The 471979-nt window shown below is 38.0% G+C and overlaps 4 protein-coding genes and 1 pseudogene across 8 annotated transcripts; 3 read left to right on the top strand and 2 right to left on the bottom strand.

Moving 5' to 3' along the window:
- Nucleotides 1–77215: 77215 nt before the first annotated feature.
- SERPINI1 (serpin family I member 1) lies at nucleotides 77216–149781 on the bottom strand. 3 transcript variants are annotated; one of them, XM_061168266.1, is made up of 10 exons: nucleotides 149561–149781; nucleotides 115540–115631; nucleotides 104045–104312; nucleotides 102802–103032; nucleotides 100785–100979; nucleotides 98758–98962; nucleotides 92165–92262; nucleotides 79309–79395; nucleotides 77774–77863; nucleotides 77216–77544 (listed from the first exon to the last, which is right to left on the bottom strand). In XM_061168266.1, exons 3-10 carry the CDS (start codon nucleotides 104292–104294, stop codon nucleotides 77468–77470), a joined length of 1233 nt encoding a protein of 410 aa, XP_061024249.1. In that variant the 5' UTR covers nucleotides 104295–104312; nucleotides 115540–115631; nucleotides 149561–149781; the 3' UTR covers nucleotides 77216–77467. The 3 variants fall into 3 exon arrangements, with proteins under 3 accessions (XP_061024249.1, XP_061024248.1, XP_061024247.1); XM_061168265.1 differs by lacking the exon at nucleotides 115540–115631 and having other exon boundaries at nucleotides 149572–149780; XM_061168264.1 differs by lacking the exon at nucleotides 115540–115631 and having other exon boundaries at nucleotides 149561–149771.
- A 625-nt stretch (nucleotides 149782–150406) lies between these two features.
- On the top strand, nucleotides 150407–193858 carry PDCD10 (programmed cell death 10). 3 transcript variants are annotated; one of them, XM_061168268.1, is made up of 8 exons: nucleotides 150407–150558; nucleotides 166382–166589; nucleotides 175377–175430; nucleotides 182274–182391; nucleotides 183980–184106; nucleotides 189421–189499; nucleotides 189800–189882; nucleotides 193372–193858. In XM_061168268.1, exons 2-8 carry the CDS (start codon nucleotides 166494–166496, stop codon nucleotides 193451–193453), a joined length of 639 nt encoding a protein of 212 aa, XP_061024251.1. In that variant the 5' UTR covers nucleotides 150407–150558; nucleotides 166382–166493; the 3' UTR covers nucleotides 193454–193858. The 3 variants fall into 3 exon arrangements, with proteins under 3 accessions (XP_061024251.1, XP_061024252.1, XP_061024253.1); XM_061168269.1 differs by lacking the exon at nucleotides 150407–150558 and adding an exon at nucleotides 150946–151102; XM_061168270.1 differs by lacking the exon at nucleotides 150407–150558 and adding an exon at nucleotides 150948–151121.
- A 137-nt stretch (nucleotides 193859–193995) lies between these two features.
- On the top strand, nucleotides 193996–388818 carry WDR49 (WD repeat domain 49). The gene is made up of 19 exons (XM_061168263.1): nucleotides 193996–195449; nucleotides 220816–221073; nucleotides 253997–254437; nucleotides 260216–260392; nucleotides 261254–261428; nucleotides 272886–273053; nucleotides 275590–275738; nucleotides 297556–297789; nucleotides 325224–325388; nucleotides 328667–328782; nucleotides 338796–338926; nucleotides 340983–341081; nucleotides 342727–342891; nucleotides 345908–346095; nucleotides 346860–347057; nucleotides 350812–350978; nucleotides 363696–363805; nucleotides 366294–366440; nucleotides 388383–388818. The coding sequence occupies exons 2-19, from the start codon at nucleotides 220906–220908 to the stop codon at nucleotides 388511–388513; spliced, it is 3129 nt and encodes a 1042-aa protein (XP_061024246.1). The 5' UTR covers nucleotides 193996–195449; nucleotides 220816–220905; the 3' UTR covers nucleotides 388514–388818.
- Nucleotides 371433–372253, bottom strand: LOC133073812 (tetraspanin-5-like; annotated as a pseudogene).
- Nucleotides 388819–396159: 7341 nt separating the features above from the next.
- On the top strand, nucleotides 396160–428926 carry SERPINI2 (serpin family I member 2). Its single transcript, XM_061167869.1, has 8 exons — nucleotides 396160–396406; nucleotides 402082–402312; nucleotides 403684–403878; nucleotides 403969–404161; nucleotides 417862–417959; nucleotides 422585–422671; nucleotides 424577–424666; nucleotides 428832–428926. Exons 1-8 carry the CDS (start codon nucleotides 396160–396162, stop codon nucleotides 428906–428908), a joined length of 1218 nt encoding a protein of 405 aa, XP_061023852.1. The 3' UTR covers nucleotides 428909–428926.
- Nucleotides 428927–471979: the final 43053 nt, after the last annotated feature.

Raw genomic sequence — 471979 nt, 5'->3', positions numbered from 1 at the left:
AGTAGTAGAGACGCCAAATGGCAAACATTTCTTTACCCTTGTCATTTCTAAGCATCCTCAAAATTTCCCCAACTCCAAAAACTGTAAACCAGTATTATCCCAAGATGAATTAATTAAATTATAAACTGGTCTTAATTAATCTTTTTAGCTTTATAGCCCCCCAAAACACACCATAGCTCCACTATCTCAGGCAAAAGCTATTCATGCTCAAATGTTTTCATTCTGACTTTGCCAGTATCCTCTGATCCAATGTCTCCCCCAGTCTCCCAGTTGATCCTCACACCTTCTTCTCTATCTTCTAACTTCCAAGATCTCTGCTCCCATCCTTACTTCCACAAAGCAAACAGAAAGGAATTTCCTCAGGGTCCCATCATCCATTCATCCACCTACTCTCATCTTCCTGCCTATATTCCATGCTTTCTCCTCATTTACAGGTATGACGTCAGCACTTCTTTCTTCATTTGTGGACTAGAGCCTATCCCTTCATCTCTCCTCAAGACCATTGGTCCAGAAATTCCTCCGCATCATCAGTTTCTCCTCTTCACTGCATCATTCCCACAAACATTTATAAACAAGCTGTTATTTTCCACATTTAAAGCAGAAACCAAACAAAAATGCCCTGGATCCATTTCTCGATCCAGCTTCATCGCATTCCTTTACATCCATTACAGTGTGGGGAAAGCTTTGCAAGTGTTGTCTATGCTTGCTGCATCCAGTTCTCTTCCCATCCCTCTTGAACTCATTCAGCTGTTGTTTTCACTCTACTGCTTCACTGGAACTACATTTGGCAAGGCCACTAATGACCAAGTCACTAAATTCAATGGTTGGTTCCAAGTTCTCATTTCCTCGATCTAGCCACTGTATTTGAAATATCGAGTGACTCTCTTCCCTGAAGCACTTTCTTCATTTGGCTTCTAGGACCCCACACTCAACTGGTTTTCTTTCTACTTTATAATCTCTTTTGCTATTCCCTACTCAACCGACTAATGTCTTAATACTGATGTGCCCAAATCTCAGTCTTTAGACTTCTTTCTCTCTTAACTCACTCCATTAATGATCCTATCCAGTCTCATGGCTTTAAAAACACTTTATACGCTAATGATTCAAATATTTATAACTCCATCCTAGACCCCACTTCTCTCTCTTGAATTCCAGGGCTATATATTTACCTGCCTACTTGACATTCCTCTGGATGTTTCATAGTCACCTCCATCTTAATATTCCCAAAATAAACTTCTAAATCTCCTATCCAGATCAATCCCTTTTATATCCTTCATTTATACAAACCAAAAATCATGGAATTATCCTAACTACTCTTTAATTTCAAATATTGTTTCCAATCCCTGGTGAAATCCTTTCAGCTCTAACTCAAAATATATTTAAAGTCTGGCCACTTCTCATCCACTCCATGGCTACCATAAGACCCCATATTTTTTTTTTTTTAACTTTGTATTTTGTATTGTAATATAGCCAATTCACAGTGTTGTGATAGTTTCTGGTGGACAGCAAAAGGACTCAGCCATACACATACATGTATCCATTCCCCAAATTCCCCTCCCATCCAGGCTGCCATATAATATTGAGCAAAGTTCCCTGTGCTTCTTATGGTACCATAAGACTCCATATTTCTCATTTATTTATTGAACTATAGAAACTATAGTAATGAACACTAACAATATTGTGTTAGTTTTGGGTGTGCAGCAAAGATATTCAGAATATATATTCGGATTCTTTTCCATTATAGGTTATTATAAGATATTGAATATAGTCCCTTGTGCTATACAATGGGTCCTTGTTGTTTATCAACTTTATATATAGTGGTGTGTATTTGTTAATCCCAAACCATTTATTCCTACCCCACTTTCTCCTTTGGTAACCATAAACTTGTTTTCTAAGTCTGAGTATAGTTCTCGTTTGTAAATAAACTCATTTGTATCATATTTTTAGTTTCCATATATAAGTGACATCATATCATATCTGTCTTTCTCTGCTTGACTTACTTCACTTAGTATAATAATCTCTAGGTCCATCCATATTGCCTCAAATAGCAATGTTTCATTATTTTTATGGCCGAGTAATATTCCAATGTACATATATAGCACATCTTCTTAAATTAGTCATCTGTTTACGGGCACTTAGATTGCTTCCATGTCTTGGCTATTGTAAGTAGTGCTTCTGTGAACACTGATGTGAGGCCCCCATATTTCTTAACAGTATTATTGCAACAGACACATCACTCGTCTCCTGCTTCAAACAATGCCCTTCACATTCTGTCCTCAAACATAGCATGCAGAGTGATTCTGTTAGTCATTCTTCATATCAAACACTCAAACGGTTATCTATCTCACAAAGAAAGGACCAGCATCCTTACAAGGAAGTACAAGGCACTGATATATCTGGCATTAAAGAAAGTAATGTCTCAAAATTAAAACTACTTTTGACACGTCCTCAAAACAATCAAGATTCAAGTTAACTAAGGTTCTTTGACAACTACCTGGAAGCCCAGGCTAATACATGATGTTAGACAATTAACTCTTTGAAAAAAATCCTTCTACTTTTCTCTCTTACGGGCATCCCATGTGGTGCTAAGTGGTAACGAATCTGCCTGCCAATGCAGGAAACACAAGAGACTTGTGTTCGGTCCTTAGGTGGGGAAGATCCCCTGGAGCAGGAAGTGACAACCCGCTCCAACATTCTTGCCTGAAAAATCCTATGGACAGAGGAACCTGGCGGACTACAATCCAAAGAGTTGCAAAGAGCCGTACACGATTGGGCAACTAAGAATGCACATTACTTTTCTCTTAAGTTTCAGGACCAGTTAAAATAAGAAATGTCCCAAATTTGGAATGTGAGCTATTTATGAAAAGGCTACCATTTACAAGTGCTTCTCTGTCTAATGGAGTGTTTTCTCAATATTGTGAAATAAAAACAAAAGGTAGAGTTTGTGGGTAGCTTCAGACAATGGTAGCATACTAGTTACCAGATCCCTAAGAGGTCCTCTTAGCATGTAGCACGCACGCAATAGGTCCTCTGAGAAGTATACAAAACAAAAAGAAGGGAAAAGTGTGTCTACACAAAAACTCAGCAGAAAAAAAAACAAAAACAAAAACTCAGCAGACCTTGAGAACTGAGAGTGCTAAAACTTCAAAATAACTATGAATTAAAAAAAAAAAAATGGTGAATCTTTTTTTCATCTCATGTGTCTCTCACTTGTCAGTCCTAGCCTCTCTCCACAGCAGTACGTCAAGGAAAGCAAAAGCTGACCAAGAAACATTGTGGAAAGGACAGAAAAAGATGGAGTCCAAAGTCGATCTAAAACTATCACAACAAAAGATTAAGTCCCACCTAACAAGAATGTGTTATAAAAATGTCCACACAAATCAGAGGAAGGATTATTAGGGAAGAGATTTCAGAGTATGCCAGATGAAAAAGCCCAGGCATGATATAAAGGGGACATCTTTGAAATATGTAACTTCTGGGAGAGAAAAAAATGTGAGAAAAGAAGTGAGAACTTCCCTTTGGCAATTAGGATGTGGAGACAAAGATAAAAGGGAAAACATAAGGTCTTATAACACGAAGTACCATCTCTAGATGGAAGGACTCACAATTCATCCTTTGTCAGGTAATATCTCCCCCAGAGATGTCCATATCTGAATACCCAGAGCCTGGGAATGTGTTACCTTACATAGAAAAAGGGAAGTAAGACAACAGGTGGAATTAAGGTTGCTAATTAGCTGACCTCAAGACAGGGAAGATTTTCTGGGATTTCCAGGTGGACCCAATATAATCACAAATGCCCTTAAACATAAGAGGAAGTAAAGAGAATCAGTGTCAGAGAAAGACAGCTAGCCATTCCTGGCTTTGCAGATGGAAAGAGGCCATGTGCCAAATAAAGAGGCCATGTAACACAAAAGCATTATCCATAAAACAGAAAAAATTGATAAACTAGCCTTCATCAAAATTAAGACCTTATGCTCTTCAAAAGACACTTGTAAGAGAAAGAAATGGCAAGCAACTTGGAAAAATTATTTGCAAATATATATAATATATCCAGAAACTCAATAGCAAGGAGAAAGGGAAAGGAACTAAAAAAGTGGGCAAAATAGTTGAAAGGAAGTTTGAGTAGAGTACATATGTGGATGATGAATTAGCACATGAGAAGATGCTCAGCTTAATCAGTCATTAAGGGAATGCAAACTGAAACCACAAGATACCATCACACATCTATTAGAATGGTTAAAATTAAAAATAAAAAACTGCAAACAAACCAAATTTCTAGTCAAAAGAAGTGAATGGACTAAAAATTACGATATATTCATACCAGGGAATTACACCGCAATAAAAACAAATTAACTAATGAAATGTAATCTATAGTGACAGAAAGAGATCTGTTTGTTTGGAAATTGGGCAGGGAATATGCCCACCATTCACCAGGGCAAGAACAGGATTACGGCCTTGCAGATGGTCCTACCCCAAGCCTCCTGCGCTGCCCAGCCATGGTCAACCTCATCCTTCTCTTCGATATCACCGTCAACAACAAGCCCTTGGGCCACATCTCCTTTTAGCTATTTGCAGACAAAGTTCCAAAGACAACAGAAAACTTTCATGCTCTAAGAACTGGGGAGAAAAGATTTGGTTAAACAGATTCCTGCTTTCACAGAATAACTCCAGGATTTATGTGCCAAGGTGGTGACTTCAGACGCCATCATAGCACTGGTGACAATACCATCTCTGGGGAGAAATTCATGATGAGAATTTCATCATGAAGCACACAGGTCCTGTCATCTTTTTTTTTTTTTTTTTGGTCCTGTCATCTTATCCATGGCAAATGTTGGCCCTAACAAAAATGATTCCTAGTTTTTCATCTGCCTGCTGAGACTGATGGCAAGCATGTAGTCTTTGGCAAGGTGAAAGACGGCAAGAATACTGTGGAAGCCATGGAAAGCCTGGAAACGGAAAAACCATCAATATCACCATTGCTGACTTTTCTGGACAAACCCAGCAAACTTGACTTGTGTTTCGTCTTTGAGAAAAAGAAAGAATGGGATTATGAAGGTGTACTTAAAAACATTTTTGGATAATGGACATGTATGTTATATTGATTGTGATGGTTTCACAGGTATATACATATGTCAAAGCTTATCAAATTGTTTGCTTCAAATCTATGCAGTTTATTATATGTCAATCACACACATACACAGAGAGAGACAGGGAAAGAGGATGTGTTTGTGTGTGTGTGTGTGTGTGTGTGTGTGTGTGAGAGAGAGAGAGAGAGAGAGGAGAGAGAGAAATACAGAGCCACAGAGAGGAAGAAGGATGAAAGGAGGAGAGGTGAGAGAAGGAAAAAGGAAACAGAATGAAAAGTAAAATGATGTGGAGATATAATAAAGCTATAACAGGCACTCACAAACTCAATCTCAAATTTCTGTGCTCATGGAAATAGCCCTGTTTTACTCACTGATTATCTTTATCAGTAATGTATAGTTGAACTTCAAAATGAGCTTAAATGAACAGCCTACTGCTCTAATCTCTTTTATACACGTGAGTTCCACTAAGTGGTTATTTCTTTACAGGGATGCATTGTTACAGATATTGAAAAAATACTGTTTTGCTTTGTTTTTGACACTCAGAGAGCCCTTCTAAAATGAACCTGAGTATCTACTAGGAGTACTGCTGATACATTTTGAATTATTGTATTTTATCATGAAATGGTGATTTGCTAGGCAGGCAAAGTGATCCATCTAAGCCCCCTCCTCCCCTTCAACACTTCAGGCAGAGTTGTGCTTGTATCTATTTTATAAATGGATTTCTGCATAAGATTTAGATTGATAAAAAGCTGGTTAATAATTGGCAATTCCCATGGAAATGGAAACCAGGGAATAGCGGAAAAATGAACCTGGTACTGGGAAGGGCAGGCCAGTTTGCAAAACTGCAGCAGGGGAAAGCAGAGGGGCACTCAGAAAGTGAAGGGTAAGATTGAGAGGGTAGGTTTGGAGACGGGGCCCTATAGCGAGTACTATCAAACAAGATTTCTTGGGGACAGCCTTCTACAGCTCTACCAAAATCTTCCAGACATATACAAATGTGTAACTAACTAGCCTTCCTCTGCTGTTTTTCCATAATGATCTTTTTGCCTTATACTAAGTAACTAATACCCATAGTAGTTTCCCTGTGTATATCATCCACTACTTGATATCTCTCTTGCCAAAGACAGTGACTAGAATGTCATAAGCATGGAATAAGTCCTGGCTAAATGAATGAGCAGCAGTGCAGGGTCTGGAGCCATCCTCCTGAATCAGAAGATGGAGGGAGTCCACAGCTGAGAAGTGGTTACTAAGCGGCAGGATACTTCTCTGGTTTACTATTGAGAAAAGTCTGTGTGTTTACAAAGGCATTGCTTAAGGAAAACATTTCAAGAGCCTTCTTTCAGTAGAAATGCACTTTAGTCCCTAACAGATTGATCTGGAATCTTCAGAAAAAGAAGTGCATATTTTCCTATGAGAGTGTGAAGAATAACTGATAGGGAAATAAGGGGAAAACTGAGAAAAATTCCATGGCATTTCTAATGCAGATGTATGGATTCTGCCTCACATTCCATTCTTTGGGGAGAAAGTAACAATGAGAAAAAGCATTCATTTCCTTCCTGTAAGGTTAAATTGGAGACAAATCAAGGTTTTGCCCTTTCTTTTTCTTGTAGTGTGAACAGTTCTGTGCTCCATGTAACAGAATTTTGAGGACCTGGCTAGGGTCTTGTACCTAACAGGTACTCAATCAGGAGGTGACACAGAGAATTGGGAGTGCTTTGAGAGATGACTTTATTAATTAGGAGAGAAAAAGATCTTACCTTCAGAGAAGCAGAACAAGGACTTCAGCAGCACCCATTCAAAGGCAGACTAAGTGAGTTCTAAACTTAAGCTGGAAGAAATTATTATTAGGCAAAAATGATTAATAGAATGTATGAGATGGGTCTGGTTTATGTCTTTTATGACAAAACCCACCGCAATGTTGTGAAGTAATTAGCCTCCAACTAATAAAAATAAATGAAAAAAAAAAATCTTTTTAAATATCCTTGCTACATGAGAAATCTTCTATATGTACATTTGCCTGTGCTGTGCTATTATGTTCAGTAGCTCAGTCGTGCCCAACTCTGTGTTACCCTGTAGACTAGACCCCGCCAGGCTCCTCTGTCCATGGGATTTCCCAGGCAAGAATACTGGAGTGGGTTGCCATTTCCTCCTCCAGGGGATCTTCCTAACCCAAGGATCAAACCAGCATTTCCTGCATCTCCTTAACTGCCGGTGGATTCCTTACCTCTGAGCCACTGGGAAAGCCCCTTTGCATGTGTATATTTATATATAACACAAAATTTTAATCTAACGTTTAATGCACTTAAAAGTAGCTCATGCTGCAAAGTCATAAAATAAAGTCGTACTTTCCATTTTGAGTCTTTTATAAATATGCAAAAAAATTAGTTAATTGGCAATGAATTAACAGTTTTTTATACAAAATAACCAAAAACAGCAAAAATACTGTATTTCATCATCATTTCTAAAATTAAAAGCCTGCATAATCCATGTAAGAAAAACACTATCTTAAAGTAAAAAATATTTCATTAAATTAACAAACTGTTAAAAAAAAAAAAACTCTGTTATGTTTTTTTTATTTTCCCTGTTTGCCCTTGGCTTTGCTGGTACTAACTTGTGGTCCTTCTTTGGGTGTCTAGCAGTCACTACTCTGGAGTCAGTTCTAAGAAGGAAGCAGTCTGCTGGACTGTGCATAATGAAGTAGGACCATTTTATTGATATTTATTTAGCAGATTTATCATCCTGAAACTCACAGAGGGCCACAGGGCATGTCATGCTAATATAACTCATGTGTTACGGTATGATAACATCATGTGTACACAAGGGGTTTATGTGAAATGTGAAGAAAGTCTTGCTTGCTTTCAGATAAATAGTAGGATGAGTTAACAGCTCAACTCTGGAGACCTAAATTTTGAGTACAGGATGGTTCTGATAAAAGAAGTAAGAAAATAAACTAAATAGTATTCTATTTGGAGTTGCCTCACATCTGATGTTATATTACTGCTGATTCTTAGAATATTAAAATTTTTCTTATACATATATCATCTTTTTTACTTAATATATGCTAACTAATAGGTTATGAAGATTATGCTCTCTATAGTAGACGTGGCAACCAGCCAAATCCCAATGAAATTCATTTAAAAAATTTTTCGTTTGCAAAAATAGATATGCCAAGAATTTTACTTTGTTTTGCCAGTCTCCAATAAAATGAGTCATGTTTCCCAGTCATAAGGAGTTGCTCTTTTAGGGGTGTGCATGCTAAGTCACTTACAACTCTTTGTAACCCTATAGACTGTAGCCTGCCAGCCTCCTCTGTCCATGGAATTCTCCAGGCAAGAACACTGGAGTGGGTTGCCATGCCCTCCTCCAGCTTTTTTAGGAGAAGAAGATTAATAGAATTGGGAAAGACTAGACATTTCTTCAAGAAAATTGGAGATATCAAAGGAACATTTCATTCAAGGATGGACATGATAAAGGATAGGAATGGTAAGGCCCTAACAGAGGCAGGAGAAATTAAGGAGAGGTGGCAAGAATACACAGGAGAACTATTTTAAAAAGGTCTCAGTGACCCAAGTAACCATGATGGTGTGGTCACACATCTAGAGCCAGACATCCTGGAGTGTGAAGTCAAGTGGGCCTTAGGAAGCATTACTATGAACAAAACTAGTGGAGGTGACGGAACTCTAGCTGAGCTATTTAAAATCCCAAAAGCTGATGCTGTTAAAGTGATGCACACATATGTCAGCAAATTTGGAAAACTTAGCAGTGGCCACAGGACTGGTAAAGGTCAGTTTTTATTCCAATCTCAATGAATGGCAATGCCAAAAATGTTCAAATTACTGTACAATTGCACTCATTTACCATGCTAGAAAGTTTAATTTTGAATTTATGCTGGATCTGCTTCTGTGACTTTAACCTTCATCTTGCCACTCTTGTAAGATAAATAATGGCCTGCCTCAGGGTGATAACCTCAAATGCCCACTTGTGAAGGACTGTAAGGAAATGAAACTAACACATTCCCCTTCCTGAGGCTTGCCATACTAGGGGACAATTGCAAGGATTGAATATCTTTTTTTTTACTTTGTTTCTGCACCTCCACTGCCCATCTCTGATCCATAAAAGAATCTGGTAATCAGGTCCTGATAAGATGGTTATTTTGAGGCACTAGCCTGCCATTTTCCAGTCAGCTTGCTCTGAATGGAGTCCCTTCCTGATCCCAACACCTCGTCTTGGATTCATTGACTTATCCTGTGGCAATCAGAGCAAGCTTAGACTCAGTAAAACTAACATGTGAAATGAGTGCAATTGTATGATTGTTTGAACATTCTTTGGCATTGCGTTTCTTTGAGATTGGAATGAAAACTGACCTTTTCCAGTCCCATGACCAGTGCTGAGTTTCCCAAATTTGCTGACATATTGAGTGCAGCACTTAGGGGTCAGCATCTTTTAGGCTTTGCAATAGATCACCTGGAATTCCATCACCTCCACTAGCTTTGTTTGTAGTAATGCTTCCTAAGGCCCACTTGACTCCATAGTCCAAGGTATCTGACTCTAAGTGAGTGACCACACCATCGTGGTTATCCAGGTCATTAAGACCTTTTTTGTATAGTTCTTCTGTGTATTCTTGCCACTTCTTAATCTCTTCTACTTCTGTTAGGTCCATACTGTTTCTGTCCTTTATTGTGCCCATGTCTGCATATGATCCCTTGGTATCTCCAATTTTCTTGAAGAGATCTGTGGTCTTACACATTCTATTGTTTTCCTATATGTCTTTGCATTGTTCATTTAAGAAGGTTCTTTTTTCAGCTGTTTGTAAGACCTCCTCACACAACCTCTTTGCCTTCTTGCATTTCTTTTTCTTCAGGATGCTTTTGGTCACCGCCTTCTGTACAACATGACAAACCTCTGTCCATAGTTCTTCAAGCACTCTGTCTACCAGATCTAATCCCTTGAATCTATGCATCTTCTCCACTGTATAATCTTAAGGGGTTTGCTTTAGGTCATACCTGAATGGCATAAATCTGGAATATTAAAATTATATGCGAAGAGAAGTGAAACTAGCTTCTTCCATAATAAGTGAGGGGAGACAGTTGGACCTCTGTGGAACAGAATTTGGGTATCATTGACTATAGACAAAAATTATTCTGCATTGTATCCATTATTTACAAAGCATGGAGTTAATAGCTCCCATCAAATTGAAATTAGAAAAGACAGGAAGGTGTGTTCTAGATAAAGGCCAGGCAACCTCCTGACCTTTGGTCACATTTGCCCCATAGTTAATTTTGATAGGGCCTGTAGGTAAGAATGCTTTTTACATTTTTAAAGGGTTGTAAAAACAAACCAAAAACCGAGCAACAGCAACGAAGAAGAACATGCTACAGACGTGGCCCTTATAGAAGTAGGCTGTTGATCCAACTTGTTGACATTTGTTCTGTTGCGGAGGCCAGCAAAAGATGCCAGCCGTCCAGATGGCTGCATGAGTTTTTAGGTTTAGGTTTTATTGAAACATAGACATGCACACACATGCATGTTTAAAAATGTACTCTCTGTGGCTGTCTTAGTACTACAGTGGCAGAATTGAAGTTATAACAGAGCAAAGTCAGCGCATTGACTGTGTGATCCTTGTTAAGAAAAGTTTGGCTGTACCTCCTTAGACAATACATGGTTCTCCAATAAAACACAGAGTTATTCCTCCTGGGAAGATCTTTTGCTTTTCCTGTTTCTATTTTTTCCTCTCTTTCTTTTACTTGCTTTACCCCATTTTTTCTTCCTGCCATCCATAATTCTTTTTCATATGTTTCCTCCTCTTTAGCTATTTCTTTCTCCATTAAATAGCTATAATGTGGATCTGAAATATAAAATTTTAAAAGTAATTTATGAAATGAATTTTTAGATTCCTTATTAAATCTGAAGCAAGAAGAGATCTTTTTCTCACCACGTCTAATGCCCTAAGAGTCTAAAGTTAAGTGGAAGTTAACTTTTCATTGTGATGTATACTTATGTCTCTGGGTCAGTGATCCTTAAAGAAAAGGACCTCTTACTTGAGAAACAAGAATCGGGGGGTCCAGTTAGTTGCCTTCCTTTTTCCAGGCAAAACAAGGAACACTTATTGATGTTTCAGTGAGAAAGTGAGTTAATAACCTCTTTTTTGAATCGCTCTTTACTCCCACTGGTATGCACACAAAGCAGTGTGAAGTGGAGATTGATTAATGATGGTATAATGTCTGCATTCTTAAATATAAATATATAAATATAATATATTATATCATAAATATACAGTGTAATGGCAGCATTTTTAAAACCACTATTCCCAAGCAGTGAAGAGATTTACAAGGAAAAGTTTTCTGTCCCTGTATCCTTTGCTGATTCTTTTTTGTTTCCCTAATCCCTTCTAGATCTCCTTTATTTTATCACTTCACTTCTGTTAATGTCTTAAGTGTCATTTTTTCAAACTATCACCCTTGATCTTCTTCTATTTGTGCATTCTATGTCTGAAAACTCACATTTACTCTTATTTTAACCACCAGCTAATGATTCCCAGTCTGTATCTTTAACTGAGAAGCATAACTAAGGGAAACAGTGAGAGATATTATTTTCTTGGAGTCCAAAAATCATTGCAGACAGTGACTGCAGCCATGAAATTAAAAAACACTTGCTTCTTGGAAGAAAAGCTGTGACAAATCTAGACAGCATATTAAAGAGCAAAGACATCACTTTGCAGACAAAGGTCCATCCATGTACAGATGTGAGAGTTGAACCATAAAGAAGACTGAGCACCAAAGAGTTGATGCTTTCAAACTGTGGTGTTGGAGAAGACTCTTGAGTCCCTTGGACTTCAGGGAGATCAAACGAGTCAGTCCTAGAGGAAATCAGTTCTGAACATTCATTGAAAGTACTCGTGCTGCTGCTGAAGCTCCAATACCTTGGCCACTTGATGTGAAGTGCTGATTCATTAGAAAACATCCTTATGCTGGGAAAGATAGAAGGCAAGAGGAGAAGGGGATAACAGAGGATGAGGTGATTGGATGGAATCACCAACTCAATGGACATGAATTTGAGCAGACTCTGAGAGATGGTGAAGGACAGGGATTCCAGGCATGCTGCAGTCCATGGGATCACAAAGATCTGGAGACAACTGAGGGACTGAACAACAGGAACAACAATAGATGTTACATGTATATATGCATAATACATATATTAAATGGTCATCTCTAGCTCAGTGTTATTGGGTTGAGCTCAATACATCCCATAAAATTTTGTTTATGCATTCTTCCTCATCAACATTAACTTAAGAAACAACCCAAACTCATTTACCCACATTTTCAATTAATCTTAATTTTTTTTTTTTATTGCAAGGAGACATCTGCAACTTACATTGGAATACATTGAAAAAGGAACAACAGGTGAATGTATTGAGAGATGGATAGATGAATAGGTATGTGATAAAGAAGGTATAATGAAATGTTAATTGTAGAATTAGGTGATGGGTATATGAGAAGTGAAAGGCAAGGCAGAAAGGGAAAGATATACCCAACCAAATTCAGAGTTCCAGAGAATAACAAGGAGAGATAAGAAGGCTTTCTTAAATGAACAAAGCAAAGAAATAGAGGGAAAAGAACAGGATGGAAAGACTAGAGATCTCTTCAAGAAAATTGGAGAGATCAAGGGGACATTTCATGCAAGGGTAGGCACAATAAAGGACAGAAATGGTAAGGACATAAGAGAAGCAGAAAAGATTAAGAAGAGGCAGCAAGAATATACAGAAGAACTATACAAGAAAAGTCATAATAGGTCAACAACTTTGGAAAACTCAGCAGTGACCACAGGACTGGAAAACGTCAGCTTTCATTCCAATCTCAAAGAAAGGCAATGCCAAAGAATGTTCAAATTACGGTACAATTGCACGCATTTCACATGTCTGCAAGCTAATGCTCAAAATCCTTCCAACTAGGCTTTACCAGTGTGTAAACTGAGAACTTTCAGATGTACAATCTGATTTTACAAAAGGTGGAGGAACCAGAAATCAAATTGCCAACATTCATTGGGTCATGGAGAAAACAAGAGAGTTCCAGAAAAATATCTACTTCTGCTTCATTGACTATGCTAAAGCCTTTGACTGTGTGGATCACAACAAACTGTAGAAAATTCATGAAGAGATGGGAGTACCTGACCACCTTACCTATCTCCTGAGAAATCTGTATGCGATTCAAGAAACAACAGTTAGAACTTAACATGGAACAATAGACTGGCTTCAGATTCAGAAAGGAGTATGACAAGGCTCTATATTGTCACTTGCTTATTTAACATTTGCAGAGCACATCATGTGAAATATCAGGCTGTATGAATCACAAGCTGAATATCAACAGCCTCAGACATGCAAATGATACTGCTCTGATGGCAGAAAGTGAAGAGGAACCGAAGAGCCTCTTAATGAAGGTGAAACAAGATAGGGTGAAAAAACTGGCTTGAAACTCAACATTAAAAACAACTAAGGTTTCCGCATCCAGTTCCATCACTTCATGGCATGGCAGCTAGGAGGGGAAAAAGTGGAAGCAGTGACAGATATTTTACCTCCTTGGGCTCCAAAATCACTGTAGATGGTGACTGCAGCCATGAAATTAAAAAATGTTTGCTCCTTGGAAGAAAAGCTGTGACAAACCTAGACAGCCTATTCAAAAGCAGAGACATCACTTTGCAGACAAAGGTGTGTATAGTCAAAGCTATGGTTTTCCAGTAGTCACGTAGAGATGTGAGTTAGACCATAAAGACCCAGCTGAGCATCCAAGGAAGAATCGATGCTTTCAGACTGTGGTGCTGGAGAAGACTCTTGAGAGTCCCTTGGACTGCAAGGAATTCAAATCAGTCAATCCTAAAAGAAATCAACCCTGAATATTCATTTTAAAGATTGATGCTGAAGCTGAAGCTCTAATACTTTGGCCACCTGTTGGGAAGAGCTGCCTTATTGGAAAATACCCTGATGCTGGGAAAGATTGAAGGCAGAAGAAGAGGGCAGCAGAGGATAAGATGGCTGAATAGCATTGTTAACAAAATGGACATGAATCTGCGCAAACTCCAGGAGATAATGGAGAATAGAAGAGCCTGGCATGCTAAGTCCGTGGGGTCACAAAGAGTCAAATAGGACTTAGCTACTGAACAACAACAAATACGGGTACTCACTATAAGATACTAAACATTTTGTAAGGTTTATTATTATTATTATTATTGAATCTGTTAGAAAAAAAGTATTTCAATTTGCCCCCAAGATGTCTTTAGTTTCCACCACTGCTTTACCTTAGACCCTCATCTCTTACTTAAACTATCATGTTTCCTAAGAAAAGTCCCCTAAAATGCTGCTTCTCAAAGAGTGGTTCACAGAGCAGTAATCAGCCAGCACATCACCTGGGAGCTTGTAGTAAATGCAGGTCTCTCCAGGCACATTAAATCAGAATTCACAGTTAGGAAGATCCCCAAGTAATTTGTATAAACTTTGAAGGGTTGAGAAGCTCAGCTGTATATGATAACTTTAGCCTCCATCACTCCGTTGCCTGAAACTCTTCAGTGGGTTTCATTGTATACAGTGTGATATCTGAGAACTTCAGAGTGGTTGCCTATTTAGAACATTTCAAATATTAATATTTCCAAGGCACATGTGTCATGTCTCATTCTAATTGCCATTTCTCTAACCCTCTCCACATACCTTAACACAACCTAATACTGTTCTCTTTGTCCTTCAAGATAATTTAGCCCACATTGTTTTCTTATTACTTTGGCAATATCTTTATAGTACCCCTATATTTTAACTTTTTTCAGATAGGAAGATATCTGTTACTTTTCCCAATAAGCTATGAACCTCAAAAAAATAGAAAATGTATCTTATTCATGATTACATTCCCAAGTATTAGCACACTTCGTGTTGTGGATGTGAGTTATTTAAAAATGCTTATTGAACTTAACCCAGAAGGAGGTGACTATTCCTGAAGGTGTGGAGAGCTGGTTCAGAAAGAGAGTGCTGAAAGGTGAGTAAGCAAACCAAATTTTACTACAGCTCCATTCATTTAACTATATTTACCTATCTATATCTACTTTCCAGATCCTGAATTTATTGATAATAAAATAGCTATTTCATTAAATGTGTATATACTGAATTCAAATGAAAAAGCCATATAAATTTGGTCACCATATATTTACTGAATCTATTAGTACAAGGTTAGTCTTATTAAGATGTAATATTGCTTTTGTTGTACTTAAAGAGATCTCCTAAATGCTTGTTTTCCAAAAGTTATAGCAATCATATCTATCAGTTTTCATGCATAATAGATGAAAATACAATGTCATATTTATCAACAAAGGCAATGAAATGTTACTTAGATATTCATTAGGCAATCAGTCACCCATCAACAAAACATAATTCAAATCTCATTTTGACTTTTGCCTGTGAGACTATTACAACCAAATAGAAAATTAAGTATTTTGTGTATATACCTTTGTAGTAGGGTAAATCAGAGCTTTAAGAGAAAAAAAAAAGAGAGACTAATAATTCTTATCATGGACCATAAAAAAAGTTCTTGCAATTTAAACCCTAATTCCATTCACCCTCCAATAAAAAGAAATTTTAATCTTATTAGAATAATAAAATATATTTTTTTAAAAAGTGAAGTATGTTGGCAGAATTCATCTAATTTTGAAATAATATTTTAGATGCCAATCACAAGAACTAAGTAAGCTATTTATTATTTTATACAGAACTAATAAACTGAGAAATGGAAATTCTTTTCCAACCTCCTTCCTTTCACAATGTTTATTGAATGGTTGCATTGAGCAAAACATTGTGCTATTCTAGGTTCCATGGATACAAAGATAAAGCATTCCTTTATTCATTCCAGAAATATTCAGCACCTTCTACATGCCAGACACTGTCCTAAGCCTTGAAGATACAGCAGTGAATGGACAGAGACCTGTGCTTTTGGAGTTTATATTCTAGTGGGTGAGACAGACAAGTAAACAAATGGGTAAGGAGTACAATTACAGATAGGTGATCTGAAAAGTATAAGACAGGGTAATGGCATCATAAGGTCGGGGAGCAGGAGAGGTTGCTATTTTAGGTACAATAGCCAGGAAAGACCATTCTGAGAAGACAATATCTGAACAGAGAACTGAAAGAACTGGAAAAGTGAGCAATTTGAAGAATGGGACAGGAGAGGTATTCCAGGCAGAGGGAACAGCAGGTATAGAGACTCTAAGATGAGATTGAACTTGGGATGTTTTCAGCAAAGAGAAAGGTGAAGCTACTGGAACTCAGGGACCCAGGTAGAGGGTGGTAGAACATAAGGTCAGGAAGGGAGATGTGATCTGAGGATCATTTGATGAGTCTGGATTTTATTTAAAATATGCTGGGAAGCCACTCAAGCGATTTAAGCAGGGAAAGTTTGTGAAATGATTCTCTTTTTAGAAAGATCACTCAAGCTACCATGTGGAGAAATAATCATAGAGAAACAAATGGAAGCAAAGCTTGGGTTAAGAGGCCATTACAGCAGCTCAGGAAATAAATAGAAGTGTCTTAGGTGTCTTAAATCTCTCTCCAAAGGTATATGTGCATGCATGTGTTCTCAGTCACTTCAGATGTGTCCAACTTTTCGCAACCCTATGGGCTGTAGCCCACCAGGCTCCTCTGTCCATGGGATTCTCCAGGGTGAGTTGTCGCACCCTCCTCCAGGGGATCTTCCCAACCCGGGGATCAAACTGGCGTCTCCTACCTTGCAGGAAGATTTTTTACCACTGAGCCACCAGGGAAGTCCCCATAGGTAGATAGAAGTGATTAAATTGGAGATATACTATAAAGGTAAAGCTGATAGGCATTGTGCTTGATTTAGATTTAAGGGCATTGGAGGAGAATAATAATAATAATAATAATAAAGACTCCTGTGTTTAAATGATAAAGCAAATAATGAATAGTGAGCTAAGATGGTAAGAGGAGGCAGAAGTCTGTGGAGAAATTGAGACGATATAAGAGGCTTCCTTCCCTTGTGGCTCAGTTGGTAAAGAATTTGCCTGTAGCGCGGGAGACCTGGGTTCGATCCCTGGGTTGGGGAGATCCCCTGGAGGAAAGAAAGGCTACCCAGTCCAGTATTCTGGCCTGGAGAATTCCACGGACTATATAGTCCGTGGGGTTGCAAAGAGTCGGACACAACTGAGCAACTTTCACCCTCACCCTAGACATCAAAGTGGAAAGGCGAAGTTTAGGCAGTTTGATATGTACAATCGGAGCTCAGAGGACAGGTCAGGGTTGGTAGAACAAATTAGGGAGTAATCCCCACATAGATGACATCTGAAGCCTAGGGGCTGGATGACATCACCTAAGGAAGAAATCAATGAAAGAAGAGGCTTAGCTCTGACTCAAGTCATAATATCTAGAGCCAATGAGGAAGATTGTGAAGGTGCAGCCAATGATAGAGGAGGAGACCCAGGAAGCAGATCAGGCTTCTTGGGTGTGTGACCCATGCAGCACACAGCGCTTTGCACTCAGAAGGGCCCCATACTTGGTTGCTCAGCTGCCACCAATTCTTACTTATCTTTGAACTCATGTTTCCTAGGTGAAGTTTGATGGAACAATAGAGTGTGCAAGTGAGGAGAGAAGATACACACATTATGTGTATTGGCCATTCCTTGACACCCCCATCCACATTTCTGATGCTTCATGAGCACAGAGTTCGAGGGGACCCATGCTGCTTGGGTGTTCAGTTACACTCAAATCAAGGACAGGTAAGCAGACTACACCTCCAACAGAGCAAGCGGTGGTGTGGTGCTGACAGCATCTAGAGGCGGTACCTTCTGTTCAAACCAAAAGTTGCTTTTGGAGCAGAAGAAGGCAATGGTGACCTAAAAAGCATGAACCGCCAAAGAACCCTATCCTGTCCTTTCTTGCTTATGTTACTGTTAACATTTGATCGGGTCCTGCAGCTCATCGCTTACAATATCAATTATTTTCTCACAAATGGTAGAAAGGAAAGGCTGAGGTAGACTCGGTGTTCCCTGAAAACCATCTCTGCAGATTCTGCTGGGCCATGAAAGTTTTAAAGGAAAGGAAGGAAGTAATCAGTTAATCATTGAGATGGGGATCAGGGTCATCACCATTCCCCACTTTTGCAGACTTGTGCGGGCTTATCACTCCTCGAGACATTCCTCTAGAAGTTATCTTGTTCACAGGGTTCAGTCACACAATTTGTTAGGAAGATTACTGAAAGGGAAGCTAGGGAAGAGATCTAGTCATTTCTTCATTACTTATTCTTCATTTCTACTTCTTTTATCTACAAAAAGAACCAACAGTTTAGGCAAGGCATTGTGTGATTAAGAAATTTGAAAGGTGTGTTAGAGCCAGAGATGAGTAGAGGATGGCGGTGCTTGGTTTAAAAGTTAGTTACAGTATAGCTTTGTTAAAGGGACAAGAAAAGGGGCCTCCTGCTGAGGACTGTCTACTGCAAAGAGCTGCTTACATTACTTCTCTGCGTTAGCCAACCATTTACACTGGAAAGGGTAATGTAGAAGGAGCGGGAAAGACAGAAGAACCCATGCAGCCTTTTCCTTTCAGTCCTCCTTTTCTCATCTGTTAGCCAAAGTAGAGAGTATTGATAGAATGAATGTATCACAAGAAGTGAAATAAAAATAATTGAATTAGTCTTATGCAGCACTTCCACTGTTCTGGGAAAAATAAAAAATATATATGCATGCATGGGCTGCAAACTATCAACTGTGTAATTCATATTACTTAGACACTCTTATATTTTCATTAACTCTGGCATTGCATATTGTAAAATTGAATGGTAAAATTCATGTTGATAATTTAAATTCCAAATTTTTCTTTATTTATGAACAACATTGAAAGGCAAAAAAAAAAAAATGATAAGTTGAACGAGAGACTGTGGAAGAAAGGAAAAAGCTTTTTTATGACTTATGACCTTTAGATATTTTTTTTCCCTTGCTTTTTGAACAAGAAAGCCCACATTTTCATCTTGCTCTGGGCCCACAAATTATGTAGCTGGCGCCACAGGAAGAATATAGTGTCCTGGAATCCAAGTGAAGAAAGTGCTTCCAGGAGGGAGGAGTCTGTCAACTACATCAAGTGCTGCTGAGAATTGAATAAGGTAAGGACAGAAAATCGATCATTACTTTCATCACGGAGACTATCCAATTAAAGTCAGTTCTGTCAGAGATGGTAAAGTATTGCATATGATAGTTTGTGTGAGTAGCTAAGTCGTGTCTGACTCTTTGTGATCCCACGAACTGCAGCCTGCAAGGCTCCTCTATGGAATTCTCCAGGCAAGAATACTGATGTGGGTAGCTATTCCCTTCTCCGGGGATCTTCCTGACCCAGGGATCAAACCCGGGTCTTCTGCGTTGCAGGTAGATTCTCTACCATCTGTATAATAGGTTAACAATAGTAAAAATAAAAGACAAGATTTATATACTCATTTTTATCTGTGATGTTTTAATTTAAATAGTCTAATTATGTTTCAAGAATAAATTAGCATTTGTTCAATGATAAATGGGATCTTCCTAAAAGTGAAACAATTTAAGAAATATAGTTAAATTATTACTGTTTATATCTTCTGTTGCTGCAGGTTAAAAAATGTTTATCTTTCTTTCTCTTCTTATTATTTACTTTCTGCTTGTTTCCCCCTTTACTTTGAACATGCATACACAAAGAAAGTAAATTGTTATTAGATCAAATTTGGCACACAAAAAAATAGTATGTTAAAAATCTGTATGATACCAACAACAGAAAATGTAGGTGAAATACAATGACCAAAACCTTTTCCCTCCTCTATATGCATGCTCAGTCGCTCAGTTGTGTCACTCTTTGTGAACCCATGGACTGTAACCTGCCAGGCTCTTCTGTCCATGGAATTTTCCAGCCAAGAATACTTGAGCGGGGTTGCCATTTCCTACTCCAGAGGATTTTTCCTGACCCAGGGATCAAACCCGCATTTCCTGTGTTTCCTGCATTGGCGGCAGATTCTTTGATTCTTTACTGCTGGGCCACCTGGGAAGCCACCCCATCCCCATATTATTTACATAAAAATAAAATTTTCTAGTTCATTATGAAATTAAAAGACGCTTGCTCCTTGGAAGAAATGTTATGACCAACCTAGACAGCATATTAAAAAGTAGAGACATTGTTTTGCCAACAAAGGTCTGTGTAGTCAAAGCTATGGTTTTTCCAGCAGTCATGTATGGATGTGAGAGTTGGACTATAAAGAAAGCTGAGCACCGAAGAACTGATGCTTTTGAACTGTGGTGTTGGAGAAGACTCTTGAGAGTCCCTTGGGCTTCAAGGAGATCCAACCAGTCCATCCTAAAGGAAATCAGTCCTGAATATTCACTGGAAGGACTGATGTTGAAGCTGAAACTCCAATACTTGGGCCACCTGATGCGAAGAACCGACTCATTTGAAAAGACCCTGATGCTGGGAATGATTGAAGGTAGGAGGAGAAGGTGACGACAGAGGATGAGATATTCGGATGGCATTGCCGACTCGATGGACATGAGTTGAATAAGTTCCAGAAGTTGGTGATGGACAGGGCAGCCTGGCATACTGCCCTCCATGGGGTTGCAGAGTTGGACAGGACTGAGCGACTAAACTGGAGTTCATTATGTAGTACTTTAATTTAGCCACTAGATGGCAGATGTTACCATATTCAACAAATCGTTCTCAAAAGGAAACTGGTGAGAAGATTACTCAAAATTATGAGTTGCGGAAAAATAAAACCCTATTGATTCATTCTCTCCATCCTCCCCGCTCTTGATGAACTCCTTCTGGGGGCTCGATTTCTGTGACAGTTTTCCTTGCATAGAGATGGAAGGATTAAAGCTTTCCCCCACATGCGTATAAGACGGATGATTCAGAAAGCAATTCTGGAATCCTATCAACTCCATAAAATATAAAATTAAATCACAAAACTGAGTAACAGATTGCATTTAAATGACTATGAAGATGAGTGGCAATGTTGTACTGGAATGTTTTCAACCAAGGCCAAATGGATAACCACATTGATCTTGCATTTTATATCTTACAAAGAAGGACATGACATAAACATCACAAAACAAGCCAATATATTTACTGCTATGCTAAGCTAGTTATAGAACATTTTTTAAAAAAGCTTTGATAAGTCATTTGTTCTTTTGATCACTGTGTTGGTTCTTATTCCTTATATGGCAGTTCCAATTGAAGAGTAGGTGACGAGGAAGAAACCAGAGCTGTTAAAATAATGTTGTACTGAAGCATTTAATGTTGTTCCCCATACGTAAAGGTTGACTTTCAGAATCTGCTGAAACTGAAGTCGCTCAGTTGTATCTGACTCTTTGAGACCCCGCCTGTAGCCCGCCAGGCTCCTCTGTCCATGGCATTTCCCAGACAAGAGTACTGGAGTGGGTTGCCATTTCCTTCTCCACGGGATCTTCCCGACCCAGGGATCGAACCAGGGTCTCCCACATTGCAGGCAGACGCTTTACCATCTGAGCCACTGTTTAAAATCTGCTAGAGATTATAATTATAATTAACCAAATTCCTTTTGTGGGATTGCATATTACTTATGTTTTGACTGATAACTTGAAACATATTTAAGCAAAATGTGAACCTTTGCTAGTTTGTAATTTTCCTAAGGTAACATTATGATACCCTTATGATAAGGGATTTTTTTTTTCAGTTTTACAATTTTGTGAACATTTCATTAAGCTGGCTGTAACTGTCCTGCGATATTTCATACCAGCCAAGTATTCTTGCCTGGAAATAATGGGGAAAACAAACAAACAAATAAGAATTGATTAACTTGATGGAAAATTTTGGAAGCTGAAAATAAAGAATCAGGGTCAGAAAATAAACCATATTCCCTACTAGAATTCTCCGTCACTCCTGACTCTTTTCTCTCTCATTCCATGGTATGCACTCTCTTCTTTGTTTTTCTCTGTACCTGCCCCCTCTCACTGGCTCCCCTGGATTCCTCTTCTGCCTGCTTCTTTCATGCTTTGGCTCTCAGCACTTTTCTTGTCACTCTTCACTCTTCCTCTATACAATCTTAAGGATATAATTCATTCCCAGTGTTTCAGCTGCAATGAATAACTAGTTTCTCTCCAAATCCTATGAGTCAGCATCACATACATAGGAGTTATGTTTAAGCTCTGACATTAGGCTGCCTGGATTGTAATACTAGTTTGACCACTTAATGGTTAGATGATACTGATAAATTACTTAACCTCATTGTCTCAGTTTCCTATCCTGGAATTTGAGAATGATAATAACTCTAATATCTTGTGATTAGATTAGAATGAAGCAATTTGTGTAGTGCACTTAGTGCATCTGGCAAAAAATAAGGACCTAGTAAATATCCCATCTAGAGCTTTTTCTCAGAAAATAGAGCCATCCATATCCACTGGCGGTCCTCACTCTGATGTCTTACAGAAGCCTTAAGATGATAGATCTAAATCTTACAGATCAATTTACAATCCCTGAATCACAATCCCTGAATCAGTTTCCCCAAAGCTGAGGAAACTGATTTTAATATTTAATGTTGTAGTGCTTTTCCTCTAAAGTCAAGAACAAAGATACCTACCATATCCATAACATGTAGCATCATATTGCAGATACTAACCAAAGCAGTTAGACGTGAGCAAGCAACTACTGGATTATGACAAGGGAACAAGTAGGTAAAATTCTATCAAGAGAAGATGTGATTATGTATCTGGAAAATTCAAGAGGATCCATGGAAAAAATACAATAATCAGTGAGAGACTTTGGATAAAATAATAGGTTATAAATGTGTGTGTGTGTGTGTGTGTGTGTGTGTGTGTGTGTGTGTGTGTGTGTGTTAGTCGCTGAGTCGTGTCTGACTCTTTGCAGTCCCGTGGACTGTAACCCTCCAGGCTCCTCTGTCTATGGAGTTCAGGCAAGAATACAGAAGTGGGTTACCGTTCCCTTCTCCAGGGGATTTTCCCAACTCATTGATCGAACCTGAGTCTCCTGCACTGAAGGTATACTCTTTACTGTCTGAGCTACCAGGGAAGCCCCAGTTTATAAAGTAAGGATACAAAAATTAATAGGATATATATGTATGTATGTTTATAAACACATATAAACATATATATGTATAAACAAAAATAGAGTGTAAAGGCTCCATTTATGATAGAAAATAAAGAAAAGACAAAAAAAATAACATAAATTTAACAAGAAATGTCCAAAACTTAAATAAGCAAAACTGGGGATTGTTTTTGCAAAAAGCTGGATCTTAATGAATGGAAAAACATATCAATTCTGGGAGAGAAGGAGACAGGCAACATCATAAAGATGTCAATTTTCCCTGACTTAAGGGCTGGGAGAAAAAGCCGTATCAGATTTTTTTCTTTTTTCTTGTCTGCACCACTTGGCATGTGGGACCCTAGTTCCCGATCAGGGATCGAACCAGCACCCCCTGCATTGGTAGCATGGAATCTTAGCCACTGGACTGCAGGGAAGTCCCATATCAGACTTTTTACAGTACTATAAAGCCTCTGTAAGTTAAACAATTTATATTAGCACATGAATAGGCATATAAACCAAAGGGAAAAGTAGAAAATCCAGAAATAGATCCAATTGCATATGGAAATTAATATACATTATAGGTGCCATCACACATCATTGGGGAAAAGATGGACCTTTAAATAAATGTTGTTTTGATTACTGGGTAGCCATATGGAGAAAAATTAAATTGGATCCATTTCTTATATCATAAGCCAGGATTAAATTCCCAACAGATCAGATATTTAAATCAAAGATATAAAAAAGCACCATGCAGAAAAAGCTTCTATGAATTCCTTTATAGTCAGGAGATGAGAAAACATTCCTAAATATGACTCAAAATCTAGAAGCCATGAGGAAAAAGATTGACAGATTTTTATCTTGTAAAAGTTAAACTTTTTTCATTATAAAAATATAGCATACCATTCACAAAATAAAAAATACAGGTAGCAGCCTGGGAAAAATATTTGCAAAATATACAGTGAAAGGTATACTGATATATAAATTGAGATGAAAAAGGCCAAGAAGTGGTCTACAGAAAATTCATAGAAAAAGATATATAAACTGCTCTTAACAGTATGAAAAGTCATCCAACCTCACACATGAGTTGATATAACTGTTTACTGCGTGATGAGTTTGTGCATGTTCATTACATCCATGTATGTCCAAATTTGATTGTGTCATTCATTTGGTTGAGAACTTCAGATGGCTTCTCATAGCCTGTAGGATGAAGTCCACTTCATAGCATGGCATATAAGACTTTTTAGACAGAGTTCTGCCTAATTGTTTGGCCAAATCCCTTACCATTGTTGTTGTTAAGTCGCTTAGGTTGTATCTGATTCTTGGTGACCCCATGGATTGCAGCCCGCCAGGCTCCTTTGTCCCTGGGATTCTCCAGGCAAGAATACTGGAGCGGGTTGCCATTTCCTTCTCCCTTACCATTATCCAACTCTGAAACATTATGCTGTAGTTGCGTCAAAGGTTTTGTTATTCCCCAAACATGGCATGTATCCTTTTCATATGTCCGTGACCTAGCAACTTATTTCTTCTGTCCATAGTGCCCTTTTCTCTGTTCTATGCTTGGTTAAATTCTACTGTTCTTCAAAATACACTCAAGAGTTCAAGTGCTTGAACTTGCTTGCTCCTTTGAGTTCCTATGACACTTTCCACAGATGTTTATTAAAGCCGTTCTGGATTCCGTGGGTGGTCCATTGGTTGGAACTCCACACGTCCAACATTGGGCACTCTAGTTCAATCCTTAGTCAGGGAACTAAGATCCATACACTGTCCAACTCGGCCAAAAAGTTAAAAAGAAAAAAAACCTTCCTTACACAGTTCTGTAGAAACTGGCTTTTATGTATGCTTCTGCCTTGGACATAGGGTACTTTCTTGCCTCAGTTTCTTGAATATTTTAAGTGACTAGCACAATGCCTGGCCCTAAAGAGGCATGGAATAAGTTTGTTGAATAATATGATTTTTATGCTGTTGCCAAAAAGACTTCAACATTTCCTATGTAAATCTTTCAAGACAGATGTCAAGGGGAATAGAAGCTAGAAAATAGATGTCTTGCAGATTTTGTTTACTTAGCACCCTGAGTTTTGGCTATTAGTCAGGACTTTTAGTTAAATGACAGAAACTTAGCTTGAACTTGCTCTGCAATCTATTTGCTCTGAAAGGCAAAAAGGCAAACCTTGGAAAGTAGATTTAGCCTCAGAGACACTGGATTTCTATCTCTCTCTCCCTCTCTCTCTCTCTCTCTCACACACACACACACACTTCTTTCCATTTCCGATTGATGTCTTCATCATCTTAGGCCTGTGACCCCCATGAGGCAAGAACTGGTAGCAGAAAGCTCTGGGCTTGTGTTCTGAAGGCTTGTAACTAACAAGAAACAAAGCTATTTCCTGCCAGTTTCCGTTAGAAAAATTCCATGCAGGTACTCAGATTGGCCCGAGTCCTATTGATACATCTGTCTGTCCCTTAGCTAATTTTCATGACTAGAAAGATGACATATGTGATTGATCCCAGTCTGGCACCCGTGCCCCATCCTGGGGTGGAGATGGGGGAAGAATAATGTGATTAGCAGCCCCCATGAGGACCATATTTTGGAAAGTGAGAGGGGCAGCTCCCCAAGACAACAAAGATCTTGTCTGGACATATTAACACAAAGGAATGACTCTCCAACATGCATGTGAAGAAAACAGTAAGATCAAATGTTGAAAGGATGTTATATAATTTTATAATTAAAATTTTCTTCTTCCTGATAAATAAATATTGTAGCTCAAATGCATGATAAAATATATCAATCAAAAGAAACAGCTGACCAGGAATTTTATTTGAATGCTTTCATCTTTGGGTTCCTGTTTCTAATTATTTTTTAAATAAGGACTCACCTAAAGAGTAAAATTCCCTAACCTAAACTTTCTAAGATTGATACATACATTTTATTATCTTATTCTTTGGCAACCATATTCTCTTCTTCTTTCTTTCACTGAGCACATTTCCTGCAAAATCAAGTACAGTATTCAAAAATAAGAGAAAATTGAAGATAAAACAATGTTCTTGTCTGTGAATGTTACCACTCAAAGATGTTTTGAGAGTAGAAAATTATGAAGCAAACACTTCCATGATATTCACTCTTAACCAAGTTTTCTGATAGCACTTGTGAAGGTATTATAGCATCACAGTGCTCTGTATCCAAGAAATTGGGTTGTCTGGGCTAGTATCATCACCCAACTCTGGAAACTACAGTTAAAAAATGTGACCTCATGCTGGTGTGACAGCCCCAACAAGCAACTTTCTCTTGGACTTATTTGGTCCACATACGTTTGATTGCCCACAATGGGTAAAAGAACTATCCCAGGAATAGTAGGTGGACAAAAGAAAACCCTCAAAAAGTTAACTCTCCTTAGGAAGAGAAGTGTGCAAAACTGCTGAGTAAGATTTTGAAATAACTTAAGCAAATTAAACCCTTTAATGTAAAAATATATTTATTTTGCCTATCTGTATTTTGTTTATTACAATGAACATATATTTCAAAGATAAAACAAAATGAAAAGTTATTGCAAAATATAAAAGTCTATGTTCACCGTCAAGTGCGGCATCAAATAATTACAAATCCCATTTCTACCAGTCACCAGCTGTGTGAATATGAACAAGTTAATTAATCTCTCTAAGCTTTGGTTTCTTGGGCTATATAATGGAGCTAATAATTCCACCTGCTCAATATTAAATAAGATAAAATGCAATAAAGTGGTTAACATCGTGTCTGGAATAGAGAAGCTGCACAAAACATTATGTTCATTATTCTTGATATGAATATGAAAAAAAAAACTCATTTGCAGGTGGCAAAGACATAAAGTCTAGGAACAAGCAGTGTCTAACCTAGTTTATTCTTTCCCAATAATTGCTCAAATATGAATTCTCTAGACTCTTCCAACTTTACACCGAACCCTCTCAGAAGCCACCCTAAGGATCTCCATGTCTTGGGCCACTGTTGCCACATATTTTATTTCTAGTAGCAGAAACTGCCTTCAACTTCAGAGAGCCATAGAACCAAGCAAATCTTGCCACCAAGAGAACACAACCTGAGATTATTGGTATCTGCATCTTGTTTTTTCTAATTGAATCACAATAAGGGGATAAAGTGGTGACTTTTCTCTTTCTCCTCATTTCTACTATTTTATTTTTCAAAATTATTCAGGTGGAAGTGGTGAATGATGACAGCCTCTTATTACCACATCTTTCTTCTTCCCTCCATCCTCTCTCCTGCCTCTCAATTCTGAATGGACTTTTAGTGTTTCTTCCCCACAATGAGAAAGCTAGTTACTGACTCTCATTCTACTCAACTGTCCCCAAAGTTTTCTCACTGCCAAACTGGGCTTTCTTTTGAGAGGGGCCCTTCATTTCTTTCTCTTGTTCAAAATCTATTTAAACAACAACATCCCAAAACAGGCATGCAGTTTTAACTTCCTTAGAGGTTTATTTAGCCAACTGAGACAGACTTTTGACAAATAGATTTTCTCCTGACTCGCTATTCGAATAATCTTAAAGATGGACGTTAGCATTCTTGTATATAGCAATGCAACTGAAACAAAACAAAATGTAATTCTCACTAGCAGAATTCTTGGAAAACAGAATTGATGGCTCTCAAAGTATGGTAGCTACTACTCTTGGTTCTTCTACTAATGAACATTCAACGTATAACTTTACTTGTCAGATAAGGAACAGGTATCATTTAATCCTTTTAGCAACACTAAAACAATCATTGTTATGATTTTTTACCCTTTATAGTTGAGGAAACTGTAGCTGAGAGTGGTTAACTAATTGGACCAAAGCCACCCATTTGGTGAGTGATGGAGTTTGAGACATCCCAATTAAATTGTTAACCTCAATAGATTCTATGATGTACTCAGAGAGAAATATAACCGTTGAATTAAATGTTTTAATTTGTGCAAAAGTCCATTCACAAAAGCATGAATTTAGCTCTAAAACTTGTTTGCATTACATGAACAACAATAGTCTTTTATCAATGAATTATAGCATATAACTCTTTAAGCTTAATCTGTATGACATACTGTTCCAAGTTTGAGGGCTTCTCAGACCATGATAGCACTTTAGCACTTTACCCATCTGTAAATGGGGCTAATAATAGACCCTACATCATATCATTGATGTAAGGATTAAAGAATTTAGAAGAGCACCTGGCATATATTGCAGTACAAATACTTGGTGCCTGCTCTGTGTCAGGCACTGTAATTTATTCTGGGGACACGAAGATGAACAAGACAGAGAAGGCCTCTGTTGCAGTCTGCAATTTACATTCTAGTGCAGAAGAGAAAAAAAAATCAGGAAGCATACACCATAAATAAATGAGATAATTGAAGACTCTATTTAGGAATTCCCCGGTAGTCCAGTGGTCCAGTGGTTAGGAATCTGCCTGCCAATGCAGGAGACACAAGAGCTGCAGGTTCGATCCCTGGTCTGGGAAGATTCTGCAGGCCGCAGGGCCACTAAGGCCATGTGCTACAACTACTGAGCCTGAGTGCTAGAGCTGGTGAGCCGCAACTACTGAAGCCCATGTACCCTAGAGCCCACAATAAGAGAAACCACTGTAATGAGAAACCCATGCACCGCAACTAGAGAGTAGCTATTACTCACTGCAACTAAAGAAAGCCTGTGTGCAGCAACAATAAATAAATAAATGTATTTTTAAAAGATTAAATTTAAATTCGAAGAAGACAACAAGAGCATTTTTTTTCGGTAGCTGAACTTACAGTGTACCTTGAAAATTATACTTTGGTTTTAATCATGCAATATAAGCCTGCACATGTCCAAGACACTTGGGTTTTGGTACCCCTTCGGTGAAGAACTGTTAAAACTACTTTGCTAGATTTATCCAATTAACGTATTGACCTCTGTTCAACCCAGGCTGGTCTCTTTGTCTTCCTCATGCCCTGCATGTTCAGCTGCACTTTCTTCTTCTATGAATACCCACTTATTTCCAGGGCTGTGACTTTCCCACCCCATTGCCCTCACGTGAATTGCCACAGACAAATTGCTGCGAGGGCAGCGGAGTGCTGCTAAGGAAGCTTTGCTTTTCCCCCCATCTGTTCTGTACAAAATTCCTACAGATAAGCGCTTTTAGGAATAAGACTTGTCTTTCCCTGGGTCGGCATGTTGCTGCAGCTCTTAGTTTCTCTCTGCTGGTAGTGCTGCCTTTCTCTTGCAGGCTTCCTCTGGTTTTTGCCCATTGTTTTTTGTGCCATCATGATGGGTTTTTTTTAGCCTAGTTGGTCCAGACCAACAAGAGTAACCTTCTTCTTGGGGTTTGAATTGAAAGCAGATTTCCATCGCCACTGAACAGAAATGCAAATGAGAACACCATGACACTTCAGAAAGTTCATGGTTAAACCCTTTCACGCCCAACCTGAAATAGCCAATGGAAGCCATGAGAAAAGCACAGCCTAAAAGTTGTGAATTAAGTTTTCTTCGGGGATCATACTGAGGAGTATAGCCCAGGAGACAGCCTCTCAGATAGCTCTGAAAAACTGCTCCAAAGAAGGAAAAGAGGAGCCAGGATATAAAGGAATTTTTAGCTGGAAAAAAACATGTAGCCAAATATCAAAAGATTATTGCTAATCACAAAGCATAGACATTTTAGCTAATGAATGTAATGCTTTTTTATGTGTGAAAAGATACAAGAATATGGGCTCATGGAAATTGTTCCTTAGCTATGTATCAAAATTATTGAGGGCCACTATCCAAAGCACAGATTCTTACTGTTTTTCTCTGTCCTGAACTCATCTCAGGGTACGACCTTGGGAGGTGCTTCCCAGCTGGCATGGTGGTAAGGAATCACCTGCCAATGCAGGAGACACAAGAGATGAGGGTTGGATCCCTGGGTCAGGAAGATTCCCTGGAGGAAGAAATGGCAACCCATTTCAATACCCTTGCCTAGAAAATCCCATGGACAGAGGAGCTTAGCAGGCTGCAGTCCATTGGGTCGCTAAAAGTTGCACACAATTGAGCACGCACACACAAACACACACACCCTAGGGATGGGTGGGGAGGGGGCTGTATGTGCAGTGGCTTCTGATAGGCAGGCAACATTGCTTGTTTACTGGATTGCCAGCCAACAGTCCCGGTCCACAGCGGCAATAAAATATAGTGCAGTTGCTAGTGCAGAGTGGGGGCAACAAATCAGATCACAATGTCTATTACTGGGAAAATAATTCTTTGTTAGATCATTTGTGCTGGTTTTGGGGTGAAAAATATTTGCTCATGGGATAGAAGTCTCTGATACTGAAATATTGTTATTCATGTAGGATGTATTTTAAGAACTGTTTGCTAAAATAACTCATAGCATTTTTGTAGACTCTATGGTAAACTGTAAAGACTGAGCCAATGAGAATGGAAGTAAGTGAACTGGCCCTATTTTAATGTCTGCAATATTGAAGCATCAGATGAACAGAGGGAACAGTCAGGAATTTGCTCTTTGTGGGCAACCCCTCTGAAGAGGGCACAACCCCTCATCACAGCTTCCTCATTTATGTAAGCGAGACCTTTAAAGAGGAGCATTTCTTAAAATTCGTTCTTCCTTTGTTTTTTTCAGCACTGACACATTTTTATAAATACAATCGTGAGACTGCAGTATGGGAACTGTATCTCAAAAGGCAGTACTAAGGACCTAGCTATTTATGCAGAGATCTTTTGAGTACTCTAGGCTACTTTCACAGCAAATAAAATATTTTTCAATTATTCATAATAAAGTAATACAAATAGTACCCTCAAATTATGACTGAAAAATCAGCTAGTATTTATTTTATCACTCTCCATTGTTAAAAAACCAAATTCAGCTGAGTCAATTTGAAGATATAATTGGCTTTATTCAGTGATTCATGAGTCGGGCAACATCCCATCTAACAAGTAGGAGAGATATCCAGGGAACTGTATGCAATCGAAGCCTTTATAGGCAGGAGGGTATGAAAAAGGAAGTTTCTGACAAAGAGTGGACCGTTTCAGGCAAGGTCGCCATCCTTTAGGGGAGAAGCAGGAGTCTATCAAGCTGATTGATCAATTCTGATCAGGTAATCTCAGATTAACTGATGAAAGGTCGCATTCTTGGGAGAGGCTGAAATGAAGTTAGTTTAGGTCTTAAGCTTTATTTCCTGTACTGGAGGAAGTGAATCCATCTGGGCCCTGTTGTTCCTTTTCTTTTTTAGGCACATGTTGGCTGAATTATTTTATTCTCACAATCCCTATGAACTGGGTGTTATCATCCTGTCAGTTCTTGTGCTGATCTAACTGAAGCCTGGAAAGACTTCACCAACAAAATTCTTAACCATCATGTTCATCATTGGCATCACATGGCCTTCTGAAGGGGTAGAGTTCAGGGAAAAAAATGAATTAATAAATGTGTATATGATGATTTATTCCAACTAGAATTGTCTTCAATGCAAAGCTTAAAATAGAGCTCCCTAACTTTGTAAAGACATGATTGAGTGGGAAAGGTATTTCTCATTTGGATAAGAGAATACTGTAGTTGTTCATGATGTGGTGAGTAAATAGTCACAATGAAAATGTCCTTATTGACAATCATCACAGTTTGCTGTAATATATTCTTTTTCATTTTGGATTAGTTGTGCTAGTAAAGGATATTTGTTCCACTTCAAGGACAGATGATGTATTAGCGTTCCTGGCTTACATTGACAGGGAAGGAGCTTTTCAGCTCTGACTGGCAAGTCAGAAACCACCAAGGAGACAGACAAAAAACATAGTTGGAACTTGAGAAAATATTTGTTTGAATCTCAGTAAAGTCTTTCTTTTACATTAGAAATTCAACTATTAAGTTTGAGTTGTTGCTCTTTTTCCCCAGAGCTTGTTGTATCCATCCTTCCTGAAATAACAGCAAAGGGATGCAAGAAAGCAAAGAAGCTCGAGGACAGTCATTGATTGCAGTTGTACAAAGAAAAAAGCAAAATGTGGGCTTAGGGAAGAAAGATACTTGAAAAGTTTACATCAATCTTTCTGACCCAGAGTAATTAGCAATTACTTCTAATTGCCTTTGTTAAAAGTTTTTTTTTTAATTACGTCAAAATTTCCTAAATTGCAAATGTTACAAACTTCAGTGCAGTTGAATATCATATGTTTCATACTGACTATATTCAACAATAATTTAGGAAAGTATTATCAGAAGACTTGTTAAATTTTCATATGGGTAAATATGAAATCTAATCTCTATGGGTACCAGAAATACTTCTACTCTCTAGTGACAAATCTACTTGTCTGGATTGCTAAAATAACATGTTTGAATAATTCTATGCTCTGTAGTCACCACGGAATACAACTCAAAACACAGTTTTGTCATTTACTAAGTATCTGCTTTCAGGAACAAAATGAAGGGTGAGTGTCTCACCAGCTGACGCTTGGCCACATCCAACCTCAATTCTTTCCAGCATCTTAATGAAAAACAATTGTCTTGTGACCTCGAAGAAGAGGTGAGTGATGTTAAAACTCAGACTGGCACTGTAATACTCTGGGTGGAGAGAGGATACTCTCTGCTATGAAGCAGGAAGTTGTTGAAGGACCTTATATTTATAAAACAGCACTCTTCAAAAATACTATTTGAAGTATATGTACTGAAAGAGTACATTTGGAAGAGGTTCCAGTTTTTTTTTTTTTCAGTCCAGTCGAATATCAAGGATCTATCATTTTATAGAAAACCCAATACTTTTTCTCTAACAAGCAGGGTAAAGGAAGCATTTTCCATCTAATATTTGGTGTCTTCTTAATCATTAACCTCTTCTAAAGCTTAAGAGATCATGTTTACACTGTAAAGCTGAAAAGAAAGTTTGTGTTTGTCACTAACATTTTAATTTATTAATAATCTAAAAAATAAAACGATTATATCCTAAATGTTAATTTAGTAGAAAGGAAGATATACGTAAAATGAATAATTTACATATGAATAAATAAGAATAAATGCAGAGACTTGGGAAAGTACCAGAAGTTTCACCATGATGTACCCTGTATATCTTATTAGTATGTGCCTGAATCAACCCTATGTGTAGCTATAAAAATGAAGAGAGATTACACTTAAAATGTCAAATAAATTGCAATAAGTTTAATGCTGTTTTCTGTTTCTGGAAATTTCTCTCGTGTTCCTCCCAACCTCCAGCCTACTGGAAAGAATTCATATCATACAGCACTAGTTCATAATTTCTCATTTATATAATTTTATTTTGGGAGATTTTAACAATGAAATATACTTAAAATTTTACCTCCATAAGGCAAAATCTAGTCTTGATTATAATGTGTTGGTTTAGAAAGCGTGTTGGATTTTAACTTTTTAAAGTTTATTTTTGATAGTTGCTTTACAATTTTGCATTTGTTTCTGCCATACAACAGCATGCCAGCCATTTTGTTTTGTTTTGTTTTGTTTTGTTTAGTCACTAAGTCGTGTCCGACTCTTCTGTGATCCCATGGACGGAGCCCCCAACCCAGCCCCAATTCCACCCTTCTAGGTTGCCGAAGAATTGATGCTTTTGAATTGTGGACTGCAAGGAGATCCAACCAGTTCATCCTAAAGGGGATCAGTCCTGGGTGTTCATTGGAGGGACTGATGCTGAACCTGAAACTCCAATACTTTGGCCACCTCATGCAAAGAGCTGACTCGTTGGAAAAGACCCTGATGCTGGGAGGGATTGGGGGCAGGAGGAGAAGGGGACGACAGAGGATAGGTGGCTGGATGGCATCACCGACTCAATGGACATGAGTTTGGGTAAACTCTGGGAGTTGGTGATGGACAGGGAGGCCTGGCGTGCTGCGGTTCATGGGGTCGCAAAGAGTCGGACACGACTGAGCGACTGAACTGAACTGAACTGAACTGAAGGTTTTCACAGAGCACCAAGCCGAGCTCCCCGCGCCGGTACAGCAGCTTCCCACTAGCTGTCTATGTTTACACATGTGGACTTTAATTTTAATTGTAAGAGTAATACATAACTTTACCAGAACGTGTTGCATAATAGTAGTGATAGCAAACATCCTTCTTGCTACTTCAAATGGGAATGAATTTAAAACGTCAGCATTGAAAAAAATCAATGACTCTTTTCTTTCTCCTTTTCGTTTTGCAAAAATTAAGGTGCCGGTATCCACATTTTTATGCTGTATAAGATTTTCTCATTTTTTATCATTTTTATGTATCATATCATTATCATTTTTATCATATATTTTTCTCATGTTTATCCTATTTTAATCTCTTCTCTGTTTCATTGGAATATGAATGTGTAATTCATTTCAAATGAGTCAGTATTCAGTGAAGGGAGGAAAATGAGAAGTAGGAAATAATAAAGAGGAAAAGACGCAAAAAATACTGGCAGCCATTCATAAAAAAATGCTCACAGTATAATCAGTATGGTCAAAGTAGTCCCCACTCCTGTGAAAAACAGCACCAATAAGGTTTTAGATCACAGCCTTCCAGACATTTCCCACGTACTATATTCATAAACGTATACATGACTTTCTCTAATTAGACATAGTTCTCTATATATTTATGCTTTTTCACTTAGTATATTGCGGATATTATTTAATGTTAATATATAGTGATCTACACCAGTCCAGGTTTGATGCATGAGACAGGGTGCTCAGGGCTGGTGCACTGGGATGACCCTGATGGTTGAGATGGGGAGGGAGGTGGCAGGGGGGTCCAGGATGGGGAACACATGTACACCCATGGCGGATTCATGTCAATGTATGGCAAAAACCACTACAACACTGTAAAATAATTAGCCTCCAATTAAAATAAAAAGAAAAAATATAGCGATTTAAATTGCTGAATATATACAATACATTATTTAACCAGGCCTTTCTTAAGAGATGTTTGTAAAATTTTTTCAATTACCTTTCTATTGAGAACAACGAATGAACCTACTTTTACATACATTTTGGCCCAACTGCCTAAAGAGTTCCTTAAGTTTTAAATTAAGTTTTTTTAAGTATGAAATTAAAGTTTTTGGAAGTGTATGCACCAGGAACTCAGCTCGGTGCTCTGAATACTTAGTTGGGTAGGATGGGGGAGCGGAGGGAGGTCTAAGAGGGAGTGGATGCATGTATCCATATAGCTGATTCACTTTGTTTTACAGTAAAATCTAATGAAAATTGTAAAGCGATTATATACCAAAAATAATACAGATGATCCACAAGTTATAGTAGTTTAAACTTATTTTTTTTTAATTTTTACGATGGTACAAACACTATATGCATTTTGTAGAAACTGTACTTTGAATTTTTGAATTTTGCTCTTTTTCTGGGTTAGCAGTATGCAGTGTGATAGTCTCTTGTGAGGCTTGGAAACAGCAGCAGCCACAGTTCCTAGTCAGCCATGGGATCATGAGGGTAAACAACAACTTACAACCACTCTGTTTTCCATTTTCAGTACAGTATTTGATAATTTACATGAGATACTCAACGCTTCATTATAAAATAGGCTTCATGTTAGACAATCTTACCCATTACCCAACTAATTCAAGTGTTTTAAGCACGTTTAAAGTAGGCTAGGCTATGACATTAGCCTAGTAGTTTAGATGTAAACAAATTTTCAACTTACAGTATTTTCAACTTATGATGGGTTTATGGTGATGTAACCCCATCGTTGTAAGTGGAGAAAGATCTGTATATACATTTCAGTCTTCCTGAAAGTCTGTGCTAATTTACACCTTTACCATTAGTGAAGAGAATTTATTTATACATATCTTTAGCATCACTAAAATTTATTTATCTTTTTATTACTCCTAGCAGATCTCTTTGTAGAAGTCTGGGAAAGTAGGAAAAGAAGAAAAGAAAAATGTCCACAAAACCATTGTGATCCTTCAGTCTATTTAAGACTGAATTCATGACATACATCACTTTTCAGTTTATACATTTACTATATCCTAGGGAAGTTCTTCAGCTACTTCTTCAAGGTTTAATATTAATTTCCATTTGTCTACATCCTTTCATATGTGATTTGGACAGGGGCAAGCTATTGAATATAATCAAAGAAATTTCTCTTCCCTTGATTGTTTCATAGTTTCTGTTTTAATAGCAGGAGATAGTTAAGAAATAATGATTAAACTATTTCCTACAGATTTCACAATTCTGTATTAAATAAAGAAAATGTGAATTCCTGGATGGTATGGTATTTGTGAAGTATTTAAGGTCGGTTCTCGTGGAGGGCCTAGACACATCCACACCCTGAAGCTCATAGAATACCATGTTTCAGAATCTGCTAGTTTGGTGATTTGCCAGATGAGAATTCAGCATCACTGTGTGAGTTGCAGGTTCATTTAGTGTTAGCGTATTTTATAGTAAAGATTAACTGTTGACTAAAATGGCAGCAATGTTTTTTCTGTTTGGCAGAGTAATGAAGGGGAGCCTTGATGGATAAAATCTTGTCTATCTCATGATCTGGATTATGAATGTGAAAGGATACTACTAAAACCAAAAGCATAAAAATGCAATATGATGTTCTACTTTTTAATTTGTTTACTTAATGAATCATAGTGATGAATTTTCTAATGCTGAACCATGAGATGGATTTTAAAATATAGAGATAAAAAATGGATAAGATAATATGCATGGAATGTATTTAAGTTATGAGTAGTTTACTCCTGAACCAAGGAAAATGCTGTCTGAGAATATTTAGCCAGGATATAAAACATTAAAAATATGAAACTGCTACTACAAAATCAAAGCATTGGCTGTTGGCAAGGGTGGGGATTGGCTCAGAATGGAGGGGTGGAGACAAGTAGAAATGTTTCCTCTGAAAGGGAGTGAGGGGGAAGAATGGGCAGGAGATGGTGGGCAAATAAAATATTAATTTTTTGTGTTAGTAAAGACATATACAAGGCTGTGATCCATGTGATCATTTTGGTTAGCTTTCCATGATTGTGGTTGAACAGTTCTAAGAAGATCTATAAGACCTCCTAGAACTAACACCAAAAAAAAATGTCCTTTTCATCATGGGGACTGGGATGCAAAAGTAGGAAGTCAAGAGATACCTGGCTTGATGAGCAAGTTTGGCCTTGGAGTACAAAATGGAGCAGGCAAAAGTTAACGGAGTTTTGCCAAGAGAATGCACTGGTCATAGCAAACACCCTCTTGCAACAACACAACAGAACTCTACACAGGGACATCACCAGATTATCAATACAGAAATGACACTGATTATATTCTTTGCAGGTGAAGATGCATGTATGAATGCTAAGTTGCTTCAGTCATGTCCGACTCTTTGCAACCTATGGACAGTAGCACACCAGGCTCCTCTGTCATGGGATTTTCTAGGCAAGAATACTAGAGTGGGTTACCATTTCCTTCTCCAGGGGATCTTCCCAACCCAGGGGTCAAACCCACATCTCTTACATCTCATGCTTTATACAGTCAGAGAAAAACAAGACCTGGAGCTGACTGTGGCTCAGAACATCACCTTCTTATTACAGAATTCAGGCTTAGATCTAAGAAAGTATGGAAAACAACCAGATATTCAGGTATGACCTAAATCAAGTCCCTTATGATTATATAGTAGAGGTGACAAATAGATTCAAAGGATTAGATATGGTAGACAGAGTGTCACCATGCTTATTTAACCTATATGCAGAGTACATCATGAGAAACACTGGGCTGGATGAAGCACAAGCTGGAATCTAGATTGGTGGGAAAAATATCAATAACCTCAGATATGCAGATGACACCACACTTATGGCAGAAAGTGAAGAAGAACTAAAGAGCCTCTTGATGAAAGTGAAAGAGGAGAGTGAAAAAGTTGACTTAAAGCTCAGCATTCAGAAAAATAAGATCATGGCATCCAGTCCCATCACTTCATGGCAAGCAGATGGGGAAACAGTGGAAACAGTGGCAGACTTTATTTTGGGGGGCTCCAAAATCGCTGCAGATGGTGACTGCAGCCATGAAATAAAAAGACGCTTACCCCTTGGAAGAAAAGTAATGACCAACCTAGACAGCATATTAAAAAGCAGAGACATTACTTTACCAACAAAGGGCCTTCTACTCAAGGCTATGGTTTTTCCAGTAGTCATGTATGGATGTGAGAGTTAGACCATAAAGAAAGCTGAGTGCTGAAGGAGTTAATGCTTTTGAACTGTGGTGTTGGAGAAGACTCTTGAGAGTCCCTTGGACTGCAAGGAGATCCAACCAGTCCATCCTAAAGGAGATCAGTCCTGGGTGTTCATTGGAAGAACTGATGTTGAAGCTGAAACTCCAATACTTTGGCCACCTCATGCGAAGAGCTGACTCATTTGAAAAGACCCTGATGCTGGGAAAGATTGAGGGCAGGAGGAGAAGGGGATGACAGAGGATGAGATGGTTGGACGACATCACTGACTCAATGGACATGAGTTTGAGTAAACTCCAGGAGTTGGTGATGGACAGGGAGGCCTGGCATGCTGCAGTCCATGTGGTCACAAAGAATCAGACACAACTGAGGACTGAGCGACTGAACTGAATTGAACTGAAGAACTACAGCGGGGCGGATGCTTGTAACATTGTGTAGAGGCAATGACCAACACCATCCCCAGGAAAAAGAAGTGCAAAAAAACAAAGTGGTTGTCTGAGGAGACCTTACAAATACCTAAAAAAAGAAGAGAAATAAAAAACAAAGGGAAAGGGAAAGATATATCTAACTGAATGCAGAGTTCCAGAGAAGAGCAAGCAGAGACAAAAAAATAATAAAAGTCCTCCTAAAGTGGACAATGCAAGGAAATAGAGGAAAACAATAGAATGGGAAAGACTAGAGTTTCCTTCAAGAAAATTAGAGACACCAAAGGAACATTTCATGCAAAAATGGGTACAATGAAGGACAGAAACAGCAAGGACCTAAAGGAGGCAGAAAATATTAAGAAGAGGTGGCAAGAATACACAGAAGAACTCTACAAAAAATGTTCTTAATAACTTAGATAACCACTAAGGTGTCATTGGTCACCTAAAGCCAGACATCCTGGAATGTGAGATCAAGTGGGCCTTAGGAAGCATCACTATGAAAAAAGTTAGTGAAGATAGTGGAATTCCAGCTGAGTTGTTTAAAATCCTAAAAGATGATGCTGTTAAAGTCCTGCACTCAATATGCCAGCAAATTTGGAAAACTCAGCAGTGACCTCAGGACTGGAAAATGTCAGTTTTCATTCCAATCTCAAAGAAGGGCAATGCCAAAGAATGTTCAGACTACTGTGAAATTGCACTCATTTTACATGGTAGCAAGGTAATGATCAAAATCCTTCCAGCTAGGCCTCAGCAGTATGTGAATCAAGAACTTCCAGATGCCCAAGCTGGATTTAGAAAAGGCAAGGGAACTGGAGATCAAATTGCCAACATTCACTGGATCATAGAAAAGTGAGGGAATGCCAGAAAAAAAAAAAAAAAACATATATTTCTGCTTCATTGACTACGCTAAAGCCTTTGTGTGGATCACAACAAACGATGGAAAATTCTTAAAGAGACAGGAATACCAGACCACCTTACCTGCCTCCTGAGAAACCTGTATGCAGGACAAGAAGCAACAATTAAAACCAGACATGGAACGATGGACTGGTTCAAAATTGGGAAAGGAGTATGTCAAGGCTGTATATTGTCACCCTGCTTATTTAACTTATATGCAGAGTACATCATGCAAAATCACAGTCTGGTATCAAGATTGCTGGGAGACATATTAATACCCTCACGTATGCAGATGACATCACTCTAATGGAAGAAAGAGAAGAGGAACTAAAGAGCCTCTTGATACGGGTGAAAGAACATAGTGAAAAAGCTAGCTTAAAACTCAACATTCAGAAAACAAAGATCACGGCATCTGATTCCATCATTCCATGGCAAATAGATGGGGAAAAGTTGGTAACAGCGACAGATCTGATTTTCTTGGGCTCTGAAATCACCATCAATGGTGACCGCAGCCACAAAATTAAAAGACACTTGTTCCTTGGAAGGAAATCTATGACAAACCTACACAGTGTATTAAAAAGCAGAGACATCACTGGATGGCAAGTGGCCATTTAGTGAAAGTTCTGTTTTTTCCAGTAGTCATGTATAGATGTTAGAGTTGGGCCATAAAGAAGGCTGAGCACTGAAGAACTGATGCTTTCGAATTGTGCTGCTGGAAAAGACTCTTGAGAGTCCCTTGGACAACAAGGAGATCCAACCAGACCATCCTAAAGGAAATCAACCCTATTCATTGGAAAGACTGATGCTGAAGCTGAAGCTCCAATACTTTGGCCACCTGATGCAAAGAATTGGCTCATCAGAAAAGACCCTGATGCTGGGAAAGATTGAGGACAGGAGGAGCAGGGGGCGACAGAGGACGGGGTGGTTGGATGGCATCACTGATTCAATGGACATGAGTTTGAGCAAACTCCGACAGATAGTGAAGGACAAGGAAGCGTGGTTTGCTGCAGTCCATGGGGTCGCAAAGAGTCATACACAACTTAGCAATCAAACAACAAAGACACATAAAGTATTATTCTTACATTCGTAAGGTAATATTTAGAGGTATGAAGAATCATCAAACACCATTAATTTAATGATTAACGTTTGCCATAAAAAAGCTTAATATGATTAGCGAAAATATAGGGAGAGATAAAAATAGAAAAATTAATAAATAGTAGAAGTAGAGAAAATTAATAAATATTAAATATGATGAGACTAAAAAAACTATTAATCTTCACAATAAATTCCCTATCATGAAACAGTGAATATCAAATTGAATTTTAAAATATATACTGATGTATACTGATATATACTATCTATTAGAAACACACCTGAAATAAAAATGAAGGTAAAAATTGAGAAAAGGATGTGCAGGTCACAGAGGCAAATACAAATAAAAATGTAAGAAGGGCTGGCAATATTGATATATCAAATGAAGTAAGATATACAAGACAAAGGGGTTCTTTTATCATGGTAAAAGCTAAAGTACAAAGCAAAGTTGATATCTTTATTTGCCAGGCACACAGCATCAAAAATACGTAAAATAAAATCTTTCACAAATACAATTTAATCAACTAAAGATACAGTGCATTAAAATTAAGTTCAGCAGACTCCTTTTCAAATATTTGCAATTACACATACATATATTTAAAACATTCATATTTTACTGAAAGGGAATACGCTTTCTTTTCCCATATTTTAGAGCATATTCAATTATGAGTCATATACTTCATCTCACAAAGAGCAATAGAAGCTATTTATTCTTCAGTCAATCCAATAAAACTAGGATTCAATGACAGAATCATGAATAAATAACCAAAAGTACTCTTCTAAACAGACATCAGATCAGAGTAGAAATCAGATGCTAATTAATGGCAAATTAATTAATTTTCTGAGCAGTTCACTTCAAAATCTATAGAATTATGGCCTTGAACATTTTACAGCAACAAAGAAAGCCTACAATTTAACAATTAAGAACTCAACTTAAAGAAGGAGAAGACTAAATTCTGTTACTCTAAGAGTTGAACTATTTTAGGCTTCTGGCTTATCTAGGCTTTTTAAGGTCATAGTACACAGAATTCATGGCGAGGCAGACCTGGCAAGGATTCAGGCCTATTTCTGATGAATTTTCTGGCACAAGCAGCAGAATGAGTCAGGCTGTTCTGGCCCTGAAGGGCCCAGGGCGGATTCCCCACTAGGACTGCAGAAGAGGCATCTCAGTCCCGTGAGGGAAGTGTTAAGGCATCTCCCCCAGATTGTTGGCTCCTGAACCACCAGCAGTCTTGGCCTCCTTCTGGGTTCTCCTCAAGGCCTCCTGCAGGCTCTGCAGGTTGGCAGGAAGGGTTCTGAGAGAAGTGACCTCACCCAAAAGTGGAGCCCAATGTGAGCCAAGAAAGGCAGGATGCTGCTGGGATTGGGGGATGAGGGCTCTTTGGAAGAGCTCCAAGCACTTTTTTCCCCCCAAATCATCATCTACTCGCTGGCAGCTAGACACACTCTCAAGGATCTGGGTGGTTCTCAGCAGGCTGATGGTTCTGGGTTAGGGAGCTGCCGGAGGAAAGGCACTGATGCAGTGGTGCCTTGCAAGTGCCCACCTGGGACCAGCCCTGCTCCACACACACGCGGTCCCTCAGTTTGCCCACATCTTTCTCCCCACATGAAGGGTCATTTTCTGATCTGCATAAATGTGTCTTGGGCTGAGAGGAGGCTGTTGTTGTTCAGTCACTAAGTCCTGTCCAACTCTTTGTGATCCCATTCTGTGCTTCACTATCTCACGGAGTTTGCTCAAACTCATGTCCATGAGTCAGTGATGCCATCCAACCATCTCATCCTCAGTCTCCTCCTCCTCCCTTGCCCTCAATCTTTCCCAGCCATCAGGGTCTTTTCCAGTGAGTCAGCTCTTTGCATCAGGTGGCCAAAGTATTGGATCTTCAGCTTCAGCATCAGTCCTTCCAATGAATATTCAGGGTTGTTTTCCTTTAGAAATTGGCTGGTTTGATCTCTTTGAAGTCTAAAGGACTCTCAAGACTCTACTCTAGCACCACAATTTGAAAGCATCAATTCTTAGGCACTCAGCCTTCTTTATGGTCCAACTCTCACCCATACATGACTACTGGGAAAACCATAGCTTTGATTATATGGACGTTTGTCAGCTAAGTGATGTCTCTGCTTTTTAATATGCTGTCTAGGTTTGTCATAGCGTTTCTTCCAAGGAGCAAACATCTTTTAAATTTATGGGTGCAGTGACTGTCCGTAGTGATTTTGGAGCTCAAGAAAGTAAAATCTGTCACTGCTTCAACTTTTTCCCCTTCTATTTGCCATGAAGTGATAGAACTGGGTGCCATGGTCTTTGTTTTTCCAATGTTGAGTTTTAAGCCAGCTTTTTCACTCTCCTCTTTCACCCTCACCAAGGGGCTCTTCAGTTCCTCTTCAATTTCTGCCACTCAGTGGTTAGAGTGGAACCATCTGCACATCTGAGGTTGTGGCTATTTCTCCAAGCAATCTTGATTCCAGCTTGTGATTCATACAGCCTGGCATCGTGCCTGATGTACAGGTCAGATGCTGCCACATTTCTGGTCCCAGAGAGAAATTTGGGGAGCCCTGCAGATGTTGCAGTGATGAACTGAGGCAAAGGTCTAGCTCAACACTCCACCAGGAGGTGGGGACAGAAGGAAGGGACTCAGTTTCTTCTGGAAAGTTGGATTCTGGGAAGCCACAAGGGCAGGGGTTTAGTGTTCTCTCCCGTGCTCCACCTTGCTTCCTTTACAAGAAGACACTGTCATTTATGTCATGATGCTTTGGCTGCAGATGTGATACTGGGGCAGCAGGTGACCTCCACTGTCTAAACTGTGATCCTGGGAGCTGTCGGTCTCCAGCCCCACCAGGAATGAAGCTGGCCTCTCCTTGAACATCACATGCATCTGATGTGGCCTGAGCAATGTGCCTACACCCCACCCAATGCCACCTTCCACTGATTTAGATGGTTGGCTTTGAAAAAAGGCAAAACTTTTCTAGTCCTTCATAACCAACAGATTCAGTGTACCTTGTGGGACTCTGTGGTACTCTGGGTGCTTGCTACCCAGTCCTGAGTTCAGGAGCATCAGCATTTGGGAGACAAGACCTCCAGGTGACCAGTGTGCACATTTGGATTTGAGAAACACTGCTTACCTAACCATCTCCTTTCTAAGTTAGAGTTAGGCTAAGAAAAAGTATGAAACTGTTTTAAAGTTAAGATCTTTGAGTGGTGTGTGGTTCCCCACTCACTACCTTTTTCTCTGGTTTAAGTTGCTGAAAAAGTCTTGAACTAAGGAAGACTGAGAATTGTAGCCATTTCTTTCTGCAGGGCATCTTCCCAACCCAGGGATCAAACCTGGGTTTCCCACATTACAGGTGGGTTCTTTACCATCTGAGCCACCGGGAAAGCCCTGAGGATTACTAAGAATTGCTGTCAGTATACATGGCCTGTCTCATTCATGCCTGGAGCCCTGAATCTGATTCTAATGTCTGGCTCTCCAGGTCCTCTGAGGCTCTGCAGTTTGAAGAATGTAATGTAAATGCCACTCAATTGGACAGCAAAAGACTATCTCCTGATGAATTCATCCTTTTCAGAACCCTGAACCAGTTAATTCTCATCTCACAAAATGTCAGGGCTTCATATTCTAAATTCATTAGGAAATACCACCTTACATTCACTACTTCTATTTCCTATATGACAATCACCCGCCAGGTATGTGAACTGTTCATCTCATTTTTTCCAAATGAATCAATCTTTTGTAAGCAAGCCAAGAATTGTAAAAAATGCAGAAATTAACTGCTCAGGAAGGGGCACTTTTATGTGTTTTCTTATGTTCCTAGATTTGTTTTAGACAGCCTATTATATTTCTAAGGTATGATCTCAACAATAACTGCATACACGTCATTTTATTTACAGTGAAGTATAGATTGGTAAATAATTCGTTCATTATGAGGAAGATTTCCAAATATCTATTTTAACATGTGTTTGGTGAGGCCATTTTTAAAAAGGAGCAGAAAAATATTTTTTTTAAATATCGCATTTTCAAATACCCCAGGGGACTCAACTTTCCCACCACAATACAGAAGAAGTGAATAGAGTATTCTATGTAAACCAGCTGATTTCTCATCTCTGTGGAGTTACAAAAAGGAAAAACAAAACCTCTCTCAAAGAGCTTCCAGTCTAGAATCACATCCATAAAACAGAGAAAATTGAATATTGTTTCATGGTTGTACTATGTACCTTGAAGGTCAAAGAAGAGAGAGTCTGTCACTTGCTGTAATAAAGTGTAACTTGAACATTCCACATAAATAGAGTCAGGGTTTACACTGAATGTGGGAATGGGAATAAAATATTTGATGTCAGCCAGCATTTGTGTGCAGATTAACTCCAAAATGCCTCTCCCAGGATTTTTAATTTCAAATGTCCTTTTTCTCTTCAAGCTAAAAAATTTTCATGAAGATGTCCTCAGTTCAGTTCAGTTCAGTCACTCGGTTGTGTCCAACTCTTTGCAACCCCATGGACTGCAGCACGCCAGGCCTCGCTGTCCATCACCAACTTCTGGAGTTTACTCAGACTCATGTCCATTGAGTCGGTGATGCCATCCAACCATCTCATCCTTTGTCATTCCCTTCTCCTCCCACCTTCAATCATTCCCAGCATCAGGGTCTTTTCAAACGAGTCAGTTCTTAGCATCAGGAGGCCAAAGTATTGGAATTTCAACTTTAGCATCAGTCCTTTCAATAAATGTTCAGGGCAAATTTCCTTTAGGATGGACTGGTTGGATCTCCTTGTTGTCCAAGGGACTCTCAAGAGTCTTCTCCAACACCACGGGATGTCCTACACATGATAAATATCCTGGTTAGAGACCAGGGTCCAAGTCATGGGACTTTGGGGACAGAGAAAATCGCAGGCCGAATCAGGACACTCATTACATACACAGAGAGAGAGAGAAGCTAGGATTCAAATTTTAATGGTATAGTAGATCCTCTGATTATCAATGTAATGTGTATCCACTGACAAAAGAAAATAGGAAAAAAAAGAAAAATAATAAAAGAAGCTATTTGATTCTAACATACCAATCAGAGATAATTGCTGTAAGCATTTAGGACTGTATTTACCAGGATTTTGCATGCATTTATACTCAAATATATACACATGTGTTGGTATCCTGCTGTGAATTTCTGGGACTGACCACAGAGGAGAGAGAAGAGGGATAAGAAGGCTACAGTTCAATCAGCCTCTTTCAGTTGATATTGCTTTGTCTTGCATTGCTTTTCAATGCTATCATTTTGACGTATGGTGTGACAGGTTACCTTCTTTAGCACCATCAGTGCTAAAATGATGGTTAATTCAGTATTCCCTTACCCTGTCTACACTGTTCTAGGTGAGGTTTGATAAATGCACACACTGCACAAGATGGAAATGATACTTTAGAGTTGTTTTCATGGCCTTTGATTTAGTAACCAAATGAAAACTGAGTTACTTAGTTATTTCTTAAAAGGTTTCAGATGTCTATATCTGCTTTAATATGAGAAAATGTCAAGTACTGCAAGATGTAGTTCTGATGTAATTAACATAAACCTTTTTGCTGAGCTTATAGATCTCTTAATCCCAAATCACCTGTGTACTGCAGAATGGGACTGTTTGAGAATTGATGCTTAAAGACATTATTCTAGGCCCAGTGAAAGAAAGATTTGTGCCAGATATGGGCCTTGACTCATAGAACTCACTGTCTAGAATGGGAGGTATGCCATATGGAATGTACTAATCATGAGCACACGATGAGAATACATTCCAGAAAAATGCAGGGGCGATTTGCCTTCGTGCCTCACTGAGGAATCCCAGTTGCTCTTTTGGATTCTCTTGGGCATCATTCCCCAGTTCCCTGAGGACACCTTCTCTCTGAGTCCTAGTTAGACTAGAGACCCTTTCATGATACTTCTGTTAGGATATGCCTGTCTCTATCACTATGCCAACTCCATTTTTTTTTTTTTTCTTATATCTCTTTTCTTTTCCAGGTTATGAGTAAATTGAAAGCAAGTAGAAAAACAGTTATTTTTGCATCTCTGGGAAATAGCATCTGGCATGTAAAACTATTGAATAAATGCTATTAGGATGTATGAAATCAAGAGAAGTTCAGGAAGGGAACTTGAAGGTATCATTTTGATGTCGAGGTACCAGCAAGTTCTTTAAGAAACCAAAATTTGGGAAAGCAGCTATAATATAGAGTGAAACTGAGGAGCTCATAATGCCATGGCACTGAGGGTATCCATTATCTCATTCACAAGTGTGGTGCCCTGGCTTGCCTCAGTACACAGTGAAACTTGATGGGTGGTGTAAGAGAAAACAGAGTTATTTAATTTTCTTAAAGTTTTGATTCAAATTTCAAAGACAAGTTAATTTTAGAAACTAGCCTTTATTTAAATAAGTCAGTGAGGCCAGAACAATAGCACATCTTTCAGAATTTTTAAAACAAATGTTTTTTTAAAAAATGACAAGTGATTTTTTAAAATAATTGAATGGTCTCTAATATTTAAGAGATTGTGTTTCCCAACTCCTTCTCAACATGACTTTTCCCCTCTACCACCTTTAAGTTAATTTTTTTGTTTGTTTCATTTATTTACTTATTTGGCTGCTTGGGTCTTAGTTGCAGCATGTGGGATTTTCATGCATCGTGTGGGATCTGGCATTGTGGCATGCAGACTTTCTAGTGGCTCAAGGATTCAGGAGTAGCTGCGCACAGGCTTAGCTACTCCAGGCACGTGGGGATCTTCGTTCCTGACTAGGGGCTGAACCTCTGTCCCCTGCATTGCAAGGCGAATTCTTAGCCACTGGACCACCAGGGAAGTCCCTCTGTGGTCTGATATTTTAAAGTGAAAGTGTTAGTTGCTCAGTTGTGTCCAGCTCTTTGCAACCCCATGGACCATAGCCTGCCAGGCTCCTATGTCTGTGGAATTCTCCAGGCAAAAATACTAGAGTGGGTATTCCCTTCTCCAGGAGATCTTCCCAACCCAGGAATTGAACCCAGGTCTCTCTCATTACAAACAGATTCTTTACTATCTGAGCCACCTTTTAAAACATAAATATATTTGTTACAGGCCTTCAAGTGTAATATAAAGCAGTTCAACTGTTAGAGGCTTTCAGGTGAAGGGAGAAGGTGATATTTGAGGAGGGCATTCATCATGAATTGCATACATATGATTTATAAGAAAACAATTGAATCTTAATTGGTCTGAGAAACACATTTTGGACAAATTCTGGAAGTGTGGGTGGTAATATATTTGAATATCAACTAGAATGGTTCCAGTTTACCATATGATTTGTGTCATATTAATCAAATTTATAAAGATATGCCTGTACTTTCCTTTTATGCTCAAGTTTTTCATAAATTTCCCTTGTAGAAACTCTTTAGGTGTGGGTCACTTTCTCAGTATTATCTTTAGCCTTATTATTTTCACTTTCAAATTGATATCCACATTTTTAAGATTTAATTTGCATTACAGTATTTTATTACAGAGCTAGAAAAAAAAGTCAGAGTTGGAAGAGATCTTATAGCTTTATTAATCTAATCCTGAACAAATGAATAGAAAGACAAGTACTTGTCACAGTACTGTGAAAAGAACATACATTTTAAAATCAAATAATCTGGATTGTTGTCTTGGTTCTACTACCTACCTTTTGGATTTTCTGTTTTGTAAGAATGAATTAAATCATTGCATACTGGAATTAAATGAAAAGAGTTGATTAAATTAAATGTTTTAACTATTTTAACTGAGTACCTATTGAATTAAGTATTCCAATAGATTGTAAACTTGCTTAAAGCAGGAATTTTTATCTATTGTCCAGATCTGGAAATAATGCCTGGAAGATAATAGATATTCTATAAAATCTTTTAAAATCAATGAATTTAATAAATTAACAGTTTTGGAGAAATAAAATCCTTTTAGCATTAAAACTACACTGAGTATAATTCAGTATTGAATAACTGGAAGTCAATATTATATTGACTTCCACATATCCTAACATCATTAAAGTATTTTGATTTTGAGGTGTCAGAAGTTCATTTAGGGGGTTCTAGTTTTATGGATTGATGGAAATGGAGTTTACTGGGCTTTAACTTCCTTTAAAATTTTCAGAGACAAGGATCTTACTCTGTATTTATACAGACTTAGGCTTTTTATTAATATAAGTGAAGGTATTCTCCTTGTGATTCATGGGAGAAGACCAAGAAATATGATTTAATTATAGGTAGCAAAATTTTGGCAGCAAACTATCAAATAAATTCTCTCATTAATCTATCCAACCACCCATCTATTCATAATGATTCTGCCCTGGAAGCTGGCATGATGGATGAACTAGGAAGTGTATGGTGTAGAGTGGTTCAATAAAGTCTCCCTGTTTAATATTTATTGGGCACCCTCCGTGTTCTAGGTAACCTACAGAATACAGATCAGACCACAGTTCTCACCTTCAAAAATCTAAGACAGAAGTATACCTCATAAAGTCTCTGTGGAATGAGGCAAGCTGCCAAACCAAAAAAACAGGGAAAAAAAAAAATCTGAAAAGTAATGACTTCAATTTTACCTCTGATTTTTGATTCTTTCTTGCTCTGTCTGAAGAAATAAATCTGAAACAGAACAGATGGGGCATATCCAGCCTGTGTTCGATTACCTGGCCATTGAAGTAGACCCATCCATCTGCAAAGAGCTATATTGAGCTGCCTTCATGGAAGAAAAGCTTGATTTGTGTTTTAAGAGATAATAAATTTCATCAGTTTCTTTCTAAAAGTTGTGATACAAAGTTCAAAGAAAACTTATTCTAGATATTTTTCTCTGTTTAATTGAGCAATAACCTGAGTTAGAAAAAAAATTTTTTAAATGATATTTTAAAACAGCTGAGTTTCTATATAACTGATTAATAGGTAAGGACATATTAAGAGGGTGAAATCTCCAAGCCTGTGGTAAGGAAAGATGCCTGCCCCTTCACCCTTCAGAAAAATTGTCTAAAGCACAAACATGTTTGTAACAGAAAGCTGGATTTATTCTACGAGCGATAAAAACCATTGTTAGGTTTCCTCACAAGATAATCTATAACAGAGTTGTCTAAAATGGCTCCTGGGCACTGAAATGAGTCTAACCCAAATTTAAAAGGTCCTGAAACTTTAAAATACACACTAGATTTTGAGAACAGTATGAAAAATAAAACCTATCTAAATTAATATTTTATATTGATCACATGTTAAATATATTTTGGATAAGCTGGGGTGAGGTATGTTATAAAATTAATTCCAAACTCTTTCTCTTCACCTTTTTAATATGGTTGCTAGAAAAATTTAGAATTGCCCAAGTGGCTTACTTTATATTTCTTTTGGGAAACAATGTTGAATGTTGAGTGAAACTTTTCCTATTGCCCTGAAATTGGCTTCTAGGACCTATAGATAAGGACAAGTGCTATTTCGCCCCACATTCCAAAAACAGCAGCCAGAAACTGGGCTAAACAACCCTCTAAATTAGGATGTGGGGGAACTATCTCTTCTACAATCCCAACTTCAACCAAACAGTACACTCCCAAGGGCAATGTCTGTAGAAAAGGGCTTTTAGCCTCTCCTTCCTGCATGCATATCTCATCCACTTTCAAGCCAAGTGATAAGGTTTGAAAATAGGAGGTGGAAATTAGAGCTTGAAGGTCACTGCAAGAGACGGAGCTACGCATTTTGCTTCTATCCCTGGCTGAATGTTTGATCAGTTGCAGGATCTTGGCACCACACTGGTAGGGCATCAGAATGCAGTGGAGAGTGTGGTGAAAGTATCATTGGGAAAGCTTGAAGGTGGCTTTTGGATTGAAACATGGAAACTGGTCTCTCCTTTTAGTCTAGAAATGCATGAAAGCAGGATGCTTGCTGTAATAGTTTGCCTAGAAAAAGAGACTGTTCTGTAATTTTCCTGTAAAGAAAAGTCAAAGGGAAGAAGCCATTCCCAAGTCCCATGGCCCTCGGAAATAATGTAAGACGACCGCTTTTATTCTCATGGCTTCCTATAAAGGGGCATGGAGGCTACAGGAGGGAGCAGAGGCTATAGGCTTGCCCAGGCATCCTGGCCAAGGGAGGGGACATTCCATCTCACCAGGAATGCTGCACTCCCTCTCTTCATTTTCCCAGTGCTGCTTGTACGCATGTGTGGGAAGGGAGGCGATGATCAAGGGAGGTCAAGGTAAAACCTGTTGCCTGAATCATTGACTGTTCTTTTTATAATGTGAAGTACTTAACATTTGTTCTCAGTTATGAGCTCTAGTCCCAAGCACACAGTGCTAGTCCCAACATTCTGCTACAGACTCACTCGTGTCATTGTCCTACTCAAAGGCTATTAATGGTTTCTCACTGTCTGGAAGACAAAATTGTAATTCCTTAGAAGACCATAGTTATAGAATTTGGTCCATACCCAACTTTTTAGCCTCTCACCTATTAACACCAATTTTTCTGCTTTAATCAAATAGAACCACCAGGAACTGCTCATTTTTGCTTAAAATAATGTTTTCATTCATTCAACAAATGTATATCATTTCTTATACATCCAAGCACTCTTCTAGGCTTTAAGGATGTAGCAGATAAGTTAGATATATTTCCTTTCAACACAGAGCTAACAGTCTAAGTAAGGTACTTTTGTCTTGGTAAAATTCTGTCCCTGCTTCTTGAATATGTGTCTCTTCCATCACAGCTTAAATATTACCTCCACTGTGAAGCTTTTTTTCAAATAGGATAAAAGCTGCTTGGCTCTGTAGTTTGTATTTATTATTTGATGGAATCTTCTGTTACTTGATTATCTCCCCACCTAGTCTGAGATCTCATTGACAGGAACTGTGTTCAGAATCTCTTTGAATCTGCAACATCTGGCACATTATGTGTGCTTTAAAAATGCATATGCTGAAATGCCTCAACATTATTGTCTTTTATTTAATTCTCTCTTTATTTCTTACTTTTGTATTGAATATTTTCTCAGAGGTTACATAACAGTCAGAGACTTGGCAAGCCAAGTTTAGTTCGGAACAGTTACACAATCAAAATATGCTTTAAAGAAGTCTATTCCAAGTAGCATTGGTTGAATATTTCTTTCTGCATCTAAACAGTGAAGTCATTCCTGTCTTTTGGGCAAAAGGTAGAATACATAGCTCCCCGAATTATTCTCAAAATTAAGGATAAACAGCTGCTATCATTTTGAAAACATAAAACTATTTTGACCATCAGAGGCTCATTTCAATGCATACAAAAATAAAGCTAAATATAGTTAACACTGACTTGCATGTTGCTAAGTTATAATCACTGAGTCACTGATTAAGGGTGGCTTACATCTGGGATTTGTCTTGAAAACAAGATTTTTCACCATCAAACGGGTTATCTTCTTTTCTTTAGTATTTGACAACAACTAAAAGTAATTCGGGATTTCAAATGTCAATCTGTGACCCTGAATATTAACAGTTGAACTTTATTAATCTACTTTATTAGCGGGACTCAAATAGGTAGTTATGTAGTTGATTAGAGCCCCAGATAACCTCAGAATTTATGAGACACAAAAACATCAGAATGTCCTGAGCATCTGAAACTAGCAGCAAAGAAATGAGGGTCCCGGTCTCCCAAAATTGTCTGGCATCTTGTATGGGGGTTGTAGAAAGCAGCAGGCAGGATGGGTCCACAAGGAGGAGATCTTGTGATAAGGGAGTAGACATCTGTGTATAAATCTACCAAGTACCTACAGAAAGATGGCCAAGTCAGAAGATGATAGCATGGCTGGATTATGACAAAAAGTCAAGTATCCACGCATACCCCAACCCCTGTTTTCTCTGCATGCCTCCTGGTTCTCAGATGCAATTCCAGAAAAATGTCAGGAAATGAATCCTGAAATGAATTAGATTTATTTTTACCACATGGTGCAATGGGCTTGAAGTATAAATCAAGTTGACTTAGAGGAAAAAAAATTACATTTCTTGAGTTTAGAAGCTGTTGTGCAAATATGTTGCACTATATTCCTGTGCATTTGTGTGTCTTTCTGAAGGATATATTTCTTTTCTCTTCTTTTCTTTTTAAGATATATTTCTTGAAGTGAAATTCTGGATCAAAAGATATGCATCTTTCACATTTTGGTAGATACTACCAAATCAACTTCTAAAATTACATGCATTTTTTTTCTACTAATGATGTTTAAGAATGTCCTTTGTCTGATGCCCTTGCCAATATTTATTAATAGCTGCTAAAGATTCATTTACTTAAAATATCTCCTTTGGTTTCTTTCCACAGAAATATCTCTTTTGGTTTGCTTCCAGAAAAGCCTAGCCCAAAGATAATTGCGTTTAGCTCAATTTCATTCAAATCCAATGTCATTAATTCATTTTTATCATCTATTTCCTTTGCTTCGAGGACATGTAGAGGTGGAGGACAGGAGGGTAACATTCACGAGGTGGTTACTTTGAATCAAGCACTTTATAAACAGTATTTTTCATCCTAATGACATTATTTCAGTGATTTTCAAAGTGTGAGATCTAGAAAAGTAGCATCAGCATCACTTGGACCTTCATAGAAATGCACATTCCCAGGCCTTGCCCTAGACCTGCTGAATCAGAATCTCTGTGGAGGGCCCAGCACTCCGATTTCTGTTTTTCAAGCCCTCCAGGTAATGCTAAGGTACCCTACATTTTGAGAACCACAGCATATGCCCATTTCATAGGGGAGGAACTAAAGGACTAAGTAGCTTGTTCAAAGTCACCAGCTATGACTTCAGGATCGGCACAGTGCTTCCTCCTTGAGTGGAGATAAATGTTAATAGGATCCAAGGTGTGAGATGTGCTGTTGGGGAGAAAATATGATAAAGTAAGACAGAGCAGGACTCAGAAAATCCAGCAATAGCAGAAGCCTGTGGATAATCATTATGGCCAGGTGATTACCAGCAGTGTAAGCAGGGTTCCAAAACTAGGAGAGGTAGACAGACTTTCCCAATATAGCCACTGGGCTTGAAATTGACCCTGAATCTATGATTCCTTTTATTCTCACAAAATACACTGGAAAGGTGGAGAATAGCTAGTACACAAAATGTAAGCCCATGATTTATGGGTTAGGATTCTTGTGGTCCTGAAAATAATGGCAAAAGAAAGGAAAAGTTGGAAGAAGACAAATTTATCTTGTACTCAAATTAGAGCGTCTTTGTCAGAGATGATTATTAGTTCCAGAAATATTTTTGTTTTTTTAAGAAGCAGGAAACATTGCAAGTTGTGGTAAAAAGTTTGGGTCACAGAAGAATATGAAAACTAGAAAGTAAAGGGCTTTCATTTCAGCAAAGGAGAGAGTTTTGTTTGTTTGTTTTCCCCAGATAATTACAGTACCTTTAATCAAGATAACAAGTTAATAGTACAAGTTCTTTTAAAGGAGGATCTTATGGATTTTTTTTATTTAAAATTTTTACTTTTGTATTGGGGTATAGTCAATTAACAATGTCATGATAGTTTCAGGTGAATGGCGAAGGGACTCAGCCGTACATCTACATGTATCCATTCTCCTCCAACCCCCCACCCTTCCTGCCATCCAGTCTGGCACATAGCATTGAACAGTTCCATGCGCTATACAATAGTTTTTGTTGGTTATCCATTTTAAATAAAGCAATGTGTACCTAACCTTCCCAAAGTCCTTAACTATCCCTTCCACAGCTGGCAATCATAAGCACATTCTCTGAGTTTGTGAGTCCCTTTGTTTTGTAAATAAATTCATTTGTATCATTTCTTTTTAGATTCCACATAGAAGGGATGTCATACAGTATTTCTCCTTCTCTGGCAGAGGAAAGAGTTTAATGTTGCTCATTGTTAAGTAAAAGAAAATAAATTCTCCTTGTCTGCTCACACAAAAATTTAACTTGGGGGAATAACTGGCCACTAGTTATTAATTCAGGAATGTAACGTTGGGAAAGGACTCTATTGGATAGATTCTTAATTTCAAGAACCCTTTGAATCTGAAAGTAGGGTAAATACAACTTTGGCTTTCTATGATGTACCCGAGTGTCCATATCAAGATCTCTTGGGTTCATCTCCAAGAATAGCAGTGTTTTTCTTCTGCCAAATCATAAAATAACTAGAAAAATTTTTGATCAACTTGGGAGCAGGAAATGTGGGCAGCAGGGTGTTGTAAGTGATTCTCAAACTTAAGCGTGGGTCAGAATCCTCTGGAAGGCTTGTTAAATACAGGTTACTGTGCTGGACTCCCAGAGTTTCTGATTCTTTAGTTGGGGGTGGGACCCAAGAATTTGATTTACTAAGTAAGTTGCTTGGTGAGGCTGATACTGAGAACCACTGGTGTAGGGAAGAGAGTCTAGATTTGGGAATAAGATCACCTGTGTCCCTCTTTAAGTCATAGCATCTAATTGCCAAATTCCCTTGGACAAATCACTGAATCCTCCTGATTTGTGACTTCTCTTTTATAAACTCCCTGGAGAAGGAAATGACAACCCACTCCAGTATTTTTACCTGGAGAATTCCATGGACAGAGGAGCCTGGTGGGCTACAGTCCATGGGTGGTTCACAAAGAGTAGGACATGACTGAGTGATTTTCACTTTCACTGTTTATAAATTAGGCATAATAGTAATAATGCCAAGTTAATGAAGTTGTCCAGAATTATTGGGAGGACCAAACGCAGTGATGCAAGAAAATGTTTGTGAATACTGGTTAATAATTCATGTGTGTTGGTTAACTTTATGTGTCCACGTGACTGGATTAAGGGTTGTCCTCAGTCCCTTTTTGACTGGACAAAAGGCAGAAGAAGGGCAAATTCTCTCTCCTTCTTCTTGAGCTAGGATGACCATCTTCTCCGGTGCTTGGACAACACAGCTCTTGTTTCTGAGGCCTTCAAACACAGATTGTATTATATCATCAGCTTTCCTGGTTCTCCAGTTGGCAGACAGCAGACTGTGGGACTTCTCAGGCTCCATGACCACATGAGTCAATTCTTATAATAGCTCTCTTTATGTATCTTTATATATCCTATTGGTTTTGTGTCTTTGGTGAACCCTGACAAAAATAGTATTTCTTTCTCTTTATTTTTACAGCTCAAAACAAAAAACTCCTCCATCCACAAATTTATCTCCAGATGGCTCTTCTTTGTTTTTCTCAGTGCTAATGTAAGCCAAAGCAGGTGAGCAGTCTATCACAATGGTAAATTGGAAATTCTATTAGATGATATTGGTGGCCTACCCAGTAGCCACCTCTTTCCTCTTTTTCATCTTAGCAGAACATTAATTTTCTTCAAGAATGGAGTAGGTTTGTGCTCAAGAAAGAAGAGTCCATCCCCTAGCCCAGGGATGTCAACTGATCTAATCCGATCATGGCAACCTTGACTTTTTCTCATTATTTCTCATTATTCTCTTGAATAATGCTAAGAGGGTCAAATTCACACATTCAATATTTATTTATTCATGGCTAAACATTATTATTGATGCCAGAAAATAAAGATGAAGAAGAATGAGAGGACTGGGACTTCCCTGGTCATCCAGTGGTTGAGACTCTGTGCTCCCAGTGCAGGGGTTGGGTTCCATGGGTGGGTTCCATCCCTGGTTGGGGAAGTAAGATCCCACATGCTCTGCAGTGCCTGCCAAAACAAACAAACACACAAAAAGAATGGGAGGCCTACTTTGAACAATTAGTAACATAAATGTACTGTATGTAGTAAGGCTATGTAATTGGAATTCTAAACTCTTCTGGGGGAAGCAAGAGGAAAGGGGTATCAAAGAAAATTTCTGTAAGTTATGCTTTAAGAATTAAGGCTGATAGGAGCAAAAATATTTCAAGCTTGTATGGAGGCTATGAAATGAAAAAAATCTTTGAAATACACAGATTGGAGATATCAAATGGGATGAGATTGTAGAAAGTGTGATGGGTTATGTTGGGAGTTTCAAATTTTAGCCAAAGGGAAAAATGGGAAGTCACTAAAGGATTTAAGCTTACTCATAAAAGCAGTTTTGCATGGAGAAAAAATTACTCTGGCTTCCCATGAAGAATGAACTGAAAGGGTACCAAGTGGGCATGGTTGAAGTTCACTAACAGAACCTACAAAAAGAGATGGTCAGAGGTTGGACTAGAGTTGCTCAGTCCAATATGGGAGGCATTAGCCACAGGTGGCTACTGAGCACTTGTGAAATGTGATTTGTCCAAATGACAGTGTGCTGTAAGTATAGAGTACATATCAGATTCCAGAGAACTAGTAAGGAAAAAAAAAAGAATGTAAATACTGCATTAACAATATTTTAGATTCATTATATCTTAAAAATGATAATACTTTGGATATATTGAGTTAATATACCTTATTAAATTTAATTTCATCTATTTCTTTTTACCTTTTTAACTACTAGAAAATATAAAATTACATGGGTGACTTGCATGTATGGATTACGTTATATTTCGTCAGACAGTGTTCATTTTGTTGACAATGGAGGTGGAAAGAAGTAGGCATATTTGAAAAGCATTTAGGAGACTGACTTGAGTAATTTGATAATTTATTGTGAAAGAGAGGATTATTAAGAATCATATCTCTGTTTCTGGAATAAATAATTAGACGGATATATCATTTCTTGAGGCATGAAATGAGGAACTGAACTGAGGAGAAGATGAAAGATGATGGGTTACACTCAGTCACATTGCGTTTAGTATTCTCTCTCACAGATATCTGAGCCAGACATATGAATTTAGGAGCTGGTAAATAAAGCTGTGGGAGTGGTTGCGTGTAAGGGGAAACACAATTTAAAGACTGAGAAGCAGCTCCCAGAGGAATAAAAAGGAAACTAGGAGAACGTGTTATCTGAAGAAAAGGAGGGAGGTGTTGAGACAGAAATCACAAAATGTTGATAGTTTCTGAAATTCAGTGATGGACACATGGTAGCTTATTATAATTATTCTCTCTCAAGTTTGGTGTAGAATAAATGGTACTGATGAACCGATTTGCAGGGCAGAGACACAGATGTGGGGAATGAACTTGTGGACATGGGAAGGAGAGGGTGGGACAAATTGAGAGAGCAGTATTAACATGCATACGCTACCATGTGTAAAACAGATAGCTGGGGAGAAGCTGCTTTATAGCACAAGGGGCTACGCTCTGTGCTCTGTGATGACCTCGTGGGGTGGGGTCAGGCAGGGGGGAGGGAAGCTCGGGAGGGAGGAGATACGTGTGTACAGTTAGCACGGCAGATGCCCACACAACGTTGTAAGGAATTATACCCCAATTTAAAAAATTTCTAATACAGCAAAATTAACTCTTCTAGAAAGCTAGAAAGATAAGGGCTGAAATTCAGCCCTAATCATCTTTGGAGCAGATTCAGGCTAATCATCCATACATTTTTTATCAGTTAAATTGTACACATTGCTTCCCTGGTGGTTCAGATGGTAAAGAATCTGCCTGCAATGCAAGAGACCCAGGTTCAATTCCTGGGTCAGGAAGATCTCCTGGAGAAGGGAATGGCTACCCACTCCAGTATTCTTGCCTGGAGAACTCCATGGAAAGAGGAGCCTGGCGGTCTGCAGTCCATGGCACCACAAAGAATCAGACATGACTGAACAACTAACACATACACACACAGTACAGTTGATGAAAAACCAGGTATAGATCTTAAGGCTCAGGGATGCTTGTCCAATGAAGAAATACCTTATGAACATTCTCTCTTCCATGGTCACAGCAGTGTATTCCATGTAATTTGAGAAGGGGTAACATATGAGTGCAGGTACTTCTTCTGTGTGGGCTGGGCAAGAAAAAGGATAAGAATAAGAATGTTCAGATCATGTCCTATGAATTTTCATTCTATCCACTGACCCAAAGGAGAAACAAATCATAGGGATGTAAAACTTGGATAATCTCTTAAATGATAATATACAGTAGCTTAAGTCAAGGCTAATATATTCCAGCTTTGCGATTTCCTGTTACTAACATTTAAGCCAGTATCGTCTATCTTTGTGCTTAGTATATTTTAATTATTTTCATTATGAGTTCAGATTCCTGGGATTTTTGGCATAATGGTTCTAGGTGTCAGTAACCAATAGATCGTGTTTCAGTACTTTTTTCTTCTCTAGGCATGAGTAAGACTAGAATTCTAAGATCAGTGAAAGTAAGAAAAACCAATAATTTAAGTTATATAGATTGCATTAAAAGTTTTACCACAATGCGTTTGTGTTAAAAATTTTAACACAAACCTATTCTTAAAGTTTTTTCAAAACTGTATTAAAAATATATCTTTTTGTGGACTGATATTTGGTCTGAATATTGGAAGAAAATACAGAATTCACAAACTGGAAATATAAAAATTAAGTATTGAAAAAAGTTTAAGTTTGCAGGTTAAGTCTGGATTACTCAATGAATGCTTTTGAAACAGTTGATCAATTATTTGTAATAATCTATAATAAAATAGATCCTAGCACCATATGGCCAAATATACTATTAAACTCTATATGGGTTGAATATCAAAATGAAATAGAAATGAATCAGAAATGGTAACAATTACATAAGTGATCTTATATATATATATATATATATGAAAAAACATAAAGAGAAATATTGATAGATATAACTTTACAAAATATGGGATATTAAAAACACTCTAAACCAAAATAAAAGGCAAAACATAACATGGAAAAATATCTACAACATATGAGAAAATATTAATATGTTTAATACCAAAATCTTACAGAACTATTAAAACAGATAAATGTCTAGTTAAGGTATAGACAAAAGGCATGAAATACGTTCTAAAAGAGTAAAATTCCACCTTATGTAATTATTGGAGATTTTTAAAAAATAATAGATGCTACACTCAATGCGTGGGCTGTCACATAGTCTGTTGATATAACTTAATATAATCTTTTTGGAAAGCAATTTCAAAACATGAATAATCCCATAAATTTTACTTACAATTCTATATACAAGGATATAATCACAGTTATGAATAAAAAATACATATCTGAGAATATTCATTAAAGCATTATTTAAAATTATGAAAATTAAAACAGCCTACATTTTCAGGAAGGGAGGATTGATTAAATAAAGCATGTTATAGACACATAATGAAATGCCATTCAGGAAAGATGTAAGAATAAGCATTTAATATTCTGAAAATAGATGTATAACATAACTTTTTAAATGGTAATGAAAAGCATGGTGTCATTTCCCATACATATGACTATAGAATACACAACCACAATGTAGCAGTGGTTATTTCTAGATGGTAGACTTAATGGTGGAAGAACAATGAAAATTTGTTTTTTCTTTGGCTTGTCAGAAAGTTTTTAAATGTTCTTATTTCTATCTTAACTAATTTATAAAATTATGACATAGTTCAAACCTACAGAAAACATAACATAACATAACATAACAACATAATAACATAACAACCATCCCAGAACTGGAAACTCAAAGTGCCAAGTCTTAACAACTTTTTTACTATGTCAACTTTATTCCTTCCCTTCCCTTTCCTCCTTTTTTCCTTCTTTTAGGTTATTTTTCAGAATTAATTAATACTTGCACTTCTAACCATAAGGAAATAAGAGGATTAAACAACTTAAAAATTTAAATGATAGGAAACAACCACTTCTTGACATTGGACTGCAGACAGCACTGGGACGCCTGAGGAAAGGCAGATGAGCCCTAAAATCACTTCTACTTGCTGGTAATTGTTGGACTGTTGGACACATACATTTGATATCTTCCTCCCTTGGATACCCTTGTTTGATCTCATTTCTTATCTTTCCAATCATCACAGAGTTTTATATTTTTACTGTGTACATCCATTTAGTACTACATGGTACTGTTCTGTGTGGCTTAAAATTTTATAGAAACTTTGTTCAATGCTATGTTTTTGAGATTTTTTTCATATTCCTCCATGATATATGGTGTTAAATTGTATGAACCTGAAAAATCTATTCATCCATTCCTGTTTTGATGGACCAGTTCATATTTTATACAAATAGATATTATCTTTTAAAAATCACAAAAATATTGAGATTACTGAGCACTACTAAAAAATATTACATGATGAAATTCAAATAATACATTGGCTGTGATATCTTGCAGGGATTATCTGATTTTGCCACTAAAATGCAAATATTCCTGTATAAATTCCCCTTATATAAATTCTATTTAAACTTATAATGACTTATAATTTTTTCACTTTAAATTTTAAAAAACCATTTCCTCTCTGAAATACTAAAAAGAGCATAGAAGAAAAAAACTATTTTAGCTTCTTTGTGATGGAAGCTTCCTAGGCAGTCACACATCCAGCAGAAAGAGACAGTTTTAGCCTTTTTTAAAGGTCAACTGAATTTTAATGTACAATTTACCATCAAGTTGACATAAAACTACCTATTTTTCTGAACTTAGAGGTAGGACTAATTCTCACTCCTCTATTCTTGAGGACTGGCATATAATAGATGGCCAGTAAGTATTAATTAAATAAGTTGATATTGAATCTATTGATTTTTGGCTTTGACAAAACGTCTGGGACAGGGCATGTTGTCATCAAAACTTGGAAATTTCAGAAACACTTGGGTGTTTTATACAAAGTAGTGTGGGCAGAATATCTCTTTTAAATTGGTATTTTCCTAGAAAATCTGAGACATAATTTTGGTAGATTACAACAGATTCTTGTATGCTTTGCTGTCCCTTTCATTCAATACCTGCTAGATGACATTGAAGCTTCAATAAAGAAGTATCAGATGGCACTATTTTAGAATAGAAATCAGCTCCCATTTAGGGAAATATGGATATGTTTTACATAAATATTATTATTATATTCTACATAGATTTTTATTAGAAATTTCAAACAATTGATGTTATATTAATTCTTTTAAAATGTTAGAGTTTCAGTTTTATCATTGATAATTTCTTTACATTTATTCTTATTTTCTTCAAGGTACACTCAGATATCTCAGCCATGTTCTCAAATCACAACTTCTTAACAGATAGCACACATTTTCCCTCTCTGAACTACTTTATATTTTATTTTCTGTCAACATAGTGATTGTAATGTACAGGTAATTGTTGAAAGATAATCTTGAAACTGATGTCTAACTAATTATATGGATGGAACCACTCCTTCAAACGTGTTGGTGAAAATTTGTCACAGATAAATTTATGATGACAAAGCACTATGTTTTATGCATTTAATTTTCATTCATTCATTTGCTTAGCAGCATCTCTGAATGCCTAAAATGTGGCAAGTTGTTTAATAACTATACCAACTATACTTGGAAGTCCTGAGGCTTGGATTCTGGGGTTCCACAACCAACAAGCAGTTGGTTCAATGATTCAGAATGCTGGCTCTGAAGAAAGAAGCCCCATGACTGACATTTTAGCTGAGTGATCCTGAGCACAGTATACAATGTTTCGGGCATCAGTTTCCTTATTGATAAATGGAAATGAAAACAGCACCCAGGAGTAAGAGGATGATATGGTGCAATATATAAAGCATAGTGGCCAGTGCAGAGAATGCAAGTGTCAGCACAATGGTGATGTTGCTAATAATGGTTAAGTCCAGCAAGAACTGCACTTGTTGGGGTCTCTTTTTCTTCAACTATAAAATGCAGAGTTGAACCAGGTTCTCTTTAAGTGCAAATAATTGATTATATGGGGGCCATGGGTGGGGAAGAACTACTAGCAGAAAACGTTTGTACTTCCATTCCCTTAGAATAAATTAGGCATCCTGGGAGGCCTTTAAGGGCTAGTTGCAAAACACACAAAAATAAAAATTCTGCTCCTGAGGTGTGCACAGGCTAAGTGTCCATAATGCTTACGTTGCCACATTTGAGTCTCATGCCAAAACCTAGCTGTGGTCATATTTTCTTTAAAACAGTGAAATAAAAAGTGTTCTTGGCCAGGATCAAAGCTGAATAGTCACCATTAGAGGAACTCTGATTATATTCTTTTCATACTTGCAAAACTTTTAAGGTCTACCTTGTAAACATGCACAGTCTTAATACCAGGTAAATTATTACTTGATAATTGTATCTACTAAATGTGTCATGATTTTAGAACTTTAAAAATAGAACTATTTATTTTTAAAAATCAATTTTAAAATATCTTTCAAAGGTCATATTCAGTGATCTATTATTTTCCTATACTTTTATTAAAAATTGCTCTATTTTTATCATTGCCACTTATAATATTTGGGGCAGATTGTTTGTTTTAGGCTATTGCTTTTATTTGTTTTTGCTTGACATTTGGGGTTTTGGGATTTCATCAATTCTGTTTTGATTTTGAAACTTAAGAATTCAGAGCTGAGTTCTTATATTGATAGCTTGAACTCTGTCTCTTGGTGGAGAAAGGCACACAAAACTACTATTGCCTGCAAGTCTCCTCATCTGCTCTGTTATCACTTGGAGCTTCCACTGCATGTTATATTTTCAAAGTATCTTAGCACTGTTTTAATTTGTGTTATGCCTGTGAAATGAGAATGCCATAAATACTCCCAAAGTAGGTTAGTTTATAAAAGATCAGTAAACATCTTGATTTTTAAGAGAAAATAAAGATCCAAACTAAAAATCAAAATAACAGGAAAATATATTTAAATAAATGCAGCATGAAAATGAATCTACAGGAAGTGTTTCTTACAGCAGAAGGCTAATAACAAATGCTATTTTAAAAAATGCTTTAATAGGCTCCTTTTTAGACAATGTTTTTTAAATGTCTTACATTGCATGCAATAAAATGCACAAATCGAAAGTTTGCATGACCTAACTTTAACAGATACCCACTCCTGAGCTTCCCTCTTATCACATATCTCTTAAGGCTTTTAACTGCCTTAGTGGACATTTGTCTCCACCTCCTTCTGTAAGAGTGTAAGCTCTCTGAGGGTAAGGTCTGAGCCAAGCTCTCTGGCTTCTCTGTGACCTCACAGAGCTTGAAGGTGATTGGTGAAAGATGAATAAATCGATAAGTGAATAAATATTCATGAATTGGATATCTTATTATCCTGCCGGACTGCTTTTCTTGGTGGCTCAGACCTGATAAGAGATGAGAGGGAATCAGTTAGTTTAGTTCAGTCACTCACTCGTGTCCGACTCTTTGCGACCCCATGAATAGCAGCACGCCAGGCCTCCCTCTCCATCACCAACTCCCGGAGTTTACTCAAACTCATGTCCATTAAGTCAGCGATGCCATCCAGCCATCTCATCCTCTGTTGTCCCCTTCTCCTCCTGCCCCTAATCCCTCCCAGCATCAGGGTCTTTTCCAATGAGTCAACTCTTCGCATGAAGTGGCCGAAGTATTGGAGTTTCAGCTTTAGCATCAGTCCTTCCAATGAACAGCTAGGACTGATTTCCTTTCGGATGGACTGGCTGGATCTCCTTGCAGTCCAAGGGACTCTCAAGAGTCTTCTCCAACACCACAGCTCAAAAGCATCAATTTTTCAGCGCTCAGCTTTCTTCACAGTCCAACTCTCACATCCATACATGACTACTGGGAAAACCATAGCCTTGACTAGACAGACCTTTGTTGGCAAAGTAATGTCTCTGCGTATTAATATGCTATCTAGGTTGGTCTTAACTTTCCTTCCAAGGAGGAAGCATCTATTAATTTCATGGCTGCAATCACCATCTGCAGTGATTTTGGAGCCCCCAAAAATAAAGTCAGCCACTGTTTCCACTGTTTCCCCATCTATTTCCCATGAAGTGATGGGACCAGAAGCCATGAGCTTAGTTTTCTGAATGTTGAGCATTAAGCCAACTTTTTCACTCTCCTTTTTCACTTTCATCAAGAGGCTTTTTAGTTCCTCTTCACTTTCTGCCATAAGGGTGGTGTCATCTGCATATCTGAGGTTACTGATATTTCTCCTGGCCATCGTGATTCCAGCATAAGGGTTGTCAATACCTGTGACAGCCTTGGCCTGAGGGTGCTGGAGGTGATCTACCAGTCAGGTATCTTCTTCAGTGCAGTTTGAAGTTCCTGAGAAAGATAATCAGGCAAAAGATGGAGTGTCCTGGGACTGACTGGTTCAGGAAATGAAGAGCTATTTCAAATACTTTTCTCTTAGAATCAAAAACAGAGAAGTGGTAAAAATCCTATCAATAGTTATTAGTTGACACAGTAGGCTTGTGCAAGGGGGTTGCACAAGGTGCCAGCCTTTGAAAATCCTTCCTGAAAATAGTGTCCTGCATTGTTCAACAGTTTCTTTTACCATCTGAGCCACCAGGGGACCTCTATTCAGTTTCTAATGAAAGCAACCTCATAATGATCAAACATTAATGTAAAATAAATATATTGATTGGAGACCACATTGGTATCTGGAGTAAGTATACTATGTGTGTATTATTTTGACAAAATGTCAAGGAAAAGAAAAATGGAAAAAAGTGTAAAGGTATACAGCATGCTTATAAGAATAAATCAGTCATATGTATGCTTAGAAAAGTCACAGTAGGCAAACTGCTATAATAAACAAACTCAAATTTAGTGACTCAACTATACATATTTTAGTTTTTCCTCCTGCACAGGTCAAATGCGTCTTCCTGGTCTCATGGCTTTTCTGGACATCTCCTCTACAAGCGGCAGCTCAGGAAATCAAGCTCCATCCCTCTTGGGGTTCTTCCAGCTCTGAAGGCCTGAGATATTCTGGAGATATTCTGCACCCAGTCAACAGATAAGGGGAGAGAAAGAGCTGGCCAAAATTTAGTTACCTGACTGCACATAACTGGGGCAAGCTGGGATTTGCTGGGTTCGGAGTGTTAGGCAGAAAGTTAGCTACAAGCAAAGACAGGTGACCCCATTGGCTAAACATTCAATGGCCACCTAATCCTACCAAGCTACTCACCAACCCCACCCCAGATATGCCCCCATCAGTACTCCAAAATAGGGGACTGGAAAAAATCCCCCACTGACTGACTGGCAGGATTTTCCTTATTCTGGTATATGCATACACCTCACACTATCATGTACTTAGGTAATCTTTGGCGGCCATTGTACTCATTTAAATGTTCATAAATATTCCATGAATACATGCATCTAAGTATAACAGACCGAATCATGGGAAGGACGTGCAGAGTGGAGCCTCTTGTTACATAACCTGCAGCTGTCAATCAAGACTGTCAGTCAATGACCTCCTGGATTATGCAAATAACCTTGCCTTAAAAACTCTGCACTTCAGCTCTCTGGGGCCATTGCCTCCCGTGGCCAAGCCCATCTCTTTCTTGAGGTGTTGTCTCTGTTCTCTCTTTCCTTGTCTTCAATAAATTCTCTTACAGTGGATAAGACCTCAGATTCTTCTTTGCCTCTTTAACAATGGAGGCCTATGGGAGGAGTAGTCTCCAGACCCTCCTCTGCTAACACCAGGAGAAAATAAAACAGTGGTGAAAAGTAGTCATTTTTTGTCATAGAGCTAGTCATATCTTTTCCTATGAACTGTTGGCTTTGAGGATATCTTTTGACCACCTTCAACCTCCACTCCCCCAAACCCTGGCCTCTGGCAGCAACCAATCTATTCTCTAAGAGTTCAATTGTTTTGGATTCCACATATAAGTGATATCATATAGTATCTCACTTAGCATAATGCCATCAAGGACCATCCATGTTGTAGCAAATGGCAGGATTTCCTGGATTTTTATGGCTGAATAATATATTACCTTTTCTTTATCCAGTCATCCATCCATGGGTACTTAAAGTTGTTTCCATGTTTTGGCTATGGTAAATAATGCTATAGTGAATATGCGGGCACAGTTATCTCTTTGAGATAGTGATTTCATTTCCTTTGGATATATGCCCAGAAGTGGAATTGCTGAATCACATAGTAGTTCTAATTTTAATTTTTTGAGAAGCCTCCCTATTGCTTTCCATTGTGGCTGCACAAGTTTACATTCCTATGAAGGCATAGTGTTCCCTTTTCTCTATATCCTTGCCAATACTTGTTATTGCTTGTCTTTTTGATGACAGCCATTCTAAAAGGTTTTGATTTGCACTTCCCCGAGGATTAGTAATGTTAAACATTTTTTCATGTACCTGTTGGCCATCTGAATATTTTCTCTGGAAAAATATCTACCCTGGTCCTCTGCTTATTTTATAATCAGATGATTTGGGATTTTTTTTTTCTTTTGCTATTGAGGCTTTTTGTTTTGCCAATTGTTTTTTAATTTTTAAAAATCTAATTCTCTGAAGAAAATATCTTCTGTTTGATAGTAGCTGACATTTTTACTCTAAGAGAAAGCCATAAACAGCCTGGATGGGGGGCAGCTGGGGGGAGAGTGGATCCATGTATTAATATATGTATGACTGAGTCTCTTTGTTCTTCACCTGAAACTGACAAAATTGTTAATCGGCTGTGTGTGCTGTGCTTAATCGCTCAGCCATGTCTGACTTTTTGCAACCCCATGGACTGTAGCCTGCCAGGCTCCTCTGTCCATGGGATTCTCCAGGCAAGAATACTGGTGTGGGTTGCCATGCCCTCCTCCAGGGAATCTTCCCAACCCAGGGAGTGAACTTCAATACCATGCTTTGCAGGTGGATTCTTTATTGTCTATACCCCAATACAAAATAAAAAGTTAAAACAAACAAACAAAACACACACTTAAAGACTGATAAAACATTTACATTCAACTTTGTAAATACAAATAATAAAAAGTTTTTTTTTTTAAGTCAAAAAAAGAAGTAATTGACAGCAGGTGCCAGGTCAGATCAAGGAAGATAGTTGGGGTTGCAGAATGGATATGGAAATAACTCAGACCTAGTTTAGGTTGCCTGTACTTAGGTTTATCCCCCATACAGCAAAGAAGCTGTTCAAAAGATGCAAATGCCAGATGTGAGTAGGTGGGTACTATACTCCATGGCTCCCTTATAGGGGTTGCCCAGGAATTGGTGGTTTTGGTGACATTTTTGGAAAGGGATTGACCCAAAGTTGGGAGACCATAAGAATGAACTTGTTCTTGTTTACTTCCAACCAGGTCATCGCCCAGAAACAGCTCATGTATCTGTTGTTGTTATTCAATTGCTAGGTTGTGTCTGACTCTTTGCAACCCCGTGGGCGACAGGACACCAAGCTTCCCTGTCCTTCAGTCAATGTCTCCCAGAGTTTGCTCAACTTCATGTCCATTAAGTCAGTGATAGCTGTCTAACCATTTCATCCTCTCCCACCCTCTTCTTTTGCCTTCAATCTTTCTGAGCATCAGGGTCTTTGCCAATGAGTCGGCTCTTTACATCAGGTAGCCAAAGTATTGGCGTTTCAGCTTCAGCACCAGTCCTGCCAATGAATATTCAGAGTTGATTTCCTTTAGGATTGACTAGTTTGATCTTTTTGTAGTCCAAGGGACTCTCAGGAGTCTTCTCCAGCATCACAGTTCGAAAGCATCAGTTCTTCGGTGCTCAGCCTTCTTTATGGACCAGGTCTCTCATCCGCACTGGATGACTACTGGGAAAACCACAGGTTGACTATACGGACCTTTGTTGACAAAATAATGTCTTTGCTTTTTAATATGCTGTCCATGGCTTTAAATCTACCACTTAGGAACTTTTGTCACCTTGTAATGATATACAAGCTCTGACCACAGAGATCTTTCTGTGCCAGCACTGGAATAATGACCCTGAATGTCAAGGCCAACGGGGCTGTTTATGCCTGTGCTGCGGCTTTCCAAAGGGAAGGTCTAGCTGTGGCTATTACAGAGGAGAACTCATTTTTCTAACTCCAGAGACTAGGTTTGGGGATCAAAACATGCTTTACTAATGAGGAGAGAACTTCTAGCTGACAAGACAAACTCCTAAGCTTTGCTGTATCTCTATTCTCCATTAATTTTTTTCACCTTTTCCTTTTTTACAGACCAGGAGATCAATAGACACGCACTTTTTTTTGCAGTAAGTTATGTGCAGAAGCAAGCAAGTGTGGAATTCAATATGGTTATGCAGCCACATGAGCATTGCTTCAGAGAACTTCTCTTTAGGGATGTTTTCTATCTCCAAGTAAATAATCTCTTACATTTCTTTCACATTAACAATGGTTTGATGAGTTAAGTAAATTTATCAAACCAGAAAGAAAGCTGAAATGATGCATTTTGGCAGGTTTTTTTTTCATCGTAGAGGAAAATAAATCAGCATATCTAGTGAACAAAAAGCAGTCATCTAAAGGTCGTTGCCTCCTGCTTGAGATTGATATAGACTGGACCTCTTTAATCTGCCTCTTGGGGAACTCACCTTTTTATCTCTGCCCTCAGCTGCACCCAGTATGAGCTCCTACCCCAACATCATCTGCTAATAGAGTTGCCTTCTTCAGCTGGATATCAAGAACCTTAAGAGTCTGGCGGCTCTGTGTCTCATTCATCTTTGTAGCTCTCTGTAGCATGATAAATTAGTAATTAAGTGAATACATATGGGAAAACTTTAGTAAAAGAAAAGTGATGACTAAAGTTACTGGTGGAAAGGCTTTCGCATAACTGGTTATGAGTTGCTTTTGTAACTTTTAAAATTAAAGTATAATTATTTACAGTATTTTACTAGTTTCAGGTGTACGGAAGAATTTGTGTTTCAAAATGTATCTGATGAAACACTCCTTTTATTTTATTTATTTTTTTTTTCTGTTTTTTATTTTCTTTTTTTTTTTTTCTTCTAGAATTTTTATTTATTTTTTTTTTGATCTTTTTTTTTTATTATTATTATTATTTTTTTTCCAGTGGGTTTTGTCATACATTGATATGAATCAGCCATGGATTTACATGTACTCCTTTTAAAACAGGGACAACTTTTTAAAAAATGTCCCCAAATCAACATATACAAAACAATCAGTTCCTTGTAACTACTGCATAAAACTTCTGAATGTAGTATCATTTTACGTGTTTAGAGCATTAAAAGGACTTTCTTTAATAAATGACAGATTGTTCTATCAGTAAAATAACCAACTAAACTCACTTTTCCCCATGAGTTTGTCACTATAGTTGAAACAGAGGTTCATAGATGCTGTTTTAATCTGTGTGCTTTGACTGTAGGATGTGAATCAGATTTTCTAGAGGGAAGTTAACAAGAATGAGTAGTTCATTTATGATTTTTGTCTCAAGTATATTACCCAGAGAGATTTTTTTTTTTCCTTTTTTTAATGGCCCACACTGTGTTTTTCTCACATTTTTATCTCCATTCTGGCTGGCAATGGAGTCTTCCATAGACATCAAAAGCATCATAGAACTGGTATAGAGAGCTTTCAGTGGATCTTAAACCTGGAGTTTTTATTTCCAATCAGTCCAAAGTATTATTCTACTTGAAATCTACATCAGAAATAGGCTAGATAGAATTTTGTCATAAAAATGAAGACGATTTTATTTCAAAAGAATGAAAGATTCATATTCTATTCTATGAAAGTTGTCATTGAATACCAGAGGCTCATTCCAAGGTGTACTTTTTATAGTTGTGTATAGATTTGAAAAGATAGATGGTAACATTACCGCCTGCTTTGTGCCTATTGTGAGTTTTCTCTCACCTAACTTCTTTTAATGTTGAAATAAAAGCAGTTACTACCCTTATTGGTTTATTAGGATTACAGTGACATCTTGTGGCATGTCATTTTCCCTTTTAAAACTTGCCCAGGTCAAAATCTAAGACTTTAGTTCTTGCTAAAGAGTTTTAGTTTTATTAATGTAATAGATATTAATGAAAAAACTCAGTAAGTACTATTTGAAGTACAAGTCAGATGAATAAAATGCAATCCAGTTTATCTGGTTCAAGTAAATACTTCTGGATAATTTCAATTAGAAAAATATTTTCTTTCAAAAATACCAAGATCTAGCATTCATTTAAAATTTTCTTCCATCGGCATCATCATGACATAGGAAATGCCCTAGAAATTGATCCATGCAGACAATGAAATTAAAAATTAAAATTCCATCGCTAACGAAGTATTGTGTGATTATAGCTTCTGTGAATGGTTAAGACCAGCTAATTAAAAACAGTCTTATTGGAAGAAAGGTTTTTATTGGAAGGAAAAAAATTTTCAGGACAAAATTAGACCTCTGCCATTTAATCTGATACTTATCAGCTTCCTCATGGACTGCCTCTAATTAGTATGTAGAGTATGTAAGGTGAGAATGTCATTAAACTACATTAAGAGGTGTAAATTTTAAAAAAAGAAAAAAAGAAAAACTAGATTCAATATTCCCACCCTCCCACTCTGCCCTCCTCACACATATTCCAGTCATTAACATTCACTTCCGTGTGATGAAGGCCAGAAAAATTCTTCTTTCAGATGTTTTTTAATGACCAAGTTCAGTCTACTTCAGATACAGTAGAGTCATTCTGCTGAAAATAATTACCATTTGCAGGTAGCTTGTGCATATTTGCTGTTCTACTCCCCTTTTCCTTCTCTTGCTCACACACTGCCTCCCTCCCCTCTTTTAAAAGTCTGGGAAGCAATCTCCTTTGAAAATTATATACAACAACATTTCCACTCACTATGTACTTTAACAAATATGATTCCTTCACAAATCTTGCTGTGAATAATATATTTCGTCCAATTCAAGACATCAGTTTTAGGACACCCCTTCGTTTTATGTAAGCTTAGAAGGAAAAAACTGCTTTCAGTTAAACTATGACACATTAAACAGAAGGTGTATTTCAAATTCATTTGAAACATTTAAGTATATCTTTTAGACTTATTTAAATATGTTTTATCATGGATCATACTTATGAATATTTTAAAGTGAAAATATGGGCAAAATACAATGTTTCTTCAACAGAGTCCAGCTCCAAGTCACTTCCTAGGCTGTGACTGAGGTCTGTGTTTGCCAGCACCATTGTCCTCCCTGCTATTAAGAGCCCGGGGCATGGCACAGATATTCCCAGAGTGCACCTTTTGTCTCTAGGACTTTCCCTTAAGCTATTGACACCTGTTTCACAAGTTTTGAAACTGGCACGTTATCTGACAGAAAAATCAATGAAAAGTTTTTAGACAATTCACAGTGCTTCCTCAGACAGTCATTATGATTCTTTCTCCGTGGTTTGTGGACTGAGAAGTCAAGAGTTAGACCGCCATCATGAACAAGATTGCTGCGTACACAAGCAATACCATCTAAGCCACGGCTGTTACGGTCACCAGCAATTGTAAGACACCATTGATCACTCCATTCTCTTAACGTTAAAATCTGAAAAACGATGTGCCTTAGAAGAGCTGCAATATGGTCATGTTAATGCTAACAGCTAGCCTTTCGTGACTGACTGCTATGTAACAAGTACTTATTGTATTCCTCATACACATTATATCATTTAATCCTCAGATAACCCTACGAAGTAGATGTTACTATTTGAATACACAGATGAAAATTAAACGACTGGTTCTAAGGACAGACATCTAGTAAGTGGCAGATCTGGTGTTTAAATTTGGTTTTCTCTCCTACCACATGGTCTGTGTTTTTCCATAGGAATCTGGTTATAAATACTTAAGCAGAAAATATTTGAAGCAGGGGTGACTCAATCATATGGAAAAGAATATGCTCTCCATTGGCAATTTTCCTTAAATAACAGACAGAGCAACTGTGTGAACAAATATCAGATTTGTATGTTTGTGAATTATCACGAAACTTTCAGAAGAGGGGAGAGATGAAATGTTGTCTTCTATTTGAGGAAGAGAAAAAACTGATATGTCAGCCAGTAGCTATGATGACTGCTAAAGAGACATTTTCTGGAACATGCCATATGTCACAAATAATAATGCAATCTTCCCCCAAATAGAGAAAGATCTCTGCAATCTTCAACAAGAAGAAAAGTTTATCTATATTTCACTCATAATAAGGCCCAGATTTGGACAAAGGACAGTATGTATCTTATTTGCAATTAGTTTTATTTTCATTAACTAAACATCTTTTTTCATAACTCTGTGCATCTTTGTCTCATCAAAATCAGAAGCCAATATATTTAGGATGCACCTTTAGTTTTTAGCTTATTAATGTTAAACTATATTTTATCTGTAAACTGATTATTTTGTGGAAATATCTCTCCCAGTTTTCATAAGATGGAGTTCTTTACATGAGGTATTTTTATGTTCATGTAGAGACTTCAGAATTCCCTCAGGAATAACTTAGTTGGCAGACATGAAACAAAGCAGCTAAGTTTCATATTCTCTATGTTTGTTCTCTTAGGACAAAACATAGGGGGAAAGATCCTGATTTTGATCTTGGCCATCATTTTTTCGATACGACACCAAAATCACAGGTAATAAAAGCAAAAACAACAAATGGGATTGCATCAAACTAAAAAGCCTCTGTAGAACAAAAGTAACCATCAACAAAATGAAAAGGGAATCTAAAAAATGGGAGAAAATATTATCTGCAAACCATATATGACAAGGACTTAATATATAAAGTATATATCCAAAGGAAAAGAAATTAGTATCTTGAAGACATATTTGTACTCCTGCATTTATTGAGGCATTATTCATAAAGGCATAAAATAACCTAAACATCCATTGATGTTTGAATGGATAAAGAAATGTAATATATGTATTCCTGTGTAACACACACACACACACATATATATACACAAATACATATATATACAAGTGTAATGTATGTATTCCTGTGTAATACATATATAAATATATATATATACACACACATGCACACAAAGGAATATTATTCAGTCATAAAAAGATGGAAATCCTGCCATTTTCAATAGCATGGATGAATCTGAAGGACACCATGCTAAGTGAAATAAGATAGACAGAGAAAGACAAATACTGTATGATCTCATAATGAAAAATCTAAAAATAAAAGATAAATAAAATAAAAAGTAAGAGTACATAGAAACTGAATAGAATGGTGGTTGCCAGGGCTGAGGGGCTTATTTATAATAAGAGGGATAAACCTGGAGGGCCTTGTGCTATGTGAAATAAGTCATAAAAAGGAAGACAAATGCTGTATGGGATCAATTATATGTGGAATCCCCCCCAAAACAGTCAAATTCATAGAAACAGAGAGTAGAATGGTGGTTTTACATGCTGGGGTGGGGGTAAGTAGGGAGATATTGAGCAAAAGATACAAACTTTGGGTTATAAGATGCATAAGTTCTGGAGGTCTAATGCACAGCATGGTGACCACAGCTAAGAATACTATATTGTATGCGTGAAATTTGCTAAAAGAATACACCTAAAGCATTCTCATCACACACACACAAACACACACACAAGGTAACCATACGAGGGGATATATTTGTTAATCAACTTGGTTGTGTTAATCACACGTATACGTATATCAAATCATTGTGTTGTAAAGTTTAAATATATACAATTTTATTTGTCAATTATACCTTAGTGAAGCTGGAAAAATGATTTAAAGTAAAAGCAGAAAATATGTGATTGTGGTTGATTTCCTCCTCCCAGATATGAGACAAATAGAGAAGTTTTTGTAAGCTGGCTGTGCACATCATATGTGTGTGTCTATGTGTTTGTGTGCTAACACACATTTTAAAGGAAATGAAACTGGCCTATACTTTTTAATTTTTCTCCTCAAAACACTAAAAATATAAGTACTAAATGATCCAGTAATTCTACTCCTGTGCATACAGCTTAAGAAAATGAAAACACTTATTTGAAAAGATACATGCACCCCAAGATTCATTGTAGCATTATTTACAACAGCCAAGATATGGAAGCAGTCTAAATGCCCAACAATAGATGAATGGATAACAAAGATGTGGCATATGTGTATGTATGGAATATTACTCAGCCATAAAAAGAAAGAAATTTTGCCATTTGCAAAACCAAGGATGGACCTAGAGGGTATTTTGCTAAGTAAAATAAGAGAAAGACAAATACTGTATGTTATCACATATATGTTGAATCTAAAAAATAAAATAAATGAATGTAATGAAAAAGAAACAGACTTACAGATGTAGAGAACAAACTAGTGGTTACCAATGGGGAGAGGAAAGAGCGGAGGGGTAAGATAAAGTCAGGAGGTTAAGAGGTAAAAACTACTATGTACAAATAAACAAGCAACAAAGATATATTGTATAGCACTGGAAATATAGGCAGTATTTCATAATAACTTTAAAAGGAGTATAAGCTATAAAAAATTGGAATTATTATGTATACCTGAAACTAATATAATATTGTAAATCACCTATGCCCCAATTTAAATAAAAAGAAACTAAAAAAAGATTTATTTGTCAATAGAAAGGAAATATTGAAGAAATTATAAACAAGACAAAACAATAGGAAAACCTTGGTACTATCAAATATTCTATTTTTAAGCACTCCATAAACATGCTAATAATAAGGTAGACTCCATTTTCATTTAAGGGACATCTAAATTGTTTTGAAATATTTTAAGGTAAACATTCTGAATGGTAAAGTTTAATCTTATATCAGCAAATGAAAATTGCATTTTGGACTTTATAAAATCCACATGCTTGTCTAATAATGTTTACTGTCCCTTATAGGTAACTCATTTAGTTGACTGATGGCTACAGAGGTATAACAATATAGGTAATGCTTAAGAAGTAGTGAAACGGTAATAAAGAACATCACAAACTCAGAATATCAATACTGAATCAACAGCCTGTGTACATTATAAATGAAAATGAGAACGCTGGTCTCCAATAACCTCAGCTTTATGAATAAACTATAAGTCTTCTGAATATACAAGTAGTAAAAGATTAAATGTTAAGTACTGTGTCCTTGGATACTCATACATTCTTTTGTGGGCATTGCCTATAAATGTCTTTATATTTTTAAAGACTATATTTCAAGTGTTCTAATATGCAAAGGAAGTCTGCATTTTTCTGTAATGTGTAATAGAAAAAAGAACTCTCGAGTAAACTCAATTTTTAATAAATTTACTGAACTCTTATTGTAAACTACAACCCTATCTCTTGAATCTCTCCAAGTTGCATGAAAATTATAAAACTTTTCTGTTTCAATATGTAAAAATATAAAACATATAAACCTATGTTAAGTGGAGCTTTGCTACCAACCTGAGTCAATGGGCCAACTGTAATGGCATCGCCTGGGAACTTGTTAGAAATGTAGAATTTCAGGTCCCATCCCAAAGCTACTAAATGAGAATCTGCATTTTTAATTAGATACCCAAGTGATTGTATTACACATGAAAAACCAATTTAGGGTACTTCATTGATTGATCTAATTTTCTATAAATTAACCACATTTAAACAACTAGTGAGGATTCCCAGGGGTTCACTGGTAAAGAATCTGCCTGCCAATGCAAAGGGACGCAGGAGATGTGGGTTCAATCCCTGGGTCAGGAAGATCCCGTGGAGGAGGAAATGGCAACCCACTCCAGTATTCTTGCCTGGAGAATCCCCGTGGACAGAGGAGCCTGGTGGGCTACAGACAACAGGGTCACAAAGAGTTGGACATGACTGAACTGAGCACTCATGCATGCAAACAAATAATATTTAAGTGTTCCACATGTATCCTTTATTTTAGCAATATTCAAGATTTAGTGTGTAACAAAATCACCAAAGGAACTTTTTAAAAATGCAGACTTTCAAGTTTTTCCTCTCAGTTTAGAATTCAGTATGTCAAAGTCAGGCCTGCGTGCTCCAAACCACAGCTCTCCTGAACAGAATTAAAGTTAATAATATCAATCCTCTTAACAGCTCCAAATCACAGCAAGATACCTAACATACATGAAAGTCACAAACTGTTTCTGTTAAATTTTGAAACATTTCAAACTTTTTCAGAAATTATTAATCAAAGAATCAAAAATTTGGCATTAAATGAGTCTGGTTCCATTCATGGAATCTGATGAGATTATTCCTTCCCCCATGCACCCACCCCCACCCCCCAACAAAGTTGTTTCAGCCACAGGATAACAAAATAATTTACTAGAGAACTTAAGAAATCAATACTGTCCCCACTGAATTGACAACATGTGTACTAGAACATAAAAGCAAAACATTATGCAAAGGACGTATCTCTCAAGAGGTCTCAAACACAAGTGTATTCCAGAACTATCAGCAACCAATGGGAAAAACAAGGAATGTGATACTCCAGTTACAGATCTTTAAGTTCAAAAAAGGAAAACCTCTTGCACAGAACAAGAACATCCCTGTGAGCAGCTTTTGGCCTGTGACCTGCTAGTTGCCAGTGTCTGTACCAGCAGAGTTTTTCTAGTTTATTCTCCAGTGACATACCAGAGGGCAAATTTTTATTCTTAATTTGCTCATCTGGCTTATTTGGGGACTTGGGGGAACTAAGCTGTAGGTCAGATTTTACTTGCAGCAGTAAAACATGGTGATATACCAGGCTTGTAATCTATATCACCCTTATGAAGCCAAGTAGATCTTTAAAGACACAATCAATAAGCTCTAGCTATAAGCTCTGGGTTGGCATAGCCCCAATTTTTTCCTAACAAGTTTTTTCATGGAGCCACATAAAAGATGCTCAGTTTGCAGGTTTTTATTTTAAACTATACACTGTCTTCAGAGAAATAGCAATCGGAGTTTTTGTGGAGTAGCTGTCCACAAAAATACCTCACTAGTTGTTGCTTGTTAGGTATAAGTGAGTAACACTAATTTACTTTGGTGCTTTGTTTCTGCACAATTATGAAAGGCTTAAGATGCCCAGAAGTACCACTGTTGCCAAATTCTACCTACAGGTATCTAAATAATACTTCTAAAATGAAAAACAGAACTGTTGACATGTTCACTGTGTACTTTTATTTTAAATACTAGCACAACAAACACAATGAAATGACAGGACCATTGCCTCGATAATACTGATAACATTCCTTGACAAGTTGGCTTATAATTTACATACATTATTTTTATCAGGAACTATTTTAAATATTATTTTCCGATATATTGTAAAACACAAGTCTCAAATATATACCAGTTGCAGACATAATGTGCTTAGTTACTGTTTTCTTTGTTACTCAAATAAAATGATTTAAAGTTCCTCAAAATCATGTCCACTGGTGTTCATGGTTTCAGGGTGCATGACTCGTCCCATGAATAGGATTGTACCTGCATTGGGTAGGGAGTGAACAAAAAAGGAGTTGAACAAAAGCTATTTATTTTCCTTCTTGCTTACGATTAGCAATGTTCTAAAGATAAGAATGTGAATAAATTATTGTCACTTAAAAAATCATCTGAACATTAGAAATTATCTGATAAAAATGCAGGAGTATGTTTTCAATTAACAAATGATTTCTTTTTGGCCATAAATAAAGTTCTGTTCTCATAACAGACTTACCTGTTCTCCTGTTCCTGATAAGAAAGAAAAATGGATGGTCGACAATAACTTGAGGATACAGCACAGCCATCCTGCTAATTGCAATCATTCCTGTAGCACAGTGAGAAAGTAATTACATGTCTGTGGATATGCAGGGACTAATGAGCAATTTCTCCAAACCATCTATGTTCAGCACAAAGGTAATGATTTACACGAAGCAAGGCTTCTCTCTTAAAGGCTTAAAGAGAGAAAAATTGTAAATGAGCTAACATCTCTATTTCACCTTAAAGAAAAACAAATATGTACACACACATGTACACACTTCCTCCCATCACCCACCGAAAATAGAGGATAATTTATTCTGCCTATTACAAATTTTTATTCTCGGCCTCAGACAGATACTTATGGCTTTAATAAAACGACTTAAGGAAAGTGGGAAAAACAAACAAACAAACAAATACCGTCCCCAGCTTTCCCCTCCCCCAGTTTCTTTATATTACCAAATCATCATTTGTTTTATCTGAAATGGGGATTTTACATAGCAAGTCACCAGGCTTCTAGCAAGCGGCCAGAACAGCAGTGATTAAAGAGAAAATACAGCAGGGAGAAATTCAATGATGCTTCCTACAGCTGGGAAACTGAATTCCCTTGAGATCTTTACTGTGGGATAATCATTTTATACTTGCTGCAGGGAGATGCGTTGTCAGGAAAAGGCCAAGATTAAATGATGTAAGATTTGAAGCTTTCTCAATGCCTGAGACTACTGTTTCTATTTCCTCCCCCAAACACCATTTTAACTGATGAGATCCTTTTAATGGGTAAATATATGCAGAGGTTAAACGTAATGTGTACAAACATGATGTGTTACATTTTACTAGAGAAGGGAAAAATCCTTCTAAAATTTGGTGATGGCTGTTGAACACGATATTGAAACAAAACCAAACAAATAAATGAGAAAAGAAAAATCCTTCTCACTTAACTAAGGAGATCAGAATGTTCAAAATAATTAATTAAGGACATTTACTGTTACTGTTGTTGGTTTTTTTTTTTTTTTTGGATGGATGATTTAGGTAAATTTTTTAAAATTTTCATTTAAAATTATTATTTTATTATTAACTTAAAATTTTGTATTGCATGCTATTATGTATGCTTGTTTGTGCATGGGCTTTTAAAAAATCAATGCTCTTCACTGACAAAATTAAGAACTAACTCCCACAAATAATTAAATAGAAAAAAAAAGTTTAACCGGGCAGCAGGGAAATATTTTAAATATTTAAATGGACAGCACAGCAGGAAAATCTATTCTGCAGAGCTGACAATCTCCTCCTGCCTCTCATTAGAGATGGGAGTTACTCTGTATGGGGCTCTGAAATGAATGCATGTTTCATATTCTATTTGGAAAATCCTAGCAGGTTCATCATTAGCTTGACTTCTAAGTGAGGGCAGCATCAGTTTTATGACTTGGTTCTAAAAATGACTCCCATTCCCCTACCCAAGACTGCTTTAAGAATACAGATCTAGAAAAGCTGAGATTTGGGAAAACCATAATTTGTCACCTGAGGCAGCAGCAGCTTCTGAGCCTTCTTCATTGACCTCTATGAAGCACTTGTGAATTGCTTTGGAAAGGAAAATCTCTTTGTTATCTGCAAAAAAAAGAGAGATAACAGGAGCATTTTTTGGTATCAGAGATAGGGAAGCACTTTACCCTTTAGTTAAACAGATCTGAAAAACATAAGTGATATAAGGTACAGATATAAAACATAAGAGATAATGTAAGATTACTTTTATGATTTGAGAGAACTGTTGGAGATGTATTTTCTATTTTGTCTTTTGTATTATATTCTCTTGCTGATTTTCTCCTCCATTTTATTGGTAATTTACTCATCGTTTATTTTGTATATTGCCAGGAAAAGCAAAACGTGGCTCTGCTTTTAATAACAATTTCAAATTAGTTCATAACTCAAGAAAAACTCCTTACCTGTTTCTCTCTAACTTGAAACTTAAAAACATAAAATGAAAATGGGTAGAAATCCACATATAATCAAAATAAGAAATTTTTAAAAAATCTAATCTCTAATTACTGTGATGATATAAATATCCTTGGCAAAGGAAAACAAACTTGACTTCTAGATTATAGAAATAATTTTCTGCAGATAAATGTTAACTTTGTGTGTGTGCTAAGTCGTTTCAGTCACATCTGACTTTGCAACTCTATGAACTGTAGCCTACCAGGCTCCTCCATCCATGGGATTCTTCAGGCAAGAATACTGTAGTGGGTTGCCATTCCTTTCTCCAAGCGATCTTCCTGACCCAGGGATTAAACTTGCATCTCTTACATCTCCTGCATTGGCAGGCGGGTTCTTTACCACTACACCACCTGGGAAGCTTAATCAACTTCGAGGGGTATAAATTATTTACTATGCACTGTATCTGTTTATAATACACAATTTGGTAAATTCTGATAGATGTGTATATCTATGACCCCACTTCCACAAATAAGATAAAGAATATTTCCACCTCCCCTCAAAATTTCTTGTGCTCCTTTATGTGGATAACTTTGAAATAAAAGATTTGCCATCAACTGGACAAATTTACAAACATACATAAATTAGAAAGTTGAATCAAGGAAAAATATAGAAAGTCTGAATAGTCCAGTAAGCATTAAAGTAGCTGAATCAGTAGACAGAATCTTCCCCAGCCCTCAAAATTAAAGACTCCAAGCTTAGATGGTTTTCTAGGGAACTTTAACCAAACCTTCTAGGAATAGATAGAATTTTCTGAGATAAAACTATTCCAGACTCTAGAAAGAGAATAAAAGCAATCTAAGCCATCTCTGGGTAGTCTTAACCTTGCTATTAAAATTAAACAAGTTCAGTTCAGTTCAGTCGCTCAGTTGTGTCTGAGTCTTTGCTACCCCATGAACTGCAGCACACCAGGCCTCCCTGTCTATCACCAGCTGCTGGAGTCCACCCAAACCCATGTCCATTGAGTTGGTGATGCCATCCAATCATCTCATCCTCTGTCACCCTTTCTCCTCCTGCCCTCAATCTTTCCCAGCATCAGGGTCTTTTCAAATGAGTCAGCTCTTCGCATCAGGTAGCCAAAGTATTGGAGTCTCAGCTTCATCATCAGTCCTTCCAATGAACACCCAGGACTGATCTCCTTTAGGATGGACTGGTTGGATCTCTTTGCAGTCCAAGGGACTCTCAAGAGTCTTCTCCAACACCACAGTTCAAAAGCATCAATTCTTTGGTGCTCTGCTTTCTTTATAGTCCAACTCTCACATCCATACATGACTACTGGAAAAACCATAGCCTTGACTAGGCGGACCTTTGTTGACAAAGTAATGTCTCTGCTTTTTAATATGCTGTCTAGGTTGGGACTGTCTAAAAACAGAAATTCGTAGACAAAACTCACTTATTAACATGGAGGCAAAGTTCTTTAAAATCAGAAAATTAAACCTAGAAGCATATACAAATCCTTTTTTAAATGAGTTTCTGAGGATGTCAGCAGTTAAAACTGCTCTGCCTCCAGTTCACATCACAAGCTTCCTCTGGGATGACCATCAACCACAAACCAATTTTTGCTACTCCCCTACTTCAACCCTTATCCTCTAACCTGCTAGCCCGCCCTCCCAGCTCCCCTCCAGTATACCACACACCTACATGCCTGCTCAGGATGCAGTATGAAGGCCGCCGTGAGGCTGACTCTGCCTCTTTCATTTAGCATTCTTCACTCTACACACTGTGTTCCAGATTTTTTGAACTACAGTGGCTTGAGCAGACCACACTTTATCACTTCTGTGTCTTTGTTTCCCTGGAAACTCCCTAAACCCTTGCACAGTCAGACACTAATCTTCAGCTTCCAACCCTTCAGCTCAGCTTCCACCCCTACCTGGGCTTCCCTGGTGCTCAGAAGTAAAGAATTTGCCTGCAGTGCAGAAGACCCAGGTTTGATCCTTGGGCCAGGAAGATCCCCTGGAGAAGGGAATGGCCACCCACTCCAGTATTCTTGCCTGGAAAATTCCATGGGCAGAGGAGCCTGACAGGTGGGTTACAGTCTATAGGGTCACAAAGAGTCAGACACAACTGAACAACTAACAGTTTCACTTTTTTCCCAACCCTACCAGGACTTTTCTGCTCTCCACTGATTCCTGCTGCTGCTGCTGCTAAGTCACTTCAGTCGTGTCCGACTCTGTGCGACCCCATAGACGGCAGCCCACCAGGCTCCCCCATCCCTGGGATTCTCCAGGCAAGAACAATAGAGTGGGTTGCCATTTCCTTCTACAATGCATGAAAGTGAAAAGTGAAAGTGAAGTTTCTCAGTTGTGTCCGACTCTTAGCCACCCCATGGACTGCAGCCCGCCAGGCTCCTCCGTCCATGGGATTTTCCAGGCAAGAGTACTGGAGTGGGTTGCCATTGCCTTCTCCTATCCCCCATTAAAGTAGAACTAACCACTCTTTCCCACTGAACCCAGGATCTAATTCTACTTAAGCCTTCATAATATATCATATTTGTACTGTTCTCTCTCTTCCAGTGGATTTCCACCTCCTTCAGGCAAGGACTGTGTCCTTCCTCTTAGTGGCCCTGGCTTCTAGCATCTAGTGAGCCTAAGGGGTGAACTAAGCTAAGTAGAGGGAGCTTCCTGGTAATGCGTAATTTACCAATATTTAATCCAACATTTTGTTATTGCTCTTTAGTCATTAAATCGTGTCTGATTCTTTTGCAACCCCATGGACTGTGTAGCCCGCCCAGCTCCTCTACCACTGGGAGAAGCCTAGAGAAGCCCACAGTCCAACATTTAGTAATTGTTGAATGAAAGAAAGAGAAAGTGTTAGCTGCTCAGTCGTGTCCAATTCTTTGTGACCCCAGGGACTGTGTCCCGCCAGGCTTCTCTGTCCATGGGGATTCTCCAGGCAAGAATCCTGGAGTGGACAACCATTCCCTTCTCCAGGGGATCTTCCCAATCCTGGGATCAAACCCGGGTGTCCTGCATTGCAGGCTGATTTTTTATTGTTTGAGCCACCACGAAAGCCCAAATGAAAGGGGTTAATTATTTCATATATTAATAGTCAGACTGTGGGTATTGTCACTCTACAGGCCCCATGACCACAATTCTGTTCACAATTATGGCTACAGAGTTTATTCTTATAATAAATAAAACATATGACAGTAACCCAGAGTAGATGGAAAACAGTCCCAGAGAGACAGAAAGAATACAAAGACCTCACACACACTAGAAAACTTAGAAAATCTGAGTGGAAGAGCAGAGGGAATGTGACTCAATAACCAATGTTACCATATATATTTCAAAGACAGCAAATAAAGATTGAAACCAATGTCCCAACCCCACCAGAGACAGCAGGTTTCTGCAGTTGTAAACAAGATCTCGGGACACTTAACCTTAAGAGAAATGCCACCTCTTTGGATGAACAAGTAGGAGAGAACATGTGAAAAGTGAGAAATCACATCATGAATACCAAAGGGACAAAAGAAAATGGAATATTTTTCTTTTGGGACAAACTTCAAGCAGTTACACTGAAATAAAATATCAGCTGTAAATGGTTTAAGAAAGAGTATGCTGCCACCACATCAGAGAAGGAGATAAGATCATGCAGGAATACAGGCAAGATCACAGCTTCTGTGTTTGCCCTCCTATATTGCTCATCCTCATGTAATTATGTGTCAGTCAAGACCATCTTTCCAGCTAGGCCAGACACTTACTCCCTCAAGGCCTGCACCTTCCTGTGCTATTCACCTCCTGTCTCAATCCCCAGTTTCAGGCACATTGCCAGCCACTAGGTACCTGCATTCAGGTATGGGAGGGGAGTTAAAGAGATTCACACTGATGAGTTTACCTTATTGCTTAGAGAAAAGATAACTATTCTCTAAAAATGGAAATAAAGAAACCACTGGGAAACAGAAATACAAAAAAAAAAGAAAAGAAATCCACACACTGTTCCCAAGCAGTCTTCTAGTCACTGCAGACATTGCTGCCAAATAACTGGCCCTACTTTCCTCCGGGCAGCATGGTGCAAGGCTTTTCACAATGGATGAGATGGGAACAGGGCCAGGAAACCCTAGATCCCCCAGAGAAGAGCTGGGAGATAATACAAACTCTTCCAAAAAAAGCAGAGCAAAAATACTAAGGTATTCATTCAGCTACTGAGCAAATATTTGTCGAGTACCTTGCTTGCCTGAGGTATTGTTCAGGGCACCAGAGGCTCTGAGTGTCTGCGATGGACATAACGCTGGCAGGCTGGCCTTCGTACGGGAGGATGCCACTGTTTTCTTCGTGGCACTGTTCTTAAACAGCCAATTTAAATAGATGGCTGCGTCACCAAGGACAGGCTTAAAATAACAAAATGAACGGAGTTCCATAACAGAACCCTGGGATACCAAAAACATCTCTGTCTCTGTACTTTAGCTGCTAAAATATTTTGAGCTTCGGCCCCACCCATGACCTTTAGAAAGGTTTTAAGAATCTGAGCTCCTTCAAGGTGGGAATAGTGTTTGCCTGTTTGTTTTTCCACATAGATTTTGTGATAGACCAGCAAATATTCATTTATGTATTCACTCATTCACTTAGCCATGTACCGAGCACCACGTCCTGTGTGCCTGATATTGTTGATGAACTGGGTATACTGTGGTGCACTAAATAAGTTTCTTCCTGGGAGGGAAGGCAGACCTTAAATAAATGCGTGCTCAGTCACTCAGTTGTGTCCAACTCTTTGCGACCCCATGAGACCCTGCCAGGCTCCTCTGTCCATGGGATTTCCCAGGAAAGAATACTCGAGTGGGTGGCCATTTCCTACTCCAGGGGATTTTCCTGTCCCAGGGACTGAACTCACATCTCCTGCCTCACCTGCATTAGCAGGCAGATTCTTTACACTTTCACCTCAATTTTTTTTTTTTAACCATTGAGTCATCTGGCAAGTTCAGACATTAAATAACCAGGATGATTTTTTAAAAAGCGAATCAATGAAAGACCACAGTTTCAGGGTATATTAAGTATAACAAATAAGATAAAGTGATGGGTTAGCTGTGACTAGGGCAGGTAAGAGGAACTACTTGATATCAGATGTTAAGAAAGGTTTGTCTGAGGAGATTAATTTGAGCTGAGACCTAGAGAATAGAGGAGTCGGTGCTGGGCAGACCTGAAGGCAGAGCTTCCAGTAAAATGGGAGAAAGGCTAATGTAGATGCAGATACAAGCCAGGTGTGTTCAAGGACCCATAAAAGGCTGTGAGACTGGAACAAGGGGAGTGAGGAGGGCCAGAGCCTCGAGAGAAGCCCCCAGCTTGGAGCAAGGCAGGGCTCAGGATCATCTCCTAAGGGCACGCTCCCACCCAGCATCTATCCCGCTTCCCACATTGTGTTGGGCTCTGAGGACAGAAAGACGTCTATGACACATTCCGGGCTTCTGAGGAGCTCCTAGCTTAGTGACAAACATTCTAAAGAAAAGTAGACCTTTGATAGCACTTTGCACTATCAGAGTTCAGATGACAGAGAGAAAAACCATCTAGGAAGGGAACGATGTCCAGAAAGCTGCTTAGGGATGGTGACATTTGAACTGGTTCTTGAAGAATAAGTAGAAGAGTGAAAGCTGGAGAAGGGGACATGGGCATTCCAAGTCAGGAATTATATCTGCAAGGTGAGAGAAGCCGTGGGGATGACCGGAAGGTCCAACTGAAGCCCCGGCTATAGGAGCAGGGGAGCGGCGGAGGATGTGCTCGATATTAAGAGCTTGGATCATGATGCTAGAGAGCCCGGGGTTTGTTCAGAAGGAACAGGACACGGCTGCTCTGATTTTAGCAGATATCTGTGGCAGCAGCTGTAAAGCCTGAATTGGATGAGCAATTAGCTGGGGGCAAGAAGATCAACTTTGTCAGCTGTTGCAACAGTCCAGGCAAAAAAGTAGGGGGAGAAATGGAATTATGGTTTCAGTTGGAACCATAGCTGGAAGAGAAAGACAGCTCTCTGACTTACAGGCAGAAGAAAGAACAAACAGGGCAAGATGTAAGAGTCAGTCCAGCACAAATCCCCGCACTTGAGTCTGACCTGAATATGGCTTTTGCTGTGTCTTCTTAATTCCTTTATTTTATTGGCTCCTTTATTAAAGCTCATACTTTGTGCTGAAGGATTTAGTATTCTCTTTCTCTTTCCCCTTACACCTTCCAAGAGGATTATCTATTAATCCAAATGCTGACATTCATTTCCATTACAAAAATAGCCCTACTCTATAACCGGATCCTCACTGCAACTAGATGAGCATTTTAAATAAAGCCTGAGAAGAAAATGATTCTTAGCACTCTCTAGCTTCCATGTTTATTATATGAGTCTTTACTATGTTTTATGTTAATGGAATTTAGCGTCAAAAGTAATGGACATCAAACTGAGGTGAAAAAATAAACACAACAGATACAGAACGTCTCATCTTATTTGTTCTTTCATCCAGAGAGTACAAAGCAGAAAGCAACAGTGCTGGGTGCTTCTTAAACACACATAAGGATCAATTTGGGGGAGCTTAAATTCTGGCAGGGGATACCTAATACATAAATGATTTTAGGAGATTAGACATGATATGTGACATAAGAAAAATAATAGAATATTGTAGTAGTTAAGGACTGGTAGCTTCTGGTTGGTATAATCATGGTGACTTAATAAAGTTAGGGATATCTGACCTGAGGCTCAGTTCAAAAGATAATTCGGGTGGGAGAGATTTCATAACGATGGGGTGCTGGGGGGATGTGGGGTGCTGAGCGAGTGTTCAGTTTGGCTGGAGCACAAGCTGTGTGTAAGGAATCAGATGGAGCTGAGGCTGGAGGGAGCTGAGGTCTGAACGTCCTGATGAGAGGTGGATATTGCACGGCAGACGGAAGGGAGGCTTTGAACAGGAACTGGAATGATCTGAGAGCGAGTTTTAAGGCGATTAATCTTGGCAGTGGTAGATAAGACAGATTAGATGGAAGAGAGATTGGAAACCGTTTAGGAGGCAATTGAAATAGTCTAGGGCAGCAGTAATGAGAGTCTGAAATGAAAGTAGATGCCATGGAACAGAAAATGAAGGAGTGGATTCAAGGGGTCTTAGCAAAGGACTCTCGAGTCACTCAGTTTTTCCAGAAGCAAGAGAATGTGAAGCAGGGTATTTTGTTGTTGCCGTTGTTCACTGCTAAATCACATTTACTATTTTTGAAGAAGATAAAATTTTCATTACACGATTTAAAAATGTAACAGCATCCCAACACTACTGAATTGTTTCTGGGTGCTTTCAAATTTATAAATTCTGCTAATAATGATACTTTAAAAAGATTTTTTTAGTTTTTATATGTGTGCGTGTGTACCCAGTCATGTCTGATTCTTTGGGCCCCAAAGACTGCAGCCTTCCAGGCTCCTTTGTCCATGGAATTTTCCGGGCAAGAATACTGGAGTGAGTTGCCATTTCCTTCTCTAAGGGATCTTCCTGATGCAGGAATTAAACCTGTGTCTCTTACCTCTCCTTCTTTAGCAGGTGGATTCTTTACCAAAGAGTATTAAAGAAATCATACACACACAAGGTAAATTTCCAAACCAAATACAGTGGCCTATGAAGTGAAAAGCCCTCTCTCACCTAATGGCCTCTGTTCTTGAGGCAACCTCTGCTATCATTTTCTAAGATATTCATAATGTTCTGCTCATTTAAAAGCTTAAATACATATTTATGAGGAGGTGGTCTAAGATGGTGATGGAGCAAAATCCTGAACTCTCCTTTCACAGACACCAAACCTACTGCTATGTATGGAACAATGACTGCTAGAAAAGAATTAATAAGCAGCTGACCAATGGGAGGGGCCACAATGAGTCAAAGGGCCTCATGAGACAGGTAGGAGGGGCAGAGGGTCAGTCTCACCAAAAATCACACACCCTGGTAGGGAGGGATTTCCGGTCCAGAGCTACTCACCCAACCCTAGGAACCTGCACTGCAGAGATGAGATTCCCAAATATCTGCCTTTGGAAACCTAAGGGACTTACGTCCAGAGGACCCAGGGGCTGGGGAGACTTGAGACACTCCTTTTAAATGACACGGTCTCGCTTGTTCCAGGATTTAGCACAAAGGCAGCAGTTGGAGAGTGGCATGGATGAGTGTTGCATTTGCTTTCTCCCTGTGCCTTGCTTGCACAGGCTCAGCCTTGCTGAAGTCTCGGGTGTGCCCCATCCCCAGTCTTTCTAAAGGCAGGGGTGTGCCCTTCCCCCAGTGATCTTCACCTGCATCACTAAAGCTGGGGAGTGAGCACAGTCCCTGCAGGGATGCCCCTTAATTGCCTGGCCCTTGTGGCCAGAGGGGTTTGCATTTCTGGGCCCCCGCCCCCAAATTGTAACAATCAGAGAGACAGTTCTGTGAGGCTCCTACCCCCAGGGTACTGCATAGACAGTAAATTAAAACCATCCCCTTCTGCCTGTGAAAAAGGCTCACTGCCTTGTCCTGGAGCGTCACCCTGAGGGACAGGCTGCAGGTGTGTTTCCATGTACAGGTTACAGAGGCGCTCGCAGGGAATGTAGGCAGGAAGACACCCTCCTTCAGCTCTCCCTGGGCCTCGCCACAACTTGCTGGTACCTCCCCAGAAAGAAATTATTCACTCCCCTGAAGCCCTGATTTTTGCAAACTCTCACCCAGGGACACATTGAGATCTGGTCTGCAGATCAGCAGTGTTTGTAATTGTGGGCCCGCAGGGCTGCATGGACTTGCATACCTTAAAAGCTACAGCCTGGGGCTTCCCTGGTGGCTCAGTGGTTAAGCATCCCCCTGCCAGTGCAGGAGACAGGAGTTCGATCCCTGATCCCGGAAGACCCCATGTGCCATGGAGTAACTAAGCCCATGAGCCACAGCTTTTGAGCCTGTGCTCCAGAGCCCGGGAACTACAACTACTGAAGCCTGCGCACCCTAGAGCCCATGGCCTGCAACAAGAGAAGACACTGTAGTGAGAAGCCCGTGCACCACCACCAGAGAGCAGCCCCTTCTCCCTGCAGCTAGAGAAAAGCCCGCAAGCAGCAATAAAGACCCAGCACAGACAAAATTAAATAAATAAATAAAATCATTTTTAAAAAAAGAACCACTCTACAACAAAACATTTTGGTCACTATTCCTTTTATGAAATCCAGCTGTTTATGTCTCTCTCCTCACAAGTCTGCGTGTTTCTTCAGAGCAGGTATACCATCGTAATCATTCCTTCATTTTTATGACCTAGTGCTTTGCTCACCCTCTCTGCCTTACTACGAGTTGTTAAGTGAAAGGAGTAGACATGGCACTGAATATAATTGATTTGTATAACTTAAACACCATGAAATTCTCATTAAAGCAGAAAGTAATAACCAAATACATGTTTATAAATTTTCCTGGGTACTTGTGAGGATTACTAAGTGTCATAAACATTTTAATCAGCAAGGTTTTCATGTTATTTGGGGAAGAGAAGGATATGTGTGAAAAGGACACCAACCACATAAGACAGAGCATATGGTGCCCCCAAAATGATGCAGGGAATAAATGCTATTGAATTTAGAGGAACGGAGAGGCAAGTTTTATAGTTGCATCACTAGAAGGTTTCTGAATGAATGATTTATAAGGTAATGTGTATATTTGTGAGAGAGAGAGGGAAAGAGAAAGAGAATGAAGAATGTATTCGTTGGGGTGGCTGGTATGTCAGGATTTCCAAGACTCTGGCAAAACTAGAAATTTAAGAATCAAGGAATTCTCACTGAAGGCTTGAGAAGTTAACCTTAGATCACTTATTCTGATAATCTGAATTGGGTAGTGTTTGAGGCCAATCCTGGGTTTCTTACTGATATTTTAAGGAGTTAAATGATCCAAGAAATGTAACAGACAAGGTGGCCCCAGATAAACCTATTCTCCCCTTCTCTCTCTTGTTTTATCCTCTAGCAGATGTTCGTGCATGCCCAATCGATTCAGTTGTGTCCAACTATTTGTGACCCTAATGCACTGCAGCCCACCAGGGTCCTCTGTCCATGGGATTCTTCAGGCAGGAATACTGGAGTGGGTTGCTATGCCCTTCTCCAGGGGATCGTCCCAATCCAGGGACTGAACTCGCATCTCCTACATTTCCTGCAATGCACCGGGGAAGCCCTAGCAGATGTCCACAGTGTACCAACTATGTGTCAGCCCTGGGTCAGGTACTGGGAATGCCTCTGTGAGCAGGATGCCGAGACAAATTCAGTGCTGATAGAGTTCTGTTCAAAGAGCAGAGACTTTCCACTATAGACTATATGAACTCTGAAAGAGACTAGTGTGATTTCAAATCTGCACTAATATGTACATTTATGCTCTACTGTCTCTGGCAGTAAGGCAATTAAATATTACCTTATAAACCTTCCGGATATGTGAAAAAATTTAAGCCACACTGATCACAATAATTGATTTGCTACTACAGTGATACTCCCTCAGGACTGAAAAGCAGCAAATATTCTGTGTGTGTGAAATAACTGCCTAGATGTTTGGGTGAGACAGTGAGGAATCTCTAATCAAACTGAAAATAGAGCCATGGTAAGAAAGCAAAATATAATTATCCGGTTGGAATTTGGCCAGTATAGCAGACAGATTCTCTGAATTCCTAAGGAAAGAAGCATAAGAACTTTAAATTATCCTATGTTCGAACCATGAATATATTTCTGACTCAAGTACAATGTACCCATTACCTTCTGAATCTCCACCAGTCCTATTTTCTTGACAACCTTACTCAAAAGTTCAGAGCCCTAGGAACCTGGATGTGAGACATGAGGACCTTTCCTCAGGGAACATTCACTTCTCTCATGAGGACAGGAACATTTATATAGTAGACATGTAGAAAAATTCCATAAGTGGTTTGGGATGTAAGTTGTCTAAATCACGGGTAGAAGTTGTGGTATCGAATACATCAGTATCATCTCATTGCTAGAAGCTGAATGCTGGTTAGAAAACAATCTTCCCAAACCAAAACTTGGGAAGATAAAGCCTTTTTTCATTGTAGACTCCTTGAGAAATTCTTGAAAGCTATGCACCTGCTATCTTTGCCCTGTCTCTCTCTCTTGCACACACACACATATACACACATGCACCCCAAATGCAATTTCAGGGGTGGAGGCATCCACTTCTCTAAATTCAGTCCATGAGCCTTCACACTCCAGGTTGAGAAGCTATTATTTAGTCAGCTTCATTTTTCTATAGGTTGCTGCTTCAGGAGAGAAAAATCTAAATTCTTTCCTATAAACACATGAAATGCTAAGGAATTTTTTTTTTTATCACCTCTACTCTCTCTATAGTTGGAGACTTTGATTCAATAAATTGCATGTAAAGAAGCCCTATACATTCAGTATATTTTTTCTTGATATATATCTGTCTTTATCTCATCAGAAAAAGGATTATTTCCCATGTTCTACAGAAATAATGGAAAATAATTATCTTGTCTAACTAAGACTTATACTCACAAGTGTCTTGGAGTTGGCTGCTTTAAAATATTTCCAAAAGAATTTTACATTTCTAAGTACCTTAACATTACTATTACTAATATGTTAATATTTTTATCCTGATCAAATTAGGAAATCAAATAATTTAACTGGTTGTGTTCCTGTGGGATATTTAAAATAAATTACTCAACAGCCAGTATGCCAAGTATATTTTGAAGCTATTTCTTCAAAACCACTGTTTTTTATTGACGACTTAGTACAATATTTCAGAGAAGGCAATGGCAACTACTCCAGTCCTCTTGCCTGGAAAATCCCATGGACGGAGGAGCCTGGTGGGCTGCAGTCCATGGGGTCACGAAGAGTCGGACACGACTGAGCGACTTCCCTTTCACTTTTCACTTTCATGCCTTGGAGAAGGAAATGGCAACCCTCTCCAGTGTTCTTGCCTGGAGAATCCCAGGGACGGGGGAGCCTGGTGGGCTGCCGTCTAAGGGGTCACAGAGTTGGACAGACTGAAGCGACTTAGCAGCAGCAGCAGGACAATATTTACATCATCTCTCAGGTGTTCTTAAAACATCTAGTTCTCACAGTGGGTACTCAGTTATCCTTTCTTCCTTCTTTCTTTCCTATATGATTTATTATAACCAGATATATTGAGATGTTCAATCAACACATCTATTGATTATCTATCTACAAGGCATTTTGTCAGATGTTATGGGAAATTCAAAGATGTATAAGACAGGTCTTCTGGAGAATATAATCTACTGTCAAAGATAAGACATGAATCAGAATAACATAAATTTAATGTTATGACTGTAAATATAATTTTCTTATAGAAGTTAAATATATTTGCTATATTTATCTGGCAATTGATAAATATATTTTACCTCAGAACTCTGTAATAAACAGAGGCTTCACCAACATCATTATAAAAAAGCTTTTTGGAATATTTTTTATTTAATTGATGTTTATTTCCTACCAGACAAGGCTGTCAGATTTGCATTTTTGATGAAAACTTCAGTTACTCCAAGAGCCTTCAAAACTTCTTTTAAATCAATTTCCTGTTCCACTGTGAACCTGGAGAACATAGAGGGGAAGAAGTACTTAATTACAGCATATTGTTACCTGGGGCAAGAATAAAATGTTAGATATGTTGATTTTTTAAAAGTTTATTTTATAGAGGATAAATTATGCTAAAACTGGATTTTGACTGCATGTAGCATTTGAATATTATTGTAAAAACAGGGAGTATTAAAAAGAATAACATAACAGAATAGTATTTCATTAATAAATAGGAAGCCATGTTGGTCTTAATATGGAATCTCTTCCAAATCAATGAATTGGATCACCCATATTTCCAGTGAAAAATATGGATGAAACATGACTGTATTAATAAACAACTACAGTTTTTAAAAGCAAAGGCTTTTTATTAATTTTTTATAAAAAGTGAAAACAGCTGGTTGGTACTAAATATCTCCTTTTTAAAATATGTTGCCTTATAATCAAAACAGATCATAAATATAAGTTTTTAGGCAATGGGCTGTGTCCTTAAAAAGCTAAGTCTGTAATAGTCACTAAACGTTATATTAGCATCATTTCTGATTTTCTGGTTTTAAGAAGAATGAAAGAGAATGATTGTTATAAACAAGAGGAATGATCAGGAGAAAACCAACAGATGACTAAATGTATAGCAAACATATTAAACTAAGTACTAAATGTTGTCTATATCCAACAGTTCAACTTGCACTTAAACATTGCTTACTTTGATACCACAAAAAGCAGATAGTAACTGTGAAAATAAAAAAGCGGGGTGAGTAGGAAAATATACTGGAGAATATATTCAATGACTTAAGTGAAATTTTCAAGTGTCTTCTGTGTGTGCTGTGTCATTTATTTATTTGTTGGTTTATTTATTGGTCACAGATGGAGCTTACTATACCATAGAAACTTTTCCAACAGTATAAAACAGATCAATAAAAACAGATTAATTCAAATATCACTACAGCCCTTTGAGGTAGGTATTATTATCTTCAGTTAATATTATAGGAAACTGAGGGGGCAGAGAAATGAAATAACTTGATTAAGTGGTGATGGTGGTGGTTTAGTCACTAAGTCGTATCTGACTCTGTGGGACCCCACGGACTGTAGACCACCCAGCTCCTCTGTCCACGGAATTTCCCAGGCGAGAATACTGGCGTGGGTTGCCATTTCCTTCTCCAGGGGATCTTCCTGATCCAGGGATCAAACCAAGGTCTCCTGCATTGCAGATTCTTTACCGCTGAGCCACCAGGGGCGCTCCACCTTGGATCATAGCTAATAAGTGGCAGAGCTGAGATATGATCCAGTTAGCATGTATATCCTGATCCGCCTAAAATAGGGACTTGAAGGAAGGTGTCAGTAAGGAATCCTTTTTACTTCTTAAAACCAGCTTCATTTGTTTCACACTTCTGAGGCTGTTCAGATGAAGATGGTATTTTATAGAGATTGATTTTGGGCAAGTTCCCTAAATTCTGAGCCTCAATTTTGGGATGCAGAAAATGGCAATAATAATGCTTACTTCACAGCATCATTGAGGAGATGAAATAAGGTTTCCAAATGTCTTAGGGCAGTGCTATCATGTAGGAGGCATGAAATAAAGGGCAGATAGTGTTAACAATACTTACTATATTGCAGTTATATGTAACATTTACACTGAATATTTACCAAGTCCCAGGGCAGTGCAGTGCTAAGTCGCTTTAGTCATTTCCGATTTTTTGTGACCCTATAGACTGTAGCTCACCAGGCTCTTCTCTCTATGGCGTTTTCCAGGCAAGGGTACTGGAGTGGGTTTTCACTTCCTTCTCCAGGGGATCTTCCCTACTTAGGGATCAAACCCACGTCTCTTACATCTCCTGCATTGGCAGGAGAGGTTTTTACCATTAGTGCCAGTGCCAACATATCCTAGGCACTATGTAAATTCTTTTATGCTTACTATCTCATTTAATCATCCCTGTGATAATCTCACACAGTCCTATGAGATAGGTATTATTATCTCTGTTCCACAGAAGAACAAACTGAAGTTCAACAAAACTAAGCAACTTGCCCTAATCACACAGCTAGTAGGTGGCAGAATAAAGATATGAGCTGAGATCTTCCCGACTGAAAAGTCCCCCCACCACTAATCACCATAATTCCGACAATGGCTTCTTTAAAAACAGACAAACAAGCTACAGGAAGATTTTACATTTCACCCACTGATTTTAAAAATAAAAAGCCACAACACTGCTTTTTTTGAAACCATAAGGCATGGCTGTTTTTGTAAAGGCATTTGATGTAATCTTGTATTTGCAACTTTCTATTATATCTGAATAAATTAAAGAGGTATGTGGAGGGCAGAAACATTAGAGATTATGTGAAGCAAGTGTTAGAAAAGAACAAATATATATTACATATAAGGACATTTGTAAAAAAAAAAAATACGTGTAAGAATCAATCAAACCCTTTGTAGAAAAATCTAATAAAAGCATTCATGTTAAAGAACAAAATCACATGGCTTATGTACCAGTTTTCTTTTAAGGCATGAAATTGAAGTGCTTTATTAGTAGACAAGCATTTCAAAGTTGCAGGATGGGTTCTCATTACAAAATAGAGAACCACTTATCCTTTGATTTCTAGCACTCTGATCACAAATGAAAAATCTGAGACTACAAAGGTCAGAGTGGAAAGATACTACAGCCAGTCCATCTGCATTCCAAGTAGAGATTTGATTCTGATGTTAGAAAAATCTTTTTAGACCTAAACTGTATCACTAAAATCAGAAAAGTAAAAACATACAATGAAGATGGCTATTTCATTAGAATCAGATTTTAAAAATCCTACTTAAAGTATGTATAAAGATAGATTAACAAAAGATAAATACTAGGACTTAGAAATAAACAATAGTAATAATAGATAATAATTACATGATCCTTACTTTAGGGCAGGCATTATTCCACAGTGCTTTTTAAATATTTTACATATATTATGCATATATAAATAATATATATTTTATATAGTAGCCAAACTATATTTTCTAACATGGATAAATTGGAAGAATATTTGGCAATCTCATTTAAATCTTAGAGATGTATGTATGACTATGTATAAACCTTGTGGTATTTCACTGGATTTGGTAATATCACGTAGAGATAGAAATCTTACCCTCTTCTGAACAGATTCTTGTATTTTGGATAAAAATGTACTTTCAGTTCAGCATCTGATTCCTGTAGGATTTATTGTTCAGGGGGAAAAAAAATAACAATACAGAAGTAATTGCCTCTTCTACACTCCCCCAACCCCCAAATACCCTATGCCTCTTAAGGAAAGCATTTTAAATCAATTTGTATAAAATCTGATATAATAGAAAGTAAATACCTGTCAGATAGGACCAGAATGTGGGCAAATTCAGAAATACTAAGTTCAATTCTTAATGTCTTCATGTGAAAAAACAAACAAATAAACTACATAAGCCCTTTAAGACAGACACTTGAGTAAAGCTGGAACACAACTATTAGAAAATTTTACCTTTGCTAAAATTAAGTCCCATAAATCATTACCCTCAATGAACATCTGCTGGGTCCTAAAGCTGTAAAATGGAGGGGTGGATGGTTCCCATTGATTATTACTGACACACTGGCATTTGAAAACAGTCAATCTCTTAAAAAAGGAAACCCAATTTATCTTATGTAGCTATTTAGCCTCCCACTCTGTGCATTAGCCATGCAGAAGGAGAATTCATAGAACTTCTGGCAAAATGGATACATGGTAATTAACTGTGCCTAGTTTAGTAGCAGGCATTAATATGAGCAAGCAAGCAAGCTAAACTATTTCATAATTGAAGAGTATCTCTTAGAAAATGAAAATTTAATTTTCTTCTGCTGCCACATTCAATTTCTCAGTGGACGGGACCTGGAGGCCACATTTTCTAGCGAATACGGTTGAATTACAATATATGATACTTATTAAGCATTCATTTAGAATTCTTTTAAACTACTAAATAACTTTGCATCCTCATAGAATTAAACATTTGAGGAAATGCTACAGTTAATTCATAGAATTTAGTAAAAGATGCATTAATTCTGTACTGAATTTCTGATATCATCAAAAAGAATTCCTTATAAAATACAAGGGAAAATACAAAATTAATGATAAAAGGTCAGTAGATAAGAGTTTAAATCAGATTTAGTTATTTAAAGATTAATATTTAAAAGTAAATGGTTCCTTTAGAGTTAAGATAACTTGTTCATATATTAAATTGTTGTTATTGTTCAGTTGTGTCCTACACTTTTGCAACCCCATGGACCATAGCCTGCCAAGTTCCTCTGTCTATGGGATTTCCCAGGCAACAATTCTGGAGTGGGTTACCATTTCCTTCTCCAGGGGATCTTCCCAACCCAGTTAATGAACCCACGTCTTCTGCATTGGCAGGCAGATTCTTTACCAATGAGCCATCAGGGAAGCCCTCATGTACCTAATAACAGACGTAAATGATCACCTATTATAAAAACCCTTGGTTTTGTTTGTTAGATATGCATTGGCTATCTCTCCTTGAGAATAGAAATCTTTCTTCATAAATATGTTATCATGGGAAGTTATACAAGTTAAGTACCTTAGCCAGAAAAAAAAAAATTGGGGTTATGATTACCTTAACTTTCATATGTATACTAAGAAATACATGGCTATATATTATGAATATACAACTTTAAAATAAAGTGCATATATGCTAAGCTAAGTCACTTCAGTCGTGTCTGACTGTGTGACCCCATAGATGGCAGCCCACTAGGATCCACCGTCCCTGGGATTCTCCAGGCAAGAATACTGGAGTGGGTTGCCATTGCCTTCTCTGAAAGTGCATATGTAGTTCTAGCTAAAAATTTATATAGTTTCAAACAATCTTTCATTAACATAAACAAACATCAGCTAAAGTTTTGGAAAAATAAGTATTTATAAAAAATGTAACTTTCAAATGATAATTCCTAATGTTATTAAAGGAATAAATATGAATGAGTTAATGAGTTTTAGTATTCTTGCCTGGAGAATCCCATGGACAGAGGAATCTGATGGGGGGTGGGGGGCGTTGCAAAGAGTTGGACATGACTGAAGCGACTTAGCATGCACGCATGCACAATTAACTTTAGTAATTCAATTTTAATACTAATATCTTATTTATCATCCTTCAGTATTCATATTAATCATATTTAAAAAATTTTCTTAATGTGGAATGAATATTCGAACTGTACTCCACATATACACATGTGTATGTTTATTGGCTATTTATCTGTATCTTGTTTTCTAGCCTAGAATTTACACATTATGTTTATAAATTTGTTGTTTGTGTTTACTGGTCTAGCTCCCCTATTAGGTTTTAAGGTATTCAGGGCAGAATAATATCTTCAGTTGGATTTGATTTTTGCAAACACTTATTGTGTTTCTAGGATGGGAGAGAGAACTGACTTTAAAAGAATTTACAAAAAAAAAAAAAGCAAGACCTACAAAAAATTTAATTTCTGCTATGGGGTGGTAATTTGAGACTTCCCAGGTGGCACTAGTGGTAAAGAACCCACCTGCCAATGTAAGAGACAGAGATGTGGGTTCAATCCTTGGGTCGGGAAGACCTCCTGGAGGAGGGCATGGCAACCCACTCGGGTATTCTGCTTGGACAATCCCATGGACAGAGGAGCCTGGTGGGCTACAGTCCATAGGGTCACAGAGAGTTGGACGTGACTGAAGTGACTTAGCAAACATGCACAGTAACATAAATGCATTGTCATAACTGGGAGGTGCATACATGAGGCAAAGTGAGGGTCATCGGCTCCATCACCTGGTTCTAGAAGAATTGGTGCCAGAGTTGTAACCTGAAGGCCAAGTGAACAATACCTGGCAGACTCCAAGAGGGCATTTTAGGCTAATGCAAAAATGTACATAGAGACCTAGAGGCATAAAGGGGCAGGATGACTGAGGTATAGCTACAAGCACACAGACAGTACCCACTACAAAGGATTTGATATGGTGAGGGGCCAGAGATAGGGCTGAGGAAGTGGATGGTAGTCAGAATATCTAGGCCCTGCATAGCTTTTATTCTTTCAGCCGCAGGGAGAATTTTAAGCTTTCTTCCTGCTTATTTATGATTGCATCTTAACCCCTAAAACATGACTTGCTTGCACTTCCAACAAAGTAGAAAGTTATTTTCCCCCAGCTATTATCCACTTCAAATATTAATGAACTACCAGAAGACTGTCAATGCAAATGATACTCAGAGACAATCTATTGAAAAATCTTCTAAAATTAAGCTAAGGATATTGACTCATATCTGAAACTTGGTCCTGATAAGTAGTACTGAATGAATCAATGAGTCAGCCTGTGTCTCTGGGCAGAACTGAATGAGTGTGAAAGAATACTTTTTAAAAAGATGAATAAGGAGGAGGAGAAGAAAAGGAGGAAGAGAAGAGCAACAGAAGACAAAATTCAAAAGCAGTGACAAGGGCTCCTCTGAGTCAGAACCCTCACTGGTACCCTCTGCCCATGCTATCAGAAGGAGTTATATAGGAGTCTCACCTGGGCAGGTACACCTCCACCTTTTGCTTCTTCACAGAGTTCGCCCACTCTTCAATCAGCTGTGCCTTAACCAATGGCTCCAGTGTGGCCAGTGGAACTTCCTGTCTGGACAATACCAGCATCATACTTATGGCATCTCCCTCGTATGGTATTTCCAGCACTTGGTAGATGCCACCAGCTTCATTGGACCCGTCACTAAATTCCCCTAAAAAGGACAGAAAGGAGGTCAAAGGCCCCCATCAAGGCTTGAATAAAATGTTTAAATTTTTTATAACTTTCTTCCAAAATAATGTATAGGATATAAAAAATTCAGGCATCTGAGAAGACTATTTTAAAGTAGGCCCTGAAATTCAAGTGATTCCTCAGTCCTACCAAATTAATTTTAGGATCTCCAGAATTGTTTCACATGTGTCATAGCATGTTCTCTAGACTTACATTTTGTTTTTAAGTGAGATACCTCAAGTGAATATATTTTAAGGATATCATTTAAAAAATGAAAAGTCATGAGTAGAAAAATAAAGCTCTGGATCCAAGTTGGATGTGAATCCATTTACCAGTATCCACCTGATTTCTAAGAAGGGAAAAACTGACCGTGTAATACTCGGTACTCTTGTTCAGTCGTGTCCAACTCTTTCTGACCCCATAGATTCTAGCCCGCCAGGCTCCTCTGTCCATAAAATTCTCCAGGCAAGAATGGGTTGCCATTCACTGGAGTGGGTTGCCATTCACTTCTCCAGAGGATCTTCCCAACCCGGGATCGTCCACCAGGGAAGCCTACTCTATTATTACCACAGCTAAAAGTTTTGAGGCCAAGGTAGCACAGCCAACATGAAATCTAGAGCATTTATGGTGATTAAAATCTCCAAATTAGATAATTAGTTAATTGGTTTAGTGTTCTACGAATTTAGCTAAATTGACCAGACTTTCACTAATAATAATAATATAGTCTTTAAAATAAATAGCCCTGCCACTAGTTTAAAATTTGCCCCATTTTCAAAACAAAGGTAATGTTTTTGTTCTGAATATTTTCATTTAACTGATATCCTTTAGCCATCACATTAAATATTTTGGTTCTCAAATAAATGGATATTTTCCTTTCGTATTCTGTTAATTTAATTAATTGTGATTGTAATCTGTTACTTTTATAATGTACCTTTGCATAGAATAAAATATTTGTTCTAACATATACTTAGCTTACTTACATTTCTGTTTAAGACAATAAATTATCACAGTTCAGCATGGTATGTAGAGAGGATTAGCACCCTAAACTTTTGAAAAGTCCAACAAAATATCCCTGAAAATAATGTCAAAGATGCTGACTTGTATCACAAATTATAGACTCTCAGTAAGTGAAACTATGAATAATTATGCCTGACCATGCATACTTATGGGCTTCCCAAGTGGCACAGCGGTAAAGAATCTGCCCGCCAGTGCAGCAGATGCAAGAGACATGGGTTCAATCCCTGGGTCAGGAAGATCCCCTGGAGTGGAAATGGAAACCCACTCTAGTATCCTGGCATGGGAAATCCTGTGAACAGAGGAGCGTTTTGGGCTAGAGTTCATGGGGTCTCAAAGAGTCAGACATGACTGAGCAACCGAGTGCACACACACACACATACATACACAAGTCTGAAAGCCAAATTTTAAAAGGATGCTTATAGTTCAAAAAGTGATGGGGTGTACAAATCAAGACCTGGGTAGAACATATGGTTCACTGAAAACTACCCCAAAGTGAAAGGCTTTCTGGAGGAACTCAGAACATTCTTATACAAGGTCAGATATTTTCACATGAATAAAGCCACTCTGTATGTGTAATCAACTTTATAAACTAAACATATTGGAAAACTGTCACAACATATAACATTCACTCAGGATCTAATCAAAAGTCTTTGAAAATGGGGCCAAGAAAATTGAATTGCAGCCCAAATCAGATTGACAAGAAATCTGAATAATGAATATTTCATGTTTTTTCTTAGAAATTTGTTGATATACTGTAAGAAGAGAGAAAAAAAGCCAAAATGTCTTACCATAATAAAATTCTCCTTGTTGGTACATCATTGGAATTTGGACTTCACTTTCATCATCTTTAGTGAAGGAAAAAGTTCTGGTATTTTCAGGTCTGAATTGTGACTTCCAGCTCCCCTTGAAATAGACAGCATTGATGAGGGCCAGATGAGTGACAGCATCAAAATCCCTTGGGGATACCAAATCTTTCAACAGACCTATTCAGGAAAAGACAAACGGATGAAAATTCATACTAAATCAAAAGATGAAAGAATATCAAAAGACTGTCAAACTATCATCTGACACAGGGATTAAGAACTTTATACCATTGTAATATTTACAATAAAAATTAAAAGTACCTAACTTTCAAAGGAAAAAATATTACACACACACACATACACACACACTTACACACGAAGGGCATCTAAAACACCCACACCACCTAAAATAACACTAGTAGTACTCTGACGTTTGCACAAACTACGGAACCATATACAACAGAATCTCAGGCTTCCCTACTTCCTAGTTGCAATGATAAATGTAAAACTCAACAAAGAGTGTGTATGTGCTCAGTAGCTCAGTCGTGTCTGACTCTGTGACACCGTGGACTATAGCCTGCCATGCTCCTCTGTCCATAGAATTTTTCAGGCAAAAATACTGGAGTGGGTTGCCATTCCCTTTTCTGGGGGATCTTCCCAACCCACGGATAGAACCCAGTCTCCTGCATTGGCAGGCAGATTCTTTACCACTGAGCTACCTGGAAAGCCCCCCAACACAGAGTAAGCATTCAACAAACATTTCTAAGTTTACTCTTGTACAATGTTTGTAATTTAAATGTCATCCAATTCAAACGTTTTCTTCATGTACCTTGGATATCTTTTTACCAAATATAACTACTGCTTCTGAGTAAGTGACAACAGACATGTAAAAGCCAGTTTAACTCATGATATCTTATTTCCCATCATTTAAATGTTCCTATCTAAATCTATTGTGAAAGACATTGGGACTTTGGTGATGGCTGAAATTGTTTAAGGGGAGTTTGGAATCAAACAGCTTTCAATAATTCAGTCTGATGCAGGTGAATTATTATTCTTAACTTACTCTTTGAATGTTAAAACACAATTGTGTTTCTTTTATGTTACATTTTAATCTCATAGTTAGAAAACACAGAACTAACATTCGCTTGGCACTCTCTCATTTTATTAGTCAGCACTTTTTTTTTTTTAAATCAGCATTTTGGGGATTAAGGGACAAAGAGTATATGATCAGGGTCTTTTGTTGTGGTTGTTCCAGCATTAAATGTATTAGGCTAATATTAATTTTGGAGTCTTGACAACATGAGTTAATTAATTTAATGAACAGCCAAAGAAATCTACTTTCAGTTTGGTCTTATTTTTTTTTAATTCCAATTTCAATTATTTTGTTGGTAAAATCAGAAAATAAAATGGTAACATGAAACATTTGGAGAGTTTGAATACATTTGGATAATAAGATTTAGAGATAAAAATTAAAACAAATGAATCTTTTTCTAATCCCTCTTCATTTATTTGACTTAAAATGGGCTTCTCTTTTTTAAAGGAATCCTGCATAATTTTTTGATTACCAATTAAGTTCTTTGGTTTAAAAGTCAACAAATATCTTTACCTCTCTTATTCTATTTTAATCACACTGTTAAGAGAGTCACCAACTGTCATTCTAAATAGCATATAACTTATGAAATAGTCAGCTCTAGTAAAATTCCATACAGTAATAAGACTACTATTGTTCAGATGAAACGCACCAACTGGAGACACACATCTCATATTAATTTATCAGTGCCAATATTCTATATATGTCAAAAGATTTAACATCTTTCTCCAATGTTTATTTATGAATAAGGTTTCTAAAATCGGTTGTAATCTATATAAAATAATTAGTAGATACTCAACTAAATGTAATCTAACATTCAAAATGTAAAAGGAACAAAGGGACAAATAATGTCAGAAGTAAAAGAAAGTTCAAACTAAGCTATTAGAGAAAGAAAGGAGCCAAATGACTTACTGTTTGTGTTATTCTCCACCCACTTATTGATATAGTTGGCCACAGCGACATTTTGACTGAAGTCCACATGACTGACTTCTGCATTAAAATACTTCTTTATCATTTGCAAAAACTCTTCACTGATATGAAATCCATTTTGCACAAAGAGGGAATTGGCAATTTTCATCACATACTGGCTCTCTTCAGCAGTTACCATGTGAGAAAGATCCTTTAAGAAGGAAAATTCTTCACCTGCAAAATGACAAAGGATAAGTTTATTAGTGGAATAAACACAGTGAAAGATCCTGGAGAGTGGAGGAGCATGAAAATACAGCAAGGAGGATTAAGAGAACAGGCCCAAAGAAAAAGCACTGGCTTCTTCCCCACAATGACATGGTGAGGAATTTACAAGATTTGTGCTGTTTCTAGATGTTCAAATTAACTTTTGCAGTTTTATTACTGATATTATTTTTATTTTTATTGATTATCTATAAAGTAGAGATATTTGGGTTGTTTTCTTTCAAAGTACTTAGGTTACTTTAAATTAGTCTTTTAATTATCAGAAATATGAATTAATTTTTATTATCTAGTTTAAAAATCAAAATATTCCTTTAAATTTTACTTTCAGTAAACTTTTTAACTTTATAAATAGAAAATCCAGTCAAAATTGTATTACTTCTCAAGTTTTTAATGAGTTAATCCTTATATATATTAGAAATATTAAATAGAAATGGTACATCATAGTAAAGTGATTACAAAATACATTTTGGCTAGAAATTTTCTCCAATACAAAAGATTTTCATGATAGTATTATACAGCATCCCCCAAAAATTCATGGTTTCTAGTTGAACAATGAAGATACAGTTGATTTTAAGTAAAAATTTCCGATATTTAGAGAATTTTTTCTATAAAGCACTCCTCACAGTTGTAAATTCTCATTTATTTATGTGATAATTGATTAATTATCTCTCTCTAAATTGGAAATGCCATCAGAGCAAGAACCATGTTTGCTTTTGTTAATCACAGTGAAGTTTATTTAAATAATAATAATAATAAAGATATCATTTCCTTAGATTAACTCAGCCAGGGATGCAGCTAAGAAAAAGAACTTTCCTGGGTTTCCTAATGCTTGTTTTACACATACCATCTTAGTGAGACCACTTTCTTACCCTGTGTAAATACTGCTGCCTCAGATATAGACAACACAATTGAGTTGAAAGCTAAAGTCAAACTATTTCGAGAAATCAGACCTAAGCACACTTACCATTTTTCAGGCTGTCATATCCCATTGAGTGACGGATTTCTTTCAGGGTAGACCCTTGGGCCCCAAGTTCCAACATTCCCATTGCAAGGGTGACGCTCATTGGAGAAAAGAGAATATTTTCATCCTCCCCAGTGGCTCGAAGATGGTTATACATATTCACTGACAACTCAGCAATGGTTTCATCAGTGAAAGTGGTCCCTAAAGCCAAACTTTGCAGAACCAGCAAAGAGAAGAGTCCAAGAAAAGCCATGCTGGAATAATCTCAAGCCTGGAGAACAATAATTTACATATCAATTATTATCTCAGAGAAATGGAACCATAAAATAATAAAAATAATTTCTTGGGAAAGCTGTAAAGCAAACCAAAAGTTTTTAAACACATGCAGTGTTACTGTCTCTATAACAAAAACTCACTAAGGGATTTGTTGGAAGATCCTATTAATCAATTAAAAGTCAAATGAGCAAATAATGCTGCTGAATACTGAGTATACTCCCAGGAACAAGATAGCCCTGGTCCCATCTTCATGAGGTTAAGTATATATAGATATATATTTAATAATGTGTGGTGAGGCTAATTTATCAGTTTTCACAGCCTCATCATATATGAGGCTTCTTTGGTTGCTCGGATGGTAAAGAATCTGCCTGCAATGCAAGAGACCCAGATTTGATCTCAGGGTTGTGAAGACCCCCTGGAGAAGGAAATGGCAACCTACTCCAGTATTGCTGCCTGGAGAATTCCATGGACAGAGGAGCCTGGCTGGCTACAATCTATGGGGTCGCGGAGTCAGGTATGACTGAGCGACTACCACTTTCATCATATATATTTTGGTCATGACTTTGAAACAGTTTATTCTAGCTAACACTAAATTATGTAGGCCCAGGACAACCCAAGTGAAAACCAAAAAATATTTACAGGGTTTAAGATCAGTTACTGAAGCAAGGCGTTTTCAAATGCCCCTTTACCCATTTACTACAGTTTGATGGCACCTGCCCGCAATGCAGCAGACCAGGGTTCAGTCCCTGGATTGGGAAGATCCCCTGGAGAAGGGAATCGCTACCCACTCCAGCATTCTTGCCTGGAGAATCCTCATGGACAGAGAACCCTGGAGGGCTACTGGGGCTACACTCCCCCTGGCAGTTCATGAGGTCACAGAGAATCAGACACGACTGAGCGACGAACAATTTCACATGAAGTTAATGCACCAACTGGGTTACCAACTAGAGGGGAGGTGTCAGACACACACCGGCCAGGAGCCCCAGTTTAGTCAGCCCAAGCTGCTGAACCCATAGGAAGTGGTAACCCTGAGAAAAAGCTAATTTGGCAGATTCTGTGTGGTTTTCCTTAGGCATCAGTTCCTAGGAGGCTGCTGTCCTCGATGCCCATCTCTGTGCAGGGAGGGGCCTCGCTCTAGCAACACTGTCCTTTCATACTCAGGCTTATAGGGCTATTTCAGCTTGCACCAGTAAACTAGTGATTCTATTTAAATAACTATTCAAAGTATCAAGCTCATCTGGTCCTTGAACCATTTTCTCTTGGGAAGAGAAAGCAGTGTCAGCGCCCAGATATCTTAGAATGATATTGCTGCCTCTTGGCAACTAGTATTCTACATGCCCTGTCTCCCCACAAAGAGCCTGACTGGCACACACTGGAAACAGGATTCCCTCTCTCCCTGTATTCTGACACTGTCTATCGCTGTAGGCACCTGGAAGTAAACTGCCTGTTCAAACAATTAAGTAGCTTCCTTGTTCTGGAAATTTAAAAAAAAAAACCAAATTATTATTAAAACAACAAGTAAAGTGGTAGTGAGCAAACACATTTGGAAAATTGTATTTTAATTAGTATGATGCAAAACAGCCCCCGTTTCTCAGTTACAGAGTGAACACACATTTAATCTAAGAGCAGCCTGCTTCCTACAGGTTTATGAGTCAGAGTGCCTTAGCCAGTCCTGTAATATTTCTGATCAAATTTCAGACAACTTTGCCTAGTCATTTTGCAAATCCTTCACATTTTAGGGTTAAGTTTCAGGTATGAGTTTTTTGTCTGAGAAGTTCCAAACCTCACCCCCGCACCCATCCCCACACCCCCGCACCCAACCCCACACACACTTTGTGTGTGTGTGTGTGTGTCGTGTCTGATTCTTTGCGACCCCACGGACTGTAGCCCGCCAGGCTCCTCTGTCCGTGGAATTCTCCAGGCAAGAATATTGGAGTGGGTTGCCATGCCCTCCTCCAGGGGACCTTCCCAACCCAGGGATCAGAACCCGGGTATCCCATATTGCAGGCGGATTCTTTACCATCTGAGCCACCAGGGAACCTCATGAATACTGGATTGGGTAGCTTATCCCTTCTCCAGGGGCTCTTCCCGACGCAGGAACTGAACTGGAATCTTCTGCATTGCTCACATATTCTTTACTAGCTGAGCTACCAGGGAAGCTCACACACTTTGTAGTAAGGTTTGAATAATTCTTGCTTGTTTAGGAAGATAACGTTTAGCCTGTATGTAAATATAAACTCTCACAACCCATGCAGTGAGGAGGCCGAGAATGGTTACTGGTGGGAGATGAAGCGCATGGTTGCAGAACAGAGTCTGCCGTGGAAACAGCATCCAGACAGAAGCCAGATGCCAGGGCACAGCTGCCCTGTTGGTCCACAGACTTCAGCCACCATAGAGGCTGCTGTGGCATTCTCTTTTCCTCCGTCCTCTCCAGGGAAAATCAAAGTAGAAGATATGAGTTTTCTCCCTAGATTCAGATGGAACAAATTTAGCACGTACTCTCTTAAGCTGAAAGAAAACTTAAAAAACATGGCTGGTATTTAATACTTAAGATGTAATGGTATTTAGGGGAAGTCTGAAATCCAAATGGGGTTCAAAAGCCCATGTTCTTCATCATGACACCATACTGCTATCTGATGTGCCATATTCACTCTACCCAGCAAAGACACATTGTTTTCATTTAATGTTATCTAGTACAAGACCAAGAAATTAAAATCACTATATGATAGTAGTCTGTCATTCAATAACACAACTATTGGGAAATGACTGCGTTTAACATGAGTGTTATATTTTAAGCTAATAAAAAGCCTTCATTCATATAAAAGCAAAACCTATTGCCAACCAATAAATATTTCAGGAAATATGGCCAAATCTATTGCATTTGTAGACATTTCTGTTTACTAATGTATATGAGTGTGTGTGTGTTGGTGGCTCAGTCGTGTCCCAATTCTTTGCGACCCCACAGACGGTAGCCCACCAGGCTCCTCTGTCCGTGGAATTCTCCAGGCAAGAAGACTGGAGTGGATAGACATTCCCTTCTCTAGGACTAACGTATGTACCATGAGATAATAATAATCATAGCTGACATATGACATATGGCTTATGACAAGTCACATGTATTCTGTGTCTCGGCTTCCTCATTCATTACATGAAGGTGCCAATCCCTACTCTGCACACTTATTAAATAAAGAAACGAGACAGTGTGTATGTTTGAAGCACTCATTTTATGCTAAAAGTTATACTAGTACAGGACACTAGAAAATTATTAGAAAATATGTTTCCTAGGCTTGTATAATTGCTAAGTCAAGCAAGAAATTGTAGAGACAAAATGAGAATTTTATCATTAGTGCTGGCCCACTGAATGCAGCACCATTACCCAGTCATTCAGCCAAGACTGACAGAGGTATCAGGAAGATACCAAAATTTATAAGGACCGGCTCTTGTCTTCAAGGAACTCACATCATTGTGCAACACTGCATGATCTATCACAGCGCTTCTTATCTTTTTAAGAAAAGAGATACTTTTAAGAATCAGGCGAAGGGTATATCATCTCAAGAAATGCATGCATGGGGAACAGAACATTATATTCGCTGGCCAGGGTATTTGCTGGCTTCACATTAGGAATCCCTGATCTACAGCAGATGGTCCATTGCAGAAAGAAGTGTTTGATGGACCCACCACTCTGCGACATTGCCTTACTGGGGGAAAGAAATGTCCAAACCTATCATGTCCCTTCAAGCTTCTAGAGGATTCCTGGAAAGACCAGCCATATGTTTGCGAGACAGGGCTCTTCCCAGGGGAGTAAGCAGCAGGACACTGATTTACATGTTCTGCTAGAGAATTGGAAACTCTAATAAATTAGAAATTCTCTAGCAGAAGCAAGTGATATCAGGAAACTCCTTAATAAAGATTTAACGAACACTCCTCTGGAAACAGACAATCTGATCTATAGTTAAGTGATTTTTCCTTCTTTGAAGGCAAGATCCTGTGCAAGCAAAATGAACTCTGCTAGCCTGATCCAGCTATTGTGATCCCACCTACGCTACCCTTTGGTCCCTGGCCCCCTTCACCTCTGCTGCTTCTGACTCCTTCTGAGTGTTTGTTTGTTTGTTTTTCCCAAAGGAGAGGGGAAGATTTCCTTTCCCCTTCTATCAAGTAGGTATACTCTCTGGATCTGTTCCTGAACTTCTCCCATGTAATGCAATTCCTGTTCCTGCTGGTGAATGTCTCTCAAAACAAAAAAGTACTTTAACTATTGTTCCTATTCATATTATTTCCAAATAAGTAAAATTCTAGCTCTGGCTTTATTTTTATCTTCATTTCCAATGTGCATTGCAAATCATTCTTGGGATATTTAGTCTTTGACTCTAGCCAGCATTTCAAACTCAAGGTGGCTCAAATAAGAATCTTTGTTTTATCAATCAAACCCACCCTTTTTTATTTCCTTAAAATGTCAATATCAAAGTATTTGACGCTTTCCCATCTCTTTCCCCCTTATGTTCAAGGAATGGTCAATACTTACTCCATACTGCATCCCTGACACTTCTAGCCATCATCCTATGATCATTCCCCTGACCACGGTGGCAGTTCTTCCTTTTAATGCCTTCCTAAGGACTCCACCAAGAACCCTCAGCCATTCTCTGAACTCCAGGCTACGGTCCTCCTCAATCCAACAACTGCATATCCTCCCGATGAACTGTCTTGATGTGCTGTTACGAACAGATATTCCTATATTTACAAAACCTTGGGAATCACCCTTATGCCCGGAGACTAAACCCCCAAATGTTTAGTCTTGAACATAACTCACTGCTATGCTATGCCAGCATTTCCTCCTATCCATTACTCTCCTTCCTGGATCCTGCATTTCTAGTGAGAATCCCTTTTGCAATACATATCCCAGAATTTCCCTCTCCTGTTTCTGGCTTGTGTAGTTTTCTTTCTGGAACAACTTCAACCCGGTTCCATATGTTCAAATCCTAACCACTTATCAGGGTTCCTAACCGCTTCCTTTTCTTTTATGAATACCCTCCTAGTTCTTCAGTTAAAACAGCTATTTCCCCTTTCTCTGAAATCTTGGCAGATTCTATCTCTACCTCTCCAACAGGGTGTACCATTGCTTCCTTCTATCACAGACAATTCCATAAATGTGTCTTCTCCGAGGCTTTTTGAAGGCACAATAGAAGTACATTCATCTTTTATATCTCAGGATAATCAGAATAAGCACCTAATGCATTCCACATATTAGGTGCCCAATAAATATCTGTGGTATGAACAGAGCCTGAGATCTAAAGGTCCACACCGCTGCACTAGAAGGAACAGCAAGAGTAGCTGCTGCTTCTACAATTCTTGAGGCTCATTTAATTTGAGCCCACAGGTAGTAGCTCATTTCCATTTTTTTACTCCCTGTGATAAAGTGTTTCCTTATTGAGTCTGAGACGGTCTTTCCAGCCTGACAAGGTGGCACTGTCACCAACGCTGGTGTAATGCAATGGCTGGACACGGGATGCATTAATAAACAAGTATACCACCTTGAAAAATCGCAAAAGGTGATACCCAAATGTTACTGTGTTAACATTTGTCTACGAAATGCCAGGGTCCTGCCATTAATCATAACAATCCATGCATTCTGAAATATATTACTCTCACATGGAACACCACTTTGTAGATTATTTTCAAGCTACTGAATAAAATCCTTTCTTCATAAAAACAAGGGGTTACAGTACCAGACTAATAGTGAACTGTGTTGTGGTGCTAAGAAAGGCAAAGGCAGCTGAGCTGTGGATGAACTATGTTAATTCTTGCATTTTTCCTTCTATTGCTATTGGTCAGGTAGGTTGTGGACACATGTATGAGTATTTTGCTTCAGAAAACACTTCACTGAAACAGGTTAGAGAACTAAATCATTTTATAATTGATGGTAAAGGTCTGCCTACAATGCGGGAGACCTGGGTTCAATCCCTGGGTTGGGAAGATCTCCTAGAGAAGGAAACGGTAACCCACTCCAATATTCTTGCCTGGAAAATCCCATGGATGGAGAAGCCTGGTAGGCTACAGGCCATGGGGTCGCAAAGAGTCGGACACGACTGAGCGACTTCACTTTCACTTATGAGGAATCGCAGAACCCAAAGCTAGAACAATAAAAAAAAAAAAGATAGTAGTCTTATTTATAGACAGGCATTTCTTTTTTGATAATCCAATTATTTGAAATTTTTAAAAAGTGGTTTCATATTTTGAGTTGAGAAAGCAAGGGAGGTGTTCTTTAGAAGGTGAGATAAATAGCTGAAGAAGGTCCTGTCTCCAGCAAGAAACAGCCATGGGACTTAACTAGGGAGAAATGTCTACTGCAAAGAATACCTGAAACTATCACAATATTTTTTTGTTAATCAGCTATATCCTAGTACAATAAAAAGTTTTTTTTTTTTTTTTTTTTTTTAAACAACACTGTCTTGAAGCCCTCTGGCCTATTAATTCTCAGATTTTTGCATGTAAATTTTTTAATTGAGGGAACTAAATTTAGGTTTGCTAAATTTTTACTTTACCAAGTACATATATTGGGGTGGGGGCAAAAAAATTCACAACAATAATGCCTCTTACAATCACATAAAAGAACAAGCATTTCCAAATGAAAATAAGACAGTCACTTATAGTGTATATACTTAAATTCATGAAGGTTCTTTTTCCCCCATGAGAAGGTATTGAGTAGTTGGAAACCACTACTCTAATTTTGGTTAGTTCTAGCTCACCTGGCGAAATTTGGAACAAGAAAGTTGACGTTTCTAGATCTGTGTTTCCTGATTAAGAGACAGGTTTAAGCTAGATCAGCAGAAATGAAGCTGGGAAGTTTTTCAAAGAATTTGTCACATACAAAAAAAAAGAGTCATTACCTTGTGAAATAATATGTATTTAAACAACCTATAATTTAGCAAGCTTCATCAACTATAACATGCATGGTGTTCCTTCTTATCCTCAATTTTAACTTTTCTGAAATTGGAATGATTCTTTTAATCAATGTTCAATGAAACCAGCTGGTCCTCAGACAGAGCGGCAAGTTGCCATTACCTGTATAAGCATCATAGCCTGGAAAATGTGAACTTTAGGCTATTTGTTTACCCTTGCTCTCTAAGCTGACTTATTTCCACCGATGTTGGCTACCATAATTAAATTCTTGCTTCAAGTTGGATCTAGAATTGCCCTCAAAAGTAATATAGTATGATGGCAGTACTAGAAAGAGAGAACCACATACACGGAAGAGAATAAAAAGGAGAATGCAAACTATTATAAGCGATGCAAACATTCATTACTAGAGAAATGAACTGATTTTCTTGTAAAACAACAACCAAGTTTTTATTTTTTTTTTTTTTACAGAGCACCCAACAATAGTAGACACATACAAAGAGTTAATTTGTGCTAGTAGATGAATCTTTTATCCCTGGGATATATACAAGGAACTGTCTGTTTGATGTCAAGCAGTACAATTAAAGGCAGAAGAATTCGCCAAATCTCTTAGGATAAATCATAGTGTTTTCAAAAAAACAAAGATGAATTACTTATGCATGCTTTGTGAAGGACTACTGAAGTGAAGTTGCCCAGTCGTGTTTGACTCTTTGCAACCCTATGAACTGTAGTCTGCCAGGCTCCTCTGTTCATGGGATTTTCCAGGCAAGAAACTGGAGTGGGTTGCCATTTCCTTCTCCAGGGGACCTTCCTGACCCAGGGATCATACTTGGGTCTCCCGCACTACAGAAAGACTCTTTACTGTCTGAACCACGAGAGAAGCCTAAGGACTACTGCTCTGGTGCTAAGCTGTCAAAATCATCCTGATAACTTTCAAAAATAGCTATATACTTCTGTGAAGTGTAGGGGTATGGTGACGGAGTAATCAAATCATCAAACAGAAATGTAAAGAACACATCACTATTCTCTGAAATATCTTTTTTTCCCCCCGCACCTCAGGATAATTGTTTTTCATTTATTTTTATTAGTTGGAGGCTAATTAATATCTTACGATTACATTTCAATCACAAAAGCACCAAAAGTTTTTGATCAAAAAAATGCATTATGTAAAGTATCATGTCATATGCATGATAAATAATGGCCCAGTGTTAATTCAGAAGGATGACAAGAAGCCTTAGAGTTAAACTCTGGTTATTAAGGGGATAATATGCTATGGAATGAATAAATATATTTCATTGTGTTATTTTTAAAAAGACGTGTACACCTTTTTCCTTTTTAAATATCCCTTCTAAAAAAACAGGTGTTATTAAATTGAGATGTGTGTTAAAACCAAGAGGTCAGAAGCAAGGAAATAAGAGAAACAAAGAGGTTTAATTTTGTAATTGCAACATCTATGAAATTATGATATCAATGATTTCATCTTATCATCTTTTTCTTTCTTTTGCTTTTCCCTTCAGCTATTCAGCCCACTGGGACTCTTTTCGATAGTCTCTTAACTTAGATTTTTCTGTAAGATACATATTTATGTTCTTTTTCCTGTTCTGTTGAATGAAGCAAAAAAAAACCAAAAACAAAAAAAGAAAGCCCATCAAATATCTCTCCAACAAGGGGAAAATGGCCAGGCAAATCAAAGGACAAGAGCTAGAGAGAGAGAAAACCTATAGAGATTTAATTTACCATAAAAAATTATAAAAGACTTGGAAGTGGACCAGGATGATTACTGGGTGTCTTCAGTGAAAAATTATGCATTATCTAAAACATACCCTTCCAAGTTATCTAACTGTGGGTTTGGGCCATTCATTGTCTTTGAACAATTTTACAACTCGCTAAATTACAGAGAATTGATAGTGATGCAAATGATTCTTGTCTATAAAAGGCACAGTGTACATGAACAGTTAGACTGCAATTGCTTATTGCCCTGTGGTAGTGACCAGTTTTGCATCTATTAAGCAAATACATTTCAATAGTCCTGAGAGACTTATGTATTCATTTGCTTCCTGGATTCTCTCATGAATTGTTTGTAACATGTTACTGGATCTCTTACTAGTTAATGAGCTAAATAAAATCTTTGACATTTGTTCATTTTATATTTGTATGAAAATCAAGATTATAATCTTTTTAAAAGGTAATTTTTCTTTATTTTTTTAAATCCTTGAAGTTAGAATTCTTTCTTCCAAAAAATGTTTATTTTCATGGGATACCCCAATAAGCAGAATAGGAAAGAACTGTGATATTAGCCTTTACTTAATCACTAACTATTCCTTAATTATTGGTTGAATTAGCATTGTACCAGGGGTATCCCGAAGTGATTTCATAGAACTCTGTGGTTTGGAATTACTGATTATATAGCAGCCAGCACTGAGTTGCTCTCCTATAGTTTTAAAGTTCTTGAGTATTTTGCATGCATCCCAGATGAAGGTTAGGTCTGGAAGAGACAATGGAGGTCTGGACATTTAGGGACTCACTAGTTCGGGTAATGCTGAGAAATAATTAAAGGTACCAAAACTTCCCAGAATTTATAAAGTGCTTTGATATATATTAATATAATTAACATATAGTCCTCAGGCTAATTGTAATGAAGATGAACAGTGACTGAGAAGATTGGCTTTCTCTGGCAGTATCTAAGGCTTCCAAGGAGCTTTTGGGTTTTCTCAGTAATCTCCCTGGGCCACAATATCATCTATCTAGTAAGAAGCAGGGGCCATAAACTTTCAAGAATATTTCACAACAAAGATAACCTCTTGGGAAATTGTTTTGACTCAGTAAATAAATTCTGAATAAATAAACCTCTGACCAAAACTTTTCCTACTTTAAGCCCTAAGAAATTTCTAAAATTAAAAGCCAAAATATTGTTTACTCTGTATCCTTCAAAAAGTTAGGAAAACGTGGTCCAAAAGAACTCTTGGCAATGATAAAAATATTACCTATGTGTTCTTGTCCAACAAGATAGCCATTTGACAATGTAATTACTGGGTTCTAGTAATGTGGTTAGCGCAACCGAGGAATAATACTTTTAATTTAATTTAATTTAAATTAATTTAAATAGTTACATGTAGCTAGTAGTTACTGAAGGACAGGGAAGCCTGGCGTGCTGCAGTCCATGGGGGTGTAAAAAGACAGACACGTATTTGAGTGACTGAACAACAAGTGGTTACCATATTTGAAAGTGTAGAGCTACAAGTAGGTGAAACACACTTACTCTTCATAACCTGACCATGATCCAAGTGTTTGAAACAAAAACAGAAAAATCAGCAGGGACCTCACAAAACATGTTTCTTTAAAAATATACTCCCTTTCTTCAGGAGACCTTAACTCATGAGGAGGCTCCATTTAGAATTCCAAAAACGTTTGGTTAATGCCGGTGATTACTGAGGAAAACAAAGTCAATGTCAACAAAAACCGGGGAATTGGCAGGTGCTTGGTCCTCCTAGAAATACCATGTGGGCTTTCCACAAAATGGGAATGAATAATTCTGTTTGGCACAATCGGGAGAGACTTTGTACTGGCCAACAAACAACTTCCTCTGGAATACTGTCAGGAAAGCTAAACAAGTGACATGCAAGCCCCACAGCAAAATTCAGTGAATAGTTTCAGAGAGATAGGTTAAAAAGTCATCATCAATCATGGTCATGCATGGCCCAAGGCCATGTTGGAACTAAGCCAGACATTAATGGTCTGAGCTTACCCATTAAGGCTTTAAGAAATCCCTGCGCTCCCTCCCACTCTCTTCCCTAGCCTGAAGGTTTAGCTGTTTATAAGACTGTAGAACATTTCTGCCAGAAACACTTTGCCCAGACCCTCGTGTTATAGATGAGGAAACAAAGTAATTTGTACTGAACATCTTGTACACAAACAATATTTAATGAGCTACTATAGACCCTTAAAGAAAAAGCCAAAACTTCCAATGTGAATACTGAATTTCATTCACTCATTCAATAAATACCTGTCCTTGACAGCTCCATGTCACACCCTACACTAGTTACTAGGGATGTAGATGAGAACAGAGAAACACAAGAGAGGCCTTTGTGGTTATTTTCCTTCTTGTGTTCTACATTGTTTAAAGAAATATTCAGGTTTTTTCAGATTTCAGGTTTTTTCTATTTTCAATAAAAAATACTGGATTTTCTATTTTTCAAATATTAAAATATTGCTTGTGTAATAAAGCTTTTTAAAGTCAAATATGTCTCTAGAAATCTAAAGAATACCCAGGTGTAAGGTTGCTTCTCAATTATTTGCCAGTGGAAGAAGTAGAAAGAAGTAGCAGTAACCTCATCGCGCGATCATTCACTAACACTTAAGTTCACCCCGAAAGGCTGAGAACTGAGGTAAAATACCCGGAGAAGTTTTGTGGTGTGCCAACCTAAAAAAAAAAAAAAAAAATTTACAGAAAGATTTTCAGAACATTGAAATCCAGTTTTAAACTTGTCTTGATAATGTACAGTCAGAAGTGTAAATGTAATTTTGTAACATGATGATCTTCTAACAGAGAACAGTAGTGGTTAGGGCTCTTGACCAGACACAGAAGAATCTCAGATATTCAGTATATTTGCATGTTTTTAAAATTATATTCGGGTTATAATTACAATGTTTTCAACTCCCCTTTCACCCTTCCTTCTTCCTTTCCTTCATTCCCTCCTTCCTCTCTCTTTCCTTTCCTTTCCTTTTTTTGATTCTCTGTCTCTCCGCATGATAATGCAACCCTACAGCTATTGTTCATTTGCTCCCCTAGCTTTACCCTCTCGCCTTATTTTAAGAGATCATGGGTGAGGTTTGGGGACAGCTAAACTATCCTGAGGCGAAATGCATAGGTTCCTTTGCCTCAGGGTCTGTTAAGGCCACACAAATCTACTTCTTTATCCTGGCCAATAATTATAATATTCCTAAGATCAGCTTGCCCTTTAAATAATATGGTTTAGGCTTATGGAATTCTTACACCAAGGTGAATAAGGCAAGATGTTAATATATTAGATCAAGTCTTGTGAAATTGCCATTTTTATAAGTGAAAGTGGTTGGGTATCAGCAACTTCATATGCTTCCAACTACACTTTACTGAGCATCTATTGTGTCCCAGGCCAAATATTAAAACATTAACAGATTGTTTTGTTACTTAGTATTTCATACAGTTGTTTTACTGTTTTGAGAGGTTACAATATCTCATATTTTTAATACGCATCCTAGTTAAGAAATCTGGGGAAACAGTTATGATTTCCTCTTAGAATTCTTCTCTCTTTATCTTTTGCTGGAGATGCTAGAAACTGACAGAAGGAACTCTCCAACCAATACAAAACACCAACCTAAATTAGGTGGCTCTTTCTTTAGAAGAAAAACCACAAAATCCTTGTAGCTCGCACCCTCTGTACCCTGAGGAAATTGTTATATGCCTTATTTTTTTTTTTAAAACATCAGTTGTAAAAAGTACTTTTTTATTTTTTAAATTTGTACTGGAGTATAGTTGATTTATCATGTTGTGTTACTTTCTGTTGTACAACAAAGCGAATCAGTTATACAGACCTATAAGGGAAAACATTCTAAATAAGGGCAGATACATACATTACTTTTTAAATGGTCTTTTGTTGGACTATAGACAGTGGGGAAAGTGAAAGTGAGAAAGAACATGTCAAAAAAATTTCACTGCTTTGTTGTTTAACTCTTAAAATTTAAAATACAAAATTTTCCGGATATTGACTAATGTTGTATTAATGCTATTTGAAAATATCCACCTGGTAACTCTATTTATAAACCTGCCACACACCATAACAGGGGATTTCTAAAAGTACTTTGGTTTCCTCTTCCTGTTCATCACTGTGAATGACTGAAAAAGCAACATGTAATTTTTCTTGCTGAGTGTGGGCAAATAAGTGAAACGTGTATGCAGATATATGGGCTATATGAAAGTACCCTGGTTTCACTTCCTGTAATTTGCAGAACAATATTTACAATATAGTAACAGCTTTAGGAAGTGCGTAGAAAGATGAATCAAGGAAATCAGCCAATGACATGTTGCATAGGCAAAAAAATAAAAATAAAAATAGAGACAGCTTGGGTACTTCTCCACAAGGCAGAGTTAAATCATTCCAAATGGTAACCAGTGTGTCTTATTTTCAGAGATCTGGAGAGATGTAACAATAGATTTTAATTCTTTTCTTTTGAATGTCTTCCAAGTTTAATAGTCTTCACTGACAGGAAATGGTCCCTAGCATGCTCCTTACATAGTCACTTAAGGCTTTCCCCATCATTGTGCAGTTAGATGGAGGGATTTATCTCATGGTTCTTATATCATGAGAACCGGCACTGATGGGCACCCTGTGATGATGCAGCTGTCTTCCTTTGACTTAACAACTGAAGGACCCAGAAGAGTCTGGGGAAATGGAGGCATGGATACTGGCTTTTCATTTTGTTATCTTGTGGGCTGCCTCTTACACATCTTAAGATTTATAAAATGTTAAAGCTAGTTGTGTCAGAGAAATTTCAGAGAATATTTTTATGACTCCAAGGTATCTGTCAGAGTCTATCTTGCAGATGAGACATCTATAAGTAAATTGGAATAAAATGAAATAGCTCTCTCAACTTAGCTTTTTAAAAATTCAGATAATTGGCAGAGAATCCTTGCAGAGAATGACTGAATGGTGGGCAACCTGAGCCTCATAGATTTTACCCTGTAACAGAGCTATAGAACTATAATTTTAAATATGCAGTTTTATAGGCCCAAGGAGAAAAACAATGAAAGGCAGAGCTCAAGTCAAGAGAAGTGGGTGAGAGGCCACCCAAATAGAATGGGAGACACTGTCTGCTTCCTCATTTCTAGGATTGCTTGAGAGTTTACATATGGCTGCTGGGGACCTGAAGAGGAGGGCATCGCTAATAAAATTCAAGAACATGATTAGGGATCTCTCAGTTTCAAATTTTCCCATAAAATATATCTTTTGACCTCAGTTTTCTCCCCAGGGACTAATTAATTCATGGAATTCTAGAGCTAAAAAATAACATAATGGACCAGGCATCTGAGCATAATGTAAATTATTGTTCATCCTCATAACAAGTTGGAAGTGAAGGTAATTCTGTTTTGTAGAATAAGAAACTGAAACCTAGTAAGTTTAAGATATTTTTACAACATTGATAAGTTTACAACGGAAGAGAAAAGGCGGCTGAACTTTTGCCTGAGGACTTCAAACCCCTTCCTAGTTTTACTGTGCCATGACAACCATGTTGGGCAGGAATTCCCTCAACAACACCGACTCTGTGAATTCTGTGCGCCAAATAATGCTACAATAGGCTTTAAACATAAAGCATCTTAATTTGGATCTTAACCTGTTACATAATACATTATAATACTTAAACTTTTAAAGTAAAAATCATTAAATAGGTAAAACATTCACAGAGTACAAATTCAAAGGTGTGAAAAGGCATATAATGAAGATTCTCTTTCCCACACTCTCCTGTCCCTCAGTCAGCCAATTTCTCTTGGTGAATCAATGTTATCTTCCAGAAATATCTTATATATATTCAGTATATATACATCCCCTTTTCTTATAGAAATAATAGCATAATAAACATACTCATTTGCAACCTCATTTTTTCATTCAGCAATATATCTTGGAAAATATTTCTTATCCGTACATAAGGAAGTCCTCACTTTAATTTTTTTTAACAGTGTCACAGTATTTCACTGCACGGGCAAGCCATAATTTATTTAATTAGTCTCCTACCAATGGGAATTTAGATTATTGCAATTTTTTGCTATTACAAATAATGAGGCAATGAGTAATTTCAGAAATACATCATTTCACAGGTGTGCAATTACCTCTGCAGGATAAATTCCTAGAAGTTAAATTGCTAGGTCAAAAGACACAAGTACTTGCAATTTTGATAAATGGTGCCAAGCTGCTCTCCTTAGAGGTTATATCATTATTAAAAAAATCTTAGGAATACACTCAGAAAATAAGGAAGATATACACAAGAAAAATGGAAATGTCGCTGAGAAACAGATTTTAAAAAACACAGAATATTTCATCTCCTGTGTAATATTCTTCCTAAAATAAGGACAGATGAACATGTTAAACAACACCAACAGGGTATAATCAACAAGATCCAGATGGCAGGAAACTACGCAGGACAAGTGATTGTTTCAACAAATAAAATGTAAAAATAAAGGGCAGTGAGATGCAGCGAGGCAGATGGATTTAAAAAGATTTCAGAGACATATCAACAAATTATAATTTTTGGACTTTATCTGAATGCTGGTTGAAGCAAACAAACTGTAAAAATCATTTACGGCATTATGAGACAATTGAGGGGAAAGACTAGGATAAATGAAAATTGATATCTTATTCTTAAATTCAGTATCCTAAAGCTATAAGTTCTCCCTATATTACTCTGTACCTTTAATGCAATTTCAATAAAAATAACAACTTTAAAAAATTAGACAAGCTAATTTAAAGTTTATATAGAAAAAAATTAGAAAGCAGCAATAGCAAGAAAAGCTCTGGGGATACAATAGTGATCAGATACTAAAATGCACTTAAAAGCTACGATAATACTCTGCGGGAGAAGGTGAGGGTGGGATGATTTGAGAGAATAGTATTGAAACATATACATTACCATACATAAAATAGGTGACCACTGCAAGTTTGATGCATGAAGCAGGTCACTCAAAGCTGGTGTTCTGGGACAACCCAGAGGGATGGAGTGGGGAGGGAGTGGGGGGGGTGGTTAGGATGGGGGACACATGTACACCCGTGACTGATTCATATTGATGTATGGCAAAAGCCACCACAATATTGGAATCAGTCTCCAATTAAAAAAATTTTTTTAAAAAGCTACAATAATTAGAATGGTGAGAAATATAATTTGGTATATGATAAAATTTAGCATGTCAAATCAGTGGGGTAACAGAGATTATTCAGTAAGTGATAACTGGTGTTAGAAAGAGGAGAATATCCAGGTATTAAAAATAAAGGAGGTAAGTAGTTTGTATTTTAAATCAAAATAAGTTCCAGATAGATCAAACTTTAAAAGTGAAAACTGAAACTTGAAATTTCCAGGGAGAAAGCATGGGAATTTTAAAACATACATTCATAAGTAAAGATATGTGTGTACATTCATAAGTAAAGATAAATATGTGTATATATAGTTCATATATATATGTAAATACATATATATTGATATTATATATATAGGTTACAGATATTTATGTTGTGCTATCTTTATTTATATACTTTATGTATATATACTATACACATGTATTATACACACAGTGTTGAATGGAGAAGGCCTAAGTGTGACAAAGACCCAGGAGCCATTAAAGATTAATAAATTTTACTATATATATATATATATATATATATACAGATTAAAATTTTGCACTGCTGCTGCTGCTAAGTCGCTTCAGTCATGTCCGACTCTGTGCGACCCCACAGACGGCAGCCCACCAGGCTCCCCCATCCCTGGGATTCTCCAGGCAAGAACACTGGAGTGGGTTGCCATTTCCTTCTCCAATGCATGAAAGTGAAAAGTGAAAGTAAAGTTGCTCAGTTGTGTCCGACTCTTAGCGACCCCGTGGACTGCAGCCTACCAGGCTTCTCTGTCCGTGGGATTTTCTAGGCAAGAGTACTGGAATGGGGTGCCATTGCCTTCTCCGAAATTCTGCACAGTAGAAACCACATGGGTAAAGTCAAAACAGAAGGGATAAACTGAAAAATCTTAAAGATAAGGGATAAGTTCTCTACTCTATATAAGACCTCTATCAATTAATAAATCCAACAGAAATCCTATAGAGAAATAGGCAAAAGATAGACATCAAAAGATTTTAATAGCTCTTAAACACATAAAGATGATCAAACTTTTCTACAATTATTAATTATAGTAAAATTACACTGAGGTACCACTAGTTACTTATCGGATTGATTAAAGTAATATTTAGGCCTAAACTATGCAGATATAACACAATGGCCTTAAAGTCTAGGACCACTTACTACAGGTACATTTCTTTTTTTTTTTTTACAGGTACATTTCTTATGAGGATCGGGGTATTAACGTAGTGCCCAGTTTTAGATATTCATGAGGATGCCCTTGAACCATCTCAAAAACATTAGCTTATTCTGCTCAGTATATTCTGGAGGAATATAAATAACAAATAGACAAACTACTGTAAGTCATCTGATACAAAATACTGGGATATTTACCAGGATATACTTCAATTGTCTTTTTCTAGACATATAGGAAAACAATTTTTTCCTTGGACACAGCTATCTATGATATTACCATAGGATAAAAGACAAATAATAGGGAGGTCTCTGATGGCCTAATGGTTAGGATGCTGGACTTCATTACCGTGGCTCTGGTTCAGTTCTTGGTCAAGGAACTTAGATCTCACAAGTCGCGCAGAGAGGCCAAAAAATAAGAGAAACAAATAATAAATTGTCATTGGTGTGCTTTTAACCCACAAGTCAGATTTTCTGCCTTTTGCTTTTAACTCACAAGTCAGATTTTCCACCTTCAATCATTCTGAATTGAGTAATATCTAACACCTTCTGATTATTTACAAAGGAATAATTTTGTGGGTTTATGACCTTATTGTAGAACATGGCCACATGTCATACATCAAAATTACTTGCCTTAGCATAATTATGTTAACGGAGTGAAATGATGCTCACATTTGAATTTGCATGGCTCAATCATGGCAGCAGTCAGCACCATCTGTTGATTGCTTTCCTTAGTGTCTGCGGCAGAAAGGCTCTCTGAGGTCAATTTTCCTTTTGGTTGTGGCTCTCTTTGCTCATCCGTACTTCTTAGCCACATAAATGGATGACATTTAAAAACCCTTTTGTATTTTTTGCAATAAAGCTACGAGGCAACCAAAGATGTTCTCAGGGGGGTGAGTTATTTTAAGATTGAGACCCTAGTAGGATTAGATAGCATGTGTGTAGCCTCTAAGGATCATTAATATCATTAATTTGAGGCAAAGTCCTAGAATAAATGGCTTCTAGGAGAGCATAATTTATTCAGAATGACATGACTTTAAAATGTTTTTATTACCTATTATTAAAAAGAAAGATGATAAAACTCTTTCTCTAAATCAGCACTTCGCAGTGTGTGGTCTGCATCAGAATTTCCTAGGAGATGGTGAAAATGCAGGTTGGAGGCCGTATCACAAACCTCTTGAATCATTCTAGACATACACTCCTTGCCCTCTCGCCTGTACTTTTTATGAGATAGTTCAGGATGCAATCAAGTGTTAAAATCAAGTTGGGAAGATTACAAACTAGCATATGCCTCTCAGTAAAACTGAGCTTTTAGGCAGTGGTGGTGAAGGAGTAACATTGTTACATTTGTTTCTAGGATTATTGAACATACCTAGTTACTTTTCACTTTCATGCATTGGAGAAGGAAATGGCAACCCACTCCAGTGTTCTTGCCTGGAGAATCCCAGGGACGGTGGAGCCTGGTGGGGCCTGGTGGGCTGCCGTCTATGGGGCTGCACAGAGTTGGACACGACGGACATGACTTAGAAGCAGCAGCAGCAGCAGCTTTAAACATACCTACCTCCTTCCTAGACTGCAAGCTCCATGAGGGCAGGAATCACCTCTGTCTTGCCCAGGATTGTCTGGGGACTTAACCCATTGCTTGACCTAGACTGCCCTCAACATTCACTTGGTGAATGATTTAAATATATTATGCCCACTTCAAGGTGAGAAAACAGGCTTGGAAAGGGTAGACAGCCCAAAGCCACTCAGAGGGTGAGGAGAAAGTCCTTCCGGGCTGGCTCCACACCCAGGCCCTTTCCTTCTCATGGGACGTTTAATTTGGTGGTAGAGGGGATCTATATCAGCTTGCCTATTAAACAATCAAATCCTCAAAAAGCCCAATTAATGAGTTTATTTAGAAGACAAAATAAGTTTTATAGTGCTTTAGAATGTGTGAAAAAAAAAATTAACACAGCACAAGGGGATAAGAAAGTGAGGGGATGTGAAGAACTCTTTCAATTTCAAATAAAATGATGGAAAGTTTTCACTAAACAGGTGATTTTTTGAACAACCTTAGAGGAAGAAGCAAGCCACTGACACTCGGGGTCAGAGGCCAGGGACCACCAAGAGCAAATGCCTGAGGAAGGAGTGGTCTGTTTAGTCCACAGATCTACAAAAAGCCAACACAGATGGAACAGAGAGGGTGGGGAGGATGGGGAGAAACCTGATCAGAATGAGTTACAGAAGAACTGGAAGAGATGATTCAGGAACAGCCCAGACAGCACTTTGGAAGAACAGAGAAATTGGGCAGCAGCTGGGTGGAGAAGTGGTTAGTCAAGAGACAGCTTCTTTTGTTTGCTTAAGGTAGGAGGAAACACAAGATGCCTGCTTTCTGGTATTAATGCTCCAGGGGAAGAGGGGGGGATTGTTGATTCAGGAAAAAAGGGCATTGCAGGAGCGGAATTGTGAGGTTGCGAAGGCTGAGAACCTGTGCACTGGTAGGGGGTGGCCTTAGAAGCACAGACAATTCATCTATAGAAACAGGAGAAAAGACAAAGTATGTGGAGGAACTTCCCTGACAGTCTTGTGATTAAGACTTCATGCTGCCAATGCAGGGAGCATGGGATTGATCCATGGTTGGAAAACTAAGATCCTATATGCTGTGTGGTGCAGCCAAAAAAAAAAAAAAGAAAAAGAAAAGAGCAAAGTACATGGGTAGAGAGCTATTAGGTAGGGCGCTGCGGTAGTGAGAGGCTGTGCCAATCTTTTGATAGGTTCTCTTTTTTCCATGAAATAGGATGCAGAGTCATTAGCTGAGAACAAGGCTGGGAGCATGTGCTAGAGAACCTGCCTTAAGAACATCTTTCACTGCATTCTACTCGTATATATAAGCATGGCACTTGGGACTTTCTGCTTAAGCATATGGAAATACCTCATGCACAAACTTTTGCCAATGCAGTGTTACTCATCTTTGGTTGGAATTAGCTTGGAAAGCAAACTGTGTAAGTAATGAATTTTGAAAAATAAATTAATACAGATTGAAAACCTTCTCATCTGCTCTCACTCATATTGCAAATTTATTGTCTCAAAATTATTTCATGTCCTGAATGTCACTGAGAAATTTAGTAGATAGCTGAGCTGCACCCCAGAAGTGGGTTTCCAACTATAATTTAATCAGAAGGGTCATAACTAAGTTTTACCATATGGGGTTGCCAGATGTAATCAATGCAGTGTTGAGTGTGAAGAAGACATTATCGAGTGTGTCGAAGCACATTTTATAAGCAGTGAAAGCTATCATTTATGCAACAGAAATCACTCTAATGTCTTATGAAATTAGGACATCAGTAGAATATACAAGTGTTGGAGAGTTAATGAAGAACAAGTAATTTTGGTTGAAAGCTAGCATACTATTTAAAGACATACATAAGTTAGATCAGGGCTTCCCTTATATTTCAGTTGGTAAAAAATCTGCCTGCAATGTAGGAGACCTGGGTTTGATTCCTGGGTTGGGAAGATTCTCTGGAGAAGGAAATGGCAACCCACTCTAGGATTCTTGCCTGGAGAATTCCATGGAGAGAGGAGCCTGGCAGGCTATAGTCCATGGAGTCACAACAGTCAGACACAACTTAGCAACTAAACCACCATCACATAAGTTAGATAATAAAAGTATTACTCACCATTCCTCCACCCTATCATATGAATCAAATCTGTAAGGCTGACATGGCTTGAAGTTCTTATGCCAACACAACAGATAATATAATTGGAAACTGATATAGTTGGGAATTTAGTTTTATTAACATAGAATCTGGGAAAATTCCTCAGCCATAAAGTAGAAGCCCATAAAGTTTTCAACCTGAGGCCAATGGATGGTTTAACAAACTGATATAGGCATTACTGAATTTTCAGTTGTTATTTGTATTCTTAAAGTCTCAAAGCTCTTGAAACTCGGTGGCCAGTCTTAAACAGATAAACCTAACAAAACCTATGATGATCCCAAAAGTCTATCATATTAATGTCTGAAGGCAGGCTCAGAAGAAAAGATCACAACTGAATAAACCATTCAAAAAGCACTGTCTTCTCCCCCTCTAGGTCAAATTGAACAGTCTTTGTACAAGCAAAGAGTTCATCTGCCGTAACTGTGCATCAGAAATAGTTGTTGCACTAGTATTAAATCTTGCTCAAATATAGATGTATAAATTACATATGCACCAAAACAATGGCACTCCAAGGCTAAACATCCAAGATTACCCATTATGCAGAGACTAATCATCTGGTTTTATTATCCCTGAACTTGGATACAATTATTTGCAGGACTGTGATAAATGACTCTTAAGAGTTTAATGCCTTAAATCCCCACAATGTGGATTTCATACTCCCTCACAGACTAACAAGAGCACATGTGAAACCAGTGAAGGAAAGGCAAACTCAGACAATTTGAACATATGAAACAATTTGAAATATGTAATGTGTGGCCAGGTTGGATAAATCCAAGAAAGGCATTCCATTGAGAGGGTTTAGCAGGTTAAAGCTTGTAAAACAGTCAAGACTATGCACACACACAACTTGGAGCCAGGCTACCAGAACGGAAGAATCTCCCATTGCCAGCTGGAGAATTTAAGCTGGGAGATATGATCAGCCCAGAGACACAGTGTGAGAGGACTGGAGTCACACTTGTTCTCTGGTCAGTTGCTTCCTGCTGCCCTATGTCAAACCAGTGTGTGATGCTGAGTTCTAAGGCCAGGCGGGTGCATCTTCTCTTGACATCAGTTATCCAGCCACCCTTCTCGGGTACTATTATAACTTTGGTAAGATGATCCCATTGGTGATACCATACAGAGGAACTGTTGTGGTTGGATCACAGAGATGTACAGGCAACAAGACTAATTGAAGCTTGTCAGTGAAGCAGAATGCAAGTAAATTCTACAACAATTTCCAAAGCAAAGTTAAGGTGAAGAAAAAGAACTTGACATTTAAACAGCAGTCTGTAAGAACCTTTCACTGGTGAATGGGTGCTAAATGCTTACAGAGTTGTAAATAAAAGTAACTGTGACTATGCTGGGCTTCAAGGCCAATTCTGTTGCACTCCTGCTTCATCTTTAGGGCCAAGTTACCCTCTTTCCTGCCCAGAATGATGTCCTTAGCTTTTTTTTTCCTAACCTGGCTAACCTCTATTCCTTTTCAAAAATTCACCTCATTGAAGGTGGCTTACAGAAAGTAATTTTCATTTTTGTATGTATAGTGTTCAGTGCAATGCCTTGACTGGAAACTCTAAACAGATGTTTGTTGAATAGTAGAGAAAGATAACTATATTCAGGGAATATGAATGAAAAGAAAATTGGACTGAGAATGAGAAGACCTGAACTTGAACTCTCACCCCCCACCCCCCCCAAATCCCCCACGGCCATTCTGTGGCGGTAAAGCTTTTCTTCTTGCTGGGACTCTGTTTCCAAGTCTACAAAATGGCAATCATGATGCCTTCTCCTTCCACTTTGTAAAGTAACTATGATAATGAAGTGGCTGTGATGAACACATGGCTTTATTATGGGGGAAAGTGAAAGTGTTAGTCGCTTAGTCATGTCTAACTCTTTGGGACCCCATGGACTGTAGCCCACCAGGCTCTTCTGTCCATGGAATTCTTCAGGCAAGAATACTGGAATGGGTAGAAATTCCCTTCTCCAGGGGATCTTTCCAACCCAGGGGTGGAACCCGGGTCTCCTGCATTGCAGGCAGATTATCGTCAGAGCCACCAGGGAAGCCGTCTATAATGGGTAGCCTTGAGCAAATCACAGAAATTATAGGCATCTATTTCCTCTGTCAAAGGAGGATCATAAAAACTTCTCTATTTCTTAACATTTAAAAAAATTTTTTCAAATGTCAGATGTTAGAGCTGTTTTATTGATTTATTTTTAGGTTTAAATTTTAGTCTTGAAATAATTTCACACTTAGAAAAAGGTTAAGAAAAGTACAAAGTATTCCTATATACTCTTCACTTAGTTTCTCCAAATATTAACATCTTACTTATAACTGATGCACAATGATCAAAACCAGGAAATTAACACTGATATGATACTACTAACTGATCTATAAATTCCATTCAAATGTTTCTAACTATTCCTTTAATGTCCTTTTCCTGGTCCTGGATTCTGTCCAGGTTCCCATGTTGCATTTTGTTGTTATGTCCCCTTAGTATCCTCCAACATTTAAAAAGTATCTCATGAGTGAATGCATTAAGACTGCAAATATCCTATGTCTCATCATACTTTTGGCCACTAATTTTAATATCCATTGATTATTCTTATCTGAAGCAATGAACACAGTGTTTGCCAAATGGTGATTTTTCAACTTCTATCATTCTTTCTTCATTCATCAAATGGACTTCTCCTGCAAGCAACAGCTGTCCCTTTTATCTACCTTATTAATGTATTTAAGTTATTTATTTGTATGAGTATGGACTCGTGGATATTCATTTTATATGCATTACAGTCCATTGCTATCATTATTTATTTTATTTTACAAATTGTCCTAGGTTTGCTATGGCTTTTTTAGATGATTCAACTCACAGATCAATGCCTTGCTAAAAATCAATCCACTTCAAGAAATGCCTGTTTGGAGATGTGGTATAGGAGGGAAAAATGAAAATGTATGGGTGGAGAAGGAAAAATGCCCGGGGTATGAAGGACAAAGGGTACTGAATCCAGATCCTGGCTGCTCCAAGAATGAAAGACAAAAGACTCATGGATACAGAAGCTCAGGGTACCAAATACCCCTGACATTTATACTCTGGCTGGAGATCTGACCATCTGGCAATAGGCAAGAAGGTTTAAGAAAATATTTATATGTCTGTATCATCTGAATATACAGAGGTCAGCCAGAAGTCATAATTACAAGTTCAATAACTTTATCTCACAGGTATATGCATGTTTGTGTGCATGTGTGTGCCTGTGCATTCTCTAGTGTGAACAGAGGGCAGAGTGCGTAGTACAGGGAGAGATTAAGATATCAGCAGATTAGGCTACTGTAATGAGAGAGAACTTCTTGAAAACAGATAGAATCAACCTTGAATATGATTTGTATAACACAAATCCCTGTGCAACAGACAGGTGATCATGTTTGTTCATAAAATCACTTATTAATTCATCACACCGACTCACACTCTGAATGTTTAATATGTTCCTAGCACTGTGCAAACACCACAGATAGAAGCAACAATTAAATGCTGTCTTTGCTGACCTTGCAGTTCAGTGGAACTGAGGTCATTTCAGAAAGCTGGAATGTTCCAGGTGGTCTTAGAGAAAGCTTTGGGCTTCATCAGTAAAATGGGAGAGTTGGTCTTTGATCTTTAAGATTCTTTCTAGCATTGAAGTCATTTGATATTGTAATTCGTTAAACTGATTATTTAAAAATTACTGCTTAATGTGCCTTTCTCTCAAAATATCCTAATCAGTAATAGATGCACTTTTGTCTTTAATAAATCCTTTGTAGCTGCTTACTGAGTCTCACAGAGCTGATTCCCTTGGGGTAGAAAAATCTCATTTACATACAGTCACCAACTCTATTTTTCACAGTAGCTTAGACTTCTGACATAATGAAAAGTCAGCTGAGACTCAGAATACACTGTTTTTAAAGTCAGAAGCATATTGTATATTGTATGCTTATTGTATATGTATATGCAATATACAATATACATATTGTATGTTGTATACATATTGCATATTGTAGCTACTTAGTTTTCTTGTCTTCTTTTGATGAATAGAAATCAAATAGCTAATCTAAATAATTTTAGTGGTGGAGAGAAATTGCTTTCATGGCTATGACTGCCATATTCTTTACAAGGGGCACATGCTTATCTATATCTTCCAAAATAAGAAAGATGCCTTATTTTTTTATGGTAAGATATACTTATTTGGAAGTTTATTAAGAAAACAATTTTAGAAAATCAGCAACACATTTAATAGTTAATAATACAGGTGTTAAGTTTACTAATCTAAATCTAAACTATGACAGCAGGACTAGTATCTTAGAGAAAACAGAGAAGAAAAGTAGAAAAACAGACAAAATCCAAGATATTTTAAAAACTACTGATACCACACTATCAAATTTGCATTTTACACTTACTGCAGTTCCAAATATGAACAGTGAGTGATACTGGTCTGCATTGTACAAAGTCCCAGTACTAATCACAGTCTTCTTATGGTTCCCTCTCTTCCAATCTTTTAGTCTAAAATAACAAATCTTTTCATAAAGCATAGCCATATCACAATGGGCTTGGATGAAGAAGTTTTAAAACTATTATTTCATTTTTTTAAAGCAAGAACAGATTTTTCACTTGTATATTGATTTAAAATATTGAATCTACCAGTATATCTTTGCTTACTTGCCTACTCTAAATCAGAGGTAAAGGGGTGCTGCAGATAAAAATTTGAACTTATTCTAAAGGGAGGTCAGTTTAGAGTAATCACTTTAATACCAATATCACTGGCTTTCTTTCAGTTTCTTAATGGAGAAACACTTCAAAACTATCATCCTGAAAAAATGCATAAAAATGGATAAAAATGTACCACTTCCCGCACCCCTACAGATAAGTTTATGAAATGTAGACCTGGGGTAATAAGTCTAATTCTTCTAGTGTAGATATGACCTAGTAATCTGTTGGGAGAGTTGAAAAATTAAAAGTGAAGGGGGATTTAGATTGGTTGAATGAATATGTTTTTGGGAATACCAGTTGAGACAACAGATTGGGTTCACTGAGCTGTTAGAGGCTGCAGAAAAGGGTTTTTGATGATGTTTGTGAACAGCAGGAAAGGAAGAAAAGTAACTCAGGGAGACCAACTAGGTGGTCAGTAAGAGGAAAAAAACTTTTGGTGGGAACCCAGGAAGCAGGCAGCTAATGGGGCTGAAGAAGACATGGCCAAGATCAACTTAGCCCTGAACTGAAATGGGACCCCAGACCATTAATGGAACATTGAGAAATCCCAGAGTGGAAGGAAATGAGACGATTTAGCTCATCCCTTGTGAGAGCACTATAGAGTCACAGTTTTTCCTGGTGGCTCAGACAGTAAAGAATATTCCTGTGATGCAGGAGACCTGGGTTTGATCCCTGGGTCAGGAAGATGCCCTGGAAAAGGGAATGGCAACCCACTCCAGTATTCTTGCCTGGAGAATCCCATGGACAGAAGAGCCTGGAGGGCTAAAGTCCATGGAGTCACAAAGAATCGGACACAACCCAGCGACTAACACACACATAGAATTGCAATTAAAATGAATTACGCTATCATTAAACAAATGATGAGGATGTGTTCCATGAACTTCTTGAATATAGCTCTACTGGAAGTAATTTTATTTCTAATGGACGAATCTGGTTAGTGACACTCCCAGTGTGTTCCAATGATATGTAAAATCAGATTTTGCACCATATATTTCCTTAAACCCAGATCCTAAACTTTAATACTATTCTATGTTGACATTTAAAGTATTCAAATTTGAAGAGCCTCCATATACCACAGAAAGCACAGCTTTATGCTCAAAACTGCAGCCTGTGAAAATATATGCCCCATAGAAGTAGGGCACTTAGAACTGCTTAATATTTCAATTGCATAAAATGCTTGTAAACATTTTACAATTATAGACTAGTAGAGGGCTTTAAGAGGCACTTTCATCTATCTTGATGGCTCAAGTTACCTCTCATAGCCCAAGGTTGGGCTGTAATATGTGATTCTGTTGGTTGATGAATTCTCACTTCCCTTATTTCTGGGATTTGTGGACATCCTCTGGTGATTCTAACCCTCATCCTTCTCTCCCTCCTGGATTTCATGCCTAATTAACTGATATAAAAATGAATGCAGAGCTCACAAACTCTTAAACTGAAATAACACAAAGGTAAATGTGGCATGACTGAGTCTCTTCCAGCCAGTCCTTGGGAATATAAATATTTCCCTTGCAAAAGGGGCCTGAAGTAAGGTTAAGACATGATTTGGGAGGGTTAAGAAACCTATTGTCCTCTCTCCCTTTTCTTTAAAGAAAAACAAACAAATTATGGGCTAGCAGCTGCTTTCAGGATTAAATCCAAAGTAATACACCCAGAGGAACACTCTATCAAGCACACATTCTGACATGTTTTACCTACAGAGAGACAGTAGCATTACTATACAACCATTGCCTAGTTTCTTTTATTTTTTAAAAATACTTTTGCCTAAAATTGACAGCCTTCTAATATGGAGCCTTTATCAGTTATTATTCCGGTGACATTGGTTCTAGGCAAGATTTAAAATGTGTTTCTCAACTTTTGCTTCAATATACCTGAGGAATATAATATATTTAAAAATACCTACTCTCTAGTAAGCAGTGGAGGTGAGGTGTAAGTGTAAGGAGTCTGAAAAATGTTACAGAAATTACAAAGGCACCTCCCACTGTTTTAATACTCATGGGGATCCAAGGCTTTTGAGAACCACTTGCGTGATTTGCAAAAAAAAAAAAAGAAAAAGGAAAAAAAAATTACTATCTGAAAAAGGTATTAGGGTTTCCAACATCTATTGAGTACTTGCCATGTACTAGGGACTTCCTATGGTTTCTTTTATTAACCCTCTCAGAGTGTCACTAGAAAGGAAATCTGCCAAAGAATAAACAGAAGTTTATTTACTCAACAAATATTTATTAAACATCTGCTATTCACCAGGGACTTTTCTAGGTGTTGGGGACACAGCAGTGAACAAAATAAATAAAGTATGCACTTTCAAAATCTTATATTAAGGGTTAATTTAGGGGCTCAGAAAAGTTAACTCACCCCAAATAAAGATGAGATTTGAGACCACTCCATGTTTCATGTAACATACAACACACTTTCAGAGGCCCCTCATCACTGCATGCTCTTCTGAACAATATGGTTTTCTTTGAGCACCAATGTCAAGATAGATTGTTTTTCACTTCAAGCTGATAGCAGCTACTACGTACTGGGCCCTGGACACAAATACACAAGGGGCTTGCCTTATGGAGTTTATATCAAACAAAATGAATCACACATAAAGATATCTAATTGCAAACTATGTGGATTGGGAAGGTCCCCTGGAGAATGAAACAGCAACCCACTCCAGTATTCTCGCCTGGAAAACCCCATGGACAGAGGAGCCTGGCGGGCTACAGTCCATGGGGTCACAAAGAGTCAGACATGACTTCACAACAATAACAAACTGTGTTAAGTGCAGTGAAGAAAAGTTGGCAATGTGCTATGTCATAGAATCATGGGGCCCTAGTTTAGATGAGAGGGGAGCAGGAAAGGCCTTTCTGAGCAAGTGTCACTTAAGCTGAGCATTGATGGATAAGCAAGAGTTAAGAAGAGAAGCAGTATTCCAGATGGAGGAAATAACACAAAGGCCTGAGTTCAGGAGAGAGTTTTGTGACTGTGAGGAACTGATAGACATCATTAAACAAAAGGGAGGGAAGAGGCTGGCTTAAATAGCTAGGGGTCAGAACTTATGAGGCCTGTAGGCAGCAAGTATGTTGCATTTTCTCACGCCTGTAGTCCCAGCTACTCAGGAGGCTGAGGCTGGAGGATCGCTTGAGCTCAGGAGTTCTGGGCTGCAGTGCGCTATGCCGATCGGGTGTCCGCACTAAGTTCGGCATCAATATGGTGACCTCCCGGGAGCGGGGGACCACCAGGTTGCCTAAGGAGGGGTGAACCGGCCCAGGTCGGAAACGGAGCAGGTCAAAACTCCCGTGCTGATCAGTAGTGGGATCGCGCCTGTGAATAGCCACTGTACTCCAGCCTGGGCAACATAGCGAGACCCCGTCTCTATTTTATATTCAGAGGAATCGGGTGGAGAGGGAGGTGGGAGCGGGGATCGGGATGGGGAATACATGTAGATCCATGGCTGATTCATGTCAATGTATGACAAAACCCACTGAAATGTTGTGAAGTGAAGTGATTGGCCTCCAACTAATAAAAAAAAAAGAAAAAAAAAGCAAAAAAAAAAAAAAGAAGCTGATGTTTACAGAATGGATTTCAAGGAAGTCTAGAAGTACAATCCTAAAAACAAATCGGGTGGTTACTGTAACAATCTGAGTGAAAGGCGATAGTAGCTAGATTAAGGTGGCTAAAAAAAAAAAAAAAGAGAGATAGAAGAGAAGTAGATTCTCAATGTTATTATATAAGAGATAGACTGAATAGAACACAGATAATGGAAAGGAGGGACGATTCCTTGGTTTCTCCTGTACCAAAAAGCAGGGTGGAGGTGCCCTTCTCCAGGATGCAGGAGGTTGAGCCAAGAACAGACAGAAGTGAAGAAGGAGATCAGAAATTTTGCTTTGAATAGGTAAATCTGAGATGTCCTTGAAACATTCACTTGAAGAGTCAAAGAAGTGTAGTTAGATAAATGAGGTTAGAGTTCAGAGTGGGGCTTCCCAGGTGGTGCAAAGAATCCACACGCCAAACCAGGAGACCTGGGTTCGATCCTTGGGTCAGGAAAATCTCCTGGAGGAGGAAATGCACCCACTCCAGTATTCTTGCCTGGGAAATCCCATGGACAGAGGAACCTGGTGGGCTACAGTCTGTGGGGTTGCAAAGAGTCGGACACAGCTGAATGATTAAACACAAATGCACACAGAGTTCAGAATACAGGTCTGGGAGAGAGGAATATTTGGGAGTTGTCAGCACATTTAGGCCTGTCAAGACAAATGAGATTTCCTGGCGGGGGGGGGGGGGGGGGGGGGGGGGGGGTGGGGTGGGGGGGGGGGTGTGGTGAACAGCCGGCCAATGGCCAAGCATTGGAAAATTCCAATACTTATAAGACCTAGGAGGATGAAGTAAGAAAATGACCATCCACATGAGCACAGGGCCTGGCAGAAAGCAAGGACACAATGCCTGTTTATTACTAGCCAAGAAACAAAGCCATATTTTAGTGTCTAGTGAAAAACACTTTCCCAATTTGAAACAATTGTATAATGTCTAGGCTGGAATAGTTACTGTACTACATTAAACTAAGTCAACTTTTTCTTTTTGTAGGTCAAAAATAGTCAAATTTTGGCATTTTATTTAAGTTTATTATTATACAAACATAAGTTGGAAGAAAATCCATTATATCACAGAATACAGTTCTAAAACATTGCCCTTTCACACATGGAGAGTAATCTTTTGCTAACTTTAGAAGCTTCATTATTAATTTAGGTATTGTAAAAGATATTAAAAAAAATCATACATGGTAATGCTGCATACCACTTAACCAATTAATTTCACCCTGGCAATCAAGCTGACAGCCTGAAAATGTCACTGACAACTTATTATCATACTCTGACTACTGACAATCCCCAAACCACTACTCCCTGGGAAATCTACATATCTATCAGGGTAAGCATTTTCAATTTCACACATTTTGAATTTTCCATCTGAGTTAAGAAAAATCTGACTTCCCAGTTCTTTCTACAGGGAAAAAAAAAAACATTAATAGGAAACTAATAGACATGGTTGACAGCTCTATAATTTAATCTTAGTTTGTAGGGACTGTGCTTTGAAAGTTTGAGTTACTCTGTATAATCATAGATCTCTTTCATTTTACCAGACATATTCACCCCCAAAATAATTCAATATACTTTCAATTTACCAAGGACTTGTGATTTCCCTTGTGGCTCAGCTGGTAAAGGATCTGCCTGCAAGACCAGAGACCTGGGTTCAATCCTTGGGTTGGGAAAATCCCCTGGAGAAGGGAAAGGCCACCCACTCCAGTGTTCTGTCCTGGAGAATTCCATGGACTGTAGAGTCCATGGGGTTGCAAAGAGTCAGACACGACTGAGCAACTTTCATTTTCACACTTCCATGATTTCACGCTGGGTTTACAAGATGTCAAATGAGTAAATGGGACCAGTGTAATAGACAGGAGTGGCATCTGCAGCAAATAAAGAATTTTTTTTTTTTCCCCTAAAACACAAACTCTGCAAAAACAATCCAGATGAGGTAAGGTGGCAGGATTTCAGTCTGGAAGTTTGACACATATGATTTAAAGTAACTTTGTAGTGGGTTTTTGGTATTATCACTGGACATCCTCTGGTTTTATCTGAAGTTAGAATTTTAAAATATTGATTTTATTTTTTAAAGACCTATAATTGTAAATGTTCTCATTCGTTTAAGAATGAAGAAGACTTCATAGTTGCAGGATGCAAGGTGCATGACACAAATGCTGTGTAGTAACTATGGAAAAGTCTACAGAAACACACAGAGGATTTTGGTCACTTCTGAAGTAATGACTGTAAGCCATGTTTAGGCTAAAAACAACAACACAAACTTGATTCTGTGTGGCGATACCTGAGATAACCTACATAACTTGCTGTGCCTTGGTTTCCTCATTTGTGAAATGGGGACTAAAGTAGTACTTGTCTCATAGGATTATTATAGAAATTAAGGGAATCATGTTATGTATATAAAGATACTAGCAGAGTGAGTAGACAGAGGTAAACACCCAGACTCAAAAAACAATAAAGTACCTGGATTTCCCTCTGCACAATATCCACTGCCTCCTCAAAACCTTTCACTTTACCTTCTCTCACAATAATAGTCTCTACATGATCTGCAAACAAGTGACAGGAACATAGGATTGTAAACCCATTGTTCAATGTGGCCTTTTCTATTTCAGTAATTTCTATGTGCAGTCATCCTGTTCTTATTTTTCCACCCTAAACTGTGCTGATAAGATTACACTTCTCAGAGAGCTTCCTAAAACTCAACCAGGACAAGAAAAAGCTGACATAAGGTACAATTAGTCATTTCACATGCACATATCTAAAGTAAATATACCAACATTAACACCATTATTTTATAGATACTCAAATAAATAGATATGTAAGTATACATAGAAAAAGCAAAATTTTGTTTTTTTCTTAACTTCTCTGAAAATGTCATCCTGGCTGGGTGTTTTACCAATAGCTGTTAATTTACTACTTATGCACCAAAATTTCTATTACCATTTGCATGAAACAAAGAAAACATATAGTCTGTTCTTTTTTTTCTCAGAAAACTGGAGATGTAACTATTTAACCTCTTTGGCACTCAACTTACTGTTCTTCACTCATCCAACTAAGCAACTCTCACCATCCTAGGGCACATCTGTCACAGGTCTTCACTGAGGTTTCAAGACATGTACCTTTCAGATGATTACGTTTCTTTAGTTTCACAGTTTTTCCCCCCTCTCATTTTTATTGGGAGGGTTTATATTATTGAATCATTGCCAATTTTTCTAAACACACAAATTAAACAGTAAATTAAACAGTTTATTAAAAGTAAACAGGCTCTGAATAAGGGCTTGAGGGGCTAATGAATGCATAAAGCAATTTTACCACAAGAAATCTGGCTGGATTAGAAAGCTGGGTTCTAAGGTATGTTTTGGTGAATGAATTCTGGATCGACTTGATAAATAAGATCTTTCTGTTAAAGGTTTTCTGAAAGTTATTCTAAGAGAGGGAAAGAGGAAAACATTTTTTGAAATATCAACTGGTACACTATTATATTTAAAGTGAAACTGGGCTTATGATTTTAACTTGTCAGCCATATCATCAAATGACTGTCTTTACCTGTATAAAGACAGCAATTACTGTAGTTAATGATTCTTAGTGATGGATTATTCATGCTAGTTAGCTAGCTGAACATTATGTTTCTATAATAGTAAAAGCATAATTAATATGTTTTGTGGCAGTTAAGAAGCAGGTGTCAAATCAAAAACTAAAATTTTCCAGTTAGGGTGACAGAAAAAGGAAGATGATATGAAAGTAAACTAAAGCAATGACAAAAATTTTAAGACTGAAAAGAAAGGAAATGAGACATATTTTAATTAAAGTTGACTTCCTTAATCTAAAAGCAAGGAGACCCTTTTTTTTCATAGGGATATATCGATGTCAAGTAAGCCAATATTATTTATGAAATGAAGCAAATTGAATGTAGATAAATGAACATAATCCTCTTAAGACATATTTGAATGCTTTAGCTGATTTATAATTATCACTAGATTTTTAGGTCTCTAAACTTATTTTTTATTGTAGTAAAAAAATAATTTAACATTTTTAAGTGTATATAATTGTTACTTTTTGAACCACTACATTGATTCCTTTTCCTCTTATTACTCAGATTCACAACTTTTTAGTCATTCTTGCTTAGCCATCTCCCTTACTGCATCCCTGGGGTCATACACTGAAATGCCCACAGAGGCTGCCGTGGGAAATGGGAGCCGGCAAGGTAAACGTGCCCCAAGGAGTTCAATATAAGACAAGAGAGAATGGTTGTGGAGAACTGACATTTAAACACACACACATGCACCCTTCCGTGTGGGCTGACCTCTGACTTGTTTTGAAATCCTTGGCCTGCAGCTAATAAAGGGACAAAGCCTGTTGATTCTATACTCCAGATCTTCCTTGAGTCTATATGGTCACTGCTACAACCTCTGGGCCACTGTGATCACTCCTGCTTCCTCCCAAATTCTACTTTTGTCCTTTCCTTATTCTCAGCTTTGCATGTTTATTTACTTGTTTCCCTAGAGTCCAGATCTGATAACAAAAGCCATGTTTTCTGTGTCAGATTGTTTTATGTATTTTAAGGTGACATGACCAGCATGAATAGATTCATGGCTATTAAAGCTTCAGTGTGTATTATATCTTTTCCAATATAAATTGTCTTTCTTGACCAGATTAAAGTTTTTGCTTTGAATTTTGTCACCTTACAAATATGTCACTCTGTATTATTAAATTTATTTTTGTCTATTATTGCAATGCCATTCTTTTACTTTAACTGATGCTATTGCTTAGCATTGTCTCTAAAAACAAGTTTTTGCTTTTCACCCACCATGGCAGATTCTACCTTTCAATAAGAGAGTAAATCTGTTGATAACTGTAATACATTTGCTTAGCATTTTGTCATGCTTCTTGTTTATCTTTTCCTTTTTGCATAGATCACAATTTCCTTTGTTCTTAAATAATGTTTTTTCTGTGAATAGGAAGAATAAAACAACATCTACTGACTCCGCAATCTGTAAAATAAGGGATTTAATATTCTTTCTTATACATCCTTCTCTGTGTTTTTGAAGTGATCTGGGGTATTTGACCCAGAACATTATTTTTTCTACCATAAGGCACACAATAAGAATCATTTTTAACATCTGAGTTGTTTAGAAACAGAATAGGAATAGCTTATTTAAATGTCATCCACTTCATCACTTTATAGTTCCAGTCCTGAATCCCTGATTCTGATTACTTGGCCAGCAAAGTAAGCATTTTTTGTTGCTGTTGTAGCAGTGGTGGTGTGTATGTGTGTGTGTCTGCCCTTGTATGGCTGAGAAGATCATTATTTTGTTCTTCACACTGAATCCTAGCTCACTCGATAAGCAATTTTGAATCATAAGCTTATTTCATTGTAACTCTATATACATTATTACACTACCTTCTGTCATTAGACGACACAGAAGAGAAGTCTGATGTTTTCACTCCCTTTATTTTTATCTGTTTGGAGTACTTTAGGTTCTTTTCTCCCCCTTCATTTCAAAATTAAAAAATAAAACAACCTTACTAAAGTGTGGCTAGATTTCACTCTCCATTAATTTTTCCTGGTGTTCTAAGGCCAAATCATATATAATGAGAATATTTCCTTTATTTTTACCTGCTGGTCTGGATTCCTTATAATTTGATCTTCTATAACTCATACTTTTAAAAACAATCACCTCATATTATATTCACTTATACTTTTTATATGTTCATTTTTAAAGCATACAAGTCAGTAGTTTTTAAAAGCTCTGCAATCATCACTGCTATCTAGTTCTAGAACATTTTACCCCAGAACCCTATAACCATTAGCAGTCACTCCCCATTTCCCCTGCCCAGTCTACTTTGTCTTTATGTATTTGCCTATGCTGGATATTTTATATGGAATAAAATGCTGCCTGTTGTGTCTGGCTTTGTTTAGAATAATATTTTCAAGAGTCATCTACATTGTAGCGTCTATCAGTACTTCATTCTTTTCTATGGTTAAGTAATGTTCCATTGCATTGTTGTACAACTTTTTGCTTATCCATTCATTTATTGAGGGACACTGGGCTGTCTTCATTTTTTGGCTATTATGAATAACACTACTATAAACATTTGTGTAAAAGTTCTTGCATGGAAATATTCTTATTTCAATTCTCCAGGCTTGTGTCCAGAGTGGAACTGCTGGGTCATATGCTAAATATATGGTTAATATTTTGAGGATTAATCAAACTATTTTCAGGCTTTCTAGGTGGTGGTGCTAGTGGTAAAGAACCCACTGGCCAATGCAGGAGACCTAAGAGACATGAGTTTGATCCCTGGATTTGGGAAGATCCCCTGGAGGAGGACATGGCAACCCACTCTGATGGTCTTGCCTGGAGAATCCCATGACCAGAGGAGACTGGCAGGCTACAGTCCACAGGGTTGCAATGAGTTGAACATGACTGAAGTGACTTCACACGTAAACCAGTTTCATTGTGGCCGCACCATTTTACAGCCCCACCAAGAATTTAGGAGGGTTCAATTTTCTCCACATCCTTACTAGTATTTGTTATTGTTTTTTTTTTTTTTTTTTTAAATTTTAGCCATCTAGTGGCTGTGAATATATGTCCTATGAACGTCTCTTCTCAAGAAGAGATTTGTTTCATTGGCAAATAATTTCTCCTGTGGCTTATGTTTTCACTTTCTTGATTTTGTGTCATTTGAAACGCAAAGTTTTAAATTTGATTACTTTTATTTTCTTTTGTCACTTGTGCTTTTAGCATCATACCTAAGGAACCACTGACTAATGCAAGATGATGACAATTTACTTCTTTTCTTTTAAGGGTTTTATAGTTTTAGCTCTTCTGTTTAGGCCCGCAGTCCATTTTGAGTTATATTTACATATGGTGTAGCGACCAGTTTCACTCTTTACATGTGGCTATCATGGGCTTCCCTGGTAGCTCAGCTGGTAAAGGAAACTGCAATTCAGGAGATCCCGGTTCGATTCCTGGGTTGGGGAGATCCCCTGAGGAAGGGACAGGCTACCCACTCTAGTATTTTTTGGCTTCGCTGGTGGCTCAGATGGTAAAGAATCTGCCTGCAGTGCCAGAGACCTGGGTTTGATCCCTGGGTTGGGAAGATCCCCTGGATGAGGGCAGGGCAAGCCACTCCAGTATTCTTGCCTGGAGAACGCCCACACACAGAGAAGCCTGGAGCCTGGTGGGCTACAGTCCTTGGGGTCAGAAAGGGTCGGACACGACTGAGCGACTAAGCACAACGCATCATTTTCTTAGTATCATTTCCTGAGGACTATCTGTTCTCTTGTTGCAAATCAACTGACCATAAATGTAAGGGTCTGTTTCTGAACTTTCAATTCTATTCCACTGGGTCCTTTGCATTTTTAAATGTTTTAAGATCAGCTTATGAATTTTTGCAAAAAAAGGCAGCTGATATTTTGATGCATTAAATCTGTAGATTAAACTTGGGGAACACTGCCATCTTAATATTAAGTCTTCTAATTCATGAACACAAATTATCTTCCAGCTTATGTTTCCTTTATTAAATGTATTCCTAAGTACTTAATTCTTTTAGATGCTATTGTAAATGAATTGCTTTTAATTTTGTTTTTGAATGTTCACCAGTGTATAAAAAAATAACAACTGAAATCTTTATTATGCTCTTAGGGCTTATAACCTTCCTGAACTTTAAGTTTGTGTATGTGTGTGTATTTCTTAGAATTTTCTATATAAAATATAAGTTAATCTATAAATAGAGATAGATTTACTTCTTCCTTTCCAATCTGGATGCTTTTAATTACTTCTGCTTGACAACTGCCCTGGCTAGCACCCCTAGCACAATGCTGAATAGAAGATAAGAGAAGACATCTCTTCAGACATCCCTCCTGATCTTAAGGAGAAATATTCAGTCTTTCACTATTAAGAAAGATGTTACCTATGGGTTTTTTGCAGATGTTCTTTGTAAGTTGAGGAGGTTCCCTTCTATTTCTAGTTTGTTGAGTGTTTTCACCAAGAAAATGTATTGGATTTTGTCAGATGATTTTCTGTATCTATTGAGAAATCATGTGACTTTTGTTCTACTGATATGGTATATTACACTACTGATTTTCACGTTTAACCAACTTTGCATTCCTGTAATAGATCCCACTTGATTATGGTATATAATTTTTATTTGTTGTCAGATTTGACATAAGGACTTTTGAGTTTACATTTAGAGTTCCTATTTCTTCTTGTTTTGGTAGTTTGTATTTTTGTACTTCTTTGTCTATTTCATCTAGGTCATCTACTTTGTTATATTATTGTTCATAGTATTCCATACTACTATCTTTTATTTTTCCAAGGCTAGTACTAATGTCTCTTCTTTATTAAATTCACTTAAAAATTTCATTTTCCTCTAAGTTTTAATAAAGTATCTTAATTTCTCTTTAATTGACTCATAGCTTCCTACAATATTCAATATGCTAGTCAGTCTTTATTAATTGTATTTTGAAGTCTTGGCTTTACTATTCTGTACATTTGTTTGTCTCTTACATCAAGATCCCTGTCTCTATATAATATTTTGTGCAACTCCTGAAAATTTCTTAAGATTAGATGATTTGCTTCCCAGTTTCCTGAACTTCTATTTTAGGGGTAGGGAGTACTTAACTTTAGAAATTCTAATCCCTACTTGAATTAAAAGTTATAATTGACTTAAAATAATAAGTCATAATAAAATAAAACCTAACATGTAATAAAATATTTAGTAAGTATGTAACACATGCCAAGTATTATACAATGTACTTTACGTGAAATTTCCCTCTACCAATATAAACATCCTTTAAGCTACAGATTACAAAACCAAATTTTAACCCAGTTTTGTACGACAACAGAACCCACATTCTTAACCAGTGTCTGACAAACTTTAAAAAGGACCAGATAGTAAATATTTTAAGTTTGTGGGCCATATGGTCTTTGCCACAATGACTCAACTCTTCTATTGTAGCAAGAAAGCAGTCTTAGCAATATGTAAATGAATGTGCATAGCTGTTCCAATAAATTTGACTTACAAAAAAAGATAGTATGCCACAGGCCAGAGGTTGTGGTCCCCGGCTCTTCACCAGCACACCACACTGGCCTGCTTCTTTTTCAAAGCCTTCCCTTATTACCACATAGATCAATTTCTTCTGCTTCTGGACATGTGTCACAGCAACTGTTGTAATGCCATCATCCTAAATCATGTGTCCTTGTTTATACAAATATGTCTTACAATGTCATCTTTTGTTAACCATATTGACAAAAGATTATGCCAATGATTTTATGTATTTTGTTGTATCTCTGTGTAACAGCCAACTCCATGCTTCAGATTGCAGTAGTTTAGAAATTTACATGACTATATCTAGAGTTTTGCCTCAATAAAACCACTGATCTAAGTTCACATAAAAGAAATATTAAGAACTGGACAATAAAGATGTTGATATGGAAATGCAGACAACTGCAATATAGCCAAGGTCCTATGGTCAACATCTTTGACTATGAGCTCTTTCAATGTAGAAGAAATACTTGTTTCCATTGTTTCAGTTGCAACTTTTTTCACACTTTATCAGGAATCATAATTTATCAAAACTCTAATAAGTCTTATGATGTATTTTTATAAGAATGAGTAATACTTCAGGTAATAATCAGTGTATAGACATTAGTAATATTTTTTACAGTTTAAAAATGGTAACACCACCATTTTCCAGGATTAAATTTATTGAGAGTGATTTCCTGTCTATGAAGCAATGGCTTTTTTGGCTTTTTTTTTTTTTTTGACAGATAGCATTTGTTTTTAAGCTTTGTTTACTATCCAATTGTTCTTTCGTTTACACCTATATTTTTCAATTTGATCTATATGAAGATTCTTTGATACTTTGAAGCTTAAAGCAGATTTTAAAATAGAATCATCCTTTCAATGTTACAGAAAATATCTGTAATGAACAGAACAGGACAAGTATTATATGTGATTTGGATAGATGGTCTTTTAACTAGAGATACCATCAGTCTTTGGGAAATGCCTTTGCCCAGAGACTTCAACTCTGGTAGTCATAGAAACGAAACTTTGGTGTAAGAAGATTAGTTTTCTAACCTGGGGAGGAAAACAAACAAAAACCCAAATGAACAAACAGGAAACAATGAGTCAGTTAGAAGAAGACGGAATACCTTTTAAAGTTAGTAAAGTTAGTATGATTTTAATTATCAGACTATGGCTAACACTATTGATTGGTTATGCCAAATTACATTCGAACCATTGTTCCCCTGCTTCATCCACTGCAAAGGTCCAAAGTCCTTGATATCTCGACATCCCTTAATGCTAGGGGTAGCTACATGCTGCGGACCACTGGGTCCACAGTGGACATTTGGTAGAGGTCATTGGAAAAGCTTTTATTTCCTTATTAAAAGAGAAAAACTCAATAGGTACAAGCTATTCCTCAGTCTTTCTGCCCTAAACTAGAATATGATGTCTCAATCTGCAGAAGCATCCATCTTGTATCAGGCACAAGAGAAAGCGTGAAGACAAAATCCTGACTACATTCAGCTCAAAACAAAAGGATACAACCACTTTCTTCAAGACTTTTTGCCCTGGAAAAAAAATAAATCCCTATTATTTTACGTCACTGTGCATGAAACTTGCAGCTGAAAGCATTTCTAATTGATACATACTTGCAAACTACTTTTTAAATTGTCAATTAATTTTGGCCACATAATGTAAGTGAAATTTGGTTTTTATGATAACCCTGGACAATAAGACTTCTTTCTCCTTCAAAATGTTTAATTATATATTAATAATTATTAACTAAATCTGCTGTTATACTAAAAATGAATAGCTATTATTAGGTCTTTATAATTTTGTTACTGACATTTTATTTTTAAAAGAGATTTAGGATAGTTAGTAGAGGTTACTTAACTGGGAAGCTGGATGTATCTAAAAGGCATTAATTGCTTCAGTGATTTTAAATTGCCTTGTGAAGTACACAACAATTAAATGCTCCAATAACTGATTTAATTCAAGTGAATGGCAAAAATTATACATCATAATACAGTATCTATAGCATACTACTAAAAGGTGAAAAAACAATAAAATTAACTCTTTAAGTTATGTAGGATTAAAAGACCTCAAATAAAACTTAGGTTTCAGAACAAAATTTAGGTTACCAAGAAAAAGACAGAAGCCCAGTTCAATGGGGGCAAAATATCAGAAGTATCCCAGTGAGCTCTTGGAGGTCCATTCAAAAATGCTAAGACACTAACAGAAAAACAAACTATGGGTTGGTAGGTACTCACTGAGTTGCCAGATTGTGTTACAGAAATACTTTCTGACACTTGAGTTACTGTTACTGGGAACTTTGGTATATCTGGGAAAAACAATACACTTAGGAAAATGATGTTATTAAATCAAAGTAAATTCCATCTGCCTTCCTTCCCATACTAAATTATGAGCTGTGGGATCAGAAGGCTTTCCTTTCTTAGCCTGAACCAGAAGAGGGCCTTGAAGCAGTGGCTTGAGCTTGAGGTACCACGCGCACTTGTCCCAGAACTCACCCTCTGCCCCTGCTGGCTCAAAGATGACAAATACTTGCATAATTTAAATTTAATAAGTCTGAGTACCGTCTCCCATTGTAACCATTTCACTGAAAATAGAATATTCAAGAGCAATTAAGTTTTAGTTAAGAGAAAGCCTCAGGTTACATTCACATACTTTAAGTCTACTTCCAGGTGTTAAGGGAGAAAAAAGTCATAAATGTGTGTATATATGTACAGTGGGGAATGCTACTTAAAAGTACACCTTGAAGTCAGCACAGTTCTAGAGACAACGAGAGACCACACAAATTCCAAACTGCTTCAAATTAATAAATTTAAAGTATAAACACATGCAAAGTTGCCACTAACAGCAATGTTTATTCACTTAGAAATCCAGGAAAAGGCAGTGATATTTATCTTTAGCTCGATATAAGTAACTGTTGTGGGCAGAGGGCTGAATTTAGTGTAAAAAGAGATGTCTAAAAAAAATTCGTTTTTCTAGTTGTACTTGTTCGTGAAAAACATAAAATGCTTCATTATAAGTTGTTAAAATATAATGACTGTTACTGTTAAACTATATATAAGGCTCTCAAAGTAAATACCAAGGGAAATGAAACTCAGTCTTAATTCTGAAGATAGTATGCATCTGGTGAGGAAGACAGGAACTCAGCTAATTCTATACAAGACACTTTTCTGAGCTAAAGAGTAATGCCATCAAAACATGAAGATTAATCAATTCTAAGTCAAACTCTATCTATCAGTATGCTAATAAAGGCATATTAAAAAGCAAACAAAAGACAAGTTAAATATCTGCTATTATTAAATTCACTGCTAAAGAACTATTTACAATTAAATTCTCCAGGTCTTATAATAATAAAAGGAAAATCACATTTGAATTCTTAATTCTCACACTAATCAGATTGTTTCTGGAAGGTCCAGTACAAAAACAATAAATGCCCAATTCCACATGTGCTTAAACACAATCAATCTGACTTTTTTCAAAAAGAATGATTAGGAAAAATGGAGGAGTAAATTCAATTTTCATAGAATGAAATATGATTTTAATAGATAAGCTTCAACAAAGCTATATCTTATTGAGGTGTGTGGTGGTAAGCCACAGGCTCCTCTGGTTGTAGAAGGCAGATCTTAAGTATGACTAGCAGAAGAGCCCTTTCCCTTACCTGTAATTCCTTGTCTCTGGGATGAATTTAGAAATGGGGGCACACGAAGTTGTAAGTAAATCTTTGCAGCCCAAACAGTCGGAATCAAATTGGGCTCAAGTAACACTTTTGTGAAGACTAAACAGCACAAAGACATTCTCAGAAGGCCTAATGGAGAGTAATTATTCTGTGAGGGCAACTGACTTCTTCATCAAAGTGCAAGATGTCTCAACACATACATTAAAGAAGTCCTGGTCCCAAGTTCTTGAAATAGTAAGTAGTTATAGGGCAACTTCTTTCTGCTGGGCGTGATGTTGGTGCTAAGAGCAAAAGATAGGAAAGGAGCATAGAGTCTCCAGGAGCTAATACTTGTTACTTAAAACACAGTTAACCAAACTTCAAGGACTAAATGCTGACATTAAACATAAGACTGAAAATAAAACATAAACAAATCTTTTTCCTCTGTACGACAATCTTGATCCTCAAAGCAGTGTTTAACTTTAGAAGATGGCTTTTTTAAAGGTGGCAGGGGCAGGAAGCGAGGGGTATCTTGCTTTAGTGTCCAGTTCACGTACTTCTGTTATTAAGGGGGAAAACATCAGTTTTTACTTTTTAATATTATATCCAAATAATACTAATTTTCATGTATAAGTATATACCTGCAGTAGTCTTTCCACTTTGCTTCAATAACCCATGATTATTCAAAATGTAATGAATTCATGTCTATTTGGCTTCAGTTAAAATGATAATGTAGGAAAGTACTGTGTCCCACAATGGGTATAGGCCTCTAGAAATTAATAACTGGGGGTAAAAAAAAAGGTCATGAAATCACTTACAGGCATTCAACCAAAAAAAGAGATCAAATCTCTTTTTTCTCTTGCTAAGGGTATGTGTCTCATACAGTTTTCCTCATATCTATCCCCCCTTGTCCTCTATGCCACCTATCTATCCCTGTCCCACATCAAAACCATTTGATCTTGAACCTTTAAATCTTATTCTTCTGTGCTGCATGCAACAGTGAATCCTCCTGTTAGAGAGAAATCCATGCTACTCAATTATTTTTACTCAATAGGCTTAGAGTTAGAATGTTACATAAAAAAAAAAGTCCAATATACAATGTAATTTGAAATTAACCAGGTCTTTCAACTAAAGGACACTAATCCCATGAGCATCTTCCACTTGAGAGACATTCTGCATTCTGCTGATTTTTTTCATTTCTCATCCTATACATACTCTGATAGCCATACGCAAATAGTAAAAATAAAGAGCAGAATAATGTGCTTTTAAACCAAGTAATGCTTCACAGAAAACTATAAACTGTCATACGAGGAACTTCTCACCAGTAACATTTAAGAATTCTGAGATTTAATGGGAATACCAATTTAAAATGTGTCAAGAGTTCAAGGTAACAAATACTCAAGTGCCACATACTGCCAATGATTTTCTTCCTTATAAAAACATGGTTTTCTTATTCTCAAATGATAGAGAAACCCAATCTCTTGCATTGACACAATAAAAAAGATCCATATCTTGGGAAAAGGTGAAAAATTCTGTTCTTTAATACCAAAGACTCATTCATTCATAATGAGAATTCCTTTTTGATGCTTCAAAGCATCAAGACATATAAATAGTTGGGATTCAAAGTACATCTGAATTTCAACTGTTTTGGTATGTATTTTCTATCTTATTTACTTGATTACTAACTGACTTCCAACCAAACCCTGTCAAAAACATCTTTTGATAAAGACCCTGAAAGAACTTCAGTGCCAGTATTATTCTTAATTATTATTATTACATGGTAGAAAACCCAGTAGACAGCAAGTATTCAGTTTCACAAAATGAATCAGTAGCAGAGCCTGAGACAGAAACTGAGACTCTGATTCAGGATGATCTACTTAATCAGAAATAATAAGGGCAAACACAATCTTTTCCAAGCCTAACTACACCCTAGTACCCATTTTTCCACCTAAAATCTTTTTCAGAGGTCATATCAGCTATATGTAGATTCACAGACTCTCTGGTGATGTAGCAAAGATAAAATACGTTCTTAAGCATGGTTGCGAAGTTTAGTGGCTACTGTTGCCTTTTCTTCCTTCTAAGCTCTTTGTTGCTTCTAATACTTACTTGTTCTACTTGAGTACAATCTAAAAAGACACTGTTTTTCTAAGATGTGTCCCCTATATATTTCTCTAATGTGTGAGAGTATGGGAGGGGCTTTCAGAGTATATACATTGATAAGTCACTGAGGCTCATCAGTGGTAGCACTCAGTAGGATTGAACTTTAAGCTATGAATTCTTTCCAGACATTTCTTTTCAGAAAAGAATTCTGTGTGTGTTACAGAAATAAAATCCAAAAATCATGAGTGAATCAGCAAACCATGGAAACAAAAAAATAGAACGCAATTACTCCATTTTACTGACCCTAGTTAAAAAAAAAAAAACACAAACAAACCCAAATTAAAGTATTCAGGCAGACTCTGAAATATACAACTGTCACAAAGAAAGCATTTCAGGGCAAAATGTGCTGCAATATGCTACTATGATTAAAAGCTATGTAATCTGGGGGAACCTCTTTAACAAAAAGAAAAAGAAAATGAACTGGGCAAATAGCTTTTTACCACCTTAAAAAAAAAAAAAAAAAAGGCTGTAATTCTGTCATAGTTACACAGAATGGTAACTGGTAGATGGGATTTTCATCTTTATTTAGAATTAAAAACACATTTCCATTTACAGGTATTTAATTATAATCAAACCACACATGGTTTATTCTCCTACTGAGAATAAACTATTATTTTATGATACCATTACGGTGTGTTAAGTCTGAACCCATCATAATGCATAGTAAGGGAAAACACTTAGCACATGATCTCTAAACAGGAAAGATCCTTGCACAGCTCTTCTGGTACTTTTGTTTTTTAAAATGTACAAATCCTACTAGACACAAATGAGAGAATAAGGTGCAGCCGTGAAGTACAACATACGTTCCCACTGTAGGCTGAGTCCTGGTCTTTGTTCCGATATTCTAGAGCCACTGGCAGGGAAAGCTAAGTATCCCTCTATTATAAAAAGCATTTTTACATGACTGCTGGCAGAAGTTATACTTCTGATAGGTTCAGTCATCTTGATTATTCCTGACTGCATTTGCTTATTTAACAGAGATCTCGCAATTCTAGAAACCTGCAGTATAACCACCGAAAACGGGTCCGTAGCAGGACAATCTGATAAAAACAACATAAAGGGTATACATAGTGAGGAAGACTGCAAAGTTATTTGACCGGCGAAACAGTTCCGAAGTAATTCTCTATCAATGACAAAATTTTCTGTATTTTACCAGCTACGCACCTACCCAAATATCATCCACCTTGTCCTCAATTAGCAGGGTTTCCTCAATTTAAAATCTCCCAGAACAGTTTAATGGTACAACTCCAATCAAAAACTAACCACGCCCTTAATGCCCTGAGTCAAGCCACCTTTTGCTGCCTTATCCCCCCTTAAACTCCAAAAACGTACATCTTTCACCTAAAAGGGTTTGCACCAGTTCGCTAACCTTAGTCAGAGACTCTTTTTAGCTGTGCCTTGATAAAATTCCTATTGGAAGACGCTTTCTCCTGGGCAGAGCAGATGCCCAGGAGAGGCACCCACGCTTACCTCCCACACACCTGCAACCCCTGGCGGGATGCTGGACCTGAGGCTTCCAAGGACTGCGCTCCGCTCCCGTTCCTGCTCTCTCCCGGGAAACTACAGTCCAGGCTGCGCCTTCGGCTGCTACAGGGACCCAAGCTCCGCCTCCCCCTCCTCTAGTTGGCGAATTCAGCAGCTGTTGCTCCTCCCCCTGCTGTTCCGGCTGCTGTCCTGGCTGGAGGCAGCGGGAAGCTGCTGCCCGGGTACCTACGCGTTCCCTCACACTCCTGCAGCTTCTCTGTCGCTTCCCCTCTCTGGTGACCCCCTCTTCCCTCACGCAGTAGCCTGACACTTGGAGCAGCTCCCCGCCCCATCAGGGCACATCCGCGAGTAGCCTAGCCTCAAGCTATCCCTGCCTGACCCGCAGGTCTGAACACTCGGTGCCCGGCCGCTTTCGGGGAAACTGATTCTTCGGCCAGAGCGCATCCCCACATCTCGCTCTCCCTCCACCCTGGCGATTCCCCAGCGACTTCCCCGCCGCCCGCGAGGGTCAGCCGCCCCACGTTAGCCACTTGAAGCTCTTCCCCCGCCCCCGTTCCCTCCTCGCCTCCGCTAGCCCGCCCCCACAATGGGTGAGCCGCCTGCCGGGCCGACCCTGCATCCTGATTGGCGCAGGTGAGAGCTGACCCCTCCCTTCCTCTTCTTTCCTTGCGCTCTCTCTCTTCTTCTCACCTCCTCCCGCAAAGGCAGGGACTCTCCCCCTATTGGCTAAAAGTGTCCCCACCCATCGTCTTCAGTTGCACCGCATAGCCTGACGGGAATTGTAGTCCTGGGTCTGCAGGAATTGCCGACGATGCTGGCGACCAGGACTACGAATCCCCATAGGCCCCTGCGCGACTCCGGCTGGGCAGGATTCCGGACAACGCCTGGTTCCTCTCGGGTCCTTCCGGCGTCGCCGGAGTGAATTGATCCGGAGTTGAAGAGGGCTTCAAAGGTGGGAAGTGAAGTCAGTACCTCAGTAACCGGTAAGGTGTGGCTGTTCTGTCCCAGTCCCCGTAGTCCCGCGTGGAGCTGAAGAGGTCTGGGGTCACATAGGGGCCGTGGCTAAGGCACTAGGGCTTGGTTCTGGCAGGCGGAGCGGACGGGGCTGGGAACGGGGCCCTATGGGCGTAAGTGAGGTTACCCTACGCGAGTGGCGTAAAGCGGGTTTGTAAATGCCGCCTGCCCTGCTCGGGCCTGAACGCCTTCAGGAAGTCTCCTGTAGGTGGGGGCGGGAGGGGAAGGGCGAGGTTGGCCTCTGCTGCCCCCGGAGTAGGAAGAGGGCGGATGTGCCTGGGGTGGGGTCCTCTGAAGGTGTGGCTTGGGGCGGGGAGATGAGACTGCTGTTTTCCCCCAGCTTTAGAAGTAGGATAGGGAAGGAGTGGAGGAAGGAAGGGGCACTTGGAGTCGACTCTTGAGGTGACTCGGGCTATGCCCTTTGAGAGAAGAGAACTGTAGAAGGAACAGTCAAAATGTTGACAGAGATCTACGGATTCAGTTCCAGTTTCATGATGTGGTCCCTCTAAGGAGGTAATTTTGCCCTGAATAGGCAAGTGTAACTTTATAAAGATGTAATTCCTAATATGTATTTACACCTTTGCTGTTTCAAGTTTTCCTAGTGGGATGCTAATGAGGAAACTGAGGGGGTAAATGATGTGCACAAGGTCACACACGTAGGGACAGATCTTCTGACTCTAATCCGTTTGTAATCCAGCTTCTAAATCTGAGAGCTGCCGCACCAGAAAGAAAGAGTGGGGAGGTTGGTTGTGTTTTTGGAAGAGGAAGTTGCAAAGTAATGCATTTTAGGTATTTCTAAGAAGCTATCTGTGAATTCCTCAATAAAAGAAGCACTCACTCTAATCTGTTATTGGAAAAATAAGAAGCAATTACAACTTAGCTATTTTTTCCTTATATTAGAGGTATATTAAGTGATGAATGGTGCTACCGTTTTAAGGGGTAGTTAATGGGACAGGAGATATGGCTCGTCTTTACTCGTGAAAGATACTCCTTTCCCTTTCTACTTTAGGACTGTATTATTATTATTCTCAACTGAGAACAATGGTATTGGGATTCTTCCACGAAACTTATTTTACACTTTTTCAAATAATACAGCAGCAAGAGACAGTTTAGGGTGTTCATTACTAGAAAAGAAGATACGCTGCATTTTTTGGAGGTAACATGACATTTTTGTTTTTGTTTTTACTTCCTCTCATTTTCTTTTCGTATGTGTGTCTGTAAATAATAACCTCAAGCTTTTGTACATTTTATTTTTCTTACCATCTATGAGTTTTAACTCATCCTTGTTTTATGTTAAAGAATGGAAAAATAGTACATTTATGTTTTGTATTGAGCAGAAAGTAGTGTGCTTGTTCCAGTCTTATCCATTGTTGTGACCAACTATAATTAGTGCATAAATATTAGACAGTTCTTTAGTAGACTTTTAGTAGTACATTCATTGACATTTGTTCCTGATAAGTTTATATATAAGAATCAGGTATCTGTTGATCGCAGGTAATCTGTCATGGCTTACTGTTGTATGCATTGACCATTGAAATATGGCACGTTTGAATGTACTCTGCAGTTATTAAAATTACCCACAATATGTCTAACTTTTGAATGCAAAAACACTTCCTAGGATCAGGAGTACTATTACATTCCTTTTAAAATAAAAATGACTTGTAAAATAAAAGAGAGGTGGAATACTATAGAATAAAGTAAAATCAAGAATAGTTAGCACCATGAGTAAGAAATGTACTGCACAAGGAAGGAAGACCTAACTAAGCAAGTGGAAATTATGTGGAGATAACTGACTCAGTGCTGTGTTAGACGGGTGCGGTAGTTTAAGTAAACCATAAACTGATCATGAGTCAGTGATAGTAAAGAAAGAATGTTAATATATTTTCTATATGGCCACATACAGGCATTTGGTTTGCTGGAGGAAGTGAGAAATGAGTTCTAATTTTTGGCATGCATTTGGGAGGTTGTGGAATGAACTTCTGAACCAAAAGTCAGCAAAATTTGGGAATTAGTAAAATTAATATAACACACTTGTCTAGTGCATGCTAATTTTTGTCCTTGGTTAGATTCTACCACTAACTTTTCTTCATCTCTGAGCGTCATCGTAGTTTTGGCATTTTGTCTGGTCAGTAACAGAATGGTAGGATAATTTTTTTTTGTATTTATCATCTTTCAGTCACATGCTGGAGTACTGTGGTGGTTTACAAAGAGAATAAAGAAAGAAGTTCAGATTGGTTTTAAGTGCAAGATTCTGTAACTAGTAACTGGTGGGATCAAGGCATAATCCAGGTCTTTTTAACTATAGATCTTTTTAATACTTTGAGATAAAGACTCAGTTTCCTTGTTTATTTTTACATGAGAGAAAGACTTAAAATGCCCTAAATATTCAGATACTTTTACCCTGTTACTCTGTTCAGTGCTAACAGTTTCTCTTTTGTTTCCTGTGTAGCTCTCCAGCCTTATCCCCAGCCTGTCTTGCTTACTGTGCCTTTCAGTTACCACCTGCATAAGCTCTTTCCTGACTTGGGGGCATTTATACCTGTTTCCTCCTCCTGCCTGGCCTGCTTCACCTCCCCTTCCCAAGTCTGGCTCTTTTCCACCCCATGGACTGTAGCCCACCAGGCTCCTCTGTCCATGGAGTTCTCCAGGCAAGAATACTGGAATGGGTAGCCATTCCCTTCTCCAGGGGATCTTCCCGTCCTAGGGATTGAACCCGGGTCTCCTGCTTGCCTTGCAGGCAGATTCTACTGTCTGAGCTACTAGGGAAGCCCCAGGTCTGGCCAACTCCTGGTTAACTTTTCAAGTCTCAGTTTAGGTGTCATTTCTCAGGGGAATGTTCCCTGACCTTTGACTCCTCCTTCCCCAAACTGTGTTCCTACTATATATTCACCAAACTCTGTACTTCTTTGTAGCATCATCACAATAGGAACTTAATTATTTCTGTGTTTATTTGATAAGTGTCTGTCTCCCTCACTAGACAGTAAGCTTCCTGAGCAGGGCTCTTATCTGTCATGTGCCTTACCTCATTACTTATACAGTGCCCGGCAGAAAGTTAAGTAGTAAGTGATTATTTGCTGAATGTATGAATAAATGTAAGTCCTTTCATGCACAGTGCGTCCAGCACTCTGCAAGGGGCAGAAATACAAAAATGAATAAAGGAGATTTGTTTCCTACCTTTGGATAAAAAGAGGTTATTGACAGAAGTTGGATACAAATTGTAGAAAGATGTTTGTTCTTTCTTGGAGGTCTGTAAAATCAGGGTAGTTTTCTGTGTGGAAATGGCAAAGGAATCATTTTCTATTACAGCAAAATTTCTGTATAACAGTGTTGTGGAGACCTTATCACTATCCTGCTCTTGCAAGCAACATTCATTATAATAAAATACAGATATGCAAGAAACTAACTTTCTGTGAATTGTATTCTTCCTTGTTAGCTTGTCTGTCCTCAACAAAATTCATGATTTTCCCTTTTCCTTGTTGTTTTGTTTTTTAACACAGTAATCTTCCTTTGAATTTTACCTTTAATATAACTTGCCTTAGACAAGGTGACTATAAAACTGAGTGGTGTTTATTTCAAAGGAGCTTATAGTTTGAGCTTCATGAAAATTGTCACATTTCAGTGGGTTTTAAGGTAATATCTTATTTGCTTTAAACCTTGGTACTTAACGAGAGTAAAACTGTTATTTTCAAAACATGAAGACTAAATTCAGAAATAAATTGTGTTAGGTTTTGGTTCTGAAAACAAATTCTTTGATCCTTCAGAGTACTATAATAATGGTATAGAATAAATTCAGCAGCTCAGAGTTGCTGTAGCCTTGCATGCCTTCATGAATTTACCAACTCACTCTCCCACAAAATATTGTCAAAAAGTGCTTGCTCATATTTGGTCCAGTTTTTTGTTATTAATACAAGTCTCTGATAAATCCTAAACTTAGATTTTTAAGTAAGTCCCTATGTTACTTGAATCAAGGATAATAAAATTCATATTGACCTAGCATACCAGTATGTGAAGGATAAAACTGAGGTACTGCTTCTTATATCTTGTTCAATGATTAAGGTTGTTATGATTGGTAACATCATAACATTTTAAGCTAATTCCATGATAAACAATTTTTTCTCCACAATATAAACTGCAGAAGTGATTTAGAAGTTAAATAGTGTGATAGACGGTGTTTATTGCTGCATTTGAAATGTTACAGAAAGTTGCAGTCTTATTAGAGATTTATATTTTAGCAGTACAAGCATGCGCGCACACACGATGTAAAAAGTGTAAGCACCTTTATTGTAGCAGTTAGAAATAATTTATTGGCAGAAAGGTAAACTCTGTAGTTTGGTGGTCCATTTTTGTTTGTATGTAGAATTTAGTTTTCTCATTTTAGCTACACAATTAATTGCATCTTGGATACAATGTAATATTATAATCATATTTTTCAAGGTCATGCTTATGTTTTTTGGTGTGCATAATCTTTTTTTTTTAACCACTTAAAAAGTCTTCAAACTCAGTGTCACTCTACAGTTGTCTAGAATCAGGTGTTGCTATTTAAAAAAAAAAGATTTTTCTTTTTCATCAGCTGGCTTATGAATTATTGGGTAACAGTAGTGGAACATATTAAGTAGTAGTCATTACTGTTTACTCAGGCCAGTTCTTTGGAAATAAGTTTACCAGAAAAAGGTAGATTGTATAATAATGATACTATGATTTATTCATTTATCATATATTTGTTAAATATATATTATGTGTAAAATTGCATTAAATCTTTGTACCAACCCTGTGATGTAGAGGCACTGTTATCCCCAATTTAAGAAAACTAAAGTATAGGGAGGTTAAGTAACTTTCGCAAGGTTACACAACCACTTATTGCTTGGAATTAGGATTTAAATCCATGCTGGTCAAGTTAAGGCACTACATTTTTAATCATGGCAGTAAAAATGATGTTAGTTTTTGAGCATCGATGGAGGGCTCAACTTAGACTAGAGTTCCAGTTACAAAAAGTTGTGTCTTAGATACTAAAGTCAAGGTGGCAGGCAAAAATTACCTATCTTAAAATTTACTCTAAAAGGAACACTTTGAAAGTTACCACATTGGAAACTGACATAGCATTAATAAACATCATTTTTCCTATTGCATTGGGATAGAATTACTTTTCCTTTGAGTGCTGGGTCAAGTATTTAACTTGCTATTCAGAGATCTTTCTGGAAAGGAAATATGTACATTATACTACAAGAATCACAGTGTGATGAGCCTCTCATTTGGGGGACAGCTGTGGCCCTCAGTCCAGTAGTGGGTAGCAGATCCATGACTTTATCGCTTTCATTCAGGGGCTTATATTTGTGGAATGGAATTACAATCACCCAGTATTTCAATAGTTATTTTTCTTTTTGTTTTCTTCAAAAATGAAAAATGTTAAACGTGCCTGTTGAATTTGCGTAGGACAAGTATATGTATAGTGTGACACAGGTGTGCTCCCTGGAATTATGTGAAGTGGCAGCTTGACATGTGTTTCTTTATCATCTCTCTTCCCTACAAGACTGCACACCCTCAAGGGCATCGACTGTATCTAGCTTTTCATCATCGCATCTCCAACACTGCTGCTGATTTAGACTGACTGTGCGGAGTACCAAGCTAGGTACTAGGAAATAGAGAAAGGAATAAAACTTCTCTACATGTTTATAATTTAGTGGATAGTAGGGGGGTGGAAAGACCATTATATGGACATTTGGTCTTTCTGATATATTAAGTCCTTGACCGTGTATCAATTCATTTGATAATTTCGCATCAGAGCCAATAGGAAAGGGGAAAAAATGATAGTTTCTCTGAGTTACCTTCTGGTCCCTGGCACTGAAATACGCCTTTCTGTCTTACTCAGCCATCCTGTCTTCAGGATGAACTGGAAATCTAATGGAGTTTGGAGTCCAGGCAGGACAAAACCCTCAGGTGTTAAACCCTTGCTGCCTTCTTAGACTTCATTATGTTGCTGGAACCAAAGGCCTTTGGGAATGGTAAATGAGTCATACCTAGCCTCCAGAGTGCAACTGCTCCCTATACCAGTTCACATTGTTACAAGGCTGTCTAATTTAATTCCAAAGGATTTCGAATAATGCTGTGGCCTTTTATTCAGGAGTAGACACTTGCAGATGCCTTTATCTGTAATAAAATTGGCATTCTGACAGTATTGTCAAAACTTGAGAGGTTTCTGAGGTCCTCCCTTAATTTTGGTGTTCTTCCATGAAAAATGAATTACAGTTTTATAAGTGAAGGTCATGGGAGGGATTGTATATATGATATAAACAGATACCATTCTGTCTCCTTCATTTCTTCTTGTGACTAAGAGCATTTTTATTTGAGATCACTTGGAGCTAAAGGTGAAGTTAAATGTCATTATCGTGATAGAATCTTGTCCTTATTCTCACTTACTGTTAAACAAATGAGTCAGAGTCCATTTATTAGGTTGGTGCAAAAGTAATTGCAGTTTCATCTGTGAATTGTAAATCATTATAACTCGGCTAAAATACATCTTTATTAATCAAAATAGGAGCCATTACAATCAACACATTTTTGCCAATGAGAAATAAGTTTGTTTATTCCTGTAGTGTAAAATCCATGCTTTGGGATTCGACAAACTCTTGGAAAGCATTTTCTGCATCCTGTTGGTTATGGGAGCATTTTCTCTGCAAAATGTTGGTGAGATGCTTGAAGAAGTGGTAGTCGGTTGATGAGAGGTCAGGTGAACTTGGCGAATGAGGTAAGGCCCAATTCATTCAACTTTTGAAGTGTTAGTTGTGCAGCATGTGGTCAGACGTTGTCCTGGATAAGAATTAGGCCCTGTAGACCAGTGCTGGCTGCAGGCATTGCGGTTTTCAGTGCATCTCATCAGTTTGCTGAGCATACTTACCAGACGTAATGGTTTCACTGGCATTCAGAATGTCATGGTGGATCGGACACCACCAAACAGTAACCAGGACTTCGGTGCAAGTTTGGCTTTGGGGTGTGTTTCGGAGCTTCTTCTCAGTCCAGCACTAAACTTGTCATCACCACCAGTCGTCATATAAAATCCACTTTTTGTCTCACGTAAAAATCCAGTTGAGAAACAGTTTGTTGTTGTTGCATAGAATAAGAGAAGGATATACTTCAAAGCAATCATTTTTTTTGGTTTGCGGTCAGCTCATGAGGCACCCACTTAACTGGCTTTTTCACCTTCCAGTTTGCTTCTAATACCAAACAACTGTAGAATGGTTGAATGTTGAGTTCTTCAGCAACTTCTCCTGCAGTTGTAAGAGGATCAGCGTCAGTGATTGCTCTCAGTTGGTTGTTGTCAGCTTCCGATGGCTGGCCACTGTGCTCCTCCTCTTCAAGGCTCTTAGCTCCTTTGCAGAACTTCGTGAACCACCACTGCACTGTGTGTTTGTTAGCAGTTCCTGGGCCAAATGCGTTGTTGAAGTTGTGAGTTGTCATCGCTGCCTTATGACCCATTTTGAACTCAGATAAGAAAATTGCTCGAATTTGCATTTTGTCTAACATCATTTCCTTAGTCCAGAATAAATATAAAATAAACAGCAAGTAATAAATCATTAGCAAAAAAAAAATAAAGTGAGAAATGCACATTAAAATTATGTATATAGCATAACCACATTTATTAAGAATATATTACAATATCAAACAGCAAATTTAAACAGTGCAAAACTGCAATTACATTTATACCAATCTAATATCTGGGGCTAATAATTTTATCAACATTTAAGGGCCTTGTGGCAGTGTTTTGGTGCAAAGAAATTTGATAAAGAAAATACACATTGCATACTGTAGCGAACCTTGGGCAATAAGGAGTTATTAAGGAAAATATAAGACTATAAGTGATACAGAGCAGGTGAGCCTGACCCGTGTGATGTGTGTGTGTGTTAGTTGCTCAGTCGTGTGTGATTCTTTGTGACTTAGCCCTCCAGGCTCCTCTGTCCATGGAATTCTCCATGCAAGAATACTGGAGTGGGTAGCCGTTCCCTTCTCCAGGGTATCTTCCCAACCCAGGGACAGAACCCAGTACTATCACATTGCAGGCAGATACTTTACCATCTGATCCACCAGGGAGCCCATGAGAGCTTAAGTTGAATTTCTAAGGGGTTTTAAAGGAGGGCTTTAGAGTTGTATTAGAGAAACTAAAACTCACAAATACCAATGATAAAGAGAATACAGAGATGTACCTCAAACACTAAATTAGGCAATTAGGCATTATTTAATTCATGAACCACTAGATTAAGAACTTTGTGGGCAAAAGATGAACACATTCAAGGGAACAAATTTGTTTCTTGCCTTCCAACAAATGTTTTCATTTAAATTTTGTTCAGACCAGAATTGAACGAAACTTTAGGCATTCGAATGGGGGGAAAACAGAGTATTGTCACTGCCAAAGAGATGTGTCTTTTCCCCTGAACTTGTGCATATGCAGAAATATCTTAGAAGCTCAAATAGCAGTTGTTGCTATTTTTGTTGTTCCCCTTTTCCATCAGAGGTAGCAAGCCTTTTGATTCTATTCTCTTTTGGTTTTCCTGTATAGATTGTCCCCTCTTACGGATTTTTTGGGAAGCTCTTTGACCACATCTTGATTTCATTCTTCTACAAAGCCTGCTTCTGGGCCACAACTTTCTTTATTAAATTGATCTACGTACATTAAGAGAATAAGTTTAACAAAGACTTAGCAAATAATTTTAAAATGCATTTGATGGTCACATGTTTTAAGAATTCCTAAACTGTGTAATTTGCTTTCGATGACACCTGTAACTTTTTTGGGGTGGCCCGGGTAATTTATATATGCCTTCATTTTGGCAAGTGGGGAAGAAAAGGTTTTAAAAGGCTATTTTATGTGTCCTTTTTGACATTGTGGTAATCAGTATTGGCCCATCCTTGTACTGTGCAGGGGCAGGACGAGAGTGAGGCAAGCAAAGAGTTTAGTGTACAAAATTCAGGAGGCACTCGCTCTCTGTCCTAGAAGCAAGAGCTTAATTTTGTGCTCTAGCCATCTGGTTTGCCTCACACTCATTCCAGTCCTGACGCTGTGTCAGATTCTTAGAATCTTGGATGAAATATCAGTAACTAATAATATGCATGTTTATTGTATGTCAGATACTGCAATAAGTACATGCATTTTGTACTCTTAATAACGCTGTGATGTGAGTACCTCAGTCAGTATTGCCAGTAAATTTCTCATTGAGTTTAAAAAGAGATTAAGTGATATCACCCATTCAAACTTAAACCTGTTTCAAATCTGAGCACTTACCTTCTACTCTGTGCTATCCATCCATATGTAGAAAATGTTAGTTACTTGTCCGTTTATGATTTCTGTATTTAGAAACTACTCCCCCCAAATATTCTTACACTGACATGATGAAGTTAGCTTTCTTTTTTTGATGCAGTTAACTTTTAAAGTACCTGAGTCAGAGGTCTTGGTATCAAAAAATGGAAGATCCACAGACTTGTGCTGCTGTATACCCTAGGGCGACCTTGAATCAGAGCCACGTTCCCATTGGCGTTCGCCTCTAAACATTCTGCGTGGAGTCTGGGGGTCTTGACTCTCAGCTGAGTGATCCGTGGAGGACGCAGAGAGCAGGGCAGGTGATCCTAGAAGTAGATCACTTGGGCAGATAGAAGACATGGCAGGCAGTTTGGACATGGCAGACGTGTCCCATACAATAGGTTATAGTAAGTCTATAGAATATATACTTACAATAAGTCACTGTTTAGTTTCTTAATGTGAATTTCTGGAGACTTTTATTTCTAAATTGTGAGGTTTGGAGATTGGACTTGATAGTATAGAGGAATATGTGCTAATGGCTGTTTTCGCTTTAAAATTTTATAGTCTTAATGTTTAGGTTTCTTAAATGCATGAGTATGTGACAACAGTACAGATAAATTTACTGGTGAGAGATTGAGATCTGAAACTGTCTGAATTGTGGAAAAAATCTCAGCCTGGATAATTTTTGCCAGCCCTTACCTTTACTATTCGGACCACTTACCTTTGTTCATAATGTTTGTGTAGTGATTATGCCTAGAGCAGTGGTTCTCAAATTATGGAGAGAGAGGACTCCTGTGAGTGAAAGGGCTGGTAAATGGTAGTTATTACCCAATACATTTATTGGATGAATGAAAAGTTTATTGAATCCGAGCAAGTCTGGTTCTAGAGTCACTGTGCTTGTTACTCACCACTCTAATGACAGTGCTAATAATGTTAATTAAGTACAGTAGCCCCCTCACACCTTCCCCCTCTGCTATGTCTGTAGGTTTGAAGACTCCTGATGGATGTTGGAAACCTCAGTACCAAGCTCTCTATATTAACTATTATTTTTTTCCTATACATCCATATCTATGATAGTTTAATTTATAAATAGCAAGAGATTGGCAGTCATAATAAAATAGAGCAATTACAATAATTCAGTGTAATAAAGTTATGCAAATGTGGTCAAAATACCTTAGTGTACTGTACTTACCTTCCCGTGAGTGATACTAGGTGATAAAACGTCTGAGTGATAAGACTAAGCAAGGTGAATGACATAGGCATTGTGATTTAGTGTTAGGATACTATTGACCTTCTTTTGTTTTTTTACTATTGACCTGATGATACCTCTGAAGGAGGATCATCAATCCATGATGATGTGTGTAGTGGCATGTTAGGAGCAGAGGATATCTATGATTGGGGGGGTCTCAGACTGGAGGGCGTGAGATTAAATTATGCTGCTCAGAATGGCAAACAGTTAAAAATTTATGAATTGTTTATTTCTGAAATATTCCATTTAATATTTTGGACCTTGGTCGACCTTAGGTAAGTGAAACTGGTTAAAGTAAGGGGTAAACCACTGTGTAATTCAAACAGCCCTATTCCTCTTCACCTTTAGGTGAAGTGTTAAGCCTTTCTTAGAACCTTGAAAAGTCGCCTCAGTCGTGTCTGACTCTTTGCAACCCCATGGACTGTAGCCTGTCAGGCTCCTCTGTCATGGGATTCTCCAGGCAAGAATACTAGAGTAGGTTGCCATTTCCTCCTCTAGAGGATCTTCCTGATCCAAGGATCGAACCCATGTCTCCTGCGTAGCAGGTGGATTCTTTACCAAATTCATTTTGGTCTAAGTAGGATCTCTTGCTTACCCTCTTCCTCTGCTTGCCTTTTTCCTAGCATCTTCTGCTAAACCTTTGTCTCTTGTTTGGAAGTGGCTACAACATTTTGACCTGAGAAGGTCCTGAAAGGTAGGTTGTGATATCAAATACTCACCTTTCCAGCTATGTGACTTGGCCAGACTGATCTATTCCCACCTTGAAATAAATTCAGTTTCTGGGTATGATTTATGATGCTGGGTGCTTGAGAGAAAGCAAAGTGGTGTTAGTTATTTGAAACCCTGAGTCAATCATTCAAGAAAATCTCCTTTATCAGAATTTGTAAATATTTTCTATGATCTCGTGAGTTTTTTTTTTTTTTTTTTTAATTTCTCATGAGATTCCTTTGGAACCCTTGGTAGACACCAGGAATAAAGTTTTACTGTCTTTGATTTTTAAAGTTCCATGGCCTTTAAGATGATACAGTTTTTACCTCCTTTATACTTTCTGATGAGGAAACAAGGCCGGTGATTAAGTGAAACTTCTGTCAAGTCAGGAGGACCAAAAACCCTTGTCTCAGGTGCTGAGTCAAACTTAATTTTACCTATGTCTTGGAGACTGTCCTTAGCAGTTTATTTTTTTTTCCTTTCTTCTGACTCTAGCCACTGTTCTTTCCATACCGGTGATATCCAACCTGTCCTGTTCACAAGAATCATCTGGGTTGGCTGTTGAGAATACAGCTTCCTTAGCCCTTTCTTGGAGATTATGAGTAATCTTGAGAACTTGTGTTTTTAATAAGCTCTGAAGTGATTGTGATGGCTTAGGTTGTCCAGCATTTGGAAACTGCAGCACTCTTCCACTCTTTCTCATAAAGTTTTGTTTTCTGCTGAAAGCTGGGTGACTTTTTGGATCTTGGTTATGTGTAAAGCAAGGTTAACCAATGTTGGAATGCTTTCCACTTTGAGAATTTTGTGAACTATTAAATTATATGCCAGCTGTAGCCTTAATTAAATTAAGACATTAGAATTAATAATCTCTGATTTAGTTTCCTTTGGTTTCCTTTGGCTTTCATGTAATTTCTTTTGGAATTCTGATTTTGTTTGCAGTAGTCTGATGCTTATATTCTGTCAGCTTACTACAGTAGGAAGAGCTTGGGATAGCCAAAGAGATGATAACTGGTAAATGTAACTGGGTCCAGACTTTGTTAGTAGAATTATTTAGATTTGTGTTTGTTTTTGTTTTGCTAGACTTAATATTTGAAAAGTGTTAGCAAGACTGATTCAATTTATAAATTGCCCATCTCTTGTCTCATTAATTTATGTTTTCAGCAAACGTTTATTAAGTTAGGTCTGCTGTGTTCCTGCTAATGCTGACTGGTAATGTCACTATTGGGAAAAAGAAATACACTTATAAATTATAGCATGAACTCATGGATTCTATTTACTGCTGGAATTAATAAACTTTTTTTAGCTAAATACTATGGACAGTTTGGAGAGCCAACGAAAATAAACAAAACTTTCCTCCTTTAGGGAGGGAAGTGAAAGGAATTATAAGAATTTGGGATCATGTAAGGGGGCTAGTATTAGATTTGACTATAGAGAAAAGCAAGACAACCTGCCTACAAATATTTTTCAGTCTAGAATTTCCTTTACTTAGGAAGCTTCTGTTTTTCCCAAGGACTGTATGCATCAATTCCTAGAACTCCCATTTGTTCACACATTTTATTTGAGAGTAAATAGCCTTGGCCCTGTTGTGCCCCAGAGGGGGAAAGTGAGGCTGTTTCAGGGAGTGCTGGTTCTGAGCCTTGAGATACACCCGTGTGGTTCTTTAAATGAACAGACTCCTTTGGTTGGTTGCGTTGTGTGTAGCAGAAACTCTTAAGACTAAATTTGGCATTAAAGTGGCATAGAGTTGCACATTGTTTATCGAACTATTCAAGTGAAGAAGCATGTAGAAGGATTGACAACAGAATTTTAACTTGATGTTAAAATTGGCAGAACAGTTTAATATTTAAAAAGCCTTATTGGAATTGTTGATTTTTATTCACGTATCAACACTAATGAAACTGTTTGGCCCAGCTTGTGATTGTCTGTTCTGAAAAGTTCAGATATAAATTGGTTCTTTGGAACATTTTCCCATGGGAACAATGTTTTGAAAGAGTGGTTAAGTGTTGAGTAACCAGCCACTTGTGTAGCCCATAATGTTGCTATAATACTGTCTTTTTGATGACAAATAGTAGCTGATAGTAAAGTTAGTTTAGAGGCAAGAAAAACTATGTATATATTTATATACGTATAAGTAAATTAGAGAAAGAGACAGTTATACAGAGAGACAGTTAATTTAAATAATATCATAAGAGAAAATTTCCAACATGGTCCAGTACCACTTATTAGACAAAATGTTTTTTAAAAAAATCAGTGCCAGTATTTGAAAAGGTAAAAGTTAAGTGTTTGAGCAAGTTTAGTGGGGTAGATAGGGAGATATCAGCAGGAATTCAGAAAGTGACTCTAGCCACCTTACTAATCCGTTCAACTGTGTCTGCCTTTGTATATGAAGGGATAGGCATGTTTTCCCAAGAGTAAAAGACAGAAATGACCCCACTGAGCGTGCTCAGTATCTTAGGCTTTTAGTTTGTCCCTCCTTCTGACTGAGCTCCTTTAAAACTCAGACTCTGAGTTGCCGGCTCAGCAGCCCAGCCTCTGCTCGTAGCGCCTTCTGTGTACAGGTGACACTACTCTTTGAGTGTTGTACTTGACCTCATCAAGAAATGAAATTAAAAATTTTTTTTAGGTTATTGTCCATATTCAGAAGCATCTAAAACTTTTGACCTCCTTCTCTTGGAAACCCCTGATGCTGGTCCTCTTATCTAGTTCTCCCATAAAAGCATAGCATCTTGTATGGTTTTCACAGCTGTTCATCTTTCCTTCCATAGTATAAGCTCTCTGAGGTCTTGTCTTGTTCACTGTTCTGTATTAGTACTAGACCCAATATTGTATACATAGTCAATAAATTTTTTTCTTTTTTTAAAAGAAATATTCATTAAATAAATGAAAGATTTGTTTCCCTGTCATGCTGTAAAATAGTTCTTCAAGTTCTGTTGTTGACCCTGTCCTGCTGTCTTTCACTTTCTTTTTTCATAGATACCGATGCCTTTCATTTACTATCGATACTGTACATCTGGTATCCATCATTTTCACTTTGATTAGTATCACAGCATTTCAGCCCTTCTTTTTTGTTCCAAGTTTATTATGAAAAGGTATTCACAGTTAATTTTACGTTGAAAGGCAGATTATCAAATGGTGTATTAAGTAGTCAGAGAGTAACAGCAGATATTTACTTGCTCTTTTTATTATTCAGGTTCTATTGATCTGGATGCATTAGGTTTCTTAAGATTTTTCCTGCCTTCAGCTTCATTCCTCCATTCTGTCCTTAAGCTGTATGACCAAAGAAGTCTATTTAAGTACCAGTTGACTCATCAGATAATGGTTTTCTCTTGTCTTATAGGATAAAATTTAGGGATTGGCCTTTTCTTCCCTTTATTTATTATTTATTTAATTATTTTATTCTGTGAATTCAGGAAGCAGATGTAAGCTCTGAAACAGGAAAAAATTTCCATGTTTAGAACTACCATAAACAAGACTAAACTTTCAGTTGTTGTCAGTCGGTGTTGAGTTCCCCTTCACTGGCAGGAATGTGGAGGAATAGCAAGCAGTTCTCAGATGGGACACAGGTCATTAGAGTTTGTTTGAAGCTATGAGCACTAGCCTTTGTAGCTTTCAAACTGCTTAGGTCTTCCACAGTCTGCATCAGGTAATTTTTTAACAATTAGAACCTAACCAAAGATTAGGGGGATCTTTTTCATCCCCCACTGCGCTTGTGTGCAGTAGGTGATTAACATTCAGTAAATGAATAAGGTCTGGGTACTTTCTTGGGTAGATGAGGTTCTTGGTTTTCCCTTGATACTCTGTTTCTTGATTTGGGAGTGTCAGATCTGAATTCATAGACCTCTCATGTGCAATCTTAGGCAAGTTATTTACCATCTGAGCCTGCTTTTTCATCTGTAAAATTAGAATGACAGTTACTATAAGGTAAGTTAGTGGGAGGACTGAATGCATATGAAAAATATTTTATGATTTGAAAATACTTTATAAAAGGTACAAATTATTCAAAATTGATAGCTTTTTTTGTTGAACTTACATGTATTATGTATCATTTAATATATAAATATGTTAACTACTATTACTCTTTCACCTTATAATTAGGCTCAGTTTTCAACCTAGCAAAGGAATTAAATATAGTTGCTTTCTTTTCAAAAGCAACACATTTCCTCAACTCCTCAAGGCAAAATTTCTCTCTTATATTGTTGAATTCTCAATATTTTATTTCCAAACTTCCAGTACCCATGAATTTTTCTTCCGAGTTTCTGTGTTAACTTTGGACAAAGGTTAAAAAAATGGCACTGGCGAAATTAAATAATATTAAATAAATTATTTAATTAAGAAATTAGATCAATTTTTTTCCCCCAAATCACATTTGGTGGAATTTTCCCAATTTAAAAATTTGCCTTAAATCTCTGATGGTTGCTATGTTTTTGTTATTTTTTAGGTGACAAAATCAGTTACGGATTAGCAAAAAATTTTAATGAAAATGTTAAACATTTGAAGTTTTTATTCTTAATTCAATATAGTAAATATCTGTTCTTTCTTGCCCTTTAACCAGGTCAGTATATGTTTTGTGCTTTATTTTATCACAAAGAAGAGAAGAAAGACTGCAGTGAATGAAGATTCCTCTGCATTTTAGCACTGCTTTTTCTGCTGTAGTTGGTTTTTGAATGAGGATGACAATGGAAGAGATGAAGAATGAAGCTGAGACCACTTCTATGGTTTCTATGCCCCTCTATGCAGTCATGTATCCTGTGTTTAATGAGGTAAGTGAATAAACATTTCTTCATATGACCTGTGGAATTTCTTTATTTCTGCTTCATTTATTCATTTGTTTGTTTGTTCCCTCATATAACAAGTACTTATATAAATGGACTCCATCTCTGTATTAAGCGTTGTTCCAGGGCTGGACATAAAACAGTGAGGGAAAAGCCCTGAGCTTTTGCTCTTCCTCTGGAGGTTTCACTACAGTAGAAGAGAGAGACATTGGACAGAAGAATACAAGTAATTTTATAAATGAAGAAGTGTGATGAGTGCTATGAAGTGTAAAAACAAAATGTGTTAAGTAAAGTAGCAGGTGAGACCTATTTTAGGGGCCAGGACAGGCCTCACTGGAATAAGAGACATATATGCTAATATCTGAAAGAGGTAAATAAGGGTTAGTGTGTTGAAGAGTTGGGGATTAGCACCTTTTAGGTAGCCAAAAGAGCAGGCCCGAAAATATCCTAATGAGTTACAGTGAAAGTGAAAGTCGCTCAGTCGTGTCTGACTCTTTGCGACCATGGAATTCCCCAGGCCAGAATACTGGAGTGGGTAACCTTTCCCTTCTCCAGGGGATCTTCCCAACCCAGGGGTTGAACCCAGGTCTCCAGCATTGCAGGCGGAGTCTTTACCAGCTGAGCCACAAGGGAAGCCCGAGAATACTGGAGTGGGTAGCCTATCCCTTCTCCAGCGGATCTTCCCGACCCAGGAATGGAACTGGGATCTCCTGCATCACAGGCGTATTCTTTACCAACTGAGCTATGCGGGAATCCCTGAGTTAAAAGAGTGAGTAGTGACAAAACATAATTTTACTGATATATGGAAGATGCCATTGCTTTGTATCTAGAGAAGATATAATTGCTTTTTTATTTGAGGAATTTTCTAGGATATAATAATGCTGATACATTTTGGGTTTTTTTTTTTTTTAAGTTGATATTTAATAGGCTAAGCCATGTAGAGTTTTTAGAACTGGAAGTTCTGAAAGAGATAATTTCTCCCCTCCTTTTAATGGTGAACTGAGGTCCTGATATGTGAGATTATTTTGCTTTAAAGTTTGTTTCTTTACATAAAAAATTCTGGAGGTAAGTGGTCCAGGACTAAATAGTATTATGAGTCAGTATCATAAAAAACTGAGGTTCCTGTCTTCTGTTTCATCATCCTAGTGCTTGCCTTCCATTGTCAAGGTCACGTCAGCATGTGGGATGGCTGCTGCTTTGTCCTAAGTTGTTTGAAAGGTGTGAAAAAACGAAGCAGGGGGTGGGGATTTATTTCCAGCTGATAAAGATTCCTTAAAGTAACCTTTCTGAAAGTCGTACTTGAGACTTCCATTTACATCTCATTGGCAAGAATATAGATTTATGACCACACCTAGCTGGGCAGTTAGGAAATTTAGAAGTTTACTGAAGAGGAAGCAAAGAGGAGGCATCTTTTGGAAAACCTGTCACGATTATCCTGCTACCGTGATAGCATTGGAAGTATTCTTCTAGGGCTGGCTATACCCATCTCTGGTAGCTGTAGCCAACACTCCAGTCATTAATTTTGCCATTTTGTTCTGACACTTTACCCAGGCATTGCAAGACTATAGTTATTGTTGGAAGCAGTGCTTCAGTGCTGTTCAGTAAATATTTACTAAATACCAGCTATTTGTTTGTTGAGTCCGCTGCAAGGGTCTGGAGATACGGGGAAGAAAGAGTCAGCATACTTCTTGTCAAGAGTTGCAGGGAACACGGATGTTTAAGCAAATCAGTTATTAACTGTTCACTTATGCTTGTACCAGGTATGAGGTAAAGAGAGTCACTGAAGGATAGATGAGTAACCTGTCTTGACATTTAGTGTTTAAACTTCTCAGGTTCTTTAAGAGCCATCATGACAGTTCCATCCAGAGATGCTCCCTCTTCTCGTGTTTATGTAAAGCTAACTTTGTAGGCTACTGGATCAAGTTGTCTGGGGGCACTTTTCTATATTTATCTGGTATCGTGAGTCTTTAAGGAAGGTCAATTTGCATTGCAGAACTTCAGTTTAATCCTCTAGTTAATGAAAGAGGAATGAGAAAAGCTTTTTTTCCTAAAAATTTGAGTGACCTTTTCCTCCATATGGTGAAATGATTTTATGTGTTGCTTGACTTTGGTATACGTGCTGCCTAAGCGAGCACTGTTGCTTGACTTTGGAAAACAGTTGTACAGGATGTAGGATTCACGTGAACTCTTGAGATTAATATTGGTAATACCTTTTCTACTTTGTTCATATGTAAGAAGAATTAACTTGAAAGAAAAAGAAATGGCTATAAATGAACCAGGAAATCTCTTCAGAAATCTGAAACTTGAACAACATGTGGGGTATAATGGACCCAAGATTAGAACATGTTGCCAGATGATTCATAGTTGTTGTTTGAAGTGAAATTTGAAAATGAAGTGGCTGGTTGTGTCAGACTGAGAGATACTACGTCAAGTTGTCAGGGTCTAATTTCTCAAATTGAATTTACTGATCTAACATCATGGTATCAAGTTTCTTTTTCTAATAAAATACAAGCATTGTTCTCTGGCATTCCAGTGTATTGTTGTAACATCTTAAATAAGATACCTTTATTTAACTATAGTTCAAACATGGATTTTTCTATAAATCTAGTAATGGGGAAATTAGAATCTAGTTTGGCTCTGCTTTTCTCTGCTTTGCATATTTAAAGATAAAATGGATGTCAAATTAATTTTACAAAAAGTAGCACCACAATGGGATAAAGTTTTACTCTGAAGGTAAATGATTCATTAAATTTTGTCCACTCTGTAGGGAAGAGTTAAAAAACTTATGCATGCTCACCTTAATATTACATTCATAATAGTAACAATGGTAGCTTAGAAGCCATTTTGCAGAACAGATTTTTAGATAGTAGGATATCCTTACACCTGGGGAAATTTTAGTACTGTTACTCCAGCTCACAGGAGAAAGTTATTTATGACATTCTGGGAGCAAGATGCTTGCTAAACTTAATGAAGCTATGCCGAAAGTAAGCTTCTTGTTTAGTCAGCTGCTGCACAGTTCAGAGTCCAAGTATATTGCATGTGTTGTAAATGTACTGTGAAATAGGTCTCCTGGTTGCATTATGGAATAATGAGTTTATAGAAACCTCATGCCAAGTCTTATATAGATCAGCTTCTCATGTACTGTGTTCTTTTTTGCTGATTCTTTGTATATGGAGAAGGAAGGATGTATGGTTCTGTTCTTCATTCCAGGAAAAGACATATCATGTATGTTCTTTTCCGGTGACTTGAAAGAAAACTTTTTAAGGCAAATACAAATATTTTTCCTATTAAAAAAATCAAACCTCAAATTTTAAGTAAATATTTACACTTCTCCACAGTGAAGGCGTGGGCTTCACTTATAATCCCACTATTCAGAAGTGATCATAGTTAATATTTTGGATTTGATTTACTTTTCTGTCATTTACTATGCTATATAATCTTGTCTTAGTTTTCTATTTTGCATAATGAGGATAAACAATATTTTATTTAATTCTCACAACTCTGGGAAGTAAGTGAATTGATGTAGTGCTTAGAAGGGGATACCAGACATGTGTAAGTATTAGATCTTATTATTAAGGAGTCTTCCACATAATTTTATGTAAAATTGTGATCATACCTGAGAGTGTGCACATTTTTAGGCAGTGTTTTAGTGGAATATTCTTACAGTAGTTAGATGGCTCTGCTCATTTTTTTGGTAGACAACTTAGCAACCCCAGAAACTGATTCTTTTAGAGCCACTTATTGGACTTACTATGTACAGAACAGATGATTGCACTTTGCCTTTGTAAACTCATAAAATTTAATGGGTGGCCTCTTGATTCTGTCTACTTCTGTTTTTGTTCTGGCTTTTTTTTTAAACCTAACTCATCCTTTATCATTTAAATCACAAGAGATGTATGTGGAGTTTATATTCTTGGCTCAGTTTAACTTTCTTTTAAATAATATGATCAATAATCTTGATGGCATTGGGAGGAGGGTGGGTAAAAGGAAGAAGGTATCAGCGTGGGGGAAATAGGCCTGGTTTTGAGGAAGCAGGTTTTATAGACAATTTGGAACCAACTAATTAATTATTTTGACCTAAAAAAAATACTTAAAAGATTTTTAAGACTGTTTAAAACTTGAGCAACTAAAGTGTTAAGTGGATATATATTTTTTTAATTTCGGGTTTAAGAAACTGGCTTGAGGGACTTCCCTGGCAGTCCAGTGATTAAGACTACAAGCCACTACTGCAGGGGATAGGGGTTCAGACTCTAGTCAGGGAACTAAAATCCTTCATGCTGCATAGCATGATCAAAAATTTTTTTTGAAGTATTTTTTTTTTTTAAAGAAATTGGCTTGATACTAGAAAATAAAGTATAGGAATGAACTGTTATTTCTAGAGGGAGTGATATAATAAAAGCTCTCTATGAATTCAAATTATATAAGCTTTTAAAATATGTTTATAAATGATCCAAAAAGTTAAATTTGAAAAGTTTGCAGTTAGTTAACAGTAAGTGGTCGCAAAAGCTGTGAAGAATAAGTTGCAGGAGGAGCTCACACAACTGAGAGGAGACAAAATGTGAGGTTGAGGTGAGACCTTAATGTTAAGCTCACCCAGCCTATAGTTTCCCTCCAGTTGCACTTCCGTCTCTGAGTGAGGAGAGGTGTTATGTGCTCTTTCCTGTTACTCTGATTCCCTCTCTCTTAACTTTTTTACTGGCGACATGGAAATCCAACATGGCAGAGATCTAGGAGTGCCTCTCCATGTCCCAGTATCCGTTAATACAAAAATGTCATCATATATCCCTTTTTTTCTTCTTTGGTTTTAAAATATGGTATATGCACTGTCAGGCACCGCTGAAAAATGATTGCACTGGCTCTTTAAACATACGCCAGTCAAAGACCCTTATCCCAAAAGCTGAAAAATACTGGACCCAGTAGTAAAAGTATTGGAAACAAAGTGGATATTATTATCTGTTCCAAACTGACATAACTTCATTATATCCGCAGGATGTTAGCAACCCTGAAGAAACACTAAGGAGGAGGATTCTAGGAGGTCACATTCTTCAAGGACCAGTTTAGATTTCATCTTCATACTTTTTACTTCAGCTAACAGTGGTCCCATCAGCTTCTGTGTACCTACTTACTTAATCTTCTGGGGTTCCAGGAATATCTCTCTCGGGTTCTTTGTATCTCTCACACTGACTTCTCTCACATGGTAGAAATTCAGTACATTGTTGGTTCTTAAGCAGTTGAAGAGATTCAGTGATGGGACAGAAGCTGGCCTGGAGAGGATGAGGACAGGGTGGGTGAGGACAGGGAGCTAAGTGGCTTGTGTGTTGGTTTTAGAGCCAGACAGATCTGGTATGAAGCCCATTTCTGTACTTTTTAGCTCTTTTATGTTGGGAAAATTTTTGCAAACTGAATTTATTCCTCTATAAAATGGAGATGATGATAGATTGGTACAGATTTATTATGAGGGTTAGTTAGACATACTCTATAAAAATACATAATAAAGTCCATAGTATGTGCTTAGTAAAGTGGTAGCTGTTACTGGTATATTACTGGAACCTGATACTGTAATGAAAGGTACAGATAAGGTAAACATGATTTTATTATGAAATCATCTATCATATGTGAGAGGCCTGAAATAGAAGCACATTATGATAGGGAAGGTGTAAACATACCTTGCTACCTGAGTATTAGAGGCTGAAATTATAAATAGATTCAAAACCAATTTAGGTAAATTTGTGGATGAAAGGTTAAGTTTCATTCAAAGTATTTTTTGAATGTATGTAGGTGCCTATATGCCTGGTATTGCCTGGGCATTGTGAATATCTTATGAGTAATAAATCCTGATGAGATTATTGTAAGATGTGTGGGTAAGTAATGTATCCCAGATGACTCCCAGCAGAGTTCTTGTCAGGTGCTTCACAGATCCCTGACTTGATGCAGTATGTTAAGTCTGACCTTTCTCTCCTTTCTCACATATACATATGTAAACTTAATCTAGAAATCTAGAGCTGTAGATGTCTGTCTTGGCTAATTATATAGTTCCTCACTGACTGGCGGCCCCTTTTACTTGCGTTGACCCTTTAATATACCTGTCAGGGCAGTACAGAGTGAGTTAATGCTGATACTTGAAAGGCACTCATCTGACTCAGGCCTCTGACTTGGCCAAAGAGGTCAGTGTGGTGTAAACTCGAACAAGGAAATGGGTTCCTATCAGGGAGGAAACATTTATTCTGTCTCCCTCCCTCTGCCTCCCTTGCACAATAAGAACTTGAGATCAGAAGAGCTATATTGCTAAATCTTCTTTGCGATTCATTATAATTAAATGAATTTGGTGGAAGAAGGAAATTTTAATTTTTTGGAGATATACCTTCATTAGGTAATTAAATATACTTATCTTATTTAGTTGCTTACTTGCTGTTTTTGCCTACCTGAATCCCCTTGTGTCTTTCCTTTTACTTACCAGGGCGGTGTTAGATTTTACAAGATTTCTAGAAGCCAAGTTAAATAAATACAAAATTGAATGGCCCATTGTTTATTTTGGAGATAAATTGTTAATCTTGGACAATTTTGATGCTTTTCTTTTTGTTAAGGCAAGTAACTCATAGGGAGATAAGGTTCTTGGCATTTCTGTCTTATTTAGAAAATAAATTGATTTAAACTGTTTGGAGAGTCACTAGATTGTATGTGTGTGTGTAAAACTGTTTTCATTGCCTTAAAGAATTGAAAATAATAGTTATTGCATAACTGATCTATAACCACAAGTTTTTTTAGAAATATTATACTTGCATAAAAATCTTTGTAAGATTACATTGATTTTGAAGGGTTAATATTGTCCCAAATAAAAAAATACATACATTGAGTTTTATTGAGTTAACTGGCCTAATTCTTAGGGACTAACAAAATCTGATTTTAACTGAAGCTAGTTATTTTAAGCCTGGCAATTAATTTTTCAAGAAATTAGTAACTTTTATGAAATTGTATACTTTCTTTAGCCCAATGAAAAGCAACTTATACAGTGTTTAATAAGGACGTTTATCTTTCAGAATTATAATCCTTATACATTTGATAATAAAAGTTAAAAGCATTTGGGTTGAACTGTCGATTCAGAACTTTTGGTAGCCATTTTTAAAATTCTGTTTCAAAAAAAGATATAAACCATCTATAAAATCCAGATGACCCACAGTCTTCAATTTAAGTAACAAACCTTTTTTACCAGTACTGTTTGCTAATTAATTTAAAAAAAAGACTAATCTTAGTTTAATGCTTAACTGAGGAGATGAAAAAGCAGTTTTAAAAGAGTTAGGTAGTAGGCACTAGAAATAAAAACAAAAATAAATGAGACCTAATCAAACTTACAAACTTTTGCACAGCAAAGGAAAACCATAAAAAAATGAAAAGACAACCTACAGAAAGGGAGAAAATATTTGCAAATGATGCTATAGACAGGGGCTTAATCTTCAAAATGTACAAACAGCTTATACAATTCAACAACAGAAAGACAACCCAATTGAAAAATTGGCAGAAGATCTTAATAGACAGTTCTCCAAAGAAGACAGCCAATAGGCAACATGAAAAGATGTTTAACATCACTATTAGAGAAATACAAATCAAAACTACAGTGAGGTGCCACTTAACACCAGTCAGAATGGCCATCATTAAAGTGTCTACAAATGACAAATGCTGGAGAGGGTGTGGAGAAAAGGGACCCCTCCTATACTGCTGGTGCGAATGTAAGTTCGTGCAGCCACCATGGAAAACAGTGTGGAGGTTCTTCAAAAATCTAAAAATAAAATTGCCATATGATCCAGCAGTCCCACTCGTGGGCCTACACCTGAACAAAACTACAATGCAAAAAGATACATGCACCCCTGTGTTTATAGCAGCACCATTCACAGCAACCAAGTCATGGAGAACAGCCTACGTGTCCGTCACCAGATGAATGGGTAAAGAGGATGTGGTGCATATATACAGTGGTGTATTGTAATCTACATATGCAGTGGATAAACTGCAGTGGACAAGAATATTAAAAACAGAATGTGTGTGCATAACTGAGTTACTCTGCTGTAAGCAGAGATTGGCACAGCACTGTCAGTCAACTGTGTTTCAATTAATAAAAGAGTAAAGTAGTAAACACAAAAAATCTTAAGTAATACATATTTTCTTTGTTTTGGTCATTTTATAGTCCATACACACATAATTTGCCATCTCTTTTTAACAGAACATTGAAAGTTAATCTTGAATCCTCCTCCCATTTTCAAAAATTTAAGTGAATATGTTTATTTCTACTAGGGATGTATAGTATTTTGTATTCTGTGCTTAACCTTAAATCGGTCTTAAGGTGGTGTGTGCTAAGTCGCCTCAGTTGTGCCCAGCTCTTTGCGACCTGTGGACTTTAGCCCACCAGGCTCCTCTGTCCATGGGATGCTCTAGACACGAATACTGAAGTGGGTTGCCATGGCTTGCCTCCAGGAGATCCTCCCAACTCAGGGATCAAACCCGCATCTCTTCAGTCTCCTGCATTGGCAGACAAGTTCTTTGCCACTAGCGCCACCTAGGAAGCCCCAAAGGAATAAACAAGGGACTAATACACATATCTTAATTTTTCATCCTTTCTAATGAAAATTTTATATCATCTGTTTGAAGAATTATGTTGGTTCAGAATCATTAGCAATTTGTGTTTGTTAATTGATGGGTGTATCAGTGTGATTACTGCAAAATGCAGTATCAGGAATGTATTTTTTCCAGAAAACTGATATTAATGATTTAAAATTTTTATTGCAGCTAGAACGAGTAAATCTGTCTGCAGCTCAGACACTGAGAGCAGCTTTCATTAAGGTGAGGCACAGATAATTTATTATTATGGTGGTTAAAATGTATCTTACAAAGAAATCTATATACCATGTCATAAATGTCAGTTTTCTTTTTAACCTTTCTGGATACCTTTCTCTTTTGTTTTTGTTTTGCTGTTTAGTGAAAACCTTTTCAGTCATCTTGTGCCTGTTTTAGCGTACACTTTTAAAGCTTAAAACACTCTGAAAAAGTGAGTTGGAACAAGTGCTGTTTCAGTAGCATTCAGCTTTTCATCACTTCGTGCTTCAGAATATTTTCTCTTTAGCTTTAGAGTATATTTTAAAATTCGGTTTTATTTGATATATTAAAAACTTTCATAAAGTTATACCCAAAGATTTCCTTCATGCTCTTTTTAACTATAGAACGTAAGTGTAAAACTGTGTTTTGAGTGGGAAAATAAGACCTCTGTGTTTATCACATCAAGGATATTTTGAGGATCAGCTGAGTCACTCAGGATGAACTTTTTCATTGTTTCATTGCCCTGAAGATGTTAAGTTGATAATTCCTAGCTTACATGTTGCTGTTGAGCATTTAACATATAGCAAGTTCAAATTGAGTTGTACTCCAGGTTTTGAAGATGAGTACCAATAAAAGAATATAAGCAACTCAGTAATATGTACTATGTTGATTGCATGTTGAAATGATAATATTTTGGGTGTACTCTTAAAATAACTTCATGTGTTTTTTTCTTTTTACTTTTTTAATGTGGCTACTAAAAATTTAAAATCAGATAGGCTCCTACTGAATATTTCTATTGGATAGCCCTACTCCACTTACTGAGCGCAGCCTTTCGTGTAAGACTTAATCCTTTTCATCCTAAATATATATCCATCTCAATCACTTCAGTTGTGTCTTGACTCTTGTGATACCATGAACTGTAGCCTGCCAGGCTCCTCTGTCCATGGGATTTTCCAGGCAAGAATACTGGAGTGGGTTGCCATTTCTTTCTCCAGGGTATCTTCCCGACCCAGGGATTCAACCCACATTTGACCCTCTTATATCTCCTTCACTGGCAGGCAGGTTCTGTACTACTAGCGCCACCTGGGAAGACCTAGATACATATCAGGATGCCCAAATTTTTAATTTTTATTTACTTTTTGTGTGTTTGCTCCCATCAATAGCTAAAACAACTTATATTTCAAGTATTTTAATGTTTAAATCTAGAATAAATTTATAGTTGAGTCTCATTGGAGTTGAAACTGTGAATATTCAGCTTGATTTCTTTATGGCAAAGGTTAGCTTATTGATACCTCTCTTACCTGGTAGCATAAATAATGTCATTAGACATCTGTCTGTTTCACTACTAGAAATTATTTTGTGTATTGATCAGTACTATTTTGATGTAATACTCTAACATGCAGTGCCTGTATACACATGCATACTAATTTTATTTAAATATATCCTGCCAAATCATTGGTTCAATGAAGAGAATGAATGAAGCAGCACCATCCTTAGTGGAGTTTTTTGTTGTTTATTTGTTTTTTGTTTTCTTCTTTGCATTAAGTATCAGTGTGATTTGGAATGGTATATTTGGTTGTCAGGGTGGCATTATGGGGAATATTTTAACCATCTTTGTGGCCAAAGAAGGGAAAGTGATCCCTTGCACACTGTAGTATTGATAAGGCAAAAGTCAGTTTTTTGGCTTTTCCGATACCAAAAAGAGAGAGAAACTTCTCCAATGTGTCCTCATAAGGAAGACTCACTCTGAAGTATTTATTATATACCCACTGACAGTCATAAAAGACATAAAGTAATGAACTTTATTAAGCTTTTCCTTGTAATATCCTTATATATAAGCTGACGTTTTACCTCTAAAGTACACTTAAAAAGCAAACTGTTTAAAGTATGTGGTTATGATAAATCTGGTTAAATATGATAGATCTGGGTAAATTTTATTCATGGCACTGATTCTTTTTTTTTAAATTAATTTATTTTAATTGAAGGCTATTTACTTTACAGTGTTGTGGTGGTTTTTGCCATACTCTGACATGAATCAGCCATGGGTGTGCCCGTGTACCCCTGCCCTGAACCCCCTCACACCTCCCTCCCCATCCTATCTCTGGGTTGTCCCAGTGCACCAGCTTTAAGTAACCTATTGCACACATCGAACTTGGACTGGCGATCTATTTCACATATGGTAATATACATGTTTCAGTGCTATTCTCTCAAATCATCCCACCCTTGCCTTCTCCCACAGAGTCCAAAAGTCTGTTTTTTACATCTGTGACTCTTTTGCTGTCTTGCATGTAGGGTCATCATTACCATTTTTCTAAATTCCTTATATATGTGTTAATATATTATATTGGTGTTTTTCTTTCTGACTTATTTCACTCTGTAGAATAGGCTCCAGTTTCATCCACCTCATTAGAACTGACTCAAATGCATTCTTTTTAATGCTGAGTAATATTCCATTCATGACAGTGTGATCACTCACCTAGAGCCAGACATCCTGAATGCAAAGTCAAGTGGGCCTTAGGAAGCATCACTTTGAACAAAGCTAGTAGAGGTTGTGGAATTCCAGTTGAGCTATTTCAAATCCTAAAAGGTGATGCTGTGAAAGTGCTGCACTCAATATGCCAGCAAATTTGGAAAAGTCAGCAGTGGCCACAGGACTGGAAAAGGTCAGTTTTCAATTCCAGTCCCAAGAAAGGCAATGCCAAAGAATGTTCAAACTGCCACACAATTGCACTCATCTCATGCTAACAAAGTAATGCTCAAAATTTTCCAAGCCAGGCTTCACAAATACATGAACTGTGAACTTCCAGATGTTCAAGCTGGATTTAGAAAAGGCAGAGGAACCAGAGATCAAATTGCCAACATACGTTGGATCATCGAAAAAGTGAGAGAATGCCAGAAAAACATCTACTTCTGTTTTATTGACTATGCCAAAGCCTTTGACTGTGTGGATCATAACAAACTGTGGAAAGGTCTTCAAGAGATGGGAATACCAGACCAGCCGACCTGCCTCGTGAGAAATCTATATGCAGATCAAGAAGCAACAGTTAGAACTGGACATGGAACAATAGACTGGTTCCAAATAGGGAAAGGAGTATGTCAAGGCTGTGTATTGTCACCCTGCTTATTTAACTTATATGCAGAGTACATCATGAGAAATTCTGTACTGGATGAAACACAAACTGGAATCCAGATTGCTGAGAGAAATAGCAATAAGCTCAGATATACAGATGACACCACCCTTATGGCAGAAAGTGAAGAAAGAACTAAAGAGCCTCTTGATGAAAGTGAAAGAGAGTGAAAAAGTTGGCTTAAAACTCAACACTCAGAAAACTAAGATCATGGCATCTGGTCACATCACTTCATGACAGATAAATGGGGAAAAAATGGAAACAGTGACAGACTTTATTTTTGGGGGCTCCAAAATCACTTCAGATAATGACTGCAGCCATGAAATTAAAAGATGCTTGCTCATTGGAAGAAAAGTTATGACCAACCTAGACAGTATATTAAAAACAGAGATATCACTTTGCTGACAAAGGTCCGTCTAGTCAAAGCTGTGGTTGTTCCAATAGTTGTGTATGGATGTGAAAGTTGGACTATAAAGAAAGCTGAGTGCCGAAGAATTAATGCTTTTGAACACTGATGTTGGAGAAGTCTCTTGAGAGTCCCTTGGACTGCAAGGAGATCCAACCAGTGCATCTTAAAGGAAATCAGTCCTGAATATTCATTGGAAGGACTGATGCTGAATCTGAAACTCCAATACTTTGGCCGTCTGATGTGAAGAACTGACTTATTTGAAAAGACCCTGATGCTGGGAAAGATTGAAGGCGAGAGGAGAAGGGGACGACAGAGGATGAGATGGTTGGATGGCATCACCGACTCGATGGACATGAGTTTGAGTCAACTCGAGGAGTTGGTGTTGGACAGGGAGGCCTGGCGTGCTCCAGTCCATGGGGTCACAAAGAGTCGGACACGACTGAGCGACTGAACTGAACTGAACTGAACTGAATATTCCATTATGTATATGTACCACAACTTTCTTATCCATTCGTCTGCAGTGGACATCTAGGTTGCTTCCATGTCTTAGCTGTTGTAAACAGCATGGCACTGATTCTTAATTAGGGATAGTGAGAGTTATTTGGAGGAAAGTATATTAGTTTTGCATTGATTTATCCTTAATTACTATATTCTGTTTGTTAAAATTTCAAATGATTTTAAAGGAGGGCATGCATTAAAAACATTAAGATTTTGTGATTTTTAAACTTTAACTTACTTGAAAAAAAACCTTGCCCAGCCATATATCTGTATTTATATCCAGTTATATTTTCATGTTTCCAGTTCTTGGTTCATAGCACCAGTGATATTTATCAAGCTTTAATACCTATTTTTGTTATTTGGAGAAAAATAATTTTTCCCAAGATACTAGTGATTATTATCTTTTATGATATCGATCCTGCTTTCCCCTCTGGGAGGTTTCTGATAGTGTTAAGGATCATTGATCCCAAGAGAGGGTATTTCTGCCCTTGGCTTTTCATAAAAGTTGGATAGCACAGAGTTTAAGATTGTATTCTGAAGAAAAACTTGAAGGTATAGATACAGTGTCTGATTTAAGGGTTTTTCAGTTAGAGTCACTGGTTAAGTTTGAAGCCTCTAAGATAAAAAATAATTTAACTAGGACGTCAGCCAGAAGATGCTAAACTACTGTTCCCAGAATATGTGCCAAGGTACCTCGGGACCCTGCAGCAAACTCAGAGGGGTGTCATGAGATATTTTAAACATTTGAAGGAATAGGGTGACTGCAACATTAACTTGACACTGTGTGAACAAGCTTGAGATAGTTTGCAGTTTCAACATCTTCACCTGGGCTGCATCCCTTTCAGTGACGTCATATCTTTGTGAAACTGGACTTTGGCCACTGCTGTTGATAGAAAGCAAGTTCACAAGAAAATCAGTGTACAATAGGAAATGAGGGTAGAAAGTTCTAATCTAATTCCAACATTTGAGAAATCGTGCAGTGCCTAACAGGTTCTCACATCTCATTAATAATAAATCATGATTATTTAAGAATAATAAAATATTTTTCTTTCAATTCATGTGATTTTTTAAAGGCTACTCAGTTGTTAGGACGTAAGTACTTACTAAAGCTGTTTGAACTTTACTTACTGCACAGCAGTGTTAGGTATCTTGGTATTTCTTTTGGCAGTAAGAACACTGAACTGAGTTAAAGTAGGGACATCTGTGAGGACTCTAATGCTGCAACTATGGCATTTGAGGGCTCCAGACGAGCTGGGTACTGAAAGCATTGTTCTCAGACTTGGAGAAGCATTTTACTTTTTCTATACTTCATTGTAACTTAACCAAAGAAGTTGTATTTTTCTGTTGGCATTCTCTGGAAGCACATAGAAAATCTCCCCCACTTTCTAAGATAATTCATTGTGTAGATAGATATAATGTTACTCAGAAAATAAACCACTCTTACCAAATACTGGCTTGTTTCACTCTTATCCAATAACTATGTTATTTTGTGGCAGTTTACCAAATTAATAATGTTGACACCATCTTAAGCCTTTTTTGTACAGCTTATCTTTCAACAACTCTTATTTATTAAAATAGATTTTTAAATACATTCATGAGAGGGAAAATCAAACAGATTTTAAAGAATAATTCAGTAGGCCATACTTTATTAACTGTCAAAATGACTTTCCTGTAAGCATTTGACAACAGTTAAAATGATCCCAGGATTGAACTAAATGTGTATGTTTTCTTTTCTGCTTTCATTCCACAACCTTTCAGTTTTTGGTACTTGAAATCTAATAAGAAGCAAGATGTTATAATGTAAAGAGCTGAAGAAAGCTGAAACTGCAGTGATACCAGAATTGAGGCGGCAGAAGCTAAGCATAACTTGGCCCATCAGGAAGCAAATAGATTGCCATTTGATAGATCATATTTACTATGTAGTACCAGGGCAAAAAAGAGAGGAAATCATCAGCATGATGATTAAAATTGGCAGGCATCCTAAAAGAAACAGAGTGTGATTACAAAATTTTTTTAAAATAATAAAATGGGGCGGAATTACAAGGGAAAATCCAAATCTTGAAAACTAACTTTGGTAAACTCAGGACTTTTTATGTTCATTCTTGAAATGACGAGAAGATTGTAGTGCCCTAGGGAACGTAAGTAACAGAATCAGTGCAAACTCATTAGTGAAACAAGCTCAGGAGGTAGTAAAAGGATTAATAGTTTTCTGAAAGCTAGTGAAGGAAATATTCTTGCTGCAAAAATAAAGTAGGAAATGAAAATCATTGTGTGAGAATGTAGTTAAGGGATCATATAGCTTCAATAAAACCTCCAAAATGAATCCTGTTTTTTTGTTTGTTTGTTTTTCCTGATAGTCTGCTAATTTAAATGCAGAGAATCTGCAGCAAAGAAATTGGTGAGATGAGTTACTCTTTGATCTTCAAGTTGAAATACTGCTTAATGAAAAAGAGCTAAAAATCTTCAGTGTCTTTAAACTATTGAAAAAAGTAATTGAAAACCTATCTATATATATATACATGTACATATATTTACTCTTTATTTCTATGTTTGTTATTAGTTTTATTGCAAGAGAGTATAAGTGAGAAGTAGGAAATGTTAAATACATTATGTTCAGATGGAAGTTTGGATCATGACTGTAGTAATTTATGGATGCACAAACTCTCCCCACATATAAGTGAATGGCATCACGACGCTTGCTTTGCAAAGATTTCTGCCCTTATATGTAAGTTGATCAGTTTAAGGAGGTCCCAAGAGATTCTGAATGGTTAGGTTTTGGCTTTAAAATAATGATTCAGTTTCTGTATTTCAAAACTAGCTTTCTCTTTCTTATAGGCTGAAAAAGAAAATCCGGGACTCACACAAGACATAATTATGAAAATTTTAGAGAAAAAAAGTGTAGAAGTCAACTTCACAGAATCCCTTCTTCGAATGGCAGCTGATGATGTAGAAGGTAATCAGAAAGTCTTGTTTAGTTTTCTTACAGATATTGAAAAGCTCTTCCTCCAAATCTTTCTTATTTGATAAAAGTGGCTCCTCCCCTCCCTTCCTCTCCCCTTCCCCTTCTCCTCCCTTCCCTCTTACTGTTAGTGTTATTGTTATTATTTTGAAATGAAAATGGGGGGAGGCAGGGAGGAACCCATATAAAATAGAAATGTAATTCTTTTTATTTTTTGTCAGATTGAGTTACTAGAAGTAAAGCATTTGTTTATGCTACATGGTTTATTTTTTCCCCCTATTAATTAATACGTTTGATGAGTTCTAGTTTAATGAAGAGAGAAGCTCTTTGGAATGGTGGTTTTATTATTGTGTTGACTTTATGCAGATACCAGTTTGAAAGTAATGAGTTTCTTCTTTTTAAACTTTAGTATAGCATGTTTGTGGGGTTTTTTTGTTTTTCTTTTCAAATACAGATTTGAGAGAACAATTTTACTAATCATCTTTTTGGCCTCTTTTCACGTTTTTGCTTTTTTAAATAATTAGAAATGTATGTGTGCTTGGTCGCTAAGTCATGTCCAACTCTGCAACCCCATGGACTGTAGCCCGCCAGGCTCCTCTGTCCGTGGGATTCTCCAGGCAAGAATACTGGAGTGGGTTGCCATCTCCTTCTCCAGGGGATCTTCCTGACCCAGTGTTCGAACCCATTGTCTACTGCATTTCCTGCATTATCAGGCAGATTCATTACCACTGAGCCACCTAGGAAGCCATGGGTTTCACTTAAATTTAGTAGTCATTTTCCCTCTAATTTAGAAAAACATAGAGGTATAATTTCTTATGTGTTTATTAAGGGAGAACAAAAATAGTTGTTTTAACTGATTCTGTAAATTATGAGAAAGTCCACATTATTATTCTGGATTGAGCACTTACAGCCTCTCAGGCCAGGTTGTATTGACGAGTTGGTAGAGTTGTAATGTTTCCAAGTCTACAGTGAATCTGGTTGTGAAGTTTTTGCCTTTGCTGCATCTGACTAAACTTCCTTACCAAAGTTGCTGTTTTGTGATGCCAAGCCTTATGTTGGACTTTCTATGGTGGTATTTTTGTTTTAAGTGAGATTTCAAGAATGTGCTGAAGAGTTTAGTAGGTTTGGAGTTTTGATGTAATGAGCCATTGTATGTTCAATGTAGAGGTTTCTTTCATTAAACTCATATTCACCATTGGCAGATATATATTGCCACTGTATTTATTATAGATGTCATTACTTACTAAATGTTTCTTTGTGAAATGTAACTTGAGAGGCCTGAAAATTTTGAGTAAGCCTTCCTTTTAAATTTTATTTATTTCTAAGATTTCATGAAATTTCCATTTATCCCATATTGAAAATGTTCGTTTTTTTATCTTCTGATATTTTACTTGGAGGGAGCCCTAATACAATTACTGAACTAAGTTAAACTGTAATGAATTCTGCTTTGTAACCTTGTTCTTCCTAGTTTTCTAGCCTTGTATCTTTCCACTCACCTCCTTGACCAACACATTGGAAATTCTTAGACTTGAATTTGGCAGTAAGCTGCATGGTGTTTTTTACTACGTATTTATTTCATCAGAGTATATGATTGAACGACCAGAGCCAGAATTCCAGGACCTAAATGAAAAGGCACGAGCACTTAAACAGATTCTCAGTAAGATCCCAGATGAGATCAACGACAGAGTGAGGTTTCTGCAGACAATCAAGTAAGCAGCTTTTTGTTTGGTTCTTCTTCTTTTTTAAGTACTTCAAAAGGGCCACTCATTTTAGATATTTTACTGTGGTATGACATTAATGTTAAGTTGAAATATTAATTTGAAATAAAAAATCTGAAAATTGCTATATTTTTTTATTAATTTCTAAACTGCCTCTGGCTTCTGAGTGCAGTAAAATATTTTAGAATGTTTCATTTAAAAGTAGAGAATGGAATGTACATAAACTAGAATGCAGTTTGAACTTCATAAGAAGTGGAAGAGTGTAAATGTCAGATTAAAGTGAAGAGGGTAGTTGAGATTGATAACAAAGGATACCAATACTGTTTTTTATTTCAGAAATAGTTCATGTTATTAGCATAATGAAGTACTCTTAGTTGTAAATAGCACTTTCTAGTACTGACCAAATTGCGAACCTCCCAAAATCCTTGCATTTGGGATGCAGAGTGGAAGAAATTGAGCTGACACAGTTCACTTCAGCAAGAAGCCTGCTGATGGGCAGCAGCAAGAAGGGTTCTTCTCAAACAGGGACACCAGCACCTCCCCCCGGGGGCATTCTCAGCGATGAGAGGGCGGAGGAATCAGAGGGGAACTCCAAATGTAATTTCTAGATGAGTGTTTTTAAACTAAAGAGTCTGATAATTTTCTTCCACCTCAATGGGTAGACCAAAGAACTGGGAATAACTAGTGGGACTATCAGTGCAACCTTTTGGTGAAACAAGTAGAAATTGCTAGAAAGGAGGAGTGGGAGGGAGGTTCAAGAAGGAGGGGACAAATGTCTACATGTGACTGATTCATGTTGTTGTATGGCAGAAACCAACACAGCACTGTAAAGCAATTATCTTCCAATTAAAATAAGTTTAAAAAAAGCAGGTAAGCACTATTGGAACCAGACTCTTGAAAAAAAATATTGCTAGAAAGGAAGGATTTAGCACAAATCTTTTTCTGGAAGAAGCTGCATCATAACATTACATCTTTCAAGAACTGAAGGAGGCTCCCCTGGAATAAATATTACCATACATCTTACAGGAAGAGTGTTCTTTGTAATTCACATAGCAAAATTATATTTTAGCTGACTGGCTACATTTTGTTGGGATAGAGGGAGGAGTGTGACCCATTTTAGAAAATAATGGTAATAGGTACCAACTCAACTATCAAGGAATGACCATGTTCTTTTTGGTCCTCTGATTGAGTATCGGAGAGTACAAAAGACTCCATTGACTAGTCAAGTCCATGTCACAGAGACTAAAACCTTAAGGTAAATATTTTACTTTTATTGGAAAGCCTCAGCTTTCCTTAGTTGTTTTTATTACAGATTTTTATTTTCAGTTTTGTATAAAGTGAACATGTTTGGCCTGTAAAAGCATAATTGTCAGTGATCTCAAACACAACTGTTTAAACACTTATTTCTAGAATTTTCAAATAATATAATTTATTTTGATAATCATATGCTGCATTTCTATAACCTGGTTTGAACCTAAGCAGACTGACTCCAAGGACTTCTCTGGTGCTTTCCAATCATAGAGATTCATAATGTCGATCTAATCAGGTGATTGAAAAAAAGAATGTTTCTGCTGTTTGGAAGAGGCCTGATAAAGGACATCCTGTATATTGGATGTCAGTAGGTAAGAGGGAGAATAGTGTTGTGGTTGAAGCTGGGAGTGAGATGGTACGCCCAGAATCCTCAGCCTGCTATTTTGATACCCTCTTTCCACTTCAAGGACTCCCGGACTCAATTCTGCTAAACCCATTGTTACTCTAAAGAGAGGGAGTTTGAAAACTTCTTTATTACCAGCCACATTTTAATCATAAGGAAGTTGAGGTCAAGGGTCTCTGAGTCTTGTCCTTAGTCATGGACAGAGGCTGATTTAGGGTCTTGTCTCATTTGTGGGGCAATAATAGTATTTCAGTTCCATTTTCTGGAGTGTGCTCTGCACAACTGAATTAAAATTTATTTTGTATCCATTTTAAGAGGGATCACTTGCCATGGAAATTTTGTTGATAATACGTATTGTTTCTAAGACTGAAATTTAACCCTGTGTGTATTAGCATGGATGGCTATGGCTATTTGTATCACTGACACATGTAGGTAAATTTTGATATATATTGTTACTGCTATTAATTGTTTGACAAATTAGTGGATAAAATTGAGCCGAAATAAAAACGGTTTATCCTTCAAGCACAGCATATTGTGCAGTTATTATTTTACTTTCTCATATTTAAGGTGAATATCCTCTTCTCTCATTATTTTAGCAATACTTTTCAATATACCTGTATCAAATACTTACTGTCTTAGCACTGTCCAAAATGCTGTATGAGAAAGTACTCTTGTCAGATGACAAATATCTAGATATTTTTGTATGTACCAGCAAACCTAGGTTTGACTTTGCAACATCTTGCTTTGTGACCTTGGCAAGTTGCTTAGCTTCTGTGACTAGTTTCTGCCTGTGAAGATGAGGGTAACAGTTGTGAGTTGAAAATGGTAGACATAGTGCCTGGCACAGAACCTCGCATCACAGCACATAAAGCATTGTGAAATAAGATTTGTCTTTTCCCTCTATGAAGTTGAATAGGAAAAATGACTTGATTAATGTTTCTGTTTGACTACATTTGAGCTTATGCAAATACTTTATGAAATTAGTTCTTAGGATACTTTCCAATTAATGGATAACTAGTGGAAACTGGATTTCATAGTTCAGAAATCTCTGCATTTATCTCTTTACCCTTATCTATATTTGACTATTCATAGGTGAGGGTTTGTAAGGGTTGGTTTTGACAATGGCCTCAAAATAGCTTTTCCAGGGTGTCCAGTCTAGACCAAATTGAACATACAGCATAGGAATTTCCTTCCTGCAGTATGTTTGTGTAAACATAATTACACAGATTTGGGTGGCAGAAGTTCTACTATCCCATGCAATTTTTTTGTAAGATGTATTACATTTCTTCTGATGCCTTGTGCCTTTTCAGCATATATGTTTCCCCAAAGTTGTCCCACTAAATACATGCAAGTTGCTAAAATTCCTTCCTACTCTGCCATCCTATACGTCTCTCATTGCAGAATTCATTAACTCCAAACTCTGCCTGTGCTTAGTCGCTCAGCTGTGTCCAACTCTTTGCAACCCCGTAGACTGTAGCCTGCCAGGCTCCTCTGTTCAGGGGGATTCTCCAGACAAGAATACTGGAGTGTGTTGCCATGCGCTTCTCCAGGGCATCTTCCCAACCCAGGGATGCACTACAATTGTTTTACCCCTCAGGTTTTCCTCAGTTTTTTATTTAATTGTCTGAAGTATTTGTGTGTGTGTGTGTGTGTGTGTGTGTGTGCGCGCGCACGCGCTGGTATTTTCTCTTTAGGACACAAACCCTCAAGTAGTTAACTACCTTCTCTGGCGCGAACCTTAGTGCTGTAAATGAAGATGCTGTTCTTGTACATACAGATCATCTAATATTTGACATAAATTGCTGCAGATTATTTTAGAGAAGGCCAGGCCTAGGGACAGACAATCTTGGTCTTTATAAAGCTCTATGGCAAATAGTGGATCAAACTTCAGCTCTAGATTCTGAGTTCCCGAACAACAGTTTGCAAACCTGGTTCATCAGCAGAATCATGTGGGAACTTTTTTCTCTTTTGAAGAACAGACAGATTCCCAATATTCCATAAGGTACACTACAGAATATGGTTGTCTATAAACAGCTGTCTGATTACTGTAATTTGCTTTATTGTATTCCTTTTGAATAAGCTTATTGTGGGTTTGAAGAATCTTCCATATCCAGAGATTGGACATTTTTTAATTTGTTGAAATTGTCATTTTTCTCACATAATAGGATGGTTGTATGACACCATCATTAAGCAGTAGGGGGCTTAATGCCTGTCACAGCAGTACAGGGATACAGCTTCCCTGAAAACATAAAGGAACAGTTAATGTAACTAAAAATTGTTATTACTAGAGGTCAAAAAAAGGGAGTGGACGTGTATAATTTCTATGTAAATTTATTGTCCTTTTTGAATATCTAATGTTTTAATGTTTCCACCTGTTACCGATGTATGACTTACAAGAGGTAATAAGGAAATATTTATTGAAATATTGAATTAGAAGGTCATTACTACTGCAGAATAAGCTAAAATGCTTTTTTATACCAAAAGCCTTTATATTTGTAATTTTTAGAATTTCCATATGCTTATTTACTAAAAATAAACTGTGAAACACAGAAAAATCTGGACACGGAGCTTTTTGGTTTTCTTTAAATAGTTTAGCTGAAATGTTTTAAGTATGAAATAACTAAAATCTGACATTTGTGATTAAAAGGTAGGTAATAAAAGGTTGTGTTTCGGGTAGTGTATATTGATGTTTTACTAATTCATATCTTTACACTTGTATTGCATTTGAACAGCAAAAGTTTGTAGCAGTTAACAGCTAAGAGAATGGATATGAAAAAGAGAAGGTTTGCCTTAGAGACTGAGAGGCTGTTTGAGAATGCAGAATTAAATAAGTTCAGTTTGCTAGAATATTGCTATGAAGTTAGAACATGGAAATTGAAAAGGGCATAGATAGAAAAGATGAGAATTTTTAAAAATGATAACCGGGATAGGAAGAAAAGTCAACTCAAATGAGAATGATTGATTTCTTCTCTTTAGGAAGGGGAGAGAAATTTTGATGCACATGCAGTCAAAGGATGATTGTTGGAAAGGTTAAGGTAGAAGAATATTCTGATTTTGTCTCTCCCAGAAATGTAAATATATTTTCTAAGGGAAATAGGGACAGCAAAGATTTGAAAGAGGAGAATACATGGTTGTTAGAGAGGAGGCTAGATAAATGTGTCTTAAGGGAGAATAGCTACATCTGAGGAGGAAATATTTTAAACATCGAAACTATCAGGTCTATAATTTGAAGTGTTTTAAATACACGAGTGAGTTACATGTAATAGCAAAATTTCATATAATTCTTCATGAGATAGCAAAAGTGAATAATACAGTTGCTCAAATTCACCTACATGAGAAAGGAAAAGTCATAACAGGAAAATATGAGAGTCAGAGGTCTCTTTTAAATGAGTAGGTAATGCTGAATAAAATGAAAATGATTTGGGGAAGTTGATGTTACTTGTGTAGTGTTTCCTCAGCAGTGTAAGAGTAGCTGGGATCACAGGAGGATACAGGCTGAAAATCCCCCACTTAACCAGCCAGTCAAATATTTGACTTGATACAGTGTTCACATGGTAATTAAGTATTGTGATTCTTAAACATAGCTGTGTATGGAGACTTCTTTCAAATGAAAGTGATTTTAAGAAGATGCTTTTTTTCCTCACCCAACAGGGATATAGCTAGTGCAATAAAAGAACTTCTTGATACAGTAAACAATGTCTTCAAGAAATATCAATACCAGAACCGCAGGGTAAGTTTAGTAGAAACCTTACAAGCTGCCACCCTAGATGTTGGTTTACATCTAGTTGTTTTATTGAATAATATGACTGTTGAATTATTGAAAATGGTTTTGTATCATTAATGACTGGATTTGTCCTTGAATTTGAATGTGCTGTTAAACGTGTATTTAAGTGAATATTCCTAAAACTGATTATCTATAATATAAGGTGTATTCTTAATTCTGTGTAATCTTCTGTCTCTGACTTTGGCGTTTGTGTTATTTCTCTTTTCTTACTTGTTTTTTTTTCCTTATTATTTTTGATGTTTGTAGGCACTTGAACACCAAAAGAAAGAATTCGTAAAGTACTCTAAAAGTTTCAGTGATACTCTGAAAACCTATTTTAAAGATGGCAAGTAAGTATTATTTATCATTTATCCCCCTTTTAAAATTGTAAAATTATGTGGCTTTCTATGATACTGAAACCATATATATTTAACTCTTCTACTATATTGTTAATACTTAAGCCAACTACTAAGATAGACTGTTAAAAATGGAAAGGGGGTGTTTGATAATCCAGCCATGACGGTAGTCTGGAGCTGCAGTTGCAGACTTTTTCTGAAAAGGGCCCGATGGCAGATGTTTTAACGTGGTGAGCTTGTTGCAGCTATAGCACTTCACCTCTGCTGCTGTAGTGCGGAAGCAGCTGTGGACAATATGGAGACAAGTGAGCATTTTTGTGGCTGTGTTCTAATAAAAACTTACTTTATAGACACTGTATTGAATAATATTCAACTGTCTCATTATTTTGATTTTTAAAAAATTTTTACTGTTTAAAAATGTAAAAGTATCCCTAGCTTCCAGGCCGTACAGTAGTGAGATTTGGCTTACTGGGCTACTTTACCAACCCCTGAAGCAGTGATTCTCAAACTTTAATAGCTTCAGAGTCGTCTGGAGGGCTTGTTATAGACAAAATGTTTTTGGGTCCAGAGTTTCTGATTCTGTCGGTCTAGGATGGGCCCAGAAATTAACGTTTCTAAGAAATTTCTAGATGATATGAATGCGACAGTTCTGTTAAGAACTGTTGTACTATAGTTAAAACAGTGGTTCTCAATCCTTTTTGCACATTAAAATCACTTGTATTCAGTGTTTAAAATCCCAGTGCCTCGACCCCACCTTCAGAGCTTCTGATTCCATTGGCTTGAGTGGGGCCAGGGTTAAGGTGTTTTTTGAAAGTGCTTCATGTGTTTTTAAAGAGCCACAAAAGGTTGTAATCCACTGTCGTAGAAGAGAGGCTTTCTGTAAGACAGAAAGTATACTAAAAAAGTAAATTAGATATTATTTTAAAATTTATATACACTTGGCTACAGAACATTCTAGAAAACCAAGAAATACTATGTGACTTATGTATCATACACATATACATACATACAATGTATAAACTGATCCAAAGGCTATGTCTTCTGCAGCCTCATACTTTATAGAGAATTCTTTGTACCTCAAATAGAATTTTGTGGACAAGACCATTTTCTATCAGTGCTTGAAGCAGAAGAATAAATCGTGATTATTTCAGCTACAGTTGGCAGGGAGCTTTAACATCCTGTCCCACCACTGACATTTTAAGATCCTAACATCCATGTCAAATTGTTACAGTATTATTGTAGTAATATTAAAAAGTAATAAAATACATTAGAGTGGTATAATGATTTTCAGCCATTTTTAATAGTTCAAACAGATTGAAATATTTCCATTTTATTATAAATTAAAGATGTTGTGCTAAATATTATTAATGATTTTGTGTTGTTTAATGCTGCCGTTCAGGTTGTGTGAAGGAAAACGTACCTTGTTGATTTAGTTTAAGAAGCTGGCAGGTGTGTTCTGAAAATAAACTTACACCTGTTTTTCCTTGGTCTCCTCTGCTAAGTCCAAATAACCAAAAAGCACATTAAAAGAATAATTTGCATTAAGGAGATTATTTATGATACTGATTAATTAAGAACAACATGGGATAAGCACATTAAAAGGTAGAAATTCATTTAGAGCATAACTTTGATTAATGTGAAATTATTTACTCTCATCCCTGTTTGTACAGTAGGATCACTTGGGTTCAGTTTTTAAAAATCTTTGTCCTTGGTCCCAAAGTTATTTCTAACAGCTTAAACAGGCATACGGATTATTCAGGCTCCCTGCTATACTACTTTTTCTCCATTCAGCAGCTTTTTAAAATTACCATTGTTTGCATATGAATAACATACCACAAGTTTTCTCCCTGTGTCCTCAGAGTTGAAAATTATTAATAGAGCCTGATCTTTGAGCCATTTTTCAATAGGAGGATGAATTTGCCTTGATTCATTTAATTTTTCCCAGGCCCCCTTTGTTGAGGAATGCCTAAGATAATGATACTGTCAGCTCTTCATATGCACAGGTTCCAAATCCCTTTGTTATTGTTTAGTCACTCAGTGTCCAACTCTTTTGCCCCCATAGACTGTAGCCCTCCAGGCTCCTCTGTCCACGGGATTTCCCAGGCCAGAATGCTGGGGTGGGTAGCCTTCTCCCCAGGAGAAGGGGATCTTCCCAACCCAGAGATCAAGCCAGCATCTCCTGCATTGCAGGCAGGTTCTTTACCACTGAGCCACCTGCTGCTGCTGCTGCTGCTGCTAAGTCGCGTCAGTCGTGTCCGACTCTGTGCGACCCCATAGATGGCAGCCTGCCAGGCTCCCCCGTTCCTGGGATTCTCCAGGCAAGAACACTGGAGTGGGTTGCCATTTCCTTCTCCAATGCATGAAAGTGAAGTCGCTCAGTCGTGTCTGACTCTTAGCGACCCCATGGACTGCAGCCTACCAGGCTGCTCCGTCCATGGGATTTCCCAGGCAAGAGTACTGGAGTGGGGTGCCATTGCCTTCTCCGACTGAGCCACCTGGGAAATTCCAAATCCTTGGATTCAACCAGTTGAAAATTTTTGGAGAAAGAAATTCCAGAAAGTTTCATGGCATTTGTATTGTACTTCATCTATTTACATTGCATTTACACTGTATTAGGAATAACAAGTAATCTAGAGATAATTTAAAGTATATCAGAGGATGTGCCTAGGTTATGTACAGATACTACACCATTTTATATAAGGGACTTGATCATCCACAGATTCTGGTTTCTGAGGGGACTCCTGGAACCAGTCCTTGTCTGATACTGAGGGGTTGATTGTACAAGCTTTAGCTATGCTCCTGAGAAACTGATAAGGCCACGCAGGGGGACTAAGCATCATCTCTGTGCTCCAGATCGCATGAGGATGGGCTGAGGGAATGTGGTTCAGAACGAAGTAATTTTTAAGAACATATTTTTACACATTGTCAACTCTTAAATATTGAAACCACATGATTATTTTATTTTGAAAGTTTATTAATTCTAAAAGTAATTCAATTATTTTGTTTTTGAAGGAAGGTAAGGATAGGGATGAATCAAAGTAATGAACCTTTTCCCAAGTATCATCTCATTGAGATACAGATTTTGAGACTGAATATGGTATTTTAGCAGGTCTTATTTTGATAACTTGTGTGAAACCACAGCTGGAGACTACATTCGAATCCTCCTCTTTGGCCAGTTACATGTTCGACCTGTAAAATGAACTCCTATAAAATGCACTCTGGTTGTTGAGGCACCCCCCCATCATTAGCACCCCACCAACACCTTATTGGAGCCAGGACCACTAGGGGGCAGTAACTCCTAGATAGTTTCCAATGATGCAGGACACTTAACTTCCAAGTTGGGATAAAAATTGCTACTCAGTAATAACTTGCCTTTTTTGTTGTTGTTGGTCCTAAATTGATTTTATTGGTATAAATATTTTTAAAGAAATAATTTTTTGATAAAATTAATGCTTATTCTTTTCTTTTTTTTTTTTGAAACAGGGCAATAAATGTGTTCATAAGTGCCAACCGACTAATTCATCAAACCAACTTGATACTTCAGACCTTCAAAACTGTGGCCTGAGAGTTGTATATGTTAAGAGATGTACTTCTCAGTGGCAGTATTGGACTGCCTTTATCTGTAAATTTTAAAGTTTGACTGTATAAATTATCAGTCCCTCCTGAAGGGATCTAATAATCCAGGATGTTGAATGGGATTATTGCCATCTTACACCATATTTTTGTAAAATGTAGCTTAATCATAATCTCACACTGAAGATTTTGCATCACTTTTGCTATTATCATTCTTTTAAGAATTATAAGCCAAAAGAATTTACGCCTTAATGTGTCATTATATAACATTCCTTAAAAGAATTGTAAATATTGGTGTTTGTTTCTGACATTTTAACTTGAAAGCGATATGCTGCAAGATAATGTATTTAACAATATTTGGTGGCAAATATTCAATAAATAGTTTACATCTGTTAAACATTTCTTTACTTGAAAAAATGCATATATATATGTGAATATATATATGATCAGAAGACCAAGAAGACTTGGTGTAATGTCTAAAGAACTTCTAAGGGGAGCTTATTAGCAGTTTATCAGATAATAAAGCAACAAGAATTCCTATTTTTTTGTCCTTAATCACTCTGGGCAAAAAGTAGTTGATGGAGATATTTTTGTTAGTTACTATATTTGAGGTACTGAGTATTTTTCCAACCTTTGTTTTAAGAGACTTATGAGAAGCAGATGGCGGTTGATAGTGTCTTCACATTCTACTGCCATTTTTGAGCTCTGTGACAGTGTAAGATTAAGTCTTTCTGGTATGCTGGGCCCTAATAAGCTTTGCGCCTTTTTTCCATAAATAGCCACAACTAATAGTAATTTGAAGCTATACCAATGCTAGTTGGTTTGAAATTGTCATGAGTGTTAATAATATTATATACACTCTTTAAATATGTACAGTTTTGTTTCACCGTAGAGAAATTCTAAGGAAATTATGTATCAAGTATTCATGTTAAGTGATTTCATTTTTCAATTATGATAAAATAAAGGAAAAAATCAGAATTTGTTTATCTTTTATAAAGATTTTAAATGTTTAATTTCTGTTGACAATATAAATCTTTTGCAATAATGCAATTTAATTATTCTTTAAAAATTTCCCCCCATTTTAGAAAGTAGATTTTTTAAAAATTACTGTCATTAGCAATACAAAAGGAAATCATCCACTTAGATGTAAACAGTAAATGTGGAGGAAAGCAAAAAAACTGATAGACAATTGAATGAAATATCATAACTTAGAGACATACTGATTTTTTTCTTCAGTGATACTTAGCTAGTAAAACACATATAATTGGTGATTTTAATACTGTGTATTTTAGGCATAAGCTGTTTTTCACTCTTGGAAGCAGATGAATGGTGATTTGCAAAACACTTGTGAATACATGAAGAAAAAAAATACTGCTTTTCTTTTCATTGAGCAGCAGACTTTTCTAACATGAACGAGTACTGTCTTTCTTCCTGTTGTCTTTCCCTCCTTAAGAGAACTCACCTGTTAACCAGTCATGCCTCAGCTCATCTTTTTTTTTTTTTTTAATTTTCTTTTATCTTTTTATTCTACTATGCAATATCTCCTGTTTTTTTGTTTTCATGAAATTTACCTCCAGAAAGGAGATTTAGTCTCAGGATAATTCAGTTTCTTACATGATCTTAGTGGTTTGTGGTTTGGAATCAGGGAGTCAGATACAACTCCAGAGAACAGAAAAGTGGCTCCCGAGGGAAGGAAGAAAGGAGACCTTTGTTGAGCACCTCTGTATCAAGCGTTTTTCTAGACTCATCCATTTCTTACAATTCTCTTTGTAGTCCTGTGACTTTGTCATATGCCTTGCAATTGAGGAAACTGGCTAAGAGAGCTTCAGTTACAAAACTGGTAATTGCCAGAGACAGGATTTGAATTCAACATTTGTCTCCAGATTCCACACTCTTTCCACTGAACTGTACTTCATACACTGCCAAAAATGCAGTGTTTAGAATAGTTTCCTTGACCAAGCTGACATAGCAGGAAATGAGACATTGTGGTAAGTCTTTTTCATAAATCTAAATTTATTTAAAGAGGTCTCCTTTTATTTGAGACCATAACTATGTTTTAGATGTTTAAATGTCTTCTCACACTGATTTTAAACAAAGTGATACAATTGTAGTTTGGGTTTTTTTCATGATTGCATTATTGTGATAACCTTGTATGGCAAAATGAGGTTGGTAACCCAATGTAAGGCCTTCCTAATTGGTTACTAGCTTTTCATATGGAAATAATTTCAAGTTGATGGCAAATTTACCAAAACTTAGCAAGAGGAAGAATAGTGCAAAGAACATCAACTTGTCTTTTATCCAGACTGACCTATTGTTAAGATTTTACCATTTTTATATTGTCATTTGTTTATTTGTTTTCCTTTCCTTAAACTCCTGGGTCAGTTTACCCTGGGTCATTTCTATGGCTCTTTTTCTTTCATGGTGTTTACTTATGTTTTTGAAAAATAAAGTCTTCTGTCTCCTGCCGCCTCCTCCCTTTATAATAGGATGTTCCTTATTTTGGGTTTCCTCGTGATTAGATTCTACTTATGCATTCTTGGTCAGAATACTACGCGGTGTCCCATCCGTTCCTCACTGGTGTTCATTTTGGTCACTCAGTCAACGTGGTGGTCAGTTTCACAAATGTATAGTTACTACTTTCATCTTGCACCTGATAAGCAACCTGAGGAAATGGTAAAGAATCTGTCAGTGTAGGAGACTCAGGTTGGATCCCTGAGTGGGGAAGATCCCCTGGAAAAGGGAATGGCAATCCACTCCAGTAATCTTGCCTCAGAAATCGCATGGACAAGGAGCCTGGCGGGCTACAATCCATGGGGTCGCAAAGAGCTGGACATGATTAGCAGCTAAATAGCAACATCAATGTTTTACCCCCAGCATTTAGTATCCATTGATGATTCTTGCTTATTCAGTCTTTACTTTGATAGTTTCAAAATGGTGATTTTCCCAATGCCAGCATATCTTATGTACCCACTCACAGTGTTCTACTGTCTAAATATGAACCTTCCTTCCTCTCCATCCTCTCATTCATCCATATCTATCCACATAAATTTTTACAGTAACTTATTTTGGTTTTCTGTTTTTTCAATGGCTTATAGTTCATTACTTATTTTGATACTTAAATGGTCTTAGATTTTGATCAGTATGAGGACCTTCTATTTCAATCTGATTTCTGTGTCCTTGTGGCTTCCACTTAATCTTTTTTTTTTTTTTTTTATCATAAGTACATTATCTTAAGTATGTCCCACAATTTGGAATACACGTTTTTTCCAGGGAGCCTTGGGGGATGATAAGAGATACACAGGTCTGGCTACTGAGTGGGCTCATTACTACTGGACGTCGTCTGCTTCTAGGCTTATTCAGACAACTAGGAAATGTGCATGTACAAACATGTACCCACAAATCTACGTGTACACATACATTTTACATGTCATATGCACATTATGTGTGATTTCAGAAGTCGTGAGTTCACAGTAATACCTCCAATTGCAATCCATCCTAGGATTCATTCTTACTTTCCCATTCCATATTTCTGTGTCCCTCCCCCAGAATGCTGACTCACTGAAACATCAATTTATTCACTTGTTCAGTCCTACAGTACATTCGAAATAGTTTTAGAATTTCTTTTGCCCTATCACTTTAGAAAGCACACTTAAAAGACTATAAGATCGTTTGCAGTTCTTTCACTGTTTGTACTCTGCCCAAGACTAAGGGTATGCAATTACATTCTGTGTTCATGAGTTACTTGGATCAATCCTTTTTTTCTCCTTCACTGTGATTATGTACTTTATTCTAAATAAATTGGGTTCATTTGTTTCAGTTTTCTTCCAGGTTTAAGGTTCCTTCCCCCAACTCACCCACACCACCCACTTCACATCCTTATACATTTATTTATTAAGAATATATAGAACATTAGCATGCTTCTAAACATAAGAACTATACCAAAAGGTATACTAGAGAAGTGTCACACTCTTACCCGTCTGTGCCATTTCCCACTCTGCCAAGTAGGTATCCAACTCCACTGTTTTTTGGTCTTTATCCCGTGTTTCTTTTTATGAAGAAAAATAATGTGTTTTCTTATCCCTCCTTTCTTATGCAAAAGGTAGAATTCATGCAGGGAAACTAACCCTCCAAGTTTGCTTAGGACCGCTGTTTCTTGGCACATGGAGTATTTAGTGCAAAAACTGGAAGAATCAGACAAATTGAGAGAATTAGTCATTTAATATACTTGCTTTTATAAAATGCAACTTTATTGGTGCATGGTTTACATATGTGCCTTCACAAAAATGAGGTATAATTCAGTGTCAAAAATTCACCCATTTTAAGAGTTGTGCAACCTGACTACAATTGTAGAATACTTTTATCATTCTGGCAAAAGTCCTCATGCCCAGATATTGGTTAATCCTTGTTCTCCCCAGTTCAGGCAACCCCCTTAAACACTTTCTGGATGTTTCATATACATAGAATCACACAATGTTACATTTCTAGTCTGGCTTCTTTTACTTAGCATAATGTTTTTGAGGTTCAGCCATGTTAGCATTTCTATCAGTACTCTTATTGCTAATGAATACTCCATTATATGAATCTCCTATATTTTATCTATCCTTTAAATAGTTGATAGACATTTGAGTTGCTTCCTTCTTCACTATGATGCACATTGCTGCTATGAACATTCACCTGCCAGTCTTTTTTATTGACATGGGTTTTTATTTCTTTTGGGTGGATACCTAAGAGTGGAGATGTTTGGTTGTTTGATAAATTTATATTTAAGTTTTTAAGAAAATGTCATACTGTTTTCCAGTGGTATACCATTTTACATTCCCAGCAGCAATTGAAGGGTGTTCCCATATCTCTACGTCTTCACCATCATTTGTTAATGACTATTTTTATTATAGGCATTCTTGTACATATAAAATGATATCTCACAGGGAAATTTCCCTAATGATGAATGAAGTGCAGTGTTTTTCATGTGTTTATTAGTATTCCACATGGTTCTTTTCACTTAATATCTTCAGGAATCACTCCATGCCTGTCTATTAGAGATCCTCTCTCTCTCTTTTTTTTTTTTTGGTAGCAGCCTAGTGTTGCAGGGTGTGTAGGTACCCTAATTTATTTATCTGATCAATCTCCTATGCTTGTGCATTCAGATAGTATTCAGTATTTTGCAAAACTACAAGTAATGCTACAGTGAATGTTCTTACATACCTATTTCTGGTTTGTTTGAGGTAAACGTTCAGAGGAGACTCCTGGAAGTGGGCTTGTACTAGTCAACAACATATGTATATGACGTTTTATTAGATATTGACAAATTCCATAAACGTTGAGGCAATTTTTATTCCGCCAAAAATGTATGAGGCCGTTTATTTACCCAAAACTTCACTCAAAACTGTCAAGCTTTTGAATTTTTTACATGATGAGTGAGAAATTGTAACTCATTATACCTTCATTTGCACTTCACTGCTATGAGTAAAGTTAGGCATCTTTCATGTTTAAGGGCCAATTCTGTATCTTTGTGATTTTGAATTTGCTTGTTTTTTTACCATGCAAAGTTTATGTAGACAAATTTATTAATTCCTCCATGAAACCATCTGGGCTTGGTGTTTTTTTTGTGGAGTAATTGTTTGATAATTTTATTTATTTTATGCAAAAAATTTTAAGCTTTCTATCTCTACAGGAGTCAGTTTTCTAGGAAAGTGTCCATTTCTTCTGGTTTTCATATGTGTATTTCTCTTGAAGTGAGCAAACTAATGTTTTAAAAACTTTTTCTCTGTATCATAGCTGTTTCTTTGTTGTTATTTCTTATTCTGTGTATTTTCACTCTCTTGTTCAGTTCATACATACATACATTTTTTGTTTGATTTTCTCGACCTGTCACATACTCCGTGTTAAAGCCTCTATTAGTAGTGTATTTCTCTGTTTCTCCCTGCATCTCTTGCAGTGTTTGTTTACATAGGTGGTTACTGTGTTATTGGTTGTATAGATATTCATACCTGTTACATCCTAAATGTGAATGTAGATTTTAACGTTATAAAGTGTCCTTTTCTTTTTTTCTTGTTTAGTAGTGTTTTTTAAAATTTGTCTTTTGACCTTGAGTTAAGCCCATTCACATTTATTGTCATGACTACTATGTTTGGGCTAATTCTGCTATGTTGTAATTTCTGCATGTATTATGTTATAGATGTTTTTTCGACTTACTTTTTAAAAAAAATTTCCTATTGGTATTTAGGAAGGTTTATATTTTTAACCTCCACCAGAGAAGCCCCATTAACTATGTTTGGGCTAATTATGTATTACGTTTATTTTTTCTACTTAAAAAATTCCTTTTGGTATTTACGAAGGTTTATAGTTTTATCTTAGTGGTGGCTTTGTATTAACATAGTATTTTTAATCTTTTTTTCTTTAATATTTTTAAAATTTTTATTATCTGGTGTGTCAGTTTTAAATCATATCCTTTAAATCTCACCTGTTATCTAAATGAGAGTCAGTGTTCTTTTTTTACATCTTGTCCCCCTTTTCTCTCCCTTTTCTTATTTTTAATTACATTTTTCTACTTTATCAAAATACAGAATATTACGTGTTTTTCTCCTACCTTTGTTTTCTTCTACAAAGGTAGAAGAAATAACCCACCATTATTTCAGTGTAAATGCTACAGTTAAACATATGAATACTCACATATTGTGAGCTCACATACATGTGAATGCTCACATATGTCATGGTCCCTTTGCCTGTTTTCTCAGTCATCTATTGGTTGGATGAAGATCATCTAGAAGCTTCTACAACTACACATTTATATAGTACTCTCTGAGCTCTTGCAGGTTCAACGTTATTTTCCTCTAGTCTTGTTTCTTAAAGACTATTTCAATTGTCTACAATATCCTTAGTTCACATTTTCTTTCCTTCAGTTTATTGAAAATTGTAGCTTCACTTTTGCTTTGCTTTGTATGTTGTTTCTGAGACGTCTGATGTAAATCTAATTTTCTTGCTTTTACATTATTTGTCTTTTTGCCTGGAAATGCAAGGATTTTTTGCCTTACTTTCAGAGTCTAATAGTTTTGTTAGGATATGTATCAGAGTTAGTCATTCCAGGTCAATTTTCCTGGTACGTAATGGGTCCTTTTTATGTGTGGATAGAGGTCTTACTTTATTTCTGTAAAGTGATCTTGGGTTACACTTTTAAATACGAATTCTATTCTGTTCTTTTGTCTTTCTGGGACATTGATTAACATGTTGAACTCTCTTTGCCTGTCTTCTACTTTCTTTGTGACCTTCTTTTACTTTTTGCTTTATTTATTTTCCTGCTTTTCATCAAGATTTTTTGTTAATTTTTTATCCAAGTCTACTCTCTCAGACACTTAGTAATTTAATCTTTATTTCTGGTGTAATTTTCCCCCCTACATTTAGTCAGCTCTCATCTCTCCCTATTTTTGTGCATTTCTGCCCTTAGTACTTGAATTTCTAATTTAGTCTACGTTTTCATATTGTTGTTCGGTCACCCAGTCATGTCTGACTCTTTGTGACCCTATGGACTGCAGCACGCCAGGCCTCTCTGTCCCTCACCATCTCCTGAAGTTTGCCCAAATTCATGTCCTTTGCTTCAGTGATGCCATCCAGCCATCTCATCCTCTGATGCCCTCTTCCTCTTCTTCTGCCCTCAATCTTTCCTAGTACCAGGGACTTTTCCAGTGAGTCAGCTGTTCGCATCAGAAGACCAAAATACCAGAGTTTCAGCTTCCGCATCAGTCCTTCCAATGAGTATTCAGGGTTGATTTCCCTTAAGATGGACTGGTTTGATCTCCTTGCTGTCCAAGGGACTCTCAGGAGTCTTCTCCAGCACCACGGTTCAAAGGCATCAATACTTCAGCGCTCAGCCTTCTTTACAGTCCAGCTCTCTCAACCGTATGTGACCACTGGAAAGACCATAGCCTTGACTATAGGCACCTTGTTGGCAGAGGAATGTCTCTGCTTTTTGACATACTGTCTAGGTTTGTCATAGTTTTCCTGCCAGTAAGCAAACGTCTTCTGATTTAATGGCTGCAGTCACCATCCACAGGGATTTTAGAGTCCAAGAAGAGGAAATAGAGGGGGGGGAGTGGAAGTAATTTTTCATATACCACATGCTTATTTGAGGACATTTTATTTAGTTGGGGTGGACTGGCCCAGTTTTCTTCAGTGGCTTATTTTGGGAGGATTTTTAGCAGCAAAAAATGGATTGTGTTGCTGTAGGGGAAAGAGCCCAGTCTACCCTGTCTCTTTTCTATGACTGCTAGATACTTAGTTTCCGCTTCTACTTTCCTTCTTTTCTTCCACTGCCTTGTTCTCTGGATGCAATGCTTCACCAGAGCTGCCGCATCCAGCCCCTGCAACTCATATTGTGAACTTTCTATCAAGTACCCACCTGTGCTCAGAGTCTTGGCCTTTAATGTTGCACTTTCTCTTTCTAGGGATGATTTTACTGTTGCTTTTTCTAAGTCCTTTTTTCCTTTCTGCTCCTTTTCAGAGACTCTTAAACTTCCCCTTACCTGCTCTCCTGGCTCACAGGCTTGCCAACAGCAGGAGAGAAGTGAGAACTGTTGGATTTTTCCTCTCTCCTCACAGGTGATTTGAAAGTTGTGGCATTTGCTGTCTCCTAGTTACACTGAAGGCATGAATCAGCTAACATTTCGTTTACTCTTATTGAATTTGTCCTTTCAATTAGGATATCAAATATCTTTTGGGATATTAAGAATCAGACGGCCACTGTTGTTCTCCAAACCTGGCATTTCCTTTCTGAGTTTTTCCAGTAATTTTGCTGGTTTGTGAAACCCCAAATTCCTGAAACCTATGGATTAAAAGACGGCTTTGGAGGTGAATGAAGACTCCGTGTTTAGGGAGGCAGGCTTCATTGAGAAGCTGTGGGTTCCCTCAGTCCTCCCAGTGTCCTTCCTCTACAGGCAGCACTGGTCGGAAGCCAGCTTCTGGTCTTGCTCTGGTCTTGGCGCACTTGCTGTTGTCTTGCAGGTTAGCGGTGGGAGACAGTTTACTATTCTGAGAAAGTTCTAAGTGGCATACTCGTGTTGGCGAAACTGGGATATTCCTGGGCTTCAAATTAAGCAATAATGTGTCTGGAAAGTCCAAAGGTCATTTCCAGCCCTCCAGTGAACTATGCAGACCAACTGTGATAAATGTAAAAGCATGCATTTTGAGTAAAACTTAGTGTTATTAATGAGGAGTAGGCCCAGCAGAATCAGCCTACCCTGGCTGTCATGAAATATCATAGACTGCATGGCTTAAACAACAAAATTTCATTTTCTCACAGATTTGGAGGCTGGAAGGCTGAGATCAGCAACAGAAAAGAGGATCAGCAAAGAGAATGCTAGGAAAACTGTTGAACTTCGGCTATGTTAAGGAAGACCTAAGATAGATGGTCTCATTTGCTAAAATTAATACTAAAGGAGGGAGGGAACCCATGAAAGAAACACTCAAGAATTTAAAAATGAATTTGCATACCATGCCTTTCAACTACAAGAAATAAGCAGAAGGAAAATGTTCTGAAGATGACTCTAAATAACATTACCTTGTAAATGTGCTCAAATGTTTCACTCAGCATGAAATAATCAAGATATTTGTTTTGTTTTGTAAAGATGCTAAATAAGAGAACAGAGTGCTTCAGAAATGATGTCTCATCACCTGGCACACTGCATGAAAAGCTACAAATTATCAACAGGATATTATTCTAAATGTAATTTGAAAAAGAAATTGTATAGATTGAATTCCAAATGAAATTAAGATTTAAGGTGGGGGCAATTATAGCATCTATTTCACCTATTTTCTTGATTGACATTTATATTTGACCTCTTTTATAATGTTTATGCATTTCTCTTTTCTATTACGCATTTTCCAGAAATTGTTTTAGAGCATTTTTATGATTTTGACAGTTTGACATTTATATTCCAAGCAGAAGTGCTAAGCTTTTTCAAGCATGTGTTACTAAGGTCTTTGAGAAAATAAACCCGGTCATTTGATACCACTGCAGGGAAATAGCAGTCATCTTTCTAAATCACATCAGCTATTCATAACAGCATATTTAATATCTCATTTCATCTACAACTACCCTACAGAGTCTGGCTTTGTGAATATAGTTAGAAAACCATTCTCTGAATACCATTATACTTACCAGCATATTTCTTATTTTCCTCTTATTTTGATGGTATACACAAGCCCCCTGTGAGTTACTTCCTCCAGACTCTATCTTTGAAGGAAACTGCTGCATTCATGGTCATTGCTGAAGAAAAGGGATCTTGGCTACTTCAATGTGACTCAATCTACACTCATCTACACTTCCCAGACACATTATTGCATCTACCCTGGTTGGAACAGGGGTGGAAACCTTATCCAAGGGCAAAAATTACTGGGATTGGCTTTTGAGATAGCTATTCTGTAGTACATCTCTGCTCAACCATGGCCACTACAGCCAGGCCCCTTCGATCTTGCTCTAAATTCTAAGCTAGGTAATTCTGAAAGTCACCTGACTATGAGAAAGGAAATTGAAATGATACAAGGAAGCTATAAAGCAGAAGCAGCACATACCAGCCCACAGTAGGAGGAAGCAGAAAGGAAGAGGTGGAGAAAATTGATCAGAGGATAAATTGTCAGTTTGTAGTGAAAAAGTAGGTGTAGAAACAAAAATAAACAACAGAAGCACTCAAGTTACATTTAGGTGAAAATTCAATTGACTGCTCTTGAAAGAAAATAATCCAATTCTCAGCCCTAGTTTGTTTCTAGAATGACCTTCCAGTACTGCGTCAGACTTGGCTCTGCTGTACAGACATATCTCAAGAGATCTTGCAGGTTCAATTCCAGATCACCAAAATAAAGCAAATCAAGTTTTTTCATTTCCCAATATATATAAATTTATATCTATATTGTACTGTAGTCTAGTAAGTACACCTTAGCTTCATGTCTAAAAAACAATGTACATGCTTTAATTAAAAAATACTTTATTGCTAAAAATGCTAACCATCATCTGAGCCTTTGAAAGATGAAACTGTTAGTCATTCAGTCATGTCTGACTCTTTTGTGACCACATGCACTATAGCCCGCCAGGCTCCTCTGGCCTTGGAATTCTCCAGGCAAAAATACTGGAGTGGGTAGTCATTTCCTTCTCCAGAGGATCTTCCTGACCCAGGGATCGAACTGCGATCTCCTGCATTGCAAGCAGATTCTTTACCATCTGAACTACCAGGGAAGCCCATCTGAGCCTTTGAGTTGTAATCTTTTTACAATAGTAATATCATAGATAACTAATTACAGATGACCATAACAAATACAATAACAATGAAAAAATTTAAAATATAAAAATTACTGAAATGTGACATGAAGATGCAAAATGAGAGATGCTACTGGAAAATTTGCTTGACACAGGGTTGCCACAAACCTTCATTTTGTAAAATGTGCAATATCTGTGAAGTATAGTAAAACAAGGTATACCAGTAATTCCTTACTTCTTCAGGGGTGCCCAATGTGTCTCTCTCCTTCCTTTTAGTCATATTATGTAACAAATCCCCATTACTTGGTTGTCGGAGTGAGCCTGGTTCTTACAACCGATACAGCCCGAGGTACGTTGCCTAATAGTACTGTTTCAGTAGCTCTATTTGTGAAGTATTGATATTTAGGTACTCATTAATTTTCTTAACCCATTATTCTCTTTTAATTTCTCCATCCCCTCCTTTCTTTTTTTTTTTTTTTTTTTTGCTGATAAATCATCACTGAAGTAAAGGCAGGAAAAGAAGGTGGGCTTCTCTGGAGAGTTGTCAGTTACAGAACTCTCCTGACTAGTCAGAATTTCTTTTTAATTTAGAAAAGAATGGTCCCTCAATTGTACTTACCACTCTCTAATAAAAGACAACTAGATTTCTAAACACTGTTTCTCATTTTTTCTTTCCTACTTAAAAGAAAAAACAAAAACCATACACAACAGGTACTTTCCAGGTCACAGAAATAGCACAAAGGAAAAACAATCCCTACCTCTTTCTGTGCCTCCTTTGTGTCCAAAAATACAGAAAGTGGAGAAATATGGGAAAATGACTTCGGGTGTCACTTATCTGTGGTGAGTGGTCAGAAGGCTGATGTCTATCATCCTCTCACCTTGATCTCTCTCCTTCCTCCCCTGAATCCATCATTCCCAAACTCAAAATGCCTAAGGAAACACTCCAACATTCATAGCTTCTTCTTGATTGGACACCCAGTTAGCTGGTCCTCAGAAACCTAGGCTCAAAGTCTAAAGGTTCACCTGTTACTTTTAACCTTGTGTATCCTCTAGTATTTTCTAACAAGGCGAATGGTGTTATCATCTTCCTAATTGTATCTATTAAGAACATAAGGCTTCCCGAGGTGGTGCTAGTGATAAAGAACATGCCTGCCGATGCAGGAGACATAAGAGACATGGGTTCAGTCCCTGGGTCGGGAAGATGCCCTGGGGGAGGGCATGGCAACCCACTCCAATATTCTTGCCTGGAGAATCCCATGGACAGAGGAACCCGGCGGGCTACAATCCATGGAGTCACACAGAATTGGACACAACTGAAGTGGCTTACTGTGCACACATGCATTAAGAACACACTAGCTTGCGAGTAGCAACAGGAGAGGGTTTTTTTGTTTGTTTTCAATATAACAAGAATTTTTTTTTTAAAAAGGCAGTTGCTGATGTTGGTTAAGTGACAACACTTATGAGATTTTTGAAATGTTTCCTTCAGCGGCTTCAGTGGTGGAGTCCAGATTCAGGGCAGGATGAAAAGAAGAAGGGGTGCCTTTCCCATTTTATCATGTAAAACAAGAACTTTCCAGGGCCCTGACAGTCTTCTACCTATAGTCTCATTGACCAGAATTATGTCACTGTGTCACGTGGTCATCTCTGCCTGCGAGGGAGTCTGGGAAAACAACCTGTCTTGCCTTGTGTTGGGTATGAATTACTTCTCTGTGAAAAGGGGATTCTCTCAGCAAGGAAGGGACAAGGAAGGAATGTTGAGGGGGAAACCCAAAGTCCTTGCAAGATGGTGAGAAAAAATTTACACCTGGTTCAGTGGCTTTTTCAAGCCTCGAAATGTCTTGCATTTGACCTTTTTTAGAATTGCTCTTGCCACATTAACTCTAGGATTTATAGGGAGTTTATATATCCTGGACCTAAGAAAAACGAGCTTCTAAGGACAGTCACAGTCCAAGCACCTGTACTTGTGTTGTGCTTAGTCACTCAGTCGTATCCAGCTCTTTGGGACCCCATGGACTGTAGACCCCCAGACTCCTCTGTCCATGGAATTCTCCAGGCAAGAATACTGGAGTGGGTAGCCATGCCCTCCTCCAGGGGATCTTCCCAACCCAGGGATCAAACCCAGGTCTCCTGCATTGCAGACAGATTCTTTTCAATTTGAGCCACAAATGAAGTTGCAAAGGACTTTGTAAATGACTTTGGAGAAGTTAATAATGAGTACTATGAGATGCAGGCTGTGCTGGAGAGTGGGCACCTGGGTTGAAGGAGGATGCTGGGTGACTGCTAACTGTAAAAACTGAAGTGACCTCAAAATCAGTGGCTTCCCTGAATGAAAATGACCCCCAGACACTCAGCTGGGCATCGGTGGGCACTTCCCCCACCTCAGGCTCAAATCCTGAAATTTGCTCTTCATCTTGAAAACTTTTATTATTTTATTTTTTGAAAACAATTTTAAAGCTACAGAATTGTAAGAAAAATTCAATAACATATGTCTATGTATCAATATTTAGAATTGTTATATAACATATGATCATTATTGTTGAGTCATTTGCAAACGTTACAAGTATCATGACCCTTATCCTCAATACATCAATCACCATGTATCTCTAGGAATAAATACATTCTCTTACATAACCACAGGTCAATTATCACATTCGGAAAATTTCACATTGACTCATAACTATTTCCTAACAGACTGTCCACATTTAAACGTTGCTTCTGCTCCCAGTGCTGCTCCCTCCCTTCAGCAACCCCCATCCAAGGAGCCGATCAGGGATTGTGAGTTGCATGTAGTTGCCTTGTGTCTTTTCATGACACTGATATTTTTTGAAGAAGATGGTTGGCTGTATGGAATTCTGTCGATTTGGATATGTCTGATTGTTCATGAACAGACGCAGGTCTGGATTTGGCCTGAGTGATGGTGGAAGTGATGCTGTGTCCTCGGCTCATTGCATCCAGGCGCACATGGCGTCAGCCTGTCCCGCTGTGGGCCATGTTAACTCCGATAAGGAACTCCACTGCAAGGTACCCCTTTGCCTTCTGCAATCCAAGTAATCTGTGGGGAATATACTTTGAAATTGTGTAAATATTTTATTTTTTATGAATCTTTAATCAACTGATCTTTTCCTGAATCAATTATTAATAAAGTTGGTTATAAAATAGTGATTTTCTAACTCTATCAAGCTTTACCTCTTTTTATTCCCTCCCTGTCCTGTTCCTTCCTTTTGTCCTTCCCTTCCTCCCTCCCTCCCTTGTTTCCTTCTTTCCACTTTCTTTATATATATACACAAATATACATGTGTTTGTGTCAGTATGGAATAATGAACCGTTCTTGAAAGTTCTCTGTTACCCATTCCTCTCATTATTCATTTTGTTGCTCAAATTGACCCCAATTTGGCCAGTGAGAATCCCTTTATGCCTTCTCCTATTTCTTTTTTAAGTCTCTCATTTTTAAAGCATTTTTTTAAACTTTCTCGCAAACAAGATACCCAAGGCTTATCTTGTACTGCTTCTTTCCTGGCTCAGAAATCATTTACTTCTCCAAAGAGAATAGTATTTAGAAATGAAGACCTAGGCTAGATGTGTTTATTGCATTTGAGATGTCTCAGCAGTCAGAACTAGGAATTAAGTTTGTGTGTGTTTGTGAGTGTGTGTGTGATTAGTTTATATTTTTATCTTCTAATTCCAATGCAATATTATAGAATTCTTCTTTGCTATGTTTGTATCTCCCTTCTGCTACAAAGAAAACCCTGATTCCTAACAAAATCAATGTTCGTTTATTGGTACCACCCTGCAGTACACACAAAATAGTTTTAAAGTAACTGAAATCCATGTCATTGCTATCAAGAAAACTATTGTTCAAGATACTTTGTAGTTCTGTTTGTCCTTAAATTGAGGTAATACAGTCAAAGTCCTGGGCTCAAACATTCCTTGGACTTGTTCTGTTTTTGTTTTCCCTGTAGTTATGTTTTATATTTGGTTAAGTTCACTTGTTTCTATTTGTTTTCAATTTTAGTTTTGCCCCCCTCTTATTTAATTAGTTATATTTTAAAATATTTAAACTACTAAAGTAGTTTCTGAAATCTAAACCATACAATAAGATTTCAGAATTGTGCCGATGCTTATCCTGGATCTTTCTCTCCTCCACACTTATCGAATACTCTCCCTTGTATTTCTGATACTTTTCTGGGAAAAATAAAAGCCATCATCAGCTCTCAGCTTTATTTCCTCAGTTGCCTCCTAGCTGATCTTGCCTCCTTTTGATACAGTAGTTCTGAGTCTTAGTTGTACAATCTTAGAATGGAATCATCTGAGGAACTCTAAAAATTACTGGTGACTAGATTCTATCTCCAGAGACTGTAAATAATTGTTCTGAAGAGGAACTTGGGCATTGGATTTTTAAAAGCTACCAGATAACTTAAAAACTACCGAGATGAGAGCCACTGGGCATCAGTGATCTTCCATAAATGCACATCTCATCATGCTACATCCTCTGCTTAAAATTTTCCATAACTCCACTGCCCTCAGCATGAACACCTGACTCCCCAGCAGGGCTCTTATGATCTGGACCAGCCAGACTTCCGTCCCTTCCCACAGCCCTCCTTCCCTATGCTGTGTGAGCCATCCAGACTAAATTGTTTTCATCCCCAGGAATCCACCATGAACTCAGTCATCTCCAGACCTTGGCTGTTTCTTCTGTTTAAACTCCCTTCATCTTACTCTTTATCTGGCTAATACTTACTCATCATTTGGGAGCCATCATGACTATGATTTTTTTCAATAACACTTTCCTTTTCCATTCTTTCCAACTCTGTTAGAAGCCCCTGTATGTTCTTCCTTGAATCCACCTCTTGCTCTATTGAGTTGTAAGCTTTATGAGAGTCGGAGCCAGTCTGACTTCATCACTTGATGGCACCAGTACCTTGCACTATGTTTAGGCCACTCTGTCAATCACTATATGGTGAAATGAATGACTGGGTGAATAAGCAAATCCATTTGAACTGTATTCTTTTGAGAGAATCCATTTGCGATAGTCAAATGCTGACTTCTCCGCTGCTAATCCAATGAGAGAAACAGGTAGTCTTGGGGTGAGAGTGTGGCAGGTGGGCAGATGCTTGACTGACAGGTCCCATTAGTTAATCCATATGCTAATTTAATATTTAAAAAGTATTTATGTCAAAAGACATGTCTTGGGTACTGTGGGTAAACATGAAATAATATTACCTGGGACATGGAATATTTTCTTTTCTGCAGAGCTCACAGGGTTCTTATGTCCATCCCCCCTTCTTAAAATTAGGTAATAGAGGAAATTTTTAAAGATCATATGATTTAATCTTTTAATTTTACAGATGAAGATTCTGAAACTGGAGAAGCTGAGTAACTTCCTCAAGGTCATGCAGCTGGTTATGATCATAGATTTGTATCATTTTTCTGCTTAGTTGAAAATCTGACTCACTTCTCTAAATTTAGCATCCCACTTGGTAAATTCGTGTTCCTGACCATTACCACAGCTATATTTTCCCAATAGGTGGATGAGATTTTTCCTGAGCTAACTGGCCCCCTACACACACACACATCTGTAGAAATATGAACACAGTAATCAAGCCCTCCTGCCATCTGCTCTGAACATGCCCAACTCCCTGTCTCATTCCAGAGTGCATTTTTAAAGCCTGCTTTGAAAGGGCCTCGTGTTTTCTTCAGACATTGTCAAGAATTCATCTTGAAAATTACAAAACCAAAATATGTTGAGTAAATTAAGATCCATTTTCTCTGACAGCATTTGGTCTAGGCAATGATTGCAAAAGTTCCATCTGCATTTTATAAGATGCTTCTGTGTGAGTATAGTTTCAACGACTTGATTTAGGAGTGTACTTCCGATGTGAATTTGACCATTGCTGTTTCTGCCGCAGACAAATAGAGGCCTGTAGTCTTCAGGGCTTTTCATCAGAGCACCATGTCCGAGAGCATTTCTTTCTCTGAGAAATATTTGTTGTGGCAATGTTCTCTCTACTGGGATCATAGCTTTCAATCTTTTAAAATGCAGTTTGTCTCAGACTTTCATTTTTACAAGTTTTGAATTCCTTTTTATTGCCTTTTTTTATTTCTTTACTTTCCTAGACAGAATTTCTTAGAGTAAACAAAGGGGAAATGGCAGCATTTTTCATAGGAGTGTGGATTTTTCTGATTTTTTTTTTTTGCATGTGTGATAAGTAAAGTGTTGACCTGGAGAGGAAAAGAAAGTATGAAACAGATAAAAAATACATATATTTGATGCCGATCTATTCCTCTTTCTGTGATCTCCCTTTTATTTATTAAAACATTCATTCAGTAAGTATTTATTTGGTGCCAAGGATGTGCCAAGCACTGTACTAGGTGCTTAATATTATATAATAGTATATTATATGATATACTATTATAAAATCTGTCCATGGGATTTCCCAGGCAAGAATACTGGAGTGGATTGCCATTTCCTCCTCTAGGAGATCTTCCCAAACAAAGGATCGAAGTTGGGTTTCCTGCATTGCAGGCAAATTCTTTATTGATTGAGCCACCAGGGAATTCCACATAAAATATAGTCTGTTCAGTTCAGTCACTCAGCTGTGTCCAACTCTTTGTGACCCCATGAACTGCAGAATGCCAGGCTTACCTGTCCGTCACCAGCGCCTGGAGCTTGCTCAAACTCCTGTCTATTGAGTCGGTGATGCCATCCAACCATCTTTTTCTCTGTTGTCCCCTTCTCCTCCTGCCTTCAATCTTTCCCAGCATCAGGGTCTTTTAGTACCATATTATAGTATTATAAAGATTGTATTTACATTTTATTAATTTAATAATAATAGTAAATATATTAATAACACACATTTCTATACATAAACTTTCTTGTATTACCATATAGACAACTGTATGAATTTCCAAGGGCTGCCATAACAAATTATTACAGACTGAGTGGCTTCATTAAACAGCAGAAATGTATTATCTGACAGTTCTGGAGGCTGGAAGTCCAAAATTGAAGTGACAGCAGGCATGCTTCCTCTACAAGCACTAAGAAAAGATCTGCTCCAGGCCTCACTTGCTTCTAGCTTCTTCTAGTCCCTTGGCTTGTAGCAGAGTAACTAAAATGCCATTTTGTGTGTGTGTGTTTAAGTACAAACTTCCTATTTTTATAAGGACACCAGTCATACTGGATTAGGGCCCACACATCCCCAGTATGTTCTGCTGTCCCTGCATGCACGTATGCTCAGTTGCTTCAGCCATGTCCAACTCTTTGCGATCCCATGGTCTGTAGCCCGCCAGGCTCCTCTATCCATGGGGATTCTCCAGGCAAGAATATTGGAGTGGGTTGTCATGCCCATCTCCAGGAGATCTTCCCAATCCAGAGACTGAACCCAGGTCTCCTGCATTGCAGGCAGATGCTCCACATAACACTGAGCCACGTGGGAAACCACCTTATCTTAATTTAACTTATTATCTCTGCAATGACCCTGTTCCGAATAAGGTTACATTCTGAGGCATCAGGGGTTAAGACTATATGAATTTTGGGGCCACATAATTCAAGCCATAACACCAATTTCAATGCCACCTCTTTCAAAGCTATCTTTGCTCCATCCACAATGCCCCCTCAAATATATGTAAGCAATCTCTTTCTTTACCACTTCCACATAGTGCTTCATCTATAACACTTATTTTACCTGAATGAATCATTTTGTAGACTTTATGTCCTTTATTGTTAGGACCCATGACTGATAACCATGGGTATCATGACAGTGATACCTTGCACATGTTGGCATAGAAATATTATAAAATAAGTGAATGAATCAACAAAAAATACATATTCACATATCTGGTTGGCAAATGTTTGCACATATGTGGTCCCTTTTGAACCTTAAAGTGAGTCTTTGAAGTGGGCATGTAGGAATTACTATCTCCATATATGACTGTGGAAAACTGAAGCCCAGAGGTAAATATCCAGTGTTACGTGGAATAGTGGGACTACATTAAAATCCTGGTCTCCTAACTCTGACTTAGAGCTCCTTGTCTCCTTATATTTTATCTCTTCTGGATATTTTGTCTCCTCTGGATATTTTTATCCCTGAATCATACCTGATTAGTGATCAGTGTTCACCCAAAGCCTATGGCTGCCCACGACTGTCCCTTGCTTTTGAGACAACTTATCTAGAAGCTCCCAAAGTTACATTCCTAAACATGTCTCCTCCTCTCTCTCTTTCTCTCTCTATATGCATACGTATGTGTTTACATTTATGTATACATATCCTTCCTTGAGGTTAAGCCATCCAGAGAGTTAAAAATCCACTTCCCTTTTAAAACAGAATTTTCAATGCTTTATAAACAAAACATCTGATTCTGGGGATTTGGACACTTGAGTAGTAAGAGGGTGGTGTAATGACAGACAGTGGTTACACTGTTTCAGTGATGGGAAAGAACTATTTCCATTATTATTATTAAAGACAGGTTCAGCACCAAGCAGATTTCTATAGCTACCATTAGCTCTAACTAACTCCAAACAGAAAATGTTTTTCAAGTGTTAAACATAACATATACACACATAATAGATATTGTATTTAATAACTAACCTTGAAAATTTTTATATGGCACTGATTGCTCTGGGATGGATTTAGATATAAGAACTAGGAGCAGTGAAAATGATGGTAGAATCTCAGCTTCCATAGTAAATGTCATGACATGGATAATTTTGCTTCATTCTGCTTTTCAGTTACAGTCTTGCAGCCTCTCTGTGAACTACTACCCAATATTCCTGAGTTTGAGGGGATTTCCCTTGCACCGTGTACTAATATTAATGCTAATTCATTTGCATAATGTTTTTACTGTTGACAGACTTTCATCACCTTATGTCATTTTAACCTTAAAGCTACTCTGAGATAAGCAATACTCTCTTCATTTTGAGAAACGATCCAGCTGCTCAAGAAACAAAGGATTGAAAGGGAGAGATTTAAGACCTGAACCTGGTGTACTGAGTCTAAATTCTAAGTTCCTCTGACTTTATTACCAAATATATGCTTTCTCATTTCCTCACTTTTCACACATCTCAGCTCCCAAACTAGACCAGAACTTAGTCTAGTGTCTAGCAGAATACTCTGCACAGGTTTTACACTATGGAGAACATAGAAGGCTATGAGTTTTGAATTATAGTTTTGCTGGGTCACCTTAGACAAGTTATTTAAGTCTTAATTTCTTCACCTATAGAATGGTGACCATATGATGCCCACATCATAGGATTTCAAGGAGAATTAAATGAAAAATTGTCAATCTTGTTGTTTAGACTCTAAGTTATGTCAAATTCTTTGAGACCCTGCCAGGCTCCTCTGTCCGTAGGATTCTCCAGGCAAGAATACTGGAGTAGGTTGCTCTTTCCTTCTCTAAGGGATCTTCTGGACACAGGGATCGAATACATGTCTCCTGTTTGGCAGGCAGATTCATTATCACTGAGCCACCTGGGAAGCCCATGTGTCAAGTCTTAGAAGAGACCATAGTATGATATTATTGTGTTGTACAATTTCCAAGTTGTGTGAAGTTGGGCAAGATACTTCATCTTGTTTAGTACCATTATCAGTAAAAATCAGTTTGGAAAATATTAAGTATCTTGCAGGGATATTATGAGGCCTAATAAAATTACACTTGCAAAAGTGCCTAACACAGTGGCATACACTAGGGACTCAATAATTGTTTATCTCCCACCTACCTGCTTTCTTTCTTTCTTTAAGGGTGAAATCAATAAATGTTTACTGGATTTTCAGTGAGTCCTTTCTTGCAATGATTTTATGACTACTTTTTAGTGTTTCTATACATGGATGCAAGTGTTCGATATCAAGGTGACTTTGACAAACTGTTCTCAAGCTCCAAGTGGAATAAAATGCAGCGTTCTCTCTGAGAGGCAGCATAAAGGAATTTGGCAACCTAGTTCAGAGTAATTGCCCAGAAAGTGGCTCCCTGGTGAAAATCCCACTGACAAACAACAAGACCATGTGTGACTTTGAACATGGACATTAGATTTCAAAGACAAGAATTTGTTAAACCAAAGAGGGCCTCAAAAACTGATTAACTGTTGGGAACGCTTATCAGGATTTACATAAAATTTGAACTTTAGGATATTTTTAAGCGCTGATTCTCCATATTTAGTTCAGTGGATCCAATGTATCTACTGGTAAAATAAAATCATAGTTGCTTTTTTCAAATGAGCAGGAATGCTTAAGCAAAAAATTAGGATTTTCGCACTTTTACCTTCCACTTCCATATATTGTAAAATCTGGCTAACACTGCTTGCTTAGACTAGAACTTGACATAGGGATGATACGCAATTTATTGCACAATGATAAATTTAGTTATTTTAGTATATCATGAATTACTATTTAATGAATTCTCAGTATTTAAATATTTGAACAGTCTGAGAAATGCTGTTGTATAAAGACAGTTTTCTTAATTTGGGCATTGTACAGCAGATCAAAAAATAAAAGGCAAATGTTATGTAGTTTAAGAGTTAACAGGGGACCTGCTTTCTCAAAATATAAAATTAATAACACCATAATTGACTTTTTAAAAATTTTGTTTTGGGTTTGGGTTTTTTTTAATCTGTTTCTTTCTTTTTGGCTGTGCCACATGATTTGCAGGATCTTAATTTCTGACCAGAGATTGAACCGGGGCCCGTGAAAGTGAAAGTGCCGATTTCTAACCACTGAAACCACTAGGGGATTCCTCAGAATTTACTATCATGTCTCTGAGCAGCAGTGAGCATAGAGCACTATCTCATTCATTTTTGCTTTTCTGGTGTCTGGAGCAGTGACCAGAACAGAGCAGGGCCTCAACAGGTGTGCATCTTATGTAGAAATTGCATGTATTAAATGGAACACTTTGTTTCAAATGTTCTCAAACAGTTTTCTCTAAGGAGCCTTGAAGATACAATCGCAAATTTGGTTTCCCTCATTAATTATTTTATTGTGGAATTCTACCTCTATTTCAGACTCAATACCACTCAGGAAACTGTCCTGAAAACTCAAAGCCACAGGAGAATTTCCTTTTCAGCCCATCTTATTTTACAAATAGGCACACACGACTATATCACTGTGTAGTTTATACAAAGCTCTGTTTGGGCCATGTTAGGCTGTAGGCTTTAGTGAGGTACTGTCCTTGTTCTTAGGGAGTTAATGTGGTGGGAGAGAGACAGATACACAGGCAACTAATTATACTGCAAGGCAGAAAGAAAAACTGCTGTGGTTAAAGTGTAAACAAAATGCTGTGGTTGCAGAGTGAAAGGAGTAATTAATTTGAGCCAGGAGGATTTGAAACAAGAAAGGAGAGAAACTAATATTTATTGAGGGCTTAAAAGGTGCCAAGGGCGGAGCTGGTCCTTTCTCTCAAGCTCCGAGAGGAGGTGATGTTTAAGTGAGCTGGGAGCTAAAAAGAGAGGGCTGTAGGGGTGTGTTTGGCCACAGGGACCATGTTGGGAAGGCGTGCCTTCAAGAAGCAAGGAGACTGTGGGAAGATACCCTGCCACTGGCCCCGAGGGAGGGGACTGGGGCAAGGAGCAGCCTCAACTTGAGATGGTTTGGTGAGAAAGGGGGTTTGTAAGGGGAAGCTGGTTTCTCTTATGTGAAGGAGATGGAGGGAGAAATTTAGTCAAAGATTATGGCTCAGTGGTAAAGAATCTGCCTGCAAATACAGGAGACTCAGGAGATGGGGGATTGATCCCTGGATTGGGAAGATCCCCGGGAGGAGGAAATGGCAACCCACTCCAGGTATTCTTGCCGGGAGTACCCCTTGGAGAGAGGAGCCTGGCGGGTTATAGTCCTTGGGATCACAAAGAGTTGGACCCGACTAAGCGACTGAGGTTGCACAAGAATGTTAGTAAGAACAGGCCTTGGTGTGAGGAGAGGAGAAACAAAGGGAAGGGAAGTTAAGAGGAAAGGCAGGGCCTGCTATTTTTGTTGGTGGGTGTGAATTATGGGGGGAGGAAGAGAGCAGGGATTTGGGGGTGAACTGGGAATTGTGACAAAGACACATACGGGAGTGTCTATTCGGTGGGGATAATGATGCAGGCCCAAGGTTCCAAAAAAAGCACAAGCTAGTGATGTATCTGCTTGCATGGTCCTCTTGGGTGCCTAGGCTCTGCTGTGCTGGTGACTGTTGGCTGGTCCCTGCAGGAGAGACAGGCAAGTGTCAGTCAGCTTTCTCTCCAAACTAGAGCTCCCACTTATTTATTTATTTATCTATTTTCATTTATTTTTACTACTTGGAGGCTAATTACTTTACAATATTGTAGTGGTTTTTGTCAGACATTGACATGAATCAGCCATAGAGTTACATGTATTCCCCATCCCGATCCCCCCTCCCACCTCCCTCTCCACCCGATCCCTCTGGGTCTTCCCAGTGCACCAGGCCTGAGCACTTGTCTCATGCATCCAGCCTGGGCTGGTGATCTGTTTCACCCTAGATAATATACATGTTTCGATGCTGTTCTCTCAAAACATCCCACCCTCGCCTTCTCCCACAGAGTCCAAAAGTCTGTTCTGTACATCTGTGTCTCTTTTTCTATCTTGCATATAGGGTTATTGTTACCATCTTTCTAAATTCCATATATATATGCATTAGTATGCTGTATTGGTCTTTATCTTTCTGGCTTACTTCACTCTGTATAATGGGCTCCAGTTTCATCCATCTCATTAGAACTGATTCAAATGAATTCTTTTTAACGGCTGAGTAATATTCCATGGTGTATATGTACCACAGCTTCCTTATCCATTCGTCTGCTGATGGGCATCTAGGTTGCTTCCATGTCCTGGCTAATATAAACAGTGCTGCAATGAACATTGGGGAGAGCTCCCACTTTTAAAAACAAAAAGTTTAGGCTGCACTGGGCCTTCGTTGCAGTGTGCAGTCTCCTCTTGTTGCAGCACATGGGCCCAGTGGCCACGTGGCATGTGGGATTTTGGTTCCCCAACCAGGCATTGAACCTGTGTCTCCTGCATTGGAGGGCAGATTCTTAACGAGCAGATCACCAGGGACCTTCCACTTTTTGAGAGCATAGACTGTCTTCATCACTTCCCTGTCCCACACAGAGCCTAGGATGGGACTGGGCACATGGCAGATTTTCACAAACTCATAACTGATGCTTGGAAAGCAAGGAGGGTAAATGTCAGCATAGGCAAGAGTTGCAAAGAGCTGGACATGACTGAATACACGTACACACAAAAGACTACGTATAGACTTTTTAGAGTGGTAGAAGTTTAACCTGAAAATTAACCACACCATTTCAAAGAAGGTGAAAGCCATGGAAGGCTTTATGATGGAGAATGAATTCTAATGCCTTGATTTTACAGGAAGGAAGCTGTGTGAATTGATTAACTTCTACAGTAATTTGTTGGCTGCTCATTATAGCCTCCTGTTTTGACTAATGAATACGTTTAGAGCTGCATCTCTGTGCAAGCTAAGGCATCCAGGCAGTTTGACTGTCTTAGAATAATTAGAGAATTTTGCTTTGTCAGCCAGTGGGATACTTACCTCTCCCGGCGCAGCTTCACAGAGTATTTTTTTCTATTTCCTCTTCCTCCCCTCATTAGTGTCTGTTGTGGAATTAATCCCAACTGTCCAACAGATCACTATAAAACATTTTATAGACATTTACAGGACTGATCTGACTGAACTAAACTATTATTAATTTGCTAATTAGGATGGTAAGAAGACAGATTTTATTCTTATGTGAGATAATTTAGGGGAATTTATCATATTAGGGCTTAAAGATGTTTTATCTAATTTACTGAAGGGCTAAACCAGGAAAGTTAAATGTGTAATAAACACGCTCCCCTCAGCCCTTCTGTGCCTGTGATACCCATTTATAATTTATAATGCCCCTCTTTTCCCCTGAGCCTGCATATGGCTTCACAATTCTCCACACAGCACTGGAAACAGCAAGAGGTTGGGACTTGACATGAAAGATGAACCAGATAGCTAATTGTTCCTACAAGACTATAAGTCCCTTACAGGTAGGCACCAGGTCCAAGTCAGGACTCGACATACAAGAGACTTTTAATAAATTGTTTTCGGAATGAATGATAGAGAGATGGATAAATTAATGGGTGGATGAATGATATTTCATTTTTTTCACTACTGGTTCAGGAAAGCCTGTGGGATGCGTCCATCTCTGTGTTGTAGGAAGCATGCTTTGTATCACCTTGTGCCTGTGAACACCAGCTCACTGAATGATGTTGCTGGATGAAAACTTAGAGGACATCTTTTCAGTTTTACAGAGATGAGAATAAGGTTCAGAGAAGGCATGCATCTAAAGCCAGGAGCCACTCTGCCATTTTCTGCACCTTGCTAACTGCGAGACTTTTGGGGTCAATGTTGCCTCTTCATCTGTAACCTGGAGTAGGAAATGACAGCCCACTCCAGTATTCTTGCCTGGAAAATTCCATGTATAGAGGAGCTTGGCAGGTTACACTTCATGGGGTCGCAAGAGTCAGGCACAACTGAGTGACTTTCACATCATCTGTAAAGTGGGAAGAGTGAGCTTGTCTTCTTTGCAGGATTATTGTGAAGCTTTAACAAGATAAGGAATTGAAAAGTGCTTGGTGTAGTGCCTGGCACATGGTAAATGTGAAACAAAATGTTAACTTTCTCCTTTTTCCTTTCTTTTCATTAATATTAGCTGAACAAGTGATGGTACTGTAGATAGTTTTATCATAAGATTTATCATATTGTGTTATACTGTGTTCTCCTTCCATATTTTCAATGAATTGAAAAATTATGCCACCCGTGGATACAGAGCACCTCCTGTAGACTGATGATAATTTTACTTCCAGATGGGACAGAAAATGAAACATTTGTTTGGAGAGTTTGATTAATCTCGTATATGAAGTTATCAGCATTCCCTCTGACATTTGCCATCTGCGACTGTGTGTTGTTCCCAGTGTTGTCAAAAGTACATAGTAGGGTACACACTGCTCTTTTCAAAAGGGATAACCAACAAGGACCTACTGTACAGCGCAGGGAACTCTGCTCAATGCTATGTGCCGGCCGGGATGGGAGTGGGGGCTGAGGAGAACAGATGAATGTTTATGCACGGCTGAGTCCCTTCCCTGTTCCCCTGAGACTATCACAGCACTGTTAATCGGCTATACCCCAATACAAAACGTTTCTGGTATTAAAAAATAAATAAAATTTAAAAATATATATAGTAGATGCTCAATAAATATGAAAGGAATGAAAAAAAAAAACAGGTTAAACCATTCCCATTTTATCCACATAGAAACTAAGACAAAGAGATGATAAGAAATGGATTCGTATTAAACACAAATGAAACATTTTTACATAGAAAATGTAAAATTCCTAAATTCATTGTTGTTTTCTTTGAATAATCATCTTGCTTCATAATACATATTTCATAGAAAATACGTTTATAAAAGTTGTCTTTAAATAGTGCAGTGATGAAGTTTAATTAAAAAAAAAAATGAGTGGGCTGAATGGTCCTTTAAAAAAACCTCAATGTTTACATTATGTATTCAGACCTTCAGGTCACTCATTAGTTGCTGGGCGGGATGGGGGTGTGAGGAGGAGGAGAAAAGGGAGAAGTCTTAGTTGGCTTCACACTGGTTGCCGGGAAGCACACAAAAACAGCAGGCCCACGTGAAAAAAACAAGGCCATGTTGCTGGGAAGGTAGTCTTCAGAGGCACACACTTCCCGGGGACAGAAAGCCTACAACTGTGTCATCTCACACCTCAAGACAAGAAAACGGAGTTTAAACCCATGACATAGGAATAAAAGCAAGGTTAGCCAAAGAGATTTTGAGAAATTGCTTTTCTAATTCATTTTAAACGAGTATTAGAAGTTGCATTTTGTGTCAGTTGCTATAAACCTGGGGGAAAGCGTTTACATTCTTGTAATCAAGCCAGGTTAAACAGAATATTGGTGGGGGGATGTTTTAAAAGGATTCAACAGTGGGCTTTGAAAATAAACTGGAATTAAGGAAGAGTGAGGGTCGAGAGCTTTGATTCCCTGCCTCTGGGCCTGAATTTTTTGCCTCCTAATTGAATGCCTTGAAATGTACTTTTATTTTGGAATTCGATTGCTAGGTTGTTTCTTTTCAAAGGCACCTGTTGAGGGAAAAGGAAAAGAAAGAAAAAAAAAGAAAAAAACTTACAGAGAGAGTTGAAGGCTGCTGAAAAGAGGTGAAGCCATTATGAGTTGCCAGAATGCTACCCCTGGGTTGAACAAAGGGTCTCAGCCCCGGCCAGAGAACCCGGAGAGGACTTCACATGGTGCAACTGCAAAGGAAGACGCCCGCACAGCGCTGCTTGACAACCAACTCACCCTGGGCGACTTTGTCCAAATACAGACAGCCTTCGAGGTAAGCACTCGTCTTATTTGCTGGAGAGTTTGAGTTGTTTGTGAAAGAGATGAAACAAAGACTTTTCTCTTAAAAGATTTTTTTTGTTGTTGTTTTAATATATTTAATAGTTAAAAGGGCTTCCCAGGTGGCTCAGTGGTAAAAAATCTGCCTGCAATGCAGGAGACATAGGTTTGATCCCTGGGTCAGAAAGATCCCCTGGAGAAGGAAACGGCAACCCAGTCCAGTATTCTTGCCTGGGAAATCCCACAGACAGAGGAACCTGGCGGGCTAACAGTCCATGGGGTCATGAAAGAGTCAGACACAACTGAGAGACACAACAACAACAGGGGACTGAAGAGAATTAATCACACTTGGATTTAACACGAGAGTAACTTTATCCATTGGTTCATTGGGTGAGATAAAATTATTTGGTATGAAATTGCTGCTACTGAATATCATTACCATCCAGGAAGGAAAATGAATTCTTAGACAACCTTTTTTTTTTTTAGATATCAATGTATTTTTGGAAATAGAAAGTTATAATGCTAAGAAGGGGAAGCCAGATCTCTAGGGTGACTCCCAGCAATAACCATTCTTGTAGGCAACATGGAAATATCCCTCTGGAAATGCAAATAGGCACCTCCAGGTATATGGGCTGCCCAGGTGATGCTAATGGTAAAGAATCCACGTGTCAGGGCAGGAGACACTAGAGATGCAGGTTTGATCCTTGGGTTGGGAAGATCCCCCGGAGCAGGAAATGCAACCCACTCCAGTGTTCTTGCCTGGAGAATCCCATGGGCAGAGGTGCCTGGTGGGCTCCAGTCCGTGGGGTCGCAGAGTCAGACACGACAGAGCATGTGCCCACGCATGCACCTCCTGTGTGCAGACATTCTCCCCTGCCTCACCCCAGGCAACACGGCTCCTTTTCAAAGCAGGCAGTGGCACTTCATTGTCCCAGATCTTCTGTGAGGAATCGGTCTGCCACTCTTTTTTTGTAAATATTGGAGCAATGCCCACGAAAACAAAAATTTTAAATTTTAATTCTACGTATAAACCTTAGGACTTTTAACTATAAATGAATAAGTTCCTTCTCTCTATCTCAATTAATTTGGAACTCGGCAGCTGTGCAGAATGAACAGTGTACATCAAAATGACTTTTAGCCTCTCTGCTGATAGGAAGAAGTGTTCTTCCATGCTGTGAAATTTCAGTAGACGTGAGCCTCCATCCTTTCTACTTCATTACACTTGCTAAAATATGCTCTCAGGGCTTCAGGATGTCCTCTGGGGGTGCTTGAGAATGTCATGTTAATTTGAAGCAGACATAAAATGTTTGGGAATACCACCTTGAAATTAATAAAGCATGGTGAAATCTAACCATTCTATTGCCCTGTAATTGGCACAAATTTTATCTTTATCTACCCCGCAAAATAGTTGCTTGCTACTGAAAAACTACTATACCCTATTTTGTATAGCCAGTTAAATTCTACCTATGTTGATAATGTCTCATTACTATCAATCATCTCTTTTTAATAGACTCTATCATATCTAGTAGGACAGACATGCTGTGCCCTACACTTTTCTCATTTTAATCTTCATGTTTTTGCAGTTCATCCAAACCCACTTGTCTGAAAAGACTTTTAGTGCTGCTCATGTCCAATGCCCCAAATGAATCTGGCATGTTTTTATAGACATTGCAAACACTTTGACAGCTTGAGGGCATTCAGAAAAACATAACCACAGACTTTGACAGCTTTGACTCTGGAATGAACAGAAATGTGAGCAGTTTTGTTCTGGTCCTCAGAACATGAAGTAGAGTGCTAGGGTCTGTTAGGAGAGTCTATGTTATAAAGTCCATGCATTAGAGGGTGAAACTGCTACAAAAGGTTGGGGGTGGATGTTCTTTCCAAATTACTGATTAGTCTGGAGTGAACCAAAGTGAAATGGGACAATTCAATTTCAAGATCTTTTTTTTTAATCTCTAAATGTTTCAAAGACTGGATCACTTGTTTTGAAATTAACCACTTTGAAGATCAGGTACCACTGATGGATGGAAAAGGAGAAAGAGATTACTATTCAGAGCTTGCATGAACCTAGAGAATCTAATGACAGTGTTTAAAAAAGAAATTGAGCTTTGCAGGCGCTTACTTCAAGGAAAAGTGAAAGTCCATCCAATTTTAACAGACTCAACGGAGGGAATGGAATGATCCAATGACAAATGTACAATCAGGAACAAAAATTAGGCCCTCGAGACAACACAGTTTCCACAAACAGCACAGACACCTAGGGAAGAATGATACACTAGATGATTTCCACAAATTCCCTCCCATCTGTTGTGAGGGATGGGCCCACAGGTCACAAGTGTAGATTCCTGTAAAAGGAAAAATTCCTTGTAAAAGGAAAAATGCAGGGGTTGTTCTGCATCATAGAACTCCGAAGGCAGTTATCTGTAGTCCATTCACTAAAGACACACTCTTAGAATGCCATAATTCTGAAACTGGATCCTTTTATCTCTTGTTTTGTTTTCTTGCACCCAGATTGCTTATTTGGAGCTGAAGATTTGTCAAGTAATAGGCAAAGTCCATGTTCTTAAATAGCAGTAGGAATGTTTAATTGAAAAATGGAAAGATGAGTCTTTGAACTGTGTAGTGAATGTTTCACATGTTTCCAAGTGAGTTATTACACACCATATAAATCTTAGTAGTACCATTTAGAAATAAAGTGCTTGGGGCTTCCCTGGTGGCCCAGTGGTTGAAACTTGGCCTTCCAAGGCACAGGGTATAGGTTTGATCCCTGGTTGGGGAACTAAGACCCCACATGCCTCGTGGCCAAAAACCCAAGACATAAAACAGAAGCAATATTGTAAAAAATTCAATAAAGACGTTCAAAATGGTCCACAACAAAAAATTCTTTAAGGAAAAAAAAGGGAAGAGAACGTGAGTAGTGCTTACGTTTATTGTATGATGGTATAAATGAGTCAGAATCAGTGTTTAAGAGTTGGGGTAAGACTTCTTGGATTTGAATCCTTCTTTTGTCACTGACAATGTGACTTTGTGCAAATCACTTAATCTCTCTGAGCCTGTTTCCTTTATTTCTAACCTGGGGATAATAGGGTTGTTGTGAGGATTAAATGAAATATTATCTGGAAAGCACTTGAAAGAGTGCTTGAGATAGAAAAAGTGCTTAGTCAACATAGTTATTATATCTTCAGTGAGTAGAAATTGAACCACATGGCCTTTAACAGTCTCTTAACTTTAACACATACATTTCCCTCCAAAATTTAAACTTTGAATAACACTCACAACTATGCTTTTATATTCCTTTTGGTTGGGGTAGGAAGTGGAAACAATGAGTTGCAAAGACATAAATTCACATAGAAGAGTACAAAAGCTCATCTTTTCATCTATTTCATATTTGATTACCATGTGAAAGATGTCAAGATATCTTGATCCTCTTCTTTAGAACAAAGAAGTTATCTGGATAGAAGTACTAGAAAAGTAACTATGAGGTTTTTTTTCTTTTAAATGATGGTGTCCAAAAAGTCATATATCAGTTTGCAGGGAATATAACTTGTATTAGTCATAGAACTGTAAAATGCTTGTTACCCAAACTTCCCTACTTAAAGAAATGATGTGCTCTCTGGATAGTCATATTATTTTAATGTCAAACATATTTTACATTTTCTTAGATACTTCAGTAGCCCCTTATTATATGAAGAAGGATGCCTATGATTTGCTGATTTTACAGGAATCTTGAGAAGTAGAAATTAATGGTCCAAGGGAAATGGGATTTTGGAAACGCTGCATTGAGACTTGATATATTTTGATTTTTTCCCCCAAGACTGTGGCTATGTAGGTTCTTAACTGTTTCTTTTTCTTGACTTCTTCATCGTTGACTTCTTTATATCAGCACCATCTGCTCTTTGATCTTGGAAGCCTTGTTGCCTGTTTGGCTTGGGTCTGTATTTGCTACGCTGCTGGACTCCCTGGATTGGGTCTTGACCTGCCTCTGTCAGCCGCGCTGTCTGTAGCATCCCCTGGTACATCCTTTCTGGCTCCACTCTGCCTGCTCTGTGCTGCCATTTGCCCAAGTCCTACTAAATCTTAAGCTTAAATAGCTTGAAATAAAGCTCCTAAACCATATGTAAACTGTGAAATATTTATGCTTAAAGTAGGAAGGGCCAAAACAGTTGAGTATGAGAAAGGCATAGTAAAAATCCTAACAGGAAGTGCCCAGAGATGTTCAGGGAAGGTTCTCAGAACACACTTATCTTGGGGGGTTAATGGAATCTAGTGAATGGAATCTAAACACAACACACTTGTGCTCACTTAACTTCGATAGACCAGAGAAGTTCAGGAGGTATTTGCAGTTCTGAAATTTGTGCCTAAGGTATAATAAATGATCAAATCCACAGAATTTATGATGTATTCATGCTTGATTGTCTTTATAAAAATTCCCAACATTCTTGTCTACAGCAGGGCCTATGAACAATGCTTCCGTTATACCAACAGGACAAAATCGAGAGTTCTGATGCCCTGCTTGGCAGGGTAGACTTTAAGGAATCCAGAAAGTCACTGTTATCAAAAATTTAATTACATACATTTACAGTTAGGTAAGTCATATTAACCCCCCCTCCAAACAAACAAATAAACAAACAAGAGTGATCTCGGTCTTCTAATCCTCCTGTTCCACCCCTTCCATCCTCACCTCTCCCAGACATGACAAGGAGAAATTACTTGAGTAACCTGATTGATGGTGACAGTGTTGGTCTGTATTTTTAAAGTAAGCGGTGTGTGTGTGGGGGGGGTAATCTATTAAAAGGATATGAGATTGAAAAAAAAAAAAAAGATTCCCACTTTTCCATTATTTAGCCTCTCTTTTTTATTTTTATATGTATAAATGAGTTTTATTTATTTTTTGTCCATGCCGTTTGGCCTGTGGGGTCATATTTCCCTGACCAGGTTCTAAGCCCTAGCCCCCGGCATTGGAGGTCAGAGTCCCAGCCCCTGGACTGCTAGCAAAGTCCCTACCCTTCTTTCTAAACTCGAACTCTCCCAGTTCATAAGGGACTTGCCTTCTCATTGCCCACTGTATCTTTGCTATTAATTTACCCAAATGGACAGGCCTTCCTAGATGTAACTCATGTTCTAGAACTCTTCTTACCCCTTGCTTCTCTTTTTTTCCTACCCTAGACATCACCATCCCAAACACATAAATAAAACCATCCATTTTTGCTTCACCTCTCCTCAGAACTATTAGATTTTGCTTGTCTCTGTCAAAATATGATACAGTCCATGAAGATCACTTAAAAATTATTTTTAAGGTAAGACTGATAGGTGATAACTGTATAGTATGGTATCCAATAAAGTTCTGAAATTAGAAAATTTTACAGGGTGTGCAAATTGTGTGAAGTATATAATAGCACATTCATGATAGAGGTTTATTTATCACTCATGTAGAGGACAGATATTTCTAATTGGCAGCAGCTCCAAGTAGGGATTCTAATAGGCAGGCTCCTTCCATCTTCTGCCTGCAGGCTGGCTGTGTGTCAAGCTAGTCATGGGAGTAAGAGCTTGAAGGAGCAAGTGGGGCAGGGTTTTGTGGGCCAAACTCCTGTCTCTACTGCCGGGGCAGCTGGAAAGGGTAGGCAGGCGGGTGCCCAGAAAACAGTCTCACTCACTAGCCTCAGAGTGTAATGGTAGGAAAATTTCCGTCTCTCCTAATAAACCTGTGCGCTATATTTCATAGATTAAGGAAAGCTACATACCTAAGGATGCTTTATGTTTTGCCTTTGTTGCCAGGAAGTTCAAAGTTAAATTTAGTCCTCAACTGATACAATGATTCTTAACATAAATTTTTCTGAAACAATTATCTTCTGTTTTCATTCTATGATTCTTTTATCTTGGTTTTAATGGTCTGACTGCCTATGTACTGTAACTGAACTCAAGTTCTTTCTGGAAATCAGTGGAGGTAAAAATGATGAATAAAAATTTAATGTCTTTGAAGTACGGTGGGATTTTACCAAATACCTCTGTAGGGATCATGTGATTTGATCCTCTCACCAGCCTGGAATGTAGTCAGGGCAGGTATTTTTATTTCCCATTTACACATGAGGAGACTAAAGCTCAAAGATATTTAATTGAGTCACCCTACAGGGCAGAGCCAGGGTCCTGGGGTAGATTGTCAACCTTCCAGCCCTTTGTATGGCAGGGCTCCCGCTGGCCACCAGGCACCCACCCTTTGGGATTGGTGCTCTAAGGGACAGAAATCCAATAGGATATGCACTTTAATAATGAAACGAACATGTCAAGTTAGTAGCACACAGACACTGTGCCTTGGTCCCTTGGAATTTGAAAATTTATTTGCAAATCAGCAGATAATAAGTCCAATAATAAATCAATGCAGAGAAGGGTAGAAGAATGAAAGGGAGGGATAGGAATAACTCACTGCTTTTTTACTTTTTCCTTTCTGAAGGCTTTCAGTGGAGGCCTGTGGGAAGGTAAACAGGTAAAGCTTAACCTACAACTGTCTTCCATAGTACAGAGTGCATCCAGCAATCTCAGTCAATCCATCACTTGCTGATCAAAGGCAGCAAGTCAGAGCATTTCTCACTCCAGCTCCCTTAGAGGAATCAAAAAACCTCATTTTTGATGGCAGCAGAAGATCGGTGAACCCTGCAGGTGCCCCTCCCCATCATTAAGGTAATAGCATGAAGACAAATTTGATAAACCTTGGTGTTGGCACAATCGGAAACAACAGAGAATGCTTTGGTGGTTTTGTCTGAGTTGTTAGAATTCATGGGGAGGTTAACAAAGGATGCCATCATTGGAACACAAGCAAGTGAAGTTCTCTGTCAACACACATGAAAAATCGGCCTTCCTGAACACTGCTGCCCTTGCGCTGAATTTTGTGACAAGTTCTAACAGCTTCATGCCTTTTCTAATTTCTCTGTTTGCTTTCAGAACTGGCATTTATAAAAATTAATCTAGATTAGAGAGGGTGATGAAGAGTACTTTTGAGGGACAAACATTTTAACCTTAAGCTTTGGACAGGATTGGGGTAAAGAAAGCAAACAAGAAACTTGTTATAAAGGAGAAAGAAAGCAAGAAAAGGTGCCTATTGCTATTCATTTGTAGTATACCAACTTAGCCAGACCTTTACACCATGGGCCTGCATGCTTCCTCAGTCACTTCAGTTGTGTCCAACTCTTTGTGACCCCATGGATCATAGCCTGCCAGGCTTCTCTGTCCATGAGATTTCCCAGGCAAGAATACCGGAGTGGGGTTCCATGCCCTCCTCCAAAGTATCTTTCCGACCCAGGGATCGAGCCACATCTCCTATGTCTCCTCCATAGAAGGCAGATTGTTTATTGCTGAGCCACCAGAGAAACCAAGATGAAGGGCACAGCCTAGCTTTTCAAATTTCCCCAAAATTAAGAAAGAAACGTGAGGAAAAGAGACAACTGGAGAAATATAGTTTGTGCTATTTTGATTTTGCATTTGTGCTGTGTTAGCAAGTATAGTTACACCCAATGATTAGACAAGAGCCCTCTGAATTGCCCTTCATGATTTCTGATCTTTCCTGAAGCTCTGGTCAGACACAAGTCCCTCGGGTCATTTTTTCCCCTCATCAGGTGTTACCAACATATTACAGGAAAGAGCCTTGTTAGATCTTGACTCGGGCACCAGCATTCTCTGCTGAGGACTTCCAGGGACACAGTTTTCCCATACTCTGTTGCTTCCTAAGTTCTCTCTTCTTAATTCTCACAACCTCTGAGGCCAGGTCTTTCTCCAGGTCTGTCCAATATGGCGACCTTGAGCCAAAGGTGGCTATTTAAATTAAAATGAAATAAAGCTAGAACTTACTTAATAAAATAATTCAATTCCTCACAAGCACCAGCCATGTTTAAAGTAATCAGTAAGTGCATGTGGCTAGTAGCCACCATAGTGGAGAGTACAGGTTATAGAACATTTTCTTCATCAGAGAATGTTCTATTGGACAATTAGACCTTTCTCTTGGTATCCTAGTAGCTCGCCCCGTATCCATACTTCTGGTCGTATATATATGGCTATCAGGCTACTCTCAGCCCCTCAGTCCCCCTGGAAGTATACCAGACTCCTCATTCCTTAGAGCTGGAGGCCAAACTGATTCTTGGCCCTGGTGATTATTGGCGTTGTTCAGTCACTCAGTCATGTCCGCCTCTTTGCGACCCCATGAACTGCAGCACGCCAGGCTTCCCTGTCCTTCACTATCTCCCGGAGTTTGCTCAAACTCACATCCATTGAGTTGGTGATGCCACCCAAACATCTCATCCTCTGTTGCTCCCTTCTCCTTCTGCCCTCAATTTTTCCAACATCAGGGTCTTTTCCAGTCAGTTGGCTCTTCGCATCAAGTGGCCAATGTAATGGAGCTTCAGCTTCAGCCTTAATCGTTCTAGTGAATATTCAGGATCAATTTCCTTTAGGATTGACTGGTTTGACCTCCTTGCTGTCCAAGGAACTCTCAAGAGTCTTCTCCAGAACCACAATTTGAAAGCATCAATTCTTCAGTGCTCAGCCTTCTTCACAGTCCAACTCTCACATCCATATATGACTACTGGAAAACCATAGTTTTGACTCTATGGACTTTTATTGACAAAGTGAACATCTCTGCTTGTTAATATGCTGTCTAGGTTTGTCATAGCTTTTCTTCCCAGGAATAAGCGTCTTTTGATTTCGTGGCTGCAGTCACTATCTGCAGTGATTTCAGAGCCCAAGAAGAGAAAATCTGTCACTGTTTCCACTTTTTCCTCATCTACTTGCCATGAAGGGATGGGACTGCCTGCCGTAATCTTAGTTTTTTGAAGTTTGAGTTTTAAACCAGGTTTTCCCACTCTCCTCTTTTACCCTCATCAAGAGGTTCTTTAGTTCCTCTTCACTTTCTGCCTTTAGAGTGGTATGATCTGCATATCTGAGGTTGTTGATATTTTTTCTGTCAATCTTGATTCCAGCTTGTGAGATATCCAGCTCTGCCCTCAGAGATACCAGAAAATATTTTCCTTTTTGCTTTAGTCTAAGACCCATTTCTCCACGTTCCTCTACCAGGGTTGTAGAGAATAGGGACATCCATTTCTCTCAGAGGAATCCTTACCTCCCCACTTCAAGCCCAGAGCTTACCCCTCCCCACCGGTATTCAGTTAGGCTTACAGTTCCAACAAGTCAATCACAAACTTATCTGACACTGGAACATTACCCATATTGTCCATGCTTGTGGCATTTTAGTTACTTGAATGCCTTAAGAGTATTCCTGCTTTAAAAACCTATCAAATGCCGGTGCCTCAGGTTGAAATATTCCTGCTTCTCTCCCCACAATCTCCAGCTAACTCCTGTTCATACTTCATGTTTAAGTATTGCTGTCCCCAGAAAGCCTTCTCTCTCCACCCTGGTTGGATAAATATCTTAATACCTATTCCTGTCCCCTTTCCTCATAGCTCCTATATGTTCTTCTCTTGTACTAATTGCAGATGCTCTGATTAAGTACAACTAGAGCCAAGTAGAAGGATCAGAAAGGCAGAGAGAAGTCCATGTGAGATCCCGGAAGGTGGAGACCCTGGGTGCATATGAGATCATCTTGAGGAAAGAGCAGAGTGTCTAAGACTGGATCTTAGGGAACTCCTTCAAGCGGGTAAAGAAACAACTGGACTCCATACAAACAATACAATACGGAAAGAGAAGCAGGGTTATTTCCTAGAAGATGAGGGAGGAGAAACAGGCAGACAGGGGAAGTTGGTGCAGCCAGTCATACACAATTTCCTTTAACATTAAAGACAAGTTAGAATGAATACAACATCTTCATGGTTATAAAATCAAATTTATCATGTGAAATCCCCTCTGGCCCACCCTCAGTGACTAGTCTGGGTAACTACTCTTTTTTTTTTTTTTTGGTAGTTGTGCTTTTTTTATTGTAATGGTTTTATTTATTTATTTTTTAATTGGAGGATGATTTCTTTATAATGTTGTATCACTTTCTGCCATACAACAATGCAACTGATAACTACTCAATATTGCATCCTTCCAGTGTGTTTTTTGTTCATATCTACCCATATATACACATATACATATCATATGTAGCGTCATTTTGCATATATATTACATACTTTGTCATATTTTGTGGATTCAAGGAAAAGTACCATATAACTAGCTGCTAAACATGTTAAAAGATACTCAAATTCATTAGGACTTGGATTTGAAGCTCTAAGCAAGAAAGAAGACGGCCTTTTCATTCATCACCTTGGAAAAGAGTAGAAAGATTGATGATATTTTCTGTTGGCAAAGAATCAGGAAAATGGACACTATTACTGAGACTGTAAATTGTCAAGGCTGTTTTTGGTAGGCAATTTTCTGAAATATATCAAATGTATACTTTTTGAACCAGCAATTCTAATTCTACAAGCTATCCTAAATAAATTTTAACAGGGGAAGAAATAAAATTTGTATAAAAATATTCATTGTAATATTGTCAATAAAATGGAGTATTTAAAATAGCCCAAATATTCATCAATAAATTAACAGATAAATAAATTGAGGTATACTTCAGTTCAGTTCAGTTGCTCAGTAGCATCTGACTCTTTGCGACCCCATGAACTGCAGCACGCCAGGCCTCCCTGTCCATCACCAACTCCCTGACTCTCCCCAAACCCATGTCCATTGAGTCAGTGATGCCATCCAACCATCTCATCCTCTGTCGTCCACTTCTCCTCCTGCCCTCAATCTTTCCCAGAATCAGGGTCTTTTCAAACAAGTCAGCTCTTCACATCAGGTGTGAATAAGAAAGACACAAAATTGCCAAAATTTACTATTCAGTGAAAAGAAGAAAATAACAGAACAGTACATAATATTATTCCAAAATGAAAAATGTGTGTTTTTGTGTATGTGTCAAGGTCTCAACTATGGAAAAATAGAACCATGCCTGTGGCAGGGTAAGGTATGCCAAATGGCTTTGTGGGCTCTCTATCTATACCATAATTCAATGCAAAGACAAACGTTATTAAAATGTCAGTGTATCTTAATAGCGTAAAGACTTGTTGCTACTATTTTCTAAACGTATGGTCTAATGATGCTGAATTTAAAAGCAGGACTGTTTTTGGACTTTCCTCTTGGTACAGTGGTTAGGACTCTGTGCTTCCATTGTAGGGGGTGTGAGTTCAATCCCTGGTCAGGAAACTAAAATCATATATGCTGCTCTGTGTGACAAAAAAAGATTAAAAAGTTAAAGTTAAAAAAATAAAAATAAAAGTAGCATCTCCTCTGGATATGTTGTCTTTCTATTAAGTAGTTTTCTTCATCACTTTCCTTTCATTGAGCTTTGGTATCAAGAGAGAGACTATAGAGACCTATTTTATTGCCTATATTTTACAGATGAGGAAACGAAAATCCAAATGAAAGGATTTGTCCAGGTCCATTTGAGTTGTTGGCAGAACCAGAATATCACCCCAAAGTAGTCTCATATCTATTTCTGTCTGTTTACTCTTAGTGAAGAACCCTAAACTTAACTCAAACTTATTTCTAATTTTCCAATGTTATTTTACACACTGTGATCTTATAATTTGGGCTTTCTTTACTACTCTGACCCCCGCAAAGTGAAAGTCGCTCAGCCGTGTCCAACTCTTTGCGACCCCATGGACTATACAGTCCATGGAATTCTCTAGGCCAGAATACTGGAGTGGGTTGCCATTTCCTTCTCCATGGGATCTTCCCAACCCAGGAATCGAACCCATGTCTCTTATGTCTCTAGCACTGGCAGGCAATCTTTATCACTGCGCCACCTGGAAAGTCCAATGTGGTGTATGTATACACACACACACACACACACACACACATACATACATATACATATAAACAATGTGTTAGTCCTTTCAGGAGACTTAATACAATATGACAGATGGGTACAAACAACAGAAGTTTATTACTCACAGTTCAGGAGACTGGGAGTCTGAGATCAGGGAACCAGGATGGATGGGTGAAGACCCTCTCCCAGGCTGCAGACTTCTTGTTGTGTCTTCACATGGTAGAGAGGGCTAGGGAGCTCTAGATGCCTCTTGTACAAGAACACTAATTCTGTTCATAAGAGCTCCATATTCTTAAACTATCACTTTCCAAAGGCCCCACTGCCTAATATCATCATGTTGGACATTAGAATTTCAATTGGTGAATTTTGAGGGGACATGAATATTCAGACCATAGTACATTATTTTACCTCAGTCATTTAAAAGTGAGTTCAGGCATGATAATAGTTTGCCCCAATTAGCTCAAAATATATCTCTTAGGAACAAGAGCCTTCTTCTAAATTTAACTTCATATATTACTTAATAAAATGTGTATATTAAAATATCCTCATTTGTCCTAGTAATGTCTTTCATTTTTTTTAAAATTACAGATCCTTTCCAGGATTACACATTTCCTTTAATTGAGAAGCATAATCCTACTTTTTGTGATCTATCATGATACAGACATTTTTGAGGAGTCATGCCATGTCTAGAATATCTCACAATCTGTATTTTCTCATTAATTTGATTTAGGTACACTGTTAGATTTAGGGTCACCATTTTTGGCAAGAATACTTCATAAGAAGTGTTATGTCTACATCTTGAGATATCAGAGGCACAGTACATTGTTTGTCCCATTATTGGTGATGCTATAAGTTGGATCCCTTGATTAAAGTGGGTTCACTAGGGGTTTTGGATTCCCATGGGGCGCAGTGGTAAAGAATCCTCTTGCCAATGCAGGATATACAAAAACAGAGGAGAGAAGAGTCCATGGAGTCACAAAGAGTCAGGCATGACCGAGTGACTGTTCTAAACATTGTATTACTCTGTAAAAAAGAGGCTTCTTCTTTCTCACCCCTTTTGTTCTCTTCCCCCATTATCACTCTGTCTCTGTGTCTTGAGTATTACTACAGACTCATGGATTCATTAATTCTATTCAATGCATTATTATCTATTACCATCATTATTCTTTCTGATACTGGAAATTGCCCCAAATTTGGTCAAAGTCAGTCCCTTCAAACCAGCTCCCACATCCTTTTTACAAGTTTCCATTAATCTTTTAGGGCTTCCCTGTTGGCTCAGATGATAAAGAATCTGCCTGCAATTCAGGAGACCTGGATTTAATCCCTGGGTCAGGAAGGTTTCCTGGAGAAGTGAATGGCTACCCACTCCAGTATTCTTGCCTGGAGAATCCCATGGACAGAGGAGCCTGGTGGGCTACTGTCCAAGGGATCACAATCAATCTTCTATCACTTCCTTGCTTTCTGGCAGAGCTTCTGCCCAACCGTCAACCTTGATCAACTGTGCACTTTGGTCAGTGAACAGACACTGGTAAATACTTACAGAAACAAGACTGGAGCTTTTCCCATCACTAATGTGGTGTGATCAGGCTACTGTGAAGTTCTGGGGAAGGGAAAGCTCCCAAAGCAATTTGTCATGAAGACCAAATTCTTCAGCAGAAAAGCGGAGGAGGGGATTGAGGATGTATGTATATGTGGGGGGCTTTATCCTAGTGGCTTGAAGTCACATGGAGGGAGGTTCATGAAAAGCTGAGTATTTATATATATAATTTTTTTCTGAGCTATGTTGCCTGTGGAAATTTCTCGGTGGCCATGTCACCACCCGCCATCTTGTTGTCTCCGATCTTGTCCACCTCCCCTGTCTGACGCTATTCTCTTCCCATCTGTTTAATCAAACAACAAAAACTACCAAATTCTTCTTCTCTCCTTTAGAGCAGCTTGAACCTTTTTCTTTCTTGATTGATGTCTTTCATGTGCCTCAAGTTTCACTTTCCAACTAAATAGGAGTATCAAGAATCTGAAACAAAGATATTTTGGCATCAAAATCAACTTGGTATATTTTACCTTATAAGAATTGGAAAGAATCCACTAAAAGATTTAGCTACAAGTTTTTAATCCTCTTTGTAAGAACAGCTTCAGTGGAGGGGAAGGGAAAGAAGCTGGATTGCAAAGACTGAGAAAGTTGGAGGAGAGAGAATTGAAACAGTGAAGGAACGTGATTCCTTCAAGGTGGCTGTTCGAGAAGGGTGGGGCAATGGCTAAAAGAGATGGGAATGTCGGATAAAATTTTTAACAAAAGTAATTTGATTACGTTGAAATGCTAATGAAAAGGAGTCAGTAGACAGCAAGAGAAGATATTCACTGAGGTGGTGGGGGAAGGACATATCTAGGGAACAGGAGAATTTCTGTTACCACAGGAAGGAGGAAAGAAATGGCTACAGATGCAAGTCAATCTCTGTGTGTATGCAGAAGACTGAGGAAGTTCCCATCTGATTGATGCTTCCCCAACCCCCCACTTCTTCTTCTCTATTCCTCTTCATTTCTGTGAGTGAGTAGTCAGATTTCTGTTAGAAATGAACGAGGAAATTACGAAGTAGGTGCTTGAAGAAAGCAAATGAGTTCAGACAGGAAACATGGAAGGGTTCATATTAGCAAAAGAGGGAGTTTTTGAGGTTGGAGATCATGTAGTTTATTATAGTGGCACCGTTCTGCCCATTTCGGTGATATTTGTTCAGCAACCTGGTTGTAGGCATGGAGAAGATGGTTTACCAGGGTTAGTGTTTTGCTGGACACCTGGAACGAAAAAGTGACATCAAAGGAGTAAGTATAAGGGCCAGAGATTGGTTGAAATATTGGATTTCTGGTTTGAGAATGCTACAACAGCAGGAAAGATAATTTGGTTTTTTTTTTTTTTTAAAAAAAAACGTCCTTTAGAGCCTGGAATGGAATTTTTCTCACTCATTTCCTGCTTACTTTGTTGATTCGGAGTTCATATGTATATTTTAAGTACCTCATCAGAAAGCTTCAGTGTGAAATTGAAAGTATTAGTTTCTCAGTCATGTCTGACTCTGCAACCCCATGGACTATAGCCCACCAGGCTCCTCTGTCCATGGGATTCTCCAGGCAAGAATACTAGAGTGGCTGGCCATTCTCTTCTCAAGGAGATCTTCTTGACCCAGGGATTGAACCCAGGTCTCCTGCATTGCAGGCAGATTCTTTACCGTCTGAGCCACCAGGGATGCTTCAGTTCAGTTCAGTTCAGTCGCTCAGTCGTGTCCGACTCTTTGCGACCCCATGAATGGCAGCACGCCAGGCCTCCCTGTCCATCACAAACTCCCGGAGCTTACTCAAACTCATGCCCATCGAGTTGGTGATGCCATCCAGCCATCTCATCCTCTGTCGTCCCCTTCTTATCCTACCCCCAATCCCTCCCAGCATCAGGGTCTTTTCCAATGAGTCAACTCTTCGCATGAGGTGGCCAAAGTATTGGAGTTTCAGCTTCAGCATCAGTCCTTCCAATGAACACCCAGGACTTATCTCTTTCAGGATGGACTGGTTGGATCTCCTTGCGGTCCAAGGGACTCTCAAGAGTCTTCTCCAACACCACAGTTCAAGAGCATCAATTTTTCGGTGCTCAGCTTTCCTCACAGTCCAACTCTCACATCCATACATGACCGCTGGAAAAACCATAGCCTTGACCAGATGGACCTTTGTTGGCAAAGTTATGTCTCTGCTTTTTAATATGCTATCTAGGTTGGTCATAACTTTCCTTCCAAGGAGTAAGCGTCTTTTAATTTCATGGCTGCAATCACCATTTGCAGTGATTTTGGAGCCCCCCAAAATAAAGTCTGACACTGTTTCCACTATCTCCCCATCTATTTCCCATGAGATGATGGGACCACATGCCATGATCTTAGTTTTCTGAATGTTGAGCTTTAAGCCAAGGTTTTCACTCTCCTCTTTCACTTTCATCAAGAGGCTTTTTAGTTCCTCTTCACTTTCTGCCATAAGGGTGGTGTCATCTGCATATCTGAGGTTACTGATATTTCTCCCAGCAATCTTAATTCCAGCTTGTGCTTCTTCCAGCCCAGCCTTTCTCATGATGTACTCTGCATAGAAGTTAAAAAAGCAGGGTGACAATATATAGCCTTGACGTACTCCTTTTCCTATTTGGAACCAGTCTGTTGTTCCATGTCCAGTTCTAACTGTTGCTTCCTGAGCTACATACAGGTTTCTCAGGAGGCAGGTCAGGTGGTCTGGTATTCCCATCTCTTTCAGAGTTTTCCACAGTTTATTGTGATCCACATAGTCGAAGGCTTTGGTGTAGTCAATAAAGCAGAAATAGATGTTTTTCTGGAACTCTCTTGCTTTTTCGATGATCCAGCAGATATTGGCAATTTGACCTCTGGTTCCTCTGCTTTTTCTAATACCAGCTTGAACATCTGGAAGTTCTCGGTTCACGTATTGCTGAAGCCTGGCTTGGAGAATTTTGAGCATTAGCTTTTATCAAAATTGCATGAGGCTATTTGGGTATTACACATTCCAACCTCATATTTTTCTGTTTTTGTTGTTGCTGATGAATGTGAATCAGGTTTTGCTGAAGTCAGTGTATTTGTGCTGTGATTAAGGTGGTTATGAATTAAAAATCCTAGATTCTAACCTTATTTCTGGCAGCAGTGAGCTATGTGACCTTAGAGAATTAATTTTAATTCTCTGGGCCTTGGTGTCTTCTTTTTAAATGAAGGTTTTGGTATAGATTCTCTAAAATTCCAGCTCTAATATGCTAAAAATTCATGGATGCGTGCAATTCTTTGACTCCACCTATGGGTTTCCAGTGAAGAGACAGCAATTGTTTTTAAAAAACAGTGTATATTTATCCTACTGTATTGATGTTTCCAAATGAAGATCTGTGAAACTCAAATGTCTCTTGGCAACACCATTCCATTGGTCAGGCTGCTCCTTCTAAGTTTTTAAGCTTAGTTAAAAGAGATGATAGTAATCAACATAGTTTAGGTCCATAGCAGAAAATTAATGACTTCCATGGGCTTAGAGAAAAAAGATATGAGCAGTTACACTTCTTAGGAATTGTAATCTTTATGTAAAAGAGAAAGATATATTAACTTTTTATCCTGAAGCTTCAATTCACTTCTAACTTATTTATTGGGTAGGAAATATGTTGAATTTTGGGGTATGAAGTACGAAGCATGAAGAAAGTCTCTCAGTTGTGTCTGACTGTTTGCAACCCCATGGACTATACAGTCCATAGAATTCTCCAGGCCAGAATACTGGAGTGGGTAGCTTTTCCCTTCTTCAGGGGATCTTCCCAACCCCGAGACTGAACCCAGGTCTCCTGCATTGCAGGCAGATTCTTTACCAGCTGAGCCACAAGGGAAGCCCATTTTTTTTTTTTGGTGGGGGTGGGGGGAGTTATGGGAGAGCTTAATTCTAAACCTTCAAATCAGTACAGGAGTTTCAAGGTTTGTATCTTTGTTAGTCGCAAAAATTTAACTCCATTTAGATTTCTGAGTTCTTGAATCATTGATATCATAATGTAAGTGAAAATTATAACCAATTAAAATCCATCGAAGCAAGCAAAAAGAGCAGTATGAACTTTGGCTGGCAGACTAGTCTGTTCTGTTCTGTTGTTCAATCTCTTGTGAATGTTCACTGGTAGATGAAAATTGCGAGGGATGATATAAAATGATGCATCTGTTTTGAAATAACATATCTAATCTTCTGCTCCAGAAGATGTTCACATTGGTTGACAGCAAACTCTAATACATATTCATAACCAACATACTTTGTAACCAAGGGAAATTGAGGCAAGTGCAATGGAATGAAGCATGAGGAAGCAGCATGCTAATTTTAAATTTAATTATAGAGATGGGGAGAAGGATGCATTGAGATAGTATATCCTCATTCAACTGTCATTGAACCTTACCCAAAACTCATGCCATAAATTTGACAGAAAAAAAAAATAATTTTGGTGAAGTGATTGATAAAACTAGCAGTTCTGGGGAAAACAAGATTCTGAGATCCTACTAGAAACTCTTTTTTAAAATTTATTTTAAATTGAATAATTGCTTTACAATAGTGTGTTGGCTCCTGCCATACAAAAATGTGAATCAGCCATAAGTATACTATTTTTTTTTTTTTTTAATGTAGAGAAAAAGAAGCACTGCAGAATTCTAATCATCTTAAGAAAAACAATTTTTGTTTCAGAGGAAAGAAAGTTTTGTGGTCCATTCAAGATTTCTCTTCATGGAATGTCTTTGACATGTTTAAATCCTAAATTCAGTTTGAAATTAGGAAAAGCATTAATTACTGTCATTCTTGTGATGTTTTACTTTTGGTAATAGTGTGATCAGTATGTCGGGGATCCTCACTGCAGTTTAAGGATTTGAAGAGCAGAGACCTCTGCTGTCTTATTCAGAGCTGGTTTGGCATGGATCAGACATTTTATAAATACTTGTTCAATGAATGAATAAATAAATCTACCTCATGCTACCTTGTATGGGCTACATGTTAAATATATATTAATAAATAGGTCAATGGGTAGATGGATGGAAGTATTTCTCTAAGTGACTTAAAACTCACCATTTGATATTAATTTTCAGAATCTGAAGGAAAATGCTTAACAATGGATAAGGGCAATGAGTGTGACATGTTAACCCACTATCAGTTTTGAAAAATACTCCAGATTTCTGACCAGATTGGATTGTGTCTCTCCATAGTTTTAAAGAAGAACTTGTATTCTTGTCTTAGGCAAGTCTTTTTTACAGAATAGGAAAAAAAGAAGAAAAATTATCTTTCTTTTACTCATTATAAAATATTGCTATAGGAAAAAGTTAAGGAAAAAACAAACATAAACAGCATTTCTAAGAGTTGGTGTATTTTTAAAGAATTAAGTGTCTGGTTTGGGAATGTTTCACTCTGTGTTGCCAGCAAGTATGTCAATGCTCAGGCATACTAGAACTATTTTTTAGAAACCAATCAGTGACTCTTAAAAAAGAATAAGAATACCCCAGCTTGGTGAGGGTCTTGCATGTAAGCAATATCATACTTTGTTAATGAAAATGTAAATTTATTCAGTCTTTTGGATGACAATTTGGTAAAATATACCAAAAGCTTTAAGAACGTGCAAAGTCTTTGATGCAGCACCTCTAAGGAATTTCCCTCAGGAAATAATTTGACAACTAAGCAAAGATGTATGTGCAGGAATGTTTGTTGCAGGGTTGTTTATTTGGAAGGGGAAAACACTGGAACAATTGAAATTTTTAATAATGGGGGGTATAATTGTATTTCTTCTCCATAGAAGATTGTGTGGCCATTAAAATGATGTTAAAGACAAATACATATTACATAAGGTGTAGCTAGATGGTATGATATAAAATGGAAAAAGCACACAAGGTATACATTAATAAATCATGACACCACTTCGTAAATAATGCATAAGATAATGCATAAGTTGGTAGGCTGATGGCATTATGGAGGATTTTAAATTTTGACTTGTCTATATTTTGGCTTTTCTATAGTAAACATGAATTATTTCATGTAAAAGGAAATAATTTTTAAAATGTGTTGGCATACTCATATGTTCCAATTGAAAGTACATGATCTCTTCTCGATGAAAAGAAAGGGCTGTCAAGTATTTTAAAAAGCTATATTTTCAGAAGTTTGAACTTAGGTTTAGTGCTCAGTTTTTATGTAAGTTACAGTGAAATCCAAATCTTGACAAAGCTGAAAAGCTGAGAGAGTTTTATAGAGTTCATGCTTTTTATTTTTATTTTTTTTAAAGCTCACAAGAACTGACTGTAGCTGCAGGAGATACTTTCTAGGCAAAAGAAAATGATTTTTAGAATATTCTTTGAAAGGGATTCAGGAAGACAGGAAGACTTTTAAAGGTCTAAAGTTGTACTTGCTGAAATAATCAACCAGACATTCTGAGTATATTAGCTTCCTTGCAGGAACAGTTGGAGGCCTTCGCTGGTTATTTTCTTAACTCAGTCGTTACATAGACATAGCAAAATAAATTTATTGACATTATATTAGCAAGGGCTGAATAAGAATATATTTTTTAATAGATCATTCACCCTTTGCTTTTATTAGAAGAGGAATTCTAATAGATGCAGAGGCACTAATTTTTACTCAAAAAGATTGACAGGTTGTGTGGTCATGACTAATAGGAGTGAAAGGGTATACTTTAAAACACTATGCAGTAGTTTTTATCTGGAAGTCCTACATTCAAGTTAGAACAAATTGCCTATGGGAAGACAGTTTTGTTAAAGCAATACTAATTAAATTTTTAACTGAAGAGACAGAATTATTTTGTACTCTGTTTTATAATGAAATCTAATTTCCTAAATTCTTAATATTTTGCTAGCTATACTAACTATATGCTTGTGAATTTAACTTGATGTGGACATCTTCAACAATAATAAATATTGCTTGAATAAAATCATTTAATGTAAAGAGATCCCATGGACTATAACTCATCAGGCTCCTCTGTTCATGGGATTCTCCAGGCAAGAATACTGGAGTGGGTTGCCATTTTCTTCTCCAGTTTCAAGATGGCTTTATATACATATTATTTTTACTGAAGCCTAATAAAAACCCTGGGAAGTTTAATTAGGTCCCATTTGTTTATTTTTGCTTTTATTTCCAATATTCTGGGAGGTGGGTCATAGAGGATCCTGCTGTGGTTTATGTCAGAGAGTGTTTTGTCTATGTTCTCCTCTAGGAGTTTTATAGTTTCTGGTCTTACATTTAGATCTTTAATCCATTTTGAGTTTATTTTTGTGTGTGGTGTTAGAAAGTGTTCTAGTTTCATTCTTTTACAAGTGGTTGACCAGTTTTTCTAGCACCACTTGTTAAAGAGGTTGTCTTTTTTCCATTGTATAGTCTTGCCTCCTTTGTCGAAGATAAGGTGTCCATAGGTTAGAAAAGATGCTGAACATCACTCATTATCAGAGAAATGCAAATCAAAACCACAATGACGTACCATTACATGCCAGTCAGGATGGCTGCTATGCAAAAGTCTACAAGCAATAAATGCTGGAGAGGGTGTGGAGAAAAGGGAACCCTCTTACACTGTTGGTGGGAATGCAAACTAGTACAGCCGCTATGGAGAACAGTGTGGAGATTTCTTAAAAAACTGGAAATAGAACTGCCATATGGCCCAGCAATCCCACTTCTGGGCATACACACCGAGGAAACCAGATCTGAAAGAGACACGTGCACCCCAATGTTCATCGCAGCACTGTTTATAATAGCCAGGACATGGAAGCAACCTAGATGCCCATCAGCAGACGAATGGATAAGGAAGCTGTGGTACATATACACCATGGAATATTACTCAGCCGTTAAAAAGAATTCATTTGAATCAGTTCTAATGAGATGGATGAAACTGGAGCCCATTATACAGAGTGAAGTAAGCCAGAAAGATAAAGACCAATACAGTATACTAACACATATATATGGAATTTAGAAAGATGGTAACAATAACCCTATGTGCAAAACAGAAAAAGAGACACAGATATATAGAACAGACTTTTGGACTCTGTGGGAGAAGGCGAGGGTGGGATGTTTCGAGAGAACAGCATTGAAACATGTATATTATCTAGGGTGAAACAGATCACCAGCCCAGGCTGGATGCATGAGACAAGTGCTTAGGCCTGGTGTACTGGGAAGACCCAGAGGAATCGGGTGGAGAGGGAGGTGGGAGGGGGGATCGGGATGGGGAACACATGCAAATCCATGGCTGATTCATGTCAATGTATGGCAAAAACCACTACAATATTGTAAAGTAATTAGCCTCCAACTAATAAAAATAAATGAAAAAAAAAAAAAAATAACCCTGGGAAGATTATGACTAACCTATGGTCACACAAATATTATGTTGTAAATTCAGGCATAAAACTCAGATGCTAACTAAATTAGGACTAATCTAAGCACATGCCAAGCCATACTGAGTTGCTTCAGTTGTGTCTGACTCTTTGCGACCCCGTGGACTGTGGCCCGCCAGGCTCCTCTGTCCATGGGATTCTCCAGGCAAGAATACTGGAGAGGGCTGCTGTGCCCTCCTGCAGGGGATCTTCCCAACCCAGGAACTGAACTCATGTCTCCTGCGGCTCCTGCATAGTAGGTGGGTTCTTTACTGCTGAGCTACCAGGGAAGTCCAATTTAAATACGTATCTATATGTATATAATGTTAATGTATATAAACATAAATGTAAATTTACACATACCTATATATAAATATATAAAAATATATCCAAAGATGATTCAAAGATAAATTATTTTGCCAGTTAAGACTGAACCTAATACAGATTGAGAGTTTGTAACAACTAAATCATGGTATGTGCAAACTCATTTCTAAAATAAAGGATTTTCTTCCTTCTTTCCATGAAATTATCTATTGCCAAGAAGACAGGGACTGCAGGCTCACCTGAAATTCATAGAGTGGCACTATAAATAGCTCAAGACAAAATAGGAGCTGCAATTACGGTGATGAAAAGTCAGCGTTACATAGTGAAATAGTCTTGGTTGCTGAGAAGAGGTAAGCTTTACTTTCACTGGACTCACCTAGGACAGTTTTGTATTTGTGCCTCTGAGGAAGAGCAGCTGAAACGGTGTGCATTTGCTGTTTCATAGTAAGGCAAAAACTAGCATCTACTCCTGTGACAACAGTGGTCATAGACACAGAGAGCTTCAGGTAACCCTGTGAGTGGACATATTCTTTGGACCCACTAAGATCATTTTTAAGACCATCTAGCTAGTAATTAACCTCCCCTGATAGATAGGATCAATTTACTAAAAGTAGTAATCATGCATACCTCCCAAGCCTTACACACATACATACATATAATGAACAAATGAGTTTAGCTAAATTCTCAGAGAACAGTCATTGCTGGCATGATGACTCAATTTATAGCTCTTTTTCTTTTTTAAGATTTTTGATGTGGACTATTTTTAAAGTCTTTATTGAATTTGCCACCATATTGCTTCTGTTTTATGTTTTGGTTTTTTTGGCTGCAAGGCATGTGGGATCTTAACTCCCAGGTGAGGGATCAAACCCACACCGCCTGCATTAGAAGGTGAAATCTTAATGACTGGATCACCAAAAAGTCCCAATTTATAGTTCTTTGATTCTTTAAACTCTTTAGCAGTGAACTGATAATAAATAAGGGCTCCCTTGGTGCTTAGATGGTAAAGAATCTGCCTGTAATGCAGGACACCTGGGTTCGATCCCTGAATTGGGAAGATCCCCTGGAGAAAAGAATGGCTACCCACTGCAGTATTCTTGCCTGGGAAATCCCATGGACAGAGGAGCCTGGCAGGCAACGGTCCATGGGGTCACAAAGAATCGAACACGAATAACACTTTCACTTTTTGACTTTCAATAGTAAATAAATAATAACACACAAATAATAGATAAAAAAGAAATGTGTTGAACTCACATTAAATGACCTCATGTGGTATACATACATTAAATTATCAACTAATCCTGATAACAGCTCTAAGCATTAGTTATTAACTCTACTTAGAGGTGCAAGCTGAATCTTCAAGCTCCTATTATGCAACTACACAGTCTCCCTACTACAACTTGTGGTATGAATAATACAGTGGAATGAGTGAATGAATTCTAATGCCAGAGCATAAGTGGGAGCCACTGATAAAATGAGAGTTATTTGTTCAGTAAAAGTTAATGCATTTATGATCCTGAGCTTGAATCAAAGTTCATATATTTTAATTGCACATTAAATTTATTAAAACTGGCATAGGGTAGAATTAATAAACATAAATCTCACACTGATCTAGGCACAATGCTTCTTGAACAAGTTAGGATTTCTTAATAAACAGCTTCCTAAATTATAACCAAATGTATGGCAAAATCATAGTTTTAGTTTCAGATTAAAGTGAATAAAGCTAGGGAGTGAACAATCAATAATAGAATTGTCAAGGATATAGTACAGTTGCACATATCTGTCAATTTCATAAATTGGAAGTATTTCTCAAATCTTTCCCCAGTGTATATTGGCACTATCAATGTGCATAAAATTATGAAATTGATTGTATGTATTACTTTGGGGAAGAAAGTTTATTTTTGTCCTTGTTTATGGTCTATTTGCAATTCCATATTCTAGAATGTAAAAAAGAAATTGCCTTGGTATTTGTCAGTCAAAACAGTTTCTTGATTGTAGGAAGAAAAATAAATTACAAATTCACAGGAAGAGAATATTTTGATTCAGCTTTAAAGTGTTTCTTTCATTAAGTGGATTAATAACATTAATAAATAGATTAATAACAACATACATTTGAGGCATTGATTGATGTCATTATGTAATAGTTCAAAGGGTCAACATCTACTTAGCTTTCAGAAACAGTTTGCAGTTTGGCTCAGATGGAGTGTTTTTAGGATGAAATTTCTTTCTGCATTGTTAATATCTGGGTCACTGAAAAATTTCCATCTATTTGAACTTTTAGCTTAAAAAGAATTTAACAAAGACAAGAATGATGAACTTCTGAGTAGTTCAAATTTGCGTTTTCCATTTAGGCCTGTGATCCATTTTGAGTTATTGTTTATGAAGGGAATAAGGTCTGTGTCTAGTTCACTTTTTTGCTGTGTCAATGTCCAATTATCCAGCACTGTTGAAGCTGTTATCTTTACTCCATTGTATTGCTTTTGGTTCTTGGTCAAAGATCAGTTGACCGTGTTTACATGGGTCTGTTTTTGAGCTCTCTATTCTGTTTCCTTGATCTAGTTTATATTCTTATGCCAATATCACAAATGTCTGGGTTACTGTCATTTTTTAATAAGTCTTGAAGTTGGGTAGAGTCAGTCCTCCAGCTTTGTTCTTATCCTTCAGTATTGTGTTATCTTGGTATTTAGACTCTCCATGTTGACTTGGAGTCTGTTTGTCAGTATTAATAAAATGACTTACTGAGATTTTTACTGGAATTGCATGGAATCTATAGGTTATCTTGGGAAGAACTGAGGTCTTAACAAAAGTGAGTTTTCCTATCTATTAATATGGAATATTACTCCAAATATTTATTCCCTGATTGTGCTGACAGGAGTTTTGTAGTTTTCCTTATATAGATCTTACACACATTTTGTTAGATTTACATGTATTTTGTTTTTGAGGATGCTAACGTAAAATGGTATTGTGCTTTTAGTTTCAAATTCTTCCTGTTCATTACTGGTATATAGGAAAGCAATAGACATTTGAGTGTTAACCTTGTGTCCTACAATCTTGCTATAATCACTTATTATGACGGTTCCAAGGGTTTTTCCATTGGTTCTTTCATATATTTTACATATATAATCATATCTTCTATAAACAAAGACAGTTTATCTCTCTTTCCAATTTTTATACTTTTACTTCCTTTTCTTGTCTTATTGCATTAAGTAGAGCTTCCAGGATGATGTTGAAAAGCCTTGGTGAGATGACATCCTTGCCTTGTACCTGATCTAAATTCTCACTGTTAAGTATGATGTTTTGGTTAAGCTGTATGTTTGTGGTAGATTCTCTCTTTCAAGGTGAGGAATTTTCTTTCTATTATTAGTTTACTGAGAGTTTTTTTTTTTAAATTATAAATTAGTGTTGAATTTTGTCAAATGCTTTTTCTGCATCTATTGATGTTCCATTTAACATTCATAATCATTTTCCTGAGACTGGCATTTTGCTACATCTACTTTACAGATGAGAAAATTAAGCCTCAACAATGAGGTAACTTTCTAGTAGTTCCCACACATCTGGTGAATACAGCATTAAACCTACAATTGTTTGACCTGCTCTCCAACATGCTGCCTCCCAGTGCTTACTGTCAAATCTGACTCTTTGGCTCTGAAATAGTAGGAAGACAGATTTTCTCACTGTGAAGCTCACCAAACTAAACAGCCTATCAGTATTAAACTACACAGTTATTTGGAATACAGATGGTTCTCATCATTGTCAGATTTTGTATTTGTGAATTTGCCTACTTGCTAAAATTTATTTGGGTCCCCAAAATCAAAGCTCAAGTCGCCTTCATGATCATTCACAGACATGTCAGTCAGTCAGACAGTCAGTCAGTCATTTCAGTCGCTCAATCGTGTCCGACTCTTTGTGACCCCATGGACTGCAGCACTCCAGGCCTCCCTGTCCATCACTGACTCCTGGAGGTTACCCAAACTCATGCCCATTGATTCAGTGATGCATTCCAACCATCTCATCCTCTATTGTCCCCTTCTCCTCCTGCCTTCAATCTTTCCCAGCATCAGGGTCTTTTCAAATGAGTCAACTCTTCACATCAGGTGGCCAAAATATTGGAGGTTCATCTTCAACATCAGTGCTTCCAATGAACACTCAGGATTGATCTCCTTTAGGATGAACTGGTTGCATCTCCTTGCAGTCCAAGGGACTCTCAAGAGTCTTCTCCAACACCACAGTTGAAAAGCATCAATTTTTCAGTGCTCAGCTTTCTTCACAGTCCAACTCTCACATCCATACATGACCACTGGAAAAACCATAGCCTTGACTAGACGGACCTTTGTTGGCAATGTCTCTGCTTTTTTTTTTTTTTTTTTTTATTGTTTTTTGTCATACATTGATATGAATCAGCCATGGATTTACATGTATTCCCAATCCCAATCCCCCCTCCCACCTCCCTCTCCACCCAATTCCTCTGGGTCTTCCCAGTGCACCAGGCCCGAGCACTTGTCTCATGCATCCCACCTGGGCTGGTGATCTGTTTCACCATAGATAGTATACATGCTGTTCTTTTGAAATATCCCACCCTCACATTCTCCCACAGAGTTCAAAGGTCTGTTCTGTATTTCTGTGTCTCTTTTTCTGTTTTGCATATAGGGTTATCGTTACCATCTTTCTAAATTCCATATATATGTGTTAGTATGCTGTAATGTTCTTTATCTTTCTGGCTTACTTCACTCTGTATAATGGGCTCCAGTTTCATCCGTCTCATTAGGACTGATTCAAATGAATTCTTTTTAACGGCTGAGTAATATTCCATGGTGTATATGTACCACAGCTTCCTTATCCATTCATCTGCTGATGGGCATCTAGGTTGCTTCCATGTCCTGGCTATTATAAACAGTGCTGCGATGAACATTGGGGTGCACGTGTCTCTTTCAGATCTGGTTTCCTCAGTGTGTATGCCCAGAAGTGGGATTGCTGGGTCATATGGCAGTTCTATTTCCAGTTTTTTAAGAAATCTCCACACTGTTTTCCATAGCGGCTGTACTAGTTTGCATTCCCACCAACAGTGTAAGAGGGTTCCCTTTTCTCCACACCCTCTCCAGCATTTATTGCTTGTAGACTTTTGGATAGCAGCCATTCTGACTGGCGTGTAATGGTACCTCATTGTGGTTTTGATTTGCATTTCTCTAATAATGAGTGATGTTGAGCATCTTTTCATGTGTTTGTTAGCCATCTGTATGTCTTCTTTGGAGAAATGTCTGTTTAGTTCTTTGGCCCATTTTTTGATTGGGTCATTTATTTTTCTGGAATTGAGCTGCAGGAGTTGCTTGTATATTTTTGAGATTAATCCTTTGTCTGTTTCTTCATTTGCTATTATTTTCTCCCAATCTGAGGGCTGTCTTTTCACCTTACTTATAGTTTCCTTTGTAGTGCAAAAGCTTTTAAGTTTCATTAGGTCCCATTTGTTTAGTTTTGCTTTTATTTCCAATATTCTGGGAGGTGGGTCATAGAGGATCTTGCTGTGATTTATGTCGGAGAGTGTTTTGCCTATGTTCTCCTCTAGGAGTTTTATAGTTTCTGGTCTTACATTTAGATCTTTAATCCATTTTGAGTTTATTTTTGTGTATGGTGTTAGAAAGTGTTCTAGTTTCATTCTTTTACAAGTGGTTGACCAGTTTTCCCAGCACCACTTGTTAAAGAGGTTGTCTTTTTTCCATTGTATATCCTTGCCTCCTTTGTCAAAGATAAGGTGTCCATAGGTTCGTGGATTTGTCTCTGGGCTTTCTATTCTGTTCCATTGATCTATATTCCTGTCTTTGTGCCAGTACCATACTGTCTTGATGACTGTGGCTTTGTAGTAGAGTCTGAAGTCAGGCAGGTTGATTCCTCCAGTTCCATTCTTCTTTCTCAAGATTACTTTGGCTATTCAAGGTTTTTTGTATTTCCATACAAATTGTGAAATTCTTTGGTCTAGTTCTGTGAAAAATACCGTTGGTAACTTGATAGGGATTGCATTGAATCTATAGATTGCTTTAGGTAGAATAGCCATTTTGACAATATTGATTCTTCCAATCCATGAACACGGTATGTTTCTCCATCTGTTTGTGTCCTCTTTGATTGCTTTCATCAGTGTTTTATAGTTTTCTATGTATAGGTCTTTTGTTTCTTTAGATAGATATACTCCTAAGTATTTTATTCTTTTTGTTGCAATGGTGAATGGTATTGTTTCTTTGATTTCTCTTTCTGTTTTTTCATTGTTAGTATATAGGAATGCAAGGGATTTCTGTGTGTTAATTTTATATCCTGCAACTTTACTATATTCATTGATTAGGTCTAGTAATTTTCTGGTAGAGTCTTTAGGGTTTTCTATGTAGAGGATCATGTCATCTGCAAACAGTGAGAGTTTCACTTCTTCTTTTCCTATCTGGATTCCTTTTACTTCTTTTTCTGCTCTGATTGCTGTGGCCAAAACTTCCAACACTATGTTGAATAGTAGTGGTGAGAGTGGGCACCCTTGTCTTGTTCCTGATTTCAGGGGAAATGCTTTCAATTTTTCACCATTGAGGGTGATGCTTGCTGTGGGTTTGTCACATATAGCTTTTATTATGTTGAGGTATGTTCCTTCTATTCCTGCTTTCTGGAGAGTTTTAATCATAAATGAGTGTTGAATTTTGTCAAAGGCTTTCTCTGCATCTATTGAGATAATCATATGGTTTTTATCTTTCAATTTGTTAATGTGGTGTATTACATTGATTGATTTGCAGATATTAAAGAATCCTTGCATTCCTGGGATAAAGCCCACTTGGTCATGGTGTATGATTTTTTTAATATGTTGTTGGATTCTGTTTGCTAGAATTTTGTTAAGGATTTTTGCATCTATGTTCATCAGTGATATTGGCCTGTAGTTTTCTTTTTTGGTGGCATCTTTGTCTGGTTTTGGAATTAGGGCGATGGTGGCCTCATAGAATGAGTTTGGAAGCTTACCTTCATCTGCAATTTTCTGGAAGAGTTTGAGTAAGGTAGGTGTTAGCTCTTCTCTAAATTTTTGGTAGAATTCAGCTGTGAAGCCATCTGGTCCTGGGCTTTTGTTTGCTGAAAGATTTTTGATGACAGTTTCGATTTCCTTGCTTGTGATGGGTCTGTTAAGATCTTCTATTTCTTCCTGGTTCAGTTTTGGAAAGTTATACTTTTCTAAGAATTTGTCCATTTCATCCAAGTTGTCCATTTTATTGGCATAGAGCTGCTGGTAGTAGTCTCTTATGATCCTTTGTATTTCAGTGTTGTCTGTTGTGATCTCTCCATTTTCATTTCTAATTTTGTTAATTTGGTTTTTCTCTCTTTGTTTCTTAATGAGTCTTGCTAATGGCTTGTCAATTTTGTTTATTTTTTCAAAAAACCAGCTTTTAGCTTTGTTGATTTTTGCTATGGTCTCTTTAGTTTCTTTTGCATTTATTTCTGCCCTGATTTTTAAGATTTCTTTCCTTCTACTAACCCTGGGGTTCTTCATTTCTTCCTTCTCTAATTGCTTTAGGTGTAGAGTTAGGTTATTTATTTGGTTTTTTTTCTTGTTTCTTGATGTAAGCTTGTAATGCTATGAACCTTCCCCTTAGCACTGCTTTTACAGTGTCACTATATAATGATCAAAGAATCAATCCAAGAAGAAGATATAACAATTATAAATATATATGCACCCAACGTAGGAGCACCGCAATATGTACGGCAAACACTAACGAGTATGAAAGAGGAAATTAATAGTAACACAATAGTAGTGGGAGACTTTAATACCCCACTCACAACTATGGATAGATCAACTAAACAGAAAATTAACAAGGAAACACAAACCTTAAATGACACAATGAACCAGCTAGACCTAATTGATATCTATAGGACATTTCACCCCAAAACAATCAACTTCACCTTTTTCTCAAGTGCACACGGAACCTTCTCCAGAATAGATCACATCCTGGGCCATAAATCTGGTCTTGGAAAATTCAAAAAAATTGAAATCATTCCAGTCATCTTTTCTGACCACAGTGCAGTAAGATTAGATCTCAATTACAGGAAAAAAATTGTTAAAACTTCAAACATATGGAGGCTAAATAACACGCTTCTGAATAACCAATAAATCATAGAAGAAATCAAAAAAGAAATCAAAATATGTATAGAAATGAATAAAAATGTCTCTGCTTTTTAATGTGCTGTCTAGGTTGGTCATAACTTTGCTTCCAAGGAGCAAGCAATTTTTAATTTCATGGCTGCAATCACCATCTGCAGTGATCTTGGAGCCCATAAAAATAAAATATCTCACTGTTTCCACTGTTTCCCCATCTATTTGTCATGAAGTGATGTGACCAGATGCCATGATCTTAGTTTTCTGAATGTTGAGCTTTAAGTCAATCTTTTCATTCTCCTCTTTTACTTTCATCAAGAGGCTTTTTAGTTCCTCTTCACTTTCTGCCATAAGGGTGGTGTCATCTGCATACCTGAGGTTATTGATATGTCTCCTGGAAATCTTGATTCTAGCTGTGCTTCATCCAGCCCAGCATTTCTCATGATGTACTCTGCATATAAGTTAAATAAGCAGGGTGACAATATACAGCCTTGATGTACTCCTTTTTCTATTTGGAACCAGTCTGTTGTTCCATGTCCATTTCTAACTGTTGCTTCTTGACCTGCATACAGATTTCTCAAGAGGCAGGTCAGGTGGTCTGATAATCCCTTCTTTTTAAGAATTTTCCACAGTTTATTGTGATCCACACAGTCAAAGGCTTTGGCACAGTCAATAAAACGGAAGTAGATGTTTTTCTGGAACTCTCTTGCTTTTCCGATGATCCAGAGGATGTTGGCAATTTGATATCTCGTTCTTCTGCCTTTTCTAAAACCAGCTTGAGTATCTGGAAGTTCATAGTTCACATACTGTGGAAGCCTGGCTTGGAGAATTTTGAGCATTATTTTATTAGTGTGTGAGATGAGTGCAATTGCAGTAGTTTGAGCTTTCTTTGGCATTGCCTTTCTTTGGGATTGGAATGAAAACTGACCTTTTCCAGTCCTGTGGCCCCTGCTGAGTTTTTCAAATTTGCTGGCATATTGAGTGCAGCACTTTCACAGCATCATCTTTCAGGATTTGAAATAGCTCAACTGAAATTCCATCACCTCCACTAGCTTTGTTCATCGGATTGCTTCCTAAGGCCCACTTCAGTTCACATTCCAGGATGTCTGGCTCTAGGTGAGTGATCACACCATCGTGCTTATCTGGGTCGTGAAGATCTTTTTTGTACAGTTCTTCTTTGTATTCTTGCCACCTCTTCTTAATATCTTCTGCTCCTCTTAGGTCCATATCATTTCTGTCTTTATTGAGCCCATTTTTGCATGAAATGTTCCCTTGGTATCTCTAATTTTCTTGAAGAGATCTCTAGCCTTTCCCATTCTATTGTTTTCCACTATTTCTTTGCACTGATCATGGAGGAAGGCTTTCTTATCTCTACTTGCTGTTCTTTGGAACTCTACATTCACAGCCATGTACAGAATGTCCAAAAGTTGCAGTCTCCCAGTGTGTCTGTTTCATGCTGAGGTCAAACTTGATGACACCCTGCCTTCTTTTATTTTTTCACTTATTTACTCTAATTGAAGGATAATTGCTTTACAATGTTGTGTTGGTTTCCTCCGTACATCTACATGAATCAGCCATAGTTATACATATGTCTCCTCCCTCTTGAACTTCCCTCCCATCTCCCACTCCATCCCACCCGTCTGTGTTGTCATGGAGAACCAGGTTGAGCTCCCTGTACTACACAGCACCTCCCCATTAGCTATCTGTTTTACGTACACACTTCGCCTCCTTTTCCTGTTCCTGCACTATAAACAGGGGTTCTACCTGTGCCCTACTTAGTGTAAGGTTTTTGCATTTTGAGCTTTTTTTTTTTTGGTGATTTTCACTTTTTAAAAAGGCTCCGCAAGTGTAGGGTAAAGTTCTGTCTAAATGCAAGGAGCCTGTGCTGTGCCTTTTGGAGAAAATACATGTCTTAGATAAGCTCCATTCAGTCATAAGTTATAGTGCTGTTGGCCATGAATTCAATGTTAGAATTAACAATATATATTAAAATGTCTTTCAATGGAAACAGACATAAAACAAAATTATGATTTGACCAGTTGAAGAAAATATTGTGACCAGAGCCTCACAGAAACCTAACTGTGTCTTTCCATAAAAGCCATTGTTCAGTATCTGCTAATTTTGTGTTTGTAGAACATATAACCATTATAATGCATAACTATCATGAATAACCAAAATCAACTTATAAGATTTCACTGTTTTTGTAATTGTGGGTTCGTATAGGTGACTTCTTGCTCTTGGATTAAAGTGTCACTGTGATACCATTTTGCTGGCAATGCTAAACTCTCCTCAGGGATTCATCTATTTTCTCTAAACCACAATATTCATTTCCTATTGATGAAATAACAAATTACCACAAACTTAGTAGCATAAAACACATACCTGTATTATTTTACAGTTCTACAGCTCAGAATTCCCAAATGGATTTTCCAGGGCTAATATCAAGGTGTGGTCAAGATGGTCTTCCTTCTGGAGGCCCTCTGATTCCTTTCCTTGCCCAGCTTTTAGAGGTCACCTGCATGCGTTGGTTCACAGTCCTGTGTCTCTCTGACCTCTGCATCCATCATCATATCAAATCTCTGACTTTCCTGCTTCCCTCTGCCAATTACAAGGACATCTGTGATTGAGGATGTCAGCTTGCAGATCTGTCAATTATTTGCTCCGCAGCCCAAATTTACTTCAGTGTAACACCATTGTAAGGTTAGAAGGTATTTTTTTTGCATCTTGGAAGAATTGCTGATGAGATTCACCTTTGAGGGTAGCACAGTGGTCTCTTTCACTGATGTCTTATTTTTGTTCTTGTTTCTAGCCCTCAGAGCCCAGTCAAACCATTTGTATGTCCAGAGAAGAGTTTGTGCAGAGAATGACAGAGATTGTTGGCTGGGGCACAAAGGAAGAATATGGAGAGCTCTTTGATAAAGTGGATGTGGCCCAAGAGGGCTTCATTAATTGGGACAAGCTGACTTCGTTTCTGCTGTTAACACTTTATGAGAAAGATGAACAAGCAAAGGCAACTGTGGTTCCCCAGTGGAGAGACCTTGAATTTCTCCCAGTGAAACACAAAGATACCATCCAAAGAGTAATTTTCTTAAAAAGTTCAAGTCGTTATCTGACCATCAGTAAGGAAGGTTCAGTAGGAATCTGGGGAGAGAATTTAAAGCTGCAAAAAACACTTCCCATCACTTCAGATGCCACCAAGCTAAAGCACCTGTGGGTGACAAGTATGGTTTCTCTGGAAAATGTAAACAAGGTACATAGTCTGTGTAAATGAATTTATTGCTTGTAAAAGGGAGGAAATGATGAGACAGGACTCCTGATAAATAGCAAGTGTAACACTAGCAGTGATAGAGAACTGCATTGTTCTTCCACACCTTTAATCTGACCTGGAGGGAGCACGTCAAGCTAAGTGAATTATTCCATTTCCCAAACTATTCTGCTGTGTGCCTTTAAATGCCAAAGCCGGTGGTGACTCAGATCCTTGGCTCTGTCCCACATGAGGTCAGGGTGCATTACTCGCTGATAAGACCTTCATGCCTCTGTAGTTTTTGGCAATCTGAAAGTATATACATTTATATGCAGAGTTGAGAGGCTGTCCAAGTGCAAGGCACAGATCAGAAAATTTCAGGAAACCTGCAATTTCAGGAAACTGCTTTTCTGATTTTGACTGCTGGATTAGTCAGTTTTTTAATTTTGATGGGTAGTCCATCATCAGTATCAGTCCAGATACCTTCATGTAACCATACCTATGAGGAAGATAACATACTGAAAGGAAAGTCAGTTTCTGAGGGAATAATGCAGCTTAAAAAATCCATATTCTTATATTACATTAAGCAGATGGTAAATTTTACTGTGAAAAAATTAAAGTGCACACACAAACAGAGATAATCCCATTAAGAGCCAATATTCACCCTTAACCATTTCCAATTCACAGCCCTTCTGTTCCTTCTACATCTCCTCTTTATACTGAAATCCAAAATTCCAATCATTTAATCTGTAGATACTTCAGTATTTCTGAAAAATGTCTCTTTAGCACAACCATAATACCATATCACATTTATATCAATAACAATAATTCCTTAATATAATCAAATATCCAGTCATGAACATATTTCATTGTCTTATGATTTTTTAATAGTTTGTTGTTTGTTTTGATAGTTTGAGTCAAGGTATGAATAAGGTCCAAACATTATGAATGGTTGATATGTCTTTTTTGATTCACACATTTTCCTCCATCTCATTTTTGTTTTGTATTTTGTTGTCATTGCTATTGCTGTTCTTCAAGAAGCTAGGTGTTTGTCCATTAGAGTTTCTCACAGTCTAAATTTCTCAGACTGTTTGCATGGGGTTGTTTAACATGGCCACTTGCTCTCTGTGTTTCCAGTAAATTGGTCCTCAAGTCAAAAGACTTGATCGTCTGTATATTTTAGAAGAGGTGTTCCTCAGTCAGAGGGCACAAAATGCCTGGTTCTTTCTCTTCTTGGGATGTTAACAGATGTTATGGATTATTCTTAGATACATCAATTTATCAGGAGTTGCAAGATGGTGATATTCTAATTTCATCATTTCCTCTTTCTTTATAAGCTGGAATACCTCTATAAAATAAAGAAACTCCCCGTCATCGGTGACTGTGTAATACAAATTGGAAAAGACCCTGATGCTGGGAGGGATTGGGGGCAGGAGGAGAAGGGGACGACAGAGGATGAGATGGCTGGATGGCATCACTGACTCGAGGGGCATGAGTTTGAGTAAACTCTGGGAGTTGGTGATGGACCGGGAGGCCTGGCGTGCTGCGATTCATGGGGTCACAAAGAGACATGACTGAGTGACTGAACTGAACTGAACTGAATACAAATTGTTAACAAAAGAGGAATAAATGTCCAGGTCTTTCCTTTTATTTAGCAGTATTCAAAATAATTAGCTACCTTTCTAATTAGATGAAAAATGAGTGCTATATCATTATTGTTATCAATATCATTATAAACTCATGGGTTTAAACAAATTTGGTATATCTCTATCCACTGAGTTATTATCCTGCCCCCCTAAATTATACCATCTTTGGACAATGGAACTAGTACAAGTTAGCTGGAGTCTTTTCTGATATAACCCTATCTGTCTTTCAAAGCTTCCTCATTTCCTGGGTAGACTAGATGTTCCAGGATTATCTTGTATATGTATTACGCCAGACCCAGAAGCAGCCATTTGAATGGCTCCAAAGAGCCAGATTCTTTCAAGTGGGGAATAGTATGTTCTACTGCCAAGAACCATTAAAAAATAATCATCATGAACATTAGCTTTCTATGTAACATGGCTTGCTCTATTAATCATCTCCAGATCACCTTGTTGATCAGTCACAAAGTGGTCTCCAATTCTTTGTGACCCCATGGACTTCAGCTTGCCAGGTTTCTCTGTCCTTCACTATATCCTGGAGTTTGTTCAAATGAATTTTCATTGATTCCATGATGCCGTCCAACACCTCATCCTCTGTCACCCTCTTCTCCTCTTGCCCTCAGTCTTTCCCAGCATCAGGGCCTTTTCCAATGAGTATACTCTTAGCATCAGGTGGCCAAAGTGTTGGAGCTTTAGCTTCAGTCCTTCCAATGAATAATCAGTTTCAAGGGGATTTATTCCCAATTTAAGAAAGAGAGAGGCAAGGAGAGCTTGTGATATGTGCCCCATGTCACACAGGATGCAGTCAGGGTTGCAAGATTTGTAAACCAAGGCGGCTTGATTTCTGAACCTGTGCTTTAGAATTTTGCTGTGTCCCCAGTGGCAGTTGATGTCATATCCAGTTCTTTCTTGCTAAGGATCTGATGTTAATGTTTAGCTGCTGTGGATTAAAAATGTTTCTAGTTTATACTTTTTTTGGTATGTGTGTGTAGCATTCTGTGCGTGCGTGTATACTAAGTTGCTTCAGTCATGTCCTACTCTTTTGCAATCCTATGGACTGTAGCCTGCCAGGCTCCTCTATCCCTGGGATTCTCCAGGCAAGAATACTGGTGTGAGTTGCTGTCCCCTCCTTCAGGGAATCTTCCCAACCCAGGGATCGAACCCACATCTCTTACATCTCCTGCATTGACTGGGTTCTTTATCACTAGCGCCACCTGGGAAGCCCTGGTAACATTCTGTATTATCATGTAATGTTTGTGTTGGTATCAGGTAATGACTATGTTGTACTGTTTCTGCTTTCCAGGACTGATAATTAAATCTTAGCCTTTCCTTTGTTTTAACCCAGCACTAACATTTATATTTTTTTCTTCTTTTTTAGACAGCTTTGTTTAGGTGTGATTATACAAAATCCACTGCATATATTAAAATAATCCAATTTGACAGATTTTAATATATGTATATAGCTGTGAAAAATCAATAGTATGATGAAGATAATGAATGCATTTTTTCACCCTCAGATTTTCCTCAAGTAGTTTTGTAATCCTTCATCCAGCCCCGCCCTTCCTTACTTGTCAAGTAACCACTGATATGCTTTCTGTCACTATAGTTTGCATTTTCTCATCTGTTGACATTATACAGTGTGTAAACTTTTCTTTTTTGGTTTGGCTTCTTTAACATAATTAGCATAATTATTTTGAGATTCATCTATGCTGTTGGATATATGAGAAATTTATCTTTTATGGTTGTGTAATATTCCACTTTTGATATAACATATCCTCACCAATACTTGGTATGATGAAGTTTTTCTCCCTTAATTTTAGCCCATTTAGTAGGTTTGTATTTTATCTTATCGAGGTGTGATTTCACTTTTCCCTAATGAGTAATAATGTTGAACATATTTTCATGTGCTTGTTTGCTACCTATATATCCTCTTCAGTGAAGTGTTTGTTCAAATTCTTTGACCATTTTTATTGGGTTTACCTTGTTATTATTGAGTTTTGAGAATTCTGTATATATTCTATGTATGCGCAATTATGTGATAATTTAAAAATATTGTATCCCAGTTAGTGCTTTTTCTTTTTGTTCTATTAACATCCTCTTTGATAATTTCATTTTTCGATTGTCCATTGCTAGTGAATATAAATAGGTTTATAAAAGTGATCTTATACCCTACCCTGCAACTTTGCTGAATTCATTTATTAATTTTAATTGGTTTTGCTGTTGTTTATTTTTCTTGCCTAATTTCCCTGGCTAGAAATTCTAGCACAGCATTGAGTAGAAGTGGTAAGAGTGAACATCCTTGTTTTATTTCTGATCTTAGGGAGAATATATTCAGTTTTTCACCATCAAGTATAATATCAGCTGTAGATTTTTTCTTTCTTGTACATTCTCTTTATCAAGTTTCTTTCTATTCCTGATTTGTTGAATATTTTTATCATGAAAATGCATAGGTCTTTGTAAAATGCTTTTTTGCAGATATTGAGATGATAATATAGCCTTTCTCCTTCATTCTTTTAATATGGAGTATTACATTAGTTGATATTTGTATGTTAAACTAACCTGGCATTCCTGGTGTTGGGAATAACATGTATATCAGAAGGATCTCAGATGAACTGAGTAACTCACCAAAATGTCCAAAGCCCTCACCTTAAATACCATCTTTGTTGTTGATGTTCTTTGGTTGCTAAGTTGTGTCTGACTCTGCAACCCCATGGACTGCAGCATGTCAGACCTCCTTTTCCTTCACTATCTCCCAGAGTTTGCTCAAACTTATACTCATTGAGTCAGTGATACAATTCAACCCTCTCATCCTCTGTCAGCCCCTTCTCCTGTCTTCAATCTTTCTGAGTATCGGAGTCTTTTCCTATGAGTCAACTGTTCATATCAGGTGGCCGAAGTATTGGAGCTTCAGCCTCAGCATCAGTCCTTCCAATGAATATTCAGGGTTGATTTTCTTTAGGATTGACTGATCACCTTGCAGTCCAAGGGACTCTCAAGAGTCTTTTCCAGCAACACGTTCAAAAGCATCAACTCTTTGGCACTCAACTCAGCCTTCTTTATGGTCCAACTCACATCTGTATAGTGGAAAAACCATATCTTAGATCATACAGACCTCTGTCAGCAAAGTGATGTCTCTGCTTTTTAATATGCTGTCTAGGTTGTGAAAAATACCATCTTTAGGAAAGACAGAAGAGGGTGTTGGAGTGGTGGTTTGGTATTTCAAAGGGGATAAAGACAATTTACATGAAGATGGAAAAGCAGATTTTTGATGTACAAGGGTTTGCTGGACCATACATTGATGCTGGGACCTGGAGTAACTCTGATCTCTAGACCCTGAGTTTCTGCCACCACACACACCTAGCCCATGGTCTTTGCAGATATCTCTGGTGATACCTCTGTTCTGGTTTTTGTTGTTGTTCAGTAGCTCAGTCATGTCTGACTCTTTGCGACCCCGTGGACTGCAGCATGCCAGGCTTCCCTGTCCTTCACCATCTCCTGGAGCTTGCTCAAACTCATGTCCATTGAGTCCGTGATGCCATCCAACCATATCATCCTCTGTCACCCCTTCTCCTCCTGCCCTCAATTTTTCCAACATCAGAGTCTTTTCCAGTCAGTTGGTTCTTCGCATCAAGTGGCCAAAGTATTAGAGCTTCACCTTCAGCATCAATCCTTCCAAAAAATATTCAGGATTGATTTACTTTAGGATTGACTAGTTTGATCTCCTTGCAGTCCAAAGAACTCTCAAGAGTTCTTTTCCAACACTACAGTTCAAAAGCATCAATTCTTTGGCACTCAGCCTTCTTTAAAGTCTAACTCTCTCATCCATCCATGACTACTGGAAAAAACCATAGTTTTGACTCGTATGGACCTTTGTCAGCAAAGTAATGTCTCTGCTTTTTAAAACACTATCTAGGTTTTTGATAGCTTTTCTTCCAAGGAGCAAGTGTCTTTTCATTTCATGGCAGCACTCAATGTCTGCAAAGATTTTGGAGCCCAAGAAAATAAAGTCTGTCACTGTTTCCATTTTTCCCCATCCATTTTCCATGAAGTGATGGGACTGGATGATTTACATGTCTGCTTTTCATTTTCATTTCACTAATCCATCAAAAATGTTTTCTGATTTTATGTTTTGTTACTTTAGATAGCAGTGGCTTTTACAAGTAAAGAGATTTGTTTCTATGATCTACTGTCCAAAGAAGAATTTCCTTGTCAATATAAACTCCAAGGCCTGAAAGGAACACCAATTTGTATGGATTATTGGTACAACCCTCTTGATGCCAATGAGTCAATTCTTTCTTTTGGGGACATAACTGGAAAGGTAAGTGAGGGGAGGATAAGGTTGTACATTATGGATACAATCATCAAACTATAGCTCAAAATAGAAATAGAGTGTAATGAATGTGACCTCCTAATTGAACTGCTTTATAGATTACAAGGCCACATACCACGGACATGAAAAAGATGGACTAGGTCATAGTTCCTCTTCTTGCCTATGAAAACCAATCTTCACTGTGGTTTTCTTGCCTAGGTATAGACTCATTTTCTTTATTTAGGAAAAAGTATTTGCTAACTTTTTCACCATAGGATGCTTAATCTATTAGATACCAATGTTAATCAACATATAATGTTAAATGTCTAAAGTTATGTCTCACAACTGTTTCATATTGATTATTCAGATTTTTATTCATAGGGTTTCAGGCTTCTCAGTAGTGGGCTCCAGGGACATGCTTATTTCCTGTCTCAAGTGACAAAGGAATAGATGCGTTAAGGAGAGCAGCACCAAACCTCAGAGACTGCATACAGTGATTTCTGTTTTTCCATCAAATTCTACGACTCTGAAAAATGATTTTTTTAAAGAATGACATAGACATAGAATATGTCTATGAATGCTGAAATAGCCTAATTTGAACAGTTTCATTTCATAATTATGTAAGTTTTTCATCCTTACTGTTTTTAATGACAAATATATCATAAAAGCAAACAAATAAATGCCCTTGGCAATTGCCTTAGTAACCTTGTAGTGTCATGCCTTTCAATATAACTGCTTGTTACTTTTAAATAATATTAAATAAATGCCTGTTTGTTCAATATCTATTCCTTATTAATCTTAAAAAACACAGAATCTTCTTTCAACAATCACCCTACATATATTTATTTTTCTTGCAATGTCTCTCTCAAGGTTCAAGTAATTGCTTTCACAACAGCCTTGATTTCCCTTTTTGAGCATCCTGCTGGTGCATGTGAAGATGAAGAAGCAACAGTGACCATTAACTGGGCAGAGCTGCGCCCTGGACATCACAAATGTTGCTACACGTTAGGGCACAAACTTCATCATGGAGATTGGGTCAGACAAGGTACTGAACTTAAACAGTGATGAAAGAAACAGTTACCTTAGCCTTCTACAGTTATATTTTTTCATGAAAATATTGCACATATAGTGTTCAAGTCTAGAAACTAATAATTGACTCCCAGGAGGTTCTGACCTGAACTCTGCTATCCCCTACATGCTAGCAGGAATGACTTCTTTCTTTCTAAAATTTATTCCTCATACAATTAATTCAGATGGACTGTGCAGTTAAGAATCTCAAGAGAGAGGAGAAAATTATCACAGAATCCATTTAACTTCACCCCAACTCTGATCCTAACTAATTTTGTGTAGTCACATTTGGGTCTACTTAATAAAAGAATTTAACAAGAGCCCTTAAAACACTCCCTTGCTTTCTTTATATTCTCATGGGAGGTGTATTAGTTTGACTGTCTTCAAAATGGAATCTTCTTAATTTTCTTTTCTTATTTCTCTTTTTCTGTATAATGACTGAACTGCTGTGATCTAGAGTACTTGAGGGGCAGTTCTCTGTGAGATAGGATTATGTTATAAAACTATCTATAGAAGGTCAGGACTTTTTAAAAACCTAGTCAACAATGAGTCTGCTAATTTTGTATTATGCCTAATTTTTATGAAATTTGCATCTGATGGTTTAAGATCCAAATGTGCAGTACCTGCTCTGATATCTGTTTTGGTCCAGACACTAAGACTATGGTATTTTTCTCACTTCAAAACTATTACATAAACAATACCCACTGAAAAGAATGGATCAGTCTCATTGTTATATGGCAGGTATATTCTTAATGTACTTTGAAGAAGAGATAGTCAAAATGGACCCAACAGTTGGTTAGTGTGATAGCTTTACCCTCTTTGAGTTGTAGGAGTTTGGAACTAACTCTTTAATGCATGACCCATGATAATAATATCCCACATGATGAACTATAAGTTCTGCAATTTTTTCTACAGCATGAATCATGCCATGTCTTTTGTAATTTCTGTGCTGTGTTATGCTTGGTCGCTCAGTCATGCCTGACTCTTTGTGACCCTATGGATGGTAGCCCACCAGGCTCCTCTGTCCATGGGGATTCTCCAGGCAAGAATAGTAGAGTGGCTAGCCATGCCCTCCTCCTCCAGGGGATCTTCCCAACCCAGCAATCAAATCTGGGTCTCCTGCATTGGAGGCAGATTCTTTAACAGCAGAGCTACCTGGGAAGCCCTTTGTACTTTCTACCTATCCCTTAATTCTTGAATGATATTAATCATGGGAAAACAAAAAATAAAACTTGTGGTCATCCACTATGTGTGACAGGCACAAAATTCTGTGTTATGTTTTCATAACATGGAAACAAGTAAGTACTAGAAAGTGAAGAGAGTACTTGAAAGTGATGGAAGGTGTTACAGCTGCTTCCAAACAAGTATGATATTTTCATATATAAACTAAAGACTTAATATTTTTTGTGCTTTAAAACAGTCTTATGCATTGGAGGCAATTGAAGAAAGATAAATTATAGGCTTATCTCAAAAAACAATATACAAATAAGAATGAAAGACTAATATAAAATAACTTATTTAAACATTGTACAATGGTACTGAAAATTAACTACTAAGTCATATAAACAAGATTTTGACTCTTTTGGAATTTGTAAGCAGGAAAAGACATGAGGAAAAGCTTCAGGGGTGAGTGGTGGTAGTTGAAGGATAAATGAGGGGGAGGAAGAGAGCACAGTGAACATGAGTAAATATAGGCAAGCAGGTATAGTAATGGAGGCAGACATGGACATGAATACATTAGAAATGGAGTATTAAGAAAATAACAATGCCAAGGTCTAACAGGGATGTCTATTGGAAGATCTTGGCAACCAGACCAAGTTCACATTTAACAGAAAAATGGAACAGTGAAGCCCTGAAGGTTTTTGAGGAAATCTGTGCAGACTTGATATAGATAGCATTTAGGAAAAGTTTATGTAGTAGTTTTGTCCAGCATAGATTGGAGGACAGAGAAAGAAACTGCAATCAAATTGGCTAGTTGGGATCATGAGAAAATGGAAATGATAAATCCAGGAAAGAAACAAGTAGCCTTTTGAAATGGGATCTTCAGAACTCAAAGTCTGAAATGTGGAGTGATGAGCAATATTAGAGTATCTTATAATGACTTCGATTCCCAAGTAGGGAAATGTTCTTTTTACAGATGACAGATGCTCTCTGGAGGCCAATGCTTGAACTCTCCCTAGCTCACTTTCTCAATGTGGACTACTTCTGAAGGAGTCTGTATTCTGAGATATTCTAGATCTGCCACCAAAGAAGAATCTTCCTTGCCAGTATTGTTATTGAAACTTCTCTTCCCTTTGCCAAGCATCATATTTGTCTCTTCAGCCATCAAGTGCCGGTGGACGCTTCCTTGTGTAATTTGCAAACTCCTCAATTCTGGCTTTGCTCCTGGGTTCCTACAAATTTCTATTCTCATATCAGAATCTTGATTCTGTCATAACCTTCCTAATCCCAGCAGGAAGTTTGGATGCCTGACATGCAAATCACATTATACAGAAACTGAAAATTAAAACACCGTTTTTAGGGCAGGAAATATGTCCTTTATTCTCGTTAAGTTCCACTATAGCACATAGGACAATGTTCATAGGGTCTTTCCATTTCTCACTGATTTTAGGCAATTTGATTGTAATGTGCCTTAGTTTTTTTGGTGTGTGTGTGTGTTTATGCTGTTTAGAATTCACTGAGATTCTTGGATATGTGGATTTAGAATACTCATTAAATTTGAAAATGTTTCTATTGTTATTTTTTCCAAAGGTTTCTGTTTCTCTCTTTTTTTTCCCCCAGGGACTTCCATTATTTATATATAAGATGCTTGATATTGTCCTACACGTTATGGAGGCTTTTTCATTTTTATTCAACTATTTTTTTTAAAAATAACTATGCTTTAGATTTTGTGTGTGTGTGTGTTCAGTTGCATTTGACTCTTTGCAACCCCATGGACTGTAGCCCACCAGGCTTCTCTGTTCATGGAATTTTCCAGGCAAGAATACCAGAGTGGGTTGCCATGTCCTCCTCTAGGGGATCATCCTGACCCAGGGATTGAACCTGCATTTTTCATGTCTCCTGGATTGACAGGCTGGTTATTTACCACTGCACCACCTGAGGAACCCATGCTTTAGTTGAGCTAGATTCTATTACTCTGCCTTCAAATTCCTAGATCTTTTTGTCTTGAGATATTTCAGAGTGGTTTCAAAGGGTGAGTGAGGCTGCCTCTGTGGTTCAGGTGAGCCAGCACACCTGTGGTTAGGGTCCACTTTTCAGTTCACAGATGCCCTAACCACAACTGTTTCTTGGCTTCTTTGTAACTCAGGTGTTTCAGTATGGGGCAGAGGGAGGAAGGCTGAAATGAGGAGGCAGGAGAAAGAGGAAAGTGGGCTGGAATCAAACATAGGACGGTGGTCTTAGTAGCGATTATGCTCCTTGGTCTTCGAGCCTTTCTCTGTCAGGAGCAAGCAAACACTGGTTGCTTTCATGTGAGGCTTTTTTTTGACCCCAGCAACATGAACTGATATTCTTAGACCTCTTCGAGGAATATTTTTACTGATTTCCCTCTCAGTGAGGAGGGAATACACAACAGACGAAAGAAGCTAGTACATGGGCAAGCTTAGTAATATTTCACTGAAGCTAAGATAAAAATATCCGTAAAACTGAAATATAAGAATTACTCACTTTCAGACATAAGAATATTAGCTTACTGCTTTAAGATAAGGTTCAGGTTTACTTAAAACTTTGAAGGAGAAAATGCTTTCATCTCATTTGAGTGGTTCTGTGTTGTATCTTAATGGAAAAATAATTACCTTCTGAAATGTAAAGTAAGTGCAGAGTAAGTACAGAGATTTTGAGCAATAGTGGCAAGACATAAACATCTTGAACCTCAGAGAACTTTCTCTCTTTTTTAATCATAAAGAATTGCCTTTTCATATAGATAATATCATTGGAAACCTTGAAACCCACAGACTCGAAGTTCAGCTCTGGAAAGAGTGAATACTAAACTGCCTACAATAAAAATGATTGATTTTTTTATTATGTTGGAAGGTGTTTTGCCCTCTTTGTTTGACCATGGCTATGAGAAGGTACAAAACAGTTTGAACTGATAAAATCACTAATTGCTGAGCTGATTAATGAAAGTGTGCCAGAGAATTTAGAATACAGAAAGCAGGCTGTTTTCTTAGGGAGCCTTCCTAATTGATGGGAACTAAGTCTGAAAGAGAAGCCAGATTTAATGTCTTGCCTGTGTGTTTTTCCACTTCCCTACATCTACGTCAGTCCTCCAGACATAAACGGTGCACCACAGAATCAGCTGGAACATGCTGCTCTTCTGGGCAGCGCTCTTGCTGGGTTTAAAGCAGTTGAAATCAGCCGTGAGCAACTGGCCAATGTTTGCAGTAAAAGATCTCTTCCTGTAGCTTGTCCCATACTGTGGCAGAAGGGTAAGATCCATTGTAAGTCTAGTCCAGTATTTTGAAAATTCATTAAAAGAATGGCATTATTATTTTTAATATGCCTACTAGGGCTGAGTTAGATTTTTTTTTAATGGAATAGCTAGCTTTATTCTTTCTTATCTTTCCTCTTTGAAATGGTAGTTATTCAGAACGTAGAGAGTCCTGGGGGTGGTCTCAGAGAATGGAACTACTCCAACTTCAAAATAAGGAATACAACTGAAAATAAACTCCATCAGACAAGACTGCTTCAGACAAGAGACCTTCCCTGATAGCTCAGTTGGTAAAGAATCCATCTGCAATGCAGGAGAATCTGGTTTGATTCCTGGGTCAGGAAGATTTGCTGGAGAAGGGAGAGGCTACCCACTTCAGTATTCTTGGGCTTCCCTTGTGGCTCAGCTGGTAAAGAATCTGCCTGCAATGTGGGAGACTCCAGTTCAACTTCTTGGTCAGGAAGATACCCTGGAGAAGGAAAAGGCTACCCACTCCAGTATTCTGGCCTGGAGAATTCCACGGACTATATAGTCCATGGGGTCACAAAGAGTCGGACATGACTGAGCAACTTGCACTTTCATTTCACTTTTAGACAAGAGAACATCAAAGAAAGTTCCAGGTAGGGAGTTTTCCTAAGTCACATGACTCATAAAGTGAAGACCTGAAAAATGATAATAAGAATTCTTAGTTAGAAATGGCCCAGTTTTCTACCCTGCTATAGTTCATGGGGTCGCAAAGAGTCAGACACGACTGAGGGACTGAACTGAACTGATAGCTTCCATCTGTTGGCAGATAAGAAAAAGGGCCTCATTCTAACTTACTCTAAGTACACTTAATAGCATTACTTACTGAGTTTTTAGTATCACTTTTCATTTTCAAATCATGTTTTCCACATAAACTAATTGCTATTACACAGTTATTTTGATAGCAACACAAGGGCTAGGATTGATGATGACAGCTTCCCTTAATGCTTTTTTTTATGACTAAAGGGCAAGACAGTTGAAAGAGTTGAAAGTTAGCATCTTAAGGAATGGACAGACATGATCAAATTGTCCTTTTTATCCCTCAACATATTATCTAAAAGTAATTTTAAATATTTTGCTACCAATCCTCAAACTCATTGAGAATGTTTAAAACAAATCATTTATTTTATCAGTTCTTCCCATCCCTTAGCTTGATAGTTTAAAAACTTTTTCATCATAACCCATCATTTCCTTTTCTCTCTTCAAGAAGTGAGAAACACATTTTGATCAAGCAGGTAATTTGATTTCAAAGAAATGTCTTTACTTTCACATTTTGCTTGGGCATTCTCAGGAACTCTGGCATTCTACAGTTTAACCAGAAATGAGTTACATCTTGGTTTAAAAACAAAGTGTGAATTGTTTGAAGCTCCAGTATGTAAGACTACAGGTCCATAAATGTCACTTGCTAACCTCCAGATTAAAATCTTAAAGCAATACTTTAAATACAAGGACAGAATGTACTTTTTTTATATGTTTTTCTTTAAAGCCATAAAACTGAAGAAGATACCTGGATGTAATGACATGCCAAAGCAATTTTCAGGGTAGAAATACTTTATTTTGATTGTACTGTAATGACATAATGGAATGCCCATGGATTTGAAGATATAATTATAGAGCTCTGTAGTATACTTCATGTGTTATACTACTGCTTTATTAAGTCAAGTTATAATAACTCAGCATTTTCTGTAAACAAAGGGAATTGTTTCATTGAGGATGCTCCTGATAAGGACATTGTCCTCAGATTTTATACTGCTGGTACTTCTAGTAATGTAGCAGTATTAATGTAGCAAGTGATCAGCAATCTTTATGCTCCTAAAATTAATTGCTCCCCCGTGAGGTTCAAAGGGGCTTCCGCAGTGGCTCAGTGGTAAAGAATCTGCCTGCAATGCAGGAGACCCAGGAGACTCGGCTTCTATCTCTGAGTCAGGAAGATCCCCCGGAGGAGGAAATGGCAACCCACTCCAGTGTTCTTGCCAGGAAAATCCCATGGACAGAGGGGCCTGGTGGTCTACAGTCTACGGAGTTACAAAGAGCTGGACGTGACCGAGCGACTGCACTTGCATGCACACAATGAGGCTCAGTGAGTGTAGTTGGTCATGGAAAGAACTTCAAATCAGATAATAGAAAAAATCTGGCATGCCTATGGCAGTGTGGCTTAGTGGAAAAGAAAGATTGTTGTTTGCTGTTCAGTTGCTAGGTTGTGTCCGACTCTTTGCAACCCCATGGACTGCAGCATGCCAAGCTTCCCTGTCCTTTACTATCTCCCTGAGTTTGCTCAAACTCGTGTCTATTGGGTCAGTGATGCCATCCATCTGTCTCATCCTCTGTCTCCTTATCCTCCTGTCCTCAATCTTTCCCAGCGTCAGGGTCTGTTCCAGTGAGTCAGCTCTTCGCATCAGGTGGCCAAATATTGGAGCTTCAGCTTCAACATCAGTTCTTCCAATGCATATTCAGGGTTGATTTCTTTTAGGATTGATCTCCTTGCAGCCCAAGGGACTCTCAAGAGTCTTCTCCAACACCACAGTTTGAAAGCATCAATTCTTTGGTGCTCAACCTTCTTCTTGGTCCAACTCTCATATCCATACATGACTACTGGAAAAACCATATTTTTAACTATACAGACCTTTGCCAGTAAAGGGATGTCTCTGCTTTTTAATATACTGTCTAGGTTGGTCATAGCTTTTCTTCCAAGGAGCAAACCTCTTTTAATTTCGTGGAAAAGAAAGATGTGATAGTACAAATGAAAAGCTCACAGCCAATCAGGATGGCACACAGTCTCGTCTCTATCCTCAATTAGCCACATGACCTAGGGTGATATGGCTTTTGGACTATTTCCTCATCAGTAAATTTGGGATATCTACCCACTAAAGATGATTACAAGATAAGGACATGGTTTGATATCTGGTAGTGGAAGGGATTAAAAAAATTACTCTAATAATACTTTTAAGTAATCCATAGATTGAGGGAGATTACATGTTGGGGGATGAGCAAGAAACAATGGTCCAGGCAAATTCTTGGCTGAGTGGAGAACTAGACCATTTTGGCCCTTAGCATTCCTTTTGTGTTTCACAATATTTCACAGCACACTACTTGGTGAATTATTATTCTGCCTGGAGCTCTGTGAAGTCTCCTTTCTAAAAGTCCTCTTTGCATTATCAGAGCCCCTTCTTTTTTCCTCAGAAATTGTGTTCTGATTGGCATTGACTAGTAGAAACTTAGCATCAAAACTCGGTTAAACTCATTTACTTTAAGAAGTAGAAACTAAAAAGAAAAGCCCAAACTCAGGTTCAGCTGCTCACCAATTGAAAGTCAATACTTGAGAGACAAGCGCTGGCAGGAACGGAAGTGCCTTATTCAGGAAGCCTGCATCCTGGGGAAGAAGGTAGACTTGTATTCCAGAACCAACTCCAGAGATTCTGCTTGGCCTTGAAAGTTTTTAAAGGGAAAAAGGAGACATAATCTCAGTTAATCATTGAGAAAGGAGGTCAGATTCATCACCATCTCTCACTGCGAGCAGACTTGGGGACTCCTTGTGATCTTTCTTTAGATCCTGTCTTGTTCACATAGGTAGCTTGAGGGATTACGGAAGGGGAAACTGGGGAAAAGATATAGTTCACTGTTAATTACTTATCCTTCATCTCTATTTCTCTGATCTAAGAAAAGAATCAACAGGTTAGACAAGGCACTGTGTGATCAAAGGATTTGAAAGGTGTGCTTGAGCAGGAGATGAGTAGAGCCCGGGAAAGTCTGGTTTAAAGGTTAGTTACAATATCTGGTTTAAAGGTTAGTTACAATATAGCTTTTCTAAAGTGACAAGACAAAAGGGGCCTCCTGCAGAGAGTAGCTTCCTGCAAAGAGCTATTTCCTGCCAAGAGCTGCTTACATGGGTATTGATTAACACAAAGCATATGCATCATTAGTAACAGGAACTTTAAGAATCATTTGAGAAAGCAAGTGAAAGTTTTGCAATCCCAAATTACCTTGTTGCTGGAGATTTCTCATTTGATTTCTTCAGATCTATCATTGTTGGGCTTTGTGAATAGAGGTGGGGAGGTTGCGGAGGTCCCTCAAATACTGATATTTTATACAAAATTTTGTGTGTACACGTCTTTTTGATGGAGAGGGTCTACAGCTTTCATCAGATTGCCAAAGGAGCATTTGATCTCCCAAATTTTAAGAAAATGAAAGCATTAGTTGCTAAGTTGTGTCCAACTCTTTGCAACCCTATGGATCGTAGCCCTCCAGGTTCATCTGTCCACGGGATTCTCCAGGCAGGAATACTGGAGTGGATAGACATTCCTTTCTCCAGGGGATCTTTACAACCTAGGGGCTGAACCTGGGTCTCCTGCATTGCAGGTGAATTCTTTACTGTCTGAACCACCAGGGAATGGTTTAATTCTCTAGAGTATAGAAGGAGAGCCATGCTCTTAGTAATGTATTCTAGTGTCTTGTGACTCAAAGCATGATCATCACCAAAGAGCGTCACCAGCCACAACTGGGGATTGTTAGAAATGCAGCATCTTAGATTTTCTGAATGAATATCTGCATTTTAACACAAGTTTCTAGGTGACTGTTTTGCTTATTACAATATGAGAAGCCCTGTTCCAGTGGTCAAGAGGTCAGGTCTGAATTTGTACTCTGGCTCTGCGAAACTTTAGTTGTCCTGAGCTTGGATCTTTGATATTGTATGTTGTATAACATTAAACCAAACTCAGTCTAAATACTTGGGCTCCAGTCCAGCATTTGACGACAATCAGTTGCTGATTTTTGCCAAATCCTTGAATCTGCACAGGTGTCTATTTCTTAGTCTGTAAAATAAAGAAGTAGATAAGGCCTCTTTTAGCTCTGAATTCTGGAGTTTACATTTGTTTTCCACCCATTGTTTTGTTACCGCTCAGACAGTAAAGAAATGCAATGCAGGAGACGTGGGTTCAATCCCTGGGTTGGGAAGATGCCCTGGAGGAGGGCATGACAACTCACTCCAGTATTCTTGCCTGGAGAATCCCATGGACAGAGGAGCCTGGCGGGCTACATACAGTCCATGGGGTTGCAATGAGTCGAACATGACTGAAGCAAATTAGCACTCACAAAGCACAATCATGTTAAGACATACATTTTGTAGTGAGATAGACATGAAATATGTTAAATTAAGCTATTCACTTGTCAATTGCAGTTGTTGTTTGAGTCGCTAAGTTGTGTCTAAGTGTATCTCTTCCCATTTACTTTATTAAGTATATTATATTGAGTGTATTGATTAAGTGTATTATATTAAGTGTGTGATGTATATTAAGTGTATTATTAAGTGTATTATATTAAGTGTATTGAGCTACACTTCTGCCTCTCAGAATCCTTGCCTTTACTAATTCGGAAATATATATATTCATATATCTATATGCATATATGTATTCATATGTATACATGCATCTATATAAAGCAAATTAAATTCTTCCAACCAAAATAGTAAGACTGTTTCCAAGTTAGTTACTAGTAAGTTAGCTTGCCATTTCCAGCACAGCCAACAATACAAATACAGTGGCTCTCCTGTGGAGAAAAAACTTTTAAAATAATCTTAAAATGAGAGAGGACATAAGACTCCTGTGTTACAGAAAAAAGGACTTCATTATTCACAGCACAGCAACCCCCAGAAGTAGTAGCACATTCATGTAATTCCCCGTGACACTCAGGTCTCACAGAGGCAAAGCGGAGAGTTGCAGATGAATGGCTGCACAGTGGGTCATGTTACAGGAGAAGAACCCTGAGCTTATAGAATCTGAATCTTCTGCAGTGGGCAGGACGCATGCTGTCTTTGGCTCCAGAGTTATTTTTGGTAGTAAATTTGTCTATCGTTTGCTACAGAAAAGGAGGCAGTCTCATATTCTAAGGTGTTTTCTATGCAAACACTCTTGACAAGATAGTGAGGAACAAACTGCAGTCAAGGATTAGTTTAATAAGTGTAGGAATTCTAGTGATCCCTGAGGATTGTATTCCAAGCGTGTTAGCTCTTGACGCTGGATAATAAATAGATCAGAAACATTTTCAAGAGCCTTTCTATTAAAATAACTTGTCTTAAGCTGTACAAAGTTACAACATCCCTCTTTGTGTGAGGCAGAAATTTGGGTTTGAGGTCAAATTGGAAATCTTTCACCTTGGGGCACAAATATATTGTCTCAGCCAAATGTGAAAGAAAACTGTCATCTAACCATGGAGGGCATAGTGGTGAGAAGTTTGTGGCAGAGCAGCTGTGTCTTTTGGAGCCTGAGTCTATAGGAATGCACAGGCCTTTCTGACAAAAGACAACAGAATCATTTTTCTTGCTTGTGGGGTTTTGCTGCTCATCTAGCGTATTCTTGCCTGGACAATCCCATGGGCAGAGAAGCCTGGTGGGCTGCAGTCTATGGGTCACAAAGAGTCAGACATGACTAAACACGCATGGTCCTCTCACACTCCTAGTACTAGATCATCAAGAACAGGAAAACTGCCAATCGACCTAGACTTCTAGCTGTGAATCTTGGCAGAGCTTCAAGTCCTGGCCACCCCACTCTCAAACATTCTAGACCAGTCAAAACATAAGTAAACCAATGGTTTGGGCATGAGCTAGACCTTGACAGTAGTAGCAGATGGCTGCTCAGCTCCTGTTTGCCTACTTTAGGCCCAGGAAGAAGAACCCAGCATTTTAGCCAGTTACTTATATCTCCAGAATCCCATGTGATTATTGTGATTCATATTGTTTCCTGTCATGTGTTCTAATTAAAAAATTTTAAGCTATCCTTGGGGTGGAAGAAAAGTCTGATTGCAGATTTTTTGTAAGTTTTCACTCTAAGGTTTTTGGTGGGAGAAGGGGTTAGTGAGGTGTTTTCTAAGTGTCAGGTTGTATCATCATAATATGAATTTAATTTTTAACTTCATGTATTAAAGTAATACTATTCTGCCTGTGTCTTGTGAGAAATCAACTAAAGATTTTTTTCTTTTTTCTTTACTCAGTTACTTACAATGCATCTTTAGACGCTATTATTTCCAGTACAACCAGCAATACCAACACTGTGGTGCTGGCCTGGAGAGAGAAATCTAAAAAGCACCTTAAAATGACATCTTTCAACATTGCCCAGGGCATTCATGCTTTTGATTACCACTCTCAGCTCAATTTAATTGGTATGTAAAATAAATCATGATAACTATGAGGGACTCCTGAATAGTGTGTGATGCATATTTGCATGCATGGAGCCTCTTCACCTTGTTGCTTTTATTGCCAGAGAGACCAGCTCGAGCAGCTCACATTTTATTACCTGAGAATGTCTGATAATGATGCATTAAGATGTATAGCATATATGAACTACTTTGGGGTGAAAATATGAGAAAGTACTCTAATGCTTTAATGAGCCTTTTTCTCAGAACTGGTGGGGAATGTAAAATGACATAAAGAACACTATTTGTGCAGTGTCTGCCCTCTGCCGTCTCCTTAGCATAACCAAATGCTCAGCCCAAACAATGGAGAAAGAAATGGCTACCCACTCCAGTATTCTTGCCTGGAGAGTCCCATGGACAGAGGAGCCTGGCAGGCCACAGTCCATGGGGTTGCAAAGAGTTGGACAGGGCTGAGCGACTATCACTCACTCACTCTACCCAAATCATTTTCCTTGTTCACGTGCACATACACACATACACTCACTAGAGAAATGTAAAATGTAGAACATTTTCTAATCACCTCTCAGAATATAGCTTCTGATGCTTTTGGAAAATTTTCAGACTTGTCCTTTAGCATACTAAGGGAATTTATTTTTAAAGTAAATTTTTACTGGGGGTACATTTGCTTTACAATATTGTGTTAGTTTCTGCTGTATAGCAAAATGAATTATCTATAACATATAGGTATATCCCCTCTTCTTTGGATTTTCTTCCCATTTAGATCACCGTAGAGCATTGAGTCGAGTTGCCTCTGCTATGCAGTAGTTTCTCGTTAGTTATCTATCTTACACAAAGTATATATGTATATACGTCATTCCCAATCTCCCAGTTCATTCCACACTCCCCTTCCCCATTTGCTGTCCATACATTTGTTCTCTGCATCTGTGTCTCTATTTGTACTTTGCAAATGGATTGATCTGTATCATTTTTCTAGAGTCCACATATATGTGTTAACATATACAATATATATTTTTTCTTTTTGACTTACTCCACTCTGTATGATAGCCTCTAGGTCTGCAAATGGCACAATTTCATTCCTTTTATGGCTGAGAAATATTCCACTGTATATACGTGCCACATCTTTATCCACTCCTCTGTTGAAGGACCTTTAGAGGAGAGCTCTTTTTTTCTATGTAAATTTTAGCTGAGGAGATAAGCAATAAAGATTTTCAGGTGTCGTCTATTTAAATAAATTTTAGGCATTTTGAAAGCTGATAATTTGATTTATATGATATTAGTTCAAATATGAAAAGTGAGGTGTTATTTTAAAAATTGATAGGGTAGTTACAGAGAATGAATAGGTAGTTACACATGGTCTACAGAAGGGGTCTTATTGACCCTCTTTCAAAAGTTGTCATTCATATAAAGAGTATTGATATCAGCTAAGGGGCTGAATCTCTAAAATTCCCAACAATCATAGCTGCCATTCATGGTAAAAGAGACTGACTTTGAAGTCCGGGATATGTGAACAGCAAACTTTCAAGGAGGATTGTAGATTTATTAAACAAAGCTGGAGGAGTTAGTGAATTGGGCTTAAAAGGGCTCAAATAACAACCAGTGCTTTGATTCATTATTATTTCAGCCCCTCTGTACTGATCTCTACCATGTACCTGGCCCAGTGCTGGAATTACATGTTACTGTATGCAATAATACTCAGGGTAAAATTTATCACTTACTAATTTCATACTATGGGGTAAAGACTTGAAACGAAAGTACATTCAGTTCCTCTTATTTCTGTAACCCTGGGCTATTAATCCAAATAGGGGTCTGACATTTACGGCGACTCCATAAATGTGAATAGGTTCAGCTCTGCAGTTGGCCCTAAACATGGGAATAGCAGAGAGGGCTCCGCTGAATTTCCTCAGAACTGAAAAAGCACAAGCACTGTGCTCCCAGTTTCTGATGCACTCCCTGAATATGATTAATTTGAATTTTTTTTAAACCCTTATTCTCTCAATAGAGCAGGTCAAACACATATTTCTGCTGCTCATTTGCTTAGAAATTCTCCATTATTTACATGACAGTGAAAAATAATTGATTTCCTTATACTTTTTCATTAATTTGGAAACTTTAAATATTGTTTTAGTTCTCTCACTCCTGAGATAACTTTAATATGATCTGCAGTCCTAGGCTGTGTAGGCTGAAGAGGGAAATACCGGGACCAGGAGGAGGAATTTTCTGTCCTCCTGCTTGGGCTGCTGGTGCCTTTTTTTTTTTTTTTTTGCTGGTGCCTTTTAAAGAAACTTTTGTCCTTTTACCCCATGCAGGCCCATCTCCCCCCACACATTCCATTTCAACTACTTCCAGTGATAGAACTCATGCCCTATTAGCCTGGGCTGTTGCACAGTGGTAGAATTTTCCTTCCTTCAAAACAAGGGTGCATTAGTGATGAGAAGGCTTTTATCAGCCTGTGGTGATATAGTATGTGATATACTCATTTCAAAAAGAAAGTGTTGTGGGGTATTCCTATTATTAAAAACATTTTCTTTTTCTTTCTGATTAGCAACTGCTGGCATTGACAATAAAGTTTGCCTTTGGAACCCCTATTTTGTCTCTAAGCCGGTTGGTGTCCTTTGGGGTCACTCAGCCAGTGTGATAGCTGTCCAGTTCTTTGCTTCAAGAAAACAACTTTTCAGCTTCTCCAGAGATAAAGTAAGTAACAGTGTACATTCAGTTTATTTAGTCGTGCCTCCTCAGTTCCTACCCAAATCTATCTTTGGTTTGAAATTCCTCTTAGAGACGGTATAGATTTTTAAAATATAGTGACTTACTACTATGGTTTGGAAATCTATATTTTTAAAAAAAGATATTGATGATAATTTAGGATAGTCCTGGACAACTGGATGAGTTATTTCATTAAAAATTTTTTTCAAACCGTGTACTCATAGATCAAATCCTCATTATTGAGCTCTCAATGGGTTGTTTTAAAAGTTTCCAAAGTATTCATTAATCCAATAAAAAAAAACAGAAATGGGAATGATAAATGTTACACTGATAAGATATGGATGAATGGAATCACAGATGTAGAGAATGGACTTGTGGACACAGTGGGGGTCAGAGGGGATGGAATGAACTGAGCGTAGCATACACATATATGCACTACCTTGGGTAAAATAGATAGCTAGTTGGTGCTAGTGGTAAAGAACCCATGTGCCAATGCAGGTAGATGTAAGAGATGTGGGCTCAATCCCTGGGTCAGGAAGATCCGCTTGAGGAGGGCAGTGCAACCCACTCCACTACTCTTGCCTGGAGAATCCCATGGAGAGAGGAGCCTAGCAGGCTGCAGTCTATAGGGTCACATAGAGTCGGACACGACTGAAGTGACTTAGCATGTATGCAGTGGGAAGCTGGTGTAAAACACATCTGTCCTCTGTGATGACCTAGAGGGGTTTGAATGGAAGGGTGGGGGGGAAACCCAAGAGGAAAAGGACATATGTGTGTGTGTGTGTGTGTGTGTGTGTGTGTGTGTGTGTGTGTGTATATACACACGTGGATTCACGTTGTTGTATAGCGGAAACTAACACAACAATGTAAAGCAATTACATTCAAATTAAAAAATATGGAATACACACAATGAACCAGTGTTGCTTTGCTATTGAAGAGTCTCAGTAAGTTAAAAATCAAAGTTAATCTGCAGAGTATTACATTAAGAAATTTTAGTTAAATAGGTCTGTCCATTATATTTGATGATATTGATACATTTTCTATATAGGGTGGAAAAAACATTGTACCAGGATCAGGTAGTCTGGGTTGTATCCTGATCACGTTATTTACTACTCATATCTCCCAGGTAAATTTCTTATCTATTAATCTCGTCATTTGTTCCCCTGTAAAGCTTCTGTTTTACATAATGCCTGACATAGATCCAGTAAACATGTGATAGATTTCAAGAAACCTGATTGTGAGGAGAACACGAATAGGCTATAGACTTACTGGGGACAGCGTTTTTGAGAGTTTTTCAGTGACTCAGACTTTTAATTTTATTCTGAAGTGATGCATGTATATATGCAAATCAAATAGAAAAAAAATAGAAATTCACCTCAATTCCTTAGCCTCACCTTGCATAAGGAGAAACAATGGAAACAGTGAGAGACTTTATTTTTTGGGGCTCCAAAATCACTGCAGATGGTGACAGCTGCCATGAAATTAACAGATGCTTGCTCCTTGGAAGAAAAGGTATAACCAACCTAGACAGCATATTAAAGTAGAGACATTACTTTGTCAAGAAAGGTCCGTCTAGTCAAGGCTATGGTTTTTCCAGTAGTCATGTATGGATGTGAGAGTTGAACTATAAAGAAAGCTGAGCGCCGAAGAACTGATACTTTTGAACTGTGGTGTTGGAGAAGACTCTTAAGAGTCCCTCGGACTGTAAGGAGATCCAACCAGTCCATCCTAAAGGAAATCAGTCCTAAATATTCATTGGAAGCCTGATGCTGAAGCTGAAGCTCCAATATTTTGAACACTTGATGCAATGAGCTGACTCATTGGAAAGACCCTGATGCTGGGAAAGATTGAAGGCAGGAGGAGAAGGGGGTGACAGAGGATGAGATGGTTGGGTGGCATCACTGACTCAATGGACATGAGTTTGAGCAAGCTCCGGAAGTTAGTGATGGACAGGGAGGCCTGGCTTGCTGCAGCCCATGACTAAACTGAACTGATGCATAAGTCCTGCCAAACTTGCTTATTTTAGTATATTATGTATCAGACTGTAAATCTCCTTCCCCACTGAACTACCAGTTCCAGTTGATTCTGCCATCAAATATATTCATCAGCTTCACCTCTCTCCCATCTGCCACTGCTCTAATCCAAAATCTCATCTTCTTTTGAATTATCTCATCCAAACCATGGCAGAGTTTTCCTAACATGTCTTTCTTCTTGCAGACTGGGCTCATTTCAGTCTGGCCTCCATCCTGCTAATTAAGTGGTTTGTAAGAAAAATTTTTCAGCATCTTCTCTTGCCCTCATTTTAAATATCAGCTCTAAAATTCTGAAGCTTTTATATAAAGCTCTTCAACAGACCAGTTCCTGCTTTTCTCGTCTGTTCATTTTATGTTGCAGCCTCATCATACTTGGTTCCCACTATGCTGCCTCATGGTTCTGCTGCATGCTTGCTCTCTGTCTTCCGTTCCCTCTCCTCCATGCTCGACTGGCAAAAGCCTATCTATCCTTGAAGTTTCAGACTTTTTTGGAGTCTTTCATGCAGACCTAGCTGTTTGTTTCTCTGCACTCCCATTACGCCCATGGCCCTTCTTAGAACATGTATTCCATTGTACTGAAGTTGTTAGTTTGCGGTCTTAAGCTGGGTCGTATCTTTTCAGCTTGTATATTGGTATCCATCATAGTGCTTCACACCTTGCAGTGTTTGTTCAGTGATTATTTGTTGACAGTTTAAAGTGAAGACCTATTACTGTGAATATCAAGTAACAAACTCAGAATGAAAACTTTTCTGATGCCTTAGTCTTATTTTGTTGTTCTATTTCCTGAGATTTTTTAGCTCTAACTTCCATTATTGAATTTCACACAATCTGACAAGTATACTTGAAGGCTGTATATGTATATTGTGTCTTTCACTAGATTTTGAGGGCTTAAAGGCAAAGATTGTTTGTTGAATTCATTTCTTTGAACTTTCTTCATTGATGTGTATTGTTGTTGTTTATTTAGTTGCTAAGTCGTGTCTGACTCTGTGACCCTGTGTACTGTAGCCCGCCAGTCTCCTCTGTCCATGGGATTTCCCAGGCAAGAATACTGGAGTGGGTTGCCATTTTCTTCTCCAGGGCATCTTCCTGACCCAGGGATCGGATCTGTGTCTCCTGCATTTCAGGCAGATTCTTTACCACTAAGCCCCCAGGGAAGCCCACCATACACATGGCAGGTCCTTAATAAATCTTCATTAAGTAAGCAGATCTTTATCAGAGCTAAGTATGAAGGAAATAACAGATATTTTATCATTACAGAATTCCCTGAAAGGTGGTATACCTTTAGAAGCAAGTGGAGAAAAATGTTTTTAGAGTCAGAATCAGAGTCAGAGTCAGAGTCAGATGTATAGCTATCATCAATGTTAAGACTGCCTGGTCTCTTTCAAGGCAATTTTATCATCCTATTTTTGCTTTGACTTTTAAATCATTACATTGTAATAAAGCTTGTCATGCTGTCTTTCACATTAGTCTAAATCCATTTCACTTCGATAAATGTATAATAATCTTAGCCTGAATGTCTGCACAACAAACAACAGGGTTTTCAGCTACCAGGTTAATCTTGGCTTTATTGTCATAAAATTATTCTGGATATTTTATAGGACTAGGGTTAATTTAGGGAATGGGGAAAATGAAAGAAAGCGTTCTATTTTCAAAAAGTCTTTGATTGAACCATATTTTGGTCTATGAATTGCTAATTAGAGGATTTTCAGATCAAAGCAATTTAGATCTAAATAACTTCCTCCAATAATGACCTGAGACTTCAATTCTTTTGTGGAAAACTGCTCTATTGTGCTTTCCAGTGATGATTAAATAATAAATTTATCTGTAGAATTTAATATTATACTAAGCAGTAGTCCAATTGCATTTTGTTTCTGAGTCCTAAATTGTCTCATAAGATGGTAATCAGTGATAGATGGCATGGCCCTGCTGGGAACCAATAACTTGGTCATTTAGAGGAGGAATCACCATGGGAAGTAAAAGGATTTTCAAAGCCTCTGGGAAATACCTCTGCTGGAGGTTGACGTTCCAACCAGGGAATCTGATTAGGCTTTTCTATTGCTCCTAACTCCTCTCTTAGGCTGCTCATCTTGACTTGGCCACCAGAATCAGATCAGTTTGTAACTTAATCTTTTGTTTGAGATTTTGATTTTTTCCAGGGTGTGGTTTCTAGACCGTGGTCCCAAGGTTGGTAAGGAAAATACAAAGGCTTTTGTGCTGGTGACTAGATCTTACCTGTCGGTCTTCCTTTCTCTCCTGCATACCCTTTCTCCTCAAATTTCCTGTATCCATCTAGAGACAAAGCCAGTTTCATTTTGTTTAAATTGTGGAAGTAAACAGATTAATGTTCTTTTGTAGAAATTGCAAACGAGGAAGTAAGTCAGAACGAAGTAAATATTCCTTTTCTTTACCCCTCTTAAAATCAATTCCTCTTCCAAGAAATAGCTATTATTAACACTGGATCTGTATAGTCTGACATTTTTATCATATACTTACATATTATAGTATTGATAAATTGCATTATAATATGTGGTGGTGTCATAACTTGTTATTTATGTACCATCTTATGTGTTATACCAATTCAAAGTACTATTTATTATTGCTTTTATATAAATGGCCTCATGTGATTTATATTTTTCTGCCACTTCCTTTTCCCTAAACAATATCTCCTGCGGATCTTTCATTATGAGTGTACATATACCTGATTTTTTTACCTGCTGCATAATGATTCATAGTATGGAAGGTCAACCTTAATTATTCAATCACATGTTGATTATAAGAGATATTGTGTTTAACCAGCTATGACACCTACACACACATGCACATACACATCTTTAAGACCACATAAGTTGATTTCTTTGTGATATGTTCCTAGAGATGAATTTCTAGAAATGATGCTATTGGGTCAACAGGGATTCAATTCTTAAAGAAGGATTTAGATCCAGAATTATTGCACCAATTGGTATATTCGTCAGAGACATGTAAAGGTGTTTGTTTCCCTGCTCTCTTGGTAATGATGTGTGTGTGTGTGTTGTGTGCTCAGTCATATCCGACTCTTTGAGACTCCATGGGCTGTAGCCCTCCAGGCTCCTTTTTCCATGGAATTTTTCAGGCAAGAATACTGGAGTGGATAGCCATTTCCTACTCCAAGGGATCCTCCTGAGCCAGGGATCGGACCCTCACCTCTTGTGTCTCCAGCATTGGCAAGTGGATTCTTTACCACTCCGCCACGTGAGATGATCTTTTGGTAATGACAGATACCATTAATGTGCTCATTCTTTTGTGAATCTAATGGACAAAAAATTAGAATGAATTTCTTCAATTATTTACTGACCATTTATATTTCTATTTTTTTTTTTATGGTGCCTTATCTGATCATGTCCTTTTTTTTTTCATGATTTTAAAAACTTTATTTATTTTTAACTGGAGGATAATTGCTTTAAAATGTTGGATTGGTTTCTGCCTTACATCAACATGAATCAGCCATAGGTATACACATGTTCCCTCTCTCTTGAACCCTCCCACCCCATCCCACCCCTTTAGGTTGTCACTGAGCACCAACTTGAGCTTCCTGTGTCACATAGCAAATTCCCACTGGCTATCTGTTTTACATATGGTAATATATATATATATATATCAGTGCTGCTTTTTCAATTCGTGCTATCCTCTCCTTCTTCTACTGTGTCCACAAGTCTCTTCTCTATGTCTGTGTCTCTACTGCTACCCTTTACATTCTTTATCTTATTAACTGAACTCAGAACTACTATCAGTAGTTGTAGCTTGAAAAATATGTTGATTATCCCTTATTATATATGATGCAAGTATTTTGCCTCTTTCAAGCATACTTCTTTTAACTTTCTTCATGTGAGTTTAAAAAATTATTTTATTTATGTATGTCTTGGCTGTGCTGGATCTTCACTGCTGCCTGCAGGCTTTCTCGGTTTGCAGTGTGAGGGCCTCTTCCAGCAGTGGCTTCTCTTGTTAAGGGCACAGGATCTAGCGCGCTCAGGCTTCAGCAGTTGCGGCACATGGGCTCAGTAGTTGTGTTGCAAGAGCTTAGCTGTTCCTACACATGTGGGATCTTCCCAGGCCGGGGATTGAGGCAGTGTCCCCTGCATTGCAAGGTGGATTCTTAACCGCAGGATCACCAGGGAAGATCCGTTTATGTGATTTTTTCATCCAAAAGTTTTAAATTTTTGCAAAACTGAGTCTAAGAAATGATTTTCTTTATGGCTCTGGATTTTGTATCTAGCTTAAGAATGTGTTCTGCACCTCATATTTATAGAGGTGTTCTTTGGTTTCAGCTAATTTTTCTATTCTTGTTTTTTTTTGCATTTAATTTTGCACTTTATTTTTGTGTAAAATTTTTTGTTCTACAAATGGGTAGCCGAGAGGTTTTGAATAATTGTTTTGAATAATTTGTTCCCTGCTGGCTCAGATGGTAAAGAATCTGCCTGCAGCGTGGGAGATCCAGGTTCGATCCTTGGGTCTGGAAGATACCCTGAAGAAGAACATGACAACCCATTCTAGTATTCTTGCCTAGAAAATCCCATGGATGGAGGAGCCTGGCAGGCTATAGTCCATGGGGTTGAAAAGAGTCTGACACAACTGAGTGACTTCACTTTCACTCACTGGTTTCAAATTCCATTGTTATTTGAATTTCCATGTATACATGAATTTGTTTCTGGATGCTTTATTCTTTCCATTAGTCTATTTGTCTTTTCTTGCATGCATATACCACCATTTTAACCAGCATAGTTTTTTTGTATGCTATGATAGCTGGCAGAGAAATTCCTACTTCTGTTTTACTATTTTAATTTTAACAACCCTCTGGCATTACAATCCCAAAGAAAGGCAATGCCAAAGAATGCTCAAACTACTACACAGTTTCACTCATCTCACACACTAGTAAAGTAACGCTCAAAATTCTCCAAGCCAGGCTTCAACAACACATGATCTGTGAACTTCCAGATGTTCCAGCTGGTTTTAGAAAAGGCAAAGGAACCAGAGATCAAATTGCCAATATCGGCTGGATCATAGAAAAAGCAAGAGAGGTCCAGAAAAACATCTATTTCTGCTTTATTGATTATGCCAAAGCCTTTGACTGTGTGGATCACAATAAACTATTGAAAGAGATAGGAATACCAGACCACCTGACCTGCCTCTTGAGAAATCTGAATGCAGGTCAGGAAGCAACAGTTAGAACTGGACATGGAACAACAGACTGGTTCCAAATAGGAAAAGGAGTATATCAAGGTGGTATATTGTCACCATACTTATTTAACTTCTATGCAGAGTACATCATGAGAAACACTGGGCTGGATGAAGCACAAGCTGGAATCAAGATTGCCAGGAGACATATCAATAACCTCAGATATGCAGATGACACCACCCTTATGGCAGAAAGTGAAGAAGAACTAAAGAGCCTTTTGATGAAAATGAAAGAGGAGAGTGAAAAGATTGGCTTAAATCTTAACATTCAGAAAACTAAGATCATGGCATCTGGTCCCGTCACTTCATGGCAAATAGATGGGGAAACAGTGGAAAAAGTGAGAGACTTTATTTTTTTGGGCTCCAAAATCACTGCAGATGGTGATTGCAGCCATGAAATTAAAAGACGCTTACTGCTTGGAAGGAAAGTTATGACCAACCTAGACAGCATATTAAAAAGCAGAGACATTACTTTGCCAACAAAGGTCCATCTAGTCAAGGCTATGGTTTTTCCAGTGGTCATGTATGGATATGAGAGTTGGACTGTAAAGAAAGCTGAGTGCCGAAGAATTGATCCTTTTGAACAGTGGTGTTGGAGAAGATTCTCGAGGGTCCCTTGGACCGCAAGGAGATCCAACCAGTCCATCCTAAAGGAGATCAGTCCTGAATTTTCATTGGAAGGACTGATGTTGAAGCTGAAACTCAAATACTTTGGCCCCCTGATGCGAAGAGCTGATGCATTTGAAAAGACCCTGATGCTGGGAAAGACTGAAGGTGAGAGGAGAAGGGGATGACAGAGGATGAGATGGTTGGATGGCATCACCGACTCAAAGGACTTGAGTCTGGTTAAACTCCAGGAGTTGGTGATGGACAGGGAGGCCTGGCATGCTGTGGTTCATGGGGTCGCAAAGAGCCGGACACAACTGAGTGACTGAACTGAACTGAACTGGCATTTTATCTTTCTAAGTAAATGTTAGGATCAGTATTCATGTTCCATGAAAAATTACATTAATTTTTGAGTTGTATTTCCCTTCAATTTGAACGTGACATCTTTAAAATATTGAGAAAACATATTCTGTATTTTACTTATTGATTCTTTTAATGGTCTTTCCAGAATAATTGTACACTAAGTTTCCATTCCTTATTGAGGTTTTTCCTCCACATTTCAGAAAGCATCTTGTCATAGTCTTGACTTTTATGGGGATGTTTATAATGGGATGTACCCACTTTCTATATAACCTATGCATTTAGTTTTTAAATGTAACAATTTTTTTTCTAAAACATTTTTTAACTGCCTGTTACTTGTGTATACTCTTTTGTTGTTTGCTCATATGGGGATTTTGACTTTTAGCTCTTTAATTTCATGTTAATTACTGCATTTTCTTATCAGATAATTTTAATACCTGGAGTCATTGGAGAACCAAATTTGATATTTGCTGTTCTTGTGGTCTCCCACATGGTGACATGTTTCCTTTTTATGTCTGGTTATCATTTATTGTTAACTCATTTTTGGTTGTTGCTAAACTATAGACATTCTGAAGAATGAAATTGAAAATGCTTTTCTCCAGAGAAGATTTGTGTTTGTTTCTGCAATATAGAAATAAAGAAAGCTATTGTCCTGAGGCTACTGCATTTTCCTTTTTCTTTGTCCTTTTAATTGAACAATCTTGCTTCAGTGCCTCCGTTGTCCTGCTGGTCCAAGGCTTAGGCTCCTGCTTATAGTCTCTTCATGTATGCCTACTGTTCACTGTCTCCATATTAAGTTTGCTTCTTATACCTCTTTCTTCTTTTGGACCTGTGGAGATTGTCCCCAATCCCTGAAGATCCAGCAAGGCGACAGAAATTATGTTTTAGTCAAAGCTGATTTTCTCTGAAGCAGAAAAGCCCCCTACAAAATCCTAGTCTGCAGTGATACTTGAACCAGAGTTCCCTTATTTTAGTTGGTTTTCACTTACTTTCTTCAAAAAGGTTGTTAGTATAAATACTGAACTTAAAAAAAGAAAGAATTTTAAAGTGTTTATGTTTATTTTGTGAAATAAAAAAGAGACAGTTGCTGGAGAGGGTGTGGAGAAAAGGGAACCCTCTTACACTGTTGGTGGGAATGCAAACTAGTACAGCCACTATGGAGAACAGTGTGGAGATTCCTTAAAAAACTGGAAATAGAACTGCCATATGATCCAGCAATCTCACTCCTGGGCATACACACCGAGGAAACCAGATCTGAAAGAGACACGTGCACCCCAATATTCGTCGCAGCACTGTTTATAATAGCCAGGACATGGAAGAACCTAGATGCCTATCAGCAGACGAATGGATAAGGAAGCTATGGTACATATACACCATGGAATATTACTGAGCCACTAAAAAGAATACATTTGAATAAGTTCTTTTGAAATGGATAAAACTGCAGCCCATTATACAGAGTGAAGTAGGCCAGAAAGATAAACACCAATACAGCATACTAACACATATATATGGAATTTAGAAAGATGGTAATGATAACCCTATATGCAAAACAGAAAAAGAGACACAGATGTACAGAACAGACTTTTGGACTCTATGGGAGAAGGTGAGGATGGGATGATCTGAGAGAACAACATCGAAACGTATATTATCAAGTGTGAAACAGATCGCCAGTCCAGGTTCGATGCATGAGACAAGTGCTCGGGGCTGGTGCACTGGGATGACCCAGAGGGATGGGATGGGGAGGGAGGCGGGAGGGGGGTTCAGGATGGGGAATACATGTAAATCCATGGCTGATTCATGTCAATGTATGGCAGAAACCACTACAATATTGTATAGTAATTAGCCTCCAACTAATAAAAATAATTGGGGAAAAAAAAGAGAGACAGTAATCTTTGAAACACAAAGTTTGAAAATTTCTGTTTAAAGCCTGAGAAAAAAACCCTGTTATGTTTTTCAGTGTATGTGAGTAATGATAATAGCCAAAAAATCAATTTAACTGAAATTTTAAAATCCTCCAAATGAACTTTTGTTCTGGAAAAAAAAAAAAAAATCTTTTGAAACAAAATGTTGATGTTAGTTAAATTTATTGCCAAACTTGAACTGGGAAATTAGTGAGATTTTTTTCAAAACAATTCATAGTGTTAAGAAGCATTTTGACTTTTTCAAGGTCAGTGATAGAATACCAAACAGACACACAATAGAAATCTGTGTCTTAGAGCTGTATGTCTTCTCTCATTTTTATTGAAAAAGATGGGGAAAAAAAAAAAAAGATGATAATGGCTGTGCTAACAATTTAAGAGCGAATAGCACAAGAGGTTTTAATTTCCGACTAATATCTTAAATTAGATCTCATCCTGGGGGAAAAAATGGCAAAAATATTTCTTAAAAGTAGATCTGTTATATGACTTAAAGATAAAAACACTAACTGAGGTGTTCAGTAGAATACTTTTGCTAGTATATATCATGTCAAACAAAATTGCTTCTAAACGTTCACTGATTATGCCTTTGTGGATTATCCCAAGGCTTAAATTCTAAATAAATAGACTTGTTAATACATAAAGGTATATTCAGAAGAGCCAATGCCCTCAGTTCCTGTTATCCTATTATCTGCAAGTAGGCTATCCATTTTTGTGGATTATCCTGGAGAGCTGAGCTGCTGCACTGCTGTCTTCAAAATTCCCTAGTGCTATATTCTTTCTCTCTCTTTCTTATTGTCATTTTATATCTATGCCCTGCAGGATGGCAGGATTTAGTAGCAAATGTTTGATGCAGTCAAACAAGTCTCATTTAGATACAGTTGTCCGGGGTCTGTCTTCTACTTTTTTCTCACTTTTCTATCATTATTAGGAAACTTTACAGTTTTTCCCCTAACCACTTTGAATTAAATTTGAACATGTTGCCAATATGTAAATAATACTGATTTGGTTTTAAAAAGTGCACTGAAAATGGATTCTATATCCATCCATACATCTATTTGTGCACCCACCCTTCCATGAAGTTACCCACTTAATAAATCTAATATTTATAGGATAAAAAAGTTTTGTTTATTTATATATTATAGTTTCATTAGGCTTCCCCAGTGGCTTGGCTATAAAGAATCCACCTGCAATGCCCAAGTCACAGGAGATGCGGGTTCGATCCCTGGGTCTGGAAGATGCAGGAGGAGGGCATGGAAACCCACTCCTGTATTCTTGCCTGGGAAGTCGCATGGACAGAGGAGCCTGGCGGGCTATGGTCCATGGGGTTGCAAACTTTATAGTTTTGTTATGCCTGTGTGAAATGATTCTACCCATCTCTAGCAGGGAGCAGGAAGAAATTCCTCAGTAAAATTAGACACATTTCTTTAACCCAATTTTCACAATACCCCTTCTTGAAACTGCTTCCATTTTGTTGTTTTGGAACGTATAGATAATGGATTGAGCAATTTCAGTGCATTCCAAAAAAATTGGCAGAATTTCAAAGCTGGCAGGGGCCCATTCTGTATAAAGGTGAGGAAATGGAAAGGTAATATAATACACCTAAACTGACAGAGCTGAGTAGTATTAAAACGAAGATCAGGATGTCTGGAGTCTCCATCTTTGATTTCTAGTGCTAGTTATGATTCGTATGGGATTTGCTTTCATAATCCTGCATTATTAAATGGTAACAAGATAAAGATTAAGTAGAAAGATGTGTTCATCATTATGTGAAAAGTTAAATTCTGCCTTGATATAAAATCACAAGCTTGGATATTTATTCCTCTAATACTGTAAAAAGGGAGATAAAATAAAGAGCCGTGTATAAATCATTTCAAAGACTAGACTTAGTAAGTCTTGTTTGGACAAGCATCACAAGTTCTCAGGTATTGTGATGAAAATAGAAAGTACAGTTTAGATGAGAATTTATGGAAAATATAAATTAAAAAATAATCATTTACTCAATGATAATTTTTAAGCCTGGGTGTTTGTCCAGTTCTTTATTTTCCCTACTAAGAATAAAGGAAACATCTCTAAGATATCTGGAATGGAAAATGATATTAAATATACTCCTTTCTGAAATGTGGCATAATTCCCTTCCAGAAGTCAACACGAACATAAAAAGAGGAAAATCAAGAATTCTCAATAATAACTAGTTATTTAAGTGACATTTTGCAAAGAAAATAGAATTAATGTGAGATATTTTTCATGATTAAAGAGATATAGGCTGATTAGGGGAGCACAGTTATCTGGTTTAAAGCCAAGTCACATGATATTACTAATTAAGCTGAGAGAAAAAGGCCTTGTTCAAGGAGATTAGCATTGACCTTAAAACCAAGTTGAGAAGCTAAAGTGTAATACAATGGAAATACTTGGGAAATTAAAGAAAACTCATGCTTGAGCCCCATCCTCAGAGAGTCTGATTTAATTGGTTTTGGAAAAGGGCCCAAACATAATCATTTTCTCAAACACCATTGGTATTTCTAGTTTCAAGATTGAGAATCACTAGCATAGATTATGGAAGTGTAGGAAAAATTGAAAATCATATGGGAAGTCACATGCCATGACATTATTTCTGGGAGAACTGAAACACTGTTTTGTACATTAATGACAGTATATAAATGTTGTTGGCTTTGATTCTTAGCAGAAAGAAAAATTAGATAGTTAAAGATGGAAGGGAACTTAGTAGGATCACTAATTATGAAAATTAAGGGTTCTTCAAGGGAAGGAGGGAAAGAAGAAAAGTAAAAATTAATTTTAAGAAAAATTAATGAAGATACACATCATGATTTTTTAAAAACAACTCTAGTTTTAATTGCTGATAGCAGGGACTCACCTGTCATAGAGTAGAGGTTATCACTCATCTATTTTTAATTTTTCATTTAATTAAATGTGACTAAATGTCAACAAAATATTAAAGTCAGTATAAATGATTTGAACAATGTGTGGAAAATGATTCTGGGGAAATTATAGTCCATTAATACTGTTGGGTTATTGCTAATCTATACTCAATCTTGCCCAATATTATTTTTCTAAAATGAAGTTCTTCTGAAATAAAGTTGATTTCAGCTCTTTTAGGAACAAATCCGTACCAAACAAGACAAGATTTTGAACAATGGGGATATAACCATTTTAAGTTATATGAGAGTTTGAGAGTGATATAGATGTGTTTAATCTTGTGACTCTAACATTCAAAATAATAACTTATCCATCCTATTATATTTAGAACACTTTGAAATATATTTGAAAGTCTTAGTTCTTATAGGATTTATATTTTTGAGGATAAACATTTTCTGGAGAGTTGCCAGAATGTTTTAAATAAAAATTATAAGGTTTAAGAATTAGAATAAGTTGTTTAATAAAATATTCTTGCCAAGAAAACCCAATGTACTTTTATAAACATATAGTCGGGGTTAGAAGGATTGGTAATGCTTTTTATTTGGGAGTTTAGTTTGTTACAGATGTTAGTACATGGATACATTACCCACTATATCAATTCAGTTCAGTCACTCAGTCATGTCCGACTCTTTGCGACCCCATGAACCACAGCACACCAGGCCTCCCTGTTCACCACCAACTCCAGGAGTTTGCCCAAAGTCATGTCCACTGAGTCGGTGATGCCATCCAATCATCTCATCCTCTGTTGTCTCCTTCTCCTCCTGCCCTCAATCTTTCCCAGCATCAGGATCTTTTCACATGAGTCAGTTGTTTGCATCTGGTGGCCAAAATATTAAGAGTTTCAGCTTCAACACCAGTCCTTCCAATGAACACGCAGGACTGATCTCCTTTAGGATGGACTGGTTGGATCTCCTTGCAGTCCAAGGGACTCTCAAGAGTCCTATCCAACACTACAGTTCAAAAGCACCAATTCTTCAGCACTCAGCTTTCTTCATAGTCCAACTCTCACATCCATACACGACTGCTGGAAAAACCCTAGCCTTGACTAGATGGACTTTTGTTGACAAAGTAATGCCTCTGCTTTTTAATATGCTGTTTAGATTGGTCATAACTTTCCTTCCAAGGAGTAAGTGTCTTTTAATTTCATGGTTGCAGTCACCATCTGCAGTGATTTTGGAGCCCCCCAAAATAAAGTCTGCCACTGTTTCCACTGCTTCCCCATCTATTTGCAATGAAGTAATGGGACCAGATGCCATGATCTTAGTTTACATCAAACATACTCATTTCTGCAAGGTTTTTGAAAAATCCTCATAACATTTTATTGTGAATTAGATGAGATCTGCAATTGGGTAAATAACCATGTAGAAGTTGAGGCAAGCTTTGTTTATGGAAGTGTTATATTTTTGGACTTATCCTAGCTAATATTTTTCATCAGTGAGCTGGATAAAAACAGTTATTAGATGAACCACAGATTTCAACAAATGAAGAAAACATCTATTTACCATCTACTGTATTCCATGGGATGTATGGACAAATCAGGGAGGAGTTATCAATATAATGTAATTAGGATTCAAAATTGTATTCTTATACTTTGAAATTAGAAAAATCCTAATTTTAGCTTACAACATCAGATTTTTAAAGGTAGAATGGTAGATGTCTGCCTTGATTGTTTATTCATGGGAATAACACTTAGAATTTTACTCAGTCAGGACCTCAAGGTAAGGGCAATGCATGTTGGAATGGCTTATTCAGCTAATGTAAAAATAGGGTGTTTAAATAAGTCATAGTGTCTGTAACAGTGGTTAGAACACACCTGAAATATTGGCTCAATTCTGAGCCCTTTGCTTAAATAAACCCTTGGGGACCCTAAGGTGTTCATGTTATATATTGGTGAGTAGAGATATACTGTCTTCTATTGATGGTACATTAATTAATGTGTAAGTATATTATTTTAAAGTGTAACAACACTAGGACTTCCCTGGTGACTCAGTGGCAAAGAACCCAGCTGCAATGCAGGAGCCACAGGAGACATGGGTTCGATCCCTGGGTGGGGAAGATCCCCTGGAAGAGGGAATGGCAACCCACTCCAGTAGTCTTGCCTGGAGAATCCCCATGTACAGAGGAGCCTGGCAGGCTACAGTCCATAGCGTCACAAAGAATCAGACACAACTGAAGCAATTTAACACACACACACAACTATTTTTTAGTTTAGGACTAAAAAATACAATGCTTAGATTGGGGCAATGGAATAAGAAAGGGAGAATAGGAGTGTAAGTAAGTATTTCTTTCAGAAGAGAGTGTCATTCAATGTTTAGACTAAGCATCAGACTAAAAATTACGATGTTTAGACTGGGGCAATGGGATGAGAAAGGGAGACTAGGAGTGTAAGTAAGTATTTCTTTCAGAAGAGAGTATCATTCGATGTACAATTAATATATGCTATGTTCACAAAGGCATACATGCTTGCACACACACACACACACAAACAGCTATTATTTGGTGTTATGGAGAAAACCATAACAGAAAGAGTCAAAGAAGGCTGTCTCTGAGATGGAGGGGGGAACGGGGACTTGGGATTGAGAGGGATGAATTGATAAAAAAGCCTTTTGATGCCACTGGATTTTACACCATGGACATATCTTATTACATTTTTAAAAAAAGTGATCAAAGCCTGAATGACCAACCTCCCTGAAAAGAAAGTGAAAAAAAAAAAAAGACAAAGGGAGAGAATCAAGAGACTGTCATGATGGAGTGGGATCTACAAATGATGCTATGATTTAAAAGGAACTGGGGTCATCTACCCTGGACAAGAGGTGTATGAAGAGGCTGATGTAGATGTAGGGAAAGAGAGTAGGATAGAATCAAAAGGTAGAAGAGGAAGTCTTTGGCTTATCATAATGCTATAGGAATTCCTATCCCATGGGATCCCAGGATCTGCATAGGAGATTCGTGTGTCTGTGTATCCAAAGAAATTCTATGGAATATTGTGCTCATATATGAATATGTGCATTTAAAAGGAAGGGATGGGCCATCATTTTCAACTGATTTTTTTCCCCAAAGGAGTATAAGATTTAAAATAGGTTAAAACTACAGGGTTGCTTGCCTTATGGAGTAATAAACACTTGTGTAAAGAGGCCATCTTTCATAGATAATTTAGAAATAATTCTCACATTGGATAAAGCACAGCAGTTTATTTGAAAGAAACTTTTTCTGCTCTAAAGTTCTAATATTTATATAATAGAAGGAATAAAATACATTTAATAATGAAACATTTATTGGGCACTTACTACATACAGGTCATCATGCCAAATGCTTGACATGGGCTCTCATTCAATCTTTATAGCGTCAGATTACATAGGTACCAGGCTTCCCTGATAACACAGTTGGTAAAGAATTGCCTGCAATGCAGGAGACCCCAGTTTGATTCCTGGGTCAGGAGGATCTGCTGAAGAAGGGATAGGCTACCCACTCCAGTATTCTTGGGCTTCCCTCAGCTGGCTAGGGGGAGGCTCAGCTGGTAAAGAATCTGCCTGCAATGTGGGAGACCAGGATTTGACCCCTGGATTGGGAAGATCCCCTGGAGAAGGGAATGGCTACCCACTCCAGTATTCTGGCCCAGAGAATTCCATAGTCCATGGGGTCACAAAGAATCGGACATGACTGAGTGACTTCCCTTTCACTTTTCAGGTAGGTTACACATCAAAATTTCAGAGAGACAAAGAAACAAACTAGAGTTCACTCTGCAGTACGAGACAGAGCCAAGATGACAACTGAAGTCTGGCCCTAGAACTGGCCTGCAGCCCCTTTTGGAGGGGTTTTTCCCTCTTATTCGGACTCTCCCTCACTGAAAGTATTAATCACTCAGTCATGTCCAACTCTTTCTAACCGTATGGACTGTAGCTCGACAGGCCCCTCTGTCCATGGAATTCTCCAGGCAAGAATACTGGAGTAGGTAGCCATTTCTTTCTCCAGGGGATCTTCCCTACCCAGGTATTGAACCTGGGTCTCCTGCATTGCAGCCAAATTCTTTACCCTCTGAGCAACCAGGAAAGCCTGATTCTCCCTCACTGCACTGGGTTAATTCTGCTCCATGACTGACAGGGGCAACACTGGCATCTGCAGAGCTCCTCTTCCCATTTCCTTCAGTGCTTGTCCACGTGTGTGGCATTTTTGTGCCTTAATTGTCTGTGTTATCTGAACTTGATTTCCTTTAATGGGCTTCTCTGGTGACTCAGACAGTAAAGAATTTTGTTTCACAAAAAATATGTATATTATCTATCTATCTACCTATTATCTATTTAAAAATCTATATAGAGAAAGAGATCGTATTCGTTTTCTTTTGCTACTGTGACAGATAACCACAAACTCAGTGGTTTGCAACAGCACACCTTTTATGTTTTGTAGGTTAGAATTGTAGCCTGGGTCTCACCGGGCTAAAATCAAGGTACTCACAAGGCTGTCTACTTTTCTGGAGGCACTGGAGGAGAATTTGTTTCCCTGCCTCTTCCAGCTCCCTTGGTTTATAGCTCCTTTTCTCCATCCTCCAAGCCAGGAACACTGGTGATGGTTTTAGTTGCTGAATCATGCCCGACTCTTGCGACCCCATGGACTGTAGCCTGCCAAGGCTCTTCTATCCATGGGATTCTCCAGGCAAGAATACTGGAGTGACTTGCCACTTCCTTCTCCAGGGGATCTTCCCAACCCAGGAATTGAAACCCGGTCTTCTGCATTGCAGGTGGGTTCTTTACTGACTGAGCTACCAGGGAAGCCCTAGGCAGAGTTTATCTTACATTCTGTAACTTTGATCTCCCTGTGGTTATACTGTTGTTTAGTCACTTCAGTTCAGCTCACTTCAGTCGCTGGGTCATGTCCGACTCTTGGTGACCCCATATGCTGCAGCACGCCAGGCCTCCCTGTCCATCACCAACTCCTGGAGTTGACTCAAACTAATGTCCATTGAGTTGGTAATGCCATCCAACTATCTCATCCTCTGTTGTCCCCTTCTCCTCCTGCCCTCAATCTTTCCCAGCATCAGGGTCTTTTCAGATGAATCAGTTCTTTGCATCAGGTGGCCAAACTATTATAATTTCAGCTTCAACATCAGTCCTTCCAATGAAAATTCAGGACTGATTTCCTTTAGGATGAACTGGCTGGATCTCCTTGCAGTCCAAGGGACTCTCAAGAGTCTTCTCCAACACCACAGTTCAAAAGCATCAATTTTTCAGCACTCAGTTTTCTTTATAGTCCAACTCTCATATCCATACATGACCACTGGAAAAACCATAGCCTTGACTAGATGGACCTTTGTTGACAAAGTAATGTCTCTGCTTTTTAATATGCTGTCTAGGTTGGTCATAACTTTCCTTCCAAGGAGTAAGCTTCTTTTTCTTTCATGGCTGCAATCACCATCTGCAGTGATTTTGGAGCCCCCCAAAATTAAATCTGTCACTATTTCCACTGTTTCTCCATCTATTTGCCATGAAGTGATGGGTTCGGGTGGCATGATCTTAGTTTTCTGAATGTTGAGCTTTAAGCCAACTTTTTCACTCTCCTCTTTCACTTTTATCAAGAGACTCTTTAGTTCTTCACTTTCTGCCATAAAGGCAGTCTGTCTGCCCTTCTCCATCAGAGGGAAGACTAAAAACCACAAGCACAGAAAGCTAACCAATCTAATCACAAGGACCACAGCCTTGTCTAACTCAATGAAACTATGAGCCATGACATGTAGGGCCACCCAAGATGGACGGGTCATGGTAGAGAGTTCTGACAAAATGTGGTGCACTGGAGAAGGGAATGGCAAACTACTTCAGTATTCCTGCCTTGAGAACCCCATGAACAGTATGAAAAGGCAAAAAGATAGGACACTGAAAGAGGAACTCCCCAGGTTGGTAGGTGCCCAATATGCTATTGGAGAGCAGTGGAGAAATATAAGTCCAGAAAGAATGAAGGGATGGAGCCAAAGCAAACATAATACCCAGTTGTGCATGTGACTGGTGATAGAAGCAAGGTCCAATGCTATAAAGAACAATATTGCATAGGAACCTGGAATGTTAGGTCCATGAATCAAGGCAAATTGGAAGTGATCAAACAGGAGATGGAAAGAGTGAACATTGACATTTTAGGAATCAGGGAACTAAAATGGACTGGAAAGGGTGAATTTAACTCAGATGACCATTGTATCTACTACTGTGGGCAGGAATCCCTTAGAAGAAATGGAGTAGCCATCATAGTCAACAAAAGAGTTTGAAATGCAGTATTTGGATGCAGTCTCAAAAACAAAAGAGTGATCTCTGTTCATTTCCAAGGTAAACCATTCAATATCATGGTAATCCAAGTCTGTGCCCTGACCAGAAATGCTGAAGAAGCCAAAGTTGAACAGTTCTGTGAAGACCTACAAGACCTTCTAGAATTAACAACAAAAAAAGATGTCCTTTTCATTATAGGGAACTGGAATGCAAAAGTAAGAAGTCAAGAAACACCTGGAGAAACAGGAAAATTTGGCCTTGGAGTACAGAATGAAGCAGGGCAAAAGCTAATAGAGTTCTCCCAAGAGAACACACTGGCTATGGTAAGCACCCTCTTCCAGCAACACAAGAAAAGATTCTATACATGGACATCACCAGATGGTCAACACCGAAATCAGGTTGATTATATTCTTCACGGCCTAAGATGAAGAAGCTCTATATAGTCAGCAAAAACAAGACTGGGAGCTGACTGTGGCTCAGATCACGGACTCCTTATTGCCAAATCCAGACTTAAATTGAGGAAAATAGGGAAAACCACCAGACTATTCTGGTATAATCCATGACAATTATACAGTGGAAGTGAGAAATAGATTTAAGGGACTAGATGTGATAGACAGAGTGCCTGGTGAACTATGGATGGAGGTTTTTGACATTGTACAGGAGACAGGGAGCAAGACCATCCCCAAGAAAAAGAAATGCAAAAAAAGCAAAATGGCTGTCTGAGGTGGTCTTACAAATAGCTGTGAAAAGAAGAGAAGTGAAAAGCAAAGGAGAAAAGGAAAGATATACCCATTTGAATGCAGAGTTCCAAAGAATACCCAGGAGAGATAGGAAAGCCTTCCTCAGTGATCAATGCGAAGAAATAGAGGAAAACGATAGAGTGGGAAAGGCTAGAGATCTCTTCAAGAAAATTAGAGATACCAAGGGAACATTTCATGCAAAGATGGGCTCAATAAAGGACAGAAATGGTATGGACCTAAGAGAACCAGAAGATATTAAGAAGAGGTGGCAAGAATACACAGAAGAACTGTACAAAAAAAATCTTCATGACCCAGGTAATCATGATGGTGTGATCACTCACCTAGAGCCAGACATCCTGGAATGTGAACTGAAGTGGGCCTTAGGAAGCATCACTGTGAACAAAGCTAGTGGAGGTGATGGAATTCCAGGTGAGCTATTTCAAATCCTAAAAGGTGATGTTGTGAAAGTGCTGCACTCAATATGCCAGCAAATTTGGAAAACTCAGCAGTGGCCAAAGGACTGGAAAAGGTCAGTTTTCATTCTAATCCCAAAGAAAAGCAATGCCAAAGAATGCTCAAACTACTGCACAAATGCACTCATCTCACACACTAGTAAAGTAACGCTCAAAATTCTCCAAGCCAGGCTTCAGCAATATATGAACCATGAACTTCCAGATGTTCAAGCTGGTTTTCAAAAAGCCGAGAAACCAGAGATCAAATTGCCAACAGTCGCTGGATCATTGAAAAAGCAAGAGAGGTCCAGAAAAACATCTACTTCTGCTTTATTGACTATGCCAAAGCTTTTGACTGTGTGGATCACAATAAACTACTGAAAATTCTTCAAGAGATGGGAATACCAGACCACCTGACCTGCCTCTTGAGAAATCTGTATGAAGGTCAGGAAGCAACAGTTAGAACTGGACATAGAACAACAAATAGGAAAAGGAGTACATCAAGGCTGTATATTGTCATCCTGCTTATTTAACTGCTATGCAGAATACATCATGAGAAACGCTGGGCTGGATGAAGCACAAGCTGGAATCAAGATTGCCAGGAGACATATCAATAACCTCAGATATGCAGATGACACCACCCTTATGGCAGAAAGTGAAGAAGAACTAAAGACCCTCTTGATGAAAGTGAAAGAGGAGAGTGAAAAAGTTTAGTCACTAAGTTAAGTCTGTTTTTTTGTGACCCCATGGACTATAGCCTGCCAGTCTCTTCTGTCCATGGGATTTCCCAGGCTAGAATACTGGAGTGGATTGCTATTTCCATCTCCAGGGGATCCTCCTGACCCAGGGATAGAACCCACATCTCCTTCATTGGCAGATGGATTCTCTACCACTGAGCCATCTGGGAAGCCCTGTGATTATACTGGACTTGTCCAAATCAACCAGGATTATCTCTCCATCCTCAAGGCCTTAATTTATGACATCTCTTTTGCCATATAAGATAGTATTTTCACATTTTCCAAGAATTAGCACATGGATATCTTTGAAGACAATTATTCTTCCTAGCACAAGCACCTGCTGAATGCAGGCATTTTTCTGAAGACTGAGACAAAACAAAATCCCTTTCCTGGAAAGGAAATACTCAAACAGAGAAGGGAAATACAAAAAATGTGTTCTATGAGATAAGGGCGAATAGTTAACAGCACTATGGTGAGCCTGCCTGAGGTTCAGGGTGAGCTAGAGAGAATTTGGTTAGAAAATTAGAATGATTCTTGACATAGTCATACGACTCTGTTACTTTTCCTGCAGGTTTTGAGACTCTGGGATATTCAGCATCAACTATCCATCCAGAGGATCTCTTGCTTTTTCCCCAAGAGTCAGGACTTCAGGTGTCTCTTCCACTTTGATGAAGCCCACGGCCGACTCTTCATCTCGTTCAATAACCAGCTGGCTTTGCTGGCAATGAAAAGTGAAGCCGGCAAGAGGGTGACAAGCCACAGGAAAGCAGTCACTTGTGTCCTTTACAATTCAGTCTTGAAGCAGGTAACGATGCTTTTCTGTCACTCTCCTAACATGTGCCACATCCATTTCCTTAATTCAATCTGGGGACAAATATAGAAAAGGAAAAGTGGGAATGAAATGATTTAAGCTCTGTGCTTTTCTGCAATAATGTGTATTCAGGTGGATTTGGAGAGTAATTTCATTTTCAACCAGCAACCACAGCAGTGCTGATAGAGTTTCTCGGAGGAAGTATTCCAGCTAAAGCAAACACAACGTGGAATGTAATTGAACTTATCTTTGTTACCAGCTAGTTTGGCTCTTGATACCAAATGCAAGTGAACCTGGCTGTAAAATTCCCTTTTTTACGCACACCATCCCCATCCCCTTGCAACCCTGTGGAAAGATCTGAAATATGCATGAAATGTAATTAGCAAAGATCCATTTTGCCGGCACAGTTTCGGCGAGTGGCTCGCTGTGGCGGCCCGGAATGTATCCATAATAAAATGATTCTGTTAAATGTGCCGCCGCTTGGTATGCAGCTCCAGTGTTGTTTGTCTCCGCACCACGTTAATGACGCTTTGCAGCCTTTGCTTATGGGAGCGCTCCCTGCATGTCAATGAGAAAACTGGAGTGGGGATGCCACGGGGACCACAGCCCTTCTTAGAGGACAGGGAGGGCCAGCCTGTGGGTATCGTGGAGGGAGCGGGTATCCATGGAGCTTAGTCTGTGGCCATAATCACCCCAGGCCTGACAGTCACAGCCCAGCAGGAGCCAAGCCTCCAGCCAGTATCCAGCTTGTGGCCGATTAAACAATAACTCCCGCCCATCCTTCTTTCCTTTCTGCAGAAGCTTCTGCATCCACGCAGAAATGAGTAGATCAGATGGTGTGCAACGGGAGGAAAGGCCTTTGTTAGTAATGAGTAGTGTGTCGTGTCGCCACTTCAAATACTCTGCTGGTTATTCTAGGAGATAAAAGTCCTTTACAAAACAATCCATTTTGAATTCCATCTGTGGGGGAAACATTCCCGAGTAAATGTTTTACTGAACTTTATGAAGGCAGCCAGTTAGTTCGGCTCCCTGGTGGCCACTGAGAGATATATTTGTTTCAGAAGAATGTTCTGCTAATTGAGATTTGCAGAGTTAAAGTGCTAAGTTTATGTGTGGATGTTATGATCCTATATTGCCTGACCATAAGATGAACAATTTTCCATGAGGAATTCAGGAAATAGGACACAAAGAAGGTCTGTAATCTTCCATTCGGAACATGAAGATAAAGCCAAAATAACACAAGGATATGCAAGTTATAGGCAACAATAGAATATGCACATGTGGAATATTACATGCAAAGAATCTCTGTACAAATGAGTTGGATATTGATGCCTCTTTTATTTCTGAGATCAAAATTATAAATAATTAAATGCAATGCTAAAGTGAATATAAAGTACATAGAGCTGTGTATCATACAGAAATGTTTCCTATTATCAGCTAAACTAGGGAGAAACACTTTAACATTGTGTAACATTTATAATTGCAAAAAATATATGTTGCAGTCAAATACAAAGGAAACAATGTCACCCACAGACCCATCAGCCAGTGATAACTGATCATTTCAAAGTAGTAGATAAAACAAATAAAATTGTTTTGAACAAGTGTCAGGTGCCGGGAATGAGGGATCAAAGATTCACATACCACAAAGTTTCTTTGCCCCCTTAGTTCGAGGACATTCAGAGATACAGAGACTCTTCCCAGAGCTCACTGCTGGGCAGGTGCTCATTACCCGATTGTGGGGTGATATCAGGGGACCAGGCACATGACTCACTCACAAAGAAATGATGGAGTAGAGTAAAATGAAGAGAGGGAAAAGCAAAGTGCTATCCTTGGAAAGAGCACCATTCGGCCTGGGGCTGGGTGGGTGACAGTTTAGCAGAGCCCTGAAATCTCCAGTGGGAACCTCTGAAAGGAGAGAATGAAGTAGCTCCAGACAGATGGTACAACATGGCCACCTGTTTAAGCACAAACAATGCATTTTTTTTTTTCAGGGAGAGGGTTTATTCTGGTGTGACTAGTTTGTGGGTACTTAGCAAATACTGGGAGACTTGAGACAGTGGAGGGAGCTTAGAGTCAGATTGTGAATGCCATTCACTCAATGAACCAACGTCTAGTCTTGGAAAAATATAGACTTGAGGTTAGAACAGCAATTCTCACAGTGCGATCTCAGATCTCTGGGGAAGTCATTTCAGTTCAGTTCAGTTCAGTCGCTCAGTCGTGTCCGACTCTTTGCGACCCACAGACCCTTCCAAAAGACCAAAACTCTTTTCATCATAATATTAATCTGTTGTCCACTTTTTCCACTCTCATTGTTTCTTGAGTGTACAGTGGTGTTTCCTAGAGGCTATGTGATGGTTGATGGCACAATGTGCTTTTGTATTTTTGTGTTTTAACAATTTCTCAGTTTAAATTTCTAATATGGTAAATATATGTGTTTACCTGTCTTTGTCTTTATCTCTGTCTCTGTCTCCCACATAAATTGAAGCTATTTGGATTCTTCAATACTTTTTAATAGTGTAAAATCAAAAGACTAAAGTTTTGAGAACACAGAGAGAAAAGAAAGTTCAAATGTTTGGCAGACTACATCCTGTGTCTAAGCTTCAGTTGATTGATTTTCAAAAGCGTGTGTGTCTGTGTGTTGGGGAGCAGGCATGGACATGATAATGGTGGCAATGGCTGTCTCTGCAGCATCACCTCGCTGTGTCCTGCTTCTCAGCGGTAGTTCTCCTTCCTCCCAGGCAGTCAGCCTTAGCAAGTCTCCCCGGTTCCCCCATACCTCTCAGGTTGAAGGGTGATGCTTTTAGTATACCTCTTCCTTATTTACATCTTGGTATTTCTTACTCTTTATTTTACCCATGTGACATATGAAGGCAGAAGTTGGAAAGAGAAAGGCAGAAGGACCCCTGAATAGGACTTTGTCTCTGGCCACATGAGATGAGGAAGTGGTTTTTTCCTGCCCCTCCTTTTCTTTGCCACTGCAGTTCTTGCTGGTTAACATTTAGTTCCTCTCTGGTCCTCTCTGCCTCTGACGTCTCCAGGAAGATCTTCTGCCACACCTCTCTCCCCTCTTTTCACGTCGGTTGCATTTCTAGTTGTTATCCAGATAAACACTTAGCTAAATTCTCACTTTCTCCTCTCCCATGTTTGATAGAAGGGAAAGATTCTTGTCTTCCACTTTCGTATTTTCCTGTAACCCCCAGCACTCTTCCAAACAGCAACGAATGCTCAATTCTAGATTTGGTCAATTGTTGCTATTTCTCAATCTAAGTTCAAAAGGAACCCCTGCCTTTTCAGCCCGCTGCTGCTCTTAGGTTATTTGGTTTGGTGTCTTTTTGAAAGACTTTCCCTTTATCTGAATCGAAGGAAAACATGACAACATGCTGTCATTTCAACACATTGCTACACTTTAGTATTATTTCATTCTATTTGGTCATCAATGAGAACTTCCCATTATTCCTATATGAAAGGGACTTGGCATATTTCTGTGACTCATCTTCCTGCCTTTTGGTACCTTCACATCCTAATCTAAGAAAGTGATGTTAAGCCACGCAGAAACTTTGAAAATGAACTGCGAGCTTTATTTCATTCAGCAAAGCTTACCCTCTCAGCTAGTGGCAGAAAGAGTCGGGACAGGATGAGGGAGTCCTTGGAATGCACAGTGTTGAAAGAATCAAAGTCACATAATATCCTGGAGGTAGTTCTAATGAACTGCCTTTGCATAGAATTCTTAAGTGAAGCTTTTCTTAAAAACCCATGATTATTGGGGAACTTTAAAAATGTGTTTGTAGATATCATATAAACTGAAAAAGAGAAAATTTCTGACTTATCCTAATGATGTACTTTTGTAAAACAGGTGCTATTTCAGTGCATTTTGCATCTAGACATAGTTAGGCTAAATGTAAACAGGCATCAAATCTTGACAATGATATTCACTATTTTTCCCATTGAAATAATTTACTTTTTGTAAAATAATACTTGCTTATTACAAGAAATTAAAATAATGCTGTAAAGTTCAAATAAAGAACTAAATATTGCTGAAATATCATCAACATGTTCTAAATACCTCTCTGGGCATAGACTATTTCACCTGAATATGGTTCTATAACCTACATTTTACTCTATAACATCTTGGAATCAATTCCTTGTTCCTGATGTAGATCTCCTTCATCATTTTTAAAAAGCAGCACAGAGTCCCACTGTATGTGTGTATCATAATTTACTGATCCATTTGCCTTGATGAGCATTTTGCTATTATGAATTTCTTTATGCATAAATATATTCACACGCATGACTTTATCTCTCTAAGGCAAAAATCTTAAGAATGAATTTCAAAGTTAAAATATATGTATATGAGATAATTTGGTACACAAATTGCCTCCCGAATCTTACTATGTTACCCAAACTTTAAGAGTAAACACATTAATCACATAAAGAGACATGTCAGACAGCGACTGCCTGGCAGCTTCTGGCAGGACTTCTGAGATCTCTGCCAGTGTTCCCATAATTCACCATGGGATGTTGTCTTTGAAAATTTGAAGATTAGACCTTCTTTACTTTACCCAGAGTAGTGTTATTTCTTGAGGACCAACTCTTATACAAGAAACATTATGTCAATCATTTGTTTAAAATGGGGCTGGAGTATAATTTTTTAGTGACGGTGCATATCTTGTCCTCTTTTCTGCACACGATTTTGGGGGAATTGTGATGTTTGAGAGTCTAACCAATTCAATACATAGTTCCTTTGGGAATTGTAAAATCTGAGTAGAGGGAAGTGGACAAGCTTGAGGGAGATTTATCTCCACTTTACAAGACATTATGCCTCTTTAGTGCTTGTATTTAGGGCAAAATCAATGAGCTTCTCCTTTGAACAGAAGTAGATGAACATTGATGAAAACTTCCTCCTTGCCTGCTTACTGCTGGGCTCCAAGTGACTTGCGTTAATGTGGCTTTTCTTCACTGGTCAGATTAAGGCTGCACTTGGTTACATATCAATACTGAGGCTATGAGCTCTGGTCACTTGTTGAAGACATGGGAAACGCCTTAGTCCTAAGGGTAGATCAAGGAGCTCCCCTGGTGTTCCAGTGGTTAAGACTCCATGCTTCCACTGCGGGGGACCCAGGTTCGATCCCTGGTTGGGGAACTAATATTCTGCTTGCCAACATATATACACACTTACATGCATGTGTGTGTACATGCACACATGTGTTTATTTAAAAATGATTGCTTGGGGGGAGGAGCCAAGATGGCGGAGGAGTAGGACGGGGAGACCACTTTCTCTCCTACAAATTCATCAAAAGAATAACTGGACACAGAGCAAACTTCTCAAAACAACTTCTGATCGCTAGCTGAGGTCATCAGGCGCCCAGAAAAGCAGCCCATTGTCTTCGAAAGGAGGTAGGACAAAATATAAAAGATAAAAAGTGAGACAAAAGCGCTAAGGACAGAGATCCGTCCCAGGAAGTCTTAGGCGGCATTGCTTGGGGTAGGGTCCGGGCCTGAGTGCCCTGAGGACAATCAGAGGGAGCTTCTGTGAGTTGCCAACTTGAACTGTGGGAGACCAAAGGAGAGAGAGTAAATTAACCGGCCTGAACACACTGCCGGCCGTTCGCAGAACAAAGAGACCGAGAAAATCCAGAGAAGAGCTCGCAGGCTGCGGAGCGGCCCAGCCCCGCCGGAGGCGGGAGGCAGGGGGGAGGGGAAGGTCGCGGCGAGACACAGGGCGCAGGCACCCGACCGGCGCGGGCGGGGACTGGGGCTGGGGACGCGGAGGGCAGAAGGCGCAGGCACCCGACTGGCGCCAGCGGAAACTGAGACTGGGTCCGTGGAAGGGAGTGGGAGCGCCACACCTGGGGAGAGTGCGCCCACCGAGCCCCTGGCTGCCTGGACCGCTCTGACGGGGAAGGCACAGACAGCAGGCGCAGCTTTTCCTTCCGCGCTTTTGTGGAACACCCGAGGGCTGGAACCTCGCGCAGCGCGGGGCGCGCTCCATATAGAACAGCCGGGAGCCTGAGCAGCGCAGACGGAGAAAGCAGCGTCAGCCCCGCCCTGCAGCCCCAGCCCGTCCCCGCGACGCAAGCCCGTCCCCGCAGAGCGTCGGAACTAGCTGCCTGAATAAGAGTCCACCTCCGCCCGCCTGTGTCAGGGCGGAAATGAGGCTCTGAAGAGACCGGCAAACAGAAGCCAAATAAACAAAGGGAACTGCCTCAGAAGGGACTGGTGCAACAGATTAAAATCCCTCTAGAAAACACCGACTACACCAGAAGGGGCCTGTAGATATCGAGAAGCGTAAGCTGGAACGAGGAGCTATCTGAAACTGAGCCTAACCCACACTGACTGCAACAGCTCCAGAGAAACTCCTAGATATAATTTTACTTTTCTCTCTCTCTTTTTTTTTTCTTTTTTATTTTTTCTCTTTTATTTTCCTTTAAAATCCCCTATTACTCCCCCATTACTCCTTAACTTTCATTTCCATAGATTTTTACACTTTTTTTAATTAGGGAAAAAAAATTTTTTTTTCTTTCTTTTTTTTTTCTTTTCTTTTTCTTTCTTTTTTCCCCTTTTTTCTTCTTTATTTTTCTTTCCTTTTTCTCTTCTATTTTTCTTTTTCTCTTATTTCTTTTAAAGTCCTCTAGTACTCCTCTACTACTCCTTAATTTTCATTTTCAATACACTATAACCTTACAAAAAAAAAAAGAAGAGAAGCCCTATTTTTAAACTGAAGATTACTCTCTCCCAATCTTGACTCTCTGTTTTCTACCTCAGAACACCTCTATTTCCTCCTTTCCCCTTCTCTTCCCAATCCAATTCTGTGAATCTTTGTAGGTGACTGGGCTACGGAGAACACTCTGGGAACAGACAGCTGCATAGATCTGTCTCTCTCCTCTTGAGTCCCCCTTTTTCTCCTCCTGCTCATCTCTATCTCCCTCCTCCCTCTCCTCTTCTTCATGTAACTCTGTGAACCTCTCTGGGTGTCCCTAACGGGGGAGAATCTTTTAGCCATTAACCTAGAAGTTTTCTTATCAGGGCTGTATAGTTGGAGAAGTCCTGAGACTACAGGAAGAATAAAACTGAAATCCAGAGGCAGGAGACTTAAGCCCAAAACCTGAGAACACCAGAAAACTCCTGACTACATGGAACTTTAAGTAATAAGTGACTGTCCAAAAGCCTTCATACCTACACTGAAACCAACCACCACTCAAGAGCCAATAAGTTTTAGAGCAAGACATACCACGCAAATTCTCCAGCAACACAGGAACATAGCCCTGAACATCAACATACAGGCTGCCCAAGGTCACACGTAACACATAGACCCATCTCAAAACTCATTACTGGGCACTCCATTGCTCTCCAAAGAGAAGAAATCAAGTTCCACGCACCAGAACACTGACGCAAGCTTCCCTAACCAGGAAACCTTGACAAGCCAATCGTCTAACCCCACCCACTGGGTTAATCCTCCACAATAAAAAGGAACCACAGACCTCCAGAATACAGAAAGCCCACTCCAGATACAGCAATCTAAACAAGATGAAAAGGCAAAGAAATACCCAACAGATAAAGGAACATGAAAAATGCCCACCAAGTCAAACAAAAGAGGAGGAGATAGGGAATCTACCTGAAAAAGAATTTAGAATAATGATAATAAAAATGATCCAAAATCTTGAAAACAAAATGGAGTTACAGATAAATAGCCTGGAAACAAAGATTGAAAAGATACAAGAAATGTTTAATAAAGACCTAGAAGAAATAAAAAAGAGTCAATTAAAAATGAATAATGCAATGAATGAGATCAAAAACACTTTGGAGGGAACCAAGAGTAGAATAACGGAGGCAGAAGATAGGATAAGTGAGGTAGAAGATAAAATGGTGGAAATAAATGAAGCAGAGAGGAAAAAAGAAAAAAGGATCAAAAGAAATGAAGACAACCTCAGGGACCTCTGGGACACTGTGAAACGCCCCAACATTCGAATCATAGGAGTTCCAGAAGAAGAAGACAAAAAGAAAGGCCATGAGAAAATACTCAAGGAGATAATAGCTGAAAACTTCCCTAAAATGGGGAAGGAAATAGCCACCCAAGTCCAAGAAACCCAGAGAGTCCCAAATAGGATAAACCCAAGGCGAAACACCCCAAGACACAATTAATCAAATTAACAAAGAACAAACACAAAGAACAAATATTAAAAGCAGCAAGGGAAAAACAACAAATAACACACAAAGGGATTCCCATAAGGATAACAGCTGATCTATCAATAGAAACCCTCCAGGCCAGAAGGGAATGGCAGGACGTTCTGAAAGTAATGAAAGAGAATAACCTACAACCTAGATTACTGTATCCAGCAAGGATCTCATTCAGATATGAAGGAGAATTCAAAAGCTTTACAGATAAGCAAAAGCTGAGAGAATTCAGCACCACCAAACCAGCTCTTCAACAAATGCTAAAGGATCTTCTCTAGACAGGAAATGCAGAAAGGTTGTATAAACGTGAACCCAAAACAACAAAGTAAATGGCAACGGGACCACACCTATCAATAATTACCCTAAATGTAAATGGGTTGAATGCCCCAACCAAAAGACAAAGATTGGCTGAATGGATACAAAAACAAGACCCCTATATATGCTGTCTACAAGAGACCCACCTCAAAGCAAGAGACACATACAGACTAAAAGTGAAGGGCTGGAAAAAAATATTTCATGCTAACAGAGACCAAAAGAAAGCAGGAGTTGCAATACTCATATCAGATAAAATAGACTTTAAAATAAAGGATGTGAAAAGAGACAAAGAAGGACACTATATAATGATCAAAGGATCAATCGAAGAAGAAGATATAACAATTATAAATATATATGCACCCAACATAGGAGCACCGCAATATGTACGGCAAACACTAACGAGTATGAAAGAGGAAATTAATAGTAACACAATAATAGTGGGAGACTTTAATACCCCACTCACAACTATGGATAGATCAACTAAACAGAAAATTAACAAGGAAACACAAACCTTAAATGACACAATGGAGCAGCTAGACCTAATTGATATCTATAGGACATTTCACCCCAAAACAATCAACTTCACCTTTTTCTCAAGTGCACACGGAACCTTCTCCAGAATAGATCACATCCTGGGCCATAAATCTGGTCTTGGAAAATTCAAAAAAATTGAAATCATTCCAGTCATCTTTTCTGACCACAGTGCAGTAAGATTAGATCTCAATTACAGGAAAAAAATTGTTAAAACTTCAAACATATGGAGGCTAAATAACACGCTTCTGAATAACCAACAAATCATAGAAGAAATCAAAAAAGAAATCAAAATATGTATAGAAATGAATGAAAATGAAAAGACAACAACCCAAAACCTATGGGACACTGTAAAAGCAGTGCTAAGGGGAAAGTTCATAGCATTACAGGCTTACATCAAGAAACAAGAAAAAAGCCAAATAAATAACCTAACTCTACACCTAAAGCAATTAGAGAAGGAAGAAATGAAGAACCCCAGGGTTAGTAGAAGGAAAGAAATCTTAAAAATCAGGGCAGAAATAAATGCAAAAGAAACTAAAGAGACCATAGCAAAAATCAACAAAGCTAAAAGCTGGTTTTTTGAAAAAATAAACAAAATTGACAAACCATTAGCAAGACTCATTAAGAAGCAAAGAGAGAAGAACCAAATTAACAAAATTAGAAATGAAAATGGAGAGATCACAACAGACAACACTGAAATACAAAGGATCATAAGAGTCTACTACCAGCAGCTCTATGCCAATAAAATGGACAACTTGGATGAAATGGACAAATTCTTAGAAAAGTATAACTTTCCAAAACTGAACCAGGAAGAAATAGAAGATCTTAACAGACCCATCACAAGCAAGGAAATCGAAACTGTAATCAAAAATCTTTCAGCAAACAAAAGCCCAGGACCAGATGGCTTCACAGCTGAATTCTACCAAAAATTTAGAGAAGAGCTAACACCTACCTTACTCAAACTCTTCCAGAAAATTGCAGATGAAGGTAAGCTTCCAAACTCATTCTATGAGGCCACCATCGCCCTAATTCCAAAACCAGACAAAGATGCCACCAAAAAAGAAAACTACAGGCCAATATCACTGATGAACATAGATGCAAAAATCCTTACCAAAATTCTAGCAAACAGAATCCAACAACATATTAAAAAAATCATACACCATGACCAAGTGGGCTTTATCCCAGGAATGCAAGGATTCTTTAATATCTGCAAATCAATCAATGTAATACACCACATTAACAAATTGAAAGATAAAAACCATATGATTATCTCAATAGATGCAGAGAAAGCCTTTGACAAAATTCAACACTCATTTATGATTAAAACTCTCCAGAAAGCAGGAATAGAAGGAACATACCTCAACATAATAAAAGCTATATGTGACAAACCCACAGCAAGCATCACCCTCAATGGTGAAAAATTGAAAGCATTTCCCCTGAAATCAGGAACAAGACAAGGGTGCCCACTCTCACCACTACTATTCAACATAGTGTTGGAAGTTTTGGCCACAGCAATCAGAGCAGAAAAAGAAGTAAAAAGAATCCAGATAGGAAAAGAAGAAGTGAAACTCTCACTGTTTGCAGATGACATGATCCTCTACATAGAAAACCCTAAAGACTCTACCAGAAAATTACTAGACCTAATCCATGAATATAGTAAAGTTGCAGGATATAAAATTAACACACAGAAATCCCTTGCATTCCTATATACTAACAATGAAAAAACAGAAAGAGAAATTAAGGAAACAATACCATTCACCATTGCAACAAAAAGAATAAAATACTTAGGAGTATATCTACCTAAAGAAACAAAAGACCTATACATAGAAAACTATAAAACACTGATGAAAGAAATCAAAGAGGACACAAACAGATGGAGAAACATACCGTGTTTATGGATTGGAAGAATCAATATTGTCAAAATGGCTATTCTACCCAAAGCAATCTATAGGTTCAATGCAATCCCTATCAAGCTACCAACAGTATTTTTCACAGAACTAGACCAAAGAATTTCACAATTTGTATGGAAATACAAAAAACCTTGAATAGCCAAAGTAATCTTGAGAAAGAAGAATGGAACTGGAGGAATCAACCTGCCTGACTTCAGACTCTACTACAAAGCCACAGTCATCAAGACAGTATGGTACTGGCACAAAGACAGAAATATAGATCAGTGGAACAGAATAGAAAGCCCAGAGATAAATCCACGAACCTATGGACACCTTATCTTTGACAAAGGAGGCAAGGATATGCAATGGAAAAAAGACAACCTCTTTAACAAGTGGTGCTGGGAAAACTGGTCAACCACTTGTAAAAGAATGAAACTAGAACACTTTCTAACACCATACACAAAAATAAACTCAAAATGGATTAAAGATCTAAATGTAAGACCAGAAACTATAAAACTCCTAGAGGAGAACATAGGCAAAACACTCTCCGACATAAATCACAGCAAGATCCTCTATGACCCACCTCCCAGAATATTGGAAATAAAAGCAAAACTAAACAAATGGGACCTAATGAAACTTAAAAGCTTTTGCACTACAAAGGAAACTATAAGTAAGGTGAAAAGACAGCCCTCAGATTGGGAGAAAATAATAGCAAATGAAGAAACAGACAAAGGATTAATCTCAAAAATATACAAGCAACTCCTGCAGCTCAATTCCAGAAAAATAAATGACCCAATCAAAAAATGGGCCAAAGAACTAAACAGACATTTCTCCAAAGAAGACATACAGATGGCTAACAAACACATGAAAAGATGCTCAACATCACTCATTATTAGAGAAATGCAAATCAAAACCACAATGAGGTACCATTACATGCCAGTCAGGATGGCTGCTATCCAAAAGTCTACAAGCAATAAATGCTGGAGAGGGTGTGGAGAAAAGGGAACCCTCTTACACTGTTGGTGGGAATGCAAACTAGTACAGCCGCTATGGAGAACAGTGTGGAGATTTCTTAAAAAACTGGACATAGAACTGCCATATGACCCAGCAATCCCACTTCTGGGCATACACACTGAGGAAACCAGATCTGAAAGAGACACGTGCACCCCAATGTTCATCGCAGCACTGTTTATAATAGCCAGGACATGGAAGCAACCTAGATGCCCATCAGCAGATGAATGGATAAGGAAGCTGTGGTACATATACACCATGGAATATTACTCAGCCATTAAAAAGAATTCATTTGAACCAGTCCTAATGAGATGGATGAAGCTGGAGCCCCTTATACAGAGTGAAGTAAGCCAGAAAGATAAAGAACATTACAGCATACTGACACATGTATATGGAATTTAGAAAGGTGATAACGATAACCCTATATGCAGAACAGAAAAAGAGACACAGAAATACAGAACAGACTTTTGAACTTTGTGGGAGAATGTGAGGGTGGGATATTTCAAAAGAACAGCATGTATACTATCTATGGTGAAACAGATCACCAGCCCAGGTGGGATGCACGAGACAAGTGCTCCGGCCTGGTGCACTGGGAAGACCCAGAGGAATCGGGTGGAGAGGGAGGTGGGAGGGGGGATCGGGATTGGGAATACATGTAAATCCATGGCTGATTCATATCAATGTATGACAAAACCCACTGGGAAAAAAAATAATAATAATAATAAAAATTAAAAAAAAATACATATGAAATATAAATCCAAAAAAAAAAAAAAAAGAACAGCATGTATACTATCTATGGTGAAACAGATCACCAGCCCAGGTGGGATGCATGAGACAAGTGCTCCGGCCTGGTGCACTGGGAAGACCCAGAGGAATCGGGTGGAGATGGAGGTGGGAGCGGGAATCGGGATGGGGAATACGTGTAAATCCATGGCTGATTCATATCAATGTGTGACAAAACCCACTGAAATGTTGTGAAGTAATTAGCCTCCAACTAATTAAAAAAAAAAAAAAAAGTGATTGCTTGGAAGGAATACCACATTTCAGTGTTACAAAACTGAAAAAGACAAAGGGTATACAGTAAAAATTTCCTTTTATCACTGTTTCTACCTACCAGTTTCCTTTGCTAGAAGCAACTAGTTGATGAGATCCATGAGCACCCTTTAAGGGCTGTTGTTTCCATACACAAGTACATACATATTTGTTGTCACAAATAGATGTGTATATTAATTCTTAATATTTAAGAATATTAATTGTGTGGTTTTTATACAAACAGTAGTATGTTATATGCACAGCAACACTGCTCTGTACACTGATTTTCCGCCCAAAAATACAGCCTAACCATCATTTTATTTATCTAATTATCCAGGATATCCTCTTTCTTTTTGACAGCTGCATGGTATTCTATTTAATGGGTGTGCTAAATATTATTAATCAATTTTTATGGACATTTAGATTGCTTCCAGTATTTTTGTTTTACAGATAATGTAGTAATTTTAAACCTTGAAGGCACAAATTTTGGCAATAGTGAGAAAACATCTGTAAGATAAATTTCTAGAACTGGAATTACTCGGTCATAGAGTGTTTATGTTAGTAACCTTCATAAATATTTTGGAGTTTTCTGCATAAAAGCTGCATTTAAATCAATCACATAGTAAGAAATGACCCTTTCCTCAGCCTCTCTCATTATCACTGTTTCAGCTATTTTTTACAGTAGTAAAAAGATTTACTACTTTTTTAAAAAACTTTTTTTAATAAAGAACATTTTTAGGTTCACAGCAAAATTGAGACGATCTGGAAAATAGTTAGACATGACTGAAGCGACTTAGCACGCGTGCACACACGAACAATATTGAGTCCTCCTAACCATGAATCTGGAATATCTTTCATTTAAATAGTCTTTTATATCATTCATTAAAGTTTTGAAGTATACCTCATATAGATTTCATACATATTTTGTTAGATTTATATGTATTTCACTTTTGTGGTTGCTAATGTACATTGTATTGTGATATTATTTTCAAATTCTACTTGTTCATTGCTGCTCTATGGGAAAATGATTGACTTTTGTGTATTAACTATGTAACCTGCAATCTTGAAATAATTGCTTCTTAGTTCCAAGAAATGTTTTTGGTCAGTTCTTCAAGATTTTCTACATAGAAGACTGGGCTTCCCCAGCGGGTCAGTGGTAAAGAATCCACCTGCAATGTAGGAGACACAGTTTGGATCCCTGGGTTGGGAGGATCATCTAGAGAAGGAGATGGCAGCTCACTCCAGTATTCTTGCCTGGAGAATCCCATGGACAGAGGAGCCTGGTGGGCTACGGTCCATAGAATCGCAAGAGTCAGACAGAACTGAAGCAACTCAGCGGGCATGCATGCACATGGAGGATCATGTCATCTGCTAACAAAGACAGTTTTATTTCTTTCTTCCCAAACTTTGTAACTCCCCCCCTTTTACTTGTCTTATTGCATTATGCCCAGCTTCTGTATAATGTTGAAAAGGTATAATGAGAGGGAACATCCTTGCCTTGTACCTGATCTGAGTAAGAAAGCTGCAAAGTTCTCACTATTAAGTATGATAGTAGCTGTATGATTTTTGTAGACTTTTTTTGTCAAGTGAAGGAAATTTCCCTCTATTCTTATTTTATGAAAGTGTTTGATCATAAGTGAGTGTTAGATATTGCCATGTGCTTTTTTTCTTATCTATTGATATAATCATGCGAGTTTTCTTTTTCATATCAGTTCAGTTGCTCAGTTGTGTCCAACTCTTTGCGACTCCATGGACTGCAGTACCCAAGCCTCCCTGTCCATCACCAACTCCTGGAGCTTGCTCAAATTCATGTCCATTGAGTCGGTGATGCCATCCAAACATTTCATCCTCTGTTGTCCCTTTCTCTACCTGCTTTCAATCTTTCACAGCATCAGCATCTTTTCTAAGCCATCAGGTGGCCAAAGTATTGGAGTTTCAGCTTCAGCATCAGTCCTTTCAATGAATATTCAGGACTGATTTGCTTTAGGATTGACTAGTTTGATCTCCTTGCAGTCCAAAGAATTCTCAAGAGTCTTCTCCAACACCACAGTTCAAAAGCATCAATTCTTTGGTGCTCAGGTTTCTTTATTGTCCACCTCTCACATTCATACATGACAACTGGGAAAACCATAGCTTGGCCATAGGGACTTTTGTTGGCAAAGTAATGTCTCTGCTTTTTAATATGCCATCTAGGTTGGTCACAGCTTTTCTTCCAAGGAGCAAGTGTCTTTTAATTTTATGGCTGCAGTCACCATCTGCAGTGATTTTGGAGCCCAAGAAAATAGTCTGTCACTGTTTCCATTGTTCCCCATCTATTTGCCATGTTCTAAAAGATGATGCTGTGAAAGTGCTGCACTCAATATGCCAGCAAACTTGGAAAACTCAGCAGTGGCCATAGGACTGGAAACAGTCAGTTGTCCTTCCATTCCCAAAAAAAGGCAATGCCAAAGAATTCTCAAACAAATGCACAATTGCACTCATCTCACACACTAGCAAAGTGATGATCAAAATTCTCCAATCCAGACTTCAGCAGTATGTGGACTGAACTTCCAGATATTCAAGTTGGATTTAGAAAAGGCAGAGGAACTAGAGATCAAATTGCCAACATCCCTTGGATCATCGAAAAAACAAGAGAGTTACAGAAAAACATCTACTTCTGCTTTATTAACTGCACTAAAGCCTTTGTGTGGAAAATTCTGAAAGAGATGGGAATACCAGACCACCTGACCTGCCTCTTGAGAAATCTGTATGCAGGTCAGGAAGCAACAGTTAGAACTGGACATGAACCAGCAGACTGGTTCCAAATCGGGAAAGAAGTACGTCAAGGCTGTATATTGTCACCCTGATTATTTAACTTATATGCAGAGTATATCATGCAAAATGCCAGGCTAGATGAAGCACAAGATGGAATCAAAATTGTTGGGAGAAATATCAATAACCTCAGATAGGCAGATGACACCACTCTTAGGGCAGAAAGCGAAGAGGAACTAAAGAGCCTCTTAATGAAAGTGAAAGAGGAGAGTGAAAAAGTTGGCTTAAAACTCACATTCAGAAAACTAAGATCATGGCATCTGGTACCATTATGTCATGGCAAATAGATGGGAAATAATGGGAACAGTGACTTTATTTTTTGGGGGCTCCAAAATATCTGCAGATGGTGACTACAGCCATGAAATTAAAAGACACTTGCTCCTTGGAAGAAAAGCTATGACTAACATAGACAGCATACTGAAAAGCAGAGACATTACTTTGCAAACAAATGCCAGTCTGATCAAAGCTATGGTCTTTCCAATAGTCATGTATGGATGTGAGAGTTGGACTGTGAGGAAAGCTGAGCGCCAAAAAATTGATGCTTTTGAACTGTGGTGTTGGAGAAGACTCTTGAGAGTCCCTTGGACTGCAAGGAGATCCAACCAGTCCATCCTAAAGGAGATCAGTCCTGGGTGTTCATTGGAAGGACTGATGTTGAAGCTGAAACTCCAATACTTTGGCCACCTGATGTGAAGAACTGACTCATTTGAAAAGACCCTGATGCTGGGAAGGATTGAAGAGGGGAGGAGAATGGGACGACAGAGGATGATTTGGTTGGGTGACATGACTGACTCGATCGACATGAGTTTGAGTAAGCTCTGGGGGTTGGTGGTGGACAGGGAAGCCCAGTGTGCTTCAGTCCGTGGGGCTGCAAAAAGTTGGACATGACTGAGTGACTGAACTGAACTGAACTGATGGGACCAGATGCCATGGTCTTTGTTGTTTGAATGTTGAGTTTTAAGCCAGCTTTTTCACTTTCACTTTCATCAAGAGGTTCTTTAGTTCTGCTTCACTTTCTGCCATAAGGGTGGTGGTGTCTGCATATCTAAGGTTATTGATATTTCTCTCAGCAATCTTGATTTCAGCTTGTGCTTCATCCAGCCTGGCATTTTGCATGATGTACTCTGCATATAAGTTAAATAAGCAGGGTGACAATATACAGCCTTGATGTACTCCTTTCCCAATTTGGCCAGTCTGTTGTTCTATGTCCAGTTCTAATCATTGCTTGTTGATTTGCATACAGGTTTTTCGGGAGGTGGGTAAGGTGGTCTGGTATTCCCATTTCTTTAAGAATTTCCCACAGTCTGTTGTGATCCACACCATCAAAGACTTTAGCATTGTCAGTGAAGCAGATGTTTTTCTTGAATTCTCTTGCATTTTCTACGATCCAATGGATGTTGCCAATTTGATCTCTGGTTCCTTTGCCTTTTCTAAATCCATCTTGAACATCTGGAAGTTTTTGATTTATATATTGTTGAAGCTTATCTTGGAGAATTTTGAGCATTACTTTGCTAGCGTGTGAGATGAATGCAGTTGTGCAGTAGTTTGAAGATTGTTTGACATTGCCCTTCTTTGGGATTAGAATGAAGACTGACCTTTTCCAGTCCTGGGCTACTGCTGAGTTTTCCAAATTTGCTGGCGTGTTGAGTGCAGCACTTTCACAGCATCATCTCCCAGGATTTGAAATAGCTCAGCTGGAATTCCATCACTTCCACTAGCTTTGTTTGTAGTGATGCTTCCTAATGCCCATTTAAGTTCACACTTCAGTATGTCTGGCTCTAGGTGAGTGATCACACCATCATAGTTTTCTGGGTCATGAAGTTCACTTTTGCATAGTTCTTCCGTGTATTCTTGCCATCTCCTCTTAATATATTCTGCTTCTGTAAGGTCCATACCATTTCTGTCCTTTATTGTGCCCATGTTTATATGAAATGTTTTTTTGGAATCTCCAATTTTTTTGAAGACATCTCTAGTCTTTCCCATTCTATTGTTTTCCTCTATTTCTTTGCACTGATCTCTGAGGAAGGCTTTCTTATCTCTCTTTGCTATTTTTTGGAACTCTGCATTCAGGTGGATCTATCCTTCCTTTTCTCCTTTGCCTTTCACTTCTCTTCTTTTCTCAGCTATTTGTAAGGCCTCCTCAGACAGCCATTTTGCCTTTTTTTTTCATCTATTTTTCTTGGGGATAGTTTTGATCACAGTCTTGTTTACAATGTTACTAAATTCTGTCCTTAGTTCTTCAGTACTCTATCAGATCTAGTCCCTTGAATCTATTTGTTACTTCCAATGAATAATTGTAAGGGATTAAATTTAGGTCATACCTGAATGGCCTAATGATTTTCCCTACTTTCTTCAATTTAAGTCTGAATTTTGCAATAAGGAGTTCATGATCTGAGCCATAGTCAGCTCCCAGCCTTGTTTTGCTGACTATATAGAGCTTCTCCATCTTTGGCTGCAAAGAATATAATCAGTCTGATTTCAGTGTTGACCATCTGGTGATGTCCATGTGTAGAGTTGTCTTGTGTTGTTGGAAGAGTGTGTTTGCTGTGACCTGTGTGTTCTCTTGGCAAAACTCTGTTAGCCTTTGCCCTGCTTCATTTTGTATTTGAAGGCCAAACTTGCCTGTTACTCCCCCCTACCCTAGGTATCTCTTGACTTCCTACTTTTTCATTCCAGTCCCCTATGATGAAAAGGACATCTCTCTCTCTCTTTTTTGTTTTTGGTGTTAATTCTAGAAGGTCTTGTAGGTCTTCATAGAAATGTTCAGCTTCTTAAGCATCAGTGGTTGAGGCATAGACTTGGATTACTATGATGTTGGATGGTTTGCCTTTGAAACAAACAGAGATCATTTTGTCGTTCTTGAGATTGCACCCACATACTGCATTTCGGACTCTTGTTGACTGTGGGGGCTACTCCATTTCTTCTAAGGGGTTCTTACCCACAACAGTAGATGTAATGTTGATCTGAATTAAATTCACCCATTCTGGTGAATGATGTGATGATATTGCATTAATTTTATGATGATAGTGCATTGATATGATGGTTTGGATTAATTTTCAGAAGTTGAACCAATCAAATGCTTCTTACACTTTGTTGTTTTTGAAATTATTTTATTGAGTATTTTTGTCTCTATGTTCATGAGGATATAGATCTATACTTTTCTCTACTTGTATGTCTTTGTCTGATTTTGGTAATACTTGTCTCATAAAATGAGCTGGGAAGCATTTCCTCTGCTTCCTTTCCCTGAACAAGATTGTATAGAGTTGGCATAATTCCTTCCTTAAATGTTTGGTAAAACTCATTAATGAATCCCATCTGCTGCTTTCTGTTTTAGAACACTATTAGCTATTGATTTAATTTCTTTAATATATATATAGGCCTATTCAGACTCCTTCTTGTGTGAGTTTGGACAGATTATGTCATTCAACAAATTAGCCCATTTCATCTAGGTTCTCAACTTTGTAAGCATGGAGCTGTTTATCATACCTCTATAATCCCTTTAATGTGTATGGGGTCTTGGGTGAGATTCTCTCTTTGATTTCTGATGTTGGCAATGTGCATCTTTTGTCATTTTTCTTACTTAGCCTGGATAGATCATCAATTTTTAAATTTTTTTCCAAGAACAAGCTTTTGGTTTCATTAATTTTAATGATTTTTGATTTTTAATTTCATTGATTTCTATTGTAATTTTATTTTTTCTTTTATTCTGCCTTTTTATATTGTATTAACTCTTTTTTCTACTTTTGTGAGGTAGAATTTTAGATGATTGATTTTAGATCTTTTTTCCCCCCTAATACATGTATGTAGTGCCATAATTTTTCTTCTAAGCACTGCTTTCTCTGACCTGGGACTTAGAAGAAAATCTCATAAATTTTGATAAGTTATATTTTCATTTTCATTTAGTTAAAAATATTTTAAAATTTCTATTGATGTTTCTTCTTTGATCCATGCTTTATATGAAATGTGTTGTTTTGTCTCCAAGTGTTTGGGGGTTTTCCAGTTATCTTTCTGTATATGTTCTGAGTTTAATTTCATTGTGATCTGTAATCAGACACTGTATGATTTTTATTCTTTTAAATTTGTTAAGGGGTGTTTTGTGACCCCAAATGTGGTTTATCTTGGTGAATTTTCCATGAGAGCTTGAGAAAAATGTGTGTTTTGCTGCTGTTGGGTGAACTAATCCATAGATGTCAATTATATTCAGTTGATTGATGGTGTTGTTGAGTTCGACTACATCTTTACTGGGTTTCTGCCTAGAATGGTTCTTTCCATTTCTGATAGAGGGGTACTGAAGTCTCCTACTATAACAGTGGGTTCATGTATTTCTCCTTGTAATTCGACAGGTTTTGCCTCACATAGTTTGACAAAGGTTTTAGACACATACACGTTGGAGATTGTTTTCTTGGAAAATTAACCTTTGTCTTTATGAAATGCCCTGCTTTATTCTTAATAACTTTCCCTGCTTTGAAGCCTGAACATAAAGTGGAAGTGTTAGTCATTCAGTTGTGTCCGACTCTTTGAGATCCCATGAACTGTAGCCCAGCAGGCTCCTCTGTTCATGGTATTTCCCAGGCAGGAACACTGGAGTGGGTTGCTGTTTCCTCCTGCAGAGCATCCCCCTAACCCAGGACTGAACCCCAGTCTCTTGCATTGCAGGCAGATTCTTTACCATCTGAGCCAGCAGGGAAGTCTACTTCAGAGCCTTCAGAGGACAAAGGCCCTGAAGTCTGGTTTTTCTGAAATTAATACAGCTACTTCTGCTTTATTTTGTTTAATGTGAGCATGACATACCTTTCTTTATCCTGATCTGTAACCTCAAAATAATACTTGTAAACTTGTGGGAGCTCCGTATGACCAGCTCCTCAGAACTTTTGACTCTCAGACTTGTCCACTTTGAGCTTTCAGCAAACTATCAGTGACAGTTCTGATTTTCCTCTCTCAGCTCCCTTCCCAAGGGAGTTTTGGTTCATGAGTTTCTGCTCTGGTAGGTTGTGATTTTCTTGATCTGCTTGTTGGTCTCTCCAATTTGTAGAGTAATGATCTGCCCTGTGACCTTGTTTCTTGGGGTGGTCTAAGAAGAGTTGTTGATTTTTTAGTTTGTCCACCTTTTTACTCATTGTTAGGATGGAATGAAAACTTCCAAGCATGTGGCACCAGGACCTGCCAAGTCCAGTGCAATCTCAACTATTTTTGGAAGTAATTTTTTTCTCAGCAATTTTGCAGGAGGAGGGAGGTGGTAGGGTTTTAGAGTCAGAGTTTCCCAATGATTTCCACTGAGCAAGTAATTTAATTTCTTTAAGCAAAGTTTTCTTATCTATAAAATAAGAATTTATAATACCTCCCATGTAGATTTTCTTTAAAGGACAAAGGGTATTGTGTATAAAGATACATAGAACAAAGCAGGAGTAGAAGCTAAATAAAGACTAGCCAAAAAAAGGGAAGTGATGCTTTTCTGATTTCATACCCTAATCCCTGTGTGTGCCTGGTCATTTGGGGAGTATTTTGAACACCTGAATAATGAGCACAGATGGTCACAGCCTATGGCCCCTCCCCTGATTTACATTGCATAAGCCTTGCTGGCCTCCTTGCTAGTCCTTGAGCATGCTAAGGACACTCTGTCTTAGGGCCTTCGCATTGCTGTTTCCTTTGCCTGGAACTCTCTTCACCCAGGTATCTGCACGGCTCCCTCCTACACCTTAGTCATGTCTTTCTTCAGATAATTCCTCAGGGAAACCTCACGGAGCCCCCAAGTTTGTACCCACTCCCAGTGATCTCTGCCACCTCCTTGGTTATAGTTTTCTCCATAAAGTTTTTTGCTGTTAAATATTGTGTGTGAATGTGTGTGTGTGTGTGTGTGTGTGTGTGTGTGTGTGCACATGTGCGTGTATGCATGCATGCCTTTTTTGTCTTTTAGTTGTATCGCTTCCAACCTTCCTCCACTAAATATAAGGGCAGGAATATTTCCCTGTTGAATCATCAGTGCCTAGGCCTTGTGCCTTGCTTACTGTTGTCGTTGTTTAGTCACTAAGTTGCATCTGACTCTTTTGTGACCCCATAGACTGTAGCCCATAGACAGAGGAGACTGGCAGGCTACAGTCCATGGGGTCGCAAGAGTAGGACGCTACTTAGCGACTCAACCACCACCATCAGACAAGAATCCTGGAGTGGGCTGCCATTTCCTCCTCCAGGAGATCTTCCCAACCCAGAGATCGAACCTGTGTCTCCTGCATTGCCAGGAGGATTCTTTACCACTGAGCCAGCAGAGAAGCCCTTCCATATTGTAGGGATTCAGTAAACTCAAGGAATGAATCTAAAAAGTCCAATTATAAATTAATCTAGAAAGAGGTGATATCTGACAAATAAGATTTATAAATGGAGAATGACGTCCTTAAATATTTGCATTCTTTGTCTGTACCAGTCCTCTGAGATATTATTATTCTCCTCACCTCACTACTTACTGAGTTGTAACTTCTAGAGATTTGATGTAAAATAGAAATAAAAGAGGTAACCTGCTTTATATTATGGGACCATAAACAGCACAGATTAAAAAAAAATAAAATTATGAACAGCAATTCAATCAAATGTCCTGATCCCTTGGTAGGCAAGCAATATCCGTCGCTGCAATTCTGTAATTTTTTATTCTTCTTGCCTAGACCTAGAACTTGAGATGCACATAAAGGAGAAAGAAGTGCTTATTGTTGTTGAAATAGCAAGAAGACATTCAGGGGGCATGGATAGGCCTCCCATCTCTTACAATTGTCTGATTGACTGTGACAGCTTCAGATGAGAGAGACAAAAAGATCTCTATATTCCTAAACAGCTATTAACTCAGGTACATAAGGTGGAGCATTCCTCCAGTGGAATGGTTTGCTCACGAGGTCCATTTGCACTGAAGTGTAGTTATTAGGACCATGCTATTTTCTGCTCTGCAGATGCCAAAGCTCAGTTCTCAACAGTTAAGGTCTCATCTGATGAGAAGCAGTCAGGAGTAAACTGAAAACTTAAAGGGACTTGGTATCATCAAAATGTGGCATATAAATGTGATGCCAATACTTATTTCTGGGTTTTATCACTGATAAAAACATTTTGCTATAAATATCGTCTTCACCGTCCGACAGTCAAACCTCTTCATCTGCCAAGTGATGTGAAACAGGCTTCTCTCTCACTAGACTTTGAATATCTTTTCACTTGTCTTGTTATTCTTGTTTTCTGATCTTGTCATAGTGAGAGCAGGTTCTGGTTAATACTGGGTGTGTGTTTGTGACATAGTCAGTCCTTATATTTCAACACATGGTTTTCCTGAAGACTGTGCCTTAAGGCAGATTGCCATAGAATGAAATCTGACTGGCTGTACACTGTTGTCATTATTTATTCAGATTTTGTGAGAAATTGTGAAATGAGTAGAGAAAGGTGCTGAAAAGTGATGAAAGGTATGTTGGGGCTCAGCTGGTTAAGGCAGAGGAAGGGGAGTATAAAGCAGCAAAAAGTGAAGGTTCCTAACTCCTGATTAAATGTCTGCATTAGATAAAAGCGGTGGGTGGTTGATGAGATGCTTTGCAATGTGAATGAGGCCAGTCTTGAACAAGTAAGCACATCTTTCTTTGGATATAGTTTATTTTTCTTTTGTTTTGTTTCTATCAAAGAATATCCACTTTGTAGTACTGAAATGCTTAGCATATAATAGATCAATGAATATTTTTGAATAGAGGGCTTCCAGGTGGCTCAGTGGTATAGTATCTGCCTATCAAATAGGAGACGCAGGTTCGATCCCTGGGTTGGGAAGATCCCCTGAAGTAGGAAATGACAACCCACTCCAGTATTCTTGCCTGAGAAATCCTGTGGAGAGTGGAGCCTGGTGGGCTGCAGTCCATGGGGTCTCAAAAGAGTCACATATGACCTAGCAAGTAAACAACAACAAAAAATTCCGTAGCCTTTCTTCAAAGATCACTATCAAAAATTTCCCTTGAGGGGACATATGTAGAGCTAAGGCTGATTCATGTTGATGTTTAACAGAAAATAACAAAATTCTATAAAGCAATTATCCATCAACTAAAAATAAATAAATTAAAAAAAAGAATAAAGGCAAGTAATTAAAATTTTTTTCACTTGTTTGGAATGTTATGTTTTCTGACTGTCTTTAATGAATACAATCCAAAGTCTTAAGCAATTATGTGCAAAATCTCGTGTGATATAATTTTAAATGTCACGGTTCATCTAAAAAGCTGGTTTCTAAAATGTAACTGTCTACATTCACTCTCATGGCTGGAAGAAACCAAGTCATTAAATATTTTTATTAATTTGGTTTGGATATGAAAAGTGACATGAATTCAAATAAGAGGTCAGGTTATTAAGCCTAAATAGAATAGTAATACTAGTTAACTTTTTTTTTTTAAATTTTTTCAGATTTTTTTATTTTTTTTATTTTTTTATTAGTTGGAGGCTAATTACTTCACAACATTTCAGTGGGTTTTGTCATACATTGATATGAATCAGCCATAGAGTTACACGTATTCCTTTTATGAAGTATTTATTGTATGCTATATACTGTGCTAAGTGCTTTACAATTATTTGCTTACTTAAACCTCTTAAAAACGGTTTGAGGGGTAGCTGTGATTCTCTCTGGTTTATAGGTGAGGCAACTGAAGCTTATAGAGATTAAGTAATGAATCCAAGTTTAGACACTCAAACATACTGGCTCCAGGCCCAGTACTTAACCCACCATGCGTATTGCAGAAACCAAAGCAAATAGAAACACAGTCACATGGAATGATAACTAAGTGTTACATCATATTATTATGAAGAGCCAGGTCATTTGCTCTAGAAGTTACACTCTAGGCTATGTGGCAGCCTGGATGTGAAGGTAGTCTGGGGGAGAATGGATACATGTTTATGTATGATTGTGTCCCTTCACTATTCACCTGCGATTGTCACATCATTGCTGATCGGCTAAATACTGATACAAAATAAAAAGGTAAAAAAAAAGAGTTTGTATAAATTGGGTAGGTATGGATGTTAAAGATATTGATATAGGTATAAATATGTGTTTGTGTGTAGAGATAAATAAAATTCAAGTGTATTCAGGAAAAAAAAGAGCGGTCTCCATTCATTCAGTCTAACATCTGCTCAGCCTGAAGTGGAATCACCTGTTAGTTTATTAAACTGTAGAATTAATTTATGTGGAAATAAGATAGGAGGGGGGAAGGAGGCTTTAATTCATACCAAAGGGAGGAATGAATATATATATATATATAAAGAAATTATGCTTTTTTATATTATGTGTTTTGAATTATGTATGTATAAAAATTATATAATATTTTATATTATATTTAAATTATGCTGTTATACTAATAACAGTAATTAAACACTGAAGCTACTTTTGGTTCACTGAGAGAAAATGTGTAGCATAGATATAATTTTACATCATTTAAGAAATTTTCTGATTGAGAGCTGCAATATCAGGGGAAAAAAGGACTGCAAGAGCTCCCATGCAAATAATCAGTTCTTTGTTGAGGCATGAAGATTGTTAAACGGTGGCCCTTTCATTCAATCCCTCTTCTCTTTTTGCTTCTGGGAACTACTGCCTTAGGTGAGCATCTCTACCTGGACTGTAACGACAACGTCTGAATGGTTTTCTCACAACCTGTGTGTTTTCTACACTGTTGCCAGAGGTATCTTCACAAACTAATAAAAAATGCACTTCTTCTCTCCTCCTCATTAGAACAAAGAAATCATTCTTAATTTTATTTTTAGCCATACATGCCCAGATAACCAATGAAAGATACGAACCCTTTCCCAGTTAACAATGACAATAAAAACTTTATGCACGCTATTATTCTCTGACATTGCTCACTAAAGATTTCAAATATCTGTTGCTAGTTTGCATCCTCACCTGATATTCCGTCATTTATCTTATTGTCTACACTCTGGCTTCATGACACTTCTTACTGTTTCTCATGCTTGAAAGAGACTCCAAGTTCTCTCTTCTAAGCACTTCAATTATCTAGGGGTACAATGATGAAATAGAGGAAGGCTTTTGATGTGTCTGTCATAGAAGGTCTACGATTCAAACCTTGTTATAAGCTTGGGAATAGTACTTAGCTGATTAGAATCTCAGTTTTATCATGGTAGAAAGAGTGATAACATAATTTTGCAGGGTTTGTATAAAGGTCCAGTGAGATAGTGAATGTAAAGGGCTTGGCACTCATTGTTCCTACCTTCAATCCCTGATTGAGCCTCTTTACATTTTATTCCCATCCCCCACTCCAGTGAATGGATTTGGGGTTTTACTCTCTGTGTCCCCAGATCACAGAGTGCTGATACCTCTGTACTTGTAAGATTGTTGGGCATTTATTTATTTCTTGTCTGTTTCTCTCTCTAGCCCAGTAGCACTTGACCCAGGCTGCATACTTAAGTAACCTTTATAAATTCCACTGCTGGCCCAATTAGTCCAGTTGGTCCAATTCCAACTCTGGTCTGGTCTGAAATTGTGATTTTTAAAGTGATTCTAGTGTATAAGCTTAGGCTACAGGCTTCTTGAGAGCAGAGATTCATCAGTGAAGCTCCACTGTCCACATGGACCTGGTGCCCAGTGGATGTTCAATGAATGTGGTAGGGTGAATGAATGAATGAATGAGTGAATGGATGAATACATGCATAGCAGCCAGTTATCTAGGTCTTCTGAACATGCATTTGATAAACTTTAACCCATTTAATTATGAAAATGTGACACTCTAGTTTAACAAATTCCTGATAAGTTTATATTTATACATTGTCAATCAATACGTAAGTGGATAAAGTTATGCTTTAAATTTTTAAAAAATCTAGATATTGCTTCAGGCAATTTTCTACCTACATATTTCTATGTTTAGTGTTCTTTTGTTTCTTCTTTCATTCCTTTGCGTCCCTATGTCACATAAGCACAGTAATTTTAACCTATAAATCTCTTAAAGGGCATCTAAATACCTAGAGCTTAAATAAGCAGTCTACTTGCCACTGTTAAATTTCTTACTGTGGGACTATTACATGTAATCCTATCCTTGCATTTGTTTTGTTACCTTCTTCTTGGAGTGTATATGCAGGTTTATATTCAACCTTCCTGGATTCTTTGTTTTTAGTGACCCATCAATACTTATGTTTATTGTGAAATATATGCAGTACCTTGAGGAAAGGAACTAATGGCGTTAGAAGCAGTAGTTCTAGCAATCAGCTGATGTGAACCTTTCCCCACAATGGCTGGTGGTGCTTTCTCTTCTGAATGCTAAATGAAAGCTGATATGTAATAAAAGGTTTATTTTCATAGAGTGAATAGTGTTGGAGCATCATGACTGATAAAATCAACTTTCTCATCTAAATGTGAAAGATTTATAAGTTTATTTTCAGTAGGATTCGATTTCAGGATGGTCTCTAGATACTAAGCTGAACAGTGAGTGAGGGAAGAAGATTCCTATCTTTTCTGATAAAGAGAAGCATGACTTCATTACCTCAGTTCTGGCCTAGAAATTGAAATGTTATCGGCTTAACAAAAGAAAGCTAATGCATTACAAAAATGTCTCTTGACTGTTGGTGGAACTCACTAGTGGAGATGCACAGGCTGGATATTTTGATTGAAATAAAAACGATGGATTCTGGAACTATATTTAATTTCTCCACAATGTTATTTTCTCGTAGGTAATCAGCTCTGATGTGGGGTCGACTGTTTCTTTCTGGATGATAGGCACTGGGCAGAAAATCAAACAATTTACCGGTTGCCATGGTAATGCAGAAATCAGCACGATGGCCCTAGATGCAAATGAGACGCGGCTTTTGACTGGCAGCACAGATGGGACCATAAAGGTGCGAACACAGTGACGCTTCTTTATCCAGATAGGAGGGGGCTAAAACATTGTGCGAGGAGACACAGCTTTGGCTATATCTGTGTTGGTATTTTTGGTCTTGGAAGAAAAGAGATGAGACAAGAAAGAGCTAAATAACTCAAACCATCTAATAACAAAGCTGTTAGGAAAATAAACCTCTGTGGATAAATGAATAGATGATTTTTCTGAATAAATTATTTAGAATCAAGGCACAACTTGTTTTACTCATTTCAGAAAGCCGTTTCCAGTGTTCTGGATAGAGGACCACTTTGGGGAATAAGAGGCCTGAATACTTTTCGTGTGCTTTAGCTAATGTCTTTGGTTTCATCTTTCTCAGTTTATAAAATGAGAAATCAGGGCAAGTACATAAACTTTTAAAATGACATGAATGCAAGTTTTTCAGAAAATGAGTATCTTAAAATCAACCTATTTTGTAAATTGCATTTTTATGTGGAAGGTAAGTATCAATAAGATAGTAAAGAAGGATAGTAGGAAGAGCAATCATAATCTTATTTATTATCCATCCTAAACTACCATTATTTTATCCTCTCAGTTGTCAAATTATTATTAATTTCTTCTGGGATGAAAGTGCTCTATTATTTTGCAGAAACCATCAAAATTTCAGGTAAAGGTAGATTCTTAACAATCTAAAATCATGCCTACCAGTCAATCTTCTCTGCTCGCCTCAGCACTGAAAGTGATGACAGTATCGGATTGGAGATGACTTGTAACACTTTGAGACAACAGAAGGCAGTTTCCCGAATAAGCTTTGAAGTGTTCTTAAGTTTCTGTCATAAGTGGGATCAGAAGGCTATTAATTAGAGGTACCTCCTGTGTTAGGGTGTATGATGCATTCAGGTAGACTACTGGGGACGGTAGTGGAAAGTTACCTAGATATGTAGGTAGGTAGTGAGTGAGTGAACGATAGTTGCTCAGTCGTGTCTGTCTCTTTGAGACTCTATGGACTGTAGCCTGCCAGGCTTCTCTGTCCATGGAATTCTCCAGGCAAGAATACTGGAGTGGGTTGCCATTGTAGGTAGAACATTGTGGAATTTGGGGGCAAGTATTTAGGAGAATTCCAGACTGCATCGGTCACTGTGAAGCATGCTGCAGTGAGCATCTCTGGAAATTAGCAGAACGTGACCTCTGGGAAGGATAATGGCTTGAGGTATAGACTAGGAGCATGGGTTTAAGTCAACTAACATCTTCATGGGAGAAATGGTAAAACGTGTGAAGATAATGGGATAATTCTAATCCCAACAGTCAGGTGGAATAAAATAGAAGTAACTGGAACTGGAGTATTAGACAGTGACTTAGGCAAGAAAAAAGGTGAGTATCCCACATACCAGTCCTTGGATACAACGCTGGACTGAAAAAAGAAGGCAACGGATTAGATTTTTTTTATCCATATGTTGGGAAGTAACTGGTCGTAGAGTCCAGGGTAGGGCAGACTTGTAGATGGTTGCAAAACTGGTCCCAGTTAAGGGGCTTGATAGGATCTGGGGACAGTCAAATCTTTATACTACTTTTCTGTGGGTATTAATTTAGATGGGCTTTATAAGAGCCCTGTTTAGAGAAAAACAAGGTGATGTGGGTGAAGAGCATGTACACCCCTCAATGTCTCAGCTTGAGTCCTGACATCTTAGAAGTTAATGTGAATTTAGTATTACAATCACAACTTTTGAAGGTACATTTATCTTTATCACAATAGCACAATAGAATTTTGAAATCTGGCAACTTCTGTGTAGGATGCATAAATCAAGGTTGAGCTGCACAGGCCATATTCTAAAAAGAAACAAGAATGAATGATATTTTTCCAATCTCATTTATAATTTAGAACCCCAAATCCAGTACTTATGCAATCAAAGATTTAAAAGCATTGCCCTATTTATCATGGTTTTCAAGTTTCTGTTTTTAAATTAATTGTTTTGAATAATGTATGCACACAATAAAATTTCAAACCTAAAAGATACATACAGTGAAAAGAAAGTTTCTTTCTCACCTCCTGTTCCCTTCTCCTCACTTGTGGCTACCAGTAGCACTAGTTTCTTGCACATCTTTCTAGACTGTGAGCACCGTTTGTTTTTCAGTGGTAGTCCACTGTCCATACTGTTCTGCATTTTACATTTTCTGTATTAGACTGATTTATAACAATGAAGGCAAACAACAACAATAATATTAGTTAAATTTTATTGCATATTACTTTGAATCATGCGCTGTCCTAAGCACTTCACACACACACACACACACACACACACACACCTTTATATGCTCGGTACCATTATAATACCGGTTGAGAAAACTGAAACCTAAGGAAATAAACAACTTGCTGAAGGTTCTATGGCTGATTGGCTTTGGACAAAGCTTAGACAATTGGAGATGACCCATTCTTTGTAATAGTTGCATTATATTCTACCGTGGAGATATTCCATATTTGGATGTTCAATCCCTTGTTAATGAGCAATTAAGTTGATTCAAATTTTTAGCTGTTATAAGCAATGCTTCCAGAATATCCTTTAAAATACGTCATTTCACATATGAGTATCTCTGAGTAATGATTTTCTAAAAGTTGAACTTTTGAGGCAAAGGGTATATGCATTTTTATCTCGATAAAGGGTCAACTGCCTTTGATGATGTACCAATAATGTTTCATAGCAGGACTTAGTTTTAACAGCTAATTACTTTGTCTCTTAAAGTGAACCGATTGGTCTGCATCCTCATCCCACTGCCTGAGGAGGTAAACTAGAATTACTTGTGCTTCTGTGGGTGTGGGTCTGGTACCCACTGTCAACAGGAGATTTTATTGGCTAAAGATAGGAAACCTAGGACATGATGATTGTGTTTCAGCTCTGTATTATATGTTTACAATTCCAAGCATCCCTGAAGTAAAGGTCCTGTGTCATAAATGAGGAAATCAAAATTTAGAAAGATACTTGGAGAAGGAAACAGGATTTTGACAGACTCCAAAATGAGGCTTTTCATGTTTTTGTACTGCCTCCCCCTGAAAAATATACTCTGATGTATTGCCTTTGAATCAACTATCATCAGAGTAGACTGATAAGGTTATAAATGGAGTAATAAACATATGAGCTAAATTTAAGTGGTGAGAAGGCTTTAATTATTATGTGTCTCAAGTGAATCAACCCCAGTGCAGAATGTAAACAAAAAAGTGTAAAATAATCCTATTACATCTTGTTGCTGCACTCACTGAGAAGACATTTTCTTATCTCAAAGCTGATTTTCACTTCTCTTTTAAAGGTCTGGGATCTCAATGGCTGTTGTCACCACATACTCAATGTTGGGCAAGAGGGAGCTGTGGATATTTCACACATCCTGGTTCTGAAGAAGACAATCCTGGTTACAGGCTGGGACAGGTATGGTAGACTTCATGCAAAACTGTAGGAAGGTAAAAGGAGAGAGTTTTATAATCCCCTGAAAAAGTGGGAACGGTTACCCACTCCAGTATTCTTGCCTGGGAAATCCCATGGACAGAAAAGCCTGGTGAGCGACAACCCAGCTCTTGGGGTTGCAAGAGTCAGACACAATTTAGAGACTAAACCACCACCACCACCACAAAAGAAAAAAGAACCCAGAAATCCTGTTTTCTGAGTCTTCAACTGATTTGATCCTAATTCTGAGTCTTTAACTTGCTGGTGCCCTTGATGACTGAAACTGTTTGGAACTGGCTGGATGCTTAGTGAATAAAATATTTTGAGATCATGTAGCTTGAGCAGCTTTGAGAAGTGTTAACAGGGCTTTCTCCTGGCTTTAGGAACCTGTCTTTTTCGTTAACCATTCCAGATAGAAACATAATACCACTTCCTGAGTGTTAAATCCGAAACCTTCCCAAATTTTACAGTCAATAAATTCTTAATGTATAAACCTCATCCCTTCAACTGTAAAAGGAACTCTTCCTTCTTCTCTTCATAGTTTCAGTTGCAGCACAAGAGGGGAGCAGCCTGCTGAAATCTGTGTTAGCACCTCCATCTCTTCAGTGTAGAGAAGGGCCTTTCACATTGCACTTACTGTTTTCAAAGAGCAATTTTTCCATTTCATTATAAAGAAAATTTCTTTGCTTTCCTCTTTTCCTGAGAGAACTAAGGGATCATAAACAGGGCCTTTTCTATGGTGTTGTATAAGCCCTAAGAAAATTAAAGTGTGATATATTTCAAAAATACATTGTCTATAAATTCCGGTTCAAGAAATATTGCTCTAATAGGTAATTTGCCCAAGATTATTCACTATAGAAATATGATCTTAATGGTTTGAAGCTAGGATTAAATCAAATTTTATACCTAGAAAACCAGCAATATTTATCTGGGGATTTTTATCAAGCATGGGGAAGGGTTGTGTCTAATGCAAACGTGAACATATTAGACTAGACTAGAGAATACAGTACCACACAGAGCTAAGTTTTCAGAGGTAGTTTGACTATAAGGAAAGAAAGTATAGTTCAGATTATTCTACTTGCTATTAAGAACTAATTTAATCATCCTCACCTTTGAAAGAAAGCTTCTTCATATCCCTGGGAGCAATCATGATCCATCAATGACTCGCAGCCTCTCTGGTAGACTATGGCCTAATGCTCTCTATAATTAGGCTATGGCAATGAATAAGTGGACTTATCTAATATCATGGCAGAGTAGATGTGTAGTATACAGCCAGTTCACTTTAATTTTGCACGTATCAAAAAGAGCTTTAAAAATTAATGTGTTGGTCAAAACTGTGGAGACACCATTTTCTTAGTCACATTTTTTAGACATCCATGGTTAAAAATTAGCATCAAATGGAAGGCTTTTTTTTTTTTTAAATTAGTCACAGGGTGAAATTTCTAAAGATTAGATATATAGAGTAATTTAAAAGTGATTTAAAAAGAACACCCAATGATCTGATCTGTATTGGGGGTGATCACTTTCTATAACCCTGGGGAGGAATTTTGGGGGAGATTGAAATGAGTGGAGGAAAACATCACTCTTCTCATTTTTCTCCATCTTTTCCACCTTCCATAAGGTTGTCAGGACTTGGATCCTATAGTTGGAATTGCAAGTTGAATGACTATGTTCCCAGTTATATTGTTTTACTTTCATATTGATGAATTTGAAAATGATATTTTTATATTTTCTAAGCAAGATGTCTTACAAAAAAATGGGTTTTGCAAGATCTTTGCAGGGTCCTTTTTTTTTTTTTTTTTTTTTAAAACCAAGAGGCATTTAACAAAAGAGGCAAGAAAACAGGTAAGTTGTTTGGTTATGTCTTGGGGAGGATAGTCCATTAAGCCAACTCCCTAATAGTTTAGTGACTTGAGAAGAAATAAGTGGAAGTTTGAGAGTCTTTATTAAGCTTTCTTTAAAATCCAGAGGAGGCTGTTAAGTTATACTGTAACTTTAACTTTACGCTCTATTTAAATAAAGAAATTGGTCTGATAATTCTGTCCAAGATGGAATAGAAATTACATTTATTGAGTTTGGTACATAATATGCCATCAATTTATTTTATTCATAGAGCTTTGTAGCATTATGCACTTTACATACATTATCCAACTTAATCCTTAGCTTCATCTTGGAAGGCAGGCAACATTTTGTAGATATCTCTAATCTCTGTCTTCAGCTCTTATCTTTCTAAGCTCACTCATCCGTTTGCTTGCTGGATGTATTTGACTGTGATCCCAAATTCTTCATATTCTAAACTGAGTGTATCATGCATGAAAGTGAAAGTGATAGTCATTCAGTCATGTCCAATTCTGTACAACCCCATGGGCTGTAGCATACCAGGCTCTTCTGTCCATGGAATTCTCCAGGCAAGAATACTAGAGTGGGCAGCCATTCCCTTCTCCAGAAGATCTTCCTGACCTGGGGATCAAACCCGGGTCTCCTGCATTGCAGGCAGTTTGTGTATAGTCTGAGCCAACAGGGAAGCCCACTTTATTCATTCCCTTTCCCTAAACCTACTTTTCTCTTAGATTCAGAGCTTCAGTTAATAGCTAGACATACTGGTCATCCACCTGGTCATCTTTCTTATTCAACTTCACAATCAAGTAGTCACTAAGCCTTATCTCTTTTCTAGTCTAAATATTTTTTTTTTCAAATCTATACTAGATTTGAAATACTATACTAATATACTAGACTGTATACTTCAGAGCGTCATTTCTATGCACATGAATGTCACAACCTTCTCATTTGTCCTTTTCTCTAGTAAATGTCTCTCTTTTACCTCTTAAATAGATTTACTCATTTTAATGATTTCTACAGTGATTTCTTTCTATAATACTGTTTATCTATGTCACTTTCTTGGTTCAGTGATTTTTGAAATGTCTGCAACAAAAAACCAAACTCCCTGTTTCCCAGACCTATTCTGAGCTTCATTTGTACACTCCATTCTTGTGTACATTCTAAACTCAAATAGAAACCTGCTGTCAGAGTGTTCCTATATAAGCCGTACCATTTCACGCTCCCGTTCTCTCCCCTTATCTAGAAATCTCTCTCCAAATATTTTTCATGTAGTTAATATTTATTCTTATTTGAAGTCTCGTTCATGTATCTTTCCTACCAGAACCTTTCTCTTTGCTCCTATGGTGGAAATATGCCATTGTCTCTGTGCTTTCTAATCTCCTGCACTTTACTTAACCTAGGAATATAAATCCTGAACATCTAATATGTATGTATATCCAATATATGCTTATTAGATGTTATATGATACTTGTCGAATCATTTAATTAACATTTATTGAATAGATAGGAAATCTGAAGATTAAAGAGATTAATTACCCATGGTCACACTCCAAATAAGAAGAAAACAGAATTGATATTCAAATCTATTGTTTCATTACAATAAGCCAGAAAGCCAAGTATTACCAATTCTCTTTCACAAAGGAGGAGGCGAGGCTTGATGAGTAACCTGGCCAAAGCTAGTAGGCAGCTGAGTTAAAAGTCTATGCCAAAGTGTGTGCTTTTTCTACCATTCCTGAACTACAGATGGAGTCATTAAATCATGGGAGATCAATTGCATTCTTTTAAAGAAATAATTTGACTAAGTTGATCAGGTCAATCAAAGCTAATGAATCAGTTTTGTGTATTTGAAAGGAAAAAAAATACCACATATTATCAACTTAATAATACCTCAGAATTTTATCTTACCATGATTTTCCCCTTTCCTTTCCACAAATATCTTTAAAATGCACCTAGATGGAAGACACGGAGTTAGGAAACATGGTGTGCTGAATGTGGAAAAGCAGGATTCTTTCACTCAAGGGCATCACGTTCTAATTGAGGAGTTGATGCATGCAAGGCAGGATATGGAAAAATGCCCCTTTCCACTAAGCAAAGCCTGAATCAGAGAGCCCACTGGGTTGTTTAGGAATATGGCCATTCATATCTAGAGACTACTTCCACCAGAAAAAAGAACCCAAATTCAGAAATTCTACAATATGTTTCGTATCATCTTAAGCAAAATGTACTGAGAGACAAAACTGTAAACTGACATCGCGTCAGTTAAAAAATACTTGGTTAAATACCTAACCATGTTTATGTTGGTAAAACTAAGTGAAGAGATGATCAACCATCTCTGCATTTGTTAAGTAGTCATATAATAATGGTAAAATCAAATAAATGATCATAATAAAGTTTAAGATTTTATCTTATTTTTATCTTAAATTTATGCCCTGAAATTTTATGATTCTATATTTACAACTCTCTATAAAAATAAAAATAAGTTCTTCATTTATTTCTCTTCTTTCAGTTAAAGGAGAAAACTTTGTTTGTGAAGGTTTTATGTCTGTAAAATATATAAATTCAGAAAAGAATTTTTCATGTAATTTCAAATAATTCTGAAAATATGATTAATAGTAGCATTCTTCACAGAATTCTTTAAAAAGTAGGTGCTCAATAAATTGCTGTTGATATAATTCTATTTCTAAAAGTATTTTTTAAGGGAATTGAGATTAGGGATTTGAAGTTTCTCAACAATAAAACTTACCTATCACAAGATATTAAATTCTTAAAATGATTGCCTTGCTAAAGAATTGTATGTAATCTTATATATGACTCAATCGTTTTTTATTATTAGGATGAGAATCCAAATGAGCACTTCCAAAGCTATGACTTATTCTGGATAATCTTGCTGGAGGCTGGATGGGGGCGAGTATGTGTGAAATTCACAAATAACCCTCAAGACTAACTCTGTCATGGTTTCAGTACCCAAAATTGGGCTCCACAAATTTTAGGAAAAAGCATGAAAAATAACTGATTTATTTTGAACTCATTCCCTACCTTTGAGATAACCTTTATATCCTAAAAACAATGGATATGTTCTTTTGGACTAACAAGACATGAACGATTAACCTCTGAGGGAACAGATGTATAAAACGCATGTCTGACTCTGTGACCCCATGTACTGTAGCCTGCCAGGCTCCTCCGTTCATGGGATTTCCTAGAAAAGAATACTGAAGTAGGTTGCCATTTTCTTCCCCAGGGAATCTTCCCAACCTGGGGATCAAACCCATGTCTCTTGCATCTTCTGCATTGCTAGGTGGATTCTTCACCCAACTGTGCCACTGAGAATCCCCAAGAGAACAAATAATTGACTCTGTTCTTTTGTTCTCAATGTGACAATTTCTACATGATAAATTTTGGTAAAATTTATTATCCTATCTCATTCATCCTAAAAGAGATTATTTTTTAACACATTAAAATTTTTTTTTTCGCTCTTGTCAGGCAAACTGATTTTGCTTTCTCAGAATTGGTCATCATACCTAAATTTTGAATTAGAGATAAGGCCGTCATCAGAAGAACACAGTGACTCAGTAGCTGTCCTCCCAGGACTTCAGATGTGAGGTGTGGAATGGAATTAGTAACCTCTTTCAATGTCAGAAAGAACAAATCTCTCAGACTCTTAAAATGGCCTAAAAATTGGCTTGTTCTGCACTTCAATTTTACTCTTGGCAAAAGTACAAATTTAGAAAAAAGTTATCTTGGAAATGTACAAAGTAAGAAATACAGTGTGGATTCTGAAGGTATTTTAAGGATAACTGTCATTTCAAATGAAAGTTTCAGGTTAGGTTTCAAGGGAAAGTTGGCAGCTAATTAGCCTCTCACCACTGTGACATACAAGGTCAAATATCAGAATGGCTACTTTTTATATCATGTTATGAAAAGGATTTTGTGCTTTGGGGTGTACTCCTTAAGTATATCCAGTTAAAATGGTAGCTTAGCAAAAAAGACAACTGACATTAAATATAAGTGGAGAGATAATAGAGGAGATATGGACTGACATCTTCCATCTCACTCCCACCCTCATACTCTCCCTTATCAAAAGATAATCTCTTCAATCAAACATACCAATAGGTAAAGAGGAAATTTTAAATATATACATATAAAACTCTTACAAAATTCACGACAATTTCAGAACTGCAAATTACCTTGCTTATACTATCTTGTCTTGCTAAGCCTTGTATTAATACTATTAAAATAACATTAATATTAGGGTATTGATTTAATAAATAAAGTAATTCATATATTGATTCAGCAAATTTTTATGAAATGCCTATTATTTTCTAGGTACTATTTTGGGCACTAATGATGCTGAGAGGAAAAAAAACAAAAGCTTTACTCTCCTAAAGCTTACTTATGATAGGAAAGACAGAAAAGAATCAGACAAATAGATATAGATCCCAATATCACATAATGATAATGTAATCAAAATGATGTAGGTGAGGAATGAGAGACTCAAGGAACTCTTTAGCTTGGGTGGTCAGGGAGGGCGTCCCCAAGGAAGTAACATCTGAGCAGAGAATTTTTCATCCGATCATTTGAAAATATTTATTGAATATGCAATATGTATAGGTCACTACGATTGCTACCCAATATGTGTAGGTCACTATGATAGGGTTGTAGAATAAAACACGATCCCTGATTTCTGTGAACTTACATTATAGCAGAGGAGCAAAGACTATATAATATGAATTAAATGTTGTGAGTAAAATGTAAATTATGTAAGAGATCAGAAGAGGGATATATTTCTTTCAACACTAGTTATTAACAAAGCCTACAGAACAAGATAGGACTTAAATGAATGGGTGTATAGACAGATGTGTGTGGAAGGAAATCCACAGAGGGATGGAAGAGCCCATTGTGAGTAAAAACAAAGCAGCTAGAAATGCAAAGCCTATTTAGAGAGCAGTATATGACCAACATAGATAGCATATTAAAAAGCAGAGACATTACTTTGCCAACAAAGGTCCGTCTGGTCAAGGCTATGGTTTTTCCAGTGGTCATGTGTGGATGTGAGAGTTGGACTGTGAGGAAAGCTGAGTGCCGAAAAACTGATGCTTTTGAACTGTGGTGTTGGAGAAGACTCTTGAGAGTCCCTTGGACTGCAAGGAAATCCAGCCAGTTCATCCTAAAGGAGATCAGTCCTGGGTGTTCATTGGAAGGACTGATGCTGAAGCTGACACTCCAATACTTTGGCCACCTCATGCGAAGAGTTGACTCATTGGAAAAGACCCTGATGCTGGGAGGGATTAGGGGCAGGAGGAGTAGGGGATGACAGAGGATGAGATGGCTGGATGGCATCACCGACTCAATTGGCATGAGCTTGAGTAAACTCTGGGAGTTGGTGATGGACAGGGAGGCCTGGTGTGCTGCGATTCATGGGGTCGCAAAAAGTCAGATATGACTGAGCGACTGAACTGAACTGAACTGAACTGAAGAATATTGCTTAGGTCTTCTTGAGTGGCAAGGGAGGTAATGAATTCACAATGCACAAGATGCAGGAGATGCAGGTTCAATTCCTGGATCGGGAAGATTCCCTGGAGGAGGAAATGGCAACCCGCTCCAGTAGTTTTGCCTGGAAAATCCCATGGACAGAGGAGCATGGTGGGATACAGTCCATGGGGTCACAAAGAGTCAGACACAGCTGAGCAACTACACACACACACACACACACACACTGATTGACTTGAACATGAGATGTGTTCAGAAACAACCTCTAAATACTCCTAACAGCTTAAAAGAGCTCCTGCAAGCAGGGAATCTATTTGAAATCTTGTATTCTATCTATAAAATCCATGCGAATTTTACTTTTTATTACATTTCTTCATTTATCCTTATTTTAATATAAAAATATTTTCTCCCAAACTCTTTGAGTAAAATGAACACTTAGGAAGGTGTGCCAGTTTTACCTGTGGTTTCCAGTAGCCCTGTCAAACATTTAACTGGACATTCACATTTTACTTTGAAAACCAAGGACAGAAGAATAAAGGGAAAATTTCTAAAAGAGTTGATTGGATCCAAATATTATTGGGTCTCAAATAATAGGTCCACACATTTGGTTTTTGTCATGTAAGAAATGGAAAAACTAAGAAATATTTTTTTAAACAGGATAGTAACCTTATCTTTTTGATCATGCTGTTTTCCCACACTGCTTAGAGTGACTTCCTCTTTCAAATCTTACCCATCTATTAGGGTTAGGCTCTGTAGGCTCTGTACCCTATAGTACCGTGAGCAGGGACTTTTATGGAGAAACAAGAAATGTTTGTAGAATGAATGTATATGAAGAGCTCCTGAATGAAATGATTAATCTTGTAGCAGGATGAAGGATGTACCAGAGGTGGGTAGGCTAGAGACAGTGAAATTTGTTGAGAGTCCTTTGCAATTGTTGCCATGAGCTAGTGAGTGCTAAGCTAGGAAGCCATCATTGATTATTTAAAATAAAAAGGAAGGAATGAATATATAACATCACAGAGGCAGAACCTGAGGATTTTATTTGACTAAGGAAGAGAAAGACAAGCAGGAATTTGGAATTCTAGTCTATTAACCAATTTTGGGAATTTAGTGAGTCCTCCTGTGGAGGGAAGGTAGAAAATTTAGATTTTTTATCTTAGCTGATGGAAACTATAATGGAACTGTCAGCTGTCAAGTGAGAATGACTCAACACTGGAAGAAGTCATGAATGAAGATAGATTTAAGAGCCATGTGTATAGAAGTGAACTGGAAATTATGGTGGTATACAAAACCCCTGAACATGCCCTTTTGATCAGAGAGAGTGGAGAGGAGGAATGAGGGTCAACAGTGTCCATATTGAAAGGAGAAAGAGACCGAAGGAAGGGGAAACAGAGAACAAGGAGTGAAAGGTCAGGGAGCAGGAGGAGAAGCAGGGCATTTGGAAACAGAAGCGTTTCCAGAACAAACTCATCCATCAGAGGGTGAGGAGTTGGCAGGGCAATTGGGAGACCTTTAGTGTGAGTGGAACAGAAGCAAGGCTTCAGAAAAATGAAGAGAGAATGTGGGTGGAGACTCCAAGCCTGGGGTTACAAATGCCCCCTTGAAGTGAGTGTGGCTCTAGAAGTAGGGGGAGGCTTGCCAGTGGCTGGTGGCCAGAGTTCAGTCCAGAGGAAACAGGGTGGTCCTATAACTTGATGCCTCCATCATGTAATATTTAAGCTCCTCCTTTTCTCCCCAGGCATCAGGCATTTCATTCTCTGTCCTTTTGGATCTGTCCTCAAATTCACCAGTAATGCCTCAGGATACTGATCTTTAAAAAAACTACTGTTTCTGTTGAAAACATCTTTGTCCTCCATCCCATTCCTTTGAAGCTGCATTTTCAAGTGTTCCACAAACAGTTTCTCAGGATGCTGTATGAGAAAGGACTCTGTGGTCAAGTAAGTCTGGAAAATGCCGCAGGGAATATAAACATGTTAAATATCCTGGGTGAGCTGATGAAAAGAAACTTTAATGATTTTGTCTAAACTATTCAATAGTACTTATTCACAGACTCTGCTCTTCTGTATTGTTACTGCCATGAAACTTGTAGTGGTTCCAAGTTAGAACCACTTGGTTTTTTTGTTTTAGGGTCTTGGTGGTGGATGATTAATCTGACAAATGCACACATGTTTGGTATTAATGATTGTGAAAGGAAGATTAACCCTCTATATTCATAATTTACCAGAGAATTTAAGAGAGACTTCAAAAGGAAGTTCAGTGTTGGGATTCAGCCTTATGGACGACAAGTAGGGATAAAGTTTTGGATAGCATCATCTTTTTTTATTTTTTAAAAAATACTTATTTATTTGGCTGTGCCAGATCTTAGTTGCAGGATCTTCGATCTTAGTTGTGGTACATGGGATATTTTTTAGTTGCAACAGGCAAACTCATTAGTTGCAACATGTGGAATCCAGTTCACTGATCAGGAATGGAACCCAGACCCTCTGCACTGGGAGTGTGGAGGCTTAACCACTGGACCACCATGGAGGTCCCCAGCATCATCTTTTAGACTTCTCAAATCATGCTATTCAACTGTTGGATGGCTACCCCATATCTATATCCACGGCTCCATGTCTATATCCACTTTTATATTCACGGCTAAATGCTATATCCTTTTTTTTTTTTTTTTACTAGGTCTATTACTGTGTTTCGACCTCAGAACTTCAATCAGTTTTTCATCCAGCCTGAAGAATGGAAAGGAGGAATTCAACACCATGATGATATATTATGTGCTGCATTTTTACCTCCACAAACTCTTGTTACAGGTTACTTGAATGTTCACTTGACAATCAGTGGTGAAAGTAGTTTCCTTTGCTTCACTTTGAAAAAGCCTTTTCTCAACTACAAAATGAACAGGTTTCTTAAAGAAGCTGTCTTTGTACTTTAAACTAACTCAGGTCCTTATTTTTAGGGCTGTACAACAGTGGTTACAAAATCAGCTCTGAAGCCTGGCTACCGGGCTTCAGATCCTGGTTCTACAACTTGCCACTACATCATATTGAGCAAGTTATTTTGACTCTAAAATACCATTTTCTCTGGCAAATAATAATTTATCAGCATGTTGGTTTATAGTGAGGATCGCATAAGATAATCTGTGTATGGGTTTAACCCAGTGCTTACAATAAGCCCATCAGTAAATACTAGCTTTCATTTTCATTGTCCTTTTCTGAGGAGCAACCTCAGGGTTGTTGGGTACAAATCACACTTCTGTCGCACTCAGATCTTTCATAACAGGAACATCCTCTGGGCACAGTTTACTCTAAGTAATGTTGGTTAAAGACCGGTCTCACAAAAAATCTATAAATCCAAGCTCTTGACAGGATCCATGGGCATACTTTGATGTGGCATATTAAAGAGGATCAGAAATTGTTGAATTATTTCCAACCAAAGAAAACAATTTATAAAGACAGGTTGCACCATGAAATTATAAAGTCCATATTTTGACAGCCTGATTTGTTTTATAGAACCAAAAATGTCATTAATTAAGAGGAATGAAAAAATACAGGAAAAGAGCTTGGATATCTATGAAGTGCTACCATATGAGGTTTCCTGCTTTATCTACACTTAGAGTTTTGTTGTTTTCAGAACTTCCAGGAGGGCCAGCCCTGCAGTTGAATTTGCTCCATAGCTGCTGGAAATCTACCCTGCAGCACGTACCATATACTGAAATATGATGAAAATAAGTATCGCTGTGTAGTTGATATTGTAGAAGTGTCATAAAATACCATTGTAATTGGGGAATAAATAATCTCTTCATTCACTTTCATTCCTTCAATCCTATGTGAACATGCTCGGTCAAACACTTTGCAAGTGAAACATTTTAAAATGATAGGAGAAGGTGGATGTTCCCATGAACAGCTAACCCGAGGAAGCTTATCATCTTTGGCCAGTTTGTGAGTTACACAGGTTGCCTCTCCAGGACAATACAGAGTACAGTAAGCATTACTTTCTTCTGTCTCTGAATCCCAAGAAGGACACCATCAGTATATACCACTCAGCTCTTGTCTTTTGCTCTCCTCTTGATGTTGGCACTCTGCTCACTAGGGAGCTCTTCTCACGGGGCTGCTGAGAACAGTGGTCTGGGTATGCACTGCTCCTTCTAAGACCAGCTTGGTCAGACTTAGCCTCACTGTTTGGACTTTTCTATGTTTTCTGCATGGAACAGTGTGAAAGGACTTGTGTAGGGAAAGTTCTAGGATTGGAGAAAGCAACATTCAATAAAGAACATAAAAGATAAAAAATAAACAGAACACACCCAACAAAAGAACAGATGTAGGAAATAGAAACCTAGAAGGAAAATTTGTTTGCCCTCAATAATAAACAAATAATATAGTAGTTATTAATACTATTTCAGTATGTGTAATATTCTAGGCAGTAGGTGCTTTTCATTCTTCAGACCATAAATTTATTTATCAGATAAATAAATTTATTAACCCATTTTTTTAGGTGAGGAACTTGTGGCATCAAGTAAAGTTAAATAACTTGCCAAGGTTACACAGCTGGTAGGTGGTAGAACCAGGACTCAAACTGATAAATTACAAAGCCTTTATTCTGAATCCTTTCTTACCACAGAATAAAAAAAGATATTACAATAATCTCTGTTAAACTTACTGAATGGTATTTTGTGAAGTTTCCAATTTCTAAAATTTAATAAAGACACTAGTAATTACTATTTATTCATGTCTCCAAATATATAGAGAAAACTTACAAAGTGTCAGATTCCATGTAAGTTATTATGATAATGATTTCTTCTAATTGTTGTTGCTCGTATTTTCTATCTAACTTTCTGGTAATTTCTATTCTCTGTCTTGGCTCCTGTAGGGAGTTATGATGGAGAAATTGTTCTGTGGAACAACAGCACAGAAAATGCTCACTATGTCCTTCACCCTGATTATCAGAGGCTGCTAAAATCAAAATCGGGTGAGTGCAAGTTTGAAACTAAAATAATGTGGCCTGGTTGTTGGTGCATGGGCCTGCTGCAGTTTGCTTCTGAATTATAGATGATTGGCTGTAAGCGCAAGGGATTAGTGATACCGTTGTCTTGTCAAAGTGACTAAAAAGAACTTTGAGATTTACTTGGCTTAGCAAATTCTCTATGGCTTGCTGTTCCTTTTCTTTATGCTACATCAGCGTTTCTGAATTACTGACAGTGGGGAACAGAACTCTCATTTTTATCTAGCTTATTTTTGCCAATAAACCTCGCCAAATTGCCTTTGAGTGAACCTTGGGTACTCCTTGGTAGGAAAATGGGAACTTGTGTTCACTTGATAGGCTGCTCAGGCTTAGTCTAGAGCTTGTATTAAATATTATGCCACCTGGAAATCTTAAATTATTTCTTGCTTTAGAAAACTGTGTGGAGCATTAGATGGAATTATATTGTATTTTATGGAAGTTTAGCAGAGCAGATGAATATTTTATGCTTAAGCAAAATGTCTTGACAATTGCCTTTCACATTTTATTTTAGTTTCCTTAGATACTAAAGGTTTTTCCTTAGACTAATTTATTTGGGTAATGAATATGTCATACCTCATGTCCCAGTGAGGTTCTGTTGTATCAATTGGAAGAACTCACAGAGACTGAATTAGATTAGGAAAGGACTGGTCATCAGATACAGTTTTGCATGTGTGTGTGTGTGTGTGTGTGTGTGTGTGTGTTTGTGTGAAAAACTGAGGGAATAATCTGTTAGGAGGAAGAAAACTAACATAAGAAATTTGGAGTTTACTTGGCTGCAGGCATGAAACTCTGACTTGCTTTGTTTTCAATACAAAGAGCTCATCATTAGGGTTCATTTGAATCCTCCATTGAGAAAGTGGAATTCTGCCTCTTTGCTGCATCGGCCCTCAGGGGAATAGTCTTGTTCTCACAGCAGACTTAATTGTGGCTGTGATTAAAAACACAGAGAGACAGATAGAAAAGAAAAGCAGATTATATCAAATTTTTAAAAGACACAAGAAACATTGCTGTAGATTTCTTGCTTTGAATGTTTAGGTTCTCTGTATAGGTTTTTCATAAGTATGTTCAGACTATTTATAGATTCTGAGATGAATATCCCCAGTTTTTATTAGTGTAATGTGAAGATGGTGTCATTAGATCATTGAAGTACCATTAGGGATATCCTTTTCAGGGTAACTCACTAACAAATAATATTGCTTAAAAATGATGATTTAAATACATAGTCATTATATCTCAAGTTCATTAAATTATTTACAAGCTTAATATTAATGATTAATAAGTTGAAAATGCCATGATATTGGGATCACATTTGTCTTGAACATATCAGTATCTCTAAGATGTTAGCAGGGACTACAAAATGAAGTCCCTATTAATTCATTTCAAGGAAAAACACAGTAAACTTATATGGAGTATGAGAAACAAAAATGGGATCAAACTGTGAAGTTGAGGTTGAGGAAGTGAACTGCAGGGGGCTCCATGGATGTTGACTGGAAACCCATTGTAAGACTTGGGGTCATCAGAGACTGTGATGGGGGTGGCCTATTGTTTTTCATCTCTGTTTGAAGAGCAGATGTTTCTATTCGTTAAGTCACCTGGCTTGTCTCCATCTCAGATGCAGGGCCTCAAAAGCTTCTTGGTGCTGGGAGAAGCCCCTCTACCCATCTCACCTATGATCAGGCTACCCTTGGAGCCTGTTCCTTTGAGATGGACACTGAGTGCAATCATGCTGTTATGAGGCTTTGCTTCCTTGAAGCAAGAAAAAACATCACAGGGACAGGTAAAATATAAATTTATATTTTGACTATAGACTGCTTTGATACATTGTAAAATGTTGGGACAAGGAACAGTGAAGAAAGTTCAGTCTAATTCGATCTAGGCCTAGTAAAGTTTGACTGCATCTAGCAAACAGTCAGGACCAGATTACAACCAGTCCATCCTAAAGGAAATCAATCCTGAATATTCACTGGAAGGACTGATGTTGAAGCTGAAGCTCCAATACTTTGGCCACCTGATGGCAAAGAACTGATTCCTTAGCAAAGACCCTGATGCTGGAAAAGATGAAAGGTGGGAGGAGAAGGGGATGACAGAGGATGAGATGGTTAGATGGCATCACTGACTCAATGGACATGATTGAGCAAGCTCTGGGAGTTGGTGATGGACAGGGAAGCCTGGCATGCTGCAGTCCATGGGATTGCAAAGAGTCAGACATGACTGAGTGACTGAACTGAACTGAATCTAGCCATGGCATAGAGATTTGTTAGGTATAGGGCTCAGCATGGGCTTCCCTGGTGGCTGAGATGGTAAAGAATCTACTTGCAATTCAGATCAGGGTTTGATCCCTAGGTTGAGAAGAACCCTGGAGAAGGGAATGGCAACTCACTCCATTATTCTTGCCTGGGAAATCCCATGGATAGAGAAGCCTGGTGGGCTCCAGTCCATCGGGTTGCAAGGAGTTGGACACAACTGAGCAACTAAGTATATAAGCAGAGGGCACAGCATGAAATATGCTCCAAATACATGAGCCAAAGCCTACATGGGGTACAAGAGCTGCATCTGAGATGACCACACTGGCAGATGTTATCAACATGGACTAGGAGAAAATAGTGAGAAACTCGGAGATTGGAAGCTATAGTGAAATTTGAAATAGCTGCTGCTAATTGCTGATCCCAGGTCATGAGAACTGCCTGCTCTTGGTCTTAATATTTTTGGTGGGGGTTAGTAGGTAACGCTTTGGGTGTCTATACCAACTGTGCATCCTTTTCAGAATAAGGCTGGTTAGAGCTGCTTCCAAGATACATGCTAACATATGATTTACCACAGTTATTTGATATTATAATAGATGAAATAACTATTTGCTTAATTTCCCTTTTGTCTTCAGTGGTGATGTAAACGTGGCATTGATGCAGCCTGCATCTTCCCTAGATAAAAATCTGCTTCTGAAAGCAATGCATATTTTTTACTTTTCTTCTAAAAAAATAATTTTTTAATTTTAGAAGTATTTTTCCTTAATGTTAGGAATCTAGATCTATATGTATTATATGACTGAAAAAAGAAATAAACATATCTGAACCCTGTTTTCCATATTCACTTTCTCATATTCAATTTGAAGATGGAAAATCTGCATGATTTTCATGTAAACTTTTTCTGCATTAAGAATCAATAAAGGTATATACCCATATAGAGTTCTAAAATCATTGTGGAATATTTAGAATAGACCTTGAAATGGTTAGAGTCTAAAACTTTCTTTTTTCCAGAAGGCACCTACACTCACAAAATGAACTGTTATCCTGAAATTGCTCTCATTTCCTCAACACTAATTCTTCTTAATGTTATCAGTATTCCCAAATTGTTTCCACTGAAGCGGCTACATACCATTATTTCTACCTTAAACAGATATGATTGTTAATAGGCAGCTCATTTGTGAAGCAAATTGGAAGTCATCTACAGATTTATCAAATAATAATAGGAACTTTGCCACCGAAGAATAATTTAGGTAAAGTGCTTCTACATGCGTATAAAAATGGGAAATGAAAAGGTTAGTTCTAGGCCTATGAACCGAAAAAGTGTTCCATAAGGACTTACAATGATTTCTTGATGAAAGATTAAGAAGCAAGCTCATAAGTAGCATTCTAAGCATATGGCTGCATAGAGAAACCCATAGCTCTGCCACTGTAACTATACATATACGCAAAGCCAGCTCTGTGCATGAGGAATTTTACTACTTTAGTATATGTGTCTAATGGGTAGTTAAGAAAGATGGATTTTCTATAACTGGACTATTATCATAAAGTTTAAATTAATATTTTGTAAGTTTGTTTGAAGTAACAGATCAATTTTATCAAAATTTTGAAAGCCAAATAATATCAAAATAATGAATGAAGGAGTGGTAACTAGATTTTATAGTACATCTTACGTATCCTATCTCACTTAATACTCAGCACAAACCAGTGAAGCTTTCATAGGGCTTTTCCCAGTGTATATTTGAGAGAATCAGAGTGCTGGGAATTGATCTCAGGGCTACTCACCTGTCTGACATCCATGTGCTTTCTTTCTTTCTTTTTTTTTTTTTTTAGATCTTAGTCTTTATTTTATTTTATTTTTTTTTATTATTATTATTATTTTTTTCCAGTGGGTTTTGTCATACATTGATATGAATCAGCCATGGATTTACATGTATTCCCAATCCCGATCCCCCCTCCCACCTCCCTCTCCACCCGATTCCTCTGGGTCTTCCCAGTGCACCAGGCCAGAGCACTTGTCTCATGCATCCCACCTGGGCTGGTGATCTGTTTCACCCCAATGTTCATCGCAGCACTGTTTATAATAGCCAGGACATGGAAGCAACCTAGATGCCCATCAGCAGATGAATGGATAAGGAAGCTGTGGTACATATACACCATGGAATATTACTCAGCCATTAAAAAGAATTCATTTGAACCAGTCCTAATGAGATGGATGAAGCTGGAGCCCATTATACAGAGTGAAGTAAGCCAGAAAGATAAAGAACATTACAGCATACTATCACATATATATGGAATTTAGAAAGGTGATAACGATAACCCTATATGCAAAACAGAAAAAGAGACACAGAAATACAGAACAGACTTTTGAACTTTGTGGGAGAATGTGAGGGTGGGATATTTCAAAAGAACAGCATGTATACTATCTATGGTGAAACAGATCACCAGCCCAGGTGGGATGCATGAGACATCCATATGCTTTCAACGAGGAAACTGATGAGGAAGTTGTTTCTTGTGTTTGTAGTTTCCTAATTAGGTGTTCTCATATATTAGGGGGAGCCAACCTGGTATCATGTGGAGGATCTGGGTATGTCAGATTCTGGGATACATTTAAGAAGCAACTTTTGGCTGAATTTTTGGCTCATAGTGGAGTTGGTTCTATTATTATGTCTACTGATAAATCAAATCGATACCTCGCCACAGGAGATCTGGAGGGGTGGTTAAAAATCTGGAATATAGAGGTATGTTGAAAAAATTCTCACATTATCATTATTATTTTTGTCTGCCTTTTGTTTCAGATAATTATGAATCAGGTCTTGTCTGTTTCTAGATAAAGGAAGAAACATTCAGTATTTTAAAGAAAACTTATGTATTGATCAGAGACTTCTTTAAATACTTCATGGAAAGAAGCAGATTTTACTCAATATTGAAAATCCTCTATTAATATATAGTCAAGTCAGTCTCCCAATTTAGGAATGCAGTATTGTTAGTACGGTACTGCAGCGTTGTTTGAGAATAAATAGTTAAGATATGCCTCATTTTAAATGAGATAGTAAGCATAATCTAAATAGTGTACTGGCCTTTTATCTAACATTGTTGTCATCCTGAGTTTGTTTGGGATTTTTTGTGTCACTGATTACCTGCTCAATTTTCTAATAATACTATAAAATTGTATAATATGTGACTACCTATACATGATAAAGTTCATCCACTTTATCTAGTAGCTGGCTTTACTGCTTATATTTTTCTATCCTTCCATTCCCCGTCCTTCCTTCCTTTCTACTTCTCAAGTTAGTCGAATCAGTTAGAAACCTTTTCTTGAATGTGAATACTCTTTTTCTAACCTCTGTTATCATGAGCTGTTCTTTTGCATTTGTATCACAGATTGCTGTTCCCAAATGCACCTTTTTTCAATTTTTGTATCAGACTTAAAAAAAAAGTGTTATATCACTGTAATCATTTCCTTTTTGGACATTTTAGAATTCTGGCGTGTCTTTTCATTCAGGAGTACTGTATTAATTCCAGCAAGAACAAACTCACACAGGCCCCAACTCTGATAAGATCGTTCCGACCCCACGAAGACTGGATAAGCTCCTTAGAGATGTGTGAGCCGGGCGGCCGCTTGCTGATTCTCTCTGCCTCTGCAGACTGCAGCGTTTGTGTGACTGATGTCTGTGGTGTTCCCGTCCAGATATTTGGTCAGGTAGAAATATTGCTTCTTTACTATTCTAATATTTACCTGACATTTAGTATGAACTTGGCCTGGTTTCCATTTGAATCTCATCGGCTATTAAAGTTCATTAGTCATGAAAGAAGTGACTTCCATTTCTGCAACTATAGCTCTAGGCCTCCCTTATTAACCATGGCAGTTCCATCAAGTAGAGGACACTGGAGACATGGAAAGATGGGGGACCTAAGCAGCTTAAAATATGTAGGGATTTCTGAGCAAAATTTCTCCTCCAAAATAAGTGGATCTCTTCAGTTTCAAAATTCAGTAGAAATACAGTGTGGATAATTGTCCTGCATTACTGTAAAATAGATGACTGTGACAGATAATAATCAGGCAATAATCAAATATAGAAAATTAAAAACAAATCTTTTGTGTTCACTGTCTGATTTATTCCTGCCAAAATCGCATTCATTAATGTTTTCTGAGTTTTTCCTGTTCTAAGGTCTCTATATGCATGCTATGTTGTTCCTGTCGTGTCTGACTCTCTGTGACTCCATGGACTGTAGCCCCCAGTCTCCTCTGTCCATGGGATTTTCCAGGCAAAATTATTGGAGTGGGTTGCCATGACCTACTCCAGGGGATCTTCCTGACCCAGGGATTGAACCCTCATCTCTTATGTCTCCTGCGTCGGCAGGCAGATGCTTTACCACTAGCGCCATGTGGAAGCCCTACATGAATTATTTCATGTAATCTTTATAATTGCCTGTCTCATTAGGGAGGAATGCTCATTATTCCCATTTTACATATGAGGAAACAGAGGCACAGAGAGTTTGAATCAATTGCTGAGCTCACAGACACGAGTAAGTGGTAGGGTTTGGCTTTGAATTCAAAGTGAATCATTTCACAGCTCATGTTTTTAACTTCTTCCTCCCATGAAACTAAGCTCTGATTTATATGAGCCTACAAAAAATGGAACCAGAGGTCATGGAAGAAAGAAAATATTTATTGTCTCACGTTTCTTTTTTCCATTTGTTTTCATGGAAACTCAGTTCCGATTCCCTTTTGTCTGGGGGGCAATATAGCAGTTTGTTCTATTTGAACCAGTCTGAACAGTTTCAGACATGATGGTATGAGCTCACCCAGGAACCTCAGTTTCTGTCTGGCTGTTTGACTTACTCCTAGTCAGCAGCCTTGGATGTCACCTCATGCCCTGAGCATGGTGGTTCCCTTCTCGCTGGAAGACAAAGTCTGTTGTTGTTCCTTTTGCGGGTCAGCTTGAGGAGGTCAGCCTGCGCTGCCCCAGTCCCGTACAGCCCTTGAGCACGTGGAGGGCGGCGGTGCATCAGAAAATGCTGGTAAATTGACGGGTGGATTGGCTGGGTAGTGTGGGAGTTCCACGTGACACCCAAGATCTGTACAGCCTCTTCTGCTCTGTAAATAAGGCAAGTGCTAGACTTTTCTTAGCAAAAAGAGTGTCTGAGTGGGAACTCAAATGGGTGTGTGGGCAGTGGTAGCGAGAGAGACAGCGTGGGGCACGGCTGGCATTCTGAACGTGAGAGGAGTCGGAAAGCTGTCTGGCAGCTCTAGAAGTTACTGCAATCCTGACACTGCTCTATGGCCCTGCCGTGTGGGCTCTGGTAAAAAGAGATACAACGAAAGCAAGAGTCACCTGGCAGGTGTGTCTGGAGTATCAGTCCCTTTTGTGTGTGTGTGTGTGTTTGTGTTAGTTGCTCAGTTTTGTCCGACTCTTTGGACCCCATGGACCTTAGATGATGCGGAAGCAAGAAGTAAGACTGCTCTAGGTACGGGTGCCACAAAAACTGTCCAGAAAGCACAGTCTGTGTGGAAATTTTATTCGAATTAAGAAATATATGCTAGCAAAACTGTTCATTTGTACACCTTTGGTCATTTTCCTTAGTTGTTTTATAAAGTCTTTTGTATTTCGAAGGACTTCAGCCTCAAAAAGCCTCCATGAAAATAGTTTGGTTTTATCCCTTCTGTTCAAGATAGGAAAAGAGCCACTAGAGCCGGGTAGTTTTAGAAAGTAAAGGCTGGCAAAGCAGGGGACAGCTGGGTTTTCTAGGCCCTTCTGCCTGAGCTTTAATTTTTTTCTTTTTCTTTTTTTTTTAAGAACTCACTTTTATCAAGCACTTGGATATGGTGCTGCTAGTTTCAAGGGCCACAGGAGGCAGTGGGAGGGGAGGGACATGGAAAGGAGGGGAGGAAGAAAAAGGAAATTAGTAGATAACTGGAAAAAAGCAACAGTGAACCTTCTTCTCATAGTTTGAGCAGCGGCCTGCTTTCACAGAAAGACGGTAGGCAGATGGAAATACTTAGATAAGAAGAGACTCCATTTGCAAACATGACTAGGGTCAGAACAATTTTTTCCTGGTCCAACTTGATTTGTAAGGCATAGTGACCTTTGACCTATATTGGAATGTTGCAGTTGTCTTTTAGTTGAATTAATTTTGGTCTAGTCATTATAAAAACAAAAGGAAAGGCAATCGTGTATTTTAATTTCCTTCATTAAGCCTTCATCTTCTGATCTCATTCAATTTAATTAAAGTATTTAAAAGTTCATATAATTGTGGTTCAATATATTTCATAAAAGAAGGTTTTTTTCTTAAAAACTGTGAATCGGTTTTACGACATAGCTATTGATCTGGTTGGTTTTCAAGTTAGATCTTTAAATGTAAGTAGTGTGCTATGTCTATTTCTAGAGTTGGAGAGATGGGGTGGGGATGTTTTATCTGTGGAGATACATTTATCCCAGGAAACTGTCAGATGATTGTGGCATAAAAAGAAGTGAGATGGTTCGTGTGCTTCTTCAGTGTCTGTCTCAGCACTGACCACTGTTGTGGTCTGCAGACCTTGTGTTCTGGCGTCCCCTCCTCAGCTGATGCTTCTGATACTCCGTGACTTTGATTGAGTTTATTCACCCAGTGTTTAAAATTTGAGTTGCCCATGATTGAACATGAGTTTTCATATGAGATCCGTATTTCTTACTTCTCTCGGAAAAGAACATATGTCATTCCCTGAGAGTAGCTATGGCTCCCTTTATGGAAAATGGGCTTACTTAAGTCAGTGTCATCCCATCTTTCTTTCCCTTTTGCTTATGAACACTGAGGCTGAATTTCATTTACTATTTATCATCCTATGTGAGACCTGATCATTCATTGACACTATATTCCTGGGCCCTGGAGGCATTCTACTCTGTAAATCCTTCTGACAAAGGTTGATCAGTTGCAGGTGAGATATGCTGGGGATCCTTAATGTTCCCTCATCATCCAGGCTGTATTCCCTGAGGCATTCCTGTCGATGCAGTGTGAACTGGTAGAAGACAAATTATAACTTCAGAAAATTTCTCTTGTTTCTTATGATGTATCCCTTTCTAGTTTTATTAAACTTACATGTGTATGTCCATCTCCCTTTTAAGACTGTAAGCTCCTTGAGAACAGGAGCCATATCTCCTTCATTTTTGATGTCCCGAGGACTTCAATTAAGAATCTAGCACATTTAGTCACTTCGCTCATGTCTGAGTCTTTGCTACCCCATAGACTGTAGTCCACCAGCCTCCTATGTCCATGGGATTCTCCAGGCAAGAAGATGAGTGGTTGCTATGCCTTCTTCCAGAGGATCTTTCTGACCCAGGGATCAAACCTGCATCTCTTATGTCTCCTGTGTTAGTAGGCAGGTTTTTTACCACTAGCTCCAAGTGGGAAGCCCAAATGTTCAAGGAAAGCACATTTTATAAAAATAAATATCTCTCTCTTTTCTTTTTTTTTAGGAAAAGCATTGGCAACTTGAAAACTGTTTTTCTGTTCCTAAAAGAGACACTAATTTAACGGGAAATAAGAGTCAAGAGAAAAGCATAAAGGAAATTCCCTTATTTTCTAAGGAAGAATCATGTTTAGACCCATCAAAACATTCACTACTTGATAAGAAAACATACAGGTTAGTACACCTTACCTGTAAAGGGTAAAATTGGCCCCCAATTCCTTCTATGCTCTGTGGAACGTCTAATGACTACCTCAAGATTCCGCTCACATTCTGGTCATTGGTAGATTGTGTGTGTGTGGCAAGGGAAGAGCTTATATTCTCAGGCTGGCATCTGATTCTTATTTCTTGTCTCTTTGTAATGATTGATTTCTATCCTGTCTTCTAGTCTTCTGTGTCTACACTCCATCATCAACCTAATTTTGGAAATTAACCCTTTTCTTCAAAAGCAATATATGTGTGTATGTGTGTATGTATGTGTCTATCTAGCTAGCTACCTCTCTTAGAATGTATGTCAGATTTTACTTCTCGTTTTGGTAAGGCACACAGTGATTTGTGGGCTTCCCAAGTGTTTCAGTGGTAAAGAATCCGTCTTTCAACACAAGAGCTGCAGGAGGTGAAGGTTCGATCCCTAGGTCGGGAAGATCCCCGGAGTGGGAAATGGCAACCCAGTCCAGTATGCTTGCCTAAAGAATCCCATGGACACAGGAGACTGGCAGGCTACAGACTATAGATTCACAAAAAGTTGGACATGAATGAGCATGCCTGCACGCACAAAAGTTTATGTGGCAGAAGTTCAAAGAGCTTAACTTTGAATATTGAATATCACTCTCATTCTATGACTTCTAGCCTTTCCTTCCCGTTGTTCAGCCATTTCATCTCTTCTGCCACTCAGATGGATCCCATTCTTACATTTCTCTAACTCTCTAATGCCAGGAGGTTTAAATTGCTTTTATGTTGTTGTTGTTGTTTGTTATCTATATTCTTGCTAACTCATGGTCTCATAATTTCATCTTTTGTATTAAACAATTTTTTTAGAAAACAATTTTATTCATTGTATTTTCTTTGATACAGTTGGCATTACTATTACCATGTGCCTATGTTACTTTTTTAAGCTCGATGGAAAAATTGCATAGAAAGTAGAGAGTTCATACCTGCTCTGCCCTCAGCCCATACAGTGTCAAATGTTAGTGTGGTGCATTTGTTACAATCCATGAACCAATATTGATACTTTATTATTAACTAAAGTCCATAGTTTGCATTTAGAGGGTAAAGTTGGGCATTTTCTGATGATGCCACCCAGAGACCTCTGCCTTGCACTTTTCTAAATTAATGCATTCTTTGACCAAACTCTTGGGGCTCAGCCCCACCAGTTGGGGGTTTTCTGTTCCAGTCTCCTCACACTGGCAGCCTCACCTCTTGTGTAACTTCCCTTGGGTTAACTTCTGCTTGGCCAAAAGGAAACACACACATCCTTGCCACCCCAGCTGCTCGACAGTCACCCCGTCTCTTGCTCTCTGGGGCAGTTTCAGTCACAGTAGACTTTTTCAGATATTAATTCACTGGTTCATTGTGTCCCTCTAAGGGTTATCCTGGGCAGCATATGTTTAGCTTTTTGTGTGGCTGATGTGAATGGAAGCTAAAACTGAGGGGAAAAGTCCCTCCTCTTCCATGAGGGTGGGACTCAGTCCTTACCTGTGTCTCTCTCCAGTGCAAATCTCTCTTAGAATTTCTGCATCCTTAGTCTTTTTTTTTGTCCTAGAGTGGTGGTTGATCTGAGCATCACAAGATCAGTTTTGGAGCCACCTTCTTGACAAAGGGGATGAGCGCAAGGAACCGATCTAGCACCTCACTTTGAAATGTGGGAATGCTGTCTACTTCTTAATTCATTAATTATTTTGCTTTCAGACTTTGTGGACCTCTGTTGATAAGGAGGTAGGAGAGAAAAAAAATCCCCTTTGAAACATCGTGTTACACTAAATTACCCTTTGGTATTTGTTCTTCCATTTCCTTAAACTATGGCTTGCTAAAATGTCAAGTGGCATTTTGTTTTCAGGCAGAAGAATCTTTCAATTTAGAAATATAGCATGACTGATCCTGTAGAAGAATAGAACGCTGAGAATGGAAAACTTGGTGTATGGGAAAATGCCCCCACCCAGCCACCCAACTTAATCGGGAAATAAAGCTACCCCAGGGTAACACCAACTGATCATTATTTCTCTTTCTGTGACACTTCCAGAAGAGTGAATCCAAGTGTCCACAGATTCTTATTTAGTTCAGTCAAATACTAATTTCCTATTCCTTATGACAGTCTCAGTTATTTAATTTAAATCAGCCTTTCCTTAGAGTTCAAAATTGGCCTTTTGAGCTCTTTACTTCTTTCCGGACTTCTGTCTCATCTTATGTCCTTTCCTGTTGCCTCATGACACTTGTCTTCTGAAAATTAGTGTTGATGTGTAGATTCTTAAATTCACAGATTTTTCTTAAAGCTAGAACTTTGCATCTGCTAGATTAGATAAGACTATAGCAGAGTGATCTTCTTACCTTTGTTATATATTTCTGTGGGCCTTGGGAGAAGTTTCTGGCAGTAAAAATAGAAGTTATTCCTGTTTACTGCATCTTTTCAAGTGACAATATATCCAAAAATATCTGTGATCTTTAAAATTTCTGCCTTTAATTCAAATGGGTAGTTGGCATAATTTAAAAAATTTGTAGTAATGAGATGGTACAGAATACGGTCATTTTGAAATTTTTGAACTAGTTGGAAGAAAAAAATTAAAAACATACCCTTAGAGTTGACTTGGCAGTCAATTCTTGGCAGCTCTGACTTCTCCCAGACACATGTTCATGAATCCTATGGAGAAAACCTACAAATGCAATACAACTCTCAGATGTAAAGTATCTTTCGTGGTCTTCATCCAGTATTGAAGAGATTATAGATTACCTTTTACCTAAGAAAATATTATTCTGAAGAATGAGACCTATTCCTAATCAGATCAGGAAATTCAAGGAGAAATTATGCCAGTTCTCATCTATATGCAAAAGCATGAAAGAAAAGTAAATACATGAAAGGATTTAGAGAGACTAAAAGGGGAAAAGCACATTTGGTGTATGTATGCAGGTAGGGAGATGTTTAAATGAAGAGGGAGGAAAATAAGAAAGATAGAGATACAAAAAGAAAAAGCAAATAGGAAATAGAAGAAGCAGGAATAATGAAGGAAAAAATCAAATCATGTAAAGCCATGTTCTCACCTTAACTCCTAAGACTCTCTTTCCAGGATAGAATCTTTGCATTTATTATGTTCTGTCTTATACATAAACATCAAGTTTCCATACACTTAAAATATTTTATGATACTATGTGTGAGAAGGTAAGGTAGGTGGTAAAATGTCATCTTCAATTTAAACATGAGGAGATGAAGATGAATATGGAGTTTAACAGAGAATAGGAAGTTCTAATGCTTAGTTAACAATTGACCCAGAGAAATAGATTTTTCCCTTCTATAGTTTCTACAAAAGTCATATTACCATCAGAAAATGGGAAAAAAAGAAAATGACTAAAAAGATAAAATGGAGAAACAAAACCACAGTGTATATGCATTTTTCTTAATCTATGGCAATATTTGGTTTCTGGACTCACACAAAAGTATTCTAATCTAGATAAATTACAGATAAAATGAATAATTTAGGCAATATAACCTTAGAATATGTCTTTATTATGAAAATAATGCATGTCCATTAGGAGAAATGTTGGAAGTACAAATAAGCAAGACGAAAAAGATGAAAAGAAATCATTAACAGCAAAACCACCACTAACACTTAGGCATTTCACTCTTCAGGTCTTGTTCTGAGCATGCTAATGCAACTAAACAAATATGCATTTTATAAAGGTGAGGATGTAGTATACATAGTTTGTAACCTGTTTTACAACCTAAAAAACATAGAGGTAGTACATTTCCATGTTATTTAATATGAGTGTCCCCAGATACCAATATTCATGCCAACTCCTTAGGAATTATCATGTAGCTTTCTAAACATTCTCTTCTTTTAAATATTTAAACTGTTTACAAGTTTTAACTGTGAATATTTCTTTCTTTCTTTTTTTAATGATTACCTTCTCTTTTATTTATTTTTTTTCCATTTACTTTTATTACTTGGAGGCTAATTACTTTACAATATTGTAGTGGTTTTTGCCATACATTGACATGAATCAGCCATGGATTTGCATGTATTCCCCATTCCGATCCCCCCTCCCACTTCCCTTTCCACCCGATCCCTCTGGGTCTTCCCGGTGCACCAGCCCCGAGCACTTGTCTCATGCATCCCACCTGGGCTGGTGATCTGTTTCACCCTTAATAATATACATGTTTCGATGCTGTTCTCTTGAAACATCCCACCCTCGCCTTCTCCCACAGAGTCCAGAAGTCTGTTCTGTACATCTGTGTCTCTTTTTCTGTTTCCCACATAGGGTTATCATTACCATCTTTCTAAATTCCATATATATGTGTTAGTATAGTGTAATGTTCTTTATCTTTCTGGCTTACTTCACTCTGTATAATGGGCTCCAGTTTCATCCATCTCATTAGAACTGATTCAAATGAATTCTTTTTAGTGGCTGAGTAATATTCCATGGTGTATATGTACCACAGCTTCCTTATCCATTCATCTGCTGATGGGCATCTAGGTTGCTTCCATGTCCTGGCTATTATAAACAGTGCTGCGATGAACATTGGGGTGCGCATGTCTCTTTCAGATCTGGTTTCCTCAGTGTGTATGCCCAGGAGTGGGGTTGCTGGGTCATATGGCAGTTCTATTTCCAGTTTTTAAAGAAATCTCCACACTGTTCTCCATAGCGGCTGTACTAGTTTGCATTCCCACCAACAGTGTAAGAGGGTTCCCTTTTCTCCACACCCTCTCCAGCATTTATTGCTTGTAGACTTTTGGATAGCAGCCATCCTGACTGGCGTGTAATGGTACCTCATTGTGGTTTTGATTTGCATTTCTCTGATAATGAGTGATGTTGAGCATCTTTTCATGTGTTTGTTAGCCATCTGTATGTCTTCTTTGAAGAAATGTCTGTTTAGATCTTTGGCCCATTTTTTGATTGGGTCACTTATTTTTCTGGAATTGAGCTGCAGGAGTTGCTTGTATGTTTTTGAGATTAATCCTTTGTCTGTTGCTTCCTTTGCTATTATTTTCTCCCAATCTGAGGGCTTATACTTTAGTATAAGTATACTTATAGTTTCCTTTGTTGTGCAAAAGCTTTTAAGTTTAATTAGGTCCCATTTGTTTATTTTTGCTTTCATTTCCAATATTCTGGGGGATGGGTATAGAAGATCCTGTTGTGATTTATGTCAGAGAGTGTTTTGCCTAGAACATTTCTTTAAATACCTTCATACAGATGTGCTAGAACACCTGACTACATTCATCATTAAAATAAATTATTTGAAATGGAGAAGTTGAGTCAAAGTTTTAAAGATCTCTGAGTCTTGCTAAATTGCTGTCCCAATGACGTGTGGGCTCTACCACCAGCAGGAAAGGGAAATGACTGTGTCTGCACCAACACTGCATGTTGTCATTGTCTAAAAATTGTTGCTCTGATAGATTGTCAGTGTTTTAAGTTGGACTTTTAAATTATTTGTGAGAATAAACATTTTTCATATGTTTATTAATCTTTAATAATTCAGTAACAAACTTGAAAGAGGTATCAGATGTCTGGTAGACTAATTCCCAATGCAGCCATAAGAGAAGCATATACCAGCCGTTATCTTGAATAAATCCTATAGGCTGCACTCACCATTGTACAGATAGCCTTCTCTGTTATTGAACCACTCTTCATTATAAAATGACTCTAATGGTAAGTCAGACCTATCCATCTGAACACACTCTAATCCATCTTTATTCTTATGCTAGGGCAACAAAGAGCACTCTGTCTTTGGAGTGCTCTGGAGCAGTCCATCTTCTATGATCTGACACATTTTTCTTTGGCTACCATTAAAAAAATATTTATGGTGAAAGGATTATTTATTAGAAGCCAGGGTAAGATAATTAGTTGAGATATGAAACATACATTTCCATTAATTTCTCAGTTTAGTTCAGTCACTCAGTTGTATCCAACTCTGTGACCCCATGAACTGCAGCACGCCAGGCCTCCCTGTCTATCACCAACTCCCGGAGTCCACCCAAACCCATGTCCACTGAGTCGGTGATGCCATCCAACCATCTCATCCTCTGTCGTCCCCTTCTCCTCCTGCCCTCAATCTTCCCCAGCATCAGGGTCTTTTCAAATAAGTCAGCTCTTCGCATCAGGTGGTCAAAGTATTGGAGTTTCAGCTTCAACATTAGTCCTTCCAAAGAACACCCACGACTCATCTGCTTTAGGATGGACCTGTTGGATCTCCTTGCAGTCCAAGGGACTCTCAAGAGTCTTCTCCAATACCACAGTTCAAAAGCATCAGTTCTTCTGTGCTCAGCTATCTGTATAGTCCAACTATCACATCCACACATGACCACTGGAAAAACCATAGCCTTGATTAGATGGATCTTGTTGGCAAAGTAATGTCTCTGCTTTTTAACATGCTATCTAGGTTGGTCATAACTTTCTTTCCAAGGAGCAAGCGTTTTTTAATTTCATGGCTGCAATCACCATCTGCAGTGATTTTGGAGCCCAGAAAAATAAAGTCAGCCACTGTTTCCACTGTCTCCCCATCTATTTCCCAAGAGGTGATGGGACCAGATGCCATGATCTTAGTTTTCTGAATGTTGAGCTTTAAGCCAAGGTTTTCACTCTCCTCTTTCACTTTCATTAAGAGGCTTTTTAGTTCTTCTTTACTTTCTGCCATAAGGGTGGTGTCATCTGTATATCTGAGGTTATTGATATTTCTCCCAGCAATCTTGATTCCAGCTTGTGCTTCATCCAGGCCAGCATTTCTCATGATGTACTCTGCAAATAAGTTAAATAAGAAGGGTAACAATATACAGCCTTGACGTACTCCTTTTCCTATTTGGAACCAGACAGTTGTTCCATGTCCAGTTCTAACTGTTGTTTCCTGACCTCCATACAGGTTTCTCAAGAGGCAGGTCAGGTGGTCTGGTATTCCATCTCTTTCAGAATTTTCCACAGTTTTTGTGATCCACACAGTTAAAGGCTTTGGCATAGTCAATAAAGCAGAAATAGATGTTTTTCTGGAACTCTCTTGCTTTTTCAATGATCCAGCGACTGTTGGCAATTTGATCTCTGGTTCCTCTGTCTTTTCTAAAACCAGCTTGAACATCTGGAAGTTCATGGTTCACATATTGCTGAAGTCTGGCTTGGAGAATTTTAAGCATTACTTTACTAGTGTGTGAGATGAGTCCAATTGTGCAGTAGTTTGAGCATTCTTTGGTATTGCCTTTCTTTGGGATTGGAATGAAAACTGAACTTTTCCAGTCCTTTGGCCACTGCTGAGTTTTCCAAATTTGCTGGCATATTGAGTGTAGCACTTTCACAGCATCATCTTTTAGGATTTGAAATAGCTCAAATGGAATTCCATCACCTTTACTAGCTTTGTTCATAGTGATGCTTCCTAAGGCCCACTTGAGTTCACATTCCAGGATGTCTGGCTCTAGGTGAGTGATCACACCATCGTGATTATTTGGGTCATGAAGATCTTTTTTGTACAGTTCTTCTGTGTATTCTTGCCACCTCTTCTTAATATCTTCTGCTTCTGTTAGGTCCATACCATTTCTGTCCTTTATTGAGCCCATCGTCTTATGAAATGTTCCCTTGGTATCTCTAATGTTCTTGAAGAGATCTCTAGTCTTTCCCACTCTATTGTTTTCCTCTATTGTTTTGCACTGATCGTTGAGGAAGGCTTTCTTATCTCTCCTTGCTATTCTTGGAACTCTGCATTCAAGTGGGTATATCTCTTCTTTGCTTTTCACTACACTTCTTTTCACAGCTATTTGTAAGACCTCCTCAGACAGCCATTTTGCTTTTTTGCATTTCTTTTCCATGGGGATGGTCTTAATCCCTGTCTCCTGTATAATGTCACGAACCTCCGTCCATAGTTCATCAGGCACTCTATCAGATCTAGTCCCTTAAATCTATTTCTCACTTCCACTGTATAATCATAAGGGATTTGATTTAGGTTGTACCTGAATGGTCTGGTGGTTTTCCCTGTTTTCTTCAATTTAAGTCTGAATTTGGCAATAAGGAATTCATGATCTGAACTACGGTCAGCTCCCAATCTTGTTTTTGCTGACTCTATAGAGCTTCTCCATCTTTAGCCAAAGAATATAATCAATCTGATTTCAGTGTTGACTATCTGGTGATGTCCATGTGTAGAGTCTTCTCTTGTGTTGTTGGAAGAAGGTGTTTGCTATGACCAGTGTGTTCTCTTGGCAAAACTCTTATTAGCCTTTGCCCTGCTTCATTCTATACTCCAAGGCCAAATTTTCCTGTTACTCCAGGTGTTTCTTGACTTCCTACTCTTGCATTCCAGTCCCCTATAATGAAAAGGACATATTTTTTGGGTGTTAGTTCTAAAAGGTCTTTTGGGTCTCATAGAACCATTCAACTTCAGCTTCTTCAGCGTTACTGTTCGGGGCATAACTGACTAAGTTTTTATGAAAGAGAAGGCACACTTACTGATTCTTAAATATATAAGATTATTATGTTCTAGAGTCCATATTATTATTAGAAGGGAACTGATATTTAGTATTATTTAAATGCTGTTGATTTTCTAATTATCTGCCAGTAGAGCTTATGTGAGAAAATAGGAGTAATTGTAAATATAAATAATTTAAACATAAGATAAAAAAAGAATATTAGAACTGACTGCATTCACATGTACTTAGTCGTGTCCAACTCTGTGTGACATTATCGACCGTAGCCCACCAGACTTCTCTGTCCATGAGATTCTCCATGCAAGAATACCAGAGTGGGTTGCCATGCCCTTCTCAAGGGTATGTTCCCAATCCAGGGATCAAATTCGCATCTCCTGAATTGGCAAACAGGTTCTTTACTGCTGAGCCATTGGAGAAGCCCCAGAACTGGCTTTTGGTAATATTGGAACACCTAATTTGAGTGGTAAATATTGTATTAGTCTGTCCTAAAGTGATAGTAGTCAATACTTATTGAGCTCTCACCATATTTCAAGCATTGTTCTAAGGTTTTTATGGTTTAGCTCATTTAATTGTCGCTATAATCCTTGGTCATGTATGGGCGTGAGAGTTGGAGCCTAAAGAAAGCTGAGCGCTGAAGAATTGATGCTTTTGAACTGTGGTATTGGAGAAGACTCTTGAGAGTCCCTTGGACTGCAAGGAGATCCAACCAGCCCATCCAAAAGGAGATCAACCCTGAATATTCATTGGAAGGACTGATGTTGAAGCTGAAGCTCCAATGCTTTGGCCACATGATGTGAAGAGCTGACTCATTGGAAAAGACCCTGATGCTGGGAAATATTGAAGGCAGGAGGAGAAGGGGACGAGAGGATGAGATGGTTGGATGGCATCACCAACTCGATGGACATGAGTTTGAGCAAGCTCTGGGAGTTGGTGATGGGGAGGGAAGCCTGGTGGGCTGCTGTCCATGGGGTTGCAGAGAGTCGGACATGACTGAGCAACTAACTGAACAGAAGTGAACTGATAATCCTTGGTGGTATTCAAAATTGTAATCTCCAATTCATGACTAGGAAAGCAAGACAGAAAAAAGTTAAGTGACTTACACAACCTGTAAGAGGTGAGCCAGGGACCCCAAAGTAGGCTCCAGAGTCAATACGCTTTGCTGCTGCTCTATTCTGCCCATGCAACAATCAACATGTGACGGTATTGAAATGTTGTTGGTCTCTGAGTCAAGTGATCAAATGTTTTGTTGAGCATCTGCTCAACAACAGGGTAAGCAACTACTCTGGGCACCTTCACTTCCTTTAATGCCCAACAGGGCATTTGGGAACTTGTCACTCATCATTCCTCCCTTGTACATCCAGCACTGAGAGATGGGAAATATGGTCTTTCCTTCTCATGGAATTGATGGCGAGGATGCCAGAGTCCATAGTAGGCTCCCATCTTGCATCACCCCATTTGACATTTTTTCAGAAGTTTTAAGCTCTATCTATGCTCTTTATTAGCTTCCCAAGTAGAGAACTCCCAGTCTAGTGGTAAAGAACCATCCTCCCGCTCCCAGCCAATGCAGGAGATCCAAGAGATGTGGGTTCAATTCCTGGTTCAGGAAGATCTCCTGGAGAAGGAAATGGCAACCCACTCCAGTATTCTTGCATGGAGAATGCCATGGACAGAGAAGCCTGGCAGGTTACAGTCCATAGGGTTGCGACGAGTTGAACACGACTGAGGAGACTTAGCACATACACACATTCTCTTTATTTGGCTTCCCAGGTGGAGCATTGGTAAAGAATTTGCCTACCAATGCAGGTGAGGTGAGTTCAAACCCTGGGTCACGAAGATCCCCTGGAGGAGGAAATGGAAATCCACTCCAATATTCTTGCCTGGAGAATTCTATGGACAGAGAAGCCTGTAGCCCTGACAGGCTACAATCCATAGGGTTGCAAAGAGTCAGACATGACTGAGCATGCACGCACGCTTGCTGTTTATTACATCCTTTAGGTTCTTTGTATCTGTCCACTAGGAATAATGGAAACTTGGAAGTATTCACCTCTTTCCAGTTCCCTGTACATTTTCATAGTCACCGTTTTCCCAGAAGCCAAATGTCTTTGGAAACAAAGCAATAGGTTGGCCTTTGTGGTTTGGGGAAAAATTTGCACCTACTCTCAGTCTTTGGATGGGAAAGATTTCCTTTAAAAAAGTTATAATTTCAAATAATTTATGTAGATACTCCCCCCCAATCAAGGAGGTAGAGCTTAACTTTCCTCTTTATCTGCCTTCAGAGAGTATTGTGTAGGCATTTAGGGAAAAAGTAACTTTGCTGAGACCTGGCAAGCAACCTTGGCCAGGTGATAAAGTTTACATCAAACAGTGGTAAGTCAGGTCAATAGCATGTTTCCTTGATAAGTTGTGGGCTTCACTTGTGGCTCAGCTGGTAAAGAATCCATCTGCAATGTGGGAGACCTGGGTTCGATTCCTGGGTTGGGAAGATCCCCTGGAGAAGGGAAAGGCTACTCACTCCAGTATTCTGGCCTGGAGAATTCCATGGACTGTGTAGTCCATGGGGTCAAAAAGAGTCTGACATGACTGAGCGACTTTCACTTTCACTTTGATAAGTTGTAATGAACATAACACTTCACCTCTCTTATCTTTCTTCCAACAACTCATAATCCCCATCTAAGCATACGAGAAGCATCAGACAAACCCAAATTGAAGGAGACTCTACCAAAAAACTGACTGGTATTTCTTAAACCTGTCAAGGTCATCTAAAACAAGGAAAATCTGATAAATTGTCTTATACCAGAGGAAACTAAGTAGTCAGAAAAATAAATGTAATGTGGGATCCTGGGACAGGAAAAGGACAGTTGGAAAAACTGGGAAAATACTAATAAAATACTACTAATAATGTACCAGTATTGATTTTGAAATTGTGACAAATGGTAATATAAGATGTTAACAATAGGGAAAATTGGGTGAAGGGGTTCCAGAACTCTCTACTATCTTTGTAAATTTTTTGTAAATCTAAAACTACTCTACAATGAAAATTTTACTTTTAAGCTCATTTAAGTTTGAGAGATACAGTCAACTAGGACAGAGGAAAAGGAAGGAGGGAAATTAACATTTATTGAATACTATGATTTATTAGACATATCACTCAGCATTCATCCTTCTTACCTCCTTTAACCGCACAGTAAGAATCACATGCAGAGCAGGAAATTGAGGCTGAGAGTATAAGAAACATCTGAAGGTTCTATGAACAAGTGAAAATGAAAGTGTTAATCACTCAGTCATGTCCAACTCTGTGACCCTGGGGACTGTAGACTGCCAGGGTCCTCTGTCCATGGAATTCTCCGGATCAGAATACTCGAGTGGGTTGCCATTCCTTTCTCTAGGGAATCTTCCCAATCCAGGGATCAAACGCGTGTCTCCTGTATTGCAGGCAGATTCTTTACCATTTGAGGCACCAGGAAAGCCCCAAAGTTCTATAGCTGCTCAGTATGTAACAAAATTGGGAATAAAGGTTAGAAGGGGGAGTAATAATCACAAAGGGTTAAAGGATGCAAGGAAAGTAGGCAGAAGGAAGACGGCAGTTTCTGTGACTCTCAACAATTTTGTGAAAATAGGGATGTTTTTTGACCAGACACTTTCCAAGAAAATAATAATTTTTGGCAACATGGTTTGTAGCTGTTAAGGCTGAGGTCTATGACGTAAATGCTAAATATATTTGAAATCATTTCCTGTTTACTGACTGGAATTATATACAACCATGTAATGGTTTCACTTCCTGTGTTTTCTTGATAAAAACTTTTTCTGTGGATTAAGCTAATCTAAAGTTTTCATGTGGATTCATAAGACAAGCCTCAAAAATACTGAGGTTTTTTTTTTCTTTTTGCATTTTGGCTACCACAAGTGAAGATGCAGGCATAACAATGGATAAAAGAACTTTTTAATACGTAACACTAATTAGCCCATATCATTTACACATAGGGCAAGGATGGTGTGCGTTTCTGTGACATTTTCTTCTACATAGTTTTTTCTCTGACCTTCCAGGTTTATGATGACGGGACCTTTGCTTAACTGACTTCTTCTCTGTGACTCTTCCTCTTTTATACCATCATCTGGCTAGATCTTTTACTCAAAGATGTAACTTGATTAGTGCAAACAAATGTCACTACTTAAGTCCACAGGATAGAGATTTTTTTTGTTGTTGTTAAAGGTATATATTTACAGCCAGAAAGTGTCTGTTAATCCTTTGTGATTGATTTTTATTTCATCATAAATTATTTTCTTCCAGTGTCAGAACTTCAGAAGTCATAAACCTAGGTGTGAAATATATGGAAAGAAATGTTTATAAGAAAAAAACACATGACCTTTACAATGGTGGAATTATACGAAAATCATTCAGTAAGTTATCACTGTTGATATATTTTTATTATGTTATTATTTTATAGATTGTTATGAAGAAAACAAATAACTATGCTGTGTGCCATATTGGTGGTGGTGGTTTAGTCGCTAAGTTGTGTCCGACTCTTGAAACCCCTAATGGACTGTTGCTCGCCAGACTTCTCTGTCCATGGGATTTCCCAAGCAAGAATACCAGAATAGGTTGCCATTTCCTTCTCCAGGGGATCTTCATGACTCGGATTGAACCAGGAATGTTGGTATTCCTTAATAAACCTGAAAAAGGTCTTGTGATCTCCATTGAAGAAGGGAAGACAAGGAGGCTCAGAGATATTAAGTGACTTGTCCAAGGCTTCACAGTCAACAAGTGGCAGAAGTGTAAAGTCTAAGCCAGAAAACATGTGGAAAGTGCCCAGTACAGTTTCCAAAATAGAGTTGGCACTGAAATGTTAATTTTATCCCCTAAATGTTTAAAAGATAAAAATAAAATTACAACTTTTTTTTTTTTTTTTTTTGCTTTCAGAAAGCCCCAAACCACACAGAACGGTATATATATATATATATATATATATATATATATATATATATTTAGTTTTGGCAGACTAGATAAAGAATTATTAAAAAAAATTAATTAAAATAAAAAAAATTGTTATCATACTGAAGTGTATTATTTAGAAGAGTAGTGAGAATCATTCTGGAAGCTCCATGATATAACAAGAATATTTCACTCACTACGAATCTTTTGTCAACTTATGTTCAAGCAGGTGCTGCACTTTCATAGAGCAAATATGCTCATTTCTGTTGAAATTTTTGCCGTCAAAAGGTACATTGTTATTTGTTAATATTCAATGCATGTTTATAAACTAATCTGCCCAATAGGGGTTTTGCCAAGATTACATGAAACAATTATATGTGAAGCACTTAGTGCTTGGCATATTATAAAAACTCAATACAATTTTATTACTAATATTATTAATTATTTTTAGTATTATACCTTGGAGTACACGTTTTGGAATGAAATATGTTTGAGTAGATGTCCAAGGTCTGCCATTTACCAATGATACTTTACAGGTTGTGAATATTTCTCCTTTGGTTTGACATACACTGGTTCCCAAAGTATGTTCCCTGGTCTACCAGAATTAGCATCACTGGAAACTTGGAAAGGTAAATTCTGGGGCCCTATGCCCACCCGCTGGAGGAGGAAATGGCAACCCACTCCAACATTCTTGCTTGGAAAATCCTATGGACAGAGGAGCCTGGCGGGCTCAGTCCATCGGATAGTGAACAGTCAGACATGACTGAGCAACTAAGCATTCCCACCCAACTAAATCAGAAACAGGAGTGGTGCAAGTGGTTCATGCTTGAACAAGCCCCGCAGATGACTCTGACATCTGGTATAGTCTGAGAACCACTGACATAGCATACAGCTTCTCTCTGAGTAGATGCTGGTTATGAGACAACACAATAACAAAAGCACAGTTTTTACCTTAGAGCTAACAATCAAGAACACACAGAATCACATCTTTTTAATTAATTATTTTTTGGCTGAGCCTTGTGGCATGTGGGGTCTTAGGTCCCCAACCTGGGATTCAACCCATGCCCCCTGCAGTGAAAGCGTGAAGTCTTAACCATTGGCCTGCCAGGGAAGTCCCTAGAGTCATGACTTGAATTGAGTTTTTGTAGACTTCTATTCCATTTGCTAGGGACTTCCCCAATGACTTAGCAAGTAAAGAATCCACCTGCAATGCAGAGGTCACAGGAGGTTTGGGTTCGAGCCCTGGTTGGGGAGATTCCTTGGAGAAGGAAATGACACCCAGCCCAGTATTCTTGCCTGAAAAATCCCATGGACAGAGGAGCCTGGTGAGCTATGGTCCATGGGGTCTCAAAAAGTCAGACATGACTTTTTGACTAAGCACACAAGCTTTCCATTATCCATTCATCCCATGAAACAAAAAGAAAACTTTCCACTCTGTCCAAGACTGTGCTTGTAAAAGGCACAGTTACAAGTCTTCCTTCTCATTATCTCATCGTGTGCATCATAGATATAGTAATACAGCTCTGGTTTACATTATAGCAAAATGAAATTGTACCTGCATATTCAAATTCTTAGCTATGTTGTTAAATTAAATGCTGAAAAATAGGCTTCACCTCACAAAGCCTGCAATTTTCTTGCAGAAAAAAGAGAAACTGGAGCTTTTTCAAAATTGCAGAATACTCATTTTCCAGGGAAGATCACAAAAGAATACAAAATGAAAAATAAATGAGTGGGGAGTCTTGAGTTTCTTTTCGTCCCTTTGAATAAAAGGACCATGGCTTTATCTTGAACAGCTGTGTTTACAGGGTTTGCTGATCACTGCAGATGTGCCAGCTGAGTAAGAGGAAGGTTAAATTTTTTAAAAAAGAAGTTAACTTGGAAATGTGCTAGCTCTTTCTGAGGAATTAATGATACTGTACTTTTTTTCATCCTCCCTTAAAACCTGCTATTGTGAAGGCAGTTTTAGGTCATTAAGCATTGGAACGTTGAAAGAGCTGCCTGAAGTGAATAAACCAGCTTTTCTTCTAGACCCTGAGAAATACTTTAGGGAAGGCCCAGAGGAGCAGAGTCCCCAAATTCCAGAGTTTCCATCACTTTCTGAAAGTAAGTCCGCAACCACTGTACCACTTCCATCCTTTCTCCCCAGGAAACTCAACCAATTAAGAAAACAAAATGGAGAAACATGAAGGTAACACATGTTCACCTTGTAGATGGCAGTGAAATGAAGTGTGGTTTGACTGTTAAGATTTATAGCTTACTTGCTGGTCAGTGCTCACAGAAAGGATAGCTAATGGGCTGAAATACATAAAAGGGATATTTTTATTTTGCCACTTTTCTGAAGTCAGAAAGCCATGAATAATGTGATTCTGCTATGAATAATAACCTTTTCCCCCCAATAATCTGAATTTTCAAATCTGATACCAGAGAAAGAGACATCCTAAGGCTGCTTCTGAACAGAATCTCTGACAATCTGGGCTTGTTCTTTTCATGTGAAAGTCTATAAATGGCGGCTACTTAAAGTGTATTGTCTTAGAACCTTCCAGCTGCAATGCTAGGCTAATAGGATGAGAGGAAAAGAAAGCTTGTCTTAGAACACAGAAGTGAATGGTCTCTGAACATTTGGAAACAAGATGTGCAAAAGAATGCTCTATTTTTTTCAGATTGCTATAGGCTTCCAAGTTTCTAAGAACTTAAAGAGTAATTTTGTACAAACATCCTACCCGCAAAGAGGGACACAACGGGAGTGCAGGCGATACAACCTGCTACTCAGCGAGGCACTCGGAAAGCATATGGATACCGCAGGGAACTCATTTAAAATAATTAATGAAAAGAGACATTTTCAGCTTGTAGTAGTCAAAAGATCAGAACTGCACTCGAACCATCTGAGATCTGCGGTTTCTAAACTTTTCAAATCCTCTGAGATGGGGGTTCAACATCATCCTTGAGAAATAATAACCCTTGTAGGAGGGAGGCGTTTATGCTTAAACTTGAGGAAGTTTAAGCCTCTTGTCTCTGTTTGCTTCCCTATGACAGCTGGTCAACATTTGTTTTTTTTTTTTTTTAGTTCCACTTGTAAGCAAGGTACAGCTGCCTTTCCTCATCACTGTATTTCCACTCTAATTATTAATCAGCTTCCTTTGCTTTTTCTCAGTTTCTCATTTCTAAATCTAGTGTTGATTTGCTCTAAGGAGGATCATCTATGATACCTGCTCATTTCCTTTTAAAAACATGAATCCATAAACAGTAGGGCTTTAAATAACCTTTGGTTCGTCCGACAGGGCTTTTAGTCTATCAGCCAATTGCTTTTTTCCCCAGGATGATTCATTTTCAAGAATAAACATGGGAGGACTTATGATGTCCTGCTGAGTCACAGACGGAAGAGAATTTGGGGAACAGCAAGTAAGAAAAGATCCAGGGAGCCAGAACAAAGTGTAAAGGCAGTCCAGACATAGAACATGTACCCAGGAGGAAACCAAGATGGAGCAGAGTCAGAACTAAGGCAAGAGAAATAGGAGAGGGAGAATGCAGAAACCTGAGAGCCAGGAAGTAGGAGAAAGAAATGATGAGCGCAGTAAATGACTCTTCTCAGACCTGGGAGCTCCTGTGTTTTTGAGGAGCCTTGCACATTCTGCAGCAGGAAAATTCTCCTTTGTCTTCAGACAACTGCTCCTCATGGGGAGGGAGGATGTGTAAGGGAAGGTGGGGGTGAATGACTGGTTGGAAATACTGAAAATGCAAAGAAACCTCTAATACATTTTCAGAGTTCAAAGAGAATTTTTTCTCCCAGATATCTTAATATAACATTTTCCTGTAATTTCCATGCCATTTAAAAAAGATGCTTTCTTTCTTTTGCTTTTCTATTTTATTCTTCAGCTTTTCTTCCTTTGCTCCCTTCTAAGTATTTCTACTCATCTGCTTTCTCTGCAAGTAAAACAGTTCCTTTTTGAAAAAGTTTCATCGACTTGAGAGAGAGACAGATATAAACTATTGAGGGTGACAGAATGCATGACGCATGACACCACAAATGGAGTCTGTGGATGTACCGGGCAAGAAGGCAGATTAAGCCTGTGCTGTGCTTATTCATTTACTCATGTCTGACCCTTGGTGATCCCATGGCCTATAGTCCGACAGGCTCTTCTGTCCATGGGATGGAACCCAGGATCAAACCCAGGTCTCCTGCACTGCAGGCGGACTCTACTGTCTGAGCCACCTGCCTGGGGTGTGATGCTTCCCAGGTGGCGTTAGTGGTAAAGAACCCACCTGCTAATACAAGAGATGTAAGAGAAGCAGGTTCGATCCCTGGGTCAGGAAGATCCCCTGAAGGAGGAAATGGCCAATCCACTCCAGTATTCTTGCCTGGAGAATCCCATGGATAGAGGAGCCTGGCAGGCTACAGTCCATGGGATCCCAAAGAGTTGGATATGACTGAGGTGAATTAGGACACATGGGGCATAAGAAGGAATTAGTTCAAATTTCCTCTAAGTAGTAGTGTTAGTCGCTCAGTCATGTCCAACTCTTTGAGATCCCATGGACTATAGCCTGCCAGGCTCCTCTGTCCATGGGATGCTCCTGGCAAGAATACTGGAGTGGATTGCCATTCCTTTCTCCACAGAATCTTTCTGACCCCGAGATCGAACCCGGGTCTCCTGCATTGCAGGCAGATTCTTTATCATTTGAGCTACAGGGAAGACCCTGTGGACTTAAAATGGGTAGGAGTTCAAAGGGTGAGGAAGGAGAAGAGGATGTCTAGACCAAAGAAACATAAGGAAAAAGGTAAGGAAATCAGGGGTGAAGCAGGGCAGAAGTCCAAACGATTCCAAGCCGGCTGCACTGGGTGACTTCAGACAGTGTCATGGTGACTGGGTTTGACACAGATGAATAGGGTTGAGTTTGGAAGGTGTTGAGTTTGAGGTACTGGTGTGCTAGTTAGAAATAAAGGTCTGGAGAGTGCCCCAGGATTGCAACATGCTCTGCATAATAATGGTCTTCAACTAGCTGATACAGAAATCATGTCTGCTCGTGTGTGTGTTTAGCCTCCCTGGTGAATATTGAATACCTTCTCTGCTGGTTGGTGAAGGGACAGAGCTGACATGTAGAGGGACAGTCTTCAAAGTTCTTGAAGGTTAGTTGGGGAAATAGATAAGGAAACAAATCATTATGTTGCAGGAAGGGGGACCTTTTCCAGGGCCGGAGAGGGGGCCCTTGTCCAATACTCGGAAATTAATTGTCTGAGGAGACACGTGTGCTGACAAAGGAAGAGACTTTATTGGGAAGGTGTGCCCAGGTGGAGAGCAGGAGGGTAAGGGAACCCAGGAAGACGGCCTTGCCATGGTGATGGCACGTCTTATGCCACGTAATACCATGGTCTTCTGGTAATGGGAGTCATTTCCGGGTTGCCTCTGGCCAATCATTCTGACTCAGGGTCCCTCCTGGTGGCATGGGCATCACTCAGCCAAGATGGACTCCAGTGGGAAGGATTCTGGGAGGGTGGAAGAACATATGGACTGGCGTCTCCTTTAGACCTTCCCTGTTGATGGTGGCTTGTTGGTTCCATGTTCCTTACTAGGACATATGGTTATTATGGTGCTTGGCCAGGGTGGGTGGTTTTAGTTAGTGTTTCCCCCTTGCAATTATGTTTTACAGCAGAGGCTATAATAGCGGTAAGCCCTGGGTACTGTGGGACCATATGGAGATTCATAGATGATTCTCCAGAGAAACCAGGTCATGCCTGAGCTCGATAGTAAAAGTTAAATCGATATTATTCAGATTAAAAAAAAAAAGAGTATATGTTTCTTGTAAAGGAGCAGTGTATGCAAGGGTAAGGTCATATGAACAAGATGGATGGTGTGTGCTTAGGGAGCTATGTGTAGTCCCATTTAAATGGCTGGGTTCTAGAAGGAACATGAGAATTAAGGCTAGAGAGGCAAATGGAAGCCAAAGCATAGAGCACTTGGCTTGCCATGTTAAGGACTTTGGTATTTATTTTACCAGAAATGAGGAGACATTGAAATGTTTCAGTCAACTGTTCTGAATTATCCTATTTTATCTTTTCTACTAATTTTTCAGTTTTTATATCTGTTTGTGTTATTCTTTTAATGATTATTATAAAGGTTACAATACTCTTTCTTGTGTCCTTTAGTTCTTGTTGGGGTACTAGGCTTCCAATGACATTACTTTCCTTCATTCAGAAGAACTTCCTGCAGTATTTCTTATAATGTCTGATGGGTCTGATGGCAAATCATTTTCCTGGTTTTTTGTTTCTGAAAGATGTGTTTATTCCATTTTGACTTTGAAAGGATATTTTCATTGGATTTAAAACTCTAGATAGCAGTATTTTTCAACTTTTTGAAGATGCTATACCATTGCTTCCTTGCTCCCATAGTTCCTGTTTAAAATTGCACTCTTCATAATATTGTTACTTCTTTGAATGTAATATTTTTTTCTGACTGTTTTAAAGGTTTTTCTCTTTATCCTTGGTTTTTAGCAGCTTTATCATGCTGGGCATAAGTACACTTTTTTCTGTATCTATACTGCTTGGGGTTGATAGGAATTTTTGGATGCATCTTTCTTCAATGTTGGGTAATTCTCAGCTATTATCTTTATTTCTTTTCAATTACCACTTTCCCAGTCCTGCTGGGATTGCAATTACATATATTTTGGACTTTAATTATACCACAAATGTTTCCTGTGTTCTCATATTTCCATTTTATTTTCCTCTCTGGGCTTCATTTTAGATATGTTATATTGATTTATGTTTGCATTCACTAATCCTGTCTCTTTTGCAAGTCTTTTAAAGCTATGATATCAGTTTCCAATGTTAGATTATATATAAATATATGTGCGTGTGTGCATATATACATATATTCAGTTCTAAAATGCCATTTGAATCTTATATATATATTCTAATTCTCAGTTGAAAATACTTATTTTAAGTATTTTAAATTACTTAAATTGAGTTTTAAATTACTTTATGTCATCCATTTTGTCCAAATATTCTCTGTTTTCTTTGACATATTTCTTTTTTTTTTTTTTTTCATACCGGTTATTTTTTAATTCTGTCAGTGAGCAGCATTTCCCAGTTTTACCTCCCCCCGCAAGAAAACTAAGTTCTTGGCAGCTCCATCAGTTGGGATTGCAGGATGCCTCTGAGATCAGAGTCCGTGCAGCATGGGTATCAGGTGGGCGCACCGGAGGGTCAGGAAGGCTGGGTCTGTCCAGTGTCTGGAAGTGGCTGTAGCAGGTGCTCTACCAGCTAGCCCTGACAGCCTCGATATCACTCACCAGGTTCTGGGCCAGGCAGATCCCGAAGATCTGTAGCAAGGCAATGCCTATGAAAATACCAGCCACAATGGTTAAGTTGTCCTGCAACCACTTCTCAAACTGGGGCACACAGCCTTTCGTGTAGATGACAATCTGCTGATCGACTTCTGGTTTTTACCTGGCATCATAGCCACACTGCGTGTTGATGACATCTTCCGCGGGGTCTTTAGTACAGCAGGAGAAGGGAACGCCTCATCGCTCTCGACTTGCATTGGAATATATTCCTGGGTGAAGTCTATGAGGTTCTGCAAATCTATGTCATCCCTGTATGCTCTGATGTTGTTGTTTATAAAGAAATACAGCTGGTCTTTGATCCAGTCTTTGAAAACAAATGCCAGAACCCCAGCAGTGAGCTCCAGGAAGAAAATAATTCCCAGGAACACAGAAAAAAACTTGAGAAGGAAAGTGTTTTCTCGCAGAGCTCCAATGCACCCAGCAAATCCCAGGATGAACATCACTCCTCCCACCACGAGGAAGAGCCAAACCGGGTCAAAGCCGCCGAGATCGGTGATGGAAGAGATGTTGGACAGAACTCCTTTTTCATTCCACGCCCAGAGACCGATTCCAAGAAATGCTATTCCCAAAAACTTCTCCATCGTCCTCGGCACGACATCAGATCCGCCAGGATGCCCACCGCCGTCCCCTCCTCGCGCCCTCCCCACGCAGCGAGGCCAGAACCGCTGAGCCCATGGGGACGCTCTGCACCTCTTTGATATATTTATAATTTAAAGTCCTGGACTGCTGATATCAATATCTGGATGATCCTTGGATCTGCTTCTAATATCTATTTTTCCTTTTTGGTTATTGGTCACATTTTATTTCTTTCTTGCAAGTGCTATAATTTTGTACATTTTTTGGTACAGTTTTTTTAATTGTATGACAGAAATTGTGTAAAAGATCTATAGATAATGAAATTGATGTTATTTTCTTTCCTTAGTTGGATGAAGAGCATGAAGTGTGATTCATGTTAATTCAGTTAGGAACCGAGTTCAGTCAGTGCCGGGTCATGGCTGCAGTTAGACTTTGTTTACTTTCAATTTCAAATGTTTGTTTAAGGCCTCTCACTTTAGTGTAGTTATTGTCTTCTAAGTACTGTAAGACGGCGGGAAATGTTAATCTGCCTCCCCCGTCCAGTTCAATTCACAGTCTCCCACACCATCCCAGCACTCAGATTAAGTCCTATGGGGAACCCTGGGCACAGTTACAAAGTTCCTTTGGATTTCAGTCCATCACCTCAACCCACATAGTCATCCAAAGCGCTTCTGATTTTCCTTTCCCTTTAGAAAAGTCTCTTTGTCTGTGGCAAACCTGTTTCTTAGCAGTGCCTAGACAGGATTAATCCCCAGAGGGAAGAAAAGATTTGGCAATCTCAGCTTACCTGAGAAGGTTCTACTATCTCATGTATTTTAATTTGATAATCTTTGTTTCCACAGCCCTTTTATGGCTTTAAGAATATCATTTCTGTAATTTACTTTTTTTTCTTCTATTTAGTCCAATGAGAAGGATGACCTGCCGCTACTTACATCCTACCCAGAAACAAAATTCCTTTTGAAATCTTTAAACAGGAAAATGCCATGTCCAGATTTGCATTTTAGAAAGCTCTTTGGAAACTGTGTGGTGGATGCATTATAACGGGGCTAAACTGAAGGTAGTGGATGTATTAGAGTTGTGGGAACTTGTATGACATCAACTACCTGCTTGTCCATGTTCACTTTGCCATTTACTAGTTGTTTTTATCTGGATAAATTACATAACCTACAAATTCTCAGTTTTCTCATCTGTTGAGTGGGACCAATGGTGCCTGGAGTTGTGTGGATTAATTTTAGCAGTGACTAGTCCATAATAAGCATAAATGGTAACTATTATTATTTTTGAAGATAAGGAGACCCTGAAAGGGAGTAACTAATTTGAGAAGTGTTGCAGAGATAAATAAAAGGATTATGTGCCCTGGTGAGATGTTAAGATGTGTATGACTGTCAGATTTCTAGCCTGGATAACTGTGTCAATAAAAGAGGCAGTTATTGAGAGAGGACTTACAGGAGGAAGAGATGGTATAGCATTAGTTTCAGACTATGTTGAGACAGAGGTACCTGTGGGTCATCAACCAAGGAAAGCTAGCACATTTCCAAGAAACTGACTATAGTCGGGAGGAAAGACAAAGACCAATAACTGAAAAGCCACTGTAAGTCAGGAGAACTACAGTCAAGGCATGTTTTAGAATTAGTTTTATTTTTTAGTTCATTTTTTTCTTCTGATTTTAGATAGAATATATGCACATTATAAAACACTGGCTAGCAAGAAGTAAAGAGAATTCTGAAGAACACAGGAGGTCTAAAGATCAGCCACTACTTCCAGGCCTGAGTTAGATGGGAGAAGATGCCCACTAGGGCTGAGACCCAGACCTTGCAGGAGTGGGTTCATCCCTGTCTCACTGGATGGCAAGGAGGCAGAGCTGCTGCAGGCAGAATTTGCAGAAATCTGTTCTCGGATCCTCTCCCATCCACGGGGATGCAGAACTCACTGCAGAGGCATCAAGGGGGTGCAGGGGAGGCTGTCACAGGGAGGAATCACACTGGTGGCCTTCCCCTTGCCTCCTGGGGTATTATGGAAAGTCATTCACTGGATGGTGGTACACAGGTGGCACTCGGCTGCAGTCACCTGAGAGGGTGACGAGGGAAGCTGCTGGTTCTGGAGAAGCCTATACTTGCATAAGAAGAGTCTGGAGCTGAAGAAGACACGAGAGGAGCTGGGTCCTGGGGAAGCCATGCTGTAGGCGTCTAGCGCTGGAGGAGCAGCCCTGTAGGAGGCTGGTGAGAGAAGCACCCACTTAGAGAGAACTCCAGTGTCCCTCTAGTGCCCTCTAGTGGCAGAGCTCAGCATCATCCCAGCTGTTAAAAGAGAGATTTACAGGACTCGGGCCTATTACCACGTGGTGCTTAGCGGTAAAGAACTTGCCTGCGAATGCAGGAGACCTAAGGGATGTGGGTTCTATCCCTGGGTCGGGAAGATCCCCTGGAGGAGGGCATGGCAACCCACTCCAGCATTCTTACCTGGAGAATCCCGTGGACAGAGGAACCTGGAGGGCTACAGTTCAAGGGTGGCAACGAGCCAGACATGGCTGAAGCTTCTTAGCATGCAGGCACGGCCCATTATCACACAGCAAGCAGTGAAGAGTGCGATGGGAACCGAGGAGCAAAACATTGGTAGTTGGCATAGTATCCTGTTCCCTGGCTATTCATGCTTTTTATTCCACTCCTGTCCTTCGCATTATTTTGTAACCTTTGAAATCACAGTCATTATTCCTCCTAAGTTATAAGGTGTTAATGGTTATGGTTGTCTTTTGAAAAAAACCTGGAAGACTCAAAGCAATAAAGATATAGTTAGGGCCAAATTTCTAGCGTAAGCATGGCTTCAAATCAAGACTACCATTTGCTATCTGTATGACCTTATTCAGGTCAATTAAACTCTCTATGCCTTAGTTTCTTCAACTAAAAATGGGCATCATATTTGTTACCCTCCCCATAATGTTGTTGTGAACATTAGGTGAAATAACCCATGTGAAGCCCTTAGCACAGAGCCTGTCACCTAATCAAATTTTAATACGTTTTCTTTATTGATGATATTATTATTCCACTAAATAGCTCTATGACATAGGGATTATTATTGCCCCTATTTACTATATGTAGGGTCTCTGGCATAGGCTCAATGGCATAGAAGAAGAGTTTAAATAATTTATCTAGTTTTGCATAACGAGTAAAAGACGGATTATAGTTGAGAAGAATTCATGTTATTTAGGCAGGTGTCCATGTTATTAATATTTCTAGATGTAGCCTCTCTTGTTCAAATAGTGTTGCAATCACAATCCCTAGGCAACCTATTCTTATGATGATTTATAAATCCAGCTATTTCACTTAATATTGCCTGTTTTTATAACTTTCATTTAAAATTGTTCATTTCCTTTTTCATAGGAGGCTACTGAATTTAAAAATTGCTATTATAAATGGCACTTTAAAAAATCTCTTAAAAAAATCTCAATTAAAAAAATCTTAAAAAAAAACTCAATCACCAATATAGTCCCTCCTTCACATTATCATTACAGAGTCTACCTTAAGTCTTTGCACTGCATTTTACAAACATTCTTGAAATCTCCATAATTACAGTGTTTGGAAGGTTATTTGGGGATTGTATGATGAGAGGCATTTTGCCAGACTTACTTTCAACACTCTAAACTATTATTTTGGAACTTGGGACAGTTTTCAAACACTTCATAACCCCCAGGTGACTTTTTAATCTTACCTACTGGGTTTTCAATGTTCTTCTGTATTTTCTTTCTTTCCCTTTCAAGTTGAAACATCTTTCAGAATCTCTCTTTAGCTTCCAAGTTGTTCCCTGTGGGTTCTCAAGCAGCTTGAAACCCCTTTTTGATATGTTTTATTCAAAAAACTGGAAGCTACTTAGAAGTGGCTCTGGGTCAGATTTTGTCAATAAATTCCCCAGAAGTCATTCGAATTGTACCTATAACATCTTTAAAACTTCCAGGATAGAGGAAATGCTGCATTAGTGATACCTCAGGCGAGTTGTCTTGTTGTTGTTGTTGTTCTGTCAAAGACAAAATGCACAGGATAATGTAAGAGATAACTGTATTCAAGCTATTTCAAGAGGAAGAATATTCATTAAAGAGGGATATCTCAAAAAAGGAAGGGGGCTTGAGCTGTTATAGAGACAGGTCAATGAATCCATGAATCTTATCAGACTTGTGAGGAGGGTGGAGTAGGCCTTATCTCAGAAGGAGAGAGAAAAGAGTGGTCCTTGGCTGTCATCTGTTTCCAGAACATGAGAGAGTGTGGCATTTCTTAACGGCCTCCATGTTCTAATTTTACAGGATTCAGGTAAGGTTCAATGCTGTTAGCCCCCTCACTTTTGTTCAAGATGAATGAATACCGCTCATTGTTGGGCAGCCCCGAGGTGATCATGAATTTTCTGGGTGGGGCAAAACAGTGTCGAAGAAGTGTCTCTCCGGGATTCTTGCCGGCATTGCTCTGGCAGAACCAGTTGAGCCCGATGTTAGGAGGGGGTGGCAAAGGTCAGTTGTTTCTAAGCCCGGGAGGTCCTGACAGCAAAGGAGAGATGCAGGGCAGCCTAGAGACTTGGCCTGTCAGATTTAGTTCTCAGTTATAGACAGGTGTAAGAAGAACTGAGTAAGTTTGGAGGATTGTAGTCAGATGCTGAAGAAAACTAGAAGAACTGAAAAATTGGTAGGGGTTGATAATTTGTACAAGATAATAGCCTCTGACCCAATTTGCAGATAGGTACCCAAACTGGTGTTTTCAAGGAATGGGAGCAGGTCAGTTAAAACTCTTAGAGTTTGCATATCCATGGCAACCTACAATTTACAAAGAGGGGCAAAATAGTTCAAAAATAGTGAACTCAGCTAGAATCTGCCTACTCAGAAGGATATGCTAGAGTCAATACTGTCAATACTGGGTTTTCATTGCTCTCTATAGTTCTTAAACTATAGGTAAGATGTATACATATAAAATCCACCTTCTTTTATAATACAATCTTAAATCTAGTATCAGTAAAGAAAAAGAATCTGATATTATGGAAATCTTCTTACTTGAACAAATAATTAAATACAAGGAGAATGTATTTATAGATATATTCAGTTTATGTAAGAAATAAGAGATTTCTACATGTTATTCATTCCAGGAAATTTTAGATAACTGAAGGTCCAGATTGAGCACAAAACTCAGAGACATCTTAGAAGTAAACAAAAAATCCTTCCTATTATATCTTTGCTTACTTGATAGCACCATAAATTGAGTCCTACAAAATAGAAGTCATTAATGTGTGAAAAACATTTTTTAAAAGATTCAACAGATGGTTCACATCATATGTCACCAGGGAAATTCAAAGTAAAAAAGAACAATGGATTATCACCATGCACTCATTAGAATGGCCAAAATCTAGAACACTGATAGCAACAAATGCTGGTGAGGTTGTAGGGCAACCAACCAACTATCTTCCAAAGTGGCCGTACCATTTTGCATTCTCACCACGGGGAGAGAAGCTAATCTGAAGGTGCACATTGTATGATTCCCATGATTCCTACTCTGTGGGATTCTGGAAAAGGCAAAACTATGGAAACAGTAAAAAGATCAGTGGTTGCCAGGGGAGGAGGAGAAGAGGTGAATAGGAAGAGCACAGAAGATTTTTTTTTAAGACAATAAAAAATCTCCATATGATGTTATAATGAATGATATTTGTCATTATCCTTTAAATATCCATAAAATGTGCAACACCAAGAGTAGACCCTTTAGGTAACTGTGCAATTTGGGTGATTATAATGTGTTAGTGTAGACTCAGCCTTACTAAAATATGTGCCACTCTGGTGTGAATAATCTGGATAATGGAGAAGGCTATACATGTGTAAGGGGAGGGCATATAGGAGAAATCTTTGGTACCTTCCTTTCAATTTTGTTGTAAACCTAAACCTGCTCTTAAAAAAACCAAAATCATTTTTGAAAAAGCTGAGCAGGTCATTTCACCCTGCTTATTTAACTTACATGCAGAGTACATCATGTGAAATGTCAGGCTGGATGAAGCACAAGCTGGAATCAAGATTGTCAGGAGAAATATCAATAACCTCAGATACTCAGATGACACCACCCTTATGGCAGAAAGTGAAGAAGAACTAAAAAGCCTCTTGATGAAAGTGGAAGAGGAGAGTGAACAAGTTGGCTTAAAACTCAACATTCAGAAAACTAAGATCATGGCATCCGGTCCCATCACTTCATGACAAGTAGTTGGGGAAACAATGGAAACAGTGAGAGACTTTAATTTCTTGAGCTCCAAAATCACTGCAGATGGTGACTGCAGCCATGAAATTAAAAGACGCTTGCTCCTTGGAAGAAAAGCTATGACCAACCTAGACAGCATTTTAAAAAAACAGAGACATTACTTTACCGACAAAGGTGCATCTAATCAAAGCTATGTTTTTCCAGTAGTCATGTGTGGATGTGAGAGTTGGACTATAAAGAAAGCTGAGCATGGAAGAATTGATGCTGTTGAATTGTGATGCTGGAGAAGACTCTTGAGAGTCCCTTGGACTGCAAGGAGATCCAACCAGTCCACCCTAAAGGAAATCAGTCCTGAATATTCATTGGAAGGACTGATGTTGAAGCTGAAACTCCAATACTTTGGCCACCTGATGGGAAGAACTGACTCATTGAAAAAGACCCTGATGCTGGGAAAGATTGAAGGTGGGAGGAGGAGGGGACGACAAAAGATGAGATGGTTAGATGGCATTGCTGACCTGATTGACATGAGTTTGAGTAGGTTCTGGGAGTTGGTGATGGATAGGGAAGCCTGGTGTGCTGCAGTCCATGGGGCTGCAAAGAGTCGGACATGACTGAGTGACTGAACTGTACTGAACTGGTCATTTAAGAGTTGAATGAAGACCACTAAAGCATTCTGGCAAACTTTTACTACTCTGCAACAACTTGTTGCTTTGGTTACCTGATTGTTGTTCAGCGATGGCTGAAATTAAATGACAGCTTGGCCATCCTTCTCTAGAGTCTAGATTTAGGAATTAGAACCTTGATGTTAAAACGTGAGCATTGGACTGTAGCCTGGGCATCACAGAGGAGGATGTTAGAATTTCCGAATCACAGGCCTCAACTCAGATCTATGGAATCAGAATCTGCATTCTAACAAGATTTCTAGGTGATTCCAATGCACCTTGATGTTTGAGAAGCACTTATCTAGAGGACTTAGAATAAGATGGAGAATGTGAATTAAAGAGGAGGTTTGCAGAATACTCTATATTCATAAACTAACAACAGCTGGTCATTGCAGTGCTCTATTTGCATGGTTGCTAGGTCCCTTCTTGCTCAGGTGCCTTTGTGAGGCTTGTCACTGTTGTTCATCTATATATAGTTAGTCTTCAACTGGGGGGCAAAGGGGAAATCAGATGACAAAAGATTAACTTTGCTTTATTAAAATCACTGAATCATTTTATTTTCATAAAAATGTTTGAATAGCTTCATGACCACCACATTTTTCATTTTCATCATTTTAAAAACACCTTTTGGTTATCGCTATTAACAAATCTTGTTCGGCAGCCAACTATAAAATGAAGTGATCAATGTATAGTGTCATCTTTTCCTGAGTAGGAAGTAGAGACTGTAAATGTTTACTGATAACACTTGATGTTAATTTTTAAGAGCAGGTGTTTTGGTTAGTGGATGGATATACAGATTTGTGACATGGAAATCCTCCCTTCTATTACCATAACCGAGTTCCTCTGGTCTCTGGAATGTAAGAATTTCAAAGTGTGAGGAATGAGCCTGCCCCTTTACAAACCTGGAGAATCTTCATTCATTTGTTCATTTTATATATATATATATATATATATATATATATATAGCACCACCTTCCCAGGTGGTGCTAGTGGTAACGAATCCACCTGCCAATGCAAGAGATGTAAAGACGCAAGTTCGATCCCTGGGTTGGGAAGATCCTCTGGAGGAGGGCATGGTAACCAGTATTCTTGGCTGAAAAATCCCAAGGACAGAGGAGCCCAGCAGGCTACAGTCCACAGGGTCGCAAAGAGTCAGACACCGCTGAAGTGACTTAGCATGCACACATTGACAAATGGTATGAAAAAAATAAAGCAAGATAATGTGATGGAATGTGACTAGATGTAGCATCAGTGAAAGTTTCTCTGATTGTTGAGCTGAATCCTGAAAGATAAGAGGAAATAGTTCTTCAAACAATTGGGGGCAGAATATTCCAAGGATGGGAACAGAAGTGTAAAGCTATATGTTGGTGTATTCTAGGGACAGAAATGTCAGTGTTGCTGGGGCAGAGTGAGAGAGATTCTTGTAGGAGGCATGAAGTGAGGGTGGAGGGGGTTAGGGATCAGGTCACATGAGGCCATGTAGCCTGGGCAATAAACGTGGGTTAATTTTAAATGTGAAGGAAGTCTTAGAAGGCTTAAGGATGGAATGTGACCCAATGAATCCAAATACATTGGCTGTTACTTTCCCTTCTGAGTGAACCACTTGCCAAGATTCCAAGTAAGATGTTGGACCCAAAGGACAAGAAGTTTAAGGCTTGAGGTCTACATGACACCTATGTGGGAACTTGAAGGTGCTTTAAGATAAGCTGTATGTTTGAATAAATATAAATTTTTGTAAATAAAATTTACATAAGAACACTTCATAAGAACACTTCACCCTTCACCATTGTTCTGCCTTAAACAACACACTTTACGGCAAGTGTAGCAGTCAGAGTTCAGGGAAGCCGAACTAGCAAGACCATATATTGAAATTTATGACAAGGAATCACCTTACGGGGTTGTGAGGTCTGGTGCAGCAAGTCCAAGAAGAGTAGGGCTGAGTCAGGAAGGAAGATTATGGGCAGACTGATCACAGGCTAAAGCTGTCATCCACAGCAGTTAAGACAGGAAGAGCATGGAACTCTGTGGGCAAAAGCAGAAGCGTTTGTCCAGTATGTTGGCATTTCTTTTCTCTCATAAGGAAGCCTCAGTCCTTCTTTTGAGGTCTTCTAACTGGCTAAGTCTGGCTTTCCCAAATTATCCAGGATAATCTCCCTACTAAGAGTCCATTGATTAGGGACTTTATATTTGCAAAATTTTTTCAGAGCAACACTGAGTGTTTGATTGAATAACTGAGAAGAGTCATGAGAAGAGTCTGTGATGAAAACAAGTCATCACAGCAAGGTTAAAGACATTCTTTTAGAATCTTAAAGAGGCTCAGTAAATGGATATTGGTTTCTTACATGTATCACAATCCATGGCAGACTCATTCATGTGCAAACCTTATGTCATGAATCCAGCAGGTGTTGTTACTCTGAATAGTGAGATGAATTGAGGACCATTATTCATTTAGAAGGTGTTAGGTTAATGACATGACTTTTGCCACATAAAGGAGATTGTCAGTGAAGCTAGTGTAGGTTACGTTATGTAAGTTTTATCCACAAACACCCTTGTGAGTATTAGGAGTTACTAATCACTATGGTGGCTCAGATAGTAAAGAATCCATCTGCAGTGCAACGGACTGGGGTTCAAGCCCTGGGTCAGGAAGATCCCCTGGAGAAGGGAATGGCAACTCGTTCCAGTATTCTTGCCTGGAAAATCCCATGGACAGGGGAGTCTGGTGGGCTACAATCCATGGGACTGCAGAGTTGGGCACAGTTGAGCAGCTAAGCCTTACCTTATCTTATCACTTCACAGCAAATAAATAGGAAAAATGTGAAAACGTGTCAGATTTCATTTTCTTGGGCTCCAAAATCAATGTGGATGGTGACCGCAGCCACAAAATTAAGAGATGCTTGTTCCTTGAAAGAATAGCTATGTCAAACTTAGTGTTTTAAGAAGCAGAGACATCACTTTGCCGACAAAGGTCCATATAGTCAAAGCTAAGGTTTTTCCAGTAGTCATGTATAGATGTGAGAGTTGGACCATAAAGAAGGCTGAGTGCCAAAGAATTGACACTTTCAAACTGTGGTGTTGGAGAAGACTTTGAGAGTCCCTTGGACAGCAAGGAGATCAAACCAGTCAATCCTAAAGGAAACCAGTCCTGAATATTTATTGGAAGGACTGATGCTGAAGCTGAAGCTCCAATACTTTGGCCACCTGATGCGAAGAGCTGACTCATTGGAAAAGACCCTGATGCTGGGAAAAATTGAGGTCAAGAGGAGAAGGGGGCAACAGAGGATGAGATGGTTGGATGGCATCACTGACTCAATGAACATGAGTTTGGGCAAACTCAGGGAGATAGTGATGGGCAGAAAAGCCTGGCATTCTTCAGTTCAGGGGGTCACAAAGAGTCAGAGACAACTTAGCAACTGAAAAACTGCAACAACAGCAAGAAGGAGTTTTAAGGTGTTCTGGGTCAAGAGAGGAAGTCAGGTTTCAAGCAGGGATCATTTCCAGGTAAACATTTCAATTGCCTTTTGTAAAAGAAATCTGAAGATGAAAAGGACTCAGCTGTACAAAGCTTCCAGTAATTTGTTGAGATTTATTTTCTCATTCTAAATACTTAGCCACTTTTATGAATAATTTTGTATTTGTAATTTTCTGTTCATTTTCTTAAAGAAAACTCTCCAAATTCTAAGCATCAGGCCCAGGAAATAGGTATTCATCCTTGCCTATGAATTTTTTATCATTTGTTTTTTAACTCAAAAATAAATAAATAAATAATCCCAGAAAGACTGCCCCTGTCAAGAACTTACAAAGGCCTTTTGGTTTGCTATTGGCCGAATGGTCCCCAAAACTAGTCAGTTACAAGGAAAGTTCCCCATCTAGTTGAGACACATCTCAGTAAAATACTAGAGTTTATTTCAGAAGCAGCATTCACAGTGGTCCTCAGGAGAATTCTGAGGCCTTCAGAATGCCTTGTGATGCTACAGTGCTTACCTGCCGGCAGAGAGGACAGAATCAACTGTGAGCTGGCAGGAATCCACACCATCTTGTGTTGCTGGTATTAGGGCAGTGGAAAGTGTTTTCATTTTTAACTTTGCTTATGAGCTAGGTCCAGGTTGCATTTTGTCTTATTAACAAAATATAGGGCTTCCCTGGTGGTCCAGTGGATAAAAGCCCACCTGCCAATGCAGGGGACATGGATTCGATCCCTGGTCAGGGAAGATCCCACCTGCCTTGGGGCAACTAAGCCTGGGCGCCACAACTGCTGAGCCTGTGCCCAGAAGCCCCAACCAGCTACTGAGTCCATGTGCTGCAACCGCTGAAGCCCACGCATCTAGAGCCGCTGCTTCACGGCAAGAGAAGCCACTGCAAGGAGAAGCCCATGCACCACACTAGAGTCGCCCCCGATCGCCACAACAAGAGAAAGCTTGCATGGAGCAGTAAATACCCAGCGCAGCCAAAAATAAATAATTAACATATACATACATTCTTACATGAAAAACAGCATATCTTCCTACTGGTCAAATATTAGAACATATAAAACATTATTCAGTGAGAATTCTCTCTCCCATGATGCTGAAGTTTTCACTCAACCTGTAATCTTTTTCTTTATTTTTATCTAGGGGCGTTGTTATACTTTTGCATTGGTAGTACTTTTGTAGTCAGAGGTTTATATAATTCTTCCAGCACTTTATTTTTCTAGGACAGTAACAGTTAGATTCATGTTGACTGATGATAAAATGAGCATGTTTCTTCATTCTCCTCCCCCTCATCCACCACACAATTTTATTCAATAATATGATCTTTGTGCTTTTGTTAAATTTGCTTCTGCTGCTACCACTAGACTTGTTGGTTTAAGTCCCTTCTCTCTCAGCTGTTACTGAATTATCATGAATGAAACTTATTTCTTACTCTCCCAGCTTTTGTTAATTTTATCTGGCATTTGCCTTCTAATTTGTTATCCAAGGCTGTGCTGTTTTAATCTCACTTATACATTTAACTCTTGTCATACTCTTCATGGTTCTCAAGGCAAGAATACTGAAGTGGTTTGCCATGACTATGCCAAAGCCTTTGACTGTGTGGATCACAATAAACTACTGAAAATTCTTCAAGAGACGGGAACACCAGACCACCTGACCTGCCTCTTGAGAAACCTGTATGCAGGTCAGGAAGCACCAGTTAGAACTGGACATGGAACAACAGACTGGTTCCAAATAGGAAAAGGAGTACGTCAAAGCTGTCTATTATCACCTTGCTTATTTAACTTATATGCAGAGTACATCATGAGAAACGCTGGGCTGGAGGAAGCACAAGCTGGAATCAAGATTGCCAGGAGAAATATCAATAACCTCAGATATGCAGATGACACCACCCTTATGGCAGAAAGTGAAGAAGAACTAAAGAGCCTCTTGATGAAAGTGAAAGAGGAGAGTGAACAAGTTGGCTTAAAGCTCAACATTCAGAAAACTAAGATCATGGCATCTGGTCCCATCACTTCATGGCAAATAGATGGGGAAATAGTGGCTGACTTTATTTTTCTGGACTCCAAAATCACTGCAGATAGTGACTGCAGCCATGAAATTAAAAGACACTTACTCCTTGGAAGGAAAGTTATAACCAACCTAGATAGCATATTAAAAAGCAGAGACATTACTTTGCCAACAAAGTTCTCTCTAGTCAAGGCTATGGTTTTTCCAGTGGTCATGTATGGATGTGAGAGTTGGACTATAAAGAAAGAATTGATGCTTTTGAACTATGGTGTTGGAGAACACTCTTGAGAGTCCCTTGGACTGCAAGGAGATCCAACCAGTCCATCCTAAAGGAGATCAGTCCTGGGTGTTCATTGGAAGGACTGATGGTGAACCTGAAACTCCAATACTTTGACCACCTGATGCGAAGAGCTGACTCATTGGAAAAGACCCTGATGCTGGGAAAGATTGAAGGCAGGAGGAGAAGACGACGACAGAGGATGAGATGGTTGGATGGCATCACTGACTCGATGGACATAGGTTTGGGTGAACTCTGGGAGCTGATGATGGACAGGGAGGCCTGGCGTGCTGCGGTTTGTGGGGTCACAGAGTCAGATACGACTGAGCGCCTGAACTGAACCGAACTGAACTGAACTGAATATGTTTAACTATTAAATACATTTAATGCTCACCACCATATCTATTTCCAAATTTTCCTGTCATTTCTCAACTTATGTTGTAGTAATTTCCTAAAATGTACTGTTGGGAGCAGTAATCCCTGAAAACCCTGCAAGTTGAAACTATTGATAGTTTTCAGATTTGAAGGGCAGCTTGGATGTTTGTAATATTCATACCTCACATATTGTTTGCTTGCTTATCTTGTGGAAGTTGCTATGTCTAATGTCTACTGGTATTGATCGTCGCTATGAAGATACCTAATGTACGACATTTATTTCTCTTCACTTGAGTGATTAGATCATTTAGGTTGGCTGTCAAGTGATTCTGTCTTTATCTTTAAAAACTAGTGATTTTGCTATTGGTTTGGGCTATTCTGAGTCTATTATTTCTGGCATAAGGTATGTCTTCCCCCCACCCCCGCAACAGAAACAAAAAATAGGTTTCTTACTTATTTCTTTTTGCCCCCAACTCCTTCTTTCCACTAGCGATATCACCAAACTCCATCTTTTCCACAATTTAAAAAAATTGTCTCAGGTCAGTAACAAAGATTGCCTGTTTCTAAGCTATACAAAATATAAAATTATACCAAGAAATATCAAATTTACAAGCAAATAAAGGGATTGGGATTTTGGAAAAGTGAAGACATGTTAATAAAACTGATTGTGTTTGGAACTAAGTTACCAAAAATGCAGAGGCAAGACTGACGCTTCCTTGGAACTTAAAAGTTCCAAAATACATGCTATGGGCTGAATCGTATTTCCCCAATTTCCTAGCCCCCAGCATCTCACAATGTGACTGTATTTGGAGACAAGGCTATTAGAGAGGTGATTAACAACATCTTTTCTGTTTGTCAAGTTGTCTCTTACTGAGGGTAGTTTTACTACATAAAGCTTTAAAATATTTCTGCTTACATTTTCTTTCTTAAAGACTCACCCCGTATATGCTTGCTGGATCTTTTTTTCAGCATCTCTTATTTCCCTCTAATTTGTTCTTTTAGATATTCACCTTCTCACGTTTGCTTTTCTCACTTGGATACTCTATGCCTTATTGTGTTACCGCAATCTATTTTCACTTGTGGTATTATTTTCCCCTAAGTTCTGCCAGTTGACTTTTCATCACTTCCCATTATGTCTTCATCTCTTCCCTGATTTCTTTCAGTCTTGCCCTGTGATCTTCCATACAGAGATAAGCACTTTTTTTCAATTTTTGAAATTTAATTTGTCACAAAATTCTTAGTAACAATATTTGTCTACTGGCAACATGTTCCTGGTGGTGATATTTGTATTAATGAGGTTTGCTGCTCTTTTTAAAATTTGTTTTAATTTGGCTTATAATGCATTTGTGTCCTTGCTATGCCAGCCTTTTTTAAAAATTTACTCTTTTAATTAATTATCATTAATGAGGTTGGTTTTCATAGACTTGAAATTTGTAGCAGGTCCTGGGACCTGTAGTAGGTCCCAGGCCGAGAGCCTGGGACGTGCGATCAGTGTGGCCTTCAAGTTTTACAACCTGTAGATGGTCTTCTTTTAGCAGAAAATGGCTCGTAGGTGTGATTCTTTAGATAGTCCTGCCTCAGACGTTTCTCTGAAGCACCTGAGAGCTTTCAGTTTCCGGCCTTGTTCACCCCATGTAGCATCCACAGGTGCAAATGAAAGATACAGTGCTCGGATGCAGGGTGAGCCCCTCATCTTTAGTGAGCGTCTCTTTGCCAGCACTTTCTGAAATGCTGCTGCTCTCTGCATACTTAGCAATTTATCCTTGTAACTTCGGTCCAGTCTGCCATTTGCTGCCCTTCGTCATGGTTTGTAGGCTGCAGGTTAGGTCTACCTTGGGGTTTTGCTGAATATAGAATTTGTTTGTGCAGTTATTTCCTCTTACTTTACTGGTTGTTCTTGTATAATATCCAAGAACAAAGGGGGCGAGATACTGACTTTTATAGTGTTGTATGGGACATGGAGAGTTTGGGTTTTCTTTTTTTTTAAATCCAAATGTATAAAGATGCTTCTATACTGTGAGGTTTTTTCAATGTTTGTGTGGTTTCTTTGTTTCGTATTTTTTGGCTTAGTATTTAAAGTGGCCCTCAGTCCAGCTCAAATCTCATTCTACTTTCCTCTCCTTTATATATCTTACGCTTCTTTTAGATCTTTCTAAATTGCTCAGAGTGGCCAGAAGAGTAGCTCTCTTTCTCCATAGTTGTATCTACTTTGTTCCCTCTAGTTGGCTTTCCTTTTCTCCTTTGCAAATGTTTCCTCGTCTCCATAATCCTCGCTATCAATGATAATTCTCTCTGGGCTTCAGGGTCTATCTCAAATAGCATCTCTGATATCTGTGTATTCTCTGATATCTGTGTATTGTTACAGTCTTGTTATGTGTTTAACCACCATTTACATGGCTCATATTCTCTTAGAACAGATCCTACTATAGATGATATTTGGGTTATTTGGCTCTCACTTTCTACCAGTTGGAAGGAAGCCTGTGACTTAGTCATATTTGTGCCCCATTTATACCTGAGCATAGTATGTAATGTATATTCAATCAGCATTTGTTAAAATGACAAAATTTAGCAAAAGGCCAAAAAAAATTTTTTTTGGAGTGCAAGACACAATTTCCTTCTGCTTCTCACTAACACATATAACCATTCATGGGGTTAATTTGGCTGTCTTCTGAAGCCACAGATCCCTGCAGATCAAACTATCTTATAAGGATGTGATGGCAGATGTACTTATTTAGTCATGCAAACAGTCACACTGTGTTTTGATGATTTTAATAGTTTTATTTCAATACAGAATAATTTGTTCCTTGCTTTGTACAAGTCCTTGATAGCTGTTAAGTAGATGAAAAAACAAAAATGGAAAATGCAATCTTCTTTAGTCTTTTCCTGTTAAACAGTAGATTTCTATCATGATATAAATACATTAATAGATGAACTCTGTTAAAACTTAACTTCTAAATTTAAATTGAATTAAAAGGAATAGAAGAAGCTTAAGTGAAAATTTTCCCAGGAGACTCTTGGTTTTAAAAGCATCCACATTTCAAGAAGTGAAATTTGAAAATTTCTCGCTACTATTTCATTTAATTGGATCTTTTACCAAGTACAATTTATATGTCATTTTCTACACTATTTTGCAGCATTGAAAGCAATATTTGATGAGAAAAACCTGTTTCCCAAAGAAATTCTGGATCGTGAAAGAAGAGCCAAGCAGTTATGTCAAGAAACAAGTAGTGAAGTGAAGATAAAAGGAAATAAGAAACCATGGTAATTGAAAGAAAAATAAATACTTCATCATTGCATGAAGTATGTATATAAAATGCACAAAAAATGGAATCAAGAATATTGCTCCTTTCTCTTACTCTATATTTGAACTCCAGGAAAATTCATTTTGAAACAATGTTTAAGTGCTGCTTTTATCCATCACCTTTCAATTTCTCTCCTTTTTTAATAGAAAAATATGTCTAAAGAGGGGACAATAGCAACTGGTGTCTATTCTCATGTTGCTATATAAAAGTTCCAACTTTTTTTCTAAACAATTCCAGAACAAAGTATTCTAACCAGTCACACTTTTTATTGCTCCTATAGACAAATATGTTTGTTCAATTTTCATTGTAAAATCAATTTGTGTTGAAGTTAAATATGTATGACACAGTGAATATAAACTTGATTAAGAAAAGCATTCAGGGTTATTTGTGCTCTTTTGGTTTTAAAAAATGATTCTGATAATGCAATTAAAACTTGTCAAAACAACTATTACTACTGAGTTTTTAATGACATGGCCATCCTTCCAGGTACTTATTGAGAAATCACTGCACATGTTCTATACTTTATTATGCGCTGTGCAGTACTTAGTCCCTCAGTTGTGTCCGACTCTGCGACCCCATGGACTGTAGCCCACCAGGCTGCTCTGTCCAAGGGGATGCTCCAGGCAAGAATATTGGAGTGGGTTGCCATGTCCTCCTTATACTTTGTTATACTGTTCTCTAAAATTGAGTGGCATAGCACAACCAAATAGGGAATGGCCTTGGGGAAAAATAGGGCAATGGGTTGTATAAAATACTCATTTTATGTGGAAGGTCAAGTAGGGACTATTTGGTTTGGCTTATGAAAGAGAATTCATGGGAGATACAAACTATTCTCAAAGCTGAGAATAGTATATACAAACTATATTTATATAGTATATATATATATACAAACTATATTTCAAAGCTGCCTTGAAGAAAGAGGGTAGAAGTAGAACTGATGGGCACACTTGTAAGAAGGCAGATTCTGGAATGGCTTCCTAATCCTTGTTAAAACTTGAAAAGATTTCTTATTTTCCCTTTCCTTCCCATCTTCATTTCTCATCTTGATACAGAATTGTTGGCAGCAGTCCTGCTGCATGGCTAGGAAAGAAAGTAGGAGGACCTGAGAGAAAACCCAGCAGAGATAAACTGGACCCAAGAGTATGGGTGGGAGAGGTTAGTGGAAAAGGGTATTGGTGGATGGTAAGGAAGAGGGTTGAGCAGAAGTGATGACCAGCATAGTTGGGAGATTGGTTATATTATAAATAAATATTGAATAAATAAATGAAAAAATTAGTAAATATATTGAGAATAATGAGAGCCAAGTATCTCATTGTTATAGAAGGTATTTATAGGACTTCCCTGGCAGTTCAGTGGATAAGAATCTGCCTGCCAGTGCAGGGAACACTGGTTCAATCCCTGGTCTAAGACGATTCCACATGTCGCAGAACAGCTGAGGCCCTGTGCCACAACCACCGAGCCCCCACTCTAGAACCTGCAAGCTGCAACTAATGCTCTCATGTGCCACAAATACTGAAGCCCCCGCACGTGTAGATCACATGCTCTGCCACAAGAGAAGCCACTGCAACGAGAAGCCCAGGCACTGCAAAGACGAGTAGCCCCTACTCCGCTCACCACAACTAGAGAAAGCCCATGCAAAACAACGAAGACCAAGTCAGCCAAAATAAAGAAATAAGTCAATAAATAAATAAAGGTATTTATAAAATTTGAAAGGAAGAAAACTAGAAAGAACCTTGAGATTTGGGCTTTGGATTCTAGACATCAGTTTGAACTCATGATTTTAGCTAACTAGCTAGCTAGATAAAAGAGTGAAATTTTTAGGAAAATTTCAAAATTGTGATTGCAGCTTACTCTCAAATGATTCAGAAAGTACTAATTATAATGTTTATATATTTATATACATAAAAACATACCACATATATTTATCTACACATACACCTATATATATATATACATATATATATATATATATATATGTATATATATATATATACAAAAGGAGACTAGTGGAAGACATAGGAGCCTGGCATGCTGCAGACCATGGTATCATAAAGTGTCAGACACAATGTAGCAGGTGAACAACAGCAATGAAAGGATAAAGAGAGAGAGGGAGAGAAAGAGAGATTAGGTATATAGATAGAGCACATGTATGTGGTGAAATGTTAACAACTGGAGAAACAGAGAGAGGGAGATGGTAGTTCTTTGTATTATAACAGCAACTTTTCTGTAACTTTAAGGTATTTCAAACTAAATTATTTTGAAAAAATGAAAGTTTGCCTTAGTACAAAGGGTTCCTTGAGATGTTAAAATAGAGGCTGAATAACTCTCACGGGGAGTTTGCAGAGAATTCTTGCACTGGTTGGGAGGTTTGACTGGATAATCCATCATTTCTAACTTAGAGCATATGATCTATGAATCACAGATTGGTGACAATACAGTGGAGTGAAATTTGAGCCCTATTTCCAGAAATTTAAGGGAATATTAAGATGTTAAAGAGATGTAATATGGGTGCCAAAATACTTTGAGAAGTTCCTTTTCCACATCCATCCATCCATCCATGTATCCATCCAACCAATTATCGAAGGGATATATTCAAGGCACTGTTTTCCATACCAGTTTTATGTGTATAGAGTACACATTTCCTGCCATCAGCTTTCTTGAGTGAAGGCACATAAAATGCAATGACTCTAAAGTGAAAATTGAATGAACCTTCTAGTTTTTCTGTTGTAATTTGGAAATTCCTTTATTGGACCTATTTTATACTTTTTTAGCCCTGGAGGTGACTTTGTTTGAAGTGATGATTCTGAAGTAGCCTGGTTCATGTAGACGGAACTTCTCTCTGTAATCTACTGTATGTTCATGGCACTCTGCTATGTGTGACCCTAATTCCATCCTTAATTAATTCAGGGCCTCTTTTATAACAGGAATTAAGAAGGGCTGTCTCACAAGTATATTTAATGAGAATAGAGCTTTTAAGGGTATGAAAGTCTCTTTTAATGTTACTGGTTTTAATAATTTAGAGCAAAAACACAAAAGGAAAAAATAAAAAGACATTTAGTTATCATGTCTTACTGTCATATCTTACAGAAACTAATTGTGCTAGGCAGGTAGCAGGGTCTCACCTATCCAATGTTAATAGAACTGAAGACTTTATAAGCTGTTTCTGAAATTAACATTTAGGTTCAATTATTTAAGATCCATTTTTCTTCAGTGAAAGAACCTGTCACATTAAAATAGGAAGTGCCATAATTTTCAATGGGCTGCTTTGTTTGTGCTATGTAGACTTACACTAAATATAATTTAACCTATTCTCTTTACAGAACATTTTCCTCTCATCACTCACAATATACAGAGCAAAGTGACAAAGAAAAGAATGCCTGAAATTAATCCGTGCTCACATGGAAGAATTAGCTTATATGTCTTTTACTGATGAGAGCATTTGCTTGTGAGTTTTTAGTTTAGAACTGAATATAATTTTACTTAAAAAAAACTATAAAATGCTAAGAAAGATAATGAGATTGAACCTGCAACCCTTGCTACTCGTTTTTATACATATTAAAGTGTATTTTTTACGGTGGGAATAGCGATGGTGCTCAAATTTATAGCAAATGCCCTGGCTTTCACTAATGAATTTTTCTCTGATGATGAGAAGAGTTATATAAAGAGGCAAATAGAGTTATAGAAAAAGCAGATTTGTGAAAATATTTTAAAGGTTTGCAACAATATTTTATGGACAACTGTGGTATCTTTATTGTCTATTAAAAGAGCTTAAACCAGGGAAGAGAAATTCATGACCATTGTTTTTTACTCCCCAAGAGACAGGAAAATATACAATCTGCTTGAGCTGTTCTATCATAAGGTTCTTACCTAACAACTTCATTAACTGATGTTACTAAGACAGACTGTCTGTCTCTGTCATTGGAAGGAAAAGTAATGAGCTGTCCCTGGGTAAATCACGTTGTAATCTAAGTAATGTACAGACATAATAATTTGGTAGCCAAGGGTCTTTGTGATGGATATTTGCTGGTGTTACTGTGTGGGTCGAAGAGCATTGATTGAATGATAATCTTAGGCATTCAGACTTATTTTTGAATTGCAGAATAGAACAAGAGGCATGATAATGTTGCTAAAATTAAGAATTTTAGTAAATTAAGAGATCATGTCCTTTGTCATCAGGCTTCTCAGTCCTGAGCTATTGCCCTGTTAGGACACTGAAAGAGGTCAACAGGGTCCTTGCAGAAGTATTTATTTTTAAGAATTTTGAAAGGTATTTACATTCATTGTATTTCTTTCTCATAAGGTTATCAGAAATAATATTACATTTAGTGATCAATAGTGAATATTTGTTTAATTGAAACTAGACCAAATTTTCCTTTTCTGAGAGGCCTCTGATAAATAAACCAACATGTTTCATATCTGATTGCCATTGATGTGATTGATTTGAATTAGAAAAATGAGATCAAAACCCATTCAATTATGCATACATTTTTATTAATAATCTGTTTTTAGAGAACATCATATAGCATTTTTTTTCATGTAGCATTTTAAAAGCATCTAAAAGTAACACCAATGTTTATTATCAAATTATTTATATTTAATAATATTATCTTGATAATTTGGTAAATCAATAATCTTAATCTGGTCTTTTTGCTCTACATAAAGACTGTATGCATTTCTTCAAGATTCACTCCTTCTCCTAAGGCTTCAAATGGGCCTTGTATCTACAGGAAGCTCCTCTGACTATTGTATAATTTGATGAATTGTTGAGTTCTCTGTAAACACAGCAGTAATTTGTCTCTGCATTTTGGATTTGATTTAGCTTTATTCTTTTCCTTATAGGCATTCTGAAATATTTATGATGGAATGCACTGGTAATCTGATGTGAGAGTCCTATAAAAAACAAAAAGAACTAATTACTAGAAAATTTACAACTGCTGGCACATTCTTCCACATTTTGTTTCTACTTACTGTGTGTGTGTGTGTGTGCTGCTCAATCGTGAAATAATGGATGAAATAATAATTCAAACTTAATGATTTTTTAAAACTCTATTGTTGTATCCCTTGATGCTTGCATATTTCATAATTGATCATTAACCTGGTCATGTTAGTCCTTCTGTACCAATGTGAACACCTGTTCTGGTTTTAGAGGAATTAATTGGACAAATGTTCAAGGTAAATAGAGTTGGCCTTGTCTGATCAGGTGTTCTATGTACTAGTGTTTCCCAGCAGGCACATTTTAGCTGTAACATTGCAGTGAGTAATCAGAAGCCAATTTTGGGGTAAGTATCTTAAAATTAAATAGCTTTTGAATGAAGTATGTATGCAATAACATTGACCATGAGTGTTTTAATAGAGCAGAGGAATGGTGTTTCAATTCACTTTGGTGCAGGTATAATTTAAATATATCAAATTAACACATCATTTTATTTTCCTTGAAAGACTAAAATTTCCTTAAATTTTCACTATCAGTTTGAAGGTCAGATTCTTATAGAACTATTCATCAGGTTGCTTAGTTCACCAGTCCTTCATGTTTTCTGATGAGGTACAATCTGAAACCCAGTGAGGTAAGTGAATTTTAAAAACATCTTTTTTTGCATGAGCTTATAGTTTATTAAGTGTCTAAACTCTCAGATTCTACTAAGGAAAAATTGCATCCTTCATAATATTGTTTATTACTCTAATATAAACCAAGTACTTAAAAATGTGCCAAATTGCCACTTTATGACTTAAAAGTATTAATAAGTATTAATTACATTTTGACAACTTACATATCTACAAACTGATATTTCAGTCAGAAATCTTATAAGATAATGAATATATTAGAAAATGATACACAGAAATGATTTATTTTGCATGTAAAACTTCTTTTACACTCTGGCTTTTACCACTGTTATACTACCAGTCACAAGCTGATATACTAATTTAATTCTTAATAAGGCACCATAAGGCATCTGCTTGATAGCATATATTTATATTTGAAGTTTGTTAACATGTTATTTTCTAAAAACTGTTTAACTTGGATTTTGAGGGATTTTCCTCTGTAAGTTGTATATCTAAGCAAATAGAGTTTAAGTACACATTTCAGAAAAGAAATGGAAACATCTAGATAATGACTTTATAGCTTAGTTTTGGGGAATAATTGACTATTAGTGTCTTTATGTATGGAGCTTCTCTGGTGGCGAAGTTGGTAAAAAATCCACGTGCAATGCAGGAGACCTGGGATTGATGCTCAGTGTAGGAGACCCAGGCTTGATCTCTGGGTTGGAAAGATCCCCTGGGGGAGGGCATGATAACCCACTCCAGTATTCTTGCCTGGAAAATTCCATGGACAGAGAAGCCTGGTGGGCTACAGTCCATGGGTTCAGAAGAGTCAGACATGATTTGGTGACTAAACCACCACCATCACCATCTTTATGTATAATGGTGATTCTTAATGACTCAACCATTTAGGGGTCATGGAAGCCTTCCTAATAATCTGCAGAACACTAGAAATATAGTTTTTCATTTTTAAAATATAAGACTTATAAAACATTATTCCAGAGGTTTTCATTTTTTCCTCCAATAGAGAGTTACTTCCTGAGAGGGTTAAACGAGGAGTTACTTAAAGTGACTAAAAGGTATTATTTGTAAGGTAAAAATTAGTGTTACTAAAAATTAAAATAGTTTAAAAATTAAAATTTCATTTAAAATACTTAAAATTTCAAGTACTTCAGAGTCAGTATTCTCCTAGAGTCTGCAGCAATAATGCAAAACTCATCCTACTCCAGATGTAATGAGATGGTTGGATTTCCTGCAAGTTTTGTGGAGAGTGTTTTAATAGGATGTCATTAGTGTTGTGAATTGGTTACAGTTTTCAATTGCAACTTTCTTATATTTGTTAATTTGTCAAATTATTCTTTGATTTTTAAAAATTGCTTTCTTATGTTATTACTGTACCGTTTGTATTTGATTGCAATTTTGTTTCTTTATAATTTTTTTCTGAGCTTTTTTTTTTATACTTCCCTTGGAAAAGTGTGAGGTGGGTTTGGAAGTTCTTTCATCCTACAGTAGCAGGATTCTTTAATGCGTGGGACTTGTTACTGTAAGAAGTTAGCCAGATTACTCAATTGATTTAGAATACTTTAACTTCCTAATGGTATATGTTCAAAACCACACTGGAATGTATTCAGCTTTTATTCCATTTCTCCTTTTGTTCTTTTACCTGTTTTAGAGTCATCTGGACAGAAGTTTCCCTTGGTATCAGAGTCACAAGTGTCTCATTTAAAACCATGGGAAAAGATACAAAAAAGTATCCTATAGATATTCAGAGATAGTATTACTGTTGATAATGTTCCATAATTATAATTTCTCCTTTAATTAAAAAAAAGCTGCAATACATTCTGTACTGCTTGTTGAATGCATGTAAAAAATGTTAACAGCACATGGCCCATTTCTCCTAATAGATGATGCTTAGTCTGAAAATTGGCATTAAAATAATTTTGTGGTAGTTTGTTCCAATAAGATGGAAAGTTCTAATAGGCAGAAATCTTTCTGTTGAACTTACTATGATAAACTCTGATTATTTTTAAAAACTAATAACTTTTGAATTAATGAATGCACAGAGGTCAAAATGGATAAGATCCTGCTGTGGAGTCTCCTATTGACTTTTTCTGGAAGTCGAGCCTCAAGCCCCTTGGCTCAAAGAAATACTGAATTTGTAGTGGATCTTTATCAAGCTGTTGGTTTATCTCATAAAAACAACATCATAATTTCACCTCTTGGAACAACTTTGGCCCTTGGAATGATACAACTGGGAGCAAGAGGAAAAGCACAACAGCAGATAAGACAAACTTTAAAAATTCAGGAAACCTCAACTGGTAAAATTCTTCCTTATGATTATTTACACTGGATAAGATCTGGGCAAATTTATTTTTAAACTATTAGAGAAGCTAAGGGTTGTACAACTTTAGTAAATTTTGAAAGTTATGAAAGGTATAAAATTATAATAATACAGAGAATTTTAAATGCAAATAATTGTCAATGTAAGCAATTTTATTGTTTCTTAAGGAAAATACTACCAAAATAATTTATAAAAAATTGATACTATATACATTACTGACTATGTCAGTAATATTTTCTTCTGGCCTGTTTTGGCCAGTTTTCATTGAGATCATGTTGTGTGTGCGTGTGTGTGTATATGAGTGGATATACACCCATAAATATGTATACCTATATTCTTCCACTAGTACTTACTGTGTTCTGATTGTTTTTTTCATATCATGCAATTGTTTCAGAGTATATTTTTAATTGCTGCATTTTATTGTCTCTAATGGAATCACCATTGCATATTTACCTAATCCTTCCTGATTAAGTAGTTTCCAGTATTTCTTTTATAAAAATGCTTCAGTGAGCAACCTCACCCAGAAATCTTTGTGTGTCTCTCATTATTTTGTAGGCTTTTAAAAGATAGCCTTTTAATTGAAATTACCTTTTTCACTTAAATGAGACCAAGAAAAAGCATTTACTTATACAGTTTCAAAGCTTATTTAATAATTTCTAAATATTTTTTAAAAGAATCATTTACGTGACTCATCAGAGACCCTTTTGTGTATGAGTGGTTGTTATCTAGTCTCTCAATGGTCTACGTGAGACACTGTGTAGATGGTCTAGTGCTGGTATCCCATCTTAAGGGGTGGTTGTCCATCTCCCTAGCTATCCTGGGCTTCCAAGTTCCATAATGATTTGAATTTTAAACTTTGATGTCACTGTCAGATATCGTGTCCTAAATATTAGAGGTGATATCCAGATTTTTTGGGGGGGTATTTAATTACTGTAACTGTAACTAATTTCAGTATGTCTGCCCTGGCATAGAATTGTTATTGTTGTTTAGTTTCTAATTTGTGTCTGACTCTTTTGACCCCGTGGACTGTAGCCTGCCAGGTTCCTCTGTCCATGGAATTCTCCAGGCAAGAAGACTGGAGTGGGTTGCCATTTCCTTCTCCAGCGGGTCTTTCCAACCATGTCTCCTGCATTGCAGGCAGATTCTTTTTGCTGGGCCACTAGGGAAGTCCAGCATAGAGTAGTTACATTTAGGAAACTGTTTTCCTGAATAAACTATTTACCAGGTTCTATTTGCTTCATTTTAAAGGCAATTTTACATAGAAAAGAAACTGGTGATAGTGAAGTTACTTGACAGAGTTCTCCTTTGTGGATAATGTAAAATGAAGTCACTGTATTCCAGATCTAGTCTCATTGTCTGTGTTAATTTCAGTAAATCCCACGACACAGTCCCAGAAATGTTTATATCACATGATATTGCTTTGAAAAGCAGTAGAACATTCATGAAAATACATAAAGTTGATTCCATGATAAACTAGCAAAATTAGAGCCTCTGAAATTTAAATTACTTTAAATGAATCCTTCTTACAGAGGAACATGGGAGTCTTAACAACTCTGGACTGTGAACATAATAATAACAATGCTAAAACTATCAAATATATGTAGTGTACCAGTCACTGTTTTATGTACTCAGTATACTTTATTTTATTTACTCTTCACAGTTACTCTGTGAGCCAGACATAAACCTGCTATACAGATGAGGACACAAAGGCAAAGAAAGTTTGAGTAACTTGCCCAGAACTAATTCCAAAAATGATTCACTGACGGTTATAGATCACAAGAGCAACAATGAACATTTTAATGTCTTCTTTGAAAGAGTATATATGCATAATTAAACATTAACTTTGTAACATACATAACAAAATCTACCAAACTCACTATCTCTTGTTGTTGTTGTAGCTATTCAGTCACTCAGCTCACGTCTGACTCTTTGCAACCCCATGGACCGCAGCACGCCAGGCTTCCCTGTCATTCACCATCTCCCGGAGCTTGCTCAAATTCATGTCCATCGAGTTGGTGATGCCATCCCCCCATCTTAGCCTCTGTCATCCCCTTCTCTTCCTGCCTTCAGCCTTTCCCAGCATCAGGGTCTTTTCCAAGGAGTCGGCTCTTTGCATCAGGTGGCCAAAGTGCTGGACCTCCAGCTTCAGCATCAGTCCTTTCAATGAATATTCAGGGTTGATTTTCTTTAGAATTGACTGGTTGGATCTCCTTGCTACTATCTCTTATACTTTGTTAAAGGAGAGAAAGGTACGGATGGGGGGTAAGTGCAAAAAGAAAAGAAAGACCAACCAAAAAAGGAGAAAATATAAATATTAAACTCTGGAAAATTTATAGAAAGAAGTTAAGGAGGAGAGCAGAGAGAAAAAAGTGCTGGAAGATGAAAAGAAAGAGATGCAAAATGATTTCAGGGGAAAACAAAGGGTTCAACAGATCAGAAGCTAGTGCCTGGTAGGGCCATACTGGAACTCAGGGCAAAAATAAAGATCAATAATTATGATCTTACCTTTAAATTTTTATGTTTTGTTCATCATGAATTTCTTTGTGTTAATATTGATATTCAAAATATATTTCAGTAAAATATTGTTTATCCTGATTACTGAATTTGTTGCCATCTCCTTAAACTTTATGCCAAAATGAGGGTCTCGTTGACCCATCTTGGTCCTGGCCCTGCCTTCAGTTTCCTCTGATTGTCAAATGGTGCTATCGGTTGATCAGGCTATATTTACCTTCCCTGCTACCAACCTGTTTCACAACCTGCTTATTCTGCAGATGGGCTTATAGCTCCTGGCATCCTACCCACACTGGAGCTCTCAGCGTCCTCACTTACTCTCCTTTCCCCATTGCTAAAACAATCTGTTCAGAATTTACCTTCTCCTGTTTACGGAGCATCTGATAATACTCCATTTTGCTTTGCTTCTAATAAAGTTGCTTATTGATTGAAGACTAGATTAAAGGTGTTTCTTTATTCTAAGCAGTTTATGGAAAGAGAACTGCCATGAACTCCAGGCTCAGTTATGCATCCAAATGACCCTGTGATGGGGCACCTTTCAAGCTAGCTTATCTCTCTGGATTTTAGATTCTTCATTATAAAATAAGTTTGGATTAGATGATTTCTATGGGCTTCCCTGGTGGCTCAGATGGTAAAGAATCCACCTGCAATGCAGGAGACTTGGGTTTGATCCCTGGGTTGGGAAGATACCCTTGAGGAGGGCATGGCAACCCACTCCAGTATTCTTGCCTGAAGAATATCCATGGACAGGGGAGCCTGGGGAGGTCTACAGTTCACTGGGCCACAAAAAGTCGGACACGACTGAGCGACTAAGCACTGCACAGCACACACGGACCTTTCAGCTAAAACAATCTATAATCCTGTGACTGCCTTTGTTTTCATCTTTGGATTTCTCACATTGTACACACAGTTGGCCTTCGGGCTTTCAATAGCAGGAGAAGTAAACATGTACTAAAGTTTAGAACTTTTTGGAGGTCTGGTACAACCAAACCAAAAGTCACATTCACTCCATGACCTATAGGTTTTCCATGGCTCTATTTTAGGAAATGAAATAAACTTACTGCTTATTAGGATCCATGTACATGTATTCTTTTTGATCTATGCTAAAAGAAGCTATTAATCTGTAAATTAAATTTATAAGGCAGATAACTTTATGTTCTCCAAACTTGTGCTATTGGTGATATTTTTTTCATTGACTTCTGAGTCCAGCAATTTATCAAAGAGCAGCTGACTGTCATACAGTCTTAGACCTAAAGTACATGACATAAATTTATTTGCTCTGACAAATGAGTTGGAACTATTTTTTTTTCTCCTCTCCTTTTTTCTCCCAATCCTTTAAAGATGTTCATAAATTATGAACTTCTGAAAATTGGTTTCAAAGTTTGCCATTTTATTCCTGACTTTAATTAATTCTTTTGGAGAAGCTGTCATGTCTTCACTCAGAAAGTCATCTTGGTAACTTTTCAGCTATTGAGATATTTCAGCTTCTAATAGCAAGAAGTGATTGCATCTGAAATAATTGTATAAATAAGTAAAATAGATTAACATTCTTCATTATGTAAGGAATTCCAGGGTTGTAAAGAATCACTGATATTCTTCAGATCCAATCATATGGAAGAAAGTTTTTGTATCTAAAATTGTTTACATCTGTGTCTATATCCCCATGAACGGAGAATCACGGCATTTGAAATGTAATGCAGTATACCTTCCGAGTCTGTTCTGTGGTTATGTAGGCTGAATTTGCATAAGAGAACCTTCCCAGATGGCTCAGTAGGGTTTGATCCCTGGGTTAGGAAGATCCCCTGGAGTAGGAAATAGCAACCCACTCCAGTACTCTTGCCTGGAAAATTCCATGGACAGAGAAGCCTGGAGGGCTACAGTCCCTGGGGTCACAAAAGAGTTGGACACAATGAACCAGAACCAAAGGACAAGTGGGGACTGAAATGTGGCCTTCACTCAGCTGGACAAGATATGAGGTAATGGGGACCCCCCACCACCACCCAGCGAGAGCACAACTTATTTGCACAAGGATGTCCTATGGGCTACTAGCTCTCTGATATTAATAAAATGTTTACACACACATGTACACATCTGATTTCCAATAGACACCTCACAGCAAGTTCCTCTCAGTCTTTTATTCTTTATTCAGTGGACATTTCCCAATGATGAACCATTTGTGTTTTCTTCAATAGAGATAAATTGCATGCAATCAAATTTTGAGTTGTGAAAGTAGTATTTTCAGTATTTAACTCAAAATAAACAAAGGCTCTGAAGAACTGTGGATTTGAAATACAGTTCCCAGATTTAATGATTGAGTTCCAAAATTAAGCCAGAAGGAAATATAAAGTATTGATGCCTTCTGGTAATAAATTGGAAGCCCCTGAGCAACGATCAGAGCTGAATTCTTTCATAGCACATACACCTTTCTGACAACACTGTAGTCAGAATGACCCGACGATAAATAGGTATAGGCCGACAGTGATTCTTAGCTGACTCTAAGACCACTCTAGTGGTTAGAGTTGGAATGGTTAAAGATTTTTATTGTTCACATAGACAACCAAAGTATAGAGACTCATGAACCTGGAGACACAGGCAATTCTGATCCTTAGCATCTCTAGAGATGATTACAGGGGTTACCTCATAAATTTCAAAACTTGGACAGGCACAGTTCATCATAAGAGAGCAATTCTTTCTTAAACTGAAATAAAAATAGTATTGAAAAAGATTGCTCATCACTGTCTTAGCCCTCGTCAGTATTCATTAGTATTCCTCCTTCACAAATATCTCATGTTATGCATAGAATGAGACTCTAAAGATACCTTTCCAACAACTAAGAAGGAGCTAAATTTGACTATAAAGAGGGAGTTTCCTTCAACCTTTTTAAATGCATATTCTCATTTTTGACAAATTTCAAATGTACATGGACATTTTTTTCCTGTAGGAGAGCTGGTTTCTCTATAAAATGCATATTCCACAAGAGATAAATGCTTAAAATATTTATACTAACTTAGAAAATATCGTTAGTTATACCTTAGGGTGCTAAAAAATGGTGATATGAATCAGAGTGCTTAGAAGTAAAGCTGAGAAGCTGTTGTTTTTATGTTGTTCAGTATGTCAGTGTACATTATAATTATTTTTCAGGAGAAGAATTTTCTGAGCTGAAGTCATTTTTCTCTGCCATCTCAGAGAAAAAACAAGAATTTACATTTAATCTTGCCAATGCCCTCTACCTTCAAGAAGGATTCACTGTGAAAGAACAGTATCTCCATGGCAACGAGGAATTTTTTCAGAGTGCCATAAAACTGGTGGATTTTCAGAATGCAAAGGCTTGTGCAGAGACAATAAGTACCTGGATAGAAAGCAAAACAGATGGTAAAGTTTCCCATTTCCATAAAGTCATTATTTGTCATTGTATTCATGATTTTTAATATACTAAAGTAAAGAATGATTGAATATTTTCCTATTAAACTATGGCTCAGAGGGATCAGTTCCTCTGTTTTGCTTCCCTGTTATTTACTAAATTGTAAAATGGAGAGAAACTATAAGCTGCTTTGAAAAGTATACAGATTTTTCTTGGACAGGTAACCTGTTTGAGAATTCTTACTGGAAGAATTTTAATAGTAATCTTTTGTTAAAGTGTGTTTTTTTAAGTATGGCAGCAGGAATAATATCTTTGGCCAGATAAGACTTAGATCTATCAATCTCAGATGACTTCTTTCCCACATACACTGTAAATAATTAACACATATTAGTTGGCTGTGTTAATGTTTCATAATAAGCATTGATAGTTCCATCATAAAGTTGTAATCTAAATTTTTAAGGATAAGCTAGCAGAAACTCCAAAGGCACTACTGAGAGACATAGTAGAACACAAGTTTAAGCTCATATAGATCTGAGTTCTGTTACAATGTTTCAGGATTATTGAAAGATTCAAAAGAATGTGTGTGAAGAGACCAGTATATATCAGGCCCTCAATTTATAGCAACTTGTTTCTTCATTCATTCATTCTGCTATTTTACACAAAAACAACTGTGATGTGTAAGATGAGACTCTGTTGTACATGGGGAACCTCCGATGGAGAAGCATAAGTTGAAAATGTGAGATGGGTATTGTGAGCACTGTTCAGAGGCAAGTACTATTACTGGGATACACATTAAAAGCATCCATAGTAGCTCCAAGGCACCTGATCATGCTGTTGACTCATAGCTTTGAAATACTCATTAGACATAGAAATCAGAGACTGGTGTTTTAGAAGAGGAACATCACATTAGCAACTCCAATTCTTATCCTTTCTCAGTGCTCACTGGCTACAGATGCAATAACAGAGAATTTGAGTAGACCACTAATTTATTAATTCTGATTGACTTGCTGAAGAACTTTGAAATAAAGCTTGAAAAATAACAACAGATATGTAGGAAGAGATACTTGATTTTGTTTTTTCTGTCTGAAAAGCAATTTATACAAATGATTTCACCAAAGAGCAGCCATTGCTAGGTCTGTCTAAATTTGTCTAAGATAATTCCTTATCTCCTGTTTCCTAATGAAGCCCTGTTTGTACCTGTTTCTTTGTGAATATTTAATAAAGCTCCTCCTTAACACCTCCAAAATTGCCAAGTTTAAATGATAAAGCACCCTATATTTAATTGATTAGCAAGGTAAAATTTTGTTTTAATTCTATTTAAAGCAGTTCTTTGAATCACTGTTGCATGTTTCTTTCTGCCTCTTCCTCTATTCCCTCCCCAGGAAAAATTAAAGGCATGTTTTCAGGGGAAGAATTTGGTCCTCTGACTCGGCTTGTTCTGGTGAATGCTATTTATTTCAAAGGGGATTGGAAACAGAAATTCGACAAAGAAGACACACAACTGATGAATTTCACTCTGAAAGATGGCACAGCAGTCAAAATTCCAATGATGAAGGCTCTTCTGAGAACGAAATACGGTAATATGAAAAAAAAAATCACACTCTAAAGGACTAAGTACATTAGTCCTAAATGCTAAGTACATTAATATTTTATTTTCTCTGTTTCAGGTTATTTTTCTGAATCCTCCATAAACTACCAGGTTTTGGAATTACCTTATAAAGGTGATGAGTTTAGTTTAATTATCATACTTCCTGCAGAACACATGAACATAGAAGAAATGGAAAAGCTAATTACTGCTCATCAAATCCTGCAATGGTTCTCTGAGATGCAAGAACAGGAAGTGGAAATAAGCCTTCCTAGGTTGGTAATGTCATTTTATCACTCTGGTTCTTATGTTTTCACTTAAAGACGGATTTCAATAGCTGGCTGAAAGATAACTAATGCTTGAAATTCTACCGACAGAAAAAGAAAAACCCGTTAGGAGTTGTTACTCTACTTTATGGATACAAAGCAGGTGTGAACATTGCCAGCATTGTTTTGCCATGAGGAGGATAGAATTTAAGTACTTAATATTCTCTGAAAGGAATGAAGAAATATGTCTTCAAAACAGAATGCTGGGATTAAAAAGAATTATTACTCTTTTTATTATACAAACTTATTTTTCTCTAACATTCTTTTTCTGGTTGAAATTTAAAATATTTTATCTTCTCTTGTGTTTAAGGAAAATAAAATCCCCAAGACACATGTGATATTATATAGTTAAAAAACATGTTGTTACCTTTGATAGAGCATGCTCTCGGTTCAGTTGTTCAATTGCTCAGTTGTGTCTGACTATCTGCGACCCCATGAACTGCAACACGCCAGACTTCCTTGTCCATCACCAACCCCCAGAGCTTACTCAAACTCATGTCCATTGAGTCGGTGATGCCATCCAACCATCTCATCCTCTGTCGTCCCCTTCTTCTCCTGCCCCCAATCTCTCCCAGCATCAGGGTCTTTTCCAATGAGTCAGCTCTTCTCATGAGGTGGCTAAAGTATTGGAGTTTCAGCTTCAACATCAGTCCTTCCAATGAACACCCAGGACTGATCTCCTTTAGGATGGACTGGTTGGATCTCCTTGCAGTCCAAGGGACTCTCAAGAGTCTCCAACACCACATTTCAAAAGCATCAATCCTTTGGCGCTCAGCTTTCTTTATAGTTCAACTCTCACATCCATACATGACTACTGGAAAAACCATAGCTTCGACTAGATGGACCTTCGTTGGCAAAGTAATTGGTCATCTTTTCTTCCAAGGATCAAGCTTTTTTTAATTTCATGACTGCAGTCACCATCTGCAGTGATTTTGGAGCCCAAAAAAATAAAGTCTCTCACTGTTTCCATTGTTTCCCCATCTATTTACCATGAAGCGATGGGACCAGATATCATGATCTTAGTTTTCTGAATGTTGAGTTTCAAGCCAACTTTTTCACTCTCTTTCACTTTCATCCAGAGGCTCTTTAGTTCTTCTTCACTTTCTGCCATAAGAATGGTGTCATCTGCATATCTGAGGGTATTGGTATTTCTCCCAGCAGTTTTGATTCCAGCTTGTGCTCCATCCAGCTCAGCGTTTCTCATGTATATACATTAATTAAGCAGGGTGACAATAGAAAGCTTTGACATACTCCTTTCCCGATTTGGAACCACTCTGTTTTTCCACATCCAGTTCTGTTACTTATTGACTGGCATACAGATTTCTCAGGAGGCAGGTCAGGTGGTCTGGTATTCCCATCTCTTGAAGAATTTTCCCCAGTTTGTTGTGATCCAAACAGTGAAATGCTTCGGTGTAGTCAATAAAGCAGATGTTTTTCTGGAACTCTGTTGTTTTTTTGATGATCCAGTGGATGTTGGGAATTTGATTTCTGGTTCCTCTGACTTTTCTAAATCCAACTTGAACATCTGGAAGTTCACAGTTCACGTACTGTTGAAATCTGGCTTGGAGAATTTTGAGCATTGCTTTGCTAGTGTATGAGATGAGTGAAATTGTGCGGTAGTTTGAGCATTCTTTGGCATTGCCCTTCTTTGGGATTGGAATGAAAACTGACTTTTTCCAGTCCTGTGGCCACTGCTGAGTTTTCCAAATTTGCTGGCATATTGAGTGCAGCACTATCATCTTTTAGGATTTGAAATAGCTCAATTGGAATTCCATCACCTCCTCCAGCTTTCTTTGTAGTGATGCTTCTCAAGGCCCACTTGACTTTGTACTCCAGGATGTCTGGCTCTAGGTGAGTGATCACACCCTCGTGGTTATCTGGGTCATGAAGATCTTTTTTGTATAGTTCTGTTTATTGCAACCTCTTCTTAATATCTTCTGCTTCTGTTAGGTCCATACCATTTCTGTCATTCATTGTGCCCATCTTTGCATGAAATGTTCCCTTGGCATCTCTAATTTTCTTGAAGAGATCTCTAGTCTTTCCCATTCTATTATTTTCCTCTTTTTCTTTGCATTGATCACTGAAGGAGGCTTTCCTATCTCTCCTTGCTATTCTTTGGAACTCTGCATTCAAATGGGTATATCTTTCCTTTTCTCTCTTGCCTTTAGCTTCTCTTCTTTTCTCAGCTACTTGTAAGGCCTCCTCAGACAACCATTTTGCCTTTTTGCTTTTATTTTTTTGGGGATGGCCTTGATCACTACCTCCTGTACAATGTCATGAATCTCCATCCGTAGTTATTCAGGCACTGTGTCTATCAGATCTAATGATTTGAATCTGTCACTCCCACTGTATAATCATAAGGGATTTGATTTAGGCCATACCTGAATGGCCTAATGGTTTTCCCTTCTTTTTTAAATTTAAGTCGGAATTTGGTAATAAGGAATTCATGATCTGAGCCACAGTTAGCTCCTGGTCTTGTTTTTGCTGACTGTATAGAGCTGACTGTATAGAAGGTGTATAGATGCTATATACTGTTTAGACTGTATAGAGGGTATATATATATATGTATAGACTGTATAGAGGGTGCTCTATCAGTCATTAAATTATAAGTAGGATCCAAGGATAATATTTATTATTGGGGTAATTATATATATATTTAAAACTTCTCATTTTTATATAATTTTAAAGGTTACTTTCCATTTATAGTTATTACAAAATATTGGGTTCATTTTGGATAGTTATTACAAAATGGAAATCACAAAGGCGTATCTCAAGAAGCCATAATTATAAACACTAACTTCTTGATATCATGCTTCTGGGAGACAGGAGAAACTTCAGAGCAAAAGATGTGTCTAAATAACTCTCAACTTGAACTTTTAAAAGGAGACATGGCTAATAGATTATTTTCTGTACTGTCATTTCTAAATTTTTCTTCAAACTTATTAGGGTCTTCATGGTCTGTGCCCCATTTTCCTGGCCCTCTGTCTTCCCACCTGCTTGACTTTTCTTTCTGTTTACACTTAGCTAGGATCTAGTTAGTTGTTTGAATTGTACTCTTACCAAACATTTGACATATTTTTGTCACCTGTCTTTGCTCTTTTGTAATTCTCTCCTCATCCTGAATCCTGAATATACTAAAAAAGTCTCTTGGTTTCCTTAACTACTGATTTTGTTAAGGAAAAGCCCCAAAGCAGTCACTCTGGCCTCCCTTAGGCTGGAGCTTAACAGTCTATCTTCAGAGAATGTTCTTTTCTAACACTCCACCAAGACTTTACCTCTGCTCACCAGGTACTGCTTCATATTGATTATCTTACTCTCAATGTATGTCTCAACTCCCTATTTCTTAAATAAAACATATTACCATGTAAACTCACCTCTCTACCCTTCATCTCAAAAATTGTATAAATCTTTGCTAAACTTCTCTTCCTCTATCTTCCTTGATACTCAGGAGAAAGAGGTATCCTATGCTTTCTTCACCCTAACTCTGGGCTCTTGATCCACATATTTTTAACCATCCCCTTTTTTAAAAACCGTTTTTTGTTTAAGCCCCTGGCATTACTTTTATTTATTTTTCTCTCTTTCTGTGAAATTTTCCTGCTCCCTGAGTTACACATTTTTTCTTTCTGTCACCAGATAATGTTTACCAGATTTCATTTTCTGAAATTTCCTATTCCTTCTCTCTCTCTTTTTATTTTTGTTCCTTATATTTCATGTCTCTAATATCCAACTCTTAAATTCCAATCTCTCTTCTAATTCCCTACTGTCTATAAATCTCTACCTGGATGTTATTTGGTCTTTCAGAGTAGTTTTTTTTAGCTCTTACTATGTGTCAAACATTGGGTATATAATAGTGTATGTGACAGATAATTTGCTTATTAATCATAGAAATAATAATTTTTGGAATTGTTTATTTTCAAATTTACTTGTCTCTCGCTTCCTGTTGGGAAGATTAACAGAAAAGGACGATATACATAGAAATCCCTGAGTTTGAGGAGTGTCCATACTATGTACTAGCAGTGGGGTCTTAGGAGAGTCACTGATGTCCTGGGTTGTGGTTTTATTAGCACAAAATGCAGATAATGGTACCTATAACCAAGATGGCTCCAGCTTCATCAGTCTAGATATCAAATGTCTAGGCAGGAATGAGGTAAATTCCAAGATCAATTGACAATAGAAAATATAGGCTTTCACCAGAATTCCTTTCTCTACCATGTTAGGAATCACCACAGCAATGGTTCACAGTCCACAAATCCATCTAGACTGCTGCAGTCTGGACAGCCCTTTTCAAACTTCAAGACCTGTTATTAGCCTCCCCAAACTGTAGCCACGTTTCTCATACAACTTCTCCCAAAGCATGGACACAGACTTTGCTTTTAATTTCTCCAAGAACAATTGCTATGAGTTGAATTATGTGCTTCTCAAATTTGTATGTTGAAGTGCTAACTCCCACCACATCAGAATGTTTTCTTATTTGGAGATAGAATCTTTGTAGAAGTAATCAAGTTAAAGTGAAGTCATTAGGGTGGACTCTAATCCTGTGTGACTCCTTTATTAAAAGGAGAAATTTAGATTCAAAGATACGCAAACAGGGAAGGTGTTGTGAAGAGATACAGGTGAAGAGGGCCATCTACAAGTCAAGGGAAGAGGCTGGAATAGATGTTTTCCTCACAGCTCTCAGAGGAAACCAATCCTGCAGACGCCTTGATTTTGGACTTCCAAACTACAGAACTGTGAGAAAATATGTTTCTGTTACTTAAGCCACATAGTTTGTGGTAATGTGTTAAGGTAGCCTTTGTCAAGTCTATACAAGTAAGAGCAACTTCAATGTTTAACTAAATTCTACTGAAATCTAATATGGGGTTTCCCTGGTGGCTCAGACGGTAAAGAATCTGCCTGTAGTGCAAGAGACCAGGGTTCGCTCCCTGGGTGGGGAAGATCCCCTGGAGAAGGGAATGGCTACCTGCTCCAGTACTCTTGCCTGGAGAATTCCATGGACAGAGGAGCCTGGCAGGCTGCAGTCCATGGGGTTGCAAAGAGTCAGACGTGACTAACACTACCAAAATATAATAATAAAAAGGGCTTATGAGGTGAAAAGTAATTTAGAACCTGTTTCCAGGGATGAATATTCCTAGAGATTAGGCCATTTCTTATACTAGGAGTCTTCTGTCTGTTACTGTCCTTAGCCCACCATTATCATGATTTCAGGGCCCACTAATCCAAATGGGGTGTCTTTCCCATCTCTATCAGCATTCAGGATCCTCCAACTTTTCCCAGTGTAAAAAGAAGGAAGCCAGATTTTCTTCCATCCCCTCTTAGGCTGGATTCCTAGTCATGATTAGAATCTATAGCAGTAGATTTCAACACTCATTACAAATTCCAGACACCAAAGATTTTTTAAACATGTGGTGGTAGCTTCCATTACACTATCTCATTACATACTTCTATTCATAGCACAAAGCCTAACAAGTAGAAACTGCTAAATAAGTGACTTATTTTCTTTGTTTGGAAGATATCTGCTCAGCCAGTACCAAATGGGAAAGATTCCTCTGACTTTTTAACCTCCATCCCTCATATTTCCTTGGTCAGGCCCTTCTCCATGGTGTCTAACCAGTATTTTCTCATTCATCCTTCAGGGTTCCCTTAAATAAATTACATGTAGGTTTCTCAACATATTCAGTTAGAATCAACCATTCCTTATTTTTATTTCCATAACCCTTTATGCAGATTTACACTATAGCCTGCATTACATGGGGTTTTCATTTCTTCATCACATTTTTGTCTGTCTTATTAAGATGTGAGTTCTGTGACAGTGGCAGGCCATAGGGTCAGTGGACCACAGTCCATAGGACTGTGGCTTGTGACATTTTGGTTTCCATAGTCCCTAGCACATTTCATGGTGCATGTTAATAGTATGGTCTTCCCAGGCAGTGCTAGTGGTAAAGAACCCACCTTCCAATGCAGGAGACATAAGAGATGGGAAGATCCCTGTCAGAGGGATGGCAACTCACTCCAGTGTTCTTGCCTGGAGAGTCCCATGGACAGAGGAGCCTGGCGGGCTACAGTCCGTGGGGTCACAAAGAGTTGGACACAACTGAAGCGACTTAGCACGTGCACACACATTAATAGTATATGCTGAATGAATATTATTGAGTTAAATTACATAAATATAATCAAAGAGGTTCTATGTTATTTCCATTTATCTAATTTTATGTATCTCAGAAATCAGAATTCAATTTCTTAGTCACTCTCAGATTCATTCCTTGTGAGGATCTCAGAGAGGCCATCCTCCTTCCCATCCATGCAGCATAACAAATGATAGGATATCAGTTATTTCTTGGGAAACTTCTCTCTAGAGAAATAAAAATGAGATTTTTAAAATTCACAAGACTGAAAATTCTGTTATCAATTATTCAGTCACATTAATACAACATTACATTTAAAATGTATTCCATTTTCTCTAAAAGGGTGAGTCTTCTGATTTCTTAAAGGAATGATTTGCTTATGTGTTAAATTCATGAATAATTTTAGTCTATCAAGATGCATGTATTGGATTAAGGTTCCTGAGTGCTCAGATCATGGATTGAAATTTCTAAAATACATTTCTCTCAAAATGCTTTCAATAAAAAGAAAATTACCCTTTCAAAATCTGTGGTCAGTGCAGAAGAGGAAAAGCTGTACAGGCTCAATAAAAACTTTTGGGTGAACTTACAATTTTATATTTTATTACTCAATGCTGTGATCCTTTTATATGTGAATGAGTGAATTATGGTTTCAAACTGATAGCTAAAGATTTTAACAAAATAGTTTAATCAGCCATATTAGTTTTCCAGAGCTGTTGTAACAAAGTACCACAAACTAGGTGACTTAACATAAGTTTATTTTCTCAAAGTTCTGGAAGCTAGAAGTCCAAAATCAAGGGATTGGTAGGGCCATGCTCTCTTGGAGACTCTGTGTGGAATATTCTAGCCTCTGCATAGCTTCTGGTTGTGGTTTATCATCCTTGGTATTCCTCTTCTTGTAGATCCATCATACCAATCTTTCCCTCATGTGGCCATCCTTCTCTAAGTGGCATCCTCCTTTCTTGTAAGTCATATTGGATAAAGAACTGGCTCTATTCCAGTGTGATCCTTTGATCTGAAACAGATAGACTGCCAGATGTTTCTCCTGCAAAGATAGGTTTATTCCGTATCAAAAGAGAATTTCAATTTGGAATTTGTAACTATGGCAAGCCATAAGTACAAGCCTACGTACAAGTCCTTCAAAGGCAGGGGAAGGAGAATGATTATATACAGGAGAAGAAAGTTGGGAGGGCTGTAGTAAACAAGGAATCCATGATTTTTCATTGGCTGAGTCCTTCCCAGTAAGGAAGAAGAGTCTTTCTTCTTCTGGTTGGGCTCTGCTATTGTCTTCACAAAGCATGTAGGCTCCCCCTTCTGATCTCCCAACTTTATTTAATTGCTACTTTTGTCTATTAAATTTTTCACATCCTCAACCTAACTAATTATATCTGCAATGATTCTGTTTCCAAATAAGGTCACATTGTAAGCTGTTGGCAGTTAGAGCTTTGACACATGAATTTGGGGTGGGGGATGCACTTCAACACTTAACACCTACTGTGAAAAATTTTGTAATTGTAAAAATAAATAAACAAATGCACCTTTGATGGCAAAATTCAGTAAATGTCAAGACAAGAAAAATTAATCATAAGAATGCTTGTATATAAGCAACAGTAGGCAAGAGTGTGTGAGTGATTATAGTTATTGTTAGAAACAGTATAGAAAACAGTTCTTCCTCTCTTTGATGTATGACTCATTTAGATTTGAAGCCAATAGGACAGAGCATAGTCTAAAAACACTGGGATGGTTTCTATTTGTATTTTTACTATTTGTATATTTACTATTTGTAACATACTGGATACCTAATTTTGGACATTATTCTGCAGTTGGATACCAATAATCACATTACCTTTTTCTAAATTTAATAGGAAATTCTACAAATATCTTAATAGTTAGATTTCCTAGGTTTACAAGTCTAATGCACCCTTATTATGTATCAGATTCTTCACTGCATAAGAAAGGGTTTGAGACTGTGTTTTTATGATTGTGTATATGGGCAAAGTTAACCATTTATTACATGTAAATAAGATAAATAAACAAGAAACTTTCATCTACATACAATTTAACTTTGTAAAGCATTTAATATTTACATTTTAATACTAAATGCTGTAGTTCTGTAGTCTGACTTGGTTACAAATTGTATTCCACAGATAAGGAAACTGTCACTCATAAAGTAAATTGATTAACATTCAGTTAAGTTCTGGGAGACAGGTTAGCTCTCATTTCCATTGGTTCATAGCCTCATGATACTATTAGTTTACTACTTATTAGAAAATATATTTCTTCTTCAAAAGCAGAGATTGATTGGGACCCCTCTATGAACAATGAACTGAGACACATGCAAAATGATAGACAGGATTACTATTGAGAAGAGAGTTGCCACTTAGGTGGAGTGGTGCAAGATGCTTTTGAACTATGGTGTTGGAGAAGACTCTTGAGAGTCCCTTAGACTGCAAGGAGATCCAACCAGTCCCTCCTAAAGGAGATCAGTCCTGGGTGTTCATTGGAAGGACTAATGCTGAAGCTGAAACTCCAATCCTTTGGCCACCTCATGCGAAGAGTTGACTCATTGGAAAAGACCTTGATGCTGGGAGGGATTGGGGGCAGGAGGAGCAGGGGACGACAGAGGATGAGATGGCTGGATGGCATCACTGACTCGATGGACATAGGTTTGGGTGAACTCCGGGAGTTGGTGATGGACAGGGAGGCCTGGCGTGCTGCGATACATGGGGTCGCAAAGAGTCAGACATGACTGAGCGACTGAACTGAACTGAACTAATAATTAAATACTGAAAGAATGGTATAAGTAAGAACTTCTAGGTTCATGGAAAAAGAGAGGAGAGAAGGGAGAGGAAGCACCAGAGACTGGAACTGTATAAACAAAGACTTCAGTATAAGGAAGGGTTTGAACTAGGCTTGTTGTAAACTTGTTGAGGTCAGAAGCTATGCATATTTCCTTTCTTTGAAACCATCACAGTGCATGCATCTGAAAAATAGTAGCTGCTCAATTTGTTGTTTTAATTTGAATAGTCATGATGTTTGGGATGTGTTAGAGAGGGAAAGACTGAAGCCCAAAAGATGTTAAGAAACCACTGCAACAATTCGGGCACTCAGTAGTGAGTGCTTAAGGGAGCACCTTCACTGGGAATGGAAATGGCAGGTGAAGCAGAAAGACATTTATTGAAGTGTATGACTAAGTACATATGGGCTAAGAAGGAATAGGTTGTTCTGAGGTTTTAAGTTTGACTTTATAGGAAAATGAGAAGATATTGACTTATTTTCTTCTTTCGTAGCAGTCCTTATCTGGGCACCATGGACTTCTAGGATTGTACAGTAGAATTCAGAGTCCCTGAGCATTGAAATTATTAGCAAATTTATGAGTATTAGGGAGAGTCTTCTTAGTTGTCATTAAGTTTTTGACAGTCTGGGTCTTTGAACTTGTTAAATACTATACTTTTATTCAAAAGTATAGTGATAAATAGGATTCCCGGGTGGCTCAGACTATAAAGAATCTGCCTGTAATGACAGTCCATGGGGTTAAAAAGAGTCAGACACGACTGAGGAGCTAACACTGTCAGTTTACCTTCACTTTCATAGTGATGACTAAGCAAGAGCCACAGTTCTTCAAAGAAGTAACCCTCTTCAAAAATATCGACTGATGTGACATCTCACAGTATCTTTTATCAACAGTTGAAACAAGATTATGGAAAATAGAACATAATATTGAAGACCAAGAGCTTTGTCATCTCCTTACTGAAAAATTTTGTCTTGCCTAAGATTTTTCTCTTACTGTTAAATGAGAGACTGACAATACCTGCCTCTTAGGGTTGTTTCGAGGAGTATTATGAGAAAATGTTTGTTACATTTTTAGTACTCAGTATATCTTATTTTGTTATTATTTATTATTATTATTATTCTCATTTAGCTTTAAAATTTCTTGACAATCTATTATAGTGGATTGCTTTCCCTGTTTGCCATATCTCACTTAATCACCACCATAAATTTGATAGAAATCTCTTTTTAATATTTAGGTTACGGTTGAGATGTAGACAGGTAAATGCCTTGCCAGAGGTCACAGAGCTAGCAAATGGCAGAGTCAAAATTACAGGGGTCAGGAAACGCTTGTGTCAAGTGGGGCAAACATGAAGGAGGGCACAGAACAGAGCAAATGGTCAGTGACATGATGAGCAGCTGGGTGAGTTACGTGAGGCCGCAGTGCCATGGAGACTCAGAAAGTCACACATCCCGTAGGACATCATGTTCTTGCTGGGCTAGTAATCCATCCCAGGCTGGCCAGCCTTGGATCTCTGAGTGCATGAACTGTGAACTGTGTGTGGGTGAGATAACATGACCTCAGGGAAAATGAGGTTGGGTGTGAGAGGAGATAAGTTATGACCAGCTGCAGTGGTGATTACAAATGTTCATTTACTTTAACCTATCAGACACTGATACACAGCAGAATCCAAGTTTACATTGAACATTGTCCAGATAGGTTTCCTATGTGACAGAAAGCATTTTTAATTCAGCTCTCAAGGCCGATAGAATATTTTACACAAAGACACACACACACACACACACACACACACACAGAGGAAAGTGACCAGAAACTACTATGCCCTCACATAATAGTCCAAGTTGACCACAGTCAAGGATTGTGTTATTTTTTATCCTTGTGGGCAGCCCTAAGACTTGGTTCGGTTGTTTCTAAGCATGAAACTTTCAGTGATGGCTCAAGGCCACTGTATCAAAACTGGGATTCCAAACAATTAAGGATAGGGACCTTGAAGGAAAACCACCAAAGACATTTTGTTGTTAAACAGGAGTCCTGGGTATAAAGGAGGAGAGACAATAGAAATCCACAGTAGGGCCTGCAGACCAGGAGTGAATCCTTCTTCAAACAGAAACTCTAAATTGTTATCCTTTGTTTTCTGCAGCTTGAACTTGTATGAGACCACTTTAAGCACAATGGTTGCCTATGACAGTAAATTGCTGCCCTTTAAGAAGGTGGATAATATTTACATATGCTAAAACATTCATTTCATGATTGCTTACTTGGTAATTGTCTATTGAGTCTTTTTGCTGCTCATTCTTTAAGCTTTAGATGTATTCTTTTGACAATTTTAGAGGAGGGTCCGGGAAAAGTAAGGAAATGAGCCACATCTAGAATAAATATCAAGATTCACAAAATTTGGAAGAGGTACATAATTAACACTATACATATATGGATTGGGGCTTCCCAGGTGGCGCTAGCTGTGTAGAACCTGACTGCCAATGCAGGAGACATAAGAGATGTGGGTTTGATCCCTGGGACGGGAGGATCCCCTGGAGAAGGACATGGCAATCCACTCCCAATATTCTTGCCTGGAGAATCCCCTGGACAGAGGAGCCTGGTGGGTTACAGTCCACGGGGTCACAGAGTCAGACACAACTGAAGCGACGCATGGCACAACATATATATGAATTGATCGAGATTATGATTTTGAATTATATTTTGATTAGAAGGCAGTGGAGGTTAGCACATTAGCTTTAATTGGAATGGACCTGAGTTTGAATTCTAGCTCTGTCTATCTTGTCCTTGGAAATCAACCTCCTCAAAACCTACACTTTCTTATATGTTAATGGGAATGATAATGCTCATTTCCCAGGGTTTTTGTGAAGATTAAAAACTATAATCTATATTAAGTACCTAACACATGGAAGTGCTACTTCACACCTGACTGTTCATGGCTCCAATAACTATGGCTAATTAGAAATTGGCTGTAGATTATATTTTATTAAATGGTTGAATGGATTTCTATCGCTGTAGGTTTCATCGGACTATATTATGAGCAAGACTGTTACTTAAATGACTCTCTGGTATAATTAGGCCTTATTAGAGGTTGTAATAAGTCTTGCAGTATTCTTGTCATTATTCCCAAATCATTGGACTATTATACTAAAAATAGTCAAGTTACAGATGGACTAGAACATTTATCCTTCACCTTTTAGAAGCCCATATTCCATTCTGTATAAAAAAGAATGTGGTAATTAAAACAGAATAAAAGCACAACCCCAAAGCCTCAAATCCATCATGCTACATATTATCTTTCTTAGCAGGAAGTTAAAAAGAAGTTGAAAATGATTGGCATAAAACAAGTTATTTTCATTATCAGTAGGTTTTAAAGTGCACATTGTGAGTTGTGCCACAATTATGCACAATTATGCTCTGGAATTATGCAATTCCAGTTAGCTAGGGTTCTGAATGAAATAACATCTTCCAAAAGTACATAATAATTTGCCAAGAAATAATTTAGGCCCAGTAAATTTTTGCTACAGTGTGTTCATTGTTTTGAAGAATTATAATTATTATAAGAAGCTTGTTCAGTATTTGGCAATTAAAAAAATAATCTAATTAGACTGATTGTGCAAGCTAATTTCTAGCCCCAGATGTGGGCCTGTTAGCTAAGCAAGGTTCCTGTGCTTAAGCAATCATGTCTGCATCCACACCAGAAGGTACCAACCAGGGCAAAGTTCCAGCCAGGGAACAGACAGAGCTCCTGGGGCAGGAGCCATCCTGGGATTTCTCTGAAGTCGGAAACAGACTTAGTTCCCTGTTGAAGGACTTTATGCTCTTTTCTTTCATGGACAAAATTTCCAATCTGGTTGTACAATGTAGATAGATGCTTTTAGCATCTATAACGTCAATGATCTAGCTTTTTTTCCTTCCATTTTATTAAAATGGGAAGGTGAGGGTCATAGATTCCTGTTAGCATGGAATCATAGGTCAGTGCCTGAGAGCATCTTTGAGATTCTTTGGTGAAGTTCCCTCTTTAGGCAAACTAATGCTTGGAGACTTGCATAGAATCTAGAGTCTTAACTTAGGGCCTTGCATTAGAAGTATTGGCCAGCTCTTTCTTTTTTTCCCCCTCCTATAATTTTTACTCTATTTTATTGGAAAGAAATTTAGTCCCCCTTCAGTCTTTTACCTCTTTAACAGGGCTTATTGGAAAGATGTTAGGTATGTCTGTAAACTGAAGGAAGTCACATCAGCTGGGACAGTGGATATGAAAGGATCATAGACTACTAATGCCCCCTCTCTGTACCTCAGTAGCCAACAATCTTTTTAATGAACTGTTGGCTTCTGTTTCTAGCTCATCGTATCTTGGATGTCTGCCAGGAACCATCTTAGATGATGTGAAAAAAAACTTGAGTGTGTACAGTTGCTGGAGGGAAGTTTTACTGTTCTAGGGAAGAAGCCAAATAATCAAAAACTTAGAACTCTCACCCTGTTTTGTTGGGTAATTTTTACCTCAAAAAATAGAGTATTTTCTTCTCCCTTCCCAAGTAACCATTTATCTGGGAAGCAAGTTATTAGCAATCCAAAATTGCTCAGTGGAATAGTGGGGAAATGGTGTGAAAAATGAAGATAATGAAAACAAATTATTTCACAATAAAATATCTTCCAAGTCATCCATTAAAAAAAAAAAAAACAACCCTTTTGGTGGCCAATGTGTACAGTGTTTCACAAATTTTCCTCTTCATTTTTTTAAGCAGATTTAAAGTAGAACAAAAATTAGACTTCAAAGAAGCTTTGTATTCATTGAATATAACTGAGATATTTAGTGGTGGCTGTGACCTTTCTGGAATAACAGGTAATATGAAAAATTATTCTTATATTATCAAGTAAATATGTTCTCTTAGAAACTGCGTTAACTGACTGATCTTAAAACTGAAAGCGCACTTGGCCCCAGAAAATACGTACACAGGGAATAAATGTCATTGCCGTGTCAAGCTGTCTTACTGTAAACAAGCACTTTATTTTGCATTTAAGTAGTTTTACTTAATGAAAGTCAGACAGCATGTTAGAATGTTAGATAAGCCTTCTAACCACACTTGCAATGAAACTATGCAGGAAAAGTATTATCTGGGGCTTTTATTCCTGCTCTGTTTGTATTTCCTTATCTGAATATTGGGAATTACAACTTTGAGGCTCTCATTTAAACAGAGCTAATAAAACTCCCAATTTGCAAATGTTAATTTGGTAATATTAGAGCCCATGAAATAGGCATCTGCAAGCTGTTGGATGATGAACACAGTCTAGAAATTGTAAGGTTGCAGCTTGTAGATTTAGCTTGAGACTGACAACACATCAGAGGAGATGGAGCTTTTATGCTAACTGGCACTTGGGAAATTGTGCATGGTTAAGGTGCTCACTCTCACAACAAAGCCCAAGACACTATTTCTCATCCTGGCAGTACCTACTAGTTGAAAAATAACTAAAGAGAAAAAAAATGGAGGAAGAGGGCCAAATTATCCCGCTATTTTAAATTCTTTTAAATTCAGTCTTCTTTTTTATAAAGAAAAATTAAAGTCCTAATGATACAAGCTTGTCTGTCTGATGGGGTTGGATATCCTAACCTAGAATTATTGTGTATTCCTTTATAAAATGTAGGCTTTGGAGAGGTATTCATTAACTTATTCACTTATCAATTATGTGGGTAAGTGAACAGAATGAATGAGTTTTCCTGGTGGAGGAGGTGGGTGGGGTACACAGGTGACATAGATGTTCATTATCACCTTCACACATGATTTAGCTGCCTGTTCTCACACTGACAGATAGATCTGACTTCTTTGACAATTTCATCAGCATCAGGAATGAGGCAGTCAAAATTAAATACTGCAACAGGATTCTGTCTAAGTGTGCCCTGGAATGCAGCCACCTTACCAACTTGAAATAAACCAAGCCATTTTTTAAACACCTCTTCATCTTAAATGTCTTTCTGGCCTTCGGAAGCTCACTTGCTATATCTCAGGCATTTCAAACAGCCACTTGCTCTGCAAATTCCCAGCAATTTGTGACTTATATAAAATTTCCTTTTACATCAATAAAATACCCCCAAAATGCTTTATAAAAGAATTTGTACAAGAGAATAACCCTGAACAGGAAAGAATAAGTGTCCAACATTTTTTGCTCTGAGTTACCTATTTGAGTTGATTTAACGACTTTGGTTCTGTCTTATTGCCTGAAATAGAACAACCACAGCCAAGGCTGGCACTATTTCTAGTCTTTAGGAGAGCAGTGAATTAATTCCCTGCTAATAGTACATTTTGTGCAATAAGCGTTTGCTAAAGGCTATTGTGGCGTCTCAGTGGTAAAGAATTCACCTGCCAAGCAGGACACGAAGTTTCTATCCCTGGGTGGGGAACATCCCCTGGCGAAGGAAATTGCAACCCACTCCAGTATTCTTGCCTGGGAAATCCATGGACAGATGAGCCTGGCTGGCTACAGTGCACGGGGTCGCAGAGTTGGACACAACTGAGTAACTAAAACAACACAAAGGCTACTGAGGGTCAGTCCAATGCTACTGCTGTGGGATATTTACACAAAAGAGACACTATCTTATACTCAGATTGTCCACATATTTTGAATGAAATGTTTTTAAAAGAGTTATTTTTGCAACTTTGAGATGAATATTTGACTTCTGTCACCCTTAGTAAAATATTTAACCTTTCTGAACCTCAATTTTTTAATCTATTAAATAAACAATATATCCTAGTGGCAGAAATAATAAAAGGACATATGTAAATCAGCTTGTTCAACATCTGTTATATAGTAGATGGGCTTCCCTTGTGGCTCAGATGGTAAAGAACCCACCTGCAATGCGGGAGACCTGGGCTTGATACCTGGGTAGGGAAAATCCCTTGGAGAAAGGAAAGGCTACCCACTCCAGTATTCTGGCCTGGAGAATTCCATGGACTGTATAGTCCGTGGGGTCGCAAAGAGTTGAACACGACTGATTGACTTTCACTGTATAGTAGATACTCAGTAAATGTTAAATGCGAAAAGAAAATTGAACAAATGGCACGTTAATATTTACTTGCACATCTTCTAGCAAAGCTACTGGAAGTTTCTTATTCTCTTAACTTGATGAAGACATACTTGGAATCTTCATAGAGAATTAAGGGAAGGAATGATTACAAAGGTATAGAAACCAGTAAGTTTATGAAGTTCAGATCCTTTGTTCTAATCTAGCATCTTCCAGATCCTGTTATTTTTCCAAGACCGTGCCATCTCTGTAGAAGATGGAATACAGAAGGTCAAATTGCTCAGTCTACTAGCCAAAGGCTCACTTGGTTTGGTGCCAGTGGTAAACTGCATGCAAGAAATTCTCCACTCCATCCCAACCTGCTATTTGGTCTTCATTCTTTGTATGGGCCCCTCAGTCATCTACTCTGTGTTCTATATGCAAATCCTTATTCTAGGTAGTTGTGGGGGGGAAAATGTGCTTATTTGCATGACCTTAAAAGACCACACTCCTGAATTTTAGTTAAACCACACTCATGATATGGACGCCCCTCTTTCTCCATCTGAATTGTTTCTGTCACTGGACATATTCTTATCTATTGATTTATTTATTTGGCAAGTATTTATTATAAGCCAGCTAGTTATCTGCCAGGCAATTTTCTAGAAATGAATAAAATCCACAAATTCCCTCTCCTAATGAAGTTTACATCTGTTAGGGCAGATGGACGATTAACAAGTAATTAATTAATTAAATGATGAGGTGATAGATGGTATGAATTAACTAAAATAGAGTCATGGGATAAAGAAATTAGATCAGATAAGAGCAGAATTAGACATGGTGGAAAGAGAAGATTGCTTTGAGGAAGTGTCATTTTTATTGAGACCTAAGTAACAGGGGACCCAATCAGGGTAAGTTCTGGGAAAAGGGATTTTAAGCAGAGGGACAGATGAGACTAAAGCTTTGATGCTTGACCTTGTAGCTGGAACTATTGGGTGAGGAAAGGAGGGTAGGAGATGGGGATCAGAGGTAATCAAGGGCCCAGACAAAGTCATCACACACAGAGTCTGGAGTTATTTTTAGGAAGCCATTTTTTATGCAAATCACCCTTTGATGACTTCTCTCTATCTTGCCTGAGGGGATTTACTTTTCTGTAAGCTGTCAGAGATGGTTCCCCTTGACTAAATTATTTCTTCATGAAAGCGTTAGTCACACTGCTGCTGCTGCTGCTAAGTCGCATCAGTTGTGTCCCACTCTTCGAGACCCCATGGACTGCAGCCCACCAGGCTTCTCCATCCATAGAATTTTCCAGGCAAGAGTACTGGAGTGGGTTGCCATTGCCTTCTCTGTTAGTCACACAGTCGTGACCAACTCTTTGTGACCCCATGGACTATAGCCTGCCAGGCTCCTCTGTCCATGGGATTCTCCAGGCAATAATACTGGAGTGCGTTGCCATGCCCTTCTCCAGGGGATCTTCCCAACCCAGGGATTGAACCACAGCCTCCTGAATTACAGAAGATTCTTTACTACCTCAACCAACCCCTATTTCTTCATAAACTCTTCCAAATTCAGTTGTATTGATGGGGTCCACCTGCATCCCATCAGCTTTCTCTCTCAAGAGGGACAAAGCACCTTTATCTTCTTTCTCTTCAAGTTTCAAGGCTCACCTTGCTCTCCTCCACCCTCTTGCCATCACTGAACCCACCACCACCTTTTTGTTGTTTCTGCGAGGAAGGTTGTCAGGTCTATCTGGTCTTGACGCAGCAGGGACGGCAGATGGCTTTTGAACTTACAGTTTCACTTCCCCCTTCTCAAGGAGATGCTCCACAGGTCACTATATCAGAAAGGCTTCACACATACATCAGTTTCACCGAGGGGATGAGTGGGGCCTTCTCTCTCAGCTTGTTCCCACAGCAGAACAAAATGTTGTTAAGATGCTTACACTGAGAAATCTGACAGGTTTTAAAGCCTAGCTCTGAAGTGATTTTGGAACAGATGACACAAAGCCCTTTAGACTTTTATCACCTCACCAGTCTTGAAGGAAAGTAAATTTTGTTCTAAACTCAGATCAAAACCCTATACAGAGTTTAAAAGGCAAGTTGGCTTTGAGGTTGAAAACATAGGGTGGGATTAATTCATATCTGTAAAGCCTTTTTCATTTTATCTGTAGACCATGACGAAGGGGAGCAAAACCTTTGGTCCATTGAAATATTTCACTTAGTGGGGTGCCTGACTTGAGGTTGATCCCCTTCTATCTTTACCTTTCATATCTGAGCTAAACTTGGTCTCTTCATGTTTTCTCTATATCATCTCTGCAAAAACTAAACCTAAACCACCTTTATCTCTAGAAAATTTAACTAACTTGGAAAGCATTTTTCCCCCCTTTTTCTTTGTTCATTTGAAAATGTAATGGGATCCAATAAATAATGGTTCTGAATTTTAACCCTTAAATGCACTTTCATATTTTCTAACAGATTCTTCTGAGGTGTATGTTTCCCGAGTCATGCAACAAGTTTTCTTTGAGATAAATGAAGAAGGCAGTGAAGTTGCAACATCAACTGGTAGGACAAAGGATGTCACAGGAAGCCAGGAGGAAGGACTGGGGGAAATGAGCATGAGGATGCTGGCTCTTTGTGGCTCTCTGATCTCCTTTCCCCCTCCTGCTGTTCAGTACACTATAGGAAGGGCAAAGTGGCTATTTAAGCTAGTTATGCATCTGGGTGGCTGGAGTTTAAGGCAAAAAAAAAAAAAAAAAAAAAAGAGGAGGGACTGATATCTACTGATATCTACTTATTTGTGAACTGGATTACCTGCTCAATAGCAGTCAAGCTCAAACCTGAAATCATGATTGCTCAGAAATGTTCACTCTTAAGTAGTTGTATTCATTTCATTCTTCCTCTGTGCTCTTAGTTCCTGCTTTTCTAATTTGATTCTTGTTGTTATGTCTATGGCAGTGGCTCGCAAACCGAGCTGCATGTGAGAGTTAGCTGAAAAGCTTTTAAAAATTCTGTGCCCAGCCTAGAATATTGAATATTCAATTGAATATTGAGCACCCTAAAATATTGAATCAGTATCTCTGGTGATGAGATTTAGCCTTCAGTATTTTCATACCTTTTCCTAAGTGATGACAATGTGCATCGAAGGTTGAGAACTGCTCTCTCCAGTGACCTGCAGCTCATCCTTGGTACTGTGAGTATAATGCATAGACCAGCAGCATCAGCATCATTCTGGAGCTTATTAGAAATGCAGAACCTCGGGCCCAACTCCAGACTGACTGATCCAGCATCTGCATTTTCCAAGGTCTCTTGGTGACTTGTGTGAACATTACAGTTTAGGAGCCGCACTTCTATATCACCTTGAACAAGTGGCGTTTTGAATAGTATCTATGCTGCATAAAAGTAATACTCAACAAATAATTGGAGAAAAAGCCTTAAATTCAATTAGAAGTAGGAAGACAATTTTAATGAATTCCTCATACACATATTTTAATTTTTCAGACTATTTGGATTTTAGCCAGTAGGTAAAAGATATACATCCTTCAAATAGTCATATTGATAAATTTATATCCAGATTATTAATTTCTTGATTAATTTATAATGCTATGTAATGCCAATGGGTTTTGACATCTGGGTGGGTCACACTGGGCTCCCTACTGTTTTGTCATCTCCTGAAGGGCTCCTGTACGGCTATTATAATCCTTAGAGAAATCAAAGGTGCTGTTGAGATGAAGTTGCTAGTTCATGTAGACAAATTTTCCACTTGCTTTTACATAGAATTGGAAGAGTCCTTATAGAACATTGTCTGATCTCTCTCATTATGTTGGTGATAAAACAGACCCATGTGTGGAGCAGTTTGCCTAAGGTCATATCAGTAAGAAACAGTAGGGTTTGGACTGAAACCGGATTTCCTGACTTCAGGTTCAGAGCTCTTCTGCCATAGCCCAAGGCCTCTTGATTTTAGCATGGAGTTCTCTAAGAGGAGGTAACAATCACTAAGGGATCAGCAGTGACCGTGATGTATCACCTTTGTTAGTGTGAGTATTTTGACTTTCAGGCATCTCCTCAGTGGATTTACAAAATACCTGGATAGGAACTAGGAATTCAAACATTATAAAATAAATTATCTAATGTAAATAAAAAGTGAGCAGAAAGTTACTGCTTAAAAGATGAAATTTTCAACTGCTTTCACTAAATTGAATCTAGTATTTGGCTTTCTTCTTCACTGAGCATAAAGTGTGAAGTTAGAATGATTCCATGAATAATCTAATATCTTTTCCTCTGCTCTTCAATTTTTAGATTTATTCCAAATTTCTCTGTATTTAGAAAATGGTTATTTTTCCACATGGTAACTCCTCAAACAAAAATGGCCTTTCCTGTCTACAAAAAATATTGTGAATATTATGGATATATTTTCTTTACTGATCTTTAAATGTGAACATCTAAATAACTCTTGTCTCTATTTCATAGGCATAAACACACCTGTGATCATGAATCTGTCACGGAATCAATTTATAGCAAATCATCCGTTTCTGTTTATTATGAAGAATAACCCAACAGGTACCTTTTTGAGAATTCCCTGGGGGAACTGTTTAAGTTCAATAGACCTAGCCTATCAAATCTGTTGGAATCTTGCTGTTAATCGCAGTCTGTTCCAGCTGCAAATGACAGTCTGAAATCATTTGTTCTTTCAATTTATTGAATTTATTTTAGTTTTTTCCAAAGTTTTTAGTGACTATTTGTTGAGTGCTTGTTTTGTACTAAGCACTGTGCTTTAAGAGATGTCAGTGACCTAAATAGATCAGTACTAGTAATAGCTGCCAAGATAGTTTGTATAGGTGCTGGTGATTTTAAATACCAATCTGTAGAGTTAACACCATTCCAATAAGTCAGATATTTGATGAATAAAGACATAGAAACTCAAAGAGAAGTTGTGTAGTTTGCCTAAGGTCATACAACTGAAAAGTGGCTGAGTGAAAATAAGACCTGTTTGTATCAGAAGTCAACTTTCTTTCAATGGGAGTAGAAATTGGAAGTTGCACAGTTGTGAAAGGTTTTCTAGGTAGATTCCAAGAATAAGTGACTAGCTATAGGCTCTGAGTGGGAGGGAGGGGTCAAACATTATTCCAATTCTCTAATTTGGGCAATTCTATAAGATAATGCAGTCAGGTACAAAAGGTGGGGGTAGTAGTCAATTGGACTGGCACTACAGACATGGTGAACACATAAATGCAGATGGTCTGGATAGATGTTTTTGCATCTTATGAAATGAGAGAGGCCAGAAATGTGGATAGTGAGGAAGCTTTCTTTAAGTATGTATTTAGGACTCCTCAGGAGCCATAACCCGATGACTGTATACCACTGGAAAAGAGATAATATCTTACTCATTTCTGTATCCAGCCCAGAATTTGGCAAAGTGCCCTGCACTTAATATCAGTATCTCTAGAGACTGAAGGTTTGGACTTGGGTCTTAGAACTATTAGTTCATTAAAATGAACTAATAGTTCTAAGACAAGTCACTATACTTTCTAAGCTATATTTTTCCCACCCCCTATTTGAACATAATATTAGTACTTATGTCATGCTCTGCTGTGCTTAGCTGTGTTGGACTCTCTTCAATCCCGTGGACTGTAGCCAGCTAGGATCCTCTGTCCATGGGGATTGTCCAGGCAAGAATACTGGAGTGGGTTGCCATGCCCTTCTTCAGGGGATCTTCCCAACCCAGGGATCGAACCCAGGTCTCCTGCATTGCAGGTGGTTCTTTACTGTCTGATCCACCAGGGAAGCCTTTATCTCATAGAGGTAAATCAAAGAATATACTAAGCCTGTGACACAGTGCCTGGCACATAATGTTCATTGTGGATACATCAATAAATATACATAAAGGAAGGAAGAAAAGTGGAAAAGTTTCTCTAAATAAATTGATTTACGTGGCGAAGAGACACAGTTAATTTCAGAAACTGAATCTGTTTGTTTAACTAGCAATATTGATATTATTGACCCCCTAAGGGATATATCAGTCTCTTTTTTTAGGTTGTGTGAAACTAATGCTGAATGACCATTCTGAAAGTTACATCTTGGAAACAATGGGATAGTTTCAGATTTGCTGAGGCTGTATTAACACAACTTCAGTTCTATAGGGGATGAGTCAGTGTTATGCCATAGTCTGTGTATGTCGTTTGATTTATACAACCTTAACCTTAGGATATCTCTAATTTCTTAGCATTAGTATGTAATTATTGAGTATGCAGAACAGAAAGAACTGAAGCTGCATTGGGCGTCAATGCTCAAGGAAATATGGCATTTAGATAATACTTGACTCTTTATTTTCCAAGTTGATGACTGAGGGGCTAAGGACATGTAATAGCTATCAGTTAAATTGTAGTGAAAATTCAAATTAATTCACTTATTTACTTATTTGTGATAATGCTTAAGTGTCAAACCCTTAATGACAATTTCCACTGTTTTGTGATCTTTATTGTAATGAGACTTTCTAAACTAAGGTTACTCCCCTAAAGTTTTGTTTCAAATGAATGGCCACTCATTTATAGGAGGCTGTAAATTATTGCCATATATAATGCAGAATGGGCTATTATCTTAAGACAATACACATTCAGTGATTTATTTATTTTTCCTTTTACAAATGAACTGAAGAAATTATTGGGATTAACAAAGCTGGTGATTTACCACACACAGTGAACTACCAAATGGCATAATGATTTATATAAAATATATTCATTTGACAATTCCTGAAGTATGAGAATGAATGATTTTAGGTTTAGTAAAAACAACTTTTGCCTAGATTTTAAGTTTTCCTTTGGTCAAACAAACTTCTTACGCAAAATCCATACATTACTTGTATTTTCCTATCAGTATTTAACTTCCTATAATATATACGTTTCAGTATACTCATCCAAATCTCTTACTGAGCCAAACTTCCAGGGAAATGAAGAACGATTCTTCTTCTTTAAGGTTGAGGGTATAGGACAGCATTAGAGACTTTCAGAAGAAGGTTTTGAAAGATGCTACATGAAATGTGCCATTTCCCAGAAAGTAGTGAATCATGGTTTTGAAACTAACAGTGCTCCATACATAACAACAACAACAAAATACTGTGTTTAGAATTTTTTCAGGTCCTAGGTTGAAGGAAGAAGCAGACTGCAGGGTATTCATTAAAAAATCTTTTTTCTAGGCTGTTAGCTTTGGTTATGCTATTGTATTTTTTACATTATGAACTAAAAAACTGCTTCTGACAGAGATGTTTTATAGCTATATTATTAAATATGAGGGACACCTCTTTAAGAAGGGGGCATGAAAAGTGGAAACAACAATGAATCTGCTTCAACCTGCCTCTATATCCATTGAGACTATGTCAAGGAAGATTTCACTAATCTATCCAGTTTAGTAGTGAGTAGATTGGCTATTGCATGTAGACTTAATTCAAAATGTGGTTCTCCTTCGTCAGAAAAGCAGATTGAAAAGACTAGGGCAAATGGCTTTTATGTAAGGTCCTATACTTCTGATAGTTTAACATTTTAAACTATTGTCTTCAATTTATGAGGTTAGCCACTTTAAAAATTCTCCAAACAAGCATTTCTGGTAAGCATTTTAATGCCAGAGAATTACAAAGATACAAGAGTTATTGTTGGTTCCTCTTGTGACTAAAAACAGTATACAGTCTGGGGAAGTTATTTATGTATCCATGTCTATCTGAAAAAAAGAGTATTTGTTTTCTAGTATTGTTGGAATTGTTTTGAGATTTTTATGGCAAAGTATAATTAATTATAATCATGAAAAGAAGAAAAGAATCTGCTAGAGATTATGTCTATTTCTGTATTAATTGGCTTTTTTAAGACTGTGTCTTTGGACTGAACAATAAAGAGTTCATGAAGAAGGGCTCTTCCTTTATACTTCATTTCTGCCATTGTTATTTCAATACTTATCAGTGTAATGTTCATTTGCTTTAAAATTATGCAAAATTTTATTTTGTAATTTTTGAAATGAACCTTTATTACATATGACTTTAAAGGAGATAACCCAAGGCAACACGACATTGAGCCATTCAAGCCATTTACCTTTCCCTAGTTGGCAAGAAAGGTGAATGGATTTTGACATGTCATTTATTTCTGTTTTGTCCTCTAGTTTTCAGTTCCTTTTCACTTGAAAAACACAGAATGGCTGGAAACAGGTGTTTACATTTATGCTGTATACTCTATCACTTTGGTGAGGATGTGAAAGTATGAAAGATGTGAAAATATTGCCTTTAGCAGTAAGCTTTGATTCAAGCTGAAGGAGGAGAAGTGAGAAACTGCACTTTTAACCCCAAGGGTTTACATTACATGCATAAAGAGATGACTGCTAATGCCTTAAATTTAAAACGTTTCCTATGCTCATCACCATTTTATTACTCTATGTTTGCCTGACTGAATCTCTATATTTAGAACACCTCTCTGTCACTTTAATTTTGCTTTCCTTTATGAAAACCAGAACTAATGCATTTTCCATGACAAGCTGTTGTGGGTGTTAATATACTTCATAAATTATCAAAAAAATGATTAATAATGATATAGTCATCTATTTTAGAGAAGTGGGCTTTGTTATTAGACATTGCCAGTTTACCTTATAAGTAAAAAGACTAAATGGCTTGTTAAAACATTAAGAAAAATTGATTATTATCATTTTTTTTCCTCCAAAAATTCCTAAAGATCTTTTTTTCTTTTCCTAGATTCAATTTTGCTTATGGGAAGGGTGACAAATCCTGACACCCATGGGATGAAGGGAAGAGATTTAGATTCACTGTGAATGGAAAGTGCAGCCTCGGAATAGAAGGTTATTCCTGGAAAATAGTTGATGGGCAAAATATCATCAAATATTTTCTATATATCTTTTTCTATCTTAAACAGTGGCTGTATTAATCTGTATCCATGAATAAATGAAATTATGCATTAAATGTCTTTGTGCTTTCTGTATTTTTATAAAGTTTATATGAAACAAAAGCAGTGAACTTACATAAAATATTAATATATTAGAACAGTCCATATTTTAGATATAAAAGTCCTGTCTTAGATATAAAAATCTCTATATTCTTACAAGACTGAACTATCTGACTCCCAAGTATAGCACCTTTATCCAGACCATGGAGAACTGAGTCAAGAGACAGAGTGCATATGCTGGTACCTCTCTGGGGTACCACTTGAGATATCAAGATCCAGTACCTATGATAGTAAATGAACTTTGAGTATTTAGTTTATCTTAACTTGGCATTCCATGTGTTATGTTTAATAGTTGCCTTGTTTCAATACATATCAATTTTTTTCTGATTTATGCCTTAAACCTGTAAAAGAAAGTAGAAGCAACAAGAACTTTTAAATAAAGTTTTCCTGTACATGAAATTGGCAGCTAAATTAGTGTAATTCAGGAGGCTGACTGTCCATGATTTTATATCACTGAGCTAATGGAAACGTTAGAGCCAAGATTGTAATCTACAAATATTAAATGCAACACACTTCCTCTGATGTCAGATGTAAATACCCCCAACAATACTACTTTCCGATGACTTTATATTACATTTCATAGTTTTTCTATTTTCATGTTAGTGATGTAAAGTGTCCTTTTGTTTGTGCTGGGAATTCTCTGCAGAGTTTGATGATAATGGCTTCCCATTGTTGAGCTCTGATTTTGTGTCAGGCCCTGAAGTCAGCACTTTTTGGACATTATGATAAATGCAGGAAAGATCCATGAGCTACTATTACCCATATTCCTGATGAAGAAACTGAAGCTCAAACACATTATATAAGCAGTCAAGGACATATAACAAATAAGTATGGAGTCTTTATTGTATTTCAAAGTTTGAGCTCAGGACTATCTATATCAGGAGACTGTGACCATAATCACTGAGTTATAATCCCTCCTAAGTAAGGCCTTTAAAGTAGTGCAGATTTTCCCCTGAAACTTCATGCTCTCTGGTCTCCAGTGTCCAGATGTCCATCTGTAGCAAAACCTAGAGCAATACTCAAGACCATATGAAGACAGCTTTACAACCAATTGTGATGGCTTCAAACCCTAACATAATCAAAAGTAATGCTAGCTTTCCTAACATAATCAAAAGTAAGACTGCAAATTGCATCTTACTTAGACATAACACAGTGAATGCTAATATATATGTTAGTGATATATCACAAGTTTGTTCTTCATCATGGAACTGATTTAAAAATATGTTTCCTTAATTTAGGAAGAAGAGCATAGCACACTATTAAAGGGACAGTAGTTTTATTTCCAGGTGTTTTTCTTGGGTTAGGTAAATTTGTACATTCTCTTTCATGTGTTACATGTTAATCTGCTCTGGAGATTCATTCATCCCTTCCACAAATACTTATTGAGCTTCTATGTTCCAGGCACAGTTGTGTCCAACTCTTTGTGACCCCATGGACTGTACCCCACCAGCCTCTTCTGTCCATGGGATTTCCCAGGCAAGAATACTGGAATGGGTTCCCCTTTCTCTCTCCAGAGGATCTTCCTGACCCAGGGATCAAACTTGTCTCCTGCATTGCAGGAGGCTTCTTTACCACTGAACCACCAGGGGTAAACCAATAAACAAAACTGACAAGGTCTCTGACCTCACCAAACTGACAGTTTACCAGTGGTAGAAACATACTAAACCAGTGAAAAAATAAAGTAGGATAATGAAATAGCAAGGAATTTATAACACCAAGTAATGTAATAAAGTGACTGTCCAGGTTTCACTTTAAGTATATGTTTTCATAATATGTTCCTAATATATATGCTTCTCTTAAGTAAGATTTGTTAAATGTCTGCCTCGGTTTTCCCACTATGGAGTCCAACTTTGCACTGTTGCTGTTTTCTCTGCCAATTTCATGCTCTACATCTGGTAGGCATTACTTGCCTTACAAAAGGAGGTGGTTTAAGCTCCTTATAAAAGAGAGGAAACTTCTGGTGTGGATTCAAGCTTAAAATATCTCCTTTCCCCATTCTAGACACATAGTTGCCAGAGCATTTCTAAGATTAAAACCTTAGTCTTCACCTTCATTGCAGTTAACTCAGTGGTTATTATAGTTTCATATTACAAAGGTTAGAAGTGTCTGGAATGTATTTATAATATATATGTGTGTATTTACTTATTTATGAAATAAAGTAAGTATGAAATAATTTTCTCTGCCAAGCTATACGAAACCATTAAGATTCACAACAGTATACAATATATGTGGGATTAAAAATATTTTCAAATTAATAACCCTCATAAAAGCTTAATATGTCATATATATATAAGCTTAATATATCATATAAGTTATTAAGAATTAGTTTCATTGACTTCACACAGTTATAATACATGGCATATTTTAAAGGAAGGAGTCTGTTACATTAGGAAATGGGACCTGGGAGATCAAAGGTCTGAGACAATAAACAATTTCTATTTCAGAGGTGAGGTTTATAGAAGTCTTTTGAATTGGTTAATAAAAACCTGGAAACCTTGAAAGATACAGAGAAAACTTTAGGGCAAGTTTTATTAGAAGCCAGTGTTTTGGACCTCTGTAAAGAAGATATTTTCTCTCAGGAAGGCATCAGACTTCCCCCTATGTGGGGTAAGTCCTCCTGATCTGTGGGTCCTGAGACCGACTCATGCTTAGGGTGAGAAAGGGGGTCTACTGAAAGTCTGCTCATAAGAGCACTGTTTCTCCCTGTGGTTTAGTCACTAAGTTGTGTCCGACTCTTGCGACCCTGTGGTCTGTAGCCTGCCAGGCTCCTCTGTCCATGGTATTCTTTAGGCAAGAATACTGGAGTGGGTTGCCATTTCCTTCTCCAGGGGATCTTCCTGACCCAGGATTCAAACTCGGGTCTCCTGCGTTGCAGGCAGGTTCTTTACTGACTGAGCTTCTTTGTCCTGGCTCCTTGTGTGATCATCTCTTAATCTGAACCTGAAATTTAAGAGATCAAAAATCTAGTTACTTTCTCTTTTTTGATGCCTCAAGTGACCACCTTGATGTTATAATATAAAGGACTCATTTTTCTTTTTAATCATTTTTCAACTAAAGATGTATTTTTCACTAACATTATATTTTTGCCTGTCATCTCAATTTTCTGGAACTTCAGTGTCCTCACTTGTACAGTGAAGGGTTGGACAAATTCTATTTAAGTTCCTTATTCCAAAGGCCTATGCTTGTAAATCTCAGGATTTCTCTACAAAGGTATGTTTGGAATAATGTCTTTTGAGTCATATTGTTTCTATAAACAGTGTTTTTGCATAAATGAAGCAGAAATCCAGGATGCACTAGAATTTTGGTTCATGATATTATCGTTAACTATTTATACCTGTTTCTTTTTATAATTCTATTGGAGTATAGTTGATTTACAATGTTATTAGGTTTAGGTGTACAGTAAAATGATTCTGTTATTCATATATGGATATTCATTCTTTTTCAGATAGGTTATAAAAATGATAAAATTGTTTTTTCATAGGTTCGAGATTTAATTTTTAAAAACAGAATGCACATAAAACAATCTTACTACTGTGGCAGAGACTCCTCTCTAGTGAAGGCTTTTGAGCGTGGTTTTGAGATGTTGCTGGACAGTGGGAGCCTAGCAGAGCACTTCACCTATCACTGCATTTATCGAAGTGGAGCCCTGTAATTAGTTCTCCTTAGTGGAATTTGAGTGGAGGTGTGTCACTTGTGAGTCTGTTTCTGACTGCTCTCTTCTCCTAAACCAGCCAGATGCAAATGCTCAAGGCCACCCTGGAAGTCCTATTTAGAAGATGACAGAGGTCTGCTAGCCTGGGTACCTCTGTCATTGTATGCTATAGATCCTCTTGCTGCTGGGTCCAAAGCCAATCAGGAATACCAGCTTGGGACTCATGTAAGCAAGAGTTCCATTTTCACTGGAGGTAGGTTGTTAGTGACAATGGTGAGGGTTGACTTGGTACTTTTAACGTGGTGATTCTATAAAGTAGAGAAAACATGTGGTGTAACTTAAAATTGGATGCAAAAACAACAAGAACACAGACATAGCAGGCTGAAAGCAGCAGAGTTTGTTAAGCTGTGGAACTATTTGGTAAACTGCTGCTTGTGATAATCTGGAAAGTAGACCGTATGTGTACAGACCCAGTATCTAGCCAGAGATGACATTTCACATCTCTCTTGAACTTGGTGGAGTACTGGGCCAGGAAGATCCCTTGGAGAAGGAAATGGCAAAATTCCAGGATTCTTACCTGAAAAATCCCATGAACAGAGGAGCCTGATGGGCTACAGTCCATGGAGTTGCAAAGAGTTGGACACGACTGAGAACTAAGCATGCTCACACACACACACACACCCCAAGCAGAATATGAGCAGAAATGTTACCTGTTTCCTCTGGCCACAGTGATTAGGAAGCAAATTTGCCTACTTTTCTTTCTCTTTTGTCCACTCTGTTTGGGGTATATCAACACTTAGGATGACAAGAAAGCCTTAGAAGACATCTGAGAGATGGCTTATCTCTATCAGCCTGGGTCCCTGAATGATTGCATAGATCACAACCACTCTATTCTCTGTTATACCATCCTTGACCAGAGATTCCTGCACTGTCCTAGGGGCAAGAAATACATCATATGATGCTAAGCCATGTTAAGTAGGTAGACGGAGCTCACCAAAATAATATAATGATGTTTTCAATATATACATTCCATGTGTTAACTTGTAGTGTATATTTTCTCATCCTGGCACTTGACACTTGGTAAGACAATATTCTGGAATGCTATTTCATTTTGCCTGCTTCATGAAAGAAACTCAGGAATTATTCAACGCATTTTCCCAAGCAAATTCTTCATCTCTGTGATAAAAATGTTATCTTTACCAAAAGAGAGAAAAGGATATAAAATACAGGAAGCTCACTAATGAGGTGCTTTTCTGGCTACCACACAACTCTTTGAGTAAAAAAAGCAACTTTTACCTCCTAGTTACTCTGTGTGTGTGTGTGTGTGTGTGTGTGTGTATGTGTATATGGTGGAGATAGGGGCTAGGGGTTGAGGGTATCTTTAAAGGTTTGTCCTGAAAAGGTTTTTGACTAATATAAAAAGTAAACATCCTTTGCTTGCTTGCAAAGGATGCAGATGTGGCCTAGCTAATGATAACTTAAAAGCATGTGCTCAGTGCTTCAGAGAAAATGACAAAAAAAAAAAAAAAAAAAAAAAAATCGCAAGTCTTAGATCTCAACAATCATTTTTGGAGATCAAAAAATATTATTTTGGATACTAATATACATATTATATTTGAATTCTTCAGCTTGTCATAGCTTGTATCACATTATTCATATTCTTTGTGTCCATGAAAATACATAGGAAAAAACATCTCTGGCAATTAAGTTTCTGTTTTGTAATTGAGAGCTTATACTCACAGAGATCTTACTATCACTAAGTAATATATATACAGTATCTTATATAATCCTCACATTTCTCTTTCACCATTTGTAAAATGATAAAATTGAAATAAAAATATTAAGACACTTTCCTCTAGAATATATGCGGAGTATAAATAATAGAACTGGTACTTGACTTCTGATACATCTACCTGCCAATGCAGGAGATTCAGGAGATGCAAGGAACTTGGGTTCTGTCTCTGGGTGGGGAAGATCTCCTGGAGAAGGAAATGGCAACCCACTCCAGTTTTCTTGCCTGAAAAATTCCATGGACAGAAGAGCTTGGCAGGCTACAGTCCATGGTATAAAAGCAAAGTCGGACACACAATTCCTGGCTTCTCTGACTCCAGACCTCACTTTTAATTACTAAGCTAGTAGTTCTCACACTTCAATTGCATCAGAATCATCTGGAACCCTTGCCAAACCAGATTGTTGGTTCCTGCCTCCAGGGTTTCTGATTTGGGAGGTCTGGATTGGGTCCTAAGTATTTACATTTCTAATAAGTTTCCAGATGGTGCTGATGCTGCTGGTCTGGAAACAATTTGAGAACCACTGAAATACGATATACTTGCTATTCTTCTATGATCTTTTATTTTTATTTTTTTGCTATACTCAGAATGACCTGATAATCAATATGATCAGAAAGGAACCACAAGAACACATGATTCAATGAAGAAAGAGGCTGATGACAAAAGATTACATTAAAATCCAAATGAAAGAAGGTAAATAAATTGCAAAGGTGATGATTCCTCATTGCATGAAGAATGAATGCAAGCCTGCAGCCAATATTTAAAGTCTCTTATAAACTAACCCCAGATTTCTAGATTAATCTTCACTCATCTGTGCTTGGTCATCCAGCACCTCTACACTCTCTCACCTTGGGTGGTATCTACTAATGGATACTAAAGGATACCTCTTCTGCCTAGAAATGCTTTTCTCTTTCTTGAAAAATCTGTCAAAGTTCGTCTAGTTGTGCTTCAAGATTTAGTCTAAATAGTTCCTTTCCTAAAACAGCCATCCAAGTCTCTCTTGATATCTACTTCTTCCCACCAAAATTCTTCCCTGTATCATCAAAATTATTTGAGTTGTTCAAATAACAATGGGTCCAGGAAGAGTTGCGTGTTTTAATTGCATGTAATGAAGTTTCATTCATATTTGTTTCCCATAGGATTTAGGATTCTGCTGCATCCTGGCGGTTGCTCAGTGCTGCTGCTGCTACTGCTAAGTCACTTCGGTCGTGTCCGACTCTTTGCGACCCCATGGACTGCAGCCTACCAGGCTCCTCCGTCCATGGGATTTTCCAGGCAAGAGTATTGGAGTGGGGTGCCATTGCCTTCTCTGGGTTGCTCAGTGAGGGCTCATCAAATCCAAGTAATTAAAGAAGCTTGTTAGAGTCACCAATTCAGGTATATATTTGCCTTATCAGACTGTATGAGGACCCCCAAATTATAGATAATTGTATAAGGTAGAATTTTTTGACTATGAATAATAGTATTTAAAAAAAAAGTAACTTAAAATGACAAAAATTTACTTCTGTATCAGATCAAAGCAGACTGGAGGTTGTCAGTCTACAGCTGATACAGAGCTCTCATGACTGTAGGAGACAGTCTCCTTCAGTAACTCCATGTCTGTGGTGATGTATCTTAACTCAGGCTGCATCAATGAAATGCCATAGACTGGGTAGGTTAAACACAGACGTTTAATTCTCACAGTTAGTGAGGTTAAGAAATCCACAATTAAAGTGTTTCCTTTAGGTAATGTGACCTTGTTTTCTACTTGCTTTTCAGCTATTTAATTACAATGGGCTGTGATATTATCTTCATTGCATTCATTCTGCTTGGGGTTGTTGTCCTCATTGGATTCATGGATTAACATCAGATTTGGACTTTTTGGCCATTATTTTCCCAAGCATTTTTTTCCTCTCCCCACATCTTCTGGACTTTCACTGCATGTAGGGTAACTGCATTACATCACTCCACAAGACACTGTGGCTTTATGTTTTTCTTTATAAATTAGTGTGTATAGATTCTGTTTTCATGTCTTTAAAGTTCAATAATTTTTTGTTTGGCAGAATCTAATCTTCATTGAATTCCATCCAGGAAATATTTTACTACAATTTTTAGCTCTAAAAGATTCATTTTAAAAAATATTTTCCGGGCTTCCCTGGTGGCTCAGTGGTAAAGAGTCTGCTTACCAATGCAGGTGACATGGGTTCGATTCCCGATCTGGGAAGATCCCACAGGCCTCAGAGCAACTAAGCCTGTGTACCGCAACTACTGAGCCTGTGCTTTAGAGCCCCGGAGCTGTGACTACTGAGTTCACACACTGTAGACCTTGTACTCCAAAAGAGAAGCCATCACAATGAGAAGCTCACACACCACAATACAGTAGACCCCACTTGCTGCAACTAGAGAAAAATCCACAGCAACAAAGACCCAGCACAGCCATAAATAAATAAGTAAAATTATGTTCAAAAATCTTCAATTTTTCTCCAGTTTTTATTTAGGATTCCCTTTAAATCTTTAAATATGTTTATAAAAGCTCTTTTAAGTCCTTGTCAGTCCTATTCACTGTTATTTTAGGGTCTACTGTTCCATTGGTTTTTTTCCTTTAATCGATGGATCACATTTTCTGCTTCTTTGCACATGTAGTGATCCTGATTAGATGCTGGGCATTGTTAATATTGTTATTATATGACTGTGATCTGGATTTTGTTACCTGCCTTTAAAGAGAATTGAGTTTCATTCTGGCAGCCCTGAAATTACTTGCAGATCAGCTTGATATTTTCAAGGCCAAAGACAGGAAATTCAGTTAAGATTCAGAAAAATGATAACATGAAAGGGAAGAATATGATTTATGTGTAAAAGGGTTAAGTCTTCAAAGAACTGGAAACTTCTGACACTGTTTTCCCTGCTGATATTTAAAGTCAATGTAAATAGTTATTTGTTTAGTTTTATATCCATATTTTCTCATCTTGTCTCCACTTTGGGAAAAAAAGTTTAGAATTCAACAGAGAATATGTAGATACATGTTTTCCCTCCATATCTCCTGCAATTTCACTGAAATCCAGACTGGCTACTTCTCAGACTATTTCCTGGCCTTTAACATCACCTTGAAGGGTGTGCAGGCCCAGAGTAGAGAAACGAACAAGAAGGTAACTTTAGATACCTTTGTAAATATCAAATTTAGCATAGAACTAATCACCTAAGAACAGATAGAATATGATTAAGTGAGTTTGATTCTGGTGCATTTTCAAAAGATTGTTAAGAGGTGAAATTGAGTTTTATCAAATTATCTAGAGATTATTGAAGAAAGATAATTTGGAAGTTGGGATATTTGAATTTTCTCAAATATACCAAATCACAGCATATATTCTCCTTTTAGAGATTTATAGATTTCGGCAATTCAATTTTGATTAGTATATTTATTTATGCACTTCTTGTACCAGGAGTGTGTGTGCACATATATATAATATATACTTGTATATGGTAAAAAATATATCAAACTGAAAAATGCTAGAATAGTCCAATTCTACATGGGAGCATTCAAAGGAAAAAGTGGTGCTAGTCTTTGAAGAGATTTAATAAAGTAAGTTGCTAATTTATTCATTCAGTCTACCTGATAATGAAAAGTTAACAAACCAGCCCACTATATGAATAGATTATGTAAGCTTTTTCAGATTCAATTTAAATTTCACCAAAGTATATTATGCATTGGCAAATTTAAAGTAGGAAAGTAAATTCCCCTTCAGAAATTAGTGGTGTAAGACGCCACAAATATGTGAATTTGTTCAGTTTAGTTAAAAGCCACAACAAAAAGATTTATTTTTGAAAAACTGTTTTATATTTTATGTTTTGACTGTTAATATTGTAATTTTTTAGTGTTTGGCTGTACTTTTCAAGGTATGGTCTGGGAATCCTTGGGAGCAACTGAGACTGCCTGAGTTCAAACTGTTTTGATAACAACATTATGAAGTTATTTGCCCATTTCACCCTCAGTCTCTCATGAATGTACAGTGGAGAGTCCATGGGATTTGGACAAATGACATAATACTGCAACAGACGGAACGCAGACAGATACAAAACTATAGCTGTCTTCTATTAGATGAGATATAAAAGAGGTATGAATAATGTGAAGATATGCTACTCTTTCCTGTAGCTTTAAAATTTGGAGAACAGTTTTTTAAAATAAAAATATACTGTGTAACACATCATAGATGTTTATTGTCATTTTATTTATTTTGCAAAAATATTTATTTATTTAGTTGGTTGACCTGGGTCTCAGTTTCTGCACATGGAGCGCTTGATCTCTGTTGCAGAATGTGGGATCTTTAGTTTCCGCATTTGGGAATCGGCTCCCTATACCGCGGGGATGGAACTGCAGCCCCCAGCATTGGGAGCGTGGAGTTCTAGCCGCTGGACTGCCGGGAAATTCCCATATTATTGCCATTTTAAAGTGAATTAATACAATTATTTAAAAATTGTTCTTTTTTTTTTCTCTAGTATAAAAAAACCTTTAAATATTTTAAATTATCTTAAAAATGTGATTTTTAAGTGTAGATACCTTGAGACCAAAATGCTTACAAGACCCCTAGCATACATGTACGTAAGCCACATTGACTTGAGTTAGTTAAAGATTGTGCCATATGTTCAGTTATGTCTGACTCTTTGTGACCTCATGGACTGTAACCCACCAGGCTCCTCTGTCCTTGGAATTTTCCCAGGCAAGAATACTGGATTGGGTTGCCGTTTCCTCCTCCAGAGGACCTTCCCAACCCAGGGATCGAACCCATGTCTCCTGTGTCTCCTGCACTGCAGGGAGATTCTTTACCCGATGAGCCATCAGGGAAGCCCCTAGTTAAAGATTAGAAAAACAAAAACAAATAAATGAGATGAGAAACCAAGAGTATATGACACTGTGAAATAGGCACATCGCAGAGAGGTGTGTATAATGTGGATAACTATTTCAAGTAGTGTTGCATCTCAGTCCCCTGTTTGTTTGTTTTTTTTTTTCTCCTACCAGAAAAGGAAACAGAATAGCCATACAATCTTTTATGTGATTACAGGATAGCCATGCAGAGCATGGCTCCAGAGCAGATACTGCCATAGGAAGGGCAACAGAGAATTAATACGATTGAAAAATTCATGAGAGAGAATAAGATGGCTGAGGAGTAGGTGAACGTGGAGTACGTCTCTCTCCATGGATACATCAGGAATACACCTTCATACACAGACGTTCATGCAGAACACCAGCTGAGAGTGGACAGGAGTACCTGACCGGTGGAAAAGAATATATAGAACCACACAAAACTCGGTAGGATGAAGGAACTCGGGGGAGAAACAGGAGTGTTGCTAGGACTGGACCTGCCCTCAGTGGGTGGAGGAACTAAAGCAGGGGTCCGATCCCCACATCAGGGCAGTTGTCTGAATCAGAGGAGAAACATTTAAGGCTGAGAGTGAAGCAGCTGATCTGTGGCAGCCTAAATGGAAAGAGAATCAGATAGTCCTTGTCGCAGCCATACATATCCTGAACGGGGACGCAGGTCCCCTAGAAGGCAAAGTGGCTGGGAACTGGAGCTTAGGGATGGGAGGAGATTGAGGTGGGAAATGCCTGTGGAGGAAAGCCAGGCAGTCATGGAAGCAAGGCAGTACTGCTGAGTCATGCGTAGGGGGTGGAGCCATCACCATTGCCTCTCTCTCCCCACTCACCAGCATGGGCAGCTGAACAATAGAAAGGCTGGCCCATCAAGAGCCTGAGGCGTGGAGCTACAGAGTAGGACCCCACCCATGGCGCCCCTTAAGTGCCTGATGTGCTGATCTACAGAGTAGGACCCCAGCCTCAGGGAGCCCTCTATGTGCCTGACGTGATGAACAGAGAGGGACCCCAGGCAAGGGAGTCCTCTAAATGCCTGAATGGGTGGAGCTATGGAGAAAGAGTAGCCAAAGAGTCCTTCTGATTGCCAGTTACCAGAGGCTCAAAAAAAGACTCTAATAGGGCCACAACTCCAGCAGCTGAGGCGGTCCATGTTCCTGCACAGCTGGTGCAACTAGGGTCCCCATGACTCAAGCAACTGTGCCATATTCATGCTCAACCCTCACTGGGGCAGAGGTGCCACAGGAAAAATTAAAAAAAGCCTTGCATCGTTCTTGGCCAACTCTTTGCAACCCTGTGGACTGTAACCTGCCAGGCTTCTCTGTCAAGGGGGTTCTCCAGGCCAGAATACTGGAGTGTATTGGCCAATATTGGTTGCCATAGCCTTCTAGAACACTGTATTTCCTGCTTCCCTAGCCACCAACACCCCTGAGTACCTGGTGCTGACATAATCCCTGCAACCCAAGCAGCTGAACTACCTCCACACCCGGCCTTCACTGGGGCAGACCCAAGTCCTTCAGGGCAGCATCAAGAGCAAAACCCCAGTGGACAACCCACATGCCAAGGTGGAAATAAAACCACAATGAAACCCCGGGGCGGTGTGGCTGAGGAAGAAGACCCCAAACCTTCTCACCAGCTGTCCAAGCTGCAGATTAAATCCACATGATCAACTAGGCAGACTTTGTCTATAGAATATAAAAGAGGACATTGAGAGCTCCCACAAAAGAAAACACACTAGTTCTGATAGCTGTGGACATTGGAGGCAAGAACACACAGGAGTAGGACCAGATTAGAACCTGAGCTGCCCCCACAGCAGGTCCAGAGACCAGCGCAGTGTTGGAGGGCATCCTAGGGAGGTGAGGTGGACTGTGACTCCCAACAAGGGAAAGGATCCTGACAGCAGTGACTCAAGAAAAACATTTATTATTCTTATATGTTGACTTGTTCTGCAGTTTCTTTCAGATTTTTCTTTTCTTTTTTCTCTTTTCCTTTTCCACCCTCTCTGTTGTAGTTGTTGATTTTATTGTCACTATGAAATCTAATTAAGCTTTTGAGTTTGTCAGTTTTTCAATCACACTTTTTACTGTAGTTATAAACTTCTGCCTCTACTTTGGTCTTTTGCAGTTCTGTGGAGTTTTCTTTTTTTTTCTTTCTTCTTCCATTTTTCTTTTCTTTTTTAATTTTAATTTTTAATTTTTTAAACCTATTATTTTTTTCTACATTTATTCCTTTGTTTGCTTTTCCTACTGTTCCTTTCCCCTTGCAGTTAATCTTTAATGTATATGAATCTTCTTTATCTACCCCTAGTTAGCTTTGCATATCTATTCTTTCTTTCTTTCCTTTCCTCTCAACATATTTGTTACTTTTGTTTTCATAGCTTTATCCCCCAGTTGGCACCTTGCTTTAGTTTTGTTTTCCAGTTTGTGTTTTAGTTAGTTTTGTTCTTAACTGGTGGATGTAAGTTTTGGTTTCCTTTGTTATTTGGGTCAATCTATTGTACTTTATTTTTATTGGACTGTTTTGATTTTGCTTATGGATGTATATGTGTATATTTCATTATTTTAATTATTATGTGCCTGATTTTGTACCGTTTGTCTGGGGTTCATTTTTGGTTTCTCATTTTTGGGTATGTGTTTTAATCTCACTTAATGCCATAATACACCACTTGTGGAATCATCATTCCTGACCAGAAATCAAGCCCTGAGCCTATGAAGTGGGAGCAGTGGCTCCAAGACCCTAGACTACCAGAGAACTAACCCTTGGGAATATCAAATAGTAAGAACTCCCACAAAGGAAACCACTTGAATAAAGACCTGGCATCACCCAAACACCAGTAGCAACCTATGCAGGATGCCTCATCCAAACAACAAACAAAGGAAAAATACAAACCCAATCATCAACAGACAGGATTACCACCACCTCACTCAGCCTGGCCCATCAGAGGAAAAACAAAACAACAACAACAAAAACTCAGCATAAGTCTCATGTTATACAAAGCTTAAACAAACCACTGCACCAACCTTGGGTGGGGGGGTGGGGGGCGGGCAGACACCAAAAGGAAGAAAGAATTCAACCTTGAAGCCTGTAAAAAGGAGACCTCAAACACAATAAGTTAAAAAAAAAAATAAAGAAAGAAAAGGCAGAGAAATACTGCACAAATGAAGGAACAAACTAGAAATACAGAAGTCTAAATAAATGAAGAGGAAATAGCAAACTATCTGAAAAAGAATTCAGAATAAGGATAGTAAAGATGATCAAAAACCTTGAAAAAAAATTAAGAAAATGCAAGAATCAATTAACAAAGACTAGAAGAATTAAAGAATAAATATACAGAGACAAACAACACAATTACTGAAACTAAAAATACTCTATAAGGAATCAATAGTAGAATATCTGAAACAGAAGAATGAATCAGTGAGCTGGAAGATAGAATGGTGGAAATAACTTTTGAAGAGCAGAACAAAGTAAAAAGAACAAAAAGAACTAAGAATAGTCTCAGAGACCTCTGGGACAAAATCAAACATACCAACATTCGAATTATAGGGGTCCCAGAAGAAGAGAAAAAGGAAGGGTATGAGAAAAACTTTGAAGGGATTATAGTTGAAAATGTCCCCAGTATGGAAAAGGAAATAGTCAATCAAGTCCAAGAGGTGCAAAGAGTCCAATATGGGATAAACCCAATGAGAAACATGCCAAGACACATACTAATCAAACTAAAAAGATTAAACACAAAGAAGGAAAATTAAAAGAAACAAGAGAAAAGCAACAAGTAACATACAAGGGAAACCCCATATGTTTAACAGCTGATCTTTGAGCAGAAACTCTGCAGGTCAGAAGGGAATGGCAGGATATATTTAAAGCACTGAAAGGGAAAAATCTACACCCAAGATTACTCAACCCAGTAAGGCTCTCATTCAGAATTGATTGAGAAATCAAAAATCTTTCAGACAAGCAGAAGTTAAGACAACTCAGTGTCACCAAATCAGCTTTACAACAACTATTAAAGGGACTTGTATAGTCAAGAAATACAAGAGAAGAAAATGATCTACAAAATCAAACCCCAAACGATTAAGAAACTTGCAATAGGAACATATGGATCTATAATTACTTTAAATGTAAACGGATTAAATGCTCCAACCAAAAGACACAAATTAGCTGAATGGATAAAAAAATAAGACCTGTATATATACTGTCTACAAGAAACCCACTTCAGACCTAGAGACACATATAGACTGAAAGCAAGAGGATGAAAAAATATCTTCTATGCAAATGGAAAGCAAAAGAAAGCTGGAGTAGCAATCCTCATATCAGACAAAATAAACCTTAAAATAAATAATATAACAAGAGATAAGGAAGGACACTACATAATGATCAAGGGATAAATCCAAGAGAAAGTCATAACAATGGTGAATATCTATGCAGTCAACATAGGGGCACCTCAATACATAAGATAAACACTAACTGACATAAAAGGAGAAATTGACAGTAACACAATAATAGTAGGAGATTTTAAGACCTGACTCACACCAATGGCCAGATCATCAAAACAGAAAATTAATAAGGAATCACAAGTCTTAAATGATACATTAGATGAGATGGATCTCATTGATATCTTCAGGACATTCCATCCAAATGCAAAAGAACACACCTTCTTCTCTAGTGAGCATGGAACATTCTCCAGGATAGACTACATCTTGGGTCACAAATCAAACCTCAGTAAATTTAAGAAAATTGAAATCATATCAAGCATCTTCTTCAACTACAATGCTTTGAGACTAGATATCAATTACAAGGAAAAAAAAAGCACTGTAAAAAATGCAAACACATGAAGATTAAACAATATGATTTTAAATAATTAACAGGTTACTGAAGAAATCAAAAGTGAAATAAAAAAATTTCTAGAAACAAATGACAATGAAAACACAACAACTCAAAACATATGGGATGCAGTAAAATCAGTTCTAAGAGGGAAGTTTGTAGCAATACGATCCTAACTCAAGAAACAAGAAAAACCTCAAATAGACAACTTAACCTTACACCGAAAACAACTGGAAAAAGAAGAACACCCCCCCCCCCAAATTAGCAGAAGGAAATAAATCATAAAGATCAGAGCAGAAATAAATGAAAGAAACAATAGTGAAGATTAATAAAACTAAAAACTGGTTCTTTGAGAAGATAAACAAAATTGACAAATCTTTAGCCAGACTCAAGAAGAAAAGAGAGAAGAATCAAATCAGCAAAATTAAAAAGGAGAGGTTACAATAGACAATACAGAAATACAAAGGTGTATAAGAGACTAATATGAACAACTATATGGCAGCAAAATTGATAAACTGGAAGAAATAGACAGATTCTTAGAAAAGTTCAATCTTCCAAGACTGAACCAGGAAGAAATAGAAATTATGAACAACCCAATTACAAACACTGGAAATAAAGCTGTGATAAAAAATCTCCCAAAAAACAAAAGCCCAGGACCAGATGGCTTCACAGGAGAATTCTATTAAACATTTAGAGAAGAGTTAATGCCTATCCTTCTAAAACTCTTCACAAACACATGAAGAGATGCTCAACATCACTCATTATTCAGTTCAGTTCAGTTGCTCAGTTATGTCTGACTCTTTGCAACCCCATGAACTGCAGCACACCAGGCCTCCCTGTCCAACACCAACTCCTGGAGTCCACCCAAACCCATGTCCACCGAGTCAGTGATGTCATCCAACCATCTCATCCTCTGTCGCCCCCTTCTCCTCCTGCCCTCAATCTTTCTCAGCATCAGGGTCTTTTCAAATGAATCAGCTCTTCACATCAGGTGGCCAAAATATTGGAGTTTCAGCTTCAGCATCAGTCCTTCCAATGAACACCCAGGACTGATCTCCTTTAGAGTGGACTGGTTGGATCTCCTTGCAGTCCAAGGGACTCTCAAGAGTCTTCTCCAATACCATAGTTCAAAAGCATCAATTCTTTGGCACTCAGCTTTCTTTATAGTCCAACTCTCACATCCACACATAACTACTGGAAAAACCATAGCCTTGACTAGATGGACCTTTGTTGGCAAAGTAACATCTCTGCTTTTTAATATGCTGTCTAGGTTGGTCATAAACTCTTCAAAAAATGGGCATAGAAGGAACCTACCTCAACATAGTAAAGGCCATATATGATAAGCCCTACTGCAAATATTATTCTCAATGGTGAAAAACTGAAAGCTTTCCCCCCTAAGATCAGGAACAAGACAAGGGTGTCCACTTTCACCACTATTATTCAACATAGGTCTAGAAGTCCTAGCCACAGCAATCAGAGAAGAAAAAGAAATAAAAGGAATCCAGATTGGAAAAGAAGAACTAAAGCTCTCACTGTTTGCAGATGACATGACACTGTACATAGAAAACCTTAAAGATAGTATCAGAAAATTACTAGAGCTAATCAGTCAATTTAGCAAAGTTGCAGGATACAAAATCAATACACAGAAATCCCTTGCCTATCCATATACTAACAATAAAAAATCAGAAAGAGAAATTAAGGAATCAATCTCATTCACCATTGCAACAAAAATAATTAAATATCTAGGAATAAGCTTACTTAAGGAGACAAAAGAACTGTACACAGAAAATTATAAGACACTGATGAAAGAAGTCAAAGATGACATAAACAGATGGAGAGATATTCCATGTTCCTGGATAGGAAGAATCAATATTGTGAAAATGACTATACTACCAAACACAATATACAGATTCAATGAGATCCCTATCAAACTACCAGTGGCATTTTTCACAGAACTAGAAAAAAAATTCACAATTCATATGGAAATACAAAAGAACCTGAATAGCCAAAGCAGTCTTGAGAAAGAAGAATGGAGCTGGTGGAATCAACCTTCAAGACTTCAGATCATACTACAAAGCTACCATCATCAAGATAGTATGGTACTGGCACAAAAACAGAAATATAGACCAATGGAACAAGACAGAAAGCCTAGAAATAAACCCATGCACTTATGGGTGCCTTATTTTTGACAAAGGAGGCAAGAATATACAATGGGGCAAAGACAACCTCTTCAATAAATGGTTATGGGAAAACTGGACAGCTACATGTAAAAGAATGAAATTAGAACACTTTGTAACACCAAACACAACGATCAACTCAAAATGGATTAAAGATCTAAACATAAGACCAGAAACTATAAAACTATTAAAGGAAAATATAGGCAGAACACTCAATGACATAAAACAAAGCAAGATCCTCTATGACCCACATCCTAGAGTAATGGCAATAAAAACAAAAGTAACCAAATGTGGTCTGAGTAAACTTAAAAGCTTTTGCACAGCAAAGGAAACTATAAGCTAGGTGAAAAGACAACCCTCAGAATAGGAGAAAATAATAGAATGAAATTCTATTGTGCCAATAGATTGTGCCACTGAATGAAATTCTGTGCCAAATGAAACAACTGGCAAAGGATTAATTTCTAAAATATACAAGCAGGTCATACAACTCAATACCAGAAAAACAAAAAACCCAATCAAAAAGTGGGAAAAAGACCTAAACAGACATTTCTCCAAAGACATTTAGATAGCTAACAAACACATGAAAAAATGCTCAACATCGCTCATTATTCATTTCAGTTCAGTTCAGTCGCTCAGTCATGTCTGACTCTGAGACCCCATGAACTGCAGCATGCCAGATCTCCCTGTCCATCACCAACTCCCAGAGTCCACCCAAACCCATGTCCATCGAGTCAGTGATGCCATCCAACCATCTCATCCTCTGTTGTCCCCTTCTCCTCCTGCCCTCAGTCTTTCCCAGCATCAGGGTCTTTTCAAATGAGTCAGCTCTTCACATCAGCTCATTATTAGAGAAATACAAATCAAAACTACAATGAGATATTACCTCACACCAGTCAGAATGGCCCTTATCAAAAAGTCTACAAACAATAAATGCTGGAGGGGGTGTGGAGAAAAGGGAACACTCTTATACTGTTGGTGGGAATGTAAATTGATATAGCTTCTATGGAAGACAGTATGGAGATTCCTTAACAAACTAGGAATAAAAGCACCAGATGACCCCCAATCCCACTCCTAGGCATATACCCTGAGGAAACCAAAATTGAAAAAGACACATGTATCCCATTATTCATTGCAGCACTATTTACAATAGCTAGAACATGGAAGCAATCTAGATGTCCATTGACAGAAGAATGGATAAAGAAGTTGTGGTACATGTACACAATGGGAGATTACTCAGCCATAAAAAACAATGCATTTGAGTCAGTTTTAATGGGGTGGATGAACCTAGAGCCTATGAAGTAAGTCAGAAAGAGAAAGATAAATATTGCATACTAACACATATATACGGAATCTGAAAAGATGGTACTGAATAATTTATTTGCAGGGCAGCAATGGAGAAACAGAAATAATAGAGAATAGGCTTATGGACATGGGAAAAGGGGAGGAGAGGGTGAGGCATATGGAGAGAGTAACATGGAAACTTATATTACCATATGTAAAATAGATAGTCAATGAGAATTTTCTGTATGTCTCAGAAAACCCAAACAGGGGATCTGTATCAACCTAGAGTGGTGAGATGGGGAGGGAGATGGGAGGGAGGTTCAAAAAGGAGGGGATATGTGTATACCTATGGCTGATTCATGTTGAGGTTTGCCAGAAAACAACAAAATTCTGTAAAGCAATTATCCTTCAGTTAAAAAATAAATAAATTAACAAAACAAAACAAAACAGATAGGTGTGTATTTCTTCCCTTGAGGAAATATAAAATCATTGGAATTGTTTTGTAGAGAACACACATTAAGAGAAAAGCAAGACCAATCTTTGTCTACTCAGTGTTTGCAGAGTTCTTTACAGGGTAAATTAGAAATTCAAGTCATATTTAGTCAAGGCTCTTTGGCTACAGAAACTCACCATATTGAATCAGGAAAGAGGATTTAGGAATATTTTGATTACCAAGGGAGAAACTGTAACCAGCTCTCAGGAAGGATGAGAACCCAGAAGTAACCAACATCTTGTTCAGAGTGTTATTAAATTATCATCCTTCTTTTTGAAACACTGGTTTCTCATCTTTGCTTTTCTTTGGGATCCTGATAAATTCATTTGTCTCTGTAAGTCAGATTTTTTGCTACTTCATGCATACAGTTAAGTGTATAGTAAGTTCCCACATAAGTTTCCATATTCACAAGCCAACCTACCAGCAGAGGCTGGTTAGCATCATTAAATTTCAGTTCCAGATTATTCCAGCTTGCAATAATCTGATTAGCCCTATTTGGGTTATATGTTCAGTCCTGATTAAGATAGTTATTGTCTACAGATATTTAGGGGCTAACATTCCTGAAGGAATGTAAATTAGATCTCAGAGAAGAGACTTGAGAGCTGGACAAACACTGCCTTTCACTAGAAGTAAGAGAGATGTAATTATATTCTACAGATTTCTACTTATATCTAAGTAACTTAATTACCCTATCTAGAGTCTCAGCCAATCATGAAACCAACCCGTAAACACTGCAGCTTTAGTAACTAGCATAATCACTTTAAAACAAAACAAAACAAAACAAAAAAAACCTATCATTGTAGGTAACTGTTTTGGTGTAAGGACCCTGGACAGTTCTCTTTATGAAGCTTGGGGCTCCCTAAGCAATTGCTGTATTGTAATGAACTTTCCCTCTTTGGGCATCAGCTCTCACCTAAATTAATCAAAATCTATGTGTAAATGGGGGCTGATGCAACCTGAGAAAATAACTGTGGATATCTGTAAGTCTGAAATGGACTCCTGCAGTTGACTTTAAGCATTGAGATCCGTGTTTAAAGAATTCTGTTCAGAATGTTCTTTGCCAGAATGCCTCATCACTGTTGGTGATGTTAGAACTACACCCAATTGCAGTCATAAAATGGAAGGCCTAAATGCCACTCCTTCCTTACAGCCTAACTCAATGGGACATGCACCATTTGATCTGACACACAACTGTGGACTTCTTCTAGAATAGCCAAAAAAGCTATTAGGAATGCGGTCCACTCCCTTTGAATCCTGCCTAGAGGATGCTGAGGAAATTTAACATCTATCTCTCTTCCTTGACTATGCACTTTTATTCCTCTAGTTAAAGGGAGCAATTGGGAGTGGTATTCAAGGTTGCCAGTCTTATCAGGACTGCCTTATGTGTCTCTATGTAAGTAACCACTGAATTAAAGGGGAAAAAAATTTCTATAGCTCTACACTTGGGACTAGAAAGTCAGATCTTAATTAGACTAATCTAGTAATGAGGGCAATATGACATATGCTACAGTGATAGTTCTTTTTATAAACAATTCTTTTAAAATTCTCATTTCCAATGCATATCATAGGTATGCCTGAAATTTTTTCTTCCTAGTTTTTCACCAGTCTTGGGGATCTGATTTGATGTGATCAAACCCCATGCCAATGTATAATGTAGTTCACAATTGACATGCTCAAGAGGGTCCTTTCCCATATATTAAGATCAGCTGGTTGTATTAGGAAAGAGGACAAGAACCCAACTTTTAAATCTCCTGGTTGCTTACTGCTACCCTAGATTGGGTATCACAATTAGATCCAGGGAAGAGAGTTAGTGTCCCATGATATAAACCTCCTCTGACCAAGGAGTTAAAAGTCTGCAAAACTAAGGGAATGAATCCATCCAAAGCTTGGAACCCTCTTATTTAGATCTTTAAGACCATGCTTTAGATACTCAAAATCCTAGAATTCACTTCTCAAACAGTCCCAAGCCTTCTTTCTAGGCTAGTGTAGGGCATTGCCGAGAATCTGTTCTCTCTAGGAATTGTTGCACAGTTAGCGAGACCATCTTGAGACCCAGGAAAGGGCTGAAAGACTGGTGTTCACAGGGTGGCAGATGGAGACTGGCTTTACAGGGTGGGATGGGTATGCAGCCAGGCTGCCTGCAGAGTGAAGCAGAGGCAGGGTGAAAGAGAAGAGAGTGGGTTACTTCCTTGGGGATGAGGGTCTCGCTCTCTTCTTACAACCATGTTTTGCTAAAGGAACCCAATTAATTCAAGAATTCAAACCTCCTTCCAGGTTACTATGAAGGTTTATTTTAAGGTAAGAGAATAGATTTATTTCCCTTAAAATTTTGGCTGGATTTACAACTTTTAAATACTTAGACATATTTGTATGTGGGCCTTCATTTGTCTCTTCACAGGGACCTGCAAATATTAGCAGTCAGCAGGCTCAGATTCTTAAGAGCTTCCAGACCAAGAAAATGCAAATCCTTTATTAATATTTAAACACTTCTATTTTACCCTAACTGCAAAGTACCCTTCTTACAGGCTAAGCTGGACAGAAAGAGACAAAAATGAAGTCCTCTATGATAGGGCAGCTTCAACCAAACTCAGATCAGGCTTCATTACATCAAGCTGTTTACAGCTTGTATAGCTATGTATCAGCCCTTTAAATTCAATCTTCAAAAGCAAGAGAAGGTGAACCTAAAAATGTGCCTGGTAAAGAAGGGTGAAAGAGAAAGGGATCAGCATAAGATTCAGAGAAGAGCAGACTAAAACCATTCTGTATCTTGAAATATATTTTCTCTATCTATACCTCTCTCTGATTTCTTTGTCAAAAGGCACTGAAATTTGCCATCAAGGTATTATTTGTCTTTCTTGGTCATATATTAAGTCAAGAAACTGCAGGTTGAGTATATTCTTCTATGACTGCTTTTGCTCTTATGATCAAACTCAGAACAAAAATCACTTTCAAAGGTTGCTATAGATGGGTGCCTAGACTTGGCAGACCAAATATACAACTGAAGCTAAGATCATTGGGTAGAGGAGGCTAAGAAATGGTCTCATGTGGTATCCTTTAGAGAATAATGCTGGAATGAAGTCCATATCTGCCTAGGTTTGCCCTAAGTCGTTCAAACACAGCCTTTCGTGAGGGACCAGGGAGAGCCAGGATTGCTTTAATACAGCATCCAAACAGTAGCATGAATGCTACAGATTCAAATTTCCCATTATTTTTTATCTGGTAAATTTCACAATATTTATTTTCACAGTATTTTTTTTCCACAATTTAATTTCACAGTATTTTTTATTAAGCCCATTGGTATCTCACCATTCATGTGATTTTAGGACACCTAATATTAAAGCACAGTTCAGAGGTCAATAAAATTAGCAATGTCAATATTACTCACTGCTGATCTCCTGATAAACTGCCACATTTTATGGCAAGTCAGAATGTGGATATATTAGCCATACAGTTTGTTTTCCAGCTTGATAGTGTATACATCAATGCAGCAATATTAGTGCTCATAAAGCCTAACTTTGTAGGGTTCACTCTGTGTGTAGGTAAGTTCAGTTCAGTTCAGTTGCTCAGTTGTGTTTGACTCTTTGCCACCCCATGAATCACACCACGCCAGGCCTCCCTGTCCATCACCAGCTCCCGGAGCCTACTCAAACCCATGCCCATTGAGTCGGTGATGCCATCCAACCATCTCATCCTCTGTCAGCCCCTTCTTCTCTTGCCCCCAATCCCTCCCAGCATCAGGGTCTTTTCCAATGAGTCAACTCTTCTCATGAGGTGGCCAAAATACTGGAGTTTCAGCTTCAGCATCAGTCCTTCCATGAACACCCAGGACTGATCTCCTTCAGGACGGACTGGTTGGATCTCCTTGCAGTCCAAGGGACCCTCAAGAGTCTTCTCCAACACCACAGTTCAAAAGCATCAATTTTTCGGCACTCAGCTTTCTTCACAGTCCAACTCTCACATCCATACATGACCACTGGAAAAACCATAGCCTTGACTAGATGGAACTTTGTTGGCAACGTAATGTCTCTGCTTTTTAATATGCTATCTAGGTTGGTCATAACTTTCCTTCCAAGGAGGAAGCGTCTTTTAATTTCATGGCTGTAGTCACCATCTGCAGTGATTTTGGAGCCCCAAACATAAAGTCTGATACTGTTTCCACTGTCTCCCCATCTATTTCCCATGAAGTGATGGGACCAGATGCCATGATCTTAGTTTTCTGAATGTTGAGCTTTAAGCCAACTTTTTCACTCTCCTCTTTCACTTTCATCAAGAGGCTTTTTAGTTCCTCTTCACTTTTTGCCATAAGGGTTATGTCATCTGCATATCTGAGGTTATTGATATGTCTCCTGGCAATCTTGATTCCAGCTTGTGCTTCTTCCAGCCCAGCGTTTCTCATGATGTACTCTGCATAGAAGTTAAGCAGGGTGACAATATACAGCCTCGATGTCCTCCTTTTCCTATTTGGAACCAGTCTGTTGTTCCATGTCCAGTTCTAACTGTTGCTTCCTGACCTATATACAGGTTTCTCAAGAGGCAGGTCAGGTGGTCTGGTATGCCCATCTCTTTCAGAATTTTCCACAGTTTATTGTGATCCACACAGTCAAAGCCTTTGGCATAGTGAATAAAGCAGAAATAGATGTTTTTCTGGAACTCTCTTGCTTTTTTGATGATCCAGCGTAAGTAGGTTAGGTGGCTGCCAACCTTTCCTATTCCTAATATTGTAAAACAACAACTCCATACATGCCATTGCAATGAAACCAGTGCTAAATGCTCGAGCTAGATAGACTTGGTTTTTCCCTTTGAATCATTAGTGCTAGGAAAGTAGCAGACGTGTCTGACTTGCTATGGCCTGGGGAATTCTGTAGCAGAGCTGCTCCTTGTCATTAAGTAACTAGGTCTGCAAATGAAAATGAAACTCACTGGTCTAGTAACATCTGTATTGGTTAGGTGAAGGCTTAATAGCTATAAAATATAGTAGGTCCCAAATACAGGGACTTTAAAAGATCTACCATTTCCTAGGAAAAGTCTTCATCTCCACAATACAAGCTGAATTGCAGACAAGTCTGTATTCTGGCTGGGGGCAAGCTAAAAGAGCAGATGTCTAAGGCAGGCAATTTTCCTTTAAACTAATGAGGTAGAAATTGCACTTATTACTTCCATGCATATTCCACTGATGCTAAGTAAGTCACATCCCAGCTACAAAGGAGTCTGTTAAAGCAGTGGTCTAGCTAGGTAAGCACATACTCAGTTTGAACCCTGTTACTGTGGAACTGACTCTTTGCGACCCCATGGACTGTAGCCCAACAGGCTCCTCTGTCCATGGGATTTTGCAAGCAAGAATACTAGAGTGGGTTGCCATGCCCTCCTCCAGGGTATCTTTCCAACACAGGGATTGAATCCATGTCTCTTGCGTCTCCTGTATTGACAGGTGGACTCTTTACCAGAATAAGAGTGTAGGTTTTGATAGAGCAGCAGCTGTATCCACCACAGAATCATTCGGAACATTTTTCATATGGTTAATTCAATAAAGCAGCTATTGCTTTAGTGAAATCTTGAAAGTATGAGACATACAACCAGAATATTCGTAACGGGAAGACAGTGAATAAGCCCTCTACAGGCTGGTTGGGCCTGACTGTGAGCTGGGTATGAGGAGGCAACTGCAGTTGCCTGAAATAAGTTTAGGGTAGAATATAGTAGCCAAAGATAAATCTGGAGGCACTAGAAGGGATCACCTTGGGGCACAGTGAAGATGTTACCATGAGCTGGTAGGACCAGGTCAGGATCTTTCCAGAGCTGTCTGAAAGCATATCAGTAGTTACAACACATGGATAGGGACTTCCCTGGTTGTCCAGTGGCTGAGACTCCCTGCTCCCAATGGAGGAGGCCCAGGTTCAAGCCCGCGTCAGGAAACTAGATCCGGCATGCCACAACTAAGACCTGGTACAGCAGAATAAATAAATATTTTTAAAACACATGGATAAAATTAATAAAAAGCTTGTATATTATTTTCACAAACCTCATTGAACCCGTATTTGCCTCAATGATTGGAAAAATTATATAGGTACAGAGATCACCTTTGGGCATTCCTTCTATATGAAAATGTTTTAGCATTAATTTGAAGATCCTCTGGAGATGGAAATGGCTACTGACTCCAATATGCTTGCCTGCAGAATTCCATGGACAGAGAAGCCTGGCAGGCTACAGTCCATGGTTCACAGAGAGTAGGACATGACTGAGTGACTATCACTTTCACTTTCCTTAGAAAAAATCATTTTAAAATGATGCATTACACTTGGAGAGATTTAATATTCTTTCTTTCTGGTATCATTATTTGGATTTTGTTAGAGAAATTTTAAAAATAGGGGGTTGTGTATTTATACTTACGCATTTGAAGTTTTTGAAATGCTGGATGCTGCTGGGATTCTGCGGTTATGTGAGGATCTGGCGCCACCCAGCAGACCAATTGAACATTGATTCAGTGGACACCTAGGGCAGAGAGTGGAGTGAGCAGGCAGAAGGCATTCCTAGTGGTGGGCTGGGTGTTAGAGCTTCGAGCTTCAAAAGCAACAGCCTGTCTGCCCTTCTGGTCCTGTCAGTGGGCAGAGAGGCCATTCAGGAATTACTAGGAGAAAAGTGATCACTTGAGTTAGATTATTATTTTTCAAATACTAAGTCTTACCCACAAAATTAAAACTTTTCCAACTTGTATGATTTCTTAGCTTCTTTGCAGAAATAATGTTAGTGTTTAGGTCTTGGTTGCCACTCCTCAAAGTCCTTTCTTCTCTCTTCTTCCTTCCTGGAGATCAAAGTAGAAAAACAGAGAGCTCCCTGATTTGCAGTAAAATCTGAAGTGTAAGACTTTTCCTAGATATATCCCTGGTGCTTACATTGAGGGTTATTTTAAGGAGAAACATTATATGAAGGGGTTTATAATTTAGATTTCTCCTAGCGTTTACATATTATCTACATACCCTTTCAATCTCATGAGCTCCCTGGAAAGTGTATCCATTGTATGAAGATGTGTCAAACCTGTCCACTGTTGGGAAGAATGTAAGTTGGCTTTTGCCCAAATTACCTTTGAGTGTTTATTGATATTCTTCCTATAAATGTATGCTTTTCCTCAACCCTTCACACAGAAGAGCTGCTTATTAAAGCCTATTATCAAGGGCTAATTATATCTGAAGATGTCACTTAGGTTGAAAATCAACATAACATAAAGGGAGATATGATAATCTCTTTTCCAGTTGGGAAGACTCTATTGGTTGCTTAAGTGGGAGAAAGTGACTACTACATCTTTCTCATCATACACTTTTTAATTGTTGGTGACGACTCACTCGAACGTCTCCTTCAATTACTAATTTCAAGTCAGGAGTTCCCATTCTGTTTAAAAGTCAAGCTCCCAGAAAGAACAGATACTAACTCTTTCTTCACCTTCATCTCTCATTCATCTGCAATTCAGCGCCATGAGGTTTCCATCTCACCATTTCATGAAAGCATTCTATCAGAGTTCAGGAGTGATCGTCTATTCCCCAAGTGATTGAATGTGCTTTAGTTTTCATTCTTTTCCAACATTTAGTTCCCTTGGACACTATCCTCATCTCATATTAATCTCTCTCCTTGTTTTTTTTTGTGACATACTTTTTCTGGTCATCATCTCATTCTTTCCTTGTTTTTTCTTTTTTTCTTTTTGCTTTTTAAAAAGAAATCAACAGGAACATAGAATGCCAAAGAGGTTATGTCAAGTAGATTCCTGATTAGTGTATTATTATTGTTGGTGTTATTTTGGTCACACCGTGCAACAAGTGGGGCATGGGAGCTTAGTTCCCTGACCAGGGATTGAGCCCAGGCCCCTTGCAGTGGAAATGCCGAGTCTTAACTACTGGAACACCATGTAAGTCCTTCTTTCTTTCCTTCTTAGTCTCCGTCTCAGGATCCTTATCCTCTGTCTACCTTTTTTAATGGCAGAAATCAACAGTTCAGCCACTTCTTTCTCTCATTGTGCTTTTTTGACAATTCCAGTGAATTCAGTTGCTGCAATTGTCTCTAACTGGACCTCTTCCCTGTTCTCCAAACACATAATTAGAACCCTGTAAATGACAATTATTGTCATTTATAGTATTAACAAAATATTTGTTAAGAATTATTCACAAGATACTTACTAAATGAGTGATTGAATGAATGAGTGAATGAGTGAACAATAGTTGTCATGCTTCAATTAAATTTTCAATAGCTTTAGCTTTTACTTGGATTATCTCTATAAATTACCTTTTCTTGTATCTTAGATTTGCTCATTCTCATCAGTTTAACAATGGTTCTTAATACAAGGTTTTGAATGTAGCCACATTGACCTACAGCAATACCCTGAATATTTAAAAACAATATATTTCTGGTGTCTCACATGGCCTCAATTTTTGCTAAAAGGTTGCAAATATCAGATATCTAAAACTAAACTTTGATGTGCTATCATAACTATTTAGATAAAAAAGAGAAGGATTTACAGTAAATATCAACCAGCAGTGATTATGAACACTCATTAAATTTTTATATAATTGATTTATACATATTGCATAATAAATTCACTAGATATAGAAAATATTTCTTAGCTAATACAACATACATAGCACTATTTATGGCCTGTAATTTTCAAGTTCATAAAAATCCAGACAATATTTTTCTGAAGAATTGGGGATTTTTATTTTCCACAGTAGAAGCATGTTATTGACTATGTTATCGAGTCCTTCAGAGAATCTTATCCTTTTTATGTTTGTCTTAGACTGACAATAGTCTATCTGACATTTTGAGATAAAATCAGTTTGCATTGCACAGTTATAGTCAAATTATCCCTTTTTGCTATGATAAAATATTGAAAAGGGGGGGAAAATAAACCTCGTAAGGCATCCTGACACATCTACACATTTCTGAAACATAAACAAAATGAAGAATTTGAGAGCCTACAAATCAATTTTCCGTTGTAGAGATTCATTATCTGTTATCTTGCTTGACTGAACAGCTCTATGGCTGAACAAGAATTAGAGCTCATTCATTTTTCTCATCTTCAGAGCACATTCATGAAACAAGGTGTTGGGATGAAATGGGCCCACTCCCAACCATGTGGATTTTTCTTTTATACAACAGGACGCCACTGTTGCAGGAAGGGGTACCCCTTCCAGGGCCTGAAACTGGGCTCTTGTCTAACACTTGGAAATGAACTGTCTGAGGAGACACATGTCTGACAAAGCAAGAGATTTTATTGGGAAAGGGCACCCGGGTGGAGAGCAGGAGGGGAAGGGAACCCAGGAGAACAGCTCTGCCATGTGGCTCACAGTCTCGGGTTTTATGGTGATGGGGTTAGTTTCTGGGTTGTCTTTGGTCAATCATCCTGACTGAGAGTCCTTCCTGGTGGTGCATGCATCACTCAGTCAAGATGGATTCCAGAGAGAGGGGTTCTGGGAGGTGGACGGACATGCAGTATCTCCTTTTGACCTTTCCCAAATTCTTCCGGTTAGTGGTGGTGGCTTATTAGTTCCGTACTCCTTACTAGGACCTCCTGTCATAAAACAACTAATGCGAATGGTTACTAGAGAGCCTGGCCAGGGTGGGCAGTTTCAGTCACTGTGCTTCCTCTAACACCACCATTCTAAATGTGCTTTGCTTCTTTTTTCCCTAACCTCATTGCTTGATTGTCCTCATCTGAAATTAGCAGTTTGCTGAGTTTAAATTCATTCTCATTTTACATGCAAACACAACCTTCTTTTTTTGCCAGTGAGTTTCAGTTTAGTATTTAGAAAACCACGTAAAGTTTTTCCTCCCAAATGCTGCTGATTCAGCAGGGCATTTTTCCTTTTGAAAGGCAAAACCATTTAGAGTGAAAGTTCTCCTAAAGATGATTTGTTTTTTCTTAGCCTTATAAGTTTTGTCATGGTCTGCATTTTTCTTGGCATAAAAGGCTCCCTCCTGCCTTTCCCCTTTATTTATTGTTTGCTGTACTAACAATAGTTTTATTGGAAGCAGAGAAATTTCTTACCTTCTGACTTCTTGCTGGTCAACACAGCTCTCTACTTTGACATGTTACATTGGGGAATGAAATATTAATATATGAGACTAGGTACTATTTCAAGGAAGACAAAGTAAGGAAATAAGACATATCTGATAATTTTCTCTTGACCTGGAAAAGGAAAAGTGTGTGTGTGTGGGTATGTGTGCCCACGTGTATGTTAGAATGGGACAGGGAGTAATTTAATATTTCCGTAAGTCATCCATACAGTATACAAGAGGTGACTGGTGTATCTTTGCAGACCTAAGGCAGAGCTCTTCCTCAGTCAAATGAAACTTGGCAATTTAATTGGTGGCTTGAAGGAAAAAAAAATGAAAAATGCAAAGAAAGTGAAATGAGGGAAGACAAGTGAGATATAGAAGAAGTTCGTGGAAAGGGGCCAGATTTCTACCAGCAAGAAGCTCTGTGCTTAAAAAATATCGCATCAGTTTTGCAGGCAAGTAGCTGAGTTCCTCATGTTTATAAATGAGATACTCAAGGATTTAATGATTTAAAAAAAAAAAAGGTAAGCAGTGTCATGCTTCCCATATGAGAGTAGAGCACATTGCCTTCCTCCCGGTCTTTCCTCTTCAGTAACAACAACCAAATCTGACACTGTGATATTTTATTTAGGTCTTGCAAAAAGCAGAGACAATTGGTGATAGCTGAAATTCTCTGAGGTCATTTTGCTATATTTCAGTCTTGTTTACCCTTTACTCTTTGAAAGAAAGTGACAAAAAAAGATTGCTAATGTTATTTTTCCAATTAAAGTGTTCATTTGCAAAACCCTAAAGACTTTAGTGTATCATCATCATTGTGTTCATTTTGAAAAGACTTTGCCATTTGCACACTCTCAATCATAAATCATAAATATTTATAACATGCCCAGGCATTCATGACTAGTTTCAACAAGATATGCATGCGTGCATGCTAAGTCGCTTCAGTCCTGTCTGAATCTTTGAGACTCTATGGACTGTAGCTCACCAGGCTCCTCTTTTCCATGGGATTCTCCAGGCAAGAATACTGGAGTGGGTTGCTGTCCCCTAGGGGATCTTCCTGACCCAGGATAGAACCCACGTCTTTTACGTCTCTTGCATCAGCAGGGAGGTTCTTTATCACTAGAGCCACCTGAGAAACCCCTTCAACAAGACAAAGCAAAACAAAATAAGCTGCTAATTCTTAAAATAAGTCAAATCTGTGCAGAAAATATAACAAGAATCTCTAGGTTTGTGAATCTCAATTTTGCCTACTTATTTGAAATTGCGTATGGGTCCATTTGGATATCACTTTAACATGTAAATAAATAGACACACATACATATGAGTGTATATACATATATAAAATATTTCTTTTCTATACAAATTGAATACATCTCAAATGTGATCGAATCAATATTTTTATGGAACTTCTTTGTTGTTAGTTGTGAAATTGTGTCTGACTTTTTTGTGATGCCACAGACTTTAGCCCACCAGGCTCCACTGTCCATGGGATTTCCCAGGCAAGAGTATTGGAGTGGGTAGCCATTTTTCTTCTCCAGGGTATTATCCTGACCCAGGGATAGAACCCTCATCTCTTGTCTTGGCAGGCAACCCTCATCTCTTACAAGTGAGCCACCAAGGAAGCCCATGGAATTTCCTAATAGCATATCTTTTCAAATGTTGGTGAACAGTCCATCTGCATCAGAATTATCTAGTTAAGGGCTTCTTGAGCTGTGTGCCATGGGGTCTTTTTTCCCTTAATCTGTAGAGGACTGACATTTTTGTTCTATGATCTGCCCAATAAAACAAGTCCACTAACCATGGAGATTAGGTGTTGCAGCAATGTCAAATGGTTCAGAAAATTTCTAGGCCCTTTCTCTCGTTACCTTCTTTCTTCCAGGACTGAACAAACATTTTTTCTAGTTCACACTGGTTCTTTGAGTCACACTGAATAAGCAGACTTGTGAAGGTCCTAACTAGTCAGGACTTCATGGGATGAGCTTAAAGGATTGACATTGTTAACAAGTCCCCGAGTGATATAAACACGTTCTAAAATTTAAGTATTATTGCCTTCAGATAAATCTAAATATTGTCATTGCTTTTAATCACAATGGAGAAGGCAATGGCAGCCCACTCCAGTACTCTTGCCTGGAAAATCCCATGGATGGAGGAGCCTGGTAGGCTGCAGTCCATGGGGTTGCAGAGTCGGACACGACTGAGCGATTTCACTTTCACTTTTCACTTTCATGCATTGGAGAAGGAAATGGCAAACCACTCCAGTGTTCTTGCCTGGAGAATCCCAGGGACGGCAGAGCCTGGTGGACTGTAGTCTAGGACTGTCGTCTATGGGGTCGCACAGAGTCGGACAGGACTGACTCGACTTAGCAGCAGCAGCAGCAGCAGAGCAAAAGGATATGTAGTAGGGAATTTGCTCCACAGACAAGCACATGTTCTCTCAATCACAGTCATTTTAGCTCTCTGATAGTCAGTGTCCAAGCACTGCACTTATCTTGTATCATCTGAAGACCCCCCATTCTTTCTACTAGACAGATTTGGTCTTCTTTTTTTGCTTCCTTGGATTTCAAAGTATTGAATCAGATGATTCATCTCCCCATCTGCATTTCTTTTACTTATTTTTCCATGCTAATTATGTACATTATTTTGACTCTAAGTTTCCCTGGTGACTCAGTGGTAAAGAATTCACCTGTCAATGCAGGAGACATGGGCTCAGTTCTTAGGTCAGGAAGATTCCCCTGGAGAAGGAAATGGCAACCCACTCCAGTATTGTTGCCTGGAGAATTCTTTGGACTGAGGAGCCTGGTGGGCTACAGTCCATGGGATTGCAAAAAAAGTCAGCCATGACTTTCAACCCTATCTCTGTTGTATATTTTGACACATACTTTCTCCCTCAGTGATTCTATCCATTGTGATGACTTCCCTCTATCCCCTCTATATGAACAATCCTAGTTTCTCCAATTATAATTCTGTGTGTGTTCTTCCCATTACTCCACTATAGATATAAGATTATCATTCTTCAAGCTCTTTTTTCTCTCTCATTTGTCCACATTACTTTGAACAAAAATGTCCAGCACATAGCATCAGTGTATATCATTAAAACACTCACCAAATACAATGCTTGCTACTGTTTTATGTATAGGACCTTGTCTTCCCAATTCTTTGTTGACTGAAAGACCAAAAATAGAATATATTACACTTTGAAATGGTAAAGGACATTGTCTCAGTGATACTTAACATTGTCTAGGAGTTTGGAAAAAAGTCACTTTGAAACAGTTTTCCAGGGTTCTTTTTTTTTTCTAATCATAACAATTAACAATATCCTTGTATTTATTACAAAATATAGATCCTGTAGTCTATAGGTCTCCAGGAGATTTGCATTCAGTAGATCTGATGTGGGACCAGGAAACTAACAAACACCCCAAGAAACACACATGTAGGGTGTCTTTCATTCTAATAGTCTATAATTCTATTGTAGACACCTGGACCATGAGGAATATATCTTTAATGGCTGTATCAGAGTTAACATTTTACTGAGAATAGAAAGGATGTTCAGTGTTGATTTAATTATGCATTGGTGAGCATTTTGACAGATTCTCAGCCTTCAATTCATATGCATAGTTTACATGCCAGAGTTTACATAGTTTATGCCAGTGTTCTTTTGGATGTATTGCCAAAAAAAATTACTGTGATTTTCAAAACATTTCACAGTTTACAAAGTGTTTTATTATTTGCTCTGTTGAGAATTTCATCTCAACCAGATGAAGTTGTTAAAGTACTATTACTGATATTTTACAAATGTGAAACTTAGGGATGTCAAGAACCGGCCTCTTTTACACTCAACTACTATATCCAGAATCCAAATTCGAATTCAGATCTTAGGATTCTTTACTCCATGATCTTTCCGTGGCGCCAGGCTGCTAACACTAGTAATGCTGTCTATACTTACTGTACACCCAGCAAAAGAAAATTCACAGCCTTATTCCTGCATAAAAAGACCAGTATTATGGGTGAAACCAGCTAGGACCGAAATTGATAACAATTACATACAAAATGAGACAACAAAAGAGGAATATTCAAGAACTTCTTTTTCCTAAGAAAGAATTTTAGCAATTCCTGATCCAACCAGTCCATCCTAGAGGAGATCAGTCCTGGGTGTTCATTGAAAGGACTGATGCTGAAGCTGAAACTCCAATATTTTGGCCACCTCATGCGAAGAGTTGACTCATTGGAAAAGACCCTGATGCTGGGAGGGATTGGGGGCAGGAGGAGAAGGGGACGACAGAGGATGAGATGGTTGGATGGCATCACCGACTCGATGGGCATGAGTTTGAGTAAACTCTGGGAGTTGGCGACGGACAGGGAGGACTGGCATGCTGCGATTCATGGGGTCGCAAAGAGTCCGACACGACTGAGCAACTGAACTGAACTGAATTAGCCAAAGAAAATACCTATCCAGAATAATCTGCAAATTTCCATATCTCATCATTTTCCCATGATAGTCTTAGCCTTCATTCTTCTAAATGGCAAGGGGAGGTTAGGGGAGTGAACCGTAGGGAGTAAGTGAGAAAATCTTAGGTCTTCTTTCAGAGGATGAATCAATCGGAATTGAAAGGATAACTGAATCAGAAGCTAGTTTTAATACGTCTTTATTTCCTCCTATGGCTCAAGACTGAAACTAATTGAAGGCCCAGTCCCCATTTTCTTTGACCTACCCTCGGGGCGATGCTTTCACGTGTGGCCCCTGAACCATTGCAGGTACTTGTAAAATTCTTGAGGTCCACCTCTTGTCCATTAAATCAGAATTTCTAGGACTGGGTCCTTGATATTTATGCACACTTAAGTCCGAAATTCTGCCAGAGAGAGATTAACCTGCTTTTGTATGCAGGTACAAACCTTTTTGAGAGCTAGTTCCCCATGGAGAAATCAAACTTGTGGCAACTTCTTGTAGCACGTATTAGAATGGATGAACATTAATGAAGCCTTGTTTGTTTGATGCACATAGCATTTTGTCTCAGAGGAGTTGAAATATCAGATGTTTACCTGGCTTTTTTGGATGGCAGAAAAAACAAGAGTTTGAGAGGTGAAAATACAGAGCAACATTTTTTTTTCCACTAAGCCAACTGTTATTTTCTATTTAATCTCATTAATCTGCATATATTTTGAAAATAAGCAACTATATTCTTTGACAGAATTATTAAATTCTAAATTGTTTTCTACTTGTATTAGACACAGTCAGAAAAGAGGACAGTGCCTAAACAAATACTTTCCAAATAATTTCCAGTGGGAATAAAATATTTTTGTCTTCAAATAGTAAATATTGCTTAGTCACAAGCTATATAAAACTGGAGAAAATGTAAAAAAGATAAAATTGAGAAATATTTTGAAATGTTAAGCTATGGTACAACTCCACCCAATGGATTTCTGTTGAATTTCACTTGGGCTGAGAAATACAATATATGTTACATGCCATTTGAATTTATATTCGATCACAAATATTTGATCATAATTATGTGAAAATTAAATCATTAATGATATGGATAGAGAAAGGGCTGGAAAAAGTACATCCAGATATAAATAGCTTTTGGTAAGTGTGGAAAATTTGGAGTGAATATGTTTTCTTTTTAAAAATAATGTTTCTACATTTTTCACCCATCTGCCTATATCTATGTATCTATATGTAAACCTAATGGTGAAAAAGGTTGATAACATTAAGTGAAATAAAGAATCATTTTGCAAAGTGCTAATGGGCAGGTTTTAGGACCCATCGTCTACATGATAAAAAAGTTATACTGTTTAGATCTTACATCATGTTTTTAATTGGTTGTGACTTGTAATCTAATAGTTCAATAAAAACAGAAGTGAGATAATTACATTTTACTTCCACCTTTTCCATTAATTTGGTTTGCTCTTATAGGCCAATAATTTAATATCTCTACTACAGTTTCCTCTTTGGTGAAATGACGACAACCACATTAGATTTTTTTTTTTTTTAACTTTAGCATGAAGAATTAATTGAGGCAATGGCTGGAGAGAATTGGAAGTATATGAAGAAAATATTCATTAATATTCTGCAAGTAGTATCATTGCTTTATTTCTTGGACCATTATGGAAATACTGTCAATCTGATATTCTTGAAAACTAAACCCAAATAAATAATGCTAAAAAACCCAAGATTGTGATAAAATCAATAAAAATGAATAAAATGCGTGGCAATGGAGATTTGTTTAACTGCATGAGTAATAACTGGATGAATTAACTGCATGAATCAGTTAAGACTTAAGCTGATAAAAATAAATTCAAATGAATTAACTAATGATAAACAATAATTAATGATAAAATGATAAACAATAATGATTCATTAATTAATGATTCAAATTAAACAATTATTTAATCAGAGTCTAACCTGCTGGGATTTTTGCAGAGTCTAACTGACCTGGGGGAAGGGAAATACTCAGCTCCAGCTGACAGGCCATTCTGTCCCAGCTGAAGCGGGGGTAGAGCAACTGAGATGCGTATGGGAAGTTCACTCTCCAGAGTGTTAAAGTATGTGAGGCAAAAACTGGAAAAACTGAAAGCAGAAATATGTAAGTTGATTATTATGGTTGGAGACTTCAACACTTCTCTATCTGAAATGGACAAGTTCAGGAGGCAAAAAGTCAGTAAGGACAGACTGAAGTCATCAACACCATCAGTCAGCTGGATATAAAGGGCATCAAGAGACTGCTTCATCTAACAAGGGCAGAATACACATTCTTCTAAAGCACACATGGATTTTCACCAAGATAGACCACATTTCAAGCCATAAAATACACATTAATATATTTAAAATAATAGAAATCATACAGTGTCTGCTCTCAAACCATAATGAAACTAAACCAGAAATCAATAATGGGATGATGGCTGGAAAATCTTCAAATACTTGAAGATTAAACAACACACTCTAAATAATACATAGGTCAAAGAAGGAATATAAGCAAAATGAAAAAAAATATTTTGAACTAAATGAAAAATTAGACATAATTTTTCAATAATGGTGGGATGCAGTGAAGGCAGTGTTTAGGAGGGAAATTTCCAGCATTTAATGTATACATTGGAAGAATGTAATCCTTCTGTGATCTAAAATCAATTATCTAAATTTCTACCTTAGGAATCTAAAGAAAAAAATAAGGCAAAATTAAATCCAAAGTAAGCAGAAGAAAAGAAATGATAAGAATTAAAACAGAAATCAATAAAATTGAAAATGGGAAATCAACAGAGAAAATAAATGGAACCAATAGCTGGATCTTTGAAATGATCAATAAAATCAATGTTTCTATCCAAGCTACCTAAGGAAAAATGAGAGCAACTCTATGTCCGCAGATTTCATAACCTAGATGAAATGAACCAGTTTCTTGAAAGACAAAATTTGCCGACACACACATAGTAGACTATCTGAATAGGCCTATACCTATAAAACAAATGAGCCAATAATTAATAAACTTTCAAAACTGAGAGCAACAAGGTTCACTGGTGATTTCCACCATACATTTAAGGAAGAAATTTTACTTTCAGAAGAGCAGCAGAGGCACTACTCTAATTCATTCTATGAGGCTAGCATTACCCTAATAACAAAAACCAGAAAAGGACATTATAGGGAAAGAAAACTACCGGCTAATATCTCTCATGACATAAATGTAAAAATTCCATCTTTGGATCCATAAATCTTGGAGATCATCCTTTTTCCTCAACCTCTATTCTAGTTAATTCCAAGTCCACTAATGAATTTGTCATATAGATATTTGATCCTTATTTTCATTTTAATTCTGTTATCTTGTCCTAAGCCAGTAATATCTGCCTGAACCAGGGTCTTCTGCATTGCAGGATGATTCTTTACCAGCTGATCTACCAGGGAAGCCTGACTATGGTTATTCCCTCTTAATTAGTCTCTCCTTTGCCAGACTTGTATGATGGTCATTTCTTTTATCCCTATTCCCTACTTCTCCTAAATTCCTTTCAAGTTTCAGTAATGCTGGCATTTTCAGATTCTCGAAACTTACCATGGGCTTCCCTGATGGCTCAGTGGGTAAAGAATCTACCCTTCAAGACAGGAGACTCAGGAGATGTGGGTTCAACCCCTGGGTCAGGAAGATCCCCCCGGAGGAGGAAATGGCAACCCAGTCCAGTATTCTTGCATGAAAAATCCCATGGACAGAGGAGCCTGGCGGGCTGCAATCCAGAGTTGCACAGAGTCAAACAGAACTGAATAGCAGAACAGCAAACTTAGATATTCTAACTCATCATGGAGAAGTTTGCATGTTTTTTTTTTTTTTTCCCCTACCTACAACATGCCGTAATTTCACACACTCTCCTGATCAAATCTGGAGTTCCTACTCAACATCTAGGCCAAACCAAAATAATTTAGGCTAAGAAATCTTTCTTGAACTTTCGACTGTTGGGTGAATTTCCTCTCTGCTTCTAGAGTATTATGTTCTCACACAGTTTTAGTAGTTAATATTCTGAGTTTCTTGTCTGTATCTCCTGTCTTTTCTGCAATGACAGAATACAAATTTATCCTGTTCATCCTTGTAGCCATTATTTATCCAAGTAACTGGGACAAAATAGGTTCTTAAGAAGTATTTGGTTGATGTTTACACTTTCACAAAAGCTAGCTACACTATAAACATATGGTTTTTTGAATCAGTGCAAAGATGGATAATATGTAGGTCACATTAACTCACAGTAGGCATAAGAATGGTAAGTCTAGTTTGTTCTACAGTGGAGAGAGTTGTGACAACTTCTTCGGATGTTTTGGGAGCAACTTCTGCAAAAGGTAAGGCTGTTAAAAAATGTTTCACAAAATCCAATGAAAAATCTGCCCTTGGGGATCAGAGCTATAGAATAAAATTGATGAAAGAAAATTATTGTTAGACATCTCATGTCAAACAAACCTAATAACTCTTGTTTTGTGCCTCCCAGCTTGAGTGCATAAGAGAAAAAATGCAAATTTTCCAAATGAAGTACAACTAACAGTGCATAAATCTCAAGAAGACAGTAGGATACACTTATTAAAATTTGGCAAGGATCAAAATGAATGTCGTTTTCTCGGAAATGCTAGTTTTTTTTCTTTTCAAGATTAGCTTTGTCCTAAAGCTACAGCAATTATAAATAATTGTCTGCTACAAAACTAGTACTGCTAAACTTAAAATAAACTAAGAAATTGAACTGATTAAAAAATAAACAAAAGATTTTTATCCTTTTTTGATAGAATCGCTTCAAAAAATGCCATATGACCTTCCTACCTTTGTATATGTAAGAATATTAATTTAAAATTATGAGAGACATGGGTTAATGTTCAACCATTGTCTAAAATAATTCCCTGGGAATCTAACTTTGGACTTACCTTATAAAAGAAGTAGGAACTTCCCTAGTGGCTCAGATAGTAAAGAATCTGCCTGCAGTGTAGAAGACCATGGTTCAATCCCTGGGATGGAAAGATCCCTTGGAGAAGGGAATGGCTACCCATTCCAGTATTCTTGCCTGGAGAATCCCATGAACAGAGGAGACTGGTGGGCTACAGTCCACAGGATCACTAAGAGTCAGACATGATCGTGTGCCTGGTTACTTTAGTACTACAATTCTAACAGTCATTTTAGTCAAGACTTTTTTTTCCCACACAACACAACTGAAACAGCTATGCCAGTTTATGTAATAAAGGGGAATTCAAGATTATTAGAGTGTATCATGGAGCCCAAAGGCTGGCATGTAACTAGCTCTCAGGAAAGGGAAAGCTTTTGTAAAATTTCCTCCTTTCTTTCTTTTTAAAATTCCTTTTGTCCTTTCTTCCATTTTTTTTCTTTCTGTTGTCCACATGGCAGAATATTGCTAACCCAAGAATCACTCTCTCAGTCTCAAATCTACATTCTCACAAGGAAGAATCTTGTTTGAATTTATTTACATATTTATGGACTCAGTCCACTAAATCATTACCAGCGTGGCCTGGCTGGTGCAGGCAAACTCAAAAGCTCACAAATTGTTGGCTGCAAAAGCTCACAAACTGTTGCCAGGCAAAGGGAGGGAAATGAGGGGCAGATTATTGGTACACTTTACTGTTATTGTCCTTCAGTCCCTAAGTTGTGTCTGACTCTTTGTGACCCCATGGACTGCAGCACGCCAGGCTTCACTGTCCTTCCCTATTTCCTGGAGTATGATCAAACTCATGTTGGTAGAGTGGTGATGCCATCCAACCATCTCATCCTTTGTCTTCCCCTTCTCCTCTTGCCCTCAGTCTTTCCCAGCATCAGGGTCATTTCCAATGGCTCTTTGAATAAGATGACCAAACTGTGGGAGCTTCAACTTTGCCATCAGTCCTTCCAATGCATATTCAGGGTGATTTCCTTTAGGATTAACTGGCTTTTCTCCTTGCAGTTCAAGGGACTCTCAAGAGTCTTCTCTAACACAAAAGTTCAAAAGCATAAATTATTTGGCACTCAGCCTTCTTTATGAGCCAACTCTTACATCCATACATGACTACTGGAAAAACCATAGCTTTGACTAATACTAGCATTTATTGGCAGCGAAGAGATGTCTCTGCTTTTCAATATACTGTCTAGGTTTTCTATAGCTTTTCTTCCAAGGAACAAGCATCAATCCTTAGATGGAACCAAAAAATACTAATCTCATATTAAATTGGAAGGTGTAGATAAAAACAAAATAAAATAATTTTTTGTTCAAATAGCGTGTTTTTCTAAAAACCTCATCACCTGAATTCTCTCTTTGCCTACTCTGAACTTGTTTACCTAAGCTGATGTAGGTGTATTTGTATTGGCAACACATTTCAGGGACCAATGGAATTCTTTTTTTTCTTACTACTTACTTTAGTGCATGCTTCTCAGTGGTGAATATATGAATGACACTGAGAATAACTGAGAATCATATTAATACATTCATGCATGGTGTCATGTTCATTTGTGAGGACCTTGCAATGAACACTGCAAGATAAAAAGGCCAAGTATGAATTTCATATCCATCTATTTTAGGTATGTTGGATGAATATCTCTATTAAATCCATCTCCCCCATAGTTTTTTGAAGGCTCCTGGGATGTTTTCAACTCCTCCTTTAACTGTGGTTTCTCTCTATATGTTGATGGCATGACCAGACACTCTAATATACATGACTTATCACTTTCCCTACAACTTGACCTAATTTTACTTTTGAAATAACAATCGGAAGCAATAAAAATATTTCTGATTGCTATCTCAAACTTAAAAGCTTGAAAAGTGAACTAACTCATTTCTGTGCCAACTCTGTGGTCCTCATTCTGTGAACTGTTCCCTACTTGACATCCACATTTCTTCAGTCTTCAGATCCTGCTGGAGTTTATGAAATCCCCCTGAATCTCTTTCCTTTGGCCTGTGCCCTCTGCATTGATTTATTCCAGACTCATCATTTCTATCTTAGACTAATATAACCAGACTTTAAATATGTCTTTTTGTCTCCATTTTATCTTTTGGTTTTATTTGCATCTCAGCATGCTGAGATGATTATTTTCTGTTTTAAAAAAAATTTTATAGTTTCCACTGTGAACAGTGTAATGTCTGCCGCTGCTGTTGCTGCTAAGTCATTTCAGTCGTGTCCGACTCTGTGCGACCCCATAGACGGCAGCCCACCAGGCTCCCCCGTCCCTGGGATTCTCCAGGCAAGAACAGTGGAGTGGGTTGCCATTTCCTTCTCCAGTGCATGAAAGTGAAATGTGAAAGTGAAGTCGCTCAGTCGTGTCTGACTCTTCGTGACCCCATGGACTACAGCCTACGTGACTCTAGCCAGCTTTTTCTCTTATCTCCCTGCCACGTATATTATGTCTGGACCAACCTGAACTTCTGGCTATGCCACGCATGTCTTTCTCCCATACTTTGTGAATACAGTACTTGCGATATTACATGTTAATTACTTGTGATCTCTTACTTTCCTCAATAGACAAGGGGTTCCTCAAAGGCAGAGATACAGCCTTTGCTCCTGTTTGTATCCATTTTAGGCAGTGTCTACAAGAGAACAGGTGTTGAATAAATGCTGGTTGAAAATTACATGCCCATTGAAGAAGCTTATATATTTATTTTTCAACTGGGAAAGGACTACACATTGAAGGAAGCAGGCATTTATCATATGTCCTGATGATTTTCCTCCACTTGTGAAACATCAGTAATCATTGCCTTATGTTATGGAAATTTATTTGCTGAAGAATTCTATGCCATGGGTGACAGCCAGAAATTACAATGTGAGAAAAATTACAAAAAGGACAATGTCATACCTTAACTATAAGTTTCTTCTTTTTCCTTTTTAACTTTAGTCCATAAGATATATCTAAATGCATTTATATCATACTAATTTATGTTTTTTAAAAATCATTTTGTAATTTTATGTTGCCTCTAAAGCTTGGCTATCCTTGACAATTTGATAAATCCCATACATATGTAATAGGATGTTATATTCAGTGTCTGCCTGGGCATGAGGAAAGTAGATGTTCCATTTCAAAGTAAGGCTAAATTTCAGGACTTGTAAAAAGGAGATGATAGAAAATCTGTTTTATAATCCTGATTTGATCATCAACTTCTGCCTATAATAAACTTTGGGGAGCCAAGAGTGGAGAGGATATTGAAAGAGCACTTTTGGCAAGTTTCTGTTCTGTAATATGTCCCGTCTCCCTTCAGAAGAGGAAAGCTTGGTATCCACTATCAAAACATAATTTCAGAAATGAAGAACATGATGTTCTACAAATATATTAATAGAATTCACATATTTATTTAATTCATAAAGGAAGGAACCACCAGGATGGTTAAATTGGTTCAAAAATTATATGCAAATGATGTAAAAATTGTAGATGGAAAAAAACCTACCAATTAATATATTACTTCACAGAATCAGAGCTTTATGACTAGTAAATGATAATCACAGAAAAGAATATTTTCCTAGAGGATAACCTTTGAGTGGGCTTTTAGAATATATCTGAAATGACATGTAGTTATTCCTTTAAGTGAATTCCAAGTTTCAGACAATGTCTATTAACTGTCCCTGACCATCATTTCAAGCCTGGTAAGATGTACATCAGTGGGTCCGTGCAGCTGGGGACACAGTGGGCTGGTTTTATATTCCATCCGAGGAGTCAGAAGTACAATTGCTAGGCTGGCAGGTTGCTGGTGTTTGAGCCAAAGAGAGATGACCACGCTGGCTGTCCTGCATTCCCACAGAGTGGCAGGGAAAGTATGAAAGAGCATTTTCTGTAGGTCTGACATGGAACATGCAAAAATGTAAGAGAAAGTAGGTCATTTAAAATTCTCTCCAGGAGAACCACCGAGGCCCTGCAGAGAGAAATGAGAATGATCAGTTGATGCCTAGGGGTTCAGTAAGCAAAGGTCTAAGAAGAATGCACGGCGTGCATCCAGAGCAAGGCAGATAAGAGGTCCTCAGTGGATGTGGGGGGGCAGTCGATATGGTCTTTGGGGAATGATCTGCTTTCAACACCTGTGAGGCTCACACCAGGCAAGGCAGGACTTTTTTGTTTTAACCCTTACCCTTTCCGGTGATCCTAACATAGACAATCAGTAAGACTAAAACATGAATGGATGATGCAGAATGGAAACCCAGGCTTTTCTTAAGGGTTCTGTGACTCCAGGCTTCCCTGCATTCAGGAGGCCCAGCCACTGTGAAAAAGAAAAGCCTTAGTGCTAAGTCACACGTGGAGTTTTGAAAATTATGTGGGACTGAACCTTTGTATTACTCATCTAAGAGCTTTTATTACCTGTGAGAGACTAGGAAGTCCTGCG

The sequence above is a fragment of the Dama dama genome, chromosome 19, assembly GCF_033118175.1.
Source record: "Dama dama isolate Ldn47 chromosome 19, ASM3311817v1, whole genome shotgun sequence".
NCBI lineage: Eukaryota > Metazoa > Chordata > Mammalia > Artiodactyla > Cervidae > Dama > Dama dama.
Note: the sequence above shows the minus strand (reverse complement) of the source record. Positions and strands in the feature narration are given on the sequence as shown.

Excerpts from the sequence above, each read along its gene's own strand:
- PDCD10 (XM_061168268.1), top strand. The coding sequence starts at position 166,494 with ATGAGGATGACAATGGAAGAGATGAAGAATGAAGCTGAGACCACTTCT. Across the intron at positions 184,107-189,420 it reads AGGTTTCTGCAGACAATCAA|GGATATAGCTAGTGCAATAA; the intron begins GTAAGCAGCTTT and ends CTCACCCAACAG. Across the intron at positions 189,883-193,371 it reads ACCTATTTTAAAGATGGCAA|GGCAATAAATGTGTTCATAA; the intron begins GTAAGTATTATT and ends TTTTTGAAACAG.
- WDR49 (XM_061168263.1), top strand. The coding sequence starts at position 220,906 with ATGAGTTGCCAGAATGCTACCCCTGGGTTGAACAAAGGGTCTCAGCCC. Across the intron at positions 328,783-338,795 it reads CTGGTTACAGGCTGGGACAG|GTCTATTACTGTGTTTCGAC; the intron begins GTATGGTAGACT and ends TTTTTTTACTAG. Across the intron at positions 338,927-340,982 it reads TCCACAAACTCTTGTTACAG|GGAGTTATGATGGAGAAATT; the intron begins GTTACTTGAATG and ends TGGCTCCTGTAG.
- SERPINI1 (XM_061168266.1), bottom strand. The coding sequence starts at position 104,294 with ATGGCTTTTCTTGGACTCTTCTCTTTGCTGGTTCTGCAAAGTTTGGCT. Across the intron at positions 103,033-104,044 it reads ATATGACAGCCTGAAAAATG|GTGAAGAATTTTCCTTCTTA; the intron begins GTAAGTGTGCTT and ends GTCATTTTGCAG. Across the intron at positions 100,980-102,801 it reads GGTGGAGAATAACACAAACA|GTCTGTTGAAAGATTTGGTA; the intron begins GTAAGTCATTTG and ends TTTCCTGAATAG.
- SERPINI2 (XM_061167869.1), top strand. The coding sequence starts at position 396,160 with ATGGATAAGATCCTGCTGTGGAGTCTCCTATTGACTTTTTCTGGAAGT. Across the intron at positions 402,313-403,683 it reads GATAGAAAGCAAAACAGATG|GAAAAATTAAAGGCATGTTT; the intron begins GTAAAGTTTCCC and ends TTCCCTCCCCAG. Across the intron at positions 403,879-403,968 it reads TCTTCTGAGAACGAAATACG|GTTATTTTTCTGAATCCTCC; the intron begins GTAATATGAAAA and ends TCTCTGTTTCAG.